This window comes from Labeo rohita, chromosome 9 (genome assembly GCF_022985175.1).
Source record: "Labeo rohita strain BAU-BD-2019 chromosome 9, IGBB_LRoh.1.0, whole genome shotgun sequence".
Lineage (NCBI taxonomy): Eukaryota > Metazoa > Chordata > Actinopteri > Cypriniformes > Cyprinidae > Labeo > Labeo rohita.
Genome location: NC_066877.1, coordinates 6,006,735 through 6,583,450, shown reverse-complemented (window position 1 = coordinate 6,583,450; position 576,716 = coordinate 6,006,735). Strand labels below are relative to the sequence as shown.

General features: G+C 36.3%; 12 protein-coding genes and 1 long non-coding RNA gene across 26 annotated transcripts in view; 4 read left to right on the top strand and 9 right to left on the bottom strand.

The window, feature by feature from the left end:
- The window catches only part of enox1 (ecto-NOX disulfide-thiol exchanger 1), a 136,982-nt gene extending 39,966 nt beyond the window's left edge, over positions 1–97,016 (top strand). Inside the window, exons 1-16 of one of the 3 annotated variants that reach the window (XM_051118924.1) lie at positions 3,355–3,501; positions 3,597–4,073; positions 33,994–34,124; positions 37,199–37,336; positions 48,448–48,615; positions 49,485–49,691; positions 52,934–53,167; positions 63,089–63,301; positions 66,716–66,822; positions 70,508–70,625; positions 72,579–72,763; positions 83,930–84,037; positions 87,664–87,723; positions 91,349–91,448; positions 92,574–92,659; positions 96,222–97,016. In XM_051118924.1, coding sequence (XP_050974881.1) covers positions 34,115–34,124; positions 37,199–37,336; positions 48,448–48,615; positions 49,485–49,691; positions 52,934–53,167; positions 63,089–63,301; positions 66,716–66,822; positions 70,508–70,625; positions 72,579–72,763; positions 83,930–84,037; positions 87,664–87,723; positions 91,349–91,448; positions 92,574–92,659; positions 96,222–96,353 — 1,866 coding nt within the window. In that variant the 5' untranslated portion in view covers positions 3,355–3,501; positions 3,597–4,073; positions 33,994–34,114 and the 3' untranslated portion in view covers positions 96,354–97,016. Of the gene's footprint in view, positions 1–3,354; positions 3,502–3,596; positions 4,074–33,993; positions 34,125–37,198; positions 37,337–48,447; positions 48,616–49,484; positions 49,692–52,933; positions 53,168–63,088; positions 63,302–66,715; positions 66,823–70,507; positions 70,626–72,578; positions 72,764–83,929; positions 84,038–87,663; positions 87,724–91,348; positions 91,449–92,573; positions 92,660–96,221 lie in introns of those variants that run through there. The other 2 variants (XM_051118923.1, XM_051118925.1) reach the window with 2 other exon arrangements.
- A 16,003-nt stretch (positions 97,017–113,019) lies between these two features.
- Positions 113,020–141,921, bottom strand: dnajc15 (DnaJ (Hsp40) homolog, subfamily C, member 15). Its single transcript, XM_051119552.1, has 6 exons — positions 141,754–141,921; positions 140,455–140,506; positions 135,377–135,450; positions 127,286–127,362; positions 124,396–124,466; positions 113,020–113,501 (listed from the first exon to the last, which is right to left on the bottom strand). The coding sequence occupies exons 1-6, from the start codon at positions 141,856–141,858 to the stop codon at positions 113,431–113,433; spliced, it is 450 nt and encodes a 149-aa protein (XP_050975509.1). The 5' UTR covers positions 141,859–141,921; the 3' UTR covers positions 113,020–113,430.
- An 89-nt stretch (positions 141,922–142,010) lies between these two features.
- epsti1 (epithelial stromal interaction 1) lies at positions 142,011–171,180 on the top strand. Its single transcript, XM_051119551.1, has 11 exons — positions 142,011–142,356; positions 144,518–144,576; positions 148,730–148,813; positions 148,916–148,989; positions 149,083–149,166; positions 151,393–151,466; positions 153,843–153,930; positions 159,048–159,131; positions 159,566–159,639; positions 162,215–162,402; positions 168,795–171,180. The coding sequence occupies exons 1-11, from the start codon at positions 142,196–142,198 to the stop codon at positions 168,923–168,925; spliced, it is 1,101 nt and encodes a 366-aa protein (XP_050975508.1). The 5' UTR covers positions 142,011–142,195; the 3' UTR covers positions 168,926–171,180.
- Positions 171,181–194,307: 23,127 nt separating this feature from the next.
- On the top strand, positions 194,308–196,865 carry LOC127171457 (uncharacterized). The gene is made up of 4 exons (XR_007828519.1): positions 194,308–194,367; positions 195,462–195,608; positions 195,860–195,956; positions 196,245–196,865. It is a non-coding gene; the product is annotated as an uncharacterized LOC127171457 (long non-coding RNA).
- A 15,954-nt stretch (positions 196,866–212,819) lies between these two features.
- Positions 212,820–223,207, bottom strand: tnfsf11 (TNF superfamily member 11). Its single transcript, XM_051118374.1, has 4 exons — positions 222,989–223,207; positions 220,320–220,355; positions 215,506–215,641; positions 212,820–215,312 (listed from the first exon to the last, which is right to left on the bottom strand). The coding sequence occupies exons 1-4, from the start codon at positions 223,172–223,174 to the stop codon at positions 214,894–214,896; spliced, it is 777 nt and encodes a 258-aa protein (XP_050974331.1). The 5' UTR covers positions 223,175–223,207; the 3' UTR covers positions 212,820–214,893.
- A 17,266-nt stretch (positions 223,208–240,473) lies between these two features.
- akap11 (A kinase (PRKA) anchor protein 11) lies at positions 240,474–267,792 on the bottom strand. Of its 2 annotated transcripts, none has more exons than XM_051119183.1 (12): positions 267,707–267,792; positions 261,691–261,787; positions 261,492–261,602; positions 256,994–257,047; positions 256,753–256,884; positions 256,004–256,244; positions 250,477–254,629; positions 250,180–250,335; positions 248,534–248,620; positions 245,513–245,559; positions 244,960–245,141; positions 240,474–242,991 (listed from the first exon to the last, which is right to left on the bottom strand). In XM_051119183.1, the coding sequence occupies exons 2-12, from the start codon at positions 261,751–261,753 to the stop codon at positions 242,830–242,832; spliced, it is 5,388 nt and encodes a 1,795-aa protein (XP_050975140.1). In that variant the 5' UTR covers positions 261,754–261,787; positions 267,707–267,792; the 3' UTR covers positions 240,474–242,829. The 2 variants fall into 2 exon arrangements, with proteins under 2 accessions (XP_050975140.1, XP_050975141.1); XM_051119184.1 differs by having other exon boundaries at positions 248,534–248,617.
- Positions 267,793–269,157: 1,365 nt separating this feature from the next.
- dgkh (diacylglycerol kinase, eta) lies at positions 269,158–381,015 on the bottom strand. 5 transcript variants are annotated; one of them, XM_051118663.1, is made up of 31 exons: positions 380,814–381,015; positions 377,778–377,939; positions 347,417–347,527; positions 346,862–347,008; positions 343,746–343,826; positions 321,038–321,142; positions 320,132–320,264; positions 312,062–312,168; positions 311,829–311,954; positions 311,641–311,743; positions 304,207–304,369; positions 303,647–303,755; positions 303,359–303,498; positions 303,196–303,277; positions 300,560–300,651; positions 300,374–300,473; positions 299,990–300,278; positions 297,513–297,644; positions 294,862–294,996; positions 291,926–292,043; positions 291,733–291,843; positions 291,535–291,631; positions 289,977–290,084; positions 289,248–289,361; positions 289,030–289,164; positions 287,375–287,641; positions 287,042–287,134; positions 286,441–286,560; positions 284,579–284,684; positions 281,437–281,567; positions 269,158–273,632 (listed from the first exon to the last, which is right to left on the bottom strand). In XM_051118663.1, exons 1-31 carry the CDS (start codon positions 380,859–380,861, stop codon positions 273,546–273,548), a joined length of 3,852 nt encoding a protein of 1,283 aa, XP_050974620.1. In that variant the 5' UTR covers positions 380,862–381,015; the 3' UTR covers positions 269,158–273,545. The 5 variants fall into 5 exon arrangements, with proteins under 5 accessions (XP_050974620.1, XP_050974622.1, XP_050974619.1 ...); XM_051118665.1 differs by lacking the exon at positions 346,862–347,008 and having other exon boundaries at positions 380,814–381,014; XM_051118662.1 differs by lacking the exon at positions 380,814–381,015 and having other exon boundaries at positions 377,778–378,452.
- A 602-nt stretch (positions 381,016–381,617) lies between these two features.
- Positions 381,618–499,817, top strand: vwa8 (von Willebrand factor A domain containing 8). 2 transcript variants are annotated; one of them, XM_051118873.1, is made up of 45 exons: positions 381,618–381,883; positions 382,225–382,302; positions 383,520–383,650; positions 383,787–383,897; positions 388,679–388,846; positions 390,558–390,722; positions 390,828–390,877; positions 390,954–391,062; positions 391,271–391,375; positions 393,607–393,738; positions 393,845–393,979; positions 394,246–394,323; positions 400,274–400,434; positions 402,340–402,453; positions 415,108–415,276; positions 415,409–415,486; positions 417,958–418,073; positions 418,379–418,482; positions 419,009–419,115; positions 426,127–426,198; positions 426,846–426,922; positions 428,615–428,690; positions 431,673–431,808; positions 431,900–432,019; positions 432,241–432,446; positions 436,966–437,117; positions 439,707–439,815; positions 440,827–440,965; positions 441,083–441,270; positions 444,174–444,296; positions 446,201–446,265; positions 447,043–447,168; positions 447,284–447,393; positions 450,711–450,865; positions 453,289–453,481; positions 453,583–453,664; positions 456,200–456,404; positions 472,753–472,861; positions 474,019–474,175; positions 481,305–481,413; positions 488,406–488,531; positions 489,932–490,090; positions 495,025–495,123; positions 496,760–496,998; positions 497,733–499,817. In XM_051118873.1, the coding sequence occupies exons 1-45, from the start codon at positions 381,745–381,747 to the stop codon at positions 497,839–497,841; spliced, it is 5,691 nt and encodes a 1,896-aa protein (XP_050974830.1). In that variant the 5' UTR covers positions 381,618–381,744; the 3' UTR covers positions 497,842–499,817. The 2 variants fall into 2 exon arrangements, with proteins under 2 accessions (XP_050974830.1, XP_050974831.1); XM_051118874.1 differs by lacking the exons at positions 381,618–381,883; positions 382,225–382,302; positions 383,520–383,650; ... (2 more) ...; positions 390,558–390,722; positions 390,828–390,877 and having other exon boundaries at positions 390,982–391,084.
- Positions 499,818–531,164: 31,347 nt separating this feature from the next.
- Positions 531,165–539,546, bottom strand: rgcc (regulator of cell cycle). Its single transcript, XM_051119369.1, has 5 exons — positions 539,404–539,546; positions 539,075–539,248; positions 534,405–534,512; positions 534,234–534,296; positions 531,165–531,687 (listed from the first exon to the last, which is right to left on the bottom strand). The coding sequence occupies exons 1-5, from the start codon at positions 539,435–539,437 to the stop codon at positions 531,680–531,682; spliced, it is 387 nt and encodes a 128-aa protein (XP_050975326.1). The 5' UTR covers positions 539,438–539,546; the 3' UTR covers positions 531,165–531,679.
- Positions 539,547–543,322: 3,776 nt separating this feature from the next.
- zgc:101559 (Ras-related protein Rab-33B-like) lies at positions 543,323–545,437 on the bottom strand. 2 transcript variants are annotated; one of them, XM_051118465.1, is made up of 2 exons: positions 545,169–545,437; positions 543,323–544,755 (listed from the first exon to the last, which is right to left on the bottom strand). In XM_051118465.1, the coding sequence occupies exons 1-2, from the start codon at positions 545,424–545,426 to the stop codon at positions 544,312–544,314; spliced, it is 702 nt and encodes a 233-aa protein (XP_050974422.1). In that variant the 5' UTR covers positions 545,427–545,437; the 3' UTR covers positions 543,323–544,311. The 2 variants fall into 2 exon arrangements, with proteins under 2 accessions (XP_050974422.1, XP_050974423.1); XM_051118466.1 differs by having other exon boundaries at positions 543,323–544,749.
- Positions 545,438–545,547: 110 nt separating this feature from the next.
- kbtbd7 (kelch repeat and BTB (POZ) domain containing 7) lies at positions 545,548–550,604 on the bottom strand. Its single transcript, XM_051118370.1, has one exon. It carries the CDS (start codon positions 550,321–550,323, stop codon positions 548,476–548,478), a length of 1,848 nt encoding a protein of 615 aa, XP_050974327.1. The 5' UTR covers positions 550,324–550,604; the 3' UTR covers positions 545,548–548,475.
- A 1,721-nt stretch (positions 550,605–552,325) lies between these two features.
- On the bottom strand, positions 552,326–554,137 carry wu:fc50b12 (uncharacterized protein LOC103911624 homolog). 4 transcript variants are annotated; one of them, XM_051119717.1, is made up of 6 exons: positions 554,034–554,137; positions 553,884–553,922; positions 553,498–553,571; positions 553,370–553,412; positions 553,125–553,288; positions 552,326–553,030 (listed from the first exon to the last, which is right to left on the bottom strand). In XM_051119717.1, exons 4-6 carry the CDS (start codon positions 553,388–553,390, stop codon positions 552,796–552,798), a joined length of 420 nt encoding a protein of 139 aa, XP_050975674.1. In that variant the 5' UTR covers positions 553,391–553,412; positions 553,498–553,571; positions 553,884–553,922; positions 554,034–554,137; the 3' UTR covers positions 552,326–552,795. The 4 variants fall into 4 exon arrangements, with proteins under 4 accessions (XP_050975674.1, XP_050975676.1, XP_050975673.1 ...); XM_051119719.1 differs by having other exon boundaries at positions 553,125–553,258; XM_051119716.1 differs by having other exon boundaries at positions 553,370–553,571.
- A 2,502-nt stretch (positions 554,138–556,639) lies between these two features.
- slain1a (SLAIN motif family, member 1a) lies at positions 556,640–574,550 on the bottom strand. Of its 2 annotated transcripts, XM_051118368.1 has the most exons (9): positions 573,904–574,550; positions 571,312–571,448; positions 567,708–567,824; positions 566,326–566,424; positions 563,687–563,836; positions 562,469–562,804; positions 559,859–560,038; positions 559,483–559,756; positions 556,640–557,434 (listed from the first exon to the last, which is right to left on the bottom strand). In XM_051118368.1, exons 1-9 carry the CDS (start codon positions 574,332–574,334, stop codon positions 557,359–557,361), a joined length of 1,800 nt encoding a protein of 599 aa, XP_050974325.1. In that variant the 5' UTR covers positions 574,335–574,550; the 3' UTR covers positions 556,640–557,358. The 2 variants fall into 2 exon arrangements, with proteins under 2 accessions (XP_050974325.1, XP_050974326.1); XM_051118369.1 differs by lacking the exon at positions 567,708–567,824.
- Positions 574,551–576,716: the final 2,166 nt, after the last annotated feature.

The window sequence follows — 576,716 nt, the reverse complement described above, 5'->3', positions numbered from 1 at the left end:
TTTTTTTCAGTGTCTCATGCCATGAGCATTGCATTTGATTCAAAATGTAAAAAAATGTAGCTATTAAGAACATTTTACTATCAATTCCATTTCTAAGTTCCAATTTCTAAATTCTGTTTAAATATTTTTAAATACAAATATAAGAATGCATTAAATTGATCAAAAGTGACAGTAAAGATATTTACAATGTTTTAAAAGATTTCTGTTTTAAATAAATGATAATCAAAGAATTGTGAAAAATAATGCATAATTATGTAATGTATATTATATTTCACTAATATAATGTATCTTAATATTTCACAGAATTATTAAGCAGCATGTCTGTTTTCAGAATTGATAATAAAATTAATAATTGTTTCTTAAGCAGCAAATCATCATATTAGAATGATTTGTGAAGAATCGTGTGCCACTGAACACTGGAGTAATGATGCATTAAAATGATTAATTAAAAATTAAGGCTTGATCAGAGGAATAAATAGCATTTTAAAATATATTCAAATAGAAAACAGGTATTTTAAATTGTAATAACATTTACAGTATTACTGTTTTGTTCAGTTTTTGTTTTTTTAAAAGCCCACATTTTTGAACAGTCAAGTATTTGGGTTTCATGTTGACTTTGAGGTACAGAGAATATGGACATGAAATTGTTGAACATTGATATCCAGATTTTGTTTGACATTTGGTTTACTGAGCAATGGAAAGAATGAAAAGACAGAGAACGACAACTTTGATGGTGAACTGTTTTTTGGTCCAGAAAAGACAAAACAAACAATTATATGTGTTATGTGGTTATTTCTGTGAAATACTTTGAGATTAAAGGGATAGTTAAGCCAAAAAATGAAAATTACCCCATGATTTGCTCACCCTCAAGCCATCCTAGGATCATATGACATATGACTTTCTTCTTTTAGACAAATACAATTTTAAACAGTTATTTAAAAAAATATATATATATATCCTGGCTCTTGCAAGCTTTATAATAGCAGTGAATGGCTTTTGAGATTTTGAAGTCCAATAAAGTGCACCCATCCATCATAAAAAGTGCTCCACATGGCTCCAGGGGTTAATAAAGGCCTTCTGAAGTGAAATGATGCTTTTATATAAAAATATCCATATTTAAAACTTTATAAACCGTAATCTACAGCTTTCGCTAACTGTTGTATGGCCGTGTGGTACATTTTTGATAATTAATGGATGCGCTTTATTGAACTTCTTTTGGACTATTGAAAAATAACAGCCATTCACTGCCATTATAAAGCCTGGAAGAGCCAGGACATTTTTTAATATAACTACAATTATATTAGTCTGAAAGAAGAAAGTCATATACACCTGGGATGGCTTGAGGGTGAGTAAATCATGGGGCAATTTCAATTTTTGGGTGTACTATCTCTTCAAGCGACATCTTCATTGAAAGATAAAGAATCGGTTGTGTCCATTTCTAATAGCACCGCTGCATTGTGGTTAACCAGACTGTGGAAAATGTTGAGCTGTTTTGCTCACACCGTACGCCAAGAGCTCTTAAGTTTCCCCGGGAATAATAACGGACAGCCTGTGTTTAATTTGCTGCCTTCACTCTTCTGACTTGTTGAGGAAACTAGACCTGCAGGCAGCTCAGCCCGGGATGCCCTGAAGTAAGAGCCAAAACATCTGGGTCTCTCATCAGCCCAGTGAAACTGAAACCCAGCAGACGACAGCAGCGAGACACGCCTGGATTGCTTTGGGTCCCGACTGCTAAATCAGGTCCGCCTCGGAGTCGAGCTTGCCTGTCATTAGCCAAGGGTGGGCCGGTATCAGGATATTATTCATAGATTTGATGGTAAACATGTGTTGTTTACTCTAGTGCGCACACCTCTGAGGCTCACCAATTAATGCTTAAGTCTGAAATTAATTGGAAGGGACGGGAACATACGGTGTTGCTATAGCTCAGTGACTCCGTCAATCATGCTGTTTAGTGCAGATATGCAGGCCTGTGACAACCAGACATGAATGTCTAGAACAGGTTGACTTCATGTTTGGAAAAACCTTTAGCTTACAGATACAGTTTTTTCTTTTCACAAGAGTGCAGTAGTCCTATTATGGTGTACAGAGCTGCATGATATATTGAAATTAAATTGGTATCACAATATGACTTAGCAGGATTGACAAATCATCCAACTGAAGAAATTTACACGCACCTGGTTTCATTTCCTGGTTTCGCAGCGCTGTGTTCATTTACATGCGTGCAGCTTAAAATAAAGCATTCCTTCTTCTCAGAGCATTATTTTATATTCATATTTAATTGGTTGACAGCAGCTGGGATATAGTCTATGAAAACACAAGTGGAAATAGATTTTTTTTTTAACTCTGCTCACTTGGTGAATGAAAAAGTCGTAGTTCTTGTGAAGAGTAAACTATAAACTATTACTACTGTGGTAATAATTTTTTCAGGTTTCTGTAAATCATTCAGACCTAGAAGGATGGATCACATTCGAAAAAATTCTTCAGAGTAAAAACTTGGCTTTATTCTTTACAAGAACTCAAACCTCTTTCAGTAACCTAAAAGTGGGTTAAAAAAATCTATTTCCAGTTGTTTTCATAATGGTATTTGATTAAAAAAAAAAAAAAAACAGAAAGATTAAAATATTATTACAATATAAAATAACAATAATTTTAATATATTATAAAAAGTAATTTATTCCTGTGATGCAAAGCTGAATTTTCTGCAACATTACTCCAGTTTTCAGTGTCACATGATTTTTGTATTTATTAATTATTTTTTTAATTTCTGTGCATATGCACATTTAGTATATATGTATAGAAAATAAAAATAAATACATATAAACTTTACTTTTTCCTAAATCATTCATAACTAAAAGGACTAACTGCACTAAAAGTCATTTTTCATCTTTTTTAAAATTATTTTCCAGGCAGATGCAAATTTAGAATGCATTTGCATAGAAAATAAAACATAAATAAATACAAACTTTACTTTTTCCCAAATCATTCAGAACTAAAAGGAATAAAAGGCACTCAAAAATAGTAATTTTTCATCTTTTAAAAAATATATATTTTTATTTTCTATGCATATGCAAATTTAGAGTGGATATGAATAAAAAATAAAAAATAAATAAATACAAATTTGACCTTTTCCCAAATCATTCAGAGCTAAAATGACTAACTGCACTCAAAAGTTTAGTTAGTTTAATTTCCTGAAACCAGAAATATCACAGAAAAACTAAATATTGCAATGTTTTTTTCCAATAACATGCAGCCCTACAGTAGGGGCAGCCATGATTTCTACTGGACGTTTGTCAGCTAATTTATCTTTCTCATGTTGTTGGGTATAATGTCCTTGCAGAGGACCTGATATACAGCAACAAATGCGTCGGTAATATTTCATTGCTGCTGGTGACACTTGGCATGAAGATTTTCCATCACACGGGTCCAGCCTGCAGTGCACTGCTGTATGCAAATGGCAGAGAGGAGTCCCAGGCAGGTTTGTCACGTCCCATGAATGCGATAGTAGGTTCATTACAGAGACGATTTATTTGGAGATGTTTACTTTTGGACCAGACAGTGTTTCTCACCGCCTCTTATTGGATTCCTCCCCCTCCCAGGATTTCGCCGCTTCGGCGGCGTCTTGCTGCAGGGTGTAGGGCCACTGGCCCTCTTCCAGGAACAGCAGCGCTCCTTTAGGGTTGAGAGCTTCACACTCCATCAATAGTAAACAGCCGTATGGATCCAAGGTCAAGGATTCAGAGTCTTTCCTCCAATACAGAGCGGTTTCTGCACGAGGTCTTGAACTTGAAAGTGAGATAAAAGCTTGTTCGCGCTCTCTTCCGTTGCCTTATGAAAGCGAACCTTCATCGTCCATTTATAATGTTTAGGGGTGGACTGACTGACTGACAGGAGCGGGAATCAATTTCACTCAGCCTTGGCCTTCCTCACATCCTAGCATAATGGCCTGTAATAAAGCCTGATGGCTGAGTGGATTTAGACGAGATGGGTGTAGATGGAGAAGCCTGGTGCACGAAGAGCAATCTTAGACCGGATACTCTGTGCAAGTGTGTGAGCCAGTGACGGAGCTGAACAAGGTAGATTACATAAACATGTTTATAGATAGCTGTCTGAATAATAACACATCCAGTTTAATGGTGCAGACGTTTGAAGGTAACTCTATAGCCTCCTTGAGGACTGAGATTTGTTACTGCCACACTTATGCATATGGGTCATTCTCAAAATATTGTGTCAAACTTGTCTGTTGACTTTTCCTTCATGAAAGGGATTTCAAATAGCCTAGTCAAGTTAGGGGTGGGCGACATACTGGTAGACAAGATTTTGGACTATCGTCCTTGTGACATTGCTATGCTACGTGGTCATAAAAACATAATCTTTGCAAGTGTTTTTAAGCATGGCGATTTAAAAACAAGTGATTTAACCCATTGAAACGCAATCAGCAGCCGAAGAGAACTCTCAGAATTTCACCATATGTGTAGGAGTATAAAACTGGAGTTATTTTTTGCCGCTTTATATGCCTTGAATGGTTAAATACACACGCTTTGCAAGTATCCTCAAAAACACAGTAATTTAGGTCTTAAGAGAAAGCAAACAATTAAGAAAGAGAACACATGCATAACAGTATAGTGGATCTGAGCAGCTCTTAAAGTGACAGCAGTCTAATATTTAATTGGTTAACAGCAGTTGTAATGTAGTCTATGAAAACCCAAGTGGAAATAGAATTTTTTTTTTTTTAAACTCTGTTCACTTCATGGTGATTGAAAAAGTCTGAATTAGTTGTGACTTGTGAAGTGTAAACTACTGTACTGCTGTGTTGTTTGCTGTACTGTGCTACTGTATACCCATTTTTTCAGGTTTTTGTAAATCATTCAGCTCTAAAAAGATGGATCACATTTCAAATAAAGTCTTCAGACTAAAAACTTGGTTTTATTCTTTACAAGAACTCAAACCTCTTTCAGTAACCTAAAAGTTAGTTTAAAAAATCGATTTCCACTTGAGTTGTCATAGATGGCATTTGATTAAAAAAAACAGTACGAACAGAAAAATTGTGAAATATGATTACAATTTAGTTTTCTTTTTAATGAATCATAAAAAGTATTTTTCCCCTGTGATGCAAAGCTGAATTTTCAACATTACTTCAGTTTTCAGTGTCACATGATTTTTTTATTTTTGTATTTATTTTTTATTTTTTATGCATATGCAAATTTAGTGTATATTCTTAGAAAATAAAAAATAAATAAATACAAGCTTTACTTTTTCCCATCGTTCAGAACTAAAAGTACTAACTACACACAAAAAAAATCATCTTTTTAAAATTATTTTCATTTTCTATGCTGATGCAAATTTAATGTACAGTATATGCATATAAAATTTAAAAAATTAATAAATATATGCAAACTTTACTTTTTCCCAAATCGTTCAGAACTAAAAGGACTAATAGGACTCAAAAAAGTACTTTTTCATCTTTTTAAAATTATTTTTATGTCTGTTTCTATTCCTGTTTTCTGTCGTTAATGTTAATCAAACAACAAAAGAGAGAAAATCTCTCACTGCTCTTGACTAAATGACTTTTGTAACTTTAATAAGAAGAAATATATATTTAATTTACACAGTGAAGAATATGCAGTGTTTTTATACATTTGATTACTTTATACAATGTATGTAGCATTTCTTGTTTATTTGCTCTACTGTAGTTTTTTGTCCTCTTGCTTGTAATTACTTTCTCATTCGTAATCGCTGAATGTTTACTAATTTACCATGTAATTTTCTAGGCTAGAATTTTTTTTTTTTTTTTTGTAATATTGACACTGGTGAGAACTATGAAATTTTTATGGCATTTTTTTTTAATATCATAAAGACCTTATTTAAAGCAAAAATAACTATTGTGATATATATTATTACTACTCATATTGTGATATAAGATTTTGGTCATATCACCCACCCCTAAATAGGGGTCGACTGACAGGTGTTTTTCAGGGCCATTGCCAATAACGATAGCAATTATTACAACTCAAGTACACCGATAACTGATATTTTAAACCGATATCTGGTGTAAAAATTAAAATGAATGTCAAAATTAAGAATATCAAGAACTCTGACAAAAGTGTTCTTTCAATGCTTTTAAATAATTTTATTGGCAAATCTATTTTGAAAATGGCCGATACCGCTTAACATCGGTGCTGATAATCAGGCAGGCCGATAATCGGTTGACCCCTAACCTTAAGTCAAGTGACTCCATATAAAAAGCATCATTCTTTAGCAGATTATTAAAACATGTGAAATTGTTAAAAATTTGGAGTCAGTAGGATTTTTTATTTTTTAAAGATATATATATTTATATTTAGCAGGTATGCACTCAATTGGTGTACAGTAGAGACAGTAAATAAATTATTACAAAAACGTTTATTTCAAATAAATGCTGTTCTTTTCAAATTTCTATTCGTTAAAGAATAATAAAAAAAGATTACACAATTATTTTGAATTATGATGTTCTGATATTTCATATGTTTTTACTTTTTTTTTTTTTTTTTTAATCATAAATGTAGTCTTTGTGAACATTGTGAGCATTTGTGAGTCTTTCAGAAACTTCAAGTGCCTGAAACCTATTTTGGCTGAAATTCCACTTCTATTATATTTACATTATTTTTTTAGCATTTTAGCATGACTTTTTGACATTGGTGTTGCAGTAACAAAAATCCAAAGTTCTGGTATGAAACTCTAGATGGCGCAGTCCCATAAGTCTAACTCAATCTGATATAATGACATCATTATCATATGGCACATCTGATTGGTTCTCTCCTGTATTGGTAGCCAATGAGCTCGCTGCTCAACATTAAAATATATGACTAGTGCTTGCTGTAGCAGTTTGTAGCGCGCTTCAGAAACCCTCCCCCTTCCCCAGATCCACCTGTATAGATCTGCTACAAGGTGATCATGTATGCTATTGGGGTATAGGGGTTATTATTAAATATGTTATAGTGCAGCAGCATCATTTCTTACATGCTCACAGCAGCATATTGTGGATGAATTGGCAGTAGCATCTATTCCGCCAAGACCAAACGCATTAACATTGTCATGTACATTACCATGCCAATCCCTTTTAGAGTTATCATAACAGAAATATTTTTTCATAGCCTATTTTTCATATTTGTTTTTAATATGGGTCTTGTTAACTTGTCTGCTTTTTAAACTTACTATATATCTGACAATCAACATTTTTTGTTGATTCGTACCATATGTACCATATATGTATTATATGTACCTACAACAGGACCACACATTTGCAATATGTTGGCAAAGCGTTGGCGTCTGTGTTTGTGCACGATGTTTCTGGCCCTAAGGAACGTCCCACTGAGGAGCATCTGTGCATGGGACAGTGGGGCCACCGCAGTCCCCGATGCCTGCGGGAATTGGGTTGGACTCTTTTTAACAAACAGCGTCTGGCGGGGATTGGGCAGTGTGGATGTAGGCCAGAATGGGGTTTGTGTTGCATCTGACGTGTGCATATATTCTCTAACTGCGTGGTGTGGAGAGGCACACTTTATCATCACGTTGGCCGGTGCGAGTGTTAAGTCAGCACAGCTGTGAGATTCATTAGCAGGTCTGAGGAAGATTCCACTCAAACACGAAATGCATCCAAGTCTTCAGTGCGCCTCTTTATGGGGATTATATCACGGTCATTTGCGAGTCTTTGACCTCCCTTGAGTACATTATGGGATTAGATTGCAATCTTGGGATTTTTACTCATGGTTTGGCCCACTGATGACATTTAATCTGTAATAACACAGAGCACTGAAAGCCACAACAGTTTGTATGATGTATCATAGCCAACTGTGCCTTAAAAGTGAAATGCGTCATTTCTTCATCCAAATTCGCTTGCTGTCAGAATAGGGCTTCATTGAAATAACACCAGTCTGGGGATATGGCTTAGTGTGAGTGTAAGATCACAAAGGCTGCAGTGTAATTAAATAAACATATGCTGTGTGTGTGTGTTTCAGAGTGAAGTGCGGCACTGCGTTCATTTACACTGGTGTTTTCAGCGATTCGGTTAACACTGAATTTTGCTCCACATGAACTCATCTCTACATCTGCTCTGAGTTTGAGACGTTTATAACATGTGTTTCAAAACACAACATGAGCCAACCATCTTCCTAAACTTGTAATGAGAAGCACGTAAAGCTGGCTATTGCCAACGAAAGAGAAGCTTTAGGGGCTCCCTGTTATTATTACTATATTATTACTATTGTTACTTTTATTTTAGAATATTTTATTGTATTATAATAATAACAGTACGACTTCTACTACTGCTGCTACTACTGCTAATTATTATTATTACTATTGTTACTTTTTATTAATATTTTATATAATAATAATAATAATAATAATAAAAATAAATTATTATTATTATTATTATTATTATTATTATTATTATTATTGAGCAATATGTAAAATATAATAATAATAATTATTATTATTATAATTATATTTTATTTAACAATCTCAAAATTAGTTAGCCTTCAGACTTTTTAAATTGCAGTTTAAATCACAATTACATGAATGAATAAATAAATAAATAAAATAAAATAAACCTTTTGTTGACAGCAACAGAGGGGATTTAATAATAATAACAAAAACAACAATAACAATAATAATATAGTCAATAGACATATTGTTATTTAATTACATTTTTTTCCAGCCCTACAAATTATTTATCCCTTTTTTAAATGTTATATTTTAATTGTATTATTATTATTATTATTATTATTATTATTATTATTATTATAATTATTAATAGTCATATTTAATTACACTTTTTGTCCAAGTTGAGTCTTTATTATTATTATTATTATTATTATTATTAAGCAATATGTACAAATTATTATTATAGTCATATTTTATTACACAATTTTCAACAAAAAAGTCAAGAGGGGCTTAATAATAATAATAATAATAATAATAATAATATAGTCATACTGATATTTAATTACATTTTTTTCCAGCCCTATAAATTATTTAGCCCTTCTTTTAATGTAAAATTTTTAATAATAATAATAATAATTATTATTATTATTATTATTATTATTATTTTAATATAATAATATATTATATTTAATTACACATTTTTTTGGCCAAGTTGGGTCTTTATTATTATTATTATTATTATTATTATTATTATTATTAAGCATTATGTAAAAAATTATTATTATTGTAGTCAAATTTTATTACACTTTTTTTTTTTTTTTTTTTGGCCAAGTTGTTTAGCCATACAGACTTTTTAAGTAGTAATACTAACAGTACAGTAAATATTTAATCATACAGTTTTTGGCCAAGTTGTGCGGCCATACAAACCCTTTTTATTGCATTTTAAGTTGCCATTGCATTTTTGTTTTACCCAAACCTTGCAGCCTAATGTCAGAGTGTGCACTTCATTTGATGAATAACTTCTTGATAAATAGAAAGTATGTTCTATAAGTAGGCAGTATGTGTGTTGTGTGAATACAATCTCTATGTACTTCCATTGTGATGTCAGTCGTGTCACTGATCTCTGCTGAGGCCTCATGGAATGTCAGTTGGATGTGTACTTCACAATCTAGTATTTATGATTACTACATATTTGGGTATAACTTTGACATACTTTATTTTGGATTATATACTAAGAAAGTAGGCCTATTTAAGTGGGCTGTCTTCAAACAGTTCTCCTACATTTTCCCATCCCTCACTGGTCAGCAAAACAAGCTCACACAATTGGTTACTGTGTTCAGCTGGTCAGTAATGTGATGATAGAAGCACAGTGTTAGACTTTACAGGGAAATCAGTCTACGTTACTATACAGTAGTTGACTCTACACATCAAGCTGTGATAGGATAATGTTTTTAACCATCGTAAAAAAAACGACACACTTCACCTTTAGCAACACTTTAGTTCTGAGCACATACTCTTGTGCTTTGCAGGTGGTTAGATAAGCACAATGGCCATGGCGGCTCTTTTCAGGCAGTAATAACATCCAGTGCTATTTCACCCTGTCCCTGTGGACCACTGTCTCTAAATATTCATGGCTCAGGTTTACAGGCAATGTGTGAAATGCAGCACGATGCTAATTGGCTCTGCCCGCGTGCGTTTGGGTGTGTGTGTGTGTGTGTGTGTGTGTGATGTGGGATCATGGTGAGGCAGCCTGTTTAAAATGCAGAGCAGCCGTGGCTAGAGGAATGCTTCAGTTCGCGTTCGCCATCTGGTCACTTTCACTGTGACTTAGAAGCATCACCCCAACACACGCTGCTAGCCGCCACATCACATGCACACACACACACATGCCCTTGTGATAAAGACATACACTTCAGCAACTTTATAAAAAGAATACTAATTACAGAAATATTACACTTTAAGGGAATGTACAGTACTTAAGCGCTAACTGCAAGGACATTGTTAAAATAGTCCATGTGACATCAGCGGTTCAACTGCAATTTTATGAAGCTACGAAGAATACGTTTTGTGTGCAAAGAAAACAAAAATAACTACTTTTTCCAAAATTCCTTCTCGTCCATGTCAGTCTTCGACACAACATTCATTTAAGCACGAAAATGTACAAAACACATCTTGGGTAGAAATATTGCATCATTCTGTTATTATTATTATTATTATTATTATTATTATTATTATCATATTTAATTACTGTACACAGTTTTTTGGCCAAGTTGAGTCTTTATTATAATAATTATAATAATTATTATTAATATTATTAAGCAACATGTAAAAATCTATAATAATAATATAATAATAATAATAATAATAATAATAATAATAATATGGTCATATTGATATTTAATTGCACAATTTTCCAGCCCTACATATTATTCACCCTTTTTAAATGTTCATTTTTAAATGTATTATTATTATTATTATTAATAAACTATATGTAAAAATCTATAACAACAACAACAATAATAATAATAACATAGTCATAATAATATTTAATTGCACAATTTTCCAGCCTTACATATTATTCAGCCTTTTTTAAATGTTATTTTTAAAATGTATTTTATTATTATTATTATTATTATTAAGCATTATGTAAAAATCTATAATAATAATAATAATAATAATAATAATAATAATAATGATAAGCCTTTTTTAAATGTTGTTTTTTTTATTTTATTATTAATATTATAAATTACAATTCCAGCCCTACATATTATTCACCCTTTTTTTAAATGTAAATTTTTACATTTATTTGATTATTATTATTATTATTATTATTATTATTATTACACAATAATTGTGTAATAAATTACACAATTTTCCAGCACTACATATTATGCAACCTTTTTAAATGTATTTTATTATTATTATAAGCCTTTTTAAATGTTTTTTAATTATTATTATTATTATTATTATTATTATTATTATAAATTACACAATAATTGGGTAATAAATTGTGTAATAAATTACACAATTTTCCAGCCCTTCATATTATTCTGCATTTTTTAAATGTAAATTTTTAAATTTATTTTATTATTATTATCATAGTATTAGTAGTACTAACAGTATAGTAAATATTTAATCATACACTTTTTGGCCAAATTGTGCAGTCATACAAACAAGCAGCCACACACATCTTGGGTAAAAATATTGTGCCATTTTATCCACTTTTAACTATACTGATCATGAATCTGTACTATAATAAATTCAGTTTATAACAGAAATTTCTTTTGTCCACCATCTTGAATGAACTCTTTTTCCTGAGCTTGTTGCAATCCATTCTGAATGCGTTCTCCTTCAAAGATACATGCAATGATGCCAAAAGAAAGTGTCTTCGTTTTTGGAAAGGAGCTGAATTCCCTCTATACGGGCCCGGACAGGCACCGTTTCAACCATATACCAACTTCAATTTCCTCTTCACGCTTTATATAATACACTCACTCACGCTTCTAGTCACTGAGATGTGATTACAACACCACAAACGGCTTGTGTGGCCAGCGGTGGATGAAATTGGTGACTGGTGCTCAGACTGCCATGAGGGAGGAAGAGGGTGAGAGGAGGTGATTAGTTTGTTTGGAGATTAGCTAGATGGAGATGCGAGTCTTTATCCATCTGGCTTCATCCAAAAAAACAAACAACGAGAGGAACAGAAATGAGAAACAGAGAGGGAAGAGAAAGGGGGACAAAGTGAGTTAGTGTATTTTAGAGCACATGTACTCTAGCATGTTGAGCTGTGACACTCATTTGAGTCATTCAACACTATTATTATACATACTTAGTACTCATACTAACTATAAAATGTCAGCGTATAAATCCTTCATCATCATTTGTGTGAATAAAAAGGGTTTGAGTCCCTCCTTTACTGTTGTTTGCCAGTTTTTTGCAGGCAAACTTAATCTGTGAATGTGAAGTTTTTCATGATGAAAACATACAAATGTTTGCAAGATGCCCAATACGTACCGCCATGTACATTTCGTAACATATTCGATGCAGAATGTCCATTGAGTGGCGCTAAAAGAGTGTACATATGGTACGTTTTAGGTGACGTTGGTTTTATACGTGTCACCGCAATTCTGATTTGAAATCAGATCTTTTGAGTGTCACTGTAACTCTAATGCTCTGTGGCATTTTAAAATAACGTACCATCTCCACTAAACCTCAACCTACCCGATACTATGAACAAAAGCGAATGTGATATAAAAACACAATCACAAGCATGCAGTTGTTGTTGTTTTAGCTCAGTCTTTCAGCTCTTTCTTCGCAACTCATGTTTTTCATCGGATTCATACTCAAGGATTCCGTATCCTGAGTCCAATTCCATGCCGCCTAAACTACCGAGCAAGCTTGTTACATCTGGAAAGCGAAACATATGTAGCTGTAATCATAACTGTGTACGAAACGATTACAAGTGCTCACTGTTTTTTCACTGTTAGGTTTTGCTAATGCGGATTTGCCATATTAACAAACAGTAACACCGTGTCTACACTGAACACGGAGCAGCGTGACACGACAAATTCCCGACAGTAAACTGCTACCGCGTTCTATTTATGACGTGCTCACACAAAGTTCAAATGATTTGCAACGGTCGCTTTGTCACGTCCAGTGTAGACAGACTTTAGCCCTGTTCACACTACAAGCAACAGACAGCGACAAAGCGACACGATCCCATTCATTTCAATGGAGAACTGGCGACTAGAGCGACAGCAAGCTACAGCGACCATTGGCGACCGGATGGGGCGTGTCCAGCGACGCGACAAAGTTCAGAATCCCTCAACTTTATGCAAATGAAGAGCGACTTTCGGGAGTGACAGCCAATAGGAAAGAAGACAGCAGAGCTCATGTGATCATTCTCCTCTCAGCCGTAGATAAACAGAAGTCGCTGCTAGTGTGACTGCAGCTTTTAGCTGTTGTGGTGCGACGTGGCGCGACAACTGTCAAGTCCAGTGTAGACACGGTGAAAGCCTCTTGGTTTGAAATTGGCAACATACATCACTATACTATTCACAATAGACAGTGGACCTTTTATGCCCACTAAATTTTGCCAAAATATGGCTGATATGAAGCTGTTTGATTTTTAACCTATTTTCAGTGTATTTCAAATATATTTTTAAAGTAACATGATTAGATTTTCCTTCAATTCAGTTATTTTTTAATTTTTTTTTATCATTTTATCACCCACCAGGTGAAAATATCTAGAATATCATTGTCCATGAAATTTTGCTGAATGAATTTCATTCTAATTCTAAAATATTTTTTAACCCTTAATTAAATGCATACCTCGGGTCTTTAGAGACCCGGGACGTCATTTACTACCCTCTCCTTCCTTCATTTTTTAAAGTTCGACATCAGCCTTCTTAGTATTCTTCAGTCTATTATATTATTAATAAAACAAGAAAAAAATTCTAAAATATAAAAGAATGTCTGTTTTCTGATTAATTTTTGGTAAAAAGTGTATAGGGTCGCTAGAGACCCGAGGTGTGTAATAGTGTAAGTATATTTTTGCGCACAAAAATATGTAAATATCTGTTGACTAAATACATGCAATTCTCCTTTAGTCACCTTTGTTTGATAGACAATGATGACGTGATGTTTCACTCATAATTATCGCAGACATAAAACAAAAGAATATGGTCAGCTAAATCTGAATTGGTTTGAATGGCTTTACTGCAGAGCAATTACTGTACGTAATGAAATATAAATGTCACTGTTATTTGATAGTGGATGTGGTGAATAAGCTGACCGTGATTAAAATAATGTTTCTGAAGTCACTGAAAACAATAGTTTTGCGAATATGATTGAGATCACGAATATGAGTCAGATGCTGAATGTGCTGTGGACGTGTGCTCTGACAATAACGGTGATGGTAAAATCATCTGCTCAATTTAAACTCTTCCAAGTTTCAAAAGGTAACAAAATATGCTTTATTTGATTTTTCTGTAATTGTTCTCAAAATATCAAGAGAGTTTTTTGCTTTTGCAGTAGAGATCCATCCGTGCTGGTTATGTAGATCTGGGTCGCTAAAGACCCGAATATGTAAAAGTGATTGGCGAAACAGGCATGCATTTAAGGGTTAATGTAACAAGATTTAGTATTTCTTCAAATCAGTTTTATTTTTGCCCAAAATAACAACCAGGGGACCAGAATTAGAGCTGAGCAATAAAATTATTATGCACCATTCCGCCCCTTTCCAGTAGTGCAGTTTCACTCCTCCATAAAAGCCCTTCTTGTGCTTCCTCTGCAAAAAAGTCAAATCATGTAACATGACATTCGCAAAATGAGATGTGCTTGGTTTATTAATGTTTATTAGATTTAGTCGTGTTTTTAAAAGCGCAAAAGAAATCTTGCACTTCTGTACTGACATGGAACAGAACACGGACAATTAAAGTGAACTTTTATCTTAAGGTGTGTGCCTAAATGGTCAAATACATGCAAAAATGTGTCAAAATGCTTGGTGATTATTCATGTAAACCCTCATCAGTCATGTCTTAAGTGAATGTAAACAGTTGAGAATGAAAATATGTGTAGAACAGTACATCCATGCGGCTCTTGAAGTGATAACAGGCAGGGTTGCCAGGTTTTCACAACAAAACCCGCCCAATTGCTACTCAAAATGATTTTTTTGGTGGGGTTCCCCTGGTAAAATTGTCAATCTTTGGGGAAAATATCACTTATTGGGGTTATTGGGGTTGCTTCAACCCACGGACATAAAAAACATCCCGTGGCAACTGTGTTAAAGTAGCTGAATTCCGCAGGAAAACCACAGACTTGGCAACACTGATGGTCCTTCTACTGTCTGTGCTTAATATTAATGAAATAACAAAATACAAAGAAAAAATACTGCTCTTGACTGAGGTACTTTTTCTAGTTTCAATAAGAAACAAAGCAAGTTTAATTCTTACAATGCTGTTTTATTTTACATTCTATGGGTCAGATATACTAAACAAGGCAAATTAGCGTTAGAGCGCAATTCTATAAAAGTGCAGATGGGAAGGGAAATATCTGCATGTGATATACTATGCGCACATTAAAGAACACAGATGCAGCCAGATAATTTCCATTATCACCAACGCAATCTACCAAAAGCAGCGCAAATTATCACCTGCTTGATTCGCATTGCTTGATTCAGTTTAATACTCTCCTCCCACAAGTTTTGCGTCTGAAAGAGAAACTGCATATTCAATAAGGTCAGGCTCAAAAATAACTGTTCACACATTTCCAGCACTAATTCTTCTTTAGTAAATCCTGATTTCCTGAATCCTGAAAAGATGATTTGTGCTGACACAAGCTGTTAGTAAATCTGGCCCTATGTTTTATCATTCTATCATTTTATGATTTTTGCCATAATCAAACAGCCTTAACCAGAATACCATTGAGCCGGTTATCATTGGCACTTTAAAAACCACTTAGAATACCTTAGCACTGTGGATAATGCAAGCACCATTCTTTTTCTCAGAAAATACAGAAATCTAGTTTTTGTATACTGCCTCCAATAATAAAAGGGGTGAAAAGGTCAATGATCTGCATAAAAATGCATATTTATTCTCTTGACAGATGCTGCACCAAAAACAACATATTGCATTGTGGCATCTCATTAAGGAAAATGAAAATAACATTAAAAAGGGAAGGGGGAAATGAGTGGTGGTGATCTTTTAGAATATCTTTCAAAATAGAAAACATGTAATCTGCAGTGTGTCAAAGCATGCTGTGTCTGTTGACCCATAAATATGGATTTATCACGCAATAAATCTGTGCACATAGATTAACATGCCCTTAGAGTCTCAGAGTATTAAAGCTTGCCTTTGCAAAGCCAAATCCGAAAGGTTTGCTCTGCTCATGAGTGCGTGAGCACACAGGTGCTGGGCCTGCAAAGATGTGACATGTGATAGTCTACTGTACCTTCAGCCAAGAGCTGACCCTTGGCAGAGTTTGTCAACGGACAGGGGCAACAGATGGAGCAAATGGACAGATGAGAGGAGAGCTAGGAAAGGGGGAGGGAAAGGCAAATGACATGTCATCATTTTGAGGAGCTGTATAGTTGGTGACCTGCAGTGCAGTGTGACTTTAGTCTTTACTTTAGTGTCACATTAGACTACACACAGATGAAACACTGTGGAAACATTCCTGTAACAACATGGATTTCAAACGCACTGACATTTTACTATAATCTCGCTCATTTCTACTTAGCCTTGCTCATGACATGCTGGAAAAAAACAAGATATTGTGGTCATGAGTTAAAGGGGTCATCGGATGCCCATTTTTCACAAGTTCCACAAGATGTTTCGTTAGGGTTTTAATGATAAGTCTATAACATACTTTGGTTAAAATTTAACCTTGTCAAAACCTTGTCTAAATCAGCCCTTTCACAGCAAGCTGTTTTGGTGCATTTGCCTTTAAATGCTAATGAGCTCTGCTCACCCCACCCCTCTCTTCTGTGGGGTAATGAGCAGTACTGTTTACTTTAGCCGCGTTTAGTTGCGAAACTTGCTAACTAGCACATTATTAAGAAAGGCGATTTGCAAAGATGCATAAAAACCCTTATACACACTTCTTCTGTAGGTGAAGCTGGATCACGAATGATTTATGCGAACATAGACACATTTATGTAGATCGCCAGGCGCATTTCCTTCAAAAACGAAGGTAACGTTAATCCTCTGCATCTTCAGCGGTTTAGATGTTGGGAGTAAATGATAACTGCTATGTTCATTATTACATCCAACAACAAAACCCCTTTAAAGGAGTCATCAGATGCCCATTTTCCACAGGTTGATATGATTCTTCATGGTCTTAATGAAAAGTCTATAATATACTTTGGTTAAAAATTCTCAATGGTTGTGTAAAAAACAGCACCCTTTTTACCATGCCAAATGAGCTCTGCAAAAATCATCTCATTCTGGTCGAGGCTGCTTTAAATGCAAATGAGCTCTGCTCGCCCCGCCCCTCTCTTCTCTCTTTGGAGAGAGGAGCCTGTTTACTTTAGCCACATTTAGCCACGTTTAGCTGCTAAACTTGCTAACTAGCACATTATTAGGAAAGGATTCATAGAAAAACCCTTATACTCACTTCTGCTGTAAGTGAAGCTGGATCATAAATGATTTGCGCGAACATAGACGGATATATATAGATCGGGAGGCGCATTCCCTTCACAAACAAACATAATCTACTGCATCTTCAGCGGCTCAGATGTCGGGAGTAAATGACGACCACTACGTTCATTATTACATCCGGCAACACAACACCTCAATCGCTCAATCAGAGATATTCTTGCCTAACTTACATCCCTGCTCCGGCATCGAAACAAAGAGGGTAAAACGCTCTGAGGTAAAACACTCATGTCAATCAACTATTGTGGGAGCGGCTTCTGTGGGTGTGACGGCACAACGACAGGCATCTGAGAATGGCTCGATTTGAAAAGGGGATATTATTTTTACAGATTAATTAAAAACCACTGCATGGATTTTTATCATTATAAGGTAGATTTGTACATACACTGCCAACACACATTAATGTTCAAACAACATGTAAAAGTGAACTTAGCATCCGATGACCCCTTTAAGAATTTGTTCCCACTACTTTAAGTTACAAACATTTTGATTACAATTCTGCATCCTGTGTGCTACCTCGATTCAAATTCAAGAACTGCACTGGAATTTAAAACACCTCCTCAATTCAGGTGAGAGTGATTGGCGAACTTGCTTGTCGACTGCCTGTGACATTTCTGTACAGCTCCCTATCACATATTGCAAAGTCGGTCCCAATCGTTCTTACACAAACTCATTGTGTCAAGTTCATTCTTGACACAATGTCAACAGGGCTGGTGCTCGTTTTTGCACAGAATGTGAAAAGGACAGGAAAATATAGTTCAGAGAGTTCGGAGAGATGTGGGCAGCAGTGTGAGTTTTTTTAAGCCTACTTCACACTGGCTTTCTATGCAGTCTCTTTCTCAATTTCATTGGCCGCTGCTCATCACCATGGTCTCATTAGTCAAGATTGGTCACCCAGTTGTTATACAGGTTTGAAATGTATCATAGAAAGCATCAGTGACGTCACATGCTTGAAACTGGTTGCGATGTGGTGCTTGCAGACGAGTCCCAGACTTCAAACACAAAGCGGGTGATGAGTGTTGTAGTCCCTTGTGATTAAAAAGTGTGCTTAAAGTGTGCTCACCCAAAAATTAAAATTCTGTCATTAATTAACTCATGTCGTTCCAAACCCCCAATACCTTTGTTTATCTTCGAACACATTTATTTATTTAATCCAAGAGTTTTCTGACCCTGCATAAACAGCAACACAACTACCACATTTAAGGCCTGGAAAGGTAGTAAGGACATCGTTAAAATAGTCCATGTGACATCAGTGGTTCAACCTTAATGTTATGAAGCTACAGAAATACTTTTTGTTGATTTTTAGAAAGTAGGAGTCTGAGATGGTGAACCAGAATGTGATTTGTGTAATGTTAGTGACAGATTAGCTGTTTGATTAAGTAGTCAACCCAATATTGCCATTTGCCGTTGAGTTTGCCACTTCAGTTAACCGAATGAAAGTAGAGCAGGTAGTCCGAGCTGGAGTGATTGAGTGGAGAAGGGGACTAATTTGCATATCCATGGAAAAAGAAAAGTGTGCTTGGCTTATAGAAGAGTGAGTGGTCAGAGAAAGAAAAATAGTATGTGACAGACATAATGGCTGCAGGCCGTCGTGGCTGAAAGGCTGGAGGAAGAGAGCGAGTAGATGTGAGGAGTTGACTTCCGTTGCATGCTCCTTTGTGTTGGGTGTCTGCAAACACAATCGCTCACATTTGTCTTCATTAACAGTTGAGAAGCGTTTTGGTCTGACAGTGGCAGGCCGGCTATCCACAGGCACTCCGAATCCTCCCGGACGCTTCCGCGGGCCCTGCAGACACACTAATTAGCTTTGCAATGTAATGGCCGACTAATGACTTTTTCTTCACATAAGAATCTTACGACAGAAATGCACAGGCCTGGTTTCCTGTTTGTCATGTAACACTGAACTCAGAGCTGTCAGTAACGTGCCCGGCGCTGCCCGGCGAGAGAACAAAGAGAAATAATCCACAGATGAATGTCTGTTCTGCTTTGACACACAGCTACAGATTGTACCTTGGTGCGACAGAGTGGATAGAGGGCAGCTGAAAGACATGGATATGCTTCATAGTGAATGCCAATTAGGTGGAAGTTGTAGGGCAGGGAGATGAAATGGCCAGTCAGGGAGGATCAGACATGGCTCTTGGCTTCTGTTCTGGCATCAACTGCCAGTCACGGTAGGCTTTTTCATTTTTACACACAGGGAAATAAAAGCAAAGATATCTCTACAGCGAATTTCAGCACAACCCCATTTGTCCTCACTAGTGACAACTGCTCATTTTTCTTGCCTGTTTAGCTACAAATGTGCTGAACAAAGTGAGAAAAACATCTTGCAAGACAATTGTATTTCATCTTTTGTGTCTGTGCTTCAGTTTTACTTTGTATTTCGGCTGGATTCATACATATTTTGTTTTTGGTGGCTACATTATTAGTCATTTACACTTGTTTTGCCTCCATATTTATGTAACATATACGCTTTCTGCTGGTCTTTATCACAAAATAGACTATTATGCAGTAATGACTTGCTTGTGTACAGATTTGAGTTTAATTTTTTTTATTATTCACTATAAAAAACAGTTGTGGTTATTAAACATTCACCTTAAAATATGGTGACAATATTACAGGTATATGGGATGGCACAAACACACACACACAAAAAAAAAACATCAGGGAAACACACAAGACATGAATACAATATAATTAGGCAGCGACTATTTACACTCAGTGAAATAGCATATTTTCTTAGTGATAAATGCTATTTACACTAAGTGCAAAGAGTGATATATGCAATTTTATATGCGAAGAGTGATAGATTCAATTTACACTGAGTGAAAAAAGCAGTATTTTCTAGTGATATGCTATTTAGACTAAGTGCAAAGAGTGATACTGTAGATGCAATTTACACTAAGTTAAAAAAGTCGTATTTTCTAGTGATATGCTATTTACACTAGGTGCACAAAGTGATAGAGGCTATTTACACTAAGTAAAAAATGCAGTATTTTCTTTGCATTAATATCAGTTAGATGCTATTTAAACTACTTAGTGCAAATTGCAGATATTTGCACTTCAGTATTCTAGTACATTATAATATATGTGCAATAATAACATACTGAGTGTAAATGATCATTTTTATTAAAATTATTAAATGGATGCTGCCTTACTGGGACAATAGAGCCCTCCCTTACACCTACCCCTAACCGATAAATACCTGTGAGTCACTTTATTTACCACTTTTTGATTATTTCCTGCATTTTATTGAAAACAAATGCCTTTCAATGTGATATGTAATTTAAAAGGGGAGAAGAATGAGTTCTGCAAAACATGGATTTGAATTTGGGTCGATCACATTAAAAAGTCACTTCTAGTTGTTTTATTGCCTACGCCACTGGATTTGTTGTATAGCAAGTGTTTGTAATTGTGTTGTTGAGCCCAACCACACCTTGCCGGGCAGTTCGTGTAAATAGCCTCTGCCAACAAAGCAGGCTATTTGCACTTAGTGTTATATAATTATCAATAATTAAATAATGTAACACAAAACACCCTAATGTACATTAATGATAACAAAAAATGAGAGGAAACACAGAATAAATACTGTTTAAATAAAATATATTCATGTCAGGGGAGCCCAAATTCAGTTCTGGAGGGCCGGTGTCCTGCAGAGTTTAGCTCCAAACCCAATTAGACACACCTGAGCCAACCAATCAAGCTCTTACTAGGCATACCAGAAAGTTCTCAGCAGGTGTGTTGAGGCAAGTTGGAGATAAACTCTGCAGGACACCAGCCCTCCAGGATCGAATTTTGGCAGCGCTGCCATATGTGATGTGTCACACAAAGACTTATGGGAATGTTTTTTCTTCAGGACAAATTATATGCTTATTCATAGGTTCGCTTGCGAAAAACTATAAATTTGACAGTATCTTACAGTAAAATTATATAGAGTGTGATGTTAAACCATGATATATGCTAAGGTAACTTATAGTTAACAGGTTTTTAATGTAAATTAAAAAGTGTATGACAAGACAGCAATTATCGCAATTATAAAGTTAATCCAAGCCAGTAGGTGTCAGTATACAGTCCAGGGCCACTGGTATGAAGAAGAGCCAAAACACACAAAAAATTACAGATGTTTCTCATTACTCCAACTGATGCTTTCTGTTTCTCTTGCTGGCCTGGAAATCATCAAAAATTGCACTGTGCTGAAGATGTCAAGCAATGTCCAAACAAAAGCGTGCAACACTTCATTTATTAAAAATGTATTGATAGCAACATCACTTACAGTAAGCACAGTGAGGTAATGCAGTTGTGTTATCAGTAATTGATACTCAGAGCCAAAATGTGGCTCTGACATAATTACACGTTTCAGGAAGGAATTTATTGGACAGTACCATTAGCGATCTCATATATCCTATAAATGTAACATGCACTGGATTCCCACCAGCCTTCATCCCCATCTCAATGACCACTCATCCCCAACAGCACTAAAAAGATTACAGAGAGCCATCAGAGCTGCGCTTCGCCGGATCTTAACCAATGCTCCAGCCGGAATTACATTTCTGTAATACATACCGAGGGATTCTCCAGCTTTTTCATCTCACTAATGGGATTAGGATAATGCAAAGGTGTGCATGCTTCCGAGGAACAGAGTGGGAAGGAGAGAGGGGCTTTAGAAACCACAATCAAAAGAAACACTCTCCAGCATAAACATCCGTGTCTTTAGTCACAAGCTACTGTCGTTGCTTAGTTTTAGTATGCTTGCTTCCTCTCAGATGTGGTGTCAGTGTCTTTGCTCCGTGTGTACTTCGCGTTCTCCTCAGACAGTTGGCAGAGGTCTAGTCGTTCAGCGAGTGATCTTAAGAGCTCCTCTCCTATACAGCCATTTGCGCTCCTCTGACTCTGTTCAGAACGAGCAGATGGAGAATTGCCTCCTTTTGTTCAGATGCAGTGTCGCGTTCACCATTTCATTCAAGCTAAGTAGCCATACTTACTCGGAGCTGCAGATACAAACGCTGATTCTGAGCTACTTGAGCTTGGCTTGAGGCCAAACTCTTGCGTTATGGGTGTTAATTCCTGGTAGTGAAATTGCGGTAAAAGCTAAGTTGCCTTAGTCTTTAAATACAACCTTTTTTGAGTGTCAGTTGACTAACTGCATCTGCAATGGGCTTTTTGAGCCAGTGTTGACAGTGACAGGCTTAAATGAATTCGGCCTTTTTTCCCTCCCAAATGTGTTTTTTCTCCATGAATGGACCTTGGTGTAATGGTGCTTTGCTAATGGTATTATTAGGAACAATTTGCACTAAGTATGAATGATACTGTGACCTCTTTTCCATTAAAAAGGAGTGCTGGTGTTAGTGTGCCAGTCTTTTCATAGCTCTCTTCTGCTCATGTAGCTCAAAATGCTGTGATATATGCAGCTAATCTCAGCGCACTAGCAAAACAGGAAGGAAAACCAGAACGCAAGAGAAGACAACCAGAGGTTTAACTTAAAGATGATGTGTGTAAATGTTTTATGTTAATTTTCCTCTCTTATCCCGGCTTAATATGCAGTGACAACTGTAAGTAAGCCGTATTTTGTAGGTTGATTCACCCAAAAAGCATAAACATTGTGCCTATGTGCTGCTATCAAAGCATTGCTCTGTTTGTTTATGTGTTTTTATCAGTCCATCACAGCAGCACTGGCTGAACAAATGGTGTGAGTTTAGGGGCGGGACTATTAGCTCTGACCAACCAATGGCAAACAAATTGAGAAACTTGTTTGAAAACAGTGATTTTTAAACTTTGTTCTAATCATACCTTATTTTAAAAGAGAATTAATGTGGATTAAACTAATGCAGAGTGAAAATTAGTACTCCATGTATAAACCGACATTTATTTTGAATATGTATAAGGCATATTACCATGGAAGCCTGTTTCAGGAATGGAATTGAAAAATGAAAAAGGTAATTGTTACATTATATCTCACAATTATGAGTTTACTCACAATTTTGAGTTAACATCAAACAATTCAGATTTTTTTCTTATTGTTTTAAGTTTATGTCGCAATTGACCCTTCGCAAACAGCTTGATTGACAGCCGATCTGACCAATCATAACGCCGAATCTGCCATTCTGTTCAACAAACAAATCAGACAGGAGAGTAGATTAACTTCGGTGGCCTTAAACTTGAAAATTTGTGTGTATTGACATCTTTCCGCAGTTGAAATAAAATAAATTCTGTTGTTCATTTACGTTTTTTCGTGCTTTAAGTAAAGAAGAAAAGACGATCAGTTCATATGTTGATTGATCGAATATGGCAATACACATTAAAGAGCCACAAAATGGTATTTATTGTTTGAATTTCTTAAAAAATGACAGCATTTTAAAGTTTAGATCTTGTAAATAAAAACAAGGTAATCACTTTAACTGTTTAACTGACTTATCCTTTTGTAAGTCTTATGGATATGGAACAAATAAAGGTGAGTGATAAGACATTTTACTATTCTATTCAAAACATCAGCTGTCTTAAACAGCTTATAGTGTTGTAATAATCAAAACAGCCTTTAGCTAGATTAAGCTTTAATCTATGCAAACCAAACTATTACTTTAATGTAATAATATATTGTTTTATTTATTTTTGCATTCACTAATATTCACTAGATTTTATTATTAGATTATAAAATATGAATTCATAACTGTGTAATAAACTCACAATTGAGTGAGTTTTAAAAGAAAAAGTCAGAGCTGTGCAAATTTAGAAAGTCAGAATTGAGGTAAACTCCGACAAACAATGCCACTCTTACACTACACATATTCTCACACAGTGAAAAATACATTGCAGAGCAAAGATGAAACTGACAACACTGCATCATAAAAGACAGAAATTCAAACAATAAATACCGCTTTGTCATGACAAATAATTGTATTGCCTTATTAGATCAATGACACGTCAACTGATTGGCTTTTCTGCTTTACTTAAAGCACGAAAAACACAAATGAACATCAGAACATGTTTTACTTCAACCACAGAAAGACGTCAATACGCACGTTTCAAGTTTAAGTCCACCATAGTTAATTTACTCTCCTGTCTGATTTGTTTGTTGGACAGAATGCCAGATTCAGCATTATGATTGGTCAGATCTTCTGTCAGTCAAGCTGTTTGCAAGGGGTAAATTCTGAAAAATAAACTTAGAATTATGAGGTTAAAATCACAATTGTCTGTGGTGGAAACGAGCCTCCATATAATGCTGTTTAGTGAATTCCTCCATTGGGATTTATGCCTCGAAAGTGTGCTAGTGTCATTTAGCATGCACATTACATTCTGCCATAAATCTAATGTTGTGTGCAGGCTTCAGCTTGAGCACATGATGTGTTTGCACCAAAAACATTAGATACACCACGGGTGGGTTATTATGGAGCATTGATATAGTCCAAGTTCTGCGTAGGTGAGACAGTTTGCTGACGTACAGCATGCTGTGCTGAGCTTTTTAAACTGGTATGTGCATAGAATGCATTTGGTCTTACGACGAGAAGCATGTGGGACGTGTATCATCTGTTCCATGGCCTCAAGCGAATAAATAGATCACCCTTTATGCTGGATGTCTGAAAGCAAATACTCATGATGTTCTCAGAGGTGGAATGTTTGGCATTTTGGATCCATTAGATGGATATAGACAGAAGAACAATGGAACGAGACTTTTAAAAATGCCCTTGTAGACAGCAACAGAGACTGCCCACTTTTTTAAGCCATCATGGTTCAGGAAGTGTTTTTTACATTTATTTTCCATTTTAAACTATGCAAAACATTTTCAGGAAAAAAAAAAAGAGTATTTAAAAATGAAACAGAAAGATAAATGTACTGTACAATTTACATACTTTACATACATTAATAAAGAGTGAATGACTTAAGTTCTAAAGTTTTTTTTTTTTTTGCCGTTCACCTGGAGACGATAACGGTATCATTTTCAAAAAAAACATGCATATTGAAACCTGTTTTCAAAAGTTTGAGTTTTCAGGCCCAAAAACTCCATTTTACTGTAAATTAATTTCCAAAACACAAATGCATACAAAATTTCAGGTGAAAACAATACTTGAAACATTACCATTGTGAGAATGTCTTGATAAATTAAGTAAATTATTATTTGCAGTCATAGTGTGATGACTTTTCTCTTGAAGTTGACAAACAGTTGTGTGAAGTAATGTCCAAATTTCTTGTAAATTGCATTTACACGAAAAAAAAAAAACACACCGAAGTCTATCAGACATCCTTTCATCTTGAGGTCCCTGGCAGTTAGAGGTCCTGGAAACACGGGCTCCATCAATAATCTGGCCCTGACATTGAAAATCGAACTTTTCATTTACCACCACACCACAAAACCAGACCCAGCGAATCAGATGAGTCTTGACATCCTGCTGAGAGAAAAACAACAACTTGGATCTTGAAGTGGAATTTTCTGGAATTGAAAGTAAAAGCTAATAAAAATCAATTCACATCAAATTGATTTATCAATTTTACTTCCTGAGGAGCATTTGGAAACTATCAAGCCTCTCGCACATGCATAACACATTTAAGGTCCCCTTCCTTTCTGTTTGTTTATATTCTGATCATAAAAGACTCCAAATTTGAAAAGGCCCACTTGTTTGGAAGTGGACGCCACCTAAATGATTCAGGAAAGTCAAGTGAACCCATGAATTATAAAAGCAACATGGGTTGTGGTGTAAATATTTCATGGTATGTGCAAGTGAGTCGAATGGGTTTGGGAAGTGAGTCCATGGGGTCTGTGGGTTTGACGAGAAGCACAACTGATAGGAGGAGAGATGAGAAGGGATGTATAGGCAGTTCTGGTTCTGGACCTTATGAGGGAGGAGATGATGTTACAGTATATTGGGCCATGTCTGGGATGCTGCATTGCCTTCCCACTATGGAAACATTACCCGCAGTGAGATCGAAATGAGGGAGGAAGATATACTCTTATACTCTTGCTTAGTATGTGTTATGATCTGGTCAGTGAGCTGCGGACCGCTCACCACCAGACGTCGCTCTTGCGTTTTTGTAACGCACGGACTGCCACACTACACCCCGGACTACACTCCCCATCAGCCATTGCACTTCCCCCCCCGTCCAATCAGAGACTGTATAAATACCCCGGACTTCCTGTCACTCCTCGCCGAGTATTGAATTGTTACTATCATTCATACAAAGCGTTTCCCCTTGCCATTCTGTGTTTTGTTTTCTTGTTGTTTGAACTCTCGCCTGTCTTTACGGATTACTCTCTGCCTAGCCCTTCTCTGATTTCGTTCGCTGCTGTATTGACCCTTGCCTGGATTTAGGATTACTCTTGTCTCGTCGTCCATACACCTGCCTGCCGTTGTCTGACCCTGCCTGCCTGACCATGTCTATGTCTAATCCCGTTAATAAAAGTATGCAAATGGATCCGCTCCTCCTCACGTCTCTCACTCAACGTTACAGAATACTCGGCCACAAAAGGATCCAGCAGCTTTTCACCCAGACATTCATCAGGTATGGACACTAACAGGATTTTATTCGGACTTAAACAAGGACCACGTACACTTGAACAGCACATAATTGAATTTCTAGCCATTGCAAATCATTCTGACCTCCCGGATTGCATTCTCATTGAAATATTTTGTGATGGTTTAAATGAACTGTTAAAAGCGAGACTGAGACGCGAGGGTCCGCGTTCGTCTCTGGCCGTGTTTTTGGACTTTGCTCTTTTGTGTGAGGGCTCGTCGTTTACTGTGGGGGTCGCGGACGGAGAACGCGACGATGTGGTAATGGCGGCCGCTCACCCCGCTCGCGAGATGGCGGCCGCGCCGGAGCGCGACGCTACGGACACGTTTGCCGCTTGGATCGCTCGTGAAATGGCGGCCGTGTCGGAGCGCGCTCGAGCGATGGCGGCGACGGCGGAGCCCGTTCACAAAATGGCGGCGAAAACAGAGCTCCGTCACGTCACAGCTGCCATGCCAGAGCCAAGTCACGCTGCAGCTGTGTTTCCTGAATCTAGTCAAGTTTCTAAGCCAAGTCAGGCTGGAGCTGCGTTTCCTGCACCAAGTCAAGTCAGCACTGCTCTTCCTAAGGCAAGTGAAGTTAAAACTGTGTTTCCGATGTCAAGTCAAATTACAGTTGTCGCTTCTGTCTTAAGTCAAGGTACAGACATCATTCCTGAGCCAAGCACTGTCAAAATGGCTGCCGCGCCAGAGTCACTGCACAAGATGGCTGCCACGCCAGAGCCAGCACTGCACAAGATGGCCGCCACACCAGAGCCTGCTAACGCATCGCCAGCCAAGCCAGTGCCAGCTAACGCCACGTCAGCCAAGCCACAGCCTGCTCAGGCCATCGCAGTCAAGCCACAGCCTGTTCACGTCGTGTTTCCTGCTCCGGAGTCTGCACCTATCGTGGCCGCCCTTCCTGAAGCGGTTCCTGAGTCAAGCAAGGTCACAGCCGTGGTTCTTGAGTCAAGTCACGTCCCGCCTGACATCCCAAGATCACTGCCTATCATGATGGCCCATGTGCTGGACTCACCCCTAATGGCTGTATGGGCAGCAAAAGTGGCAGCTACCCCTGATTCCAGTCAAGTCGCAGCTGCGTTTCCTAAGTCAAGTAAAGTCACAGCTGCCACCCCCGAGCCAAGCAAGACTACAGCTACTTTTCCTGTGTCAAGTCAGGCTGCAGAACCTAGTCAAGCTGCTGAACCTAGTCGAGCTGCATCTGCAGCTTCAGAGTCCGGCCAAGCTTCAGAGTCAAGCCAAGTCACAGCTGTGGTTCACGCGCCAAGCCAAGATACAGCTGTTGTCCTCCATGAGTCAAACAAGGAACCAGCTGTTCCCCACGAGTCAAGTCAAGACACAGATGTTGCTACAGTTATTCCCGAGCCAAGTCAATCCTTAGCTGACCTCCATAAGCCAAGTCGAGTCACAGTCGCTCCTTCAGGTCCAAGTCACGTCTGGCCAGAGCCTCCTCACGTCTCCTCTGAACTCCCAGAGCTCACGCTCCCAAGTCACAAGTCCAGTAATGTCACAGCCGTCGTCCCTGCGCCTAGCGAGGTCACAGCTGGTCTCCAAAAGTCCAGCCAAATCACAGTTGGTCACCACCAACCAAGTCAACCCACTACTAAACTTCACGAGCCCAGTCACGACTCGTCTGTCCATCCAGGACCAAGTCACGTCTCGTCTGACCGCCCAGAGTCCCGCCATGCATCACCTGACGGTCCAGAGCTAAGTCACGCCCCGTTCGACATCCTTGGGTCGCGGCCTTCCATGATGGCCAGCGTACTGGGTCCACCCCCAGTGCTAGTATGGGCAGCTAACATCTCGGCGGTTTCAGCGTCTCCTAGACCAACTGTTAGTGAGGTTCTGCCCCCAGCTGCTGCTCTTCCTGTCATGGCAGTCGCCATTTGGTGTGTGTGGGCCGCACACTGCACTCCTGAGGTCACGCTTGTTCCCAAGTCAGCTCCTGAGGTCACGCCTGTTCCCAAGTCAGCTCCTGAGGTCACGCCTGTTCCCAAGCCTGCCCCAGAGCTCTCGTCTGATCACAAGCCTGCCCCAGAGCTCTCGTCTGATCACAAGCCTGCACCAGAGCTCTCGTCTGATCACAAGCCTGCCCCAGAACTCTCGTCTGATCACAAGCCTGCCCCAGAGCTCGTCTGATCACAAGCCTGCACCAGAGCCTCGCCCCACAAGCCTGCACCAGAGCTCGTCTGATCACAAGCCTGCACCAGAGCTCTCGTCTGATCACAAGCCTGCACCAGAGCTCTCGTCTGATCACAAGCCTGCACCAGAGCTCTCGTCTGATCACAAGCCTGCACCAGAGCTCTCATCTGATCACAAGCCTGCTCCAGAGGCCTTCCCCGTCGGAGAAGCTGCGCCAATGCCTCCAGAGGTGTCGGCGCCTGCCGTAGAACCTCTTATGGAGGGGGCGTTAACCTCTAAACTCTCTGCTTCTCCCTTTTTCCTATCTGCATCCTCTGTCACTGTTCTCCCCAGGTCCCAGTCCATCACGCAGCCTCCTGCTCCGCCCCGGAGGGCTGCGGCGCCTCCTGCTTCGCCTCCTGTTCCGCCCCGGAGGGCTGTGGCGCCTTCTTCCTCTATTCTGTCTACCTCCTCTGTCCCTGCTTTCCCCAGGTCCCAGACCAAGACACGGTTTCTTGTTCCGCCCCGGAGGGCTGCTGCGCCTCCTGTTCCGCCCCGGAGGGCTGCTGCGCCTCCTGTTCCGCCCCCGGAGGGCTGCTGCGCTCCTGTTCCGCCCGGAGGGCTGCTGCGCCTCCTGTTCCGCCCGGAGGGCTGCTGCGCCTCCTGTTCCGCCCGGAGGGCTGCTGCGCCTCCTGTTCCGCCCCGGAGGGCTGCTGCGCCTCCTGCTCCGCCCCGGAGGGCTGCTGCGCCTCTTGCTCCGCCCCGGAGGGCTGCTACGCCTCCTGCTCCGCCTCCTGTTCCGCCCTGGAGGGCTGCTCCGCCTCTTGCTCCGCCCCGGAGGGCTGCTGCGCCTCCTGCTTCGCCTGTCCCGTCTCCGGCTCCGCCCTGGAGGGCGCCTGCGCCTCACGCTCTGCATCCGGCTCCACCCTGGAGGGCTCTTGCGTCGCCCGTCCCGCCTCCGGCTCCGCCCTGGAGGGTTCCTGCTCTGCCGGTCCTGCCTCAATCACCGGGTCCTCCGCAGGGACCTGGCCCTCCGGCCCTTGCTCTGTCTAACCCCCGCCCCACCGCTTCCTTGGACTGTGGTTTGTTTGGAGCGTCTGGAAGCCGCTCTTTGGGGGGGGGGCTATGTTATGATCTGGTCAGTGAGCTGCGGACCGCTCACCACCAGACGTCGCTCTTGCGTTTTGTAACGCACGGACTGCCACACTACACCCCGGACTACACTCCCCATCAGCCATTGCACTTCCCCCCCCGTCCAATCAGAGACTGTATAAATACCCCGGACTTCCTGTCACTCCTCGCCGAGTATTGAATTGTTACTATCATTCATACAAAGCGTTTCCCCTTGCCATTCTGTGTTTTGTTTTCTTGTTGTTTGAACTCTCGCCTGTCTTTACGGATTACTCTCTGCCTAGCCCTTCTCTGATTTCGTTCGCCGCTGTATTGACCCTTGCCTGGATTTAGGATTACTCTTGTCTCGTCGTCCATACACCTGCCTGCCGTTGTCTGACCCTGCCTGCCTGACCATGTCTATGTCTAATCCCGTTAATAAAAGTATGCAAATGGATCCGCTCGCCTCACGTCTCTCACTCAACGTTACAGTATGCTTTGTTTTAGATTTTTCACCCACTCAAAAAAAAAAAAAAATCACAAATGAGATCTTGGCTGCTTTTGAAAACAGAAAAAATGCTGCTGAGATTGTTAAAAAAGTTGTTCAAACGTATACATTTACACACAAACTGACCACCAACCACAACTTTTGGACAAGTTTACTTTGTCAAAGAATTGGCCCATTTTGAGTCTTGATTGATTCCACCTGAAGAATTTTAGCAGAAGACAAATTGAAGATTAAATGAAAGATAGGTCTGAATTATTCATGAGACATGAAAACAATGAAAAACAATGCAAAATTGCATTCTGTGTCCCTTAGGAGCTTTAAAAAATTGACTCCTGAGCAATACACACGTCTGCACTCGTCAAGCAATATTTGTCTCATCAAATATTGTATTTATGTATGCATTGAGGTAAAAGCTGTATGTTTTATTCTAATGTGGTCCATTTCTGAGTGAAACAGCATATTCAACAAGACAAAATGTAGGGCAGGACTTGATTTCATGCATCAGAAATTGATTGAATCCGCATTTTATTATGACAGGATCATGTAAATTGGTGTTACAAGAATAGGAAAGTCATTTCACAGACAGAACAAGTTTTTAAAATTTGAGTATTATGAAGACATTCATGCAATGTCACGCACAATAGCATGCACCCATTAATCGTGCACAGTGAGACCAGGAACATGTATTAAGAAAGTAAATAAGGTACATTTTTCATATTATTCATATCATATCTCAAGTTTTTGAACCTTTAAATAAAATATGTGTGTGTGTACAAAGGCAGCGCTCTGTAATACAGCATTAACGTTACATAAAATATGTGACCCTGGACCAAACCAGTCGTAAGTGTAATTTTTTATTTTTTTTTTTGTAAAGATTTATACATCATCTGAAAGCTGAATAAATAAGCTTTCCATTGATGTTTGTTAGGAAAGGACAATATTTGGCCGAAATACAACTATTTGAAAATCTGAAATCTGATGGTGCAAAAAATTCTAAATACTGAGAAAATCGCCTTAATGAAGTTCATAGCAATGCATATTACTAATCAAAATTTAAGTTTTGATATATTTACGGTAGGAAATTTACAAAATATTTTCATGAAACATAATCTTTACTTAATATCCTTTTTGGCATGAAAGAAAAATCGATAAATTTGACCCATCCAATGTATTTTTGGCTACTGCTACAAATATAACCGTGCAACATAAGACTGGTTTTGTGGTCCAGGGTCACATATAACATGATGAGATTTTGTCCTCAGCCAAAACTATTTCCTCTGGAACAGATAATAGATTAATGAGACCAAAGACTGCCCGTTAAATTTACCCCCCAAAAAATAATATCTCTTGTTTAACCACTATAGAGATCGGACCTAGCAGGAAATTCAGAAGATCTGGCCGAGGTGAGGCAGTTCTTGATGGGTTCATGTGCGCTGATGCCCTGGAGCTTGCATCTTTGAAACATTTAAGCCAATTTTCAAATAGACGTTTTCTTTATTAAAAACATGATATTCGCGTATTTGAAGTCTAAACAAGTACATTCTCACCTAAAAATTTTTAAAACTACATTCCGTAAAACAAAAACTATTATTTATGAAATTATAGTGTATTTGGGCATCCGCCATGACACTCGCTGTTAGAAAAAAGACAAGCAGAGTAATACAAATGGTGAAACGATTGGAGTTCACTTATCACTAGAATATCACACTCCTATCAGCCAACTGAGACAAAAGACTGCCCGTTAGATATAAATGAGTTATATTTCATGTTTAACCACTATAGATATATCAGAGCCAGCAGCAAATTCCAGAAGATCTGGCCGAGGTAAGGCTGCTCTCGACGGGTTCATGAGTGCTGAATGGCCGCTGACGCCCTGAAGCTCACATCTCCAAAAACATTGAAGCAAATTTTCAAATAAACGTTTTCTTTATAACCAAACTGCATATTTGAAGTCTAAACAAGTACATTCTCACCTAAAAACTTTTAAAACTACATTTAGTGACACAAAAACAGTATTATTTATAAAATTAAAGTGGATTTAGGCGTTCACCATGACACTCTCTGTGAGAAATACCACAAGCGGTGTGATACAAACGATGAAACGGTTAGAGTTCTGTTATCACTGGAATGTTGCACTCCTCTCAGCCAATCAGATTCAAGGATCAGAAAGAACTGTTGTATAAAACATGATAATTAAGAGATACAGATTTTTAAAAAATCCTCAAATTCATGTTTTAAATATGATCCAGTAGGCTTTATAGGGTTAAGTGTGCAAAGCGCTACTGCACATTGTGGAGCACCTGCCACGTTTCTCATGCTTCATATTTTTCCACCGGAGATGCCAGCCATTATTCTGAAAGAGTTAAAATCCACATGCTTTTTCACCAGATATCTGTTTCCTGCAAATAAAACGCAAACACATTAGCACTGTGCCTAATCAAAGTTGTGATATGATTGTTTCTCAATTAAAGGGAATTGCATCGCTCCTAAGTTGATATCCGCGTGTCAGATTTGAATAATGTGCTGTGGTTTAGAGTGGCAGAGAGGAACAAGTTTGGCATACTGATGATACTTCACTCTCACAGCCCCACTGGGGACGGAGCACTGCGCGTTCGCCGCGTATGGGATCCATTATTCCGACCCGTATTAAACAGCTTAATGGCCCCATCTCACAGACTTTGATTTCCAGGATGATATAATGCACGAGGATGGGAGTGCAGGAGGAGGGGATGTGATCTGTCAGGGGGAAACGCAGGCGGGAGGGGGTCAGATCTCACTCGCACACACTGTGACCCATCAGCGGATGACATGTGTCATTTTGATGGAAGACTGATGGGTCAGCTGTAAGTCATTTAGAGCGGATGCACTGACAGAATGTCTCAAAGTGGCTTTAAGGAGCTACATGTCCTTGAAGGCATTTCCTGCAGTCTTGTTACCGCTGCTGTAGAAACTATTGGACCCGGTGTGATGGTAAGAGTTCGCACATTAGGAACCGATAATGAGAGTTACTGTGATATTTCTCCTCTAGTGATTATCATTACTATTTATAGCCTCCCTCTATCTGAGGAGGCATTTGTAGCTGGAGCGCTGGGAACAGAGCGGCCTTCCTCGGCCGCATTAAATAGTCCTAATAAAAGTGTGGCTGTGCTCTGAATGCCGTCTCGGCTCTCGTTTGTGTGTGCTGCAGGTTTCTCTGAATGCTGTGATGAGTTCCTGAGAGCGTCGTTCTCCCCGGCCAGCTGTCTTGGAAGAGCAAGGGCTCTGGTGACAGCAGTGGCACCCACAGAAACAAACAGTGACGACGGGCCATGGCTAGCGGTAACTAACCTCTAATTATGTCCAGTACTTGTCCTGTTTAGCAGAGTAGTCATACCGCACATGCTTCCAAAATCTAGCAAGCTGCCTACGTGGGCAGCATTTTAAGGCATCATGGGCACGCTAATGATGTGAAAACCATTCCAAACGTAGGCTGGATGATTATGCTGTCTTCTGAGATACCTCATTATGGCAGATTCTAGGGCAGCTTCACATGTGCCCTTTGTGGAGAAGCCAACGTGCTTGGTGAAAAAAATAAAGCCAAGATATGTTTGGGGTCAGTAGGGTTTGTTTTTGCAAGAAATGAATACATCATTCAGCAAGGATGCATTACATTGATCAAAAGAGACAGTAAAGACATTTATAGTGTTACAAAAATGTTCCGTTTCAAATAAATTCTGTTTTTTTAACTTTCTATTCATCACAGAATTCTAAAACAAATGCATCATAGTTTACAACAAAGTTTAAAGCAGCAGAACATTTCAGTGTTTTAACATTGAGCATGATTGGCATGATTTCTGAAGGATTATGTAACACTGAAGAATAGAAAATAGTTTACTGTGTTTCTGATCAAATAAATTAAGCTTAAAATAACCTTTTCTTCTTTCTTTTTGTACTTGAAACCCAAAACTTAAAGGTATTTTATGTGCATTTTACTAACTACACAGTTTAAATCAACAAATATTTCACACTAATTTAAACTATATGCATGCTAGCATACTTATCATTAGAGTATCCTGCTATTAGCGTAGCAACGTGCTAATGCCAGTCCCTATTAAAATCTCCCATGTGCTTGTGGTGATGGCTGTGGTGGACATTGTCCATTTTCTCTGTTAAATGTTAAAGGGGTCATATGATGTTTCTAAAAAGAACATTGTTTTGTGTATTTGGTGTAATGTAAAGTGTTTATGCGGTTTAAGGTTCAAAAAACACATTATTTTTGACATCCTGTACATTATTGTTGCTCCTCTCAGCCCTGCCTTTCTGAAACACATCGATTTTTACAAAGCTCATCGCTCTGAAAAGCGCAGTGTGCTCTGATTAGCCAGCTATCCAGTGCGTTGTGATTGGCCGAATACCTCAACTGTGTGACAGAAATGTTACGCCCCTTACCATGTTTTGATGCCGTGTCCTGGCGCAACGAGACAAAAAAAATAAAACCCATTATAAACGAGGCATTTGTTGCATCCAGTGGGGACATAATTACTGATTATAATCACTTATACTGTCTTTTTACTCATTGTGTTGCTTCACCGCAAAAACAATGTCTGCATTTGTGATCATAGAAACGACAAACAACAAGCACTACTCTACACTGCTCAAAACTTGCGTTTGAATATTCAGTAGCAAATTCTGTAGAAATGAAACTACTTACAGGCTGCAAGTCAGAAGTGCCAGACGCTCCTTGCAAAGTTGGAATTGCCCCACTTTAAAGAAACAGAGCTTTGTGCACAGCCAGTGTTGTAGGCTACTTTCCCAGGTTCAGGAAACAGTCCTCTATAGAATGCGATGCACACACTCGCGTATTTGCGTTGTATTGTTCTGGAACAGTGTTGTAAATATAACTTAACCACTGATTTCTAGTTGTGTACTCATTTGGAAGGCCAAACAATGCAGTTTTGCTTTCGCAACTAAACATACGTCTTCACGACATGGTGGGGCATTCAACAATACTACAGCAAGAATAAAAGTTACACCTTCTTTCTTTGTGTATACATTTGGGCGGTGTTGTGCAAATTTGTGGGGGCGTGTTTGGATTAGCCATTTAACTTATAGAAAGAATATCTCTTAGGGTTTGAGAATTAATCTTTGCAACTTTACAGATCTTATATATGCACAAACAGCATGTAACACTCTAAAGACAACGGAAAACATGAAATTGCATCGTATGACCCCTTTAAGTTATTATTCCATAAATTATTTATGAATATTTTTTTTGTATTTGTCACACATTTAAATGACTTATAACAGTTGCAAAGCCAGTTTGGATATGCACAACTTTGGTCTACTAAATTATTGTATATGATATTTTATTTCTGTCTTTTATAGGTCTATAAGTATACTATTGTGTCCATCCTAAAATTATGTGTAATATGTTGTTGTTTTTGTTTTTAAATAGCCCATGCAAAGGAAATTTTCAAAGCATTTCAGAATTTTCCACCAATTACATACAAGTTCTTTTGGTAACAAGTGCAGTTTTTAAACAGTTAAAGGGATAGTTCACCCAAAATGAAAATTCTGTCATGTCGTTCCAAACGCGCAAGACCTTCATTTATCTTCAGAACACAAATTAACATATTCTTGATGAAATCCAAGAGCTTTCTGATCCTGCATAGACAGCAACACAACTGGCCCAGAAAGGTAGTAAGGACATTGTTAAAATAGTCCATGTGACATCAGTGGTTATGTTATGAAGCTATGAGAATACTTTTAGTGCACAAAGAAAACAAAAATAATGACTTTATTCAACAATTTCTTATCTTCTGTGTCAGTCTTCGACACTCATTCATAACAGTACCATAAAACAATTTACATTTTTGGGTGAACTATCCCTTTAATACTTAACAAGGCACCAGTTTCCCTGTTGAAAAAAAGAAAGCATATGCTGGTTAGGTTCTGTTTTGAAGCATGGCTGCTGGTTCGAGCTGGTTCTCAGCTGGTCATGACCAGATTAAACTAGCTCAAAACATACCTAACCAGCATATGCTAGATTTTTCAGCAGGGTTTGAAGAGGAAATTTTTAGGATTTATCATTTCTTTTCTGCCAATTTTGGAAACTGGAATACATTGCTGGTTTCATTTCATAACCACAAACACCATATTTGTTCCTGAAACAGTATAATTTATGACTGTCTGGATCTTTGCTGGAAAAGTGTTCAGACCTCTTAAAACTTTAATTGAACACTCCTGAACTAGAGTAGGATCTAATCTGTGCACAACTGATGCAACCGGTCTTTGATGTACAGCATAGCAGGCACATTATGCTGAACTGACAGTGCAGCTGTTTAGCCAGTGTGTGTTTTAAAGATACATGTCATTTTGCATGAGGGCCTAATGGACTCTATTGTCTTTTGCAGCAGCAGACGGCATCGGCAGTTTGGGAACCGAGCAGAGCCACATCAACGTTCCCGTGGCCGATCCCGGCGCCTGGGCCACCGCCATGAACAACCTGGGCATTGTGCCGATGGGCTTAACCGGGCAGCAGCTGGTATCAGGTAAAGCCCTGCGCCCTCCCTCCAGTGTGCTAATCCTACTGTTTCATCCACAGCTCTCTCTGCTCTTCCCTTTCACAGCAGGGGGAATAAAAGGCAGATATTAAACCGGGGTTCCCATATTTCCCCCTCTGGCAAGCAGCACAGGCACCAGCCTCCCCGGCCAAATATGTGACCTTTAGAAACAACACTACACATTGGATTTAACATTGAAGCATGTTACAGTTTGTTGAGTTTTATTCTTCGCCTGAGATACTGGATTGTTGTGGCTCTGGAAAGCTCACATCCTGGCGTGATGGTGGTACCTTCCACTTTCTTGTTTTAAGCCCTGAGCGCTGGTTGCAATCCTCCCAGCTGACTAAAGCTTTATAGAGATGCTTGTCCAAGAGCTGGACTGCTCTTATCATTGCTGCCTGTGATTGGCCAGTGACCATCAGCGGCCATCTGCAATCGTAACAGCTTTGCTGATTTTGTAAATGCCAGTTGCACTTTTAATCAGAGACATATATGACTTTATTTGAAATAAGCTGTGGATGTAGTGAGTGGACTAATGGAGTGCTTGACACTTTCAACCTCTCTTGCTTTGACAGCACTCATGAGTGGGAGTGGAAGTAGTTAAACTACAGTCAAGCTTCTCCTTTTGAAAATGTAGTACGCTTCTTTCAACCCAAAGCTTCCAAATACAATAAACTTAAGTGAGCAATATCTTCATATCTGAATATATTATCCAATGATAATTTGAGAGGGTAACAGTGTTTACTTTAATTACGTTAAAACGACAGTACTAATTCATACATAGTACTATATATTAGGGATGCATAATGTTATCAGAACATTAATATCGGAATCAGCTGATAAAAGCTTAAAATGTAAATATCGGCATCAGCCTGATATGAAATAACTCACGTGCGCAGTAAGTAAAATAGAACAAACAGCATTAAGATATTTGTGTTTCTGAATAATTAAAGCAATAATTGATGATGTAAAATCACAAGTATCACGTAGTAAGAGTATTCTGATTTAAAGGCACAATATCTAAGATTTTTGTAATAAAATGTCCAAAAACCACTTGCACAGTCTTATATATTTCATGCAGTTGTGTGCTTACGTTATCTCAAAAGTTCTCAAGGATTTGTAAATCCAGAGAAATTCCAGTTTTAAATAATGACTTGTCCCTGGTCATTGTCGCCTGTCAATGATGCAATATCCGCGCTATCCTCGGTTTCTGCTTATGAATACTATGGCAACACACATGGACAAATGTGGAAGTTGTAGTTTTACCGCATACGGATCATGGATCACGATTACACTTCGCAAAAATCAGTGGATGAGAGGGTAAGGTCATTCTACCAGTGTTGGCCAGTACAGCTCTACTTTAGCATATCACAGTAGTGCTGCTGCAACTGGAACAAGTATACTATATAGAAACTTCCTATAGGCGCGTTATTTGAACAGACTCTGTTTTTCCAGTGAGCATGAGTAGCGGTACACAAGCGGAACGCACATTCCTAGAGCGGAAAATTGAGCAGAGTGTCACACTGGCCAGTGACAGCGGCTGGAGGAGAGTGAAACTGCGCGTTGAACACTGATGGTCAGTGCAGTGCGGCGCGCCATATATAGGCCTATGTTATATATATACAGTCATGTATAAAAGTTAGGATACCCTATTGAATTTTTATGGTTTTCTGTATTAGGACATAATAAAAAAATCTTAAAATTCTTAGAATTTGGAAACAAATCCTCAGATAAACATCATCACATGACATGTCACACAGTGTCATTATTTATTTAAGAAAAATACAGCCAAGAGGGAAAGACCATGTGTGACAAAGTTAGGACACCCTATGAGTCAACTGCCTGTAGATCCACTTTTAGCAGCAATAACTTGAAGCATTCATTTTCTGTGTGACTTCATCAGTCTCTCACATCATTCTGGAGAAATTTGGAGCACTCTTCTTTTCAACGTTGCTCCAGTTTATTGAGGTTTGTGGGAATTTGCTTATGCACAGCTCTCACCACAGCATTTGAGTCAGGATGAGCTCTGGACTTTGACTGGGCTATTGCAACACCTTGATTCGCATTTGACTCTAGAAAACTAGATATACAGAGGAGTACATGGCCTCAATGACTCAATGACTGTGAGGTGCCAAGGTCCTGTGGCTACAAAACAAGCCCAAAACGATCAGCCCTCCTCCAGCATGCTTGTCTTTTGGTATGAGGTGTTTGTGCTGATATGCTCTTTAGGTTTTCACCAAACTCGGCACTGTGCATTATGGCCAAACATCTCCACTTCGGTCTCGTCTGTTCAAAGGACATTATTCTAGAAGACTTGTGTTTTGTTCAGATGCAACTTTGCAGACCTAAACTGTGCTGCAATGTTTTTTCTTTAGGTAGAAGAGGCTTTCTCCTGCCAAGCCTTCCAAACATGCCATTTTTGTCAAATATTTTTCTAATGATATTGTCATGAACTTTATCATTTAACATGTTAACTGAGGTCTGTAGAGTCTGAGGTGTAGTTCTTGGGTTGTCTGCCATTTCTCTGAGCTTTACACGGTCTGATCTTGGAGTGAATTGTCTGGAGAAAAACAAACAAACAAAAAAATGATTGATTTATAGTTATTTTCAAACCTTTTAGTGTGCTCTTATAAAAAGAAGTTTATTATTGTTGATTTAGCTCTAACAAGTACATTTTTGCTCTAATAATAACTAACCAAAAAAAAAAAAAAAAAAAAATGTTTATAATCTCTGCACAGAACAGACTTGGTATTTTTTTCCAAACAAAAGGAAATATATTGATATCAGCATCAGCTTTTGGCCAAAATGAGTTGAAAAATATCGGCATATTGTATTTTGGCAAAAATCCAATAATGTGCGTCTATACAACGCATACGAACAGTAATAAACAGCAGTAAATATTTCTTCAGTATATTATTTCTCTTCTTACTTGTTTACAATACAAATGTGAGATATTTCTCTCCTCATTTGCTTGCAATACAAATATGACTATTAAAAAAATTTAGTCTGGAAAATTTGTAAATGTCTTATGGTCTTACAGTAATTTCTTATGGCCACCAAGGCTATTTTGATTTGATAAAAAACACAGTAAAAATAGTAACATTGGGAAACTATTACAAACTGTTTCTGTTTTAATATATTGTCAAATTTAATTTATTCATATAAAGTAACTCCAGTCTTCAGTGTCACATAATTATCAATGTAGAAAACCATTTTGCTTCATTTATTTATTTATTTATTTATTTATGTGTGCATGTATGTACAAAAACCATTACATTTTTTCAGGATTCTTTGGGAAAGTCTTTAAAAGCATTTATTTGTGACAGTATACTTTTGTAGCATTGTAAATGCTTTTACTCTAACTTTTGATCAATTTAATGCATCCCTATTGAATAAAAGTATTCATTTCTTTCAAATACATGATGAGTAGAATATCTAAAAGTAGCTTGTTACTGGAAATCATTTAAAACTAAAAAAAGTTAGTAGCATTGCTGCTTTTTTGTGAACTGATCCCCAGCACTGGCACTCGTGTCATTTTTTCAGACAAATAAAGTCTCTCCTTGGTTAGGATCCTATTATAATTACTATCACGCTAGAGAAGCAGTGGATTGAGGCAAATTAGGCTCAGATTAAAATGCATGAGCCGATATTTCAGATCATGATTATTTATGAGAATTTGGGAAGGCACAAGTCATTTGAATTTCATATAGGTTTTCTTTTTGTTCTTGGGTGATTTCAGAAATCATCTGAGAATGAATATTAAAACTATTATCCCCAGCTTCTGAGAGCTAAAGCCTCTGGTAATACGCCAAAGCTGAAAGAAACACTTCCAGCAATTCACACGAGGATTTCATATACGGTATCCTCTTTCTTCCTGTGTTTCTTTCGCACATGTAGTACACGGAGGGTTCCAGCGATATGCCTCTAGATACCTGGAAAGGATTTTGTGACTCTAGCACAAATGCTGGTTCAGGCTGGAAAAAGGCTATAATGATGCTGACAGAAATTCCAGCTTCAAAAGAATTTTTGGAAAAGATTCGCATGGTTTCTGTCAAATATAACAGATTATGCTGAAATAACCTCTGAGCTTTGTTTTAATTTCCTTCAGCATGTTTCCAGGCACACTTCAACATCACACATATTGCTTATGACACACGCACAGCTTCTATTTTGTCCCGTATCTGCTCATAAATTTGCTGCTCGCATAGCAGATGCCCACTTGCACAATTTGTCCTCGCAGGCAGTTTCATTCTCAGTATTTCAGCACATTTTCTATTGATTATAAATGTTTATTTGCACCAGCTCATTAGAAGACATGCTTTGTGAGAATTTTTTTTCAGACGGTTTTATCCTGCTGGATTGATGAAACACAACAATGAATGGTACTCTAAATATAGACATTTTTCCCGCAGTTACGAGTCGCTATTGTTGCGGCTCCATTGTGCGAGTTTTATACAGAGCATGCTGGGAGATTTGAGTTCAGAAATGGTGTAAGCCCTGAATGTATGAATGCACAGATTTACACAAGATTCACCAAGGCTGCTTTAAGTGGCTTAGAAGACGAAGAAGAAAGAAAGGGAAAATAAAACCCAAATCAGGCTCCACCAGAAACAGTTGCGTGCCGTCGCTATGACCTATTTAACTATTGCACTGTAATGACAAAGAAACATCTTCCTGAGTGCTGTTTATGGAAGCACTAGGACCTAGAAACACGAATGTGAACACAGTCAACGAGAGCTTTTATTGATTTATTTATTTATTTAGAAAAGTACTGAGAGAAAGTTGTTTTCTTAATAGCTGATGCCAATATTCTAAATAACTCAAGGTTGTAATATATGTAATATATGTATATATTTATTTTATATTAATAATTATCTGCTAAAATTCATTTAAAAGTGTCTGAAAACATTAAGGGGTGTTTAACAATAAACATAAAAGCATAGCGGTTATACGTGCATTAAATATGTAGACTAGGACTGGACAATTAATTAAAATCAAACCAAATTCACAAAATGACTAGTGCAATTATCAAATCCCAAAAGCTGCAATTTTGATTTAAGTAAACATGCAATGCATGTTTCAGAGTAAAGTGTTAAACTGATGATTATATGTCTGAAACTTAAGAAATTAAGAAAGCCATAAAAATGTGTATTTGTTTTTTTTTTTTCATAATAATAATAATATTATATATATATATATATATATATATATATCTGTCAGGGTTGTCGTCGTGTGCGGGAACGAACAGCAGGAGAGCGGAGATCCAATCAATGCACGTTTATTTAAACAATCCAAAGAGTACATAATATGAAGAACACCAGCAAGGAACAGCAACCACAACAAAAACACAGTGAAACAATAATCACCGACAATGACCAGGAGGAACAACCAAACTTAAATACACAGAACCAGGGGAGTGGTTACAAACGAGCAAACGAGGGGAAGTACAAATATGGGCAGGACTAAACCAATGATATACAAAACCAAAGGGGGAGACAAGACTAAACCAAATACACTAGAGATAGAAGGGAAAAACACTAGGAAGAACAAGACAAAACAGAACACAATCCTGACAATATATATATTTTTACAGTGGAATATTACAGTAGTAATTACAATTTAAATGTAATAATAATAATAATAATGACAATAATAACAATTTTACACTATTATTATTATTATTGTTGTTGTTGTTGTTGCTACTGTTAAATTTATTAATTTATTCATGATAAATAATTTATTCATAATAAATAATTTATTTATTTATTCATTTTTTGCAGCCATACAAAAAAGCACAGCAAATTTGGAGCTTAAATAAATAAATACATAAATAAATAAATATTATTTTACAGTATTATTATTATTGTTGTTGTTGTTCCTACTGTTGCTGCTACTGTGATCATAATTGTCCAAATTGTGCAGCCCTACAAAAAAATCACAGCAAATTTGGAGCTTTAAAATAAAATAATATAATAATACATATAATAATAAAATATTAATAATAATAAAATATAATAAAATAATTATTTTACAGTATAACAATAATAATAATAATAATAATAATAATAATAATAATAATAATGTTGTTGTTGTTACTATTGTGATTATAACTGGCCATATTGTGCAGCCCTACAAAAAAGCACAGCAAATTTGGAGCTTAAGAAATAAAATAAAATAAAATAAAATAAAATAAAATAAAATAAAATAAAATAAAATAAAATAATTATTTTACAGTATCTGTTTATTATTATTATTATTATTATTATTATTGTTGTTGTTGTTGTTGTTACTATTGTGATTATAACTGGCAAAACTGTGTAGCCCTTTTATTAAAATAAAATAAAATAAAATACAAATACAAATACAAATTATTATTTTGCAGTACTGTTTAATATAATAATAATAATAATAATAATAATAATTATTATTATTATTATTATTATTATTTATTGTTGTTGTTGTTGTTGTTGTTACTATTGTGATTAAAACAATTTTTTGCAGCCCTATAAAAAGGCACAGCAATCACAATTTTTTATAGAAAAAGCACAATTTCCCTCTAAACTGCGCAACCCTAATGTACACACCAAATAGCTTCAGTTTTAATAGAACCTAAGCAGTACATGTTATATGTAGGTTTGTTGTGTGACTCAGTGCTGCTAGAGTTATTCACTGTCATTTTGGGTGCTTTGGATAATTATGCATATTAGCTGTGGTGAGCAATGACTGGAAATCTTTCAAGCCCCAAAAAAAGCGAGACTGTAAAAAACAGCTGAGACAAATTTCCTTGCGGATTATATATTTGGACTGCAGGGCCTGAGGCTGCAAGGGCTGGCACTTTGCATTTAGTAATGGTGTTTGTGATGGGTTCTGATTAATGCCGTCTCACCTCCGAAATGATGAGCAGCTGTGTCCTGTAGGAACTAAATGTTTTGCAAGCTGCAGACTTCGTACTGAATCCAATTTTAATGGAAAGCAGATAATAACGACAAATAAAACCTGAAGCAGGTTGTTGGAAAAGAAACAAGAGCTGTGAGCCAAAGGATTGAGTAGTCCTTGAATCACTCTGACTGAAGAAAAACAACATTAAGAAACGATAAATGTGAAGGCGTGTGTGTAATTTACCTGTTTACATTTTGATTTGGGTTTTGCATGGATCTCCCAATGCGTCTCACATGATTGCAGCCGCTAGGAGATTTACGCTTCATAATTTTCATCATCTCTTATTTCTCAGCAAGGGATTCGAGATTTTCTTCCAGTTCAAGCATTTCTTGTGTTAGATTTACTGTTCTCCATTGGATTATGTCACAACAGGACAAAGTAAGCGGGATTGCCCTGATTAAGGCTGAAATATTACAACATTGTGAAAATACTGAACTCTCAGTAACTGAATAATGTTTTGGAGAGCGGTGTTGCTGAAACTATGTTGAAACTGTACTTTGACAAGCTACAAGCTAGACATAATTTAAATTTGAACAAGCTCAAGTTACTCTACAAGCTACTACACAAAGTAGGTTTTTGTTTCTACATCACACTATATTAAATCTGCCTAAGAGAGACAAAGCTGCACTGTTTTGAGGGCAGTTGACCTACTGTCACACTTTCAGTCCTGTTGATACCATTTTAAAGTGCTCTCTCGGTCACAGTTAACCATCATTAAAGGTATAATTCACCCAAATATGAACTTTTGCTGAAAATGTACTCACCCTCAGGTCATAGAGTTTGTTTCTTCATCAGAACAGATTTGGAGAAATGTAGCATTGCATCACTTGCTCACCAGTGGATCCTCTGCAGTGAATGGGTGCCGTCAGAACGAGATTTGTTTCTTATGCATCTTTTCACTTCACAAGATGTTAATTGATGGTCTGAGGTTGTATGCATGCGTGGGAATAAAATAAATAAATAAAAAACCTTTTATTAGGCTACTCTAATGACTAGAATCTTATGTGAATGAAGATTTGAAACATATTTTAAACCGTACTATTCATTTCTCTGTATTTCAAGCTGTTTTAATGAGAACAAATTACTGAGTGCTTATAAGTGGTTGACTCAGCACAGTAATTATAATGAACTGAACATGACCTTATTAGTTAAGAGGCCTAATTAGTAAGACAAAACACATTTTCTGATTTTCATAGATGTCAACATTTGTTTTTTTTTTAATTAACATTATATATCTTCTTTTATAATGTAGTAGTGGAAGCTACTTATTAGATACATACAGTGAAAGCACAGCTTCAGATTTTCAAATGCAGGATTGCAAAATCAAGCTCTTAACAGTCTCACGTTTGAGTGTTAATATGAATGTATTTTGACTTTTTAATTGTAACTGTTCAATTTGAAAACAGTTTTAGAATAGAGCTTTAATATTACCTTCTGATGTGTCTTATGGTGTGAGCACACCAAAAACAAAACGATAATTAGCATCAAGTTAATCACTCTAGAATACTTGCAGATTTTTTTTTTTTTTTTTTTGTTTTGCAGAGTGTTTTCACGCACAACAACAGCAACGTGTCAAACTGATGTGTCAATAAGCTCTTCGCTGATTGGCTTGCCTGACAATGTGTCATGCGTATTTCCTGCTGGAGTTCATTATTTTTCGTGCCATTTGCGTTGCTCAGTTTGCATAATTTGTGTGGCCTGGCACAAATCCTTGTATATTCACATCTTTGCAGTGATTTATATTGCGATAATGCAATATTCTCATCTAGTGTTGGGTTCAAGTCCACCTAAGTTGAGTCCGAGTCTTTAACCAATCGAGTCCGAGTCCAAAATGGGCCAAGTCAGACTCAAGTCCGAGTCCCAAAGGGCTGAGTCCGAGTCGAGTCCGAGTCCAAGGAAACAGTACTGTTTGTCAGTATCTTTACATTGTTTCACCCTAAACTCGGTCCTGGAGGTCCTGTGTCCTACAGAGTTTAGCTCCAGCCCCAATTAGACACCCCTGAACCAGCTAATCAAGCTCTTACTAGGCATACTAGAAACCCCCTGGCAGGTGTGTTGAGGCAAGTTGGAGCTAAACCAAGAACCAGGACAGGGTTTGGGCACCCCTGTTTTTAACAATTTAACAATTTTCTTTACAACTAGAAAAATGCAATGTCAATTGTAATGTAAAAAAAGCAAACCAAGCTAAGCCATTTTTTATTTCATGTCATCTCAGTTAGGTTCCTGCTCTGCTTAGCAAATTTAAAGTCATGTAACAGAAGTTATGCCTGACTTATTGTGACATATTTCAGAGTGAAACAGTTTTTAGATTGTGAAAAATTATAGGGCAGGACTTTATTCATCATTATAGTAAATGTATAAATTCAAGGGTGGGGGTAAAGAAGTAGGTATCTTGGTAAATGGGACCTTAGGAACAGAAAATGCACCTCTTATCTCTGATTATGGCTGTGTGTGTTTTGGGTTGTATATGACAAATGGTTAGACCTTAGAGAGGGCATTTTGAAATTTTTTCCTGGGTGAAAATGAGGCTGTGAGGGATAAACCTAGTCTTTACAACCTTACAACCACTTTACAAGTAAACTCACACCTGTTTTATTTTTGAATGTATTTAGTTACATTAATTACAATAAATTACATTATGTAAGGAGTAATTGATGACGGTTTTGGACCCATAAAAACTATTGCCGCAAAAAGTGTTAGAAAAAATATTTTTCTTTGAAGCTATAAACTGCCACCATGTTTAAAAAATAATAATATTTTTAATACAGCAAAAACTAATAAACTAATGTAAGTAAAACATTCCCAAGCTTACTGAAGGCAAATAAACACTCCAAGTATTACAAGCAAAAGGATAGATACATATATTAATCAAAAATACAAATGAAATTGTATTTATAAAAATAGAATCTTTAAAAAATATATAATTTTTAGTTTTGTAAAGTTTTGTAAATCTGTGTAAAGACTATTACAGAAATAGTCAGACATTCCATGAAGTAATAAATGTAAAAATAAAATGCTGCAAAATCTTCACTGTATACATTAAAGATTCATATTAAAGTTAATAAGTGATTCAGTGAAGAATAGTGAGTGATTTTTCTCTTTTTCTTTTGGTGTTTGATTAATATTTATGACGTGGTCGGCGGCTCCAGATTTACGCTGCTGTCGCTTTAAGATCTGACGCACATATCAAATATTTTGACGCATCATTTCTCCCAACTGTTCAGGTTTACTGAACAAGGTTTACTGGTTTACTGGACAAAACCGCCTGCATGTACATCAGTAGTGTCCAAGACGAGCATATGTGTAGCAAAAACAGAACCTAATAGAATTTAAAGTAGAACTCCACTTCCAGAGCTATTTACAAATAATGTACTCACCCTCTTGTCATCCACGATGTTCATGTCTTTCTTTCTTCAGTCGTAAAGAAATTATGTTTTTTGAGGAAAACATTTCAGCATTTTTCTCCATATAATGGACTGCTATGGTGCCCTGTGTTTGAACTTCCAAAATGCAGCTTAAATGCGGGTTCAAACGATCCCAAATGCGGTTGCAGATGATCCCAGCTGAGGAAGAAGGGTCTGATCTAGTGAAACGATCAGTTATTTACATTTAAAATAATACAATTTAAATACTTTTTATTCTCAAATGCTCGTCTTGCCTTGCAGTCCTTGAACTCTGTGTATTCTGGCTCAAGACAGTTAGGGTATGTCAAAAAACTCATACCGTATTTTCTCCCTCAACTTCAAATATCATTTTAAAATCATCCTACATCGCTGCAGAAGTTGATACTGAACAGATTCATTTGTTTTTTCAATCATATATCGCTGTCGTCAAACATGTATATACAATATAAAGTGTGCATGCAGGTATAGCACTTCTGTTATGAGTTACAGCGCACACGGTTTACTGCACAAATCCAATGCGTTCCGGTCTCAGATCCTGTGCAGCTTAGTGTGATGAAAGCTCATTGAAGAAGAAACTAATCTTTAGTAGATTTTCTGGGTTTTGTCATCTGCAGTGAGAGCAGTGACCTGGTCTCTTCTCATCTCCGCTGGTCTTTCACCAGCTTTGCTCTCACTTCTTTGGCTTCTTTGTGGTTGTGCTCATATGGTTCCAGTACTGAGGTTCAAATCAATGACTCTTTCTTTTTCACTTTCCAGACTCCATCTGTATACAGGGTTTTGATCCCAACCTTGGCATCATCACTCCAATCAACCCCATGATGGCTGGCATCAGTCTAGTCCCGCCCCATCCTGTGACAGCAGAGCTTCCTGTTATTAAGGAAATCATCCACTGCAAGAGCTGCACGCTGTTCCCGCAGAATCCCAGTAAGCATTTTACAACAGCCTACCGCAGCACAATTATTAGAGGTTCTACCATTAAAACAGGCACACAGATGTACGTAGCCAGCCCTTATTTACTTCTCCTGATGTCATGGTAAATATATAAAGTACAGTCTGTGTGCTGTTTTGAATGACCTGTAACTGTGTGGTAAAATGTTCCACTGAAAGACCTGTAACTTTTGCCAAATGTTTTATGGTTACTGAAATCGCAACAACCACGGGACAGTTTTTATTAAATCCTCTAATGTGGAAAATCAGAGAAAGACGAATTATTAAATCTGTAGAGGTATTGTCCTAAATACTATATATCTAAATGAACCCTAAAGCACGGTTAACTTTACCCACATGGACTGCATACTACATAAGAAACTAATTACTCCAATTTAATTCATATTCTTGTTAATGGAAATAAATTAATGATAATTCAACAATGTAATGCCAATATAAGGTCATGTGTTATACCACATAATTATTCCAAAATATTACAAAAAGCCTTTTTTTAATCATCTGAAACCTGCTGCGACTTATATTCTAAAGGAACTTATATAATGCAGTTGACGGCAAGCACACAAAACATTCGTGAAAAGCACACACATTTAGATTTGCAGTTTATGTGTACTGTATAATGTATTTCCCACATGCTGGTAATTCAAGTTTTGATTTAAGTAAATTCGTTTAGGTTTGGCTTTTATAATAAATGTTGTTTAAACTGAATGTCACTGTAATTTATGTTTGTTTTTGACTTTTGAATTTTGATAATTCATTCCTGTTTTGGAGTTGTGGAGTGAGGGGGACTACAATAATCTACATGTTTATTTTGCACATAAGCGTTTTTTTTTTTTTTTATTCTGCAGATCTTCCTCCTCCCTCCACAAGAGAGAGACCTCCAGGGTGCAAGACGGTTTTTGTTGGCGGCCTTCCAGAAAATGCAACAGAGGAGATCATCAAAGAAGTGTTTGACCAGTGTGGCGAGATTGTTGCTATACGCAAAAGCAAGAAAAACTTCTGCCACATTCGTTTTATTGAGGAGTTCATGGTGGACAAGGCCCTCTACCTCTCTGGTGTGTCTTTGTTTTTTGTTTTGTTTCACTTTGTTTCATTTTGTTAGCGAACTGATTGTTTTGTTTCTCTACCTTTCTGATATTGTTTTAATTATACAAGTAAATGTTTGTTTTGCTAGGGGACTGATTACTTTTTCTACCTCTCTGGTGTTTGGTTTTTTTGTTGTTTTATTTAGTTTCATTTTGTTTCATTAAGGAGCTTATTGTTTTGTTTCTCTACCTTTCTGATGTGTTTTTATTTATACAAGTAAATGTTTGTTTTGTTAGGGGACTGATTACTTTTTCTACCTCTCCGTTATTGTTTTTTGTTTCATTTTGCTTTTGTTTTGTTTCATTTTGCTTCGTTGTTCATTTTGTTTCGTTTTGTTTAATTTCATTTTGTTAGGGAATTTGTTGTATTGTTTCTCTACCTCTCTGATGTGTTTTTATACAAGTAAATGTTTTTTTTTTTTGTTTTGTTTAATTTTGTTTTTTGTCTTTGTGTTATTTAATTTTGTTTCATTAGGAAACTTATTGTTTTGTTTCTTTATATTTCTGATATGTTTTTATGCAAGTAAATGTATGTTTTATTTTGTATTGTTCTGTTAGGGGACTGATTAATTTTTCTTTAGTGTGTTGTGTTGTGTTGTGTTTTTTTTTTATTTATCCACTGGTCTAACTGGAACGATACTTTACATTTCCGGGGTTATGCCGAATTCTGACCCCCGCCAGATTATTACACCCCTAGTATTGGTAGGTTTAGGTGTGGTGTTGGGGAGGGGTTAGGATTAGGCAAATCAGAAAATAAATAAGGGGTTAAAAATGGGCATAATACCGGTCTTTGGTGTTTCTGGTTTCTAGTTAGCTGCATTAAAAAACCCATGAGCCCACATATCCTACATACAGCTCCCAATCAGGGCAAAGATTGAGAAATTTTGCCTATAAATTGATAAGAGCACACGTTATTTTATTATTTCACACACAGTACTTTAACTTAAGCACTGCAAGACATGCTTGTTTTCTTTTGTTATCGTGTGACACTGCCGGTCACAGACAAATTTGCTGGTACACAATACAAGTACTTTACAGGAATTACTTAAGATTACTGCAGTTACTGCGGCAGCCAACAACAGCACCACTTAACCCAGTTGAATTTCAGTTTAATTAAATCAGTCAGTCTTTTTTACCCCATTTTAATATGGATTTCTATGGAGACACAAACACGAGAGCACCCAAACATAAGTTAGAATCCATCAAGGCAGCTCATATTTGTTACTCAGGAAAAAAGTGGATATATGTAAAAAAAAAAAAAAAAAAAAAAATGTTATGAAACTCTTATGTTTTTTTGAGAAGGGTCTGGCTGCAGACATGCACTTGCATTTTCAGTCGTGCACTCTCAAATTTGCACTCTCAGACACCTGTATTTCCGGAAGTGACATCACTTGCAGTCTATTTTATTTTATTATATTTTATTCTATTTATGTATTATTTTTTAATTGAATCTCTCAACATTTTACAACAATAGCCAGGTGGTGAAGACAAGAAAAATGAAACTAAATTACAGTGTCACTTGCACTCTCTGCTATCTCCAACATCACTTGCAGTCCACACAAATCGTGTGTGTTGCCAATGGAGACAAGACGCTGTGGTCGTTAAACAATTAAAACTAATTTAATAGCAAAATGTACAGGGTCCTGCAAGTCATCTGTAGGAGATAAAGACAAAGACCGGCAAATCCTTGACCTCAGCACAGCAGAATATGAATGCACAAAGTCTCTCATTAAGCGTTTTCCTCCCGTAGAAAATCATAAACACTTAATATGGCTTAATGCCTTTAAAAAGCAAATTTGATATATAGTTTATTAATTTAACATACTTCAAAGCAAGTGTATGACCATGAATACAATGCACAAAATTTCACTTTTATACTTGCTCAACAAACGCTTAATGTGGCAAAACGGACAAAGATGATAAAGACCAAATTCAATATAAACCTTATTGTTGACAAATTATATAACAACAGATATGAATGCGCAATAAGAAATGCATGAAGTGATATTAAAAGGACCAACTCCATATAGGCAAGCAGACATGCACAGAACGCAATGTGTTAAATAGACGTTTTCCTCTCGAAGAAAATCAATAATGAAACACATAATGTAACATAATGGACAAAGACTACAATATAAAAGGCCTGTAGAGATTATTCTATATGGGAAAACGCGAATAAGCGCAGCGTTTATTCAGGGCTCACCTGCTTGTCTGTAGTTGTTTTAATAATTAAGAGGAACATATTGAGTTTAGTCTATCATCTTAGTCCACATTATGCCATGTTTTGCGGAGAAAAACTATATACATATACATTATATTAATAAACTTTATATCGAATTTGATCTTTTAATACCACTATCTTAATACATTAAGCCATATTAAGTGTTAACAGTTTTCTACGGGAGGAAAACGCTTAATGAGCGCATTGCGTTCATATTTTGCTGTTCTGTGGCCACGGATTTGCAGGTCTTGTCTTTATCTCCTACAGATGTTCCTACGTTTTGCTTTTAAATTCATTTTTAATGTTTAACCACCGTAGCATCTTGTCTCCATTGGCAACACACACATTTTGTGTGGATTGCAAGTGATGTCGCAGGTAGCCGAGAGTGCAAGTGGCGATTGTGAGTGACATTGTAATTTAGTTTCTTTTTTCTTGTCTTCACCACCTGGCTACTGTTGTAAAATGTCGAGAGATTCAATTAAATATTATAATAAATAAATAAATAAATAAAATAAAATGCAAATTAAAAAAGACTTCCGGAAGTGCTGTTGTCTGAGAGTGCACGCCTGAAAATGCAAGTGTGTCTGCAGCCAGATTGGTTTTGTTTCTTCACCTTTGTGTTTATATATATATATATACACACACATGTAATGTTGTGTGCTTCTCTTGTTTTCTAATAATAGATGGCAACATAGTAGGAACATACATGCACCTTTCATTTTTCTTTGCTGAAAAGACCAGCTTAAATCTGTTCCCAATCAGCTAGGTACCAGCATATATGCAACATCTGAGGCATATGCTGCAACATACACGCAACATAGACTGATGACCAGCTGTACTGTTTTATTGAGAAGGGTCTTTTATGTGTTGCAGGAAAGAACGTCTTAGAATGAGCAAACCCTATTTTGCGTTCAAGATGTTTATTCTGGCGCACTGATATTTGATAGCCTGTACGAGAGCTCTGTTTGCTGAATAATGTTTGTTGTCCTAGGCTATCGGATGCGCATTGGCTCCAGCACTGATAAAAAGGATTCGGGCCGCATACATGTAGATTTTGCTCAGGCGAGAGATGACTTGTATGAGTGGGAGTGCAAACAAAGATTGCTGGCACGAGAGGAGCGGCACCGACGGAAAATCCAGGAGGAGCGGCTGAGACCTCCATCACCTCCTCCCATAATGCACTACTCTGAGCACGAGGCAGCTCTTTTGGCTGAGAAATTGAAAGGTAAGCTTTCCCACAGACTGTGGTGCCATGATCTCATCTAGCCTGTAAAGCACAGATTTGTCATCATTAATGTAGTGCCCAGAGAAATTTGGGTTAGGGAAAGCTTCAAGGCAGAACTTTTATGCTTCTAATAAAAGCGGAATGTGGTAAGATGACCTACACCGCCAGGTCTGCTTTCCTTCAGACGTTTCGCAGCTGTCCTCAACTGATCTCTGATGATGTGACAGACACTGAGTGGCTACATAGTTTTGAGACTCTTACGCTTCAGTCCTTCTTCCCGTCTGCAGCTGCCAGCCGAACAGCCCCAGCTGTTGTTTATTCTGTGAGACTGGTGTGTTTATATGATCAGCTAGTTCCATTCATCAGCTTCAATGAGACCAATGATTGCCAATGAAGTGAACACTCAGTACCAGGCTTCTGGAAAGCCAAAGGGTTCAAGGTTGACTAAATAGTTTGCATTTGCTTTTAGGGTGCTTAAATATGCTTAAAATGGGTTTGTTATGTGACTGGGATAGTGTGCAAGAGCTTGCTCATAAATTGCTCTGTTATGGCACTGAAGATCTAGTGTATATCCACTGGGCTTTCATTTGAGCTTCAACTTTGTTTCAGACGTTTCTCCTAAAAATGTTGACATGATGTAAAAGTATAGAGCTGTGGTAGCTGCTCAGATCATTTTATTTTTCTTCTGAAATTGTACCAGAGACGAAGCAGAAGTATCCCATTTTGTTTTGTTTCTCTTAACTTGAGCCTAGATTAAATAGCTTTCATATGCTTTTAGAGTGCTTAAATGTTCTTAAAATCTGTGGTTAAAAAAGTAATTTAATCCATCTTGTGAAACTATGGAGGAGACAAATTTATTGGGACATTATCTCAGGAAAATCTGAGAAGTTGGAGACTTGAGCAGAAGTATCCCATTCTTCTTTTAATCTCATTAGCTATGTTTCCGTCACCCTGTTTTTATGCACATTTTCAAGTATCGCTTCAGAAACGAGTGATGGAAACGCCACATTTCGAATAAAAATCCCTTAATTTGCAGAAAAGTTTTTATGCTTGGTTTTTGATTTGTGCAAAAAAGGGTTAATGCTAATAATGGGAGATGGAAACGCATTTGCTGAATACATTCTTCCTTACGCATCAAAGAAATCATGTGACTTTGCGCTATGGGACGGCCAAACCCATCTAACCAGTGGACCGATCTCATTCCACAGCATCTGAAATTTTGTTATGGTCATTCTGAAATGCCTGAGCATAGTCTGTTGTCAAAGTATTTCTGTGTAATTGCCTCCCAGGAGTGTCTTACACAGCTGTGTTCCCAAACAGCAGGCATCCACCTCTGAAGGAAATGATCACATTTAGTCAGTTTTGTCTGCTCGCTCTAAAGCGCAAGTAATTTATTCTATATGAAAATACTAAATTCAGTGGCTTCTCCTACTTTTCTTAGTAATATATAGAGTCAGTTTATCAGGAAGTGACAATTTTGTTCTTGGATGGAAGCGGTGCTTATTTTTGCGCATAACTTAAACTCGCAACTTTGGATGGAAACCCAGCTATTTTTGTCTATAAAAACCAAATGAAGCATTTCGTTTTGTTAGGAGAAAGATTTTTGTTTTGTTTTTTTTATTAGGGGACAGATTTTTTTGTCTGTTTGTTTTGTTTTGTTAGTGGACTAATTGTTTTGTTTTTGTTGCCCTTCTTGCTCTCTACTTCTCTGGTGTGTCTTTGTTTCTTTATTTATAATTTCAAATATTTACGCTAGATTTAATATAAACGTGATTATTTTTCCCAAGACATGCCCGAATGTTTTTGTAACTCCTGTGTGTTCTTAACATAAACTTATGTGTATTTGACACTTTCAGTGCAATAAGACATTAAAGAGAACTTAGTTAAGTACTCACATGCCATGTGACAGCCGCTTTCTGTGCGTGAGCTGCGGATGTGTGTGCTCAAGAAACCCTATATCAGAAGTTTAAACTAATATGGCTTTAAAATGCATGATTTCAGTGCGATAGACATGATAATCAAATCCAAACAGATGTTTTTTTAGCAGAGCATCCAAGGTAAGAGCTGTAAAGGCACAGCCCTATTCTGGAAAAGGGGGCGGGGAGCAGCAGCTTATTTGCATTTAAAGAGACATGCATGAAAACAGTGTGTTTCTGCTTCCACTCAAAATAGGCATTTTCAAAATGATACAATAAATGATCTGTGGGGTATTTTGAGCTAAAACTTCACAGACACATTCTGGGGACACCTGAGACTTATATAAATAGGTATCCTTTAAAACTAAATCTTAAATACAAAACAAGCAAAAATTATAGAGGCATTCTGTATAAACATTTATTTTAAACATCAAGCATACATGAATTTATTTAAAGCGAAAGTAAAAATAGCAGCCATATTGCACTAGGCTATACTGCAGTGGTTCTCAACTCCAGTCCTTGGGGCCCACTGCTCTGCACATTTTGTATGTGTCTTTTATCTGACACACTCAGTTTACTTCATGGATCTCCCTCCTAACGAGCTGATGATCTGAATCAGGTGCGTTAAATAAGGGTGACATACAAAATGTGCAGAGCAGTGGATCCCGAGGACCAGCATTGAGAACCACTGCTATGCTGTATGTGTCCCAATCTGCACTGAGACAAATACAAATATGTTTTGCTTGCTTTAAGTCCACTGCATTATATGAGTCACTTTGAAATATGTCACAGTGTGTTTCAGACGATAAAAAATGCAACTTGCAATTAAGAAAAATGTTCATTGCTGTTACAAGATTTATGTATAGCATGTGGTTCCTTGCATTATTACAGGAAAATGTCTTGTGACTACAGTACTGAGCTGCTGCAATGGAGCAGCTGTAATGTGCTATTAAATGAAAGAAATACTTGAGCTTGTACAATACATTTTAACCATTATAGTTAAATGTGAAAAAAAAGGAAATATGTGTTTGCTAAATGAAGCAAAATTTGGAAAAATTTTGTTTCTGTACCCAATATTTAAAAAAAAAAAAACATTACAAATGCAATGAAAATACAGTTTTGGCAAGTACCAAAAATAAAAGTAACATATCAGACTCATTCTGGAAAAAGCAACCTGATGAAAACATACCTGTGGAAACTTTTTCGCAAGACGTGAAATACGTCAAGTACATTTTGTGACATATTTGATGATAAATGTCCACTGAGTGGTGCTAAAAGACTGTTTGTTTTTTTCCATGGAATAGATGAACGTACATATGTTACATTTTAGGTGACAATGGTTTTGTACATGTGACCGCAGTTCTGACTTGAAATGTCAGTTGAGTGGTGCTATATCTGTAATGCTCCGTGGCTTTTTAAAATAATGTAGCACAATCGCAAACATGACACTTGTTTTTTGATCTCTCAGCTATTTCATCATGAGTCATGTTTTTCACAGGATTTGTACCCAAGGATTCCACATCCTAAGTCCAGTTCTGTGCCAGCTGAGCTATCGAGCAAGCTTCGGAAAGCAAAACATATGGAGCTTTAATCATAACAGTGTACGAAAACGATTTCAAGTGCTCGTTGTTTTACTGCCTCTAGTGTCCATTTCTACTGGTGACTGCAGTGTACTTATTGGTATGTATTTTGCGTCTTGCAAAAAAGTTTCCACAGGTTAATTTATGTCATGAGGTAGGGAAAACACGGTATCGGTGCATCCCTAATTGGGACATTATCTCAGGAAACTCTGAGAAGTTTGAGCTGAGTTATCTTTTTGCTTTTTATATCCTTGTTGTCTATAAGAACCAAATGAGATATGTAATTTGTGATTTTTTTCCTCTCTTTTACAGTAGGCTTTGCATGGACGTACTGTAAGTGTTGCATCAGCAGCATTGCTCAGGGATAGGTTTTAAATATTCTCCAGATCCCCTACCATTTTCAGACAGACCAAAATAGTTAGTGTGAGATTTAACCATGTTTATTTCTGAATCAAGACAGGTTTGAACACTCACATAATGTCAAAATTTCATTATACAGGATCATTTCAAGGCGCCACATGCTGCGTTTCCACCTCAGAGTTACGCCAATCCATCACGCCCCTTTGACATTCACACATATTTGTAACGTCACCTTTCATGTTTTAATTTCAGAGCCGGTTCCTGGCTGACAGCTGTTTTCCCATGCTGTGATTTGATTACAGCTAGCGGCTCCAGGAAGGTAGTGATGGTTGAGTTGTGCTGGCTGCGGTGGTTTCCATGCCTCTCTGAGCTCTTGTCTCTCTGGAGAGACTGCTTTCATTTCGATGATGGGGACTTGACTGCAGCCTCCACCTCATCAGCAATCACAGCACTTCCCATGTCAAGCACTTCCCATTCTCCCTGCGTGGCGCATCCCGAACCCTGTCTGTATGTTCTCATGTTTATTGAGCCCAGGAGGCAACAGACAAAACATCTCAGACAGGGTTTCAATATTCTGGTGTTTGGCACAGTTCTGCTCATGCCTGACATACAATTGCCTCTCCAGTGAAACCTGTGTTTAAACTCGAGCCATTATGCTACAAATATTTATCGACTACAGCTAGCGGTACCTGTTTAAGCATCAACAGCATGCAAATGAACATCAGTATTCATATCACAGATGTTTTTAGGCACATTTGTGCAATTAATCTTTATTAATTTTGTATCAGTTTATTTATTTTTTGTTATATTAAGGTTGTATTAAAACTTCCCTGACAATATTTTACCTCCTATGCTTTTTAGGTATACATTTTATTGTTTTGCCTTGTTTAATTTGACCTTTTACTTGATTTTAATATTTTACCTTTTTAAAAAAAACTGAACAAACAGTGGACAATCTTTGTTAATGTTAGTTAATAAAAATACAGTCGTTCATTGTTAGTTCATGTTAGACAAAGACAACTTGTGATTTTAATAATGCATTAGTAAATGCAGAAATTAACATAGATTAATAAATGCTGTAGAAGTATTGTTCATTCTTAGTTCATGTTAACTAATGCAGTTAACTAATGTTAACTAATGAACCTTATTTTAAAGTGTTACTATCTAATCAAGGAGTGAACTAAAATTTGTTTTAAAATTTGAAATAAAATTGTGTAAGACTGATATAATCAATTTCACACAATAAAACAGATTTCTGCCAGTTTTTTACGCAAATGATGAATGTCCACAACAGGCTGCAATTTTACATTTCAGTAAGTCTTATTAAAAGTTTGTGTACTTTAAGGAGATAATGAGACGTAATTAGCTTATGAAAGCTTAGCTTAAAATATGAAAAGTGCAAGGAAAATGTAAATATCAAATGTAATTATCAACTCTGAACAGAAAATGTGGATTGTTTGTTGTCATTTCCAAAATATGCAAATAGTGTGAAAATATTACCTAATTTTGTGTACTGACCATTCATAAAATGTAGCTAGCTATGAAATTAGCTTTAGAAAGAGTTGCCATTTTATTGTAATAGTGAAATATCTTTTAGTGTAATATGCCCATATAATGTGTTGATCGATGTAATAGAAAATGACATTATGGAAATGATGTTTCAGAAATGGAAAAGTTCACCTGTGATGCACATCTAATACTGAATTAGGCATTAATAGCGGCCAAATAATAAAGCCCTTTTTAATATTAATACACCGTTTCCCTCATCCTCAAATCTGGCAGTTCTTCAGCCCTTTTTTATAGTACTGACTCTTAATTCATCCATTGCTGCTTTCTGTCTCTTGCATTTGGAAACACTTTAATGCTATTCATTCAAACAGCCCCTGGTTAATGCTTTCTGGCAAGTAAATGCTCATTGCCACATTACGCTTTCATGGAAAAATTAATATGAGCGATGTTTAAAACAAAGCTAATTTCCCGACCATAACTGACGCTGGCTGAATTGGCACTAGCGTGGTGGCTTACATAGCATCTGAGTTATGGAGAGGTCGGATGATTGAATACTAGGAATTTTGAGGGAGAGTGTGGAGATTTCACATTTGCATTGCTTGTGGAGGCTCTCATTAGACGCGAGATTGGCAGAGCAGGCTCATTTAACTGTAGAAATGATTTTTATTCAAGTCAGATGGCATTTTTGCCCGAGGGTTGGGAGAATTCAATTTCCTTTAATTAGCTGGGAAGTTTGAGTGCCACCTTAATAACATACCTGCTCTTGATCTCAAATGCTTAGAGTCCCTTGGGTCTCTTACCAACTGCATGTGGGAATAACGTCAATTTAATTGAAATAAGGACTAAAATGGATATCAAATCTAAAATTCAAATTAAACCAGTTGAGCACATATTTTAAGGAGCTGGACGTATAATTGATACATCTCTCGTGATGTCATTCTCCGGCTCGGCTTGAAATCGGTTGCGCTGTGGTGAGATGAAGCAATAACAGTCTGGTGAAAAGTGCACAGACGCAGGGAATGATGTTGTTTCCGTGCACAGGATCTCATTAAAGGAGGGATCGAATTTACTGCCAGCCCTACTGCACTGACTTTGTGGCAAAATTCAATTATTCTTCCAATTTCAGTAATGTATTTCACACAGGTCCACAGGGAGCAGATTACTGAAGCTTGGGAGAGGCCACACTCAATGCCTCGTGTCTCAGCTGCTCAGGCTGAAATTACACTTCATGTTTAGACAGGAAAAATGCAGGGTTAGTTACTGATTCACGAGCCGTGACTGAACACGCTGATGAGATGATGTTCTTGTCCAATAGAAAAAGACAATGTAGGAAAATAGTCTTTAAATTAGTGGCTTGCAGCATGTGGACATAAGGTCCAATCCCAGTCTCCCTATCATTTATTTTCCGTACTGCACCTATAATATAGGTAGCAAAACTAAATCATGTACAATTAGCTCTTAAAACTATATATTAAAGAACTGAAAAGGAAATTATGTCAAGTCATGTCTGAAAGTGTAGTAACATCTTGAAATGTGAAGGTTGTAAGTCTTGCGTTCTGAATGCTTGAGCAGTTTGAAAAGAGATTCAGAGTTTGAAGGTTATGAGGTTTGCATAATGTGAAATCTCGGGAAGAGAGATTTTGAGGTGTGAAGGGTATTTAGGCCTTATGTAGTTTGCAGGGAGATTTTAATTTTAAAATTATGTCGCAAGGTTGTTCTAGTGGTTGCTATTGGAAGCTTCTAGTTTGGTTATATACTGTATGAATGGTTGGATACATGTATGATAGACAGGTGTGCAGCTACTGGAATTGAATTTGAACTGTTGGATTTTGAACATTCTTTGAACAATTTTGAACATTCCATCAATACAGTTCGCTAGACAAAAACTGTAAGACTAAAAAAGAACAGCCTGAAAGGTTTTTAAAAATATATATACAATCATGGCCAAAAATATTGGCACCCTTGGAATTCTGTCAGAAAATGCAACACTTCTCGCAGACAATTGTTCCTATTGCAAATGTTTTGGTATTCATGTGCTTATTGTTTTTGTTTGCACTGCAACAACACACAAAAAAGTCAAACTTGATAAAATTTCACATAGAACTAAAAAATGGACTGGACAGAATTATTGGCACCTTGTCAAAATGTTAAGAAATAATTGCTTTTCAAGCATGTGATGCTCCTGTAATTTGTATTTAGACACACCTGTAGCAAATAACAGGTGTGGGCAATACAGTAATCACACTTCCAACCAGTTAAAATGGAGAAAAGTTGACTCAACCCTTGTGTTGTGTGTCACACTGAGCATGGAGAAAAGAAAGAAGTGTAAAGAGTTGTCTGTGGATTTAAGAGAAAAATTTGTGGAAAAACATGGACAGTCTCAAGGCTACAAGTCCATCTTTCAGAGATCTTAATGTTCCTGTGTCCACTGTGCACAATATCATCAACAGGTTTACAGCCCATGGCACTGTAGCTAACCTCCCTGGACGTGGATGGAAGAGCCTTGACTGTGTGAACGGTATCATGAAATTTGATGATTGCCAAAGAATTTTGGGGCCTAATGTAGTGGCCAGTGTCAGAAAGCTGCGTCTCCACCAAAGGTCATGGGTCTTCCAGCAGGACAATGACCCGAAATACACACGAAAAGCACTCAACAAAGTGCTGGTGAGTTCTGAAATGGCCAGCAATGAGTCCAGATCTGAATCCCAGAGCACCTGTGGAGAGATCTCAAAACAGCAGTTGGGAGAAGGCATCCTTCAAATCTAAATGACCTGGAGCAGTTTGCACAAGAAGTGTGGTCCAAAATTCCAGTAGAGAGGTGTAAGAAACTCATTTGTGGTTACAGGAAGCTATTTAATGTATTTCAGTTATTTTTTCCAAAGGGGGTGCTACTAAATATTAAGTTAAGAGTGCCAATAATTTTGTCCAGTGCATTTTTTGGGTTCTGTGTGGAATTGTATCAGATTTGACTTTTCTTCTCTGTTTGTGTGTGTGTGTGTGTGTGTGTGTGTGTGTGTGTGTTGTTCCAATGCAAAAAAAAAAATAAAAAAAATAATAAACATGTGAGTACCAAAACATTTGCAAATGCAACAGTTTTCTGAGAGAAGGGTTGCATTTTCTGACAGAATTGCAAGGGTGCCAATATTTTTGGCCATGACTGTACATATTTAAGCAGCCTCATATTGTTCCAAACCCATAAAAGCACTATAACAGTAGTAAATATAACTTAGGTACTATATGTCGGTCTTCTAAAGACATATAATAGCTTAATATAAAAACAGTAGAAAATGTACATATAAAATCAAGTTGTACATACTGTGTTGAGACATATAGTGAAACAGGAGATCAAAAATGACAAAAAGTAGGATGGGGATGTTGTTCTATGTATCATTTGTTGGAGATCTAAATGCAAACTTGCTTGATTGTAAGAAAGGCCTGGGTTTTAAGTGAACTAAATGATTGGAACAGCTGTGTCATCAGAGAGAAGTCTGTCATATCAAAAATTAAACATGAATCAATTGTTCATAATAAAATCATTTAAGGTGTAATAGAAAACAGATAGAGTGAATTTCTATTTAATGCCAACTTACTGTCAGCCAACCTGCACCATTGTTCAAGATTTTATATATTTGAGAGCATATTTGATATAAGACTGAATGTCTGTAACAAGTTTAGTACATTCTTAAAGGGATAGATCACCCAAAAATGAAAATTCTGTCATTAATGACTCACCCTCGTGTCATACCAAACCCCTACGACCTTTGTTCATCTTTGGAACACAAATAAATATATTTTTGATGAAATCCAAGGGCTTTCCAACTCTGCGTAGACAGCAACACAACTATGGACAGCGTTAAAATAGTCCACTTGACATCAGTGGTTCAACCGTAATTTTATGAATCTACATGAATACAAAAAAAAACAACAATAACAACTTTACAATTTCATCTCTTCTGTGTCAGCCTTTGACGCATGTTTCTAACATTGTGGTTGAACCACTGATGTCACGTAGGCTATTTTAACAATGTCCTTACTACCTCTCTGGGTCTTGAACATAGTAGTTGCGTTGCTGTCTATGCAGGGTCAAAAATATCTTAATTTGTGTTCTGAAGATGAACGAAGGTCTTACGGGTTTGGAACAAAATGAGGGTGAGTAATTAATGACAGAATTTTTATTTTTGGGTGAACTATCCCTTTAAAAATAAAGGTTCCAAAAAAGGGTTTTCGTATTGATCCAGTAGAACTATTTTCCTATTATCCATTTTACTATTGTCTTAGTGTGAAGAACATTTTAATAACCTTTAATAATCTAAAGAACCTTTTTCTACTGTAAAGACCTTTTGTCCAGTTAAAGATTCTTAATAGAATCAAAGACACCTTATTTTTAGGAGTGTGTATGTAACTTGAAAGCTTTAGAGGGAAGTAAAAATGTGCTCTCATGAAAGGGATTTTGAACTGTATGCTGGCTTTGTCAAATCCGCAAAGTAAGTGTTACAGCAGTCGCTGTCATAAGTAATTGAAGTAAAAATGACAGCTTTCCTCATTCATTTCTCTAGATGACAACAAGTTCAGTGAGGCAACGGCAGTGCTGTTCACGTGGATCGACAGAGGCGAGGTGAATCGACGCACTGCAAATCATTTCTACTCCATGATCCAGTCAGCGAACAGCCACGTGCGGCGCCTAATGAACGAGAAAGCTCAGCACGAGGAAGAAATGGAGCTGGCCAAAGAACACTTTAAGAATTCCCTGCTTGCCATCCTCACACAATGTAAGATACCTCCTGCCTTCACTGTTTGCATCCCAACTGGTTACTATGAGATTTTCATCTAGTGTTGCCATGACAACCACTCATCCTTTGTACCGAGCAAGATGATATAGCCGTCCTTAAGTGGGCTCAGTCTCTGATCTGATTGTTGGACTTTTCTCACTCATCTTGATATGACTGTATTGCCAGTAGGAGTGTATTTGTATGTCCAGAACTACCATATACGCTACACTGCCCCTAACTGTAACAGGCAAGACACTGGCTCTGTTCCGAAAACTAGGGAGCTGCCTACATAGGCATCATAGGTATAACAAAAGGTATATATCTATAGCAAAGAAGATAATACCATGATGCGCTGAAACAAAATCCATCTCAACATTTACCTTTGCCCTCTGAAATTTCAAGTTCGAGATCCATTCATTTCAGTAAAAATCCATGCAATATGGAGTTTTGAGTGGGAAGGAGCAGCTCATTTGCATTTTAAAAAGACATACAGAATACAATAAGACCCCTTTAAATCTTCTGCTGAGAACAAAAACAGTTCATTACATTGTACAGAACAACTGGACTAGCAACAAGACAAACAAGCAAAAACATTAAATAATACTGGCCCAGGTACAAATTTAGGTTATAAAAACTAGGGGTCAACGGATATATTTTTCAGGGCCAATGCCAATACTGATTATAACAGATAAAGTAGACCGATAACCGATATTTGAACCAATGTATATATGTCTGGTATAAAAATCATAATTATTATCAAAATTAAGAACAACAATCAAGGGCTCTGACAAAAACGCTCTTCAAATGCTTTTTAATTATTTTATCAATAATCGTTTATAAAACGTTAAAATGTCCAGTCTGCTTGCAGTGGTTATAATGTTATTTTAAACGTTACAAAAAGTTTTGTACAGCGTTCGACTACTTTTATTTTAAAGGGATAGTTTACCTAAAAGTGAAAATTCTTTCATTAATTACTCACCCTCATGTCATTTCAAACCGGTAAGACATTAATTTTTGAAAAAAAAAACAACAACAACAAATTTTTGATGAAATCTGAGAGCTTTCTGACCCTCCATAGACAGCAACGGTACTACCACGGTCAATGCACAGGAAGGTAGTAAGGACATTGTTAAAACTGTCCATGTGACATCAGTGCTTCAACCATAATTGAATCCTGTTCTGTACAAACACATTTCAGTAATTTATGGGAGTGACATGACAACCATATTCTACAACTGAATTGAAAAATGCAGGTAGTGACAACCGCATTTACAGAAATTCTATGCAGTGTGTGCGGAACTGAACTGAAGAACTAATTTTTAATGACATATTTAAATGCATATCAGAGTTGTGTCTTTTCTGTTTGTGCAAGAAATCACAGGGTACACTTTGACTCATTAGTGTTGCCAGATCTTGCTATAAACAAACAAACAAACAAACAAAAAAACAATAATCCAAATGCATTCTTGTAAATAGCCACATACCAAATTATAGTGCCTTGCACCTGCCTACTTTATTAACTCCATTAACTGGATCTCTTTATGAGCTGAGCCTAAATAATAAACCCAAAGAAGCTTTATAAGACATGGCAACTCTTCAAGGGTGTAAGGAACTCTCCTGCGAAGCAGGCTTTTAAACTTTAACCAAACACGACGGCTTGTCGTTTTTTAGTTAAAATGACTAAACCAACTCCTTGGTCTTTGGTCGCTGTAATATTACTTTGGTTAAAAGCGGATACTAAACATGCGAGATGCCAGAGTGCTGGTATGATTACCATGGTGTCAATCATTGCAGTTTTGAGAGTGAGTACAGTTCCGTTCACACATAAAATGATAATTTAGGGGATGTACTGTCACTGTTTTAAAGGGTTAGTTCACCCAAAAATAAAAAATTCTGTCATTAATTACTCACCCTCTTGTTGTTCCAAACCTGTAAGACCTTCGTTTATCTTTGAAAAACAAATTAAGATATTTTTGATGAAACATGAGAGCTTTCTGAACCTGCATAGACATAAATGCAACCGAGATGTTCAAGGCTCAGAAAGGGAGTAAGGACATTGTTAAAATAGGCCACGTGACATCACTGGTTCAACCGTAATGAAGCTACGAGAATACTTTCTGTGTGCAAAGAAAACAAAATCGATGACTTCATTCAACGAGTTCGTCTCTTCGCTGTCTGTCTTTGACGCATGTTCACGAGAGTCCCACGACGCATGTGTGGTACTGTCATGAAAAGCATGTCGAAGACTGACAGGGAAGAGAAGAAATTGTTGTGTGAATCTGAGATGTGTGATACGACAGACATGAAAGTAGTGACGATGTCTGTCTGACATGCAGCACTGCCATAGATGACTGCGAATAATAGAAAATAGTCGACAAGTATTCTAGAACCCAGTGTAACAAATATTATTGGTATGTTTACCAATATTGGTATGTTTCAGTTAGCTCAGCAAAAGTCTACCTGCAGACTCACTTGTATGTTGAACCTTTTATGTGCTCCATATGTTGCACTAATAGTCCCTCGGTTATGAGGTTCTATTTCAGTTTGGATGCTGTTATAAAGTAAGGCAGCTCACTAGTCGTAGAACAGAGTCGCAGTGTTTCCTTTACACAGTTCCCTGCAGATATACACTAAACAAATGTACACTAGGAGATATGATTGCATTGAGACCTAGCTGCCTTTGTCAGTGTGACTGTAGCCATAGCCCATAGAAGGGCCCTGGGTAAGTACAGTCTCAGTGGAAGCACTCTGACCATATAGCAGATGTGGAGATGTTCAACTTAACTTAAAGGTAGGCCAACATCAGATTCACTCATCTTTTTTTGCCGCTCGGACAGGTGAGAAGCCAATATCCCAACTCAAACAAAGAGTGGAGAAATGTAATTTGCTTGAATGAATATGTATGATGGAGATTTGCAATTGGCAGCTTGACAGAAGTTACACAAAGACACTCTGACACCATATGCACATGAAATACTAAGAGAAAATGTATTTTAGAGTTGTAGTAAAGAAGATGACCGTATAGTTGTTTACTAAACAGTAGACTTGGTCAAATTAATAAATAGCAGGCAACAGTTTACAACTGGATCAAATCTCAATCCTAATGCAAATCCAAAACCTAATGCAAAAACAAAAACGGCACACATACCCATTTCGAACTAAACCCTCAATCAATGTTTGACATCAAACACTCAGTACTTTATTAGTACTTCTCCAGCAAATCCATCATTGTAGACTGTTGCCTTCCTCAGTCCTAAGGAATTGAAACAGCAGCTAATGAGATGTAAGTACAACAGACACGATCAGGAGCCTCTCAGAGAAGTGTTGCGAGGGTCCTGACGCGTCTGACTGCTGGCGCAGATGCTGAGCTCTACATAAATGGCTTGTCTTGTCTGACTTCCTTACCCACCAAAGTTGAGCAGATTACGGCTGTGTTCACCGCTGCCACCAGGCAAAAGGCATGGGACCATTTCTCAAAAGCGCAGCGCAAGAACATAGACATTTGGCGAAAGCAGTGCGAGGTTGGTATTTCTCTTCCCCTTTTGTCATGCTGACTCTACATCAGGGGCCTCAAACTATGGGCCAAGATTGGTCATTTTTGTCTACGGTTTGACCTTAATGTATTTAAAAGCCAAAGTACTCTGTCAATATTTACGCTTGTTCTCTGAAGAAGAACAACACCTGGTTAGTGGCCCCCAGGTAATGTAGTTTGAGACCCCTTCTCTACATGGTACACTGACACGGCAGCTTGTTGTATGGCAGTGTATCTTGTGGCTTTTCGTTGTACAGACTTGTGGGCCCTCACACAGCAAAAACCATTCCAGTTTTCTAGCCTCTGCTCTTTCGTGCGGCAGAGCTCACTCTTTGAAATTGCCACCTAGAAAGAACCTCCATTGCTGCCATGGCAACAGATACTGGCAGGATTATAATGATGCTCATCAGTGATTAGCCTGAATTAATTGTTAATAACTCATCCAATTTGAATTGCCTCTTTATGAGGAAGGAAGAGTGAGGTGCTTGTTAACTTACAATGTGCCTGTATGCATCTATACATAGAATCCCCTGAATTCTTTGGAATGCACAATATGGAATTTCCATATTCGTAATATGGAACGTCACCAGAATGCAAAATTGATGTTAGTGCAAACAGAATACCCAATGAACCTTGAAATGTAAAAAATCCCTCACTGGTGATCGACTCCAGCTGCAGTCTTTCCTCCAGCCATCTGACTTTTTCCACGACTGTATATCATGAGCAGTGATGTGAGGCCCGAAACCTAGTCTTAGAAATACACTGACTGTATTGATTAATTGCTTTAAGTCAAGTCTATGAAAGGATTCCATTTCAGTTCACAGTCGCTAAGAGGTAAGACATCAGCGTTGTGGCAAAGTCTCTGGTGCTGTGAGAAGTGAAAGCCAGTTAAGATGCCACCCCTGTGAAAAGTTGCTTTTAGTGTTTTTGTTGTTTTGTAGCACTGGTTGCAGATTTATCAGATATATTCAATTATTAATACAGGGTTAAGAGTTTCCAGGTTTTCCTGTACTTAACTATCAGGGAGAATCATAGAAATCAAGAATGCTATATATTTCTTGTTTTGCTCAACTTCAAAATAGAGAGGCAGAGGCTAGTTGCACACTTTTGCACATATTTTTTATTTATATTTTATTTATTTATTTTACTTTTTCAAAAGAGTTTTCTATAAAAAAGCCTGTTTCCGGCACTGAATAAAAAAAAAGTTATTTTTATCTAACAATTTTGACATTTTTCTTAGAAATCACAGTATAAAGTCAGAATTGCTAGATATAAACAGAATTCAGGCTTTTTTTCCCCTCACAATTGCACAGACTTACATTTTTATAATTCATGAATGAAAACATTTTGTAATATGATTTTGATTTACATTTTCCGTGGTAATGCAATGTCTGATTTTAAAATGCCTTTCGAAGGATGAATTTTGAGATTATAAGTTTTGAACTGATATATCATTTCTTGTGATTTCTAAAACATGATAGGGAAAAAGGCAATGAATAAAGTCTTTTGTGACAAAGGTCAGAATTCATGTTATGATGTAGATTTTTTAAGTTGCACTCTTGACATATATTAATCTATTACTTTTTTTTACATAATTTGTAACACACAAAAAATAGTTAAATATCTATTTAGGAGTCTTAGACCTTTCCAACGATGTATAGTTTGTCATGATTAGATTAGGATTTATTTGTAATATGGTGAAGTAAACTTAGGCGTCCAGAGGGGACGGTGACAGTTAAAGGGTTAAACCTTGCAATTGTGTTTATATTTCACATTTCTGAGAAAAAAGAATTGCAAGATGTAAATTGCAAGAAAAAAAAAGAATTGTGAGTTGCTGTTTGGCTCAAAATTATAATGTAAACAGTGAAATTCCTAATAGTATTTTATAATTCCAATAATTCCAAAATACAGTAATGTTTCTCTATTAAAACAACAGCGGTTGAGGCAGTGCATTTATTCAGCAAGCACAATTGCAAACATAATAGTCAAGATTTCATGACAGAACACAAACAGGCTGAATGACACTTTCATTTAAGCTGAACACCTCACATGGAGATCACTTGTTTGTTGGTGTCTTCAGATCATCGTTGATGCTTCCTTAATGAGAAGCGAACATGCGTGCATGGTTGCCAGATTGCAAAAATTCAGCAAAACATGGGGCAGAAAATGTACGCTTTTAAGAAAGAAGCTTTTATTTGGGGATTTGACCTTTTGATATCCGGCAACCGCACACACATGAAAGCTTGCATAGTAGAGGGACATATAGCTGTCTGCGATATAATATTATGTCTCCTTTTTTGGACGAAATTAAAAAGACATTTTTGTAGAGTTTTTATTTTTAAAAATACACTTTAGTCTCGTCTTTCATTGTCAGCGATATTGCATGTTGATGTAGTCACAGTTATCATTTATTGAACTTATTGTCTGAAAAATCTTGTCAATGAAGATTTTTTGTTAACGAAATTAAATAACTATTAAATAGTATATCAGATTCTATACAAAAAGATACAAAAAGGTGAAACCAACAACATACTAAGCACTAGATTTTTTTTTTTTTTTTTACATCCAAAGATAAGGTATTGCTTTAGCTAACAGAAACTGTAATTTATTAAAAAAAATAGATGTAGTTTTATGTTCTTGTTTACTCAACAGTTTTACAAAAGTATGATGTTGGGATTTTAGTTTGAAAAATTACAAACATATATATTTAAAATATGTACAGTTTTGAAAACAACAAACAGAATCTCTGCTAGAAAAAAATAAAGAAGCTTTTGAATTTCTGACTCAAAACATTATTATTTGAGAAACAGAGACAACTAGCCTTAGCCTACCCTATTTTGTTGGCCAGAAATTGCTCTTTGTGAATGCAGCCTTTATAAAAGAAATGATAAAAACCTTATTGATTTTTCCAGAATGTCTGGAAATGCCACTGAAAAAGTAATGGATATTCTTTGGTCAAAAGGTGTGGGAACCCTGTAAAACTAAATTGTGAGAATTAGGGAGAAATATGATATCAGAAACAACCCAGAACTCGACTTGTATTCCTCTGATACTACAGCTTTCAAGAAACAGATGAAAGATCAGGCAACACAGTGCTAGAATAAAATGTATTCAATCACAGATAAAGTAAAGCTCAAATGCGCTCCCTTTATAGAGTCAGATCTGCAAGATTTCACAGTGGTGGCATTAAACGTCCTTTGTGCTGATCCCTATAATGGCTATCAGAGGATCAGTGGGCTTGGAAGTTTGTGTAATGTGATTTTTACGCTCCATTTTCAGACCTAGACAAATGAACTTTCACTATTGCACGGCACTGAGACGACAGAGCCTCGGTTTTCCCTCTGGGTTGTATTTTTAAGTTAAAGAATCAATCACAAGGGCCTGGGCTTGCCAAATCATTGCCTGTTTTTTCATCCTGTCAAAAGTTTCCAGGTTCAATTAGAGTATTATTAGAGTAGAACTGCAGAAAAACACCTCATTAGTATGTGTGATTGTCATACATGTTACTGCCACATTCACAGCAAATGGAAGTATAAAAGTGTGTCCTTGTAGAATTACACAGAGCAGAGGAAATGTTAATGTGTGCAAAATATAATCTTTAATCATTCAAGGTCTTGGACAGAAGCCAGTAATGGGATGTGTGTTCGTTTGATTTCTGTATTGTGCTCCATTAGGAATTGAGAAATGCTCACAGTGAAGAGATCATGGGAATACGAAGAGAAGAGGAAATGGAGATGTCAGATGAAGACTTGGAGGAGAACCCCTGCAAAAAGATGAGAATGGAGGACTCGGGTAGGCCTGTGATCAGCCGCTGATTATCATAATTAAGATTCATTACGATACTGAAAGCAGGGATCGACTGTACCGAAAAACAACACAAGACTTGAAGGCCTAACATCTAGTTTATATGCACTGGTTGTGAATGTGCAGTGCAATTAAAATGAACTATAAATCTTCAATAAAGGTCATTGTTATTGGAGAATAAGAGGAATATGCAATGCAGTGCCATAGAGACCTCTGTTCAGTGCCCACGTAATTGCATTTAATAAACTAGCTTTTCTGCTAGGCCAAAATGAACTGCAAACATTTTCACTTGCCCAACAAAATGCATACACTACTGTTCAAAATTTGGGGTAAGGATTAAAGTTTTTTTATGATTTTGAAAAAAATAATAATCAAAGATGCATTTATTTGATCTAAACAGTACAGTAAAATAAGATGCATTTATTTGATCTAAACAGTACAGTAAAATACAGTAATATTGTGAAATATTATTGCAGTTTTAAATAATCTTTACTTAACTTCATTAGGTTTCTTTCAGAAGTCATTCTAATATTCTGATTTTCTCCTAAAGAAACATTTCTTCTCATTGTTAGTCAAAAATTGAGCACTTAATTAAATGTGGAAAGTGTGAATGTTGTTTTTTTGTTGTTTTTTTAGGATTTGTAAATAAATGGAAAGTTCACAAGAACAGTATTTATTTGAAATCTTTTACAACAGAACAGACATCATAGATGTCATAATGTCACTGTCATTTGATCAATTTAATGCGTCCTTTCTAAAAAGAAAGATCATATTCTTTCAAAAAAAATGTACTGATGTCACATTTTTGAACAGTAGTGTATAAATAAATAACAATTCATGAATAAATAATATTTTTTGAAAAAGGCAAATCAGTATTTTTCCCACAAGCCCTCAACCACATCAACAACAGCGGGAAAGTTACTGCCGTAATGCAACACAATGCCGGTGCAAAGATATAGTGCAAAAGGAATTTGTTTATCATTTTTAAATCATGCTTTCAAGGTTATCGCAATTCCACATAATTTCAATAATACATCATATGTCTGCCAGCTAAATATCACAAACCAGTGCAGTTTTAATAAGCGAAGCATTGAAACAGAACTGTTATAAAGTGGCAAGTCGACCAGTTCATCAGTACATCACTAGATATTGACTGTAAATTCCTTGATTTAATGAAAAAAATAACTCGGTTTAATGTCAAACACAATCGCCCTGTTTGTCTCTAATCAAATCAGCTCCTCCATGACCACTTGTATTTATTAGTTTTATTCAAACGGAGCGATCACATCCTTCAGATAACCTTGAGTACAACAGTATTTGTGCTGAGATATCACCATGAGTGATTACACTCTCCTTCCTGCATGTATCCCACAGCAAATGTGATTATGAATGATATTGCTTCAGCAGAGAACGGCGGCAGAAAGTGTCAGGGGATTCTGAGCTCAGCGATATTTCATGACCTGTCACAGCGCACAAGCTCCAGCTCAATAAAAGTAGTATTTCCAGTGGCAGGAAGGAATATCTAATAGTTAAGATTCTCTGTTGACGCAGCAGAGACTCAGCACAGTGACCAAGTTGTTATGCAAACTTCACCATCGATTTCAGCTCTGAATCATAACACTTGCTCTAAAGCCTGCCACGTATATGCTGATTCAACCAGACGGATTGATGATAGAACTTGTCTTGATGCTGCATGTTAAGCAACAGATCATATGTTGCACCTCGCTAGAATAAAAAGGGTCAGTGAGGATCACTTTAAGGTGGTGATACTGGTCAGCTAGTTTAAGCTAGGATAGTCAGGTTCCACCAGCTGAGTCAAGGTGGTCTGCCAGGAACAAAAGTGTAAATTCATCCTATCTATGCAACAAATTAGGGAAGCCATGAGATAAAGACCTTCATTTAAGCTCACTTCTCTATCTCTTCTATCCTGTCTGAGAGCAGTGCTGTCTGCGCAGACGTGTGCTCTGCGGGAAGAAAACGACAGTCTGCGTTGGCAGCTGGATGCTTACAGAAACGAGGTGGAGCTGCTGAAGAAGGAGCAGGGCAAGACGTACCGTACCGAGGAGGATCACACACAAGAACAACAGCTGCACTTCCTGCAGCAGACCATGCAGAACATGCAACAGGTAATATACACATCAGTGTGTTCAGTCTCAGGTCATTTCAGCTGTTCAGAAGTAACACTTTAGATTAGAGAACACTATTCACCATTAGTATTCACCATAAGGATTAGTTCACTTCCAGAATAAAAATTTCCTGATAATTTACTCACCCCATGTCATCCAAGATGTTCATGTCTTTCTTTCTTCAGTCACAAAGAAATGATGGTTTTTGAAGGAAACATTTCAGGATTTTTCTCCATATAGTGGACTTCAATGGGGATCAACGGGTTGAAGGTCCGAATGGCAATTTTAGTGCAGCTTCAAAGGCCTCTACACGATCCCAGCTGAGGAATAAGAGTCTTATCTAGTGTAATGACCAGCCATTTAAGAAAAAAAAAAACAATAATAAAAAATTCTATATTTTTTAACCATAAATGTTCATCTCGCACTAGCTCTGTGTCCATGACTTCATGCATTACATAATCACATTGTGACGTAGACGGAAGCACTGATCCTGTGCTTACAAATGTGCAAAGAAAGTCAAACGCCCTGTACAAAAAGGTAAAACAACAATGTCGGAAGATTTTGAAGTTGGAATGGAATTTTTGAACTAGAGTACACAGATGAAGAACTAACCAAGCATGACCTTTCCAGTGAGAATTATGCAATGCGAGAAGTCGTAGACACGATTTTTTTAGAAAACGACATATCCTTTCACTAGATAAGACCCTTATTCCTCATCTTGGATCGTGTAGAGTCCGTTGAAGCTGGTTTGAAACTGCAATTTGGACCTTCAATCTGTTGATCCCCATTGAAGTCCACTATATGGAGAAAAATCGTGGAATGTTTTCCTCGAAAACCTTTTCTTTTCAACTGAAGAAAGAAAGACACGTCTCGGGTGACAAGGGGGTGAGTAAATGATCAGGAACTGGAAGTGAACTTAATCCTTCAAGGAATTGCTAATTAGCATGCATATTACTAGCATATTGATGCTTATTAGTACTTATAAAACACATATTAATGCATGCCCGCCCCAATAGCACACATACGTCTGCAAGATGTCCGTTAAAGATCGCTTCATCTGATGTGCACAAACATCTGACAGACGTGTGTCAGTTTTACATACATTGTAAATCATAAACATCTTAAAGACATCTAATAAACGTCTATTTGACATCTGATAGGAAACGTCCTATAGATGTACTGCAGATGAGCAAACACTCTAAAAAATATATGTCTTGCAGATGTAAAAACAGACTGTTGTACGTGTGCGTATCACGGCGCACATATTCTAGATCTCTTAACCCTACCCAATACCTAAACATAACTATCAATAAGCAGCAAATTGGGTGTTTATTGTATGAAAACTTTTAGTCAGTAGTGAATGTGTGTTCTCTAATATAAAGTGTTACCATTTTTTTTGTTTTTGAAAGAAGCCAATCAAGTTGGACATAACTTTAAAACAACATACAAAAAATCTTAGCAACAATATAGGTACATTTAAGAGACAATTAAGCAGTTGATATTTTCATAAATTTTTGAAGTAGAGAAAGTTAACTCATGCATTTATCTTTAAATGATCATGTAACTTAAATATTTTTATTAGTGGAAACTTAACCAACTCAGTAAATGTTAACTTGCTAATTAGAGTACATTTACACTAGTGTGTTTTTGTTTTAAAACTCATAACTTTGCAAGGTTATACCTGTCGTTTATACTACTCCAGCGTTTTGGACTTTTGAAAACACTACAGACCCCATTTTAGTTTGAAAACTCTGGAGTTGTGTTTTAGTGTAAATGGAGTAGATGCCCCATTCGACCGCTCCAAGCACATAGACGCATCCACCATCTAAATAATAGGGCATCTACCTACACATATCTATAGTTGTACCTGCATGAATGGTCATGTGACACACGTTTTTGGTTGTGTAGTGTGGATGGGGACTGTTTCTGAAGTGCGGTGAAATGGCAGCGTAGAGGATCTCTTCATTTTAAAACAAAAACACACTAGTGTAAACGTAGCCTATGACTCAGTGCATTAACTAGTATAGTTAATGCATATAGAATGAGTAAGGTCATATAGAACATTTATGACACGGCTCTGTGGAATACTCGATTCTGATTGGTCAGTCACCACATTCCAAGTTTTGATATTCCCGGATAACAACCGGTAAAAAAAATTTATAACAAAGGCTCGACCAGGTAACTGCCTGCATTTATTTAATAAGTACAATTATTTAATGAATTATGTCATCCTGGTATCACGGACTTGCTCTCTTATTTTATACAAATGCAGCTGCTGTCATTTTGCAACGATTGTTTTGTACACTGTAATGGACTATAACATATTTAACAAACTGGTAAGATTTTGAAACATTTTTGTCTTAAATCAATATCTTTTATTGCCATAATTATTTATGTGATGAAATGTTGTTGTATGACTGCACCATGTCCCTTAAACATCTGTCTACTTTGAACTTGCCGCTTCCTAACAACTGCTTTTATAACGGAAGATTTGCGTTCAAATATTTCAACTCAGATCAGTGTTTTATGTCTAATTATTTACTTTTGCGGCAAGAAGCCGTGTAATAAGTGGGATAATAAGCCCTTCAGTCTTATACAACAGTGGGCCCTACGCTTCGCAAACTTTATTCTGCGATAGCAACTGGCTGGATATACATTATCCCTTACTTAACGTAAATCCTACGTCCATCCATCCCAACCCCCCCAGCAGGAAAGGATGAAGCTAATTGGTTGGTTCTTGTCACATGACCCGCGGTGCGCTTGCACATTCTGAAAAGTTAAGATGTTTTTATCTCGATAAGGCGCAAACGCACCTGGAAAAACCGAGCGTGTTGCACCGTGTGCACGTCGCTTCCGTTATGAGTGCGGCTGCCGCTTGCCTACATTTGAAATAACGAACTTGAGCGTGCAAAAGACGCGATATGTGACGCCGGACCACAAAACCTTAAGTAGCACTGGTATATTTGTAGCAATAGTCAAAAATACATTGTATAGGTCAAAATTATCGATTTTTCTTATATGTCAAAAATCATTAGGATATTAAGTAAAGATCATGTTCCATGAAGATATGTTGTAAATTTACTACTGTAAATATATCAAAACTTTATTTTTGATTAGTAATATGCATTGCTAAGAAAATCATTTAGACAATTTAAAGGTGATTTTCTCAATATTTAGATTTTTTTGCACCCTCAAATTCCAGATTTTCAAATAGTTGTATCTCGGACAAATATTGTCCTATCATACCAAACCATGCATTAATGGAAAGCTTATTTATTTAGCTTTCAGATGATGTATTTAAAAAATTGACCCTTATGACTGATATTGTGGTCCAGTATGTGAACAGTCCCTAAGGCTTATTTATTTGATGAAAAATACAGTAAAAAATTATAATATTGTAAAATATCACAATAAAAAAAAAAAAAAAAACTGTTTTCTGTTTGAATATATTTTAAAATGTAATTTATTTCTGTGATCAAAGCTGCATTTTCAGCAACATTACTCCAGTCTTCAGTGAATGCCTTTCCTGTCACTTTTGTTCAATTTAATGCATTCTAGCTGAACAAAAGTATTAATTCTTTAAAATTCTTTAAACGGAAATGTATATTTTTATAGTTGTGAATCTCTCAGTGGGTGGGTGTTAACAGCCTCAACAACTCAACTTCCTGCTGACACTGTTGACTATCCAACAACATGCAGCATGTTTGACATTATTGTCCAGTCATTGTGGGGGACTCATGACTCATCAAGTGACCAATTAGATCAAAACCTTTTCTTTATGTTGTTATTTAAAAATCACAACAAAAGTTGTGGGACATGTGTCCCATGTTTGTCGCACACAGTCCACTCAATCTCAGCCGATGTTGGAGAAAGACCACATCATCACGTTATTGATGTTTAAGGGAGGGCTGAGATGAAAGAACAACCTAAATAGTGTCTAGAAACACCTTTGACACATTCAGACATACGCAAAAGATCAGTGCGTACGTGTTCAGTATGGTGTTCAGTATGCTCTCACGTCAGCGCTCCATCTGGAACACAAACACTCACACCTCCATTAATTAGCTGTCAAATCAGCTTAAATGATGATTGGACACAGTGTTCTTCATGACGCACACTGTCATAGTGCAGCCATTAGTACCGGCTCCACTGAGATCTCTCTCGCTCTCTCTCTCGCTCTCTCATTTTACATTGTGCAGCTGCTTTAAAGGCTTTTATGTACAAGATCAATACTAATGTAAGAAATGAGTATACTTTTTGTGGAAAGACAAAGCTGATATTTAGAATTACATAAAGTGCAGTGGACTGTCATTATTTAATTTAATGGATGGAGAACTTTTTCATTACACTTTAGTTATAGTTTTAAAATTGTTTTATGTCTTATAATATGCACTACTGTTTAGGGACAATACGATTTTTTTGAGAAATTAATACTTTTATTCATTAAGGATGCACTTTCTATTTATCAAAGAATCCTAAAAAAAAAGTATACCCTGATAATAACATGTTTCTTGAGCAGCACATCAGCATATTACACTGATTTCTGAAGGATCATTTGACACTAAAGACTAGACTAATGATGCTGAAAATTCAGCTTTGATCACAGAAATAAATTCATTATTTAACCCTTTTACTGGTGAGTTTAAAATATTCTATCTGACCCCGAGTTTTCATAGGCGACCATTATTTTAGAACGTTCCCGTTGTTGTTTCCATGGCGACGCGTCATGATTGTCGCGTGACACACCACAGCCACTATAGCACTGTATGACAGACGTATTGCTTTTATTTCGTTTTTTTCCTTTTTTTATTAAAAATATTTACACACTTGCTTACTGTAACGCCACGCCAGCAGAGGGAGCCCTCTCCCGAATACTGACTGCACGCTCCCTCTGCTGCTTCCACTTCCACTTCCTGTTTGGCACTACATAAGCGATCACCATGTGCTACCATGTGCGAAGTATTGCCAGTTCCACTGCCTTACCGAGCGTTTACTATTACTCTGTCTGATTACCTGTTGCCGTCTTGCCTTACCTGGATTCTGAGTTTACGGATTACCCCTTTTGGATTTGTTTGACCGTGTGGACTGCTTTCAAGGTTTGACCCCTTATCAGCCTGTTGACTACCTCTCTTTGGATTTCCCCTTTTGTTACGGTTGCTATATTGGACTGCCTTTTCGCTTTTTGACCCACTGCCTGCCTTATCACATTGCTGCTTGGTTTACGTTTATGTTTATCCGCTGTCGGACTGCTTTCCCGGTATTGACCTACTGCCCGTTTCTCTGTACTGTTGCTGTCTGTAAATAAACTCCGCAAATGGATTCTTCTTCTGCCTCAGCGTCCGCTTTACAGAATACTTCGCCTACCATGAATCCAGCGGAAGTTTCCAATCTCCAAGCAGCATTCGCTTATCAAAGCGAGATCCTGAAGAGCTATCAGGAACAACTCAGCAAACTCCAATCCGTCAACGAACATTTAACACAGTACATCCGAGTGCTGCCTCCGCCCACGCCTAAGACGGTAAGCTTCGCTCTGCCTGATAAATTTGACGGTACTGCTGAGTTGTGTAAGGGGTTCGTCCGTCAGGTTAAATTGTACTTTGATCACCAAGGTGACAAATTTGCAACCGAAGAAACGAAATGTGCATTCCTTATGACGCTCCTGACGGGCAAAGCTATTGACTGGGCTTCCGTGGTGTGGGACTCCGATGCACAATTTAAACGCTCTGTTGACTATTTTTTAGACCAGCTTCGGGAGGTGTTTGAATATCCCGCGGGGGGCAGGGATATTTCAACGCAACTAATTAAATTGCAGCAAGGAGATCGCGCTGCTGCTGAGTACGCCATTGAATTCAGAACCCTGGCTGCCCAGAGTGGATGGAATGATGTTTCACTAACAGCTATGTTCTACCACAGCCTCAATCCCGCTCTACAAACAGAGTTGGCCTGTCGTAAGGAGGATTTATCGTTCTCTGATTTTGTCTCTCTCACAGTAAAAATAGATAATCTCATGAGACAACATTCTAAACAGAAGCCTGAAAGAAATCATCCACGCAGACTCCCCACAACCGCATCCTCGTTGTCTTCTCCACCGGAAGAACCAATGCAACTCAACATCTCCAGATTGTCAGCAGAGGAGAGGGAAAGACGTCGAGCCCTCAACTTGTGCTATTATTGTGGAGGGACAGGTCATCGCAGCCTTGGATGTCCCCTTAAACACCAAGCCAACCCCAGGGTAAATATAGACCATTTTGCCTTCCCTAACAATCGTTCTTTCACCCTGCCTATTGTTTTGGAAAATGATACTCTGTCTCTTGAACTCACTGCCATGATAGACTCGGGAGCAGCGCTGAACATCATCAACCGTGCCGTGGTGGAGAAACACAAGATCCCCGTTCAACCTTGTACACCCCCTATAAAGATCAAAGCCATCGATGATGCCCTCATCGGGAAAGGAATCACCCATCAGACAAGGACACTCACCCTCAAGGTCAGCCTGTTACACCACGAATCCATCACCTTCTACGTCGTGGACTCCCCTAAGCACGAGGCTATACTAGGATTCCCCTGGCTCTCCATTCACGACCCGGACATTTCCTGGTATCATGGTGAGCTGACCCATTGGTCTACCTTCTGCCAAGAAAAATGTTTGTCAGTAAAACCCCAACCCTGTTTCACCACAACTATAGAGAGTCCCATCACCCATAAGACTGTTACCATCCCATCCTGTTATCATGACTTGTCTGAAGTGTTCAGCAAGATCAAAGCAACCCAACTACCACCACACCGTCCCTGGGATTGCGCTATCGATCTCCTTCCCAATGCCATGCCTCCTAAAAGTAAAGTTTACCCCCTGTCACAGAAGGAAAGTCAAGCTATGGACGAGTACATCCAAGAAGCCTTGGACTCCGGGTTCATCCAAACATCCACTTCCCCCGCTGCAGCTGGTTTCTTCTTCGTGGAAAAGAAGGACGGGGGACTGCGACCCTGCATCGATTATAGAGGTTTGAATAATGTCACTGTTAAATTCCGTTATCCTCTCCCTCTGGTACCTTCTGCATTGGAACAGTTACGGGAGGCCACCATCTACACCAAATTAGACCTGAGAAGTGCCTACAACCTGATTCGTATTCGGGAGGGAGATGAATGGAGGACCGCCTTCCTCACCACTAGGGGGCACTATGAATACCGGGTGATGCCCTACGGGATGGCCAACTCCCCAGCGGTCTTCCAATCGTTCATCAACGAGATTTTCAAGGACCTCCTCAACAAATACGTCATCGCCTACATTGATGACATCCTGGTCTACTCTAAGACAGAGGAGGAACACGTTGATCATGTACGTACCGTCCTGTCAAGGCTCCTCCAGAATCAACTGTATGTGAAGGCAGAAAAATGTGAATTCCACGTTCACCAAACCTCGTTCCTCGGATATCATATCAGCCATCAAGGGGTCAAGATGGACATTACAAAGATTCAGGCAGTCACTGAATGGCTGAGACCTACCACGGTTAAGGAGCTGCAACGTTTCCTGGGCTTTGCAAATTTTTATCGAAGGTTCATTCGAAACTACAGCATGGTTGCAGCCCCCTTAACATCACTCCTGAAGGGAAAGCCATCCAAGCTAGCATGGACCGAAATGGCCAACCAAGCGTTTGTCTCCCTCAAGGAAAGATTCACTTCAGCCCCCATCCTAAAACATCCCGATCCCAACTTACCCTTCATAGTGGAGGTCGATGCTTCAGATTGCGGCATAGGAGCAGTTCTGTCCCAAAGACACGGTCAGCCAGGCAAATTGTATCCATGTGCATTCTTCTCCAGGAAACTAACTCAGGCAGAGCGTAATTACGATGTGGGGAATAAGGAACTTCTCTCAATGAAAGCAGCTATTGAAGAATGGCGACACTGGCTCGAGGGCGCTACTTACCCTTTCCAAGTAATCACTGATCATAAGAACCTTGAATACATCAAGAGCGCTAAACGCCTAAACCCAAGGCAGGCTCGTTGGGCACTCTTCTTCACTCGTTTTCAGTTCACGGTCACTTACAGACCCGGCAGTAAGAACAGCAAGGCTGATGCTCTCTCACGACGACATGATCCTCCTCTTGAACTACAACCTCCCGAACCCATACTCCCACCTATTGTCATCCTCGCCCCCATTTCCTGGGATATCATGGAGGAAATTCAGCGTGAGCAACAACACGAACCACCACCCTCCGCTTGCCCCGCAAACAAGCACTTCGTACCCAACAACTTACGGAATCGTGTGATGCAGTGGGTCCATTCCTCACTTAGTGCAGGACATCCAGGTATCTCACGAACCCTCCAACTCACGAAAAACACATTCTGGTGGCCTTCCATGAACAAGGATGTAACAACCTTTGTAAAATCATGCTCCCTCTGTGCTCAATCCAAGACCCCCAAGGAATTACCGTCCGGTCTCCTCCAACCACTTCCCATCCCACAACGCCCATGGTCCCACCTATCCATCGATTTTATCACCGACCTGCCGCCCTCCAACGAATTCACTGCCATATTGGTAACTATTGATCGTTTCTCCAAGTCTTGTCGCCTCATACCCCTGAAAGGCCTGCCTTCCGCCATGGAGACCGCTCTCGCCCTGTTCCACAACGTATTTCGCATTTATGGCCTTCCAGAAGATATAGTGAGTGATAGAGGCACCCAGTTCACCTCTCAAGTTTGGAGGGCGTTCTGTAAGCAACTCGACATTAATGTGAGCCTGACCTCAGGATACCACCCTCAAGCCAATGGACAGGTGGAACGACTGAACCAAGAAATTGGAAGGTACCTGAGAACATACTGTAATCGGGAACAACATAGGTGGTCGGAGTTCCTCCCTTGGGCTGAATATGCCCAAAACTCTTTAACCCATTCATCTACAGGTCTCACCCCCTTCCAGTGTGTCCTGGGGTTTCAACCGCCGATGTTCCCGTGGTCCGGCGAACCCTCCTCAGTCCCAGCAGTCGATGACTGGATAAGGCGTAGTGAGAGGGTGTGGGACAGTGCCCATGTTCGTCTCCAGCGGGCTGTCAGAGTGCAGGAAATGCAAGCCAACAGACGACGCCGCCCACACCCTCCCTACCAACCTGGGCAACGGGTCTGGCTCTCCACTCGGGACATCAAGCTGCGGCTGCCCAGCAGGAAGCTCTCCCCAAGGTATGTAGGTCCTTTCAAAATTCTACGAAGGATTAATGAGGTTACCTATCAGTTAGAGCTTCCTGCTAACTATCGTATCTCTCCCTCTTTCCATGTCTCCCTCCTGAAACCGGTCCACCCGGACGCTGACCCCGGCCATGAAGCCCCAGAGCCGCCACCACCCTTGGATATTGACGGGACTCCCGCATATCAGGTGAACGAGTTGCTGGACTCGCGCCGTCGAGGGGGTCAGCTCCAGTATTTGGTGGACTGGGAGGGGTATGGACCCGAGGAGAGATCGTGGGTGGCCGCCCGCGACATCTTGGATCCTTCACTCATTGAGGAGTTTCACCGAGCCAGACCCGACCGACCAGCGCCACGACCACGGGGGCGTCCACGTCGAGCTCCAGGAGTCGCTCCTAGGGGGGGGGATTCTGTAACGCCACGCCAGCAGAGGGAGCCCTCTCCCGAATACTGACTGCACGCTCCCTCTGCTGCTTCCACTTCCACTTCCTGTTTGGCACTACATAAGCGATCACCATGTGCTACCATGTGCGAAGTATTGCCAGTTCCACTGCCTTACCGAGCGTTTACTATTACTCTGTCTGATTACCTGTTGCCGTCTTGCCTTACCTGGATTCTGAGTTTACGGATTACCCCTTTTGGATTTGTTTGACCGTGTGGACTGCTTTCAAGGTTTGACCCCTTATCAGCCTGTTGACTACCTCTCTTTGGATTTCCCCTTTTGTTACGGTTGCTATATTGGACTGCCTTTTCGCTTTTTGACCCACTGCCTGCCTTATCACATTGCTGCTTGGTTTACGTTTATGTTTATACGCTGTCGGACTGCTTTCCCAGTATTGACCTACTGCCCGTTTCTCTGTACTGTTGCTGTCTGTAAATAAACTCCGCAAATGGATTCTTCTTCTGCCTCAGCGTCCGCTTTACACTTACCATGTATTCACGAATAAAACCTTTATAAATTATCTGGATCGTGATCTATAATGTGAGATGGGCGCCGCCATGTTAAATTCACCAGTTTCTCCCGAAATACATGCAAGTAAGTGGCTGGTGAACTGGGAAAGGAATGGAGTGAATTATATCATTACTTACACTATGTGTATCTGATATGAATCAAACACGTCGGCAAATTATACTTGAATGGATTGTTATTGATGCTTCCACAGACATCCGTGTGTATTTTACAAACTCTACATGTATTGTTTTACTAGTACTTATGCGTATTTAAATGTCTGAAACCCACATAACCCGTTATGTGGTTGAAAACACTGCATAATTGCGATTATATGACAAGTGCAGCTCGTGTCTCTCTCTCTTGGCGCCAGCCAACGCGCGAAAACTCAGTTTGAATTTGGCAGTTGCGTGACGTCACCGAATGTTCTAAATCCCATATGTGGGATCGTACTCCCAGGGGCACAGAAATAAGAATCCCGTATGTGGGACCGTACCGCCAATTGTAAGTTTTTACTGTACTTTGATTTTTAAAACCTCACTGACCCAAAATGTTTTAACAGTGTATTTCTAAGTGGAGCAGGGCAACAAGCTAAACAAAGAACAGGATTTCTGTTCTGTTTCTGTTTTCCAGATTTATGAATCTGGAAAAGATTGAATCGTGAAAAGTTCGAAAATGGATGTTGTTATTGTTGTCTGTGAGTACTGCACGCCATTATTGTGGTTATCACATGTTACGTCCCCTGTGGAGAATTAGGGGTACAAGGAAACATAAAATTCCAGGCTTCATTTTAAAATTCCATTCTTTTTCTTTTCTTTTCCATACATGCTACAAAAAGCTGACCTCATAAACTTTTGTGCAGACATGAAAGTCTGACTCAGTCAACCTCCCCAGCGCACCTCCTCTTTATTATCTTAGTGATTTGCTGTTCAGTGATGTTTATGTGGTGTTTGTTTATGGGGGCACCACGCAGCCCCACACGCTGCTCATTGTTCCAGCCATCTGCTTTCTGTTGCTCACGATGCGGTTTGTCTCCACAGCAACTGCTTCGGCTGCAGGAAGAGCTGAAGGGGAAGGAGCTGGAGCTGGAGCAGGCCAGAGATGAGCAGCGCTACCTAGAGGGAGAGGTCCTCAGCCTCAGGGAAAAGGTTGGACAAATTTTTTGACCATTTTGCTAAACAATCTGAATTTCCATACGCATAATAATGTTATTCGAGGGCCCAAACAATGATTTTGAGGGACAGTGTTGGGAGTAGGGATGTTAACCGATGACCGTTTGACCGGTGGTTGACCGTATCAACGTTAACCGGTCAAAGTTGTCGGTAGTCGGTTAAAAAAAAAAGAGATATCTAAATTAGGCTATTATAGACAGTGGACTATACGCTACTACAGTTAGCCATCTCATTCCTCATCTTTTTGTGTTAAGTGAACAAATTATCCCTCACACTCAATTTTTCATAACTCGCCTGTTTGTACTTAATAAACCAATAAAAACATTTGGCGCGAGGTCACAGCGTTTGGGTTGGCGCGCTCACAAGGTTTGCGAAAAGTAAAGGCAACAGGCTAAAACACTCGAGGTTAGAGCGGCGTCTCTTCGGAGCTGTCATTTTCTTAAATGAGCCGTGGCAATGTTTCAAATGAGCTTCTAACCTAGACAAACGCCTTTATTTTCAAAGCGATCACCTTGTACCCAAACCATTTGAAACTAAGGAGCCATTTGTCCTACGATTACATACAACAAGCTCTTCGGCGCCGCGTTTGCGGGACTCATGTTTCGCGCTGTAGGGGATTTTAAAAAAGTGACGTGAGTGGCAGTGTGTGTGTGTGTGTGCGGGAGGCAGAGCGGCAGAGAGATGCGACAGAGTTGCGAAATTGCAGGCGCGGCTCGAAATGGCTGTTATTTCAAATAGCGTACCATATTTTAAACTAATCGGTTAACCGGTTTCAACCGGCTAATGAGGCTCGGTGGTCGGTCAAGAAATTTTTTAGTTTTCGCCATCCCTAGTTGGGAGAGCTACTTTGAAGCTGCTGCTACTTAATTTGAAATAAGTCTTAAGTTTGTTTTGCAATCAACACAATTACATAGCAGAAAACTATGCGGATGCCAAGGTGGCAATATTAAACATTATTTTTTTTCCCCCAACAAAAGCTGATTTCTTTTACGTTTTTCTGCTAAATAATTTCTCGGGAAATATTCCTTACAAATAATGTTTTAATAATAATTAAATTAGTAGTAGTACTATCATTGCATTAAGTAATATATTTCTGTCACAGTTTTTTCAAGTTAAACTGAACTTTTATTTTGCCGGGTTGCTGTGAAAATTTTTATGATGATAGTTTTTCTCAAAAGAAACAGTAAGATGCTCATGAAGTGACACTCAGAGCAGTTCTAGAGATTATGTTTATGTGTTCATGTACTCATATATGTGACCCTGGGCCACAAAATCAGTCATAACTTTTCGAAATTGAGATTTATACATCACCTGAAAGCTGAATAAATAAGTTTTCGAGATACAGCTATTTGAAAATCTGGAATCTGGGTGAAAAAAAATCTAAATATTGATCACCTTTAAAGTTGTCCAAATGAAGTTTTAGCAATACATATTACTATTCAAAAATTAAGTTTTGATAAATTTATGGTAGAAAATTTACAAAATATATTCACAGAGCATGATCTTTAATATCCTAATGATTTTTGGCATCAAATATAATTTAAAAAAAAAATGATTATTTTGACCTAGAAAATGTATTTTTGCATACTGATAAAAATATACCCATGCTACTTAAGACGCGTATCGGTTTTGTGGTCCAGGATCACATATTGAGGCGGCAGAGGTTGAAAACACAGCAAGCGTCAGATGCGCTTCAGTATGTGCTGTAAATGAAACTACGTGTCTGCATCATTCATTCACACAGAAACACACAGAACATGGAGGATTCATATTTAAATAGACTATTTCTTAACATTCATGAACACTAGTCCATATCACATTTTGATTTAAGTGTACTGACCTACTTTTGATTTGATCCAAATTTGTCAAATTCTGTGACATTTCATGTTGTACAGTAAATCCCATTTTTATGACTGGATTCCACAATTCGCATAGCGGAAATCATAGGGCCCTATGAATTATATATATATATTTTTTTTTTTTTTTAAAATATATTTGGATATAATGCAACATTTACTTTCAGCCAATGGCTCTCGATTCCATTCCATTTTTGGTCCTACACAGTAAAATTTTGGGAACTGGGATTTGGGATTCTGAACCACTTCACTCACTTTGATTTCCCACTGACTTATTTGAGAAAAGTAGTGAACATTTTATGCACGCTTGTTTGATCAGTTCACTCGACTGTAAAGCTTCACATGCAATATATAATTGTGTCTCTACTTTAAAAAGTAGCCTTCAGTTACTTACCAGCACTGTTCGGGAGTTACTTTGTAGATGGACACAAAGCCTTATGTAAGCCATTAAGAGCACTGTTCGCTTCAGATATACTGCATTTTGGCAGTATCTGCCTCCTCATGTGTGACAGCGGGAAGCTCTGCAGCCTGGGGTCACTTACTGTCCTCGCTCCCCCTGTGCATGCAGCGAGAAACGCAACTCAACATGGCAGCAGGAGCACAGGGCACACACACACCTGAAAACAGAGACAGCAACGCATGAAAAAGAGCAGGACAGTTTTTTGTCTCAAGATGAATATTCTTTGTTGTGGCTGCAGAAGGGGAACAAGGCTACACTGGAGAGCCAGGTTGTTGATCATTTCCACACTAGACAATGCACAGTCACATATGTCCAGTCTATGAAAGAGATACAGATACAACACAACATCTACATGTGCTGAAAACATTTACAGTGGCCTCAAAAAAGAATTAGCCCAACATGGTATTCTTGTTCATGTCTTTCTTTCTTCAGTCGAAAAGAAATTAAGGTTTTTGAGGAAAACATGCCAGGATTTTTCTCCATATTGTGGACTTCAGTGGTGGCCAACAAGCTGAAGGTCCAAACTGCAGTTTCAATGCAGCTTCAAAGAGCTCTACACAATCCCAGCCGAGGAATAAGGTCATTTCAGTTACAGACAAAAGAGTTTTGAATGTTAAATATGACCTTTGACCTTAAGGAACTTTATCTTATATACTGAACAGACTGTTTCTCTCTTACAGCTTCTTCATCCATGTCAATTTAAATGTAGTGTCTGACTTGATTAAGGTCTATAGAGCTGTTGTCAGTGAGGACAGATGATATGTACTCTCTGTTGCTGAACAGCACAACATGATACCTTATCATTTGTGCCAGTACAGTGGTTTGCCCAGACGCAGGGAATAATGACCAGCCTTGTTTACTCCATTTTCCTAACAGCAGACATTGGTTTGCATGAATGTTATTTGACTGAGATAATAGGAACATCAATAGTCGTGGAGGTCCTGTGGAGCCCATAGTGTATTGCGCTTCTAAACGAACCCGCTAGCAGATGGAAGACGTGTGTACGGTATTTTTAGAACCAGATGGGGTGTGCTTCCACATTTCATAAATATGAAACTGCTATGACCTTCTACAGACACCCTGGCCGTAATGTATGGAATCCCAAATGTGTTTCATTACCCCATTTTTCACAAGCATCCCTTAAAATGTAGTATCAACTCAGCACACCCAAGGCCAGACTGAGGTTTCCCAGAGGTTACATTGTCTGCAGAGCTCCTTCACAGCTGTACTGCAAAATAGGACTGGGTCTGGAAGTGAGTATTTCTGTTTTTTTTTTTTCTTGACAGCTGTTGAGCGCCATGGAATCGGTAGACTTGACAAACCACAACTCCGAAGGCCATGAAAAGGTAAGTCAGGCCAATGTTGCTCTACGCACAGCGTCACTGTCCATCACGTCACTGACGATCACCGGTGAGATTAATTTGCAATACCAGCACACATCAAAAGAGGTGTGTGAACTGCTATCATTGCATCATCCCTTCATTTCTCTTCACACCATGAGCTCTCCGGCAGAAGTTAATTTTAGACTACTGATCTGTATGTTCAGTCAGAATATGGTTTCCCTCTGCTTTCCTGCATAGAATAAAGACTCCCAAACTGAACAGTGTACAAGGAGTGTCAGAAAACTTTTATTAATGAGGAATATTTACAACCAGGAATTGAATTTCAGATTTTTTATTTTTTATTAACTCAATAAATTGAAATAAATTCCTGATTAAAGAGATTCACAATGATGGCCTATATCCATTAAAGGGATAGTTCACCCAAAAATTTAAAATTCTGTCATTAATTTCTCACCCTCATATTGTTCATCTTTGGGACAGGAATTAAGATATTTTTGATTACACAACTGAAATGTTCAAGGCCCAGAAAGGTAAAATAGTCCATGTGACATCAGTGGTTCAACTGCAATGTGGGCAAAGAAAACAAAAATTATGGCTTTATTCAACAATTTCTTCTCTTTTGTGTCAATCTCTGCCACACATTCACAACAAAATACCAAAATGCAAGCCTGTGTCTTCTTCTGTTTGTAAACAAGGTGCAGCACATTCAGATTGTATGTCAGAATGCCGGCTCCTGCATCAGCAGCACCACAAGTATGCGCTGTGTACTCTTGTGAATGCGGAGAGAAGAAATTGTTTAATAAATTCATTATTTTTTCTTTTGCTTTGGGCACAAAAAGTATTCTTGTGGCTTCAGAACATTACAGTTGAACCACTGATGTCACATGGACTATTTTAATGATGTCCTTATTACCTTTCTGGCCCTTGAATGTGTCAGTTGCATTGCTGTCTATGTATGGTCAGAAAGCTCTTTGATTTCATCAAAAATATCTTAATTTGTGTTTTGAAGATGAACAAAGGACTTACGGGTTTGGAATGACATGAGGATGAGTAACTAATGACAAAATTTTTATTTTTGGGTGAACTTTCCTTTGAACTATTCCTGACTGTTAAATTAAATACTAATGTCGATAACATAATAAACACACTGACAAGATATATTTTTAAATAACTGGTTGACCCCATTGTTAGACGAAGCGCTCTACAATCTAGACAGACAGTTAAGATTTAATGGAGCTTATATTAATATTTTGAATCAGCTTTTATTTTTATATTTACCATTTTCATTTTAGAGTTTTAGTAGTTTCAAGTTTTAGTAAATGTCTGTTTTTGTCATTTTATTAGATTTTGTTGTTTTCCATGTCTTTGTATTACTTTGTCAGTTTTAATTTTTTTTAGTACATCAAGTTAAACAAAATGAACAAGACAATGAAAAAAAAAAATCTAAAATTAAAAAATATTTGATTTTATGTTAATTAACATTTAATGCTTAATTAAACTTTCACTGTAATTTTTACTGCAATGTCTTCACATTCAATTATATACTTATAAATTATGATTAAAAGCAGAAATGATTAATGCATTTATTGTCGCTAACCCACAATTTTATGAATATTACGACTTTTAAGTCCTGCATCGAACCATGATAAGGCTAAAACTATGGAAGCCCAAAAAAAGGTATTTGCAACTTTTTTGAGTTTACATCTTACAATTCTGAGAAAAAGTCAGATTTGCGAGATATAAACTCACAATTCTGACATTTTTTTCCCCTCAAATTAGTGTGACAAACTCACAATTGCAAGTTTATATCTCACAATTCTGACTTTATAGCATGCAATTGCAAGTTAAGTCAGAATTCTGAGATATAAACTCACAATTCTGAGAACATATCAGTTTTTTTCCCTCAAAATTGGACTTTATGACTCGCAATTGTGGATTTATATCGCACAATTCTGAGAAAAAAGAATTGTGAGATATAAACTCACAATTGCTAGTTATAAAGTCAGAATCACAAGATATAAACTCACAATTCTAAAAAGAATTTCTCAGAATTGCAAGATATAAACTCACAATTTTGACTTTTTCTCGCAATTGTTAATTTACATATCGCGATTCTGACTTTTTTTCTCAGAATTGCGTAATATAAACTCATAATTGCAAGTTATAGTCAGATTTGCAGGACAGACTCACAATTCTAAGAAATAAAGTCAGAATTGAAAGATATAAACCCACAATTGTGAATTTTTTCTCTCAGAACTGCAAGTTTATGTCTTGCAGTTCTGACTTTATAGCATGCAATTGCGAGTTTAAGTCAGAATTCTGAGATATAAACTCAAAATTCTGAGAACATCAGTCTTTTTTTTCCCCTCAAAATTGGGCTTTATAACACAATTGCGAATTTATATCTCGCAATTCTGACTTTTTTCCCAGAATTGTGAGATATAAACTCGCAGTTGTGACTTTTTCTCAGAATTGCAAGGTATAAATTCATAATTGTGACTCTTCTCATAATTGTGAATTTATATAATCACAATTCTGACTTTATAACACATAATTGTGTTATTAAATAGAATTTGTGAGATATAAACTCACAATTCTGAGCACATATCAGTCTTTTTTCCCTCAAAATTGGACTTTATAACTCGCAATCGCAGAAGTTTATATCTCACAATTTTGAGAAAAATGTCAGAGTTGTGAGAAAAAAAAATTCTGAATTGTAAACTTCAAACTCACATTTGCAAGAAAAAAGTCAAAATTATGAGTTTTTGATCTTGCAGTTCTGACTTTATGTTTTGCAATTGTGATTTTATATCACACAATCTAAGAAAAAATAATTGGGAAATAAAAAGTCGCAATACCGTTTTTTTATTATTATTATTCAGTGGCGGAAACAGGCTACAGTACTAAAACAGCATTTTATCTCGAATCAGAGGCTGTTCTCTAGTCCTTCAAAGAAACATGCCAGACATGAGGCACAGATTACCTAGCATGGTCTATCAAAAAAAAAAAAAAAAAAAAAGTGTAACTGTTTGGACTCATTCCACCCGAATGCAAAAACTACACTAAATGATATATATTTTAGCTTAAAAAGATGCAAAATCATCCCACAATAATTGTGGAATTTAATTATCAAATGTATAAATCTATGTTATGTCTTTTGGAAACTGCATTCAAAATCCATTTAGCTCAAAAATCTGAGGCGGTATATTTCCCTTCAGTTTGAAAGGGCATGATGTATAGCCTATACATAATGTAAAGTTTTTTTTCAAGAGTTAATGATTTTCCATATATAGCTAAAGGCACATATGCACTGCTTCCTCCATTTAGATTTTTTTTCACTGATGGTTCCTGAAAATTCACTGCGCAGGACGTTTGCTATAATTTTGATTTAACCTCTACGTGACTTACGTCCTGCCATCTTGAGCAGCATCTTGGAAGAAGAGCCTCTTAAATGTCAATAGGCATTGATTTCTCTGAACGCGGCAGAATGCGGTGCATTTTCAGTAAAGACTAGCAGGCATGCCCTACCAACTCAACAGTTTGCATGATCCCATCTCTCTCTTATCTGCTTCGTGAAGGTTATTCTGCATCCTGATGCATTTTTTTTCCTTTGTATGCATGTGAACAGGGAGTCAATGGCACGGCGGCACTCTACCACCATCGAGAGAAGAATAACGATGCGGTCATTTGGGGTCCTTTGAGATCAGAGAAAGAGGCTCTCTTGCTCGGTAATTATTCCAACTCCGCTTCATGCCGTTTTGATCTATAAAACATCTTGAGCCGTGTGCTGAGGGGCTTGAATACCAGATGGGCTTGGAGGATTGAGTCCTAGCTTAAAAGCGCAGGAGGGCGAGCAGGTGCAGGAGCAGCCAAGCAGTTGAACGCAATGCTGTCCGGCCAGCCAGCGTTTGAACCGCTGTGATAACAATGACTAGGAAAGGCGAGGGAAGCGAGACAGGACACCGCTGCAACACCTCGGCCTTTCTGTCATGTTTTTGGATGATGATCCTTAGGAGGAGCTCAGGGGAGCTGTTCTTCTTTTTGCCAAGCGCTTCATTGGCTCTATCCCAGAGAAGACCACACAGGCTTCGCTCTATCTAATGGCTGCACAACACCGCTGCTCGCAAAGAGGACACATACACTGCATTGACGGAGCAGGGAACGTCAGCCAGGCTCGGAGGCCCTCAGCCAGAAAAGCCAAACTCATTTGAGCAGAACAAAGTGAAGGGGCGAACTGAAGAACGCAAATTGTTTTAGTCTCCAGGCGCTCCCGTACTAGCTCTGAAGAGGACGTCTAATGCAGTTATTGGATTAGCTTGCTGTGCAAACATAATTTCGTATAAGCTTCCTCCGTTAGGCCATTCAAATGAGTTTGTTTGGTTAGATTTCTCATACGAGTATGCGAAAACAGATATGTTTATCTCAGTAAGCACGACGCGCTCTAGCAGAACGGAGACGTATGGTGTCCGCTCGGCTGTTCTGCGTTGCATTTTAAATCAGAAAGGACATCTTGAGACTCCCCTTCCCTCCCCAAGTGCGGCTCTGTGAAAGTAGGTCTTGTGGAGGGAATTGAAAGAGGTTCCTCTGTAATTGGCGGCGTTACGGCATATAAATCAAGGAAATAAATATTGGCTCGGGCCCTTCAGGCAAGGCACTATATCCTGTGCTTCTGCATCAGTGCTTTACCTTTGCAGGACCTCTCCGAAGTAATCAGCTTAAGTGGGGGAGGGATGGTGCATTTGCTCCAGGCGGCGTATTTATGACTGTGCCACTGCATCTCTTGTCTTGCCTACTAGTCAGAAGCAACATATGTTCATTCACAAGCTTGCTCTGTTGTCTGTCTCTCCACACAGGAATCATATCAACCTTCCTCCACGTCCACCCATTTGGAGCTAACATTGAATATCTGTGGTCTTACATCCAGAGACTTGATACAAAGGTGATTATTTGTTTCAATTCAAAAGTTGGTTCACCCAAAAATCTAAATTCTGTCATCACTGCACCAATGGTTCATGTCCAAACCTATAAGACATCGGTCAAACTTCAAACGCAAATGTGACCCTGGACCACAAAACCAGTCATAAGTTTCAGTTTTTGAAATCGAGATTTATATTATCTGAAAGCTGAATAAGCTTTCCACTGATGTATGGTTTGTTAGGATATTACAATATTTGGCCGAGATACAACTGTTTGAAAATCTGAAAGAAAAAAGAAAAATCACTCATTTTGACCTGTACAATGTATTTTTGGCTATTGCTATACTTAAGACTGGTTTTGTGGTCCAGGGTTACAAATTAAGATGTGTGCAATTAATCCTAAGAGGTCTCCATTGAAAGTCCATCCAACCAAGCCTTTGAAGATCCAAAAAGATCATAAAGGCATCATAAAAAAATCCATAGGAATGTAGTGAAGAATCTCTTATATGATAAACAGATTTCATTTAGTCATTTATTTACATATTAACACACATACTTAGAGTGCATCACATATGGTAAACAGAAGCTAGCTTGAACAAACCTCATCAGTTCTTGTGCATCAGAGAGCAAATGAGCAATGATGAGCAAATGTCATTAATAAATTACAGAATTTTCATTTTTGAGTGAAAAATCCCTTTAATTCATTTCAACATCATGGCAACGAGTGCATGCAGGATTAACAAAAGATTAGAAATAATCTCATTTCGGTCAATATGTTATATGAGCCATATTTTTGTCATCCCTATGACCCTTAAATACCGCATGAAATATCAGAGGGGCTGTTTGCATCCAGGGGTGATCAGCAATGGCACAGCACGGCTTATTTGTATCCCAGCAGCCTGGTGGAGCTTGTCCAGTATACAACAAAATGCAAATTTCATGTGTCAGATGTGGCCTGCCGGGCACCGAATGTGTTCTGACATTTTGCATGGTGGCACTTGTGTGCAGGCAAACATTTTTTTTTACACAACTCCCCTTCCCATTGTTTCCTGTCTATACTTTCACTGTCTTTATAAAGAAAATAAGAAAGCTACTGTTGCAATAATACTGTATATTCTACTTTATAATATTGTTTAATATATGTAGGGTTACCAGGTTTGTACAACAAAACCTGCCCAATTGCTATTCAAAACTAGCCCAAAAGCAGCCCAATGGCGTTTCAAGGGGGGGTCCCTGTTAAAAATCGCATTCAGAATGGTAAAATACCAGTTTTTTGGCGGGACTCCCTGGGTAAAATTACCATTCCAGGGGCTAAATATCACGTTACTGGGGTCGCATCAACCCGCGGACATGAAAAACAACCCACGACAACAGCGTTATAGTAGCCCAATTCTGCGGGAAATCCACGGTCTTGGCAACACTGAACATATGTGACCCTGGATCACAAAACCAGTCATAAGGGTCTTTTTTTTTTCTTTTTTTTTTTTTTACAATAAATAAGCTTTCCATTGACGTATGGTTTGTTAGGATAGGAAAATATTTGGTTGAGATACAACTATTTGAAAATCTGGAATCTAAAAAAATTAAAAATCAAAATATTGAGAAAATCACCTTTAAAGATGTCCAAAGTTCTTAGCAATGCATATTACTAATCAAAAATTAAGTTTTTATATATTTATGGTAGGAAATTTACAAAATATCTTCATGGAACATGATCTTTACTTAATATCCTAATTACTTTTGGCATTAAAGAAAAATCATAATTTTGACCCATACAGTGTATTTTTGGCTATTGCTACTAATATACCCATGCTACTTATGACTGGTTTTGTGGTCAGCCAGTTGTTTTGTAAATCATACTGAGTAAAAGAAATTGACCAATTAGCCTGTATAATGTAAGGTAATGTAATGGAATATATTCTAACATACAACCATTCGAAAGTTTGGGGTCGGTAAGGTTGAATTTATTTGATCGAAAACAGTAAAAAGAATGTATTTGAAATAGAAAACTTTTGAAAGTAGAATAGAATTCTAGTATATATCTAGTAGCATATACTAATTTAATAATGCATGCTTCTACACAAAAAGCAGTAGTATTTTATTTATTTAATTATTTATTTTTTACCTTTGGTTCAAACAGCATCTGTCACCTTTTAATACCTAGTAGATAAACACATTTAAAATTTACAGTCTGGAAAAACAGACCAAAAATATTGATGCTCTCTAGAATATTAATGTTCATCTCTCTAAATTATAAATACCAACTGCCTCTGATTACGAATAGCAAGTAGCAAATCACTGCTTCGTCATCTTCAGGAGAATCTTCAAGTCTCTTTATTTCCTTTTTTTAGCAATAAATTGGTAGCAAAGAAAGTGACTAAAATTTGTTTTTGAAAATGTCTTTATTGCTTTCATTCATGGTCATTTTACCAGTCAGTGAAGTAAATTTGATTGCAAATTTTATCGTTTCATTATCTTCAATAGGAGATAAACCTGCATGCACTCAGGTTTGATGGATTCTTTAAAGGGAACCCCAGATATTAAGACTTATATGGCTTAATAAACCGTAAATGATGTCTCTAACTGAAATATTTAGTTGAAATATTGATACGATGACCACAGCTACTGAAAGAGCTTACAGGTTGCGATGGATATAAGCTAGGCTTAAACTAAATCGATTTTTCCCCACAAGGAGTCTAAACGCCCCTGGATATCGAGTGAAATCCATGCTGAGAAACTCCTTCAATGGCTGCAGCATCATGACGAGTGTCTGCATGTTTACATCCTCCCAGGATGGCATCTAGCATTTCTTGTCTCTGCCGTTCGTAAGCTCTTTCAGTAGCTGTCCTCTACTAAAAGCCTCAAAGGCATCAGGGCTAAAGTGGAGAGAACAAAGACGTGGGTCTTTACGAAGTTTAATTTGTCCACAGGCATCTTCCCTTTCTTTTCTCCTCATCTTATCACTAGGAAAGCAGTGAAGACTTGCATCATGTTGCCTTTCGACTGAAAATTACAACCAAAAGCCGCACAACGTGGTCTCATATTAGTATTTTATTTCCCAAGTTGTGTATTCTGGGTTGTGTTGTGGTAAAAATAGCAACAGGTAGTGCCAGTAACTCACCGAGAGCAACCATTCGATGTCATCAAAACAAAGGCACCCCCCATAGTCCAAAATATGTTTAAAACGATGTGGATTTTATCAATAGCAGAAATCTTTTATGGGTTTTCTACTACATATTTCAGTAAGAGACATAATTTATGTTATATTAAGCCATACAAGTCCTAATACCCAGAGTTCCCTGTAATATCAGATCAGCTGACTAACTTAAAATGCATTTTCAAACTGAAAAAAAAGTTTATATACTCCATGTCTAAATAATGAACAATAAACAGCACAGTAACTGTTTGCAGGAAGCAAATGACAAACATACTAACAAACACATTAGGGCCTTTGATTAATTTCTAAGCCAACAGAGACGAGGATGCAATTGGCAATTTTGTGTCTGTTTATGCACAATATGTTCAACATGCAGAAACAATAACAATCTAAGTGTCGCTTTGCTTCACTCATGTCTCATTCTTCAGATCTCGGCCAGTGAACTTGAAAGACTAATGGTCCGGCTGCCCAACATGTTCAAGCAGGAGTTCAGTGGCGTTGGAGCAACACTGGAGAAGCGCTGGAAGTTCTGCGGATTTGAGGCTCTCAAGTCGGCATGATTCGCAAAGCCACATGCACTGACGCTGAGGCTTCTGGACCTCTGGAGGACTGATCCAGAGTCAGCGAGAAGAGCCGGAGTCTCACTGACACAAACAACAGGCTTTACACCCCGTACCGCCTCAGATCAGATGGCTGCCGCTCCTCTCCAGAGGAAGTGAGACTCTACGTGCGGCGCCGCATCAGATGTATTTACTTGAAAAAGCTCTTTCCAGACTTCTGTACCGATTGCGTAACTTATCTGTCAGTGGCGTCGTCCCTGAAGGCTGGGAGATATCCAGGAATATCACGCCTCTCGGTTAAAAATATGGAATGTTGAATATGGGACACAGATGTGTGATAGCGGCCCTCTGCGCCCATCAAAGCCAGAGTGTGTGTGTGAAGACGATTTCTGCTCTGAAAAATGATTTAATTAATGGCCAAAGTGCTGGAGCTGATAGACAACAGTTGCACAGCTGAAGCTCTTTGGACAGTTTGCTGTGTTTCAGGCCATCCATGTTGTGTAGATGATGTATGTAACTATGTAACATGCTCTTTGTGTCTTGATGCACTGTTGTTAAAGGTCTGCTTATGTAAATTATGATTTTTTTAAAAAGCAATTAAAAACTTTTTATCCAAAATCGGATGCAGTCACTTGGAGAAATTAATTCATTTACTACAATCTTAAAGGGGTCATCGGATGCCCATTTTCTACAAGCTGATATGATTCTTTATGGTCTTAATGAAAAGTCTATAATATACTTAGTTAAAAATTCTCAATGGTAGTGTAAAACTACACCTGTTTTACCTTGCCAAAATCAGCTCTGCAAAAATTATTTCATTCTGGTCGAGGTTGCTTTAAATGCAAATGAGCTCTGCTCACCCCGCCCTCTCTTCTCTCTGTGGAGAGAGGAGCCTGTTTACTTTAGCCGCATTTAGCCTCTAAACTTGCTAACTAGCATATTATTAGGAAAGGCGATCACAAAGATTAATAAAAAAACCCCTTATACTCACTTCTACTGTAAGTGAAGCTGGATCATAAATGATTCGCGCGAACATAGACGGATATATGTAGATCAGGAGGCACATTCCCTTCACAACAAACGTAATCTACTGCATCTTCAGCAGCTCAGATGTCGGGAGTAAATGACGACCACTATGTTCATTATTACATCCAGCAACACAACACCTCAATCACTCAATCGGAGATATTCTTGTCTAACTTACATCCCTGCTCCGGCATCGAAACGAGAGAGGACGGACTGTTACAGCTGATCTGAGCTAAGAAGGTCATGTCAATCAACTATAATGGGAGCGGCCTCTGTCAGTGTGACGCCACAACGACAGGCATCTGAGAATGGCTCGATTTGAAAAAGGGAATGTTATTTTTACAGATTAATTAAAAACCACTGCATGGATTTTTATCATTATAGGGTAGATTTGTACATACACTGCAAACACACATTCATGTTCAAACAACATGTAAAAGTGAACTTAGCATCCGATGACCCCTTTAAAAATAAAGGTTCCGAAAGAAGGTAAACAACTTATACACTTATAACCACTTCGTACAAATAAGACTTAAAAAGGCATGAAAACATGATCTGAGTTTTTAGTGAGTAATCAGCTTGGTGAAATAATAAGTTGTGAATAAGTTCACAAATAAAACATGTTGTTTAAATTGTTACAGCCTTGAGCTGTTGTGCAATGAAGAACCTTTATTTTTCAGAGTGTTAACAGCTTTGTGCTTCGTTTATCATTAAATGCAGATTGGAAACAGAACATTCAAGAATTCTGTTGTTGTTTTGGACTACTGAAATTCCATAAATGTAATTCCAGTTCAACTGCCTTTGGGAGTGGCTAATACAAATCAAATTCAAAAACCAACCCTTGTGAACTGAACTGCAGCCAGTTCGTAAATTCTGGATTTTGCCCAACCCCGTCCCCAGCTGCGTCTCTTAATGTGTCAAAGCTGCCTGGTAGTGTTGTGTCTGACATGTTTTTTGATTCATGTCTGGGATAAACAACTGAACTATCTGCCATGAATGTGGAGCAGAACTTCCTTAATCACCCAGAATATAACAAGCTGTGAATAATGAATGAGAGGGGAGGAGAATGCTGCTCTGTGTGTGTTAAATGTGATCTATTTGCTGTTTACATCAGCCACTGAGCCACTGTTAGCAACATAGTAGTGCATTTGAGACCATCTAAGCCATTTGCATTGTTGCTTGTACCAGCACTGGTATTATTTGAGGCTGTTACAGTAAGGATTAAAGATTATGGTGCTGCAAAACCCAAGGCACCTGCACTTTTAAAGGCCCTATTTTGCTGCAAATGCAGTGTTAAAGGAATGAAAAAATCAATTAGGAGTTTATTAAATAAAATTGGCACCCCACTGCCAGAGCTAAAATCTCCAACGTGTGCCTCTGCTGGCAGCCATCACGCGTCAAAAGTCTTACAATTCTGTCAGAAATTCTGGGCTGCACCCATGTGTAAACTTTCCAATAGCATTTTTAGCATGACTGATAAACTCTTAAAGAAAGCCTTTGGGAAAAACAAAGCAGTTGTCAGATGGATTATGGAAATCAATTGACCAATGGTTGTTTTTAAAATGCAATTAAAAATGTACAACGCCAAAGTAGCAATGTAAGTAATAAAAAAAGCCTTCAACCAGTCAGGACCTACTATTACTGTTCTGAATGTAATAATAAAAGCTCAGTGAGCAGAACATCTGCATTTCCTGAACCTTTCTAAGTGCAGAGAATGAAACAGCCTAACTGTAATGAAATGTTAATAAGCTCAGAGTTAAAGAAGCAGAGGTCAATTTTCAATTTCTAAACTGAGGCCTTTTAATCCCACTCTCGGTGATGACAGCTTGATGTTCAGAGAAGTTATTTTCAAGTGCACACACGGTGGAGGGAAGTGAAATCGGAACCACACAGACAACAAATAAACAAGAAGAGACAGTAATACCTCCTGGAGTATATTTAGACTTCCTGTATCAGATCAAACCGACATCTCCTTGGAAAATGAATTAGCCGCAGTTGAGCTCTCAAACGGTTTTCAAAGTTTGCTCCTCTGAATCTAAACCTCTTATTATCAAGCGCTATGTCATTGATAGTATGCTGATGAGAGCTGTTTGAGAAGAGGGACTATACCGCACTGCAGAGCCCTCAGTCCATGTGATTTCACTTCAACTCACATCTGGAGCTGGAAATGAATATAAGAGAACAAATGTGCCTGGCTGTAAAGAATTGATCTTAATTCTCTCCTAATTTTCAATTAGAACTTTCTGTACCTCCAGTTTATACTGAAGGTACATGTTATTTCTGTCTATCTATGATCCATCCATCTGTTTGTCCACCCATTTATCCATCTGTCTATCTACCCATCCATCTATCTGTCCATCCACCCATCTGTCTATCTTTTGTTCTCTGTTTGTCTTAATCTGTCCAACTGTCTATCCCAGTGGTTCTCAACCATGTTCCTGGAGGCCCCCCAACACTGTTTTCCATGTCTCCTTTATCAAACACACCTGATTCAGATCATCAGGTCATTAGTAGAGACTCCAAGACCTGAAAAGGGTATGTCAGCAAAAGGAGAGATGCAAAATGTGTTGGGGGGGCTCCAGGAACGTGGTTGGGAACCACCGGGTCTATCTATCTATCTATCTATCTATCTATCTATCTATCTATCTATCTATCTATCGGTCTATCTATCTATCTATCTATCTATCTATCTATCTATCTATCTATCTATCTATCTATCTATCTATCTATCTATCTATCTATCTATCTATCTATCTATCTATCTATCTATCGGTCTATCTATCTATCTATCTATCTATCTATCTATCTATCTATCAGTCTATCTATCTATCTATCTATCTATCTATCTATCTATCTATCGGTCTATCTATCGGTCTATCTATCTATCTATCTATCTATCTATCTATCTATCTAACTGTCTGTCTGTCTGTCTGTCTATCTATCTACCTGTCTGTCTGTCTGTCTATCTGTCCATTTATCCATCCATTTATCCATCTGTCCATTTATACATTAATTAGCTAATAAAAACAGTACATAAAAAAAAAAAAAATATATATATATATATATATATATGTGTGTGTGTGTGTGTGTGTGTGTGTGTTTTTTAGAGTCCTGTTTTTATTAAAAATACCAGTCATAAGGGTCAATCTCAAAGATTTATACATCATCTGTAAGCTGAATAAATCAGCTTTCCATCAATGTATGCTTTGTTAGTATAGGTCAATATTTGGACGAGATTTGAAAATCTGTAATCCGAGGGTGCAAAAAAAAAAAAAAAAAAAAAAAAAAAAAAAAAAAAAGAAAAAGAAAAAGAAAAAAAAAAAAAAAAAAAAAAAAAAAAAAATCACCTTTAAAGTTGTCCAAATGAAGTTCTTAGTAATGTATATTACTGAACAAAAAATTATTTTGATATATTTACGGTAGGAAATTTACAGAACATCTTCATGGAACATGATCTTTATTTAATATCCTAATGATTTTTGTCATAAAAGAAAAAATTATCATTTTGACCCATACAATGTATTTTTGGCTATTGCTACAAATATACCTGTGCTTCTTATGACTGGTTTTGTGGTCCAGGTTCACATATGTCAATGTAAAAGTTATGGTCTAAGTGCAGATTCATCTTCTAAAAATATAACTTACATGCATTTATTTCAGCACAATTACGGTGGTTACCATGGTAATACAGTGGCTAAATTAGAATAAACTAAGTACACAGTGTTTAAAGAAATATGTTAAAATAAATCCTTATTATAATCTTCACTGAACTTGATAATACTATTAGTCTCTAGTAAACAAAACATAACCAAACACTGAAGGCTTCATTACTGTCCAAAAGTGAATGTGTGAACATTTTCACATTCTGAATAGCCAACCAAGACCAGTGGACTGCTTACAAAACTCATTCTCCAGGGATTATATATTATGTGCTTGCACAAAAATAATAAAAGGAATTGTTGTTGATGTCGACAGCTGCACTGGACAGACATGTATTGTCTGGCCAAGCTATTTTTATTGACTGAGGCAACGAGCAAAAATAGTGCTGCAGCAATAATGGCGGCCAATGAAATGAGGCCTGCCAAACAGCACATATTACAGCCACACTTCCCTATCTGACGGATTGCTTTGTTTTTTTTTTCACTGCTCCGCCAGCTAATGAAAAAGGACGAGACCCTCTTGTTGCAGTTTCACGTGGCGACCGAATTAATCGCATGCATATTTTTCCATCTTTCCTTCCAGGGTCATTTTGTTTCTCATCCATGATGTCTGAACTGCGATGAGCGTCCTTTAAGTGATGGATGACCTGCGAGGCACCAACACACGGCGGCCTGTTTACACGCTCAGATTGAACGCTTGTCTTTCCCTCCTATTCTGGATCCCTCCCCAAACCGTTAGCCAGAGCTTGTTCTATTGTTCCCATCTGTCTGCTACTCGCATCACCGCTGAAGAGACGGAGATGTCGTATTTGTCCTGTGGGTGCCATCAGCATGTCTATTGTCTCGGTATTAATGAAAACCAGGTGATGTTACACAGGCAGCTCTGATTGGTCAAGCCTGAGGCACAGAGATATTGCACTGCATTGCAGGAGCCTAAAGACAGAATAAATGGCCTGCACAGCTAGAGATTTTCTCGAAAGAGTATTCCTCGTTTCGCAAAAATATGTGCAAAAAAAAGAAGCACGTTCTCATCACCAATGAGCTGCATATTTTTGCATGAAGATGAGCGATTTAGCAGCGAAATGTTTTTAGCCTGAGCAAATGAAGCACTGGGACTCTCCGAGGGAGCCTGGGAGACAAAGCCGGGTTTGTAAATGAGGTTTATTGACGTCGTCTATAAATAAACCTAGTAGGAGGGGGAATACGGCAACATTAGATGTGTGGATTTCTGCTAATGAAGCTGCTCGACAGCTCTAATTAGCGTCAGCCTTTATGTGCTTTGTTTATAACGATTAGAATTTCAACATTAAAGTCATTTACATTTCTCCAAATGTCATGCATTTCACAGCATCGGCGGCGGTGTGAATATAATTTGAGCGCCTGCCGCCTGTGACATTCCATTCGGCATGAAAATCATTTTCATGCTTTAAAACGATCAAATGAAAACATTTGTGCTGGTGGTGGTACATGGCATCCATCATCATTCTGAAGGTGATTTTATTAAAGCTCCCACTGGAGAACATTGCAGCTTCTCTGCATGATGCTAATGAAGCTCGTCTACATCTGAAAGCACTGCACACAATATACTGTACTGCTGTGTTTCTATATAAACGTACATTACAGGTAGAAAAGCAGACAGCAGTTCCCACTCCACTCTAGTTCTCCACAGATCTTTCCTCCAGATGTCAATCACATCTACATCACTACTTTCCGAAACTTCAAACAATCTGTGCAAAGCATCCCACCGAGCAAACCTGGAAATGCAAGTCTGTTTGGCACCACTTATCTCTCATCCTCCATTGTGTGATGGAACATGCCATGCTAAACTGCCTGAATGTTTGATAGTTATGTGATTCTGGTGAAGACTGCATGCTTAGACAGATAAAACATTGTTAAGCATATAATAGGCTAACCTGGATTGTTGCAAAGGTGCTTCTAAGTCATTTCCAAGGTGTCCTGAATGGTTGTCAATCAGTTGCTTGGATGTTATAGGTCATTTCTAAGACACTGCTATGCAAATAATAAGGCTGACAGCTTAAAAGTGGATTCAGTATTTATTCAGCTAGCATTAGCATCTTTGATCCTTGTGTACTTAAAGCACCCATGGTGTTAGATGCTGTACCATCAATGTGTTTTATGTAAATTAAACTAATACTGGTTAGTTTTAGAAAGCAATCTGCACAACAGTTAATTCCCTTACCTGTCCAACAAAACTACTCAGGATCTTCCACCTTGTGTATCCCGTACCAATGTTCTGCTCTAAGTAATTTTCTGCATCTTAGGCTGTTCAGGTTTTTCTTCTGTTGTGTCCACTGGTACAGCAGGATAAGCATGATCATGTCTATAAAACATTTGAAATCGCAATCACATCGGAATATTTAAACCTGCTTTCCCGCAACCGCTGATCCAGAGAGAGCTCTGGTCCTGTAAGTTAAGCTTTATGTTTAAACAAGCTTCACGAGCAGGATACACGGTATAGGCTACATTTCTTTGTTGCAAACATTAAATAATAACTTAAGTATTGGGATAAATGTTCATTATAGCCCAGCACGGGCCTCATATATATGCCCTAGCCCGGCCCTTGTCAGACAGCTTATCCCACTGAGAATTCTCGGCATTTCAACGTCTTTGTCGAATATAGACATGATCTGCACGTCGGGTGGACGTCGTCTTCTTCACCCAAAACACCTTATACTACTGTTTCATCTATTGCAATAGTTAAGTTTTAATGGCAAAGTGATTATATTTCGTTTCATTCTTTTGTAAAGTTAATTTAGAAAAACATTTGGAGCATTTTTGTTCATTAAATATAGGCTAAGTTTTTGTTTTTTAAAGTAATGACCAAGTGGTCAGCGAAAGACTGATCGGACACATTGATCAAACACGCACAGTCTGTTTGATCAATTTTGCCTTCTCAAATCACGACTTGCCTAAAATAAGATCTATAGATATAGGCCTAAAAGAGTTCAAGTATAAAACAATGTTAGTTTTAACGTTAAACAGATAAATGTGCGCTGTTAGACGCATACCCAATCGTTTGTGTGGAGAGTAGAAGCTAAAGCCGAATTGCAGGAAACGGAGGCGCCTGCGCGATTACTTGCATCATTTTTTCAGTGGAAACAATTAAAAATGTTCCGTCATTTTTGCTCGTAAAGGTAAGAGTAATACATCATTCGGAACTGTTAAGGGTCTTTTGTTTGAGTGCACTCACAATATCAACAAAACGTTGCAAACGGTGCTTTTATTAAATAAAGAAAACAAACATGATGCGCTTTCTGTTGCCTCAACAGGAGCGCTTCACAAAAATTAACGGAAACTCAGCGAATACGTACCTCACAGACATGATGCATATATCTATAGAAAGCTTGAAATTATTACTTAACGAAACAAAACTAATACTCTTTTACAAAAACAAAAAACTCTTTCAATATGTAATCTGTAAAGATGCATTTCTCTAAAGGCGCGTCCAAAGAGGAGATGATGAGTCAGGATCCGCAACTTAATCCTTGGGACACTGACTCAGAAAACACTGGTTTGTTGATAAATAATTAAAATATCTCCTTTCTATTTCCCCCCACACATTCATTGTAATTACCTTTGCCGGAGCTGTGTGGGAAGTTTCAGCCCATTGCGTGCGCTTGAACGCGGATCTTCCAGCTGCGCTGATTTGCTGCCGCTGGCGGAGACACTAAACGCTTCCGGAGTCGGTCTCGAAAGTGAAAGCGAAAGTGAAGTCTCGTGTTGTTTCCACCAGCGCAGAAATTTGTTTTCATCACCATAATTGGTGTATGTATAAAATATAAAAATAAGGATAAGCCTAGAACAGGCCCGAAGCCCAGCCGCGTCTGAACTATGACCTGAAAATTGTCCCGAAGCCCGGACTTATTTATAACATTTTAGACATTGTATAAATTGACTCATTTATAAAGTTAAATAAAACATATACAAAACTAATAACTATACTATTAATATTTTTTTATATTAAAATGTAGACTAAAATGTAGACCCCCCCCCCACACACACCCACACCTTCCCGGGCCCCCCCTTGTGACGTGACGTGAAAAACATCCCGCGAGTAAACTAGAGCCAGAGACGCGATGCGCACCAAACCCGATTCGCTTCACGTTTAGTGTGAACAAACCAAAATGTTGTGTGCACATCAGAAGTTAATTTAATGATTTTAGTGAATTTAACTTATTGACACGTCCAGTTTCCCCGAAAAAATATGGAGGAAAGCATTACGCGATGATTTTAATTTAGAGCGATAATACGATGAGAATATTCACTTCGCATTTGGTGTGCACAGCATAAAAATTAATGAGTTTCAAGATGCCACAAGATGTGCAGTATCTGGTTGTAAAAACTGCCAGCATTTTAATTCCTTAAAAAAACTAGATAACCTTCACTGTAAGAATGTGTTGGATTTTGTTTTTATTGCAAGTCAATATTGCAGGTATAAAACTTTTAAAATGTCATGTTAGCTAATGGCTTCGACTTGTGTTAGTTTAGCAAAATCATCTGCTGAAAAATCTGAAGGCTGTCCTTCATTTTGACGGATTACACTGAGGGTGATCTATTGTAAATTGTAGCTGTAATTCCCATCCCTGTCCAGTTGGTGGCAAGTGCGCTTCAATGTAGCAGCAGAGCACTGGATCCAGAACAAAAACGGAACTGTCAGGAATGTTTTCCTATGCGTTTGATTACGCACAGGCGAGTACACAGAAGCTACAACAATCATGGCACATTAAAGAGTGCCAAAACGGTATTTATTGCTTGAATTTCGTAATGAAATGGACAGAATTTTAAATCTGAGACTTTGTTTTATATCAAAAGTAATACAAAGCCTACACTGTAAAAAATAAAAAAAAACACAATTTGTTGAGTCAGCTTAAAATAATTTGTTACCCTGCTGCCTTAAAAATTTAAGCTCAGTCAACTAAAATAAGTTTAGTCAACTTGAAATGTTAAGTTGTACTAAGTAACAACTTAGATGTTTGTGTTTGCTAAACTTAACAGATGGGTAAGTAACCCAGCTGCCTTAAAATTTGAAGTTGATTCAACTCAAATATCTAAGTTGTCACTTAGTATAATTTAACATTTCAAGTTAAATAAACTTTTTTTGAGTTGACTGAACTTAAAATTTTAAGGCAGCCAGGTCACAAATTATTTTAAGTTGACCCAACAAATTGTTTTTTACAGTGTATAGCCTATTCCTATTTTTTGGAAGGAAGACGCACTATGTACTGTTTATTCATCAACTGAAAACAGCATAGACCAAAAGATCGATTGTGATTTAAGAATTGATTTTGGTTCATTAAAATAAGAATATAATAAATCAGGAAATCGTTTTTTTTTTTGTTGTTGTTGTTGTTGTTGTTTTATACCCAGACGGACCTAGTGTATTTTGTTGTTTTTAAACACTGCGCTGTCATCCTGTATGGTTCATGATTAAAAATGATAATGTGAGCAAAAATAAAAGCAATTAAATGTTTTATTCCAACTAAAATAAGAAAATAATAATTATGGGTAATAATAGATTATGATGGAATTTTTACGACCCTGTCCATCAAAATGACGGACAATGTTAAAATCTAGCGCAACCTCTGGTAAGGTCATAAATGGCTTAAGCATAAACCAGTCATCACAGCTAGGTTTTTGCCCCTTACGTCAATTTTACCCAGCATAAACCTGCTTTCTGTTGGTTTAATGAAGTGGGCATGTAAGATATTGGACAGGAATGCATGTAAACCAGGACAACATGTTATTTTAGTAATGATTTTGTGAGTTATCAGTGTATTGGTGTGCATGTAAACATGCTCAGTGTGTGAAAACTGTGGCAAAAACTTTAGTCCTCAAATTAATTTCCCGATCTCATGGATTATTAAAATGGCTCTCTAGGGATGCAGAGATAATGCATTTTAGGCCAAAACCTGGAAATGAGCTTGCATTTAGCAGTTCCATCATCTTCAAGTGGGATTTATGAGTGTTCTTCTGGTTGAATGCCAAATAAACTCAAGATATTTTCACATTTTATATATACAGGTGCATCTCAATAAATTAGAATGTCATGGAAAAGTTAATTTATTTCAGTAATTCAACTCAAACTGTGAAACTCGTGTATTAAATAAATTCAGTGCACACAGAATGAAGTAGTTAAGTCTTTGGTTCTTTTAATTGTGATGATTTTGGCTCACATTTGAACAAAAACCCACCAATTCACTATCTTAACAAATTAGAATATGGTGACATGCCGATCAGCTAATCAACTCAAAACACCTGCAAAGGTTTCCTGAGCCTTCAAAATGGTCTCTCAGTTTGGTTCACTAGGCTACACAATCATGGGGAAGACTGCTGATCTGACAGTTGTCCAGAAGACAATCATTGACACCCTTCACAAGGAGGGTAAGCCACAAACCTTCATTGCCAAAGAAGCTGGCTAAGGAGAAGAAGAAATGGACTGTTGGCCAGTGGTCCAAAGCCCTCTTTTCAGATGAGTGCAAGTTTTGTATTTCATTTGGAAACCAAGGTCCTAGAGTCTGGAGAAAGGGTGGAGAAGCTCATAGCCCAAGTTGCTTGAAGTCCAGTGTTAAGTTTCCACAGTCTGTAATGATTTGGGGTGTAATGTCATCTGCTGCATGTCCTGATTTTGCTGTGTTAGATATGTTCCTGGGTCAACATATTTTGTTGACCCTGGAACAACATTTTAATCCAAAAATTTAATCTTAACCACATCCCTACACCTAAACCTAACCTACCCATGAGTAATCCCTAAAATCAGAGGAAATGATAGATGAATGACACTGATGTACAAGCACCAAACACTGATTGTAAGCCTAAACTTTACAAAAACTATAAACTGTTTTTTCAAATCTGACTGGTTAATCACAATGTTGTTCCAGGGTCAACAAAGATGTTAATCCAGGAACATGTCGTACTTGGTAAAATCAGGTTCTGCGTCATCTGCTGGCGTTGGTCCACTGTGTTTTTTGAAAACCAAAGTCACTGCACCCGTTTACCAAGAAATTTTAGAGCACTTCATGCTTCCTTCTGCTGACCAGATGCTGATTTCATTTTCCAGCAGGGTTTGGCACTTGCTCACACTACCAAAAGCACCAAAAGTTGGTTAAATGACCATGGTGTTGGTGTGTTTAACTGGCCAGTAAACTCACCAGACCTGAACCCCACAGAGAATCTATGGGGTATTGTCAAGAGGAAAATGAGAAATAAGAGACAAACTACTTCAGTCTGTGTGCACTGAATTTATTTAATACACGAGTTTCACAGTTTGAGTTGAATTACTGAAATAAATTAACTCTACCACATTCTAATTTATTGAGATGCACCTGTAAATATATCAGTAATATCCACTTGTGCATGTTTTTATAGCTTTACCTTGTTTTTAACAGTTGCTAGGTAAACTCATCTACTCACAACGTTCTCAGAAGCTTAATGAAGGTGACATTAAAGACATTAGATGTTGGTGTAGTTCACTTATAGCCTATGTTTATCTTTTTTACTTCTGGTGATTGTATTTCTATCATGACAACTCTCAGATTTTAGCATGGTAATGGATTATAGACAATGTTAATGTATTTGGTGGAATAGATCTGCTATGCTGCTGCTGTTTTAGATTATTGCTGCTGTTGCAAAACAAGTACAGGAACTTGCTACTGCCAGTACATCCATGGATACGGTGCTGTGGGTATTTAAGAAATACTGCTGTCGCACAAACAGCATATATAATAACCCGTAGCAAATCTATACAGGTGGAGCTGGGGAGGTGGAGGGTTTCAGAGGAAACTTGAGTTGCGAACTGTTGTAGTGAATGTTAACTAGCCATTTAAATGTAAAGCTGTAAGCTCATTGGTTGCATATGCAACATGAACCAATCAGCTTGTGCCAATTAGTTTAAAGCAGTGGATTTCATGAGTTTGCATTAATGACCATTAATCTAGAGTTTAATATCAGAACTTGGCATTTATGTTCTCAAATAATCCAAAAGTCAGTGGAAAAATCCTACAGGTTTTTTGTAGTGGGAACCAGGGTTGGCCCAAAAAATATCATCACTGTAGTACTCAAGTTCAATTCAGTAGCAGCGAGCTACTAAATGCATCTTTAAAAGCTCTTAGAGGTGTTACTATTAAAAAGGTTTGGGTCTCAGAAGCATGATAAGCTTAAATAAGAGCCAAAATAATAAGGTCATGGTATGCTTAAAGCAGTCTTTAAAATTTTTTATTGTATGCATCAGTTCTGGACAAGTTACAGTGTGTGATGTATGGAAAAAAAAAAAATTTAAAAAAACAGTTCCAAATGATTTAACTTCAGCGATTTCCAAGTTCTTGAATCAAGTAACTGAAAACACAACGCAGCTGAAATTACATCCTTTTCTGCAGATGAAAGAAAAAAATTCAGATAACAGGAACAGAACCAAACCATCAAAGAGCCTTTAAAGAATGTGGCTGGCAGCTGGATGGCTGTCATAAAAGTTATTTGAAACATCACATGAAGTCTTATTCAAGCAGGCTGATAATCCCGGGAAATAACACTTTTGACATCTTATAACTCTTGATCATAATACTGAGAAGAGATTTAAAAAAAAATGTTGATGAGTGTGAATGTTGGCACATGTAGACTACAGGCCTTCACATGTTTCAAATGCACAAGCTGCTAATATGAGTTTTATGAAGGATTTGGTTTTCACTTACATCATCGGCTCCTCTGGACAGTGCATTATACGCGGCTGTAATGAAGCCCTGTGTGGATTAGTTTGGCGTTTCTAAAATTTTTAGACTGTTTAATGGAAATCCACCCTGACAGAGAGAAACCTGCGGAGAACAGACTTGCTCAGGAACTCCATGCTGGTTTCACGGTAAGCAGAGACCGAAAATAGCCGCAGTCACAAGGGGGTCAAAGCAACACATCTCACGACAGAGTGGCCTGACCGCAATGCAATTTCAGCCAGAATCAGGGCTTTTACCCCTGTTACACATGCAGTCAGGACAAAGACAGGTTTAGGTGTCACACGGTGTGGGACAGCGTTCCCATTTCCCTGTCCCTGCAAGCAGCACACTAGCTTTTGATCAATTTTAACAGCCCTTAAGAAGGGTCAGGCAAAAAGAAGCAGGCTGTGGCAGTAAATAAAGCCAGCTACAGAAGCGAGGCCAGAGCGGGGCAACACTCAAAGTGGCAAGTATTTCATAAGCGTGCCAAACAGCTCACTGGGTTTTATTTGTAGACTCAAGCTTTCACCTACAGAGATCTCATGGCTGCAATAATCAAACGGAACATTTGGAAATTGAACTGGGTCGATCCAGTCTTTCCATGACATAAGACTCGCATTCATTCTGCAACAGTCTGGCTTAATTTTCATGTTAGTACATCTGGAACAACGAACGGTCCAAGATAACGTCCTGTTTCAAAGCAGAAAATCTGTAACTGGGTTTCAAAAGAAGCAAGTGGAAAACTTACACACATATAGTATAGGCTACTTTTGTGAAGAAAGTTAGCATAGTTTTAAAAAGAGTACTTATTAAATATATATAATTTAAAAGAATATACATAAGTGCAAACTGAATGTAATGTTTTCAGACATTTAATTGCATGTTATCTGGAAGTAAACAGCAATGTACTATTGTTTAAAATGATACTAAATGAAATTAGTTGAATTTAAGAGTCTTTTTTATCTTTATGTGTCAAAGTGTACTGCCAAAACATTTATGGTAAGCTAAAATATACACTGCCGTTCAAAAGTTTGGATCAGTAAGATTTTTTAATGTTTTTTAAAGAAGTTTCTCATGCTCATCAAGGCTATCTAAAATCTAATTTATTCCAAATCTATTCAAAGCTGTATTTTCAGCATCTTTACTCCAGTCTACAGTGTCACATGATCCTTTAGAAATCATTTTAATATGCTGATTTATTTCCAGTTGTGCTGCTTAATATTTTTTTGGAAACTGTGATACTTTTTTCGGGTTTCTTCGATGAATAAAAAGTTAAAAGAGAATGGCATTTATTTAATATACGCTGCTGTTCAAAATTTTGTGGTCAGTGATTTTTTTTTTCTTTCTTTCATTTTTGAAAGAATTTAATACTTTTATTCAGTAAGAATGATAAAATGTTAAATTGATAAAAAGTGATAGCAAAAACTTAGAATCCTGAAAAAAGTATCAGTGGTTTAAAAATATATTTGGCAGCACAACGTTTGCCAACATAGATAATTCTAATAATAAATCAGCATATTAGAATGATTTTCTGAAGGATGAGGACAATGATTTAAAATGTGCTTTAAAGCAAAACCTTCAACATTATTACAAAGTGGACTTTATAAACGTGTACATAAGTGTGTTAAGAATAAGTCATGAAAATGTAATTTATTTGATTAAATTGCCAAAAGTTAGGATATTGTGGTCACACTAAATTTTATTGTGTCCTTATTGTGGTCTTACAAGGCTTAGCCTCCCCCTGTCCGCAGGGGCGTGGGGCAAAAATACCTCCAAATTGGACAAAAATGCCCCTGGACAATTCAATAAAATCTGTTAAAGGGGTCATCGGATGCCCATTTTCCACAAGTTGATATGATTCTTTTAATGAAAAGTCTATAATATACTTTGGTTAAGTATATTATATTTTTTACCTTGTTAAAATCAGCTCTGCAAAAATCATCCTGTTCTGGTCGAGGTTGCTTTAAATGTTAATGAGCTCTGCTCGCCCCGCCCCTCTCTTCTCTCTGTGGAGAGACGAGCCTGTTTACTTAAGCCGCATTTAGCCACATTGTTAGGAAAGGTGATTGCAGAGATTCATAAAAAAAAAAAACCATATACTCACTTCTGCTCAATCAACTATCGTGGGAACGGCTCGATTTGAAAAAGGGGATATTATTTTTACAGATTAATTAAAAACCACTGCATGGATTCTTATCATTATAGGGTAGATTTGTACATACACTGCCAACACACATTAATGTTAAAACAACATGAAAAAGTGAACTTTGCATCTGCAAAGGCCGCTACCATGATAGTTGATTAACATGAGCGTCTTACCTCAGATCAGCTGTCACAGTCCAACCTCCACTGTTTGTAAGTTAGACAAATGCGGCTAAAGTAAACAATCTCTCAGAGCACAGCTCAAAGAGAGGGGCGGGACAAGCAGAGCTTATTTGCATTTAAAGGAACAATCCCTCAGAATGGGATGATTTTTGCAGAGCTGATTTTAACAAGGTAAAAGGGTGTTGTTTTACACTACCATTGAGAATTTTTAACCAAAGTATATTAGAGACTTTTCATTAAGACCCTAAAGAATCATATCAACTTGTGGAAAATGGGCATCCGATGACCCCTTAATAACCGTTTAAATGAAAACATAGTTAGCAGCTTACAGTTTTTTTAAATTAAATTACGATCACGTTAAATACAAATTCAATCCTAGTTAATAGCTTACATGACACCCATATCTGGTACTTACATAAAAAGACTATAATGTTTATAGTTAATAGATTGGGCTGCTTTTAGCCTTACCCTGGTAAGTTAGTTCACCCTCCAGCCTATGACTGGACACATCTCACATCTAAAATAATGAGTTTTACTGGCTATTTTGTTTTACTGCCTATTTTTAAAACAGAGTAGGCAGTAGGCACAAGCTAATACTCTATTCTGAATGTAGCTTGACATGTAGCTTGCTCTCAAGGAAATGAAATATAAAATGCATCCTAGAAGCAATTTCTTTCCCTGTTGCTTGCTTTTTATTATTTTGCAGTAATGTGTAACTGGTTTGTGCAGCTTGTGTTGTGGTGGCCTGTCCTTGGCATTAACCAAACGGCAAACATTCAGTCCAAGTCATGGCGTACAGAACGTCCCTCTGTCCAATTCCTGCGTGGATCCGTCAGACGTGCAGACCAGACAGGCATCTGTACCGCAGACATCAGCCAGAGCACAGCAGGAGGAAAACAGTAGCGTACAAACAAACACTAAAATACTCACAATGAGTCATTTCAGATTTGTAAAACAGTTTATTCAGCATGCTAAAATAACTTAACACCTACGTAGTCTGGTCCCTGCGGATTAAATGAAATATTTGGGGTTTTTTAGCCACTGGAAATGATACATCCACCATTTTTCATTACATTACATTACAGAAGTCACCTCAATAAATAATACTATTAGATATTTCACACAGACAGTGTAAAGATCCTTTAAGGTGAAGGATCAACCTTTGCTGACTTGCATTAAAGTGGCGGTGGGGAACAGTGACAGATAGAACGGAGCACAGTATGCTGAGAGTCGGCTGATTTATGGCAGAAAAACATGGAGGAGAACAAAGACTTGTGGAGGCTCATGGGTGAGTTGGCGGCACTGAAGTAGATGTAACTCTCTGTTGGGGTAGCGCGGGCAGCTGGGTCAGTGCCGAGGGCCAGAGTCAAGCAGATCTTTTGCTTCATTGATCTTTGTTGCCAAATATGGAGATCCACCTGCAGGAGAAGCAGCAGTTTACATAAGTATATTCATTATGTTTTCCACTTTTACTTCTTATTTTTGAAAACTGTAAAAGATGAATTTCACCAATAACCTTTTTCAATAAGCTAATAAGCTGTTTCACATAATACAGTATTAGTATTCAGTTTATTTATTAATATGTAAACACTTTTTCACAGCACATACAGGAAATTTAAAAGTGAACAAGAAATTAACATTTTGTTTTATCCTAATACTCTCTATATGCCTTTTTTTGTGCATAATTCATTAGCAGAGATCATTCCAAATTATAACGTAATAAATATATCTTAATGTTTTTGAATTAAGCCTTTTATGCTCACCAAGCCTGCATTTATTTGTTCAAAAATACAGTAAATATTGTGATAAGTTATTAACATTTGAAACATCTATTTTCTATTTTTCTATATTTTTTTCAGTATAATTAATTCATGTGATGAAATACTGAATTTTTAGCATCATTATGCCAGTCCTCAGGGTTACGTGATCCTTCAAAAATCATTCTATATGCTGATTTGCTGCTCAAGAAATATTTCTGATTATTATCAGTTGTTATAAAAACAATTAAACTGCTTCAGATCTTTGTGAAAGCGGATACATTTTTTCTTTGATTCTCTTATGAATAGAAAGTTTCAAAAGAACATTTATTTGAAGTAGAAATCTTTTGTAACATAAATATTTTTATGATCACTTTAGATCAATGCAACCTTGCTGAATAAAAGCACTAATTTACTAAAAAAAAAAAAAAAAAAAAAAAAAAACACTGACACCTAGGGGTGGGCCATATGGCAAAATCTTAGGACATGAGTCATTTTATATCACTGTTACTATATATAAATAAATAGTTTTGATATGCAACATTTTTGATATCAAAATTTTAATATCATACATATTTCATTAATACATATTAATTATATTACAGATTACAAAAGAACTAATACTAACCAAAAAAAAAAAAGCTCACAGAAGACAAGTAGTCAGTCACTAAATAAGAATAAAAAGCTAATTACAATCATTGGGATATTCTACATACATTGTATAAAGTATTCAAATATATAAAGACACTGCAAATCCTTCATTTTGTAAATAATATATAATTCTTCCTATTAAAGTCAGCGATTTAGTCAAGAGCAGTGAGAGATTTTCTCTCTTTTGTTGTTTGATTAACATGAATGACAGACAGCAGAAATATGTTTATAAGACAGAAATAAACTGCTGTCACTTAAAAAGCTGCCTGGATCCAATTTGCTATTACACGTTTTCTTTCTCAGCTGTTTGCTTTTACTTAAGACCTAAATTACTGTGTTTATGAGGATACTTAAAAAGACACATACATTTTGACACATACAAGTGTGTGTATTTAACCATTCAAAGCCTATAAAGCAGCAAAAATAATTAATTCAATACTGTACAAGCACCATCTTTACAGGCGTGCTTCTCTAACAGCATCTCTGAGACTGTTTGAGTTCTCTTTCACTGCTGATTGTGTTTCAGTGGCTTAAAGGAGAAGTCCACTTCCAAAACAAACATTCACATATAATGTACTCAACCCCTTGTCATCCAAGATGTTCATGTCTTTCTGAAATTATGTTTTTTTGACGAAAAAAAATTCAGCATTTTTCTCTATATAATGGACTGATATGGTGCCCCGATTTTGAACTTCTAAAATGCAGTTTAAATACGGCTTCAAACGATCCCAAATACGGTTGTAAACAATCCCAGCTGAGGAAGAAGGGTCTTATCTAGCGAAATGATCAGTTATTTTCATAAAAATAATACAATTTATATACTTTTTAATGTCAAACTCTCATCTTGTCTCGTCTCTGTCTGGACTGTTTTTTTCCGGTTCATGACAGTTAGGGTATGTCGAAAAACTCCCATCTCATGTTCTCCCTCAACTTCAAAATCGTCCTATATCGCTGTTTTACCTTTTTTGTTAAGGGTGTTTGATCTTCTTTGCATGTTCACTTTGCAAAGACTGTGTCGGTACTTCTGCAGCGATGTAGGATGATTTTGAAATGATTTTTGAAGTTGAGGGAGAAAATACGATTGGAGTTTTTCAACATACCCTAAATGTCCTGAACCAGAATACACAGAGTTCAGGGAGAAAAAAGATGAGCGTTTGAGATTTTTTAAAAATAAGACCCTTCTCCCTCGACTGGGATCGTTTACAACCGCATTTGGGATCGTTTGAAGCCGCATTTAAACTACATTTTGGAAGTTCAAAATCGGGGCACCATATAGAAACCATATAGAAAAATGCAGAAATGTTTTCCTCAAAAAACATAATTTCTTTACAGCTGAAGAAAGAAAGACAAGGGATGACAAGGGGGTGAGTACATTATATGTGAATCTTTGTCTTGGAAGTGGACTTCTCCTTTAAAATCACTTGTTTTTAAACCACAATGTTAAAAAAAACATGTGCAATGACCATGCATTTTTGACCGATACGTTTTAATGACCATGTAGCACATCAACGTCACATAAGCCTGTAAATGCGATAGAGACAGTAGTTGAATGGGTAGGTTAATTGTGTCTAACAGTTGATCACTGACACCACAATGTTTGAACGGTAGTGTTACACCCACTGTTGCAATCCAGTAAATTCGGGATGGATAAAATTAAGTCCCACCGTACATTTTCATCCTCATTTAATACATTACAAAAATCAAATGGGTCACAAACTGTTTCACATTGACTTTAAAGTCACTTTGAAATTAAATGGAGCAACATAATTCATTTGCTTCCCTGAGTCCACAGACTCAGTTCTATCTTGATTTGTGCTGCCTGCATTACATCTCCATCCAAAAGCATTGTAGCAAAGAAATCTCTTTGTCTCCAATCACTGACTTCCAGCCCACGTTCATGCCATGTAATGAGAGAGTGTGGCTAGGAGGGGGTAAAAATGTGCTATAGCTGGCAGCGTGTGATGAGGCACACCTGGTGCCTGCTGCGCCTCATCATGCTGCTATAAATTTCCATTGCATCTTTGGTTCAGTGAAGCACGTTCCACGAGTGCGAGCGTACGTGAGGCGCCCTGGAGGTCCAGAACGCGGTACGGTAACAAAGCCAGTGCAGACTTTACCTGATGACAGCTAGACCCTCGCATCTGTACCAATCACTTCCCCCTCACTGCGCAACGAGCCCTTCAGCACATTTATTTACCTCTTGCTTTCTTTTTGCAAAATAAATATTGCAACCACTGTTTTTCTTTACTGCCTACATCCAGTTCTATTTATCATGTATTGATTGCTGATGCAGCCACACAGGGCAGTGCATAAATTATACATGTGTGTGTATGGTTGTATATATACAGTATTTAACATTTAGTACAATGTTAGGAAAATTCAAAATATTGATACACTGATGTTTAAGTCAAAATAAATGTATTCATATTGTGTGTGAAATACTAAAGCTTCACACCACTGATGTCACATGGACTATTTTAAGAATATCTTTACTACCTTTCTGGGCCTTGAACATGTCAGTTGTGTCTCGGATTTCATCCAAAATATCTTAATTTGTGTTCTGAAGATGAACAAAGGTCTTAGGGGTTTGGAACGAAATGAGGGTTAATAATTAATGACAGAATTTTCATTTTTTGGTGAACTATCCCTTTAATGTTAGAATATTGTTTTTACTGAGCCATGGACATTCAGTATAATTGTATACAATCCAGATTTGCTATAGTTTAGTTTATTCGCAAGTTAAATGCTGTTTTGTAACAATAATGATAAATTCTTGACATGTGGTCAGTTTTGACAGAATAAATTGCCAATTCACAGTTCATGAAGCCAAGGTCACATGGGTCAGCCACGAAGTGAAGAGTTAATGCTGAATGACTGATAGAAAGAATAATAATAATAATAATAATAATAATAATAATAATAATCATCAGCTCATCATGGGGTGAAAGACACTGGCCTGTTTAAACATAACAGACCGATGTTCTTTAATCAGAAAACATTAAAAATATATTGCTTTAACTGTTTGTAAAGCTCTCTTCTTAAGATGTGAAGAGGAAAAAAGGTGAGGATGGAGAGAAATAAAGGATAAAAATGACGACTTGTGTATTTCCCATGGGACCATAAGCCAGCGAAAGGTCAGCGCCGTCACAGTGCTGTTCTCTGAATCTCGCCAAAAAATGCCCAGATCACACAGAGCCCAATAAATAAAAAATGAACAGTAAATAAAATAATTAAATAAAAAATGCTATATTCAGAAGAAAAAAAAACAAAAACAAAATATAAAATACAAATACATAAAAAGACAAAAACATAGTTTTTATAATTTAACGAAATTGTAAAGCCTTTCTATGTCATAGTTTTATTTATAAATATAAATGTCTAAAATTGCAAAATAATGTCCCAATGCTAAATAAATATAAATAAATAACCTTGGTCCTACAAAATTCTAATTTTTATTTATATATTTTTTGTTATTATTTTATGTTTGTTTGTTTGTTGTTTATTACTCTGGGGACACTGTGACCTCAATGTGTTTTTCTGAGATTCAAGGAACAGCATTGTGGCAGTGATGACCTTGCTTTGGCTGAAGGACGCACAGGATTTACACAAGCTGCCCCTCTTCAGGATCCTGAAAGCATCCATTGTGTGCTCACACACACACGCACGCACAGTCTCTGCCTGCCCGCTTGCACAAGACTATCATGATAAGCAACAATAACAAATTAGAAAACACACAGGAGAGTGAACAGGTAGCAGGGAGCAGGGCCTGAGCAGGCTGCTAATCTGTCTGTGTGTCAGAAAGGAAGTGGAGCTGCGCGCTCAACACAGCCTGCAGTGATGCACTTAATTACACATTAGTTTTTCTGCCAATATAATATTGCCCAGGACATTTCCTACAGACACTGTCAATCGACTTATTTTGCACAAGAGAAATCTTGCAATTCTTTGTAGTGACTTAGCAAAAGTTTGATTCATTTCAGTGAATAAAATCACCGTCTGTTCCAATCAGTTAATTAAATCATCAAAACTATGATTCAACAGTTTGTTTACTCAATTTTTTCACAGTAGTCCTGGCTATAATTTTTATATTAAAATATTCCAGTACACACACACAAATATATATGTATGCATGCATGTATGTAGATTTATGTATGTAGATTTAAAACGATTTTCTAGTGATAACAGAACGTTGCATGCAGAATTTCTCACAGCGAGTGTCATGCCCAAATCCACTATAATTTTATAAATAATACTGTTTTTGTCACTGTATGTAGTTTTAAGAGTTTTTTTTTTTTTAGGCGGGAATGTAATCGTTTAGACTTTAAATATGCGGTTTGTTAATAAAGATAATGTATATTTAAAAATTGCTTCAATGTTTTCGGAGATGTGAGCTCCAGGGCATCAGCGGCCATCAGTACATATATATATATATATATATATATATATATATAAAACTATCAATTGCTTTTTTTTTTAGTTCCGCTTTCATTCAGTTGCTGTTAGATGAGTTAGGGCATGTATTATGGTTTTTCAATGTCCCCATTTGCTCATAGCAAGCAAACTAATGAAAGCCAATTCGACAATCATTCCATGCCATTACTCTGACCACTCAAAGTTAATCATCTCATTACGGCCTGAAGAGCGGATACCGGTGCGAATAGTGTCGATCCTCATGTCAATGATAACCCTTGCCATAGGGCCTTAAACTCACAAAGGGCTACATGCAAGATGAACATAGAAATATAGAAAACTGGTCAATCCCATCTGGGTCACAGAGTTTTTTCTGACTTAAATTGTGTGTGATGTCAAGGTGAGACATTAGGAGGCACATGTATGTATAGACCCATATTGATAACTCACCAGTCACTGACTGCTTTTAAAATATGCCTACTGTACAGTAGGCAAAAAACAGTTTGTGAAAAGAGTAGTATATCCGATCTTACAGTATGCATAAAACAGTAGGTGAAAGGTATCAGGATGACTTACTATTTCTGGCAAGACTGGCAATACTATGCTGTCTTTAATGTCAAATACTCAAATTTATTCAATTACTTTAATCAAACAATATAACAATATTAAACAATACAAAAAACAATATAAAAACGTTTTTATTTCGTTTTGGGCACGTCACATTCTGGCTTCAAAGACAAATATGTCAGTCCATGACGTTAGTGTAGTCTAGCACAAGTTATGCAAAAATTCCCGTTATAATCACTGAAGCTACAAAATGAATCTTTTGTCTTATCTGTAGTGTTGTTTATGATGAGGGAATTTGCAAGCATGCACACTCATCAACCAGCATTTTCAGTCTAAGCACCTCTGATTGGCCCGATTTCAGCGCCGACTAATCGGCCCGATTTCAGCGCGACTAATCTAAGCGCCTCTGATTGGCCCGTTTTCAGCGCGACTAATCTAAGCGCCTCTGATTGGCCCGTTTTCAGCATGACTAATCTAAGCGTTCTGATTGGCCCGATTTCAGCGCCGACTAATCTAAGCGCCTCTGATTGGCCCGTTTTCAGCACCGACTAATCTAAGCGCCTCTGATTGGCCCGTTTTCAGCGCGACTAATCTAAGCGCCTCTGATTGGCCCGTTTTCAGCATGACTAATCTAAGCGTTCTGATTGGCCCGATTTCAGCGCCGACTAATCTAAGCGCCTCTGATTGGCCCGTTTTCAGCGCGACTAATCTAAGCGCCTCTGATTGGCCCGTTTTCAGCGCGACTAATCTAAGCGCCTCTGATTGGCCCGTTTTCAGCACCGACTAATCTAAGCGCCTCTGATTGGCCCGTTTTCAGCGCGACTAATCTAAGCGCCTCTGATTGGCCCGTTTTCAGCATGACTAATCTAAGCGTTCTGATTGGTCCGATTTCAGCGCCGACTAATCTAAGCGCCTCTGATTGGCCCGTTTTCAGCATGACTAATCTAAGCGTCTCTGATTGGCCCGTTTTCAGCGCGACTAATCTAAGCGCCTCTGATTGGCCCGTTTTCAGCGCGACTAATCTAAGCGCCTCTGATTGGCCCGTTTTCAGCATGACTAATCTAAGCGTTCTGATTGGCCCGATTTCAGCGCCGACTAATCTAAGCGCCTCTGATTGGCCCGTTTTCAGCATGACTAATCTAAGCGCCTCTGATTGGCCCGTTTTCAGCGCGACTAATCTAAGCGCCTCTGATTGGCCCGTTTTCAGCATGACTAATCTAAGCGTTCTGATTGGCCCGATTTCAGCGCCGACTAATCTAAGCGCCTCTGATTGGCCCGTTTTCAGCGCGACTAATCTAAGCGCCTCTGATTGGCCCGTTTTCAGCGCGACTAATCTAAGCGCCTCTGATTGGCCCGTTTTCAGCACCGACTAATCTAAGCGCCTCTGATTGGCCCGTTTTCAGCGCGACTAATCTAAGCGCCTCTGATTGGCCCGTTTTCAGCATGACTAATCTAAGCGTTCTGATTGGCCCGATTTCAGCGCCGACTAATCTAAGCGCCTCTGATTGGCCCGTTTTCAGCATGACTAATCTAAGCGTCTCTGATTGGCCCGTTTTCAGCGCGACTAATCTAAGCGTCTCTGATTGGCCCGATTTCAGCGCGACTAATCTAAGCGCCTCTGATTGGCCCGTTTTCAGCGCGACTAATCTAAGCGCCTCTGATTGGCCCGTTTTCAGCATGACTAATCTAAGCGTTCTGATTGGCCCGATTTCAGCGCCTGACCCGTAATCTAAGCGCCTCTAAGCGCCTGATTGGCCCGTTTTCAGCTAATCTAAGCGTTCCTGACCGACTAACTAATCTAAGCGTCTCTGATTGGCCCGTTTTCAGCGCGACTAATCTAAGCGTCTCTGATTGGCCCGATTTCAGCGCGACTAATCTAAGCGCCTCTGATTGGCCCGATTTCAGCATTCGACTAATCTAAGCGCCTCTGATTGGCCCGTTTTCAGCGCGACTAATCTAAGCGCCTCTGATTGGCCCGTTTTCAGCATGACTAATCTAAGCGTTCTGATTGGCCCGATTTCAGCGCCGACTAATCTAAGCGCCTCTGATTGGCCCGTTTTCAGCACCGACTAATCTAAGCGCCTCTGATTGGCCCGTTTTCAGCGCGACTAATCTAAGCGCCTCTGATTGGCCCGTTTTCAGCATGACTAATCTAAGCGTTCTGATTGGCCCGATTTCAAACGCCAACTAATCTAAGCGCCTCTGATTGGCCCATGTCTTTCAGCGCGAATCTAAATCTAAAAATATAACAGGCCCACATAATGGCCTCATAGCTTTATAAAATTATGGCTGAATCACTGATTTCACATGGACTATTTTAATGATGTCCTTACTACCTTTCTGGGCTTTGAACATCGCATCGCTGTCTATACAGGGTCAGAAAACCCTCAGATTTAATCAAAAATATCTTAATTTATGTTCTGAAGATGAACAAAGGTCTTACGGGTTTAGAACGACATGATGGTGAGTAATTAATGACAGAATTTTCATTTTTGGGTGAACCATCCCTGTAAGCCTATTGACAAATATAAAAAAGATTCAGTATGGTCTGTCCCAATCTGTTTCAATAGGAAAAACAGGGAAGTAAAACACAAGCAAACTGCATTTATTAAGCCATTTCATGGTATCTTTCATACATCAGCTCCTCCACTAGTGTAACAAACGGGACGGGCGCTTACACACCATTATTAACGGCACTGTAATAAAGGGTTTCTCAGCAGAGCTGGAGGATGGGACAAAACTGGCACACTTTCTCTGCAGGACGTCCTCCCTGCAGTCAGAGGCCTTATTGCTCTACTACAGATAGAATCACAGGGACCATCACTTATTTCACTGAGAGCATTAGTGGTCTAGAGGAGCAAACAAGGCCTGACACACACACACAGGCACACATACATATATATCTACAAACAGCACCTCTGAGCGCTGTGAAAAATGCACCTGAAAGGGTAAACCAGAGAAAGGCAAGGTGAGGCCATTAACCTTGAACAGAAAAACAGGGCGAGTACAGTGACCAAGGAAAAATAAAGACTCCAGCTCACAGTGTTTAATAGGTGAAACCCTACACTTAAAAAGACCACAGCAAAAAAACCAAGTCGGCAGACAGTGATTTATAACCGTACAACTCCTTATCAGATCTAAATACATTTGTACCTGGTGCATTATCTCTACTGTGTGATATATAGATTTTTTTTTAACATTTATTTACACTTCTGCTCAAAATGTGAAGTTGGAGTAATTAGTAATCATTTTTTTGATTAAAAAAAATAAAATAAAATAACTAATATTTGGAAATACTATTACAATTCAAAGTAATCGATTTATATTTGAATAAATTAAAAAAGTAATCTCAATCAAACGCATTTAAAGTCAGCAACGAATATAAAATAGTGATATAATATGAAAAACAGTGTAGGAAGAGGTTGATTTGATCAGAAATATAGTGAAATATTATTACACTTTAAAATAACTTTTCTTTTTGAATATATTTTAAAATGTAATTTATTCCTGTAATGCAAAGCTGAATTTTCAGCATTATTACTCCAGTCTTCAGTGTCACATGATCCTACAGAAATCACTCTAATTAGTTTGCTGCTCATGAAACATTTATTATTATTATTATTATTATTAATAATAATATTTAAAATGGTTCAGTATGACCCAAAGATCAGCATTCACCTAAAATAAAAAGCTTTTATAACATTTAACACTATAACATTCAAAGAAATTAGAAATAAATTATAGAAATTAATACTTCGTTTAGCAAGGATGCTTTAAATTGATCAAAAGTGATGGAAAGACATTTATAATGTTACAGAAGATTTCTATTTCAGATAAATGCTGTTCTTCTGAACTTTCTATTCAAAGAAAACTTAAAACATTCTACTCAGCTGTTTTCAACATAATAATAATAATAATAATAATAATTGTTTTTTGAGCAATCAGAATATTGGAAGGATCATGTGAAGTGGAGTAATCATGCTAAATAGCTTTAAATAGTAAAAATACTGTAAAATTTTACTATTTTACTTTAGATCAAATAAATGCAGGCTTGGTGAGCAGAAGAGACTTAAAAAAAAACTCAAAATTTTACTGTTCAAAAAAAAAAAAAAAAAAAAATATATATATATATATATATATATATATAAAATTTAATGCCTGATAAAAACATCAGTTCATTGTATATTAATGTTAGTTAATAGATTAAATAATGGAACCTTATATTTTAAACGGTTGCCATATACAATTAATTTAACTTTCCGTTCTCATCTTATGACTTACGAATAAGAGAGCATTAAGATGTATTAATAAACTCCATTTGCAAAAATTAGATTAGAGTTGGAAAGACTGATTTATTACTATGAATAATTTAAAACTATTAGCTGTATAAATGTAAAACTGATGCAAACTGATTAAAATTGAATGATTAATGATGAATTCACTCTGCATGGCATTTTTAAACATTTTATTCAAATATCTGTAGGTGAATGCTGCTGTTTATTATAATTATTATGTTTTGGTATTACTGATGAATATGCAAATAATTCAACATCATTCTTCCTTTAGTGAAGGACATTATGGAAAACATGCCTTTTAATTTGCAGCATATTTTAATTCTTGCATTAAACATTCTGAATCTACAGCAGAGGTTGAATGGCTGATGGTTCACCTGATTATGTCCTGCTTTGTGCGGTTCTGATGTACAGCTTTTATTACAGCAAGTCAGCATTTCAGGGACGTGAGCCCTCTTTAAAGAGTGTGTTATGACAAATGACAAATGCTGTTCAAATCAATAATGTAATCAACACCCGTCTCTGCCGCTGTCTGCTCAGAAAATACATTGAGCTACGGCTGCATGTGGAGAGCTGAGTCAGAGAATTATTGATCAACACACAGCCATCCCAACATGACAACCTGAACTACTGACCTTTATCTGGATGATTTAGGACCATGATCCTTCTGTGGGCTTCCCGTACCTTCACCTTGCTGCTGGTCGGACTGTGCAAAACAAGAAAACAGGACATTTAGAAAAGAAGCACACCACCATCTAGTGGCTGCAGTCTGAACTGCTGCTGTATGAATCTAATTACAGGCCTCCAGACTGATTTTTTTGCACTAATCATCGACATGTGTGGTCTGTCTCCAACACTGCACACATCAACTGGAAAAACTCAATCTGTACATCCCCTGAAAATCCCCAATTTAGTGGGAAAAACAGGCCACAGAACTGAAAAAAAAACCAGTATTCGCCTATGCTTATGGGCATTTGAACTTGTTTACCAAATGGATTAATAAAAGCATTTGAATGGCAACCGGCAACCGGCAATTTGTTTACGCAATGCGAAATGTGCATATTAAAATTATTTATTAATTTACTATTTAATTGTTTTATTTAACTACACATTAAAACATTAATTAAAAATGAAAATACCCAATTTAGTGGGCAAAACCGGCAAAAGAACTGGAGAAAAATTCATCTATGCTTATGGGCTTTTTAACTTGTTTAACAAATTAATTAATAAAAGCATTTGAAAAAAAAAAAAAAAAAGCAAGTGGCAATTTTTTTATGCAATGTAAACTGTGCATCTTAAAATGATTTATTAATTTACAATTTAATTGCTTTATTTAACTACATATTAAAAGATTAATTAAAAATGAAAATCCCCAATTTAGTAGGCAAAACACGCAACAGAATTGAAGAAAAAAAACATATTCACCTATGCTTATGGACATTTTAACTCGTTTAACAAATGGATTAATAAAAGCATTTGACAAAATGACAAAAAAAGCAATTTTTTATGCAATGTAAAATGTGTACCTTAAAATGACTTATTAATTTTATAAATATTTAACTACATATTAAACCATTAAATAAACAGTTTTAAATGTCCATTTTTTATTTAAAAATGATTTTGAACTTATTTTAACATTTGAAAACATGACAGTTTTAAATTTAATTTAAAAAAATTCGTAACTTATTTAAAATTTTAAATTTTGAATTAAATGAACAGTTCTAAATGTCTACAGATTTATCAGTGTAAAAAGTTATTTAAATTTTAGCTTGAACAATAAATTAATAACTTAATTTTCTATTTTATTTTAAATGTCTCTCTTAGTCTTCCGTATGTGTCAACACTGATAATGTGTTAAATAAGGCATATTACCTAAGAATTCATAACAATTCCCAAACTTCTTCATTCATGTATATTATCATATATAGTAGTGTTTTTTTTAAGGATACACATTCAAGTTTATTAAATCTTTTAATCTATATCAAGCACTGAGTTATGGTCTGAGGACAGGTGATTTTAGGCCACTTGGCTTCCTTACCGAAAAGACAAATACATTCCTTTCCAGCCTCCATCTGTCAGGGTTTAGATCTGAGTCATAGCTGAATAGCCAGAAGTGATGATTAAAAGATACATTAATGCTTACACACAAGCGTCCTGCAAACCCTCCTCTAAAGATTAAAATCATATGCAGGAGTGGGCGTCTGAGAGGGACCAGAGAGAAACTAATTAAAACACTGTGCGGCGCGGATGATTCCAGAATGCGATGACGAATCCGACAGGCTAAACTGCGTTTGTCGGAAGAGTCAGAATGTCCACAAGATATGTGTGGCATTCGCGAGACTAGACTGTGTGCTCAAACGCATTTAAAGTCAGCAATGAATATAAAATAGTAATATAATATTAAAAATAGTGTAGGAAGAGGCTGATTTGATCAGAAATATAGAGAAATATTATTACACTTTAAAATAACTGTTTTCTTTTTGAATACATTTTCAAATGTAATTTATTCCTATAATGCAAAGCTGAATTTGTGTCACATGAATTTGTGTCACAAGTGTCACATGATTCTTCAGAAATCATTCTAATATGCCGATACATTTATGATTACTAGTCTTGAGCTATTTAATATTTTTTTGTCTTTTCAGGATTCTTTGATGAACATCAAGTTAAAAAAGTAATTAAAAAAATCTGTTATAACATTATAATTGTATTTACTATCACTTTTGATCAATTTATTGCATCTTTGCTCACCAAAAGTATTAGTTTCTTTAAAAAGTTTATTTTTAGATGAACCATTTCTTTTAAAGAGCATAAATAATTACCCAGTTTAGCTGAATTTATTCTCTGGGTGCAGAGAGATCAAAGGATATCAAAGCAAACAGTAAAATATCTGAGGTCAGTTATTTCAGCTGTGAATGACAGACACCAAAGTAAAGCTGAAGACAGATGAGAGGAGAATAATAAAAACTATTAACCCGAATCAGTACCGTTTTAAGAGCATAAATGCGGTTGACCGAGTTCATACTGGTCACATCCAAGAGCTATTGGTTACAGTCTGGTTCAGTTTTATGAAAACATTAGTCCAGTTTGATTGACAGCACAAAGAAATGAGGCACATGGCTCTGACGCAAACACTGCCACACAAGATGTGATGCTTGTATGGTGTGAGTCACACCTGGTCTGAGACCCTGTGAACTTCTGTTGAAGTAAGGGAAATTTTCAGAGACATACACCCTTCTAGGAGGAGGAGGGTGGTCCACCGAAAAGCAGATTACAAAGTTAGACACGGCTGAGATTTTTTCCCATTAGAAGATAGGATCAAAGCCGTGACGACAGGAGATGACGACCGGCTTCAAACCAAAAGAATTGCCCCCAGACTTAACCGCAAGCTCTTCTGGGAAGTGCAGTGATGCAGTATGTGTATATACTGTAAAACACCTTTGTTTTCTTCCATGACAACTCATAATGAGAGAATTCAGTAAGATGAATTGCAGTGATTTAGGGCTTTGTTTAGCCCACAATTACCTGATCCCGAGAATAAGGCTGGCTTCCCGTCTGGTCATCTTCTGCTCAAATCCACCTTTGTAATATGCAGAAAATGACTAGGAAAGAAGAGAAAATGTTGAAAACAATTATCCAAAATCAAGGTTAAGCTCAATCACAAGACTTCAGCCTTACTGCCATGAAACTATGATGATAGAATCACTTGTAAAGTTGCACCCAATCTTTCAATTACTATGGTTATTATGATCCAAACAATTAGACATGATGGAAGTATCTGTAAAGCCCAGATATTACAGTGGTAATCCATCATCAGAAGTTCATTCACCCATAAAAGCGATACCATCTGAAAACGATTTCACCAACTACACAGCTCAAATTATAAACGTGGTTAAACTGAATAACTCTTCTAAGTGCTTTAATAAAAATGTATTTTCTTAGAAAAAAATGCTTTTCTTAGATTTTTGTTTCCAGACAAAATATCTAAAAAAAAAAAAAATTCTTAAATCAGGAAGGATTTTCTAGACAAGCAAAAAAATTATTGTCTTAAATCAAAAAGTTATTGTCTTATTGTCTTAAATGAAAAAGTCAAAATTAAGTGAGTTTTTGCTTGAAGCAAGCAAAATAATCTGCCAATGGGGTAAGCAAAATAATCTTGTTTTCTGCTTGAAATTTCTTGCATGTTCTTCTTTTTTTCTGACAACAAGACAATAATTGTTGCTTGTCTAGAAAATCCTTCCTGATTAAAGAATTTTTAGATATTTTGGCTGGAAACGACAAAAAGTCTACGTAAGAAAAGCATTTTTTGCAGTGTTTCAAACATTTTTTTGTTTAACAGGGTTTCTGCAGGTTTTAAGAAGGTGAATTTAAAGGGGTCATCAGATGCTAAGTTCACTTTTAAATGTTGTTTGAACATTAATGTGTGTTGGCAGTGTATGTACAAATCTACCTTATAATGATAAAAATCCATGCGGTGGTTTTTAATTAATCTGTAAAAAATAACATCCCCTTTTTCAAATCAAGTCATTCTCAGATGGCTGCCGTTGTTGCATCACACCGACAGAGGCCGCTCCCACGATAATTGATTGACATGAGCATTTTACCTCAGATCAGCTGAAACAGTCCGACCTCCATTGTTTCGAATCTTTGCGATCGCCTTTCCTAATAATGTACTAGTTAGCGAGTTTAGCGGCTAATGTAAACAGGCTCGTCACTCCACAGAGAGAAGAGAGGGGCGGGGTGAGCAGAGCTCATTTGCATTTAAAGCAGCCTCGACCAGAATGAGATGATTTTTGCAGAGCTGATTTTGGCAAGGTAAAAAGGGTGTTGTTTTACACAACCATTGAGAATTTTTAACTAAGTATATTATAGACTTTTCATTAAGACCCTGAAGAATCATATCAACTTGTGGAAAATAGGCACCCGATGACCCCTTTAAGACTTCAGAGCTATTTAAAACCGAGCACAGAAAATTCAAGAAATGGGAAGGAAACACAATACATCAATATGATCTCTAATGTGTAGGTTATTTTCGTAAACTTTAATGCTTTGATATTTGATTAGAAAATGACAAAAATACAGAGAGCCGAAGTGAGACTTTAAGACTTTTGAAGACAGTTAATTTCTGAAGTAAGCAACATTATGCCTTCAATGCTGATTAGTATTATATTGAACCCATACCAATATTTGAATCTAAGAGATTAAGAGTTTATTTGCAAAAAATAGATACACTTTTACAATTTTCAAAAATCGTGTTTTTATTGTGTATAGTTATCTGTATTTTTGTTTAGTTATTTTTACTTAATCAAAATAACCCAACTGCAGCTTGACTGAGATTAACTGGAATGCACAATGAAAAAAACATGATTTTTGAAAATTGTTCAAACGTAGCAGGGCTCGGCGATTTTTCCAATCTTATTGATTAATTTGAAATGAATGTTTTGCCATGATTTTATTCGTTAGAAATCGAGGAATCGCGATTTGTAATAGAAATATTACCAAACGTTAGAATTACACTTTGACAATATGCCAGTGATAACAATAAAGAGAAAAGAATGATCCAATCACATTAACCGCTCACGTGTGACGCGCTCATATCGCCAGGCACCATTCACAAAGAATGCGCTTTCCTGTTGACAACAATGCAACACGGGCAGTGGAATAGGAAAAACATGCAAGAAGATGGTATGGGAGTTAAGTGAACTTCTTTTAACCCTTTAACCGTCACTTTTTTGAACATAGATGCGAAATGCACCATTTGAACTTAAATTTTTATAATTCATGAACTAAAACATATTGTAATATGATTTTGATGTACATTTTCAATGGTAATGCAATGTCTGATTTTAAAATGGTTTTCAAAAGAATGAATTTTGAGATTTTAAGTTTTCAACCGATATATAATTTCTTATGATATCTAAAGCATGATAGGGAAAAAGGCAACGAAGAAAGTCTTTTTGTGACAAAGGTCAGAACTCCAGTTATGACATAGATTTTTGGCTTTTAAACTCTTGATATATACTAATCTGTTACTTTTCCTACATTATTTGTAACAAATGTTTCCTACATTAAATGTAACAAATTTGTAAAATATCTATTTAGGAGTCTTAGTCCTTTATAACGATATATAGTTTGTCATGATTAGATTATGATTTATTTGTAACATGGTGAAGTAAATGTAGGCGTCCCGTGTACAGGACAATGACAGCGTTTTTATAATGCCGTTTCGAGTGAGACACTGCAAGAGACGTGAGTGCATCCACGTTTACATAAAAAACAATAGAAAAGCAGCGATATCAAATTAAAAACCTGTGAAGAACTACTACTGCATGTCTGATATTTTATGTTTGCATCATGGTGACAGGCTGAAAAATGCTGTTCACTGTTTTTACAGAACATTTAAAGTTAATAGTCTGCTGGTGTTATACCTTCAGTCAATTTGAATTTAAATTACCTTGTCTTTTAAAATTTTTTGCAAGCATTTTCCTTGTATTATTTCTGAACATATGTATAAGACAAGTTAGTACAAGATGTAGTTGTAGTTCATGCATCTTTTCTGCAAATATATTTAACAAGCGATTTGTTTAACATTTACATCATGTTGACAACTTCATGTGTGGTGCATTAGGAATAGACTTTTCTTTACCTAGAGGGTTCGTAAAGAAAAAAAGTTACTTGAATCATGTTGTAGCTACATTTTCAAGTTAAAAAAAAAAAAAAGTAAATTTTTTTGCCATATCGCCCTGCCCTAAAACGTAGTTATGTTTTTACAAATGAGCTTCATATCCTCTTCATGTGATGACTGATGTGCACAATAACATGTAAAATCTCAATGTTGATGGCAACCAGGTGCTTTGTATGCTTTGGATCAGTTAAAAGACTCAAGATCAGCACTTTCACCTCATTATGTGAAAGTAGAGTCTTCAGGGTTTTGAGATGATTGACCCGATAATTATCCAAATTCGCGAACTAAATGTGCATTCATGATGGAATTACTGTAATTACGAGACTGACTGACTTGTAAAGTGTACACGTCCTCGTTGAACTCGTAATTCCAATTTGTAAACTCTGAATTTTCAGAGAGCACTGACTTGTGCCTCTTGACCACTACAACATGATGCAGAAATGCTCAAAACGGCAGCTGCATCATAAGTAAAATGTAGCTACTGCCGTAAAAAGCAGTTATTTTGTTATATTTTTGTTAAATAATTCATATAATTGACTATATAAATAAACAAAAGACATTCTAGCTTAAAGTTGAGTGTAATGTACCATAAAATAAACGTTCAAATATATGTTAATTTTATTTCAATTATAGTACGCATTACTTGCTATATTGTGGTTTTGTCTATTGACTACTCAAATTACACTGATTCATTTTGCTGTTAATAATGTTGCCACAAAAGCACACAATCCCGAGTCTGAGGACACGAACAGAAGCAAGCACAAAGTCCTAGGTTGTAATCTAGTAATTACTGTAATAACAGCATGGTGTGAATGCACCATAAAACAAAGGACCCAAAACTGAGATTTTGTAAGGTCATGAATGACATGAAGTGATGAAGTTTCAACCAGTGTTTTGAGGAAATTTAGCAAACAATTTTTTGCTGGGATTTTAAGTACAGTACAGACCCCACAGGTGCTGTGTTTACATTTCCATGTGCTTCACAGATTTTTCAACTTTGGGACTTTTCCATTTTCACTATTCACTATAGTTTCTTTCACAAGAAACTATTCACCCCAAAATCTTAATGTTTTATTTTAAGTCTTAATTCATTATTCGCTCACTGTCATTCCAAACCCATATGCTGCTGTTTAAAGAGATTTTATGAAGAACCTTCACACAGTTGCAGCACTTAATAAGCTTTTTTTTTTTTTCCACAAACAACAACAACCTCATTATTGCATCATAAATGCACACTACCAGTCTAAAGTTTTTGAACAGTAAGATTTTTAATGTTTCTTGCAGAAGTCATTTGACACAAAGTACAGCAAAAACTGTTTGAATCAGTTAAAATTTTGAAATATTTTTACTAATTAAACCTCTGGGATCTGAGGGGGTTTTGGGGCTTAAGAGAAGTTTTGACATGCCCTGACATTTGTGCTTTTTTTTAGTATCTTACTGGCTAAAGTCTGATTAGACTGTAATCAGCACAAACTGGGCTACAATAATATGTAAGCAACATGAATGCACGCTTGCGTTTTTGAGAAAACAACATTTATGCATGGTTAGTGAAAAACTAAAATTTTTAAGTCACTGAAATAAGGCCATGAAACACATACAGAACATTTGTTCACAAGACTTTAAAATCTGTTTTCTATTTGAATATATTTTAAAATGATTTCTAAAGGATCATGTGACACTGAAGACTGGAGTAATGATGCTGAAAATTTAGCTTTGATCACAGAAATAAATTATATTTTAAAATATATTTAAATAAAAGCAGCTATTTTAAATAGTAAAAATATTTCACAATATTTCTGTATTTTGGATCAAATAAATGCAGACTTGGTGAGCAGAGAGCTTTTGACTGGTAGTGTAGTCAATATGACTTGCATTATTACATGTCTTCTTAAGCGCTAAAATAGGTTTTTTATGAGGAACAGACCAAAAAAAAAATATATATATATATATGGTAATGTATAGCACACAATCTGTATGCACTTCTTTTATGATCTTTTTTTCTTGGATTGTTAACAATCTATTTGACAGTAAACTGCAGTTGTATAAGCAAGAGATATGTTAAAATTCTTAAGAAATTTTACATTCTGGCAAAAACAACAGCGCACAGGTCTGGTACACATGTACTCATAAGGGGTGAACAAACAACAGCATAATTTCATCGTTTTTTGCAAAACTATCCCTTTAATTAAAATTCCATAACGGAATAACATCGGTCTGTGGCTCTTTCGGAAATCGTACATACTGTAGGATTTTGGTCAGAGCTCACGATTGAGTAAAAACATGTGTACGTTCAGAGGGCGAGAGAGGCCAGAACGTTCAGTCCAATCTCAGCCCACAACATGATACTTAATCACACTCATCCATTATGTGATTCACTGAAGGATGAAATCACTGGATTAATAACTCTAATAGTGATCTATTACAAGTGCGCTCAGTCGCGAACCCGGTTTAGGAGAAAGCCTCTGAGATTACAGAAGTTTCAGTGCGCACACAGGTGGACAGGTTGAGTCAAAGCACTGGGAACCAGCCCTGACCGCACAACCCTGGAGATTAAGGAGAACCTGGACAAATCAGCTTGACAAACTCCATTAAAAATCAGAAGCACAGCGTGAACTACAGCAGCGGCCAGTGAGATGAAATCAGTCCTTCGCTCTACATCAGGAGGTTTAACATGCCAACACCGCACGCAAACAAGATGTGGAAATGAACATGGAAAAATCCTAACTTCGTTCCCACAAATCATTGCTTTCTGAAACAAAATGTATGTTTTAAAAAAATGAAAGCTATGCTGGAACTTTTCAAAATGGGAATATTGATTCATGGGGTGTTAGAGAGCAATCACACAACATTGGCTTATTTACAATCTTAGAAATAAGGTACAAACTGTCACTATGGTGGAACCTTTTTTAAAATATACTAAGATGTACACTTCAAGGTTTAGTTCACTCTGGAACTAAAATTTCCTGACAATTTACTCATGCCCATGTCAACCAAGATGTTCATGTCTTTCTAGCTTCAGTCGAAAAGAAATTATGGTTTCATATATATATATATATATACATGGATTTTTCTCCATGGGGACTTCAATGGAGATGAATGTCCAAATTGCAGTTTCAATGTATCTTCAAAAAGCTCTCAGGGTTCTACGCTTACTTTTCTGTTTAGGAGCACAGTCAAAATTCTTCTAATCAATAATAATAAAAAAAATAAAAAATAAAAAAATAATCGGATCAAAAATTAGCCTTCCCATTATGAGGTGAAGGTGATATTTGATTCCTTAAATTGAGACACACAGACGTGGCACAGAAGAACACAGTAGTGGCTTGCAGGTGTATTTTCATGTTTCAAGTTTAATGAGGCTCAGGGGTGCCTTGAGTGCAGTCAAATTCATAAATTCATGTTGAGATTAATGTTTTAAATATACATTTTTGAATATAGAAATATTAACTGATTTAAATAACTGAAAAGATTCTTTAAAGCTGAAAATAAAACTGCCAGTAGGTGGCGGTAAGTCACTGATTTAATTACTGAATCATTCATTCATTTGATTCGTTCAAACGGCTGATTCGTTTAAAAAAAAAAGTTTCATTTGCTCATAAAGCAAATGACTGTCTTTATGAACGGGAAATTGAATGATTGACTCACTAAATTCATTTAAAAACGTATGTTCATTCATAAACGAAACACCTCTGTGTTTGAATGCAGATGCGCAGCGGCTCAGTTGTAACTTATTTCAAACTATTTTTGATGACGAAATAGAGCAAAATCAGGCAATAGTGTTATAGTCAGATAATGTAAGTCACTTAATTTTAACTTGTTTATTTAACTGTTGTATTAAATCAGTATCTCATTTACAAACGTCCTTAAAAATCATTAAAAGCTGTCTCATCTTAGTTCATCATGATCTCATAAAATTCCACTAGTCAACGGAGCTCCCTACACTGCACAATCAATCTTTTATTTACACTCTCTATACAGTTTGTTTATGAGATACGTCTGTGATACATTACTCAATGCTGCAAAAACACATATAAACCTCTGAAGCTCCTCTAAGCACGAACACAAATATGCTGATCAGGTCAGTCGCACTGGTGCTCCAAAATATTTTTTCAGTCGCAAGCAGTAGTTTTCAGTCAAAAAAGGACTGAAAGGCTTGCACTGTAGAGCCCTGGCTCTACACTATCCCAGCCAAGGAATAAGGGTCTTATCTAGTGAAACAATCTGTCATTTTCTAAAAAGAAATAAATAAAAATGTACTTTTTTTTAACCACAAATTCTCATCTTGCATGAAATCACATTGGAAAGGTCACGTGTGGTTAGTTCTTCGTCTGTGTACTTTAGTTCAAAAAGGTAGGGTGAAAACTCTCAAATCTCATTTTCTCCTCCATCTTCAAAATCGTTTTCACATTACAAAGATCGTTTGACTTTCTTTGCATGTTTGCTTGGTAAACACTGTTACTTCCACCAACATCACGCTTGACCTTTTCAACATGACTACGTAATCTGTGAAGTCGAGCTAGTGCAAAACAAGCATTTGTGGTTTGTATTTTTTTTAGAAAATGGCCGATTGTTTCGCTAGATAAGACCCTCATTCCTCAGCTGGGATCGTGTAGAGCCCTTTGAAGCTGCATTGAAACTGCAATTTGGACCTTCAACCCGTTGATCCCCATTAAAGTCCACTATATGGGAAAAAAAAGTCATGGAATGTTTTCCTCAAAAACCTTTCTTTTCAGTAGAAGAAAGAAAGACGTGAACATCTTGAATTTGGGAGCAAACTAATCTTTTCAGACACTAATATGTACTTAGTGTCTGAAAACTACTAAAAGCTAACTTTTAGCTTTTGTACCTTATGGTAACACCCCCGTGACAGCATTGTCCCTTTTTTTCTGTGAGTGTATGCTAAAAAAGATTTGTTCGTTTTTGGCACTTACCGCAGTGGGTAACTTCTTAGCAGCTTCTGTAACAACCTGACTGAGAGGCCTCCATAAGTGGAATGCATATCGACCTAAAAGCAAATGCAATAAAGGGAAGAAAGACTGAAAAGTGTGCCACTTGATAGCAGACCATTTACAGAGTTAATTTCCAGGGTTAACAAAGTTGGTTTAAGGGTGAAACCAAGGACAAAACCACATTTTAGTCTTATTCAATACGTGTTAAAGGTGAGGTCGCCTTTCAACTTCCCTTGGTATTTATTGGGTCAGAGTGCTGGTGAACTGCCAGTGGTTGTGGTTCGACTGTGAAGCAACACACTGCAAGTCAGCAGCACTCAATGAAATGAACATATAATGCCTTTCGAACATCCAGCGTTCAATAAAGAAGCTGCGAAAGGCCGTTGGGCGGCTCAATTAACTCAACCAAATTGTAGGTGAAGAACACATAAAATCGTCAGAAGTAATACATTATGGGAACATTTTTGGATTTTCATTTCATCAAACTCTGAGAAGTATATTGTTGAGAGGAAAACGTTATTTTGCTTTTCAGCAAAAAAGCATTTGAGGCTCCCTCCACTGTAATCCAAAGCCCTGCCTCTGAGCGGAGCAGACCACACACTGCCTTAGCTTTTGGCAGGAGCGCTGCCCCCTCGATGTACTGAAATGGGAATTAGCCCCCTTCCTCAAAGCGACCACAAGCGCTATTCCATCCTGACCTCACACAGCTATGGGTGGAAGACTTGGCGAATAGTGATGATTAACTGCCACACAGCAGTAGGGAGGATGGCAGAGGCACCTGCCAGAAAAGAATCAAACGTAAACAAGCCGATGACAAAGACGCTTAAATTATTTGGCCACATGCGGCCGTTTAAAGTCGCTTTGATTTCTTTTAATGCTAGAGGCCACGGTGACCTCATTAACCAGGGCGAGCTTCATCTGGGGGCTTGAACAAACACTCAGTAAGAGCGGCTTAACCATCACCCTCATCAACGTCGCCATCATCGCAAGTGTTTTGAGTCCTTTAGAATCACATCATAAATATCTGTGGGCAGCTTTATCGTACGGAAAGTTTAGCTAAATATTTTAAGAAGACAAAGGAGGAAAAAACTTTTATTGCTTTATACAATGGCTACTCTATCCCACTGTGAACCACAACATGAGGGATTTTAGCTTACAAACATCCTGCCTAGAAACGTAGTCTGCGCCAGAACGCAAACACAGACGCTTCGCCAACACGGCGTTCCAAGAGTGCTGATATCTAGTTCAACAGCACTGGGAATTTTCACCGTTGATATCACTTTACTTGTCTGAGTTTGCGCTTTCTAGACAGACTGTCAGTATGTGTATTAGTGGTGGAGATTCATGTGTCGCTGATGTAAGCACACTCATTCATCCGGGATCAGAGCAAGTCATTTTTTTTAGGAGTATTTGAATCATTCCCTCAACTGATTCATTCAAGCGCACCAATTACATTAAGCAAGGAATAACTGATGACGGGTCAACGTTCTATGGTTACCACACCTCAAGACATGGATCGGATGATACATTTTAAGGCATTTGTCTGGTTTTTGTCCTTAAAACTCTACTGTAAGAACATTAGGATTGATTTAAGCATCTCATCCAATGCCTCCGTTGCTAATTCCAAAACGTCATTTTAGACCTACCAGTGGAGGCTTGAGGTGCAGTTAATAACTTAGACAGGGAGAGAGCTTAGGCGTGTGAATTACCTTTGAGTCTGTGCATCTCTCAAGTGTTTGGCAGAAGCACCTCCACTAATAGTGAAACTTTTTAGTTAAATTTCTTCAGAAACAGCTAGGGCTGGGTGATATGGCCAAAAAATTATCACAATATTTTTTTTTTCATATCAGTCAGTATCGATAATTATCAAGATAAATGTCGAATTTTAAATTTCTTTCAAGTTTAAAGGCAGATTTTTGCTACAATGTGAAAGTTGTAAAAACAAATTTTTTTATTTCTTCACATTTTTCTGGCCATTTTTCCTTAAAATAAACAAAATGTGTTAGTTTTACATGTTTTAATGAGTAATATTGTTTCAAATCAAGAAACAGGTTTGTGTTACATCATAATATTAATACACAGTTTTTTGTCTCTTAAAAAAACACATCTGGTAGTAGCTTGAGCTAGGATGCAGATGTAGATTTATGTTCATTATCAAAATCAATAATATATGTAAAATTGTAGCAACCTCATTTTTATGTAGTGACATTTAATTATTCTGTTTAAGTATTGTTTTTTTGTTTGTTTGTTTTAACTATTGTTCATGATCTAACCATAGATCATGATAACAACAGTTAAAACTACAAACATAGCACCTCAGTACCATGGTAAAAATATAATATGGTTCCTAGGTATTTGTATGAAAAACAGCAGTCTAAATACATTTCGTATAAATGCATAAACACTATATCTTAATCACAAAAAACGCTGTAATTATACTGCATTACTCTTCCATCAGTACATTTAATAGATGTCTACATTAATACTATAATCATATTCGACACAAACTTATTATCAAAATTATACACACATTTTTGATACAATACCACTGTGCAGTTAGTGATATGACAGTAAATCTATGGTAAATGATGGAGATTTGTAGATTAAAAGCCTTCTGACTGTGCACAGTGTTTCTCCTGTTTGTCAGCGCAGTTTCATCTGACTATAAATTGAATCATTTGTGTTCTTCACTGAATTCAAGAGCTTCACACTGGTGCTGTTTAGTGACCAAGACTCATCATCAGCGAGTGAACGCATCTGCTCTAGTAAGTTCGCGCCGTGCTGCTGTTTGAACTTTGATCCGAGCGGATAAACAGTCCAAGTGGCGCGCTTTGACTAGCGCTCTTTTGTTCCGCCTTTGTAACCCCAGCAAATTCCAATAGTTTTTAAGTGCAAAGCATAAAGGTTTGTTGCTATGCAAGCTTGCTTTCATGCATCTTTGTGTAATGTGTCAGAATTAAGTGATATCACTCAAGTAAAAGTGCTGTTGTTCCAAATACCAGCATCAGCACAATTGTGAGTGTGATATTGCTTTTATGCAAGAGTTCAATAAACAAGAAGTTAGTACTGAGTAGTGAGTAACTTACATTTTAGACAAATACAATAAGAGTTAAGTTAAAAAAATGTCCTGGCTCTTCCAAGCTTTATAATGGCAGTGAATGGCTGTGGAGATTCTGAAGTCCCATAAAGTGCTACCACCCATCATAAAAAGTGCTCCACATTGCTATGGGGGTTAATAAAGGCCTTCTGAAGTGAATCAATGTGTCTGTGTAAACATTATATCAAACATTTCTGGAAGTCTTGTTATCGTTTATCGAGGAAATTCATATAGCGTGATAATTATCTTTATCGATTATTGCCCAGCCCTAGAAACAGCACCACTGTTACCTCGCTTGTGAGAAATCTCATGTAGTTTTAAGTTGTTAAAAAATCATGTTGATAAAATCATCAGAGCAGCACTAACAACATTAGCACATATGTTAATGTGTGTGCATCTGTAAGGGAGAGAGAGGAGAAATAGAGTATGTACTTTCCGTACATAATAAAGCATAATTTTGTGGCAAAACATGGGATTAATCTGTCTTTTTTTATCTGACTGTTTACTGTATTTATTTGTGTGGCCACTGACATTGTGGGTTTTGGTTATTTTGCAATTTTAGGCTGTAAAGACCTCGGAAATAACTGAAATCATGTGGTGAATAGATATAGACATGTAATGCGGCCAAGAGCTGCCTGGAACTACATTCACAGTGCATTGCCATGAAAATAATTGCACACTCTAGAACATTCGGCAGCCAATCAGATTCAAGCATTAAGAACTTAATTTCTTAAAGGGATATTACACCCAAAAATAAAAATTACCCCAGGATTTACTCACTACTCAGTCATCTTAGGTGTATATGACACCTATGACAGGTGAATACAATCTGAGCTATATTGACTATAATGGCTGTTGAGATTATGAAGTCCAATAAAGTGCATCCATCCATCATAAAAAAGTGCTCCACATGGCTCCGGGGGGTTAATAAACTAATGCTAGTCACATGCAAACCAAGTTTTGTTTACATCAAAGGAAAACCAGTCTCCTCTTGGTTTATATCAAAATCCTCTGACTTTTTTTCTCTACAAATCCTTGTTTTTTACTTTTAATTTGTGACCAGTGTTTTGTTCTACTCTCTCCTTTGCACTTCCATGTTCATCACTTCTCACTGGAGCTTACATTACATCTACATCCTATGTCATCTGTGTACGACAGTTAGTGGAAACTAGAGATTACGGTTTATAAAGTTTTAAATATAGTTATTTTTCTTACACAAACACATCGATTCAATTCAGAGGGGCTTTATTAACCCCCGGAGCAATGTAGAGCACTTTTTATGATGGATGGATGCACTTTATTGGACTTCAGAATCTCAACAGCCATTCACTGCTATTATAAAGCTTGGAAGAGCCAGGACATTTTTTAACATAACTCTTACTGTATTCGTCTAAAAAAGTTACTCAGTACTAACTTCTTGTTAATTAAACTCTTGCATAAAAGCAATATCACACTCACAATTGTGCTGATGCTGATATTTGAAACAACAGTACTTTTACTTGCATGATATCGCTTAATTCTGACACATTGCACACAGACACATGAAATCAAGCTTGCATAGCAACAAACCTTAATGCTTTGCACTTAAAAACTATTGGAATTTGCTGGGGTTACACAACACGACAGAACTGGGTAAACCAGCTAAATGCGTAATTTGTCATGTGGTTAATGCTATCAACACCTTGAAATTACTTGTCACAGGCAATCCATGCAAGAAAATACAAGCAATCTAGTCTCCCCAGGAGTAACCTGAGGTGGAGCACTACCTCAAAAGCACAATGGTGATCAATCATTGGTTTAAACCAGCAAGCTTTGGTTCTCAGCCTAGAGTTTTAACCACTAGGCCATACCACATTTATATAAATGTATGAAGTTTCTGCATGTGACTATCCAAAATGTGGTTTAATGACACACAAATCTCCAAATGGATGCATACACAGGGGTTCAAAACAGATGTGCTCACCTGCAAACCCTGCCGCTGCAACTCCCAGCCCCACTGCCATCAGACAGCCACCCTGAAACACACACACACACACACACGTTGTGTTTACATGTTTTATGGGTTCATTCCATAGGCGTAATGGTTTTTATACTGTACAAACCGTATTTTCTATCGCCCTACACCTAAACCTAGCCCTCACAGGAGACTGTGCACACTTTTACTTTCTCAAAAAAACTCATTCTGCATGATTTATAAGCCTGTTTCCTCATGGGGACCTCACAAATGTCCCCACAAGGTCAAAATTTACTGGTATTACTATCCTTGTGGGGACATTTGGTCCCCATAACGTGATAAAATACCAGGTGCACACACACACACATCACAATGATTACATCACCATGATAATTAATAATAAACATAAGCCAATCACAGGTAGAGAAGGATTTTAAGCATCAGAGAAGGCACATATGGTTTTCCCATAGCAAAGCACTAAAAATTTAAGAACTAGACTAGACTTCAACTGCAAATTTAGTATTCTTCATAGAAGACTGTTCAATTCTAAAGTGTTTTTCCTGTATATGAAAATCCAATATTGCATAAATCCCAGACTCCCACTGACTGAATGTTCAGAATGAATCATGAAAAGAAACTATTCATGAATTCATGCTGCAAAGATCAAACAGTTAAGATGCTCCATCTCTCAAAATACCCCAAAAGTCATGAAAAAATTACCCAGAATGCCATAGCTATTAACGCCTTGCCCACAAAGAACACTTCAGTGACCAGTTTGTATCTATAAGGCGCATTTAACCTTTAAACTTAACATATTTAAAGCTATTGTGATCCGTCAATCATGGCTTTGAGAAACAATGTTGGCCTGACAAATACGTTTAGTTAAGGATCTTCTTTTATGACTATTACATCATCTGGTACTTAGAGCTTTTAGTGGGCCATAAGTGTTTAATATATAAATATTATATAAGTCATGATGGCTAATGTACAAAAACTGTGAGAATGTGGGTTTCACAATGATTAATAACTTATAATCATTTTCCATGTCACAACACTTAGATTTTCAATCTTTATTGGGCAAATTTCGTTAAAGTATCATTTTACAGTAAGTGTTTGTTAATTGTTATAATATTTTCTGATAAAACAAAGGTAAAGTTATTCAGATAACTGCTTGAGTTTCAGATTATGAGCAGCAAGGTCAACACTATGGATGAGCACACACGGGTGTAACTCTTATGACACAAGCTCAGCCGTTTCATGGTAAAACAGTGTAAATGCACCGAACTCTCCAGCGCGACATTTACTCACAAGGCGTTTGTCAATATCTGTCTCACTCTGCCCGTTGGTTTTCGGTGTATATTCAGCATGTCTCATGAAGTCCCCCTCCATCGCTACACCGCTGGAGCTCGCCATGCTGATGATGACAGACACACCTACGGAAACACCAGAGGGACAAACTTCATTCTACAGCAGGGTCTTGCGATTCCAAAACAGAGGAGCGCGTTTCTCAGACCCCACTCATGTTCCTTAAACTTTAAAAACAAGCTGTAACTCCTAAGCATTATATTTATGTATCACGTGTTTAAAAAGCTTTCATGCACTATGCTGCATATGAATGCTGGTGTATAGCGGGGAGTTCCATACAGGGAGCGACTAGCCAATAAAACCATAAGCAACTCCCTGCCGGTGCCAGCGGTTAGCTGCTTTAGTGTATGTAAAGGTCAGGAATCACGCAACAGAATATACCAGCATGAATCGATCTACACAACTAACTCGTAATTCCGGAAGAAGCGGGGGATATAGAGAAAATACAATAAATCAAAGAAGCAACATGACGGACAGTGAGCAAACGAATGAGTGTTGTGAGAAAAACCTACCTAGTACTTCAAACCCTCAGAATGAGCCAGTACAGTAAGTATAATAGTAAAATATCATGAATTTGACTCATACAGTGTGTTTACGTTTGATATAATACATATATTTATAAAATAACACATAAATGATAACAAATACATATTTTACATTTAAATGCACAAACATTGTTTTAGGTTTTAACGTTATTCAGATGTAGCATATTGTTATTTCGATGCGTTTAATCTAACGATTGGTCATTTTGGCGTTTAAATAGTATATTTATTTCTATAGTCCTTTCTCTGTTTATGAACCAGGCGCTGGTATAGTTTCACTTTCGTTTCTGCCCAAACCAAAACTCAGATACGAGTATTTACCTTAGCAACTGAGAGAAATACTTGTCACCGAAGGGAAGTTTGTCTTGGACCGCTCACATTTTCCAGTCTTTCTCTTTTGCAAATCATTATATAACTAGGGATAGTAAATAACAACAATAAATAAATAGAAACAACAAATAAATAAAATATAAATCATTAAAAACTGACAAAAATAAACAATCATCTGGTGGACAGTACATATAGGTTTCCACGATATAATATATATATATATATATATATATATATATATATATATACACTACCGTTCAAAAGTTTGGGGTCAGTAAGACTTGTATTAGTCTTTAAAGAAGTCTCTTATGCTCATCAAGGCTGCATTTATTTGATTAAAAATATAGAAAAAAACAGTAATATTGCAAAATGTTTTTACAATATAAAATAATGTTTTTTATTTTAACATACTTTAAAATAGAATTTATTCCTGTGATGAAAAGCTGAATTTTTATCAGCTGTTACTCCAGTCTTAAGTGTCACATGATCCTTCAGAAATCATTCTAATATGCGGATTTATTATTAGAATGATCAATGTTGGATAATATCAACAGTTGTGCTGCCAAATATTTTTTGGAACCTGTGATTTTTTTTTTTCAGGATTCTTTCATGAATAACAAGTTTAAAAAGTACAGTGTTTATTCAAAATATAAATATATATATTTTTTTTTAAATAAATGTCTTGACTAAACTTGAACATGTCTGCCATCATTATACCAACTATCTATAGCCAATACAATAACACTTATATACACATCAATAATTTCTTAAGTTCTGTCCAAGAGTTTACCTTTATTTACATTGCGTACATTGTTAAATATCACGGTAACATTTTACAATAAGGTTCATTAGTTAACCTGATCTAAGAATGAACTTACTAATGCATTATTAAGTTGTGTTTGTTAACATTAGTTAATGCACTGTGAACCAACATAAACAAACAATGAACGATTGTATTTTTATTAACTAGTAATATAACTGTAATAATTGTATTGTTCATTGTTTGCTCATGTTAGTTAATACATTAACTAATGTTAACAAATGACACCTTATTGTAAAGTGTTACCAATATCATGTTTTTGTCTCATTTATTAACTGACTGGTCATTTTTAGTAAACGTTACTAAACAAACATCAACTACTGTGTAAATAAAATCGACAATAGCTCAGACAATGCGACCATAATTACTTGTTAAAATAAAAAAGTTCCTTGATATAATGCAAAATCATGATACATTAATATGTGATCTTTTTTTAATAATGTAAGAAGCTTTTTTGATGACAGTATTGGTTGCCTTCTTGTAGTAAGTATCTGTAGTATATGATACTTTTGCTGGAATTTGGTTGCATGGTGAGTTTTTGTAAGGGGACTTCCAATTATTTGTGTTCATGTCATTGGTTTATTAAGTTATGACCAAATTACTGTAAAGTACCGAACTGTTGCCTAAACTTAAGTAGTCTTGCTATTTCTGTTTGTGTTCTGTTTATTTACTTTGCAATCACCATGCCTAATTCTAATCTTCTCTAATCTAATTTATACTACATGACTCACTGTTTTATGTGTCATCAGACAGCCCATTTAGGGTCATTTGTGATGTCAGTGGATCAGCTGTGATACAGATGTGTTTTTAAATGGCTTTTTAAAGCTGCATTATTTGGGGTGTGTGTATTGTGTCACCCACAAACATGATGGGGATGTAGGGGAAGTTCCCCAGAGTTGTTTGTGAAAAAGTCTGGCTTTGAGACATTGCTGGCATATGAGACTGATAAGTTCACAACATGGATGGAGACTGAGCTTGAAAACAAGTGTACCTAATGCATGCCATTTGCCCACAGTGCTGATGGATACACCAAGATACCACCAAATGAATCAAGACGGAGCAAAACCCAAAGAAGTAAGTCATGACAAGACTGTTGATGTCTTTCCCATCTTCATGTGATCCAGATGTCTCTCTTAATTGTTACCATCAGGTGCAAGTTCAGCATGTTTATTTGTGTCTGCAAGAGGAGACAGATGTGTTGTTGTTGTTGAATACACTACACGATTTTTACAATTTGAACACATTTTAAAACCCTAGCTAACGTACACTTGCTAACTTTGACAATAGTTACAGAAAAACCTAGCATCTTGCTCTAAATGACAGAGGACTGAGTCATTCTAAAGACAACAAACTCATGTAGAAACACATCCATCATTGCTAGGAGACGTGTGATGAATGAACACAATATGTGATCTAAAATTAGGTTAAAATATCAAACATGATTAATCTCCTTTGGGGGTTTGCAGTGATGCAATAGAAGAACCTTATTAAAACGACCTTTTAATTATAAAGAACACTTTTTGCACTGGAAAGTGTTAGATGATAAAGTTTTATTTTATTTTTAGCTTTAAGAATTTTCTTAAAGAATAGTTAATCCTAAAATGATAATTTGCTGAAAATGTACTCACCCTCAGGCCATCCAAGGTGTAGTGTGTTTCTTCATCAGAACAGATTTGGGGAAATGTAGTATTTCATCACTTGCTCACCAATGGATCCTCTGCAGTGAATGGGTGCCATCAGAATGAGAGTCCAAACAGATGATAAAAACATCACAGTTATCCACATGACTCCAGTGAAGCAAAAAGCTGTGTGTTTGTAAGAAACAAATTCATCATTAAAACATTTTTAAGTTCAAATTGTGGCCTCCAGTTAAAATATGAGTCCTCTATTGATAATATTGTATTCTCTATAGTGAAAAAGTCAACCTGTCTGAATCAGGTGAAAAATATATACATATCAAGCACAGTTTACAACTGAAAACAGTCCAAAATAGTTTTGATTTGAGAGAACAACAGGAGATGGACTTTTTCACTCCAGGAAGCGTTATTATTAGGGCTGTCAGTTTAACGCCATAATTAATTAGTTATGAAAAATAACGCAATTAAAGTATTTTAACGCAGTTAACGCGCTGGCCACGCCCCCAGACCTGTACGTCGTCATATATTTGTAGCAATAGCCAAAAATCATTAGGAGATTAAGTAAAGATCATGTTCCATGTAGATATTTTGTAAATTTCCTATGGTGAACTTCAAAGGCAATTTTCTCAGTATTTAGATTTTTTTTCCACCGTCGGATTCCAGATTTTCAAATAGTTGTATCTCTACCAAATATTGTCATATCCCCCTAAACCATGCCATCAGTGGAAAGATTATTTATTTCAGATTTCAGATTATGTATAAATCTCATTTTTGAAAATTGACCCTTATGACTAGTTTTGTGAGTCATAATAATGATGCAGGGCAACAACTCCATAAATGCCGTTATGCCCTAAAATTCAAGATACTGGTGCAAAATATCCTCCTGTATCTGTTTTGTCTCATATTTATATATAGTACACGATATCACAAGGGCAGCAAAAACAAACCTATAACGCCAGTGCTGATTTTGTCCTGGTCTATCACGAGCTTAAATGTGATTTTATACAACAGTTCAGTAAATAAGAAGTTGATATAGTGTTATATTTTAAACATTATATTATGCGTTTTTGCTCAATTTTGCTGAGAACATATTATATTGGAGGCCATGCACTGTAAAAAACAATTTGTTGAGTCAGCTTAAAATAATTTGTAACCTGGCTGCCTTAAAATTTTAAGTTCAGTCAACTCAAAAAAAGTTTATTCAACCTGAAATGTTAAATTATACTAAGTGACAACTTAGATATTTGAGTTGAATCAACTTAAAATTTTAAGGCAGCTGGGTTACTTACCCATCTGTTAAGTTTAGCAAACACAAATATCTAAGTTGTTACTTAGTACAACTTAACATTTCAAGTTGACTAAACATATTTTATTTTGCCTTAAAATTTTAAGGCAGCGGGGTAACAAATTATTTTAAGCTGACTCAACAAATTGTGTTTTTTATTTTTTACAGTGTAGCAGAATTGTTGTTTCTGAATGAATTCGCGTTTTGGATGAATCGTGTGAATGAGTCATTAAGACATTTACCGCCACCTGCTGGTAGATTTAGTTTCTTATTTAGAGTGTCATTTCATTAAGAAATTAATGATAGTTAATAATAATTATAATAATAGAAACATTAAAGGGATAGTTCACCTAAAAAAATTAAATCCTGTCATCATTTACCCACCCTCATGTAGTTTCAAACCTTTCTTTTGTGGAACATAAAAGAAAGTATTTTGAAGACTATTGGTAACATGCTGTTTTAGTTGCCATGACTTTCATTATATGAACAAAAAATACTGAGATTTTTCTCAGATTACCTTCTTTTATGCTCCATAGTTTACGTTAGGCCATTGCAGCCTAAATGTTTATGTGTAATAAATTTTATGCTGAATCAAATTAAAAAAAAAATCTAAAGATACAATTTGTAATGTCTACTTTCTCATTTAACACAAAAATAGCTTTAAATAATCTTTTGTGGGTAATTTCACAGTCAAATTATATTAATTAATCAACACATCATGTAATTAATTAGATTAAAAACATTTAATCAGATGACAGCCCTAGTTATTATGGATTATGGACTCATATTTTGACCAGTGATGGTTTGAATTTGAAATGTCTTGATGGATTAGTTTCTTACAAACACGTAGCTTTTCACTTCACAAGATGTTAACTGATGGACTGAAGTGGTGTGAATTACTTGTGGATTATTGTAATGTTTTTATCAGCTGTTTGGACTTTCATTGTGATGGCACCCATTCACTGCTGGTCAGCAAGTGATGTAATGCCACATTTCTCCAAATCTGTTTTAGTCAAGAAACAAACTCATCTAGATCTACTACTCATCTAAATGACCTGAGGGTGAGTACAAATGATCTTTTCAGTTGAAGTATTCCTTTAATCCATTTGTACCTAAAACTCACCTTCAGCTCAAACCTTGAAAGAACACAACTTAACCAGCTATTTAAGATATTGAGGAGCACTTGATAATTACTGTCAACTTTAAATTCTCAAAATCTGCAGACTGACTTTCAACACCCAGCATTAAAAAAGAAGTTCCAGATCAAAAATTTACAGATAATTTACTCACCCCTTTGTTATCCAAGTTGTTTGTGTCTTTCTTTCTCTCTTTAAAAAAATCAGTAATTATCTCCATATAATGCACTTCAACGGTGCCCCTAAGTTTGAACCTCCAAAATGCAGTTTAAATGCAGCTTAAAATGGCTCTAAACGATCCCAGCTGAGGAAGAAGGGTCTTATCTAGCAAAATGGTCTGTCATTTTCAAAACAAATTGACAGTTTATATAGTTTTTAACCTCAAACAGTCATCTTGTCTAAGTTTGCATGAACTCTGTTTTTCCGGTTCAATACGGTCAACACAGTTAGTGTATGTCGAAAAACTCCCATCTCGTTTTCTTCCTCAACTTTAAAATCATCCTACATCGGTGCAAAAGTACCGACCCAGTGTTTACAAAGTGAAAATGCAAAGAAGATCAAACACCCTTTTTCAAAAAAAGGTAAAACAGCGATGTAGGATGATTTTGACTTTGATGGACTGAAGAAGAAAAAGAGACGGGAGTTTTTCAACATACTCTAACTGTATTGACCCGTATTACACAGACTACGCGTGAGCATCGGGCATTTGAGGTTAAAACATTTATAAATTGTCAATTTGTTTAAAAAATGACCATTTGTTTCACTAGATAAGACCCTTCTTCCTCAGCTGGGATAATTTAGAGCCATTTGAAGCTGCATTTAAACTGCACTTTGGAAGTTCAAACTTGAGGGCACCATTGAAGTCCACTATTTGGAAAACATTCCTGATATGTTTTCCTCAAGAAACATAATTTCTTATTGACTGAAGAAACAATGACATGAACACCTTGCATGACAAGGGGGCGAGTAAATGATCTGTAATTTTTTGTTTTGGAAGTGAACTTCTCCTTTAATTTGGGGGAAAATACAGAAGTGTAGTGTATTCCACTTTAAAACTGTGTGTATTAAGTAGTCACTTCTTCAGCCACTTCTTCAGTAGAGCTTTAGCCATTATCACACCATCCCACTTGTGTACAGAAATGAAAATCATTCTATTTCTCTCTCTGCAGTTGCACAGAAAGAAGAGGAGGATCTGCGGAGATGGAAAGAGGAGAACCGCCCTGGTCCCATTCAGCTGCCTCCAGAGAAACTAGGTAATGTTGAGATGAAATATATGGTTCTGATCTGATAAAAAACAAAAAAAAGAAGACGAAGGAAAGGAATATCTAAGGCTGCTAATGTATTCACTCTCACAGGTGGTGCAGTATCACTGGCAGAAGTTAGACAAAGACAGCAAATGGAATCACGCCAGTCAAAGATGAGAAAAAAGGTACCTATATAAATCTCTGATTCATTTCCCAAATACTTGTGGTGTGTTGCATACTTACAGTACATTTGAATATACTCTCTATACACTCTACAGCAAAGACAAGAGGAAATGGATAAAAAGAAGAGACAGGCAGAGGAGGAGCAGATTGAGCAGATGAAGGCCAAACAGCGAGAGAAGGTACAGCCCAAGAAGTTGTTTACATCTGACTTTTTATAGCATTTCAGCAGGGCATTGTGTTACTCTCATGCATCTGCAAAACTTCATGTGGTCATCTGGCTTGTGTTTGGATTCAGTGCTTTTTTTATGATGCCTTTGTAATTCAGACTTTATAACTCCAGATGTCACTGCAGGCAACTTACAAGTAATATTCTTTGCAATTATATACTAGATTAGACTTCAGCCTTCAATGTTGCTGCTGGATGAGCTTTGCGTGATTGATGAGTCTAATTATTTCAGCAGCCACAGTTCATTTGCTAAAACATGCTCCGGTCACTGTTTGGCCGTTGACTGGTTTACTTTAGGGATCTCGGGACTGTAGATAAGCTTGGAATACCGGAAATGAAAAACAGTTGAAGAATTTTTAATTAGATTAGATTTAACTTTATTGTCATTGTGGAGAGTACAAATAGAGAGCCAGTGAAATGCAGTCAGCAATCAGGGAATGACAAAAGAATGACAACACTATGAAAATATGTGGTTCAAAAATGGAAGAGTTTAGGATTTAAAAAAAAAATGACATTCTGCTAAAAATGTTGGGACATGATATAAATATAATTAAATAAAAATCAGCAAAAGTTATATTAAAATTGAAAGATTCTGCACTATTTAAAGTTCAGAAATTAAACAATTTAATCGGTTTCATGAAAAACGTATTAAATTAGAAAAATGCTAAATAGTGGTCTCAGATGGACAACACTATGTGTGTGTGTGTGTGTGTGTGTGTATATATATATATATATATACACTACCGCTCAAAAGTTTGGGATCAGTAAGACTTGTAATGTTTTTTAAAGAAGTCTCTTATGCTCATCACGGCTGCATTTATTGGTAAAAATACAGAAAAAAACAATAATACTGCAAAATGTTATTACAATATAAAATAATGGTTTTTATTTTAATATACTTTAAAATATAATTTATTCCTGTGATGCAAAGCTGTATTTTCAGCACCATTACTCTGTGCCACATGATCCTTCAGAAATCATTCTAATATGCTGATTTATTATTAGAATGATCAATGTTGGAAACAGTTGTGCTGTCAATATTTGTTTGGAACCTATGATTCTTTTTTTGAGGATTCTTTAATGAATAACAAGTTTAAAAGAACAGCATTTATTCAAAATATAAATCTTTTCTAAAAATGTAAATCTATGCTATCACTTTTTATTAATTGAACACATCCTTGGTAAATAAAAGTATTAATTTCTTTCAAAAAAAGAAATAATAAAAATTTACTGACCCCAAACTTTTGAACAGTAGTGTATATTGTTAGAAAATATTTCTATTTTAGATAAATACTGTTCTTTTTAACTTTTTATTCATCAAAGAATCCTGAATATAAAAATCACAGGTTCCAAAAAATATTAAGCAACACAACTTTGAACGTTTCCAGCGCTGATAGTAAATCTGTATATCAGAATGATTTCTGAAGGATCTTGTGACACTGAATGCTGGAGCAATGATGCTGAAAAATTCAGCTTTGATCACAGAAATAAATTCAAATTTTAATGTTTATTGAAATAGAAGAACGTTGTTTTACATCGTAATAATATTTCACAATATATAGTTAGTAAGGTAGCTGTTAAGTTTAGGTATTGGGTAGGATTAATGGATGTAGAATATGTGCTTTATAAACATTAATAAACAGCCAATATGCTAGTAATTTGCATGCTAATAATTAACTAGTTAGGAATTGGTCCCTAACTAAAGTGATGCCATGTATATTTATTAATGGCAAATGTGCATTTTAGTGAAAATGGGATGTACTGTAAATGCTAAATGATATGATGTTTCAGAGGTGCCATTAGTTGTGAGAATGGCAGGAATAATTAATTAATAGATTTAGAATAATAATAATAATTATGAATTAAAATACTCTCTGGTAACAGAGAATTATGCATGCATGTGTTTGGAAAGCTGAATAGAATCAATAAATATGGAAACATCAAAATGTGGGGAACTAAAAGTTTTGCCATAAACTCACGGCACTGGATGAGGCAGTATGTTGCTGCTGTATGTCAAGCTTATCAGAATGTATAAACAAACTGAGTTGATGTTTTCACTTTTTTGGAGATTTAATCTACCAATGGCTTATTTATACTGTAGTTAATGTGCATATTGAGCTAAAAGAGAATGAAGTATTTTAATATCTAAAGTGCACGTGTCATCTTTAATGCATTGCAGGCCAATCAACTGGAGATGAGGAAAAAGCAAGAAGACGTACAGAGACAAAAGCAGTACCAACACGACAAGCAAATGTACGTAAGCATTTTTTCTCCCTTGCTAGATTTAAAGTGTGCTTTCTTTAAAGGAGGAAGTAGGATGTTGAGCCACACTCTTGGGCATTATCCAAAAACAATAAACCTGGATGCACAGGTTTATCCTTGGCACAAGTTCAGTACAAAATATGCCTTTTGTTTATAGTCTGTCAAGAGATAATTCAAAACCATTGCAAAGAATCCTACAAGATGCTGCTGGCAATTAAACGCCTGTCATAACTAACCAACAAACCCATTTTATTTTATTTCTTCCACAGAAGTCAAACACAAAAAAGACATTTGATTCTTAAGACAGTGAAACCAAATGGCAACTCCAATTTGGCAAAATAAAATAAAGTAAAATAAAATAAATCCACACAAGGGTAAATCCTCAACACACACAGGCAGGAGACGCACGTAGGAGCATAGTAGACGGACAAGGGAACACAGGACTGAGCACAACATAGAAATGAGGATAGTTAACAAGACACATCTGAAACAAATGAAACAATCAATGGGAAACAGAAACTAAGTCACACTGAGCACATGAGGAATGAAAACACAACAAAATGCCCATTCAAGGTTTTTAAAGTTATACAGTCACTAAGTTGTTATTCATTAAAATTGTTCCCTTTTGGTTTAACCAAATCATGGTCAAGTCAAGTCATGGTCAAGTCAAGTAACTTTTTTGGTCCAAGTCATACAATGTAAATATGTGCATATAAATTTTGGTAAAATGCATTACAAAACCAAATTTGAGTAGGGGTGAGCGGGGCACAACCTAGTTGTAACACCGTGGTTTAAATATTTCCACACACGCTAGCATAACCAAATTTACGGTATTTACTAGTTGCCATAGCAACACTATACAGAGAAAATAGCGTGCCAAAATTCAAAAGCCTTTTGAAGATATCACTGAATATTTATTTTACCATAGTAAAAGTACATTTCTGGCTGAAGTAAGTTTTTCATCTCAGTTTTTAGTATTCATGCAAAAATGACACAAATCTGTTTATCAGTTCAGATAGTTTATTAATGCTTGACAAGTCAACAGAAGACACAAACCACTTTTATATTCCAGTCACGCCGATGGGGAACGTTGTAACACTGCGTTACAATCTGCCCCACTGTTATTCAACTATGTTTTTCTATGATGGATTTGAAAAAGAAACCACAAAAAACAGGTGAATAGAGACTCACAATCAATGTTTATTGTTGAGAAATTATTATTTCAAGAAATGTAAAGCATTTTGGCTCGTTCATGTGTCTATGAGAGCTGTGTTTGGAGGGAGGGGAGTGTTTTTTAAATGTCTGTATGTGTTTCATCTATTTGCACACATTGTTTTGAACTATACTGTATAGCTGTGTTTTGCGATCAGGGCCGTTCCACGCATGGTTGCGATGTGTTCATTGTGAACCTCAAAAATTAGACATTTTATTAATTAAAAAAACGCCATTCTTTTATTCGAAAAAGTTAATCATTTTATTTTATTGACAAAATATTTTAGTTTGTTGTGTATATTTCTTTCATTCGATCAGATAACATTTTAAGCTGTAATATGGTCATGTTACAACGTGCCCCTCACATGTTACAATGTACCCCACCTACGGGGCATGTTGTTACTTTTCACTTCCTTTCTTTTGAGGTAAATAACAAAAAACGTACACACTGTAATTATGAAACAAAGCTACATATTTGTACTAGACAAGTGTGAAAATAACGTGGATAAAAAATTATACTCTGAACCCCACGTGGATTTGCACAAACTGAGAGATTCAAAAAGTGTAAGGTTATGCCCCGCGCTCCCCTACTAGACCTGTTGATTGTAAAAGATATAGATATTATTATACATCTTCATAAAAAGTATATATATATCATTTATTTAATATTTAATAATATTAATATAGTATTACAAAAATTAACTAATTGAGTTTGTGTAAACAATCATGATTAATTACACCTAACATTAAAATGTTATATCATAAATATATGTTGACATTCAATATTCAAATTAACATGGATGAATGAAGGCCAGTATAACCAGAAATTCTACTAATGCCTGTTACATTACATATATTATTTTAAATTAATGTAATTGTTTTTAATAAGATTTGAGAGACAAATTTTGATTTGCCAAGACAGTCGGTAAAAAGCAAATTAAATTTCAGTCTTTTCCTCAGATGACTTACAGTTCAGAAGTACATGTTTTGTTTTGTGTTTTTTTTTTTTTTTTTTTTTTTTTTTTTTTTTTTTGTTATTTCTGGGAGAAAATGATATGGGTTTGGAACAACACGAGGATGAGTAAATGACGACAGAAGTTTCATTTTTTGGATGAACTATCCCTGTAATCACAATTATGTCCTTTCCTCCTGCAGGAAAACCGAGGAGTTTCTTCAAAGAATTGAGAGGTCCAACAGTAGCGTTTCTATGGCAGCGAGCAATTCCATACCAGCATCATCCTGGGTAAGACAGAGGCCAAAAATGCACTGTGTGCTCCATAGGCCTGAGTTCAAGCCTCTTGTGCATAGCTGTGGCACTGAGGTTACAGCCCAAGGCACTGGAATAATTCACACCAATTGATCTGTGTTTGATACATGTTTTCAAAGCAAACAGTGCTTGCTCGGGAGCGTTCATTGACACGGTACGTTGGACAGCAGCAAACAGTCGGCCTGCTACACAGCTAGGTCGCCTCCAATTATCTCCTCATTATCCTCACGCCGGAGTCAATCGTAGAGCTTCTTCACTTGTAAACATGCAACCTTCCGTTTCACGGTCAGCCAGCGCAAAGACGCAAGGGTTGCTTCTGAATGGTGAGGCAAGCAGAGTTCAGGGACTTCCCAGAGTTCACAGCGAGCACGCCTCGCAAAAGGCAGAGAGGGTCTGTGATAAGGCAGCAAAAAGACAGACTGGGGTGGAATAACCTGTATGGTTTGAGCAAAAGTACCTGGAAAGGAGCCAGAGTCTGAGCCTGTGACATAAGCAATCTGACAGGATGTGTTTAGAGGTGTTAATTACAGCTAAACCACATGATTTCACTTAAATTTTAGGCAAGTTTGATATGCTTCAGAATGTTTTTTCAGTCACCAGAGATACAGATCATGCTGTGCCTTTATTGTTTTTGGCAAATCTTTTCTAAAATGTTCTGCTTGAAGAATCAAAGTATGAAGATCTCAACCATGCTAGAGGCAGCAGAAATTCCTTTCATTAGGGGGTAATAATTACCCCCCAGAATTGACTTTCAGGGCATTATTTTTACCTTTATAAATATATAATATGTGACCCTAGACCACAAAACCAGTCTTAAGTATCATGGATATATTTGTAGCAATATCCAACAATACACTGTAAGAGTCTAAATGATCATTTTTTCTTTTATGCCTAAAATCATTAAGATATTAAGTAAAGATCATACTCCATGAAGATTTTTTGTAAATTTCCTACAATAAAAATAATTTAACTTAATATATGGTTAGTAATATGCATTGCTGACAACTTCATTTGGACAACTTTAAAGGTTTTCTCAATATTTAGATTTTTTTTGCACACATTTAGATTCCAGATTTTCAAATAGTTGTATCTCAACCAAATATTGTCCTATCCTAACAAACCATACATCAATGGAAAGATTATTTATTAATGTATAGATCTCAATTTAAAAAAAGATCCTTGTGACTGGTTTTGTGGTCCAGGGTCACATATAGGTATAAAAAACATTGTTTAATAATGTATAAAAGCATATTGTTAATTATGTCAATTTCTCCTTATGAAATTCACTTAAATTAAATGGACTGATTTAAAGCCATAACTTTTCCAATTAAGAATTTATCATATAAAGTCAAATCAAATGCAAATTAGCAAAATAAACAAATCTGTAATGTTTAAAAGAAGTCTCACATGCTTACTAAGGCTGCTTTTAAAGCAGCAATATTGTAAAACATTATTACAATTTAAAATAACTGTTTTCTATTTTAACATATTTTAAAATGTAATTTATTCCTGTGATACAATGCTGATTGTTTTGCAGACATTACTTCAGTCATATTGCATAGATTTACTAATCTCTTTAAAGCGTACAGTGACTAAAATATAATTTTCCCACTTCCTCCCCAGCTCCACCTGTCTAGAAATGGTACAGGTATAACTCTACTCTCTGTAGTGTCAAATATATATATATATATATATTACCTTGAGAATATTGTTGAGCTTTTTAGGTGTTTTCTTCATGTTCATTACTTTCAAAGCCAATTGTAGATTTTTTTTTTTTTTTTTTAAACCCAAAGCATGTCATATATTACACATTCACAACACATTGATCGTTCTTTAGTGACTACAGTGTCTACAGAGATCACTACAAGGACCTACAATTGGATGTAATGAAATATATCAAATGTTTGGTAACACAGAGGAGGATACAATAGAGGAGTTTGCTGGAAGGATGTTTTTGTCACATTTAGTGGCAATTTGCCTTAAGCCCTGGTTAATTTCTGACCATGGCTGGTGGGGATTGAGGGCTGGGCTGACCATGTGTCTGAGGCCTGCCTTTTATGTTGTACAAACCACTAAAAGTGGCATCTGACAGCACTGTTAAAAATCGGCACTGTCTCGTGTCAGGCAAAGAATGTTTTGTTGTGCGGCTTTCAAAACTGCTTTCCAATTGTTCCCGGGTTTGAAACTTTCGAGGACTTCCCTCAGGATGACTAATGGGGAAAATCCCTCTAATAGACAGATCGTGCATTAGGACTACAGGGCCGTGGTACACAACTCATGCAACCAAGTTTTGAGGAGCGCACTGGCTCTCTCGGCTTACCGGGAGAGGAGGTCCTTCGATCGTGCTTTCTCTTGCTGTATTGACTTAAGTGGCTGGACAACCTCCAGGCCAAGTAATGAAATGCTCCAACCTAAATGTCGTAGGCCCGCCGATCAAAGTGTTTGTGGAAAGACGGGTTCTTGATGTGGTTTTGTGGCCACTGAGAATTGTTATGCTTTCAGTGATGCTTCCACAAGACAGATTAATCTCCTCCATATCCTCTGTTTGTGCAAAGGATCCTTTGTATTGGCTTCCCAGGATGCCAGGCCCAGGTCGTCCCACCTATTCCCCTTACTCTCTGGCCATTTCAAACAGAGCAGCCCCTGCCTGCTGTCCCCGGGCCGTCTGACCAAACACACAAAGGATCTCTTCAGCTTCCAGGCTCTCTGCTCGCCCCTCCTTACACAGTTTTTTTGAACAGGGCCATGAGAATCTCATAGAAACATCACAGTTGACACCCAGTTTTGCGCTGAAATATGTGATGGGCTCACCCTCAGTGGTCATACTGTATGGACAAAGGCTGGGGTCCAGTATGGATTTGTCTAGGGATGGATCACAATAATTGACTTAAACTGATTTCCTGTGTTTACAGCTGTTAGTAAAACCCTCTAAGAGAGGTTGCATCTTTAAAGCACTACCTACACCATAGTCAGACTTCTGGCTAAGAACCACCCACTTCGATAGGAAGGGACCCTCTGACTAAAATGGACAACAACCAAACACAGTTGTTTGTTTTTAGGGTTGGGTTATCTGAAATGCATTATACCAATATAAGGCCACTCTGGGGTTCCCTAAGGCATTTACACTATGCACATGCACATTCTTTAAAAATGGTGCTTATTGAGGACAAGCAAAAATATATAGATTAAGATTATCTTAATAAGATATTTCACATAAAAGACGTTTACATATAGTCCACAAAAGAAAATAATAGTTGAATTTGTAAAAATGACAAAAGTTAAGTTAAGTCAAGTACACTTCATTCTTAATACTGTGTGGTTACCAGAATGATTTACAGCTGTGTTTTTTTGTTTAGTGATAGTTGTTCATGAGTCCCTTGTTTGTCCTGAACAGTTAAACTGCCTGCTGTTCTTCAGAAAAGTCCCACAAATTCTTTGGGTTTTCAGCATTTTTGTGTATTGAACCCTCTCCATCAATGACTGTATGATTTTGAGATCCATCTTTTCACACTGAGGACAACTGAGAGACTCATATGCAACTATTACAGAAGGTTCAAACCCTCACTGATGCTTCAGAAGGAAACACAATGTATTAAGAGCCGGGGGGTGAAAACTTTTGAACAGAATGAAGAAGTGTACATTTTTCTTATTTTGCCTAAATATCATATTTTTTTCCTTTAGTACTGACCTTCAGAAGCTACAGAATAAACTTACATGTTTCCCAGAAGACAAAATAATCTGTAATAGTTGCATATGAGTCCCTCAGTTGTCCTCAGTGTGAAAAGATGGATTTTAAAATCATACAGACATTGTTAGAAAGGGCCCAAATACACAAAAATGCTGAAAAAACAAAGAATTTGTGGGACCTGAAGGATTTTTCTGAAGAACAGCAGGCAGTTTAACTGTTCAGGTCAAACAAGGGACTCACGAACAACTATGACTAAACAAAATGTGAATCATTCAGGTAATAACAACACAATATTAAGAATCAAGTTTATGCAAACATTCTTATAAATTCAGCTATTATTTTCACTTGTGGACTATATGTAAACGTTGTATATGTATGTATGGTAACAACTTTCGATCATAATTAGCTAATGATGCTTTTGAGAAAGCACCCCAGATCATAAACTGCTCACGTGTAAATGAACATAGTGCAACACTTCACTCTGAAACACAGCAACCAATTATCAGCCATCTAGCGAGTATCAGTTTCATAGACTTGCCAATGCTGGTTTATGTAATTTAAATGGATTTGAAAAATTTCCTCCCAATATCCATATAAATACGGAGAAAATCACATATAGATTACTTCACAGAATTTAATAAATCAGAAAATTCTGGATGTTGATAACTAGTTTACTTAATAATAATAGCCTGCTAATAACCTAATAAGTTTACCACTCTTTGTTTTAATCTGGTACCTAAAATGTCCTGTTTCCCAGTGAACTCTACTTTGTGTTTGCGCTTAGAAGTTGCATAAAGCCAACCAGTCAGATTGGAACTGACACTTTCTGTCAACGCTTGCTATTTTTGTGTGCAATATGCATGAGCTGGTCAGTGGTCTTACTGTAAGTGGTCCACACATATGCAAATGGACGTAGTGCATATTGCAGGTTTTTGAGCATCTCCCACCATGAGCAGCGCACACAAGACAGAGTGTCAAGTTAAAAATGACTAAACTTAAAAAAGCGCCTTCAGATGCAAACACTGTTCTCTTATGTTTTTGAACACAAAATTGCATCTTGTGTGAACGATGACTAAAAGTAAGGTGTAGAGGTGTAAGAAGCACCACTCACACAGAAGTCTCTTCTAAACCAAGCATGTTTTTGTTACTTATTCCTTTGACCAACTCGAAAATGACTGAAACTTGTGTATGGAAGTTTTTTGCCTCAAGTGAAACTCCCAAACGCGCAGATTCCTATTTGAATAACTGGATTTCGCACACTACAGCAAACATGACCGCACCTTAAGAAATGTGTGATTGTGTATCATTCACAGCATTCAGGAACACCAACATAGTCCAAAAAAAAAAAAAAAAAAATGAATGCACATTCCTAGCTTTCATTGTGGGGCCACTTTTTTTTTCATAGGCTAAAAGTCATGAGTACAAGGAAGCCAGAAGAGAAGAGGAGAACACTGACCTGCTTAAGAAGAAAGAGGAGCAGAGGAGAAAGGTAAAGAACAAAGGAAGTGCAACAGATGGTCTGAACTTACGAACATCACCTCCACTTTCAGATCACAGAACCAGCACAGCTAAACATCTGGGCTTTGCCAAGAAAAAGAACTAACTCTGCCTAGCATATGCTATTGATTAGCATGTTCTAGGTTATAGAAGGTAGTCACGGATGGAGAAGAGTAAGTGTTTTCCAGCTGGCTGTATAGTGGTATTTCTGTGGCTTTGAATGCCTGTTTGTCGGTCAAACGCGAACTTAAAATTACTGATACGCATCGAGGACAAAAGGTCAGCCTGGCCTATCATGTTGATATTGTTGTTTATTCATGCAAATATGCAGTTAAATTTTTATAGCCACAGACCTTCTGTCCCTTTACATAAGTAGAGGAGACATTTCTGTTGGAGATTAAATTTTCATTAACTTACTCTTTCCAGGCAGATATTCTGGAGGAAAAACAAAAACAACAGGAAGAGGACAGGAAGAGACGGACCGAAGCTGACCATCGGCGGTATGGGCGCCTAATCATGACAGACCGCTAAGAAAGCCATGACTGTCAGAATTAATAAGGGAGTCTGAGACCACTAGTACAAATGCTTATATTATGCATTTTTCTAATTTGATGCCATTTTTTCATTACAAATTATATTGTCAACATTGCAATTTGAATGAGAAGTTCAATTGGAAAAATAGCATGAATTTCAGAATGCTTTAGTGTTCTGGTTGCTCTAATGACTCCACAATGACGTTTGTTTAAAACCTGATGATCAGGTTCTTCAGCATGATATGAGATGATTCAGAGAAGGGCATTGTGCGCTTCAATGGAAGCAAGACAGAAGAGTTCAAATGATTCACTCAGTTTATTCAAAACTAAACAAAAAAAAAAGTCATCATTAACCTGGCATGTATATGTTTTTGCCCCTGTGAATCACCCAAGAAGATATTTAGCAGAATATCGTAGCTGCACAATGGACATTCATTAAATAATAACTTTCATGTTCATTGAAGAAAGTAAGTAGTACAGGTTCCATAACACATTTTACTTGTATATAGGTCAGTCTACAATTAGGGGTACATTCAGAATTTGACAGTGTGAAGAAAAAGTTTTCCTTTTTCCTAAAAACCCAAACATGACCTTACATAGCTGCTTTGAAACAAGCTATATTGTATTAAGTGCTTTATAAATAAAGTTGAGGAATATGTGCATAAAATACCATCTATGTTTGCTACTGTCCACCATGTTACCTGGGTAACACAGTTGACAGGTAACTTAGTTGACACTTTTAGTGTTTTGGGCCTATACTCAACATGGAAGCCTAGAACTACTGAGCATATGGTATGTTTAGAAATATATTTTCATAAACAAAACATACGTTAAAATTTGCAGCAATTATACTTGTGTAACACTGTTGACAGTCAATTAATCCACTTTTGACACAGGTTTGATAGTTTAACTAATACTAGGGGAAAGAGAGAGAACAGTGTTAGTGTTTCATCCATGTGCTTCTAGAGGACATATCACCATACTGTGCAAATTATGTGAGAATGGGACAAACCATTTCTTTTTAAGGGGGGGTTTTCTAGTGGGTAACTTTGTTGACCATGGTCTTTCGAACACAAATAAAACAAGTTATATTACAATAAACACTATTGAAGCACATACCCAAATGTCTTGATAACCTAATCTAACAGAAGGAAAAACTATAAAATTAATTTATATTTGAGATGATTTTCATGCTTAAATGCAGAGTAAAATAAGCAACTTTACAAAATCAGACAGTTGAATACCAGGGTTGTATGTGATATGAACATATATAACAAAATATGAACAAAATATATGGTTTTTTTTCAACATGTAGTAGTGTGACTGGGAAAAATATAATTGTGTACTAGAACATTAAGCATTGGAGCTTTATATTGATGAAAGTATATTAAAAATATATACTTAATGGACATGAGATGTACCCACAATTATAGAATGACCCATATACTTATTACAGAAAAAGCATAATTTAATAAAACATACTTTTGTAATGTAAGAATGTAATGTTTTGAACACCTCGCAACGACCCACCCCCCTTAGGTACTGTTGTTATATCTGACAAGAAATGGCGCTGTCACGCCACACATCATGTTCTCATGCAGTGAAAAATACATTGTGGAGCAAGGAAAGAGGAAACTGGCAATGCGCTAACAGACAAGACAGAGCAGGTTACTTTCTATATGAAACAAAGTGTCAGCTTTCAAATATTTGCATTTTCTAAAACAATTCTAACAATAAATACCGTTTTGTGGCTCTTTAATGTGTTGCGACAGATCGCTGTAGTGCCTCAGTTCAAGTGGCATGTGAACTGATCATCTCTTTCTATTTCCTGTAGCGTGAAATAAACATGAATGAACATAGGCCCGGTTTCAACCGCAGAAAGATGTCAATACACATCATTTTTCGAGTTCAGGTCCACCGACATTAATATACTCTCCCGTCCGGTTTGTTTGTCGGACAAAAATGGCAGATTCGACATTATGATTGATCAGATCACCTGTCTGTCAAACTCCCTGTGAAGGATCAATTGCATGTTATTTGGAATCTATTACAGTTTAAATGTATGTAATCAGCTGAATGTTAAATTGCTTTCCAACCACTTACAGTAAGTAGGACTTAAAAAGCATGACAAGCAGGTTATTAAAACATAATGAGCGGACTATAAAGTAAATATTTAGTTTAAAATGTTTGCAAACAGTCATGAAAATGCACTTTTAGTACACTTAAAGGGACAGTTCACCCAAAAATTATGTTATAAAGCTACGAGAATACTTTTTGTGTGCAAAGAAAACAAAAATAACAATTTAACAATTTCTTCTCTTCCGTGTCAGTCTTTAATGCATGTTCATGAGAAAGTGAGAGTTAGTTCTTTATTTTAAATGTATCGAAATCCTAGAATGTCCTGTACAGTTCTAAATTAGAAAGATTTGGAATTTCAACATGGTCTCAGACATCTAACATCTCCACGGTACTGATGAAGTAGGAGTATTTCATTGCTCGGAACAAGTTGTGAAACATCCTGATGATGCATTTCTCTCTTCAGGGTGAACTTGGCCTTCTTAGACCGTCTGGAGGCGAGTAGTTCAGGTAGGGTGCCTGAACCCGTGACCCAAACCCCTGAAAGCAGCAGTGTCTGGCTGGATGAAGATGACGATGATGACATTGACGAACCACAGGATACAGCCTTATCCAACCCATCACAGATCCACGCAGACCGCTCAGAGGCCGATGGTGAGTATTAAACAAGATTTATACGCATCTGCCATGGCATCGTGTGTGTTTAGGTCTGTTTCATTTCACAGCACTTCTGGAAACGTCTCCATCACGTCGACTCACAGCCTCCGTTTATGTGTGATATTAAACAGATCTCACACCCCCGATCCCGGATGGCACAGCACATTGTATAAATAAAAATGTCCCAGCACGCCAGACACGTGATGCTCTTAGATGCCCCTGTATATACGAACTGTCAGCGTTATGAGAGGTTAATGTCTATGAGTCAGTAAGCGACTAACTCATTAGCGCGGTAGATGTGTCTTTTAGGTCCAAATTGCCCTCTGCGAAGTAAACTCATTTGGCTGGGAGAAGCTTGAATTATTGGCATGCCTGTCTGACAACAGATTCATTAACTGTACGTCTTAAGCGACTGCTGCAAAAACATCGGTTAGCTCTTTGAGATCCAGTCTGGCTGCATTGTCATTACTTGGAAACGGGACGTTCTGTCTTCAGCCTTCAGACTTGCCCTGCTATAATGTGGGTTAAAGAAATAGTTCAACCAAAAATGAAAATCAGTCAGTGTTTACTTTCCCTCATGTTGCTGTAGATTCATATGCTGTTATTTTTGTCTGCAGAACACACAGGGAGAATCTTCACGCAGCTCTTTTCCATAAAAAGACATATAGCATATCTGTCATGCTCTAAAAAGGACAAGTGTCCTTAAGCATCAGTGCAAAAAGCACCATAAAAGCAGTCCATGATTTGTATACTATATTTTTAGGCTTCTAAAGCCAGATCTTTGTGTGAGGGACAGACACAAGTCATTATTCACTCTAAATCAAATCTTACATGCAAAAGTTTTTTTAGCTTTCAAATCAAGTACACGCTCAGAAAATATTCAACCTGTATCTTTAGAGGTATAACAAATTTCCAGTATTTTAGCATAATTTAAATATAATCGTTTTTATTAATATTTTTAATTATATTATTTTTCTTTTTTCAGTTTTGAATTTTAAATGTTTAGAATTTTTTAGAATTTTTTAACTCAGTTTTACTACAACTTAAACTAAAAAAACAATGAACAATGTTTAAAAAATAACATTTAAATATTGAATTGAATATTTCATTTCATTCCACACCAGCAAGTGAACTTTTTTTCTTATTTGTTTTAGTTAACTATAATAATTCTGGTCACTGTAGCGGTAAGACCTGTTCACACCAAGATCCATTTTTGCTTTTTTAAAAGCAGCATCTACTGAGAATAAGTCTCCATTTCTTTATGGACTTGTCCAGATTATCATGCTAAACATTTAAAATCTTTTGTACCCTGTTTTTCACTAAAAGGTTCATAGTAGTACCTTATAGGAGTAGTTCACTTCCCGAACAAAAATGTACAGGTAATGTACTCACCCCGTTGTCATCCAAGATGTTTATGTCTTTCTTTTTTTCAGTCGTAAAGAAATTATGTTTTTTGAGGAAAAAATGTCAAGAATTATCTCCATATAGTGGACTTCTATGGTGCCCGCGAGTTTGAACTTCAAAAATACAGCTTCAGTGCAGCTTCAAATGGATCTAAACGATCCCAGCCGAGGAAGAAGAGTCTTATCTAGCGAAAAGATTGGTCATTTTCTTTAATAAAAAAAACAATTATATACTTTTAACCTCAAATGCTCGTCTTTTCTAGCTCTGCGTGAACTCTGTGCGTTCCGGTTCAATACAGTTAGGGTATGTCAAAAAACTCCCATCGTTTCACTTGATAAGACCCTTTTTCCTTGGCTTTGATCATTTAGAGCCATTTCAAGCTGCATTTAAACTGCATTTTGGAAGTCCAAACTCTTGGGCACCATAAAGGCCCACTATATGGAGAACCTTCCTCAAATGTTTTCCTCAAAAAAAAATTCTTGATGACTGAAAAAATAACGACATTAACATCTTGGATGACAGTGGGGTGAGTACATTATTTCATTTTTGCTCTGGAAGTGAACTACTCTTTTAAGGGTATGTATACTCTAAGGTAGTAGCATGCTCTATTTAGAGGTAAATAATGTACAAAGTTACCACATCAGTAGTACTGCTTTCGTGTACTATGGCACAGGTTAGACTTCAGTAGCATTATAAAGACATAACTGGTTCTCATATGATTATATGATTTAATTTGAGAGAGTTTATAGTGACCTTTTTGGAGTGTTAGATGAAAAACAGTTGCATTAAGATTCAACATTTCTTCATCTGTGTTCCACTGAAAAAAATAACAGCAGACAGATTTGGAACAGCATAATAGTGAATAAATAATGACAGAGTTTACATTTCTCCTTTGATGGATTAATCATTTGAAAAAACAAAAATTAAAAAAATACCAAATTTACTCAATATCCGGGAATTGAGAACTATTGCTTATTCTATTCTGACAAACAGACGTGGAAATGTATGATTCACACATATTACTTTAGCCTCCTTAGTGGGATTTGCAAATGACTTATCGTTTGATTCAGTTCGAATCTAGCTCCATATGTGGAGATTTTCACCTTTTCTTTATGCCAAGAGGTGTGGCTGTTACGGCCAGCTGTGTGCAGAGCTGCTGTGTGATGGTGTGGGACTGATGTGCCATTCACAATGAAACAATCTTCATATCTTCTCAGATGCCTAACGACACAATATGTCTGTGTGTTCAGCATCACTTACATCTGAATCACTGCACGGACCAAAGGTTGTATCCTCAGCTGAGGTTTGAGGTCAGCCAGGTCCTCCGATTCTCAAACTCACACCTCTGTCTCTGATTTCCAAGAAACATTAGATGTGTTTGTCTGCGAACCAAGTGAGTCTCAGAATGACCTCTTGTCTGGCTGCGGTTCGGCTTACTCACAGCAGTGATAGGACCTGCCCTGGTGTACATGAACACCATGAGCACAGTTAATAGACTGAAGAATGAGTTATTAGAAGCTTTCTATGTTTAAAGGATTAATTCACTCCTGAATTAAAATGGCCTGATATTTTTACTCACCTCCATGTCATCCAAAGTGTTCATGTCTGTCTTTCTTCAGTTGAAAAGAAATTCATGTTTTTGAAGGAAAAAGTTCCAGGTTTTTTCTTCATATGGTGGACTTTAATGGGGATCAACGGCTTGAGGGTCTAAAAAAAATAAAAATGTATATACTTTTTAACCACAAATACTTGCGTTCATGGATTACTACACCGAAATGAGAGTATAGTTCCTAGCCATATCGACCTGGAAAATCACAACTTTTCATTTTCCATCAGTCTTAGTACACGATGTAACTACAGAAAAGTCTAAACTCTTTGGTCATTTTTGAGCGAGATGCTAACAGTCTAATCGGATTCAATGATCCATGCTAAGCTATGCTAAAAGTGCTACCGCCAGACCCGGAGATCGGCTGAATGGATTTGAAAACGGTAAAACTCAACTGTTTAACTCTAGGGGAGTTGGAAAATGAGCCTATTTTCAAAAAAAGTGGAGTGTTCCTTTAACGTATTACGTAATCACATTGGAAAGGTCACGTATGACGTAGGCGGAAGTACCGACCCAGTGTTTACAAAGCGAACACTTTAAAAGTAAAAGACCCTTTACCAAAAAAAAAAAAAAGATAAAACAATGATTTTGGCCAATTTTGAAGTTGGAGGAGAAAATGAGATTTAGTTTTTCGCCCTACGCTACCTTTTTGAACCGAAGTACACAGATGAAGAACTAACCATGTATGACGTAAAGTCTGAAGTCGAAGACACACATAGCAGAGCTAGTTCAAGATGAGCATTTGTGGTTAAAAAGTGTATACAGTAGAGGTCAAAAGGTTACAAACAACTTACAAAATGTAAACAATTTTAATAATTTTATGAAAAATAAGAGGGATCATACAAAATGCGAGTTGTTTTTTATTTAGTACAGACCTGAATAAGGTATTTCACAAAAGACATTTACATATAGTCCACAAGAGAAAATAACAGTTAAATTCATAAAAATGTCCCTGTTCAAAAGTTTACATACACTTGATTCTTAATACTGTGTTGTTACCAGAATGATCCACAGCTGTGTTTTGTTTAGAGTGAGTCCCTTGTTTGTCTTGAACAGTTAAACTGTCTGCTGTTCTTCAGAAAAATCCTTCAGGTCCACCATATTCTTTGGTTTTTCAGCATTTCTGTGTATTTGAAGCCTTTCCAACAATGACTGTATGATTTTGAGATCCATCTTTTGACACTGTGGACAACTGAGGGACTCATATGCAACTATTACAGAAGGTTCAAACACTCACTGATGCTCCAGAAGGTAAATGAAGATGCATCAAGACCCGGGGTGAAAACTTTTGAACAGAATGAAGACGTGTACATTTTTCTTATTTTGCCTACATATCATATTATTTTCATTTAGTACTGCCCTTCAGAAGCTACAGAAGATACACGTTTCCCAGAAGACAAAATAAATAAAATGTACTCAAAATTCAAAAAGTTTTCACACCCTGGCTCTTAATGCATCGTTTTTCCTTCTGGAGCATCAGTGAGTGTTTGAACCTTCTGTAATAGTTGCATATGAGTCCCTCAGTTGTCCTCCATGTGAAAATCAAAATCAAAATCATACAATCATTGTTGGAAAGGGTTCAAATAGACAAAAATGCTGAAAAAACAAAGAATTTGTGGGACCTGAAAGATTTTTCTGAAGAACAGCAGGCAGTTTAACTGTTCAGGACAAACAAGGGACTCATGAACAACTATCACAAAACAAAAAAACACAGCTGGGGATCATTTAGGTAACAGTATTAACAGTATTAAGAATCAATATGTAAACTTTTGAACGGGGCCATTTTTATAAATTCAGCTAGTATTTTCTCTTGTGGACTATATGTAAACATGCATTTTGTATGATCCCTCTTATTTTGGTAAAATAATTAACATTTTGCTGATTTTGCAAGGTGTATGCAAACTTTTGACTTCAACTGTAAATTTGTAAATTTTTTTTGAAAATAAACAAACGTTTTGCCTAAATAAGACCCTTATTCCTCGGCTGGGATCGTTTAGAGCCCTTTGAAGCTGCACTGAAATGCAGTTTGGACCTTCAACCCGTTGGCCACCATTGAAGTCCAATATATGGAGAAAAATATGGAACAAACTTAATTTCTTTTGGACTGAAGAAGGAAAGACATAAACATCTTGGATGACTTGGGGTGAGTAAATTATCAGGAAATTTTATTCTGAAAGTAAACTAATCCTTTAAGGCAAGACACTACAGGAAAATCCCCATTAAATTAATCACAGTACATTAAGACAATTGTTTTCTATTACAAATAATTTTGAAACATGCACTGAGGCATTTTAGGATATATGCAATTATTTGCATACATTTTCTTAACAGATATCTGATTATTGAAAAATTAAAGCCAAAGGTGTTTACAGAGGGGATTTTGGATACCTCTTTTTATTACTCCATAAATCAGAAAATACAAACGTGTATTTTGCATGTTTTCTTTCCATTAGTCTGATGGAAGTCAAGTTATGAAAGCGAAATAGCTCAAAATCTCAAAATTGATCACTGCCTAAAATGACTGGCCTGTTGTGTCTAAAATGTCTATACCAGATTCATGCTTTATATTCTTAAAGGTGAAGTGAGTAATTTCTGCCCCATTAACATCACTGAATGAAACTGTGAAAATAATGACTTCCATTTTCCGAACAACTCCACCCGTAAATCAACCAACGAATGGATTACTTATGGTTGGCTCTACATGTTAAACTATGATAAAAAATGCCCACTTCATCCTCAATTATGTTCCTGTAGCTCAACTGCTAAAGCATAGCACTAGCCATGTCAAGGTTGTTGGTTTGAGCCCCTAGAAACACATATGGTTTACCAATAAAACGTATACCTTGAACGAACACTTATTCTGTCTCTTCCAATTATTTTCGTAAGTATTCTGGTATCCTTTCACCACTTGCCTAATTTAATTTATGTTCCATTGGTTTTTATGTCCAGTGACGGCCTTACAATCTATCCGGCATTCCTGGGATCTGTGTGCATGGGACATCTGTCTGCCATAGTGCTAGTTTTGTCCATTAGTGTGTGGTTTAGTGTGGGATCAAGATGCCGTTGTTTGCGGAACAGGCTGGCAGAAGCACTGCGGTGGAGACGAGCTCTCCCACCCTGTCTGTCCTGCTCCATGAACCAGATGAACCAGCAGGGAGGTCAATCATGCACTGCAGCCCTGCATAGCTGCACATTATTAGAAGGATGTGTGAGGGATTCAGGATCTGAAGCCTCTAGGAACAAGTGACCATGATGCTCATAAATGTTTGGCAGCCTCACACTCGCATTTTGTGCATGGAAATGCTAACGTAGAGTGATTCAGCTATTGAGATATCAGTTAAACTACTTTGTATTCACAATTTGTTGTTTTCTTTCCTAGATGGTGACCATACATGGACCCTGATGAAACTCCAAAACAGGTTTCCGTACTACGAGCGAGATATGCTGGAAGAGATCGTCAAACAGTGTGATGGGAATTACCAGAAAGCATATGAGCTGCTGGATGTGTAAATGAACACATTGATCCTGAGTGATAGATTGATCCTAATGTCGTTTTGTGAGTGAATTGTGATTTGGGGATAAACCGTTCATTTATTTAATGAAGGTTTCTAGCTTAAACATCATAGTGTCCTTTGAACTGAAACAAAAACTTCTTTTTTAGTTTGTGCAGTTGGATTGACATGGATTGACACTTAGTCACAGAGAAAAGAAATCAAAACAATAAATCAAGATTTGAGTCTGCTGTGGGAACATTTATGCATCCCATGAGGACAATTCACAGGCTAAATGATGTGCGCTCACAAAATCCAAAGGCTAATTTATAATGAGGTAAACGACTGGAGGAATTCTGAACTCATCCACCATAGGAGTGGACAGTCAAAAACCAAACCATCACACAGATCATTAGCTTCCTCAATGCTGTATAGGTTTCTGCTAAAACGGCATGAATTTAAAAGAAAATGCCTCTATGCATGTGAAATAGAGTGCAACAGTCGGGTTCCTGAAGTAAAAATCCCATCCATTTACTCTATTGGGAAATGATTTATATAACGATAACTTATAAATTGTTAAAGACAGACTTACTGTGAACTACAAGGCTGTTAATCAGTGACATATGCTTTTGTTGAAGCTATCAGCTTGCATTTTTTCAACTTATTTTTTTACATTTTTTTCTGTTGAAATTATGAGTAGGGTTGGGTATCGTTTAAATCGATTCCGATTCTTAACGATTCCTAGTTTCGATTCCAAAAACATAAAAAAAATTAAATAAAAATTAGGTCAAACATTTTTGTTCTGTATTTTTACATAGCTTTCTGCTGCAGCTGAATAACACGAGCAAAAATCAGCAGCCTACAGAACACTTAGGCCTAAGAGGATCTTAAACCTATGGTTTAAACAAAAAATACCACAGCAAAAACAACTAAACTAATATAAATTTCAAACATTAAATTGTTAAAAACAAGCAAACAGTCGGTAATAAAATTAGAACAAGCAAATAAATGAGCACACTGTAAAAAATAAAAAACACAATTTTTGAGTGAGCTTAAAATAATTTGTTACCCTGCTGGCTCAAAATTTTAAGTTCAGTCAACTAAAATAAGTTTAGTCAACTTGAAATGTTAAGTTGTACTAAGTAACAACTTAGATATTTGTGTATGCTAAACTTAACAGATGGGTAGGTAACCCAGCTGCCTTAAAATTAATAAAGTTGTCACTTTAATCACATAATTTAACATTTCAAGTTGAATAAACTTTTTTGAGTTGACTGAACTTTTTAAAAAAAATTATTTTAAGTTGACTCAGCAAATTGTTTTTTACAGTGCAATAGCATAAATAAATAAAACTGAACAATTTACAGGTACAAACATTTAAATCATAAGTTTAAAACAACAAAAGTTTTCTTTTCACAAATAAAATATAGATTAATCCTTATTAAATTTACGAAAGATATTCAGTCAAGATCAGTGAACAGCTGTTCACTGTGCTCGTGCTTCAGATGCGTGCGCTGCACACAAACAGTGCACAATTTTTTTCCCCTTCCTGCGCATAAAACGTTTAATTTTAAACTTTAAAATCATATTAAAATTCGAACACAGGAATCATTAAGTGGAACTGAAATGCGCATCTTATCGAATACCGGGTTGTTCGAAATTTGGAATTGGTTCTAAAATGGAACTGATTCTCAATACCCAACCCTACCTATGAGTCTAAAAGATAAATCTCCATCAATCAGAGAATCACAACAACCAAGTCAATATTTAAAGAATTCTTTACTTTGGCACTCCCATGAAGCACTTCGAATGACTTAAAGGGATAGTTCACTTAAAAATAAAAATTCTGTCATTAATTACTCACCCTCATGTCGTTCCAAACCTGTAAGACCTTTGTTCATCTTCGAAACACAAATTAAGATATTTTTGATGAAATCTGAGATCTTTCTGACCCTGCATAGACATATAGTACACTGTCAGAAAAAAGGTACAGTTCTGTTACTGGGGCGGTATCCTAAAGTACAAAAGTGAAAAGGTACAAATATGTACTTTTAAAGTACTAATATGTGCCTTTAGGGTACCAATAGTTTCTCGTTCTTTTTAGGTTAAGAGTCTGGGTGTCATCCTTGACAGCACTTGTTAGGAGCTACACGTAAATAATATAACTCATAAATAATATAACTCACAATTATTACAATTTGCGAAACATTAAAGGAGAAGTCCACTTCCAAAACAAAGATTCACATATAATGTACTCAACCCCTTGTCATCCAAGATGTTCATGTCTTTCTTTCTTCAGTCATGAAGAAATTATTATTTTTTTTGGGGGGGGACGTTTGAGCATTTTTCTCTATATAATGGACTGATATGGTGCTCTGATTTTGTACTTCCAAAATGTAGTTTAAATGTGGCTTCAAACGATCCCAAAAGTGGTTGTAAGCTAGCAAAACGATTGGTTATTTTCATAAGAATAATACAATTTATATACTTTTTAACGTCAAACGCTTGTCTTGTCTCGTCTCTGTCTGGACTGTTTTTGTTCCAGTTCATGACAGTTAGGGTATGTCGAAAAATTCCCATCTCATGTTCTCCCTCAACTTCAAAATCATCCTATATCGCTGTTTTACCTTTTTTGTAAGGGTTTGATCTTCTTTGTATGTTCACTTTGCATAGACTGTGTCAGTACTTCTTCAGCAATGTAGTTTTTTCGACATACCCTAACTGTCTTGAAACAGAATACACAGAGTTCAGGGAGAGCAAGATGAGCGTTTGAGATTAAAAAGTATTTAAATTGTATTTTTTTAAAATGAAAATAACCGATCGTTTCACTAGATAAGACCCTTCTTCCTCGACTGGGATCGTTTGAAGCCGCATTTAAACTGCATTTTAAAAGTTCAAACTCAGGGCACCATATCAGTCCATTATATGGAGAAAAATCCCGAAATGTTTTCCTCAAAAAACACAATTTCTTTACGAATGAAGAAAGACATAAACGTCTTGGATGACAAGGGGGTGAGTACATTATATGTGAATCTTTGTTTGGAAGTCCATTCTCCTTTAATCGTCTTCGATTATCTCTTTCTTCAGTCATCACTTTTACACTTATAAGACTACACAATCTAGGACCTGAGAGATCAAGTAGGTGAATACACATGAGGTTCATGCCAATCGTATTTTCAATATATTGGCATGAACCTCATGTGTATTCACCTACTCGATCTCTCAGGTCTTCTGCTTCTGTGACTTTAGTTGTACCATCTGTATGTTTAATTACCATGGGATGTAGAGTTTTTAGTTTCACGGCTCAGAGTCTTTGGAGGACCTCTAGACATATGTAAGAGTTATACATGCATATTTACTTAAACATTTTTTTATTTCTCCTTCATTTTATTTTATATCACTCACAATGCTTCATGAGATTGTAGCTCTTCCACGTGTTAAAGCCATTAAGTACACAGTCTTACTTTTTTTTGTAATGTGATCCACTGCTTAGCTGGATGGTTTGGTTCATTGGGTTAAAATTTTTTTAATAAAGACTTTTTTAAAGTTCGTATGGGAAACATGAGTGGAAAAAAAACTTTTGGAACCAATGCGGCCGAAAAAGTGGGTAGGCACATATGTAATCCTGAAGTAATGGAAGAGACATTTCATGAAATGGGTGTCTTGTCCTAGAAAAATAAATATTCTCTCAAATAAGTAATACAAATAATATGCTTAATTGTTAAGTGTATTTGTGTCATCTTTATGTTCATTATCTTTAATTAAAAAAATGGATTTTCTTAATAAAAAATGGATTTTAATATATGTTGGGACTGGATCAGAAAGATAATAGGGATGACACTTTCATTTCACAGCTAAATTGTAGTTTCTAAGTATTTTGTTTTCAACCAAATATAATTTTAGTAGCAAGAAGACTGGGAATAAAGAAAGAGAATGAAAAAGAAAATGTTTTAAATATGAATATGAGGGACACAAATGACACCCATTTTGTAAATGATGGAGAAAGAGCTCAGTCAAGGAGTTCAGAATTCAAGTGTGGCCAAAATATCGAGGCACAGTTTTCTTGCTCTTCAAAGGTTTTTACCCTGCTTAGTGAACAAAATAATGCGGTAGATTCTGTGTGAGTTGCAATAACGCAGCTACCTTGTGTTTTTGTTGAACCACGATCAATCGTGTTCCTGCACAGGAGAAGTTTCTCATGTAAATGTGTTCGCTGCATTAAACATGCCGTTTCCTGTGACAGCTTCCCTGTCTTTTGATGAGCGTATTTTTTGCGAGTGTGTTTTCCTGTGCGCGGGGTGGAGAGGTAGTTGTGGAAAGAGCGGTTCCCAAGGTAACCCAAACTCAAAGGAAACTGTGTTTTTTCTGACACACGATACAAAGAGACATTTCCGAGAGGTGTTGTTCTGGGTCATTGAAACTAAGAGGGATCACACTGCAACGTCATATCGCACAGCTCTGATGACCCACAAATCAGATCTCCGAGACCCTGATTACCTCAGCAACATTCAGGGGGATTTCCTGTGGGTGGTTCCCCATCTGAATTAGGTCACAGCATTACCCATATCACCCAAGAATTCTGGGGGAAAAATAATAAAATCTACAGACGGCAATAAACCACAGCATACACCCAGCAGATCTGGGGTCCATTATGCATTGGTGTCGAAAAGACAAATATATTGATTCTCTACGAAATTACCCCTTTTGTTTTTCCCTTTGACCATTTTCCAAGCATTGTGAGGTTTCACTTCAAGACTCATGTGAGTTGCCCTTTCGCACTTCTATTATTCCAAGGTCTTGTCTGAGAGAATGAGTCATGAAATGCAGCTTCGCTCTATAGAAACATAAAACCGGCGAGATCGCACAAGTTCTCCTGTCTGCGAAAGATAGGCTTCTATCGCTAGGGACCGCGTCCGTTTTCCAACAAGACTGTACACACAGGGTGTAACGTTTGCTTGTGCGCTGACTGAAATATTAGCCATCTCGTCTGTTGGACGGGGGAGAGGAGGATACTTCAGGACAGAAGAGGACCTCGAAGTGAACTAGAAAAACATGCCACTCGCAGGGCTGTAACATGTAGAGATCTCCGCAGTCAACCACAACTGAGTCACAGTGCTTCCTGGGGAAAATGGGCTCCACGAGACAGGCTATTGAGGCACGCCTTGGCTGCTGGCTGACAGCGCCGACAATCCTTGCTCGCTGTCACGCGCGCAGACACAAACAAATAAATAAACTAGCTTCGGCACAACAATATTTACGTACGCTAGTGCTCCACTGAGGATTGGGCGCCTTTGAAATATTCGCTCTAACTGTTATATATGGCATGATTAAGCATCGGGCAATCATGCCAAAGGGTGATTCATTTTCTATGAGTGGTGGAAGATAAGTTTGCAATACAAAGCACTGTGCAGCTGACAACCAATAGACAGCCTGCTATTATACGGAAATGATTTATTATAGAGATAGAAATCATATATGGAACTGTTTGTGGTTTAGCTCCCTTTCCCCCCAAAAAGTCATTTATCTGAAGCAGGAGTACTCCCTAAACAAACAGCTTAAACCAGCCTCATGATAACAGGGTTGACAGCTTTATGGTCTACATTGATATTATATGCATTGTGCTCAAGGTCATGATACTAAATGGGGAATTCATTTAATGCTGACATTTCTGCAAATATCTACTTTTTTTATTTATCAGTGGTTTACTAAATTGAATCATGGTAACAGGGTTAACATTTTCTATAGACCGCTTTCTGCTGGGTTGAGTAATGTCTTAACAGTTATCTGTTGAAAGGACATAAATTGTATAAGCAGCTGTTTGTGATTTAGCTCTTTTTCCTCCCGAAAGTCATTAATCTGAAGCAGGAATACTTTCTAAAAGGTAACAGGGTTGACAGTTTCATGGTTTCACATACAGGATCATGATACTGTAAGGGAAAATAGTTCATTTAATGTTGAAATTTCTACAAAAATCCACTTTCTGATTATGAGTGGTTTTAATGAAATCATAACAGCAAAATTGGCATTTACAGCCTTCTTTTTTGCTAAAAGGCCTGTGGAAATGTCTCGTCTGCTTATTTCTTAAAATGACTGACATTTCTGCAAATATCTACTTTTCACTTATCAGTGGTTTACTAAATCAAATCATGGTAACAGTGTTGACATTTTGACCGCTTTCTGCAATGTTAACTAATGTGTAAAAAATTGTCTTCTCTAATAGATATTTATTGAAAGGACATAAACTGTATAAGCAACTGTTTGTGGTTTAGCTCTTTTTCTTCCCAAAAGTCAGCTGCAATACTCCCTAAAAGTAGCTTAAGAGGTAACAAGGTTGACAGTTTCATGGTTTCACTTGACATTATATGCAGGCTTATGATACTATAAACAAAAATACAAATATCCACTTTTCAATGATCAGTGATTTACTAAATAAAATCATGGTACCAAAACTGAAATTTACACCCGTCTGTCCGTGGAAATGTCTATGTATTTGTTAAGCAAAGTTGTATACTGTAAATATGTGGTTTTTTAAAACAAAGTCCTTTTTTTTGAGAAAACAAAAAAGATGCAAGTATGTAGTTTGAGATCTTTTTTCCCCTCAAAAGTGTTATTCATCTGACATGGTAATACTCCTTAAGTGTTACCAGGTTAAAATGTAACACGGTTGACAGTTTTAGGGTCTAAACCGAAATTATATGAATTGTGCTCAAGGTCATGATACTATATGGGGAATTCAGTTAATGCTGACATTTCTGCAAATATCTACTTTTCACTTATCAGTGGTTTATTAAATCAAATCATGGTAACAGTGTTGACATTTTATATAGACTGCTTTCTGCTGTGTTAAGTAATGTGTGAAAAATTGTCTTGTCTAATAGATATTTGTTGAAAGGACATAAATTGTATAAGCAACTGTTTGTGGTTTAGTTCTTTTCCCTCCCAAAAGTCAGCTGCAATACTCCCTAAAAGTAGCTTAAAAGGTAACAGGGTTGACAGTTTCATGATTTCACTCGACATTATATGCAGGCTCATGATACTATAAACAAAACAATACAAATATCCACTTTTCAATGATCAGTGATTTACTAAACAAAATCATGGTAACAGAACTGAAATTTACACCCTTCTGTTCTGCTAAACATCCGTGGAAATGTCTATGTATTTGTTAAACACAAGTTGTATACTGTTAATATGTGTTTTTTTAAACTAAGGTCTTTTATTGAGAAAACAGGAAAGATGCAAGTATGTAGTTTGAGATCTTTTTTCCCCTCAAAAGTCATTCATCTGACATGGTAATACTCCTTAAGTGTTACCAGGTTAAAAGGTAATAGGGTTGACGGTTTTATGGACTAAACTGAAATTATATGAATTGTGCTCAAGGTCATGATAGTATATGGGGAATTCATTTAATGCTGACATTTCTGCAAATATCTACTTTTCAGTTTTCAGTAAATTAAATCTTGGTAACAGGTTAACATTTTATATAGACTGCTTTCTGCTATGTTAAGTAAAGTTTGAAAAATTGTTTTAATAGTTATTTGTTAAAAGGACTTAAATTGGATAAGCAACTGTTTGCAGTTTAGCTCTTTTTCCTCCCGAATGTCATCAATCTAATGCAGCAATACTCACTGAAAGGTAACAGGGTTGACAGTTTCATGGTTTCACTTGCAGGGTCAGGATTCTGTTAGAAAAGAAATAATTCATCTAATGTTGACATTTTTACAAATATCCACTTTCTGATTATGAGTGGTTTTATATAAAATCATAATAGCAAAAGTGGCATTTACAGCCTGCTGTTTTGCTAAACAGCCTGTGGAAATGTCTTATCTACTTATTTGTTTGAAGGACGTAAGTTGTGTACTGTACATGTGTTAGTTTAGCCCTGTTTTTCCTCCCAAGGGCTTTTTACCTAGAAAGCAAGGCAGATGTATGCAAGATCTTATTTCCACATAAGTCATTCATCTGAAGTGGTAATTAAATCATTTAATGTTTACATTTCTGCAAATATCTACATTTCAGCTGTCAGTGGTTTACTAAATTGAATCATGGTAACAGGGTTAACATTTTATATAGACCGCTTTCCACTGTGTTAAGTAAAAATTGTCTTAATAGTTATTTGTTGAAAGGACATAAATTCTACAAGCAACTGTTTGTGGTTTAGCTCTTTTTCCTCCCAAAAGTCATTAATCTGAAGCAGCAATACTCCCTAAAAGGTAATAGTGTTGACAGTTTAATGGTTTCACTTGCAGGGTCATGATATCAAATTAATTCATTTGATATTGACATTTATACAGATATCCACTTTCTGATCATTGATTCTAAATAACATCACGATAACAGGACTTGAGATTTACAACCTGCTGTTCTGCTAAATTCCCGTGGAAATGTGTTATATATTTGTTAAACACAAGTTGTGTATTGTAAATGTGTTTTTGGTTTAGACCTGTTTTTTTTTCACCTTTTTTTAGAGAGAAGGCAAGAAAGATGTATGTATGTTAGTTAAAATCTTATTTCCCCAACAGTCATTCATCTGAAGTGGTAATATTCCCTAAATAAAAAAGAGAAACAAAGTTAAAGGGTAACAGGGTTGAAAATGTTATGGTCTATATTGACATTATATGCATTGTGCTTAAGGTCATGATAATATACTGTATAGGAAATTCATTTAATGTTGACATTTATGTAAAAATCTACTTTTCAGTTATCAGTGGTTTACTAAATTAAATCATGGTAACAGAGTTAACATTTTATATAGACCACTTGCTAATGTGCGGAAAAACTGTCTTGTCTAAAAGTTATTCGTTGAAAGGACATAAATTGTATAAGTAAGTGTTTGTGGTTTAGCTCTTCTAAATGTCATGTTTATGTATTTGTTAAACACAAGTTGTGTACTGTAAATGTGTTTTTGGTTTAGACCTGTTTTATTCACCTTTTTAGAGAGAAGGCAAGAAATATGTATGTATGTTAGTTAAGATCAAAATCATGGTAACAGAATTCACATTTACAGCCAGCTGTTTTGCTAAACGCCCTTGGAAATGTTGTGTCTATGTATTTGTTGTATACTGTAAATGAGTTTTTGATTTAAACCTCTTTTTTTAACCAAGGTCTTTTTATTAAAAAAAGCAAGAAAGATGCAATTATGTATGTTTAGATTTTTCCCCAAGAAAGTGTTCATCTGACGTGGTATTACTCCTTAAATGTTACTAGGTTAAAAGTTAACAGGGTTGATAGTTTTATGGTCTAAATTGACATTATATGCATTCTGTTTACGGTCATGATAATATATAGAGAATTTATTTAATGTTGACATTTCTCTAAAAATCTACTTTTCAGTTATCAGTGGTTTATAAAATCAAATCATGGTAAAAGGGTTGACATTTTGTATAAACTGCTTTCTGCTGTAAGTAATGTGTGAAAAATTATCTGGTCTAATAGTTACTTGTTGAAAGGACATAAATTGTATAAGCAACTGTTTGTGTTTTAGCTTTTTCCCCCTGAAAGTAGTTGAACTTAAACAACAGTACACCCTTAAATACAACTTAAAAGGTAACAGGGTTGACAGTTTCATGATTTCACTTTATATGCAGATTTGACATTATATGCAGGCCCATGATACTATAAACAAAAATAAACAAAAAATAATCCACTTAATGTTGGTATATTTCTACAAATATCCTTCAGTGATTAACTAAATAAAATCATGGTAACAGGACATTTACAGCCTGCTGTTCTGCTAAAAGCCCTGTTGTATGTACAGTTGTATACTGTAAATGTGTTTTTGACTTCTTAATCCAAGGTCTTTTTTTTTGAGAAAGCAAGAAAGACTCAAGTATGTAGGTTGAGATCTTTTTTCACCCAAAAGTCCATCATCTGATGTGGTAATAGTCCTTAAGTGTCACCAGATTAACAGGTAACAGGGTTGACAGTTTTATTGTTTAACTTGATATTATACGCCTTTTGCTAAAGAACGTGATACTTTAAGGAAACAGAATTTAATGTTGACATTTCTACAAATTTCCACATTTCAGTTATCAGTTTACTAAATAATATCATGGTAACAGGGTTGATATTTCATATAGACAACCTGTTGTTCTGCTAAACACTGTGTGGATTTGGCTTGTCTAGAAATTTGTACATTTAAGTGTGTTTTGTGTGTGTGTGTGTTTTTTTTCCTCCAGGGGGAATTCATTTGAATATACAGTTTTCTGCTGATTGCTGGTTTAGCTGGTAGGACAACTGGTGTCTCAGCCTGACAAGTGCCAAACTCAAACAATTGTAACTGTAGCTCTTTTAACTGCACTTAATGTCACCGGTTAATTAGATTGTGTTTATTTTTACTCATGCAAAGGTAGTTGCAGAGAAACATCAGAGACAACATGTCATTCTTAAATAATGACTTAGAACTACACAAAGTCTCCTGAGCTATGAAAGAGCAACCTCTGAGCAATAAAACTGTCAGAGTATTTGACGATGAAAACTCTGGGAAACAGCATCAACAGAGATGATACGACAGATTATTACCCACATGTTTAAGCCCTCATGAGGGTGCGAAGCCGAAACACAGTGCATTGGTTGGAAATCTGTCACCATGTTGGCTAAACTGCCATGAACCAGCTTGAGGAAAGACTGAGTAGTGATGAGTGCTCTTTACTACACTATGATGATGTCCTCCTGTCCTGACGGGACCTTAGGAGAGGGGTATGGACCAGGGCGCTGACGCCACTCAAAGTCCTCACAGCCCATGTGATTTAACACTCTAATTATGGCCAATATTGTTTTGCTGGTGCGTTTTTTATCTTGACCATTTCCCCGCTGAGGCTTGGCCCTTTTCCAGCCTGAAGTCACTCTACATGGAACCTGCACAGCTGCAAGACTAGCAAAATATTTGCTTTTTCTGGTCTGGCACAGGCACAAAACCCAAGACTATAGCAAAAGCAATGGCTCTGCCTGCTTACAAACTCTCTGCTAATACCCACAGATTGGCCTTCTGACAGCCCACTCTGGAAAAAACATCCTCCTCTGACTCTCTCTCTTTCTCTCTGGCTTGTCACGGGTAAAACAAGATCTGAGCTACATCATGCCCCGATGAACTTCCTCTGCCCCAGGCCTGCATGTCACACGAACTTGTCTGACCTCCTCTGCCAGCAGATTTGAGGCGACATTCACTCCTCCCACCCACGGAGAAGCACCCCATGCTGAAAACCACCAACACGCTGTTCTGCGGCAACTCCGTTGGGGGCAGAACAAACTGCTTGCCGCTTAATTAAAGGCCACAACAAAGCAGGAGATGAAGCAACAACAGAAGAGTAGTGCTTTCGGTGGCCGTCTGTGATTTTGGTGGGTGATGTGTCAGAGAATATTTGTTTTGTTTGGGAAAATAACATCCAGGTCATGGAAGAACGTCAGGGAAAATTCATTCAAAAGGAATGAGACATGATTATTCATTTGCTGACAACATTTCTCCACTCATTATGGCAATTCAGCTTTAACAAATGCATACCACTTTGTGATAATGTAATCATTCTGTACCCAAACTGGACCAGTTTGTTCTTTTATGAATTAAAGTTTTTTGTTTCAGATCTATTTGTGCTACATGCAAATACGTTTCAAAAGTTTGAGGTCTGTATAAATACTATATATTTTAAAATGTAATTTATTGCTGTGATGCAAAGCTAAATTTAAAGCCTCATTACTCAAGTCTTCAGAGTCACATGATCTTTTAGAAATCATTCTAACATGCCGATGTGCTGCTCAAGAAACATTTCTTATGTCGGCACCTATATCCTTGTGGTTAGTGCATCAAAACATAGCGCACTTGTGCTCACAGCGACCCGAGTTCGAATCCCGTCTCCTTTGCCGATCCTGCTCCCCTCTCTCCTGTCAGCTGTCCTCTCACAATAAAGGTGTAAAAAGCCCATGAATATAACTTTACAAACAAAAGAAACATTTCTTATTATCAATGTCGAAAACAGTTGTACTGCATAATATTTCTGTGGAAACTGTGCTACGTTTTTTTTTTTTTTTTTTAAGATTTTTCTGTTTTTTTGACGAATATAACGTCGAAAAGAGCAGCATGTATTTGGAATAGAAATCTTCTGTAATATTCTAAATGTATTTACTGTTACTTTTGATCAATTTAACATGTACTGACTTTTAAACTTTTGATTAGTACTGTAAAATTTCATGTTGTTCTACAATATGGGTGTAGCATATCATCAATAAATATTGTTCCAAAACATGTAGGTTGCTACGATTGTTGTAGCCGAGATGAAAATAATACACATACTAGCTTGAACCCAAAAACAGAGGTCTCGACGGTTTTTCCGAAAACATTCCACCAAATAAACTCAGTGACTTAATTTAGAAGTTGCACAGGACAAGTCCTGACCATGCTGTGGTCTTCTGTCTCAGAAAAATCCTCAATGATGCATCTAAAATCCCAACAGTATCCCAGTTTATTCATAGTGTAATCAGTTCAGGAGCCAAGTGGAGGCCTTTGACCAGCAGACAGTCAGGCCTCTTTCACAACACCAAGTCCAGTGTTGCTAGTGATTGCGTAAAACCCAATTTCAAGCAATTGTGGTATCCTACCAGAGAAAGTCTCTAAAGACCGAAACAGTCCAACTCTACTGTACAAAGAAAACAATATTTTTCCACTGAACAGCCAGCATTAATTTATTATAACTCTAAAGTATAGCACAATAATGGCCTTTTATATCTTTCAGCAGCCCAACCAAAATGAACTACACTGTCTGCAAACCTTATCTTCAAGTATAATAAAAGACAAAAGGTTGAATAAACTTCAAACGAAGAGGTACTTTTTCCTAGAAGGATTTAAACTCGTTTCAGGGAGATGGGAGCCCAAAATCAGTCATATCTAAACAAATTGGACTATTTTATGCGTCATTCGGCACACCCACACAAGCACTCACTAGGGGTCAAACTGGCAAGTCGAATGTTTAATTTTCACGTGGAGACCACGCAGCTCTGATCTGGTTGAAAGTGCACTACACCGGCAAGAATGACATTAATTGGGTGGAGACTTTGGTGGTATATAAACAGCTATAGTTTCCAATGCAGCATATTCTGATGTTTAGAGATTAATCATGGTTTTGTTTGTTAGGTTGGTAGAAAATGAAAATCAACTATCAGCTGTTGTCAGGGTGAACTTTTGTGTATTTAAATGTGGAAACAGCATTAAAATAAACAGTTTTTAGGCAGTACCAAGCAAAACCTGATTACATGTATCAGGTTACCTTTAAAACATGCCAGTGGTTTCTGTATATGGTTTAATGACTGACGCAATCTTTTTTTTTTTTTTTTGGTCAGATCCATTAGGTTCTAGAACAAAAATACAACTCATTCAACAAATGAATGGAAAATACCTTTTCAATAATATTTTCAATTTCTACATTAAAAATAAGTGTAATATTTTTGTGAGGGTTAAGTAAAATGGTGGTGTAACTAGATAATAAAGTCTCTTCAAAAGTCTGAAATGTATTTATTTCTTTAAAAATAACCAGTGAAACAGTTTCCAAATATTATTAATATCTAAAATCAAAGTCAGTGTGGCGCAACAGTAACTAACATGTTATATAATGCGATGTGACAAGAAAGCCTTAAAGGGGTCATCGGATGCAAAATTCACTTTTGCATGTTATTTGAACATAAATTAGTGTTGGCAGTGTGTGTATACAACCACCCTATAATGATAAAATCTACCCAGTGGTTTTTATTTAATCCCTTTAAATAATATCCCCTTTTTCAAATCAAGCCATTCTCAGCGTCTTGGCTTTGTGAAGTCACACAGACCAAGGTCGCTCTCACAATAGTTGATTGACATGGCCATCTTACCTTAGACCTGCCCTGAACGAGCTGTGAATGGTCCGACCGCCGTTGTTTCGAAACTGGAGCAGAAGTAGACAAGAATGTCTCCTAAGCGACTAAGGTGTTCTGTTGTTGGATGTAATAATGAACATAGTAGTCCTCATTTACTCCTGACATTTGAGCCGCTGAAGACGCAGTGGATGAACGTTACTTTCATTTTTGAAGGCCTATATGCCTAAATGTGTCTAAGTTTACGCAAATCATTCGTGATGTAGTTTCACCTACAGAGGAAGTGAGTATAAGGAGTTTTTTATGCATCTTTGCAAATCGCCTTTTTTAATAATGTGCTAGTTAGCAAGCTTTGCAGCTAAATGTGGCTAAATGCGGCTAAAGTAAACATTACGGCTAATCACCCACAGAAGAGAGGGGCGGGGTGAGCAGAGCTCATTAGCATTTAAAGCAACATGCAACAAAATGGGTTGCTGTGAACAGAGCTGATTTTGACAAGGTAAAAAGGGTGTTTTTTACACTGCCATTGATCAATTTTTATCAAAGCATGTTACAGACATTTAATTAAGACCCTAAAGAATCATATCAACTTGTGGAAAATGGACATCCTTTAAAACAGGAAATTACATCACAGGAGGACCCCCGTAGACACTCATACCTATTTGTCAAGGTCAATAAGGTTAGTTCAGATTTATCAGATAAAATAACTTCATGAAGTCGAATGGATAAATTCATGATTCATGATGTTTGAGATTTTTGGCTTGAAAACAAAAGACCAGTGAAGTCTGTATTCACAGAAACTTAATGCAGATTTTTGACAGATTTTGACTCCATTTCACCATTTCAGACATCATTGTTTATCATTGACCCAGAGAAAGCTGACATACCACAAAACAATGTCATAGCAGCTCAGTGATTTAATGGGAGCAGTCATATAATCCACCGGAGCTTTGCTACACCCTCATGCTTTGGACTGATGGAGGGAAACATTGTCGTTTCTTTGTTTAGTATCCGTCTGCTAATATCTGATTTAATTATGTGAATTCTGAGATTAATATTTTATGATCTTATAGTGTCTACACCTTCTGTTTAGCAGTCACATGATCACACGGTCAACTACAACTGTATTAATACCCGGGGTTCACTTTAAGACTTGTATGGCTTAATATATTTGAAAAATCCACATCGTTTTATACATATTTTGGACTATAGGAGGTGACATTATTTTGATAGTGTGCGTGAAATGGTTGCACTCGGTGAGCTACTGGTGCTACCTGTTGCTATTTTTACCGCAACTTGGAAAATAAAATACTGATACGATGCCACATCGTGTGGCTTTTCATTGTAATTTTAAGTCAAAGGGCAACAAGAGAAGCGATGTAATGCTTTCCTAGCAATAAGAGGAGGAGAAAGGAATGGGAAGATGCCTGTGGACAAATAAAACTTCCTAAAGACCAGCATCTTTGTTCTTTCCACTTGAGCCCTGATGCCTTTGAGGCTTTCGGTAGAGTACAGCTAATGAAAGAGCTTACAAATGGCAGAGACAAGAAACGCTAGATGCCATCCTGGCAGGATGTAAACATGTTCACGCTTGTCATGATGCTGCAGCCACTGAAGGAGTTTTTTTAGTGTGGATTTCACTCAGTGTCCAGGGGTGTTTACGGTATGGCATTTGGTTTAAGCCTACGCTTATATCCACCGCCACATGTAAGCTCTTTCAATAGCTGTATTTTATTTTCAGAGTTGTGTTGCAATTTTTTTTTTAAAAATAATGTAAATCTTTTATGGGTTTTCTACGTATTTCAGTAAGAGATATAATTTATGTTACATAAAGCCATACCAGTCTTAATACCCGGGGTTCCCTTTAATGACACATCTTCATGCAGATCAGTACAGCACTATATCACGGTAAAAAGAGAATATTTATCCTATCTCAGATTAATGGGTAATTATACGTAAGCCATTTGTACACTGATATCCACCCAAAATGATAGGCAGGATGATGCTGCAACACTGTCGCAATAACTGCAATTATTGTAATATCATGATACTGACAAGCCAACCGCAGAGTATAACAGGCAAGTGCCACAACTACGATGTTCACTTTTTTTTTCTATGAGACAGTGCCCTTCTTGTTTTACAAGAAGTGAGATTGACTGACCATGTCTGTGTCTGTCCTCCCTCAGGTCAAGTCATATATTCAAGGGGAAAACAAAAACAGTTTTCCATAATTTGTCAGATTAAAAGCGATATCTTTGTCATTTTGTGATTTCTCACGACTGGCACCAGCGCTGTTCAGTGCATTGAATCAATGCAATCAGGTAACATATTGATCGTCAAATGAATGTCAGCACCTTGTTTCGAAAAACTGTTGGAAATCGGAATCGGAAGAATCATAACTTACTATTATTACCATTACAATTATTAATACACCAGTGGTACTTAGATAGATAGAGATACATTTTATCTCTGCAAGATTATCACGGTCAAGCATTTACCAGAAACCAACCACCGACTAGACCAGTACCAAACCAGCTTGGATCCACATGACAATTCACATCACTCTGTGATGGTCTTTCTAGCAGGGAGGTTTATGTCTTTTCAAATAAATCGAGCCGCCTCCATACTGTCTGATGCATGGTGCCATATGAAATTAGTGATGTCTGGAGAAGAAGACATTGTTGAAATCAATTAGAGAGTTAAGTTAACCATACCCAAACCATCAGAGGAGCCGCCATCTGTACTAATATGAGAGACTCCCATGAACTCCGCAGCAGGCACCAAAACCTGACCAGTGTTTAGCCTTGTGCCCTCCACACTGTGATTTGCTGAATCATAAAGGACTGGGAGACAGGACCACCGGTGTGATATAATCCAACTCCTGTTTAAATGCATATACTCCTGTTTACTCTTGCAGAGTCAGGAGACCTCTCGAAACTTCAATGCCTTGTTTCTAGCGTGCCCGCTGGAAAATTGTTTAAGAATAGAGAGCTTCATCATGGTTCTGGGGTCTCTGAGTGGCTATGAGGACACAGCAAACCAAACCGGGACATAACAAACCAAGATCAAGTGCTGTTGATTCCAGTGTCTGCTACAGTGAGATAGCTTTTGTGGTTGCCTTTCTAAAGTTGTATGGAATAGTTCTCTCAAACACGACTGTCATCATTTACTCACCCTCATCTCGTTCTGACCCCATATTACCTTCTTTCTTTGGTGAAACACATAAAAAATGTTTGTCTGTGCTGCTCTTGTCTATACAATAGCAGTGGATGGCAAACTTAAAGCTTTCATTGATTTTAGTATGTTTATAAGCTTTAGATCATGTAATTCTAAACTTCGCCCTTAGGAGATTTACACATTTAAAATGTATAGTCTTTCTCTTCCAGGAATACAAACCCAGAAAAAAAAATTACTCACAATGCACTGGAGAAATTTGTCTAATCAAATCTAGAATGAGAACATCCCCTCCCTCTAAATTATAAATACCACCGTCTCCAACTAAAGTTGTAAACAAAGTTTGTCATTTGTCTACTCACCATTTTTATATTTTATACAATCTTAAATAGCACATAGTGCACTAGACTATAGCACTGAGTGCTTTCTATTGAGTTAAATAAAACCTGGCTTTATGTCAGTGTCACGAAGCCATCGCAGCAGAAACCCATGTGAACCAACGGCAGGATAGTGCAGAGGAAATTCTATCGGTGATTCACATTGCAGAATCTAAATCTATACACTTTACACAATTTTCTATCAAGTCTTCTTCTATAGATTTTTTAATGTAACTGTTGATTGTAGAGACCATTGTTGCCAGTGGTTCTTTGATCTGCTTAGGCTTACAATGCTTTTGGAAAACTCAGCCCTGGGCTGTTTCAAGCTGTCAGGTACAGCTTCGCTGGGCTGTGATATAAACAAAATACTATTGCCAATGGAGTGCTGCAGGCATGACATTTTGTGTAGTCCAACCCAGAAGTTAGCATTACCCTGGTTCCTTTGACAAAAAGCAGATAGGATACATCCATTGACTTCAGAAAATAAACTCTGTGACCAGCAAGATTTACGATTCTTGCATGTTTTGTTCATCAAGATGATCTTCACAAATAAACACAACTTTTGTGTATTTTAAAATCTAAAAACAATTGGCAGAAGTAAAAAGGTAAACTACTATACACCTCAGTCGCATGACTTAGGCCTGCTACACACTAGACGATTTTCAAATTTTAACCTACTTTAAAACAAATTTCTAGCCTTATAATCCTCTGAAAATGCACAATAGATGATTCGACCACATTGCGAGACCACACACTTGTTGGCTGTAAGAACGATTTCACAGTGAAACGAGATCTCACGGAGACTCACAAGATCAAACGTGATTAGAGAAGAAAAACAAATAGAGCCGACATTGTCAGCTGGCTCTCCTGCTGCGCCAGGTTTAGCTATAGAAGCACGCAACATCCATTCGTTGATGCTTGCTCACTCTCAGGCTAAGTCTACATTAATCGGGAAACATTTGAAAGGAGAGTTTTCATTTTAAAGTGCTCTTTGTCCACATTTTCAAGCGTTTTCCAAAAGTTTCTTATCCAGACTGAAACGTCAGAAATCGTGAAATTCGCCTTATTGTGCATGTATTAAGCCCAAAGTGTACTTTACATTTTACGCATATGCAAGGGTCAGCGCACAGTGCATGTGATGCAAATTTCGTCATCAGAATAGAATGCGCACACTGTAAAGAAATTCTGTAAAATTTACAGCGAAAAAACACACATGAAACTGAAATAATGCAATAAACATTCATTTGTGTAACATACAACCCTAAACTAAGAAGAAACATAGTTATTTCAATAAAAAAACTTCAAATTTGAAATGTTACATTTTTGGAATGTCAAATTTACAGGTTATTCACTGTATATCCAATAATGTTTTTACCGTTTTTACCGTATATAGTATGGAAATTTATGGAAATATAGTATGGTTTTTACTGTAGCATTTTTAGTCTTTTAGTCTCCGTTAAATTTATGGTCATTTTTACCCGATTTTTGCGCATTGAATTCATTTTCCAGTAATTAGTTGCTCCACAACACTGGCAACACTGTCCCGGGCCATTGTTTCACAGCAGAAAAGGAAACTAAAGAGACAAACAACAAATTAGCTGAGACTGCAACAACAACAGATGTTCAAGCACTGACAAGCACTTGTAAGCGAGAAAGGGTATGAGATATTTCACCTTTGGTTTAAAAAAGTTTTGTTATCGGTCATACACTGACCAAAATTATAAACGCAACACTTTTGTTTTTGCCCCCATTTTTCATGAGCTGAACTCAAAGATCTAAGACTTTTTCTATGTACACACATATTTCTCTCAAATATTGTTTACAAATCTGTCAAAATCTGTGTTAGTGAGCACAGGTGTGGCATATCAAGATGCTGATCAAACAGCATGATTATTGCACAGGTGTGCCTTGGGCTGGCCACAATAAAAGGCCACCGTAAAATGTGCAGTTTTATCACACAACACAATGCCACAGATGTCGCAAGTTTTAAGGGAGCGTGCAATTGGCATGCTGACTGCAGGAATGTCCACCAGAGCTGTTGCCCGTGTCCACCAGAGCTGTTTCTCTACCATAAGCCGTCTCCAAAGGCGTTTTAGAGAATTTGGCAGTACATCCTACCGGCCTCACAACCACAGACCATGTGTAACCACACCAGCCCAGGACCTCCACATCCAGCATCTTCACCTCCAAGATCGTGTGAGACCAGCCACCTGGACAGCTGCTGCAACAATCGGTTTGCATAACCAAAAATTTTCTGAACAAACTGTCAGAAACCATCTCAGGGAAGCTCATCTGCATGCTCGTCATCCTCATCAGGGTCTCGGCCTGACTGCAGTTTGTCATCGTAACCGACTTGAGTGGACCAATGCTCACATTCGATGGTGTCTGGCACTTTGGAGAGGTGTTCTCTTCATGGATGAATCCCAGTTTTCACTGTACAGGGTAGATGGCAGACAGCGTGTATGGCGTTGTGTGGGTGAGCGGTTTGCTGATGTCAATGTTGTGGATCGAGTGGCCCATGGTGGCGGTGGGGTTATGGTATGGGCAGGCATATGTTATGGACAACGAACACAGGTGCATTTTATTGATGGCATTTTGAATGCACAGAGATACCGTGACGAGATCCTGAGGCCCATAGTTGTGCCATTCATCCACGACCATCACCTCATGTTGCAGCATGATAATGCACGGCCCCATGTTGGATCTGTACTCAATTCCTAGAAGCTGAAAACATCCAGGTTCTTGCATGGCCAGAATACTTACCGGACATGTCACCCATTGAGCATGTTTGGGATGCTCTGGATATGCGTATTTGACAGCGTGTTCCAGTTCCTGCCAATATCCAGCAACTTCGCACAGCCATTGAAGAGGAGTGGACCAACATTCCACAGGCCACAATCAACAACCTGATCAACTCTATGTGAAGGAGATGTGTTGCACTGTGTAAGGCAAATGGTGGTCACACCAGATACTGATAGCTTTCGGGCCCACCCAATACAGTAAAACTACACATTTTAGAGTGGCCTTTTATTGTGGCCTGCCTAAGGCACACCTGTGCAATAATCATGCTGTCTAATCAGCATCTTGATATGCCACACCTGTGAGGTGGATGGATTATCTCGGCAAAGGAGAGTTTCTCACTAACACAGATTTAGACAGATTTGTGAACAATATTTGAGAGGAATAGTCTTTTTGTGTACATAGAAAAGTCTTAGATCTTTGAATTCAGCTCATGAAAAATGGGGGCAAAAACAAAAGTGTTGCGTTTAGAATTTTGGTCAGTGTAACTTATGGGGAAAAATAGAGCAGACCATGGACATGGATGAAGCTTTCTAGAGAGCATGTGTCGACCGCCTGCATTTGGCACAACATCAAATGGAGTATACTTTGAAAGGCTACGTGTTTGACTGTACGCATACGCTAACGTACGCGTACAAAAACAAAGTATACTTTGGGCTTTAAACCTCATAAAACTCACTGAGATGACATATATGGAACAGACATAATAGTTTTAATGCAATTCTTCTGGCAGAATAATTTTATTTATAGAAATATCTCATCATTTACTGATGCATCAATGTTGTGCTGACTCATGTTTGATCTAAAACGCAACTGCTCTCATGTTTTGCCACAGGACAGCAATTGTCGGTCATTTTTTAAGACTGTAATATAAAGAGTGTACTTAGTAAATATCTTTAGCAACAGTGTAAAAGTTAATAGTACATAATAGGCACAATTACCAGTATTACATGTTTGAAATTTACAATTTGAGGTAGTGGACACTTAATTAAATAACTGTAAAGACACCACACAATAGAGGATTTTTTGGACAAAAAATAGTTTACAAGCCTCGAATCGGGCCATGCCCTTCCAGTCATTCAGGGGTGCAAATTGGGCTTAAAATTGGATCTTAAATTCTTCAAGTGTGTGGCCAGCCTTTTGCATCCGCACCATTAAGATTTAGTGTTGGTTTCGAGTCCACCTTGTTGAGTCTGAGTTGAGTCCAAGTCCTTAACCAACTAAGTTTGAGATTTAAAAAAAATGTGTGGGGTATTACTGATGTATTTTATGTTGTAGAATAAAACATGAAAATATCAAGCTTGATTTAACCACAGACCATATTTTAGGCATTTTTGGAATGTTAGAACCAGAATTCAAAAATAATGAGTTGTTTCTGGCTATTAGGACTGAAGTGAGTGGAGCTCTTTGATATGTCTGACCTGGCTTCATGTTTTAATCAGAAATGCATTAAAACACTGAAGGAAATCACCCTCATCAAGCCACTTCCCCAATTAAGACTCTAAAAAAATATGTACCAATCCTTTAAATTGTTGATCCTATTTATTTCAGGAAAGGACATTGTCATTTTTTTTAATGTTTTTTCACTTAACCAGACAAAAACCAGTGCTGCTGAATCATGTACAAACGTTGTTTATAAATAGAAAAGCAATATGTGTAATCGATGTTTTGAACAATGTTTATTAGGTGATGGAAATCCTGTTTTAATATGCATATGGTCTTGTAAAATAGCAAGCCATTCCCATGGGAAATTGTATAATTATGTCCACACTCAGTGGTCAAAAAGACTAATTCCTGCCCTGACGTTCCATAACAAACAAGCTGCTGGGAGGAGAAGGACATTCATGACATGCACAGATGTTTTACTTTAATTCATAAAACACAAATTTTTCATTCACATTATTCATCTGTCGTGATGAAGAGCTGTCTGGTATTTAGACGTCTGCTTAATGACAGTGTAACTTTTCTGTAAACAGTTCCATAACATCTGAATTACAGCTGTCTATCACTCATTTTGAATTATAGGCAGAAGAGCATCCAGTTAACCTGAGAGTAAAGAGAGCCAATCACTCCCACAGTGGAAAGAATGACGGCTGGGCTGAAAGACACATGGCTAAATGAATACCTCCTTCAGCACAGTCCCGTTCAAGCCTGAGTAAGTGTGTGTGTGTGGGTGTGTGAGCGTTAGTGTATGTGGGTGGAGGTTTGATAGGTGGATTTAAGAACATTCCCATGACCTTACCGTTCCGAGCATCCTGTAGAGTTTGCTCTAGGATTTCAAGAGCTGTGCTGTGGTCTGTGTGTGTGTGTGTGTGTGTGTGTGCGTCTGTGTGTGTAAAATCCCTGAGGAAACTTGGCAGGCTTTGAAGTGCTTTGGCTGTACTTCCTTTATTTGATGTCAAGTCAGAAAATGCAAATTAGCTGTTTATAAAGTTATGTTTGCGATACCTGCAGATGCATTGAAGCATGTTTCATGCTGCCTGTCTTTCACTATAAAAAGATTTGAAGGGTATGTGTCTAAAAGTTTCTACCATCTGTTTTTCCTTTTTAAATGGGGGTGTTGTTTTAAACGGAGACATGTTTCATTATTTTTGCAATTCCTTTTGGTTCTACAAACGGCTCAACTTGCTTTTTTTATTTTTTAATTTAATGTGGTCTGTCTCATCTATATCATGCAATATAGCAATTCCAAAGTATACTTTCACACTGGCGGGATAGCTGCGTTAAACCTGCTATTACCTCTGCACACTAGGTGGTGCTATGGGGTCATTTTTGCTACAAAATATCGCTGTTTACGATTTTCCTTGTTTTTCTTATTTAGTTAAAGCCTCGTGGTGTGGTCAAAGTACTGTTGTTTAGCCAGTGTTCGCAGGTGAAATCCAGTCATTTCAATAGGAGTCCACTCGATTGGAAATTGGTGAAAGATTTCCCCATGCAGATTTGCTTCGTTAAATAACAGTGAGATGTACTTCATGTATACCTAAACTAGTGACTAGGGATGCACGATACTATCGGACTGATATCGGAATCGGCCGATATTAAAAATTATGCCGATATGTCTTGCCGATAAGGGGAATATGTTAACTCAGTGTGCTCAGGATTGCGATTAGATCACGTCAGCAGTGTGGCTCATTCTTGAAGTAAAGTTTTGCCTGAATGGTGATTGCATTCACTGTTTTGGATAGCTGCATTTAAACTGAGAATGGACCTAGAGAATGAGGCTTTAGGTGCATGATAACCGAGTAAACAATTATAGCACGTGGCAGCCTCACCTGGGTCCTGTAATGCCCGTTCGGTAAGAAGTAGGGATGTCAGTTTTGATCATTTCCATGTTCGATTGTTGTTTAAATTTAATGCTGCAAAATGCGTCTATTGTAGTGGCATATAGTGGCATGACAGGATGTGCAATGCCACTCAAAATGGCATCTTCCTCACCCGAATTAAAGTTTTTGTTTTTTTGTTTTTTGTTTTTTGTTTTTTTGTCTAAAAAGGCTAGTAGCATGACTGTAAAACAAACAGATGTAAATATGGTCATTTGATAAAAAAATGAAGAGTGCGTGTGGTTGTTCCGTATGGGATAATATTACTGTTGGCTGTTTCATACCAGTCACAGACCGTTGAATGCACCTTTTTAGGATGTGGTTTTCAAGTAAAAGACCGCTTTTTAAATCAGAGAGGATGAACATGTTGGTATCTGTGTGCAAAAAAGCATGCAAGCACTGTCACGGTCAGCCAGTTTAGTTTTACTTTTCTTTTTGTTTTCATTTTGAAAAGCTTGTTATCTTTGCCGCCTCCCTCACGTTATGGAGGCTTTCTTTTATTTATTTTTTATTTATTTGATTCCTCAGTGTTTGCTAAACATTCTGTAATTTATTAGTCGGTATATAATACAGTATGTGGTGTATGCCAGGTATGCTTGGTACTGTTTCCAAACAAAAGGATATATATCGGTATCGGTATTGACATCGGTCAAAATGAGACGAAAAGTATCGGCATATCGAATATGGGCAAAAATCCAATATCGTGCATCCCTACTAGTGACAATGCAAAATGTTAATCTTCCCTGCAAAATTCTGGTGAAATTTGACCACACCTTCAGCTGCAGAAAATATCATATTGCTGGTTACCAGAGTTAAGGTCAGCACTTCGCGTTAAACACAACTGTATACATTTCGGTTGGGACACCGGGTGACCAAAATTCAATTTCAGTTCAACAACTAATGTCAATGTTAATTACTGACGTTGATATTTTGTTGTTTTTAAGTTGAGTAATCAAAGTCAAATGTTAATTCAATGTCAAAATAACGTCAAATACTGACGTCAACCCAATTTACGTTCTCATCCAAAATGCAACTTCTGTCCAACACTGGGGTCCGTCGTCAACTTGACATTATATTGACGTCCAGCGCTTGTTGTGTGGTAACACTCAAAAATAAAAAATTCACACATTTGTTCACATTTCAAACTTTTGTTAGTGATCTCCACTAGCTGTTTCCCTCCACCTATTTTTATGGACATTTCGTCATTTTGCATTAAAAAAAGCCAAGATGTGTGCATTCTAAGAATTTGCATGAAAAATTTATGCACTCAACTGAGTCAGACATTTTTTTTTTTATCCACAAAGAAGATATTTGCAGAAACTAAGATGGAAACACATTTACCAAATAAATTACTCGATGCGCATCTAAAAAGTCATGTGACTTTGCACGACGGGTCAGCATAACTACACTAACAAGCAGACTGTTCTCATTGCAGGGGATCTGCAATTTTTGTTTTGATCATTCGGAAAAGCCTGAGCCAAAGTCTGTCGTCAAAATGGTTTGGTATAATTACCTCGCAGAACTGTCTCACACAACTGCATTCCCAGACAGCAGGCATCCACCTCCAAAAGCAAGATAACATGACTGCACTTTGTTTCGTCTGCACAACCAAATGACCTTTTTCTTGGTGAATTTGTCGTGACTATTCAGAAAGTGACTATTTTGCTGGATTGGCAAGTGGAAAATTAGGAGCTGAAATCATACACTCTCAAAAAGGATGTGTTAATTAATAACACATTTTTGTGTTATGGCTATTTTAACACATTTTGTGTAATTTTAAGTTGATCATGTGTAAAAGAGAGAGAGAGTGAGAAAGAGAGAAACAACGCAGTGTATCCAACACAACATGTGTTAACTATCATCCAATCACATTGCTGCTACGTCATTCCGCAAGTCTTTAAGCAAGTTCGCGCCTCTTTCTCCATCGGTGGGTGACTTGGATGCACATATGTCAGGTATGTGGATTTATTATTTTTAATTATTAGAAACTGTCATATATATTTTCAATGTAAATTTTTTAGACGGTCAAATGTGCGTTTAGTTAGCGCCCTCCAGTCGTGCGCACGAGTATTTTCGGTAGTCACGAGAGGCGGTGTCGAACAGGGCGAAAACGGTCAGATAGTTAATGCTTCACAAATTACTATTTCTTTACATTTTGGTAAGTTTGTTCCTCACTATTTGGAGAGAACTATTTTTAACAAGTTTTATGTTTTTCTTTGCTTGGTTTGTTGCCAATTATATGACGTCTGATAAAACGCTGCGGCCACGGCGGGATTGTCGTTAATGAGTTTGACAAAGCGGTAACTCTCATCACTTTCACTGCTGTCCGTCGCCTTTCTTTCATTAAACAACATAATGTGTTGATGTCTTGTTAAATGTCTTTAAATAATAATATGATTTACTACTGTAACATTTAAAATTTGTGTTATGTGTGTAATTAACGTTTAAAAAAATGTTATGTTGACTATTTTCACACGTTTTGTGTCATTTTGTGTTCATAATTGACACAAAATGTGTTGTCCTTGACTAGACACATGGGTGTGTTAAGGAACAACACAGGCGGTGTTATTTTCATGACATACTTTAAGAGTATCGCTGATTCCGGTGGAAAATACGAGATAGTCACCATTAATTTCAATCAATAAGAAATGAATAGTAGCTTTTGCGACTTTATTCTCGTCTTTGTAGTTATTTGTGGCTTTATTGTAATGGAAAATTTTGAGAGAGCATTATTGTAATATGATACAAATCGAGTTATACATAATGTATATATAACTGAGTGCTGAAATAACAGCGCTCTTTTCAGTATTTGTATCACTCTGTTTGACTTTGTTTTTCCATTCCCAAGAGACTGTTAGTTTGTACACTTGTACATCTGTATGTTTGGCCAGTAGATGGTGATAAATGATTGTCTTTATGAGTGAGAGAATCATTCAACCAGTTTATTTAAAATTTCTGATTCATTCTGGAACAATATACATGACTGATTTTGAGCAACTGAATCATTAACTCCACTGTTTAGAACTACTTTTACTTTTTATATTTCCAGCATCAACATAATAGAACTGATGTAGAGCACTAATTGAAAGCAAAGGTCCAAGTATATTGAAGGATTATGAAGCTTCAGGAATGCTTTCAGAGACATCAAGAAAACTCCTCGTCAAGATAGAAGTCAGTGCGTTGGTGGAACAAAGTGGTAAGTTTTTACAGTTGAGAAATTTAACTAAAACAACTCTGAATACAACAATGTATAAAGATGATAAATACTTTGAATACACACTGATTACTTTTAATAATTTGAATATAATTATGAAAAAAACTTGTGAAACAAACTGCTAATCACCAGTAGAGAAAATTGACTGAATTTTATTAGTGTATTTTGTTTTTGATGTGTTATATACAAGTTTAATTGAATTCTTATAAGTTTACTTTTTGTTTTGCTTATAGTTACCCTTGTAATGATGAGAAACAGATATTGGCAGAAAGTGTGGTAACACTGTTTCCTTCTCTGAAGATCAAGATGGTAGAAGAGAATGAAGGATTTGTAAGTTGTACTTACTTAAACACACAAAGCTCACTTGTAATAAATGCAAATTGGAATAGTAATTGTGGTATGTTAATTGGTTAACAGGTTACACAACAACTGAAAATTGTGTAAAATTGTAGTGTAAAATTTAGAAAATTTAGTTTTTTTTTTAATAGAATTAATTACCAATATAAATTTTACAATAACACTAAAAGTACATACATTCTGCTGTTTGCTCATCACACATGATGGGTTCTTAAGAAATTAAAACAAAATTACAATTGTTATACTTCCCCTATCATACAGGAACATTTCTATGACCCAGTCTCCCACAGTGGATTTATTGAGATGAGACTTAGAAATCTACGGAGGAAACTTTGTGATGATCAGCGTCGCTACCAGCGCAAACATTGTCGAATCAGTGCTTCCTCTGGAGTGTCTATTACTTTGGATATAACTGCTGAAGGGGAGGAAGACTCAAAGGGATGAAGTCAAAAGGATGAAACCATCTCCAGAAAACCTCAATACCATCAAATTGGGCATGGAGAAAACCTACAGTAATCGCAGGTTATGGATTGCAAACACGTCCCCACAGTGCAAGAGATTTTTGAACAATATCCTCGATTTGTAGACATGCCATACTTGGTAAGGACATATTGTGTTTTGCATGTTTTTTGTTGAAGGAATGAAAGACTTTGGCTATGAACTTGACACATGTAGCACTGTTCCCTTTTCCCACTCTGTTAATGTGTTTGGTCAGACTTTTCAAACTGGTTGTGTAATTGCTTTAAACCGTGACTTAAGAGAAGAGTGTCTCTTTGGTGAAGTTTTACACATAGTTCCACAATGTGAAAAAGAAAGGGTTTTAGTTTTTCTTAGATTTCTATCTCAAGTGTATTTTCACCCACACTTGTATGCATATGCTGTCCAAAGAACAAATGAATATAAAGTCATTAATTTAAGCAATGCTGCTGATGTAAAACCACTTCACATGATTTCTAACAAAGAAAACCTTTTTGTAAATCCAAGATATAAAATGGTTTAAAAATGTCTTTATGAAATTAATTGAAAATTACATGTGGATATTGCCTTTGTGAAAATTCAGAAGAAAAGTTTTAACAAATGTATATATTTGAAAGAAAAAGTTGTTTTTATATTGCATTCATTGTAACTGGTAAAAATAGCACATCTATGACACAAATTGTGTTATTAATGACACATTAGTGTTTTAAATATTTTAACACACTGAATGTGTAAAGAGGAATAACACACTGGCTGAGTTAAAAGTAACAAAATGTGTTGTCCTTAACTAGACACACGGGTGTGTTAAGATATAACACAGGTTGTGTTGTTTTTAACACATCTGTTTTAAGAGAGTAATGTAAAGGCAGCATAAAGGTGCGGTCACCTTTCACTCATGTTTAAGTTGTTCTTGCAGATTTGCCAACCTTTATGGCAGATGCCTTTAGGCAACTATACATTACTTAAAGCTATTTTATTTATGTAGGAACTGTTGATGAAGTAAGTCCCGTTTAAATCGATATAAAATGTCATTATCATTATCATCTACTGTGCTAATAACATATGTAGGGTATCAAATCGTACATAAGGCTCCCTGGAATTGGATTCTGACTGGCCAGTCACAATATTTAGCGGTCAAATGTTTATATGTAATTACAGCTAAATTGTATAATTGACCAATTACAAGGGAATCGATTTCCCACTACTTTCATGTGTTCTCTTACTTATCCGCATTTCATGTCTATTTGTTTTGCAAGTAACCTTGATACAAGATTTCCTGATCACCCTGTCAGATTTTTATTCAGTAATGACCGGTTGACTGTACACTGTGATCTTCTCAAAGCACCGTGCTAAATGCGATTTGGAGCTACTAGACGCATAAGATGGTTTCTCCATTAGATTTTCAAGTCAACACCAATATTAGTACGTCAGCCCAGGGAAATGAAGACAAAACATGTCTTCATGAGGGGAAACCGATCAGCTATCAGGATGACCCTCCAAAATGAATGAAGTATTGCATCTTGCGGTGTAGCTCGACCGAAAGGCTCAAAACAAGTCATAATTTCTCCAAAACAATAACCCTCCCGTGACATCATGGCTTCATTACAATCAAACCCAAGCCTAATTTCCAATCCTTCCTGCTTGTTTAACTCATGAGTTCCATTTTTTCATAGACAAGTAAATTTAGATTCACGCTGGCATGAAGTGTTACAACACCGCACGTTGTGCAAGCTGAGCGAGTTGGACAGCCTGAATGTTTGCATGTTTGGACCTCGCATGAGTACGGCTCCTGTCATGGAGTTCATTACCCAGCCTGCGTAATGACAAACAGATGCTTCTGTTCGCCGCTTTGTAACATGCATCATAATGATACCAAATCGATATTACTCCAGCTAACCACAGAGATATATTCTCAACTTCCTCTCAGCGTCTCGCACTCTCCTTTTGCAATGTCTGTGAGCAAACTGATCCGGTGCGAGATTGTTTTGATGGAGTTCATTAAAAGATTTCACCAAGGATTCTTCTGACAAATTTTTCCACAGTTTGCAGAATATATGCATCCCCCTACATATACACAACTGCGCCTGTGTTTTTTTAAAAGGGAAATATTTACATGTGGTCCAGCTGAATGCTCATCATTTGTGAGTTAAACCACTGTGATGAAGGAAAATGTTAGGGGAAGTTGTTTTTCCAGTTTTTCCCCCGTTCAAGGACAGTTTACCAAAACGAATATTTTCTTTTACAGCCAAGTGTCTATAAACAAAGCCAATTTGGACTTTTTTGTGATTTGGCCATTGCGAACGTGAGCGTAGTTTTTGGTTAATCTTCATCCCATTCTTTGAAAGCGAAGTGAAAACTTAAACATCAAGATTCTCATGTAAAGGGTGGCTCTAACATATGGTTATGGGTCACAACTACTGTAAACCCTTGAGGCACTGGGGAAAGAGGATAAGTATCGTTTTTCTTCACTGGAGCAAAGAATTATTCCATTGTTTAGGGCATATTGAAATAATCTGCCACTTAGACTGAAAAACATGGTTTTCTGAAATGGATGACAGCTTTACACACATCACTCTGCTTGTTCTCTGAACATATGAACGCTAGGAACAGCAGCTCTCTGAGCAAAACTCCACATCAATACTTAAATCTGTCTTGAATGATCACTGCAATTAATCATGTGGCATCATCAGGTTGCTCCTCCCTTGTTTCTTTTTGTTGTTTGTTGGGAAGTTTTCATTTTCAGTGCTTGTCTGATTAATACTTGTACATTTGATGACTTATGAATAGCTTTGGTACACCTGTAGTGGGTTATAAATATCACATTTTAAAACATGAGTATAAAAAAAACAGTAACCCACTGCAAGTCAACACACTAAGCACAGACAGTGTGCACATGCTTTGTCCTGTGTCAAGGTTGTGCAATGCTTCGTAGGTGGTGTATCAAACGTGTTACTTTTCACAAAGGCCGTACTGTTAGAGGTTAGATCTTACACAAGGTAATAAGAGTGAAACTTATAAGAGTGTCTTGCTGTATACATGCTGCATCTTATCATACACAGACAAACGCTGGTCTGACATTTAAGGAGATAACATCAAATCTGCACTGAGCAATGAGTTGCAGTGAGTCAAAGTTTATTCTGCCCTAGTTAAATTAAAAAAAAAAGTAAAGGTCACCACTGAGGATATGGTCGCACTTCTGTGAGGCTGTATACATTAACATTAGTTAATACGGAGAAAATGTTGAAATCTACATTTTAACAGCAATTATTAAGTTAGGTCATGTTAATTTATGTTGATACTAATACATTAGTTTTAAAACTGGTTAATGCATAAATGAAATATGAAATGAATACCTTTTATGGCATTTATATGGTATACATACACACACCATTAATCTATTCTTAACACTGTGTGTTAACATTGTATCCATTCTTAAAAGATTAGTTCACTTCCAGAATAAAAATTTCCTAATCATTTACCTACCCCCCATGTGATCTTTCTGTCTTCAGTCAAAAAGAAATTAAGGTTTCTGAGGAAAACATTCCAGGATTTTATATATTTCATATAGTGAACTTTAATGGGATAGGTTAAAGGTCCAAACTGCAGTTTTAGTGCAGCTTCAAAGGACTCTGCACAATCCCAGCTGAGGAATAAGGGTTTTATCTAGCGAAACGATCAGTCATTTTCCTAAAACAATAAAAATGTATACTTTTTAACCACAATTGCTCGTCTTGCACTAGCCCAACCTCACTCATTACATAATAATGTTGGAAAGGTCACTCGTGACATAAGCAGAAGTACCAACTCTGTGTTTACTAAGCGAAAGTGCAAAGAATGTCAAACAAAAAAGGGTAAAACAATGATGTTGGACGATTTTGAAGTTGGTGGAGAAATTGAGTTTTACGCCCTACCCTACCTTTTTGAACCAAAGCACACAGACAATGATCTAACTGCACGTGACCTTTCAAATGTGATTAAGTGGCGTTAAGACACGCATGCGCATCGCAGAACTAGTGCGAGATGAGCATTTGTGGTTAAAAAGTATATAAGTATATTATTTCTTTTTTAAAAAATGACCGATCGTTTTGCAAGATGACCCTTATTCCACAGCAGAGATCATGTAGAGCCCTGTGAAGCTGCATTGAAACTGCAATTTGGACCTTCAAACCGCTGGCCACCAAAGAAGTCCACTATATGGAGAAAAATCCTGAAATGTTTTCCTCAAAAACCTTAATTTCTTTGTGACTGAAGACAGAAAGACATGAACATCTTGGATCACATGGGGATGAGTAAATTATCAGGAAATTTTTATTTTGAAAGTGAACTAATCCTTTAAGTTGTATGTTAACATTATAATACACATGCACTAGCACTAGTAAACTATAGTAAGAAAAAAAACTCTATGCTGACTTCCAGGACAGATATGGAAGCTTTATTTCTTAGAATTACGTAATATAGACTCGCAATTCTGAGCAAATCTTTTTTTTTTCCCCTCAGAATTGTATATATTTCGCAAGTATATATTTTTTGGCAAGTTTATATCCTGCAATTCCAAGAAAAAAGTCAGAATTGCGCATGCATCATGCAGTTTTGACTTTGTTACATGTCATTGCGCATTTATATACCGCAATTCTGACTTAATTTTTCAGAAGTGTGATTTTATATAACCAAAGACTATAGCAAAGAAACTTAACTCAGAGGCACTGAGTAGTTCTTTAGCTAGCCTTTAGCATCGCTGTTCTTTACTGTACGTACTGTGACTACCGACTGAAGGAAGACCCTGCACTGCCATCTGTAGACTCCTATCAGCATGATTGTTTCTCAGTCTTATGTAAATAATACTGATACTAGTGACTTACATACAGCGATTTACACAATTTATTCCCTTACCTGGTTAACAAAAACAGCAACAGCAGCAACATGGACAACTCTACTCAGGATTTTTTTTTTTCCTTGCTTTATTTATACATTTTCAAGTATTACAAAATTTTCAAAAACATTTCAAAAATACAGTTTAAATAACTTTTTGCCAAGACTATATACAAAGAAAGGGGATCAGAATAAAAAAACAAAGAAATGATCGAAATAAAAGATATAATCAATAACCCCCTAGTAGTAAAGAACAAATATTTACCCCCCACCCCAAAACACACAGATGACCCCTCCTAGCCTCCTCCCCCCACCCACCCAATAAAACAAACAAACAAAACAAAACAAAAACAAAACAAAACAAAATAATAATCATAATAATAATAAATAAAGTAATAATAATAATTCTGCACAGTGCCAAATACAATGAGAGAATTTAACAGTTGAATCAAACATACATATCCATATAAATCCTCCACTGGGGGAAAACAAAACAGAAACACTATTTTCATTTAAACAGGGGAGGTATATGTTTCCATATACTCAAGAAAAGAGCCCCAAACTTTATAGAAGCTCTTGGAAGAGCCCCTCAGTGCATGCCTAATTTTTTCCAGTTTGATATAGTGAAAAATCTCTTTAATCCACCTTGAGTGGGTAGGTGACTCAGATGATTTCCAGTGCATTAGAATCAAACGTCTAGCCAGTAGGGATATGAAGGCCACAAAGTCTGCCTTGTAGCCTAGGTGATGAACTGGCAAGGGAAGTACACCGAAGAGTGCTGTTATCGCTACAGGTTTGATTACTGTCCCAACCACCTGAGATATTGTGTCAAAAATTTGGACCCAATATCCATGTAAACTTGGGCAGGACCAGAACATATGTGTCAGGGTTGCTGGACCCTGACGACAGCGGTCACAGATGGGATCGATATCAGGGTAGATTTTGGAGAGCCTGACCTTAGTCCAGTGAGTACGGTGGAGTATTTTGCATTGGATCCAACCATGATTGGCACATAAAGAGGAAGAATGCACCCTATTTAGTATACTTTCCCATAAGTCGTCTGGAATATTTTCTGATAGGTCTTCTTCCCACTGCGTTTTTAAAGATGTCAGTGACCTACTATGTAGAGAACATATTTTTTCATAAATGTAGGAAATCATCCCTTTCCCAATAGACCTTGGTTCAAGGAATGAGTCCAAAGGAGTTGTAACAGAAAGACTAGGAAATTGAGGATGCATATCACGAATAAAACTGCGAACCTGCAAATACCGGAAAAAAATTATTTCTGGGCATTGAAAACTTATCTGACACTACTCAAGATTTTCTCCGTCATCTTTCCACCTTGTGTATCACAGAGCCGTTTTCTCAACAGTGTCATACCGATGTTTACGCCTGTTGTTTGTTTTTATCGGTCTCTCCATCTTCTGGCTTCAAATCCCTTCCGGTTTTTCGTTTTCTCAGGTACTGATTCTTTCGTTGTCTCCGTTTTTAAAGTATAATAGATGGGTTTCATTCTCAAAATTTCGCTGTTAGTCTCAGTATACTAGGCTACTAACTCAACAGACGGCAACCAAATGAGCGTGACGTTTAGTGAAACACCGCCAGTCACGTAGGCCTATTTTAGATACATGCATACATACATACTACTATAATATAAAAATAAACTATAATAACTATAAATAATAAATGTTAAAAAAAAAAATTGTTCTGTTTGATTTAATCATAAGAAATATTTTTTAATAAAACAGTTTTAGTGGAAGGCATTAGCTAACAAGTCATTGTTTACAGTGTGTCTGTCTGTTGAGTTGTTGCATGACCATGTGTGTGTTTGTCCATGTGAGTTTGCACATCGTGGTACTGGTAATGTATGGTATGTATCTACTCATTCTGCACATGGTCAGTGGAAGATTCAGAAAATCTTTAGCCAGTGCATAGCCCAAATTTGTGGTGAGCTCCTACGTAAGCAAGTAACCAATTAGGTTTCTGCCACTGGCATGTTTCTGCAGCCGAGCGTCCCATCATTCCCTCCTGTCCTCTTCTGATGTTAGTGGGGAGAGAAATCAGGACCATATGAATGACATTCCACCTCGTCTTCAGTCTGGGTGTGTTGCCGGCGGTTTGGGAAGTCTGGAGGCTTTACCGATCTAAGTCTATATTTCACATATCCTGGCTCAACCCTGCCTGAGTCATTTTTGTTTAAAAAGAGACAGGAGTTGATGAATTGGAAAATAAATTACACAAATGTACCCAACACTCAAGCACAAATAAAGGCATAAACAATGTGATCTCTGTCGCTTTTCTATTTTCTTAATAGATTAACATCATGTGATGTACACAGGGAATGGGAACAGGCTCACAGGTGTGTTTTGCCATATGATTTTGACATTCAGAGCACATCAAATCTTTTTAATGGTTATTTAAATAGTCATTCAACTCAGGCAGACAAGATTTTTAGTTAGCATCTGTTATATCTTTTGCCCATTCAAAATGACCTTTTTTGTTTTTCAAGCAACATATCAATCACAAACATTTCATATGAGTGCCCAGTTTAGTGTAAATATATATATATTTATATATATACACTATATATTCACACTAAATATATATATATATATATATATATATATATATATACATACAACATATTTGTATGTCTTTAGTGTTATTTATTTTATTTATTTAATTAACTCAGTTAACTAAGTTAAGATCTGTGGAAATACAGCATTTATGACAATACTGATTATGACAAAATATAATTTTCAGTCATTCCTCAAGGTTACAGTAAGGTACGTATATACAGCAGACAATAGTAAACAGTTGTTAAACTAAATAAAACGTAAGAACAATTTAAGAACACATTCTAAAAGAAAAAAAAAACGGTTATATTTTAATCAGTTTTATTTGCCAGCAACATTTAAATCAAAAAACATTTCTTGGCAGTGCCTGTGTTTGTTAGGCAGAAAATTTGAAAGTATGAGCTGTAAATATGTTTAAATTATAATTTTTATATTCATTTTAGAGGTTTGGGGTTTGTGGAGTTAGGTTGTTACAGCAAATTAGATATAACTTTACGCAGAAAAGGTTAACAAGCAGTTTTTTCATTATAAATAAAGTTAACACTTAGCCAGTAGCTATACTATTGAAACATTATAGGATTTTTCATGTTTATGAATTATACACAATAACCTCTTGTAAGATTTATTTATTTACTTATTTATTTAATTGCTTTTCTGGAAGTATATTTTAATAATAATAATAATAATAATAACAAAATCTAAATAAGTTAAAAAAACAAAGATCATATACTTCCAAAAATGCACGTTGCAGCCAATAAGTGTTCACCCTAAATCAGAAATGCTGACTTCAGCCTCCCAAAATTATCACATTAAGTATCTCTTGAAACAAGCACATGTCAGATTCACAGAAATGACTGGTTAGACTGAAAGAAAAAAAAAGTATGTAAACTGATGGTATCTATGACACACAGACAAACTTTGGTTAGTTAAAAATCCAAAAGAATGTTTAAAGACACGTAATCTCATCACAAAGGGTTAAGATCACTGCATATGAGTCAGCAGGGTATTCCCTACTTTCAACCGCAACCCTTCCTGTTTAGTGCTCAAATTATGTTTTCTCATCTGATAACAGAGGTCAGTCTTTTTTTAATGTAATATCTAGATGACGTCTTTGCCTTTGTGTTGTGAGAGAGAGAGAGAGAGAGAGAGAGAAAGAGAGAGAGAGAGAGAGAGTTTTATTATTTTCTGGAACAGTGGTACTGAAATGTAAATATGAAACCACCAGTCCAAATTTATCATACTAAAATAATTTAGACATTGGTAGTTTTAGTGTTCAACGTTTTTATTTGTAACTTTGTTCTACATACAAATTTAAAATTGCATGTATTAAAGTTGGCATGAAACAAAAATTCATTCAATGTATTTTCTAAACTCATGTTAATGATCTTACTGTGAACAAATAAAGTATGCATATATTTAAAAATCTTTTGAACTTGTTTTGAACTTTTGAACTTGTCATGTATAATAAAAAATGTCACAAATTAATCTCATGTGAACTGATGACATACGCAGGACTCCCATCTAGTCTGCTTAAAGTCTCTGAGAAATCAAAACTGACGTTTTTTGGCTTTTAGTATGAATATGTTGGCCTTATAATAAGGTTAAAATAATGACAAAATTCACATTTACAAGATATAAGCATTCATAAGCAATTTTGTATTTTCCACTTTTGACACTTTAGAAAAAAAGTAGAAAGTTGCAGTTTAGGGTTAGCTATATCTTTATTTTAGTTTATTGCAAAATATTTTAAATAATAGTTCATTCGTATTCGTTTTTCGATTTTTGTTTGTTTAAAAAGTAATATCTGGCAACACTGCATCGCCGGCACTTCATCTGACAGTAATCAAAAAAGCCTACTGAATCACATTCAGTAAGAGAAACGCAAAAAATACCATGACATTATCTATCAGAAACGTTATCAACGCTGTCAAGAACAGTAGGGGATAGCGGGGACGAAAGCTATTTTCTCAGAGCCCGGACTATATTTGCTTTCCAAGCCATGGCAGCACATTCAGCACGCAACCTTTGACGATGCTGAGAAATATCACGAGATTTCGTAATTGTTTCTCGCGGTTAGGTCCGGAAAGCAGTTTTTGAGTACAATATAATTAAATTATGGAAGCGGTAATTTTTTTCAGATTAGTTGTGTTGTGTTTCTCGTCTCATGTGTCACAGTAATGATCAATCGACGTGTTATTTAGTGCTGTAATACATCCTGAAGTTTGCCTTTTCAGAGTTTTTCAGTATAGAAGTAAATCGGAATTAAATGTCAGGAGTTGCGGTCGGGACGAAAGTAACATTTGTTGCTTTTATCCCCTACAGTGAAAACAAGTGTTTCTTTTGTCCCACAGCATGCTAATTTGGTGACTTTCTGTGTCTTGCATCATTTATTAAAACGTTTATTAGAAATGTTTATGTTGTATTATACCAAAAGAATATGCCAAGAGTGAGACTGGTCTGATTCAGCCACATGTTCATGAGAGGGCGTTTCTGGACATAAGCCTGTCTGTCAGGAATATCAGTCTCAGGGCTGTTGCTACATCGCATTTACCTTAGTCATATTTCATATGCATACAAACAACTGGATGGAAACATGAACAGGCCTACTGTTACATTATGTAGAGAATTTATATTATGCTAATTTAATTTCATTTTCATATTGTTCATTCTGCTAAAAAGATGTTTTATAAAAATAAGTTGAATAAATAATTGATTTAAACAATTCAAGTTTTGTACACTCAGGTTTTGAAACATTTGATGAAACTTAAATTTGAAAGGAAAATGTAATAATTTTTTGCAAAGATTAAGGACAAAATATGTTTGCAGTTACACATTAACAAGGTCATAGTCAAGAGTAACACAAAAAAACTAGCTTGTATTGTTGTTTTACTTTTGACCCACCTGTCTTTCTACATTTTAACAAAATACCACCTAGTATTAATAGACCACAACAAAAATATATCTTTTTAAATTATGTTTTTCTGAAAAATGGTACTTTCAGTACACAGATCTGTAGAACAAGTAGGTCACAGAATAAAATGAAATACGCAAACACTAGCCATGAAGAAGTCTATGTCAGTATAGTCGTTAAATTTTCACAAAACATGCTATAAACAATCATAGGAGCACTAGACAAAGTTATAAGCTATATAGCAATAGTTATTAATAAAAACTACAACTGTAATATGTATTGTTGCATGAATAATAAACAACTGATAAAATGATCCACCCTTAACTATAGTAAAGAGCTCATTAGCAAACAGTGTACATACATGAACCACCACAGCGCACACAGAATGTACACATTCTACACAGAATGCTATATTTTATAGCGATACGAATGAGATTGTGGCTGTCATACTCTGACAAATGCAGCTTTTTCCGAGCTCAGTGGCTCTGGCCCAAGCTGTGATAGAAACGAAACGCTATTGGCTGTTTAAAAAAGGGGGAGGGATTGCTTAATAGGCCCTTCCCTCTTTTCCTGTTTCAGTTAAAATTATGGTAACATATAGACCAATTATAGGTTTGTACACATTCGGGATGCGTGTGCATCATGGTTACAGAAAACCCTGGAGAGATAGCCTTTACTGCTGGAGAATTACACGGATACGGTACAAAATAGTTACATTTAAAAAAATGATAAATTATATTGATTAGATGTCATTTTCAAAATGTTCTTCGCATATTACAAGAGCTTGTCACCCAGCGATAAGCACTGTTATTCATATCTTACAGATCCGAAACAGGGATGATGTTTTTGGTGGGTGGAGCCTATCTGGTGACAGAAAATTATGGTTTTCAATGTGGAGCCATGGAATAAAAGAATAATAAAAAGGTAAATTTGATTTTATATTTCAAAATTTTGACTTTATTCTTGCGATTCCAAGATTATATCTCACAACTTTAAAAAGGAAAAACAACTCGTCAACTTTTCCCCTTGGCTCAGAACGGGAGTTTATATTCTACACTTCTGGCTTTTTTTCCCCTCAGAATTGACAAACTCACTATTTGTGAGTTAAATCGAGTTATAAAGTAAGAATTAGGAGATATAAACTTGCATTTGCGAGAAAGAAAAGTCAGTCATTATTGTGAGTTAAGCTTCAAATGGCGTCTTTGATGACAGTATTTTATAAAAATTATTTGCATTACGAATTTGACTTCAAAAGGCACAAAAAATGTTTTTTTTCTTCTTATCCTCTTGTTACCAGTGTTTTTCTGCAACCACTATGTGCACGCACCTGCAAGTGTGATGTCTACTCCAAATTGGTCTATAGACACTCCTGCGAGCTCACTTTTAAGTGCACATCTTAAAATGCAATCAGCAACAGAGGCACACATTATTGATTGATTGATATGTTAGAGAAGAAAAGCTCGGCCGCTATTTCATTTTGGCTTTACACACGGTAACTAGGTGGTAGTTGCATGTTCTGCTTTGATCAAAGATGGCACTTGGCCTGAACTTGATGGTTCACCCTAAAACCATTGTAATGTGAGATGGGTCAAGTGCAGCGGCCACTGTCAGTCTCGTCTGATAAATTTGGACATTGATTGGAATTGTGCTGTCCAAGGTCCTGAAGCCTGTGGAAACACATCAGCGGGGGCCTGTGTTTGTATCACTGCATATTTGACCACTATTTTTGATTCGCTTATATATATTTGTGCAACAGGTTGTAACGTTTAGAAGTTTTGTTTTGGTAATATGATGTCAATAATCAAACTTTCACATATCAGTGTGGTGTAATATCAGCATAGCTGTGTATTGGTAGGATGTTAAAGAGATTCAGTCTGTATTGTCAGAGAGCCGTGCTGCCCAGTAAAAACAACTGGCAAAGCTTAGTCAGCAAAGGAAGAATGCGTGAGCGTGCAAATTGCTAAGCAACTTTAATGTGCATAACAAAGCTCCCAGCTGCTCCATAAATCTAACCTTGAAGCCATTTCCTTCTCACCACAGAATCCCATTAAAAGAGGCTCTCGGCGTTAGCTAATCTAATAATGTATCGATGCCTGTGATATATGCTTACAAAAGCACAATTCAGTCACAAAACATTTCATTCCACATCAAGCCCATTAACATTTCACACTGAGTTGGTAACATCTGATGACCACAGAAATGTGTTCTGGTGAAGTATGGGCCATATAGACTGAGCTGTAAATGGACCGACATTCACACATATGGCTGCATGGGTGGATCGCGGAGAGACTATTTAACTCTATTTGACTCCAAATGAAAACTTGAAACAATCGGTTCAACTGCAACGCTACATTTTTGGCTCTGAAAAACAGTAACCCGAAACCTTTATTTTTACACATGCAAACAATAAAGTCTAAAAAGAAAGAAAGAAAGAAAAAACAAAAAGACAAAATCAAAACAAAAAAACTCAGCCTACATACAGGGGGCATAACGCCAGTGTGAGCACACAGTACAGTTGGCAAACGTCCTGACATTTTTATGGGACCCCATGTGTGCCAAGTATTGAGAAATGCAATTGCTTCAAAAAATGAAACTTCAAGAGACAAAGCAAAGTTTGCTGTGCAAGCATTCAAAATGAAACAGCGTCTGTAGTAAAAGAAGGAGCCAAAACTTTTACTTCAAAAAACAAATGCTTAAGAAAATCTTGACACAAGCATTTAGGCATGTTTGTTATTGTTAAAATAAAATAATGAGATTTGTTAAGCAAATTAATACATTTATTTTAAAAATGAATTATGTTTTAAAGGGGTCATCGGATGCCCATTTTCCACAAGTTGATGTGATTCTTTAGGGTCTTAATGAAAAGTCTATAATGTGCTTTGGTTAAAAATTCTCAATGGTTGTGTAAAACAACACCCTTTTTACCAAAATCAGCTCTGCAAAAATCATCCCATTCTGAGGGATTGTTCCTTTAAATGTTAATGAGCTCTGCTCGCCCCGCCCCTCTCTTCTCTCTGCTGCTCTGAGAGACTGTTTACTTTAGCCGCATTTGGCTCGTTTAGCCACAAAACTTGCTAACTAGCACGTTATTAGGAAAGGTGATTGCAGAGATTAATTAAAAAAACACCTTATAGTCACTTCTGCTGTAAGTGAAGCTGGATCACGAATGATTTGCGCGAACATAGACGCATTTATGTAGATCGGGAGGCGCATTCCCTTCACAAACAAACACAATCCTCTGCATCTTCAGCTGCTCAGATGTCGGGAGTAAATGACGACCACTACGTTCATTATTACATTCAGCAACGCAACACCTCAATCGCTCAATCAGAGATATTCTTTTCTAACTTACACTGTAAAAAATTTCCCTGTAAAAAAACAGTAATCTACTGGCAGCTGTGGTTGCCAGCATCTTACTGTAAAAATACAGTGTGCTACTGTTTTTGAAATTAACAGCAAAATGCCATTTTGTCATCTACAGTATACAACTGTAATTTAGCAGCATATATCTGTTAAATTACATACATCCCTGCTCCGGCATCCAAACAATGGAGGTGACCTGATGTCGTACCCATGAGAATGGCTCGATTTGAAAAACAGGATATTATTTTTACAGATTAATTAAAAACCACTCCATGGATTTTTGTCATAATAGAGTAGATGTGTACATACACTGCCAACACACATTAAAGTTCAAACAACATGTAAAAGTGAAGTTTGCATCCGATGACCCCTTTAACATGTTTATTAAAGGTGTCATTGGATGCCCATTTTCCACAAGTTGATATGATTAAAATATAACATACTACGGTTAAAACTTCTCAGTGGTAGTGTAAAACAACACGCTTTTTACCTTGTTAAAATCAGTCCTTTTCAAAGCTAGCCATTTTAGTGCATTTGCCTTTAAATGCTAATGAGCTCTGCTCACCCCGCCCCTCTCTTCTGTGGGGTGACCAGCCGTAATGTTTACTTTAGCCGCATTTAGCCGCATTTAGCCACAAAACTTGCTAACTAGCCTGTTATTAAGAAAGGTGATTTGCAAATATGCATAAAAACTCTTATACTCACTTCTGCTGTAGGTGAAGCTGGATCATGAATGATTCGTGCGAACATAGACACATTTATGTAGGTCACTGGGTGCATTTCCTTCAAAAACGGAAGTAACATTAAACCTCTGCATCTTCAGCGGCTCAGTTGTCGAGAGTAAATGACGACTGCTATGTTCATTATTACATCCAGCAACACAACACCTCAATCGCTCAATCTGAGACATTCTTGTCTTCCCCTGCACCAGAGTCAAAGCAATGGCGGTCGGACTGTTATAGCTCACTCAGGGCAGGTTTTGTGACGTCACACAGACAAGATGCTGAGAATGCACCGATTTGAAAAAGGGGATACTTATAAAGCTTAAAAAAATACCAATGAGTGGATTTTTATCATTATAGGGTGGTTGTGTACACACAATGCCAACACACATTTCACGAGTTCACACTTGCATATAATAAACTGAGTAAAGGTTATGCGTATTTGGCGTGCTGTCCGGGAGAGGGCTCCGAGCTCGGTAATCATTCCCGAGCCCGGGGCACTGCCCCTGCCAGGGGAGAGGGGTCCGAGCTAGGCATTTTAGCCTGAACCCAAAGCGCTCCCCCACCCCCCCGGGGAAGGAATGGGCTGAAGGTGAGGAGTCGGGGTGGTGGAGAGGTGCTGTGAGACGAGAAAAGTGACGGTAAGACTGCTTTGGTTATTTGTAGGGATTCTCTCGTGCTGACTGGATAGGGAGTGTGATTGCTGATGATGAATTGGCCGAGTTAATTATCTGTGCGTGCTCCTCCCGAAATTTGTTAATAAAACATCACTTATGTTCAAAAGTGAATTTTGCATCCAATGACCCCTTTAATTAATTATTTCATAATAAATAATTATATCAAGTAATTATTAAAAATGTCAAGTGGTATAACCATAAAATACAAAAAATATATTTCTTTGCACTGTGTACACTATTATTATTTTCTTTTTCTTTTAAAGTGTGTTCAAAGTACAGGGTCTTTTTTTTTTTTAGTTACACCACTTAACATTTTGGAAGTCATTATTATTATTATCATTACTATCATTATTATCATGACTTCAAAAATGTCAAGTGGTATAACCATAGAATACAAAAAATATATATGTTTTGGCACTTTGTACACAATTTGTTTTAATTAATATTTTTTTAAAACAGTATAAATGTTTTCAGAAAACAAAACCAACATTAATACAAAGATTTTTTTTTAAATAATGTTCTCCTTTTTCCATCTCAGGCATTTGAATGTGTTTACTGCATACACAAGCTGTTTTTTTAATACTTTGATATGAAACTGAATTATTTGTTATGATATTTCAAAGACAAACGTATCCTTATATTGGTTGCGTTTTTTTCCTTAACAATTGCAATATGGAGGTCAAGCTTCATATGTGGCCACATCACCCTTGGATTTCACAGACCACAGTGTTTTCAGTGGTTGGCTACGTCAAGCGATGAGCACTAGCACTGTGAGTTCCTCTCAAATCAATCTGTTAACTTGAGTTAGACTTGAGAAATACACAATGGGACGCTGTTTTGTTTTGCTTCTCCTACTTCTATTCTCTCAGCTTAGAAGAGGTCCAAGCAAAATGATGGTCCAAATAGCTGCAGTGAATTAGAGGATAAAACAACCACCACTAATGGGTGGATATTATTTTAAGGATGACCATGTTCCCACCTCACAGCTAGTGTATTTCACCCGTTTTCTTGACAATACCACAAAGAAAGGAAAGACCAAACATTTACTTTAGCTGTCACATCAAGAGAGGAGCCAGTTAACGCTGGGAACCGCCTGGACTTTTTCTTTCTCGAGGCAATAATAAAATAAACTTAACACATATGTAAACTATGAATCCCTAGGAGGTGGGAAATGTGGTAAATATGAACATTATCAAAAGTAGTTTTCATTAACAAACTGGTAGTTTATTTAGAAAAGTATCTTTATTAGGCAGAATAGTATAAATAAACATAATAAAACAAAACTTTTGCTAACATATGAAAAACAAAATATTAGACTTTAAGGCTGCAAACCTTTTAGGCTTGCTTTGGGTTGGGAACAATATATTCTGCTGTCCACAAACATTTGCACACAGAATTGTCAAATGAATTTTACTTAAATACAAAGTTTCTTAGTGAGAAACTAATCCATTTATGCTTTAAACAGGAGCCCTGTGCCTGGGACAAAAGCGCATGAGTAACTGACCTAAAGTCAATGCCCTTCATCCAAAACCTCTTGAAGAATGGAATAGAAGGCAATTATATACACTGTACAAAACTGTACAACAGACAGAACATTTGACAAACATTCCATCATCATAGAAAATAAATAAATACACTTAGTGCATTAAAAAAAAAATTAAATTAGAGTGTACCAAACTCAGTTTGGTTCTGCACATCGCTTCTCACACTGAGTCAAAGACAGTCCAGCTGCCTTGCTTTTTGTTGAATGTTTGTATATGTTTTGTTCAAGAAATTTGATTTTAACACCATTAAAAAAACAGGGCAGCTCTAAATGTCCAACAGTGAAATTCTGACATCAATCAATAAAACATATTCTTAATAAGAAGTGTCTAATTACCAGTTTCAATTGACAGATTTTGCATGATCATTTTTGCAAAGTTCAATTAACCATGCTTGTTAGTAGGGCTGGGTAAAAAAAAATATTGATTTCTTGAATTTAAACAATTCTCATTTTACGAAACGATATCTAGCCTGTTTTCATTTAGCGCGTCTCTCATCCAATAAATCGAAATAAGCTTTGTGCTTTGTTACTTTTGATATGAAACAATCTCAGATTTCAAATTGTGTCCATTTTATTATAGTATTCAAACAATAAATGCCGCTTCGGTGCTGTTTAATGTGGAGTGACAGATCGCTGTAGCGCCTCAGTTCAAGAGTAGCGGCATGTGAACTGTTCATCTCCTTTGCTTTAAAACCAGTTTCAACATGAAATAAACATGAACCAGGTATAACAAGGTATGTTAAAAGGAAGAGTACAACTTATCGAAATCCATATCCTGTCTCATGTAATCGCTCAATCAGTGTCTCAACTGCGCAAAGACATCAATATAAACAAACTGATCTCATGGCAATTCATACATATTTTACGAGGTGACTAATTCAAGTGATGTCAATTTGTGTCAATACCCAGCCCTACTTGTTAGAATGAAACATTTCATGGCATTTAGACTTCTTTTGTTTTATATCTTGATCCAATCAATAAATGTGATTATGAAGTTCAGGATGCAAACTAAGGATGTCGTCTTTTATTACTGTCTTAAGGCTGATATTTTTTGGTACTCACTCCTAACAATAAGTCACTACGGCTAAGGCAGAAAATGTGATATTGCTTTTATACAACACTTCAATGAACCACAAGTTCACACCGAGTATGTTTCGAACTAAATTCGAGCCCGTAGTTCATACATTTTTCCTCTGTTGCGAAGGTCGCGGCGGACTACTGTGATTTGGCGTACTTTACTAGGGCTGTTCACCACCTCTCCACCGCTGTGATTCACTGCACGGTTGTCGGTACTGGAGCATTTTAAGAGTATGGGTACCAGTATTGGACTGATACCTATTTCCAGTAGGGGAGCTGCTAGGGTTTCTAGACATCCTTGGATGGTTTTTGCCTCGGCACTCATTGAAATTGTGATTGCGTCCCAGGGATTGTGTCAGCCCCCACTCTGGTCAGGGCCCTTGAAATTGTCCTAACCTTCACCTCTTTACGGCGGCCCTTATTGCCAGTATTGGTTAACTATAAAAAAACGTAAAAAAAACACGGACAGAGGCCTGAGTCCATTCTTGGTCTTCTAGTGCTGGTATTTAAGAGCTTCAATGGCAACTGAGAAGTGTTCAAAGTTATAATGTGCTCTTAAAAGTCATCTATACTGAACAAAAATTCAAAAGTCAGTGATCAAAAAAACAAGTGCTCAGTGGTTCATGGTCACTTTGAAAAAGTTCGTAAGGTTGCAAAATGTGCATAAACATGTTCAGTAGCAAAATCAATGCAAATCAATCGCTTATCTTAAATGCGCCAAAATACGTCCCCTCAGCTGCTGCGTCCAGCAGCCACGCATTGGATACGCTGACAAAAATACCATCGCCCTTACTCAACTGGATGCCTCTGCCCTGCTCCACACAGTACATGTTGTAGTCCGAGATGTTCCACTGCAGCGTGCCGCCACTTTTCGTAAGGTGAACTGGTGTAATGACAGACTGCGTATGCTTCTCGTGGCAAATGTATTGAAACAACTGTACATTGCTGACGTCCTCTTCGCCCGACTCGTGCTCCTTAGCATATCGAAAGCAGGTCTTGGCATACACATAATAATAGCCCGTTTCATCCACTAGAAGTCGTCCGTCATGGTATTTCATCTTCTTCAGCCCTCCAAAATCATCCCAAAGGATTACGGTCAGGTCATTTCGATCTTCTGCAAAAGCAAAAGTAACATGGACAGAATAAACATGTGGGATAAAAATATGGTTATGTATTACTTCAAGATCAGTTCAGTTCACATTAGTTAGTGCCTTTTTTGACACAAACCATAAAACTACAATTTGAAAGCCACAAGACATTTTTGGCAATCGTGCCATGTGATTCTGAAATAAACAGCATATGCTTACTGGGTAAAAAATGAATGGGCGTCTTGATAGGAAGGTGAGCCGATGGCATGCGCAAGTCCTTTTTTGTTCGACATTTTTCCTTCTTATCCTTCAAACCTTTGAGTGGATCGGCTATTAAGGTTTCACTGTGCATTTCCTAAGAAAGAACAACCAAACACAATACTGAATGATCTTCACAGTGCACATTTTTATGATCATCTTCAATAAGAAAATGAAAATATGTACAGACTAAACAATGGATGTTTAATGTTAATTGTAGATATTTCATGTAGAGGAGTAGGATTTTCGACCAATGACATTTCACAATGGCATGAGCATAAATAGAAACCAGACAAGCTAGTTAGGAAATGATGCAATTGATTCGCATTGATTCCTTATATATGACTACTACTGCACAGCAAATTTTCAAAGAAGAAGTAGGAAACACTCTGTCATGACCATGTGTCCTCATGGTGACATTGTTTTCCGTATTTCACACAAGCAACAGGCTTCAGGATATTGCTTACACTATAACATTGTAAAAGCATTAAGGAAAATGGAATAGTTATCTAAAATTCACATCCTTAAAACTGAAATGTGTCATTTCTGTCACTAGAGACTGCAAAAGTCATGCCAGTGTTCAAGACTTTCCACTGATTGGACACAGTTCACGGTTTCACAAGTCAAAGTTGTAGCATCAGGCTGGTTGGGATGAATATCGTTCTTCAACAAATTTTCATGGATAAAAACCATTTCGGAATCCATGTGATTGGGAATTTGAGTCAAGGATGATGAAACGCAGATTTCGCATCAGGTTCAGGTTCATCACAACTTCTGTGCAAGCTACACTACAGATGGATGTAGGAGGAATTTTTAGAACATTAAAAATTACACATTTTAACTCAACTTTCTATAGAAGAATGTCAAAAATTATTAATATGCAAAATACCAGGAGGCAATGATACTGCCAGGCTATAATGTGTCATACTGTTTCCTCTTTGCAGTTTCACCTGCTCAGGTATGACTGAAATGTTGTCATTGCCTCAAGGGTCTTTAGAAGGGATGTGACGGTGAGGAAATTTTCTTACAGGTTTATTAGCTTACAACAACACCTGTATTACCCTGAGGGTTGTTGGGGTAGTTGGGGGGGGTGGGTCAGGACTTTGGACGCTTTTGGTTTCGAATTCACAAGCTTGGCGTCACGTTTTACAAGATAAGATAATCATCTGTCGCAGGTACACACTTTGATATCACGGTTCAGTACAGTTTTGCTACAGCAGGGGGGAAAATCAAAATTGCTATTTTTTATTACATTTTGGTTTACTGAACAAATTGCTCTTTCTTGAAAGAAACTCAATTATAGGAATTAACATTTTCTTAGGGATACAAATCTACCTCAGCTCAGACTATACTCAGAACAACAGTGAGCACAAGTTACAATTACCAACAGAGCTCAAACTTAAATGTAATTGCTATTTATTTTTAAATATAATAATCAACACTCAAAACATAGTATGCAAATTGCACATAATACAATCTTTAAACTTCTAAATGATGAAATGTCTATTATTTGTTGAAATACATTCATTTAGACAGACTGTCATAATTTGCTTTGATTTATTTAAACATACATTACATAATTAACACACCATCACTACCAGGTAAAATAAAATATAATGAGTATAATGTTGTTCTTTAGACACCGATGACTTGCTGTGGTAAATGAAATGCGATGTGACATTTTGTGTACAAGCTGTTTTATTGAAGTCTTTCTGTGACTGAATCACTGATTGAGCGATTACATGATGTTCATTCATGTTTATTTCACGTTAAAGTATTAGTAAAGAGTAAGGGATGACCTCGCGCCCCGTGCCGCACTGCCTTTTAAACTGAGGTGTTTATACAGCGACCTGTCTCGCCACTTCAAAGAACAGTATTAATTGTTTGTTTTTCTTGAAAAAAAAATTTGAAAGATGATGTTTCTCATGCAGTGGTTAAAAACAGTGCTGTATTTGTTCAGTACACATGCGTATCAAACCGAAGGTCTGTACCAAAATTACTACCACTAGTGTTTCACCACTAGTGTGTTGCATTTACATCTTTACACCTTTCATTTTCCAACACTAAAACGAATGTTCAAAAGATGGATTCATTAATATTCTTTATGAAGAGCACGAGAAACAATACAGCATACAATGACAAACTAGCTTATCCACTTCATTTTTCCCATTTGTAAATTTTATTAGTCTGTCTTCTGGTCTCATTTTTAGCTGTACAAAACACCTTGTTTTGCTGCTTGATACTGCAAATTGGCATGTCTTACCATATTATTTTAATGCATTATCTTAATTATGAACATGCTGGTTTGTAGTGCAAACAGTTTTACTGTTTTTATCCTTCTTGTTATTTCACTATACGGCTAATGAACCAGAAGTCTCACCCACAGGCTTACTTCCGCAGATTAAGGTTGATATAATGTTTATTAACAATAACGAATTAGACGAGTCATGGCATACACCACATGCTGCACTGTATATCAACTAATAAATGACAGAAAGTTAAGAAAACACTGTGGGATAAAATAAATTAAAAAACCTCTGTAGCGTAACGTCAGCTAAACAGCGTAGACAACAGGCTTTTCGCGAGTTCATTCATAAAACCTTCATTAACCGACAGCAGCTTTTATTATTTGGTAAAGAGTGGAGCATTTGAACCGCGCACAGAAAACAAAACTGATGGGAGTGGCTCCGGTGGAGACTGGATAAAACTTTAAGATGACACGCAGCTCATTTCTCAGTCACTGTAAGTTACCGGAACCACACCTGGAAGGACTCTCCCACTTCGCTTCCTGTCATACTGTCCTATCAAAATGAAAGCAAAAAACTGCTAAAATAAATATTTAAACAGCGTGGCTGTTTGTAAATTTTATGGGTCTGCCTTTCGGATCTTCCGTGTCCAGCTATTTTTAACAGCTCGTTTTGCTGTTTAATATTGCAAATTAGTGTCTCTCACAGTGTTATTTTAATGTATTATCTTAATTATGAGAACACTGGTTTGTAGTCCAGCTTTACCGTTTGCTGCACATTGTTATTCTTCTCGCTATTTCACTATAGCGGCTAATGAACTGGAAGCCTTACTTTCGCATTGAAGAAAAAGTTGGGTAAAAAAAAGCAAAACAACAGTGGGGGCAGTACCATGGTGGACAGGTAATGTGTTCGGTGTATAGCTGAACACCGGTAATACCGGTAACACCGACTTCTGCAGCCTAGTCTTTAGAAGAAAACTCAACAAACAGAATCGAATGTCTGCAAGGTGTCTTGAAAATCAAGCCAACAACAAATCTAGAACACACTGAATACCTGAATGCACTTCCTTCAAATGTGAAATGGCTGATTTGTGGGCGAATATGTCATCATTTTATATCTCATACCACAAAGAGATTTATATAAGTGATAGTAGGTTAAGGCCCAAGTAAAAGCGATATTTATGAAATATGAGTTAAAAATCTAAACATAAGTTTTTTATGTCCTAGACTAGGATTGAATAGCAAACAAACATAATAATTAGGGCTTTCGAGTGCAGAGCTCTGGATTGTTGTTCGGTGCTCTGACCTTCTTAAGAATTTTGGTAGACCGCAAACAAAGTAGGCCAGCGCTTACAAGCTCTCAAACTAGATTGCATTTGAGCAACATTAAAAAGCCATGACATAAGATATATTTAAACACTTTTTCAGGTTTACATTTCCTCAAAAATAAGTTGTCCCAGGGTAATGATAAAAACAGTACATTTCACATGCCCTGGTAAAGCAAGCTGTCAGAAAAAGAAACAAAAAGCGCTTCATAAAGCCCAGAAGACCAAGAATAGAAATTGTACACAGCATTATAGCCATAATATAAAGACTGTGCGTACAGGAAATACTCATGCATGTATGAACTAAAGTCAACACACTTTATATCTCCTCTGATCTCTCCTCACAGATTCTAATATTAATTGAGACAGATCTATTTCTTAACCGCAGCCAAATGTCTTTTCCAAACCCTACAATTACATTCTATGAAGACAGCACAATGAGCACAGGAGAACTGCATCCATAAGGACCATATATAGATGTTTACGCAAGTCATTTGTAATTATAGAGCCAGCAGCCATGAGACACGGTTAAATATCCAAACTGAATTCCTGACAAAGAACAGTTACAGGGGCTTGAACTTTTCACAAGCGACTACACCATCACGATTAAGGTTTTACAGCATTTCCATTCTGGCGTGTTTATTTTGGCGTCTTTAAACAAACTATGTAAAAATACCAATGCAAAGCCTATGTTTAACAATGGGACTTAGGTACCTTTAATGCAAGAAGCACATTGAGTTTGTCCAATAAACACTATTTGCAGCAGGTCACTGTTTCGGAAAGTCCATGTTTGTGTTAATAGGAGGAAATGCCTTATAAGCGCAGGAAATGTCTATAATGCTAAGAATAATGAATGTCAAATTGGCCTCAGTTTTTTTTTTTTTTTTTTTTTTTTTTTTTTTTTTTTGGCAGACCAAGCTGCTTAAAGCATCTCCTCAAAACCTGGATAAGTGTCAGCTGTATAAAGTATCACTGAACAGCAACAATCAATCAAAAAGGACAGAAAAAGCCTAAGGTTTTAAGGATTTAGGGTGTACTCAAATTACATTTAATTTCCTTCAAAATATTCCAAAAGACATTGTGTTGTGTAAAATGAGAAAAAGAACTGCAAACTGCAAGAACTTGACTGATGCTGTTTCTGAGTCTAAGCCAAAGTGCACAAACATGAGAAACAAAGACTCATCTTTTGAAGTTTATTAGCTCACCTCATTAGGACTCTGCTGGGCTGAGGCAAGGTCGACCTGTAAAACACAACAAACAATAATTCGGTTACACAACTGCATCCAGCAGGTACCGCTACACACTGCTTGCTTTTTAATGAACTAACGGGAAAGCAGGCTTGCTTTTATTAAGGAAAATTAAACTCCGCTTGACATGTTTAGAGAACAAAAGTGATGTAAGATGTACATTTAAATCCAATTTTGCAGGAGTGCAAGACCTAATATGTTAAGCAAGGTAAAACATCCTGATTATTATTTTCTTCAGCTATGTCCTAACCAATGCACTTCTTTATCATGGGTGGTAAAACAGAATAATATCATCAAATGGGGTTTAAATGAGGTGTGTATTGTACACTGTAGGCGGCAGACCTGAATCTGCACCTGAAGAATGCTGCAAAAAAGTCTTCCGCAAAATTGGAATGCTTGCCATTCCTAAGATTTTACAAATTTCCCAACACTACTGCTTTTGTTTATTACATATATTGATTTTCATCAATAGATCTTATTAAAGTCTTTTCCCCTGAATTACTCAGATGTTCCCTCAAAATAGGAGCAGAAAATGCACCTATTTCCATTTGGGTCTAATGAATAAAGAGGAACACCGAGATCTTGTCTTTGTTAAGTGTGTTCAAGCACAAACAAGTTTTTCTGCTATCACTACATCAGGCACATTTTTGGATATGAAATAAACTGTTCTCACAGTTCTTGGATTGTGATCACTATTTTAAACTAGGGCGTAAACACCTGAAACAATGAACGGTGCAGGTGCTCAGTTACAGGGTAATTTGATACCCTGCAAAATCTGAAAATCCGAAACTGTCTGTTACTGTAAGTACCACCAGATGGAATGCTGACAGACAGAATGTGATGTTATTCTCATTTCCTCAGAGCTGCATTTGATATATGTGCGCTATAAAAGGAATGAGAAGAAGCTTGTGGCAAAAGCATTTCATTATCATATATGGTTTGGTTCAGCTGAGGATTGTCCCTGCATCCATTTCTGAGGATAACAAGAATCAGGAGCCAACTACAACTGACATTCATCTTTTTCCTTTCTTACATCTGTTTCTCTGGCCCTCCACCAGCACACAAGAAGCCTCCGACATACACCGCTGCGTTTGGGCCAAAGCCTCACAAAACAAGATGTCATAATATTCTCCACAGCATTCAAACTACAGGAGAGAGAGAGAGCTGGGCATGACAACATGCGAGAGCTGTTTCTCAGCATCCCATTCACCACAGCTTTGCCAAACGTATAAGTATCAGACCACCAGATGAGCAATGAAGTCAGAGGAGGGAATGTTTTGGAGAATCAGGGTGAAAGGGCAAACCTGACATGACCAGCAAACAACCTTCCCAGAGGAAAAAAAGTTGTTTACTTTAGCAACTGCAGTTCTACAAGCTGTGTTTTTGAATCTAGGAAATTTGTTCGATACAGTTTCAAAGCATCTCAGGATGCAGACGTTGAAACAGAGCTGGAATCCAGACTAAGAAGAAACTTTGATTTGTTCAACATGTTTTGGGCACTACATAATTCCCAATTTGTGTTATTTTATAGCTCCGGTGGCTTTAATTTTATATCAATATACTCGAAAAGTATTAAGAGACTTGTCCAGCCGTTTGACTGACGCTGTATGTCTTTGTATCAGACCCTCAACAACAAAGTTAATGTCTGTTTTCAGACATCCAGATTTCTGGAAAATGCAGAAAAAGGAAACCAGTGCTAGACCAACAACACATTCACGACGATCAGCATTGCCAAAAACCAACATTTCCTGCGTCAGCAATAGGATTATGAGGTTATTCCCAGAACAAAACTAGTGTACAACACTAAACTATTTAAACATTTAATAACCAGCAAACTGAACGACAGAAGTGAATTCGGAATCAGCAGAAATCTGTGAGATCTACACATGAAACACAACTCCTGTATCTCACGTTAATATATTTGTGAGGTGATATTAGTAGCAGCAATGTCTAACTTAAGAAAAAGAGAAACTTTTTAACACGTTACGCTTATGTTTCTTGTCGCCGGCAAGAACACAGAGATTTGTTTTTTAATAAACCAGTTTAACCAATCCGAATCACTGAAAAACATGAATGGAAATCAAAAGCTTTAACATTTTCATAACTCTTTTTTAAATCAAATCATTTAAATGATGACAGAATGTAAAGCTAAAAAAAAAAAAAAAAAAAAAAAAAGTCAAATCAAATGATCTGTTAAAGGTGCGACTTAACTGGACGGACCAAATTCATAGCTTTTTAAGCGTCATATACTTTTAACCTCCAACACTCGTGCAGCTTGTAAAGTACAGAAAGAGTTGTTTTTGCAAATTACGTTCAAAACCCACTTAGCGCAAAAAGCACTGAGTGGGCACAAGACGCTTCTTCAAATACGCGCTCCTTCTAAAGTTCAAAGCGCCGCGTCTCACACACTCTGAACCGTCCTGCAGCGCTTGACATTCAGAGTTCACAGCAGGTTAAACGAAACCAGGCCTCAAAACTGCTGAAACGCAATTAAAACTTTAAAATTCATGCACCTATATTGTGACAATGGCTGTAAATTTGTTGTAATTAAAGGAGTTTGTGAAGTAAGGAGGATTGTTTCCCCCTGGTGCGTTCTGGCTGTCTTTGCTTCCTTGAGAGTTTCTTACCTCTCGGAGATAACCGGTTAAGTGCAACAAAATCGCCACACTCGACGCGACCTGCAGCAGTCCCATGACAGCGAGCGTGCCGAATATGAGCGCTCTGTGCGTGGAGCCCGTGTGCGGAGCGCGCCCCGGAGCCTCTTCCATGTCGATATGATTCCGCAGGTACGCGCGATAATCATTAGCTGCCATGAGCGCTCGATCGCGGCACAGATCCTCTCTCAGTGGGAGGACTCGACAAATGATCAACGATTCATATAAACATGTGGGTGGGCAATGCTGTTGGCTTCGGAGGCAGCCAATCAGATAATAGACACAGATGATCTCGCTGTTTCATGTTTCCTTTTTTTTCTTTTCTAAGCTTTTTTTGCGCGAGTTCAGTCAAGAGCAGGTTGCTGTAGTCATACTGCTATCTAAAGAGATACCATATGAGGACTACGCTAACCTAGAGATGCATGGTTTTGAATAAATCAGGGTATTTGTTAATATTAACTTTCTCTTTCCTCGCCACAAAGTACCACACAAACCGCAATGAGATTGAACTAACAACTTCCTAAAACCAGTAAGATTAACATGACAAGTGCATAATAATAAACCACTTGTACTTTAAACCCACTGTAATAGGTCTGTGCTGACTATTACTTCCTGGAGTGATGTAATATTGTTGGCTCCTGTCTGTTGTAATACTGAGACCACACAAGACTGTGACTGTGCTCATGGGCTACCTAACTAGACATCATTTATGGGTTTTATACTTAGCGATCATTTCGATCATTCTGGGCATCAAATCTAGTGAGCAGCCTATGTAGATACGTTTTTGACATCATTAAGCTGCCTACATACGTTTTTGGTAAAATACCTAGTGAGCTGCCTACATAGATAACATTTTTACATTTTTGGGCATCATATCTAGTGAGCTACCCACCTAGACAGTATAGTTGTCAATGTAGACACCAGTTTTGGGAATCGTGCCAAGTTGCCTCTCCTAGATTTTTGAGCATCATACACCATAGTCAACATAGTCAACATTTTTGATGTAATACCTAGTGCACTGCCTACCTAGACAGCATTTTGGTGAAATACCTAGTCAGCTGCCTACTTAGACAACATTTTTGGTGAAATACCTAGTGAACTGCCTACATAGTCAATATTTTTAGATGTAATACCTTGTGCACTGCCTACCTAGACAGATTTTTTCATGTAATGCCTACACTGTAAAAAACAATTTGTTGAGTCAACTTAAAATAATTTGTAACCTGGCTGCCTTAAAATTTTAAGTTCAGTCAACTCAACTTGAAATGTTACATTATACTAAGTGACAACTTAGATATTTGAGTTGAATCAACTTAAAATTTTAAGGCACCTGGGTTACTTACCCATCTGTTAAGTTTAGCAAACACAAATATCAGTTGTTACTAAAGTTGTTACTTAGTACAACTTAACATTTCAAGTTGACTAAACTTATTTTAGTTGACTGAACTTAAATTTTTAAGGCAGCAAATTGTTTTAAGCTGACTCAACAAATTGTGTTTTTTATTTTTTACAGTGTAGTGAGCTGCCTACAGCATTTTTGGTGAAATAACTAGTCCGCTGCCTACCTAGACAGCATTTTTGGTGAAATGCCTAGTGAGCATGTCTAGAGAGCAGCCTACCTAGAGAGCATTTTTGATGTAATGCCTAGTGCACTGCCTACAGCATTTTGGTGAAATACAGTACCTAGTGAGCTGCCTACATAGACAGCATTTTGATGAAATGCCTAGTGAGCGACCTAAATAGATAACATTTTTAGTGTAATGCCTAGTGAGCAGCCAACCTAATCAGCATTTTTGATGTAATGCCTAGTGCACTGCCTACCTAGACAGCATTTTTGGACAGCATTTTTGGTGAAATACAGTACCTAGTAAGCTGCCTACATAGACAGCATTTTTGATGTGATACCTAGTGAGCTGCCTACCTAGACAGCATTTTCGATGTAATGCTTAGTGCACTGCCTACCTAGACAACATTTATGTTGTGACGCCTAGTGAGCATCCTACATAGACAGCATTTTTGATGTAATGCCTAGTACACTGTCTACCTAGTCAACATTTTTTTGTGTAATGCCTAGTGAGCAGCCTACCTACACAGCATTTTTGATGTAATGCCTAGCGCACTGCCTACCTAGACAGCATTTTTGGTGAAATACAGTACCTAGTGAACTGCCTACGTAGACAGCGTTTTTGGTGTAATGCCTAGTGAGCAGCCTACCTACACAGCATTTTTGATGTAATGCCTAGCGCACTGCCTACCTAGACAGCATTTTTTGTGAAATACAGTACCTAGTGAGCTGCCTACATAGACAGCATTTTTGGTGTAATGGCTAGTTAGCTGCCTACCTAGACAGCATTTTTGATGTAATGCCTAGCGCACTGCCTACCTAGACAGCATTTTTTTGTGAAATACAGTACCTAGTGAGCTGCCTACATAGACAGCATTTTTGGTGTAATGGCTAGTTAGCTGCCTACCTAGACAGCATTTTTGATGTAATGCTTAGTGCACTGCCTACCTAGTCAACATTTCTGTTGTGACGCCTAGTGAGCATCCTACATAGACAGCATTTTTGATGTAATACCTAGTCCACTGCCTACTTAGACAGCTCTTTTGATGTAATGCCTAGTGCACTGCCTACCTAGACAGCATTTTTGGTATAATGCCTAGTGAGCAGCCTACCTAATCAGCATTTTTGATGTAATGCCTAGTACACTGTCTACCTAGTCAACATTTTTTTGTGTAATGCCTAGTGAGCAGCCTACCTACACAGCATTTTTGATGTAATGCCTAGCGCACTGCCTAGCTCGACAGCATTTTTGGTGAAATACAGTACCTAGTGAGCTGCCTATGTAGACAGCATTTTTGGTGTAATGCCTAGTGAGCAGCCTACCTAATCAGCATTTTTGATGTAATGCCTAGTACACTGTCTACCTAGTCAACATTTTTTTGTGTAATGCCTAGTGAGCTGCCTACATAGACAGCATTTTTGGTGTAATGCTACCTAGACAGCATTTTTGATGTAATGCCTAGTGCACTGCCTACCTAGACAACATTTTTGGTGAATTACAGTACCTAGTGAGCTGCCTACATAGACAGCATTTTGGTGAAATGCCTAGTGAGCTGCCTACCTAGACAGCATTTTTGGTGAAATACCTAGTGAGCTGCCTACATAGAGAGCATTTTTGGTGTAATGCTACCTAGACAGCATTTTTGATGTAATGCCTAGTGCACTGCCTACCTAGACAGCATTTTTGGTGAATTACAGTACCTAGTGAGCTGCCTACCTAGACAGCATTTTTGGTGAAATGCCTAGTGAGCTACCTACATAGCATTTTTGGTGAAATACGTAATGAGCTGCCTACCCAGACAACATTTTTGGCCATCATACCTAGTGAGCCACCCACCTAGATAGTATGGGCATTGAACTAGACACCAGTTGTAGGAATCATCCCAAGTGGGCTGCCTCTCCTGGATAACAAATATTAGGCATCGTATTTAGTGAGCTTCCTATGTAAATACTAGTATTGGACATATATTGAGCTGCCTACCTAGACAGCATGTTTTGGGCATCATGCCAAGTGAGCTCTTTAACATTTTGTATGTTGAACCTATTGAGCCACCCAGGTAGAGGAAAAAACAAAACAACTCAAATGAGCTGCCTCCAAACATCCTGTCTAAGAAGGCAGCTCACTAGCTTCTGAGACAGCAGCAAGAAGTTCATTAATACTGCTAAAACAGATGTTTTTGTTCCTATACAATCTATACCGCATTAAACGACTCGCACAGAATTCAACATTCGCAGTCCACAGATTTTCCAAATAACACCCACTTTTCAGATCAGCATCCATGATATTCTTGAAGAGAATCAATGAGTCACAGAGTGTTTATCTGAACTTATAAACACAGTAAAATTCCTCTTGTTATTGCCAAGCTGAAGCGATGTAAAAAAGAACAGAGCTTCGTAAACAAATGTGCTTTTTGATGTTCAAGCATTTACGATTCCCAGCAGAAAAACCTGTTTCAAAATAGTTATTTTAGGCAGCTGCAGAGATAATGCACGTTTGCGAAAATGAGTCGACGAATGTCAACAGGGTTAGTGCGCTTGGCTTTTCCCCATTCATCCAGCCTCCAGCGCTGAAAGCCTGCAGTGCTCCACCATTATATCAGCTTTTTTTTTCAGAACCACAATTATTACTCTGGTTGCAGATAGCACCACGCTGGAGTTTGTGTGACTTCTGCGTAACTCGTGTCCGCTCGCCGTGTTTAGGCAACGAGCATTCCTGCGGATGACGATCGGGTCACCTGCATTCCTGCACTCAGAAATTAGGGCAAGGCCAGACAAGCTCGAGCACACTCCATAACCTTATGAACTTGGCTGCCCTCGCAGGGACCGCTATCCCGCAGCATGCCACGTTCGCTCGAGAGTCATTAATATACCGTGAGAACCCTCGCTTTGCCGTGGGTTTCTCGTGCCTTAAGCTGTTTTCCACAGAATGCAGGCGCTGCGGCAGGAAGGTTTGGGTGGTATTTATACCCTTTTGTTTTGCCATGTGAGCTGTTCTTGCCCAAGCCAGGAGGTAGTTGAATACGCCGAACCCAGCACTCCATCAGAATATGACAGACGGCCAAAACCAGGCAGTGTTGAGAGCAAAGCAGCCGAAACCACTGGCAGGCACTTTCCTCAGTGCTGAGCAGGCCCCAGGAGCGTATTATTAGCTCTCCTGTAAGCGTGGTACTGTACACACAGGATGAGCGAGAGCACCACGCCAGAATCCTTCCTATGTTTCGCAGACTGTGGAGTCACCGTGAGGATGTTTTTTTCTGGCTGCAGACTCCATGTGGCTACGCTGAAGTGTCTCAGGCCGACCGCTTTCTTTGCATAAACTTCATAATATTTTAGCGCTCGAGGAGAGGCAGGAAGTTCGATTTGAAATATTAGCGTCACCGCAGAGCCTCGCTCATGGGATTTTGTATCCCGTGGAACTTTTCATTGTCCTTTTAGCCTGCGGGATCACGTATTCATAGCTCTTACGGTGCTTAATAACACGAAAACAGCGCTGCGGTCATCGCTCATATTAATCTGCGATCCACGTCAGAGCCGCATACGCACAGAATTAAGAAGTCGCCACGTTCCAGACTTCAGAAATGGGACATGAAAGAGTGCAGTGTTGTCCTTTCCCTCTTCGCCACATCCTGTGTGGTAAGTCATCCCAGAGCACACAAAGAACACCCGCCTCTTCCTCCTTCCTCTTTCCTCGCTCTCTCTTTTATGCACCATAACAGAAGAGGTCTTGAAAAGGGCACTTGAGCTCTGCTTTATGTCTGTGCCGGTCTTCACACTTTATACTCAGCCTAACGAAGATCGTTGCGAAACAACCGACATGGTGACAGATAAGTTGGCACACCCACAAGGACCTTCAACGCACAATGCACGGAAACTTGGCTTGAGCTGCAAAACACAGGGCATGCTGCATTCTGACTGGCTGGCGCTGTGCAGGATTCACCGGTTCAGTCTGTCAGGAGATCAAAATCACGTCCCTATGCGAGTCTTAAGGAGATACTCAAAAGAGTTACGCTTGGAGATTGGTCCCCTTGCGTGTCGGTCAGAAACCACTTCCTGTCTAAGTAGGCGGTTCTTGGCCATGCGAAAGTGCAAAGTGGACTAGACTTTATGTTGGTAATAAAAAAAAATGTGGCTACGCGAAGACAAGGGAGAATGTGGTTTTGACCAAGCACTGATTTGGAAACATCACTTGCAAAATAAATGTGCCAAAAATATTCAGGCTTAATACATATGTTCAGTTTCACTTCATGAGTAGTTTCACTAGTTGGAATACAATGTAGATTATTAGAGCATGCGTCAGTGGTTTGACAGACAAAGGCTGCTGTCATGCCAGAGGAATCACTCTAGTCTATGGATTATAATGTCTAATTGCTACTAGTATTTCTAGGAACCGTTATAAATCTTGCGCCAGCTTGCACTGTGATCAAGTTTACCGTTCTGAAGGGGGGCAGACAATGGCCAGCATAGCCTCTTATTTTGATATGTGATCTATTATTATGGTTAGAAGGCAGCTTATAAAAATACTTGGCTTTATTACAGTGGAGCTTTCAAAGATCTGCCTGGGGCCATAGTCTACATTATAGTTTTCAGTGAACATTGGGTCGCAGTGTTTTATAATTTAGGAAAAATAAACGGGTCATAAAACAAACAGCTGGAAAGAGATTTCGATAGCCTGTTCCATAATGCATCTTGCTCGCATCAGATATCCTATACTCGCTTGCTTCCAAAACCTAGTGAACCGGCAGCATCACTGGCACACTTCGATGCCAAAGCTCAAAACGGTCCATGTGACGTAGTTTTCAACTTAATGTCCACACACACTGTCCGCATGCAGCCCGAAAGGGCCACTACTACTATAAACAATATTCGTGTGGTGCTTGTGAGGTTTCAAGATGCTGACTAGGAAGGCAGCTTCCTATGTAGGCAGTAGACGGCGAGGCAGCACAATAGGTTTCGCTGCAGTGCTAATATAATTCAGGTGGTGCTTGCTGCATCACTATGGGGCGATGATTTTAAGATGAACAGTGTGGAATAGGGCAGCGGTAGACCATTACAGCTAAACCGTCAGTTAGAGGCTGCCCAGTCTCTCATTATCCCAAGATAAATTGCAACTGACTTCTTAGCGAGTGCATAGCCGCATCCACGACTGCTCTCGAGACCGAAACATGCAGCATGTCACCAGATTAGCGCCGCCTCCTTGCCTCTTCCTGCACTCCCCACAAAGAGCTTCCTGCTTGTTTTTCCGTTAGTTAAGGCCTAATTCGAGTAGCCACAGCGCTGCCCATTTAAAGCCGCTGACAGTTTTTCCCAGCCTGCGTCTCTAGAGCTTTGCAGTTGGCAGAGAGTTCCTGGCCTACTGACCAAGGTATTACCACTTTGAAGATGGTACAACTTGCGGCTGCCGCATAATCACTGGTTATTTACTCGAATAGTTGCAGACATGATTCATACGTGGTGATTAAGATTCATTAGAAAATCCCCAAAACTAATCCATACCGTTACCATGTCAATACGGATGTACTTGTCCTCTGGTATCATGCCTGGGATGGCTACAGGAAAGTTGATGTCATGGAAGGGCATAGGCGATTGTTTTTCATGTTATGACACGTCTGAGTCAGGAATGACTTCGTCGGGAGACAGGAAGCAGCAGGATCAAAGCACCGGTGTTATGATATGTCAGGCTGATGTAAGTCCGGTGTGTACGGCAGTTCTAGGTTTGCCTCGTCTCACTCACATGTGATTAATATGTTTTCAGTCGCTTGAATAAAAACATGTTCAACCATGGGAAACACTGAGTCCTCTCCACAGCAGCAAGGGGTCACTTTCTCATGTAAACCCTTGGTAAACACTGATATTTTGAAATGACTCAGCTGCTCCTCCAGTGAATGAGGGGTCTCGAAGACCTCTTGAAGCTGACGCTCTCCCACCGTGGGATGATTCCATGGTAAACAGGGCCAACCTCACTAGCTCGGAGCTGTGGGAGAGCCCTGTACCACCCACCCGAGAGTTCAGTTTCAGCCCACAAACACAACAGAAACCACTGCCATGTGCGTCGTCGTGTTGTCTGAGACGTCCTGGTTACGGCCACTCGATACTCCTTGCTGTGAGGTAAAACAATGGCCTGTGGTCACGAATGGAAATGAACTGCTAATAGATTCAGAGAAATTGGAACGGGGTGTTTGCTTACAGCCGTCCTGCCGAGTCACCGACTCCCGCCCACTCCTTTCGCGAAAGGTGCTGGGTGACGACCATATTGTGACGGTCAAATGTCATCCGGTTCATGTTCTGAAAGGTCGAAACAAATAGGGTGGTTGCTGGAATCTCCTCAAGACTTGGCTATCTGTCTTTCCCGCTAACCTTTAACTAATACGAAGGACGCCACAGCAATGGCGTGACCTTATTTGTGGCAGCTATTGTATTTATGTCGAAATGAAATGTAGTGTACCATGAGAAACAGCAGTGTTTATACCCTTTATGAACAGAGGAAATGAATCCGAAAGACTTTCTACACCCAGCTGTCATCGGAATCATGACGATAAATCACAGCAGCTTGACCGTCGCGTTGGACTGCGTGCTAATCAGCGCATAGCCAAATGCGATTTGTCATAATCCATTAAGAAAACATACATCTGGTGCTGCTAGTGATGCAGACTGAACGCATTCCAACCGTATGTGGTTAAGCACAGTTTTATTTTGAACAAAACATTCATTAAGTCTCTTATTGAGGAGACAAAATAGAAACCAGTAAGGATGAGGTAGGTGGAGATTATTTACCATATGTCATGCATTTCAGAGCAACTTCTCCTCCACAATGGATTCACCCAGCAACACAGTCGTTGTGTTAGGGTTGGGAAGGAAGTGATATCATCGCCTGAATCATGGCAGACCCAAAGGGGGGATTCCAGTCGAAGACTAAGCCTGTCTGATGTCAGACCACACCAGTTGGGACGTGAGGCCAACCTAATAAAGTCAATGGGTCTCTGCTTATGTTGGCTGAGGGCTGCCGAGAGCCACCTTGGGTAATGGCGCGAGGGCTGGGCGTGGATGACAGCACAGAGGGCTTTCATCAGCGCGTTAATGGGCGATTCATTGAATCTACTCTATTGTGAGACTTGCTGCCATTTGGAATTCTTTCGCCAGCATGTCATTACAAAGCCCGAAATTACCGTGAACCTCATCACCATCTAACAAACACCAAATTTGTTGTTCCAGCGCTGGAGGATAGCACATTTTCAGCTTTAGTTACAGTAAAGAGTGGCTGTGAAGGCTGAAAAACAATACTTGACAGCTTTTGCTTAAATAAATATCATCATACATTTTTTTTTATTTCTCTAGAGGCCAGTTTATAATGTTAAGAAAGTGTTTTCTGAGTCGTTACTGACCTTTCTCCTTCTTCTCACTGACCCTAAAAATTAAATGGTCCATTTTTTTGCTGCTACTATGCAAATGCCCTATTCACATGCAAACTGAAACACAACCCCACTTTACTTGCAAGCTGCGACCCGCGAGTTTGAAAAGCTTATCTGCAATATAGTGAGCTGCTTAAACTGATAAGATCAAGGTCTGATAGATTTTTCAACACGTTAACGGTTGTTCACACAGCGCACGTTTTTGCATTCCACTGCACAGCTTATGCATGCGCTAAATGAACCTGTCTGACTTTTGGATTTTTCTGCACCACAAACGTGACGGTTTTTATGTCTGTATGTCGTGTTATTAAGCACTTCAGAAAAAGGTTCTCTCAAATTATTTACATTTTGAACAGAACATTTTTTGAAGTTATCTGACAATGTTCTCAAAATGTTAATTTATTAGACATGTAATGATATTATCAATATCATGGTATCTGTCTCGATATTATCGTGGTCACATGACGATATGAAATGAGATGGGTCTTCCAGGCAAAAAGTATTGTTTTTTCAAATATTTCTAACATAAAAGGTCTTTAATGTTGTGTTTTGGGCCATTATGCTTTGGCACAGTCTCTGTCAAACGAGCTTAAACCTAACTAACAATATGGCCTAATACCGTCATCAAGCCTGTTTTCGCTGCGCATTTCAAAGTGAAGCGTGCACTTAGTTCAGGCGATCAGCTCGTGATCCGGTGTTTTCCGCACCTTAGAACAGCTCCGTTCACAGTGAATGCAGTGAATTAATTTATTGCATGTGCTGTGAGTTTAGCACATTTTTGGGAACGCAACGGCCACCAGTTATAATTTATTTTTGTGGCAGATAATTACAGCATTTCACTACATTTGTAGTGAGCTGGAGTTTTTCCTCAAATTAAAAGCTCTACTGCTGTTTCTGTCAAAATAAAAGCTTAAAAGTGCAGTATGAATTGCTGACAGCTAGCGGTTTAAATGGGTAACCTGTACTTTAGTCCAAAATCAAAACCTCTTTTTCATGTGTAGAAATTAGAAAAAAAGTATTGTAATTTCCCTGCTGTAGGGTAAAGCAAAAATGATACTTATGAAATATTCATTTTCATTTATTTTACAGTACAGCTCTTAGTTTTGAACTCTCAAAGTGCATTAGACAGAATAATTAAACTTTAAACTGTAATCATATTGTGATATTATCGTACTGTGAGATTTTGATATTGTTACATCCCTACGTCCCTACATCTATTCAAACATTGTTTTTTTTTAAACATTTTAGTTAGACATCCATCTAACATTTTTTTTTTAATGAAACTACTTTTGTCCTCTGAACATTCCTATAATGTTTGCAAAAAACAGAATGTTTCCTTAATGGTAATGCATAACCAAGACAAAATGCTTTTAAAACATTTTAAACGCTGGACATTTTCAATGTTCAGAAATTTAACTTTTTGCTAGATTACTTCCACAGTGACTTGTATCTTTTCTTTCTCCATAGACGGAGGTTGAACCAACTCCAGTAAGGTTATAGTCTAAGTAACCTAATGTTAATGTAATCTGTTAACAATGCACATTGTAAACCCCTCTTTTTAGGCAAATACCAGATAATGAGTGACATGTGACATGTCATTAAATATTAATACGACGAAAACTGTGTCTAAAATGATCACAAATTAATTAAAACATTTTAAACAGGTCTGTTAACTGAAATGATTTTATTTCCATTGTTATTCAAACAACGAATAAATTATATAGAGAAAGCATCAAAGAACACAATATCAATGGAGCAATGATTTATCAAATGATTTACTGTTTTCAGTCACTCCAATCGGATCGCGTATTGTAAGGCATTTGATTCAGAATATGACTTCAAAGCCCAAATCATTTGATTCAGAACGGGACTTCAAAGCGCGTATTGCGAGTCATTTGATTCGGAACGGGACTTCAAAGCGCATATTGCGAGTCATTTGATTCGGAACGGGACTTCAAAGCGCGAGTCATTTGATTCAGAACGGGACTTCAAAGCGCGTTTTGCGAGTCATTTGATTCGGAAGGGGACTTCAAAGCGCGAGTCATTTGATTCAGAACGGGACTTCAAAGCGCATATTGCGAGTCATTTGATTCAGAACGGGACTTCAAAGCGCGAGTCATTTGATTCGGAACGGGACTTCAAAGCGCGTATTGCGAGTCATTTGATTCAGAACGGGACTTCAAAGCGCGAGTCATTTGATTCGGAACGGGACTTCAAAGCGCGTATCGCAAGTCATTTGATTCAGAATATGACTTCAAAGCCCAAATCATTTGATTCAGAACGGGACTTCAAAGCGCGTATTGCGAGTCATTTGATTCGGAACGGGACTTCAAAGCGCGAGTCATTTGATTCAGAACGGGACTTCAAAGCGCGTATTGCGAGTCATTTGATTCAGAACGGGACTTCAAAGCGCGAGTCATTTGATTCAGAACGGGACTTCAAAGCGCGAGTCATTTGATTCAGAACGGGACTTCAAAGCGCGTATCGCGAGTCATTTGATTCAGAATATGACTTCAAAGCCCAAATCATTTGATTCAGAACGGGACTTCAAAGCGCGTATTGCGAGTCATTTGATTCGGAACGGGACTTCAAAGCGCATATTGCGAGTCATTTGATTCGGAACGGGACTTCAAAGCGCGAGTCATTTGATTCAGAACGGGACTTCAAAGCGCGTATTGCGAGTCATTTGATTCGGAACGGGACTTCAAAGCGCGTATTGCGAGTCATTTGATTCGGAACGGGACTTCAAAGCGCGAGTCATTTGATTCAGAACGGGACTTCAAAGCGCGTATTGCGAGTCATTTGATTCAGAACGGGACTTCAAAGCGCGAGTCATTTGATTCGGAACGGGACTTCAAAGCGCGTATTGCGAGTCATTTGATTCAGAACGGGACTTCAAAGCGCGAGTCATTTGATTCGGAACGGGACTTCAAAGCGCGTATCGCGAGTCATTTGATTCAGAATATGACTTCAAAGCCCAAATCATTTGATTCAGAACGGGACTTCAAAGCGCGTATTGCGAGTCATTTGATTCGGAACGGGACTTCAAAGCGCATATTGCGAGTCATTTGATTCGGAACGGGACTTCAAAGCGTGAGTCATTTGATTCAGAACGGGACTTCAAAACGCGTATTGCGAGTCATTTGATTCGGAACGGGACTTCAAAGCGCGAGTCATTTGATTCAGAACGGGACTTCAAAGCGCGTATTGCGAGTCATTTGATTCAGAATATGACTTCAAAGCCAAATCATTTGATTCAGAACGCGACTTCATAGTGCGTATTGCGAGTCATTTGATTCGGAACGGGACTTCAAAGCGCGAATAATTTGATTCAGAACGGGACTTCAAAATGCGAATAATTTGATTCGGAACGGGACTTCAAAGCGCGAATCATTTGATTAAGAAGGGGACTTAAAAGCGTGTATCGCGAGTCATTTGATTCAGAATATGACTTCAAAGCCAAATCATTTGATTCAGAACGGGACTTCAAATTGCGAATAATTTGATTCAGAACGGGACTTCAAAGCGCGAGTCATTTGATTCAGAACGGGACTTCAAAGCGCGAATCATTTGATTAAGAAGGGGACTTAAAAGCGCATATCGCGAGTCATTTGATTCAGAATATGACTTCAAAGCCAAATCATTTGATTCAGAACGGGACTTCATAGTGCGTATTGCGAGTCATTTGATTCAGAACGGGACTTCAAATCGCGAATAATTTGATTCGGAACGGGACTTCAAAGCGCGTATCGCGAGTCATTTGATTCAGAATATGACTTCAAAGCCAAATCATTTGATTCAGAACGCGACTTCATAGTGCGTATTGCGAGTCATTTGATTCAGAACAGGACTTCAAATTGCGAATAATTTGATTCGGAACGGGACTTCAAATCGCGAATAATCTGATTCGGAACGGGACTTCAAATCGCGAATAATTTGATTCGGAACGGGACTTCAAATTGCGAATAATTTGATTCGGAACGGGACTTCAAATCGCGAATAATTTGATTCGGAACGGGACTTCAAATTGCGAATAATTTGATTCGGAACGGGACTTCAAATCGCGAATAATTTGATTCGGAACGGGACTTCAAAGCGCGTATAATTTGATTCAGAACGGGACTTCAAATTGCGAATAATTTGATTCGGAACGGGACTTCAAATCGCGAATAATTTGATTCGGAACGGGACTTCAAATTGCGAATAATTTGATTCGGAACGGGACTTCAAAGCGCGAGTCATTTGATTCGGAACGGGACTTCAAAGCGCGTATCGCGAGTCATTTGATTCAGAATATGACTTCAAAGCCCAAATCATTTGATTCAGAACGGGACTTCAAAGCGCGTATTGCGAGTCATTTGATTCGGAACGGGACTTCAAAGCGCGTATTGCGAGTCATTTGATTCGGAACGGGACTTCAAAGCGCGTATCGCGAGTCATTTGATTCAGAATATGACTTCAAAGCCCAAATCATTTGATTCAGAACGGGACTTCAAAGCGCGTATTGCGAGTCATTTGATTCGGAACGGGACTTCAAAGCGCATATTGCGAGTCATTTGATTCGGAACGGGACTTCAAAGCGTGAGTCATTTGATTCAGAACGGGACTTCAAAACGCGTATTGCGAGTCATTTGATTCGGAACGGGACTTCAAAGCGCGAGTCATTTGATTCAGAACGGGACTTCAAAGCGCGTATTGCGAGTCATTTGATTCAGAATATGACTTCAAAGCCAAATCATTTGATTCAGAACGCGACTTCATAGTGCGTATTGCGAGTCATTTGATTCGGAACGGGACTTCAAAGCGCGAATAATTTGATTCAGAACGGGACTTCAAAATGCGAATAATTTGATTCGGAACGGGACTTCAAAGCGCGAATCATTTGATTAAGAAGGGGACTTAAAAGCGTGTATCGCGAGTCATTTGATTCAGAATATGACTTCAAAGCCAAATCATTTGATTCAGAACGGGACTTCAAATTGCGAATAATTTGATTCAGAACGGGACTTCAAAGCGCGAGTCATTTGATTCAGAACGGGACTTCAAAGCGCGAATCATTTGATTAAGAAGGGGACTTAAAAGCGCATATCGCGAGTCATTTGATTCAGAATATGACTTCAAAGCCAAATCATTTGATTCAGAACGGGACTTCATAGTGCGTATTGCGAGTCATTTGATTCAGAACGGGACTTCAAATCGCGAATAATTTGATTCGGAACGGGACTTCAAAGCGCGTATCGCGAGTCATTTGATTCAGAATATGACTTCAAAGCCAAATCATTTGATTCAGAACGCGACTTCATAGTGCGTATTGCGAGTCATTTGATTCAGAACAGGACTTCAAATTGCGAATAATTTGATTCGGAACGGGACTTCAAATCGCGAATAATCTGATTCGGAACGGGACTTCAAATCGCGAATAATTTGATTCGGAACGGGACTTCAAATTGCGAATAATTTGATTCGGAACGGGACTTCAAATCGCGAATAATTTGATTCGGAACGGGACTTCAAATTGCGAATAATTTGATTCGGAACGGGACTTCAAATCGCGAATAATTTGATTCGGAACGGGACTTCAAAGCGCGTATAATTTGATTCAGAACGGGACTTCAAATTGCGAATAATTTGATTCGGAACGGGACTTCAAATCGCGAATAATTTGATTCGGAACGGGACTTCAAATTGCGAATAATTTGATTCGGAACGGGACTTCAAAGCGCGTATAATTTGATTCGGAACGGGACTTCAAATCGCGAATAATTTGATTCGGAACGGGACTTCAAATTGCGAATAATTTGATTCGGAACGGGACTTCAAAGCGCGAGTCATTTGATTCAGAACGGGACTTCAAATTGCGAATAATTTGATTCGGAACGGGACTTCAAATTGCGAATAATTTGATTCGGAACGGGACTTCAAAGCGCGAATCATTTGATTAAGAACGGGTCAGAATATTACTTCAAAGCCAAATCATTTGATTCAGAACGGGGCTTCATAGCGTGAATCATTTGATTCAGAACGGGGCTTCATAGCGTGAATCATTTGATTCAGAATGGGACTTTAAAACGCGTATCGCGAGTCATTTGATTCAGAATGGGACTTCAAAGCACATATAGCGAATTATTCCCCCCATCCCCTCCGACAAATCGCACCCTGGTCAGCAACCCGTCAAAATAAAAGTTCAGTTTAACTTGAAAAAAACTGTGGCAGATATATATTACTTAATGTAATGATAGTTCTACTACTACTACTAAAACTATTATTATTATTATAAACATTATTTTTAAGGAATATTCACCAAAAAACTACCTAAATATTATTAAAAAAATGAAATTATATTGTGAAATGATGTGATATTTTTACTTTTGATTATTAAAATGTAATGAAACCATTAAAATAGAATCCAGAAAATGAATAAAAAAAAACAAAAAACAACAACAACAGAATTTGGTTAAAAAAAAAAAGAATTTGTTTCATAGAGCTTTAAAAATGTAATTTTTGTTAAACTTTAAATAAATTGCTGTGAAACGCATGATTTTGGTTAATTAGACATGCTTTTTGATTATTATTTTTAAACAGAGACAGAGTCTAGAAAAATCAAAACCGAGTCTAGAAAAAAATAAAATGGAAAAAAAAATGAAATCCAATAAAATGGAATTTGGGAAAAAGTAAATGAATTTCATTGGGCCCTTACACTTCTGGTGCAGCGCAAGAATTAAGCACAAAATAAAATCTTGAGGAACATTCCTACAACAAGACAAAGCAATATTGTGTTTACACTTATGTATCACACACTATTTTATCATTTGTCATGATCAAAAGTTATAAGAAATGACAGAAAAGCTTTGCTACTACCATAGAATGCTATAGGAAAGTACTATACTGGGAGCACACAAAGCACTGACAATTCAGCAGAAATGCGTAGGAGGTTGGCACCATAGTTGGACCAAAAATAAGGCTGTCTGACATCTAAAGCTTGCGGAAATATGAGACAAAATATCTTTGCTGTTTATCTCAGCTAATTGCTGTTTTCATAGAGGAGGAAGTTGTGAAAGTTATGCGTCTATGGCTCTAATGTTTATCTCAAATAATCAAGAAAAATAAGATTCCTCTGCGAGTGGAGAGTAAATAAGCAGACGTCACGATTCAAATGAAAAAGCTTTATTACCCACAGCTTTTTACAGTGTACAGGTGTAGTGCATTAAGCTTGAATGTGTAAACTACTCAGCAACTTCACTGGGGGGGACAAGTAGTGTTTTCACCATTGCAACTTATACTTACATAAATTATTAAATATCTTATTTGGCAATATTATACAAATGGGCAGGAAGAAAATAGAGAAGTCAGTGTGTATCATTTGCCCACTACACTATGAGACAGCATGGAGGAACACTGCACAAGTAACAAAATATTCATCTGTTTAGTATGGCGTATATTCGGCTTTATACTTTCAACACAAAATAGCAATAGATCATTTGTGAAAGATAGGAATGTACAGGGAATAAGAACACAAGGGCAGAACATCTACAGCATTAATGTTTACAAGAACGGCAAGAGCACTGATGCATGTACAATCCCACTGAAAATGAGGCAGCGCTGATGGTCACGGCGTGCTTGTGCCAACTTCTTCTCAAATGTTCGTATACAGGATTTAGCTTTCGACGCTTCTCCCACGTTACTGTTTAGGTCATACTGCTATCGTACGAAAGTGTCCAACACAGTGTATGGCAGCTTTTAAAACATCTCAAAAGAATGTAAACAAATACTGTGTGTGAGTGCAGATCCAAACATATTTGGCAGCACTGATGGTACGCAACAGCATGAATGCAGAAATGCTGAATTTTTTCCACAGTAGCACGTAGTGTGAGCATATATGGCGTCAGCCCCATGCACAAGATCATGAATCAGCACTGAGTACATCCATGCACACGTAAAGAGAGAAATACATGAAGCATGGGCTGAAAGCGCGTCATGCGTGTTACAGCAAAGAAACCACAAGATACAACAATCTTTACAACTCTGATTGCCTCTTATCATCGCACTGTAACAGTAACTGAGCAAGATAAAGTTTAAAAGGATGAAAATAACACTTAAAGGAACAGGAAAACCAAACTTCTACTGTTATTTACTCGCCCTCATTGCGGTTCCAAACACATATGCAGCTTTTCTTTAGTGATTTGTCTCAATTCTACACTACTGTATAAAAAAAAAAAAAAAAAAAAAAAATTATAAAGATAAATGCCGTTCAAATGTTTGGGATCAGTAAGATATATATATATATATATATATATATATATATATATATTTTTTTTTTTTTTTTTTTTTTTTACTTGATTAAAAATACAGAAAAAAAAAAAAACAGTAGTATTCTGAAATATCATTACAGTTTAAAATAATGGTTTTCTATTTTAATATATTTTAATACAACATAATTTACTCCTGTGATGCAAAGCTGAATTTTCAGCATCATTACTTCAGTCTTCAGTGTCACATGATTCTTCAGAAATCATTCTAATATGATGATTTATCATCGGTGTTGGAAAACGTTGTGCCTGTGATTCTTTTTTCAGGATTCTTTGATGAAAGTAAAAAGTAAAAAAACAAACAAACAAAAAAAAAAAAAAAAAAAAAAAAAAAAAAAAAATGATTCGCGCTTTTTCTTACAAGTAGTCTTTGCTATCATTTTTTATGAAATCAACACATCCTCTGTGAATAAAAGTATTAATTTTTTTTTCAAATAAAGAAAAAAATTTACTGAAAAAAAATATTACAAAAAATTTACAGTAGTGTATATTGTTAGAAAAGACTTCTATTTTTAAATAAATGCGGTTTTAACATTTTATTCATCAAAGAATCCTACAAAAATATCACAGGGTCCAACAAAATATTAAGCAGCACAACCATTTAACATTGATAATAACTCAGCATATTAGAATGATTTCTGAAGGATCATGTGACACTGAAGACTGAAGTAATGATGCTGAAAATTCAACTTTGCATCACAGGAATAAATTAAATTTTAAAGTATATTAAAACAGAAAAACACTATTTTAAATTGCAATAATATTTCACAATATTACAGTTTTTTCTGTATTTTTAATCAAATAAACGCAGCCTCAACAAGCAGAAATTAACATTAAAAATTGTACTGATCCCACTTTTGGATGGCAGTATATAAACTTAACTTTAAAGCATTTGTCACTTGTATTATCCACTCACCCAAAGTTAATTTCAAACATTCAAAAATTATAGAAAAAAATGGCAGATCTTGTGTGTGTAATAGCCTAACAGTATATGCACTTTTCTTTTTTATTGCAAAAAAAAAGCTTTATTATTGAGAATACTGCACAGAAGTTGCATGAGCTACTTAAATTGTGTTTTGTTTTTGACAAAAGTGTTCCAAAACTAGAGCAACATACCGATCTAGACAGTCATGACAGCGAGTAAAAAAAAAATGACAAGCTTTCCTTTAAGCGCAAAAAAACTGCAGTGAGACAATAAGTTTGATACAGGATACTTGTCGCTCAGGGCTTGATAAGTTAGATGTGCCAAACACCTACTACTTGTTGGCAATTTATCATTTACGTTTTGCTATAGCGAGTGTTTTTTGAGGTCTAAACGAAGATATAGGAAACGGCCTGTCTGACCGTTCCTCAGTAAAGTGCAATATTCAGTGTAGTGCACACTAAAGGGCAAGCAGTGAGTAAGAGGTCCACGTGGAAGAGACTGTAGAGACGGTGACTAGTTCAGATGTACTCACTGCAGATGTGTCCTCATTTAGTAATGCACTACCAGTGCGTCACAGTAACCTCCAATGAGTGGACAACGCCAGGAGGAAATTAGAAAATAGAGAAAAGTCCCCTTAGGTAACGTTCAATAGTAAAGCTTACTGCGGGTTTCCTCATTTGGCAAAGGGGGGTTTACTTGTTTAGCAGCTTGTGTTTTTCTGTAAATTGTAGTGAACTTGTTTCTTTATGGATCGTGTGGGTTCTGATCGCGGCGTCTGTTGTAAACAATTCAATTCGCTTTTAAACTCTAGAAAAGCATATTTACAAGTACACCGATTCATTTCAAGCCATTTATGAATAGCTAATTGCACTGAAATAACTGGGAAAACACATGTGTCATAAGAGGGGAATGTGAAAGTTGACTACTTGTTGATGGATTCTTTAACAACAGTAACTAGCTCTGTCTAATTACCAGTGAAATTGTATTTTTAAACCGTCACGGCTGATATCCAAATGTCGTTGCCAAAAATGTGCTGATGTGGGTTGTTCGTTATAATTACCCTGCGATTCTTTTATGTATTTGAGTCATGGAATACCTTGCGATGACCTGGAGCGCTGCTGGAATGCGCGGCTGGTCCCTTCGACAAGTGCAAACATCACCGCCAAGGAGAGGTATGGAGATGACCTAAGCTTTTCTGCAGCCATGGGGATTCCCTAACAAGAAACCAACTCATAAAACCCATCCGTCTTTTGTGCTGCGGCAGGGTGTGAAAGCAAAACGCGGGTAGGCATCAGTGATGGCGCGCCAAAAGCGTGATATGCAGTCTAATCTTAAAGAAAACAAAGTGACGATAAAAAAAGAGAGGTGAAAGCAAGCAAAAAGGTACTCTCGGTCACAGCATGCAATACACACACTTGAACGAACGGCTCTTAGATTACTTCAGTTGTTTCTATGGCGCCCCCTGGATGGCCACGGGTGCACGAGCAATACACAAACACATAAACACATTCCACTGGCTATGCCTCTAGGTTTGGCAGATACATTGCAGATCACTGGAAAGTGACAGGAAACTTCATCGTTTAACGGCTGACAGCTGTCAGTGTGATGGTGATTTACGCTTGCTCCAGAAGCCACTGGAACAGGCTCTTGTGGTCGTTCCTCGTGTCCCCGACCTCTTCCTCAGTGCGACGTTCTTCAAAATATCTCAGAAGAGCCTGCAGGAGGTCGCCGACCCTGAACTCTCTCTCCCTCAGCCTCTGTGCCACGGCTGGCAGCTGGAGACAGAAAAATAAACACGTAAAATTAAATGACAGTTTTGGATGACAGACATCCAGACAGAAGAAAGCCAAAAACGTGATCTAAAATGTAACTGCCTTTTAATTTCTTAACGTAATGCCTTTTTCATTTTACTACTGCCTTAATTTTCCTAGATATTTATGTATTTGCTCTGAAATGTGTACAAACATGTAAAAAATGTAGCAAATATTTAAGTTGAAAAAGTTTCAAGTTCGAATAGTCAAAATTTAAACAGAATTTTTAAAAAATTGCATCAGCGCTAAAAATGTTCACCTACGTTTTTTTCGTTATTCTTTCTTTTTTTTAGTACTAAATAAATGGTTACAAAATATTTTCCTACATTTAAGACGTTTTTCTCTTTTGCTCAACAAAGGCTGCATTTATTTAAACAAAATTATACAAAAAGACAGTAATATTGTGAAATATTAAGTTATTAAGTTAAAATAACTGTTTTGTATTTAAATGTATTTTAAAATGCAATTTATTCCTGTGATGCAAAGCTGAAATTTTATCATCATTACTCCAGATTTCAGCGTCACATGATCCTTCAGAAATCATTAAAATGTGATGATTTGCTGCTTAAGAAATATTTCGTTATTATTATCAATTAAAGTTTTTGTGGAATTGTGGTAAGATTATTATTTTGTAGGATTTTTTGATGAACCGAAAGTTCAAAAGAACAGCATTTATTTGCAATAGAATTTTTCTGTAACATTATAAATGTCTTTACTGTCACTTTTGATCAATTTACAGAATTGAAACATTTATAGACCATGAATGTTTAAATGGTATTATATATATATATATATATATATATATATATATATATATATATGGACTTTAAATGGTTAAATTAAATGTTATTAATCAAAAAACATGTCTAATTAATTAAAATCATGAAACTTATTCAATTTAACAACAATTTACTAAAAGTTTAACAAAAATTATGTGTTTAGTGGCCTATAAAAGTGTTTTTTTTCCTCACTTTATTGTTTTATTGTTATTGTTTTAGCATGTCTAATTACTTAAATGCATTAAAACAACTTTTGTTTTTTCTCCTCCTCAAAAATTCTCTGTTGTGTACTTAAATTTTTCTGGTTATCAAATGAAGGCATAAAACAATGATTTAAACATTGATCTTTTAATTAATGAAAATTAAACACATTTCATTTTTTGGCAAAAAAGGAGTTTTACTATTAAAATTAAACATAGAAGAAATATTCTGTAATTATTTCTTTAAAAATAAAGTTTTCATATATTTTATTATTTATTACTTTTGTCTTCAAGTTAACCAAATTTTATTTTGACGGGCTGCTGTGAATTCCTTTAAACTTCTGTGTGTATATGATATGAGGCTAGTTTTACTCAAATTAAATGGTAAAATGCTCATGAAGTGACTCTCAGAAAGGTAAAACAGTAATTTCAGGTTTTTTTTTTTTTTTTTTTTTGCATCATGGAAATAATGCAAAAAAACTGTTTTTTGCATCACTAAAATCATAGGGCCCTAGTTTAACTTTTGGGGTTGCAATATAATGTATCTGAATATTTCATACAAGTTAATAAGTATTGTGTTGGGGGTAACTCATTACAAGTAACGTGATTTACGTAATCAGATTACTTTTTTCAAGTAACTAGTAATGCATTACTTTTTCATTTACAAGAACATATCTGAGCTGCTTTTTCAAAATGGTAACGGCAGCTATTTTGTTTTCCCATTTAGCTCTCCTGCCTTCATGTTGAGAAAAATCAGGAGAAATTGCAGAGGCGCTGTGTGCGCTTTGTAAACAAGATGGTTACTGTAGGTCTAGACTACAGGCCAGATGAAAAAAGTAACAAAATTTTTTTGCAATGCATTACTTTCATAAAAGGTAACTAATGCAATTCGTTACTTTTTTAGGGAGTAACACGATATTGTAATGCATGACTTTGATACGAAATGTTCTCACCTGCTGCAGCTCCTGGGCTGAGAACTGGCTCAGCTGCATTGAAGACAGATCAGCGATAGAGGCGGCGATCCACTGGAGCACAGCCGTCAGCTGGGGGTCCACGGCTCGACCCTGGACATCTGTACTGACCACCAGCAGAGCTCTTTCTGCCAGCCCGTGTTCCCTCTCCACTCGCACTGCTCCTGCATGGACAAAACACACACATTCAGCCCATACATACACATAAAACCATCACAGTAAAAAGTCTACTTCAGCAAACCATTTCCCACGCTCTTGGAGTTAACTAGGCCAGACACAGAACTCTGCTTGAGCTCATCTGTTGACCCACATGGAGCCGGCCTGACAGTTAGACAACTAGGAACGTGAATAAATACTCTTGTGGCTTCGACAGGGGCGCGCTGAAGGTGCTCGGCCAAGTAAGACCACTTTAAATGAGTGGCAGCACAAAAATAAGGGCTGCAATTAGTCTAACAGTTGAGGTCTAACAACAGACCACAAAATAAACAATAGCACTGGAGGAAAAATACAAAGAACAGATATAGTTTTCATTTACCAACTGAATCCTCTTTGGCCTCAGCTTCCTTCTCTTCAGTGCCGTCACTGTAAGGTAAAAAAAAATATTACAGGTGTAAAACAGTCGTAGTGACAGACTGAAGGGAAAGACACCACAAACCACATGCAGAAGAGAATGACAGGAGCTCCCAGCTTCACTACTGTGTTATATTATTAACCAGTGTTGGGGAAAGTTGCTTTTAAAAATAATGCATTACAATATTGCGTTACTCCATAAATAAAGTATCTAACTGCATTATTTAGTTAATTTTTATGAAAAGTAATGCATTACATAACTTTTGGGTTACTTTTTGTCACCTAGGCTGGGCTTGCTAATTTTTTTAATAACAAAAAACCCAAAAGTTATTTATTTTTGGCAACTGTAAAAGCCCTTTTAGAGCAAAAATGAATTTCACTCAATTTCACAAGAGAGCTGTCAGTCAGTAAATGGGAAAAGAAAGTAACTTGCATTACTTTTTTTTTTTAATTGTTCATTGTACATTGAAAAGTAATGCATTACTTCACTACTTGCTGAAAAAAGTAATCCGATTACACAATAAGAGTTACTTGTAATGCGTTTCCCCCAACACTGTTTATAACCTACACATACTAACAGATATTGATTCCATACTTTATTAAAATATATATATATTTTTTGATGTCTTTAACTGATTTGGGGTGCAGCAAAAAAAAAAAAAAAATCATATTATTAATGCAATCAGAGGAAAAACAGTTTCTACCAATCAATATATTGCTTAATTTAATATCGGCAGATAAATCGGCAGTACATCATAAATATTTGTTGTCCAGCTCTATTTGGATGGGCATTTAGTAGTTAAATTAGTCATTATAGCAGTAAAATCTAGTATATAGTAAAATTAAATCAGCATATAAGAATGATTTCTGAAGGATCACGTGACAGTGAAAAATGGTGTAATTGCTGCTGAAAGTTCAGCTTTGCATCACAGGAATACATTAGATTTTAAAATATACTAAAACAGAAAAAATCTCTTTTAAAATTGTAATGTTGCACAATATTACAGTTTTTTTATTGCCTTTTTAACAAATAAATGCAATCTTGGTGAACATGAAGGACTTTGTTTTTTAGATTTTAATCTTTAATTTTTAATCTTTAAAATAAGTTTAAATATTTAAATCTTATTTTATGCTACTAGCAAAATCACTGCAAATATGAATATCACAAATATTTATTACTTACGCCTCAATAAAAATAAATAAATAAATACAAAAAGTAGGACACCATACTGAATCGGCCTAAACAGTCAACTATTTAACACTTGAAGAGTTCAGATGCAAAAGCCCCGTATTTCTTTAAAATGAGCATTTCTTTCTGGCTACTTTGTATAGGTTTCTATGTAAGTACTGGTACTTCTGATTGGGCTGAGGCTGGAATTTAGTGAGTTTGAAGAAAAAGTATTTGATGGACGTATACTATGTGTCAGGAGCATTCACTCCGTATCATTATCTCATTTTTGACCGAGATGGCTTTTAGCTGGTTTTGCATCTGAACTCTTAACTTATAACTTGCAATATTGTTAAATGAATCAGCAGTATATCATTAATATCTGTTGGCCAGCTCTTATTTGGGTGGCCATTTTCTAGCACAGGTTTAAATGAAATTGATTCTATATCTGTTTCCGTAATGTGCAATACATGCAATTAAAACATTTTTATAACTATCAATTGTGCTTTCTTCAGATATTATTTTTGTGTCTGATGTAATGAATTATAAAAAATCTCTGTTGCTTTTGTATAGATTGAAGGATTAGTTCACTTTCAGAATATAAATTTACTCAACCCCAAGTCATCCAAGATGTTCATGTCTTTCTTTCTTCAGCTGAAAAGAAATTAAGGTTTTTAAGGAAAACATTCCAGGATTTTTCTCCATATAGTGGACTTCAATGGGGATCAAAGGGTTGAAGATCCAAACCGTAGTTTCAATGCAGCTTCAAAGGACTCCACACCAGCGGTTTTCAACTCGAATCCTCGGGGCCCACTGCTCTGCACATTTTGTATGTTTCTGAATCTGACACACTCAGTTGAGTTCATGGATCTTTCTCCCAACGAGCTGATGATCTGAATCAGGTGCGTTAAATGAGGGAGACACACAAAATGTGCAGTGGGCCCTGAGGACTGGAGTTGATCCCAGATGGGTCTTATCTAGCTAAGCGTCTGTCAAATGCTCATCTTGCACTAGCTCAACTTCACACACGACATAGTCACATTGGAAAGGTTATATGTGGCGTAGGTGGAAAATCAACTCAGTTTTTTGCCCTACCCGACCTTTTCGAAATGAAGTACACAAATGAAGATCTAACCGTGTGTGAAGTCGTAGATACGCATTGCATAGCTTATGCAGGACGAGCATTTGTGGTTGCAAAGTATACAATTAAACTTTTTTTTTTTTTGAAATTGAAGTTGCATTGAAACTGCAATTTGGACCTTTAACCCACTGATTCCCACTAAAGTCCTCTATATGGAGAAAAATCCTGTAATGTTTCCCTCAAAAACATTTCTTCTTCGTGACTGCAGAAAGAAAGATACGAACATCTCTGATGACATGGGGATGAATAAATTATCAGGACATCTTTATTCTGGAAGTGAACTAATCCTTAAAGTCATGTTGTAATGCACATGATTCATGTTGTGGACCTGAACTCGTATGGGATTTGGAGGCTGGGACATCCTCTTTCACTCAAACAGGAAGCATGCAATAAGGACAGATTGTTCATTCTTTAGAAAATGCATCATATAACACTTGTGAAGTCAGTGACCCAACTCCCCAACTCCCCGACACTTCCGACACCCACAACTCTACCAACACATTTACAAAGATCCAATTGACTAATCCATCCACTGTATGGAGAACAAAGGGAAGTTTTGTATCTAATAGGTGATATGGGGTAAGTTTTCAGCACTTGCTGATAAAACGTTGCATGACATCATGCAGTAATTAGAGCGGCCCACGCTGACTATGCTATGCCTCTTTCCATAGACCAACCTGTCTGATGGAGAGAAGGACAAATGCTCTTCATAAACCTCGCCTTCTAAACCCAGACTGCTCCAGCTACTGCTGTTTCCATTACTGCTGGGGGGAGAGAAAAAGAAAAAACACTACAAAATCAATTCAAAGCAAATCTAGATAACCTACCAAAAGCTTTTTTTCCACAATATTTGATATTTACCTTGATATTAATATATTTGTTATGAAAAAATGTAAGGAGTGATCTTTTCAAATTCAGAAGAATCATAATTTCAACAAACACCAACTGTAGCCATTATAGTTTTTAAGACGTAAAAACAAAGTAAAAAGTTAGTTAAAAGCTTTTTACATTTTAATGCAAACAAATAGATTGATCAGAGCTAAAAGTTGAAGACATGAAAAAAACTTCATCTACCATCATCTATATTTGGACACAGTGATGATTTATGCAGTATACAGTGATATATTAATGGCTGGTTACTCTAGAAACACTGCCTCAAGCTGACAACCACACCTTTCACAAATATTTTGATACATATTCATGGTATCTTGGGTTGTTCAAAACAAAAAACGGCTCATACGTTCTAACTTTTAGTGTCTTGGGAGAAATTAAGCGTTGATAGAAATTGCTTCCATTGAATCACTGCAGCAAAAAACACTGCAAAACAATGCCTGCCTTTGAAAGACAATACCGTGTGAGTCAGCTGTCATCTTTCGAAGCCAAAGACAGTTACATTTTTCGGAGAACGAAAACAATATCCTTAAATGCTCATCTGTGGACAAGGCCCTAGGTGTTTCTTAGCAATTTGGAAAATGGTGAGAAAAATCAGCATCTCTGGCTTTAAAGAAATTGTAGAATGGTTTGTGTATAAAAGAAGGAAAAAGAACAATAAACTTTCTTCAGCAATAATGAGTCATACAGTAGGTTCTCGTATTCCAAAACCTAAAATGATAAAACTCAGACTAAACATGTGAAAAGAGTCAAAATACCTCTGCTGAAAACCAAACACGCCTACAAATGGCATGAAAAACGCAGTAAAAGACAGCAATACAACCTAAAGATTTAACACTATATACACAATGTGTCAAGATTTTTAATGTTTTTTTTTTAAAAGAAGTCTCTTCTGCTCACCAAGCCTGCATTTATTTGATCCAAAGTATAGCAAAAACAGTACAATTCTGAACTATTTTTACTATTTAAAATAACTGCTTTGTATTTGAATATATTTTAAAATGTAATTTATAGAAATGAACACTTTTATTTAGCAAGGATCCTTTAAAAATTGATCAAAAGTGATGATAATGTTACAAAATATTTCTATTTCAGATAAATTCTTCTGAACCCTCTATTAATCTAAGAAACCTCTACATAATAATAATTTTCTTTTTGCCATATTTTGGATCAAATAAATGGAGACTTGGTGAGGAACTGATTTAAAAACATTAAAAATCTTACTGTTCAAAAACTTTTAACTGGTAGTGTACTTCACAAATTCAGTCTTAGCTCTTCTAACGCAAATCTGTTTGCAATAAGGTCATTGTAAATGTATTCATTTAAAAAAAAGCAAAGTGAACTTGGGTGTGGTATTAGCCAGCCAGCAATGCTTCATTTAGTGTTTAAATGAACCATTCTATATCTTGCAAGTGTGGTGGAACTTGTTCACCTGTCACTTAGATGGTGAAAGCTGCTGCTCTCATCTGGGTGGTCTTCTTCAAAACTCAGATTGGACCAACTACCGAGACTGTCATCACCGACGCTCAAACTGAGCTGCTGACTCACTGTTGACTCGGTCACATTGATGCCTTCTCTCCTAGAGGTACTGAAACACACATCAAAGTCATTAATAAGCCACTACAAAAAAAGTTTCAAAATCTAGGAAATCCACTTATCGTGAGCAACCAATGAGCAATTTTAAGTGATAGGCTGTATGTGTGATTCTGTAAAAGCTGTGTCACTGTACCCAAGATTGACGGTTTGGCAGACGTTGGACAATGCGGATGTCATAATCTCTGTGGTGAGACTTTCTGCAAAGCTTGCGCCATCATGACCAATCCCACTGTCTGCATTCAGACTGGTGCAGCTCAGTTCCTTCTTGGCTTTCTCAATGGCACTAGACACCATTTCCTCAGCAAAAGCAGCTCTTTTTTCCAAATCAATGTGTATTCTAGGTATTTCCAGGCCGGTCACTGCATCGGATTCTTGTTGCCTCCTTATTTTCAGTCCCTGGAAACCGTGACGACTGTCTCTGCTGCAAAACAGGCACTCTCGACCTTGGCAGTATCGACAGGCTTCGTACGCCTCAGCCAGCTTTTCTGTGAAAGAATTGCGCTCAAGCGCCCTCCTGTCCCCAGCTGCCTGAACGCATCCTGGCCCCAGCGTCATTTCCAAAGTGTCATCAACAATTTTCCTGGCATAGTGTTCAATCACTTGCATTACACCGTTGTTGCTTTTCCCATCGTTTAAGCTGCTCGTACTATGGTACAGCCTGTTAGTTTCCGTGTAAGGTAAAAGAGAGCATGAAAATGTATTTTTCATGAGATTCTCTGGCACGTCCTCGACTGTGGATTTCCTGTAGAGGCAAGAATCGGTGAGCGATTTTGGCAGTCTAACTGAGCTCATTCTCAGCTTTCTCGTAACATCACACGTGATGTTGTAGGCCAGAGACTCTGCGAAGTTTACAAGCTCTACATATTCATTACTGCTCATGTCTTGGCCGTCTTGACAAGCACAAGGCAGAGATTCACAAGAGGATCCATCTTTTCCATCAGTGTGGGATGACTTGGATATGGGAATCTGAGAAACATCAGGACTACGATCATTGTGCAAACGCCTAGAGGAGTGAAGCCTCAACGGCGATCTCTGTTTTATTTTTCGTGCCGCGTGAGCCAGGCCAGATTTAATAGATCGATATGCCAAGCGAGTGGCGTACTGATCCAAAATAAGCTCTCGGTTGCCTCCTTCTTTCTTGAGGACCTTAATGAGGTATCCCGCATATTCGTCAGTGACGCTCTCGCAACTTGGATACTCTGATGACATCCCACTTGAACCCACTTGGGCATCACCAGACCACTGGCAAGTCAAACTTCCTAAAAGGCCTTCTCCACTCTGACGCTTGTCTGCAGAGTTTACAGATCCTCTTTTGATCGTTTTATGACGACAATGGCTCGAACTCATCATCTTTTTGACATCATTGATGACTTCTCCAGCAACTTCTCCAGCATACGTCCACAAAGAGTTTAAAGTCTGCTCTGAGAACTGAGCGCTATGCAAGGCAACACTGCCTTTGCTTTCATCACCCGCTGGCTTCTTTACATCTCCGAGACTTATGGTGTCCATCTCAGTGGCCATTGAAACAATGTGGCATGCTAAACGCTCTGCATAATGGAGAGCGCTCCTTTCGATCATTCTGCTTCTGACGTTGGGACTCAGCTCTGCCTGGCAGTTTCTAGAGTGAGGACCATCATCCTGGTCCTCCTCCTCGTCTTCATTGCTGACAGCTTCTTCAGAAAGAGACCTAATGAGTTTTAGCATGAAATCTGCCTTGTCTGAAACTGAACCTTCTTCTTTGGTGTCGGAGGCAGGCGGGTAATAAGGGGTGGGTGGAGGAGTCGCGGGAGAAAATTCTTTTGCGAGTGTACCTTTGAGCTTCTTTGAGAACTGTCTGATCTGTTTCTCATTGTACTGGTCGGATGGCTGCTGGGGACTTGAGGGTGGAGTGCTAGGGACTTCAGTTGATTTTGTTCCAGAGTTGCTGCTTGGAAAATCCTCTGCACTAACTTTTCTACCACCACATGAGGCTACTTCAAAACTTGGCACTTCCAAAGTGTCCATTCTCACGACAGAACGGACCTCCGGGGTGATCTTGGAGACTGGACGTATATTTCTGTAGGATGGGTCACAAGAGCCCTTTGACACCAAGTGAAAGGGAACCTGAGAGGAACCTCTCAGATCTTGCGATTTAACAACTCCATGGCTTGGAGTAGATATGCGAGCTGCTATCGTTTTGCTCAAAAAGTCTGCGCAATCCTCAACTTTCTTCTTCACTTTTGTTGAAGAATGCATTAGATCGAATGCCTCGCCTACTATAGTGTCCACCATATTCCCGGAGAAGCTCTGAAAAGTCTTTCCAATCGAGGGTTTGCCAGAATCATTTTCACCGGATGGATTGCCAACAAGTTCCTCACCACTGGCATCCTGGGTTCTTGCAGGACCTGGTGATGATTCAGTCTGAGTTGCTTCAGAGGTATCGGAAGTTGAGGATGCCACTTCCCCTTGGCAACAAATGGTTCTTTTAGGACTTGTCTGACATACGTGCCCAATACTGGATTTATACTGAGAAGGTTCGTCTGAGTTGTGCACATGGGATATGACCTTGCCAGCCACAGGAACTGGAACACAACTGGCCATACCGGACACGCAATACAAGGCTTTCTTCACCGTGCAACCGTCCTGCTCTTGATTTGTAGCCTCTACGACAGCCTGAGATCCAAGATAGCTAGTTTGGGCACTGCAGGTTTTTGTGATGAGAGAACTATCTTCCGCACTCACGTAGCAAATGTTGTCGACTGACACACTGATAGCTGCCTGTGTAGTGAAAGTCACATCAGCTTGTGAGAGCTCTATAAAAGCCTCTTGGAGAACAGACTCTGACAGGTCAGAGGCGTAGGACGATACCACTTCCTCCTCTTGCTCAAACGACCAGTCGCTTGGTGTAAGTGGCGTCGAGGGATGTGAAAACTGGCAAACCTCCATAATACCCTCGAACACTAACTCCTCAGCAAGATCTGCGGCGAAACGTGTGACTGTGTTGTTGAAAATTTGCTTTTTCACAAAGAGAAACTCTTTGAGGGCTCCGGAAATGGCTTCGCCTACTAGGAAATTGGCTAGGCCGTTTATGGCACGCTCTTTTAACACAAATGCATGGCGCATACCTATCTCATGAAAGGCCATCTGAAATACTGAAGAAGTCAGCCTTGCAGCCAAATGGCAAAGCGTAGTGGTACAGGAGGACACACCTTTCTGCAAGTCCCTTAAGGCACTTCCAAGGCTCATTTCAACCAAGTCTGTAGCAAACTTCTGAATCCCATCCTTAAGAGACTGTGATTGGGATTTGGTGATGGTGACTGTCTCCTGGATGTCTGAAAGCTTCATTAGATGCCCATTAGTGTTTTTGAACTCCTTATGACACACGCAGCTCAAGTTCTTATTAATGTTAAAATCAACAGGGGAGGAGTACCCACAGACTGATCCAAGGATTTCTTTTGATAGGTTGTTGGCAAAATCAGAGTACGTTTTGTACAGCGAGCAAAGGTCCTGTGGTTTACGCAATTCTGAGCCATCTCCATCTGCCTTCCAAAAATACTCTAAGGAGCCTCCTTCTCCCAATGGGCTGAATGCAGATGAACGAACCGGACTGAAGAGCGGCCCGCTTTCCTCGCAGGGAGTCCTCGCAGGCCGCGGGGAATCTGGTGAATCAGAGTGAATACTGTACGGTGATCCTGGTTTAAGCGGAGTTGGTTTCTTGACATTGGCTGGAAGAGTCCTATGATCAAACTTGTGAGGGTTCATTGCTGTGGTCGAGCACCCCCTTGATACAAATTTACAACCAGAGTTGTCAACATGCTTCTCTGTTTGACCAGGGTGGGGCTGTTCTTTAAGAACCTTGATGTTGGAATCAAAAGACTGGTCTAGTTCATCAAACTGATCAAAGCTGTCGAAAAATTCACTGACTTCTGAGTCAGAGTCTTCTACTCCGTCCTTTAAAACGGGGATCTTGGGAATGTCAAGTTTTGCTTTAAGACTCTTCTGATATCCAACTTCATCCAGGAATATAATAGGGCTGGGACTCGAGCAGTCTGACTCATCTGACTCCGTGAGGGATGTGGAAGTAGCACGTCCCTTTGGAAGACTGCTAAGTGCATACAAGCTCTCTGAAGTTGCAGGCCATGTTGTTGACTTCGGGACTGTTTCTGACACTTTAGCAGCAGCCTTCTCCTTTCGCAATGACTTCCTCGGTATGGAACTTATAATAATGCGAGATCCAGATAAGTCTCTTAAATGAGAAGGGACAGTCTGGGATGCCACATCCCTTTGGTTCCTCTGACTATGGGCACCTGGAAAAGATCAGAGAGCAGTTCATAAGAACAGAAGTCTTATTAACAGTTAATTAAATGCAGAACTAGCAGCTGTTCACAAGCATTTACTTTCAAAGCTTTTAGGGTTGCTAGCTATCAATTCTTTTTATTCAAGATTAAATAAATTTTCAAACAACTGTTCAAACGTTTAGGTCAGTATTAGATATTTTTGAAAGAAATTAATACGTTCAATTCAGCATTAAATTGATCAAAACAGTAAAATATAATATGTGACCCTGGACCACAAAAACAGTCATAAGGGTTAATTTTTTTTTAAAGTTAGATTTATACATCATATGAAAACGGAATAAATATGCTCTCCATTAATGTATGGTTTGTTAGGATGGGACAATATTTGGCAGAGAAAATCTAGAATGAGAGGATGCAAAAAATCTAAATATTGAGAAAATCACCTTTAAAGTTGAAGTTCTTTAGCAATGCACTTTACTAATCAACAATTAAGTTTTGATGTATTTACAGTAAGAAATGTACAAAATGTCTTCATGAAACATGACCTTTACTTAATATCCTAATGATTTTTGGCATAAAAGAAAAATCTATAATTTTGACCTATACAATGTATTTTGGCCATTGCTGCAAATATACCTGTGCTACTTAAGATTGCTTTTGTGGTCCAGGGTCATATATGTTACGGTAGGTTTCTGTTTCAAATAAATGCAGTTCCTCTATTCACCACAGAAACAATTAAATGCATCATGGTTTCCACAAATATATTAAGTAACACAAGTGTTTCAACACTGAAAATAAAATAAGAAATGTTTCTTGAGAAGTAAATCAGGATATTAGACTAATTTCTGAAGGATCATGTGACACTGAAGACAGGATGCTGAAAATTCAGCTTTGCATCACAAAATTAAATTACATTTTAAATTCTATTTTAAATACTATTTTTCTTTTCTTTTAATTTATTTTAAAATAAACTGACCCTCTAACACTAGCATTCTCTATTATTTATTTTTCTATTCTATCTGCTTACTTTATTTATATACATATACATATACATATATATATATATATATATATATATATATATTCTTTCGACTTGTTTTTGTTAATTTATTTAAAAATAAACTGACCCTCTAACACTAGCATTATATTATATATATATATATATATATATATATATATATATATATATGTATATATATATATGTATATATATATAGTTTTTATTTTATTTCTGATCAAATAGCCTTGATTAGCCATTTGAAAGCCTTCTTTCAAAAACATCTTACTGACCACAAACTTTTGAATGGTAGCGCAAATGAAGTAATAAAAAAGGTTTTATTCAAACCAATACTGAAAAAGGAAGTAAACTTGATGACTAATCACCTGTATCATCCTCCTCAAGATGCTCAAAAGCAGTAACAAAGTCCTCTTCGATAGAAGAGACAGATTGATTGGTGTCATCATCCTCAGCTTGGCATGCTTCTGAAGTGCCCCTCTGCAGAACCTGTAACTCCAGTGCATACCTTATCCCAGCTGTGTATCGAGCCAACAACCCCAGCATGCTGCAAACACTTATCTGAGGAGTGGGGCTATGTCTCAATATGCACAAGGCTCTGGAACAGGCCTGAGGGTGAAAAAAAAAAAAAACTGAATTAAAAAAACAAAAATGCTAGGATGGCACGATAAAAGACCTTACGTCATGATACATTCTCAATATAAATGTTATGACAAACTTAATGTTAATCTGGAGGATAAACATAATTCTAAACATAAAGCCTGCAAACTGTCAAACCCTGAACTGACATAATTTCTTGAGAAGTTGTGATTTTTAGGCTTCTCACGGCACTCCTATTTTCCCTGACATGCGTGAAGGAAAGCATGCAATCTCTTGTTATGTCTGAGGAACACTTGTGGTTTTATGTAATGCTCAAAGTCTAAAACTTAATACCATGACTGCCTACCACAAGGTTAGTCCTGTTTAGACCCAATTTCACACAAAATGATACCACAAATTTAGAAACCCAGACGAAACAATGAAGGACACCTGATATCAGAATAATGACAACAGCAAACACGTCCCACTCAAAAGATAAACATACTCTACATTTCAGCATAATATACACAAAACCTACCTGAGAAACACTGTCTTTTCTCTCAAAGGGCCTTTTGGGGTCCTTGAGGAGCAGAATCTCTTCGTCTTTAAGGGTATGTACATGTAGTGATCTAAGCAACTCCATCATCTCAGTGGAAAGGGATGTCAGAGCCTGCACGAAGAAATTAAGAAGGAATAGCATGAAATCTATCTATCTGTCTGTCTATATACAGGATACTTTCATACAATGTTTAAACAGAAGCGGCATAACTATCACGTACCTGTAGAGTAAAGTCTTCCCCCTCAGCGTGACTAGGTAAGCACACATAATGTACCTAGGAAAGAGATCAGTCATGCCATTTATATTAAAGTTACAATGTAGATTACATAAAAACGGTTCATTGATGCTATAGTTAAATGAAATCCGAAACCACTACACATGCTGGTTTTGTGCACATTTAAATGAAGTCACCGTCATTCCTTTCAGTTCAAACGTGTTTTCTTTTTAAAGCAAATTAGGCTAATCTAGTGTAATTAATGCGTGTTTACATTTTCTGTTAATCATGGCTGCACTGCATGTTGATCAAATGGAAAATGATTAAATGACAACCAAGTGATGGAGAAGAGTACATATATAACCAGAAATATATATCTATGTGCACCGATTGCACTTTAACTGCTCAGATATCTAGATTGCAGTGATGGAGACAAGATGTGCAGTCCCAGGAAATACAGTACAGTACCTTTTAGTCTGTTTGCATTATCTGATTTCCTTTAGTTAACAAGACAGACACAGTGTGTGCAAATAAACTACAATATCAGCAGGCACAGTTCACCCCTCACCTCATGAGAATTACAAAGCCACACTGAAAAATGCCAACCTAACAAAAAAGAAAACAAGCCACACTGCAACTGCAATTTCTTTTTTTGAATTTAACAATTCACCCGAGCCTCATGAGATGCGATCATGTATATAATGATGTGAGATGCAACAGTCACACTGCTGAACTGTCCCAGTTGACTCTAACCGCTCTCTTATCGTCAATGTCTGTTGTCATGGAGGCTTTCAAAATTACTCAACTCAAAAAGAGGTCATGAAACATTTAAACTGAAACATCTGTGTGTGTATTATTCCAGCGAAGCCCAAAAAACAGCATTTGTTGCATATTAATGTTAAGTAGCACATTAAAAAAAATTACACTAGTCTCTTGTTTTCCCCCAAAAATAAACAAAGCAGCAAATATTAAGGTTACGGCGAGGCACTAATGGAAATAACTGTGGCCATTTTTGTGGAGAATTTAAAACACAGAAAAGCGCAGCTTACAATTTTATAAAAGCACTAACATTCATTCTTCTGTTGTAGTGTGTGTATTATTTGCGGTGTAAAGTCGTTCGTGTCTTTTTATAGTCATTTTGGGGGTTTATGGTTTTATGTTGTCATAAAATGAAGTTGTTAAATTCAATATTTTTTATGTACTTTACATAAAAAAATGTCAGTAGGTAATTTGCAAATGGGTCAAAGATGAAAAGTTTCAAACATTGAAACAATTAAAGTTTAATCCAGCTTTATTTGTTTTAGTTTTTTTCTGAACATTAGAATTTGTCCTGTTTAATTTAGTTTTTTCTGATCAAAAAATAAGGACAATTTATGATGATTTACAGAAGACACACAAAAATGTTACTCAGTGTAGTAGTACTTCATAGATCAAAAAGTCTTGTCAGGCATATTAAGAACAAGAATCATTAGATGTCATTTAAGGATCACAGTGCAGCACCTAGAAACTAATTAACTGAAACTTCAAATTTTTAACAATCTTTGTCACTATCCATTAAACCACTAGGTTTTATCCATTTGCCAGCTATAAGATTTCAAAAACATAAAATATTATATTGTAAAATTGAAAATAGTACAGGTGGGTTGTTGACGTGACATGGCATTTTCACTGTCCCACAAGATAGAAATGAACATAATTAACGTTGCTGTTATTTAAAATGCTGTAAATCGTTAAACATTTATTTGTCCTACATAGAACTGTTATTAAAAAAGCTGCAGCGCTAATCGATTTTTTTAAATTTTTGAGACAAATATCAAAATTGTCCTTTGGTGTGACTGTCTCATGCACGGTTCAGTAAATTACTTTTACAAATGAAAAAAATAAAATGTTAATAAACACCTCTGGCATAATTGTTCAAGTGTCTATTTAGTAAATGGCAATCTTTTTTTTTTTCATCTATATATTTCTGAAAGTGTAGGAACTTGAGACATTTTGTCTCTGAAAACCACGTCCTCTGGTGTGACACCATATCCTAATTTTAAATCAGCCAATTCCAGAAAATACTTTTATTAGCTAAAGGACCCCATTCGTGGTCATGTTACTGAAACCCATGACATGTGCACATGGTCAATTTTTGTCTCAGAATTTTTCAAATATTGAATCTTTATGGAGCCACTACAAGAGTGTCACATTTGTTGTCCTTTGGTGTGACACCCCTAAATTATATTTTTTAATTAAAAACTGTATGTTAAACTACATAATCATGGAAAATTATGCAAATGTGTCCTGCAAACTACTAATGACCGGTTAGATTGGAATAGCAAGATCATTAATTGACACAAAAAGCTGAAATGTCCTTTGGTGTGACAGAAAATGTCCTCCAGTGTGACGCCTGTACTGTCACACCAGAGGACAAGGTCTCTTTAAGCAGCATTTTAAATAATTAAACAATATTTAACTTTTTTTATTCTTTTTTGATCATTTTCAATGTTCTTAAATGCAATAATTACATTAATGAAATTATTTTCTGATGTTTTTGCAGAAAACTTGTTGAAAAAGAATTGAGGAAGAGAAATTTCTGGAAGAGAGAGGACGCGGAAATATAGACAAAAAATTAACAGGGATCCACCAGAAAGGAGGAGATCCTAAGAGAACGACGCAGAAAGTAAATAAAATCAAAATGATGTCAAAATGAACAGCCATATAGTTTTTGAAAAATGAATTTGCATCTTAATATAGTTTGAATATCAATCATATTTAGCTGTGGGCTAGAAGAGTTTCAGTAACATACTGATTGAAAGAGAAAACATGTTGATATTGTTTGTATCAACGTTAAAACTTTCTTCCTCTTCTGACTTGTTCGAAATTAAATAGAAATACTTTAATAACTATAATTTCTGTCTATTAGTGTGATGTAATGTCCTGTGGTGTGACAGACATTAAACAACCACAGAATTGCTTTTATCTCAAAATATCTTATGATATAAATATGACTCATCTTAAAATGGTATAATTTTCAGCAGTTTTGAACAGATGACAGCAAAGTTTGTCTTGTTGTCAAAGTTTATCTTGAAATTGTCCAACAAGCCATGGCGAAAAAATGCTGTTAATTATAATTTCATATTAAATAAATAACACTATACGAAAAGAAGTGTCTTTTCTCTTATGCGATTTATATATTATTAAGAGATTTTTTTTTGTTAATTTTTGCGATGTCACACCATAGGACAATTTTTTGGTACAATTCAGTAAAAATGTAAAAAAAGAGAAAGAATTGACGAAGTTAGTGACCCTTTAAATTTTCTCAAAGATCAGACCTCACACAACATAAATATGCATTTTTTCTTCAAATATTGCCTTTTACGAAAAAACAAAACAAAAAACAAAACATTTTTTACTGGCTATTTGTCAAATACCCAGGTATTGAATAAGTATGTTGTTTATTTTTTACATAAATATATCTGTTAGGCTAAATGATAACAGAACATTATTTCACATACATTTTGCCTTTTGTCCCTCCACAAGTTATTTGAAATATTTAAGGGGTCATGAACTGAGAAATCAAAATTCCCCTGAGCTGTTGACATATAAGAGCTTGTTGTACTATAAAAACCATCCTGTAAGTTTCAGCCCTCAAAACTTTCTTGTTAATCTAAAAGCAGCTTATAATGAATTATACTGAATATTTTTGCATTGCTTTCTTTCTTATCCCAACGCTAGGAAAGAGTGGATGAACTTTATTCTGAATGAAGTTCAAGGCCCGCATCAGTAAGAATGTGCTCCTTTGTTCACTTAATTTTACTGCAGATTCGTTTACAAACAATGCACAATTCGACACAGGCTTTTTAGAAACGTTAGAACTAAAAGACAATGTTGTGTCCAACTATATTGGATCTGGCAGTAATGTCGCAACACACAAGTGTGAGTAACTGTTTTTATGACGTGGTCACTATTGTTTTGTCTGTTGTTACAGATCGTTTGACATTTGCTGAGTATTTATGTGTTTTTAACCTAAATCACAGCAACATTATCTATGAGGGGTGTCAAAACAGGACAGAAAATAGCCTAATACTTCTAAATGATGATGTATTTTTATGTAAAAACCTTGATAACATTATAAGTGGACCCCAGAGAACAGTACAATATAAAAGGGCAGTTCATGACCCCTTCAAAGTAGACACTTGCATTTATTATGCTTTTTGTGTATATTATAAAATCACTTTCGTAAATGTAATTTTATTGTCTCGTCTTTGACCCTAACACACATATTGTTTATGTCCTGTGGTTACACTATTGAAATGTTTATAGATCAGCTCCATTTACTTCCACTATGCCTCAGTGAAGTCCAAGACTTTTTTTGGTTTTTAAAAAAAACTGAGAAACAAGTAAAAAGTGGGACAAGACTTAGCTTAGCTAGTACTGAACCCATAACATTCCTTTAACCGCAACAAAAATGACTCCTTTGCAATTGCAAGCATGCATATAAATAAACTGCGATCCTTACTTCTGATAGATACTGTGGTTCTTTATTGTGCAGCTCCACTACCACATTGCACAGCTCCTTCTTGTGTTTCAACAGGCTCTTCAAGCATGGGTTCGAGCCCTCACGGATGGTCTGCTCAAACAGACATAAGGCTGGTTGGAAATAGCTTGAGCTTAAAAATGAATGCAATAAAAATGAACCATGGTAGTCAAAATCACACCTCTTTCTTCATGGTGGCACGGCTCTTTAACGGGACTCCTCTGATCCGTGCACAGGCGTCCATGATGTTGCGGTGCTGGACAGGAGGTTCTCCTCTCCTTGAAATGAAAAGAAAATACATTGTGAACATTTTCATTCTAGCTGCCAAAAATGCAATCTAATCTACAGTAGCTATGCTTACATTGCAGATTGATTACAAACCTTTATGTAAACACTTCAACCAATCTTAATGTGAAATTTTGATTGGATCAGAAAGAGTGCTGTAAGCCTAAAATAATAAAATCATGTGCATGTGAACACTTCAGTTTGACTATTTTCTCAATTTAAATGCAATTTTCACAAACGTGACCCTGGTCTTAAGTAGCACGGCAATATTTGTAGCAATAGCCAAAAAATACAATCTATTTTTCTTTTATGCCAAAAATCATTAGGATATTATTTAAAGATCATGTTCCATGAAGATATTTTGTAAATGTCCTACCGTAAGTATATCAAAACTTCAATAAAACTTTTCAATATTTATTTTTTGCACTGTCAAGAGTTCAGATTTTTTAACAAATAGTTGTATCTTTACCAAATATTTTCCTATTCTAACAAACCATACACCAATGGAAAGCTTATTTATTCAGCTTTTAGATTAGGTATAATCTTAATTTCAAAAAATGGACCCTTATGACTGGTTTTGTGGTCTGGGGTCACATATGTGCACTTCCATGACGTGTACGTATACGTACGTTTAAATCATATGAATGTGTGTAAGTTTAAGTTACTAAGTGGTCAGTGGAGGAGACTTCTAACATATATGTCAGCTTTCTTTTTTAGACAAGCCATTGTGGCAAAAATGTGAATATGGGCACTGCACTAGTTTTTTCTTTGGAATAATGCACATGTAAACAATTAAGTGAATCAAATTTCAACATTTACTGTTTATATAAACAGAACTTTTATAACCTGAAATCGACTGGATTTATTTGGTTTGAGGAAATTTAGTGCATGTAAACAGACCTAGTGTAAACAAGGTTTGATCCAAAAAATTTAAGAATTTGCTTAAGCTTTTGGGCCCCATTGATTTTCACTGCATGGCCAAAAAAAGATTTTTCAAAATGTCTTTTGTTGTGCTCTCCAGAAGAGCAAACACTTGGAACAACATGAAGGTGAGTAAATGATGACAATTTTTCATTTTTGAGTCAACTACGCCTTTGAATTGGATTATGGCGATCACATGACTTATGGGTAACATATGGGAATTCCAGCTGCTCCAGTAAGACAGAAACACAGGGGTGAATATGAGAAAACAGAGAAAAATTACCTAAACAGTGAAAGTTGAACAATCCGCACCTTTAGCGCTATACAGCCTACAGCAGGCCAGTTATCTTGGGCCATCTGTGTGTGTGCGGTAGACCAAAATGATTGAAAAATGTAGGTCTAGGCTATACGACGGCCCAATGTCAGGCTGTTATCACATTCTCACATAGCCTGAACCGAAACAGCGTGCAGGAGCAGTGAGATCTTATCTGTGCACTGCAGAAGCTTGCGTGAAAGAAGCAAAGAAGAATTTGAAACAGAATCTGATAAAGTAGAGAAAAGAATAAATAAGAAGCAAGTGTCACATGCAGATAGCTATCTCTCGAGCAGCAGTTTAGGTGAGTATATCCATCTTTCGTTGCGGGTTAATAAGGCCTCAGAGCTAAATCTTCCTACATGCTTGCTCAGACTAATTATAATACATCATTTGTGTACGGACTGACAAATATGTTTGTTCAAGGACTACGAGCTGATGGCATGTTTGTTTTTACTAGAGTGCCACAGTGCACGCCTACTTTTTCTGCGGTCTTGGTTTTGGGAGTATTTTTCCCACTTATTTTTCCCATAGGGATTTTGAAAGGTCTTTGTTAAAAAGTTATAAATCATGAAACAAAGCAGCTATGATGAGAACCACAACACCATACTACAGACTGTGTACGTAACAGCTTTAATGAGGGAAAGAACTACAATCCCATGAAGCACTGCGAATGATAATTGAATGAAAAACAACGGAGAAATACAAAACTAAAATATAAATATAAAACTGACTAAAAGATGTTAAACAGTAATACAGACGCAATAAATTTTATGTTTATTGCAAAATGTGCAAATATATTAGGGTTGTCACGATTCCTTGATTTCAAATAAATCCTAGACTGCAATTTGCCCGCTAAATACCGGAAGTGGTACATTTTTAGACCAAGGCGTTTTCCAAGGCTGCATGATATATTTAACCCATTTCAAAACAGTAATAAAGCATGATGCTATTGTGGATTCACAAACGCTATGATTCAATAGAATAAATATATGCAGGTTTAATACATGCGCATTGTTTACATACATGTTGGTAACACACATGGGTCTCAGAGCGGCTCTGTTCACAGGAAAAGCTGCTCCACACATTTCAATAAAGGCTCAAACCCTCACTCTGAGTTTACATGTTTTGATAAACACACAGAAACTTAAGATAAAAATAAAATAAGGAAAAATAATTTAAATAAAGAACTGTCCCAATATTAAAGATTAAGTGGACATTTGAATTAAATGTTGTTTAGTCAATATTAAACAAGGATTGGATCGCATTGTACAGTGTAAAAACAATCGTCAGGCCGTTGGGGCCCTCTGCAGGCATTTGTTATAATGTGCAATGTACATTAGCTCTATTGTTTTTAATACATTATGCATTTAACAGTTTTGTTAAGTAAAGCCATATTTGCTTTTGATACTTTATTTGAACCAATTATTACCACACTGATTTTATATATGTATTTTAAGTCATTTTAAAGTCTATTGTTCAGTTACGTCTATTTTTACTACCACAAAAAAAAAAAAAATGTATTATAATTATCTGATGACTTGATTAATCGTTCGAATAATCAACTGAATACCAAAAAAAATGGTTAGTGACAGCCCTAATTAAATACAAATATTTAAACTCGCCATTAAATCAAAATTGAAGTTTTTTGGTTTTTAGCATGAATATATAAGCTAGTGTGCTTCATAACAGTAACACAATTCGAATTTACAAAATATAAACATTCACAAACTTACAGTCTCTACCTTCCAATAAGGATCAACGATTTTGATCACCCTGCACTTCAGCTTCTCATCAAACTTTCTGTCCAATCAAATGCTCTCTAGAATCCAAAGAGTCCCGCCACCTACACTATAAATAGACGCTGAAACTATATAATAGTTTGGGATAGGGAACAAATCAGATAATGTAAATATGCTTTCCATTGGGGCTGGTCTTCGCGGCTGTGTACGGCTGCAGCGCACTTGTACGTAGCACGAAGTGGATCATGTGTGCGAGCAGACGCAGATCACATGAATTCTACACAGAATGTCATATTTTATAGTGATATGGATGAGATTGTGGCTGTCATACGCTGTCAACTGTGGCTTTACCAAGCTCAACGGCTCTGGCTCAAGCTAAAATAAACAAAACACTATTAGCCATTTAAAAAAGGGGGCGGGACAGCTCGATATGTGCCACCCTGTCTTCCTGTTTCAGCTGAAATTACGTCAAAAAATAGAATAACGCAGCATGTTTCAAAGCACTTCAGTGGACCTTTAAAGGAGAAGTCCACTTCCAGAATAAAGATTTACAGATAATGTACTCATCCCCTTGTCATCCAAGATGTTCATGTCTTTCTTTCTTCAGTCGTAAAGAAATTATGTTTTTTGAGGAAAACATTTCAGGATTTTTCTCCATATAATGGACTGATATGGTGCCCCGAGTTTAAACTTCCAAAATGCAGTTTAAATGAGGCTTCAAACAATCCCAAATGCGGTTGTAAACGATCCCAGCCGAGAAAGAAGGGTCTTATCTAGCGAAACGATTGGTTATTTTCATAAAAATAATACAATTTATATACTTTTTAATGTCAAAAGCTCGTCTTGTCTGGCCCGGACTCAGTTTTTTTCCGGTTCATGTTAGTGTATGTCGAAAAACTCCCATCTCATGTTCTCCCTCAACTTCAAAATCATCCTACATCGCTGTTTTACCTTTTTTGTTAAGGGTGTTTGATCTTCTTTGCATGTTTACTTGGCAAAGACTGGGTCGGTACTTCTGCAGCGATGTAGGATGATTTTGAAATGATTTTTGAATTAGAGAGAGAAAATACGATTGCAGTTTTTCTACATACCCTAACTGTCCTGAGTCAGAATACACAGAGTTCAGGGAGAGAAAGGCAAGACAAGCGTTTGACATTAAAAAGTATTTTAATTGCATTTTTTAAATGAAAATAACCGATCGTTTTGCTAGATAAGACCCTTCTTCCTTGGCTGGGATTGTTTACAGCCGCATTTGGGATCGTTTGAAGCTGCATTTAAAGTGCATTTTGGAAGTTCTGAATCGGGGCACCATATCAGTCCATTTTATGGAGCAAAATGCAGAAATGTTTTCCTCAAAAAACATAATTTCTTTACGACTGAAGAAAGAAAATCATGAGTACATTATATGTAAATTTTTGTTCTGGAAGTGGACTTCTCCTTTAAGTTCGTCTGGTGCAATTTGCTTGTTGCGATTCTCTGATCGGTGGAAATTTCATTGCAGAATTATGGATCATGTATTGTCTCACCAACATAAAGATAACTTGAAATAATACGGATTGAAGATTTCAACAAAAAAATAAAACACCAAAATAAAAATCATCATCATTTACACACCTTCAAGCTATTCCAGACCTGCACAAGTTTCTTTCTTCAGTTAAACACAAAAGTAGTTCGTTCTCCAAACAGGTGCTGGTAGCCAATGACTTCCATAGTATGAAAAAAAAAAAAAATACTATGGAAGTCAAAGGCTACCAACAATTCTTTCGTTACCAGCATTCCTTAAATGATCTTCTTTCTGAGACAATGATCGCAGAATTTTTACTTTGTGGTAAAATATCCCTTTAAACAGCTTTTTCGACCACAAAAGAAGACATTCTAAGAAATGTCTCAGTGTTTTTTGTCAATACAATGGAAGACAATGGGCATTTCTTCTACAGAAGGAGTAGGGGAAGTGGGGGAACTACCATTTTATCTTAAAGAGGTATGTTGCAACTGGTTGCAGGTTTTTGATGAAGCAGCAGAGCTTGATTTCTACCAGCCCAGAGCATTTCCACAGTACTGAACCTTGCTCAGTGCAGCTAGTCTTTCTGACTAAACCAGCGTTCACACCTGAACGCTGAAATAGGTCAGACTTTGATGCATTTCAGCATGACTGTGTGTGGGTGGGGACTGCAAAGGTAAACATTATTTCTAAGAATTCAGCACAGAAAAAGAGCACCAAGCCTGAACCCCCCAGCGGCGTCTTCATGAGAAAGAGGAGGACATTAACATGAGCAAGTGATGATGGCGCTGGCTGCTGCATGTGATCTGTGCGGAGAGCATCAGCAGGGTCAAATGATTTCCTGAAATCAACAGATGTTTATGAGATCACTGGCTGTTCCCAGCTTATAAGGGGAGTGGCTGTGTGCAAAACTTAATGCACATGATGCGATTCCTGTCATAAGACACTGATTTTAATACTTATCATTTGTAATACTGTCAAGGATGCTTCAAAAACGATCCATCACAATTCTCCAGCTCTGACAGCACCGCCAAACCGCCATTTGACTCCAAAAACACACGTTTTGAAGCGCTCACGACGTCAGTTAATCTGCAATCATGTATATGTCATATCTGATACTTATCTCTCATTTTTGGTTTGATGATTCATTTGTTTTCATTTTCAGGCTTAGCCTGGATAGGCATTATGAGCGTATTATCGCAGATTTTATTTAGGAACAATGCGTTTGAAAGGATTAACAGTAACATGTTTATAGTTAATGCTAAAGCCTGATGATGTCATTACAGACGCAGCTGGCTCGCGCATTAGCATCAGGCCTGTCACAACATCAGTCGTGATCCGCACCTTTGACAACATTCATTGGGTTTGTAACTACTCTGCGATACGGGATGAATGCTGGAAAATGACATACGAATGAAAATGAAGCGCGTCTCACCTTGTAGTGACAGAGCCGTGCAGTGGGCAGCTAGCTGCACTTACGTCCGTTCATTTCATGAAAACAAGACGAGCAGGCGAAAATAATCGAACCCAGAGCGGCGGCTGAGAGAAGATGAGCGCAGAGACAATGATGAGAGTATGATAAACTTGACAAACGAGCTAAATACGATTTAATATAGTATTTTATTGTTTTAAGATTATTTCTGTCGTCTCGTGATTTTTTTTTAGGGTAGATTACAATAAAAATAACAGGCTGGAAGTAACAATTTTACGAATTTTACCAAATAATTATGATGAAACATACATTTCTCTCTCTAAAAAGATCAAAAACTATTTTTGGAATTTTATATTTTTGTGTCAGTTAAGTACAGCAATTTTTTTTTCATGGTAACGCCACCTTCTCTGATTGGTGGAACTTTTTTCAGAATTATGGGTAGTGTAGTTCTGCACTGGGAATTAAGCTGTTAATCACACCTTGTGGCTTCTTTAGAAACGTATATATTATCACTTAACTCCAAGCTCATGGTAGATGTGTTTTATTGCTTAAAATCACTTTGTCTATGGAGAAAGTGGATATGTTTCTTAAATGGATGACTGATTCTAACACTTACTGTGTGATTCCTCACATTCATTTTTTACCAGATGTCTGTCTCCATCTCCAAACTTATTTTGTACCGAAATTACATGATCTTTATATGAAGTTTCAATAATTATGCCCCAGAGATAGTTTAATTGTAGGTATAGGTATAAATTGGCAAATTAATAACCATTATAGTCAGTTGAATATTATTTCATAAAGGTCATGGGCCCTGTGGTTTTGTTTTGCACTAGTAGATCGACACTTCCCAAAGTGTGAACAGCGTCCCCTGGTGGGCCATAGCTGTACTGCAGGTTGTACTGTTCTCTCTCTCTCTATCTATTTGTCTATCTATCTATCTATCTGCAAAACAATTCACTGTGTGGTTTCCAGATCTGTTTTTAAGCACAACTTCCCACCTTATTCTTCAATGCGGAAGTAAAGCTTATGGGTGAGACTTCCACAGTTCATTAGCCGCTATAGGGAAATAACAAGAACAATATAAATGTGCAGTAAACAGTAAAACTGTTTGCACTACAAACCAGTGTATTCACAATTAAGATAATACATTAAAACAATATGGTAAGACACACCAATTTGCAATATCAAGCTGAAAAACAAGCTGTTTTGTACAGCTAAAAATAGCTGGAAGCCGGACCCATAAAATTTACAAATTAGGTGGACAAGGCATGTTTTTATGATAATGTTTACAGAAAACGAATCATGATCCTTACCATAAGTTCATATAGCATTATTAAAAAAAAGAATAGTTTGTAATTCCATTGTGTTAATTCTATGGTGTGTTAATACATATTTAATGCACTTACAAGACCAATTGAAATGAATAAGTCAAACATTCAAGACACAAAGTGTACTGTGTATGCATTCAATTTTATTGAAGAAGGAAGATATCAACTGGCAGCGTTTTACCACCTCAAAATGTACATCAAAATCGAAACACTTATTTAATCAGGATACAAAAATACACATCTCAGTGACCTCCATATTGTAATAAATAGTTAACCATGCATCTACGATAAAAAGGCACAGAAAACAGTCACTTAGTAGTCATAAAAATTATCTACTACTTACCAAAATCATCCAGATATCAATACAAGTGGCTACCGTAACATTATATCCCAATAGTGAAAACACATACACATCAGTTGTTTAATCTTAATAAATATGCAAGTATTGTAAATATACCTATACATGTAGTCTTAAAAATGAAACTGTGCCATTGTAAACACAATGTAAACAAATGAAACTCACATCGCACTTCTCTTAACTGGATATAAATCATGTCAAAGATATGTTACCTTGCTCTACAAATTCCTCAAATGAATTTGTTTTCGAAAAACCAGGCAGTTTACAGCTTTACCTTTGCCATCGATAAGCCGAAGCCCACCGAAGTCACTCGCGTGGTGGCTTGAGAACTGATCTGAGGTTCATGTGATCATGTGCACATGTATTCAGTGTGGCATGAGAGGAAGACTGCACTTGTGTGATTTGAGTCTATTGTGAACAAATGAACTATACAGAGGCACCATATACAAGGTCGACCTGCTACAGCTGTCAAACAGAGATCATGTAAGGCCAATTAAACCGGGTTTCGGGCAGCTTCGTAGAGTTCTGGAAATGATCTTGGGTCTTTGGTCATGGTTCTAGCTAGGTGGGGAAATTACTTTTTGTAATGCGGTCACTCAGAAATGCTTATCTGAAAAGCATATCAGTACATTCAGCCATGCTTTCGAAATGGAGGTATGTGCACACAGGTTTCGATATTATATGACCACAACATGAACTGCATGAACTGCAACATGAAGTCCAGATGTCATTCTCTGCACAGTAAGTGGTAGTTGAAAGCATTAAAGGCACAGTTCACCCAAAAATGAAAATAATCTCATGATTTTCTCACCCTCAAGCCATCCTAGGAGACTTTCTTCTTTCAGATGAATACAGAGTTATTTTTAAAAAATGTCCTGGCTCTCCCAAGCATTATAATAGCAGTGAATGGGTGTTGAATTTTTGAAGTTCAAAAAAGTGCATCCATCCATCATTAAAAGTACTCCACACGTCTCCGGGGGTTACTAAAGGCCTTCTAAAGCAAACTGTTTGTGTTAAGTATCCATATTTAAAAACTTTACAAACTGTAAACTAAAAACAGTTAGCAGAAGCTAATATGGATATTTTAATTACATAAAGGAGGCCTTTATTAACACCCAGAGCTGTGTGGAGTACTTTTTATGATGGATGGATGCACTTTATTGGACTTCAAAATCTCAACAGCCATTCACTGCCATTATAAAGCTTGGAGGAGGCAGGACATTTTTTAATAAAACTCAGACTGCATTGATCTAAAAGAAGAAAGTCACAGACACCTAGAATGGCTTGAGAGTGAATAAATCATGGGGTCATTTGCATTTCTGGGTAAACTATCCCTATAAACTGGCCAAAATATTTCATAAAGAAATACGCAAGTGAAAGGGAATGTGTAAAACTTGATGCGCATCTCAATCAGCAGAGGTTTTTGCAGAGTTCTGCTGGCGCAGATTTCACGTGGGCCTGCCGATGGATTAAACAGCCAACCTGAAATGCCTACAGGCAGACGCTGAAACCTCAGTAAATGCTCGCTACTGAGAAAAGACGGGAAGCGAGAGACATTAAGTTGCCAATTTAACCGCAAACGGACAAACAACATGGATTGCTGAAAAAAGCAGGCTGCACTGTTGGCTCTCAACTGCTAGAAAACCATTAAGTTGCATGTAGCTAGCATAGAAATAAAAATACACTTATCAACTTTTATAAGAAGGGAGAAATGTTTGATTTTGTTCGTCCAGCATTATGCGCCCAATCAAACTGGACGGTATTAAGTTCATCTTTCAGTTGGTGGAAACTAGGCATACTGCGTAGATGCCAATATGGACAATGCCAAACGACATTAAATACGGGTTCACTTACAACAAGAATAAACATGGTTTGTGCAAACCACAGTGTGTGTTGTGTGGTGAATTATTGGCTGGCGAGAGCATTAAACCATCAAAACTCAACTGACATTTAGAAACCAAACACACAAGCTATAAAAAGTGTAAATCACACTTTTACTGCTTGCGTATTCACCAAATTGTCAGTTTGTGATAATATTAAAGACGTTTAAGGACATTTTCTTGTTTCTTTGTGTACAATAGACTCTTCAGGCCAAAGTTTGGCGCCATGCGATGTTATAATTATTACTGATTAATGAATGCTGTGATGAATTCACTCTCATTTTTAGTCTCATCATTTGATAATACTGCCTAAACTCCCACTGAACTCTTCAATTGTGTATTTTTCTTTTTAAAAACATCCTGCTCGGTTCCACCCAACCAACCGAACCCGGTCCTCCATATTTGTTTGAATCTCACGTCAGGTAAATTGTGGCTAGAATTGGATTTCTCGGTTGGGAACACCACATCTTTTCCGACTCTCGCTCTGTGTATATATCAAGTACTCCTTTGATGTTATCGAACACCCTCTAGAGGAACATTATAATATAACATAAACTAAAATCCACTGTTATGAGTCCCATGTGCACCGTTGGTCGGGTTGGCTTGTGTAGAACTACGTGTAGCTCCGAGCTCGAAATTTTCCACTTTGCGGAAAAAATAGAGGCACAACAGTTTTATAGTCGGTGTGAGGAAACATCCAGCCGTCTAGCAAATTATCCTGGAAGCACGGTTTGACAGGATCAACGATTTGCTTATGGAAGATTTATGAATTTTGGAGAGAGAGAACATGGCATGATTCGTCTGACCCAAAGTCCACCTTAATCCAAAACCGAAAGAAGTGTGTGAAGTTTATCTTTTTTAGTTTTCCATGGAAAAACCTCACGTCATAAAGCTTCGTAGAGAAGAAATGTATCAAAATAAATACAATATTGCACCTTCCATAGAGTACAACAGCACTTAACGTGTAAAGGCGATTACTAAACAGAATAATTCACAAAGGTGTTATGGTGCTCTATACACAAATAAATGTGTCATCCGATAATATCGTGTAAGCGTTCTATTATACAAAGGCTTTACTCGTAACTGGAGTTAACAGTTTAGACTTTTTAAACGTATATACAGTGCATATATTAACAAACAAACGATCTCTTATACCCTGTAATGCCACCGACCAAATGTAGATGATCCTATCGAACTTGCACTGGGTTCCTGAACTCAGTAAATATCAACTATGTTGCAGGTCAACTGCAATTTCTTACTCAAAACAATAAAAGTCCTATTTCAACTAATGTATAATAAGAAGAAGTTTGAAGCTACAAAGAGTCGTCGTGTTCATGTGTTTCTGAACCGTTTTTGAAGACAATTTCCAACGTTTTAGAGGGCAAACGAAACTTTTTGAAGAACATTTCGCTTTAAAAACCAGGGGACATTCGCTTTGGTACTTACTTCACCGACCTACCTAAGATTAAAACGTTTCTTAGCGATAAAGCTCATCTGACAATAAATATGGCACATGACACCGCTTTTGACACGAGGTTTCCATGCAGACAGATAAATAGAAATAATAAATCAGCAGTCTACTTTGACCAAAGGGATGCTTCAGTAGTAACAAATGGCGTTATACTAAATTCATATAAAACTTGTTCAAGTGTTAGTTTGTACAATAAAAAACAAGACGCAGATCATGCAGTAAAACAGCTATCCAAATATAGCAAGCATACCATGCATCAGTATGTCACTGGCGAAGGAAACCCCTTTTGACCTTTCCTGGACTGCAGCGGCGCACTAGGATGATTGCCGTTTGATTGCGATACCCCAGCAGTCTTTTTCCCGTCTCCTTAAAATGTAAACAGTGCTGTCAAAAGCAGAATATTGCTGACACATCACATCGCCCTCCTATTGTTGCCATCTACCGCAAGGCAAAGAGCCAGCGAGCTACTCAGAGGCCGTGCGCTCCTCTCGGGTTTGGAAGTCCTGTTCTGCTACTTGATTTGGAATCTGTTAAAGAGGCCGGAGGTCGCGTGCACGATGAGAATTGCATACCTGATTGTGCCGTCGATGCGATAGGTGAGGAATGGCTTTTCTATGGGTCTAAAAGTCTCGGAACGCAATCCTTGTCGTTTTGGCACCAGCGCTTGCTCTAAAACAAACATTCCTAGCTTTTCTACAAGCTATTCCTACAGAGATCCACAAAAAACCAAAGCGCTTCCCACACCGGAGCTCCCGCTTCAACTCCTCTTCGCTCACGAACGGAATGTGTGTTGACGTCTCTCTCACAGGTCCACCATCGAACTCTTGGCCAAGTCCTTAGTTCCCTGGAGAATTCTCTTCATATGACCCACCTTCGAGATCCCCAGATCCTAGAGGAAGCAAACAAACAGAAGTGCACTCAGAATGAGCCGTTTCCAGAGCTCACACCTGTCCGACAGTCTTCAGGAGTTCAGCTCACGTCAAAAGTTTTACTTGTTGCATTTAATTACTTTCTGATTCTTTTAGGTTTTTGTTTTGTGGAATAAAACACTTTTATTGCACTACAGACATCATAAACCAACTAAGCTGCAGTTTAACCCAAGTTTAAACCAGAAGCATCAAAGCACTTCATTTTAGTGTCTTTGCTACACAAGTTACAACTACTACAGTAATAATGGCAAATTATGCATAATTACAAGCAACCATCCCTAAACTCTAAGCGTAAGGCTATAGTAAGTACAGGTTTTAGTACTGATTTGTCTAACTACACTATAAGAGTGACACCTTAAAATTAAGTTCAAAGTCAAATGTAATTTGAAAATGTAAACAAATAGCATTTAAATATTTTATGTTTCACGCAACAGAATTTGACCGAAGAAAATGGCATGTCTGTATTATTTTGTAGACATCGTTAGCATTTTTACAGTAATCAATAATACTCACTCATTTTTACAGTAAACAATAATACTCACATTTCATAAAGGGTAATGATCAAGATGATCAACCAGCTTTGTTACATCTGTTACAATGTCAGTTGTGTACATTGCTGGGTAGATTACTTAGAAATTGTAATCTGTTACTGATTCCAAATTACACAATAAAAATTGCAGTTAGTAATGTAATCCAATACTTTTTGATTACTTTTGCTCTAACTCATTTATCACATTAATTTAAATAGGATAATCTTGCACCATATTGATCTAAAAATACAAAGAGAGGAAATATATTTAATTTATTGAAATTAGAGATCATTAAAGATTTTCTGGTCGACTAGTAGTCGTTCATTTTAAGCATTAGTCAACTATTAGTCGCACGTTTATTAATAAACCATATAAATCATAATAATTAGCCTTTAATTGTCTAAATAGCCGAATAAGCGCACCGGCAGATAAAATATTTCTGAATATGTCTGGGAAAAACAGCAAGGAGACTGCATTAATGTTTTAATAAATTATTTATAAACTAGCGCTTTCTTTGTTTTCGGCTTGAAAATGAAGTTGAAAATGAAGATGGTGACACTGAGTATGTTTACATGGACAACAATATTCCGATATTAACATGATTAAGACAATACTCTGATTAAAAATCTACCACATAAACTGAGATTTTTGATTACCTTAATCTGGCTAAAGTCATACCTGGAGTAAACACAAATCAAATTAAGAAATGTGGAGTATTGCTATTTCAATCGCATTATCAAAGTTCAGTATAGACATGTACACACCTTAATCACATTATTACACTCGTGTAGGACTTTTCGCTGCATTTCGCGACAGGATAGAAGCACAGCAGTGGTCAACCGTTTGACGGCAAACAAAAGAGCACAGCTTTATATAAGAAGGCACATTCAGACTCATTTTTCCCACTGGTCGCTCTTTTGTGACTAACGTTCTCAGTTGGTTGCACGAGCATATGATTTTTTTATTTTTTTGCTACAACATGGGATTAATCAATGCTCATTGCTGATGAGTAGCTTTTCTTTTATCATATTTATAGTTATATGGTAACATGTGGTTAACACTCAACCCGTTCTTTTTCATCAGTATTATTTCTGATTTGAATTTTGTAAACGGGAATTCCTCTTTTGCGGGCTTATGATGCTTTTCCCTTTCACTTTCGAATTCGGGATCTTGGTTTTGCTTACATCTATAGGCTACACCTTTCAATTTTAAGATTAAAACAAATGATTAAAAGATGGATTCATTATTTTTAATTAAAAAGCACAACAACAATAAAACAATGACTAACTAGCTTACATAACATTTATTAATTAACAAAAATGAATAAGACGAGGCATACGTCACATGCTGCATTATATGCTAACTAATAAATTACAGGGCGTTTAGCAAACACTAAGGAATCAAATAAATAAATAAAAATAAAAATTCCTAAGAAAACTGACTGCTGTGGGACGGCTCTGAAACGCGAGCTGTATGAAGCAGACGCTTTGGAGCAGCGCAGAGCATGTACTCACACAAATGCGACCACGTCAAATTTTAACTCACACATTCTCAAAAAAATGTCGCATATGCGACCATTTTGGTCGCAGCCCAGAGCCCTGACTTGGTCCAAGTAGGAAACGATGATGCAAATATAGCGTGACAAATAATTAACTGCACTTGAAGCTTTCGTAACATTAAAAATGAAACACCCAAAAGTCTATTTAGTACCATAACGAAGACGAACTGTATGTTGATACGTGAAATTCTGGACAGAACGTCGAATAGCATCGCGTGGGGATGTAATTATGCGTATCATTAATCAATCTATGTATTATAACATGTAAAACTGGAACATGAAAGGAATATTCTAAAAGCAACTCATGTAAACACCTTAATCATAATCTTATTCAGAATAAGGTAAATAATTAGATTACTGGTATCCATGTAAACACAGTCACTGACTCATCATCTCTGCAGTAATGGACGCGTCCGTATGCATGTTTCATACAGATTACATAATCTAAGAATATTTGTTTTCTATTTGAATTGGTTCATTTGAAAGCAGACATTTCACTCTCTATAGATATATTTTTCATGTCTGTAAGGCAAATATACACAGAGTTTTGAAGTTTCGCGCTCAAGTTCACAGAAGCCGAGATGTCAGCAAACGCTTCCTGTTTAATTTTACAAAAGCGCAACGTTTTGTTATTGTGAGTGCACATGGATAAAAGTACAGTCTTTACAGATTTGAAAGATGATTACTCTTATCTGTATGACCAAAAATGATGGAGTATTTTAAGAGCAAGTGACTGCAGCTCCTCCATCTGTCATGCACTATTCAGCTTCCACACTTTGAATAGCGCACATTTTCTAGGGGCCATGTAGAGTTGCTACTACATATTACCAGCTGTTAACGATCCATCCGTCACGGACTGCATGCTTTTTTTTTCTGACTTTTTGATTAGGACCAAGCCGCTTCTAATCGACTAACAGTTGGTCGACAATTAGGGGGCAGCCCTAGTAATTAACAACATCAAGTGCATTAAACATTATATTACAGCAAAAATTGTGCGTGACTTTAATAAAAAAAAAACTAATTATTAATTCAATCATAAAATTGTAAAATTAAAATAATTCTTTTTTTAAATGAAAAATGACCATGTGAACAATATGTTATCAATAAAAAAAGTAACTAGTCTGAATACCAGTTTTTTTACAAATGTAATATAATCTAATTACAACCCTAGTAAAAAAGTAATACTGTATATTTAAAATACATTTATTTCATACTAAGTATAGTTCAGAAAACATACTTACTGATATATCACATATAAAACATTTAATTAAGCTTTATTTGGAGTACTGCTTGTGCACAATGCACATTTTTTAATATTAAGCCTAAAAATGTGTTTTAATGTCACTACTGATGAGGATTGTATGATTTTTTAATAATATCTGTCATTAAATGCAAGATATGTAAAGTGTATCCGAAGTATACTTGCAATAGTTCTACTGTAGCACAATCAAATTTACTTCAATATATCTTTAGTTGGACTTCAGCACTACTTGTGGCCAATGAAAGTGTATTACAAAATGAGTTGTTCCAATTTAGCAGACTTTAAGTATACCAGTTTAGTATACCAAAAGTACAATTGCAGGGTATTTTTAAGTACATACATACGTAAAGTATTTGTAGTGAACTTAGCATGAAATAAATGTATTTTAAATACATTTTAGTATATTTATTTTTCACTAGGGAAGTACTTAATTTTTGGAATCTATGTAATCCAGACTAATTGGTTACTACCCAACACTAGCAGTATTTGTAAATATACAATGTATACTCTTCCTCACACCAAAATATTCTCTTTATTTGTTAGCAAAAGTCAGATGGATGACGTAAAATTCCTCATCTCGTAAACCCCTCGGGGGATTTTCTGAAAAGTATAAATCATTTTTCCGCTTTTATCCCTGCTCACAGACATTCGGATCGAGTTAAGTGCATTATGGGCGTTGACGTTTCCCTACGTTTTGGCAATATGAACACTATGGCCCTTTTTCTTTAGTCACATATCACTGTGTTTCTTTCTACTTTCTACTACATGGACATCCAAGTTTTATCTTGCCAGTGGTGAATTACACCTTTAAGCAAGATTATTAGTTCAAATATATGCTATGTGAACAGGGAGTCCTAAATGTGTGTTTTGCAGTATTGACAATACAATTATGTACAACCAAAGTCAGTAATTTCCATAATCATTTTAAACTGACCATCATTCAAATTGTCAGTTTAAAATAATCATGGAAATCCCTGACTCTGGTGTCTCCCTAAAGTATAATGAAACCATCTAAGTAGTAGGTTTGAGATAAAGCCGCAGAAAAAAGTGACATCTAGTGGCAGTCAGGCTAATCTAAATGAGGCATCACGCAGATACAGATTCATTTTTGTTGAAGTAAGTTTCCATTTAAGCAATTTGTGTATCTTATATGCTATTATTTTAATTATATATTGCCATTATATTGGTCATATTTCCATCAGCATTACATTACAACACCAAAATCAGTTAGGAAACCCAACAACCCCGGTTAACCTTAGGTTAAAACTATGCAGCTGATCCAAAGACAGCAAATGTCACGATACCGCTTGACTGGTTTACAGCTGAAACACTCAGATCTATTTATGTCCCAATTAAGTTTTCAAAATATGTTTGAGGACATCCCTAAAGACAGAATGAGGTCAGACCAGATAAATGGCAGGGACGTTTGAAATGGGGGGGACATAACAGAGGCGTAAAAATGGCACAGTCCAAGGTTCACTAGTGCTTGTGATAAGTGTGACCAGAGCGCCTTAACACATACACATTCAGCACTACACAACACTGAGCTGCTTTCACCAACCTACTAGAAGGTGTGATTCATGAGGGTTTATAAAGCATATTGAATGTATTATGACTTATTTATATTTCTTCAACAAGTGCACATGAAAGCATCATTGGGTTTCTGTTAAGGATGTTTATAGTGCTCTATCACTGTGCTAATTCAGGTGATAATCCTAGACAGGTTTATTGTTTAAAATAGCTCCACTATACAGCTATAACCGATAAAACACTGTAAATGAGGCCCATAATTGCAACAGTCTCAGGAGATCTGATCACAAGTGAGCAGCAATAAAAATAGATGTAAATGGTCTGTTTTGGGATTTGATCACTCAAACTTCATGTGGAGAAAAGTACATGACAATATTGCATTTGTAGTGTTATTATATTATATTATATTATATTATATTATATTGTTATGTAGTAGTTCTCAACTGGTTTTGTTAAAAAGTTGACATTTACCTATTCTGACTATGCACTGTTTTATGTTTTTAATTTGCATTTCAGAAGAGACCTGTGATTTGGGTCACAAGCCACTACTTGAGGGTGACTGTCATGCAGTTGAGGTCAAAAGGTTAAATACAGCTTGCAGAATCTACAAAATGGTAACTATTTTACCAAAATAAGAGGGATCACACAAAATGCATATTATCATTATTTTTTTTATTTAGTACTGACCTGAATAAGATATTTCACACAAAAGACATTTACAAAAGAGTGTGGGGGGGGATTTGAAGATCAGGGTAAATTTAACTTATTTTGTCTTCTGGGTAACATGTAAGTACCTTCTGAAGCGTAGTACTAAATGAAAAAAAATATGATATTTAGACAAAATAAGAAAAATGTACACATCTTCATTCTGTTCAAAAGTTTTCACCCCTGGCTCTTAATGCATTGTTTTTCCTTCTGGAGCATCAGTGAGTGTTTGAACCTTCTGTAATAGTTGCATATGAGTCTCTCAGTTGTCCTCAGTGTGAAAAGATGGATCTCAAAATCATACAGTCATTGTTGGAAAGGGTTCAAATACACAAAAATGCTGGAAAACCTAAGAATTTGTGGGACCTGAAGGATTTTTCTGAATGAAAACAGGCAGTTCAACTGTTCAGAACAAACAAGGGACTCATGAACAACTATCACTAAACAAAAAAATAAAAAAAGAATCAAGTGTATATAAACTTTTGAACAAGTTCATTTTTACAAATTCTAATTATAAAAAATAAAAAATTATAAATTCTAATTATAAAAACTATTATTTTCTCTTGTGGAGTATATGTAAACATATTTTATGTAAAATATCTTATTTAGGTCAGTACTAAATAAAAAATAACATGCATTTTGTATGATCCCCTTATTTTGGTAAAAATGAACATTTTGCAGATTTTTTTTGCAAGGTGTATGTAAACTTTACTCAACTGTATGCAGTGACACAAATTAAGTATAGTGAATACATATGTGAAAATCATTAGAAACACATCTGAAATTAATATAATAGAGATATTTGTCTGTACCTGTTTTTACCTTATACCATCTTGTCAACATGCAGTAACACTGTGATAAAGTGAGTGACACTACTGATCAAAAGTTTGGGGTCAGTAGGAAGTTGTTCTTTTTTTAAAAAGAAATTAATACTTTTATTCAACAAAGATGCATTAAATCGACAAATTAAATCAAAAGTGTCAACAAGGACATTTATAAAGTTGCAAAAGATTTATTTTTCAAATAAAATGTGTCATGGTTTTCACAAAAATATGAATCAACATCTAATCAGCAAATCAGAATGATTTCTGAAGGATCATGTGATACTGAAGACTGTAGTAATGATGCTGAAAATTCAGCATTGCTTCACAGGAATAAATTACATTTAAAAATTATATTAAAATAGAAAACTGTGCATTTAAATTGTAATAATATTTGTTTTTTTCTGTTTTTACTGTATTTTTGATCAAATACATGCAACCTTCTTTCATTATTACATTAACATCTTACCAACCTCAAGTTTTTGAACAGTGGTGTATGTAGACAAGAAAGTTGTGATGTGCCCGAACAGTGAATCTGTATTTGGAAAGGCATGAATATCGAATAACGTGTTCTACGGCCACTTGCTAGTGGTAGCCTGTTACATTACAGGACATAAAACTTCACTTACCACATAAACAGAGTAAGGAGAGATGACTGCTAGGACAATGGCGAATGATTTTCAGATCCTGAGCACCATCTAATCTTGTAAAATGTGTGGTAAGTACTGCCGCTCCGTAATATACACCAATCTTGAAAGTGAAAGTAAAAAGCGAGCGCACATTCAAATGCGATGTCAATGCCTCGCATATTAATAGCGGCTCCCTGATTTCTACAGTTTATATACTGTGTAATTACCCAACAATTACCTCCCATCTCGTATTTATTCCCTTTAGGGGTTCCGTAGTACACATCATTTCCTTTCCGAACACAGTATTTGATCACTTACGATCAGATCACCTGAGAGCATGTTCATAGCAGGTGTAAACAGGGCCCGATTTGCTCACACACACATAAACATGTTGACTGTACTCATGAGCTACACAGAGGCATGTCTGCGGAGCTGCCCATCCCACAGTGGCATCTTCAGAGCCCTGCTGGCGTCTCTCGAGCCTAGCCGACTTAAGTTAACCCTACGTGCTTTAGGCGGTTAGTCGTGTAAGTATTCGGAGACCCGAACGACACTTGCACAGAGGAAGCCAAGCAGAGCAGTGCAGCACAAAATAGCAAACAGGGTGACAGGTAAGATGACAGAGAGAGAGAGGAAGAGAGAGAGAGTCAAAGAGCGAGATGGACAGAGAAAGAGCGTTTCGGTTGTTCTGAGGGACATCGTGAGGCACAGAAAGGGGTTGTGTGTATACCTTGAGGTCTCTCCTCTCCAGGTGCAGGAGCTCGGAGCCGCGGATGTCGTGGCGGATGAAGGTCTCTTTGTATTCTCCCAAGCTGAGCTGCTCCAGCCAGGCGGCCACCTCTTCAGTGCCCCACCTCTGAACTACACAAGTACAGAGCGAGAAGCCCCCTTCAGTGTCCAAGCCCCGTACACTCGCAGGACACAAGCAAACAGGGTCAGGCCAAGAGGAGGAACAAGTCAAAAACAACCACAGAAGGAAAAAGGGGACCAAAAAAATCAAACAGGAAAGAGAAGACACAGAGAGAAGTGGCGGCAGCAGCTGGCAAAGAGAGGGTTAAACAGGTTCGGTTTGGTCACTGGCACACCCGGAGGCGTTTCTGGCATGCAGGTTATCACAGTGGCACGTCCAACATCATCCCATTAAGAGCAGACACAGAGACAGGAGAGAGAGGAGGAGGAGGACGAGGAGGAGGAGGAGGGAATGGGAGGCTGAAGCCTGTGCGACCTAACGCCCTGCGCTCGGATCGGATCGTCCGCTGACAGGACAAAAACACACTGCACTCGGTTGTTGTTGATGGCGTGTTAAATCCCCGAAGCAGACCAAACTACCTTCAGTTTAACAGTGTGGACGCATGCAAATCTGTTATGACTTTCGCTCTGGATAAACACGCCTGAAAATGTCACAGAATATGATGGGTTATATTTTGTAAACAGGTAGAGAGCCTATTTTGATCCCCTTGCAATCCTTTTTGGAGAGTATGTACTAAGTATGCACTATCCTCAGAAATCTGGTCTGTTTCAACAAGGATTAAAGGTGATGTGTGTAATTTTTTGGATATGTGCAGACAACTCCAGGAAGAATAAGTCGCGGATAATGGCATCAAATCTGCACTAATAAATAATCAATAATCTGCACTAATATATTTGCATTATTATTATCATTATTATTATATTAATAATTATAATTAATATAGGCTAAATCTGAAATTGAGTTTTGAAATTACCTATTTACCAGCTAATATGAAGTCAAGAAATCAAATATTTTAGATAACTCCGCCAATAAAGACACATATAAAAAAAATTATCTTGGGCACATTAAGTGTATTAATGTTGATGATATCTTATTTGATGATATTAATGTGTAAAATACACATTGCACATTTATAAATAACAATAATAATAATAATAATAATAATAATAATAATAACAATAATGTGTGAAATGTGTGAAATATAATATTATACTTTATTATTAATATTTATTAAAATATATTTTTCCACTATTATGATAGTTTTGTTTTTGTCATTTTTACTATTACTATTATTATTAATGTTGAACTTAATGTGTAAAATATACATTGCACATAAACTAATAATAATAATAATAATAATAATAATAATATGTAAAATAAATAGCATTTATTATTATTATTTTTTATATATATATTTATATATACACACAAATAAATGTTTGCCAATTTTTGGAGGCTTTAAAATTATTTTTCATCATTATGAAAATTTCATTTTTTATTAATGTTATTATTACTATTATTATTATTATTATTAATGATGATATTAATGTGTAAAATATAGATTGTACATAAATAATAATAATAATAATAATAATAAAATAATAAATGTGTATAAAAATGCATCATGTGTAATGTGTAGTATATTTTATTATTATTTTTAATGTATACATAAATACATTTATTCCAATTTTTGGAGGCCAAAAAGTTTTTTTTCTACCATTATGAAAGTTTTGTTTTTGCTATTTTTATTATTACTATTATTATTATTATCGATGATATTCATGTGTAAAATATACAGCATATTTTATTATTATTTTTAATATATACACAAATACATACACAATACACAAAATGAGTTTTTTCACCATTATGCAAGTTTTGTTTTGTTATTTTTATTATTGCTATTATTATTATTGTTTTTATTAATGTGTAAAATATACATTGCACATTAAATAATAATAATAATTTGTAAAATATATAGCATATTTTATTTTTATTTTTAATCCATACACATACATTTGTGCCAATGTTTTGAGGCTAAAAAGGTTTTTTTCACCATTATGAATTTTTTGTTATTATTATTATTATTATTATTAATGATTATATTGTGTAAAATGTACTTTGCACATTAATAACTAATCACAATAATAATAATAATAATAATGTGTAAAATATATAGCATATTTATTTTTATATACAGAGATTTTTGGAGGCTAAAAAATGTATTTTCACCATTATGAAATTAAAAAAAAAAATAAAAAAAAAATAAAAAACAAAATGTTTTTGGGCATGTGTCATTCCGACAGTCTTTTCCTGTCTAAATGGTCCTGGTCAGAATGAGTTGCACTGTAAACCAGACTTTAAGAAGAAACTTTCTATGTTGACTTCATAATGAATAAACACTGTGGCTCTTTCTAAAAATTGCTCTGTTTGTTTGCGTGGCTCAATATGTCAATGTCTGCTTCAACCAACGGGATGAGTCTGGGGTGGGACTATCAGAAGGAGCGTTTAGGACACCTGTTCAGAAAACAATCATTATTTGACACATTTCTGTTCAGTGCTGCCAGTGACAGGAATTACACACTTCACCTTTAGGAGTAACGTGTAGCAGTATGACATGTTTGGGTTTGTGTTCCCCTTCTGTGCGGTACACCTTGGTTTGTGCCTGCTGTTCATGTGTAGACACATGGACTGTTTCTGACTCACAGGACAACATCATGACCAGAGGAGTGCAGGGGTGCTCATGGATGGTTGGGTTGGACTGAGGACCATTGGACATGAACAGAAAGTCCTCTCAGAAGAGGATGTACAGTACATGCTGTATGGCGCTCTATAGCATCATGTCACTGCCTCCATGGGCCATCACTTCCTTTAACAGTTCCCCACACTGTCAGCAGTCACGAACAATTAAACAATTTTTTTACAAAAATAAAAAACAAGTTCAGTCTCAGTGTCCTGCTTTTGCATCTTTTCCAATCAAAACAGCAAAATGTAACACTAAAACACTTTTACAAGACTATGAATGCAACAAAACGTGAGGCATCCATGATTTTAGTGGCCGTCACATGTGAGGATATTCAAGTCTATGTAGACGCACACACACACACACACACACACATACCTGACTGTGGGCTGGACTTCTTCGGGGCTTTCTCTTTCTTGAACTTTGGCACTATGCGAAACATGCCACTCCGACTGTTTCTTTTTCCGTACTCGAGCGAGTGATCCTGTCTCACACAAAATGATCTGTCAGGCTCAGAGTCAAAGAACCACAAAACACTTACACGCACACTACTGTTGAAAAGTTTGGGGTCAGAAAGATTTTTGAATGTTTTAAAAAATCTCTTATCCTCAAAAATGCAGTAAAAACAGTAATAATCTGAAATAGTTGTACTATTTAAAATAACTGTGTTCTATTTTACTATGCAATTTATTCTGACGATGTAATGCTGAATTTTCAACATTCATTACACTAGTCTTCTATTTTTTTTCTTTTTTATTCTTTAATAGAAAGTTCTAAAAGAACAGCATTTATTTAAAAATAGAAATTTGTGTAACATTATAAAAGTCTTTACTGTCACTTCTGAATGCACTTTGCTAAATAAAAGTATTCATTTATTTAATATCTTATTTTTATTCTATTATTATCTATTCTAATTCTATTCTTTAAAAAAATACTTTCCCTTTCAGACTTACACTTTATTCATTTACCTACTTGTTTTCTTAAAAAAAAAAAATAATAACACTAGCATCTCTGTTCTTTTTGTAAGGCCTCTAACAATAGCTTGCTTTTTCTTTTTCTATTCTGTTTTATTTATTATAATTAAAAAACCCTTGCTATGTGTACTGTGTTAGGCTAACTGTTTTCATTTTAATTTTAAATATTTATTTATTTATTTATTTATTTATTTTCATTTTATTAGTTTTTTAATCGGTCTATATCATAATTTTAGTAAGGTTTCCTTGGCAACTAGCTGATTTTTTATTTTTTATTTTATTTGAATATTTTTTTATCACTAGTCTTTTGGATTCTTTAATAAATAGAAAGTTCAAACAGGACAGCTTTTATTTAAAAACTAATATTTTTTAAACATTATGTCTTTACTGTCACATCTGATCAACAAAATGCATCTTTTATAAATAAAAGTATTAATTTAATATCTTACTGACCCCATACAAGTGTTATTTTAGCATCGTTGAGATATACTTATTATAGTTTTTAATTAATAATTTCAATTCGTTTTTATACTTTACATTTTCATTTTAATTTTACAGATTTAGTCATTTTGTTTTCTTTCGTCATTTTTATTAGTTTTTTAAATAGGTCTATAAAATAATTGCAATAACTTTAAGAAGGTTTCCTTGGCAAATAGCTGAAATAAAATAAATGTAATTTTTTACAAATATTTTATTATTATTATAACACTAGTCTTTACAAGGTTTTTTGTTTTTCTTTTTCGGGATTCTTTAATAAATAAAAAGTTCAAACAGAACATTCTGTTTCATTTTAATTTTAAATATATTTTTGTTTTGTAATTTTTATTAGTTTTATTTTTCTTTCTTTTTTTAAAAGGTCTATAATAATTTTCTTTGGCAACTAGCTAACATAAAACAAGTCAATTTTTTTTTATATTTTATTATATTATTATTTTTTATGTTTTATTGTTATTAATTTTTTTTCCAAACAACATGTTTTTAATTTTAGGTTTTAGTTTTAGTTAAATCTGCCCCGTATATATATTTGAATGGTAGTGTATGTACACTGTCAGAAAAAAAAGATACAGTTCTGTCGCTGGGGCAGTACCCTAAGGTACAAAAATAAAAAGGTACATGTTTGCACCTTACCTAGTCCTAAACTGCACATATCAGTGCCTTAAAGGCACATTTTAGTACTTTAAAAGTACATATTTGTACCTTCTCAATTTTGTAACCTGTAGGGACCAATTCTTTCTGCTGCTCTCAGTTTCTGTAGGATATGCTCACCTCCTCGTCATTGGGCTGTAAAATGTGGTAGAGCCATGGGATCTCAGCCAGCTTTCCCAGTTCAACCTCAACACTCTGCAGGGCACTGGACAGCAGCTCTTCATGTGGAGGGTCCAGTTGCTAGAGAAATAAACTCACAGACTGAGTCAGCGCTTACAGAGAGCTCACTGCTCACAAGACAAGCCACAGTCCATTTCCAGTGGGTTTTTTTTTTTTATTTAGTGGACTAGCCATACACAGCCGGTATGGTCATTCTGGTGAAGGAAAATTGTATTGCTTGAAAGTTGCCCTGTTATAGCTTTAGACTCTATGTTTCATTTAAAGGACTAGTTCCCCCGAAAATGACAATTTGCTGAAAATGTACTCCATCCAAGCATAAGCTTAGTATTAGATGCTTCTCCTAAGATGCCTTCAACATATATATGAAAAACAGATGTAAGACTTTATTTGCTCTGCATCTCAGTGCTGTTTAAGATCAATAATATAATAGAGATGTCAAAAAGATCTCATTTGTGATTATTCATTTTTGTGGGGACCTACTTTGCAGCATCTTTATGTCTTGCTGAATGAAAATGAGCTTACAAGCATTAAATCAACTCACCAATGGCACTCGTCCTACTAGCAGCGACTCCGTCTCATTGTGCAGGGCCTTCACGGTGCTGGCCACCTCAATGGCAGTGTTTCTTGTCAGGCTCTGAGGAGAACAGATGAATCAGACATGAGAATGTACTCATAATTATGTGACTTATTTGAACTATGGAACAACACAGCATAATAGTTGGGCTCCTGGAGTAAAAATACCATTTATTCTCTCAAAAGAGACTTTAAACGATAATGTGCAAGGGTTTGCAAACAAAACTATCATGAGCTCTGAAATTAATTAAGCGTTTTTATGTGCTTTGGAAAAAAGTCCTTCAGTCCTGGCGTTGCTCACCTCGGGGAACTTAGGGTGTGTTTTGTTGATGGCGTGAGAGGAGGCATTGACAGCGTGGGCGAGTTCCTGCTCGAGGAGTTGGTAGTTTTTGGCAGCCTCGCAGATCCTGGTGATGAGATCCTCTGCGGCCCGAGCGCACATCTGGATGAGCGTGGCCTCCTCCTCTGTGGCCAGATCCACAGAGTGCTGAGGATACAGATGCGGCCTCAGCGGAGGCTTGTCGTATTTCAGTTTATCCTCCCAAGACTTCAGCGTGTTTTCAAACGCCTTTATTGAAAAACAAATACAAGACTCATTATAGTGAGTTTTTACAGCTAATGTTTACATTGGATACATTTACACTGTTGTACACAATCTACTCTATGCCTTTTTCTCTTTTTTTTTTAGTTGATTATTTATACATTTTTAATATGCAAAAAAATGTCCTTAATGAAGGTGAAAATGTCTACCTACCATGTTTTTGTGGTGAAATCTTTACAGGTTTTTATAAAGCAGAACTTTTATATTGTTTGTAATATTTCAAGATGCATAAATAATGGTCTCAAAAACATAGATTAACTTTATTATTCAAACTACATGTTAAACTGTAAGTATCAAATATGTGACCCTTGACCACAAAACCAGTCGTAAGTGTACATTTCTCAAAACTGAGATTTTTACATCATCTGAAAGCTTTCCGTTGATGTATGGTTTGTTAGGAAAGGACAATATTTGGCCGACATACTATTCCAACTATTTGAAAATCTGGAATCTGATGGTGCAAAAAAATTAAAATGCTGAGAAAATTACCAAGTTGTCCAAATGAAGTTCATAGCAATGCATATTACTAATCAAAAATTACGTTTTCATATATTTACGGTGGGAAATTTACAAAATATCTTCATGAAACATGATCTTTACTTAATATCCTAATGATTTTTGGCATAAAAGAAAAATCTATAAATTTGACCCATCCAATGTATTTTTGGCTATTGCTACAAATATACCCGTGCAACATAAGACTGGTTTTGTGGTCCAGGGTCACATATAATATATCAGGCTATGATTAACATTATTTGTACATTTGTCAACATTGCATTAAATGTTTTGCCACCCGCAATAAAAACTATAGAGATTTGATCAAGTAACTAATAATTTAAATATAATTTTATTGGAAAATATAGAGAGAAAACTATTTATTTATATGCATTTTACGCAAGTAAGCTCTTAAACTGTTATCAAAATCTCACTGATTTACATTACAATCAGTAAAAACATTATTAATTTTACAAAATGTTTCTATTTCTAATAAATGCTGTTTGAACTTTCTATTCATCAAAAAATCCTAAAGAAAAATGTGTCACGGTATCCACAAAAATATGAAGAAAAAAATGTTCAACATTTATAAATATTTTAAACTGTAATAATATTTACAATATCACTGTTTTTACTCTATTTTAATTTTATTTTTTCAAATAAATGTGGACTTGGTGAGCATAAGAGATTAATTTAAAAAACCAAACAATTTTTTTTTTTTTAACCAACCCCAAACATTTGAATGTTAGTGTTAAGCTATTTTGGATTAAATATTCCTCTAACTGTTCTGTTTAACTGTTTTATGGTAATATTGTGGAAATAACTTCCCCAAATCATGCTTCTTCCCCAGAAACACTCACCCGGTCTCTTGTCAGCATCTGGGCCCGGTTCTTGTGCTGAATCTTGATGACTCCTGGAGGTTGAATCCAGGCTTCTCCATCCACCTGGACAGGCACTCCTTCATCTCCCAGGATGGTGATCTTCACTGTGCGACACTGGGGGTTTAAGATGAGTTACACACTCTATCACCATAATTCACATACTTCACAGTTCTATGTCAATAGTGAAGTGTGTTTACCTGTGCAATACGGTGATGCTGCAGTTTGATCACCCTTGAGACAGCCATCTGCATACTGCCAAACACAGCGACCACTTCCAAAATTTTATCATCAAACGAAGGGGCACAAAATATCTGCGCAAAAAGACGAAAAAATAATCATGAAAATAGCTCACCACCACTAGGGGGCTCCATACAGGCTCACACTCAAGATTTACAATGAGAATTTTGTTTATTTATTTATTTTTTAAGATTATGTCATGTCATATGTCAGGGTTTATAGAGTTAAATATTCTTCCACTTGTACAACAATTTTTTTTTTTTTTTTTTTTAACTGAGTCCTCGAATGTCCTGTCCAAGATCACAGGCATCTAAGTGTTCTGCATTCTGCCCTTCTGTAACCAGACCTTGTAGCACTCGAAGCGTGTCCGGAGGTAACCTCATTCTGTACAAGGCCATGTGAGCTAAAACAAACCAGCTGCCAAAAGGCCACTTGTTGCGAACAAAGACCCGTGTCACTCTGGGTTCAGAAGGTTTTGTCCAGAGCCAGCTGCACGTTAAACAACACAAGTCAACACAGGGCCTGCTCATCCTCTTAATTAAACAACTCTGCATCATTTTATCTCTACATGGTGTCATATTTCAACTCTTAACTGATGTCTATGGGTTGAAAAGCTCAGAGCTTAGAGTCAGGCTGGAAATGCTGTTTGATGAGAAAAACCCCTCATGACCTCTTGCAGCATGACTTACGTCATCTTCTTTGGTGCCGCCCCAGAAGTTGGTTCCCCCAGCGTAGCTGGGGATGTTCAGCACAGCGATTCCTTGGAGACTGGGGAGTGGGATGTACTGGCCGTCACACTGCAGAATCAAACACACAACCATGAGGAGCCCTGAACATGGAACTGGAACAGCGGTCGATGGCCAACGCAACCGTTTGACCCACAAGTGCTTCTAATTCTACTTGAGAAGACGCTGAGTTCCAGCAGCTGTTGTCGTCAAAGCCGTAGATAATCATTTCTTGGTTGTTTAGGCTTGACAACATTTGGTACTTTCCACAAATACTGTATCAGTAGGGTACTTTCTTAAAAGCATAAATCAAGGCATACGTTCATACATTTTCGTTTCCACCACTGAATAAAAAATTTAAAAAAAATCGCTTGCAATTTTGAGTTTATATCTTGCAATTCTGTTTTTTCTTGTAATTCTGACTTTTTTCTTGCAATTCTGAGTTCATATCTCGCAATTCTCACTTTTTTCTCAGAATCACTAGATATAAACTCGCAATTGTTAAAAATAAAGTCAAATTGCAATTCAGAATTTTTTCTTGCAATTCCAAAATTATATCTCACAATGCTGACTTTTTTCTTGCAATTCAGACTTTTTTACTCAGAATCACATGATCTAAACTGGCAATTGCGAGAAAAAGTCAAATTGCAATTCTGAATTTTTTCTCTCAATTCCAAGTTTATATATTGTAATTCTGACTTTTTTTCTCGTAATTCACTTTTTTTTTGCAATTCTGAGTTCATATCTCGCAATTCTGACTTTTTTCTCAGAATCACGAGATATAAACTTGCAATTGCGAGAAATAAAGTCAAATTGCAATTCAGAATTTTTTCTTGCAATTCTGAATTTATATCTCACAATGTTGACTTTTTTCTCATAATTCTGACTTTTTCTTGCAATTCCGAGTTCATATCTCGAAATTCTGACTTTTTTCTCGCAATTCAGACTTTTTTTCTCAGAATCACATGATCTAAACTGTCAATTGCGAGGAAAAAGTCAAACTGCAATTCAGAATTTTTTCTCGCAATTCCAAGTTTATATATTGTAATTCTGACTTTTTTTCTCGCAATTCTGACTTTTTTTTTTTGCAATTCTGAGTTCATATCTGAGTTCATATATTGTAATTCTGACTTTTTTTTCTCGTAATTCTGACTTTTTTTTTTTTGCAATTCTGAACTGGCAACTGCGAGAAAAAGTCAAATTGCAATTCCGAGTTTATCCAGCAATTCCCTCAGAATCAAGATATAAACTTACAATTGCAATAAATAAAATCAAATTGCAATTTAGATTTTTTTTTATAGTTAATATCTCACTATTCTGATTTTATTTCTCACAATATTCACTTTATAACTTGTGACTGTGAGTTTATATTAGCAATTCTGAGAAAAAAAGTTAAGAACTGTGAGTTTGTATCTCGCAATTCTGAATTATGAGTTTGTATCATGCAATTCTGAGAAAAAAAGTCAGAATTGCGAGATAAAAATGTAAGCTGTTAGTGGAAAACGGCTTTTATTCGGCTCACCTCCAGCTGAACTTTCTGCTCCAAGTTCTTGTAGGTCCGCTGCAGAAGCTCTTTCGTCCCCAGAACTCCATACCACATCATGTTTTTAGTGCGACTTCTGGACAGTCAGAGAAAAACTAGTTAACCGTTGAGTCCTTGTGAGTGGTGTTTTGGTAAATGCAGTATATGAAATAAAACTGTTCTTTAATCCTGAACTACCTGCATTTCTCTGGGTGCTCCTCACGCTTGTTGTTGAACTCCAGTGAGATCTTTGCATCTAACCCAATCCCAAAGTAGTTATTCATCACACACTTCTCCAAATAGCCCTCTCTGTGAGAGAAATGACTTGTGTAAGTTACTTTTAAAATACTTACAAATTCTTAAACAAGAAAAAGGAAACCGAAGCTCTTACAGTGAGTCCAAGTCAGGATCTATGAAGGGTGTGGCACCAAATGGATCTATGTTGGCAAGCAGCATCTTACTGATTATGGAGCTTCCAGCTATAGAGGCAGCAAGACCTGCCCGCAGACCTGAAGACCAACCAAAAGATGAATGTGAGATTCCAGATCAGCAAACCACATTCAAAATAAATCATCATTGTTTACTCACCCTCATGTTGTTTTAACCCTGTATAACTCTTTTTAGTAAAACACAAAAGACGTTTTGCAGAATGAGAAAGGTGCCGGAAGCTCCAAACAAGCAGTATAAAAGTGACCTGTGAGTCATATTTTAAATGTTCTGAGATCATATGATAGTTTTGTGTGAAATGACCAACACTTAGGATTATTATCTGCATTATTTCCAGCAAATAAAAATTTAAATTTTCTTTGGTCAGATCCTCCTTTCAAAAGTACAATGTAACATACTTTTGAAAAGAGTACTAATGTAAAATAGCTATTCTATAAAAGAACATATACAGTAACACTTTCTATGAAGCCCATATTTGTAATACATTATAAGGGTATTCTTAAGGCATCATAATGAATGCATAATGCATTATAAAAAACCTTATATGTTACATCATCTTATAAATAATTATGATACAATTATAATGCCTAAAGCATTTGAGGCTATAACTTTTAAGATTATGTTTATTTATAACATTGACATTGTTTATTTGAGATCTGCACAGTATCTTACAACATCTTTTAAGTGGTTAGGTGTGGAGTGTTATTTGAGTGTTCCCTGTGAGGCTAATATTAATTCTGATGTGAGCTAGACAATAATTTCAACTGAAAAAATGTTTATATGTTAGGTTACAATTTATTTTGATGCTCCCCTTAGTCTACTGACTATAGTCTACTAAAAGCAATGTTGCAACTACATGTCAACTAACTCTTATTAGTAGGCTTATGTTAAGGTTAGGGTAGGTAGAATGTTGACATACTTGCAAAGTTACTTATATCCATTTTGTCTTTTGGGGAACCATCAACATAAAGTGTTAGCATATATTTAGCAGACATACTACTAATACTCCAATGACTGCTAGTTGACGTAGCTGCAGAGTTACTAATCAGCAGGTGACTAAATGGTACCATCAAAATAATCAAACTGATATTACAGTAAAAATAGTTCAAAGCAAACGTGTCCTATTACACATTCATTTGATCTGATATCTGATATTATGGCTGTTTGAGAAAAAAATATTATTATTATTATAACTATACTTACAAGTGGTCATTGATTGCTTTAAGTAAAGTAGCATACGGAAGATGGTAAGATATGAGACTTATAATACATTATAACTATGAGAAATATAATTCGTTGTAATTTATGTTCATTGTGTGTTATAAATCATCATACTCTTAAGTTAGAACCACAAATAAGTAAATATTACAATACATTAAAACTGTTCTTATGAATATTCATAAGATACATAATATTCATAAGATATATAACATATTATAAGTTTTTTTATAATGCATTAAGAATACCCTTATAATGTATTATAAACATAGGCTTCATAGAAAGTGTTACTGAACAGCCTTAAGTGTGAACTGAATGTTTGAACACTTAACTGCATGTTAATTGAAACTAAAGAAGTCCACTTCCAGAACAAAATTTACAGATAATTTACTCGCCCCCTTGTCATCCAAGACGTTCATGTCTTTCTTTCTTCAATCATAAAGAAAGTATGTTTACTGAGGGAAACATTTCAGCATTTCTCTCCATATAGTGGACTTCTATGGTGCTCCTGAGTTTGAACTTCAAAACGCAGTTTAAATGCAGCTTCAAAGGGCTCTAAACAATCCCAGCTGAGGAAAAAGGCTCTTACCTAGCAAAACAATTGGTTATTTTCTAAAAAAAAAAAAAAAAAAGACATTTGATATACTTTTTAACCTCAAATGCTTGTCTAGCTCTGTGATGTGTACGCGTACTCTTTGTATTCCGGGTCAATACAGTTAGGGTATGTCGAAAAAATCGTCCTACATCTTTGTAAACACTGGGTCGGTACTTCTGCAGCGATGTAAGACGATTTTGAATTTGGAGGAGAAAATGAGATGGGAGTTTTCGACATACCCTAACTGTACTGACCCGGAATATAAAGAGTTCACACAGAGCTAGACAATACAAGCATTTGAGATTAAAAAGTATATAAATTGTCATTTTTTTTAGAAAATACCAATCATTTTGCTAGATAAGACCCTTATTCCTCAGTTGGGATCATTTAGAGCCCTCTGAAGCTGCATTTAAACTGCATTTTGGAAGTTCAAACTCAGGGGCACCATTGAAGTCCACTATATGAAGAGAAATCCTGAAATGTTTTCCTCAAGAAAACATCATTTCTTTACGACTGCAGAAAGAAACACATAAACATCTTGGATGACGAGTGAGTAAAGTATCTGTAAATTTGTTCTGGAAGTGAACTTCTCCTTTAAATGAAAATGTATTATAGTTGAAATTTATATTAAATGCAGTTAGCTGAACTTTTGAGTATTTTTGATCTACTTCAGTACATCTTTATATGTAATTTGAGAATTATTTCTAGTGTTTTTTAAATATTGTTATAGTGTACTGCAATAGCAAGCATTTATAGTCAGATATACTTAATATACATTTATATGTTAGTCAACACATCAAAATAACTTTTGGACTAAAGTTATGAAACCTTAACAGTCTTTTTAAAAGCTTGGAAGCCACAGGTCTATTTATTTTAACTGTATGGAAAAGCGGAGCTCAGACATTTTTCCTAACATCCTCTTTTGGTGTTTAGTGGAAAAAACGAAAGTCATACTGGTTTAAAACAGCATGAGAGTGAATAAACGATGACAGAAATTTCACTTTTGAGTGAATGATCCCTTTAAGTTTTTTCCGGTCAGCAGCAGCGGAGTAAACATGTGGTCGTACCGGGACAGATGATGCGTGTGTTGAGAACAGGCAGGTTCTCCTTGCTTGTGGTGAAGGGAGTGATGGAAAAGGAGCCGCAGGACTGCGTGCTACGACTGACACGCCTCTCTGGCGGCGAACACGGTGACTTAGCCACTGCGGAAGCACAAAAACAGAAACAAAACATGTGCTCATGTGTACAACACACTCATTCGTCACAGCAACATCTGCCCAAGTGCCCATTATACAGCAAAATCGAACGCTGTTTTCTAAATGCTCCGTTTTTTCCAGCACGTGAGAATACCCCGTGCATTTTGGTCACTGGCTCTCAACAGGAAGAGAAAAGGTTGGTGTAAAAGAGACATTCAGCAGAACATAACCCACATAAACAAACCAAAACACATCACGGCCACTTAACAGCTATGAGACGGGGAAGAGATCTGGAGCTCCAATTTAGAGAATAAAGGCAGTGTTTCATGCCCCACTGGAAACATGAGCAGACAGCAGGCCTCTGTGTAAACAGGAAGTGCCACTGTCCAGCAAACAAAGATATGTTCTCTAAAGACAGAAATATAGCACAGGAATCCTCTGGGAAACGTACAAATATATTTGCAGCTATAAACACTTACAGTTTGTAAGCCGAAGGAAATCCCGAACCTTCTGAAGGAAAAAGATTGTGTTATTGCGCAACTCTGCAAAACAAAAGCTCGTCTCTCTCTGACTTTATGAAAACAACTAGAACTAGAACAGCAGTCTGACTTACTGCGTCTAAAGGCCTTTTCAGAGATTAGTCTTAGAACTAAACATAATAATAATATACTAAATATGATAATAATAATAATAATAATGTTGCTGATTTTTTTTTAAACTAAGACTAACATGTAAAACAACTAAAAGTAATTATTTGTTTATAAGAAGAAAGCCAAATAATAATAACAATAATAATAATTATTATGTTGATGCATTTTTATATGAAAACTAATAATAATAATAATAATAATAATTATAAAATTATAAAACAACTAAGAGTATTTATTTATTATATTTATACTTTGTTTATAAAAATAACCACAGATAATAATAATAATAATAATAAGTTGCTGAATGTTTAAACTAAAAGTAATGTGTAAAACAACTAATAGCATTTTTTAAATAAAACAAACCCAACAAAAAAAAAAAAATTTAACTAAAAGGAATGTGTAAAACAACTCTAAATAATTATTTGTTTATAAGAACATAAGTTAGTTCTATAATATAATATAATATAATATAATATAATATAATATAATATAATATAATATAATATAATATAATATAATATAGGGCGGTTTAACAATTAATCACAAGTAATCGCATTCAAAATACAAACTTTTTGTTTTTATAATAAATGTGTGTGTACTGTGTGCATATTATGTATACACACACATGCATGTATATATATTAAGAAAAATATGTTATGTTTATATATTAAAAATATTTATATATATGAATTATATGAATATTAATAAATACATACACAGTATTATAAATATATATACAGTGTATCATATATTATGTAAACAACTTTTATTTTGGATGCAATTAATCGTGATTAATTGTTTAACAGCAGTTTATATATATATATATATATATAACATAATATAATGATGATAATACTTTATGTTGCTGCATTTTATTCTATAATAACAATATTAATAATAATAATGAAGAGTTAAACTACTACGAAAAATAAATAAAAAAGAATAATAAAATAAAGTACTGCATACAATAACTAATATCAATTATTTTAAATAAAAACAATCCAAATATTTCAATAAAAAAAATTATAATAAGTATTATTAATATTATTAATTTTATTATTGTTATTTATGCTGCTGTTAATTTGTTTTAAACAGGGTACATGAAACTGAAATAATTTACTATGATGAGTTTGTCACTAGAGGGCAGCACTACCCCTTTCAGCCACAAACAAATCAAGATCTGAATCACAGTTCACACACAATCCATCCTAAATTGAGTGCTATTAGGATCACTGTGTCCAAAATCATAATATGCTGAAAGAGCACAGCTACGTTCAGAATGTATTGCAATACTGAATGATATCCACTATGTACTGTACACTGTCTACTGTTTTCATAGTCGGTATAGGCATTATACTGCCATTAATGTTTTTAAATATGATCTCATTATGTTGCACATGAGTGGCATCTGGTCATCATCTTGTAAATCAATCAGGGTATTTTGTATTCTAAAGTAAATGGTGTGTTAAATGTAACTTTTAAAAAGAGATGTTAAAAATCACAACTAACATTACTTTTATTTTCTTTGTCACGCTGGAGTCATGTGCATCGCATTGTGGAGAAGTACCACCTAGTTCAGAGTTCTCCGTTACTGTACAACTGTCATTTTGGCAACTGTAATAAATCATATGAGTATTTCTAGCAGAAAATGTGCATACTGTGCCCAGTACATCATTTCAGTCTTTGTAAGAATAGACTCAAAAAAGCCTTTTCATGCACAAACAGCTCCAGTGAGACCAAAAAACATCCTGGCACTTGAAAGCAGCCCAGTGGAGGATTCAGCTTTTAAGGTCAGTAAGCAAGAACACTTTGTGTCTCATAGGAAACAGTTACCAGCGACAGCATGTCTAAGATTGAGAAGTGTGGACTCACAGGGCAGAGCTTCCAGTTCTTTAGTATCCTCGTCCTTCTCATTGTCTCGGTTTTCCTCTTCACTGTCTTTCCTGAAGTCAGTGGGAGACTGCAGCTCCTGCTCCTCGGTGTGAGCGTTCTGCTCATCCACCACTACAGCACACACACAAACACAACCTCCTTATTCATGCATGTCTTCACACGGAACATAGTAAAAGCAAGGGCTGGGTAATATTGTATTTAAATATTAATATGCATGCTTTTGATGGAGGAATAACATGACAAATTGTGAGAATTACTACTTTTTAATCTGCTGCATGTCATCAGAATAGTTTCGCAATCCTTCCTTGTCTTAAAAATTGCTTCAGCTCTATATTTTTTTTTTTTTGACTGATATCAAGAATTACGATTACACTGACTTTCAACCGCATTAGGAGAAATGCAACTAGCATTGCTAAATTCAGTTTATTTCCATGAATCACTTTTCTGTTTAAATAAATCAATTCAAACCCCTGATTTGTTTGCGTCATCACTGAGAAATGTGGGAATGTGGCCCCATGTGGCATTTCCTCATTTATCTTTTTTTGTTTAAAAATATGTACTAAATTAAATATTGCTTATACTGTTATGCTTTATTCAAATAAACGAACGTGGCCCAATATCCATATAAAAATAATTGTAACACTTTAGTAAAGAGAACAATTCTCATTATTTGTCTATAATATTTAGATCATATTTTGATCATGCCTAAATCTACACAAAAATGTTATTTATTTTATTAGAAAATATTTAATTATTAATTTTTTGTAGTTTTTATGTAAAGTTTTTTATAAAACATTTTGTTATTGCATATATATGTACACGAAAATGTTACTATATTTTATTATACCATATTTGTCATCATACACATGTACAATTAAATTAGAATAGCTAATATACATTATGCTGTTATTATTATTACTATTTAATATTTAAATATACACAGAAATGCTGTTCTATTTATTTTATAATACAATATGTAAATAACATTTAACCATATTTTAACATTAAAATGTGCTGCATCTGAAACATTTTACAATCTTCTAGAGAAAAAAAAAATTAATTATTAGTTTTTCATATTTTGTATTCAAAATGTATATTTTTATAATAGGTTTTATTACATATATATGTACACAAAATATTATTATATCTATTTTATCTATTTTATATCTATTTTATTGTAGCATATTTAGATCATATTTAATATTTAAATATACACAGAAATGCTGTTCTATTTATTTTATACTACAATATGTAAATAACATTTAACCATATTTTAACATTACAATGTGCTGCATCTGAAACATTTTACAATCTTCTAGAGAAAAAAAAAATTTAATTATTAGTTTTTCATATTTTGTATTCAAAATGTATATTTTTATAATAGGTTTTGCATTATTACATATATATGTACACAAAATATTATCATATCTATTTTATTGTAGCATATTTAGATCATATTTAATATTTAAATATACACAAAATGTTATTCTACTTATTTTATTGTATGATATTTAAATAATACTTAAATATATTTTTAACATTAAAATGTGCTGCATCTGAAATATTTTCCAATCTTCTTCTAAAGAAAAAAATATATAAATATTTTTTTTTATATTTTGTATTTAAAATTTATATTTTTATAAAAGTTTTGTGTTATTACATATATATGTACACAAAATGTTGTTATATTTATTTTATCATATTTAGATCATATTTTAATATTCAAATATACACAAAATTGTATTTATTTTATTATATAATATTTAGATAATACCTAACCATATTTTTAACATTAAAGTGTGTTGCATCTGAAACATTTTACTAAAGAGATAAAATATCTAATTATTCATTTTTTAAATATTTTGTATTTAATATTTTATATTTCATATTTTTATAATAAGTTTTGTGTTATTACATATATATTTTATTTTTATTTTAGATCATATTTAGATCATATTTAATATTTAAATATACATAAGTGGTATTCTATTTATTTTAATATATCATATTTAGATAATATTTAACCATATTTATAACATTTAAATGTGCTGCATCTGATGGAGAAAAATATGTAATTATTTTTTAAACTTTTATATTGTTTATATTCAACTTAATATATTATTTTATTATATTAAAGATCATATTTAATATTTAAATATACATTTTTTTAATTATTTGTTATATAATATTCAGATTATATTTAAATATATTGCCTAGGCCTAGAAACTGAAAATTATGGCATATTACTAAAACCTATTGATTTATTGACATGTGTTGATCCCCTATTTAGAAAGATAGAAATCCCTGAAGATGGAGAAGAACCCTCAGGTCTCATGTGGCCAATCCATTCGAATATAATCGATTTAAGTCATGTGATTAGACGCTTAGATCCACAGATCAGATCAGTGTTGTTTTCTTTAATTCAAGACATAGCAGGACATGCTGGACAATCATACTTCTCTCTGCCTGCTCAATGATCTGTCTGAGCGCTTTCTTCAGACTGTTTGCTCTCAGCACGAGCTGCTCGCGGGGTCTGAAGAGCTTATGTGCAGAGCCTTTCTCAGTCTCATTCTCCTTCAGCTCTGTTAAAGACTCTTCGCTCAGATCTTCTTCTTCCTCCAGTTCCTCCTCCTCCACCTCCTCCTCCACGATGGGTGGCGTGGTGAGAGCTGAGGGCGTCATGGCCTGGGCCTCCAAATTCAACGTCTGCAGAAGGGAGTCCAGCTTCTCGTTCAGAATTGCACACTGCGGACAGAAAACAAAGGAAAGTGTGTTGCACTTATAAACACGTTTTTTCACAGTATTTCTGCACATGTTGAGGAGAGGCATCACAGACTCACTTTGAGGGCGAGTGCATCAGCTTCCTCTGTACTGTCACTGCTTCTCTCATAACACTTTCCAACTTTGGCCACAAATTCCTTCACCGTCTCACACAATACCCTGGAGGAGATGAGAGGAAACTGTCTTTATCGTTGTTTCTGTTTGTTAGTGGAGAAATATGAACTGTATGGTGTGAGAGGACTCACTTTGATGAAGATATGACCACTGAGTGCTGATCTGAGTTCAGGATCTTTGTGAGATGAGCAGCCACTGAATCCTCATAAGCAGATATCTGTAACTAAAGCCACCGATATACATTAAGTGCCATTTTCACACCATAAATTGCAATAGTAGGGTGAGAGAGAAAAAAATGTTACATGAAAACTAAATTACCTCACAACTGGCCTTTAAAGGATTAGTTCACTTTCAGAATACTCATTTCTTAATCATTTTCTCACACCCATGTCATCCAAGATGTTCATGTCTTTCTTTCTTCAGGCAAAAAGAAATGAAGGTTTTGAGGAAAACACTCCAGGATTTTTCTCCATATAGCGGACTTCTATGAGGATCAATGAGTTGAAGGTCTAAATTGCAGTTTCAATGCAATTTATATACTTTTTAACCACAAATGCTCATCTTGCACTTGCTCTGTGATGCACGTCCGTGACTTCATGCATAAATCACGTGTGGTTAGTTCTTCATCTGTGTCTTTTGGTTAAAAAAATTAAGGGAAGGGAAAACTCATTTTCTCCTTCAACTTCAAAATCGTCCAAAATCGTTGTTTTGCCTTTTTTTTCCTAAAGGGTGTTTGACTTTCTTTGCACGTTCGCTTTGAAAACGCATGACCTTTCCAATGTAACTATATAATGCGTGACGTCATGGACTAGTGCAAGACGAGGATCTGTAGTTAAAAAGTATATGCATTTGTATTTTTTTTTTTTTATAAAATGACCAATCGTTTCACTAGATAAGACCCTTATTTTTGAGGAAAGCATTCCAGGATTTTTCTCCATATAGTGGAGACTTCAGTGGAGATCAATGGGTTGAAGGTCCAAATTGCAGTTTCAATGCGGCTTCAAAGGGCCCTTTGGAATGTTTTCCTCAAAAACTGAAGATAAAAAAGACATGAAGATCTTGGATGACATGGGAGTAAATTATTAGTAAATTTTAATCTTGAAGTGAACTAATTCTGTAATAAATGTTAAAAAAAAAAACACTAGCATTTTAGTTTTTATTTTTTCTTGTCGAGTTCTGTGTAATCTTTGTGTTTTCCAGTTTGAAACAGTTAGGGTATATCGAAAAACTGCTGGAGAAGTACCGATGCAGTGTTTACAAAGTGACCGTGCAAAGAAGATCAAATGCCCTTTACAAAACTAGGTAAAACAGTGACGTAGGATGATTTTAAAGTTGGAGAAGAAAATGAGATGAGAGTTTATTAACAAACCCTAACTGTCTTCAACCAGAATACACAGAGTTCACACAGAGCTAGACAAGATGAGCATTTGAGGTTAAAAAGTATATAAATAGTACATTTTTTGTTTAGAGCCCTTTGAAACTACATTTAAACTGCATTTTGGAAGTTCAAACTCACGGACACCATGCAAGTCCACTATATGGAGAGAAATGCTGAAATGTTTTCCTCAAAAAACATAATTTCTTCATGACTGAAGAAAGAAAGACATGAACATCTTGGATGACAAGGGGGTGAGTAAATTATCTGTAAAATCTTTGTTCCGGAAGTGAACTTCTCCTTTAATGGTTTATTAATAGCGAGAACTGGACCTTAAAATAAAGTGTGACCACATAATCCTATTTATCTATTTTAAATCTTCCATTCAAAAATAAAAAAATAGATGACACTAGTTGTATTATACGCAATATAGTTATTTAATTGTATATAATACATGTTTTTTGAATTGTACTGCATACCTGTTGCTGCTATAATAATGACCCGTTTCAAATGTTTACATGCTTTTCTTCTCTTTCATCTTTTTATTCTTAACAGCCCACACTCGCTGTGATAGAGCAGTTATGAAATATTGTTCTTTTAAATATGTAGTATTTCAGAAATAAATATGCATGCAAATTACAGCAAATTGCAGCAGTTACTGTATGGTGTTCGGCAGTGGTCAAAAAGGATTTAAATAGTAAATTCTGAACCATTTTCTTCTTGTAAACTCAGACATGTTGATTCAGTTAAATTGCCACACAACCCTGGTGTCAAAAAACAGTAGGTAATTCAGCTGGGGATTTTTATGCGGGCGATGGGAGAAAAACACAGACATTCAGGATTCGAACGGCAATAAATTCACAGACTAACCCCTGTAAATGCTGAACATAGCTTAACTCTTGAGAAACAATTACTGTCCAAATAGGACGTATGCGTACATATAATATATGAGGACTGTAGAGAGCACGTCAATAGAAAAAAAGCCAAAACCTGGCCATTTTAGGCAATTTTGTTATCCTGGACATGTCCCAGAAAAAGAGGACGTATGGTCACCATACAAATAATAGTAACTTTAACGTATTTATTTAAATGCAAACACGACTACAAATGAATAACTGATTTGTGGCTATTTTAAACACATTATTAAAAAAGCACCAGTTCATAAGAGTTGTTTGTTTGTGAAGCAGACTACAGTGGGTGTGCCAAATGTTTTCTTTTGTATACAATGAGGGAAACACCGCTGAAAGATGTGTTGTCTTTTTATTGTCTTTGCTGTATTTCTGTGGCGCCTAGTCTTAGATAAAGTGAAGCATGTCACACTGTGACATGTCAACAACCCTTTTACTGGTGTTGATGCAGATGCATGCATTGGCACTGATGTGTTGCTGGTACCTGGCCGTCCTCTGCCTCCTCAGGTGTGGCGGGGCAGCTTTGTTTGGGAGGTATTTTAATCTCATACGTCATTATACTCCACCTGTAAACAGCAGCTGTAGATGTAGCCAACGGATATTATACACGTGACATAGTTGTGGTCAAGCTAGTGTGAGTTCTGTACCTGTCCAGCATCTTGGTGCTGGCTCGCTCCAGCTTCTCCAGTATCTGAGGGAGTTGAGTATCATCATCACACGACGGCCCCCAACCGAGCACCCGCGCCAGGTCATTCCCGGTGCCTAGTGGCAGAACGCCCAGCTGGCACTGCCAACAAGAGATGATTCAGATCACCGAGCCAGCTCGTTAAGAAATCCTCATAAACATCTGCTCTGATACTCCTGTGCCAAGTCATAACCATACAACGACAAGTTTACTTTAAATCGACAGGACATGGTGTAGTGCTTTCAGTTACCTGTTTGTGAAGATTTAGTTTGTCGATTTCAGAGAGGACCCAGCCAACGCTTCCATCTCCACCGCACACGAGAATCCGGAAATTATCAAACTTTTGGAACAAGCGAAGACTTGAAAAGAGAAAAAAACTACTTAACTGACACAAACTCATAAACGTTTCTCAAAATGAGTCATAAAGCTAAAGGGATCAAGTAAGATTACGTTTGAGTAGTTGATGTACTTTAAACAGTATTTTTCTAATTCTTTTATAATCATTATGTCTGCAGTTTCTTATGAGCTTAGATTACATTATACGAAAAAACTGGTTTGTCCCAGTGTAGGATTATTAAAATGAGCCAAAAAGGTGATTAGAACTAGAGAAAAATGTAATAGAAATGACCTGAAAAATACACTTGCTATTATACTTTCATAAAATAAAATTTGTATGTTGATGTACAAAAAGTCCTATCATACCTCAACAAGCTCTTTTGTAAACAACTCAAAACAAGTAAAAACACTGATTGACTTCTAAGATGATAGTCAATAGTTCATTTTCTTTGACTTCTGGCATGCTGGTCTTACCCTAAATGAGGTCCACCGTTGACCAGGTCAAAGACCTGAGCGGGATTAAGCAGCTGTTTGAAACGACGCAGGAATTTTACTCCTTGGTTGTCTCCACTTTTTGAGTTGACAAACACGAGGAGTGGACTAGCACATGACGGGGGACAGGTGGCCTTCCAGAAACCTGTCACAGAAAAAGAGCGAAAAGATTAGAATCTTTTTAGCTCTAATAGCTTTTTCAACAGACAGATACCTTATTTTGGTTAAATGATAAGGCAACACCATCCTTTTAAAAGAAAATAATTCCAGAATGCACAGCCAAGATGGTGGATAAAGTGAGTGAAATATAAGTAAACTTTATCTATTATTTACTGAAAAATCTTCAGCCTAGGTAAAAATTAACTATTTTACTCAACATTTCTGTATGTGTGATTTTTACTTAAAAGGTATTAAGACTTGCATGTCTTGAAATAACGTAAATAATATATTTTGGACTATGCCATTATTTTGATGATGTGAAACACAACTTGGAAAATGATACAATGACACATTGTGCGGCTTTAGGTTGCAATTTTCAGTCGAAGGACAACAAGAGAAGCGATGCAAGTTTGGATGTCATCCAAGATGTTCATGTCAAAGAAATTATGTTTTTTGAGGAAAACATTTCAGCATTTTTCTCCATATAATGGACTGATATGGTGCCCCGATTTTGAACTTCCAAAATTGAGTTTAAATGCGGCTTTAAACAATCCCAAGAGAAAGAAGGCAAAACGAATCTAGCAAAACGATCGGTTATTTTCATAAAAATAATACAATTTACAGTACTGTGCAAAAGTCTTAGGCCACTAGTACTTTCATCAGCTAAAAAATGGTTTAAAGTCAGTTAAAGTCAGTCTGTTGCTGTAGTGTGTCAGTAAGAAATATCAGTTTACATTTCTAAACATTAATTTTGCCATTAATTATAATAAATCCAGTGAGATTTTTGTATGATTTTTGTCTGTCTTAAGAAACAGAAAAAACGGAAACAGACTAACTTTGCAGTTAGGTTACATGAAACTTCTTGGAGATGTTGAAACAGTTCTTCTGGATTTAGTCTGTTTCAGTTGTTCTGTTTCTTCATGTCATTCCAGAGACAAACTGGATGATGGTGAGATCAGATCTCTGTGTGGAGCACTGGCTGTTGTCAGACTCTTTGTGCAAACAAAAATCTCACTAGATTACTACAATTAATGGCAAACAGAATGTTTGGAAATGTTAACCGATATTTTTTACTGACACACTACAGCAAAAGATAGAAATAACTTACTTTAAACTATTTTTTAGCTGGTGAAAATACTAGTGGCCTAAAACTTTTGCACAGTACTGTATATACTTTTTAATGTCAAACGCTCATCTTACCTTACTCTGCCTGGACTGTTTTTTTCCGGGTTATGTCAGTTAGGGTATGTTGAAAAACTCCCATCTCATGTTCTCCCTCAAAATCAAAATTGTCCTATATCGCTGTTTTACCTTTTTGGTTAAGGGTGTTTGATCTTCTTTGCATGTTCACTTTGCAAAGACTGGGCCGGTACTTCTGCAGCGATGCAGGATGATTTTGCAAAGATTTAACGAGAGCAAGGCAAGACAAATGTTTGAGAATAAAAAATGTAATAAATAATGAATAAATTGTATTTTTTAATGAAAATAACCAATCGTTTCGCTAGATAAGGCCCTTCTTCCTCAGCTGGGATCATTTGAAGCCGCATTTAAACTGCATTTTTTAAGTTCAAAATCGGGGCACCATAGCAGTCCATTATATGGAGAAAAATGCTGAAATGTTTTCCTCAAAAAACATAATTTCTTTACGACTGAAGAAAGAAAGACATGAACATCTTGGATGACAAGGGGGTGAGTACATTATATGTGAATCTTTGTTTTGGAAGTGGACTTCTCCTTTAATTTCTTACCTGAAAGCATAACAACATGAACAGTTTAATAACCAATTACACAAATTGAATTACCAAAACTTTATTTTCAACTTTTTTGAAAAAGCTTTCAGCTAAAGTTTAATTTTGGCTTCAGCGTTTAGGTCAATTTTAGTGCATTAGTATTGATTTCATATATTAAAAAAATTGTTCATTACTGTTGCATAATTAGCTTAGCTTAACACTAATATAATTCGGATTCGACTGAACAGAGCTTATATCAGTTCATGTGTTCCCTGCAATGGCTGGTAACACCACGCTTAGCAATTAAACCACAAGAACTAAATGTCAGAACGTGCATGCTAAAAAAAGATAATGCTGAGATTTTTGTTGACTCCATGTTGCTTAGGAACAGTTTTCTTCATGCCTGGACAAGGATGAATCACTGAGAAAGGAGTGGAAAGTGTTTTGTGCTGTAGCACAAGGAAAAGCAAACCATCAGCCTATAGTATGTTTTTGCTGGAAATGATGTGTACTATAGAGCCAGGCTGAGCTTTCATCAAACATGCTCGCAGTCAAGATGTTCACATGCATACATGCAGCATGTGCAGTAAACAGTCTGAACATATCAGTGGCTGCGAGCAATAACCCGCTGTGTTTATGAGATTCACCATATGCACCATTTGGATTTTCACATTCCTGTCTCTCCGGTGCAGACGCATGGTAGGGACTGTTTGCATGTGCACTCATTCTGGGTACCTGCATGCATCTGTGTGTATTGCATTATGTTTGCGTACATGGCTCTAAGCATGCATGAGCGTTAGCAAAGCTGACAGCTGCCCTCAAGCGCAGGTTCTCTGCGTGGCTGCGAGCGAATACTGGTGCGTGGGTGGACGTCTGTCAGTAGACCCCTTTAGGTCTAACAGAAGCCCCGCCTGCTCTTTCCCTCGCTCTCTCGCTATCTCTCCCAGAGGCAGGCTGAGGCAAATTGAGTCACGAAGCCTGAGCACGTGCCAAAGGCAGCCCTGAGCGAATTAAGATGCAGCTCTCCTCACCACCTAGCACTGAGGCGGGGGATTCCTTACACGTGAGGGACTCTCCTACTTTCCCATCACATTCTCATGCTTTCTGTATTCTTCGCTGCTTCTTTAGCAGTTTAACAGGGTTCATTCGGTCCATGCCTCCTCCATTTCTTTCTGTCTGATTTAAACAGCCAATTAACAGGAACCACAACAAAGCGATCCAAAAATATATCAGGTGAAACTTCACAGCCATTGATTTTCATTACATTCCTGTCGGGCCCCAACTAATCTCTATATCCGATATGTGCTCCGCCAATTAAAGTTGCGGGAGCTTTGAGGTTCTGATCAATAGTGGATGTCCTCAGCGCACACTCCTCACACCCGGCCAGATGAAAACCCTGAAACAACCACTGTCTGAAGCCAAGCTGCTAATTACTTAAAACCCGATGACACCAACAACGATAACTACAGCGGTAACTATATTATACACACGGTAACATTTTGCTCTGCAGTTTTGTCATCTACTACTATAAATGCACAAGCTGTTTAAAGAGCATGTTTTTGAAAAATATTTTCGAAGGTTTGTAACGTAGCTATCCTTCAATGCAAACAGTCTGCAAAGTCGTTAATCAAAAAAGTGCAGTATACATAAAGACACTGTCTTTCAAAAGAAAGAGCTGCCTTAACGAGTCGTCATATTTTCAGATCTTCTGCATGTTGCTGATCTACGTCACTGGGTAACACATTAGCATAACCCTCGCCTGCCGGTGAAATACAAACAGTCTGACCTGCCCACAAACACTTCTGCTAGTTAGTGTGTTTACATCATGTCAAGAAGACGCTGTGTTCTGCGCTGTAAAGCAAGTTTGTTTTGTTTTCATTGCTGAAAGATGATAATGTGAAGAATCAGCTGAATTTTTTTTTTTTTTTTTCACAATACCAGAGCAATACAATTCAAACCTCTTGTTGTGCTTGTCATTTTACTGAGGACTGCTTCTTTAATCTTGGCTTTTATCTTCTTTGGCTTCTAATCATCTTTATTTGAACTAACAAGCGTCTCTGAACCACAACCTGTAAGTACGACTGATACGTTGTGTACATTTTCACGCAAAACTCCCACACAGGCACATTAAAATGACTGGATTTTGGGTGATAAATGTTTAAATAATGATAAATGTAACCTCAGCTTAAGGGAGAAGTTCACTTCCAGAACAAAGATTTACAGATAATTTACTCACCCCCTTGTCATCCAAGATGTCTTTCTTTCTTCAGTCGATAAGAAATCATGTTTTTTTGAGGAAAACACTTCAGGAATTGCAGCTTCAAATGGCTCTAAATGATCCCAGCCGAGGAAGAAGGGTCTTATCTAGTGAAATGATCGGTTATTTTCTAAAAAAAAATTGACAATTAATGTACTTACTCACCTCAAATGCTTGTCTTGTCTAGCTCTGCATGAACTCTGTGTAATCTGGTTCATGACAGTTTAGGGTATGTCAAAAAACTCCCATCTTATTTTCTTTTCCAACTTCAAAATAGTCCTACATCACCGTTTTACCTTTTTTTGTAAAGGCTGTTTGATCTTCTTTGCATGTTCACTTTGTAAACACTGGGTCGGTACTTCTGCAGCGATGTAGAAACATTTTAAAGTTGGAGGAGAAAATGAGATGGGAGTTTTTCGACATACCCTAACTGTTTTGACCCGGATTACACAGAGTTCACGCAGAGCTAGACAAGACGAGCATTTGGGGTTAAAAACTATATAAATTGTCAATTTGTTTAGAAAATGACCGATCTTTTCACTAGATAAGTCCCTTCTTCCTTGGCAGGGATCATTTAGACCCCTTTAAAGCTGCATTTAAACTGCATTTTGGAAGTTCAAACTCACAGGCACCATAGACGTCCACTATATGGAGAGGAATCCTAAATTGTTTCCCTCAAAAAACAGAATTTCTTTCCGACTGCAGAAAGAAAGACATGACCATCTTAGATGATAAGGGGGTGAGTAAATTATCTGTAAATTTTCATTCTAAAAGTGAACATCTCCTTTAAGGGATGCATATGCATAGGCATCTTGATGTTATGTATATTAAAAGCAACAGTAATTTGTAGCAAAATGCAATCAAAAGTCATTCATTTCTGATGCTGCAATTAACTAGGAACCTCAACTAGCAAACTTCAGCCAATAAATCACTGTTACAGTGAAACTATAATCAGTTGTTCTGAATGCTACAAGTAAATTTAGGCATCACAACACTATATTTCACATCATGATGTACAGTATTACAAATTAATATTCATTTTGAGATTTGCAAATCATTTCATTTAACACTGGTACAACATTAATTATAAATAATGTTTTAAAAGAATAATTAATGTAAGGTTTTTGAAAATTAACTAAGTGGAATAGATGATGACAAAGGCAAATTTAAAAACAGGGCAGATGAGCATGCCATTAAACATACAATATTTACCCATATAGGTGAAATAAAACATGGTAACATATGGTTGCACAAAATCTTTTTTTCGAAAAGAGTTAAAATGGGATTTTAAAAAAGCCCCAGAATTGCTATGCTTGATTATAGGGTTGGACAAGATATTATTTAGAATATTACTATTTAAATAAATAAGGTTGGAAAGGTTTGAAAATGTAATAGCTTACAGATTACAAATTATCCTATTTAATATGTAATAGGTAGTGTAACTATTTCAATTAGTTTATTAAAGTTATGGTTTAATAGCTATGATACAACTTTGCATAGCTATGACAGAAACACTGGTATCTAAAAATGCCTTGGAAAAAAAGTCAATCATTAAAAAATAAAGTGTATACATAAACTCAAATAGAAAATAAAACAGTTAGTGAATAAGCATGTTTCCTATTCTGTGTCCTAAACTCCTAAACATTGGTATCTCATAATTTAGGGCACTATAAACACCCTACATTTAAATTTTTTCAAGCAGATTTTTTCAGCTTTCGGACAAAGCCATTGAGCTACTTTTACACCTATTGTTGAGAATGAAGCAGCTCTAAATAGCATTCAGCTGTCAATAAAAGGCAATGTGCAATTTCCTGGAAATCAGTGGCATATGCTCCACCACAGGCTGACTGAGCAAACAAGCAAGGTATGAATCCTCAGCAGCAGGTTAATAATGCAGAAAGGGATGGAGAAAGAGAGAGCCGGGCATGGAAGAGTGCTTTTGTTTGCTCTCGTCTTGAATTTTCCAAGCACATGGTCCACCAGAGGCTGTTATGTTTACATGCGTCAGGACAAGATGCTCTAAGGGAAAGTGACTTTCCGCACCCCCCTGACATATACAGGAGAGATGGGAAAGAAAAATAAAGGAACGTGGGCACAGAGTGTCTCTCAGGAGAGGAGAAAACACATCCTATATGTATGATCAAATCAGAAGAGGTCAGAGGTATGATGAAAGAGATATTGCTTTTGGTGCAGCCTGGGAATTAGCAAAGCTAATGAGCTCCATCTATAGCAGCCCTCCACCTGAGCTTCTCCCAACACTTCACATGTACACACACGCCAATACATAATCATACATTATATCCAGAGTGGGATCATGCATAAGCATGCAATCAGTCAATCACTCATTCTTAGTGACCTTGATCTTTTGAAATTAAAGGGTTTCATGTACTATGAAAACACATTGAAACTTGTGTTTTGAAACTTCTCCCAAGTCAAATAAAAAATAAATAAATAGAAAAAAAAAAATAAATAGTGATTTTAGTGAGATTATAACCTCCAAAAATGTAAGCCATGATAATAATAATGAAATAATAATAATAATAATAATAACAATAACAACAGTAAATTCACTTAAAAAATAAAAAAAATGACCATTTAAATTATTCCCACCCCAATATTGCATATTTATTGTATAAATAATATCATATAAATTAATAAATTAAATTTATATTTTGTGCAAAGACATGTAATAAAAATATAATAATAATAATAATAATAATTTATTTATTTATAAGTTATTTATTTTTATTTATTTATTTATAGGATATTTATAAACACCTTGTCATGGTTGCTTATATAATAATAACATTAATAATAAATTAATTTAAAATTAATATTGTGTGCAGACACATGTAGTAGTAGTAGTAATAATAATAATAATAATAATAACAACAATAAAAAATAAATAAATATTATGACCATTTAAATTATTCTCATCAAAGCACTACATATTTATTATTTATCTATATCTATATATCTATATATAATGTATAAACAATATTTTTTAAATTAAATTAAATATTTTCTGCAAAGACACATAGTAGCAGTAGTAGTTGTAATAATAATAATAATAATAATAATAATAATAAATTAAAAAGAATAAATAATATAACCATTTGAATTATTCCCACTCAAATACAGCATATTTATTGTATAAATAATATTATTAATATTAATAAATGACATTAATATTCATCAACATTTATGCATATAAACTCTTGACTAGAAAAATCCCTCTTGAAGTCATTCTAGTAAAAAGAAAAGTCTTACCGTCTGAGTCAATGCTGTTGAGGGCGGTAGGGGGGATAATGGACACTTTGCACTGGCCGAGGGGACATTTGCGGGGGTAGAGATCCATGCATGCCGTGTGCACCTGTCCAAGCACAGATGGCTTTTAGAGTTCACAAGCTCTTTGAACTTAAGTACTCATAAGGGATTTTGGGATATGTAGTTCTTACCATGGCCTTGCACCACAAACAACGCCAGTCCTGCAAGCGTAGCACGCTGCCACAGGTTTTGTCGCAAACGGCACACTTAGCACTGACAGGCAGGTTGCCTTCCAGCCATTGGTGTGGCATCGCAATCTGCAAGAATTGAATGTAATAAAAATGTACACCAGCAGACCCATACACCAGGCTTCAATCAAAGGTTATGCATTGGCTCACTGAACAACAGGCTTTATGAAACTCACCCCATCCTCGTCCTCAATGATGTCCTTCCCAATAGAGGCCAACGTTGTCCATTTGCAGTTGTTGGTGGCCCTGACTGCACATCTTTTGTGGGCCTTGAATTTACACACTGCAAGAGAGTAATGTGAAAATCACTTGAGTCTGGCCAACAGTAACCTTGAGCTGCTTCTACGGGAATCAAGTATTTTCAAGGACGCGGAAGAAATATGAGGTGATAAAAGCTTAAGATAAATGCTTCCTAAATCAAGCTAAAATTAAACTGCACAATATACAGTGATCAAATGAAGAAGTAAACCAAATGTTAACAACTAATTGCTTCCTTTAATCAAAGAACAGGTTCTTATGGATTGGACGAGCAGAGAGTCACTGTACAAATAATCATTACCGGTCATTTTGGTGGGTTGGCTTTCTGTCAGGGTCTATTATTTGAACATGTTTAAAAATGTCTAAGGCTGCCTGTATTGATAGAAAAATACAGTAAAATTGTAAAATATTATTACAATCTAAAATAACTGTTGTCTAATGCAATATACTTTAAAATGCAATTTATTACTGTAATGCAAACTGAATTTTCAGCATCATTACTCCAGTCTTTAAAGTCACATGATCCTTCAGAAATCATTCTAATATGCTGAATTTGCTGTTTAAGAATTTTTTTTTTATTACGATCGATGTTAAAAACAGTTGTTCTACTTAATATTTTTGAGGAAACCATGATGTTTTTTTCAGGATTCTTGATTACCAGAGAGTTCTAGCATTTAAAAATAAAACATAAATAAAATAAAATAAAATAAAATAAAATATTACTGACCCCAAAGTTTTGGTAATTTACAATTCTATTATACATTTTGCCTTAATATTATCAATATTAACATTTTCAATAAGTACATTTCCTTAATGACACTAAGTAAGCCAGTTACATTATTCGTGTAGCATTGGCAATAACATATGCATTATTATTTTCAAGTTTAGGTCTATAAAGTGACAAAAAACCTACAAATCTACATTTCTAATCTTTATTAGCATCCCATACTCTAGGAGTCTTTCTAACGTAGGGAAACAATAGACTGGCTGTCTTATTTTTTATCCGTCATGACAAAGCATATATCGCTTTCTTCTAAATTCTGGAAACTTTAAACCACCCAGGCGCTGTTTTTGTCCTCACCAGTGGTGAGGGTGAGGTCCAGCAAGCTAATGGCCGACAGTTCTTTGTTGATTTCCTCTATTAAATTGCATTGCAGGTCTAATCAAGTTAGCAATGTTCATCTGGTCGTTTTCAGAAGGAGAATTAAGTGGCTGATTGATTGGCTGGCTGGCTTCCTCCTCTATAATGTACGCTTCAGCACATTATCGTGGCCACCTCCATTCCTACGAACTTAAAATGCACACTCAGCCATTTCCCGACGCGCCGCAATCAGTGCAGATGTCAACTACAAAACATCCTGTACGTTCAGGGTCCGAGCTGTTCTGTACAGGCAGGGCTGATTGGCGCCCACAGTCCAAGAATCAGAGCCTGAAAAAGCCTCAAATCCAGTTAAATCAGCCCATCTCAGTGTCTGAGCGCATTACGCCTCCATATGCTGCCGGGGCTTCTAATGTCCTGCAGGATTACACAGATTTGTGGTGACATGGCTAATCACGCCAGCGCAGAGGCGCATTTAGCCCAGCCGAGTCCTGCAAGCGGGGACGCCACACAGTCACCACAGAAAGTGTTTTCTCTCCCTGGCGTATTCCAGCACTAGAGTGGATACTGTATGGAGCTGTTTACAGGAAAGGAAGCCTGGTGCTCACGGTATGTCCGACGCTGAGCATTTCCACTTTCTGCAGTGCTGTTTTTCAATAATAAATGAGGAGACTCATCTATTGAGACGAGATGAGAGAGTGCACGTCCTCTTCAGAGAATCATAATGCTAATCAGAGAGCGCTTCATCTTGCTTGGGCTCCGCACTCATCTTGTAATCAGAGCTGGTCTACGCTCAGACCATTTCACATGGCTCTGAAAACAAATCTCCAATAAATCACTGTAATGTCATTTTCAGGGCTGTTAGCAAACCATTTACAGACAATTCAGTAATGCCGAGTGAACGTAAGACTGTTTACGATGTGCTGCTAATGGACAGGATGTCTCTGTCAAATTAGAGAGTGAGAAATATCGAGTTTGCCTCTTTTGTTGGGGCCCATGTCTCACATCAATCCTTATTGATTGGCTGCTGCAGGAAATCGAAGTGAAATATAAGCAGCAATGATCGTTCTAAACTTCAAGTCTCTCAACTTGGTGAACGCTGCTGAAAAGACCAGTGTAGACTTGCATGAATTCCCATGCTTCACCAACTAGTCAGAACTTGCTGGCAAAGCTGGTTAAGCTTGTCAAGAAGTCCTGTTTATTTAATTCCCAGTACCCTGTTGGGACAACATGATTATGTGTAACAGATTCAGAGTTGTAGTACTGCTGCTCGTAAGACTCTACAATCATTTTTTTAGGGTCTTGGTCTTCTCAGAAGCATTTGGACTCTTGTTTTGACTCTAACTCAACTCACTTCAGTTCTTAATTTTGACTCGACTCAACGCTTTTTTGTTCTCTATCTTGACCTGGACTCAACCCAGTTCTGTTCTCAGTTTTGACTTTGAACTCAAGCCTGGTCTGGTTTTAATCTTGACTTCAGGTTTCAAGGACTCAACCCTGTTCTGGTCTCGGCCTTGACTCTGATTCACCCCTCTTCAGATCTGGGTCTTGACTCGTATTTAACCCTACTTAGGTCTTGGTTTTGACCCGGACTCAACCCTCTTTAGGTCTCAGTCTTGATTCTGACTCAACCCTGCTCTGGTCTCAAACTTGACTCCAATTTAGCCCTGTTTAGGTCTTGGTCTTGACTCATATTTAACCCTGCTTAGGTCTCAGTTTTGACTCAGACTCAAATCTCTTAAGGTCTCAGTCTTGATTCTGACTCAACCCTGTTCTGATCTCAATCTTGACTCCAAATCAGCCCTATTCAGGTCTTGGTCTCGACTTGTATTCAACCCTGTTTAGGTCTCAGTTTTGGCTCAGTTTTGACCTTCTTCAGGTCTCAGTCTTGATTCTGACTCAACCCTGTTCTGGTCTAAAACTTGACTTGGATTTAGCCCTCTTCAGATCTTGGTCTTGACTCGTATTCAACCCTGTTTAGGTTTTGATCTTGACTCAGACTTAACCCTCTTTAGGCCTCAGTCTTGATTCTGACTCAACCCCATTTAGCTCTCGGTTTTGACTCAGACTCAACCCTCTTTAGGTCTCAGACTTGATTCTGACTCAACCCTGTTCTGATCTCAGTCTTGACTTGGACTCAACCCTCTTCTGTTCTCGGTCCTGACTCAGACTCAACCCTTTTATTGGTCTTTATTTTGATCTGGACTCAACCCTGTTATGTTCTTGGTCTTGACTTAAACTCAACCCTGTTCTGGTTTCAGTATTGACTCTGACTTAACTCTGTTCTGGTCTTGGTCTTGACTCAGATTCAACCCTTTTCAAGTCTTGGTCTTGAGTTGTATTCAACTCTGTTTAGGTCTTGGTTTTGACTCAGACTCAACCCTCTTTAGTTCTCAGTCTTGATTCTGACTCAACCCTGTTCTGGTCTCAGTCTTGACTTAGATTTAACCCTCTTCTGTTCTTGGTCCTGACTCAGACTCAACCCTTAATTTTTTTTTTTTTTTTTTGGCCCTTCAAGTCTTGGTCTTGAGTCATTCTTAACCCTGTTTGGCTCTTAGTCTTGACCCAGACTCGAACCTTAAGGACTGGACATTACTCGGACTCAACCATCTTCTGGTCTTGGTCTTAATCTAGACTCAACCTGCTTGGGTCTTGAACTGGACTTAGACTTGAATGAGCTAGTCTCGACTACAAAATCAAGCTTGTGTTGATTTTACAAGAATATCAACTAATTACCAATGAACTAGACTTTTTGGAAGTCAATAAGCTGGTATGATTAAGAAATAATGATGCATGCTTGCTGCTACATATCGAAAAAAACAAAAACAAAAAAAACTTTATCTGTGACTATAGCTGCCTTTAAGTCATGTTGGAATGATTGCATTTTTAACTGTGGAGAATGATTGTACAATTTCATTTGCACACATACAGTATTGTGTACTATTAATGAAAATTAGAGATAAAGCATGTCAGAAAATACTAACTATTTAGCCAGTTAATTAAGCAAATAGCCTACATTTCAGCAGTGCAAGAGAGATAAATACATTAAGCAACAACTACAGACATAAAATATTTTTGTTCCATTAGTGCTAAAAAGAAAATACAGGATATTTGTCAATAAGCCAAAAAGACGGTAAGAAATATGAAAGTGCTTAACACAAGCTTTTTGTCCTGACCATATCAATTTAAATGCCCATTCTGTAGGAACTTAACTGGAGGAGAATGATTAATTAGATTAGATTAGATAATAAGTTGAATATATTTACAGTCTAACATGGCCTTATTGATTTGTTTAAAGCAGTTACTATTTAATAAAAATATTTAAACATTATTTTACTAATCAAATGCATTAAGTGCCATTCATGGAACAAACAGTCCAGAGTCATAACTGTTTCAGCATCTGTATTTAAGCACAGTTAGAATGCTACAGTTCCAGAACTGGAATTTTCAGTTTTGTAAATAATCTTTCTTGTTCACTCAGTAGTCCACTCTAATGCCATTGTCTACGAACAGCTGAAACAAAAGCAATTTCCATGTGAACACAAGCGGCTCTCGGGCTTGAAGATGGTAATGAGAGGTTTGTTGAAAGAAATGAGATCATCTTTCCACAGTAACACATACAGTAATTAATACTCAGGAGTGAGTCTGCTTGTTGGAAACGCAAACGGCGTGACAACAGCACTGGAAAGTGCTCCTTAATTATCGCTCTCTAGACCACTGCGACCACACGCACAACCACACAAATCCACTTTCGTCTAATGCAACGTGACCCCAGGAAACTGTCATACTAAATGGCGTCTTGATGTTTTGGTGGAAAACCAACATTAGGAAACATTAGGATGACGGTGATGACGAGCCTTGTATTATTCACAAAGCAGTGTGAGTTTCACTTAAATTTCTCATTAAAACTGAGGCGCAAGTGAGAGGCTTACTATTTTTACTTCCTGCTATGTGAGAGCCAATGACAGTCAGCCGAGTTTAATGAGCACCATCTGCATATCTCTGAAAGTAATTAGCACTCTCTTTCCACATGATGTCACACCATTAGCATGCATAATGCATGATCCTGGATGTGGTATTTTTAGTGAGAGTGTTTTAACCTGCCTGCATGTACTTTAAGGTGATTCTGCACATAACTCAGAAAGAGCCACAAACTTCAACATCAACATTTTTTTATGAAAACAAAAATGTATGTAAAATACATAATGTCCTTTTATAGACTAACCTTTTATTCTTAAAGTATGTTCATACTGTTTATTATTCATTGATTCATGATATTCCAAAAATTGCCTTTCTAATCTTGTATCAAATTGTATTGTATTATCAAATTTTAAGCCAGTCATCTAAACCATCTGATCACTCTATATTAGAAATCCTTGTGGCAAATGGATGGATGGATGGATAGATAGATGTATAGATAGACAGATTAAAAAAAATAATAAAATAAATAAATGATGGTATAACTATAATATAAGTATTTTCTTAGTATCACTGATATACTATTATTGCATTTGTTAATATTGTGAATTAGATTTTATTGGTATGTTTTCATTTTGATTGCATTTTGTTGCATTTTTTGTCATTTTCATTAGTTTTTAATCAATCTATTTTTTAAGATTAAGTTTAAGTTTAAATGAAAATGATAAAAGATACATATCCAGTGCTAAAACGTAACAAATTAGGCAATTACTCTTAACTTAGATGACATGTTAGGGTTCTTAAGGGGAGATATAATGTTCCAACAAGCCTGCTTGATCACCTACCGAAGAAGAATGTCAAAACTATTCAGTAAAATAAGTTTTTCTAATCTAAGTGATAAAATGTTGTGTTGCAAAAATGTAATTTTTTTACAAGTAATTTCCTGACAATTAAAAGTGTTATATTGCCTGCTGAATCATACTCAGACTTAATGCTGGCAGCAATGGAACCACTTGGGAGAAAACTGCCAGGTGACTTATTTCTTAGCATAAAAGAGAACAATGGTACAAAAGGAATACCAAATTATTGTTTTAAGTGTGAAAATACAGCAGAAGTAGCACTGGCATTCAAAAACAATGGACTTGTGACAAGGCTCCTGAAATAATCAGGTCTTCACTTTAAGTTTTCATTTAGTGATGCATGATGTTTTGCTAGAAAAAGAGCCGGAGAAATACCATGCAAGTGTCTCAGAGCCGGCAAAAGCTATGAAAAGAATGACACGCAGCTTGCAGAAGTGACATGGATGGTTGTTGTCACCACTAGAGTTACCTACTATCAGAATTACTTACTGCCAAAGCACAATGAACTCATTTAACCTCTTCCAAGGCCCATATTTAAATAATAAAATAAATAGACTTCTGGGAATCCATACTCTGGTCTCAAAAGACCAGGTCAATCATTTCAGATCCAAAAGCATCCAAAATGTTCTGGTGTTGCTAGAGGAGGAGTACAGTGAGAAGTGCCTGGCTCCTACAGTGACGTACAGTGGTAGTAAAGCTCTTATACAGGGATGCATGAGCGCTGAAGGAGCGAGGGAGTTGTGTTTTATCAATGCTGTCATGAATTCCGACCACTGTGTGAAGTAATACAAAAAAATCCTTCAGTGGACATGTATTTCACTCAATCTTAACACTCTTGAGCAGCTGTGGGGGATTCTGTAGAGATGAGCTGAGCAAAACTCCCCATTTAAGACCAGGGCATTTAAGGAGGTCGTCCTCCAGGAGTTAAACAGGACAGATGTGAAAATTTGTCATGAATTTGTACACTCAGTGCCAAGAAGTGTCAGAGCAGTATAATTAAAGTTCTGGAGGACATACTAAGCACTAGAATATTACACATTTGCTGAATTAAATCTAGGGTGTACTCATTTCTGCAATCCTTCTTTTAAACAAAATTGGCTAATTTACTTATCTTACAGAAAATAATGGCATATATTTTTGTTGTTTTTATTAAGTATATTTATAATACATTTAAATTTTGCCATCTTTCCATGAATTATATTAGTGATCATTTCAATTAATGTTTATTTTGTTTCAGTTAATGATTTTTGGTTTTACTTTTAGTTATTGGTAATACATAATAATATAATATAATATAATATCTAGAAATATATATATTTTTTATATTATATACTTTACACAAACCTTTGTTTTTTGACCAGATTTATTTAAACAAATTTTTATCAGGAGAACTTTCAAGCAGAAGATATTTACAGTCTAACATGACCTTATTGATTTTATAAAACAGTTACTGGTTAATAAAAATTATTAAGGAAATATTTAAACATTATTATATTAATCAAATGCTTTAAGCGCCATTCAAAGTGCCTTCCGCTCCAATTTCAATCATTCCCCTCCATTCCTTCTGTATAAGATCCAAATAATTCCAGACAGACAAAATTCAATCTCATTCTACAAGCTCATTCTTACTGTTGAATATCCCATTTTACTCCAAAAATATGTCCGATTACTGAGGCACAATAGGCTGTGATTGCTGTTTGAAGTGGTTCTGCAGCCGACAGGTGGAGTGTTAGGATACCTGTTTGAAAAGGATTTTTATATCTCCAATCTCAGCCACTTTTATCTGACTGATGTGCATTTTTAATATAAAAAGCAAACACATCATATCCTTGAAGTGCAAATTACAAACAAATAAAAGACAGATACCCGGCGTCAGCCTATCGATTTATTATTGCATTGCGTTTCCGTCCAGATCTTTTCCACACCTCAATTAGCTGTGCTTCTACACTAAGTAGCTCTGACCAACTCTAATGTAGCTCTGAGCCATCCTTGACCAACTTTGATGAAAATATGACACCTTTGGGGAAGGACAGCGAGCTGAGCGAAGCAGCTCCATAATTAAAGTGGGATTAGTCGACATACGGGTTTGAGAAATAGAGAGAGACACTTACCTTCACAAGAGAGGCCATGAGAAGTGACCCCTGAGAGGCTGTCCCGACAGACGTTACAGAAGGTAGGGCGAGCGTGGGAGCAGGCATACCAGTTGTGCATCCCTGAGAAATGTTCCACATTAAACTGTGCCGTCTAGCAAAGGAGAAGTTAAGACAAATTGGCAGCGCCAGGATAAGACTTTTTCAGAGCCCTTAAAATAAAGGCTACGTTTTTCAGCTCTCACACACATGCAACACCCAAACTGGCACACATTTCATAGCTGCAGGTGTACGACACGCAACCCTCCTGCATGCAACACCACACCGCGGCTCTCCCTGACAGCTGGTTTTCCCCTGGCATAGGCACCTTAATGCAACAGGACAGTGATTTAAGAGGCCAGCTGATGTGTCTTGAATGTTAAAACAATTGAATAAGGAGGACTGCGCCCCCAGTCAGGGGTGCCAACGGAGCGCTGGAGTTCTGGGTGTGGTATTGCAGAACACGGGGGCTGAGAGTCTTACATAACCATCTTCATCTCATATCAAAGTGAGCATATAGTCAACACTCAACGCTGCAGTCCGCACTTTCATATACTGGTGTCAGATGATAAAAGCCACCACATAGACACATGCACAATTAGAGTCAGTGAATTTGCTATTACAAACAGAGCTAAATTCCCTTTTCAACAACTATTTTAAATGGATAACATAATATTTATGCAATATGAGAGAGAAGAGAAGAGGAAATCCAAAAGTAGGTCTGTTTAGAAGCTGGATTTGAGCACTCAAAGCATGTGGCGAAATACACAGGACCTGACTAAAAGCAGTTAGGGAAGGCATGCATATTCAGCTTTTCATTTTTGAGTAAGTGTGTTTGAAAAGACAACAAACGTGCAAGATGCAACTCAAGTCAAACTGCGCTCTTACCTCGTAATGCTCTCTGGACTGAACCGATTTCAGCGAGCTGATCCAGTCCTCCATTTCTTTCCTGTTCTCGGCGCACAGGATAAGCCTTCGGAACGGTGTAATTACCTACAGGGAGACAGAGATCCGAGGAGATGAGAGCGGAGCGTCTCACCCTCCTGCCTGACTGACTGCGACTGACAATGAGATCCTTCCCGCTCTTTAAGACGAGGCTCGGGACAAGCCCCCCCCCCACTCCTCCTCTTCTCCTCTTTAACGGCCACCTCCACCCCTCAGGTCTTTTCCTCTCTACTCGTTTCGGATGCTTGAGCGAGATTTAGGCTGACAGGCGGAGTGCCGGAGAAAATGCTAAAAGCCTGTTTCATAACAGGGGCAGCCTCCATGCGAGTCAACCTCTGCGCTTTTAATACCGCTATAATTTATTGATAACACCACCCTTAACATCACCACATGCCGGCGGCGTGCGGCAGCACAACAACTGTTTTCGTTGCAAAGCGCGTGGTGAAGCAGGTGATACAGTCTTTGGGGAATTACAGCGTACCACCTGCACCGAAACAACAGATTCCAGCAAAATTCATTTTCTCATTTTGGCAATTCTGGGTTTAAAGACACGAGATACACGCTTTTTAGATTTACAATATTTTATTAGATCAATGCAAAATATGACATTTGGTGGCCAGTTATCTTAGGATACAACAGTGGGAATTCCCAATTTACAGACGTTGCTCATTTATAGTTCAATAGGCTTGACTGAGTTCTTAGTTAAAGGGATATTTTACCCAAAAATGAAAATTCTGTCATCATTTATTCACCCTCATGTCATTCAAACCCATAAGACCTTTGTTCATCTTCATTTTCAAATGACGATATTTTTAATAAAGCCTGAGAGATTTCTGTCCCTCCACTGAAAGTCCATTCCACCACATTTTCAAGCTTCAAACATGACAAATGATTCACGCTTTTGAATTCTTTACACCTTTCCAATCATTTTTCCTTAACAAAATGAATGTCTTAAAGCTGGGACACACCAAGCCGAGAGTCGGCCGTTGGTCAATGTTGGGCCGTTGGCAAGCGTCTGTCGAGCTAGTTCCCTTACCAAAAAGAAGTATACTTCAAGTTTATTTTATTTCACTTTCTAGTATATAAAAGTATACTTTTATGTATACTTTAAGTATAACAGTAGTAAACTTTGAGTTTACAACTAGTTTACATCTAGGTTTTCAGTTTGTACTGCAAGTATACTAAAAGTGAAATTATAGATATACTGATAGTTTACTAATTAAATACTTTATGCATTTTTAGTACACTTTGAAGTATAGTCAGTAAACTACTAGTTTTATACTGCAAGTATACTCGTAAGTTTTCTTTAAGTGAACTTTACATCACACTTTAAGTATACTACAATGTCCTTATTTAGGAATTAACTTGTACATATTTTGTTAAATGAATACAAATAAAAACAGGGTATCTGCTTGCAAACAAAAATAGCAGCGATGTAGGATGATTTTGAAATTATTTTTGAAGCTGAGGGAGAAAATACGATTGGAGTTTTTCGACATACCCTAACTGTCTTGAGTCACAATACACAATAAGCATTGGAGATTAAAAAGTATTTAAATTGTATTTTTTTTTAATGAAAATAACCGATCGTTTCGCTAGATAAGACCCTTCTTCCTCAGCTGGGATCGTTTACAACCGTATTTGGGATCGTTTGAAGTCGAATTTTAACTGCATTTTGGAAGTTCAAAATCGGGGCACCATATCAGTCCATTATATGGAGAAAAATGCTGAAATGTTTTCCTCAAAAAAACATAATTTCTTTACCACTGAAGAAAGAAAGACATGAACATCTTGGATGACAAGGGGGTGAGTACATTATATGTGAATCTTTATTTTGGAAGTGGACTTCTCCTTTAATCACAAAAATACTGTAATGATATTCCATTTCTCCTTTAATACATTTAATACATGTCTACATTGATAATATAATACAATTCAATGAATATTTCTGCCACAACACCACAGTGCAGTTAGTTTTCAGGGCTCTAGACTAACTTTTTGCACTGGTTGCACTGGTGCGCCTAACTTTTTTTCTTAGGTACACCAGCACAAAATTTTTGATTGCATTGCATTTAACCGCCATTTACAGTTATTCTAATTCTTATTTTTGCATGATGATATGATGAATGGATGGTTCATTTTTAACAGCAGATTTATCTGATCTGCACATCCCTGCACACTTATATAAGCTTATAATCACTCGTGCTTTTAAGCCAAATCCACACTAAAAAGAATAACGTTAACTGACATCTGGACGTGACTCTCCGCAATCTCTGATGAAATCGGTTGAGTGTTTGAACGCCTACTGGATCCTTGGACAAAAGTTTACAATGGGTTCACCAAGTTTAAGAAATTTCTGATCGTAAAAATCTAATTATTTACATTTTTAATGTATTTTTTCATTATAATGTACTGATTCAAATTAGTAATCAATAATAATTCTTATTTTAATACTCGGCGTGCCTCCCTTGACATGCTCTCGCGTATGAACAGGCAGCAAATCAGGTGCTGGCACGGACGGAGCGGGCGCGGGCGCATCACGCGCAATCATCAAACATATTTCAAAGGAAGCCGGCGCCACGGTCCTTACCGTCTTTACTGGGTGATTTGAGTGAATATTTGCATTTATTCACATACGATTTAATTAAGAAATGGTGGCCTGTCATGATTTTGGCTAATGCAGGACACTACTGAATGATGCGCATCAGGGGGGATTTAGAAGTGGGTATATGCAAAAGCCGACTGATAAAGAAATGGGTATACGCAGGTACTGCACTACACCACTGCATATTACCCTACTCAATAGCATTAACACGGGCGTAGCTCCCTTCAAGCTTTATCTGGAATGTCACCTTTTCTGTCACAACTTTTCGAACAGGCGAACACACACACACACACATGAAATTGTTTGCCTGATGAAAAAAAATATTTAAAACGGGTTCACATTTTAGAAAATGTAGTTAATATTTGCGTCATTATTGATTTATCTCATCCACCGACGACCCACCCGCAAATAATCAGAATGCATTTTTTTATTACGGTCCGACCCACCCGGCCCGCGGATATAACCACCATCACTAATTGCCGGACATGGTCTTCCCACACTCCCTTCACTATCTCTGATTGGTTTAGACCACAATATGGGCCTAATGCGTGTCTGTCTCACAGACTTTTTTTTTTGCCCTCGAACGGCTGGTCGCACCAGTTTTTTTTAGTCGCACCTTTGAGAAATTAGGTCGCACTCTAGAGCTCTGGTGTTACTACAGTAAACCTAAGGTAAATTATGGCCATTTTTGTAGACTGAAAAGTCTTCTGATTGTCTCATTGTGCAGTGTTTTTCCTGTTTGGCAGCGCTGTTACATCTGGCTTTAAACTAGTTTAATTCACAGATTCGTTTGAGTTCTTCACTGCACTCAAATGTGCTTGCCTGATGCAATGAGTTTTGAGCTTTCAATTAACATATTTGATGCGTTTCAATGCATGTGCATTGATCCGCAATTTTATGTGAAAGTTTTGTTGGAATCAACTTACATGAACAAAAGTGAACAAACATGAACAGAATTTTTAGATGAACTATTTCTTTAAATATCAAGTTTATCTCTGAAAATATGAATTAAAGCAGTCAAATGAGAGGATTTTGATATGCTCTTTAGGAACAGTAAAATGAATGTGGACAGCTGAGATGATTGGCTTGGAAAATTTTGAGTTTAAGAGCTTTAGTAGTCTAAACAAATCTGAGCACTGTTTGAGACATTGGTTACTGTTTTCCATTCTCCATTTGCTCTCCTTGAGTCTTATCGCTATCTAGAAGAAAGTGAGATTTTGCTTGTGCTATGCTTGATGAAACTGTTGCATGAAACATATTTACTTGTTCAATTCTCTGCATCTACAATGAGCTGTCATCACATATCCTCAGTGTCAGTGTTCTCAGCTAATTATAAAGAGCTGTAAAAGAACCTTGTATTTCTGGATGCAATAATGAGCTCACATGTATGCGACAGATAAAACCCATCTGTTCTTGTTATAAATGCCTCAACCATAAGTTGCCTCAATCATTTTTGGAAGATCAGCCATAACCATCTGGCATGGTGGGGAATGAATCGTCTCTAATTAGGTTTTGCCTAGCTGGCTACTACAGTTTTCAGAGGTGTGGTTACCAAATAAACAACGGCATACAATATCCCTATAAGAAATCGCAGTGGCTGTAGCCGCCGCATGAGTGGATTACAAGGGAACATGCTGAAGATATCCACTAACAGCAGCAGAGGTGCTGAGAGAGAATTACAAATGCAACGGAGTAATGTGGATGTCAACGCTGTTGCTCATTATGTTTGCCATTTGAACGGTGGGTGAAGACAGTTTCTTCATAGGCTTGTTATTTCTTGCTGTTGTTTTAGTGCTGTTGGATCGGAGTATTTTCATCCTCACACTCCCAGCTTGTCATGCTTTCAGGATTGTATTTGCCTGCTAAAATCCTGCAAACTCATTAGTGGCTTCTGTTTCCACTTCAGTATGACTTTCTACACCATTTGACAATAAAGCCAAAAAAGCATTAGAAGTATATCATTAAAAGAATGTTCAGGGCTGTGTTTCTCGAAAGCATTGTAAGCTAAGTTGATCATAGAGTCCACTGATGGAAATGGTTCTATGATCTACTTAGGCTTATGATGCAGCTCTGGGCTCAAAAAGCTCTATCAACAGCATTTGTGACATAATAACATTGATTTGAAATTTCAACTCATCACTCAGTTTTTAATAGCAAATTTTGCAGTTATGCTAATGCATTGGGCCCTAGGAAATACATTTTATTTTTTTTCCCAATTTTCAATTTTAATTTTTCTGGATTCTGTTTAAATTTGTTTAGACTCTTTCAATGGTTAAATTACAAATATGAATCAAAAAACAAGTCCAATTAATTGAGATCATGAAACCTACATAATTTAACAGCAATTTATTAAAAGTTTAACAAAAAGTACTTTTATAGGGCCCTATGAAATATGTTTTTGAAAAAGCATCTCTTTTCTTTTCTTTTCTTGTCTTTTCTTGTCTTGTCTTGTCTTGTCTTGTCTTGTCTTGTCTTTTCTTTTCAGAAATACTGTGTTGCATATTTACATTTTTGTGGTTAATATATTCTGGTGAATAATTTTTCTGGTAAATATTCCTTAAAAAGTAATGTTTTAATAATAATCTTATTATTAGTAGTAGCAGTATCATTACATTTCATTATTAAATAATATATTTCTGTCACAATTTCTTCAAGTTAAACCAAACTTTTATTTTGACTGGTTAAAATATGTTTTTTTTTTCATGTGCAAGTTTTGTAAAGTGTCTATAACACTGTGATTTTTAACTTAATTTCACTGTCCTTTTATATTAAACTTATATTATATTATTACATTTATATTATATATATATCAATTGTAGTGTTTTTTTTTTTTTTTTCTATTATTATTTCTCATTTTATTTTATTTTTAATGTATTATTATTTCTGGTAAACTCATCTTGTTTAAAAAACTATGACAAAATATAAAATAAATAAATGCATATAATAAATACATTTTTTAAAAAATGTTTAAATGTCAATGTTTTTGTGACAAACTAATATGTCGTGGTGTAACTATCAAACAAAGAGAAAACAAATCGCATTATTATGTATTTAAATATATGATTAAACACCTTAATCATTATTTTACAAGATATTTTCAGGATAAAAAGTAAATGTTTCGCAAATGTTGTGAATTACGAAATCATAAATATAAGTAATTCATACGGTTTTGGGGTGTCATGCCACAGGACATGTATCACCCGAACTGACCTTTCAATATAAAAAAAAAATTCAAATTATCATATATTTTAAGAGACTTATTGAAACACACAGTCTTGATGATTTGAAGGGCTTTCTCTACAATTTCTCATTTTATGTTTTATTGTTTTTTTTTGTTGTTGTTTTTTTTTCTGTTTCTGGACACTGGTTGCACCACATAACTTTCTTCCAAGCTTCTTTAGTACGATTGCATCCCCCTGACAAATTTGACTGTATGCTTCAAAATCAACATGAACTTTAAGTTAAAAACAAAACATCAAATTCTTTGTTTTCTTTTTTTTTTTTTTAACTTTTATTCTTTGTTTTCTTTTTAAATGATTAGATTCTGAAAAAAAAAAAAAAAATCTCAATCAACATTTCACCGCAAATGCCGTTGGTAGAGGTCCACTTGTACCGAACCCAAAATATTCATTGCAATGACAACACACATTGCTTAAATGCTAAATGAGAACATGCTTTGCAGTTTAATTTCTATCAGTCATCATGATTTAATGAAATAACGTCCTTTGAGGTGACTCTTTTGTCCAACCAGATAAGGTCATTTGAAGCACAGAGTGTCTCTGGCAGCCGTCCAATCATCTGAGGAGCCTCTTCTACAGGAAGACATTGGAATCTCGGAAGCCTCGTTCGTAAATACCAGCCCGTGCCAGTGCACCACGCAGCTGCTATGTAAGGCTCCAGTTGTCCTTTACTAGCTTGTAAATGACAAGTGGTCTGCGAGGCATGTTTAACAGTGCAGCGCGGAGCTGTGAAGGGCAGTTCAGTCCGAGAGCTGTGGCGTAGCGCCGCACAGCTTCATGTTTATTTATATGTTCACCATAGATACTGCAGATCTAAACCACAAGCATGAGAGGCTGCGTATCTTCTACAAAAACAAATAAAGAAGTCACACTGTCCAGGCTGCGCTGTCAGCTTCAGAAAGAGCCGCTGGAACTTTCCAGGCGTATAATTTCATTACTTATAGAGCTATCTGATTCATTTTTGTCGCCAAAAAACATACCTATCAATTTCCATGCCCGGCCATGATGCAGTAATCACATTAGCATTCATCTTTCTCCCTTACACAATCAAACGCGGGCAACTCCCAACTCATCCCTGCCAGCCACTTACTCTAAAAGCCTCTTCAACCGCTCGCGCTGAGGACATGGCAACTTCACTGAGTGATTTCTCTTGTGTGCCATCGCTGCAGTTCATGATTACATTCAAATGGAGTTTAGTCAAACTAGAAAAAGATTTTAGTCTTTTACAACGACGGGGTACCAGGGCTGGTGCTTTATGAAATGGCTTCACACAAGGGATGGGTCACAACTAGTCAACTTTTTAACCTTAAACGCTCGTCTTGTCTAGGTTTGTGTGAACTCATGACAGTTAGGGTAAATCGAAAAAGTCCCATCTCATTTTCTCCTCCAACTTCAAAATCATCCTACTTGCTGCAGAAGTACCGACCCAGTTTTGTTCTGGAAGTGAACTACTCCTTTAAAATTACCAAATTGTTAATAAATGTGGGTAAAAGTACAGATACTCTAAAATCGATTGAAACAACAGTTTTTGTGGAAAATAAAAATTGAATATTAACTACCACAGTTCAGGGTTATTGTGGTTAATGATAAAAAAATGTTACTTGAATAAAACCAAAATAACTCAAACTGAAATAAAAAGAATAATAAAAACAACAGACATAAAAACATAACAGAATAATTCAAAGCCGTTCAAAATATTAATACAATCTATAATAGTATCTCGATACTAAAACAACACTGCCACAGTTTGTTGTCTCAAACAAAATGGCACCATTCAGCTGACACAATTCTTAACAAATTCATCTATTTACAATGTATTTGACATCTGTTCTTTATTTCTAAGTTCTAGATATGGGAAAAGCTTATCAAAATATCATGTCCTGATTTTTTTTCTATTATTATATACATTTTTAATGACATTTCCTTCATTGTTTTCATTGCTGCAGCAAAAATGTATTTTTTAATTAAGAGGTATTAAATTTAATATACTATATTTAAAATATGCTTTGATACGCACATTTCTTACACTATTTAAGTAGTCAAATAATGAAATTTCTTAACTTTTTATGATTGTATCATGTAGGGCCATATAAAATTAGTTTTATTTTTTCCCAAATTCCATTCCCATTTTTTCTGTTTCATTAAATCATTAAACTTACACAATTGAACAAAAGTTTAACAAAAGGTTTTATTAAAATGTTTAAATTTTAATAATCAGAAGTATCTCTAATTGATTCATTTTATAAAATAATAAATTATTGTTATTTTATTTATTTCTTTTTTTTCAGAAATACTGTGTTTTTACATTTTTCTGGTAAATATTTTCTTCGGGTAAACATTCATTAAAAAACAATGTTTTAATTCAGTTTATTAGTAGTAGAACATTACATATTTTTTAAGTTAAACCACACTTTAAATTTCAGAGGCTGAAAACATTGCAAGTGTCACATGCAATTCAATATGTGTGTAGTAAACGAAACCGTGCATCTGTGCCATTCATTTACAGAGACACGCACAACATGCAGGATTCATATTCAAATAGTATTTTTGCTGCTTGATATTCACAGACACTAGTCCATATCGCATTTTGATTTAACTGTACTGACCTACTCTTGATTTATTCATCCAAACTTGGACAAATTTCTTGACATTCTGTGTTATCCACCTTATTTTTAAATGTGGAAGTAAGCTGTTTTCTAGTTATGTGTTAGACTTCCGGTTCATAAGCCACTGTAGGGAAATAACGAGAAGAATAACAAAGTGCACTAAACACTAAAACTATTTGCACTACAAACCATTGTGTTCATAATTAAGATTATTTTAAATGCATTAAAATAATATGGGAAGACACACTAGTTTGCAATATCAAACTATTTTTGTACAGCTAAAAATAGCTGGAAGCGGATGAGACCGGAAGCCAGACACATTCAATTTAGAATTGGCTGCTCTTACGGGAAAAATAAGGTGGATACAGTAAATTCCATTTTTTATGACTGGATTTCACGTTTTCTGCATTGTGGAAATCATAGGGCCCTAATCACGGTTTAAACAAATCTCGAGACCCCTTCAATCTGTTCTGTGCACTCTGACTAAATGTTTTTGATAACATCAGTTTTTTTCACATAAACACCCCCTATGAAACATGCCAGATTAGGATCAGGGACCAAAAAACAACCCCAAACCATCTTAATTATATGGGCTTTCCAGTTAAAATTTTAAGCCTAGTTGTTCACCCTTACGAAAAATAAGTTTATTCAAGTGTGCTATTAGTATACATCTTTTAAACTAAAAAACAGCAAAGTATACTTTTAGTCTACTTTTTATGTACTTCTCAGAAATGGGCTTTATGTACTTCTCAGAAATATACTTAAAATTACATTTAAGTATACTTGACTTATACTTAGAAAAAGTCTAAATATATTTGAGCTATACTTGCGCTCCTAGAATCCGTGTTTTTATTCTTATATGGTAGGGGGCGCTATTACACATCTTCTGCACAGAATTTCCAAAAAAACACAAGTGAAGAAGAAACTGAAACAACAAATGCTTCCACATATAATCTAACATGATCATCAGACATAAAACAGCATCAAAACTGTGTAACGTTGTGGACAAAAATGTCGACCAATGAAGAGGTAATAATGACTGTCAAGCTTTAGGGTGTTGATTGACTTTATTTTTTATTATTATTTATGAAACTTACCCACATTCAAGTGTTTAAAAAAAGAATGCATGAAGCTAAAATAACATGTTTTTGTTTACAAGCAGACACCCTGTTCTTTCTTTTGACGTTTTGTATGTTCAGATATTCATATAACAAAATATATACAAATTAATACCTAGATGATGTAAAGTTCACTTAAAGAAAACTTAAAAGTATACTTGCAGTACAAAACTACTACACTAACAGTTACAGAGACTATATGTCGCAGTGTACTACAAATGCTACTGCAAGTATTTACTTATCAGTATACCTATAAGTTCACTTTTAGTACAGTTGCAGTACAAGCTAAAATATATATGTAAACTAGTTGTGTGCTCAAAGTTTACTACTGTTATACTTAAAGTATATTTAAAAGTAGAGGTCGACCGATATTGGATTTTACCGATACCGATAACTAGGTTGGACCACACTGGCCGTTACCGATTAATTGACCGATAGTTTTTTAAATAGCTACTGAACGGAAAATAAATAGTGCTCTACTATTAACCGCTTTTCCACTATCGGGCCGAACTGTTCTCTTTGCTTAACTATTCCGTTCCGTTCCGATCCGGGCCAGTGAGCACAGATACGGTTTCATTTTCCACTATGGTGCTGATAACGGAACTCTTTGGAATGTAAGCACAAATGCGTTAGTCGTTGCCTTGGTAACGCAATTGTAACATAAACAGATATATATATATATCTGTTTATGTTACAATTGCGTTATATATAAATTATATATTTATATTATATATAAAGTTTTCTTCCTGTTATTTAACGAAGTCCCAAAAACAGAAATATCTGATCATCGTCCATATCTCTGTTTATATTACAATTGCGTTACCAAGGCAACGACTGACCCAGATCGACACGGAATGGAACGGTTAAGCAAAGAGAACGGTTCGGCCCGATAGTGGAAAAGCGTCTTAACTGCGCCGAGAATTTGCTTCAGCAACGGACCTGACCCGGAAAAAATATCGGCACAGATTTTTGCCGATAACCGATAGTTCCGCCAATCAACTATCGGTGCCGATTAATCTGCAAAACCGATACTCTACTTAAAAGTATACTTTTATATACTAGAAGAGTATTGAAATTGTACACTTACAAGTATACTACTAGTACACTGATATTTGTCATGCAGTATACTAAAAATATACTTGAACTTTACTTAAGTATACTTAAGAATAAAATAAACTTGAGGTGTACTACTTTTCGGTAAGGGCAGCCAAACCCCCATCTAGTTGATTTTGAAAATAAGTAATTTGCACATTGCTACTCTGCAGGACTGTTGATTTGTGTATGTTTGTGGCCAAGTTACGTAGTAACTGCCAGTCCATGAAAATGCAGGTCGAAGAACCAGCAAAAACCACTGAATTGACAAGCAGCACCATTTTGGTAGAAACTGGTCAAAGAAGTGGTACTTGAAAAAGCAGCAGTGAGGTAAAGATTGGCTCTCAGGCCAATGAGATAGTCCCCATTGACTGACAGGGCTGATTGTTGTCTGGGGAAAGTGAAGCCGTTCCAGTTCAATACTCAGGAAAGGCCAGTCACCGCAGCAGAGATGCGAAGACTTCTAAGAGAGCATCCGTGTGCGACAAATGCTGCTTTATTTAACGCAGGACTGAGTCTGACCTAATCAATGACACTATAGAACGTTCCAGAGTCAATATATTAAACATTCATTGAAGCTCAGGGAGAAAACACCACCAAAATCCCACTGAACAAGATGAAATGTCCTTTTTTTATCTTCACACACAGATATAATACAGTTCTGTTCATATCTATCTATAATACATTTCTTTTTTTTAGCATTTCAAATAAATTGCATTCTTTTAAACCTGTTTTCAACATTGATGATAAAAAGAAATGTTTCTTGAGCTGCAAATCAGCATATTAGAATAGGATCATGACACACAAGACTGAAGTAATGATGCTTAAAAGCTCAGTTTTGCGTCACCGGAATAAATTAAATTTTAAAACATATCAATAAAGAAAATGGTCCTTTTAAATTATAATATTTCTGCCTAATATTACTGTTTTTACTCTATTTGCAATGAAATAAATGCAGCCTTGAAGATGCTTTAAAAATGAACTGTAGTTTATATATACAGTATTGTCAGCTATGGCAATCTGGCATAAATAAAGGAAAACTGTGTGGTGTAATATTTACCGATCCCTGTTACATGTTAGAAGCACCTGCTTCATCAAGGTTAACTACAGACAACACAGAATCCATCATCTCTGTCAGTTTGCAGCAGTACACAGTGTCTTCATACCACAGGAAAGAGATACTGCATTTAATTAAAGCACTCCCTCTACGTACCCCTTGAAGTCTACATTATTTCACATTAGCGAGCCAGCGGATTCCCTCTGGACAAAATTGATTATTATTTCATTAGATCTAGCTCGGTCTATTTATGGACTTTAATCTCAAGCGTGTCAGGCCCATTTTTCTTGCAAAAGATCATTAGGGGTGTATCAACAAAGTCATTTTATAATAATATTTCCAATATCAATCTGCTTCTATCATGTAAATTTCATTATCATTGTTCCTGTATTGATCTGGTATGCTGTACCTGACCTTATAAGATTATTCATCATTAAATAAGTGACACTGGACAGAACATCACCGATAAAGCACTACCACACAAGTGTCTCATGCTGATTTAACTGTTTACAAGAACTGTCAAAATGACACTGACAGAGTATTCTGCTTTGTCCTTTAAAAAGCTCAGTGTGCTGCAGGCTGGCAGACTTAATTTCCTTTTATAAACACGGTTTTAATTATTTTTAATTATTAGGCGTGTCTCAATAATTTTAAAGACACTGAATAATTACTACAGACTAATATGGAGTCAATTCAATGCCAGAAAGTGAAATGTGCAGGAATGTGTAAACAGCATTATGAGCTCACACATGACTGAAACACAAAATAAAAGAACGCTGAAAATAAATTAGTAGCCGTGGAAAATATGTGTTGCAAAATCATTGCTTTTGCTCTGTTTCATTTATATTTTACTTTTTTTAGTAATTAATTAAAAATATTTTTGTTTGCAAAAAGCACATTTATTTTTTCTCAATACTTTCATTTTGGATTGCATTTTTTTTGTTTTTTTTGCATTGATTTGACTCCACAGAAATACATGAATTATAGAAACTACATGGAAAACACTTTTAAAAATTAAAAATAAATAAAATTAAATAAATATTAAAAAATATAAAACGACATTAAAACATTTTCACACTAGCAGGCCATTTTAAACTGCACTGTAAAAATATATATTTTTTTGATGCAAATTACTTTAGTAGTATATTTTACAAAATAAATAAATAGAATAATACTATAAATAATACTATTTTAGTCTTTCTAGAACTTTTTTCTCACAATACTTTTTAATTTTTTGTAAATATTTATTTTTGCTTGCAAAAAGTACATTTATTTTTTCTCACTACTTTCATTTTGGATTGCAGAATTTATTTTCTTTTGCAGTACTTAAATTCTTTTGCAAGTATTGGTGGCATTGATTTGACTCCATAGGACTATATGAATTATGTAAACTACATGGAAAACACTTTTAAAAATCAAAAATAAATAAACTAAATAAATATTGAAAATATAAAATGAAATTAAAACTAGCAGGCCATTTTAAACTGCACTGTAATTTTTTTCAAAGTTGTAAATGTATTTTTCTGAGTATATTTTACAAAATAAATAAATAAATAAATAAATAAATAAAATAATACTTTAAATAATAATAATTTGAGTCTTTCTATAAACACTTAAGCCTTTTAGTCTTTCTAAACACTTTTTTTCTCACAATACTTAATTTTCTTTTGCAATTCTTTATTTTTGCTTGCAAAAAGCATATTTATTTTTTCTCAATACTTTTATTTTCACTTGCAAAACTTTATTTTCTTTTGCAGTACTTCAATTATTTTGCAAGTATATGTGGCATTGATTTGATTCCATATGACCACATGAATTATAGAAACAAAAAAAAAAAATTAAATAGATATTGAAAATATAAAATGAAATTAAAACGTCTTCACACTAACAGACCATTTTAAACTTTATTTTTACAAAATAAATAAATAAACAGTACCATTTTAGTCTTTATGAAAAACTTTTGTTCTCACAATACTTCATTTTCTTTTGTAATTCTTTGTTTTTGCTTGCAAAAAGCATATTTATTTTTTCTCAATACTTTCATCTGAGTTTGCAAAACTTATTTTATTTTTCAAGTACATGTGGCATTGATATGATTCCACAGGACTACATGAATTACAGCAACTACATGGAAAACAACACATTAAAAAATTAAAATAATTAAAACAAAATTAAAAATATATGTAAAATATACGATGAAATTTAGGCAGGCCCATTTAAACTGCACTATAAAAATATTTTTTTTCGAAAACGTAGATACAAAATTTTGGAGTACATTTTACAAAATAATAATAATAACACACTTTTGGTCTTTCTACTTGAAAATGTTGTTTAATTCAGTGTGTTTTCCGCATGTTTAATAGATAATTTGCTAGAGTAAAAGTGTCTCAAAGTAAATCACTCTTTTCAGTGCAGTGAAGAAAACTGAATGCAAATTTTAACCTAAAATCTAATAAAAGAAAATTCAATGGACAAAATTTGCAGTAAGTACTCACATGCAAACATACAAAAAACTACATTAACTCATTTAAATCCTGCACTGAAGATGCGCTCTCGCAATTCCGTACCATTGCACAATGCGAGACGCATCAGTCTGCACCATTAAAACTTAGCAGCATAAATACAACACGAAAAATCCATTTGTGTTCAGCTGCTTAAAAGCTCTAGCCAGTGCCAATTGAGGATAATGGAATCTTGCTTTGGAGAGCTGGCGACAAAAAGCACTTGCTGCTGGAAGCTTTGCCTCGCTCACGTGTACCTCAAGGTGCAGCGTCCTGCCTTTCCTCTTGCATGCCCCGAAACCCAAGCAGACAATGTCAGTGTTAAGAATAACGGCTCACAAAGAGCTCATCCTCAATCTAAGGACAATTTCCATTCTGGTAGGAAGCAGAACCCAGACCTCAAGGATACAGTACTCATGCATACGCCGTGTGTGTGTAGTGCACTCACCAGCGATCCGCTCTCAACTGCACCGCCGCTTCTGTAATCGTGAGCTGATGCCTGTGAGTGCGTTTGTTGAAGGCTGGTTTCTCCGGGTCTCTCTCGCCCTCCCCAACTGCTGCAGAACCCTCCACCGCTCAAGGAACAGCCCACCGGAGACACATGCAATGTCACATGCACAGCCACACTGAGCTCTTCCACATGGCGAAACACACGAGCACGAATTTCGATGGACGAATAAAGAACAATTCCTGCATACCAAGTGGCCGTCTTAAAGACGTCGCATGGGCTTAGGCTGAACGCTGCTCTCCATTACAACTCCCTGCGGACCGCTGGCCAAGTCAAGCAGAAGCGAGTCATTAGGGAGAGCAGGCTAGCGTTCAGCTCTTCCCATCATCCCTCATCGCTCTCTGTGCCTCTCTCTGTCCTCCCGTATCTTTCACTCCCCCTCCGCTTTTGACTGCAGCCCTTCACCGGGAGGTGTTTGTGAGTGACATCACTCCGAGGATTTCCTTTTGTTCCGCAGACAGATCACTTCTCTCTCTCTCTCTCTCTCTCTCTCTCTCTCTCTCTCTCTCTCTCTCAGAAACACAGTGCTGTGAGCTATTTTTAGCTACAGAAAAAACACAGCACGACTACAAAGCAGTAGGTTGCTACACTGAGAAAAATACAGCAAAAATGGAGCTCAAAGTGGCTGCGCATTACGAAAAAGGTGCCTGCTGTAGAAACGAAAACCATGAAGGAAATCCATTTTGTCTCGATAGTTTCTTGTAGAGTGCAATGAGATAAAGTGCAAATGGTGACTTTTGCTCATGTGTACTGCTTTTCAGGATGTTCTCTGAAGGATAAAACCCAGTAATCTTGCAAAAATGCCACAAACTCAAATTTGTGCTCAAGATATTGTAGCAAAAGATCTGGAATCAAACATTGTCTCAATATGAAGAGTTCAGATGCAAAACCAGCTAAAAGCCATCTCGGTCAAAAATGAGATAATGATACTGAGTGAATGCTCTCGACACATATTATACCTCCATCAATTACTTTTTCTTCAAACTCGCTAAAATACCAGCTTCAGCCCAATCAGAAGTGCCGGTACTTACATAGAAACCTATACATCTGAGCCTGATAAAAATGCATTTTTTAAAGAAAGACGTCAAATGGATTTAGCTGGTTTTGCATCTGAACTCTTCATATGAACTCAAACATTTCTCATCAAATTACAACAAGAACAAATGATCCAAGCTACACTACCCATACTAATTTCATCGATTACACTCTTTCTTTGTCAATAACTGTCTCATTTGTAACTATTTTTATTTCTCCCAAGGAAGCCCAGGAATATAATATAATATATATTAATATATAGTGTAATGTAATATAGTGTGCAAATACGCCTGTTGTAGGAAAGAAATTCAGAAAAGAAAAAGCAATGAGATTAAGTACAAATGGAGACTTACATTTACAGCTTTTTTAGATTTTTACACTAAGAATACATCATATAAGTGACCCTGGACCACAAAACCAGTCTTAAGTCGCTGGGGTTTATTTGTAGCAATAGCCAAAAATACATTGTATGGGTCAAAATTATTGATTTTTATTTTTTATTTTTTGCTGTAAATGTATGAAAACTTAATTTTTGATTAGTCATATACATTGTTAAGACCATTATTTGAAGAACTTTAAAGGTGATTTTCTCAATATTTAGATTTTTTTGCACCCTCAGATTCCTGATTTTTAAATAGTTGTATCAAATATTAATTTAATTAGTTGTATTAAATAGTCCTTTACTAACAAACCATACATCAATGGAAACCTTATTTATTCAGCTTTCATATAATGTATAAATCTCAATTTTGAAAAAATGACCCTAACTGGTTTTGTGATCCAGGGTAACATAATATAATATAATTCCCAAGTTTTAAGATATTTGGATGACTACAAAGTAATAGGTTAATACACAAAAAACAATACAAAGCAAATAACGGATTCCAAATTGGCTGCTACATTTCTCATCAAATTATTCCAAGACGCAATGATCCAAGCTATGCTATTTAAATCAACATTATAGATATTACTCTTATTTTGTCAAAACTTTCTTATTTGTAACTGTGTATTTTGAGCATGGAACATAATATACTAGCTCTGGAGAGTTCTGGTCCTTGATTCTGATTGGTTGAGCTGCATTCAAAGCTGTTGTAATTTACTCAACAAACATGCATCTTTGTTGATCTTTGTGTGTTACTCGGCAACCACTTTGTTGCACCCACCATAGTTTAGGGATGGGCATTTTCCAAAAATATTGCATTCGAATATTTGGGCTCATAAAAAACGAATATCTGAATATTTATCACTTTATTGTCACGATTTCTGAACAAGCTTATTATTAGTCGTTATACACAACGTTCTACAACAACGTTGGGTTAAATATCTCAAGGTTTTATTTCGGTTGAAAACGTGCAAACAAAAAAATATATACACATATAAAAAACAAACGCAAGCAAAGCAAACGAAAAAAATCATGCAGACTGTGCCAATTACAGTACAGAATGTACATGCAATCAAGTCGGCCTGTGTTTACATTGTTTCAGAAAAACAATATCCACATCATGCTCGGGTGAAAGTTTGTTCCTCAGTCTGATAACAATAAGCACGAGCGCCGACAAAGGTAACGTGTCCTAACACTTTCTTAGCGCTTTGTGTTAAACAACTCTCCCTTGAGGAAACTTTATATATATCTCAAGATCTTTTTCGAAACCTCACTCTGCTTTGTGTCATGCCTAACAACGGCCCTTAGCTGTTATAAATTCACTGTAAACCATGTCTCCTTGGGGCTTTTTTATAATATTTTGGTACAGCTGTGATTTGGCCGTAGGTAAAACCGCTATAACGCATGGCTAAGGTGTGATATTGCATTTATACAACAGTTCGACAGCATGAGTGTGTAAATACATAAGAAACAACAATGGAGAGTCTTTAAAAACCTTCTGCCATTAATTTTCGCATAAGGGCCTAAAATATTTAATAAACAACAAAGGCCATCATAAAAGTTGCTAGTCAAATCAGTAAAAAGTACAAAGACAGTGCTCTGATATACAGCATTAAATTTACATAAAATATAACGTGACAAGATTTTGCCCTCTGCCAAAACTATTTGCATTGGACTAAATAATAGATTAATGAGACCAAAGACTGCCTGTTAGATTTACCCAAAGCAAATTATATCTCATGTTTAACCACTATAGAGACATCAGAGCCAGCGGCATATTCTAGAAGCTCTGGCCAAGGTAAGGCTGCTTTCAGCGAGTTCATGAGCGCTGAGTGGCCGCTGACGCCCTGGAGCTGGATCTTAATTAACAAACCGCATATTTATCAAAACAACTCCAATAAAACTCCAAAACTACATTCTGTGACACATAAACATGATTATGAATAAAATTATAGTGGATATGGGCATCTGCATTGACACTCGCTGTGAGAAATATGGCAACTTCAGCAAGCGGAGTGATACAAATGGTGATGCGGCTGTTGTTCTGAGTTCTGTTGGACTCTAATATAGCACTCTTATTAGCCAATTAGATCTGAGGGCCAAAAAGAATGTATAAAATATAATATATGAGCAATATCACATGAGTAGCAGTGCGTCATTGCTGTATATCAGCACGGCTGTGAATTGTCTGTAGGTAATCACAGCGGTCCGATATACGCATGGCTACGAGTGTGATATTGCATTTAACAGTTTGACGGCACAAGTGTGTAAATGAGCTCTGAACGGTCGCTGACACCTTGGAGCTCACATCTCCGAAAACACTGAAGCAAATTTTTATTAACCATCCACATATTTGAAGTACAATCTTGCCTTAAAAAATTCTTAAAACTACATTCTGTGACACAAAAACTACTTATAAAATTTTAGTGGATTTGGGTATCCGCCATGACACTCACTGTGAGAAATACCACAAGCAGAGTGATACAAACAGTGAAACGGTTGGGGTTGTTTACACTAAAATATCACACTCCTTTCAGCCAGTCAGAATTGAGAGCTGTTGTATATAATACAATATAAAAAAATCTAATAATAAAAAGACAAGCAGTTTAAAAATGGATAATATAATACAATCAAGCAGTGCTATCCATATTTATTTTATAGCTTTATTACTGAATATCAATAAACATTTCTGATTATTTTTATTTCTACTACAGAATTTTAGTTAAAGTAAAACATTACAGAGAACTCAATTTAGTCTCCTGTGACATAAAAGAGCAATCTCTGAGCAATATAATTCTCCTGTGGGTAAACCTTCAAGAGCCTCAGGAGGACCATTAACCACCACTGAGCAAATTCCCTCAAAGTGAAGTGTGTCATTTCTGCACGCCAGTGTCAGCGGAGTCACAAAAACAATGTTTTGAAATGGGTTTTGAGTGGGTTTGACATGCTCAGAAGTGTGTAATGTATTTCTGAAATCTGCAGATTGCCTCTCTTGTAGAACAAGAACACACACTTTATTTCTAAAAAAAACCTCAACATGGGCCTCTCAATAATTTATAAGTATAATGAGCATCTGTTGTTTGTCCTGGCCGTGGGTGATTTCTTTTTTCTGAGGGAAAAAGCATTTGTTGAAGGAGGCGGCGCGTAGCGACTACCTCAGCGCACGTGCGTTACACACGCGTCCACACGGCTCCCCTCGCCCGGCCCACTGTTAAGCAATATGCCAGCCATCAAATCATCCAAAACATGCTCAGTCGAGCACTAACATCTCTGCTGCTAAGAATAACCCCTCGTTCTCCTCAGAGCTTTCTTGGTCCTCTGTTGTTTCTTTTTATAGCCATGCCTGGGGAGCCGGCCTGCAGTTTTTAGAAGGACACGACCACAGTCGCTGCTCCACGGCCCGTTTGATCTCAGCTGACGACACTTGTTTACTTGCTCACGGACACACGTTATAACCATGAAAAAGCACAACAGTACTACCCGAGGCAACATTTGCATGTTTCACAGTGTAGAAAATAAGTAACTTTCATTGATTTTCTAATAATGGACATTTCCGGGTTCTCTGAAGCGTAAGTCGTTTTAGCTGGATAAACTTCTATAGTGGTAAATAGAAGACTACAAAAAAAAAAACCCAGCTGTGTTCCCATTTGGTCCAATAACAAAAAAACAAAACAAAACAAAAAATCTCCAGTAATGAGGAAAAGGAGAAAAAAAAAAAAAAAAAAAAAAAAACACATCTCCAAAATATTTAGGGCAGTCAGAATAGAGAAAGATTCAAATTTACTGTCACTCTCTCAGATGTTGTATTAGAGACACTGTTGTAGCAGTGTAACATTTTATTTTTGTAATTTAATGCCAAGAAAATAAAACACAATGTATAAAAGTTAAAAATAAGCAGTTTTCATTGTTAATATAAAATTTATGATGTTAATAATTGGGGAAACGTCCCATCACAGTCCATAATAAACAGATTTGGATATTTATATCCCAACCACAGCATATGGAATGTGCAACTAATACTGAAATGAAATAATTACTATATTATAATATAATATAATATAAATTTCCAGCCTTTTTGAAATGGTAAAGGGTAACAGAAATGTGACATGACTCACAACTAATGCTGAATGAAAAACTAAATAATATATATTATAATCTAATCTAGTCTAAAATAAGATAACATAACATAACATAACATAATATATAGGGTTCGAACATTTACTGTAAAAAAATAATTTCAGGACTTACAAGCTTTTCAAGCACTACTTTTTTGATTTTCAAGGACTTTAATCAGAGATCTCACTTATCAAACTATGTCTTATCTTTCAAAAAAAAAAAAGAAAGATAAATAGAAAAGAATATACTAATAAAATAAAACACAAAGTTACGATCTAAATCAAATGACTCGTGAACCCGCTTCGAAATCCCGATCTAAATCAAATGACTCACAAACCCGCTCTGAAATCCCGTTCTAAATCAAATGTTTCACGATCTGTACTCCGAAGTTCCGATCTGAAGCAAAATATTCACAAACCAGCTCCAAAATCCCAATCTAAATCAAATGATTTGTGATCTGTGCATTGAAGCTCAAATCTCACGTGAAAGATTCACGAAACTGCTCCGAAATCCTGATCTAAATCAAATGACTCACAAACCTGCTCTGAAATCCCCATCTAAATCAAAAGATTCATGAACCCGCTTCGAAGTTCCGATCTACATCAAATGATTCACCATCCGCGCTCCAAAGCTCTGATTTAAATCAAATGATTCACAAACCCACTCGAAATCCCATTCTAAATCAAATGATTCACAATCTGTGCTCCAAACTTATGATCTGAAGCAAAATATTCACAAACCTGCTGCAAAATCCCAGTTTAAATCAAATAATTTGTGATCAGCACTCTTAAGTTCCAATCTGATGCAAAAGATTGACAAATCTGCTCCAAAATCCCAATCTAAATCAAATGACTCATGAACCTGCTTCAAAATCCAAATTTAAATTAAATGACTCACAAACCTGTTTCAAAATCCCGATCTACATCAAATGACTTGCAAACCCGTTCCAAAATCCCATTCTAAAGCAAAGATTCACAAACCCCACTTTGAAGTTCTGATCTAAATCGAATTACTCGCGAACCCACTCCAAAATCCCAATGTAAATCATAATATTTACGAACCCGCTCTGAAGTTTCGATCTAAATCAAATGAGTCACAAACCTGCCCCGAAATTCTGTTCTAAATCAAATGATTCGCAATCCGGGTTCTGAAGCAAAAGAATCACAAACCTGCTCCGAAGTTCCGATCTAAATCAAATGATTCACACAACCGCTGCAAAATCCCGATCAAAATCAAATGATTAGTGATCTGCACTCCAAAGTTCTGATCTAAATCAAATGATTCACAATCCACGCTCTAAAGCAGATTCACAAACCTGCTCCAAAATCATGATCTAAATCAAATGATTTGCGATCTGCGCTCCGAAGTTCCAACTGACGTGAAAGATTCACAAAACTGCTCCAAAACCCTCATCTAAATCAACTGACTCGCGAACCCGCTTCGAAATCCTGATCTAAATTAAATGACTCACAAACCTGCTCTGAAATCCCGATCTAAATCAAAAGATTCACAAACTTGCTCCAAAGTTCTGATCTAAATCAAATGACTTGCAAACCCGCTTTGAAATCCCAATCTAAATCAAATGATTCATGCTCCGAAGTTCTGATCTAAATCAAATGATTCGCAATCTGCACCCCAAAGTTCCAATCTGAAGCAAACGATTCACAAACCCACTCCGAAGTGCCGATTTGAATCAAATGGTTCACACTGAATCATTGCGACGCAATGGTGATTCAGAGTTTCGGAAAGCTCTGTTTCACCCATGCTTTGTAATTCTAAAATGAATGACTGGATTTTGCTAGTGAATCACTTAAAATGAATGATCAAAGTCATGAGTTTGAATCAATCAGAGCAGTTCCAGCGTAAATGACCTACATGTACAACCAAGTTTTTGGTGAATTATTATTTTTAATGAAAAACACAACACACTAAACATAGACATATTGCCAAATATGCATTTTTCCTTTTCGCTTTCATACCAAATCCTCCTCCATCATCTTGCCAGTCATGTCTTCTTACTCTGTTTATGTGATAAGCGTAATCTCAGCTTTCAGTTTATAATTGTAAGGTCCGTTATACAACTGAACTAAATAGTTTTTATTTCTATTAAAGCAAAAGTGGGATCTGCAGTGGTGGCTGTGATATAATCAGTGAATGGCCCGAACACTGCGTAACACCAATTACTGCGTCAAACCTAACCAGTACTGGCGCAAAACTGACACACTTCATCTCGACACTTGTGGAACTGATTGACTTGTTGCTATGAGAACTGCATTATCCTGTAGTATCTGACAGACTAATAGTCAATATTACACATCTAATGTGCTGTCTATTTGTGGTATATTGTGGATATTTACCGGTGTTGACATAAAGCATGGAAATGGGCGCTTACCGTGAAACTATTGTTGACATTCTTTGTGCTTGATTCGGCAACACTGGCATCTGAAAGATCCACCTCATCGAAAATAAGTGACTGTGGACAGGAGGAGAAAGAGGAGAACAGTGAACAAGGACTTATATTGATAAACAAACATCTTATGCACAGTAATACCAAATACTGTTCTACTGAAATGACACGAAAATGAGCTTATTGAGCTACTCCTTATCCTATGCAGTACCATGCGTGTGTGCTATATGAGTTTAAGATGGATCGCAGACAGCTGGGTGTGTTATGACCTCCTCCATCAGTGCAGACAGCAGGAACTGAAGGCCTGAGATAATAATAACGCCACACACCACCTTCAGTGACCAGTGAAAAACCACTCTCAGGAAGCCTGGATGTTAGAAACTACTGCTGATTAAACATTTGTTAAGGATGTAACAATGTCATTTCTGCAGTCATAAATAGGGCTGGGAAGTATGAGCAAACATATGATTACATTTTATATTATGAGTCATTTATATGAAGGAAATGGTGTATATTATTATGGGAATATAATGTACTATTTAATTTTGTTTACTGTTTTTAGGTAATAGATAATAGTTGGCATTTGATGGACGCAAAGCAAATAATTATTCAGTTTAAAAATGTAAAAACACTTTTGACTGTAATTTCTGATTGGATGAACCATACTCAAAACAATAGTCAGTGGGTAAATAACAAATAATAGATTTCAAGATAAAGAAAATACAAAAATTCAGGTGTCAAGTTCTTAGAAATGTTTAGAAACATTTAAACCATTTTCAACTAATATTTAAATTGAATAACTACTAATGGTATGCAGTGTAACCATCAAGTAAAAAGTAATAAAATTTTTCTTAAGTACATACTACCATTCAAATGTTTGGGGTTGATAAGATGTCTTACGCATACCAAGCTTCATCTATTTGATAAAAAAAAAAAAAAAAATACAGTAAAAACAGTAATAATGTGTAATAATATTATGATATAAAAGGAATGCTTTCTATTTGAATATATTTTAAAATGTAATTTACTCCTGTGATGCAAAAGCTGAATTTTCAGCATCATTACTTCAGTCTTCAGTGTCATATGATCCTTTAGAAATCATTCTAATATGCTGATGTGCTGCTCAAGAAACATCAGATTATTTTTATTATTTATTTATTTTATTTATTATTTATATTATTTTTATTTTTTATTATCAATGAATTTGACTGTTAAAATACCTACAAAACATTATTTAAAGCTATTTTTGTGTTAAATGAGAAAGTATCAAGTAGACATTACAAATTGTAGCTTTAGAAAGAAATATTTTATTTGATTCAGCATAAAATTTATCACACATTTAGGCTGCAACGCCCTAACGTAAACTATGGAACATAAAAGAAGATCATTTGAGAAACATCTCAGTATTTTTTGTTCATACAATGAAAGTCACTGGTAACCAAAACAGCTTTGTTACCAACAGTCTCTTTATTGTTTTCATTTTTAATATATATATATATATATATATATATATATATATATATATATATACAGTATATATAAATATTATGAAATGATACTCAAAATAAGAGACTAAATCTGCCAGCAGATGGCGGTAACTGTCTTTATGTGTCATTCACTCATTTGATTCGATTCGTTCAAATGGCTGATTCATTCAGAAATTAAGTAAATGGCTCACATTTTATGAATGTTCTTGTGAATCACTGATTCACATGATTCGTTCAAAATGCGGATTCATTCAGAAACTACACACCGCTGTGTTTCTTGGAGATGCGCAACAATTCTGCTATGGCTTCAGAGGTAATACGTTCCCTGCAAAACTGAGCAAAAACACTTAACATTGTGTTTAAAGTTTAACATAATAACATCTTATTTACTGAACTGCTGCATAAAATCACATTTAAGCTTGTGATAGATCAGGACAAAATCAGCACTCGTATCATATTGTGTGATATGTGATTTATATAAATATGAGACAAAACACATAGAGGGGCATTTTAAGCACCAATATTTTGCATTTTAGAGCATAACTGCATTTATGGAGTTGTTGCCCTGCATCATATTTGTCAACAGTCAACTGTATGAAATATAAGATGACGTACAGGTCTGAGGGCATGGCCAGTGCGTTAACTGTGTTAAAATAGTTTAATCACGTTATTTTTTCGTAACTAATTATTTACGTTAACGCGGTAAGCCCTAAAATAAATACATGAGCACCATGCCACTGACCTCAAATCAATACTGTCATACCACCCAGCCCAATGTATAATCAAGTTAATCAGTGTATGAACTCCAAAACGAAATATGCATTTGAAGGATAAAATGAGTATTTCCAGGCTTCCTGAGACCTTTCCATCAAGATTCAGTTTCAATCAGTAAAGGCCCACTGTTTGGGTGGTGATTGGCAGATCTTTGAGTAAATGATGGTTGTATACTCAGGCAGTGTACACAGTGTGACATCCTATTTATGATCTGTAGGCTTGGCCGCTCTACAGCACGAAGCGCAGACCACGGAGTCCGTCACAGACCCGGCTGCCATGCCAATACAAACAAAACCCCCTCGTCTGAGCAGAGTGATCAGCCACCTCGTTTCTGCCTGTGAGGTCTGTGTCGTAACTCCCAGCTCTCTGTCGCCATGCGCTAGTGCCACTCCATGTCATTCAGGAGCTATGCAGGAAGTGCTAGCTTGCGTCATGGCAGCTGCATAGCTATGAACTGGCGATTTTTTGGACTAAATTTTAAGCATCCACTCTTTCTCTCCTGATTCAGATCACCCAACACCTGAATGCCATCCGTAACCACAGGAAGTGCAGCTGAATGGGCAGAGAACATACGAATGGAGGTGAACACACTCGTAGGTAAAACATCTCCTCTAAGACACGGACAATGACATACAAGGCACGTCTCTGGGACTCTCCACCCTCCTCTTCAGATGCCTAAACAGACAAGCAGACGCGGAAATGACGTGATGCCGCTTCGGTTGTGCCGCAGCCCAATGAGGAGAACGGGCATCCCGAACAATGCCAGCAGGGTGATGAGCGGTCAGCCATGACATTGATGCAGGCTAGAGAGGTAAAGAGGGGGTCACTGCTGTTGCTGACCCGAATCGCCACCAAGCCTTCCTCCGATCCACTGGCGCCGAGAGCGGGCGGCGGACGGCGGGCACCGGTCCAGCAGACGGAAAGCACCCTCCAGCACACGCGGCTACGAGAGACCCGATACTGCCAGCGGGCCAAAACGCCACCCGCCTGCCGTAGTGCAACCACACACACACACACACACACAGTGACATTAAAGGCATGGTGCTATGCAAGTGCTCATGTGCAGCTCTTCAGCCCGTCTCAGCACAGGCATGCCCGGTAACTGAGGTCCTGGGAGGAACCATGGTCAAGCAAATTTTATTACCCCCTTACCTTAGATCACTCTGTAGGGTTACTTATTGTAGGGGGCTTACTGTACACTGTAAAAAATGTTAGCATTGTTAAAAAAATGTTTTTTGAACACAGCAACTGGATTGTGTTTTTCAGTAATTAAATAAAATGAAAAAGTGCAATGGTTTACTAAGGTTTTTAAGGCAGGAATTAAAGCTTTGAAATTTTTTACAGTGTAGTGAGGGTGTAGAATCAGTATCTGGAGAAAACTAAAGAATGACTAACCTTGGCATCCTTGGCATAGTATAGCGTCCGTCCCCGCAATTTGAAATAACGTTTTTTCCAACGCTGGAACGAGCTCGTCTGTTTCAGAAGCAGCCCTTCCTTCACGCTCGTCTGCAGAAAGAGAGAGGTAGAACAAAAAGTTGGAAACCATTTAAGCATTTGCACAAAGCAAAAAATGACTAGTAGTGATAAATAGATTAGCTCTGTACATGTTTTATTGATCCAGAGCTTAAAGGGTTACTCCAAAATTTACTCCAAAATTTTGTCATTAATCACTAATGGGGGTCATTAATGGGGGTACCATGTCATTCCAAACCCGTAAAAGCTCAACGTCCAGAAACGCAGAAAGGAGATCAGTAACATAATCCATGTGACATCAGGGGTTTAACCGTAATTTAACAAAGCTACGAGAATACTTTTTGCTGTTTACGTCATTTCCGCTTTGATTTCAGTGTAAACAGTTTATCTGCATGGCGCAGCTGACACAGAACAGCATACATCTGGAGTTCAACCGTAATTTATGAAGCTTCAAGAATACTTTTTGTACACAAAGAAAACCAAAATAAAGACTTTATTCGTCTCCTCCACCATAGCGCCATTTTGGAGAGTATCCACTGAGCGCAAACAGCGTATGCTGTTCTGTGTCAGCTGTGCCATGCAGATAAGCTGTTTTCATTGAAATCAAAGCATAAACAACGTAAACAGCAAAAAGTATTCTCGTAGCTGAGTTAAATTACTGTTGAACCCGTATCTCGTAGCTTTGTAAAATTTTGGTTGAACCCCTTGATGTCACAGGGATAATTTTACCGATCTCCTTGATATGTTTCTGGACACTGATCATGTTAATTACATTGTTGTCTATGAGAGGGTCGGAGAGCTGTCAGAATGCATCACAAATATCTTAAATTGTGTTCCGAAGACGAACAAAGCTTATATGGGTTTGGAACGCCATGGGGTAGATGATTAATGATGAAATTTTAATTTTGGGGTTTTTCAGTTTGTAAACGCTGATTACAAAATATATTTTATTTATATATTATATATGTGTATATATAATGTAATACTGAAAATTGGAGATAAAAAAAATCAAATTCTCGCCTAGCCAGACCTTCAGACTGACAGCAGAAGGTTTGGGAACCTTGGCTGCTTTAAATGGCAAAGGCCCACCCAAGAGACCATTTGACTGACAGGTAAAGCAACATACAGTAGTGAGTAGTGAACAAACACGCACACACGCACACCTGGAGCAGTGGGCAGCCAATGCTGTGGTGCCCAGGGAGCAGTTGGGGTTCGGTGCCTTGCTCAAGGGTCTCACCTCAGTCGTGGTACTGAAGGTGGAGAGAGTGCTGATAATTCACTTCCCCCACCTTAGACCCGCAAGTCTGACTCGCTAACCATTAGGCCACGGCTGTACAAAGATCTACATTTAAACTATGAAATCAGTGCCAACCAACATGTGTATTCCATAACAAAGACAGTATCAGTATGTACATTTAATAATGTTAAAAAGGTTTAATATTTATGAATCAGATCATAAACTTGCCCATAAACTTGGGAGTGCAGTGCACTTCTGCCCTTCTGAATGGCTGTGATATCTGTCACGTTGCGGTTTCGCGTTGGGTGTGGTGTGGACACCCAAATTGCTTGTCGCAATTTGGTGTTAGTGGCGTGGAAATGTCCTCACAATAACAGAACCGTGTGTAAAACTCTTCAACGTATTTTAAAGTGTCTATGCTGCAAACTTTACATATTTCACATACTTTTGAAAATCCAGCTTTTAATTGATCCTGATAAAAGCGCTCATTGTCACAGTTGTAAACATGATGGCTTTCTTCTTTCATGAGGGGGTTTGACATCATTGACCCATTGGCTGAACATCTGATGCATATGGCACACAAAATTGGAAACACATCAGAAGTTTCAAACTCGTCATCTGATTGGTTGGTTTCTTTAACATTCCGCCTGAAAACAAAAATGCTGTGATGCCAAACCTCTTCATAAAAGAAGAAAGCCGTTGTGTTTACAACTGTGACGATAAGCGCTTATCGAGATTTTCAAAAGTATGTGAAATATGTAAAGCCTGCGGCATAGACTCTTTAAAATACATCCAAGAGTATTACACACCGGCCTATTCTTGTGGGGACATTTAAACGCCCCTAAACATGATGCAGCACAAAACAAAACATGATTGGTTGCTTTAGCTGTCAGTCATATGGTCTCTTGGGCGATCCTTGGCCATTAAAGCAGCCAAGGTTCCCAGACCTTCTGCCATATGAAGGTCTAGCTACGCGAGACTAAAACAAATGTAAAGTCAAGATTGCACCAAAACCAATTAAATACGTCTTAATAATCACTCTAATTCTTTGAGAATAGAGACATCCACATCACAACTGTAACGACAGAGGAACGATATTGTTGGATTCTCTTTTAGATTTTTTTCAGTTGATGAATGATAAACACATTTGCCTTCACAAACCAAAAAGCTGCTTGGTTTAAAATTGATTTCTGTGTGAGCTTTGCTTTATGCATTGCTACACTATTGACAACAGACAATAAATCTTTTTTGCCAACAAAATTTCTCTAAAGACTGCTCCAAAAGACAGGCAGTATGGGAATATATATATATATTTGGGAATTTGGGACTATATTTGTCTGTAGCTACTGTGTTAGTGTAGCAACATGCTAACACCAAACACAGTTGGAATCAACTGTACGTTTCTGCTTTGCACTTCAGAAGAGTGCTTTTGGCCCTATAATTCATTCAAAAACAAAACCTAGCACTAAACCTAATTAGAATTGCCCAATATTTAGGTATTTGGGACTTTCTGATGCCAAAAATCATGGTTATTACACTTCAGGGTAGTTTAGACAGCATGGCAGCTCAGGTTTGGGAAAATGATCAAAGTCTGTGGTGAAAAGTGTAAAAGTAGTGTGAACATTTCATTGACACTGACAAATCAAAGGCACGTTCCTCTGTCAGATGGAAAGGTTTTCTCCTTTTTTGCTATTTCCTGTGAATATTCGTACCAGAGCTGACTGAGTGACATGAAACAGGCAGGGCAATAAAATAATCCTCTGTCCAACTAGCTAGTCAAGTAAGCTAAATTATAACCTTAAATATGAGCTGTTCGTACATACACACCATCCAATTATATCCCAGCTATGTAAACAATGTTATAATGTACCAAACAAAGAGGGGGCATGTGAGACTTAACATAAGCGTAAAGGAAGCAGAATTTGAAACTCGATATCAGCTCTGGACGTCCACAGGGACGTGTGCACAGTGCGGGTCTGCCCTGCCAGAGGAAGGAACAGGAAGCCTTGCCAAGATCAAGTGCGCTTTAACACCAATTTCATGCTCGGGAGGGGAAAGACAAGGCAAAAGGCACACAAGAAAGGAAGCCCATTACTCAAAAGATCCTGTCCTGCATAGTGCCACCGTCCCCTTGGCAAGCGTGAACTCACGGAAACCACGGAAGGAAAGGCGCAAGATCTCAGACCCGAGATCTACAGTCTTAAAAATAAAGGATCTTTATTGGCATCTAAGGCTCAAAGAATAACCTTTAACATCCATGAATCCTTACCATTACAGAAAATGTTTTTTACACTCTTAAATATAAAAAATGCAAAAGTTTTTTTTTTTTTTTTTTACAATAAAATAACTATTTAAACTAAGAACATTTCAGTGAAAAGTAAAAAAAAAAAAAAAAAAAAACTTCTTTTTACTTAGTGTCAAGATTTTTATTTTAATTTAAAGAACGTTTTTCTCCTGTACAGAATCTTTAATGCAGTGGAAGTTTTTATGGATATTAACTCTTTCCCCACCACTGATGGAATTTTCATATGCGTTTTTTCGGGTTTTTCGTATTCGTCATCTTTTCCCATCAAAATGCTTGCTACGGATGTGAAAACGATGAAAAATGATGAAAAATGCTAGCACTGGTTGGCAACTTTAAAAAAATAAATAAATAAATGCTGGCGGGAAAGAGTTGAAAGAGTTCTTTAGCTTATAAAATGTTTTTCACACATTATGAAATAATGTAATATAATAAAAATTAAGAATTTTAAGTGAATTTTTGTCACAATTGACAAAAATTGACAAAAATACATCTCACCATTCTCACAATTGCATGATACAAACTTGCAGTTCTGACATTTTTCTTACAGTTGAGATATAAACTCGCAATTGCATTTTAAAAAGTCTGAATTGTGAGATATAAAGTCAGAATCATGAGATCTAAACTCACAATTCTAAACTTTTTTGCATTTGTATCTTGCAATTCTGATGTTTTTCTCCAAATTGTGTTTATATTTTTCAATTCTGACATTTTTTCTAATGCAATTGCATGTTATAAAGTCAGAATTGTGAGAAATAAACCCAGAATTGCATGTTATAAAGTCAGAACTGCGAGATATAAGGTCAGAATTGCGAAAAATAAACTCGCAATTGCTATTTACGAGAAATGAACTAAAAAATTTTTTCTCAGAATTGCATGTTTGTATCTTGCAACTGACTCTTCGCAAAAACCCGCCCTCCTTAGTTACTGTTGCTATGTCTGACAAACAATGCCGTTTTCACACTACACATGTTCTCACACAGTGAACAATACATCGGAGCAAAGAGGAAACACGCAGACAGACAAGACAGAGCAAGTTACTTCTGGTATGAAACAAGGTCTCAGCTTAAAAATGATGTAGTTTTTTAAAAAATAAATAAATACTGTTTTGTGGCTCTTTAATGTGTTCACAGATCACTGTATTGCCTTATTCAATCAATCGACATGTGAACCGATCGTCTTTTCTTCTTTACTTAAAGCATGAAAAAACATGAATGAACATACTTTATTTAATTACGGAAAGATGTCAATACATACAATTTTTCAAGTTTAAGTCCACCGAAGTTAATCTAATCTCCTGTCTGATTCGTTCAGTGCCAATTATGATTGGTCCAATAATGATTCGACCAATTATGATTTGTCAGATTGCCTGTCAATCAAGTTGTTTGCAAAGGGTCAATTCTGACTTTTTTTTTCCAAATTGTGAGTTTACATTTTGCAATTCTGAGGTTTTTTTTAAAGAATTGTGAAATATAAAATTACAATTGCATTATAAATTTAGAATTGTGAGATATAAAATCGCAATTGCGTTATAAAGTCAGAATTGTGAGACATAAACGTGCAATTGCGTGTTATGTGAAATGAACTCACAATTCTAACTTTTTTCTCAGAATTGTATTTGTATCTTGCAATTCTGACATTTTTTTCCAAATTGTGAGTTTACATTTCGCAATTCTGAGTTTTTTTTTCTAAGAATTGTGAGATATAAACTCGCAATTGTGAGTTATAAAGTCAGAACTGTGAGAAATAAACTCACAATTGCGTGTTATAAAGTAAGAATAGTGAGATATAAAGTCAGAATTGCAAGTAATAAACTCACAATTACAAGTTACGACAAATACTCACAATTGTAAATCATAAAGTCTGAATTACCAGATTTAAACTTGGACTTTTTTTCTCTGAATAACTTTTTTTAATGAGTTACTTTTTTTAATAATTGTGTATTAAGTTAGTGTAAAAACAAGTATCACTGTCCAAACCAACTTTTGAACCCTTTATTTTTAAGAGTGTAAGATTATACGTCTTTAAACCTCCTAAGCGAAACTTTCCTCAAGATCATCAATTTTGCAGAGCCGGATAGTCTCCTGTGAAAGTGACACTCCAGAGAAGCCGATGCAGTTTTCAAAGGCAGCGCATGCGGTTTCGCCTCTGCACGGGCCGGAGGTCTTTGACATGGCGGGGCGAGAGGAAGGCAGCCGGAGAGAGATGGGGGCCAACATTGAGGGTTATCCTGTTGGCCGGTCGCCTTGGCTACACTGTCATTTCACATCATCCAAGCCCCAACCGACAATAAACAAGGGCCATAGACCTGCGAGCAGTCACGCTCCTTCCTGTCCATTCATCTACAAATATAGCAGGAACATGGAAGAAAAAAAAAACAAACACAAATCCACAGGCATATATGGGAGGACGGCTATTTATAGCAGAGGAAATATGCTCTCTGAGGGGAGAATTACAAACAGAGACGCAGGGTTCGATCTGACATCCTGGTGCACAGCTGTGTCAACTTAAACAGCGAATCCATCCGCCAGCGCACTCGGTGACACCACGTTGCTGTTAAAACACCTCCACTGCTCGGCTACAAAACACTGAACTCGCTTTTCCTTTACTAAATATACCTGCGTGACATTTAATGTGCCGTTGGATGATAAACGAGGCTCTGACTGTTGATGAAACAGCGGAAAACTCACTCGGATACTCAAAGTCTGGCCTCCCCCAGAGGTTATGTGGTGTCTGCACTGCATGTGAGTGATGTGGCAACCTACAGTGTTCCTATTAGCATTAATGAACACGGCTATATTGACTGAGAGTAAGTGTGTGCTGATTATAACGGGAGTGTACTTGTTTTGTCACGCCATGTTGAATCGCTTGCAGTGTAGGTGGGGTGTGAAACTGTTTAAATGCCATTTAATTGGTACATTAATCAGAATAATTCACTAAATGTTTCGCAATTCCTCAGGTCTGTTTAATAAACAGCTCTCAGCCACAATGTGGAGATTATTTAAAGGGATAGTTCACCCAAAAATGAAAATTCTATCATTAATTTCTCACCCTCATTTTGTGCCCAACCTGTAAGTCCTTCGCTCATCTTCAGAACACAAATTAAGATATTTTTGATGAAATACGAGAGCTTTCTGTCCCTGCATAGACAGCAATGCAACTATTAGGTTCAAGGCCAAGAAGGGTAGTAAGGACATCATTAAATAATCCATGTGACATAAATGGTTTAACCGTAATATTATGAAGCTACAAGAATATTTTTTCTGTACAAAAGTCTATTGCACTCAGGGGATTCTATTGTGTTCCAGACAGAGTCATACCGATTTTTGGCAAGTAACTCATGATAGCATGTTAATTTCTAGCCGAACTGTCCCTTTAAGACAGCACCTCAGCTGGTTTTATGTTGAATATGGATTCCACTAACTCATGATGTCACATCAGATGTATATGAGGAGTTAATCTAATTTAGAGCCACTTTTCTCAGAAGTCACTTTGGTAAGACAGTGCATACCAAGAATATGAAATGCAAAGATGATTGCTTTTCCTTTCTCTTGCTATCGCCACATAAGTAATGCTGAGTGTATGATTTAAAAAAAAAAAAAAATTAAATTACCACAATCACAATAAATACAGTACTATTCCAAAGTTTTTTTTTTTAAAGAAATTAATACTTTTATTTAGCAAGGATGCATTAAATTAATCAAAAGTGACATTAAAAATCTATTTAAAAAAATAGAAAGTTTTTTTAAAATTTCCATTCAGTGCTGAAAAAACAAAATATATCAGTTTCCACGTAAATAATATGCAGCAAAACTGTTTTTAACATGGATAACAATAAGAAATATTTCTTAAGCAGCAAATCAGCATATTACAGTGATTTCTGAAGGATCATATGACACTGAAGACTGGAATAATGATGCTAAAAAAATCAGCTTTGTGTCACAGGAATAAATTACAGTTTGAATTAAAGCTGCAAGCAGCGTTGAAAGGGCCCTCACACCCAGGCTCATGCCACACAGTGCCTTTAGGCAAACAGCGAATGGTGGGCAATATGCTTTTAAAATGGTTAATATAGAAAGAATATGTCAAAGTCGTTTATATGTGCCAAAACTTCCTGCTGCCACCTGGTGACTATAACTGAATATTGATGTGTAGATGTCTTCAGGCTAGAGCTTTTGTCAAACATGTAAAGTTTGGTGTTGATTGGACATTGCATGTTTTAGATACTGTAAAGCAGATCATTTCCTGTTGCCAGCTGGTGGCGCTATAAATATAACTGCATATTGTCATGAAGATGTCTTCAGGCCAGGACTCTTATCGAACGTGTGAAGTTTGAGACAGATCAGATATTTTATGGCTGAGTTATAACAACTTCTATTTCCATGGTGAAACATGGACACGTCCTTTAACGAAAAGTCAAGACCTTCACAATTTAACATCGCAAAGGCCTTTAGATAAGACTGACCAAATATAACGTTTATGTCATTAAATCTCTAGGAGGAGTTTATTACATCCAAAAATGTGTCACTTCCTGTTGACAGCAGGTGGCGCTATGACTATAACTTAATATGGGCATGGGAATGTTTTCAGGACAGGACTCTTATCCGAATCGACAGCCTATCTGCTAATCTTCAACATGTTTTTTACTTTTACCACGAAAAAAATCCATTTTATAAGAGAGGTCACTGACTTTTTGCGACAGGAGGGATTCAGTTTAAGGCACTTCTCATTCATTCCTACAGTATCCGCAAACGGCCAATGAGTGTTGCACAACTCTGACTGAAATTCAAAGACGTCAAGGCTGTAATGATTGGTTATTAAGAAACACATGATTCAAGTTAGCCGTTACGCTTTCTCCAATGGTAAGTAATACAGACCCTCTCATCTCCCTATAGTAAAAAAAAATGGCCTGAATTATAACAACTTTCTTTTTTCGTGGCGACACAATGAAATTTGCCAGGCTGCCACGGACACGCCCTTCAAAGAAAACTCAAGATCTTCACAAATTGATGTCACAAAGGGCTTTAAATTACACCAACCAAATTTGGTGTTGATCTGTTTAAATCTCTAGGAGTAGTTTGTTAAAAAACAAGCCTGAAAATGACAAAAACGGCACAAAACCATGAGAAAAAAAAAACAGACTTCCTGTTGGGTTTCGAACTTCGTAGAGAAGACGTAGAAAAAACTGAGCAATTCTAAAAAGGTCCCTGCACCATCAGTGCTTTGGACCAATATATATATATATGCATATATATATATATATATATATATATATATATATATGCAGCTTTGCTGAGCTTACATGACTTCTTTCAAAAACATTACAAAATCATTCCGACCCCAAACGTTTGAATGGTAGTGTACATTTGTTGGGTGTCTTTTCTGCACAAGCAGAAAATGTAAAGGTTAATGCTTCGCTTTAATGTTCCTCTTTTGTTTGTGTCTTTTTGGCCACTATAGTTCCTTTTTCTTGTCTTCAGTTCCCTTCCTGTTGCCAAGTGGGATAAGAAGCGATCTATTAATAGACCGTTTCTTCACGAAACTGTAAGAGGGAGAACGGCTCAGTGCCAGACATACATGACTAACCCCACTGCGGTACACTGTACACCCACACCTCTCTCAACATCACCAACACACTCTCTCTCACACACAGTTACACCAGACAGCAGTAGGCAACTCAAACACGACTCACTGTAACCACACACCACACCAGACTGTGACACACACACATACAACAGAAGCTCAAACAATGATGGCTGCTTTTCTGAGAGGACACCACCACCGTTTCTTTGCAAAGTGAGTGATATAACAGACGGACATCCTGTGAGTGAGGATATCCAGCTTCAGTGCTTTGCTCTCTGGCACATGTCTACAATGTCTGAACCAGACACACACACACGAAGAGCAGAGCTTGGCTGTGCAATATGAAAAAGCAGATTTTTAAGAACTATAAGAAATAGTTGATACTGAAAATTAACCTGAAGTTGTTCATGAAAAGAAATTAAGTTGTTGTTTCTTCGTTTTTAGGAATTTCTGGGCAGCATTGCTTTATTATTATGTATTATTATATGATCACATATTTATTTTTTTCAGTTTTCATTTTATTTCTATTATTTTTAAATTTATTTAATTTGTTATTTATTTATGTTTATTAATTAATTACTTTCAGTTTTAGCTTTTAGAACTACAAACTTTAAAAAATTTCAAAGTGTCAGTTAGTTTTAAAATTCAAAAACCTTTACAATTTCAATTACACTACCGTTCAAAAGTTTGGGGTCAGTAAGACTTGTAATAGTCTTTAAAGAAGTCTCTTATGCTCATCAAGGCTGCATTTATTTGATTAAAAATATAGAAAAAAAAACAGTAATATTGCACAATGTTTTTACAATATAAAATAATGTTTTTTATTTTAACATACTTTAAAACAGAATTTATTCCTGTGATGAAGAGCTGAATTTTTATCAGCTGTTACTCCAGTCTTAAGTGTCACATGATCCTTCAGAAATCATTCTAATATGCGGATTTATTATTAGAATGATCAATGTTGGATAATATCATCAGTTGTGCTGCCAAATATTTTTTGGAACCTGTGATTTCATGAATAACAAGTTTAAAAAGTACAGTGTTTATTCAAAATATAAATATTTTATAACAATGTAAATTATTTATTATTAACTTTTAATAAACTTTTAATTATTAACTTAATACATCCTTGGTGAATAAAAGTATTAATTTCTTTAAAAAAAAAAAAAAAAAAAGAAACAATAAAAATGTACTGACCCCAAACTTTTGAACGGTAGAGTAGCTTCAAAGCATTTTTTATTTCACTTAATATGTATGTTTAATTTATCTTTATTGAAATGAATGGAAATGTTTTAAATTGTTTTAGTTGTAGTTTTAGTAATCAATAAAGACACTGCTTTTGGGCACCATAAACATCCATAAAACAATGATACTTGAAACAACTGATATTTGGTGGGGTTTTTTTTTTGGCAAAATGGTTGTAGTAGAAATGATGCCACAACTATTACATCAAAGTGCTTTACGTTTTAGCCAACTCCTTTGATATAAAAGTGCCTGTTGTTGAAGAAACTTCAAACTACTTAGCTAAATCTAATTTAAAGTCATAATTTAAGATTTAATAATAAATAGATGCATTTATATGATTTATTAAATGCTCATCGGCCTCTAGGTGAATGGCGTTTTGTTCTCTTACTGACTCTGAAGTCCATCTGGGTTAGTGCTGGAGAAGAAACACTTCACCTCTCTTGCAGGGTGCGTTGACCTTGTACGAAGAGGCTTTCAGCAACATGTGTTCTTTCAGTGGGGCTTCAAATGAACTGATCAACCCCCTCCAACCGTCTACAAGTTGAATAATTCGAGGCCACAAACACATTCCTGGCTTCAGCATCTCTTCAAGGCCGGTAAAGGAAAACATGGTAGCTGTTTTCTAACTAGTAGATGACACACCAGCAATAAGCAAAAGCCTGAGAGTGAAACTGCTGCATTACACAATAACAGCCAATCAGAATGAATGTATATACAAATATAGAGTACCAATGAAATTTCACTCTAGCTGGTGTTACACAGGATGATGCCACAGAAATAAAACTTTTTCTCCATTTAATGCAAGTAAATCAGTGTATATTACTCTTGTATTACTTTTTTACAGTATAATGTAGGTGTTTATATATTCCTATTTCTGGCAAATTTAAATAAAACTATTAAATGCTAAAAAATAAATATTACAACAAGATTAACTATAATTGTAGAAAAAATACTACAATTGTTATTAAAATGTTTTTAACAGAATATTCACACAATTTTTCTTCCATGTATTAATTTTAACAATAAACCTCTGTTTGTCTGGCAAAAAATGGGTTAAAAGGGTTTAATATTAATTTTATTAAAAATAAATACATATTTAATGCCTTCATTTGATTATCAGAAAAATGAAAACACATCTCGAAAAAAAAGAAAGAAAAGAAAAGAAAAGAAAAGAAGATTGAGATTTTTGGACTTATTTTTTCACTGAAATAAATGTTTTGTTATTACACAGAGAGTAAAGTGCCAAAAAAAAAAAAAAAAAAAAAAAAAAAAAAAAAACGGAAACCTAGGATAAACACTCTAAATGGTCCAAAATCTATATTTACACAGCTTCAAAGTAATCCACACAAGCCCAGCTAACAAAGAAGGGTCTTCTCTATCAGAACCATCAGTCATTATCTGAAAAAAAGTAGAAATTATATAAATTCTAACTACAAATGCTCGCCTTGGTCCAGCTCGGTTTAGTTTATGGCCTCTTGGGTGATGCACGCATGTTGGAAAAGTCCTGACCTGGGGGTGAGTAAATAATCAGGAAATTCACATTTTTGGGTGACCTATTCCTTTTATAATTACTGGAAAATCTTTATGTTATTATATAACTATAAAGAGGACATAATTAGCTTGAATTACCTTATTAATAGTCTGTATTGTGCTGTACTGCCCTGTATCACAATGACTGCTAGAGCTTATGCTCTGGAGGCTCAGAGAAAACTCTGTAAATCACTAAATGAGGCAGAAATGGAACAACACAACTTGTGGCATGACAGGATAATTGTAGGCCTTGCTTTTTCCACCAGGGGCTTTAATGAATATACATTTAGAGAGAATGTAGAGATGTACGAGTGACCAGAGATGACTGATGATCTACTGCTGACCCATACCACATGAACACTCACGCATGAACGCATGAACTACCAGAAAGGTAGTAAGGACATTGTTAAAATAGTCGATTTGACATCAGTGGTTCAAACACAATGTTATGAAGCTGTGAGAATACTTTTTCTGCACAAAGAAAACAAAAACAACTTTATTCAGCATCTATTCTGCTTAGTGTCTTCTTTTGTGTTCCAGAAAGAGTCATGCAGGTTTTGGCGGGTAACATAAAGTTGCTATTTTTGTCTTGTTTGCGCACAAAAAGTAATTCTCGTAGATTCATAACATTATCACACGGACTATTTTAACAATGTTCTTACTTTTCTGGGCCTATGCATGTTCAGAAAGCTCTCAGATTTCATCAAAAGTATCCTAATTTGTGTTCTGAAGATGAACGAAGGTCTTACGGGTTTGGAACGACATGAACACAATTTTCTTTTTTGGGGGGGTAAAATAACCTTTTAATTTAAAGAAAATAACAGCCATATCAATTTCCGCAAATAAATGTATATTACATAATATTTACTAAAACAAATTCTACATAAATAATTCGAAAATGAACCAATTTAGAAATATATATATATATATATATATATATATTTAGCTTAATAAAAAATGCATCTGTAAAATAAAGAGATAACACTTTACATCGTCTTTACAACTTTTAATCGTTTGACATATAGTGCACAGTAAATATGACATTAATATGACATAGCTGTAAACCGGATATTGCTAGTGCAGCATGGTTTGAAATCAATCAAAATTGCTCATTTGCACATTCTCCGGTGACAGCATTTGCCTTTCACATATTTGTCAAAACTGTTAAACGAAAATAGTAACCAAATGTTGCTGAATTAACAGTACTGTCAAAATAAAGGTCCTTTTTATGACACTTAGAAACAGAAAATCATATCAGCTGATAATATCGCCACTGGCCTTATATCGGCCGTCCACTAAAAATAATAACAGATAGTCCTGCACCAAAACTCACGCCATTGGTTGAGTCAGTGTTTTGCTGTGTGGAGCTGGTCGTGATGATTAAACAAACTGAACAATGTTTTAATATCAACAAAAAACCCCCACAGTGTTTATAATTTAAAAGAAATCAACCTACAAACTGTGTACTTAAAGTGCTCCTATTATGCCTTTTCAAATATGACCTTTCATGTAGTGTGTCATGTAGCTCTATGTGAACATAAACTAAAATCTGCAAAGTTGTGAAGCCGACATTGCACAATAAATAAAGTTATTGTCTATCAAAAAAAAAAAAAAAAAAAAAGAGTCGGCTCACAATCACCTGAACGAGTCATCAGGAATTCGAATCTTATTCTGTTACGGCCATACATCACAAAGTAACACAATTGCATAATGTCTGCCCACGTTCTACGTCGCAAACCCGCCCATAAACACAGTAAACAAATTTCCATGTGGTTTACGTCATGTCGAGAAGACGCTGTATCCTACACTGTGAGAGTAAATTTGTTTTATACTCACTTCCAAAACATGAATCTCCAAAGACTGTATTTTCTAGCGATCGTTCAAAATATGTAGTTGTGTATGTTATGAGTAACAACCCTGCACATGTCTTGGTAACCAGCTAACTCACGCTTCTGTAGTTCTGTTGTTCAGCTGTGGGCCCACTGTAGTCTGACAATTTGTGATTGATGCAGTTTGACTGTCTGTCTGTCTCATTAGCTGGAGTTATGATAAAGGATGGCGCACGAAGCGGCTTTCACACCGAATGCGGAAACGCTGTGCTATGAAACCCACTCATTTCAATTGACTGTGCCGCACGCGGACGGCTTGTTTATGCATTGCCCATTGCGCACCACTGGCTCATCCCACACTCAAAGTTCAAATGAGTTGACCTTTTGCCGCTGCGCTCTGCACTTTCTGCGTTCGGTTTGAAAGCTGCTTAATGCATTATACAATGCTGAAGTTTACAACATAGAGGTGTGCCTGGTTTGCTTACATAAGCAAATTACGAGCACTTTCCATGGTAGTCCGTGCTAACTTGTCGATCAGCAACTTTTCATCATCAGACTCCGGCTTAAATTGATAAGGTAAAATCGATGCTATCTTTTCTATGTATTGACAAGTCTCCAGGGCTGTCATTCAGTTATGGCAATGGGCATCATTTTCTGACACGCGCCATATGCGGTAAACCAATCATAAAGGACTGTGCCATCTGACCAATCACAGCAGTGAGGGCTCACAGAAAGAATAGGGGTTAGAGAGACTGATTCTTCAAACTGCTTCACACGAGTTGTTTACAAATCAGTTAGAAATGAGGTAAAATTAAATCTATTTTTGGAGAAAACTAAAGTGTTTTTTGACCTTGCATACATGTAAACCTGTTTCAGGAGACTCATAAAACAATATTAGCAACCTTTAGAATGGCATAATAAGAGCACTTTAATGGCAAACAAGTGTTTTAACACCATCTTTATTCTATTTAAGCAGTAAGTTTGCACTAGACATAACAATACTGATCGTGTTTAATAATGTGCAAAGTCATGTAAACTCCTTCAAACATGTTTTATTTGCGAACAGTCATAATGGAAGATGAGGGAGAACTATTATTTTCAAAACAATGTTGTGGTGACAAAACAAAGGCACTATTTTTGCAATTACTGGTTCCGCTAGTGCCACAAAAATCACAAACTTTACCTTTAAGAGAAAAAGTTCATGATTAAACATGACATGCTCTTAAAACAATCATTACTCTCTACATCTGGAACATTTTTATAGTTTCCACTGTACGAAGTAGCTCTTCAATCCATAATTGCAGTGGCAGAAAAAGTGTGACTGAGTGTTAGTTTAAATAAAAAGTGTCAGCATAGTAAAACAGAGAGTTGTGACTTTATTCTGATTGGATGAGCGTGGTCAAACTCAATGTGAAATGCAGATAAACACACTTGTGAGCGCATATTCTGATTAACGAGGCGGGTTTATGGTTGCCAAGCAACATTGTAAACAGACTACTGTTAGACTAATGAAATACATTACTTGGCGGAAGAACAGTTAATTCTGATTATTAATATTAATAAATATTTAAGTATTTGTTGAACATTTAGAGTCTGCTGCTGTCATTTTATATTAGCAATAAGCCACTTCTAGGCTGTGTTATAGTGTGTGTTTAGTTTCTGAACTAAAACTTCTGAACTACTTTACTAAGTACTGGCTTTAAGTACTGGCTTTAAAAGAATCTAAATTCGGTCTCTTTTCTGCTTTGAATGCGTCAGGCTTTGGCCACTGTGGTGAGATTCATCATTTCTCTAGACAGAACATAAGACCTGCGGGGCATTTAGCGGCAAAGCCGCCACATGCACGACTGTGCCAGGAAGTTGGGCTTGGACGGGCACGCGGCTTTCGCTGCTCGCCCTCGGGCATTTTCGAATGGCCAGTGCATCAAATCCTAACAAAAAGACTGAAGATGTTCCCATTATCAAGCTACTGACAAAACAAATGTTCTGTGGTCTATATGCAGACAAATTAAAGACAACTGCTTTACAGTAATCTAAAAAGCTGATAATTTCAAGCTGCGATCATTTGTGTGGTATATGATCAGACAACCCAAGTATGTTTGAAGTCAGCTTTAAGGCCTGGATTTATATGACATGAGATCTAGTTATTATAGTGACCACAGTGCTAAAAATGTCCAAAAAACATCATAACAATAGTTCAAACTCATGCAATATATTTTAAATCTTCTCAAGCCATGTTAGTATGGAAGCCCGTTTCCACCACTGAATTAAAAATTATAAAAAGGTTATTGCAACTTTTTATCTCACAATTATGTTTTTCTTTTCAGAATTGTGAGGCATAAACTCAAAATTGTGAGGTATATAAAAATCCAAAAACTGATATGCTGTAGAATTGCATGTTTATATCTCACAATTTTGACTTGATAACTCGCAAATGTATGTTTTGAAGTCAGAATTGCGAGATATAAAAGTCACAATTGTGATATAAACTCGCAATTCTAAGAAAAAAGTCAGAATTGCGAGTTTATATCTCACAATTCCAACTTTATAATACACAAATGCGAGTTTATATCTCACAATTCTGATAAAAAAGTCAGATGTGATATAAACTTGCAATTCTGACTTTATTTCTCAGATCTGCGACTTTTACTTTTTAGAATTGCAAATTTGTCTCACAATTCTGACTTTATAACTCACAATTGAGAGTTCATATCTTGCATTTCTGACTATTTCTCAGAATTGCGACTTACCTTTTAGAATTACAAGTCTGTCTCACAATTCTGACTTTATAACTCATAACTGTGAGTTTATATCTTGCAATTCTGACTTTATTTCTCAGAACTGTGACTTTTATTTTTCAGAATCTCAAGTTTGTCTCACAATTCTGACTTTATAACTCACAACTGAGAGTTTATATCTTGCAATTCTGACTTTATTTCTTACAAATTTCTTGCAATTTTATATCTCACAGTTCTGAGAAAAAAAAAAGAAATCGCAATTACCTTTTTTTTTTATTCAGTGGCGGAAACAGGCTTCCATATATGAGAGCTTTGTATGAAGAAAATACTCTTAAAATAAATATTATGCAGCTATAATAAATGTGAATTTTAGTCCTTTAATTAATTAATTTTTATTTATTTATTTTTTTGTGGAATGTATATAGATTTTTAGTGTGTTTTTAAATTCTAAATTCCAAACTAAACTTTTAGAACCTCAAAATTCTATAATTCAAAACTCATAAATTCATATTGTACAAAAAATTAGGCAAAGGCTTCTGCATTCATGTCACACCAGTCTTCCCTAGTGTTTCCCACTGACATAAGATATAAGTTTTACGGGAAAAGAGATGCTTGAAGATTCTTCAAAATTTGTCTTTTTATGTTCAATGGAAAAACTGAATGAAAAAAATATTTTGAAATGTCATGAGGGTAAAAAAAATTCATTTTTTGGTGAACTATCCAAATTACTAAGTGACAAAAGCAGCACATTCCACTACAAAACAAAGAAAATCTGACATTTATCTTTTCAGAAAATGTGTCAAAGAAAAAAACCCTCATCAAAAATACTCTGAGGCCATAACGATTAAGAAACACAAGAATCCTCGCTATCGAAGACCTCGGTGACTCTTCAATAAGCGCAAATAGCACACCGAGTTATCATGAACACGCCGCTCCATTCTGCAAAGTTAAAAATACCACTTTCACAGAAACTTTGCAGCACAGCTTAAACTGGTCCAGCAATTACACCTTGTCAGTTGTTGGCACATAATTTTCTCATCTCTAACGACACGGAGTCATTGTGTACAGAGGAGGCAGAGCACAAGGTAACAATTACACTGGTCAGGACGGTCAGGCGCGGGGAGGGGAAGCGGCTGACAGACAGCGAAACGCTGCTATACAGTCAGCAGGAGAGGGGGAGGAGGGGACCATCATTAAAACCCATTTTCAAAGCTGTCCAGACCCCCCACACCCTCCCTGGCTTCTTTAGAGACAGCTAATGATCGTGAACGCCGCCCCGCTTCCTCCGAACCAACGGTTTTGGAGTCCCGGCGGACGGATGCGCGTTTGGCCTACAAGTAGCCCCATTATGAGTGTCTATTGAAAGAATGAATGCTAAGTATGATGGGCCTATGAGTGGGTCATTGAGAAAACAAAGCAGTCAATCAGTCACTGTTAATCAAGGTCATCTGAGACGGGAAATATACAAAACAAGAGCCAATTATGACGAGAATACGAATTAGGGCTTAATGAGCTGAAGAATATTGCCTGTCTTTAGTCTCCTCCAAGGGTTATTGATTCATAATTCTTCACTCACAGACATCTTGTGGAAACGGGAATGATACATATGTAGGGAATGTCAAAGCCAAACAAGCGCTTTTGTCCAATGTACAATGGTTTTCAGGGTCACAGGGTTTCTGAGGGTTTGCGGTCCAAGCTAGAGTCATATTGGTCACGTTCGTGCTGCAGATGAATATGGTTGTCATTATTCTACTGGAAGATACTGAAATGCACAGTTTGGTTATTACCAGAGAGACAACTACACTGCGAAAATTGAGTGCGAAAAAAGAGTCAAGTATGTAGTATGTAAAATGGCTGCTACTAACCATAGTAATATGATAATCGTTTATGACTATGATAAATTAAAATATACTTTAATGTCATTTATATTGAAACTTGTATGCTTGTATATATTTCTAAATATACATTACCAGTCAAAAGTTTTTGAACAATAATTCTCTTCCGCTCAAGTCTGCATTAATTTGATTCAAAATACAGCAAAAGCAGTAATATTTTAAAATGTAATTTATTCCTGTGATCAAAGCTACATTTTCAACAACATTACTTCAGTCTTCAGTGTCACGTTTTTTTTTACAGAAATTAATGCTTTTATTAAACAAGGATGCTTTAAATTGATCAAAAGTAATGATAAAGACATGCATATTTTGCAAAAGATTTCGATTTCAGATAAATGCTGTTCTTCTGAACTTTCTATTCATCAAAGAAACTTGAAAAAAAATCTACTCATCTGTTTGCAACATAATAATAATAAATGTTTTTTTGAGCAGCAAATCAAATATTAGAATGATTTCTGAAGAATCAGTGACTGGAGTAATGATGCAAAAAATTTAGCTTTGAAATCACAGAAATAAATTACATTTTAAAATATATTCAAATAGAAAACAGTTATTTTAAATAGTAAAATTATTTCAGAATTGTTCAGTTTTGCTGTACTTTGCATCAAATAAATGCAGGCTTGGTGAGCAGAAGAGACTTCTTTTAAAAAAAACAGTTACTGTTCAAAAACTTTTGACTGGTAGTGCACATAAATATAAATATTACTTTATATGTGCTTTATATGTTAGTCAACACGGAAAAATAAGTGTGCTTCTTTAAAGCACAACAAATGGTTATTAAAACAATTATTTAAAATGCACATTATTGCAGTGATAATGTGACTTGACATGATTCTAAAATTTTAAGATGTTGATTATTATTTTCATCAATTTAATGGGATAAAAAAAAACACTTCACCACACTTTTTGTCTTCCAAACAATGCACAAAGTGAAAGCTATGAAAACAAACTTATGTAGGCTACACAATTTTAGTCATTTAATGAAATTTATTGTTTTTATTTATTTATTGTTTTTATAAAAACATTTTTTTTTTCTGAATGTCTTGGAGGTAAAAATTAGCTGTAAAAAAAAAAAAATTAAAACTCCTAATTTTACACTACACAAAATTCTATATTTCAAATTCAAAACCTATAAATTCAGACAGTAAAAGGTCAGGCTTCTGCATTCATGTTATACCATGTTATATATTTTTATGTCCCCTTGTTTTTCATACTGACTATAGTCGCTACAAGCTTTACAGGAAAAGAGATGCTGGAATGTTCTTCAAAATAAAGGCACATTAAAAATGAGAGGCTATTCATTTTTTGGTGAACTATGCCTATTAGTAAGTGACAAAAGCAGCACATTTCACTACAAAACAAGACAAATCTGACATTTAGCTTTCCAGAAATTGTGGCAAAGAAAAAAACCCTCATCAAAAATAGGCCATAATGATTAAGAAACACAAGAATCTCCATGACCCTAAAAATAAGTGTAAACAGCACATCCCACTTATCAAAAACACTACTCCATTCAAACTGAAACCTATAAAAACTTCTTTTTGTTATACTGTAAAACAAGAAATCAACTGTTTATCAAGTGTTTAAATATGGAATATGGTTAAAATATGAAATATGATGTGCTGGTTGCATAAGCTACTTCGACTAGTCTTAAAACTACTTAAAACTTTTTTTTCCTTCATGACTGGTCATGACTTTTTAAAGTTACATAAAATTGTAGGTTGGCCTAATTTGAATTTGAAAAGTAAGACAGATCATCACTTGATTAACTGCTACCTGATCAAACTAGTTCTTAAGGCACACAGTCTTAACATAGTGCCTATGTGGCAACTGGCCCATTGCTGAAATGTGCTACTTACAAGCATTTGAGACAAACTAAATTATACATAAACATAACTGAAACTTATGTCTTGTTTGTCAACTTTGTAAATATAATATAAATATACTTACACTTACACATTTACGCAAGTGCAAGTCAGTTTTTAAGTTTTATGCATTCAGTTGATTAAACATGCTTGTTGTTAAAAAAAAAACATTAAAATGGAATTCAGAAATATTTAAATGGAAAACATGGAATTTGGGAAAAATAAGACTTTATAGGGCCCTACAAATGTATGCATTTAAAAATGTAACTTAAAAATTGTTGATAAATTGTTTAACTTTCATTTTTCAATTAATGAGACGTCTTACTTTGCCTGGACTGTTTTTTTCCGGTTCATGACAGTTAGGGTATGTTGAAAAACACCCGTCTCATGTTCTCCCTCAACTTCAAAATCACCCTATATCGCCGTTTTCCCTTTTTTGTTAAGGGTGTTTGATCTTCTTTGCATGTTCACTTTGCAAAGACTGGGTCGGTACTTGTGCAGCGATGTAGGATGATTTTGAAATGATTTTTGAAGTTGAGGGAGAAAATACAATTGGAGTTTTTCGACATACACTAACTGAGTTCAGTCCATTATATGGAGAAAAATCCTGAAATGTTTTTTCTCAAAAAACATAATTTCTTTACAACTGAAGAAAGAAAGACATGAACATCTTGGATGACAAGAGGGTGAGTACATTATCTGTGAATCTTTGTTTTGAAAGTGGACTTCTCCTTTAACTGAAAAAAGTTGGAAGGCTATACACTATACGCTATGTTTTAACGTAATATTTACTTATAATTATTATTAGCATTAATAATTCACTTGAATTGTTATATTATTTTTGAATATTTTCAATTAATTTAATACAGTAGTTAAATGGAAGCAAAAAAACCTAATACAATTTATTTCACATTTATAAGGATATACATGTCATTGTATTGGGAAAAAAAATGTGCCATGGCAATTTTATTTATACAAAAAAGTTTTAAAACTACATGAAAAATGACTCATTTGCACATTTTGGCATAGCTGCACAGAGGAGCTGCCAGATCTCACTACAAACATGATCAACCGGATTTGACAAACAAGCCCAAAATAAGCCACTTGACTCATCACAATAAGCCAGAATAGGCAATTGTACTCAAAAAAGTTAGCTAAAAAATGTGACCCGCATATGTCTAAATTTACAAGCAACTTGTATAAATAGTTGGCCATTGTTAGAAACTACAGCTCAACAATTAAACATGTTGTACACAATTTCAGGTGCTTAACTTTTACTATTTTGCTCACTTGAACCACACAAACAACAGTTCAGCCAACTGAATGTCAGCAAACCATTTTATGGGACACTTTATGCATGTTACTACAAAGAAAATAACTACACTCTTGGGTCTACCTATAATGTAAGGCTTTATGATCTCCGTGATGCGGAAAATGTGGACAGAATTGTGGAATCCAGGCATAAAAATAGAATTTAAGGTGTAACATGAAAAGTCACGGAATGCATTTTTTCATCACAACTCGTCCAAACAAGTTTAATTACTTGAAGTAGTGACAGAAATATATTATATTACAGTATAATGTACTTCTTGTTATAATAATAATAATAATACAATATTTAAAACTTTACTTTTAATGAATATCACACATTTTTTCTTCCATGTTTTAAGCACTTTTCAACAAATAAAATGAAATTTTCATTTTAATGTACTGATTACCACTTGCATTATTGTGTTGCATCAGTCTTTTTAAGTTTTATGCATTCAGTTGATTAGAAATGCTCATTGATTATTAAAATTTAATTAAACCATTAAAATGGAATTCAGAAATCTTTAAATGAAAAACATTGAATTTGGGAAAAAATAAGACTTTATAGGGCCCTACAAATGTATGTATTTAAAAATGTAATTTAAAAATTGTTGTTAAACTGTATAACTTTCATTTATCAATTAACGAGACATGCTTTTTATTCATCTATTTAAATGGGGAAAAAATGGAATCCAAGAATTAAATTTGTTGAAAAATAAAGCAGATTTATTACGGGTCCGATAATGTTTTTCATAACTTTTTCACCTTCTCTGTGGCACTTAGAATTAACCACTGATCTGATGTAAATTATTTCTGTAAAATGTATATAATGTGACAAATCTTCACCACCAATAGGACGGAGACAGGTAAAGGTCCGTATGTCAGGCCACAGTCCAAGTTTAAGAGAAAGCGCGCGTGGGATGGACCATGGGGTTAGTTTATGCTACACGCCCGTGGCAAATCCCATCCTGCAGCTCCACAATTGAATCAGCAGTGCCTCTCATTCATGCATTAGTGCACAGGACACAGGATACGGAACTCAGCAGACTCTCTTAACTCAATAAGAGAACTTCAGGACAGATTTTTGTTGCTGATGCTATCATGGATTTCCCCTTGTCTATCTGTGCACCTGGATCTCAGCTTTCACATGTTCAATCTCTCCTGCTAAAGCAAGAGCTCAAACATCACCAGATTTGATTATTCCAGCTGTGCTCCACTACAAAAAGCTGAAAAATAGATTTAATGTTATAGAGGAAACCTTGCAGATATCATGTTTTTTTATTGAAAATACATTGTATTTATTTATTTATTTATTTATGCTTGAGTGTTTAACATAACATTTTGAATATTTATTTATTTTGTTTAAAAACCATTAGTTTTGTTTTGGGTTTTTACATTTTGTGTAGAGATGCTATCATTATTTTATTGCTTTAATTAAAATAATATATATTTATTTAAACAACACTCCATTGCCTGTATTGTCTGATAAACAAAAGGTGTGAACAATGAGTAACCTATATGAAAAAAAATTATCTAGTCCAACCAGTTAAACTGGTTTGGTCAAATCAATTTTAACCGATAAGTCAAGAGTTCTCAATTCTAGTAAGCTTCACTAATAAATAAATAAAATAATAAAACGATTTACAAAAATGATCTGTTCATTAATCAGATACCACTCGTACTGACCAAAAATAATTGACTGCATGATAAAATTGTGAAGGGTCGTTGTCTGCCTACGCATCACTTGAACTCTTAACACAATTTCTGCTCTATTCTTCTAACTGCGCTATTAAATTCATCTAATTATCATCAATTACATCAGTCCAGATAAGACGGGAAGACAGGCGCCTTTAGAGATACAGTAATGCAGTCTAGTAATAATGAAAACAGGAGAATCCAGATGATTTCACAGGAATGCTGTGAAAGGAGCAAGTAAGATCCCTAAATGCAGGATTTGGTCTCTTTAAAAGGCACTGGAAATAAATGTCATTGATATATATATGTGACCCTGGACCACAAAACCAGTCTTAAGTCGCTGGGGTGTATTTGTAGCAATAGGCAAAAATACACTGTATGGGTCAAAATTATAGATTTTTCTTTTATGCCAAAAATCATTAGGATATTAAGTAAAGATCATGTTTGATGAAGATATTTAGTAAAATTCCTACTGTAAATATATCAAAACTTAATTTTTGATTAGTAATATGCATTAGTAAGAGCTTCATTTGGACAACTTTAAAGGTGATTTTCTCAATATTTAGATTTTTTTGCACCATCAGATTCCAGATATTCAAATAGTCGTATCTCAGCCAAATATTGTTCTATCCTAACAAACCATACATCAATGAAAAGCTTATTTATTCAGCTTTCACATGATGTATAAAGCTCAATTTCGAAAAATTGACCCTTATGACTGGTTTTGTGGTCCTGGGTCACATATATTTCAAGAAGTGGACTAGGGCTTTGTGAAATCCGTGTTATTTTTTTTTTTTTTTTTTACTCCATTTTTCTGTTTTAATTTTTCTGGATTAATTTTTTTTTTCTTTTTTCTAGACTTAATGGTTTTAATGGTTACATTTAAAAATATGAATCAAAAAGCATGGCTAAGTAATTGAAATCATGAAACTTAATTTAACAGCAATTTAATATCTAACAAAAATTACATTTTTAAGGCCCTATAAAATATGTTTTTCCCCCCTCAAATTCAGTTTTATTTTTACCAAATATTGTATGTTCCAGTAATTTTATGGATTCCATTTTAATTGTTTCATTAAATTTTCTCTGACAATTTTTTTTATTCAAAAAAATTATTTATTATTATTATTTATTTATTTTTTTATTTTTATTTTTTTGATAATCTTTTTTGTGTTGTGTTGTTTTTCCCCCCTCAAATTCAGTTTTATTTTTACCAAATATTGTATGTTCCATTAATTTATGGATTCCATTTTAATGGTTTCAATAAATTTTCTCTGGTCATTTTTTTTAATCAAAAAAATATTTATTATTATTATTTATTTATTTATTTTTTTTCGAAAATATTGTGTTGTGTATTAGGTTTTTCTGGTAAATAAATCTGGTAAATATTTTTTGGTAAATATTCCTTTAAAAGAATATGCACAGAATATGCAGGATTCATATTTAAATAGTATTTTTGCAGGGTCAGTACTTCTGCAGTGATGCAGGATGATTTTGAAGTTGGAGGAGAAAATGAGATGGGAGTTTTTTGACATACTCTAACTGTATTGACCAGGATTACACAGACTACGCGTGCACATCACAGATACGAGACAAGATGAGCATTTGAGGTTAAAAAGTATATAAATTGTCAATTTGTTTCGAAAATGACAGATCTTTTAGTTCAATATGACCTTTTTTCCTTGGCTAGGATCTTTTAGAGCCATTTGAAGCTGCATTTAAACTGCATTCTGGAAGTTCACACTTGGGGGCATCACTGAAGTCCACTATATGGAGAGAAATCCTGAAACGTAATTTCTTTTCAACTGAAGAAAGAAAGACATGAACATCTTGGCTGACAAGAGGGTGAGCAATTTTTCAGTAAATTTTTGTTATGGAAGTGATCTTCTCCTTTAACTATCAAACCTATAATATCAGATCCAATCCAGTCAAATTTCCTGCTACTTTTACTTGGATTTCCCATTATGTCATGTTATTATATATGTTTCATGTTGTCTCTAAACTTCATAACTCATAAGAAATGTCATCAGGCCCAGGCAGCTGTGGTCTCCTGGTGTTTTCGTGTGTATGGAGATATGAGAATAGAGTATGAGAGTATTACCTCTCTATTGGTGTCTGTAGGGGGTGAGAGGATCAGATGCTCTGCTACACTTGAGCTCTCCCACTAAATTACAAGGCATCAGCAGACAGAGCTTCACTGAGATCTGTACAAGAATCACAGACCCCAGCTGGGCTCACATCATCACTGCATTCAATTTGCTAAACCCCATTGTGTATTGTTCACAGCTTAAGTTTAAAACTGTATATTTGCAAAATAATGTCTATGCATATTATACATACTACATTTTATATCACACACAAATTATATGAATAATCTCTGTATCAAATTAATATTATAAATATTACTTTGTGAAACTGATTATGTGTGTATAGATAGATAGATGTGAAATGTTCAAACTAAATCAGTTATATTATTTTTTTAAATAAACAATGTAAGACAGATGTCAGCCAAATTCATAATCATAAAATAATATTTTTATAGCATATACAATGTATTATATGTTTACATTTTTAGATTTGTAACAATTTTGTCAAATAATTTTCTGCATATTTTACATACTATATTATTTACAAATTATAAATAATTATAGACAGTGCTAGAGCTATATAAATATTGCTTTGCGAAACAGATTTTTTAGATTTATATATACATATACACTTCAATTGTCTTCGAATGTGAAGTACGTCAATTAAATTAGTAAATTAATAATATGCACAATTAGTATTGCTATAAGTGATTATACGTGAGTGCTGCCAATCCAAAAAAAAATTTACTTCATATTATGTTATAGTGTACTTCATATTATATGTGTAGTGTACTGTATAAATATACACACATACATGTATTTAAGAAATATGCATAATATATACACTGCCAGTCAAAAGTTTTTTAACAGTAAATTTTTTTGTGTTTTTAAAGACGTGTCTTCTGCTCACCAAGCCTGCATTTATTTGATCCAAAGTGCAGCAAAAACAGTAAAATTTTGAAATATGTTTAATATTTAAAATAACTGTTTTCTATTTAAATATATGAATATTTAAATATATTTGAATTAAAATGCAATTTATTCCTGTGATATCATTACTCCAGTCACATGATCCTTCACAAATCATTCTAATATTCTGAATTGCTGCTTAAAAAACATTTTATTGTATTAGTATTATGTTGAAAACAGCTGAGTGTAATTTTTTCAGGTTTCTTTGATGAATAAAAAGTTCAGAAGAAAAGCATTTATCTGAAATAGAAATGTTTTGTAACATTTAGACAAAAATTATACTGACTCCAAGCTTTTGAATATATATAGTGCATAATGTTACAAAAGCTTTTTTATTTCAGATAAATGCTGATCTTTGGATCTTTCTATTCTCTAAATTATTTTCATGTTGCATAATATCTAAAATCTGTAAACGTGTAAAACTGAATTCACACATAGGCAGACTGTTCCATAAAAAACTTGCTGGAGAAATAGGAGGAGTGATGTTGCTACGGAAACTAAGCCCACAAATGACCAAGGCACAGAACAGCAGAGATTTTTTTCTTCCTTTTGTTTTTAAAGAAACCACACGTTTATTTTGATATCATGCCCTGACGTGTTACTCAAAGCCAAAGCTGCCACACATAGCCCTCCCTGCTCCCTCAATTAGCTTAATGAAGATAGAGTGGGTAGTTACTATGGGTTGGAAAAGTGTCAGTGCACTCCAACAGTAGAAGATCCACAGCATATGGAGCGATCTGCCACAGTACAAGCAGGACACACGGGACAGTCTGTGAAGAGCCCATGTTAAGCAAACAATGATTTGGGACAGCACTGAGAGCCTGCACGCTCCATTACGCCTGATCTGCACACATCGCAGCCCACTGGCCAACATGACAACACAGCACCTAACATCACCGGCTAACTAGTTCACTCTCACCCTCGGCTCCTGTACCGCACTGAGACGTATACGGCTGCACTTCCCGTTGAGAACACAGATGGCCTGAACATTAGCTGCTCTCCACAGAGTTACCAGGGCAAAGGGAGGCACTCGGCTCAACAGCACTGCACATGAGCAGTCTAATATAAACACACATGCACTGGAGAATAACTCTCCAAAAACAAATGTACTTCCTCAGCACTCTGATTATTCTAGTCTGGTGAGAAAGCTGAGAGAAAAAATACTAAATACACTAAAAACAGAGTTGGACATGCTCTATCCATACATCTAAAACAGGTCCTTTTTAGTGTCTGATGTTTTGTAATAGGCAATAAAACAAATGAAAAACTAACAGTCCAATAAAAAACTGTACTCTATATATACACATACATACATATACATATAGATATAGATATATATATATATATATATATATATGTACGTAAAACATATATATATATATATATATATAGATAGATAGATAGATAGATAGATATAGACAGATAGATAGATATAAATATATATATATAATAATTTAAAATAATATAATATAATATAATATAATATATCCACTACCAGTCAAACGTCTGGAATAATTACAATTGCAAAATATATACGGCCATTTTATTAGTTTATTACTTTACAGTTTTTACTGTATTACCTTGGTGCTTGTTAGAGACTTCTTTAAAAATAATAATAATTTGACCAAACTTTTGACCACTAATACATAATATAATATAATATAATATATCCACTACTGGTCAAAAGTTTGGAATAATTACAATTTTAAAATGTATACTGTCATTTGATAGTTCATTATTTTACAGTTTTTACTGTATTACCTTGTTGCTTGTAAGAGACTTCTTTCAAAAAAAATAAATAAATAAAATAAATTAAAAAATTATAATAATTTGACCAAACTTTTGACCACTAATACATAATAATATAATATAATATAATACAATATATAATAATATAATATATGCACTACTGCAATAATTACTATTTTAAAATATATACTGTCATTTGATTATTTTATTTTATTTCAATGCATTTGAAAGTTAGTTGAAAGTCTCTTAAACTCACCAACGCTGCTTTTATTTGATCAAAAATACAGTAATACCATCAATACTGTAAACTGTATTAAAATATCAAATGTGTTTTATTGTAATATATTTTAAAATGTAATTTATTCCTACGACTCCGAAGCTGAATTTTCAACAGCCATTACTCCAGTCTTTCAAAGTTGTTTGTGGAAACTGTGATTTTTAGGATTATTTGATGAATAGAACTTTTTATTGAAATAATTTATAACATTGTAAATGGCTTTACTGTTTTGATCAATTTAATGCATGTTTTTGCAAACACCTAACTCTAGTGTAACTTTATTTTAAGTTTATTTTAGGCGACCTTAACTACTATGTATTTACATTTAAATGAATCATTTAATACAATGCACGTATTGTGTACAAGCATGTTTTTACATTATAATTATATATTTTTAAAAAATACCCGCAGATGTAATTACATCTGTAACTAATTTCTGTAACACCTTTAAACCTACCCATACCACCAAACCCTTCCTTAACCTTATCTGTATCAAACTTCAATAGCAGCAGAGTTGTTATGCAATATAATATGAACACAATAAGTACATTGTACTTATTTTTTTATGTAAGTACATAGTAGTTAAATCCACCTCATATAAAGTGGGACCCAACCTTCTTCAGCAAAGATCTAAAACAAGTCAATGCACATCACAATTTCTATCCTTCCATTAAAAAAAAAAAAAAAAAGCTAAACAGTGGACATGTATAGTTGCATTCATCAGTAACTGTATATTGACTGATGAGAGGAGAAGTGATGTTTCTGAATGATTCTTGTTGAAGGAAGGTAGGCTTTATTTACACATGTGGTGTGGTTTAAACTGACAGCTCATTAGCATTACAAAAGATCAGCCCCTTCCACTTCCAGAACAGCCAGTGTCTAAATATAGCGTCTTAAATAATGTAGCGGGGGTGGAGAGCAGCACTCAATAATTAAGTGGATTTGTTCTGGTCAGAAAAGAGGAACTTTTTATTGTGTCACGGCTAAAGTGGGGCAAGACGGCTGAGGTGTCATCTTTCCGAGCAGGAGAGCCGAATCAAGAGGCTTCAATTACCATTCATTAATTTACCCATCAAAGACCATGTTAGCATTTAATGGGTTTATGAGAGCTTACAAGTATGTAAACATATGATAAAACTACCCGGGTCAGTCTTCATTCAGATACACAAGATCATACCTTTAAATAAAATAAGATCAGTGTGTTTAAAAAAAAAAAAAAAGTGAGCAAATCATTTTACAAACCTTGAAAAAGCAAAAACAGACAAATGAGTTTTATTACTCAGAGCGGATGATGCATGTCCGCAGACAGATGTTTTCTATAAAAATAAAATATTTTATATATTTCTAAACTTATTTCTCAGTGTTACACATTTATTAGTGATTATAGAAGGTAAAAATGTAATGCAAACATAACCAACAAAATTACATTCACAAATTGTTTTAATATAATATACTTTGATGTATAGATCTATTATATTCTAACTATTAATATAATATCAATACAATTTATTGCCATTAAAATGATAAGTGAAAAAATGAACCAAAAGACTAATGGTGCCTTATGAAAAGAAAAGAAAAGAAAAGAAAAGAAAAGAAAAGAAAAGAAAAGAAAAGAAAAGAAAAGAAAAGAAAAGCCCGTCCATGTTCTTGAGAAGCAGCTATTTCAACAAGTGGTCGTGACTGCATATCAACAGGTTGAAGCCTCTGTAAAGTAGAGCACTGCTGACTGAGCTGCATTTACTGCATGCTCACTACGAGAGATGAATTATGGCACAAGCCATGCAACATTCCTGTTCAATCTGCAATCATTCCAGATGTTTAAAGCTGGAAAATCTCAGTGTTTACTGAGCACATGGATGTCTCCCATGTGTGCAGGGGCTACAGTAGCACCATCCGTACCGGCTTACTGGCCTGGACACGAACAGCAAAACACACACACAGCACAAGCTTCAGCTATGAAACAACGTGTCTTACCTTGCTTCGTATTTGCCCGGAGGTTGACACTTTCCTGATGAGTTTCTGCGGCCCTTCCTGCTCTCCCTCGCTGTCGGATGACTCGTCCACCACCGGCCCGGAGCCCCCGACAGCCCCCAAGGCGGGAAGCCCCGAGGCGGACGCCGCTGGTTTCTCCGGCTCCTGCGGGGAAGAGTCACAGCACTCGGGGTTATGAACGCGCTCAGCCGCTCCCTTCCTCTCCGCCGCCGGGATGCGGGAGCTGGACAACGGCTGGAAAGCGGTTCTCTTGGCCGTCATGCTTTCGCGTTTCCCTGCCCAACCGCGCGCCTCCAGACATTCACTTAGTCCGCTATTTCAAAGGAGCTGCTGTGAAACTTTCCTAGCCGGCTAGTGTGCATTTTCATGTCTCAACACGGCTGCTGGTTCTCCTGAGCGCGTATCGGGCTGCATGAAGGCAGGCGGAGGGCTGAGGCGCTCGGAGCGGCGGGAGGAAATCTCTGTAGCAAACCCTAGCGGTGGACGGCTATCTCACAAACTATGGCGAGGATACAGCAACAGATGTTTCTCCTGTAACATTAGAGCCGACTACAAAACCACAACCAGCCTCACAGCCTAGTGAGAGCTGCCAAATAGACTACATTTTGGACACTGTTGACGCGTCCGGAAAACAAGTGCTGTGATGCTGTGAGGGGGACAAATTCTAACACATGACATAAAACTATAAGCTGAGGGTGGCTGAATATCTTTTTTATAAAAAGATATACATTTAGGATGTCGTTTTAATTACAAATATATAAATTTGTCGTTTGGTTTCACAGACCCCCGCTAGTTTTTAGTTATATATATTTTTATAAATTGTATAAATTATATGAATTACATATATATAGTTTTACATCTACAAAAGTTAAAATACACTAAATACAACAAGTCGCTTTTTTGCCTCTAGTTTTTTAATTATTTTTTTATTATATATTTATACATTATATATACATATATATATACTACCGTTCAAAAGTTTGGGGTCAGTAAGACTTGTAATAGTCTTTAAAGAAGTCTCTTATGCTCATCAAGGCTGCATTTATTTGATTAAAAATATAGAAAAAAAAAACAGTAATATTGCAAAATGTTTTTACAATATAAAATAATGTTTTTTATTTTAACATACTTTAAAATAGAATTTATTCCTGTGATGAAAAGCTGAATTTTTATCAGCTGTTACTCCAGTCTTAAGTGTCACATGATCCTTCAGAAATCATTCTAATATGCGGATTTATTATTAGAATGATCAATGTTGGATAATATCAACAGTTGTGCTGCCAAATATTTTTTGGAACCTGTGATTTTTTTTTTTCAGGATTCTTTCATGAATAACAAGTTTAAAAAGTACAGTGTTTATTCAAAATATAAATATTTTATAACAATGTAAATTATTTATTATTAACTTTTAATAAACTTTTAATTATTAACTTAATACATCCTTGGTGAATAAAAGCATTAATTTCTTTAAAAAAAAAAAAAAAAAAAAAAAAAAAAAAAAAACAATAACAATAAAAATGTACTGACCCCAAACTTTTGAACGGTAGTGTATATATATATATATATATATATATATATATAATTGTATATGTATATGATTTCAGTATCTACAAAAGTTAAATGACACTAAAGACAACGCGTAACCATAGCAACAGGATGCTTATTGAACAGTACACCCACATCACATAAGTACTGCCAGTATTTCTCACTTCATTACATTTTTAGAAATCGCTATATATCAATAATAGGTTTTGTATAATAATCAGCACATATATATTATATGTGACCCTGGATCACAAAACCAGTCATAAGGGTCAATTTTTCAAAATTGAGCTTTATACATCATCTGAAAGCTGAATAAATAAGCTTTCCATTGATGTATGGTTTGTTATGATAGAACAATATTTGGCCGAGATACAACTATTTCAGTATATGAAATCTGAGGGTGCAAAAAAATAAACATTTTGAGAATATTGCCTTTAAAGTTTTCCAAATTAAGTTCTTTGCAATGCATATTACTAATCAAAAATTAAGTTTTGATATATTTACAGTAGGAAATGTACAAAATATCTTCATGGGACATGATCTTTACTTAATACCCTAATGATTTTTGGCATAAAAGAAAAATCTAATTTTGACCCATACAATGTATTTTTGGCTATTGCTACAAATACACCTCAGCGACTTAAGACTGGTTTTGTGGTCCAGGCTCACATACTATATACTGTACATTTTTTGGTTTCGTATCTTGTGTGAGAGGAACCTCTTGAGGAATGTCTAAAATCTAATAGTATTTAGCTGATCGTAGATACATTACACATTTATTCACATTAGCACACATGTAAGCCATGCAACATGAAGAAACCCTTATGCAAACATATTTTATTCATCTGCTTAATATATTCTTATATTTATCTGATGTTTTGTGAATTCAAACAGTTGACCTAACCACAAATCCTATTGATTTTATTGATCATCCGTCCAAATATGTTTTGCATTCACAAGCACACATTAAAAAACTATTGCAAAAGAGCCTTCCTGTTTTTTTGTTTTGTTTTCTCTTCTTTCAAATGTAATATACTTCCACTATACTATCTAATGTTACTTGAAAACGGGTCATTGCGGTCCGCACATTTCCTCTCATCCAACTGTATTAGTTAAGAAAAGCTAACAGCGAAAAACTGTGGCTTAATTATGTTTCCTCACGAATTGGTCAGTATTTAAATCACGATTAGTTTGATACATATGATATCCTCTGCTACTTATAATGTCTAAATCAATCCCGTCAATAAAGTTGATCAGTTTGTGGAGGAATGTAAACTCTCGTCTAATGATCGACCAACTCAGCAGAAGGAAGAACGGGAATCTTCGCGTATCTTATTCTCACATCGCGATAAACCACGATCAAAGATCAAGTGCTTGCTAAAATCCTGCTAAAAGCCTTCATCGGCGTGTATGCACGCACAGAAAGGATCTGTTTGATGTGTATCCGAATAGAAAACGTGCAACAGTACTGACCAGTTCTTCCCAGGCAGGGCTGCGAGTGTATTGGCAATCATCTTCCATATTCTCCTAGTCCCTGTGCTCAAGATCTCTCCGCGCACGCTTTCAGCACAAATCAAGCGCTACTTTTACTCGTGTAATCGGGCATATGGTTTGAGTCTATTACACCGAGTGTTATTTCCCTTTCTCCACTCCTCCCTACTCTATCAGGGTCTCCCGGAGGCTGAGCCTCCTTCTCTCCACGTGACAAATGTCAAATCCCTATAAGGGATTGAAGCGCTATCGGTGACGTCACGGAACCTGCTTTTTACACATTATCCCAGTTTTTAAAAACTCAGTAACAATGAACATCACTGGAAAAAAAAAATTATACAAGCGATTTTATAATTGTTTATAATTTGTGCGCCATTTACTTTAAAATAAACATGATATCATAAACATTTTTTTAATGTGATTAAAGATAACATGAATTCGCATTTATTTAAAACTATATAAATTAGCTCATAAAGACTTTCGAGTCACTAACTTCTCAAATTTACATATTTTTAATAAATACAACGAGACATTGTCGAATTATTCTGATTAAGACTAAGACAGTTTATTTTATTTATGATAAAGTTTAGTCAGATTACAGAAATATTCGAGATTAGTTACTCTAACCTCAACGTAAGTTATTCTTTGAGTTATTCCTTGAAATCAAGGCTTCTGAAAAGATTTTAATTTGTTTCATGTGGAGTCGCTCCTCCGTTTAATAACCGGAACTCACAATGCAGCAGCCCGTTCCACACGGAAGACGTATTAAATGGACAGTTTCTGTCCATTACCTAAATCCTTCCGGCTGTCCACTGGTGTAAACACTTATGACGTGAGCGTGATGAAGTAACAGTGGATATGTTATAGTGGAGCTGGTGTATCTGTAATTTAACAGCACTTTTAAAGGTTCAGGATGCATTCGCGTATTTTATTAAAAGGAACAGCCGCAGCTGTTGCTGCGCGAAGGATTCGCCATATATTGGGACCCGTGATGTCAAAAGAAGGTTGGAACTGCAGCGCACATGAGGTCAAACTCCTGAACACCTCGTCAGGTATTGATTTCAGCAAAGCCAAAGTCTGTTTAGCACACGCTATAAAACCTCTTTGGCTTTATAATTTGTTATTAAGCACGTTTAAAGTTTAACCTTTCTCTTACAGTATTGCATTACTCACTCGTAGGTCACTCACCAAGCTTCTTTTATTTTGTATTCTGTCTTCAGATATGTTTACAAGCCTCTTCAATGTTTCTATAAACATTGACGTTTTAAAAATAAATGTTTGCTCTGTTGACAAGGATTGTTTGTACATACATACTCCAGATGTGGTGTTTTTTGTTTGTTTATGTTACATTTGCTTTGTTTTGCTATTTAACTGAGCCCTTTTTTCTCTACAGGTGACACTGTGAAGATAGGCGAGATCTCGTATGTGCTCAAATCCCCCAGAAATCCAGAACTTGTGCCAGTAAATCATAGTACGTGCCAGTTGTAATATTGTGGTTACTCTGTTAGGACAGCTGTGTGAACTTCAGGAGAACGTCATGCTGTGCATCCATTAAAAGTCAACAAAACACCGTTACTTCTGAGAAGTTGTTTAGCATAATTATATTCACATGGCACTTTGGATTGACGTTCTTTTAAAATCCTTTCTAGACTGTGCTTTTCTGTTGTTTTTATTAGTGCTAAACAAACCTGTCAAACAAAAATAATTATATTTAATATAAAACAAACAATTAATTTGAGTTAAAGGTTATAAGTATTAAAAACGTAGATGGTTATAAGAATTAGGCTAGCTGTAAACTACACTGTAAAAAATAAAAAACAATTTGTTGAGTCAGCTTAAAATAATTTGTTACCCTGCTGCCTTAATTTTAAGTTCAGTCAACTAAAATAAGTTTAGTCAACTTGAAATGTTAAGTTGTACTAAGTAACAACTTAGATATTTGTGTTTGCTAAACTTAACAGATGGGTAAGTAACCCAGCTGCCTTAAAATTTTAGGTTGATTCAACTCAAATATCTAAGTTGTCACTTAGTATAATTTAACATTTCAAGTTGAATAAACTTTTTTTGAGTTGACTGAACTTAAAATTTTAAGGCAGCCAGGTTACACATTATTTTAAGTTGACTCAACAAATTGTTTTTTACAGTGTAGGTGAAAATTACTTTCTGTTAATCTGCCATTTAGGAAATAATCAATAATTACATTTTGTTGTGATTTATTTATTAATACATAATATACACTGCCCTTCAAAAGTTTGGAAACGCCCTAGAAAAGTGGGGTTTTGGACAATACTGGCAATAATTTCTGATAATTTTGCACTGATAAGGGACAACGCAAACTACGAAAACATATTTTATTACATAAATAGTTTATACATAGAAAATACGTACATTTTTGATTCGTCAAAATCTGGGCCAAGTTTAAACCAGTAACCAGGCATCACAGCTGGCAAAGAGGCATGTCTGACTTTTACATGTATATATTGCCATTATTATGTCATCAAAATGAAAATTATTATTGCTGGTCTTCAATGATAATGTCAAGTTACTTTAATGTATTTACACCAAGAAATGATAAGGATTTATGCTGATATCGTCCAAAACCACACTTTGCCAGGGGTGTTTCCAAACTTTTGGAGGGCAGTGTATATATACAGTATGTAGTGTGCAATTTTTTTTTTTCCTCGACAGTGTTGGAGGCTTTGCCACAAATGATTACCCAACACCTTCGCTGGATAATGCAGAAGGACCTTCTCGGACAGGACGTGTTTCTCATTGGTCCTCCTGGTCCTCTGCGGCGTTCAATTGCCATGCAGTACCTGGTAATTTCAAGCATTGTCACCCCCAACCACACCCCCTAATACTTGAGCAATTTCTGCAAAGTGAAACACACTAACAGTTTCACAATAACTATATTCATAGTCTTTCCTCTTTTTAATTTTTTTTCTTGTTTTCTAGGAATTAACAAAGCGAGAGGTGGAATATGTTGCCCTGTCCAGAGATACTACAGAAACTGATCTCAAACAGCGCAGAGAGATCCGCTCTGGAACTGCTTTTTACATAGACCAGGCAAGTAGACCTCTCTTACCAACAAAAAAAGAAATTACTTGTAATTGAAAAGAAAATATTTTTATAAGCATTTTTATATTTATTTATTTAATTTCATATTATTTAAAATTAAGATTTTATATTATTTATATTATTATATTTTTATATTATTTATATTATTACAATTTTATATTATTTTTAATTTATGTATTTTGTCTTGTTTTTGATATAATTATTTTATTATTTATTTATACATTTTTTTTGTGCCTTTTATTGTGAGAGGACAGTGGACAGATGATGGAAAATTTTGGGTGGAGAGAGGGGAGCGGTATCACCAAAGGACCTTGAGGCGGGAATCAAACTCGGGTCACTGTGAGAGCAGTTGCGCTATATGCCGATGCACTATTACACAATAATTGGGAATGTTTTTTAAAATAGTGAATACTGAACTTTTATTTGACTGTTTTGCCATATTATATTATAGAGATGTAACAAAAACAAAAATCTCACGATATGATAATCTCACAATATGAAGTCCATGATATGATATTATTACAATATTTAAACAAAAAAAAAAGACAATTTACTATTTTGTTCATTTTAAAGTTTAAATTATTCCATCTAATGCACTTTGAGAATTCAAAAAGAGCTCAAACCCATGTTTTAAGAAGTCAAACAAATTGGAAAATAGTAATAACAACAACATTTATATTATTGTTGTTAATATGACAGTAATAGCCATATATTGTAAAACAATTGCACTGTAAAAAAAAAAAAAGAGGAATATTTCATAGGTGTATTATTTTTGCTTTACACTACAGTAGGGAAATATCAATATGGATAATATTATATCAAGAGAATTTTGCTATCATGATACCACGTTACTGATAATACGTTACATCCCTATTATATTATATTACACTGCAATTTCGGCAGTGTCATTCCATCTTTTACGACCATCCTCTACTCAGTCTCACAGTAAATTGAGATGAATTCCCGCAGGATCTGACAAATCCTCCTCTTTTCATCTGCAGTCCAGATGATCAATTATATCCACGTATTCAGCTTTGTCTTCCCAGGCATTAAATTATTAGCCAAGCTCCTCTGTTTTGCTCATATATCTGATGAAAGATTTGCTCAGTAAGGAAATGGTGACATGTTACCATGGAAACGGTCTATGAGCCTGTTTAAGAGCTATATGGGGTCATGACCTTTGCGATCAGAGTCGTTAGGTCGGGTGCTCCTGATTTTAAAGCATCTTGATAATTAATTGTGCTTTAAGCAGAGGGTGTATTAAATAGCTTTTGGCTTAGATTTAATGCTTATAGTGTCGCATCAGATTCAGTCACTTGTGCTTGTTTTGGCTGTGTGGAGTGATGGATAGGCGGCAGGCGTGGACGTCGTGTTTAAAGGTGGGCTGCGTGTGGGGGCTGGGTGTTAACTGGAGCAGCTCACGGCTCTCCTGGGCCCTGCGCTCATTTTCAGACCTATATAACAAGCTTTGTGTGTCAGGCAAACGACTCCCAGTTGACTAGGCTTTATGTGTGAATGGGAAATGTTTTAGGCTGAATGATCAACTATTCATAGAGGTTTTCTCTGTTCAAAACATTAAGCAATTAGGCTCAAGAGGCCATTCTGTATTGAAAATGTGTGGTTGAAGAATGTTGTCTGCACATTATTTACATTATAGTACAACCTCAGATGGATTATTGCATTAATGGTTACTACATATAATAAAAATATTAAGGAGTAACACTTTTATTAAACGCATTGCTTAAAGACTTAAGAATGGTTTTGTCGATTTTCTTGTTGAAACAGAAAGTTGGGCAGAAATATCATCAAAAGCAAAATATTTATATTTATATTTATATTAAAAACCAAGCCAGTCTCATTTAGTTTACATCACACATGATCTGCTTGCTATCGCTAGTTGCAGGTGGTGTTGGGGTAAGACATTTATTCATTTTATAACCTTTGAGGAGTAAATATATAAATGTTTTAAAACTGATAGATATGGAAAAAATATCTTATATTTTATTTCATTATTTTATTTCATTTATTTTATGTATTTCATTTCATATTTTAATTATATTTTATTTATTCTTTTAATGTTTTGCTCAGACTTTTTTAGTGTTATTTTAGTATTATTTGGATACTAATGTATTTATTAATATTTAAATTGCTTTTATTTTTTATATTTTCACTATATCATTTTAGTTATTTTTTTTTATATTAGTTTGCTTTACTAGTTTTATGTGATTTTTGGATACTAATTTTAGTACTTTATCTTGTTTTTTCAGTTAGTACAGAAAAAAACATTTTTATTTATTATTTAAATTAAAAAATATTAAATGTTTATATTTTATTTCAGCTAGTTTGCAATTAATAAAAATGATTTTTAATAGTTCTAGTGTTAGTTACACTTAAAAAAAATGATGGGTTAAATATAACTCAGTGCTGGTTTAAATGTTTAACCTAGCCTTCTGGGTAGTTTTATTTAACTCCTATTTATTTAACTTAATTTATTTAACGCTATTGTTTAAAAACGACTATATGGCTGGCTTAAAATGAACCCAAAATAAGTTGTAAAATAAAAATCAGACACAGAATTACTAGAGGCATCAGTAATAACCAAAAAGTGAGCATTTATTAATAAGCAATTAAAAATGTTTATTATTTTATTATTACTTATTGAACTCATGTACTGAACATATTATTAAATGGTAATTTCCAACATATTTTGAGTTCATTTTAAGCAAGAAATATAGTATTTTATAAGCTATAGTTGAGTTAAATAAAACTACCCAGAGCGTTAACACAACCACTGAGTCAAAACCCAGCATTTTTTAGAGTGTAACAATTGCAGTTCTGAAACTCCAGTTTTGATTTAATTAAATATTTAAAGCGCAATCATTCTGCTGGTCGCTGACATATTCTGTATGGCTGTCACCTTATCATGTATTTTAGCACAGTTAGAATGCCATGTTACCCTATCAACTTTAAAAATAGAACTATCCGTTTTAGAATTATATATATTACATTATATGTTCTGCTCTTCGTTATTTCACCATAGGCCAAATTGACATTATTGTGTAAGAAGTCAAGGGAAAGTTACTTGTGGTTAAAAAAAACCTCTTTCCTGTTTGGCTTTTCTTTGTGTCCCTCATTGGGGTCAAGCAGGTCAAAAGGCATTTAACTCAGTTATTTACAATTTGCTGTGTCATTAACAAACGCACTGGTCTGAGGTTTTAACTAGTCTCTGTAGTCTGCGTCACAGGCATTTCTAGTAATTATGTGATTATGGTATTCAAATTGGATATGGGTGCTGAGCTAAATTTGGACCATCTGGCTACATATTTATAGGCCCTGTTCCCACACAATCAGGCATGTATTTACATGTTAACCTAATTATATGGCGACTTGTTTTGTGGTCATCGGAGTAGCCCAGAATTTCCTGCCTTTGACGTCAATGCTGTTTGATTCTTGTACACATGTGTGCATGGCTACATCTTCATAACAGACAAGATTTAGAGATTCAACCCACAAATGGGGCAAGATCTAAAAAAAAAACTGTATTTGTCAAGAATAGAAGTGAACTGCTGTGTGAAGTGGGTGAAATGACAGATGAACACTCTAAAACACAGTACAGATAGTAAGTCACAGGCAGTCTTTATGGATCTTTGCTGTGTATCAGGGTTGCCAGATTTTCACAACAAAACCCACCCAATTGCTACTCAAAACTAGCACAATCACGTTACTGTTCCCCCAGTAAAAATCATGTTCCGGGGGGGTAAAATACACGTATTTTTGGAGGGGTTCCCCTGGTACAGACCTAAATATAATGTTATTGGGGTCGCTTAATCCCACGGACATCAAAAACAACAGTGTAAAAGTAGCCCAATTCTCAAATTAGAAGTATGCTTTAAATGATCATTAAATGAGCATTAAAGCAGTAAGTGATCAGGCAACAAATTATATTTTCAATTAATTGCACCACTGATAATTGTACATTTTTCTTATTTTGCCTGAATATCGTTTTTTTTTGTTGTTGTTTTTTGTTTTTTGTTCTGGCCTTCAGAAGCTACAGAAGAATCTTAGATTTTTTTCCAGAAGACAAAATATTTAAATTTACCCTGATTACCCTGAAAAAAATTCTAAAAGTTTTCACCCCCGCCTCTTAATGCATCGTTTTTCCTTCTAAAGCATCAGTGATCTTTTGAAACTTCTGTAAAAGTTGCATATGAGTCCCTCAGTTGTCCTCAATGTTAAAAGATAAATCTCAAAATCATACAGTCATTGTTGGAAAGGGTTCAAATACACAAAAATGATGGAAAACCAAATTTGTGGGACCTGAAGGATTTTTCTGAAGAACAGCAGGCAGTTTAACTGTTCAAGACAAACAAGGCAGTCATGAACAACTATCGCTAAACAAAAAACAGCTGTCAATCATTCATTTTGCAGAATCTTCAAGGTGTATGTAAACGTATAACATAATAAAATTATAATATAGTAAATATGACATTTTGTGACAGAAAGTTGATTGGTGCTTCTATACCTTCTCTGCTAACATAATTGAACATAATGCTGCTTCTCAAATACGCATTGACAGTATTGTGCACTAGAACAGTAACTTGAAGGCTGTTGCACAGAGAATTAGATTGAGCTCTTGTCCCTGCCCTTATTTTGCGTATTGTTGTCATCTATCCCTGTTCTAATAACCTCTAACCCAAATATCATATTCGGAATTGGCTCACTTCCTGCAAGGTGCCTCAACGTGTTCTCGTCCTTTCTGTCTCCCTCAGTGTGCTGTCCGAGCTGCAACTGAGGGTCGGATTCTGGTGTTGGAGGGGCTGGAAAAGGCAGAGAGGAACGTGTTGCCAGTTCTCAACAACTTGCTGGAGAATCGAGAGATGCAGCTAGAAGATGGACACTTTCTCATGTCAGCACAGCGCTATGACAAACTCCTGGAGGTGAGGACAACCGTGCTGTATATATAGATAGATCAGTCAAAAAGCTGTCTAACTCGGAGGTCTTCAACCCTGTTCCTGGGGACACACTATCCTGAAGAGTTTAGCTACAACCCTAATCAAACACACCTGAAGCAGACAATCAAGCTCCTCAAGACTGCTTGAAAATTGCAGGCAGGTGTGCTGAAGCCAGTTGGAAATAAACTTTCCAGGAGGGTAGGTCTCCAGGAGCAGGGTTGAAGACCTCTGCTTTGACTCATGCTTTATGGCACTATGTGAAGAGTTCAGATGCAAAACCAGCTAAATCCATCTGACGTCTTTCTTTCTCAGATGTATAGGTTTCTATGTAAGTACCGGTACTTCTGATTGGGCTGAGGCTGGTATTTTATCGAGTTTGAAGAAAAAGTATTTGATGGACGTATAATATGCGTCGAGAGCATTCACTCAGTATCAGTATCTCATTTTTGACTGAGATGGCTTTTAGCTGGTTTTGCATCTGAACTCTTCATTTGTACACCTGATATTCAAGGGCACCTATTATGCCTAAGTAACACTGGTCTTGGGTGTCCCCAGAATGTGTCTGTAAAGTTTCAGCTCAAAATACCCCACAGATCATTTATTAAAACATAAAAATGTAATTTTTGGGGCGTCTTAAAAAAGAGCTGTGTTGGTGTGTATCACTTTAAATGCAAATGAGCTGCATATCTCCCCCCCCCCCACCCCGTCTTCGCAAGAGGGTGTAGCGTATACATCTCTGCTTTGCATACCTACATCAATAAACAGTCAGTAGAAGCAACTGAGAACAGGACTAGCATTTACCCATACATGTATGAGCCAGAGTCAGACACAGATGAAGGAGAGTCTCCGACAAAAGAAACTCCTATGAGAATGAAGCAGAATGTCTTGGTTATATTCTATGATTATATGATACATTTATATATTTTTAGAGTTTTCACAGCCCATTTGCAGTGACAGATGAGCAACACACGTATATATGCCAATACCTTGATAACATTTGCTAATGAGACTGGTTTGATTTAATGAGAATTAAAATTAAGGAGTGGGTGGAATTTTTTTTGTTTTTTTATTAATTTTTTTTTTTTAAATCAGTGTAGGGTGGTTGTGTTCACACTGCCAACACACATTTATGTCCCTATGTAATGTACATATTTAAGAAGTGCATCACAAGTAGACGAGGAGAAATTCCCATTTAATTAATTTATATATATATATATATATATATATATATATATATATATATGTGTATATGTATATGTATATGTGTGTATATATATATATATATATATATATATACGACCCTGGACCACAAAACCAGTCTTAAGCAGCACTGGTATATTTATAGCAATAGCCAAGTATGGGTCAAATTTAGTGATTATTCTTTTATTAGTAATATGCATTGCTAAGAACTTAATTTAGACAACTTTAAAGGCAATCTGCCCCCTCAGATTCCAGATTTTCAAATAGTTGTATCTCAGCCAAATATTGTCCTATCCTAAAAAACATACAATGATGGAAACCTTATTTATTCCACTTTTAGATCAAGTATAGATCTCAATTTCAAAAAATTGACCCTTACAACATGTTCTGTGGTCCAGGGTCACATATTTACTTTATTATTGTATTTTATTTATTTATTTATTTTTTTAATATTTCTTGTTCTGTACTGTTTTTTGTGTTGGTGTTGATCTAACAGGAGCACACTAAAGATGAGCTGGATGCATGGAAGATTGTTCGGGTGAGTGAGGATTTTCGAGTCATTGCTCTCGGCCTGCCTGTTCCCCGATACAAAGGAAACCCGCTGGATCCACCGCTCCGCTCCCGCTTCCAGGCCAGAGACATCTACTACCTTCCCTTCAAGGTGCTTTCAGATATTGTTATGAATGTGAGATGTACTGATAAATATGCAGTGTCACTAGTATCCGGCCTCTAATGTTTTATGCTTTTGTTTTTTTTTTTTTTAAAGGACCAGCTGGAGCATCTATACACTATTGGACCAAATGTGTCTCCTGAAAGGTGCAGTAGTTTTCAAACCTGGATTTTCATTCACATGTTGTAGGTTGATTGCTGAACCGATTTTCTTCCATCTTAGGGTGTCCCAGCTCTTGTCTTTTGCCACCACACTTTGTTCTCAAGAGTCTGCCAGCTTAAGCCTGCCTGATTTCCCTATGGACAATCTTCCATCTGCCCTCGCAGTTCTAGTGAGTAGCAGACTGTGTGAAGGTATCCTACATAACTATTAACGGTGAAGTGTGTTGTTTCTGCACCACTAGCAGCAACAAATGCAATTTAATATTGAGAAATATTTTAAATGCGATTATGCTGAAATCTCATTTACTTTCGTAGAGGAATGTTATTTGTGGATGTTTATGTGTTGATATTGTTGAAGATCATTTGTATCTGTTGTAGAACCTGTTTCCCATGCTGTCAGCACAGCAGCTGGTCCAGAGGCTTTACCCATATGAGGTCATGCTGGGAAAAGAAGGCCGTACCGCCGTAGAGGGGGTGCTCAGTGTAAGTTTCTCTAATGATAGGGAGTTCACGTTCAGGCAGATGATACACGGGGCAACTTTTTGAGCAATGTTGCCGGACAACTTTGGGCAATGTTGCCATCAATGGGCAACCAGTTGAGACACAGGGCCCATGACCAATCTAAAGTATCCATTATAAACAAATTTGTTACCCATTCTTAGTGGGAAATTGCCCAAGCAACATTACTCAAAAAAAGTTGCCCTGTGTGTCATCAGCTTTACACAAAATAATAATGGGGTTGTGTAGCCCAGTAGATTAAAATTTGGTTAAATAAATTAAATAAATAAAAATAATAAGTAGTAGTAGTAGTAGTAGTAGTGCTGTCAGTCATTTAAAAAAAATGAACTAATTGCACTTTTTTTTAAAATAATTAATTGCATATTAACATCATGTATTTATATTGCCATAATTTCACACTGAATCTCCCAAATTAATGTAAAAACAACTTAAAGATGGTATATTTTAAATATATGTTTAATAGATGTGTGTGATAAAGAGCAGTATCACTGATACCAATACTGATAATGTAATACTAGTTCTTAAGTGAACTTAAAACAATCTTCACATAAACTATAAGTTGTATATGCATAAACTATAAATTTAATATAGATTCATCTTTATTCAAGCTACAAAAGTTAATCAGCAAAGAGCAGTGAGTGATTTCTCTTGGTGTTAAATATTTTAACACGTTAAACTGAAAAAAAAATTGCACAATTAAAACGTTCAATTTGAGAGCATGAATTATAATAATAAAAATAAAGTAAATAAACATTTACCAATATATAAATGTTTTTTTTTTTGTTAATTATACATTATTTTATCTGTTGGTCTGTCTATATACACACACAAACAAGGAGAATTTTTATTCTTTAGGCATGTATTTATGTAAAAACAAATATATTCAAAATGTAAAAACTAAAACACATATCTACTTTAAATAATATTTTTTTTTTGTATGCACTAATATAACAAAACACAGCAATAAACAGCAATATTTACCCTCATATAGTTTTGTATAAAATATTGAAATATATGCAAAAATGCCACAGGGGTTTTCTGTGAACATTTTTGAGAGATGGAGAATTTTTGTTGGATTATTAAAAAAAAAAAAAATTGCTTGATTGAAATTAATTGAACTTCTCAATACTGAAGTGCTTTGAAACACACAGCGTTATTCTGTATTGACATAATTTTATCTGAAACAAGAAGACAAGGTAGGATATATCCAGCAGTCCTGCCCCTTTTCTCAGTAGTCAATAGTGTTTGTTTATATCACAGCTTGTGCCAGAGACGTTGAGCTGGGCAAAGCTGCGTTTGACAGCGTATGGCAGCCACAATCTTATCCATATCGCATTATCATATCGATGTATAAAATAGCATTTCGTTTTCCTCGCCCCAATGGAAAGCATATTTGTACTGTCTGAATCGTTCCCTGATCCCTGTATAGTGCACTACATGCCATTCATCGTACAGAAAATAAAAATTCTGCGAATAAGTGACCGATTTCAGCCGTAGCTTCAGCGTCTATTTATAGTGTGGGGGCAGGACGCTTCGGATTCTAGAGAGCATTTGATTGGACAGAAAGTTTGATGAGAAGCTGAAGTGCAGGGTGATGTCATCAAAATCGTTGATCCATATTGACGGAAGTTAGAGACAAATTTCGGCCCACAGGATTTTACACCAGGTGGGATGTATAAAATAAAATAAAATTAAATTAAATTCAATTAAACAAAAGTAAATTAAATTAAATTAAACAAAAGTAAATTAAATTAAATTAAATTAAAATAAAATAGTGCACTACATGCCATTCAGCGTACAGAAAATAAAAATTCTGCGAACAAGTAACCGATTTCAGCCGCAGCTTCAGTGTCTATTTATAGTGTAGGGGGTGGGACGCTTTGGATTCTAGGGAGCATTTGATTGGACAGAAAGTTTGATGAGAAGCTGTAGTGCAGGGTGATGTATGATTGTAGAGATTGTAAGTTTTGAATGCTTATATCTTCTAACTGTGAATTTTGCTCTTGTTTTGGAGCATACTAGGTTATAGATTACCTTAAAGCTAACATATTCATACTAAAACCCAAAAAACTTAAATTTTGATTTTGTGGGGACTTTAACACCATTTTTTTCCCCATCCTAAATTAGAGATGCTAGTCTTGTGACAAGCTCAAAATCACGTATATAATTTTTACTAATAGAGGCTCTGTTCTCAGAGGTTTGAGTTGACTGACGGGAGCAAGAAACCTTCCCCGAATGCAGTGTTGAGCGTTGAGCCTGTGAATGGAGATCACGCAGGACGGGCAGAAGTCACCCTCAACATAGCCAACCAGAACATCACCTTTCAGGTCAGGGCACAGCGATGGTGGTAAATTTACTTTGTGCTTTATTTGGAAATGCTTATTAGATGAGCCGTTTCTTCCCTCTAAAGGAAATGCTGTGGTTTCTCCACAGGTTCCTTCAGGGACGCGGCCGATTCGCCCACCCAACAGCAGTCCCGCGTTCATCGGCACCCCCACCCACGACCGCCTGCTGGCTGAGATGATGCAGTCCCACCTCGTCAAAGACATTTGTCTGATCGGAGCCAAGGTACACAGGCAACTTCCTGTGGCCACCCTCATTGAGCAAATGCACTTTGAACTAGAAAGTTGATGTGTTTCAAACACGAACAATAGCTCACTTTTCATACTGCCTGTTAAGGTAATGCAGGAAGATCATCTGGGTCTTCTGTGTTTGCGTCATGTCTTGTGTTCTTATTTAAGTAAGATTAGATCAGATGAACGATGTACATCATATGCTTGTTTGGTAATACTGCTTTGTGGTTTGGCTAATGCTGTTTCTTGTTTTTTTTTCAGGGTTGTGGCAAATCTGTGATTGCAAGGGAATTTGCTGAAATGCTGGGCTACAGCATTGAACCAATTATGCTTTATCAGGTAAAGTCAAAACATAAGAAAACAATAAAAACTAATCAGTCCCAAGAAGACAAACATTTTCAAGAAGGGATCAATACAAGTTAAGCTCTACACCACAAATGCTTTCAATTTCAAAAGAAAATGATTGTTACAGCTGTTGTCGAAAAATGTAGCGTAGTTTATTGTACATGTTATTTTCTGTGGTTTGTGTGAGTTCAACTTATATTGAACCTGAAAAGTTCTTTTGAAGTTGTTTATGTTTTAATGGTGCACAAGCTGATATATCAGTCATCTTAGAATTGTACTGACACCTAGTGGTGTGGATGCAGACTTGTGTAGAAATGACGACACACTCATGACAGTTCATAGCTATTTTGTCTTTTGGTGAATCGGAGAATTGTGTGAATCTCATTCATATGCTTTTGTGTGATGTGCTTACACACTAAAAATTAAACCTTTTTTTTTTTTTTTTTTTTTTTTTTTTTTTTTTAAATCAAATCATTCAAATTCGAACAAATTCACCACCAACATGTAAAATAATTGTTTCCTTCTAAAATTACTTGTTACTTTTTATTCTGTATTCTCTACTTTTATTTCGTACATTTTCATAAGATACACATTATACAATTTTATAAAACAGTTTGTCAGAATAAAATTGGACGTTATCATGACTCAAATCATACAAATACATACAAATTAATCAAACAGTTTGCTAGAATGTTAAATAGTTAAGTTTTCTTCTAAAAAATTGCTTTTCTTCTTTTCTTTTTTAAAAATTAGACGTTTTTATACGACTCAAATCATACAAATATATACAAGATAGATAGATAGATAGATATACTTTATTGTCAAACTTTTAAGTCTGAATTTTTTCTTGCATAACAGTATGTTTGTTGCACACTCTTTACAAACACAATTCACAAACATAAACACAAAAAATACAATATAATACAAAAAAAAAATTATTGTTATTTTAATTTTATATGGACCTTGTTCAGTTCTAGGACAGCCTGATGTACAAAGGAATGTTTTAATTTCACTCGATTAAATCTTGGGACTTTAAATCGACGATTAGATGGTAAAAGCACAAATTCATGATACAATACATTACTAGGATTAGAAACAATATTCTTAGCCAGCCTTAAGAGGTTCTTACGATAAGAAAGTTCATAGAACTTTTCAAGAGGCTGTCCTGCTATCTTTGAACAGATTTTAAAATGTTACGTTTTCTTCTAAAAATGGCCTTTCTTCTTTTTCTTTTCTAAAACCAGATGTTTTCATATGACTCAATTTTTTTAAATTCAAACAAATTCACAATCAAAATCTAAATTGTTTTCTTTTAATATTGTGCTTTTTTATTTTAGTTTTCTCAAAAAAATTTATATTTTCATGACTCAAATCATACAAATATATACAAGTTAACCAAACAATTTGCTAGAATGTAAGTTACGTTTTCATCTAAAAAAAATCCCTTCTTCTTTTTCTCTTCTAAAAATCAAACATTTTTATATGACTCAAATCATACAAATATATATGAATTAACCAAACAGTTTGCTAGAATGTAAAATAGTTAAGTTTTCTTCCAAAAACTTTCTTCTTTTTCTTTTCTAAAAATCAGTTTTCATATGACTCAAATTTTCCAAATTCATACAACTTCACCGCCAAAATGTAAAATAATTTTTTTCATTCTAGTTTTATCTAAAAATGATGTTTTCATAAAACACAAATTGTACAAATTTATACAAATTCACCACCTAATCTGCCAAAATATAAATTAGTTACATTTCTTATAACAATCATCTTTTTATTTACTTTTTTTTTTAAAGCAGATGTTTTCATATGACTCAAATCATCCAAATTCATACGAATTTACCACCAATTTGGCAAAATGTGAAATGCTTATATCTTTTTTTTTTTTCTAAACATCTTGTTTTATATGACTCATTATACAAATTGACCACCAGTTTGCCAAAATGTAAAATAGTTTTGTGTTTGTTTTTTTTTATTTTTTTTTTTTATATCATCTTTATTTTTTCATCATATTTTCATTTGACTTATTTTCATACAATTAATTCATACAATTTCACAATCAATTCGGCATTTTTTTTTTAGTTTATAGTTACATTTATAGTTACGTAAATAGTTACAGTTTCTTGATTGGGTTAGAAAATATACCTACTTTGCAAGTTTTTTATTTTGATTTTTAAAATGTAAGACGCAGGGCAGTGGTATCAAAAGTGGACTAGAGATTTTTAAAGTTGTCCATCTAGCGCGTTTACATAGAGAAATAACCTGTGTTGCAATTGTATTGAAAATTCTGTCATTAATTACTCACCCTCGTATTGTTCCAAACCCGTTAGACTTTGTTCATCTTCAGAACACCAATTAAGATATTTTTGATGAAATCCGAGAGCTTTCTGACCCTGCATGGACATCAACGCAACTGACACATTCAAGACTTAGAAAGGTAGTAAGAACATCTTTAAAATAGTCCATGTGACACCGGTGGTTCAACCGTAAGTGCTCTCAGATTTCATTCAAAATATCTTAATTTGTGTTCTGAAGATGAACGAAAGTCTTCCGAGTTTGGAACGACAAGAGCGTGAGTATTTAATGACAGAATTTTCATTTTTGGGTGATCTATCTCTTTAACTTGGAATATTCTTCTGTAAAATGCAAAATGGTCCTAGTTGTGTCTTCCTTTAACCCCTTTATTTTGCTCTCTTCTGTTTGGGTCTCTGAATGTACCTTCACATCACATGAGCACGGTTTTGTGTTTGCTCAGTTGTGTGCAGCTGTGGACAGGGAGGTTTTGGAAGAGTGTTTGGGTTTTTAGGGGAAAGCTCAGTGTTGTCCTGGGCATCAGCACACAGAGCCAGAGGTCGTGCACCACAGGGGTTACAGATCTCCCTGAGTTTCCATCAGCAATCATTAGCGTTTTTGATATTTGTGATTCTTGTAAGACCACACGAAATATTTTTGAGCTTCAGTCCTTAAATAGCCATGTGTTCTTGGGTCGTTTCTATTCTGGGATCAGAGTCATGCACTGTCCTTGATCTCCCCCAGTTATCATTAACCGCATTGGCCCTATTCTGCTGTCAGAACACGAAATCTAGTGAGCTGACTACGTAGACAGCCTTTTAAGGCATCATAGCTGTGCTCCCAGTGTAAATTCTGTTAAAAAGGCACATGGCTTTACACGCATAACACTAAAATACTAAAATAAACAATAAAGATTGGTTAAATAACACAAAATGTAGAACCCTAAAGTACATTACTGATGCTCAAAATGAAAGTAAACAGAACTGTTTAAATAATCGTATGTGATGTGGGACTTATGTAATTAACAATAATTATTCAGTATTCCTCAAAATGAATAAAAGCAGTGAAATGCAAATCGGAATATGACGCAAACCTGCAATAATTACATGTTAAATAATACAAATATCCTTTATGTTTTTAATCCCATTTTATTAACCACACTCTTCGCTGCTGACCTTTGATGATCCAATTCATCCATACTACTAAGCAAAAATGACTCAAGATAATCTAAATTTTTTTTTTTTATTATTATTATTGCTGAAGAGTTCTGCGGTCCACTACAGACACTACAGGCTTTTGGTGTGAAAGGGATTTTACATTTGCCAAAAATAAACCTTTTTATATTAAAAACAGACAAGCAAGCCCTGCCCAGATTTAAAAAGTAACACAAAAGTAACGTAATGCATTACTTTCCATAAAAAGTAACTTAGTAACATAATTAGTTACTTTTTTTAGGGAGCAACTCAATATTGTAATGCATTACTTTTAAAAGTAACTTTCCCAAATGTTGATTATTCAGTTTTAAATGTACAGTAAAACATATAAACACTTTTACACTGAGTTTAGTGAACATTTGTGACTTGAAGCCTGTATATAATGCAGTATAAAAGTATTCTTAATGTATTAATTATGTCTTATGCACCTTTAAATGCATTATGATAATTGTACCCACAGCTATAATACATTGTAATACTTCAGTTTTACACCTTTAGAAAGTACAATGCATTAAAACACATAATGAACAACCAATTTTATGTGTAGCAAGGAAACTGCAAATATTATAATGCATTGTAACTTTTTAACATTGTTTACAGTTATTTATGATGCATTGTAACTTCCATTATGAAAGCCTTTATAATGCATTACGCATCTTTAAAAATGATTGACTTTTGTACTTTTGGTTTATTTGTGCAATTCTGTGAAGCAAAAATGAAAAATTACATTTTACCCAATTATTTGACTATTTTACTCAACCATTCAAGATGTAGATGAGTTTGTTTCTTCATTAGTACAGATTTGCAGAAATGTAGCATTTTATCAGTTGCTCACCAATGGATCCTCTGCAGTGAATGGGTGCCGTCAGAATGAGAGTCCAAACAGATGATTAAAACATCACAATAATTGTAGTCAATAATGCATGTTAACACATTCTCCGGTGTTAAAAAGTTGATCCCCTGTTGTCCTCTCACATCAAACTCCACCAACATATTTGTTTAGAACTGTTTTGGTCTGTTTTTTGCTTGTAAACAGATCTTAATCTGTGCATATTTCTCTCCTGATTCAGACAAGACTAATTTTTCACTGGAGAAAGCAGTATTAAGAGCTATAGATTTTATCTGCTTATGTGTTTTACTTGTAGATTATGGTGATGTTTTTATCAGCTGTTTGGTCTGTCATTCTGACGGCACCCATTCACTGCAAAGAATCCATTGGTGAGTGAGTGATGTAATGTTAAATTTCCCCAAGTCTGTTTCCATGAAGAAACAAACTCCTCTACCTCTTGGATGGCTTAAGGGTGAGTAAATCTTAAGTGAATTTTCAAATTTTGTGAAAAATGCTCACTGAGACTTCAGACCAAAATATAGTGAGGAGCTGATGTGAAGAGCTCTCCGCGTGACCAGCGGCCGGGTGCTTTTCACACCAGCTGAGCGACCCGTCAGCATCTGGGTCTGATCGCAGCATGCTCGTGTTTTGATGCACCTCAAACAGACTGTGAAGAGCCGCTTGAAGCAGAGTGTAAACATTAGCGCCACAGGTAGTAAAACACTGTGTGCGTGTGTGCGTTTGCACTGGAATGTCGGGAATTCCTTTGGCTCAGTGAGAATAAAGCAGGAAAAGGAAGCTGTCCGTGCATCATGCTTAAGTTATTTTTGCCCGGTGAGAGCAAGAGGTCATAGTGTATGGGGAAAAGAGGAATTTTCTAGCGCACTTTATCTTGTTAGCCCTCTGAAGCCCTTTTATGAACTCGTATGGCCCTCTGCTCGTCCCTGATGACATACAGCGCTTTCAGTTGTGGAAAAAATACTACGTCACAAGCCAGAAAAAGAGTCTTGGCACTTGCTTTGACAAGCAGTAATGTTTTGTGTCTTGAGTTTCCTCTTATTATGATAGTTTTGTTCTCTCTATGTAGATTCACCTTCAGATAACTTTTCGATGTTTTCCTTGCCTTAAAAGTTAATGTGAATTTTCCTTAAACAACCTGCCAGACAGTCAAAGTGGAAAAGTTCAGCTGATCATATTTTCATGTTTTAGTGCTTTTTATAGCAGGAGTAAAATATAAGCTTTGACACATGGAGCTTTATATATGGAATAACATAAACAGAAAATATTATGTACAAAAATAAAATGAATTGAACATTTTTATTTCACACCAGTATATTGCTTGAGATTATGACACAGATCTCGTGTCATTGTTGATGTACTGATGGATGTATTGTATTATTATTGTGCAAAATCAGTCACAGCCCATACATTTCCAAATCACTGTAAAGCTCTTGAGTGTTCATACAGTGTGGATAACCGACCTCAAATGCACTGGTAAATCCTGTCCACACACCTCTGTCCTTCTTTCACCCCTGCCTCTCTGTCAGCGCACTACAGGATACACTAAATGACAGGCGTTGTCTCTGTGTGTGTGTGCGTGTGGTAGGACATGACTGCGCGGGACCTCCTCCAGCAGAGGTACACCCTGCCTAATGGAGACACGGCCTGGAGGGCCTCCCCGCTGGTCACTGCTGCTCAGGAGGGCAAGCTGGTGCTGCTGGACGGCATCCACCGTGTCAACCTGGGCACTCTGGCTGTGCTTTCCAGGTCAGTCTCAATCCATTCTACACTTGCGTGCTTAGCCTGAGTGTTGAGACTTTACGGTAAAATAGTCCTAACCCAGTGGGATGCCTACTTATCATCAGTCATTCGGAACGGTCAAAATCTAGTAGTTGTACTGATAATAATTCTTATTATATTAATAATTAATTATAATAATTTGAATATTCATTACTTCTGCTACTACTAATAATAATTATTCACATATTTAGAAAAATAAGTTATTATTAGTAGTAGTGGTAGTAATAGTAGTAGTAAAAACAACAATAATTCAAATGTTCATGTCAATAAATTACTTTACTCATTATAATAATAAATCAAATGGTCATAATAAATAGTAATAATGTATTGGTATTGTGAACATTTAAATTAGTAGTAGTAGTAGTAGTAAACAATAATTTAAATGTTCATGACAATGTACTACTACTACTTATTAATCAAATGTTTATAATAAATTATTATAATTATAATAATAATGTGTTGTTTTTATAAACATTTGAATTATTATTAGTAGTGGTAGTAATCTAAACATTCATAGTAATATATTATTACTACTACTACTACTACTAATACTAATAATAATAATAATAATAATAATAATAATAATAATAATATTGTTCATTCAAATCTTTACAATAAATTACTACTACTGCTGCTGCCACTACCACTACTGCTACTACAACTAATAGTAAGAATAGTAATAATAATTTAGTAGTAGTAGTAGTAATTTAAATGTTAATAATAATAAATTATTACTACTACTACTGCTACTACTACAACTGATAATAATGACAACAAATTAAATATTATTTATAATAATAATAATAATAATAATAATAATATTCACTCAAATATTCACAATAACAATTGAGTAGTAGTAGTAGCAGTAGTCATTTAAATGTTTGTAATAATAAATTACTGCTACTGCTACTGCTACCACTAATAATAATGGCAATAAATTAATAATAGCAGGTAATAATAATAATAATAATAATAATAATAATAATAATAATAATAAATAATAATAATAGTAATTTAGTAGTAACGGTGATTAAAAATTTATTATGTTCATAAATGTATTATTATTATTATTATTATTATTATTATTATTAATAATAATAATATTATTATTATTACTGATGATGATTATAATAATAGTAATAATAATAAATAACAACAATAATAATTATAATAAAATAGCAGTAATAATAATAAGTATTTTTATTATTTTCATTCAGGTCTTCAAATTATTAATACTACTAATGATAATAATAAATAGCAACAACAACAATAGTGATAATAATAATAGTAATTTAGTAGTAATTGTAATTAAAATGTTCATAATAATAAATTAGTATTATTACTAGTACTACTAATGATAATAATAATAATAATAATAATAATAATAATTATTATTATTATTATTATTATTATTAATTATTAGTAGTAGTAGTAGTAGTAGTAGTAGTAGTAGTAGTAGTAATTATGTTCATTCAGATCTTCACAATAAAAATGTAACTTGCTACTAAATTACTACTAGTACTACTTTAAATAATGCCAATAAATTAATAATAATTATAAGTATACTGATAATAATAATAATAGGTGGACAAATTAGTTAATACTGGAAACATGTTGCATCAAGTCTGGTTGGTACACTGTGTTTTATGTACCTATTTTCATGAACGTGTATTACAATATTTTTTTTTTTTATCCTTTTATTTTTGGTCTTTTTGAAAGTTTTTTTCCCCTGAGAACACTGTTGGTGTGAAAAACCCAGCAGTGCTATTTCTGTGCTTGTGTTTTTCACGTTGGAGCAGATTGCTGATCATCGCTCTCTTGCTGTAGTGCTTGATTTGTTTGGTGATTAATCTGGCCTGTCGACCATCTCAGGTTGCTGCATGACCGAGAGCTGGCTCTGTACGACGGGACTCGACTACTGAGGTGGGACCGTTACCAGACTCTAAAAGACGAACTACAGCTCACTGACAAGGAGCTGCAAGACAGGTAATACTGTAATCAGACAATTGCATGAATCTGCTCAACTACACTAACTTAATGCACAGATGTTTAAATGACATTCTGTTGTCTTCAGGTCTTTTTTAATGACTATAAATACCACATAGTGTTTTGTTTTTTTTGTTTTTTTTTTGTAAAGGACCCAGACATTGTAAAGTTATCAAGAATAAGCACAGTAAAAACAAATTTACAATTGCTTATTAAACGACTGTTTTACCCTTTCACTATTTACTTCAAATGCAAGGTCTTTCTTTCATCTTTGGTGCATAAATGAAAACAATTTTAATATTATCTCATTATTTTTGTCCATCCATTGAAAGTCCAAGCAACCAAAACTTGCACACTTTAGAAAGTTCATAAAGATTATAAAACCCTTATGAATTAAGCAGTTTTGTTAAAGTCATCTGAAGAGACAAAATTGCTTCAAATGATGATACTCAAATTCCATGTGTTGTTAATGTTTTTATAGACTTGTTTATATTTTGTGAATTGAAAAATATATCATCAAATCTCATTATCAAAGTATTGTTTTCTCTCATCTTTTTCATTTATTCCAATGGTTTTGCTAATTAAAATGCATTCATATAATTTATTAACTATATAATCTGTCCCTATGTCTCTGGACTGTGAGAGCAAACCGAAAAAGCCATTTAAGTTGAATAAGCACATAATGGCTTTAGGAACAATCCAAGGCTCTCGTTATGTTATAAACGTTTTTATGTCCAGCTGAGGTAATGCTTTTGGGAAGCGTGCCATCGAAAGTACTTACGTGAGGCCAGTGTTCTGCTTAATGCTTTAGAAATCCCAACACCTCTCATTTCTCATGAGAGCTCCATCCATCGGTCCCAGTACCAGCAGCAGTTGCAAAATGGGAACTGTAGCTGTGGGTCGGCAGCGTGCCGCCGTCGTGGAACAGAATGGGAATCTCACGCTAATCAACACCTGTATGTGTTCGTGGGGGAGATGTGAGAATTCAGCACATTCATAGCAGCCCTTCTTTTTTCATGAAATGTCTCTCAGCAGTCAGATGATTAAGACATTTTGACTAAAAGACCTAATCCTTAATATAATACATTATTAGATCATGTCGGACATTTATGTTAATGTACTCTCAAGTTTTTATACAAGCAAGCTTTTTGTAAAACAGATCCATAAAGGTGATATTATGCGCTTTCAGATTACTCATGAAGTCCATTTGTCACATCCGGTTCTCTCTCGTTTACTCCGAAGCGGCCGCACTCATGAACGCTCAGTGAATAGTGAATGTTCTGATGCCTCACGCGCATCTGATGAGCAAAGCCACATTGGAGGTGTTGATTAACTTACCGTGACGTCATTTCTATAGAGTGAGTCTATCTCAGGACAACAAGCCTTGTGACAGCGAGTCTAGACAGAGCGTCCGAGTCTGTGAGAAACACTGAGTTACGATGAGATGCATTTTAGGTCTTGACAATGGCTGCTTTCATCTATCTCCAGACCGCAATAACAGGAAACTGCCCACCACACGGTCCAGCTCAATTTATTCCGAGGGCTCATTTTATAGGTTTTGTCAGTTAGCGCCATGACACTCGCTGTTTATTTCGGTCTGTCCCTACTTGCCTTCAGATGTGTAATTTAAAAGTGGCTGAGAAATTTTATGCCACAGTGTTTTATTGTTATGGTGGATCATCTTTTTTTTAATGGAGAGTTAATAAACTAAACTTTTTAATATGTAAGTCAGTATTGTTTTAGCATTCTTCTGACTTTTTCAGATCTGGATCCATTTTTTTTTTTTTTTTTTTTTTTTTATGTTTAGAAACCGAATGAACTCCATGATGTTAGACTCAAAAATGAACATTCTGTAGTCATTTACTCACCTCATGCCATTCCATACCTGTTTGACTGACTTGCTTCCATGCAACACAAAAGGAATTTTAAATAATGTACTAGCTAGCTGTTTTTTCCCTGTAGTTACGTTGAAAATTGAATGAAAATTTATAAGACTTAGTAGGTATGTTTGATTTACTAAATTGTTTAGACTGGTTTGTGAGCTGCATCAAACGATTCTTTAAAAAGATCTGATTCAAAAGAACAAGAGAGTCATGAATGTATTTGGTTCACATTAAATTCTGTAACAAAATTCAGTTTGAAAGCACAACACACACCAACTGTCTTAGCAAAGAAGTTTTAATCTGTTGTCAACAAAAAATAAACTGTAAAGTTTCCTTGTGGTTTTCCTCTAAAAGCTTTGGTTTAATGTTTTAAAGCAAATTAAGATGTTACTGTTGTTCTGTAAAATAACATTATTAGTAGTAGTACCAGTAGTAATAAATCTTTTTTTTTTTTTTTTTTTTAACCATACAAAAGTGTCATTACTATAAATAAATTATTTGAGCAAATTTGTAGATTTTAGTAAAATAATAACTTAGTATTTTTATTAATATTTTATTATTATTAATATAGTATTAGTAGTAGGATTATTTTTCTCAGATATTGTTCACAAATCTGTCTAAATCTGTGTTAGTGAGCACTTCTCCTTTGCCGAGATAATCCATCCACCTCACAGGTGTGGTATATCAAGATGCTGATTAGACAGCATGATTATTGCACAGGTGTGTCTTAGGCTGGCCACTATAAAAGGCCACTCTAAAATGTGCGGTTTTATCACACAGCACAATGCAAGTTTTGAGGGAGCGTGCAGTTGGCATGCTGACTGCAGGAATGTCACCCAGAGCTGTTGCCATGAGTGGAATGTTCATTTCTCTACCATTAGCCATCTCCAAAGGCGTTTTAGAGAATTTGGGAGTACATCCAACTGCAGACCACATGTAACCCAAGTGGCAACCTCCCGGTCACCCTCTTGAAGCCAACACGGAAGTGACTAAAACTGCAATTAATCGACTGCCCACTAGAGACTGGCTCCAAAAGGGAGTCAATCCCATAGACTCCCCATGTTAAAATGCCCAACTTTACAGCAGAAAAAAAAATGTTTACAGCCTGGTACAAAAAGTGGTTATGGTCTATATAGCTAATTTTGCCCTTCATGTCAACTGTGAGGGGGGTGAATTTTTTTATAGTTCATCCGTTTAAATTATACTAAGCCTTAAAGTTCTGCATAATTTTGGGGCGTGGCCACTTGAGTGACAGGTGGATTGCCACTGCTGTCACCACCGATGCACTAGGCGGGCGTGGTTTCAGCAACTAGCTCCACCCACATCCAGCCTCTTTGCCCATTTTTAATTATCCGGGAGTGACGTGCAGTGACGCAATTCCAAGATGGCGACGGCTGACTCCCGCCCACTAAGAGCTTCAAAAATGCTCTTCAGAAACCTACAGGTGATCTCATGGACACTACATCCATATTTTTTACAGTCTATGGTGTAACCACACCAGCCCAGGACCTCCATGTCCAACATCTTCATCTCCAAGATCATCTGAGACCAGCCACCTGGACAGCTGCTGAAACTATCGGTTTGCATAACCAAAGAATTTCTGCACAAACTGTCAGAAACCGTCTCAGGGAAGCTCATCTGCATGCTCGTCGTCCTCATTGGGGTCTCGACCTGACTGCAGTTTATCATCGTAACCGACTTGAGTGGGCAAATGCTCACATTCGATGGCATCTGGCACTTTGGAGAGGTGTTCTCTTCACGGATGAATCCCAGTTTTCACTGTACAGGGCAGATGGCAGACAGCGTGTATGGTGTCGTGTGGGTGAGCGGTTTGCTGATGTCAACATTGTGGATCGAGTGGCCCATGGTGGCGGTGGGGTTATGGTATAGGTATGGTATAGACGTATGTTATGGACAAGGAACACAGGTGTATTTTATTGATGACATTTTGAATGCACAGAGATACCGTGATGAGATCCTGAGGCCCATTGTTGTGCCATTCATCCACGACCATCACCTCATGTTGCAGCATGATAATGCACGGCCCCATGTTGCAAGGATCTGTACACAATTCCTGGAAGCTGAAAACATCCTAGTTCTTGCATGGCCAGCATACTCACTGGACATGTCACCATTGAGCATGTTTGGGATGCTCTGGATCGGCGTATACGACAGCATGTTCCAGTTCCTGCCAATATCCAGAAACTTCGCACAGCCATTGAAGAGGAGTGGACCAGCATTCCACAGGCCACAATCACCAACCTGATCAACTATGCGAAGAAGATGTGTTGCACTGCGTGAGGCAAATGGTGGTCACACCAGATACTGACTGATACTGACTGGTTTTCGGACCCCCGTTTTAGAGTGGTCTTTTATTGTGGCCAGCCTAAGGCACCCCTGTGCAATAATCATGCTGTCTAATCAGCATCTTGATATGCCACACCTGTGAGGTGGATGGATTATCTTGGCAAAGGAGAAGTGCTCACTAACACAGATTTAGACAGATTTGTGAACAATATTTGAGAGAAATATGTGTGTACATAGAAAAAGTCTTTGACTTCAGCTCATGAAAAATGGGGGCAAAAACAAAAGTGTTGCATTTAAAATTTTGGTCAGTGTATATATCTTTTTTGTGATAGTAATAGTAATAGTAGTAATAGTAGTAGTTTTGTTGTATAGTCAGCAACATGCGACTATAATGGCCTGAGACAACTGAAGTGGAGGGTTATTTTAATAATTGGTTTAAATTTGCGTTTTTCCCTGTTTTGACTTCCCTGAAATTGACTGTTCTATATTTTTTATTACCTGGTATTTACAAACTTTTCTTCTTGGGATGGTATGACCCCAGATCTTCTCTATGGGTGTTTGCATCTTTGCTACCCTTTCCAGCCTCGATGAGTTTGCATCCCCATTCAGAAAACTTTAAATATAGCACACAAGTTCTGTACCTTTTATGAGACATTTATAGTGCTGTTGCATTCTTTTTGAAACTGAATAACCTCAGTCTCCATTCATTGCAATCACTGAAAAGAGTGACCAACATTTCTTCTTTTGTGCTCCACAGAACAAAGAAAATCATACAGGTTTGAAATAGCATGAGAGCAAGTCCGACAATCAGTGTGCTTTATTGTCTGTTGGCCATCCGCAAGGATCACCATTCAATTTTTGAGTGGCTGATTCATCATCTCCCACTATTCCAAAGATTTCTTTTCATTAATACAGTTTATGTCTGTTTGATTATTATTCTGTTGAAATCTAAAAAAGGGTTATTTTAGGTAACTAAAACTAAAACCGTAAAGAATGTGTTGATTGAAATAAACAAAACTGAAGCTAGTTTCCAAAACATTTCTCAGTTTTATTTAGTTTAAATTGTTTTAAAATAACTAAAACTGAAATAAGAATTAATTAAAAAAATTTAAATGACAGAAACACAACAAAATGATGAAAAATGTAACTTAAATGGAAATGAAAATACAAAATGTGACCATAAAAATTTAAAATATTAAAAGAACTAGTGTCTTATGATAGTATCTTATGATAAAATAACACTCATCTGAAATAGTCTCTAAGATTTAACCACTTAATCTCAACACGTGATCAGTGAAATTGGAAGTCTGAGAGTGTCATGGTGAAGAAATCAGTGCTGTTGGATGTATATTTGTGTCCTGCTGGTGGAGCCCCACCTAGACGGGTAGGAAGGATGTTTGTGGTGACGCGTCTGAGGTTGAAATAAAGCCACTTCCTCTTCCTGTGTTTCCAGCCGACGTCTCAGACTTCACTTGTGGTCTCTTCATGTGGTTCCAACACTGCTCTTAATTAGCGAGGCTCTGTTCCTGTCGGCCTCACACTTCTTACTGTACAGGCATATTAATGACGCCTCTAAAAGTCACACTTTGCTCGGCTACGTGGGCAGGGCTGCAGTCTCTGACCTCCTGAGGTCAACACTGTTCTAGAGAGAAGAATATAGGTGCTCTGACAGAGTCAACTATTATTAGCATCTTGGTCTGCCTCTCTGTTTCTCTCTGTCTTTCTTATTGCCTGGCATAAGGCATAATGTCTTGATTGATATCTTGAACAGTTTTAGCATCACACATCATGATCCCTCATCAGCACAAATTGAAAAAACAGTGATTTTCAGTGGTTTTGTTTCACGACCAGGATGTAACATTGGTATAAAAGTAAGGTCATTAAAAAACAATATTTATTATTTAAAAAAAAAAATCTATATACTGTATACTGTTGCATAGATTTTTTTTTTGGAAGCAGTTAATATTGGAATTTATTATGCACAAATGCAGTAGATCAAAAGTGGCAGTAAAGACATTTATATTGTTACAGAAGATTTCTATTTCAAATAAATGCTGTTCTTTATTTACTATTTATCAAAGAATCCTTAAAGATGGTCATGGTTTCCACAAGAATTATTAAGCAGCACAACCATTTTCAACATTGATAATAATCAGAAATGTTTCTTGAGCAGCAATCAGCATATTAGATTGATTTCTGAAGGATCATGTGACACTGAAGACTGGAGTAATGATGCTGAAAATTCAACGTTGCATCACAGGAATAAACTAGATGAATTAAGTTTGTGAACAAACTTTGAAGTTGGCTTGAAAGCTTGAAGCAGTTAAAGCTTGAAAATTTAGATAGATAAAACTAAGAAAAATTAAGTTGCTAACAGGTTTGTAGCATGATTAGCATGTTGTTTGCACGCTGTTGGCATGTTTTTAGCATAATTAGAACATTGCCAGCATAATCTGGCATGATTTGTATGTTTTTAAAATGATTATCATGTTGCTAACATGATTATCATGTTGCTAGCATTTCTTTAGCATGATTAGCATGTTGTTAAGATGTTACTAGCGTGTTGTTTGCATGTTTCTAAAATGATTAGTTGGGATGTGGATGAATCAGAGAATCTGTATTCAGAAAGGCATGGAAAACAACATTGCGTTTTTACAGAGCCACTAAAGTAACATGGTTAGCCACTTGCTAGCGGTAGCCTGTTACATTACAGTATATAAAACTTTACTTACCACACAAACAGAGTAACGAGAGATGACTGATAGGAGAATGCCAAATGATTTGCAGATCCTGAGCAACGTTAACAAACATCTAATCTTGTAAAATGTGTGGTAAGTACTGTCGCTCCATAGTATACACAGAGTATGTGTGATTGCAAACCTCGAAAGTGAAAGTAAAAAGCAAGTGCGCATTCAAAAGTGATTTCAATCCCCTGCATAAAAAATAGCGGCTCCCGCTATTATATACCTGCAGTTATATACAGTATAATTACCCAATAGAATTGCTAGAGAAAGCATTGAAATATATATTTTTTCTTCCCATCTCGCATTATTTCCTTTCAGAACATGGTATTTGGATTTGGGCCCATCCCTAATGATTATCATGTAGCTAGCAAGTCTTTAACATGCTTAGCATGTTGTTTGCATTTTGCTAGCTTGTTTTAATATGATTGGCATGTTGTTTGTGTGTTGCTTATTTGTCGCTAGCATGCTTGTAACATGATTAGCATGTTGCTTGCATGTTTCCAGCATGTTTTTTAGAATTATTAATGTGCTGATAGGATGTTGTTAATATGTTGTTAGTTTAGAATGATTAGCGTGTTGCTACTATGTTTAACAGGGTTTTAGAATGTTTAGCATGTTTTTAGCACATAGCTAACATGTTTTAGCATGAGTAGCATTTTGATAGCTTGTTAACATGTTTCTATCATATATTTATCATTAATTACATGTTTTTAGCATGTAGCTAGTATTTTGCTATCATGATTAGCATGTAATCAGGTTGTTACAATGTTTTAACATGTTTTAGCATGATTAGCATAGTTAACGTTCTTATCATGTTTTAGCATGTTGCTAATGGTTTAGCATGATTAGCTTGTTGTTAGCATTATTAGCATGTTAACATGTTTCTGTCATGTTTTTAGCATTATTAGCCTGTATTAGCATGTTGATAACATGTTGTTAACGTGTTATGGACCTATTTCACAAAACTGCGATGATGCATTTAAATGGTTATCATCATCGTAAATCCTTGGAAGGAAAAATTTACATTTAGAACTTTGTATTATCTCACCTTTTCATTGAGTTATGAAAAAACTAGTTAGCGCTAATGCGAGGGTGTTTCTAATGCTGCGTCTATGGGAGGGACGGTAAATTTGACATCATTCTCTCTTATGACTGCTGTTATTAGTCTTTCTCATTTTTTTCCCCTTCGATTGAAAGTCGTGGAGTTTTTCTTTTGCTATTTGAGCAAATGGGAATGCATAAAATATATTTGTGGTTCCCATTTACTGCTCTCGGATTTTACCCAACTATGACAACTTCGGCTATGAGAATCCCGCATGGTTAGTATGTTGTTAGCATGTTTCATGACAATTAACATATTGTTAGCATGTTGCTAACATGTTTTTAACATGATTAGCATGTTGTTAGCAGGATTAGCACATTGCTAAGATGTTTTAGTGTTATTGCTAGCTTGATTGTCGTAGGATATTCATTCATCTTTGCAAGTGATAAACAGCTTAAAGGTCCACTGAAGTGCTTTGAAACATGCAACGTGATTCTGTGTTGACATAATTTCAACTGAAACAGGAAGACAGGGCGGGACATATCCAGCAGTCCCACCCCCTTTTTTAAATAGCCAATAATTTTTTGTTTAAAGTCACAGCTTGGATCAGAGCCGTTAAACTCAGTAAAGCCGCATTTGACAGCGTATGACAGCCACAATCTCATCCATATCGCTGTAATATATAGCATTCTGTGTAGAATTCAAAAGTGTCGGATATGTTTTCTGATCTCCACAGACTCGGTGCTATCATGTCTCTGGACCGGAGCAGACTGTGTGCGCACGCTGCGGTGGTTCATGTGATACAATGCAAAACCAAACTTAAAGGAGAAGTCCACTTCCAAAACAAAGATTCACATATAATGTACTCACCCCCTTGTCATCCAAGATGTTCATGTCTTTCTTTCTTCAGTCGTAAAGAAATTATGTTTTTTGAGGGAAAAAATGTCAGCATTTTTCTCTATATAATGGAATGGTATGGTGCCCCGATTTTGAACTTCCAAAATGCAGTTTAAATGCGGCTTCAAACGATCCCAAATGCGGTTGTAAATGATCCCAGTCAAGAAATAAGGGTCTTATCCTGCGTAATGATCGGTTATTTTAATAAAAATAATGCAATTTATATACTTTTCAATGTCAAACGCTCATCTTGTCTTACTCTGCCTGGACTGTTTTTTTTCCGGTTCATAATAGTTAGGGTATGTCGAAAAACTCCCATCTCATGTTCTCCCTCAACTTTAAAATTGTGCTATTCGCTGTTTTACCTTTTTTGTTAAGGGTGTTTGATCTTCTTTGCATGTTCACTTTGCAAAGACTGAGCCAGTACTTCTGCAGCAATGTAGGATGATTTTAAAATGATTTTTAAAGTTGATGGAGAAAATACGTTTTTCGAGTTCCACGAGAGCAAGGCAAGACGAGCGTTTGAGAATAAAAAGTATTTAAATTGTACCTTTTTAATGAAAGTAACCGATCGTTACACTAAACAAGACCCTTCTACCTCGGCTGGGATCGCTTACAACTGCATTTGGGATCGTTTGAAGCCGCATTTAAACTGCATTTTGGAAGTTCAAAATCGGGGCACCATATAAGTCCATCATAAGAAAAATGCTGAAATGTTTTCCTCAAAAAACATCATTTCTTTACGACTGAAGAAAGAAAGACATGCACATCTAGGATGACAAAGGGTTGAGTACATTATCTGTAAATCTTTGTTTTGGAAGTGGACTTCTCCTTTAATTTGCAATTTCCATTCACACAGAACGCGTCTGTGTCTAAAAACGTGAGACGCAGCACTCAGGAATGTTTTTTTTTTTTTTTTTTAAAGTGCAGTGTAGAACGCGAGGGTCTCGAGATACGCTTTTGAGACGTGATGCAATAACAAAAATAGTCGGTGACGGGCGACAAGTTGTGATAATCGCGTGAAGAAAAGTTATATAATTCAGGGTATCCGAACACAGCCATTAAGAGCGCCTCCTCCGCCATGTTGCTGTCAAGTAAAACAGTTGTCATGCCAACTTGCTACTGTAAACAGACGCTTGCCCCGTTCTTCTGATTGGTCCACTGCTTTGAAACTGACATTGATGAGCGGCGCTGCGTGTAAAAGTTGAAATTCTTTTAAGACACGTCATCTTAAATACGCTCATGTGAGAGGCGCTGCAAAAAATGCAAGACATGAGCGTAGCGCTCATGCACGTACATCAAACGCATTTACATAGAAAACCAATGAAAAAGTAGCCCATTGGAATGGAAAAATGTGAATGGCCCCTTACACTGTTTGAATCATTCCCTATCTTATCTATAGTGCACTATGTGCCATTTTCCGTACAGAAAATACTAATTTTGTGAGCTAGTGAGCAATTTCAGCCCTAGCTTCAGCATCTATTTCCATATTTCCATATTTGATCCATATTGGCGAAAGTTGAGACTGTAAGTTTTTAATGCTTTTATTTTCTAAATGTGAATTTTGTCATTTGTTTTGGAGCACACCAGCTTACAGATAACCTTAAAGCTAACATATTCATACTAAAAGCCAAAAAAAACTTCAACTTTAAACACTGTATGAAAGTTTTGACCCCCTCAGTCTGTCTGTTTTTTGGATGAGTTAGAAAAGATATAGCAACTGACATCAGAACAGTCTGAAGGTCTGACCTGAGTTTGGTGGTTGTAACGTTAAAGCTGTAGGAGTAAATGCTAAAATATAAAATAGTTGTTTTAAATTGTAATCATTTTTGTTTTGCTTGACATCCCCTGGTCACTGTATCTCACTTCTACCTTGTTTGCATAAATGGTCTTTCTTACCATTTATCAGTGACACGGTGAGTTTTATGTGTAAAGCAGTGCACCTGTGTATGATTACTGCTAACAAGTGCTACATTCAGTAATGATGTGTAAATGCTTGAAACGGGAGCCGGTGTCTTTGAAACCAGGGACGTGGACTTGGAAGGTAGGAAGGTGTTGCTAGGCAACAGGAGGCCGTTGATCTGATGAAGATCTAAAATGGTGTGATAATGAAGAATCTCGATCGCTCTCTCTGTGTCAGTAGGTGTATCTATGCATTTCATGCAGGGGGCTTCACTGTTTATAAATAGACGGAGCTGTCCAGTGGGATTAGGTGGCGATGCAGCTCGAGCACAAGCTATTGTCAGCGATACAATATCAATGTGCCAGAGATCAGCGAGGGCACGGATCTTGACATGAGCATATCCTATTCACTTTGACAGATGAATGGACTGACTTCACCTCCTCTTGTTCTCATATAGTCATCAGTGATCAGGTGCCTTTGGTTATGCCAGCCCTTTGAAACATATCATAATTATAATAACACAGATTGACAGTTGCTGTGACTGTAATGTCTGTTTTCAGGTCACCTGCTCCATTGTCTTAATAGTCTGTGTATAACTTCACATCGCGTTCAGAATGCAGTGCTAACCTTATACTTACTGCTCACTGCCTACTATTTTTATTTAATAAGAATTGAAACACTAGTCATCAAGAAACCTGACTAAAAAAATCTTCAGTCACTTAGTTTTCAGATCCCCTTTAGAAGGATACACTACCATAAAAAGTTTTAATGTTTTTGGAAGAAAAGTGTCTTATGCTCACCAAGACTGCATTTATGTGACCAAAAAAACACTTTAATAATACCCAGTAATATTAGGACTGAACAATTTATTAAAATAAAACAGAAATCACAATGTGGCTTTGTGCATTTATCAAATTGCAATGGCTGTGATTTAATTAAATAAATAAATTAAAGAATGTTTAAGCGTGAATTGGCACTACTGTATTACTTTTCTTACACGCTAAATTTTTATATTTTACAGTGAAATATCACAAGTAAAATAAAAACACTTTATTTTGTAAGTTTATATTTTTATTTAGTGATAATAACATTGATAATAGTAATTAAGTAAGTCTTAATAATGGTGATAATGATAATGATAATGATAATAATAATAATAATAATAATAATAATAATAATAATAATAATAATTACGGCTGTCAAACGATTAATCGTGATTAATCGCATACAAAATAAAAGTTTGAGTTTGCCTAATATGTGTGTGTACTATGTGTAATTATTATGTGTATGTAAATACGCACAAATTGATGAATATATTTAAGAGAAATGTTATTTATGTACAAAATATTTTTATTTATATATAATATAAATTCTGTAAAAATTATAATAAATACATATGCTTGTAAATATTTCTTAAATGTATACATGAATGTGCTTGTATTTATATACACATAATAATTACACACAGTACACACACATATATTAGGAAAACTCAAACTGTTTTGTATGTTATTAATCGCAATTAATCGTTTGACAGCCATAATAATAATAATAATAATAATAATGATTATGATTATGATTATTATTATTATTATTATTATTATTATTATGTATAGCCACATTAATATATAATCATAATAAATAAATTCATATTTTAATGTTTTTTTTAAATTATTTCCTTTGATGCAAAGCTGAATTTTCAGCAGCCATTACTTCAGTTTTTAGTGTCACATGATCTTTCAGAGAAAGTTAAGAAAGATTATTATAAAATTATTTTATTAAAAATAATTATTATCTTACTAATAAAATCTGCTAAAAATTCTGTTATATAGACTGTGCTTGATGGAAATAAGTAACCAGTGCTGATCTTCTCCACAGATCCATCTTCCCAATCCACCCGTCATTCCGGATCATCGCCCTAGCGGAGCCGCCTCAGATCGGCAGCACCACGCAGCAGTGGCTCGGCCCAGAGATCCTCACCATGTTTCTCTTTCACACCATCAAACCACTGGGGAAGGCTGAGGAAACAGCCGTTATCCAGGGCATGGTCAGTGTTGTGTTTGATTAAACATGTTTACTTCCAACATATTTACATACTGCGTTTTGTGTTCAATCAAAATATCATATAGCTTTGATCCTTGCCTTTTGGATTTGAGTCTTGTATACGTATTATTAACAGATCCCAAATGTTCCCAAAGAAGCAGTGGAGCAGCTGCAACACCTGACTCACAGCCTGAGAAAGTCCAATGATTCAACGGTAAGCTTTCCAATGTTAGATGCCCCAAACCTTTGAAGAATAAATTTGAATTCTTCACCACTTACACATCAAGAAAAGACGTGGACCTTGGAACTTGACTACAGTGATCCAAGAGCCTTATCAGCACATTTGTTAGCAATTCCTGTTAGCTTATACAACACAACATAGGATTTCTTGTTTAGAAAGTGCTTAATCTGCTGCTTTCTGGTGTTTACGTTAGCTCTGTCCCAGAAACCTTAAATATCCTGTCATAATGGAGCATATCAGTGATTGTCCACTTTCACAGCTGCCTTGTTTAACATTTGTCCTGTTATAGGAATTAAAAAAAAAAAAAAAACTCTCTCAAAAATGACAATTCTTTCATCATTTACTTGCCCTCAAGTCAAGTCACCTTTATTTCTATAGCATTTTTTGCAATACAGATTGTGTCAAAGTAGCTTTTCAGTATTAATCAGGAAAACAGTGTGTCAATAATTCAAGAGGACAGTAGTAAACACTAAATTTTCAATTCCACTAATGCCAACATAATTTTCTAGTCTATTCAAAAGAATATTGTGGTCAATAGTCAAACCTAAGATCCACTATGATGCTATATACTACTGTACGATCTAAATACTGTACGGTCGCAGATATCATTTTTCTCTAAGAAGGAACATAGTTGTGAGGATGCTACCTTTTCTGTCTTTGACAGAATAGGAAGATTTGAGATTGGTCTGTATTTAACTTGTTCGTTGAGATCAGCTTGTGGGTTTTAATAAGAGGCTTATGTGTTTACGAATTAGTAATTTTCAGAAGAGGATCTATGATTTCTGGAAGCATCTCTTTTAGTAGCTTAGATGGAGTAGGGTCTATTAGGGATGTGACGCGATCTCGCGTTTTCTGATCTCGTGATGATATCCTCATAAAACGTTTAGCAGTGTTTATATTAGAGCTGCACCATTAATCCTTAAAATATCGAAATCTCGATTCAAACACCCAAACAATCTTATTCCTGAATGACAAAAGAAGCACTTTTTGTCACTGTCCATGTTAATGAATCAGAAAGAGCAACACAAACAGTCTTTTCCACCACATTATAATCATTATTTCTGTGTTACAGACATTTAAATAACAGAAGTACTGGGATAAAAAGTTTATAGTTTGGGTATAAACATTTAGTCTACAGCGATCAAAACGAAAGTATCTTAAAATTGTATGTATTGTAACGCTTATTCTCTTCCGCCAGAAGGTGGCAACAACTGCCCGTTTAAAAAAAAAAAAAAAAGAATGTCATTGAATCATTCATTCAAGAGATTCCAATAGTCAAACGAGTCTTACACTGGGTCCCAGTGTGCATACTATCCACCATATCTGCCCTAAATAGTATTGAAAATTACTATTATCACATAGAATTTAGGGTGGATAGTATGCACATTGGGATGCAGGCTTAAAGAAGTGAGACACTGACTTTTTGATTTTGTTTAAATTAATATATGATTTTAATAAAACTTAAGCAATGAATAGTTTGTCAGAACCACTAGTAAATTACGTTATTTTGTTTAGTTTTCTAATCTTTTTTTCTCCAGAATTGTGAGAGAATCATGGTCTCCAATTTATTAAAAACAACTGTGGTTCTCAATTTATCCAGAATCGTGAAGCTCTTGTTTAAATGGTTTTTTTTTACTGCATATAATTCATTAAAATGGAAGTTTATTTCATCATTGAGGACTGCTTAAGAAAAATTTAAAAATCTAATTTCGTCTCGTTCTCGTGAACCCAGTCTTGTCTTGTCTTGTGGGATAAGTGTCTCGTCACACCCCAGGGTCTATCATACATGTTGTTGGTTTAGATGATTTAACAAGTTTATACAATTCTTCATCTTCTATAGCAGAGAATGAAATACCTGGGTTTTGTTTGTTTTCTTCTAAAAGAGATGAATTTTTAAGGCTTTTCTGTAGGAGAAAGTACTTTCCCTCCATACAATATGAAATACCTCTAGTTTTCCGGGCTCCTCATTTAGTGCGTGAATGTGCTTGTTATATGGCCTCAGACTGTTTTCCTTATGTGTTTTTAAGTGTAAAGGAGCATCTAAAGTGCTAGAAAAAAAGGAAAGTTCATAGTTTCTGTTACAGAAACCTCATGCCGCCCCAGATGTGCATGACTTACTTTTTTAGTGATTTAAAAAAACAAACAAAAAAAAAAAATCCAACTCTGAGTATTTATATTGCACATGTACAGGACCTCCAAAGATGATGCTTTAAAAACCACACAAAGTAAACACAGTGATATTCCACACGACCTCAGGAATGAATTAGTGTCTTCTGAAGTGAAACGATTGTGCATAACCCTTCACAACATGTTGACTTACACACACTTTTCTTCATAAACATCTGCCTTTTCACTTTAAATGAGTTATATGTTCAGGTTTTGTTTTGTTTGGGTGAGATGAAAAGTAAAGTAAATGTTGTTTGGTGTTTTTGTGCTGTGTTCAGGCCCTGTCCCTTGCTTCTTCATTGTCCACCAGGCAGCTGCTGAGAATCTGTCGGCGTCTTTCCCAGTATCCACAGGAGAGTGTTGCTCACGCTGTGAACAAAGCCTGTCTGTCCAGGTAGACAAACTCAAACAAATTCATACATGCCTCAATGTCACCACTCAACAACTAAATAACCTTCAAAAAAAGTACAAGAGAAAGTACACACTGCACAAGTTTGTACAGTTTGGGGCAGGGCTGTTACTTACCAGTGGCAAACATGAATCTTGTTTAAAAACAGGGATTTATTTTTTATTCTGTTTGATGCTGCTAGTGACACTACATCTTACATTTCCTTTTTTGCTTGTGAAGTTCAGAAAGACTGGGAAAAATTGATTTGGAAAGTATGAATGCATAATGAAGAATTGTTCATGTATTTGTAGGTTTCTGCCCAGCCTGGCTCGCTCGGCTCTTCAGAAGAGTCTGGCGAACTCCTCAATAGAGGATCAGCCTGACCCAGCATTAGAACAGAGCCACCTCTACACCTGTGAGTTACAGTAAAAAAAAAAAGTTCAACCAACCCAGGATGTTGCGTTATAATACTGAGCATTTCAACGCAGTCACAGAATAGGAATTTCACTAGCTTTGTAAATGTTTGAAAATGAACTAATTTCTTTAAATTTGATTCATTCCATTTATTTCTTTTCCCTTAAATTCAAATTACATTTCAGCATCCGGCTGAATTTGAAAAGTCTTTCTCAGTTTAGTTCTGAATGGCACACATCCATGGCTCAAACAACTTCAGTGGTTCCTTAGTAATTTTAGCCTGCACTGATATTTTTGTCCCATTTTCCCTGCTGTCTGTAAGAGACTTTCAGAGATTTCAGACGTACAGTATTATGTAGTGTCTGAAAAGTGTAGATGAGAAAAAAGAGACATGAAGAAAAAAGAAGAAGAAAAAAGGTTGTGTGCCCAGAAGCTGGTCAGTGAAATGGCTGGTCATTTTTGACTGGTAAAATTTCTTTTCTGAGAATTTCTCACTTTTTCTTTTCATTTCTGCTCTCCCTTGTTAGGCACAGTAAAAGATGGACTTCTTACCATTGGGAACGTCTCAGCTCCGGTCTACAGCCCTGATGAGAAGATGAAGGTCCCGGATGTGCTCTTTTATGAGAATGTTCAGGTGAGCTCCTGCCCATTATCAGAAGGAAACATTGTCCTCTTCTCTGCAAACCACAAAAGATATGGGGCCACAAAGCACAATCCCTTTATGAGTTGCACTACTAATTTAAAGCAATAGAATGTTGTCACCATTTACTACGTCCTAAATTTTGAAACTTCTGACTTTATTTCTTGATGTTTTAATCACCTAATCTTGAAAGTAGTGTTACTGTAAATTAGAACCAAAATTATTCAAATGTTTTTGTTTATTGAAATAAATCTAAAATAAAGAAAAATATAAAGAATATAAAATATAAAGAAAAAAATGTATAGATGGAATATTATAAATGTATATTATAACTTAGATGTAAAACTTAAATTTAGAAATTTTGCCTTGGCGCTGAAATAAGCTAAAATAAAAGTTGAAGTTGAAGTTCTAAAATTACAAAAACTAAAACTGAAATAATTAAAAATCAGTAAAATAAAAATAAATTCACATAACAAAAATTCTAAAAAAAAAAACTAAAATTTAAATGAAAACTAAAATAATAAAAACAAAAGCTAATTCTAAATATTTATAGATAATATAATTTTATATCATAGTAGCGGTATATTTGTATTACTATACAAAGTATTACTTTGCTGAAAATTAAACCCACAAGTGATATATATATATATATATATATATATATTATATATATATATATATATATATATATATTACTTAAGATTATAGTAATGGCTATATTTTAATCATCCAATGAATTATGAATTAAATGCTTTGCAGGTACTTCATTTCATGTGATTATTGTTTTTTTTTTTTTTTTTTTGTTTGTTTGTTTTTTTTAAATTAATGAAGGTAAAATATTATTTATAAGAAGTTAGTAAATGAAAACCGCTGCTTCACATTCTTATAGCACTTCAGGTACAACCAAATAACATAAACCGTAAAAAACACAAACCTGGTTGGATGAGCCATGTTTGAATAGACTAGACTAGACTAGACTAGACTAGAATAGAATAGAATAGAATAGAATAGAATAGAATTCTAGAACAGATAAATACACACACCAGTAGAATTCTATATTAAAACACCAAGATGCAATGTTGGCAGATGTAAACAACCTACACTTCCACCAAATTTGCACGTACATACCACATTACACACCAGCCCTGGTTTTTATTAACATGGTCAGAAGATATGTCTGTGATTATTGCAGTTGTGGTTTTCACAATGATCGTGCCGGCTGCCAAAAATGGTTTGGTCTGGCAGTAAGGAAAGCTTAATCAGTCTGTGTCTGTCTCTGTCTAAGCCTTGTAAATCAGCTGGGTGTTTTGCTTAAAGGTCAGATCTCAGAAAGTACCCACCAAAGAACCCCGGCCAACACACACAAATACAGCAGGATCGCAACAGGTCCACAGTCAATCAGGGTGTAATCATGTTTCATTATGAGGGATTTGAAGGTCTTCTCACTATGGCATCTTCAGTTTTCAAAGTTAAGCCTCTTACTGCTCAATCAAACCACATTGTTTCTCATCCACAACTGTTCATATAATCATCTAGATAGTGAGTCACTGTTACTTTGTTGTTGTTTAGTTGTTGCTCAGCAAATCAGCATATTAGAATGGTTTCTGAAGGATCATGTGACACTAAAGACTGGAGTAATGAAGCTGAAAATTTTATCATGCAATAGTAAAATATAAGGTGTTGCCAATAGTAACATTCAGCATTGCTGCCACACTATATGTGTGGCATTTGGTCTCACGCTAGAGTTGCTCAGAGATGTGAGAAGAAAACGAGGGATGACCCAGATATTCCTCTCTCGCTGCCACCTCTCTCCTCCCTTCAGAGGCCCAGAAAGAGGTGGAGGAAAAAAGTTACTCTTGTCCCACTTTTTCATGACCTGCTTTTTTGTCTTTCGAGCACTAGAAGGAGAAGTGCAGTAGTCCACTGAGGCGGAAATGAGGACGCGTCCCTCCCAATATGGCAAACTCTTGCGTCCGCTTGCATCTCTTGCGTTGTATAATGTGTGTTTGCAACAAACAGCATCATCCTTATGTGTCCTTATTGAAAAAACACTTTGTCGTTACAGCCTCATAAATTGAAAATTCAATTTCTTGTGTCATATACAGACCAGAATTCACTTCCGCTCCCATTTATCTATTCAGCTTTTGTGTGTTTGTAAAATGTAGGTGACCTTCTAAGACATAATTGATGCTTTACTTGAGTGTTTTCATGTTTTACTGCTGGAGCAATATGAGGTAGATCTGGTCACATGACTTACAGTGGATCACAAAAGTCCACTTGAGAAAATACTTAATTTCTGATTAAGGGTTGAAAGCACAGCTTCAAAGGGCTCTACACGATTCCAGACAAGGAATAAGGGTCTAGTGAAACAATCAGTCATTTTTAATCACAAATGCTCGTCTTGCACTTGCTCTGCGATGTGTGTCTGTGACTTCATGAGCTATGTAAGTTGGAAAGATCACATGTGGTTAGTACTTCGCATTGTTTGCACAAGGTGCTTAAAGTGCTTGAAGTACTTGAATTTGACTTTTTGAACTTTATGGCCTGGAAAACCCTTGAAAATTGCAATATTCCTGAAGAGGTGCTTGAAATGTGCTTGAATTATTGAACGACAATGTATCTATGAAATAAGTGTTTAATTTTGTCAGTAGGCACACGTCTGTTCACGCAAAATTTACGCAATTTAAAAAAAAAAAAGCATACCTTTTTCACTTATTTCAGTTAATGTCAGAAAACAATCGAGCTAAACGAGTAGTAGAACTGACAGTGTTGTGTAAACATGGCTGAAGATGTGAAAAAAGGAACACATGAACAGATCAGTTGAGTCATTTACGCTGGAACCGCTTTGATTGATTCAAACTTGTAACTTCGATTATTCATTTCAAGCGATTCACTGGCAAAAACCAGATCAAGTTAAAATATCTATTAATTTTCGACTTTCAACATCACTCGTAACGATTTTAAAAAGCACATAGTGATGGGTGAAATGGAGCATTTCGAAACTCTGAATCAGTTAAACCATTGGGTTGCAAAATGATTCACTTTTTTGAAGTGCTCCATTTGGATTGCAGGTCATTTTTTTCAGATCGGAACTTTAAATCGCATATCACAAATCATTTGATTTAAATTGGAGCTTTGTGTGTTGTGAATCAGTTGATTTACATCAGAACGGGTTTGTGAATCTTTTAGCGAAGTGAATGGTTCAAATCAAATGAATCGCGATATGCGATTTGAAGTTCAAATCTAAATCAAAATCAGATCGGGACTTCAGAGCGTGGTTTGCAAATCATTTGATTTAGATCAGGACTTTGCAGTGGGTTTGTGAATCTTTTGCTCTTGATCAGAAAATCGGAGCAGATAGCATTTGTTTCTGACCTGGACTTTGGTGCGGGTTCGCGAATCATTTGTTTCAGATCAGGATTTCGGAGCGATTTCACAGATCTTTCTTTTTATTTATTTATTTATTTTTCTTAAACAGTAAAAAACATCAAACCATTAATGTAGTACAGTTATAAAAACAAAGAAAGTACACACAAATACAAATCCCTTAAGAAAATTAACAGTGGTTTTACTATAGTAAAAGTGAACTGCTTTGTAATATTTTAGTAGTAATACTTTGCATGTGCTTCACTTAATTTTTACCTTTTTGTATTAGTATATTTTTATTTATCCATTTCTCTTTTTCAAAAATTTGAAATGGAAGACATTGTTTGATAAGTCAGATTTCTGATTGAAGTACTTGAAAATCAAAAAAGTAGTGTTTGAAAAGTCATTGACAGTCCTGGAATTTAATTTTTCCACTATCTGTACAAACCCTGACTCTGGTTCAGAAAGGTAGACTCCATCTCGTTTTCTCCTTCAACTTTCAAAATCGTTTGACATTGTTGCTTTACCTTTTTTTTTTAAAGGGAATTTGACTTTCTTTGCACATTCGCATTGTAAACACTGGATTGGTACTTCCGACCTATGTCATGAGTGACCTTTGCAACATGATTACGTAATGCGTGAAGTCTAGCTAGAGCAAGATGAGCATTAATTAGTGACCTATAGCTGAAGAAAGATAATTTTAACAACCATCAAATCAAAATATAATCCTGGTTTTAAGTAAATAACTTGTATAAGTGCTTGAACAAAACTAGGACTTCACATGTTACCTTTTAACCTCTTTAAATGCTGTCCTGGTTTACTTCCATTGTAAGTGTTTCTGTAACCTGTTTTTTTGCTTTAAATAAAACAGAGTTACAAGTTGGTAATCCTTCATACCGTTATTCCACAACACACATATATATATATATATATATATATATATATATATATATATATATATATATATATATATATATATATAATATATATATATATATATATGGGTTGTTGATGTGACATTGAATTTTCACTGTCCCACAAAATAAAAATGAATATAATTAATAATGTCGTTATTTAAAATGCAGTAAATCGTTAAACATTTCTTTGTCCTACATGAACCTGTTGTTATGAAAGCTGTAGTGTTGTTTTTTTGTTTTGAGCCAAATCTCAAAACTGACTGTCTCAAGCATGGTTCAATAAATTACAACTTTTATAAATTCAAAAGAAAAGCATAAAAATGTTAAGAAATACCTCCGTTTTTTTTTTTTTTTTTTTTTTTTTTTTTTGTTTGTTTGTTTTTTTTTTTTTTTTTAGTAAATAGCAATAATAATTTTTTCATCCACATATTTCTGAAAGCATAGGAACTTGATACATTTTGTCTCTGAAAACCATGTCCTTTGGTGTGACACCATATCCTCATTTTAAATCAGCCAATTCCAGAGAAAACTTTAATTAGTTGAAGGACCCCATTCCTGGTCATGTTACTGAAGCTCTCTGTCAAGCCCATGACATGTGCACATGGTCTTTTTTTTTTTTTTTTTTTTTTTTTTTTTTTTTTTTCTCAGAATTGTTCAAATATTATTTTTTTGTAACCACTACAAAAGTGTTATGTTTTGTTGTCCTTTGTTGTGACACCCTGAAATTATTTTTTTTTTTACTATTTTTTTCTAATGACATAGCAAGGTCATTAATTGACATAAAAGGCTGAAATGACACATAATGTCCTCTGGTGTGACACCTGTACTGTCACCCCACAAGACAAAGATGTCACACCAGAGAACAAGGTCTCTCTAAGAAGCAATTTAGAAGAAAATAAATAAAGTAAATAAAATCAAAATGATGCCTTAAAAACAAATAATATAATAAACATATGATTTTTTTTTTTTATTTATTACATCTTAATGAATATAGTTTGAATATCAAATCAAATTTAGCTGTGCCGCACATGCAGCAGGGGACTAGAAGAGTTTCAGTGACATACTGATTGACTAAGAGAAAATGTTATTTTGTTTAAAGATCATGTTGATATTGTTTATATCAAAATTAAACTTTCTTTCTCCTTTGACATGTTCAGAATTAAATAGAAATATTTTAATAACTACCATTTCTGTAATTTTTTGTGACATAATGTCCTATGGTGTTACACACACAAAAGAACCACAGATTTGTTTTTCTCAAAATATCTGTTAAAAAACAGTTGAGTATTGCAAGAGGGGAGATATAAATATCACTCATCTTAAAATAGTATTATTTTCAGCAGTTTTGAATGGATGATAGCAAAGTTTGTCTTCTTGTCAGAGTTTGTCTTGAAATTGTCCAACAAGTCATGGGGTGAAAATGATGTTAAAGGAGAAGTCCACTTCCAGAACAACAATTTACAGATAATGTACTCACCCCCATGTCATCCAAGATGTTCATGTCTTTCTTTCTTTAGTTGTTAAGAAATTATGTTTTTTGAGGGAAAAACTTTTCAGGATTTTCCTCCATATAATGGACTGTAATGGTGCCCCAATTTTGAACTTCCAAAATGTAGTTTAAATGCAGCTTCAAATGATCCTAAATGAGGTTGTAAATCCCATCCAAGTAAGAAGGGTCTTATCTAGCGGAACAATCTAAAAAAATACAATTTAAATACTTTTTAATCTCAAACGCTCGTCTTGTCTTACTCTCCCTGAACTGTGTATTCTGGCTCAAGACAGTTAGGGCAACTTCAGAAAATCATTTCAAAATCATCCTACATCACTGCAGAAGTACCGACCCAGTCTTTGCAAAGTGAACATGCAAAGAAGATCAAACACCCTTAACAAAAAAGGTAAAACAGCGATATAGGACGATTTCAAATTTGAGGGAGAACATGAGATGGGAGTTTTTTGACATATCCTAACTGTCATGACCCGGAACAAAAACAGTCCAGGCAGAGTAAGACAAGACGAGCGTTTGACATTTAAAAAGTATATAGATTGTATTATTTTTATGAAAAAAAAAAAATGCTCGTTATGCTAGATTTACAAGCACATTTGGGATCGTTTGAAGCTGCGTTTAAACTGCATTTTGGAAGTTCAAACTCAGGGCACCATATCAGTCCATTATATGGAGAAAAATCCTGAAATGTTTACCTCAGAAAACATAATTTCTTTACGACTGAAGAAAGAAAGACATGAACATCTACAGGGGGAGAGTATTATCTGGAAACTGTTATTCTGCAAGTGGACTTCTTTTTAATTATAATTTCATACTGAATAAATAACACGATATGAAAATAAGTGTCTACCAATGTAGATAAATCTCTCTCATGCTATTTACATATTATTAAGATATTTTTTTTCTTAAATTTTGCTGTCACACCATAGGACAAATTTATGGTACAGTTCAGTAAAAAGGTTTTCAAAAACTATGAAAGAATGGACGAAATTGGGGACACTTTATATTTTCTTAAAGATTAGACTTCACACTACATGAATATATGCATTTCTTCAAAAATTTTCTATTTTTTAACTTGTTAAAGTTGCTTATTACTTAAGGTTACTCCCACCTTTAAATTAAAAATTACAGATTATTTTGTTATATATTATATCTTTAAACCCCACTGTGTTTTGTACTGCTCTTACTATAAAATATGTCTTGTCTGTTTGTTCACAGCACATGATGGTCATGCAGGACATGCTGAAAGACTTCCTGTTGGGGGAACACCTGCTTCTTGTCGGGAACCAGGTAAATGAGGATTCCCATCCTCAGGACAGCAGGCTGCAGAGATGTCTGTCCACTCCCATACTGAGAGCAGAGGAGACGTACAGTACAATAGCCCAGAGCGGTGGCGTCGTGCCATGAAGCACAGCTGCGTTTGTAAAGCATCTGCCCACCAGCTACAGGGTGAACTAGAGCTCAGTGTGCCCTATGGCACCCAGCCGCTCACCCACACTCTGCACTGGAAACCTGAGGCTTTACTGCATTCGTTTATGGAAAGAGAGGGGGCGTCCTGACTGCTGTCACTTCAGAGTTTAGATGGATAGATTGATTGATGCACAGAACCAATGAAAGTGTGCAAGACATACAAAATGAAATAGGAGACCTGTGAATATGTGCTTTCATGTTTTTACACTTTTGTTCAAAAGTTTGTTTTTTATGCTTTTGAAAGTCGTTTGCTCACCAAGGATAAGAACATTACTATAATATTATCCTAATGTATTTTAAAATGTAATTTATTCCTATAATGGCAAAGCTGAATTTTTAGCATTATTATAAATGAGATGAAAGAAAATAATAGAGTGTCAGAATGACATGAGGATGAGTAAATGATGACATATTATTTTCATTTCTAGGTGATCTATTTCTAATCTATGTTCTTGCTCTGTTCACAGGGCGTTGGGAAAAACAAGATTGTTGATCGATTCTTGCATCTGATGAACAGACCGAGAGAATATCTCCAGCTTCACAGGTAAAAGAAGTCCCTTGAGTTCTCCTCAAATAATGCCCTCTCAGAAAGGAAGACCTATTATCAGAAACCACTTTCCTGTAGATTCAATTAGAACCTGGTTACGAGGCCACACCGGGAATGGCCCATATCCGCTGTCATCACAAGCAGCTTTTCATCATTAGTGAATAACTGAGTAATGTATCCTCTTTGTATATAACAAAGAACAGAGGAAAAAAAGAGAGGACACCTTTATTCATCAGAATGATACACATGTGGACACGGATGCATCATACAAGTGTTTTCTATTAGAAGGTGAAGCTTCCTTTTGCAGACTCACCGTGTGCCTGAAATAAAAAGATCTCCTCTCTGAGGCTCCAGTGAGCTATTTTAATCCTGATAAATTAGGACACCTGTCGACAGGGCAGAGGGAACTTTTAAGTTGTACTTTTGCCTTTGAAGAACTACAGTTAAAGGAGTAGTTCTCCTTTTATGGTTTAACGTCCTTTAACCTTATTCTAACTGTGTTATTTTTCTTTCTCCTGTGAAACTTAGCTCTTTTGACAATCCCTCTCAAGTGTAAAAGTGTAAAAAAAAGAGCAGAAAAATTTCAAAAAGCTGTAGTTAATTCTTCCTATTTAGACTAAAATCTGGGGGCACGTCAGGGATATTTAGAACTATATGGGTGAAAATAAACGCTGTAATCCAATAGACACATCCCTTGTAATATTGTGCAGTGCAATTATTGATCAAATTTGGTCAATATGACATAAGCACATTTACATATCCTGGTGCATCCTTGCTAAAATAATGTTACAAAAGATTTCAATAAAAAAGCTTTCTATTTGTCAAAGAATCCTAAAAAAATGTATTGAAGTTTACAAATATTAGGAAGCAAAACTGTTTTCAACATTAAAGGAGAAGTCCACTTCCAGAACAACAATTTACAGATAATGTACTCACCCCCTTGTCATCCACGATGTTCATGTCTTTCTTTCTTCAGTCGTAAAGAAATTATGTTTTTTGAGGGAAACATTTCAGGATTTTTCTCCAAATAATGGACTGATATGGTGCCCACATTTAAATGGGTTAAATGTGGGTTTTTTTGTTTTTTGTTTTGTTTTGTTTTGTTTTGTTTTGTTTTGAGCAGTGAATCAGCATATTAGCATACATATCAGCATACATTTTTAAATTGTAATAATATTTAATTATATAATGTTTTACTTTGTTTTTGAACAAATAAATGCATCCTTGTTATCCAATTTTCACAAATGACTGGAAAATGTATTGAAACAGTTAAGATGTCACTGTGTCTATCTCATCTATGAGGTGCAGAGGTTGATGTCATCTTGAAAGTTTTTTCTTGAAAGTTAAACCAAAGTCAAACTCGCATACATTATGGCCTGGTTAGCGATTATGGAAATCTTAAATTAGACTAAAGTAATCACTTCAGGGATTCTCCCTTCCGCTAAGCCCACAGAGATATGTGTCACATTTCAAACCTGCACAAGAACTCGAGAGCGCTCTGTCCATCATACTGAATTTAGGTCAGTTTGCTTAATACTTATATAGGGCCCATAACTATGAATCCACAAATCATCTCAGACTCTAGAGATACTAGCTATGATTTAACTGTGAACAGAGTCACCATTTACTGTACACGCATGATGTGTTTGATAAACGCTGCCTAAACTCTGATGTTGTATGCTTCAACAGAGACACTACAGTCCAGACTTTAACACTGCAGCCCTCTGTGAGAGATGGCATCATCATCTATGAAGACTCTCCATTGGTCAGTATTCACCTCTGACATCATGGCTTTGTTTCAAACATCTTTTACGCATCACATGAGAAGCTATATTTGTATGACATGCAGTTGAGGTTTTCATGTTAAGACTGCAGCTCATATGTGACCCAGATCTGTTTTTCTTCCCCCCTCATAACAGTGTGAACAGCACAGTATGGGGCACTGATTTGGGCCACTTTCATATGTGGTACTAAATCAGATACAGGTTTGATGTTTTGCAATTCTTGCAACTTTTGCGTCACTCTAGATTAGGGGTGGGGAACTTTGTTCCTGGAGGGCCACTCTCCTGCAGAGTTTAGCTTCAACCCTGAAAAAAATATTCACCTGCCTGTAGCCCTAGTAATTCTTAAGACCTTGATTAGTTGTTTGATTAGGGTTGGAGTTAAACTCTGCAGGAGAGTGGCCCTCCAAGATCAACGCTCCCCACCCCTGCTCTAGATCAACTTTCGTCACAGTTCTGCATACCGGTAGTTTGTTGGTCATTTCAGGTAATATGAAAGACTAGCCATGAAGTCAGTCAAGGACAGTGAGGTACAAGTATTACAATAACACCTCTATACAAAAAACTTGAGGGATTGTATTGTAAATATTTAAATATGTAAATATTTTCCTCATTCTTGCCTTTGTTCTCCTTATTGCCTGTGTGCAAATTTTCTGATTTCCAAGGCACATCACCTTACAAATGAACGCATAAACACTGACTTCAGTGGCTTTCTGGGATGTTCTGGGGGCTCGTCCGGGTTATTTTGAACTATAAGGGTATAAAAACTACTGTGTGTGTGAATGTTACTGCCATTTAGGTTACAATTCATTAAGATGGGATACATCCCTTGTAAAACTATGCTTTTTGGCTTCCATGGAATTTTTTTTTAATTTTTGCGCAAAGATATTTGTCATTGATGCTCAGGATCTGCTGCACACCAAATCCTCCAACATTAGTCAGTCATCAGTCTTTACTATCTCCATGTTATAAGTGAAATCTGATGTACTGTAATATGACTGACTACCACAGCAGTCCTAACCATGACCATTTAGGGGCTCCATAGATTGTCTTACTCATTTTCAAAGCTTTTCTAACATTGGATTTAGATTTTGGGCACATCCCTACTATTTATACAGAATTTTGGGGGCTCGCCCGGGATATTTTGAACTGTAGGGTTGTAAATAAACTACTGTGTGTGAATATTTGTCCTCGAACATCAGTCAGTCATCTGTCCTTACAATCTTCATGTGATAAGTAAAATCTGATGTATCTGAATATGGCTGACTACCGCAGCAAACCCAAGCATATCCCTTTAGGACAGGAGTGCCCAAACTCGGTCCTGGAGGGCCGGGGTGTCCTGCAGAATTTAGCTCCAACTTGCCTCAACACACCTGCCAGGGAGTTTCTAGTATGCCTAACAAGAGCTTGATTAGCTGGCTCAGGTGTGTCTAATTGGGGTTGGAGCTAAACCCTGCAGGACAGTGGCCCTCCAAAACATAGTTTTGGCACCCCTGCTTTAGGGGCTCTGTAGATTGGCTTACTTATTTTATTACAATGGCACATTACCTTACAAATGAACGCATAAACACTGATTTCAGTGGCTTTCAGTATGACAGTGTGTTTCATGCTTTCTTTTTTTTCGCAAAAAGGTCAGTTCAGGACCATGATCAGTTCTGATATCGGCCATATTTCAAAACATAATGAGAACAGACAAACAAAAATGTAAGATTCACCACCTCAGGTTCTGGGTGTCCTGTGATCTCCTGAAAATTAGTCATGTGGAGTGTAAACTTTGCATAGTGATATTTATACATCTATCAGCAGATGGTCCAGACCACTGCTCCAGCGAGGACAAACACGTTGCCAGCTCACACCCGGAGGACGCCCCCGGCACAGATGAGGGAAAAAGCGTTAAAAATTAATGAATGACCTCAAGGACAGTGTGTTATAATCCTCCACGCTGCTCGTTTCTGAAGTCGGCCTGTTGTTTTGTTAGCGTGATGGTGCCATTTAGACGCGTTGTTTGTGAAGCAGGGTCGCGGGTGTTCTCTACAAAAGGCTTTTAACGATGTCTCTGCTCGATACAAGGTGGAGGGAGATGAAAAGCAGGCTGTGACTCTGAGTTTGGCCCCTCAATTAGCACCCAGCGGCAGCTCTCAGGGTATAAATAGTCTTTAGGCTTTGAAGCCCCTTCTGATGCCTCATCTGATATCAATGCTTCCAAATGGTCTTGCATTGTGCCGGGCCGACAGATAAAAGCAACAAGAAAACACCCCTCGTTCTCCGCAAACCACCTTTCAGCTCTAGGTTGTAAATAACGGGAGCTAATGTCACCTACATATCAGAGGTGATGAAAACAAGATGAACACGGCTATAATCTTCAACTCTCCATTAACTCCAGTCCTCTGATCTGGAGATGGAGTGCAGTGGTTCAAATATGGGGCTGTTTTGATTGACATCTGTATATCAGTGACTATTCAGTATGGGAATCTTTTGGCGTTCCATGATTCAAATAGATTTCAATTTAGCAAGTCATAATCAAATTTTATAATGGCAGTGAATGGCTGTTGAGATTTTGAAGCACAATAAAGTGCATCCATCCATCATAAAAAGTATTCCACATGGCTCGGGGGGGTGCATAAAGGGCTTCTGAAGTGAATCGATGCATTCATGTAAGAAAAATATAAAACCATTATACTAATATTAAAACTTTTTAGCTTCCGCTAATTGTCGTATGCATGTTCACAAGAGAGAAAGAATTAGTGATACAAAAGAAATCTTTTGTAACATTATAAATGTCTTTACTGTCACATTTGATCTATTTAATGAGTCTTTGTTGAATAAAAATTCTGACTACAGTTTTTAAACTACATTACATCTGTTTTGGTGCAAGAAATGTTGCAGAACATTCATTTAGATCATGTCAGCTTGATCGAGGAATGAAATAATGGAATAAAAATGTGCTCTCGTCTGTTGTTCTAAAGGTTAAAGCTGTGAAGATGGGACATATCCTGGTAATAGATGAGGCTGATAAAGCTCCCACAAATGTCACCTGTATCCTGAAGACATTGGTGGAGAGTGGAGAGATGATCCTGGCAGATGGAAGAAGAATAGTGTCAGGTGAAAAAGACAGAGAATCATACACATTCCATGTCACAAACCCGCCACTGAAACTGTCTTTAAAAGAGGAATCGTTCTTTGTTTTCCACAGATCCACTGGAAGCAGCCGGAAGGCCTAATGCAATTCCCATGCATCCAGACTTCCGCATGATTGTTTTAGCAAACCGACCTGGCTTTCCGTTTCTAGGAAATGACTTCTTCGGAGCACTTGGTAAGACTTATATATTATACAAGATTGCATTAATAATATTTGGCCACAGAATGCACGATTGACCAATCAGAATCAAGCATCCCAGAGAACTATTTAATAAAATTACAATAATCAGGGGTGCCCAAACTCGGTCCTGGAGGGCCGGTGTCCTGCAGAGAGTTTGAGCACCAATCCCTTGCATTATATTTGTTTGCAATATTTTTGATGATTTACTCTTTCAGGGGACATATTTAGCTGCCATGCAGTGGACAACCCCAAACCTCAGGCTGAGTTTGCCATGCTGAAGCAATATGGGCCTGATGTTCCCGATGCAATCCTCCAGAAACTGGTGGCTGCATTCGGAGAGCTCCGAGCCATGGCTGACCAGGGAACAATCACCTACCCCTACTCTACACGAGAAGTGGTCAACATTGTAAAACACCTGCAGGTAAGCAACTGGTAGTCTTATCCTAACATGCCACACATAATAGTCCAAGGAAAATGGAAGCTAGTAATGTTGAGACTGACAAACTTTAGCTTGAAGTTGTTTAAACTGTTTTCTGTTTTAATACATTTTAGAATGTAATAGTTTTCTGTGACTTTTTTTTTGTTTTGTTTTGTTTTTTTAGCAGCCATTACTCCAGTCTTCAGTGTCACATGAGCCTTCAGAAATCGTTCTAATATGCTGATTTTCTGATCAAGAGACATTTATTATTATTGTAATTATTAAAGTTGAAAACAGAAAAAAAATATATATTTTTTGTAGTAATCATAATGCAAAATAAGGTAATTTCAGGATAATTAGATGCATAGAAAATTCAAAATAACAGCATTTATTTAAAATAAAAATCTTTTATAACCAGAGGTGCATGTAAGTAGTCCGCAGGTCCGCACGTGCGACCCAAATAAGAAAATACGCTGTGTAAATAAGTTTAGAGCATGCATTTGTTACCGACATTGTTGATGGCTGTAAATGCACAATTACCATTTTAGATCGACAAACTATAATATTGTATAAGATTTCTATTTGAATGGAAAGCATAATTGTAGGCTATTCACTGCCGTTTTCAAAGCACAATGCAAAAATGTGATCTTTCATTCACTGACGCGCTTCAGTCAGAAGCGCTAGATCCAGCGCGTGTGTATATTTACTTGCCGGCAACCCGGCAAAATAAATGCTTGCTAAATTAGTTTTAAAAATGCTGAAAATGCATATAAAAAAGTAAATATTATCATTTTATTTTAAGTTTACTATAAAATAATTGTATTGTTATTTAATACTCCCTTTTTATTGTAAAATAAAATAGTATTTCCACACTTTATTATTTTGTTTTTTTTTTTGTTTTTTTTTTATTAATTTCTTTTTTTACAGTTATATTTAATGGGTCACAGTGTGTGCAGTGTGAGGATCAAAACAAATCTCCAGGTACTCTTATGAGAACCAGGCTAAAAAACTTGTCTATAACATTAAATAGGTCAAAAGTAATAGTGAAAGCATATTTAATACCTACTTGCTGAATGAAACAAACAAACTGTGGTTGGTATTCTTCCTGTATAATGGGCGCAACCATCCAAAATAACCTGCAAAGTGGTCCAGACTTTTCGCCGCAAGTCAAAAGTCTGGTCGAATCCCAACAAAACATTAAACCTCTCAGTTTTAGGATATCCCCCCTTTTAAGAATTCAGACTATGTGTCGGTGATGAACTCCTTGTTGTTTAATAGATGAGGGTGAGTGACCCTATGTCTGAGTTGAAAGGTGCCACACGAGTGAGAGAGAGACTGAGGAGAGGCCCTGTCTCTTCACTCGGCCCACTCATAGACTGATCTGACACATAGAGGCCACGCTGCCATTCTGGGCCACCTGTCTCTGGGCTCTAACTCTGCTCTCTCACACACAACGTAGCAGCCTCCTTCTCTCGTCTCAGCTCTCAGGAGCGACAGAGATGCAGATAGATGGATGGAATTCGTCTGTCACATTGGATAAGGAGTCAGTTGTCAGATTAGTCTGCCGCAAGCAGCCATCAGAGGTCTACACTCGCTGTCAAAAGTTTGGACACACGTGACTGAATTTGATCCTTGTGATCTTATAAAACCTCTTGTTCTAAAGGCAAATATAAATTGTATACTTAGGAATATTTAAACTACAGTTTTATTTAAAAAAACTCAATGTCCAGTAGATGAAGAAGAACCTAAGTTGAGTTTTTAATAATATTAGGAAAGTAACTGTGAGAGAGGGTGAATGCGCTTCCTGCATGAGCATCAACTGCACATCTTTAACAGCCAGTCTGTTAACTTTGCTTTTTCTGTGTTACACAGACACCTGTGATCATTAACAGCAAATGTGTAAGGAGTCGTCATTATTGCAAAATTGTGAAAATTGCAATAATTTTAATAGTTTTATTTAAAACGTGGCATTAGGCTGTGTCTTGTGTCTTTTGAATACATCAAAGAGTTTAGAGTGGTGCTTCTCAATCTTTTTGGCTTCAAGTAGGGGTGTGCAATATGTATTTTCAATGATAATATCACAATTATTGTTTTAACAATGATGATCTGCTTTTTGAACAAATCAGTTTAATCAGTGATTCAGTGGCCGACTGAATCTGCTGTTTGAACGAATCTTTTGAATAAATGACTCAGTAACTCAACTCAGTAAGACTCAGTCACTGCATCCGAATATGGCTACTTCAGTAGTATGCAAAAAACAATATGCCAGAAAAGTATTATGTCTAAATTCATTGTGTTCAACAGTAGGCAAAAAGCACCTGGATGGGCTACTGCAGGGGTCACCAGATCCGGTCCTGGAGGGCCGGTGTCCCTGCAGAGTTTAGCTCCAACCCTAATCAAACACACCTGAACCAGCTAATCAAGGTCTTACTAGGTATACTTGAAACTTCCAGGCAGGTGTGTTGAGGGACCGGCCCTCCAGGAACAAGTTTGGTGACCCCTGGGCTACTGCTTTCGCCAAAATTCTGGTTCCAGAAAATTTTAAGATAATCTCTTTTTTTTTTTGTTTGTTTGGTTTTTTTTTGTTGTTGTTTTTTTTTTTTTTTTTTTTAATCAAAAAACACCTAAAGTCCCCCAATGTCTCAGACAACACAAAAAAACAAGCAACCCGTTATGCTTTCTTTTTCGTTTTTTTTGTTTTTTTTAAGAATGTCTAGGTATTTTTAGCTATATTGCCCAGCTTTACTCTTGTCCTGTCGTAAATGTGCACAAAGACTTCTTTAAATAGATCGTTCGTCACCAGGCCGAAAGCATTTTAATTAACACATGTAACTGGCCCCTACTCACTGGAGATCACAGTCAATGAGCTGCATTGCACAGGTCAGCCTTGCCAAATGAAACCGTATACATTTTCTGCTCACAGGTGGCTGCACGATCACTTTTTTTTTAATATGTTCTTGAGTCAGTAACAGGTAGGCTGTTTAATCTGAGCTGATCGAATGTGATTTCGACTAGTCTTTCAGGAAAGCTGCCAGTTTCACAACTAGCTTGTATTACCGCTTATTAAGTGTGTTTTTGGGTTAATAATAAGTCTTTCTGGGAGATTAGTTTTCTTGGTTAAAGCTTCTGTTTTTGGATAGCAGTTCATTTTCTGGGTTGTATGTCATCTGTAGTTTTGTAAGACTTAAAGGGATAGTTCACCCAAAAATGAAAATTTGATGTTTATCTGCTTACCCCCAGGGGATCCAAGATGTAGGTGACTTTGTTTCTTCAGTAGAACACAAACAAAGATTTTTAACTCAAACCGGTGCAGTCTATCAGTCATATAATGGCAGTCAATGGCTACCAAATCTTTAAAAGTAAAAAAAAAACATACACAAACAAAACCAAATTAAATCCTGTGACTCGTGACGATACACTGATGTCCTAAGACACGAAACGATCGGAGCACATGCACAGCATCTGGCGAGTGACGTGTACGCACTCTGGCGTAGTATACGCAAGTGCCGGATGCGATCTCCGTGCAAAGTGAGTGACGTATAAGCGCAGATTGCTTCCGGCGCTTGCGTATACTACGCCAGAAAAAATTATTGTTTGTGTTCTACTGAAGAAACAAAGTCACCTGCATCTTGGATGCCCTGGGTGTAAGCAGATAAACATCAAATTTTCATTTTTGGGTGAACTATCCCTTTAAGTAGTTAAGTAAGTAGTAGTAGTAGTAGTAGTAGAATTAGTTTACTTCCAGAATAAAAATATCCTGATAATGTACTCACCCCCATGTCATTCAAGATGTTCATGTTTTTCTTTCTTCAGTTAAAAAGAAATTAAGGTTTTTGAGGAAAACATTTCAGGATTTTTCTCCATATAGTTGACTTCAATGGGGATCAACGGGTTGAAGGTCCAATTTTAATGCAGCTTTAAAGGGCTCCCAGCTAAGCAACTGTAATACACAGACGAAAAACTGAATGTGTGTGACCTTTCCAGCATAACTACATAATGTGTGAAATCGTACAGTAGATGTGCATTGCAGAGCTAGTTCAAGATGAGCATTTGTGCTTAAAAAGTATATAAATTTTCATTTTTTTTTAGAAAATGACTTTTGCTAAATAAGATAGTTATTCCTTGGCTGGGATTGTGTAGAGCCTTTTGAAGCTGCATTGAAACTGCAATTTGCAAAGTCCATTATATGGAGAAAAATTTTCCTCAAAAACCTTAATTTCTTTTTGACTGAAAAAAGAAAGACATGAACATCTTGGATGACATGGGGTGACTAAATTATCAGGAAATTTTTATTCTGGAAGTGAACTAATCCTTTAAAGGCCAACAGAGGTATTGTTGACAGTGATATAATGTTGAATTTAAATTTATTTTAATCTGCAGTTGAGTGAATTCCTCACTCCAGTATAACATCCTGTGTGATGTTTTATGGGTAGTGATTGATAACAAGATGAGAGCGCTCTTAAAATGCATCATTACAACTAAGTTCTTTTGTCTTATGGCTTACCTCTTGTCTTTTTTCCAGAAATTTCCAGACGAGGGTCTGGCCAACGTGGTGAGGAACGTGTTTGACTTTGACTCCTATAACAAGGACATGCGTGAGGTGCTGATCACAGCGCTGCACAAGCACGGCATTCCCATCGGAGCCAAACCCAGCAGCGTGCACCTGGCCAAGGAGTAAGAGCTCAGCTCCTATTGCCCTTTACTGTCTGCAAATGCAGTAACATGAACAAATATCATGCAAGTTCTCTAACAGACACACTGTCCTGGACTAATATAACTATCTTAGAAAGGATCTGCTCTGCATGGTCCTCAAACCATACACTTGAAAAAATGTGTTTGTTTAAAGGGGTCACGAACTGCCTTTTATTATTATTATTATTATTATTATTATTACTTTTTTTTTTTTTTTTTTTTTACTGTTCTCTGAGGTCCCCTTATAATGTTATCAAGATTTTTACATCAAAAAACATAATTTAGAAGTAATAGGCTATTTTCTGTCCTGTTTTTAACCCCCCTCATCAGAACATTCTGTTTGAATAGGCATGTCGGATTGTAAACTTCATAAATGGATGCATAAATTCTCAGTACATATCAAATGATCTGTAATAACAGACAAAGCAATAGTAACCACATAATAAAAACAGTTACTCACATTTGTGTGGTGCGACATTACTGTCAGATTCAATATAGTCGGCACAGCATCGTCTTATAGTTTCAATCTTTCTGAAAATCCTGCATTAAATTGTGCTTTGTTTGTAAATGAATCCACGGGGAAAGTAAGTGAACCACAGACCAAGTTTTCACTAACGCGGTCTGGAACTTAATTAAAAATAAAGCTCATCCTCTCTTTCCTAACATTGGGATCAGAAGTAAGGCAATGCAACTGTTTGTCCACTATTTGGCACTGCAAAGTGTCTTGTATTCAGAGCAATCTTTATCACTTGGTTTCTGCGTAGAGTTGCGTTTGCCTCTCGTTATTTACACTATATGCATAAATCGGTGGGCGGGGCTAAACAGGCAGCGATGCAAGCAGACATTAATGATCTTCTGTGGATGCAGTGTTTAGCCCATTCTACAACCTTTTTTGGCAATTTTGGAATTTTGATTTCTCAGTTCATGACCCCTTTAAAGGTGAAGTGCAATTTTTGCAGTAAAAGTGACACTGAACTGAATTGCAGAAATAATGACGGGTAGCCCTGCCCCAAACTCACACCATTGGTTGAGGCAGTGTTATGTCAAATGAACAGCAATTTGATTTCTACTATCACAGAAATTACAAACTTCACTTTTTAACAGATGCTTTTATTAAATAAGCTGCTCATTTCATTAAAGGTGCAATAGAACAAACCCTAAACATGCTTGAATTCAGACTCAGAAATAACTTAAAACTTGATTGCCAGCATCTGGTTAGTGTATTTAAATGATATGAAAGATTTTGGGCAAATTCCAATTGGAAGTGAGCATCTCTATACCCTGTTCATTGATAGAGAGCAGAGCTCTTGAACTGGGAAATCTGGACAGAGCCGGACAATTGTGCGGTTGTGTGAACTTAGTGACTTGGTGAAGGGAGCGGTTAAAAACAACATTGTTTTCTCTGGAACATCCCTTTGTGTGGCATCCATTTCCCATCTGTCCAAGTGCCCTTGCACTGTTTGGAATTTGCTCTTTATCTGATTATCTACAGTTAGTCATCACTATTATATAACAATAAATATATGTCTCATTCACCAACGGTCATTTCACTTGCTCAGTGTTGTATATTACACACTTTCAATAAAGGAAATTATTTGTTTCTTCCGTCTCGTATTTGTCTTATTTCACTTGCTTTTGAGTGTTTCGCCATCTGGTATATACAATTTGTTATATTTTATCCAAAATACTGGACATTTTTAAAAAGTGAAGAAACAAATATTTCCTTTTGAATGATGTTTCTATACTTAATCTCAAGTATTTGAAAGTTTAAATGCTTACCAAGGCTGCGATTATTTAATCAAAAATGCAGTAAAACACTAATATTATGAAACATTTTTACAGCTTTAAACAAGAGTTTTTTATTTTAATATATTTTAACATGCAATTTAATACTGTGATACAAAGCTGAATTTTCAACAGTGTTCAGTGTCACATGATCCTTCAGAAATCATTCTAAAATGCTTAATCAATTTTGAAAACAGTTGTGCTGCTTAACATTTTTGTGGAAACCACAAACATTCAAAAACAGGGCATTTAAAAGAACAGAATTTATGTGACAAATGTTTTTACTGTTACTTTTGGTCAATTAAATTCATTCTTGAATAAAAGTATTTTTCGAAAGAGATGAAGTTGTGTTGACCCCAAACTTTGTACTTAGTACATTGATACATTACATTACAGTGTTTTAATGTTGTATTGCATTAATATTTTATCTTGAGGGGAATGATATATCATCCCATCTGCTGGAATTGCAGAGTAGTGCAGTAATGTTTTTTCTGGGAATAGTCACTGAGCAATAACCAGATGTGTAACTACAATCTTCCTGAATATCAATAAACTCCAGCCCCACTGTAGAGACAGCAGTATGAAACATTATTTTCCAATTTAGGTGTTAGTTTTCATTAAGGAATTGTGCATGTAAACATCTTGAAATAGCAAAAATCTAGTTTTGTCGGCCAACTATTGCTTAACCTAAATAAGGTGTTTTTATGAACAACGTTGTCATAATCAGTGTAAGGTTTAAATTTCATGTCTTTGTCAAAAGACATTCATCAAATTCCCTTTTCATAGGTTACCATTGCCTGACTGTAAGATGGCAGGTTACTGGACCATCAGTCAGGGTGGAAGTACACGACGAAAGCTGCTGTGTCCAACAGAGTCCCATCGAATAGATTTTAAGGTATCATAACCCTTTCTATTTACAGTTGAGGTCAAATGTTTACATCCTCCTTTCAGAATTATTAAAAATGTTTATTTTACCAAAATAAGAGGGATCATACAAAATGCATGATATTGTTTATTCAGTATGGACCTGAATAAGATATTTTACATAAAAGATCTTTACAGTCTACAAGAGAAAATAATAGTTGAATTTATAAAAATGACCCGGTTCAAAAGTTTACATACACTTGATTCTTAAGGTGTAAACTTTTGAACAGAATAGAGATGTGTACATTTTTTTTCCTGTTTTGCCTAAATATCATATTTTTTTAATTTAGTCCTGCCCTTCAGAGGCTACAGAAGATACATAAATGTTCCCCAGAAGACAGAATAAGTTAAATTTACCCTGAACTTCAAATTCCAAAAGTTTTCACCCCTCTGCTCTTAATAGATTGTGTTTCCTTCTGGAGCATCATTGAGAGTTTGAACCTTCTGTAATAGTTGCATATGAGTCCCTCAGTTGTCCTCAGTGTGAAAAGATGGATCTCAAAATTATACAGTCATTGTTGGAAAGGATTCAAATACACAAAAGTGCTGGAAAACAAAAGAATTTGTGGGACCTGAGAGATATGAGATCTGAAGAACAGCAGGCAGTTTAACTGTTCAGGACAAACAAGAAACTCATGAACAACTATCACTATACAAAAAACACAGCTGTGGATCATTCAGGTAACAACACGGATTTAAGAATTAAGTGTATGTAAACTTTTGAATCAAGTAATTTTTATAATTTCAACTCTTATTTTCTCTTGTGGACTAAACATCTTTTATGAGAAATATGTTATTCAGGTCAGTACTAAATAAACAATAACATGCATTTTGTATGATCCCTCTTATTTTGGTAAAATAATAACATATTTAACAATTCTGAGTTGGGGATGTAAAATTTTGACCTCAACTGTAAATGTTTCAAAGCTGTTATTAGCATGTTACACTGTGCAACTAATCTAACATCTGTGGTTCTCCTCAGGGCCCAGTGTTTCTGCGTGTTCAGAGTTATCCTGCTGAGAGGCATGAGTCCAGATCTATGAGCTTCACTGAGGAACAGGCTCACTGGCAAATCCCCATGAACGAGGTCAACATTGTCTGCGACGTCACCACTGCTAACGGTAGGCCATGACTAAAGTGATGATATTGCATGTATCCAGATCTAACATCTAATGAACGTGGAATTATAAAGTCCCGTGATTTGTATTTTGAAAGTGAGTCATTTTTTCCCCTCATAGACTCTATTTATGTGGCCACATGCAACCCGGTGTCACTGTATGCTATGAAGGAGAAAGGAGACTCCGTCCAGTGCATTGAGCTCTATGACATCTTCCCCCGGACCATCAGTGGAGTCTGGCAGCCTTTTGTGTCTGTGGCGGCACTGGGCAGCCCGCTACAGGACCAGGTGGTGCTTCATGAAGAACAGGTGTGTGTGTGTGTATGTGAACACGCTCTTCTACATGGGCACTTCACATGAAAGCTTTGCCGTCCACTTGCTGCTATTACCGATCCATTTACAGGTGTCATTCCTGCCCTGAGGTTCATCTGAGACATGCTGTTATTCTCGGAGCATGGAAAGAGAAGATCATCAATAGATGCATCATTTCCACCAAACCCGTGAGGGGAAACAATGTCTAATAATAGCGGATGGAAATAATAAATGGTCACAGATCAAAACAAGTTTGAGGCAGAGTTGCAAGCTAATAGATTCTCCATAGTCTCTCGAGATGATGAGATGTGGTGTTTGTGCAATAATACCATTTGGTGGCTTTTTTTTCTTCTTTTTTTTAAAAATAACATGTTATACAACGTCTTAAGGTACACTGGAACCTGCACATTATCCACTGGATAATTTACTGGATGTTATTTTCACTATGTTTATAGGCTTTGTTTATCCTTAGTTAAAATGTCAAAGCCAACCTTTGTAATATATAAAAGTGGATTTTAAGTACACTTAAAATCTTAATCATGGTTTACCAGAAATACACTTAAAGGAGAAGTCCACTTCCAGAACAAAAATGCACAGATAATGTACTCACCCCCTTGTCATCCAAGATGTTCATGTCTTTCTTTCTTCAGTCAATAAGAAATTATGTTTCTTGAGGAAAATATTTCAGAATTTTTCTCCATATAGTGAACTTCAGTAGTGCCCCCAAGTTTGAACTTCCAAAATTCAGTTTAAGTGCAGCTTCAAATGGCTCTAAACAATCCCAGTCAAGGATTTTTTTTTTTTAACCTCAAAACCAACAATTTATTTATTTTTAACCTCAAACACTCATCTTGCCTCGTCTCTGCGATGCACATGCATAGTCTGTGTGATCCAGGTTAGTTAGGGTATGTCGAAAAACTCCTGTCTCGTTCTTTTCTTTAACATCAAAATCATCCTACATCGCTGTCTTACCTTTTTTTTGTAAAGGGTGTTTGATCTTCTCTGCATGGTAACTTTGTAAACACTGGGTCGGTACTGCAGTGATGTAGGACGATTTTGAAGTTGTGGAAGAAAACGAGATGGGAGTTTTTCGACGTAACCTAACTGTGTTGACCGTATTGAACCAGAAAAAAAAAGAGTTTGCGCAGACTTAGACAAGACAAGAAGTTTTTTTAGGTTGAAAAGTATAAATTGTCAATTTGTTTAGAAAATGACTGATTGTTTTGCTAGATAAGACCCTTCTTCTCTGGCTGGGATCATTTAGAGCCCTTTGAAGCTGAATTTAAACTGCATTTTGGACTTTCAAGCTTGGGAGCACCATTGAAGTCCACTATATGGAGAAAAATTTGAGAATGTTTTCCTCAAGAAATGTAATTTCTTATCGACTGAAAAAAGAAAGACATGAACGTCTTGGAGGACAAGGGGGTGAGTAAATTATCTGTAAATTTTTGTTCTGGAAGTGAACTTTTCCTTTAAAAGGATAGTTCACTCCAAAATTAAATAATTTGCTCACCATAATGCACTTTTGTTCACCTTTGTAAAACAAAAAAAGATTTTTTTTTTTTTTTCAGCCTTTCAAAGTCCGCACAACTAAAACTTTAAAATTTCAAAAAGTCTAAATCAATTTAATTTAGTTTTGCACAGCCATTTTTGTCTCTGAACATCAAAATTAAAGGGATAGATCACCCAAAATAAAATTACCCCATGATTCACTCACCTTCAAGCCATCCTATCTTAAAAATGTCCTGGCTCTTCTAAGATTTATAATGGCAGTGAGTGGGTGTTGAGATTTTGAAGTCCAATAAAGTGCGTCCATCCATCATAAAAAGTGCTCCACACTATTCAGGGGGGTTAATAAAATGCCTTCTGAAGTGAATCAATGCGTTTGTGTAAGAAAAATATTCATATTTTAAACTTTATAAACCGTAATCTCTAGCTTGTGCTAACTGTTGTACGCGTGTTAACAAGACAGTGGCTGAACGCAAAAGAAAATATTTTTAAGAATGTGGGTAACCAAACAGTAGATAACACTCATAGTATGGAGAGAAATACTATGGAAGTCAGTGGCTGCCATCAACTGTTTGGTGACCAACCAACTTAAAAATACCTTCTTTCGTTCTCAACAGAAGAAAGACTCTCATACAGGGTTGGAACAACAGCAATAGAATATACATTTTTGGGTGAACTACCCCTTTCACTTACATAATAAGGGTACTAACCTAAAAACAGAAAGAAATTAAACAGGAATTTACATTCATACAATGCAGCTGGTGTGTATTAGATTCGAGGCTGGAGGAAACCTTAAAACACCTGTTAGCAGTGGAAACAGGGGTGTGGAGAACATGATTACTTATAAAAATCCAAAAATACAGACGTCCAGACATCACAGGGGGTCATCCAGGGGTCATTGCTCACCTGGTAGAGAAAAAACAAAGGGTGAATGGAACAGCGCGGCCCATGACCGCAACGGCCCGTCTCAGCCAAACCCACCATCTGTCCAGAAGTGATGCAAGGCTTCTATTAATAACACAGACAGTATGCGGTATGTCCAAGCCAGGACGTAAGGAAACCATTATGCTTAAGATTTATTGATGAAGGGGAATTTAAGTCCTGCACCTCTTCACCAACCTTTCCTGTGAAGGGTAACAGGAGGCTGGGATAGTACTTACATAAAGGATTCATATCGTATGTAAAAAGGACATTTAGATTTCTTAAAGGCACAGCTGTTAAAAAAAAAAAAAAAGGCCAGGCTGAAAAATGGTTGTGTAAAACTAAATTATGGCACATAAAACCTAGACATTAACCTAACATTATAAGTGGACCTCAGGGAATTCAGTTAAATTATATGACCTTTTTTTCCAAAACTGAGCAACGTAAACATTCCTGACTCATTTTTGTAGGGCAACACAGTGCTGCATCTGGACCTGGTCACCGGTGCTGTGAGGAGACTGATCCTGTCTCAGGACAAACAGGAGGAACCACCACGCAAGACCTCAAACTGGTGGAGCAACAAAGAGAGTCAGGTGGAAATCTACAGCAAACTTAACTGTTTTTGTTTCATTAAGGTTTCCACAGTCCTGAAAAACCTGTATGTAAGAGGTAGCCTAATTTCAAAGCGATTTATAGACATGGAAACGTCATGTAAATTAACAAAATGGTTTAACTCCATGGGTATTTTTAGAATGAATATGCATTTTTCTATGTGATTTTTTTTTTTTTGGATCATTTTCCTTAATCCTTATCAAGTAAATCAAATTTACAAAATTCAGCTTTTAAAACTTATGAAATCCTGGAAAAACTTAATTTAGTTTATAGAAACTAGGAGTGTCATGTTTTCAGATATTATTGTGGGCAGTCAATAAGAGAGCTACTGCTCCAGAAAAACACTTATTAAATGTCCTGTATAATTTCTGCAGCAATTTCCTTATAACACTGTGTCCTAACCAAGTGTGGTTCATGTTCCATTGTCACTTTCAATATGGCAAGGATTCTCACTCTCAGTGTTTGGGAAAGTTACTTTTAAAAGTAATGCATTACAATATTGTGTTATTCACTAAAACAGTAGCTAATTACATTAGTTACTTTTATTGGAAAATCCATTAAAATTTATGCTAAAAAACTGCCAGCTGTGGTTGCCAGAATTTTACTGTAAACAAAAAATATGGTAGCAACTTTTTAGGTTTTGCGGTTTTAACTTAAATTTACATTTAAGTACTGTAATTTCATTAACTGATATGATGTTAATGTACCAACCTATTGAAGTACTGAAATCTGTTTTGTACCTTTGTAATACACTGATAACTACCAAAACCAGGTTGTGCACAGTGTCATTCACACAAACACTAAACACCATAATGGTAACACATGAAAGTGAAATAATGCAATAAACATTAATTTAACAACATTAGATGTAACATACAACTCTAATGTACAAAACTGATAAGAAAAAAATGTTATTTCAACAAAAAACAATTTAAAAAATGTAACACAGGGAATTCTGGGAATGTCAGTTCACGGTTATTCACTGTAAATTTGTACGTTCTTTTTCACTTCCGAAAACGGTATACTACCTTCAAATTACATGCAATGTCCAATGCAGTTTTTTACCTTATATAACTTACCATTAACTATTTAACAGGTTTTTACTGTAGCATTTTTACAGTTTTTACCATTAAATTCACTGTCAGTTTTTACAGTGTGCTTTTGCATTATCTGGGCAGGGCTTGTTTTCTTCAACCTGGGGACAGGCAACAATAAATGGGAAAACAAAGTAATTGGCGTTACTTATTTGAAAAAGTAACTCAGATTTTTTGTGTAATTTAAAAAGTAATGTGTTACTTGAAAATAACTCGCGTTATTTTACCCCCAACACTGCTCACTCTCTCATTTTTTTTAGGACAATACTTCAGTAATTTAACGTCACATTCATGAATAAAATATTTCATATTTTTGAGTAAAGATTTATTTTAATTTGTTTATTTTAAAGTTATTTTGCATTTTTATGATTTATTTCATTATTAGATTTTCATCAACTCACTCCTGAACCCTGAGGTTTTGTGAACCACAGTTTAGGAAACCCTGCATTATGGCCATTAAGTCATGACTGAAATTCAAACTCAAAGTAAACATTTTTAAGGTTCTACAAAGCACATAATCAGTGCCTCAGACTATTATGGTCACTAGACTCAGAGTTTATAAGTACTTGTTCTCAGCCACAAAGTTGCAGAAATAGATTCAGCCATTCTAAAACTAGAATCTGTGTCGCACGTCATGTTCTACCGCTGTGGCTGGTTAGAACAAAAACTCTAACATGACTAACATGGAAAAGATACTTTAATCTCGTTTTGGCTAGCATTGCATCTGTTTGGGACAAATCATACAATCACAATTAACATTATCTTAAATGTATTGTTTTTGTTGTCATTAGCCAGCATACAAAATGTGCAAGGAGTTTTCCCACAAGAACTGGCTTCTCTTCTACAAAGAAAATGGGTAGGTTACTATCTCTCAATCTTAACACTCTGTTCTGAAACCTAGTGAGCTGCCTATATTGACAGCATTTTTAATTTTCATAGCTGTGCATCTATTTTTTTCTTTTCTTAAGACAGTATGCATATATCTTTTGTGGAGAAATCAAAAGTCTGCATAACATGTCCAGCAAGGAAAAAAACAAGACAGCTGTTCAATCTAATTAAAAACACACAATTTTACCCAATTTTTGTGTGCTATGAATGTTGAGGCTTTAGCTTAGCAACAAGCTAACAAGTCCATCATATGCTTCTATAAATGCATGTTAAGTTTATTTAAACAAGTCAACTTCATAATAAAGGAACATCATTTAGAAAACTAGTCCCATCCGAATAGGTCTTGTATAGTGCACTCCAAAGCACTCAATTACCATAAGAGGGTTAGTCCCAAAAATGAAAATTCTGTCATAATCACCCATGTGAATTATTTTCATGATGTCTTTATGTACTTTTGGAACCTTGAAAATGTGTGGATGATCAGCAAAAATTCTGAGAAAATATTAAAAATGTGTTTGAAAATGAATTGAAGGCTTACGGTTTGAAACGACATAAAGGTAAATGATGCTAGATTTTTTTTTTTTTTTTTTTTGAGTAAAGTATCCTTTTAAGTTAGGATGCTGTCTTAGAAAGCTGCTGTCTATGTAGGCTGTAGACTGCTAGCAGCTCATTAGGTTTCGAATCAGAGCTCTGGTGTCCTGTTCAGGCATGGCCTACTGATTTGCACTCTGCTCTACTTGGACAGGAGTCAGCTGGATGTTGTTGATGTGCTAGAAGGTCAGGTTCACACAATCTCCCTCCCCATCAATCTCAAAGCTGTGTTCCTGGTGGCTGAAGACCGCTGGCTTCTTGTTGAGAGCAAGACTGACAGGTGCCAATGAAATTCAGTCTGTACTGCAATGAAATCTGAAGAATGCCTTTATATTTATTTTGCACACATTGCACAGATTAAATTGCTCAACTAAATGTGCTACCATCATGTGCAGGAAGTTCCTGTTGACAAAGCCCATGCACATGGGCGCAGAGGACACGGGAGTGTGCCAGCTGCACGCCATCAGTGAAGATGCTGTTAACACCGGCTTTGGCACCAGCTCAGGTGAGCAAACCTTATCGCTTATTGGCCAGAACAACCAATCAGAAGATACTCTGTGATGTTACCATCCAATTAGGGCCACAGAGAGCCCTTCACACTTGTCAGTCACCATCTGTCTTGCTTTGGCAAATGTGTCTGTTTCACATCTACTTTGACTGACATGAAGCCCGGGGGATGTTTAAGTCTGACTTGTGTCAGATTCAGGACTTTTGCACGTGAATAAACTTGGTGTCATCTTTGATGGCTTGCATGGTAAATATGGTCGCAGATGCTGCCTGGTGTCCAAAAATGTATTGTGCTTGGAAAAGACAAAATTAATCTGTTTATGCTCATTGCACTCTACAGTTTAGTCAAATCAAGTCACATTTATTTACAGTGCCTTGCAAAAGTATTCAAACCTCTTCCTTTTTTTACGTTTTGCGTTGCTCCCTTATGTTAAGCTGCTTTAAATTATTTTTTTTCACATCAATCTGCACTCCACGGACCATAATTACAAAGCAAAAACACAATTGTCACAACTTTGTAAACGTATTAAAAGAAAAACTAAAATAAGTACCATGAATAAGTATTCATACCCTTAACTCAGCACCTTTACAGCCTCAAATCTTTTTGATATGATGCAACAAGCTTTGCACATCAGCATTTGGCAATTATCTGCCATTCTTCTCCTTATCTCTTCACCTCTCAAACTCTGCCAAGTTGGATGGGCACATTTGGGCACAGACACACATTTTTAGGTTTTTCCAGAAATATTTGATTGGGTTCAAGCCTAGGCTTTTGCTGGGCCACTTAAGGACATTCACAGAGTTGTCTATAAGCAACTCTTGCTGTGTGCTTAGGGTCATTGTCCTGTTGGAAGGTGAACCTTCTGCCCAGTCTGAGGTTCTGAATGCTCTGGACTGGGTTTTCATTAAGGCTATCTCTATATTTTGGTGCTTATCAGGGCTTGGTTTTTGCTCTGATATGCATTTTCAGCTGTCAGAGCTTATATTAAGAAGTGTGTGCCTCACCAAATCATACCCATTCAATTAAATTTGCCACAGGTTAACTCCACTAAAAGTGTAGTATCATCTACAAGCAATATGAATGCTCCTGCTGCAGATAAGGGTTTGAATGCTTATGCAATGGAATCATGAATAGTTTTTAATTTTTAATACCATTTAATACACCATCATGGTGTATGGAGTGTAGACTGATGTGAAAAAAAAGAAAGCATAAGGCAGCAACATAAAATGTGAAAAAAAAATGAAGGGGTTTGAATACTTTCGCAAGGCACTGAATATATTGCTTTTTAAGCAGCTTCAAAGTAATAAACAGGTAAAAAACTTCTTTAGATATGAGACCAATTTAAATTCTGCTGTATAGCATGCTCTAAAAGACATGAGTATCATTATTTTCAAGTCAGTTTAATGTTGATTCAGTTTACGTCAATCCATTATTAAACTAATTAGCTTTTTTGCTTTGCAGTGGAATACAGGCTTTTTTTAAAGTTGAACTTATTTTAACTTGAGAATTACATTTTTAGATTGCTTTAGAACATGTTTAGATTGCAGTGGTCAAACATGTTTGTCTAGTGTGAAAAGATGTTCTGTGTGAACAACCCTTGGATTCAGTTAGAAAGTTCAGTTTAGTTTACTTTTTTTGTTCTCTTCTGATAGTGTCAGTGCAGTCAAATCAACAATAACAAATATAAAAATAAGCAACAGAATGTGACAGAACCAAGAAACCCAAACTCAACCAGGTGGCAGAAATGTAGAAAAATCTTTGAAAAAAATCAGTCGAGAGTCCAGTTCTCCTCTGGGCTAAATGAACAAATGCTTTTTGTTATTCCTCATAGTTAGGCCAAAGGGTTTTTTTCCAAACGTTAAGATACATCAGAGTTAAGTACCTCTGCCTCAGAGCGTGACTGTCCACGGAAGTAGCAATTACACTACGTCCGTTGGCTGACAGGCAGGTCACGGTTATAAGCCGCTGCCACCTGTCATCGTGCCATTCTCAGCATGTCTCTTCTCCCTGCTGGCTGCGAGGAGGAAAGAGTGGTGAGATTTCTCACTCTGGTATCACAGAATCAGGGTTACATAACCATAGCTTCCTCCACTACTACACTGAAGCATCGACCGTAGGCCCCTGGAGGAGCGCAGGCTGACAGTCCCTAACGAAGACAGGGACCGCTGGGATGAGCGGAAGATGCGTTGACAGTCTCCATTATGTCAGCCCAGCGATAGGGCTCATGGGGCTTCTCTTCTGGCTGTGAGAAAAACCAAAGACGATTACATCACCGTTCTAAAGTTTGGGGTTAATAAGATTTTTTTTTTTTTTTTTTTTCAGAGCAGTTTCCACAAAATTCTAAACTGTTTTTAACATTAATAACAATAATAAATGTTTCTAAAGCAGCAAATCAGCATATAAGAGTGATTTCTGAAGGATCATGTGACACAAGACTGGAGTAATGATGCTGAAAATTCAGCTTTGCGTCACAAAAATAAATTACATTTTAAAAAACATTCAAATACAAATAAGATATTCTACATTTTTATAATATTTTACAATATTACTGTTTTTACTGTATTTTTGGTCAAGAAAATGCAGTCTTGAGAGGCTTCTATTAAAAAATGTACAGACCCCATACTTTTGAACAGTGGCGTGTGTGTATATATCATAATTTTTCAAAACTTTTGAATGCAATACTGCATTTAGAGGAGAGCTCAAGCTCTCAGGGTCTGATGGATGATGCCAATGAGTCCTGCATGCCTCATTTGATAGAAAGGAATGCCAGTTTGTTGTTGAAGGCCTAAAATAGCAGGTGAAATTAATTGCTGCCTCTTTGTTTATAAAGCACATGAAATGCTGTTTATGGAAGATAAACATCTTCACAGCTCGATCTTCTGATGAAGTACCGCTTGTCATTTCTCCTTCAGCACTTGTTTCTGGAGCATGAAGAGCAGAAAGATGCTTAATAACTCATAGTATCAGTTATTGAGATGAATGTGGCTGTCATAAAGATAGACTAATGCCTGTACTTAGTGGGCGTCATACATCTAAAGTGTCAGACACGCTTTGGCGTTTGCTTTGAAAAATGAGCATGTTTTTGATGACATCAAAAGTTCCCATCAGCAGGATTGGGGGCTTTATCAAATTGAGTGTGACAGAATGTCACTACGAGGTCTGAATAATGACCAATTAAACTGGGGTATAAAGATGTGGAGTCATGGTAGAAATGCTCTGATCCCTTTTATGGGTTTAGTCGTGAGGAACACATTATCATCTCTACGGGGGTCGTTTTAGAGTCAAGTGATGGTCTGACTGTCTTTGTGCTTCAGGGATGGAAGTCACAGCTCCTCAGGAGGTATCGAATGAACAGCTGCCCAATGAGAACCTCAGCACTGCCCTGGGCCAGAAGATCGTCTCTCCCAACCGCATCCTTTGTGACACTAACAGCTATGCTAATGTGATTGTGGGCTTCCCAGATCTCATGGTGGGTGACAGTTATGACATACACTGTGGTAAAATCAACCTGATCTCATGACGAAACTTTTTCGCAAGATGTTAAAAATGTCGCTAAAAGAGTGTTTGTTTTTTTCGGAACAGATGAGCGTACATATGGTACGTTTTATGTGACGTTGGTTTTGTACGTGACACCACAATTCTGACTTGAAATGTTTGTTGAGTGTCGCTATAACTCTATTGCTTGTTGACGTTTTAAAATAACGTAGCATCTGCACTACACCTAAACCTACCCAATAGTATGAACGAAAGCAGATGTAATGTAAAAACGCAATTGCAAGCATACCTTTTAAGCTTGTTTTTCGATCGCTCATCCTTCAGCTCTTTAATCGTGAGTCATGTTTTTCACAGGATTCATACTCAACGATACCACATCCTAACTCCAATCCGCATTCTAACTGGTTACATCCAGAAAGCAAAACATATGGAGCTTTAATCATAAATGTGTATGAAAATGATTACAAGTCTTCACTGTTTTGCCGCCTTTATTTCTGTTGGAAACTGCAGTGATGCATACTTATTGGGATGTATTTCATGTCTTACGTAAAAGTTCACACAGGTATGTTTTCATCATGAGATCAGGTTGTGTAAAATACAATTTGATTGTTTAGATCAATGACATCATGCTTTTTGTCCGAATCTATTTATTTTTGAAGTGCATATTCATTTTGAGATTTAAATTTTGAATTTGTAATTTTGCGTTGAAGTGCATATTCATCTTGAAATATCAGTTTAGATTTTTTAGATTAGTTTTTTTTTTTTTAAATCAAGGCCTTGAAATGTCCTAATGTCTTAAATGTTTTATATGTAAAGTTTAAATTAAGTAATGGTAGTAACATAATTTACATTATTATGATGCTGTAAGTAGCCTAATGTGATGAATATTTTTGCATAAATTATTTCCCGACAGTTATGCTCATAGAATACTAATAAGTCTCTTACAATAATTTAAAAGGAAACCTTGTTAAGGTTGAGGTTATAAAATGAATATCCACACTAATATTCAAGGTGTGAGGAGAATATGTAAATATTTTTTTTATTGATGGCTACACCAAATTACATTTTTTTAAGCCATATGAATCCAACACGAAGAGTACATTTTTCTAAAAATGTGGCATATGTGTTTTAAACTGTGGATTTTTTTTAAACAGTGGCTATTTTCAGTGGCTAATAGCGATAGAAGGCTATTTACACTAAGTGAAAATATCAGTATTTTCTTAGCAATAGATGCTATTTACACTAAGTGCAAATAGCTATAGATTCTGTTTACACTATGTTAAAATAGCAAGATTTTCTGCTATTTATACTACTTATTGCAAATAGTGGCAAATATCTGCACCTCAGTATTGTAGTACAAAACAGTGTGCAATAATAACTGTTAAATAATGTAAATTATTATTTTTTAATTCAAATTATTAAATGGATGCCACCTTATTAGGACAGTAAAGCCCTGTCTATGGCACTGGAGCTAATGCTTGGCACTCATCTTTTGTAGTGTTGACTACCCCAATCACAGGGTGGTGGGTGGAATTAGTATAAGTAGCCTCTGCCAACAAGGCGGGCTGTTTGCACTTAGTGTATCGCTTTAAAAAAAATTTTAAGGCAAAACGTACTCTTATAATATCTTATATGTTATCAGTGTTGGGGCCAATGCATTGCAAGTAACGTGAGTTACGTAATAATATTACTTTTTCAAGTAACCAGTAAAGTAACGCATTACTAAGAAAATATCTGAGTTACTTTTTCAAATAAGTAATGCCAGTTACTTTTTTCCCCATTTATTGATTGACAAGTCTCCTGTCGGGAAATTGGGAGTAAACATGATGTTACTGTATTCTAGACTAAATGTGAACATGCATTAATTCATCTCACTCACAAAAAAACAGATTCAGTATTCCTCAAAATGAATAAAAACAGTGAAATGCAAACTCAGAATATGACACAACCCTGCAATAATTAAATATGTTAAATAAAATGAATATCCTTTTTTATGTATTTAATCCCATTTTATTAACCAGTGTCTTTGCTGCTGACCTTCGCTGATGCAATTCAGCCACACTAATGAGCAAAAGTTACTTTAGATAAACATTTGTGCTTCATTTTTTTTTTATAGCTGAAGAGTGATCTCCTGCTTAAATGTACTTTTCTTTCAGCCTGAGGTGAATTCATTTCACTTTTGGTGTAAAAGGGCTTTTACATTTAGAATTGTTTTATATTAAAAACAAAGAAACAAGCCCTGTCCAGATTTAAAAAGTAATGCAAAAGTAATGTAATGCATTACTTTCCATAAAAAGTAACTAAGTAAAGCAATTAGTTACTTTTTCAGGGAGTAACACAAAATTGTAATGCATTACTTTTAAAAGTAACTTTCCCCAACACTTTGTATTTCCACAGTCCTCAAATGAAGTGTACAGCTTTAAGAGATCTTCGCCAATAACAGAGGGACGGGGGCCTGATATGTTTTTTGGGTCAAGTAAGCGAACCGGGCCAGCAAAGAGGGTCAACTGTGTCTGTCTGTTATGTGCCAATCAAATAGTCCGAGCACTGCCCCCTTCACAAGTCCCACTGACTGAGATCTACCCAAAAGGTAAAACATTAACACATTCATATGCACAAAGCATATACTAATAAATTAGTAAATATGTTGGAGTTTTACTTACGATAATGATGGTGTGGATTCACCAACAGATGTCACACCTCCCATGACTGCTGCTTACCTGGAAGTGACAGACCTGAACTCTAAGAAGCTCAAATACATTCCAGTGCCGAGGTACAGAGTCAAACGCATTTATTAAACTATAGCTCCCTCTTCTGTTCAGCCCACTGCATTCTGGGAACATTTGTAGTACCTTTTTTTTTATTATTAATTTACATCCGTCTTTTGCTAAATTTCTTTCATATAAATGATGTAATGATATTAACATCATTTACATTATTATATGATTATGTTGTAAGTAGCCTGATGTGATTAATATTTTTGCATACGTTATTTTCTGACAGTGATGTTATATGAAGGCGAGTAAAATGTTAAAAAAGAAAAAAAAATCTAAGATTGCAAGATTAAAGTCATAATGTTTCGAGAATAAAATTTACAAGAATAGAGTCGAAATATTACGAGAATAAAGTCAAAATATTCCGAGTCAAAATTACGAATATTATTCTCAAAATATTTTGACTTTATTCTTGAAACACTTCTGAAACACATTATTTCTGACAGTGATGTTGTATGAAGGTGAGTAAAATGTTAAAAAAAGAGAAAAAAATCTAAGATTAATTAAAAAAGAAAAAAAATCTAAGATTGCAAGATTAAAGTCATAATGTTTCGAGAATAAAGTAAAAATTATGAGAATAAAGTCAAAATTATGAGAATAAAGTCAAATTTACAAGAATAGAGTCAAAATATTATGAGAATAAAGTCAGGATATATCGAAAATAAAGTCAAAATTATGAGAAAAAAAAAAGTCTACGTGTTTTGAGAATAAAGTCAAAATATTTTGACAATAAAGTCAAAATTATGACAATAAAGTTGAAATGTTTGGAGAATAAAGTCAAAATTACAAGGATAAAGCAGAAGTGTTTCAAGAATAAAGTCAAAATATTTTGAGAATAATATTCGTAATTTTGACTTGAAATATTTTGACTTTATTGTCAGAATATTATGATTTTAATCTTGTAATTTTGGAATTTTTTTTTTTGTTTTTTTTTAATGTGGCACTAAAATGTCGTTGTACCTTCAGGCCATCCAAGCTGTAAATGAGTTTGTTTCTTCATAGGAACAGATTTTGAGAAATTTGGCATCACAAAACATGCTCACCAATGGATCCTTTACAGTGAATGGGTGCCGTCAGATTGAGAGTCCAGTCCCAGCTCTAAACAAATATGTTGGTGGATTCTTTTTTTTTTTTTGTTAACAACTGTTTATTTAATTTTCTTATAATAACAGTAATATAATACAAAAAGCAACTGTGCAAATTTAGAACCCACCCCAACCCAGTCCCACCCCTGATAGACTTTAACCCTCTGGGGTCTGAGGGGGTTTTGGGTCCTGTAGAAGTTTTGACATGCCCTGACATTTGTGCTTTCTTCAGTATCTTAAAAACATATTCATGGCTAAAGTCTGGTTACACTGTAATCAGCACAAACTGGGCTACAATAATATGTAAGCAACATGAACATGAAGCAAAACAAAAAAAAAGATAAAAGATAAAATAAAATACAGTGTAGACCTTAATAATAAATAAATAAAGATTTTAGAAAAGATTACACAAAATTAAAAGCTGAATGCCATAAATGTACAGTTTTCACATTAGAATCATGTATACGAGAAGTTGAGAGTTCCATTGATATAATGTCCAACAAATACACTGTCCAGGTTCTTCTGTCCGTTGTGTGAGGAGGACTCCAATGGTTGACTAGCAATTTTTTTGCCACTGTGAGAGCAGATAACAGTAAACATCTTCTTGTCGGACAGACAAAGTAAGGTCCCAAAAATCATTCACGAAAAAATGGAGTGAAGTCAGACATATCGCAATGCCCAACAAATACAATAGGTCCTGGGAAAGCTGAGTCCAAAAAGGTGTGAGAGAGGGGCACTCCCAAAAAACTGCAAAAACGTCCCGAAAGATCCTTGCGAACAGAGATTACACTTAGGAGAAGACGACAGATTCATATAAAAACGTTTCATTGGAGTCAAGTAAAGCCTATGCAGCAATTTCCCATGAATCATTTGGTGATTAGGGGTATGTGGGTGGATTCTGATGTAAGAGGACGACAGGAGATGGACTTTTTCACTGGAGAAAGTCTTACTATGGATTATAAGCTTGTTCTTTTAGCCAGAAGCAAAGGTTTAAAGTTATGAACATCTTAATGATTGATTTGTTTATAACACATTTAACAAATTAATTGTTGGATTGAAATCTGCTGGAGTTATTGTTGAGCAAGTGGTGTAATGCTAAATTTCGTTAAATCTGTTCTGATGAAGAAACAAATTAATCTACATCTTGAATGGTCAGAGGGTGAGTAAAAAGCAAATTCATTTTTAGGTGAACTGTTCCATTTATTTATTTATTTTTACCTGATTTTGCTCTCTGCAGTAGAACATTGGCTTCCTACACTTTAATGCCTTCTAGCCCTTAATATGTTAATCTGACCCTGATGATATGATGATATTCATATTCAGTTTGATTTTTGTTGTCTTAAATTTCTTTTAAAGGTCTTACATTTAGCTTCATGTAATCCTTTGTAAGGCAGTTGAATGTTTTCCAGTTATTCTGATCATTTTTTTTTTGTATGCTGATGCATTCAGGAGCGGCTCCATGTCTCCCTACACTGTGTGGATCTCAAAGGTCTCCGACACAGATGTAGTGATGGCTCCTCTGGGCTCTGGTGGAGTGGTGACTGTGGACATGGGAGGCTATGTCAGATTATGGGAAACAGGCCTTGACAACCTGCAGCGCTCTCTGCTGGAGTGGAGGAACATGATTGGATCGGAGGATGGCAGGCCAATCCAGGTAGGACTTCGTGTGAATTTCACAGAACATATTAAGAGCATGTCTCAGTCATATTTCACCCCCGAAATAATGACATGACATTTTGCTAAAAAAAATTAGGTCTGTTTAATAAGTATTAAGACCTTGCTGCATTGTGACTTTATTTTTATTACAAATAATGCCAAGTTTTGATTGCTGAGTATGTATATCCAAAGTTGTTTTAATTAAAAAACATTTTTAAGTCAGTTCAACCTGTTTTGTTTGGTTTGGTTTGGTTGTGTTTTTTTTTGTTCTCTGCTTTGCAGTTCCATTTCTTACCACAAAGTGGCAGACTTAGATAAGAAATGTGTTATTAATTTATGTTTTATTCTGTTAAGGTTGTAAAATTGCAGCCTTGTGAAATGAGATATTATGAAGATGTTCATTTTCTATCCAAACATTTTCTGTTTTTTCATGTGACTACATCTTTGTGCACTCAGCGTTTTTGTTAGGTGAGATATTTCTTGGCAGGTTCTGCTTCCGTATTGAGTATTGCAAGCCTTCAGGATCAGTTGCCTGCAGTCTTACTGACAATCATCATAAACACACTTAAGATAAAGTGTGTTAGACAAAGATTTCTGCATTTCTTGCAGTCTGTTTTCTCCACATTTGTTGTTAGGTTGTTTTACCACTCAGAAGCTTGTTTGGACATGCATGCTGCTAATACTGAGCATTTTCAATGGGAGTCTACTTCGTGGCAGCACTCCAGTTCTGTGCTGTGTGAATCACAGATAATAGTGGACTAAACAGTCAAAACACTAGGTCAGTGTATATAAGGACACCCTATAGAGAGAACTGACCTAATCGTGCATTTCTTTCATTTAAAGGTGGAGAACATGAATATGAATCAAAATATGTTAGTATTATAGATGAACGAAACATAACTATTGGTTTGGTAGAGACTGGTTGTTTATTGGTTGTTCTATATGATGCTTCTGTGGACTGAGGGTTACTAAAAATGACCAGACATTAACACGTCTGCAGTCGCTAGTGTTTCTTTCATCAAAAATAGCATCAAACACGTTAATCTGTTGCCGTCAATATTCGTTGTTTACAGCCATGACTCAAATGTTGCTTCAAATATTGTACAGTATATTCACAGAAAAGCTATTTAACAATACACTCCAGCATTTAAATGCAATCATGTCTAAATATCTGAATCATAATATTGACCGGTTTGGTATGTGTTTGAAGTGTGTGTTTGTCTAAGAGTTCACACACTTCCTGTTCTTTCATACAGGTACACAAAGAGCCTGTTCACCGTCAGGTCATTCCACACCTCACTGGCTCTTTTTGAGCACACCTACACCAGCCTCCTTATATTTACATCAAATATTTGCCCAAATGGTTGCGTTCTTGACCTTTCAGTGCCGCTCTCTGAATAGCATGTGTAAGTTTGTTCAGTTGAGTATCGCTCATGTGAGAGTGCTCACTGGTTTGCCACACTGAAGGATGGGGAAATATAGTTTGCCAACAACATGGAAAGAAAAACAGGGGTTTTATGACTAATATTATAAGATGGGGGTTTATCATGACGCTCAAGACTTTGTTATCATGCTAATGGTGTGGGGTTTTCTTTAACGGACACAGTGTCTTGGATCCACCCTCCACCACACCCCAATCTCCACATCACACACAAACAAACATTTTCTCCATCACTCTGCTTTCTACAGATACAGGAGGTCCCACACACTTGCAGGGGAAAACAAAATCAGGTTATCATGGTTAAAGGTTCAAGCGTGTAGCTGAAACCCTATTGTTATTGTTAGAATGGCCAAGGATCAGCGATCTCCAAGTAAAACTGATTGTACGTAAGTCATAGAGACTTGAAACTTGGAGGGCTGGTAGTACTCCAACCGCTGACAACTTCACCAAGGCTTTCCCCAATCGGCCTGATGGGGGTGCTACAGCGATTAAAATTGTTCAAAATTCCTAAACTCCAACTCAAGTGTCTTTCGTTGGAATCCTTGGCACACACCAGACAAAACACTTTAGATTTGATCGTGAGACTGACGAAATTGTCGGGAATTTAGCGTTTTTTTTTGAAAACCTATTTTTGCGAACTAGTCCTAGGATTTTTGCCTGATCTGAATCAAACCAGTGCAGAAAGATTCTCTGGAGAGTAAATAAATAAATCAATAAATATCAAAAAAAGTTGAACTTTCAACTCACTGTCGCAAAGAGGACACCAAAATGTTCAAAAGGAGCATAACCGCTTTTAGTAAAATGCCTGTAACTCTTGAACAGAATGAGATATCTTCACCAAACTCAGAACAAATATGTAAGAGCTCATTCTGAGGCCACAGGGGAAAAAATGCAGAGCTTGATGGTGCTATAGGACGGAAAAAATGCAACCATTTGTGATCAACATCAACATCAAAATCGCACTGCACAATCTTGGTCTAAAGTGCCACAAGTGTCTATTGGGACACTTGCATGTATCAAAAAACATGGCCGCCATTGGCAGATGAAATTTGAGCACCTGTTAGACAAGGTTAACGGAGGCTGATCAGAACAAAAGTCATTGTGCCTGTTCGACTCATGGCCGCAAAGGTTTGTGAGAAATTTGAAAGAAATCAGCGACGCTTTGGGAAACCTATAACGGTCAGTTAAAAAATGGGCCTGTCCAAATTTACCCCCAAAAAAACCTGCTGAGCACCTATTAGACAATGTTAACGAAGGCTGATCGGAACAAAAGTCGTTGCGCCTGTTCGACTCATGGCCCCAAAGTTTTGTGAGAAATTTAAAAGAAATCAGCCACGCATTTTTCAAGGGTGTAAACGGTACATTTACGTGTTTTTTCATGCATTTGCGATATTTGTATGATTTGAATGATTGAGAAGATGTTAAAAAAACCTACTTTTGAAAACTAGTCTTAGGTTTTTCGCTCAATATGTAGAAAAAACACTGCAGTACAATTCTCTGGACTCTCTAGGTCAAAAATGATCAAAAAAAGCTTGAAATGTAACCTTTGTGAAGCTATAAAGGTCATTTGGAAAAGGGGCCTGTGCAAATTTACCCCCCAAAAAATCAAAATTTCACAAAACCTGCTGGGCACATCCGACAGGTGATTCTAAACAAGCATGCAAAGTTTTATAGAGATCGGACCACAGCTGGCGCTATCACAGTCATAACTGTTAAAAAACATCCTATTTCTATGGTAAATTACTTGGATTTTACTTGGATTACTTGGATTTTGTATATTATCAATAATTTTTTTAATCATTGATTTTGCAGCTATATTTACCTATTTATTTCTGTGGGGAAAATTAAAGGGTCAGTTCACCCAAAAATGAAAATTCTGTCATTAATTACTCACACTCATGTCGCTCCAAACCTGTAAGACCTTTGTTTATCTTTGGAACACAAATTAAGATTTTTTACATTTTCTGACCTGCATAAACAGCAACACAACTGACATGTTCAAGGTGCAAAAAGGTAGCAAGAACATTGTTAAAATGTGTAATCAGTGGTTCAAACTTTATTTTATGAAGCTACGAGAATACTTTTTGTGCCCAAAGAAAGAGAAATAACAACTGTATTCACCAGTTTTTTTCTTCCGTGTCAGTCTTCGACGCACATTCACGAGAGTATCACGAAGCATGCAAGCTGTCTTTTGAAGATTGTCACACTCCGTGTTTTTATTTCGGTTCAGGTTTGGCCGATTCTAAGTGCTAAAGATGTTCTTTCATGTATTTGGCCTGGTCTTCAAATGTGAGATCTTCTCTGTTAAAACTCTTACTGTAGAGGGTGATGGAAACATTCCTGTCCCAGACTCCAGCTGGCAGAATTCCTCCTCCAGGATCCGTGCCATCTCCTCATTCTCTCAGTCTGTCGACCGTCTCGTTCCCCTGCTTCATTGTACTACTCTCCCTTTGGTCCTTTATCTCTCCCTCCATCACAGCGCTCATATTTTCTGTTCTCTCACACGGTTTCATTCGGCCCCAGTCGGAGGCCTATTGTGCAGCATTCCTGTTCCCAGAGGAGATGAGCACTCCATGAGTTAGCTAGTGTTGTCTTTCATCCTCCCTCTGTGCATTAATCAGCTCATGCATTACCCACAATCCCCCAGTTCTTTTTACATGAGTTACGAGAAGCCCTTTGACCGTGAATCAGTTTCTCCTGCTGATGTGGCAGCCGTCACACGTCCAAACATAATCAGAGGGCTGAAGCTGGCAACTGCATGGCTTTCAGTTACATTACAATCCTACATCCTGTGAAACATCACATTCCTCTCAGCTTGTTAATTGAAAGCACATTGCAATCATCAGACAGGATACGCTCATTACGTGAATTTGACCTCATCAGTACACTGTCTAAAGAGAAAAGCGGTGAACGCCTGCTTGTGTCTTGTGTATCTTGTGTTTTTCTTGAACAGCAAATCAGCATATCAGAATGATTTCTGAATGATCATGTTACACTGAAAACTGGAGACACTGATGATGCTGAAAATTCAGCTTTGCATCACAGGAATAAATTACACTTTTAAGTATTTTCAGATAGTCAACAGTTATTTTAAAATTTAAAAATATTTCAGAATTTTACTGATTTTATTGTATTTTTTGCATTTTTTTTAAAGATATTTCTTACAAAAACATAAAAAATCTCACCAACTCCAACCCCTGGTCTTTTTGACGGATGTTAGTTTATTGTAGCTGTATGAAGGTGAATCTGTGACCATCTGTTCACACCTGATCTACAAAGTCATGTTGCTACATATAAACTGAACCTCAGACGCTCAGTGTAGATGGCGTAATGGGAAACATACATTACTTCTAAACTTTTGAAAGAGTCTATTATGACTTCATACGGAGTTGTCAATCATCTCGCCCCGATATCTGAGAACAGCACATCACAACTTTCTATAATTAAATACCCTGGATTAGAGTGAACGTCTGCTTTTTTTTTCACTCTTATGTCAGAGATTTGGAATTTTGTTTTCGTACCTGTACAGTGTGTATGTATCACATACGTATGTCTATAGGTGATGAGGTCCTGTCCAGTAGATTAGATGACCGTGTATGACGGTCATGACATGACATGACATGTACACCAGGATACATTGGGGCTCCGTACAGTCATGCAGGGAATGTCTGACCCTGACGTCAATGCCACTCACTGATCCTGCTCCATACATGTCCCTATGTCTGTATGTATTTATAAAGTGATCTGTACAGCATCAGTGATGCAGGATAAAGATATGTTGTGTGTCTGATGGGAAATGAGTGGACGCTTTGACTCACACACACATCACAAACCACATACTCACAAAGAGAAAGACGTTTCAACTAGAAGTATCCATGACATAATACTGTCTAATATCTAAAACAGGGTTACACTATTAAAGACATACATTTTTAATTATTTAATTAAACTTAAGTAGTTTAGAATTAAAATGAATGTGTTAATGCATTTGAATGGTTAAATATCCTTAATTAATAACCTAACAATTAGTAAAATAAATAAATAAATAAATAAATAAAATGAATAAATGAATAAATTTTTTGGGTAGCAAGAACAATCAGTATATAATATAATATAATATAATAATATATAAAAAGTATAATGTAATATAATATAATTATGCAATATAATATAATTTACAAAAAAACTAAAATTGACAAAAATTGACCCTTCACAAAACCCACCCTAGTTACTGTTGCTATGTCTGAAAAACATTGCTGCTCTGACACTACACATCATGTTCTTCCGCAGTGAAAAATACATCGCAGAACAAAGAGGAAACTGACAACAAGCTGACAGACAAGACAGAGCAGGTTACTTCTGGTATGAAACAAGGTCTCAGCTTTAAAATGTTGTAATTTTTTAAGAAATTCAAACAATAAATACCGTTTTGTGGCTCTTTAATGCGTCGTGACAGATCACTGTATTGCCTTATTAGATCTATCAACACGTGAGCAGATCGTCTTTTCTTCTTTACTTAAAACACAATATAAAAAAATGCATTTTATCAGAGTAGCATTATAACAGAACTTTTAACACACTCAAATGTATCTTGTATGATAAACAGCACTGCTTTTTTCTGCATATGCATGACCAGAAGAAGCGTAAATGCTTGACTGTGGCATAATAAAAGCTCAGCTGCTTTCAAGCTGTGTATTGCGCTCGTCTCTTATTAGCAATCGCTTCAGCGGCCTCGTTTCGCTTCCACGACTTTCAGTGACCTAAATAAGTCTTCAATATATTAGCTCACCCATGAATATGATTTCTGCCCAAGTCCTGATGGATTGCATCGGCTGTGGGGATGAAGACTACAACTCCCATGATTCCACACTCACTGAGTCATCAAACTACCCTTTGGTTCTTTGTTTGTTTTGAATATGCGCCCTCTATTGGCGAAAACGTACATATTGTACTTTTTTAACTAATGTTAACAAATTACAAAATTGCAAATTATTGTAAAGTGTTTTTTTTTTAAGTCACAATTGTAAGATAAAAAGACAGTAGCAAAAACCTGTTTAACTGTAACAGTCAGAGAGAAGGTCGAAAATAATCATGCAACTAAATTGCACTTATTTTTGGTTTAACAAACCAATAACATCATAAGTGAAAAATAAAATGTTAAAGAAGCATAAAACATGTATGCATTCAGAACTGTCTGCAGATTGGAGTGATAAGATTAGACATGTAATATGCATGTGTTTGCATGAGAAATGATATACAATGTAAGAGGAGCTGGTCATGTGATCACTGGTCACATCTTGACACTGGTGTCTCTGTGTCATCACAGACAGAGTCATAGCCGAATTTGACCAGTGCTTTATGTAGTCTGAAATTGCCATTAAATTCTTCAGTTACAGAACTGTGAAATCCTAGAGAGACTGTGTTTTTTTTCAATGTAGAGCTAAATTGCTGTGATTTTTAAGAATTAGGTCATTTCGCCCAGCACTTAGTATATTGAAAGGCATCTTACCAGTGGTGGACGAAGTACACAAGTTGAGTACTTGAGTAAAAGTACAGATACGTATAATAAAATATTACTCCAGTAAAAGTAAAAGTGCTCCTCTTTCAATTTTACTCGAGTGAAAGTACAAAAGTACCCGATTTTTTATGTACTTAAGTAAAAAAGTACTGATAGATTAATTTTGCAATTTTAAATAGGCTACTTAATTGAATTTTATATTAGCACATATTTGTTTTTATAATCCTACTGCTCAAAAAACCTGGGATTTTCCCAAAAAATACATTTTTGTTGTTGATATGGACTATGTTGACGAAAGTGATATAGTAATATTCAATGTGTAGCTTACACTGCAATGTACCGAGACAAAACAGATTTGACAATCATATTTTCAACAGTAAGAAAAAAAAAGTGTTTTAAAGCTTGTTTTGCATAACGTCACGGTTATATATGACATGAGAATAAGGCCTAAAGTTAGGGAGAACATTTTAAGGAAATATTTACATAATGATTATTTCCTTTCCTTTGATAATTACTGTAGTTACCATGATCTGAACATCACATCCTTTCTTTTTCCCTCGGATGTAATCTATCTAGGTGGTTGAATAAAAATATGTGGACTTTATATCTAAAAATGATCTCAACTTAGCACCAGCAAGCAGCTAGACAGTTAGCATCAGCTAACAATATTTACTTATTTTCAGTATAGTTAAATAAACATTATATCTGTCTACTCTAGCTGATCCAAACAATATAAACATTTATACTGTTGCAAAACAATATATAAACAGACGTCACGTAGGGCTAGCATTTTAATAAAACTGCTAACGTTACATCAGCGAGGAATATGAACGTGCATGAGTTATTTTATTTAAGCTGTTATTACAATTTTTCGTTTTTGATGTGTCTGAATTCAAGCATTTCAGTGCGCTTAAACAGATCACCTTTTACAGCAGATGTAATTCACAAACAACGGACAGCTTTGACCTAAATATGATTTTCAGTTATAATAATTAATACGAAACAGAGATGCTCACAAGTCTCTGAGCTAGAGTCCAAGTCAAGTCTCAAGTCTCTGAGCTAGAGTCCAAATCAAGTCTCAAGTCTTTCAGCTAGAGTCCAAGTCAAGTCTCAAGTCTCTTTATTATATTAAGTCTCTGGTTATAATAAGTGTTGCATCACGTACAGCGACCCATCCAACACTGCATAGCTATATATAAGGAACTCAAAGCATGTAATATGTTATAATGACTCCTTTATCTATTAGCATACAGTATCCGCTTTGATTTTGGTATATAATCAGTGTAAACAGGCTATTGCAACATGACAAAAACACCAAGAATGCTTTACTTTTAAGTTAATATCTATATTTTGCCTTGTAGCATGAACACACAGTACAGTACAGACCAAAAATTAAGAAAGACCAAATATGGTCAAACATCACATTGTGCTCCTAATTTAAAAAAATTAGTAGCACAATCAAAATTTTAGGAGCACATTCTAAACAATAATCCAAAAATCTGATAAAAAAATTTGCCTTCCCATTATGAGGTGATATTTGACTCCTTAAAGTGATTTACAAGGGAATTTAACTTTTGTTTTTACCTTTTCATATGTTTAATGAGGCTCAGAGGTGGCAGAAGTGCAATCATATTCCTAAATTCATTGTTGAGATTAATGTTTTAAATCAAATTGTTTTAATACAGAAATGTTAAATGATTTAAATAACTGCCAGCAGGTGGCGGCAAGAGACTGATTTAATTACTGAATCATATCATTCATTTGATTCGTTCGAACTGCTGCTTCATTTAGGAATAAAGAGTGACTGTCTTTATGAATGGGAAATTGAATCATTTCACTAGAAACGAGTTCATTCATAAACGAAACACCGCTGTGTTTGAATGGAGATGCGCAGCGGCTCAGTTGTGACTTGTTTCAGACTACTTCTGACGACGAAATAGAGCAAAATCAGGCAACAGTGTTACAGTCAGACAATGAAAGTCACTTAATAATAACATCTTGTTTATTTAACTGCTGTATTAAATCAGTATCTCATTTACAAACTCCCTTAAAATTAGTAAAAGCTTAGTTCGCGATATCACAAAGCTCTATTATAATCAATGACGCTGTCTATACTGAATCTTTTATCCTCATATCACATATTTTGCATTGAGCACTTCTTCTGTTTGGGCCGTCTTGTTTGAAGTTTTAAAATCCAAAGCTAACGATGAATGGCACAGCAGTCGACATGTTTGTTCGTTGTCCTCTCATGTGTGGCGGCCGCGCCTAAAAATAAAAAAAATAAAAAATGTGTGGCCGCGCCCGCGCGCAGCAGATACACGTCGCGTGTTACATGGGCAGGTTATAGGTAATGGAGGGAGTTGAATAACAGCGAGCTCATCAGTTGTTTCCTAAAAATAAACATTGTTCACGAGTCCCGCAGCTCGAGTCCGAGTCGAGTCTGAAGTCTTTCGAGGACGAGTCTCAAGTCGAGTCTGAAGTCACTGTGTGTGCGACTTAAGTCGCACTCGAGTCCGAGTCTCAAACTCGAGTCCCCATCTCTGATACGAAAATTCGACCTTGGTAACTTACTTTTCGCAGCATCGGTCGCGCGCACAAAAGATCTCCCGGTTTTTACTTGTGAATTCATTTGACTGGAGACTCGCTCTAAACGGATCACTTGAATCAATGAGTTGTCGATTCGAGAACAGCTGCAATCGGATCATTCCAATTCGTGAATGAATCGTTTGGTGCGATTGGGGAATCAGTTTAACAGGTTCATTGAAAAGAATCAGTTTGTTCATGAATCAGACACCGCTTGTGCGTCTCAGAGCACGTGATATATTATAAGGAGTAACGATAAGTTTATGAAATGTAGTAAAGTAAAAAGTACGATATTACGCTTTGGAATGTAGTGAAGTAAAAATGAAAGTTACTCAAAATAAAACTACTCCAGTAAAGTACAGATACTTGAAAAATGTACTTAAGTACAGTAACGAATTACAACTACTTCGTTACTGTCCACCACTGCATCTTACATCCAAACCAACAGTGTTGCACTATTTGTCCCCTAAACAGTTCCATCATGTTCTTGATTTACTGTACAAAAGTTCTCCTGATATCGTATTGTTGTTGAATATCTGCAGCGTGTGAAAAGCAGGATTGTGAAACCCGTGACTACAAATGAAAACTTGGCGCTGATGTAATGAAGGGGTTTGTGGGCTTGCTGGGGCTCCTGTGGTCAGCAGCTAGTACAGCGTGTCTGACTGCATTGTCCTGCTCTCTGTGTGGGTCTGCTGCTGAACGCAGTGGCCTCAGCAACCAGGCTGGGACATTTCATTTCAGAAACAACCTCAAAACACGGGCATTCTTCACATTCCAGCCCAGGCTCCTGCGCTGCCCACTGGGCCACTAGAAAGGGCAGCGTGGCGCTGCTCCAAGACACGGGCCAGTATGTCTGTCTGGATGCAAATACACAGACTTTCTGATCTCGGACTGGAGGGCATTGGATGTGTTCAAAACGAAAGGCAGCTACCTCACTGCACAGACAGTCAGTGATTAGTCAGCATTAGCTAATAGCCGTAATTTTTCTACATTAAGTAAAATGAGATAAAAAGCTTAAATTAGAGGCTTGCCCTACTTTTGCCCAGCCCTAGTTAGCAATGATGACCCATTTGCTTTGATGTGATGTGCGTCATTATTGTTCCATAATTTAAGTCTCCTGAACATACAGTGACCTCAAAAAGCACAAAAAAATGAAATGCCTCTTTACACTTGTCACTTCATGCATTTTCTTGAATCAGATTTGTTAAAACTGTTCTATTTACACGTGGCCACATAAATGCGTCTTTGCAAAAGAAATATAACTCTGATCTTTAGTTCCAGTGCTATATGCAAATTCAGTGGACCATCGTCAGCTGATTTATTTATCGTCATCTGGTTTCAAGATCAAACACTACATTAGTAAGGAAAGTTTCATTAACACTGGTGAAAGAATTTTGCGTTTACCACTTTTAAAGGAATAGTTCATCCAAAAATGAACTCACCCTCAAGCCATCCTAGGTGTATATGACTTTATTCTTTCAGGCGAATACAATCTGAGTTATATTTAAAAATATCCTGGCTATTCCAAGCTTTATAATGGCAGTGAATGGTTCTTTATCTTTTTTAAGTCCATTAAAGTGCATCCATCCATCATAAAAAGTACTCCACATGGCTCCGGTGGGTGCGTTTGTGTAAGAAACCTTTATTAACTTCTCTGAGTCATGTGGAGCACTTTTTATGATGGATGGATGCACTTTATTGAAATTCACAATCTCAGCACCTATTCACTGCCATTTATAAAGCTTGGCGAGCCAGGATATTTTTTAATATAACTTAGATTGTATTCATCTGAAAGAAAAAAGTCTTATAAACAGATGCTCATCTCCAGCTGGCCGTATCTGTGGTGATGTACTCTGTGTTCCAGTTATGCGTGATACTGTCCCTAAAGTGGCAATCGGATTGCATTCTGTCTGACCAGGCATTTACCTGGTCTTTTGGCACCAGATAACTATCTGATCTTTAGAAAACACTTGACATAGTACTTAAAATGTGACTTCAGAGTCAAATACATTTTGGGGTTTCAGCAGGATTTTAAGACTATTTAAGACTGGACCACAAAACCAGTCTTAAATAGCACAGGTATATTTGTAGCAATAGGCAACAATAAATTGTATGGGTCAAATTTATAGGTTTTTTTTTTTTTAAAGATCATGTTCCATGAAGGTATTTTGTAAATTTCCTACCGTAAATATATCAAAACTTTTGATTAGAAATATGCATTGCAAGAATTTCATTTAGACAACTTTAAAGATGATTTTGTCAATATTCAGATTTTTTTGCACCCTCAGATTCCAGATTTTCGAATAGTTGCATCTTGGCCAAATATTGTCCTATTGTCCTAAAGCTTAATTAATCAGCTTTCAGATGATGTATAAATCTTATGACTGGTTTTGTGGTCCAGGGACACATTTATGTGAAGATGTGTGTATGTCATAGTGTTAAAGATGGTTAGTTATTAACAGTGCTGTGAAAGGCTGACTAACTTTAATAAAGCTCATAAAGGGTAAAACTAACATAAGCATTTGACCTCTTTACAGAGACCTGCAGCTTTAACACTACATTGCTTTGTGTCTTTAGAGACAAACAGACAGCTACGAATCTTTAGACTGATTATTGACCCTGCTGTGTGCTTTTCCAGTTTAGTGTATGGAGGATGATCATCTCTGTCTCTGTGTCAGTGTCTCCCTCCACTCTTTATTTCTCTCCTGACCTCAATAACAAACACACCTAGATTCTGTCCACTCATTGTAGTTAACACATAAAATTACATATTTGCTAAGCATTTGTTAATGATTAAACAGACTACACATCTATCTATCTATCTATCTATCTATCTATCTATCTATCTATTTATTTATCTATCTACCTGTCTGTCTGTCTGTGTCTGTCTATCTATCTATCTATCTACCTGTCTGTCTGTCTGTGTCTGTCTATCTATCTATCTATCTACCTGTCTGTCTATCTATCTGTCTATCTATCTACCTGTCTGTCTATCTATCTATCTATCTATCTATCTATCTATATCTATCTATCTAGCATCTGTCTGTCTATCTATCTGTCTATCTATCTGTCTGTCTTCCCGTCTGTCTGTTTGTCTATCTATCTATCTATCTATCTGCCATCTGTCTATCTATCTATCTATCTATCTATCTATCTATCTATCTATCTATCTATCTATCTATCTATCTATCTATCTATCTATCTGTCTATCTATCTATCTATCTATCTACCGTTCTGTCTGTCTATCTATCTATCTATCTATCTATCTATCTATCTATCTATCTATCTATCTATCTATCTATCTATCACCCATCTGTCTGTCTGTCCATCTCTCTGTCTTATCTGTAATGTCAGTAGGGTTTTGTGATAGTGTGCATGTGTCTCATCTTTGTGCTGTTAAATCCTGGCTAATCTGACGCCACGTTGCACACACACAAATCTCCTTATCATAAACAGGACTGTCACTGATCTTCCGTAGAGATGGGAAGCGATATTTTTTTCCCACCACTGTCCCTGCGCTACCTCTCCTTCCGACTAAACACAGGAAAGACATCAAATCTCAAAATGCAACAGTTTGGCAGTGTACATGGAGCCACAAGCCTTGTACAGACATCTAAAATGATTAATTATTTATCAATTATCTCTAGTCTTAAAATGCATCTTGCTGGTGTGGTGATTCTGAATGTATTAGTGCCAAACGTAGTTAATCTCTATAAGCCACGTTCATCCTGAGCATCTGTAAGCCATCTCTCTCTCTCATACACACACACACACACATACATGCGTTCACACACACTTGAAATGTTGAAAGTGCATGACCTCATATCAGATTGAGGCATATGTGTGTGTAGGTGTCAACAGTACTTTTTGAGTATAATCTTGCACTCACAGAAAAGCTCTACAGTTTCTTAACATCCTGTAGTCACGCACACATAAACACTGACTCAGACATACAGTAGCATGGACACCAGGTCTGTCTGAAATGATGTTATGTCTTTGAATATTTAGACTGGAGGAATTTATTGTTTTGTTTTGTTTTTCAGAATCCTGAACTGAAGTTAGCATGCAGACTCTCATGATCTTTATCAGTGGGTTTTTTGTAATCTCTCAGATTGATTTAAAAGGGAAAGCTGTTTTTCTTTCATCAGTGGAACACAAAAAGGGATATTTTGACCACAAACTGAACTGCTTTGGCATAGAAAGGTCAAATTATCTGATATTTTCACAGTATTGAGGCTCTGGAGTGTTTTGCTCTCTCTGATATAATTTCCTGTTTTTATTTATCTTTTTCTGCATATTTCTGCAATTAGCTTTAAAAGAAGAAGAAGAAGAAGAAGAAGAAGTAGAAATAGTAACAAAGTCATACAGTTTTGAAATAATATAAGGGTGACTGATTAAAGTTTAAAAAAGCATTTAAAGGTTAATTAATGCAGCATGACAATTTTAGCCCTGATTTCACACAGAGCAAATCTTTCCTTTAGCTTGTTCCAAATGCTGTGTTTATTTCAACTGTTCCTTTTAGTATGACTTGGCAAAAACATTTCTACTCATTCCCTACAAGTATACTTCCTTTCAGTGTGCAGTTTCAAACAGGAAGTGTCATAAACAGCTCAGTGACTTCATCTTCACTGACCTTACGCGACCTCGCCTAGTCAAAGCATGCATGAACATTACATAATGAGAAATGCCCTTTATATTAATAGGAACATTCTGGAACACTAAGTATCTGTTCTCTCACAGTCTAGAGTCCAGCTGTGCTGCCATCTCTCCCAAAGACACAATCACACTTCAAAGTGCTACTCTCGCAACAACTATGAAGCCTTCAGAGGAAGTTCTAGCAGTTATGTTCAGACTGTATTTGCACACAGCAGGGGCTGTAAAGAAGTGTGTGGAGGTCATGAGAAAGCCACAACCCTCCAAATGGGTGCGTGGGTATTAAAAAGAGGCCCGGGGCTTTATGATATTAATGGACTGTGTGAAGGAAGATCAGAGGAGGGAGAGTATACTATGAAATAGATAAAGAGACCTGCATCAGAGAGCTTCAAGTTCACATTAGGAGACAAATGCATCTAACCACACAGATCACACTTTAAAATCTGTTGAGCTATTCAGTGGCGTACCACAAATCTGAACCATAATGTACCGGTTATCTATTATTTAGCATTTGTGTGCTCAACTAAGATATTTTACTTCCATCCTTCTGGATATCTATCATTTAAAATGTTAAGTAAACAAACTTTGGCTTTGTCAGTCAGTTTGCAGTTTGTTTCCTTCCAGCTCTGCATGAGAATCAACATTCAGTCCTCAGACATGATCCATCGTTTCCTGTGATTGTGATTCCAGAATAAATATATTTTTTGACATATTAAAAAAGCCAGTGTAAGCACACATTTTCCTTGTTAATGGGACACTTCCTTTGCAGATGACTCTAGATGGGTACATCTACAGTTTTATGCAAAAGTTTGGGAACCCTTTGCAGAATCTGTGAAAACGTGAAGAATTTTAACAAAATATGAGAGATCATAGAGTAAGATATTTTACATAAAATATGTTTACATGCAGTCCTGGATGATCTACACTCTTAAAAATAAAGGCTCCAAAAGGGTTTTTTGCAGTGATGCCATAGAACAGTGGTTCTCAATCCTGGTCCTGGGGGTCCACTGCTCTGCACATTTTGCATGTCTCCCTTATTTAACACACCTGATTGAGATCATCAGCTCATTAGTTCAGTTCATGGACAAAGACACTAGATGGCAAGCCTGCAACTATTAGCCGAACAAGCGTAACGGCTAAAGGTAACGCTTCCGGTCTGTCAGTACGTGAGAAAGGAGACCAGGAGGCTGTTTTCTTTGAATGGATGTCAATGGAAGAGAGGCTTCACTATGCTGAATAAACAGCTTTTTGGATGAAACGGCTTATCATTTAATGAATCGACAACCTATGTGCTAATCTGCAATGTGTTTTATACTAAACAATACTTTTGGATTGAACTATTTTTAGAGTTTACCAGGAAAAAAATGACGTTTTATAAGAGAAGTCTCTGACTTTTTGAGGTAAATTGTACTTAATTTGTCTTCTGAGAAACATGCAAGTATCTTCCGTTGCTTCCGAAGGGCAGTACTAAATGGAAAAAATGGTATTTCAACAAAAAAAAAAAAAAAAGGAACATCTTTATCCTGTTCAAAAGCTCTTAATGCATTGTGTTTCCTTCTGGAGCATCAGTGAATGTTTGAACCTTTTTTAATAACTGTGTTTGAGTCCCTCAGTTGTCCTCAGTGTGAAAAAAATGGATCTCAAAATCATACAGTCACTGCTGGAAAGGGTTCATACATGCAAACGGAAATGGAAATTGGAAAACTGAAGAATCTGCAGGACCTGGAGGATTTTTCTGAAGAACAGTGCTTAGTTTAACTGTTCAGAACAAACAAGGGACTCATGAACAACTATCACAAAACAAAAAAAAAGAAACAGTCGTAGATCATCACTTTTGCAGGGGCTTATTTTAATAATTTCAGCTATTTTCTTGTCTTGTGGATTATATGTAAACATCTTTTATGTAAAATATCTTACTCAGGACAGTACTAAATTAAAAAATAACATGCATTTTGTATGATCTCTCTTATTTTGTTACAATTATTCACATTTGCACAGTTTCTGCAAGGGGTTTCCAAACTTTTGCATAAGACTGTTTGACTGAATATGTGTCTTGCATGCCCATTTAACAATAAGATGAAGATCAAAAGAGTGAATGTTAAGATAATATTTCAGCAAACATGTGGTTTTGAAAGCATCTTTATGTTTCAGATTACCATTCAGAGAGACAGTGGACTAGATGTCAGTTCCCCCAAACACGGCAAGATTGACCCAAAAAATGCCCCTCATGTAGGAGGGAACCAGTGGGCTGGAGGCACAGGTACAGTAAATCTCATTGCACTTTGTATCAAAAGGAGGATCACAAAACTTGTCCACTTATTGTTTACTCTGAATTGCAGATTTAAATATATATATATATATATATATATATATACAGTACTGTAGAATAAGTTTATTATAATGAGAATCTAATGAGAATCAGAATTTATTTAATAGCAAATGGTCCAGACTAACTCTGCTTAAAGGAATAGTTCACCCAAAAATTAAAATTTACTCACCTTCAGGCCATCCAAGATGTAGATGAATTTGTTTCTTCGTCAGAACAGATTTGGAGAAATTTAGCAGAGCATGACTTGCTCACCAATGCATCCTCTGCAGTGAATGGGTGCCGTCAGAATGAGAGTCCAAACAGCTGATAAAAACATCACAAAAATCCATAAGTAATCCACACCACTCTAATCTATCAGCTAACATCCTGTGAAATATAAATCAGCATATAATTATAAGAAACAAATCCATCATTAAGGTGTTTTAACCCTAAACCGTCACTTCTGGCCAAGATATGGGCCCATAATCCACTGTACATCCACTGTTATCCTCTCACATCAAAATCCACCAAAACATTTGTTTAAAACTGTTTTGGACTGTTTTTGTAAACGGTGGTTGATCTGTGCATATTTCTCTCCTGATTCAGAGGAGATGATGTTTTCACTGGGGGAAAGCAATATTATGGATAGAGTACTCGTATTTTAGCCATTTTAAAGTTTTCACTTCAAGACATTATTGATAGACAGGAGTGGTGTACATTTCTTGTGGATTATAGTGATGTTTTTATCAGATATTTGGACTCAAATTCTGACGGCACCCATTCACTGCAGAGGATCCATTGCTGAGCAAGTGATATAATGCTGAATTTATCCAAATCTGCTATGATGCAGAAACAAACTCATATACATCTTGAATGGTTTGTCTTTACTTGTTTTTTTATAACTGTAAAAAAGGCAAATTAATCATAATAGTCCTAATAAATAAGGGTTAATTTTTCATCTAAAAATATGAGCCTTTAAGTCTCCAGTTATTGTGCACACACCCTGATCAATGTCAGCATACAGGCTGTTTTTCACATTTGCCTCCATCAATTATCAAAAATGTTTATCACTTACATGGTAACTCATCATAGCCTATATGTCTGTGTAGGAGGCAGAGATACAGCCGGTCTTGGAGGGAAGGGAGGCCCCTACCGTCTGGACGCCGGACACAAAGTTTACCAGATCTCTCAGGCGGAGAAGGACGCCGTGCCCGATGAGGTGAAGAGAGCAGCGCGGGAGATGGCGGAGAAGGCTTTTAAGCAGAGGTACACCCATCTGTCTCTCTCATTCATCACTCACTCAGTTCAAACCCTCACAGATTTCTCCAAAAAGCCTACACTTGACCCTGCGTGACCTTTACCCTCTGCCCTGAGTGCTTGTTAATCTCTCCAGATATTCTGCAGTGCTCTCTCAATGAAGCTCACAAACGCTCTGCGCTTGTGAAAGCGTATGACTGTATTCATGTGTAAAGCTCTGTTTTATGTACTGAGCTGGCCGAGTATGCAGTATACACATTATGTATAGTAATGCATATGTGCTCTGATGAAAAGGTTATGCACGGTTATTATAGTTACAGTAACGAAACCACTAAACACTAAAACCATATATATGTATTTTTTCTGTATGTATTCTATTCCGTTCTAATTCCAGAATATGACATCTGAGTAAAACATGAATGGAATAAATTTGTGTTTGCTAAAACAATAGGTTTTGGCTATTTATGTTAACGTGATCTAATAACCACATGGCCTAAGTGACGCTAGAGGAAATGGAAAGTCGTTGCAAGTCGCTGAAGACAACAAAAGCAAGGCATTTTTGAAATAGCATACACTGAAAATCCATTCACAATAAGACAATCAACCTGCATCAGATGCAGTACTATGCTTTGAAACCGACTTTTGATACTATTATGAGTGCCTCATAAAAAAAACAGCATGTTTCAGATCTCAGAATGGACACTACAGAGCCACAGAGCTCTTCAACAAGCCCAGATATCTCAAATATGCAGCCCATGAATGCTGCGATTCATTGCACTGCATGAAGTGAGAGTGTAACGTCATGAAGGAAGCTTCTGTTCAGCCCAGTGGACAGCACAAAGCTGCACAGACATACGCTTAGTAACGTAATATGATGCATATTTGTCAATCATACATAAATGAAACAGGTCAGATTTCTTTAACTGAATATGCTTTAAATACACAATAATCAAATTTATGGTCATATTGACAATAATCATATGTATGATCTGTAAATTCAGTTTGTTTTGATCGCAAACATTTCAACTAAATGAATGTTGTTTGTTCTACAATATTTTAACCATAGTTCATACTGTTTAACTAAATGTAAATGTTTTCACAGTAAACAGATTTATGCTAAATCTAAGCATTTATTTGTGTAAAACATATATGCATCACATAAGTTTATTCATTTGTTTGTTAAAACTGAAATTCAAACAGATGGAAATTTTATATGGCATTCAAATATATAAATTATAAAATCATAAATTTAGGCCTAAATATTTTTGGTGTGTCCTTCGTTCCTTTTTAAAGCTTATTTTGTTCTTAAAGTGGTTTGACAGACCTTTGAAATTAAATGGCTTTACTGAAGTTACTAGAAGTTACTAAAAACAGCTTTTTCAATTCTGATAGAGAGAGTACAGAAAATGCTCATGTAAAAGTTTTTTTGTCTTTGATGCAATAAACCTTGAATAAGATTAGGAGTGGAGAAACACTGGTTTATTTTGGAATACAGCTCCTTTTAAGGCTGCAGTGTGTCGCCATTGAAATTGAATTTAGTGAGAAAATCAAAGCTTGTCTTTATCTTAAACATCAGAGGATGATTGAGAGGAATGCAGCTCAGTGTGTTGTGTGCTAAAGAGTATTTGACTAGAACCCCGATATAGACCAGCAGCTTTTGATGTGGCCACTGAACACCATACCCGGGTCATGCTTGTCAATCCAGGGCTGCTTTAACTCTGTAACCTTAACAAATCCATATACTGTAATTCAAATATGATGTTTCTACAGAAGAGTATGACAGACTTTCAGAAATATTCTCAAATCAAGATCAGGCACTTAAACTTTTATAATTATGACTTTTATAGTTTATTATCATTTATCATTTTATTATTTTATAATTATAACTTGTTTTAACTATTTTTAAAATGCTGATAGTATCAAACTTTCATCAAATCAATTACTAATATCTAATGATGTTTGTGCACTAAAAATAATGCCACATCCTGGATCATTAAGCAACTGGCTTTTGTTAATTGAGGACATATTACAAAATACTAGGGCTGCCTTTGACTAAAGATTTTTCTGGTCGACTACTAGTTGTTCATTTTAAGCATTGGTCGACTAATCGCACGTTTATTAATGAGCCATTTAAATCATAATAATGAGCCTTAAATTGCCTATATAGCCTAATAAGCACTCAAGCGCACACATAAAGCTTGCCACAGCACACTGGCAGAAATAATGATTATGAATGTGTCGGTGAAAAACAGCAAGGAGACTGTATTAACGTTTTAATAATTTATTGATGAACTAGTGCTTTCTTTGTTTTCGGCTTAAGAGATGAAGTCAGCGACACTGACTTGTCATCTCTGCAGTTTCATACAAATGACTTAATCTAAGACTATTTACTTTCCATTTGAAAGTGGACATTTCGCTCTCTGTAGATATATTTTTCATGTCTGTAAGACAAGTACACTGAGTTTAGGTTCTTTTTATATTTTGACACGCTCAAGTTCAGAAACTGAGACGGCAGAAAGCGCATCCTGTTTGCTTTCATTATTTCACAAAAGCGCAATATTTTGTTGTTATTGTGAGTGAGATTTGAAAGATATATTAGTCATGTTTGCATGACCAAAAATAACAGTATTTTAAGAGCAAGTGACCGCACCAGTGCCTCCATCTGTAATGCTTTGAGCACGCTACTATTCAGCTTTCACACTCCGCAGAGACACTTAAATACTCCACATTTTATTAGATTAATATTAGATTGAGCTGCCATGTAAAGTTTGTACTACTTGCATATTTTACATGACAAGCCATATTTCAGGTCGATGAATGATAGGCGAGTGTTTGAACTTCCTGCCTGATGTACCACATAGACCAGCCGTTAACAATTTTTTTGCAACTAAGCGACTAATAAAATTTTGGTCGACCAAGCCTCTTCTCATCGAATAACGGTTAGTCGAGTATTGGGGGCAGCCCTACAAAATACCAAGATTAGCAATGAAAACACTGTAAACAATATTCACAATATGTGTTATACTATAAAACTAAAAAATAATATAATTTCCTTCTTTACAAATTGTGCGTTGTTTTTATGCATAGTACTAAGGGGTCATGAAATGCATAGCAGGATGTGTGGAAGTTTGTTTGTAATGCTACTGAATTCTTTAACTCTCAGATGGCGTTTGTCTTTGTGTTGCACATTGTTGTGATCTGCATGCTATCTGTCACGTTCACAATATTTCAATCTCAGCTGAGATGGCTTGTGTCAGGGGTTTCCACAGGAAGAGGAATGCAGTCTACCGTTTATGCAAGTGTGTGTTACACCTGACAAACCGCCGTAGAGTTTGGGGTCAGCATTTTTTTTAACAGTTTTGAAAGAAGGCTCTCTGACACTGCATGTATATGATCAAAAATACAGGAAAAACAGTAAAATATTATTATTGTTTAAAATAACTGTTGTCTATTTGAATATATTTTAAAATGTAATTTATTCCTCTGATGCAAAACTGCGTTTTCAGCATCATTACTCTAGTTTTCAGTGCCACATGATCCTTCAGAAATCATTCTGATTTGCTGCTGTGAATATGCTGATTTGCTGCTCAAGAAACATTTTTCATTATCAATGTTAAAAGCAGCTGTGCTGCTTCATATTTTTGTTGAAAAAATTTTTTTTGATTGCTTGATGAATAAAAAGTGTTACTTTTATAACATCATAAATGTTTTTACTGTCACTTCTGACCAAATTAATGCATTCTTGCTGAATGAAAGCATTCTTACTCACCCCAAACTTTTGAAGGGTAGTTTATATAATGAAATAAATGTGGTGACATGATTAGGGCAGGTTTTTACATGAAAATGACCATGTTGAGTAACTGTCTGAGCAGCTTTCTAAGGTTTATGAACATCCCTGATCTTGGTACAGGAATGACATTAATTATTGCTTTATGCCTTAAGTACTTGCATATGTGAAGACATATTAGTGTGATATTTACACTGTTCTGTTTTCTTGTTTTAAACTTAAATTTCACAATTTGCCAATGGCTTAAGATAAATGAACAATTCAACAAAATCTCAACTTTTATTATCAGTTTTGCTCAAGTAAATCTAGCGTTGAGGAAATATAGATATTTTTGCTGCAAAATAAGACTAATATATAGTCATTAGGAACAGTTGTTTCTATTTCTGTTGTGTCTGTGCTGTGAAAGTGTTAGTCAGTCGAGCAAAGCAGAGCACTTTTTTCACTCTCATTGGCCGCATGGCCACGCTGGCCAGCTCTTTCTCCGGTCTGTGGACAGGTTTGGAATTCAGTAGAAAATAGCAGCAGCAGTATGTCCTCTCTCCAATAACACTGTGCAAAGAATGTGAGCTTCAGAGGCCAGACAGGAAACCCACAGCCTGTGTGTGTGAGAAAGAGAAGCACAGCAGGAAGAAGGAGAGCGATAATACCACGAGCTAGAAGAGAGTGCTTCTTACATGTTGCATTATCATTGTCAGTGTAGCGGCATTTTTGTGACATATTTTTGCTCCAGGTGCTGATGGAGAGGTAAGGGGTGATTTCATCTGAAAGGAAACATAGTGTCACAGCACTTTGAGATGGGTCTTTAGATCACGCTGTCTGGTCTGATCTCACGCCTGATAGTGTCGGTGTGTGAGCGCACCTGAGCTCTGTGGGCTGCTACGGTCTAGACGCTCTTCATACTCTGTTTCCTCCTCTTGACATCAAACGCCTCTCATACGCACACACACAGATTCACGCAGGCACAACCTGGGTCTAAGCAGAAGAGCAGGACTAACTGGAGAATCGGTTTAGGGATTATTGGCTTCACACGACCTGTGTGGCAGAACCCACCCCTGCTGAGGACTGTCCATCAAATGACTGAGGGAATCTCACTAAACCTGTGAGGAAATAAAAATAAATAAAAAAAGAACAAAATAAAAAATGTTTGTAAGGTCCTTAAAGGGATAGTTCATCCAAAAAAATGAAAATGACCCCATGATTTACTCACCCTCAAGCCATCCTAGGTGTATGAGACTTTATTCTTTCAGGCGAATACAATCAGAGTTATGTTCAAAAATGTCCTGGCTCTTCCAAGCTTTATAATGGCAGTGAATGGCTGTTGAGATTTTGAGGTCCAATAAAGTGCATCCATCCATCATAAAAAGTGCTCCACATGGCTCCTGCGGTCCATAAAGGCCTTCTGAAGCAAATCGACGTGTTTGTGTGAGAAAAGTATTCATATTTAACACTTTATGAACTGTAATCTCTAGCTTCCGCTAATTGTTGTAGTTGTGTACACGAGAGAGCAGATGACGTAGGATGTAGGCAAATGCGTTGACGAATGTGGAAGCATAGAGGGGAGAGCAAACAAAACACTGTTCAAGAATGAAAAGAACAAAACAAGGATTTGTAAAGAAAAATGTCTGAGGATGTCAATATAAGCCAAGAGGAGACTGGTTTTCCTTTGCTGTAAACCAAAATTTATTCTCATAGGAGCTTGCGCTATGCCATGTCCTACGTCCAAATCTCAACGCCCATTTACTGCCATTATAAAGCTTGGAGAAGCCAGAATATTTTCTTAATATAACTCCAGTTGTATTTGTCTAAAAGCAGTAAGTCATACACACCTAACAGGGCTTGAGGGTGAGCAAGTCATGGGGTAATTTTCATTTTTGGGTGAACTATCCCTTTAAGGTTTGATGTTACTATCAGCTTTGTAACCAGTGGTTGACAGATAGATTTTTCAGGAAACCTATTTGAAAACAGTCATTATATGTGCAGTTCTAGCACAGCGATAAGAAATTTTTTTACCTTAAGACAAAACAATAGAGTAATAAAATATGTGAGTTTATTCATTCATTCAGCAAATTTTATGACAATTAAGTACAACCTCAATTCAAAAACAAAAACAACCTCTTAATTCTCATTATTTTAATGCAAAAAGTGATTTTAAAAAATTGATGTAATGAAATTATTTTTATAAATTATTTTTGAGTGTTTATGCATCATAATAGTATTAGTTGTACTGCATTTTATGTATGCTAATGAATAAATAAAATAAATAAGTAGAATTTTAAAAATTACTACAATATTAAAAATTAAGGACATTGTTAAAATAGTTCATGTGACATCAGTGGTTGAACCTAAATTTTATGAAGCTATGAAAATACTTTTTGTGCACTAAAAAAAAGACTACAACTGAAAGAAAATTAACAACTTTTTTTTTGTGTTAGTCTTCAACATGCATTTACAAGAGTACAACAACATATACGTGTGGTGCTGCTGACAAAGGATCCAGAACATTCTCTTTAACATGTTTAATATTAGGCTTCATTAAAGGTATCTTATCTCAAATGTGGGTGGTGTGGGGGTCCTTCAGATATTACTGTTGGATAACAAAAGGCCTTTAAGTCAAAAGCTTTGAAAATCAGAGAAATGAGCTTTGGTATCTTTATTTGTTTATTTATTTTAATTTATTTTTTTGTTTTAAATTTGAGCTGATCATTTTTTTTTTTTTGACATTGGTGCAGAGATCCTCGTGGGTGACTAGTGACCTGGCAGAGCTCTTACACCCACACTGATGATGGAATAAAACACTGACTGGGCTTTGAGCGCCTGGGTGTTTGTTGCGTGTGTGTGGGTGCTGGTTGTGGAGCTGTAAGGACTTGCCCTAAGAGAAATGTTTATCCTATTCCTCCTCTCAAGTGTGCGTCTTGACAGCTGTACTTAATGTGTGACTAAACAGAACTTGTCTTGATCAATGTCCTCTGAAATCCTCCTGCCCCAGAACACTCCTTGAAGTCTTAATACACATTGTTCACAAGTTTAAACGCCTCAGGGAAAGAATCTAAATGAAGACAGATTTTCTAAAGAAAATGTTAGTAGCTCTTACCTGTATAAAACTCACAGCCAAGATGCTAGAAGGTTACAAATGTGAGGTTACTAGAGTGGCTGCTGAGCGGTTGCTTAATAAGACAGGATTTATTCATATCTGTAACACAAACAGATTGGGACACACTGAAGTTTAATACATATGGTTAGAGCTTTGTTCAAATCTCATGAGCAGTATTAATGAAGGTGCTTTACTCTGTACAGTAACTGTAAACACTGCAGATGTGTTTGTGTGTTTAATGTGTAGCGTTTTTATTTCAGGCTCAAGGAAATTGAGATGAGTGAGTATGATGCCACCACGTACGATCGTTTCTCAGGAGCGGTCAGACGACAGGTCCAGTCGCTCCGCATCATTCTGGACAGTCTACAGGTAAACATTTGTTTGAATGTCCGTTGAGGAAAGCGATATCTTTGTCCTACTATCCTTTCAGTTGTTTATGGTAATTTCCAATAACAGCATTCCTCAGTTTGTTGGCTGCTTCTTACAAGATATGGTTAAAACTAGAAATAACTTACTTGTTTACAATCCTGTTTCAGTCTCTTTCAATATAAAAGTCTTTACTGCTGATACACTCATAAAAAAAGTCTCTTGTCACCATCTAATGGCAGAATGTAACTAAAATCACCTTCACAAACACACTGTTTCTCAATACAAAATACTATTATTAAAATACTACTATTATTTATATATATATTATTTACACAATAATAAAATTTAATAAACAACAGCAGCCATCATAAAAGTTGCTAATTCAGTCAAAAGTACAAAGGCAGCACTCTGACATACACCACTGAAGTTACATAAAATATAACATGATGAGATTTTGCCCTCAGCTTAAACAATTTGCTCTGTAACAAATAATAAATTAATGAGACTAAAGACTGCCCGTTAGATTTACCCCAAAAAATTATATGTCATGTTTAACCACTATAGAGGCATCAGAGCCAGCAGCAAATTCCAGAAGATCTGGCCGAGGTAAGGCTGCTCTTGGCGGGTTCATGAGCGCTGAATGGCTGCTGACGCAATGGAGCTCACATCTCCGAAAACTTTGACGCAAATTTTCTAATAGACATTATCTTTATTAACAAACCGCATATGGAAGTCTAAACAAGTACATTCCTAAAATACTCTTAAAACTACATTCCAAGACAAAAATTCTTATTTTTAGGGGTTCAAGCATGTAGCGCTGAAATCCTATTGTATTTGTTAAAATGGTCACGGAACAGCGATCTCCATGTAAAACCGATCTTGCAGACCAAACCGTAAGTCATAGAGACTTGACACTTCGAGGAATGGTAATACTCACACTGCCTACAACGTGACCCAGGCTCGCCCCAATCGGCCTGACGGAGGCGCTACAGTGATCACAAGTATGAAATTACTCAGAACTCCTAAACAATCAGTAGCAGACTCAAGAGTCTTATGCCGCTGGAATCCTTGGCTCACACTGGACAAAATGAACACCTCAGATTTGATCGTGAGCCTTGAAATTTTGGGGTATTTCATATTTTTCAAAAAACCAGAAAACCAAAGCAGTGCAGAAAGATTCTCTGGAGAGTGAATATCAATAATTATCAAAAAAAAAAAAAAAAAAAAAAAAAAAGTTTAACTTTCCCCACACCGTCACAAAGAGGCGCGAAAACGTTTGAAAGGGGCAGGGCCACTTTTAGTAAAATGCCTATAACTGCTGAACGGAATGAGATATCTTCGCCAAACTCTGAATACTTATGTAAGGGCTCAATCTGAGGTCGCTGAGATCACGGGACTTGGCCACTTAATGGCACTATGAGAAGGAAAAAATAAAAAGTAAAAATTGCTATAACTGTGCAACCATTTGTCCTATCAACATGAAAATCTGGGTGGTCCGAAGTGCCACAAGTGTCTGCGAGGACATTTGCATATCTCAAAAAACATCAATTAAACAAATCATTTGTCAAATGGTTGAGGTGTAAAAACCCTACTTTTGCAAGTTAGTCCTAGGTTTTTCACTCAATCTGGAAAAAAACACTGCAGTGCAATTCTCTGGACTCTGTAGGCTAATAATGTTGAAATTTACCCTTTGGGAAGCTATAAAAGGGTCGTGTAGGAAAGAGGCCTGTCCAAGTTTACCCAAAATCCTATAAAGCCTAAAGGAAAACTCAAAACTTCATGAAACCTGCTGAGTACATGCAACAGGTGATTCTACAAGCATGCAGAGTTTTAAGGGGGATCGGACCACAGCTGGTGCTATAACAGTTATAAATGTTAAAAAACATCATGTTTCTATGATAAATTACTTGGATTTGCCAAAAATGCATTTTTATTCATTGATTTAGGTTGTTACAGGCTTGCTAAATAATGTTTTTTTTTTTGTGCTTAAATGCCTTAAAGTGATTGAACCCTGATAATTGCTGCTTGCAGCTATATTTAAAATTATAGTGGATTTGGTCATCCGCCATGACACTCGCTCCGCTAGCAGAGTCATACAAACAGTGAAAAGGTTGGAGTTCTGTTATCACTAGAATATCACCCTCCTGTCAGCCAATCAGATTTAAGGACCAGAAAGAACTTTTGTATATGTATACACTTATTTCCACACCACAGAAAACTGCGGATCTCACTCAATTAATTGAGTTGATTGGTTCTGCCACTACTATAGTCGACAGAGTGTGAAGAGTCATTGGCTTGCCGATTAGTCTCAGTGAGCATTCGTGCAAGCTTTGTGTAAAGACGCACACAACCACTTAGAGTTTTCCTTTAGGTTTTCAGCCAACTCACGAGAGTCAAGACATCCTGTGACTCCAAAAGAACATGCGCTGTTATTATTATTAGGCGCCTGGCGTTCTGATTGGTCTGTCGATATGGACAAAGGCGGCTGTCATTTTGTATGGAAGGATGTCCGGTTGCGTCTGATCTTTTTTGTTTGGGTGTGGGTGGACAGAGCGCTGGAACACGGGTGGAGTTCTCAGAAAACGCTGATTGAAGACCAGCTGGTTTCCCCGTCCACACTGTACAAAGTGTGTAGCGGCGACTCGATCTGATCTGAGATCTGTGTTGCGCTCTGAGCTGAGTGCTCCTGGGGATTCCCTGTGCTGTGCGAACAGAGCGCCGACTCCAGCCACAGGGAGGATCGGGTTCCTCTTTGGCAGCCCATGTGAGGAGCTCTGCTCAAAGACAGATGTGTTTATGTGAAAACATGGTGACAAGGATTATCTCTGTCTGTCTTTCACAGTCCAGTCCTTTAAATCAGCGCTATCTCCTTTCACCTACAATAGCGTTGTAAAGAGAGCTGGCAGCCACACGGGCATGTGTGTGGTCCCGATGAGCGCACTGGCATCGCTCTGTACAGGTTCTGTCCTGAGAAGAACTTAACCTCCACCTCACCCTGAGCCTCTGTTCACCGCTTGGGCCTTTTCCAGATAGTAATTTAACCACTGCCTATTCATTTGCTCCTGTAAAGGTGCCGACACATACATGAACAGTCAGAGGTTTGGAAACGTCCACTCATTCTGTATTATTATTATCATTTTCAACATCTTGAAGTAATAGTATAGTTTTCAACCAACTTTGTAAGATGAAGATCTTGGGATGCTTGTTAAACACTATGGAGGTTCACATGCATGCTGAACACTTATGGACTGCGTTTCTTTTTCCTATCCAGCTTCCAACTCCAAAAATAATTCTATTAGTAAAATAAAATAAAATAAAATAACTTGATTGCATGTTTTTAAATTAAATGCCAGTGCATTTTTGCATTCTTTCAAGATCATAATCAAGTTTGCCTGAACTTGTGAGTGTTGTATGGTGAACAGGTGAAGCACAGAAAAAATAAACAACAACAGCTCCTCACTCCATCAAAGGAATGTATATGAGAGCTGTAAAAAGAGAGCAAAACAGCACATTTGTAGCTGTGCCTTTACTCTGTAATCACTGCTCATCATAGCATATGCTTTTCCACAGCTGACTCCCCAAACATTCACACACCTACCTTACAGATAAGTGTTTGCAGCAGGTTGTGCGGTAGTTTGTGGTGCATGTACTCATTTATACTCTGAGACCACATGCTGTTATATTGTGAGCTTGAGGACTTCTATTAATGGCGTTTACAAAGGTAAACATCCCTAAATTGCATACAATTAGTCAGGCATTTTTCAAAGATTTTCAAAATATAACAGTTAATATAAAAAACATTGTTTTCATTTTACTTGAGATTACAGGAAGGGATGCACAGTGCATCATTACCATTTGCAGACTTTGAAATGCTAACTGTGCATTCTCATTTCCACTGTTTTTATATTTAGATTGAAACAGACTGATTTTAGATTTACGTTTGTGTTTTATTTTTCATTTATTTTGACAAAATAGTTTTAGATAATTTTAATATTAACCATTATGGTTATTGGTCATAGCATGAACATATTTATGTCAAACTGGGGTTTGCAAACCCTTGGAGGTTCTAAGAATACTAAAGGAGGCTAGCGAACATTCAGAGTTATATTAAAAAAATGTCCTAGCTCTTTCAAGCTTTGTAATGGCAGTGAATGGGTGTTGAGATTTTGAAGCAAAATAAAGTGCATCCATCAATCATAAAAAGTACTCCACACGGCACCGGGGGGTTAATAAAAGCCTTCTGAAGCATATCGATGTGTTTGTGTAAGAAAAATATCCATATTTAAAGCTTCATAAATCTCTACACTCTAAAAATGCTGGGTTAAAAACAACCCAACTTGGGTTATTTGGCAACCCAGTGGGTTGCCAAATAAATATTGGACTGGGTAAATATTGGACAGAAGACATGCTGGGTCAATTTGACCCAGCTGGTTAAGTTAAATGTTTTTACCAAAGCTGGGTTGCTTTATTTAAGTCAACTATTGTTAAAAAAAATATTATATTGCTGGTTTAAAATGGACTGGAACTTATAAAAACATTTTATAAGCCATGAAAAATGTAACATTTAAAAGTAGCATTTTAATTTTAGTGTATCCAACCATTAGCTGTAATCGCTTTTTTCCTGAAATAGCACTATTTCTCATGCTGGTGTGTCGCTGAAATCTGAGTCGGTGAAGGGCTGCTGTTTGCCGGTGTAACTTCAGACTTCCGCCTTGCTTTTCACTCGTAGCTGAAAGATGCCGTGACTGACTCCATAACCTGCCCATAAACAAACAGTACTGACATTAGAGAACATATTTTAACATCAAATTAAATTAAACTCAGTACTATAAAGAAAAAAAATCAATTTTGTTTTTATTCAAGGCAAAAGGCGTTTCCATCATGCTCGTCCTTGTATGTTGCGTTGAGTAAAATAATACAATTTACAGCACAGTAAAATGATTAAACACAAAAAATATTAAAAATGACCAAATAAAATGACCCAACAAGTTGAACCCAGCACCTGGGTAAAAATATTAAAAACAGCCCAATAAAATGACCCAACAGGCTGAAACCAGTATTTGGGTTATTATTTAGAGTGTAGTTTCTGCTAACTGTCATATGTCAGAGGATGTCAGATGATTTTAGTATAATCCGAGAGGACATTGGTTTTCCTTTGTTGTAAACAAAACTTGGTTCTCGCGGGACTAGCATATTCTTACCGGAGCTTATGCTACGCCTACATCCTACGTCATCCGTTTGAATATAACTCTAATTGTATTCGTCTGAAAGAAGAAAGTCATATACACCTAGGATGGCTAGAGGGTGAGTAAATCAACTATCCCTTTAAGAAATGCTAATAATAAATTAAATCATAAAAATGTCAAATTAGATGTTGTTGAATTATTAAAATCTCAAGGTATTTCAAGTGAATATTTTAGGTCAAAAGTGTTGGGCTGGCAAAAAAAAAGTTTGGAAATGTGCATCACAAATCAAAGCCCTGGTGTGCTGTTTGTTTGTGGGCAGGTTGTGCTGTAACACAGTCAGTTCTGTCATCATTCAGGTCCGAAATCAGTGTAAGTAATGACAGCATTTGTGTGCAAATGGAGCATTAGAGCTATTTCTCACAATGGCTTGAGATGTGACACAGAATAGAGCAGATGATCTCATCCATTCGGTCAGTCCCTGGAGTGCCGTCTCCCTCTGTGTTTCTTCAGCTCATGACTCTTTATTACTTCACACTTCTGTAGAAAAACTTTTGCAAGAGCGTATGTGGTGCTTTCCTTACTACCCGGATCATAATAATGGGTGTGTGACGTGTTTACGTCTATAAATGTGTCTGAATCTGTGTGCTTGCATGCCTGTCTTTGTACGTGCTTGTGTTCACATGTGTGTGGAGAGCGATGAGTAGTGACGTGTTGGTTCATTGTTCTTCATGGAGATCTGATATGCTTACTCATATAATGAGAGCCACATGTGGAAGTGCTTCTATGGGTGTTTGTTGATATTTGGATCCATGTTTGAAGTCGAGGAGGTCAGGGACCCACTGGGGGTTGTGGTCATGACTGAAATATGCATGTTAGCTCATAATAGCTCAAAAAAAAAAATAATTTGAAGATTTTGTATATTACTGACATTCTACAGCAACTTACAATAAGGTTCCATTTGATAAGATTGATTATCTACATTAGTTAAAGGGCACCTAAGAAAAGTTTTCTTAATAAAGCTATAGACATTATTCAGTCCAGAGCAGTGAGTGATTTTCTGCTTTTATTTTATTGTTTGGGTCATAGTAACAGCATAGACAGCAGTATAGGTACTGTATATTATGCTGATTCCACTTGAGCTAATATAAATATGTGATTTCTTTCCGAGCTGTTTACCTTCACAGACATTACTGACTGTGTTTTTGTTACTTCTGCATATTTTTAACATGAACTTGTGTGTGAAAGAAAACTTAGTTTAGTACTCACATGCCGTGTGACAGCCGCTTTCTATTCGCATGCTTCAAATGTCGTCCACATATCATGTTTAAAAATGGCTTTAAATGCATGACTTCAGCTCGATAGATGTTTTTAGCAAAGTATCTGAGCTACGAGGTGTAAAGGCACAGTCCTATTCTGGTAAAGGGGGCGGGGAACAGCAGCTCATTTGCATTTAAAGAGACATGCACAAAAACAGCATGTTTCTGCTTCCGCTCAAAATAGGCATTTTCAGAATGATATAAAAAATTAGATATGGGGAATTTTGATCTGAATCTTCACAGACACACCTGAGACTTAATTGGAGCATAATAGGTTCCCTTTAATGAAAAAAAATACTTGCCAATTCTTCTGACTTTTTATACTTCACCATTTTACTATTACAGAATTTGTATTTGTTGTTGTTAATTATTTTAATTTTATACTTGGAGCTTGTGCTGAACCTCGTTAAACTTTGTTTGATATATAACAAGAAAACTTTTTGAATCAGCTTTTTTTTAATAGTATGAGGTGTAAATGTTTGTGTTTCAGGCTAAAGGGAAGGAGAGGCAGTGGCTGAGGAATCAGGCTCTGGGTGAACTGGACGATGCTAAGATCATTGATGGCCTGACAGGAGAGAAAGCCATTTATAAACGCAGAGGAGAGCTGGAGCCAGAGGTGAGAGCTCACACAATATTCATCACATAGAACAAACACACATTAATAAAAATTCTTTTTTTTTTTCAGTAAATAAGGTTAGGTTAAATAACCAAGCTTGCATGAAATGAAAATTCACCCTATCTATTGTATTGATGTTACTGATCTTATTGTGAATAATTCATTATGCAGAGTTATTTTAGAATCATTTTTATTTTAAAAAATTATCATTTGTTTTTATTGTTATATTTAGATCTATTTTCTTTTTAATTTTAAAGTTTTACATTTACCAGTTAATATTTTTATTATATTTTTGTCATTTTTATTCGTTTTTTTAATATTTTAGTCTAGTACATAAAATTAAACTAAACTAAACTTTGCATCCATGCATAGGTATTGTGTGTGTGTGTGTGTGTGTGTGTGTGTGTGTGTGTGTGTGTTTTTTAGGGCTAGGCAATTTTTCAGAATTTATTAATTAATTCGAATGTAATGTTTTGCCACAATTTTATTTTTTAGAAATTGAAGAATCGTGAATTTTGAAGATAAATGTCACCAAACATTACAATTAGACACTGACAATATGCCAGTGATAACAGTAAAGAGAAAAGGACGATGCAACCGCACGTGATTAACCACTCACGTGTGATGCGCTCACATTGCTAGGCGCCGTTTACACAAAGTGCTCTTTTGTTGACAAAGATGCGACATAGGCAGTGGAATAGGAAAAATATGCAAGAAGATGGGAATGAACTTCTTGTAACTTGAGCGCCACGTTTTTAGAATGCAGTTGAGAATTCAGATGAGAGCATAATCACAAGTACAAAAAGTAAAAAAAGCAGCAGTATGAGATAAAACAACACAATTTTTTTTTTCTTTCTGGTGGTCACTATGACTGTTTGGTGTTTGGAAAAGAGTAGCAAGGACATTTTTCAAAATGTCTCATTTGGCATTCCATGGAAAAAAGAACAGTATATGGGTTTGGAAAGGCACAAGGTGAATAAATAATGCCTGAATGTTATTTTCAAGGTGAACTTTAACTTTAAGATGTAGTATTATTATTTATTAGATTTCCTGATGTTTGTCTAACAATTTACTTTCTTCTATTCACATTGCTTCTTCTACTGGTAATCATGAATGCCAGCTTAGCAGACCATCTCGCATAATATTTACAGTTCCCCATAAGCCTTCATTTAAAATCTGCTTTCTGAATTGATTGTAGTAACTTCAATATATTATGTGTCTCCTGTATAATCCATTAAAAACCTCATTGACTGTAAAGAGTTTCAGAAGGGGAGTCTGGGCAAACAGAACGCTGCAATTAAAGCAACCACATAGTAACAGTATTAAATGATTTTCCTAATTAAATATTTGTCTGTTCATGTGTGGATGACTTATGTGTTTTTCCTCTGGTCTGGCTGCAGTTGGGGTCTCCTCAGCAGAAGCCGAAGCGTTTACGTCTGCTCGCGGACGTCTCTGGCAGCATGTATCGCTTTAATGGAGTAGACGGCCGTCTGGAGCGCTCCATGGAGGCCGTGTGTATGGTGATGGAGGCTCTTGAGAACTACGAGCACAAGTTTAAGGTGAGATTTGGCAATCAGTCATCGACTCTGTTCCAAGACCCACTTTAAGACCAGTCCAAAGTAGTTGGAAGTTTGGTATTTTAGATTCCTTCTTCTGAACAAATTCTAAGGTGCCATAACATTTTTTCCTTCATGCAGAAGGCAAACCCATAATGCATTTATGATTTAAAATATTATGATTTAAAAACTTTTTTATTATTTAAATGTATTTTAAAATATAATTTATTCCTGTGGTCAAATCTGAATTTTCAGCATCATTACTTCAGTCTTCAGTGTCACATGATCCTTCAGAAATCATTCTAATGTGCTGATTTGAATAAAAAATAAAAAAAAGGTAATTGTGAAATTCTTACTTTTTCCTTGCAATTGCAAGTTTACATAATTTTCTCAGAATTGCGTGATATAAACTCGCAACTGTGAGTTATAAAATCACAATTCTGAGAAATAAAGTCAGAATTATGAGATAAAAATTTGCAATTCTATAGACTGCAAATGTGACTTTTATATCTCGCAATTCTGACTTTTTTCTTAGGATTGCGTGATCTAAACTTGCAATTGCAAGTTATAAAGTCAGAATTGCGAGACATAAACTCACAATTCTGAGAAATAAACTCACAATTCTCAGAAATAATCTCACAATTCTGAATTTTTCTTGCAAATACGAGTTTATATCTCGCAATTCTGACTTTTTTCTCAGAACTGTGTGATATAAACTCACAATTGGGAGTTAAACAATCGCAATTCTGAGAAATAAATGATAAAAATTTGCAGTTTGACTTTTTTAAACAAATTGCAATTCTGAGACATAAATGATAAAAATTTGCAGTTTGACTTTTAAAAAAAAAAAAATTGTAGTTATAAGTTATAACGTCAAATTTTTACTTTTTTCTCAGGAATGGGTGATAAATTCGCAATTACGAGTTATAAAATATAAATTCTGAGAAATAATCTCACAATTCTGAATTTTTCTCGCAAATTCAAGTTTATATCTCACATTTCTGACTTTCTTCTCAAAACTGCGTGATATAAACTCGCAATTGTGAGTTAAACAATCACAATTCTGAGAAATAAATGCTACAGATTTGCAGTTTGATTTAAAAAAAAAAAATCACAATTCTGAGACATAAATGATACAAATTTGCAGTTTGACTTTTTTTTTAAATCGCAGTTATAAGTTATAATTTATAAAGTCAAATTTTTACTTTTTTCTCAGGATTGGGTGATGAACTCACAATTATGAGTTATAAAATCGCAATTCTGAGAAATAATCTCACAATTCAGAATTTTTCTTGCAAATTTGAGGTTATATCTCACAATTCTTATGTTTCGTTCAGAATTGCATGATATAAACTTGCAATTGCAAGTTATTAAGCCACAATTGTGAGAATTCTGAGAACATATCAGTCTTTTGTTGCCCCTCAGAATTGAACTTTATAGCTCGCAATCGTGAGGTTATGTCATGTATCGTATTTATGGTTGCATTTATATCAAATTTATGGTTCTACTTGAATGTAGATGCTTACATGCCTAGACAGCAAGGTGGCTCACTGGATTTTGGGACGGAGTCTTTTATTTGAAATAAATTCATGCCTCTGCTCAGTCAATCTAATTTTGACGGCCATCTCATCTTAAGTTGCCCACAAAGTTCAAATATAGTCACAAAATGTTGATCTGTCGCAATCCTCTCACCACTAGCGTAATAAAAATAGCGAAATCTGTTTACAATAAACCTTCTCCAGGCAACACACCATGGAAACAGCCCTTCTGTTGACATCCTCAAAGAGTGAAAGTCTTGGTCCGATCTGATGAGTAATAGGGATGTCCCCACCACACATGCTGACACACTGTTGTGGAGGTTGCCATGGCTATAAGGATGATGTAAAGTATAAGTTGCCGTGGAGACGGTCATGCTGGTTTAGGTTGATTAGTGGTTAGCAGCTCTCTGGGACGCATCTGTCTCTCAGTCTCTCTCTGTTACTTGGTTCCTGCCTCCATCTCTGCGTCTCTGTCCATCTGAGCTGCTGGCAGATGCTCTGGAGGCAGTGAATCACCGCTCTTGTTGGGAGCTGCTCAGAGATATGTAGCGCCTGCACAAAAGAAGGTCTGTTATCTCCATCCCGGGGAGTTTGGGGGAGGACGACAGCGGAAGATATGCAGCTGCGGCTGTCAATGGATCACATTATCCCGCTCTGCTTAAATTTGCATCAGCACTTTCAATGTGTGGGGTCAGATCTGAGGCTGGACAGTATAAATATAGATGTGTAATATTCATAAAACAGCTGGATCCGGTGCAGTAATTTGGCTACAAGCAGCACAGAAGTATTTCACTGTTTATCACTCTATCACAGGGCAGTGCTTGAATATACAATATACATTTTTGACCATTTAAAATGAACCAGTAGTGATTCTTTTTAAAGGAATAGTTCACCCAAAAATGAAATTTCTGTCATTAATTACTTACCCTCATGTCTTTCCAAACCTGTAAGACCTTCATTCATCTTTGAAAAGAAATAAAGAAATTTTGATAAAATCCAACAGCTTTCTGACCCTGCAAAGACACCAACGTAAAGGTAGTAAAGACATACCTGTAATTTTATGAAGCTACGAGAATACGTTTTGTGGACAAAAGAAAACAAAAATAATGATTTTATTCAACAATTTGGTGCAACACATCCGGGTTCTACGTCAGAACTTAAATTTTTTGGGTGAACTATCCCTTTAACTCACTTATTTTCCGTTAAGTTTACTAAAAACAAGTGCAAGTAGTGCAGTTGGAATATAATAGCATTAAAGGAGAAGTCCACTTCCAGAACAACCATTTACACATAATGTACTCACCCCCATGTCATTGAAGATGCAGCTTCAAATGATCCCAAATGCGGCAGCTGAGGAAGAAGGATCTTATCTAGTGCAACGATCAGTTATTTTCATAAAAATAATACAATTTAAATACTACATCGCTGCAGAAGTACCAACCCAGTCATTGCAAAGTGAACATGCAAAGAAGATCAAACACCCTTAACAAAAAAGCTAAAACAGCGACATAGGACGATTTTGAAGTTGAGGGAGAAAATACGATTAGAGTTTTTTGACATACCCTAACTGTCTTGAGGCAGAATACACAGAGTTCAGGGAGATATACAATAAAAAGTATATGAAAATAACAGTTTTTATGAAAATAACCGATCGTTTTGCTATATAAGACCCTACTTCCTCAGCTGAAGCTGCATTTAAACTGCATTCTGGAAGTTTAAACTCGGGGCACCATATCAGTCCATTATATGGAGAAAAATCCTGAAATGTTTCCCTCAAAAAACATAGTTTCTTTACGACTGAAGAAAGAAAGACATGAACATCTTGGATGACAAGGGGGTGAGTACATTATAGTTAAATATAAGTTAAAATTCTGTTTACTTGGCAACAATGGCTGTTTGGCTGAAATAAAATATTCTCATGCTTACTAACGCTACATTTGTTTGATCAAAAATCCAAAAAAAGCTAATATTGTGAAATATTATTACAATTTAAAATAACTGTTTTCTATTTGAATATATTTTAAAATGTAATTTATTTCTTTGACGCAAAACTTTCAGCATCATTACAGTCTTCAGTGTCACATGATCCTTCAAAAATCATTCTAATATGCTGATTTGCTGCTCAGTAAACATACATGATTAAGGTTGAGCTTAATATTTTGGTGTATACTGTGATACATCTTTTAAAAATAAACATGCTTACCCCAAATTTTTAACAGTTGTGTATATAGTAGTGTATATACTATAGCTATATTGCCCAGCCCTAGTCAGAACTCAGTTACTGTAAAGTGTAGTAGATGGTGACAAAGATAAATGAAGTGACAGTGATATGTGAGATGGTAAGTATGTTAATATGTGTGTGTGTGTGTGTGTGAGGGCCGGCAGACTTTATGGCCCCACGTTAGTTGTCAAACAAGCTGTTTGCCCTTCCAGCTGGCCTGTCGTATATCTGTTTCTCTGTGACACTTACATAATCTTCATTACATAAAAGTGCATCTGATAACTCATCCACCTGTGATCTAAAGGCAGGTGGGACACACATTCTTTTCATTTGTCCTTTGACCCGTTGGTTACACATTACTCTGTGTCCTCTTAGTCTCATGTAGCCAAACCTTTGTCAATAACACAGAGTCTGGTCCAAACAGATGCTTTTTCTAGAGCCTTGCAAATACGGTAGACAGATTAAAACCAGTCTGACTCCCAGTTGTTGTGTAAAGTTAACCAGTCAGTTCTGGTTTAGGAATTTCAATGAACTTCTGCAACCTTGTTGTACAGTGTACATCATGTTGCTTGAGTCTAAAACTAGTGTCCCTTTGATATGTCCAGCCAAAAGTGTGCTGAAGACATATTGACGTAATGGAATTTGATGTATTTCAGATTGTCATTGCCATCAACTGCTGCATTGTTGGCTAAGACACTCACTCACTGTTGAGCTGGACAAAAGATTATTATGAAACTGGCTGTTCATGACAATAACTCGTAACATCCACTCTCTGTGTCTGCCATCCACATTGTGTTATGTAATTATAACTCATTTACATCATCACATCACAAGAGTTTTGTGACATGGAAGTAAATGTTTTCTATGGACAAACTTATCTCTGAAATTCTGATTCCAAAGTTTACACAAACTTCTAAGTTTTCTGTATTATGGAGTTTTAATCTAATATTGTGGTTTGTGTCCTGTCTCACTTGTCCAAGACAAATGTGTCTCATCAGTCTTGTTGTGCATTTTTGACACATCTCAGATAACTACAGTGACAAAAATACCCTAAGGGACACTTTTAATAATCATTTCCTGAAGACTGTGCATTTCTGCATTGGTCACATTGTTGTTTGGCTTGTTATTTTCTCAGCGTGGACTAACCCTTCTCCTCCTTCCTGTTTTTTCCTCTGTAGTATGATATTATGGGGCACTCTGGAGACGGTTTCAACATAGAACTGGTCAGATGTGACAAAGTGCCCAAGAACAACAAGGAGAGGCTGAAGGTTTTGAAGGTACAGTAAAGCTTCTGTAATGCAGGGGTGACCTCATTTCCCTTTTTTGTTTTGAAAACTACGCTCATACGAATTCACTTGTGCTGACGTAGCAGCCAGCATTTCTCCTAGAATTCCTCCTATTGTCTTATGTGACCACATCAGGAAGAAAGTCAAGCATAAATTCTCAGACATAAGACTGCAGGGATGGTCTCTGGGATTCACTGACGCACGACTGCAGCCAGATTGGGGCCTTCAAAACTGAAACAATCTCATTTCTTTCCAAAGTAAAGTTCTAGCAGTAATATTTCAGACCCTGGTTTCAGCCATCACTGCAAAAAAAATATTTAAACCACTGGCAAATTTATTATCGCCATGTGATCCTAACTTGCCTTAAAGGAATACCTTCACCTAAAAATGAAAGTTACCCTATGATTTACTCATTGTCAAGCCATCCTAGGTGTATATGACTTTCTTTTAGATGAAAACAATCAGAGTTATATTAAAAAATGTTCTGGCTCTTTCAAGATTTATAATAGCAGTGAATGGGTTTTGAGATTTAGAAGCCCAAAAATCTGCATCCATCCATCATAAAAAGGCCTTCTGAAGCAAATCGATGCATTTGTGTAAGAAAAATATCCATATTTAAAACTGTATAAACTGTAATCTCTAGCTCCCGCTCACTGTCATTACATATGTTCATGAGAGAGTGGTGTTTCAGCGGATGTTGTAGGACGTAACAGTTTTTATGATGGATGGATGCAGTTTTTTGGGCTTCTAAATCTCAACAGTCATTCACTGCAATTATAAAGGCTGGAAGAGCCAGGACATTTTTAATATAACATGTTGGGCATGTTGTGTTCTGGGCATTTTAATTCCGAGAGGGTCAACGAATGAGCATCCATTGTACACAACGTTAGCAAAATCAGGTTGCATGCGTACTATGCTGATGAAAAAATTTACATTATGTGCAATATACACATACCGTGCCTTGCAAAAGTATTCATACACCTTCATTTTTTTCACGCTTTATGTTGCAGCCTTATGTTAAACTGTTTTAAATTACTTTTCCCCACATCAATTTACACTCCATACACCATAATGACAAAGCAAAAAACAGTTTTTGTGACACTGCAAATTTATTAAAAATAAAATGCTGAGATAAGTACATTGCATAAGTATTCATACCCTTAACTCAGTACTTATTTAAAGAACCTTTGCAGCCTCAAGTCTTTTGGGGTATGATGCGACAAGCTTTGCACAATAACATTTGGCAGTTATCTGCCATTCTTCTCCTCACCTCTTCACCTCTCAAGATGTGTTCAAGTTTGATTGCGATCAACCCAAGGTTGTGGCTGGGCTACTCAAGGACATTCACAGAGTTGCCTATAAGCAACTCTTGCTGTGTGCTTACCGTCACTGTCCTGTTGGAAGGTGAACCTTCTGCTATTTTGGATCTATAACCCATAAATTTGTGCAAAAATAGCTTTAAATCCTTCCTCCATGTTGTTCACTGAGATGTTGTCCAGAATCAACTTCCATGTGAGCTATGTGGCGCCGAGCACCCCACAGGAAGTGTATTAAAAACAAACTGTTTAGCATATGTTCTTTTCAGTCCTCTGAATATGCATTATAACCTCTTCTTCCACTGTCCCAGACCATGCATGCCCACTCGCAGTTCTGCATGAGCGGAGACTACACGCTGGAGGGCACCGAACACGCCGTGAAGGAGCTGGCACGCGAAGAAGCCGACGAGCATTTCGTCATCGTGCTGAGCGACGCCAACCTGGAGCGCTACGGGATCAGCGCCGACCGGTTTGCGCGTGCCCTCACCAGTAACCCGCAAGTCAATGCCTTCGCCATCTTCATCGGTTCCTTAGGAGACCAAGCGGACAGGTGAGGTTAATGTCCCATGTTAAACGTTAGCGTGCTTGGTTAAAGGTTAAGCCTGGATTAGAAGCAGACAGTGGCATTACTGCAAAACTGCTGTGCAGTGAAAGTTCCTAAAGCTCACTCAAAAAAGAAGAGCCATTTCGGTGCTAATTGCAGTGCAAAGTCTCAAACGTTTAGAGCGGCACTATAAAGCATAATGACTTTGAAATGTAATTAGCATTCCCTTTCTGTCATCTCTTTGCTGTGGCCTGTGTGATTTGTACGGCCTTTCTCCAATAAAAGATTAGAGTCTATAGACTCATGTACAGCTCTCTTTAGTGCATTGTTCATGTTATTTGATGAATTTTGTGGGTCTTGACTCACATAAGGAGAGCTGAAGGCATGCGAAAGGCGCCACCGTGGTGGTCAGACACGTCCCATATAGGCTTTTCATGGCCTCCGTGATTTAAAGAGCAGTCCTCTCTGAACATGTGCCGTCTTTTTAAAGGAACTAAATGACAGTAATGAATGATTAGTGAGGAAGGAGGGGCGGCAGCTAAGTGAAAGGACATGGGCGGCACTTTGCTTTCAGTCCCTCTTAACGGACAGGCTTTTCCCAAGACCCGTATCTTATCAAAGCCCCTCTGTGAATGACAGCCATTGTCCCTCCAATGGAGGAGTAGGAACTGGGGAGGAAAAGCTCATTTGCATTGCTAATGTTTGATGTGGGGGCTCTTTTCTCTCTGTCCGACATCCAGGCTCCAGAGGACTCTGCCGGCCGGACGATCTTTTGTCGCTATGGACACCAAGCAGATTCCTCAAATCCTTCAGCAGATTTTCACATCCACCATGCTGTCCAATGCCTAAGAGAACAACAGTTGGGCGAATCACACTGAACTTGACATATATTAACGTTATGAAATTGTTATTGTACTGACATTCTTTAAAGCTCAGAATGACAGTAATAAGAATCCCCATTTAGAATAAATGGAATTATAAAAAGCTCAAAAGTAAAATGTTCATAAAAACAGGAAAAAAAGTTTAAAAATTACTGACGTTTATTTATGCTAATTGAAAATAATAGTAATAATACTTGTATTACAATATATATTTTTAATACAATAAAACGTTTGGAATTCTCATTCTAAATGAGAATTCAAATTGGGAATAATTGGAATTACAGAAAAAAAACGGTACAAATAAAATACAACCGACATTCGTGTATACTAATTTAAAAAAAAAATGTTCTAATTTAAAACTACAATATTTTTAATGCAATAAAAAATCTGAATGACATCAAGAAAGAAGTAAAAAGTTATGGTGATGAGGGGGATTATGCTTATTTGACATTAGCATTTATCTAAATACATTTTTTTTGTGACCTGGACATGTCAAAAAAGACCAGAGACCTGTCTGCACTTGTCATGCTTTGTGTATGGACTATACTGCATAGAAATCCATAGTAATTCTGTGATGCATCAGGACTGAACTGTATGAGCCTAGAATGTTTGCACATAAAGTACATAAAGTGTTTATAATTTTTGATTTTTTATTTTTTTTATTTTGACAGTAGTTGTTTTAACATATTCTATGAGCTTTTAACATATTCACACATATGCCTAAATGTCTATCCATGCTGTGTTAAGACTATTTTATGAGGTGATTGCATTAATTTGATTGTGTGTTTAACAGTGCTGGGCGACATAGTCAAATATATATTGATGCACTTCGATCATCTTGAGTATATCTCAAAATGTACTGTATGTATTTGCTCTGAAATTGTTTAAAATAAGAATTATTTTAACCAAACATTTGCTAATAGATTCTATACATTTAACACTGGAACTAAATTGGAACTCAAGGTAAATACATGAAAAAAATGTAATATTCAAATTACATTATTATAATGCTGTCAGTCGATTAAAAAATTAATTTGCAAATTTTTTCTGAATTTAAATGGCATTTAATCACAATTAATCCCACTTAATATTAAAGTTTTTAAATATAATTTTATATTGCAATAATTTCACATTCTTCAAATTACGTAGAGTCAACATAAAGGCAGTATAATTTTAATATTTGGTGAGTTTCGCTGATACCAATATTACTGATGTCTCTAGGAACACCTTTTTTTTTTTCCTATTTAACCATTGACTATAGCCATTCAGCATTACAGTATAATTGAGAGCTATCGTTTTAAACATTTAAAAAAAATAACAACAAATAAAAACAATCTTCACATAATCTGATTATTTACCTGCGCCCTCCAGAAAGTAGGAAATACACAGAAATTGAATAAAGTTATCAAACGATAAATACTATATTAAGTATAGATGAATCCTTAAAGCTACAAAAGTTATTGATCTCCTTTTTTTTTCTTTTGTTTTTTGATTAACAAGACATCACAGCAGCTGACTTATTAGATTATTTTGGCTGCTATTACTTTAAGAGCTGCCGCTGCTAAACGTGACGCTGATCTGACATGCATGACACTCGTAATTTCATTCAATATAAAATAATAAGGTGCGTGCAACTGAAGCGAGCTATGAGCACAGTATAATGGCTGACAGGACAGGTAAATTGGTTTTTACTAACATAAGGCCTGACTCACTCATTTGACTAGCGCCTGGTGTTGAGGCGAAGTGGAGTGCGTGTCTGAAAGTCTCCCGTATGATGTGGTTGTACAAAAAGTTATGCATCTAAATAAACATACTTCTTGTCAAGAAAAAAAAGAGACAGAAGCACCAGTTGTGAGTGGGGTGGCAAACCCTAGCCCCACCCCTGCGTTAAATATTTTAATTGCCGATAAATGAAAAAAAAAATTGCCTGTGTCAACGCATTAATTTTGACAGCACTAACTACAATATAACAATGTAAAAGATACACAAAATATTATTCAGAACATTCACAAAGTTGCCTGACTATATACCACTAAAATATTCTTGGGAATATTGTAAGTATCTCAAATATATATGTAATGCCCAGCTCTAGTGGTTAAGAGAGTATTATTAGAACACAAGGCGTGTCTAAGTGTAACCTGTTTTGGTTTCATAAAACCTTGTTATGTAAGAGTTGGCACTCTTTGTCAAGTTTGTTTGTATTTTCCCAGTGTCCTCTAAATACATCATTGTAAAGTGCACACATCCTGTAACTTATGGAGACTGAGGAGAAAGAGAGAGAGAGAGTCAGTTGCACACCACCGCCGCCCCATCACCCAAGACTTCCTCGTAAATCTCTTTCCATCCTGAGAAACCAGAACCTCAAGTGCAATTCCACACCGCATTCCTCAGCCGTCCCATTACACTCTCATCACTCTTTAACCAAATGAGTGCAAATGAAAATGTATTTGTGATCTCTGACAGCTCTGACACTCAGCTTCGCTGACACAGAGCTGTGCGAAACAACTTAGCAGGTCAAAAGAACAGATCATTTTTGCCTTTTCAGCACACAAAAATGAGGGTATTTTTACTGCAGAAAAGTATAGCCTTCTGTGCATCCTGTGTTTGTGAGTCAACTTGAGGGAGACGTTTTTTCCTGGACTTCCCGTCCTGACCTCTGCTCTGTACCAGGCCCGTGTTAGCAGTGTTGAGTGTGGAATGTCGTCCACCTGACTGCCTGTGCTTCTTCACTGCTTGCGCAAACACCTCGGAGATGCGTGGTTTCCAAGTGCTCTATGTCAACAGGTTTTTTTTTTTGTCCTTCCTGTCCGCTGGACCCGCTGACGCCCGGCTCTGCCACCCTGCCCCTCGCACGAAGCTGAGGAATCCCGCCTCTGGCTCCAGTTACGCCACATTACCGAGATGTTGCTGAGGAGAAAGTGGGACTGTAATTTATAGAATCTGGCCAGCGTGATGTTGAACTTTAGAAAGCCAGCAGGTAGCAGGAATGTTCTACTGCATGTTTCTACTGAAAACACTGATGCTCTCTTCCAGAATCTACTGAGCTGCCTACTTAAACTCACAGCATGCTTCAGTTTTGGCGTAAATGCTTGGCGTATGCGTAGAATCAAACATATAGTCCAGGGATGGCCTGGAGAGCCACAGTCCTGCAGAGTTTTGCTCCAACCTTGATAAAAACTCACCTGCCTGTAGCTTTCTAGCAACCCTCAGACCTTGATCCACAGCCCGTTGGCTGAACATCTGATGCATATGGCACACAAAATTGGAAAAACTTCAGGAGTTTCAAAGTTGTTATCTGATTGGTTAAAATACACAGTATTTCTGGGACACGTGTGTCATGTCCTTTACGTTCAGCCTGGAAACAAAGATGCCAAAATGCCAAACCCCTTCACGAAAGAAGAAAGCCATCATGTTTACAACTGTGACAATGAGTACTTATCAAAATCAAGCTGGGTTTTCAAAAGTATGTGAAATATGTAAAGTTTGCGGCACAAAAATACGTTAATACTTTAAAATACGTTCAAGAGTTTTACACACCAGTCTGTTATTGTGGGGACTTTTCATGCCCCTAAACATGACGTGGCACCAAACAAAACGTGATTGGTTGCTTTACCTGTCAGTCTCTTGGTCGTTTTCTAAAAAAAAATATATATATATATATATATATATAGCTTTTAACCACAAATGCTCATCTTGCAATAGCTCAACCTCATGCATTATGAACACATGAACCTCTTGGATGACATGGGTGTGAGTAAATTATCAAGAAGTTTTTATTCTGGAAGGGAAGTAATCTTTTAACCCTTTAACTGTCACTCCCTATCTTAAACATAGACATAAAAATGCAAAAGTTACATTTTTACAATGCATGAACGAAAACATTTTGTAATATGATTTTGAGGTACAATTTCCATGGTGATGCAATGTCTGATTTTAAAATGGTTTTCAAAGGAAATTTTGAGATCTTAAGTTTTCAGTTGATATATAATTTCTTAAGAGTTATATTGCGTGATAGGAGAAAAGGCAACGAAGAAAGTCTTTTCGTGACAAAGGTCAGAACTCATGTTATGATGTAGATTTTTGAGGTGCACTCTTGACATATATATCTATTACTTTTCCTACATAATTTGTAACACTAAATAGAAGTAAAATATTTTTTTAGGAGTCTTAGACCTTCCCAAAGATATATCGTTTGTCATGATTAGATTAGGATTTATTTGTAAAATGGTGAAGTAAACTTTACAGTTAAAGGGTTAAACACTTTCTCTTGGTCAAACTATAAGGCAGCAATATATGTTTAGTTTTGAGGAGCAGACAATCCTATAATGCACTGTGATAAACTCAAGGAAAACATCCTTGCAAGATGGAGAAGGAAGATCTTTAATAGTCAAGGGTAGCACCATAATTTTACCAATTATCATACATATTGTTCAGCTGATCAAATGTTTTCTAAGGCTCAGTAGACTAAAACTCAATAAAACCACTTTAAAAATCCATTTTAAAATCTGTGATCTGATCTAAGATACAGTACACCCCACTCTAAAGACTGTAAGTCTATCCCTCAAAGTCGTTCTAATGCATCTCAAATTCAATATGGTGTTCACATTGATTTAAGTCTACACTTTAACAATTAATATCTAAAGAATAATTGAGTCTAATTTAAAATTGGATCTTTCATTTATTATTTGTATGCTGTGACATTTTATGCTTATTTGATTATCATGCCATTAGCATTGTGCTAACAATTGTGAGCCTTTACATGAGCCTTTACACATTTCTGTTAGACTGTGTTTGCAGCTCACTAGGTTTTAGAACAGACCCTGAGTGGATCCACTGTGCCTTGAAGAGCAGAACACAGTATGCACATTCACACATAAATGTACATCGCTTGTAAACGTGTGCTGGCATTACGTACTTTACTGAAATGGCGTGCCAAGACTCCCGCCTAAGTAAGTAAATAAATCATCGCACTTCATTCATCAACACAGGCCTCATTTACTACTCATCAGGGCTAATTGTATTTTGTAACCACCAACATGTCTAGTAAAAACAATGTAATGACTGACAATTACAGCCACTGAAGGTCATAATTTAAGACTTTGACTTAATTGCTGCTGAACATGCATATTACTGTCTTTCTCATATCTTTTGATTTTGATGAGGTCTGTTTTAGACGGAGAATGTCGTAATGAATGTATGTTAACATAAAATGAACAATAAAGATCTATATTTGTCTGTAGAGTGTGTGTAACTCCTGTTACTGACTGTTTGCACAGGATATGATTATTCTTAATTGAATTTTATTTATTTTTTCTTTCTTTCTTTATCTATCTGTTCATTTATTTATTTACTGCTTGCGTTTTGGCTTGTTTAAGCTTTGTTTTTGTTTTTTTATTCACAATGCTACAAGTCGAGTTTCATGACACCATGTGAACTCAAAATATTTGAATTTATTTGTATTTATAGTCGGTTTTAAGATAATGGACCAATCAGATTAAACTTTTTAATGGTTTGAAAAGTCTTTTCTATGCTCACCAAGACTACATGTATTTGCTCAAAAAATATAGTAAAAACAGTAATATTGTGAAATATCATTACCATTTAAAGGGGTCATCGGATGCCCATTTTCCACAAATTGTTATGATTCTTTAGGGTCTTAATGAAAAGTCTATAATATACTTTGATTAAAAATTCTGAATGGTAGTGTAAAACAACACCCTTTTTACCTTGCCAAAATCAGCTCTGCAAAAATCATCCCATTCTGGTTGAGGCTGCTTTAAATGCCCCTCTCTTCTTTCTGTGGAGTGACGAGCCTGTTTACTTTAGCCGCATTTAGCTGCTAAACTTGCTAACTAGCACATTATTAGGAAAGACAATCGCAAAGATTGTGACGCCACAACGACAGGTATCTGAGAATGGCTCGATTTGAAAAAGGGGATATTATTTTACAGATTAATTAAAAACCACTGCATGGATATTTACCATTATAGGGTAGACTTGTACATAAACTGCCAACACACATTAATGTTCAAACAACATGTAAAAGTGAACTTAGCATCTGATGATTTTTTTAAAGTAGCTGTTTTCTATCTGAATATATTTTAAAATGTAATTTACTCCTCTGATGCAAAGCATTACTCCAGTCTTCAGTGTTACATGATCCTTCAGAAATCATTCTAATATGGATCTACCCTCTTCCTGAACCCTCACAATCAAATCAGTGCTAAAGCTGATAGAAACATCAGCTGTTAATGATTTCCATTATGTGTTTCCTTGTGAAGTCCATCCACTGACTGCTGTGTTTTGCTGGTGTAATGACAGATCGACTAAAGGTGACGAATTCACCTCCACAAGACCTGCTTGTGTCATTTGACCTAGTGCTTGAAAAAAGGAAAAATAAAATGTCTAGACTTCTCAGAAGTGTGCTGATAGCTGCGGGTAAATGTTTATTTCCTCTGTGATATGTAGCTATTCACGCAGTGGTTTTGTTCAGGCAATAACATGATCGCTTCTTTCATGTTCCTTACACTCCTCAAGCAGATGTCAAAACACCGACCTGCGCTTCAAATAACCACCTTTAATCTTTGCGGTAACATCATTTGTGATGTTAGTCCCTATGTTCTGTCATTTTCCCAGCAGAACACAGTTATTTTGAAACACAACTACAATGGATTTGCTTCTTGACATGCTGTATTTGTTTCCTTCAGGCGCTGCTTTTATTGTAGTATTAACTGGGGAGGAGGTGTGGATTGATTTGTGCTAGATTTGTGATGACACAGAGTCATACTGTAGTTGTGCAATGATCAAACTCATCACACGCTCATGCCTGGAGGAATGTGACCTCTGTATGAACACCGTCCTCTATTTAAAGCTACTAATGCAGTTACACACAAAATGGGAGTATGCTAATAAACACCTTACACAAACGGACATGTGTGAGCGTGTTTGTTCCCATTGTTTGGCAGTATTTGATGAGGCCAGTCTGATTCACATGTGCCTGTGCTAACAAGCTTCCTGATGCCGCTGATACTGGACAGAGGAATGGAAAGAGGAAGCAGCTAATTAGCACATGGGATCTGAGGCTGTAAAGTGTTTCTGCAGAATTTGATTATGCTTTCAGCCAGGGGTGTCTCTCCACTCCATATGTGTCAACCCAGGCTCACTGGTGACATTTCTGCAAAATATTGCATTAATTCTTGCACATATCACAACACTTTAAAAGTAAAATGTTAAGTTTAGATTAAGGTGAATCTGCCAATGTTTTATCTGGGATTTGTATGCATCTCTTCAGTTCAGAAATTTAAAAAAAATGTCCACCGAGTGGTTATTTAAAAAGAAAGTACATGCTCTGTCGTGTTTGAAAATAACATGCCATTTACACTAAATCCTAAACCTAACCGGCAGTGTTAACAAAAGCAAACGTGACAGAAAAATGTTTTTACTGAAGCAACCATGCCATTTTAGTCTCTGAGTGACTTTTACACAACTCGTATTTGCATGTGTAATACTCTACCAGGTGAGCTACCAAGCAAGTTTACTATGCCAGAAACGCCATACAGACAGAGCAGGTTATGTAATGGAAGTGTCAATATGTACTATTTACAAAGCATGTAAAATTGTGCAAGTGTTTTGCGGTCATCACATAGTATTGTGCAAGGAACCATGCAAAAAAAAGTATTTATCAATCAATAAACTGTTTCTGCAATCACAATTACAGGAAACATGCATCAAATTTGGTCATGTTTTTGAAGTTTTGCAAAAAAGTCGGTAGAGGCACTTTTTCCAAATAGCCTAGCTGATTTTTGTTGTGTTTCAAGATGAACACTGTAATTTCTGCACCACTAGCAACATGGTGATTGGTTTGGATAGGTTTGACTCCACTCCTTTGCTATTCGTTAGCAAACAGATCCCACCTTAAAGGAGAAGTCCACTTCCAGAACAACATGTCTTTCATGTCTTTCTTTCTTCAGTCGTAAAGAAATTATGTTTTTTGAGGAATCGTTTTGCTAGATAAGACCCTTCTCCTTTGGCTGGGATCATTCACAACCACATTTGGGATCGTTTGAAGCCGCATTTAATCTGCATTTTGGAAGTTCAAAATCGGGGCACCATATCAGTCCATTACATTGAGTAAAATGCTGAAATGTTTTCCTCAAAAAAACATAATTTCTTTATGACTGAAGAAAGAAAGACATGAACATCTTGGATGACAATGGGGTGAGTACATTACATGTGAATCTGTTTTGGAAGTGGACTTCTCCTTTAACTAGTTTTTGCTTGCACAAAAGGAGGATTTTTAAAGAATCGAGAAACCCTGGTAAGCAAATTTGATAATTGTTTGATATTAACTTCATAAGTTTTTATTTTACTTTAAAGAACAGGCCAAATTTAACTTACAATTACTGTAAAGTAATTCAAGGGGACCTATTATGCAAAAATCATATTTATAAGGTGTTTATATACAGTGAAACAACCAGCTTATAAAGAGAAAAATTCAGCCACTCATTTTTTTTTTTTATAATACCAATAAATCATAAACAGTCTCTGTGAGCATGCAATTCCAGATTTTTCCCTACATAGGGGTGCGCAGGGCACAAACTAATGTGGTGTTAGTTAACACACGTGGTTTAAATATTTCCACACTTTTCCACACATGCTAGCATTACCAAATTTACAGTATTTACTAGTTGCCAGATATCACTAAATATTTATATTACCATAGTAAAAGTAAATTTCTGGCTGAAGTAAATTTTTCATCTCAGTTTTACATATTCATTAAAAATGAGACAAATCTGCTATTATTTTAATCTCCAATCTGTTATTTATCAGTTCAGATAGTTTATTAATGCTTGGCAAACCAGCAGAAGACACTAACCACTTTTATATTCCAGTCGTGCTGATGGGGAACGTTGTAATACTGCGTTAAAGTCTGCCCCGCTATATTAAACTATGCTTTTCTGTGACATTAGCAATGTAATTTTCACTATTTAATGGATTTTAATAAGAAATCACAAGAAACAGGTGAACAAAGACTGACAGTCGATGTTTAATGTTTAGAAATTATTTAATGAAATGTAAAGCATTTTGGCTCGTTTATGTGTCTCATGTTCTATGAGAGCTGTGTTTGGAGAGAGGGGAGTGTTTTTCTGAATGTGTTTCATGTACGTTTTGTATGTCATGTATGTTTTGAACTATACTGTATAGCTGTGTGTTGCGATCAGGGCCGTCCCACGCATGGTTGCGATGTGTTCATTGTGAACCTCAAAAATTTGATTATTTTTCATTTTTAAAAAAACACTATTATTTTATTTGAAAAAGTTACTGATTTTACTTTACTGACAAAATATTTTAGTTTGTCATGTAGATTTTTTCATTCGATCGAATAACATTTTAAGCTGTCATATGGTCACATCACAAAGTGCCCCTCACATGTTACAATGTACCCCACCTACGGGGCATGTTGTCACATTTCACTTAGTCTCTTTTGAGGTAAATAACGAAAACATACACATGTGGATAAAAAAATATATATACTCTACACCTCACGTGGATTTAAGTGAAAATTTTAAAAAGTTTTAGCTTGTGTCCCACGCTCCCCTACACATCATTGTAGGGAAAAAGTCCCATTGTGACAATCGTTGCTCTATTAGCATAGACACAGCCCTGAGTGAGAAGCAGCAGTCCACCATTACTGGAGATATACAATGTCAGCAGCAAAGAGGCATTACAAGTGTTGTGTTTTGGGATGTACCAACGAACATAGGAGTCTCCATAGACTTCCTCCATCTGAGCCGCTGAGGAAACACTGGTTTAATTTTATTTTTGAAGGAAACGTCCTGGAAAAAGCTGGTAAAGTCCCCTACATGTTTAGGGAGCAATACCAACGCCTCGTGTGCGAACATCAGCTCCAGACAAAGTACAGTATCATGCATTTGTTTCCTAAATTGGCTTTCTGAAACACTTTTTGGCACTCTGTAAGGCTAATGTTGCTAGAGCTGCCATTGTCTCTGCATGTTTTCACTGATGCTGCCTTCACGTGCTACCAGAAAGATTGTAAATAGGAATGTGGTAGTTAAAAATTACATATGAAAGCAATGTGAAGTCAACTGCTTAAATTTGTCGAGCTCATAATCACATGTGGGACTTATAAAGTTTGTGATAGCAAGCGATGGCACAATGAGACCAGCTATGTTGTTATTTTTATCATGCCGTGCTCCCTATCTGTGTAATTCATAAACATGCATTTATTATGCACAGTACAATCAGGTTACTGACTTTTAAACTGATTCCAGTTGAAACATATAAGGCTGAACACCACTACTGACAGTTTCTGGGGACATCAGAGACTTATTTTACATCTTGTAAAAAGGCACAATATAGGTCATCTTTAAGTTAACTCTAAATGATAACTATATTAACGTCCACACCAAAGTATGTTAACCTTTTGTTTGTTGTAAGCGCACGCTGCAGTTTTATCGTCTTCCACTTTTAATGGTCAAGCTCTTTATAGAAGGATTGATTTGATGTTTTTATCAGTTGGTAAACAGCTGAAAGTGATTCTAACAATAGTTGATTCCGTTATTCTATTCTAAGAATGATTAAAACTGTCTCTTTATTATCATTACAGTTATCTTCCTTGGTGATAACGGCCCTTTATTCAGTGAAAATCTCCTCTGCACTTTCATTTTCCATTCCACATCTTCAGACCTGCACATTGTATTTGGTTACAGTACAATCAGTGGCATTTTAGCTTTCATAAGATTTTAAAATCTGAACAGGAATGAAAAGTGAGCCAATTTCAGTCTTTTCCTTTTCAAAGCTATCATATAAGTTAAAATTAGGCACTACTTTTATGGTGCCATGTTCGCTATGAACTTTTGTTAGATGGAAAAGAGCAGCGTAAGCATTTACACGGCAGCACAAGTGAATAAATGATGACAAGAACTTTGGCGAGTTTGGGACGTGCGTACAGTCTGTCAGCTGTTGTCTCATTTTCCATTACCAGACAATGAGGGATTCTTGGCAAAGGGTCATGTAGGGGGGTTTTCCATGAGAAAGTATAGGGGGCCAGGTGTCTGGGCAGAGAGGAGATGTGTCAGCTCTGACTATATCTGTCATGGTTATTGGGTCAGTCTGCTGCTGCTCGGTGTGTGCGTATGTGTGTGTGTAGGGGATCTGGGTGGTTTTAGGATCTTGGGAGGCCCATAAATAGCTACAGGTGCTCATCAGGTGGGCTTTTAGAGCAGAGCTGTCATTACTACTCAATTAATCCATCAGAAACTGTCAGCAGGACTGAGAAAAGAAAACAATGAAATGCACACTGCCCTTAGTGTGTCCTATCAGCACTAGACTGCCATTGACACTTCATTGAATGCTGTCAAAATATGCCTTTAAAATTCTGAATGGACAAAATATAGCAGTTTCTCGTAGCTTATCACTTAAGTATTTCCTAATTTCATTAAAACTAACAAGTCCTGAGTTCATGTGATAGCGTATTTTGAACTGTGTCCTCCATCATTTCTCTGAACCAAGTCCACGCAGGAATGCAGTTCCCCTCGGTTTAAGACTGGATCTGTCCTGTTCACCCCCGTGGGGGTGTGAAAGCAGAGAATATGAATATTCAGGGTACGACCGACCTCATCCATCAAGACTAACAAGGTGCCAAGGGTTCAGTGTGAGGCTATGGGGCATGATGGATAAGATTGGACACCGGATCTTCATCTCTTTTGTTTCTCAGATCAGCGCTGGAGAGGCTGGAGAGGGGAAGCGGATTCCAGCCCTGCAATTCACCCTCAACTGCTGCTTTACTCTGCCAAAACACTGCAGCTTCCACAAGCGCTGGTGTCACATGGGATGCAAACACGTCCAGATGTCTTGGACGGAGTCTAACTTGGTTTCTAAATCATTTTAGCAACATTCAATAACCCTTGAGTTTCTGAGTTTGTTCTGTCACTGTCAAAAGAGTAGTTTATGCAAAAATGAAAACAACATCATTATTTACTTCATATTAGTATTTTTTGAAATCCTGAAAGGATTGAGAATGACAAACAGCTGTGTGAAGATTTTTTTTTTTTTTTTAATTACATTTGTGTGCATGGAGAAGGTCATACAACTCTGGATGGACATGAGGGTGAGTAAATGATGACTAACTTGTCATTTCTTAATAAACTGTCCATTTAAAGTTCCTGGATGTTTGTCTAGATAATGTATTTTTACACCATATTGCATGATTCCTTCTCTTCTCTCCATTCTTGTGATCTTTCGTCACTGGATTATGTCAGATGGGTGTGACACTATGTGTTTGGAGGATGTGTTGTACTCTTCAGTGTGTGAGGGATGCTGATTACTTTAGCAGGATGTTCAGTTCCTGTGGGTGTGTGTCTGTGTCCAGCTGGCCCACGCTGACCCATGCCTCTCATTTTCCCAGCACTGAGTCCAGGCTCCGTCCACAGCTGTATACTGGCCTTTCACTGCTGCCTGATGCAAATGAATAGTCACTTAGGATTTCATCACCCCCGGGGGAACCGACAACAAACTGTGTACACAACAGTCAAAAGTTTGAGCAAAATTATTTGTTAGAAATGACTTGTTTCTCATGATGTTAAAGCCTTAGTTCACCCCAAAATGAAAATTCTGTCATTGATTACTCACTCACGTCGTTCCAAACCCGTAAGACCTTCCTTCATCTTAAGAACACAAATTAGTATATTTTGATGAAATCCGAGTTTTCTGACCCGGTGACCAGGAACGACAACTGCCTGTTAGATATACCCAAAATGAACTGTCTCTCATGTTTAACCACTACAGAGACATCAGAGCCAGCAGCAAATGTCAGAAGGACTAGCCGAGCTAAGGCTGCTCAAGGCAGATACATGAGCACTGAGCGTCCAGTGATCTCTTGGAGCTCACATCTCCAAAATCAGCATAGCAAATTTTCAAATAGGCGCTATCTTTATAAACAAACCACAGATTTAGTGGTTTTAAACAGCTACATTCTTGCCTGAAAAACACTAAAAACTGCATTTCATGACACAATAACAGTAATATTTTTAAAAGTATGCAGGTTTTTGGGCAATGACGTGTCACAAACCTACAAGAACAGACAAGAACGCATATTGAGAAATGGCTATTGTCTATGTGAAAATATTAACTTATTAAAACAGTGTTATTTTTGGGGGGTTTGCGCACTGTAAACAAGCCCAACACTGCTCAACTGTGTGGATTGAGTGAAGGAGATGCTTTATCCCCTTATCCCCAATTGACAATTCTAGTCAGTGTTTAGCTTCACCCCTTTGGTACCTTTTGCTGTGCTAGGTACCCCATCGGAAGGGTATCAAAATGTGGTACAGTACGGATTGCTATTTTGGTACCATTCACAACTTTTAACAATAATTGCATACCGTATTGTACTGTACTGAACCATACCGCTCAGTGGAAATGAGGCATTAGTCTTCAACGCATGTTCATGACAGTACCATGACGCAAGCATATGCCGGCATTTTGTTTTGTGATTTGTTGTGTTTTTTTTAATTTATTGTTTGTTTGTTTGTTTGTTTTGTAGAAGACAACACTACGTACACTAGAGTCAAAAGATTAAGTGAAATTATTTGTTACAAACATTTGTTTCACATATCTTTTTTACTATGTAAACTAGACTCATATATTTAGAAACACATGTATTTTCTGTTTATTAGTGTGTGTTTTAGAACACTAGAGTCAAAAGTTTAGAAAAGTATTTGTTTCTCAAGATCTTAAAAGTGTCTTTTGTTTTGTTTTTGTTTATATGCTTGTGTTTGTTTTGAGTCAAATTTTTAGAAGTTTGTTTTAGCAACTTATTTGTTCTCAAATTTTTAATACATTTTGTTTGTTTGTTTCTGTTTTTGTTAAAGATCCCCTGGGGGACCCAACAAAAATGTAAAAGCTTTTTTTTTTTTTGTTAGAAACTTCGTTTCTCTGTGTGTTTGTTTGTCTGGTTTGGTTTTTGTATCGATTGTGTTTTGCAGGAACACATTCTGTTTGGATCTTCTAAAGGCAATTGCAAACACATTTTTTCAACACTGAAAACACTGTCTTGATGGCATTTTTGCTGAACTGATGTCTGTAAGTTAAAATAACTGATGTTCCCACAGTCACCACCACCATTTTCCCCTAAATTATCTCCTTTCTCCCAGGAGAAAGTAAATTATGCATTATGCCAGATTGTTCCATAACAACTCATATTTTAACAAGGCGTTGATGTGTCATAAAGACAGCATCTACAGACAGCCTGTGTAAGGGGTTGTTTCTGATAGCATCTCTGCTACTATCATTCAGGGCACACACTCCCTTTGCTCATGTGCATTCCTGCAGGAGATCTCTGACATCAGCAATTACACACCGACCTGCTTCAGTGTCATGAACTTTACCCTGGAAGAACATGTTAACCTACATCAACTGAGCTATTTTCACAGTCCATGCACTGGGTTTTACCTCCCATCATAATTTCAGTACTTAAATGTGGATAAAGTAAAGTATGTGGCTATTGCACATGCAAATAATTCTGAAAACTGGCAGCAAATGTTATGAAAGTTAAACAGGGCACACAGCTCTGAATAAAGCTCTTTCATACAGTGTGTATATAGTCGCAGGCTCATTAGTGTGTAATTATGCAGAACCTGCAGTCTGGAACATTACAGGTTTCTTCTTGTGAACTTACACAATGGCCTGATGCTTTACAATGCCAGAATTCGATTTATTTTGATTAGATGCCCATCACATACATTTTAGACGAAAGACAAATGATCAGCATGGCCAGCTGAAAAGATCAATCCCTCAGCCTCAATTTCATTCACAAAACATTAAAAATGGCATATCCCCTTGCTAAGACCAATGTAGAGGACTTGATTTTATTTCTTCATTTTGGATCAATAGTGAATTGTGCTATTAGGAAAGCAGGCTATATGAAGTCAGTTTTAATTTCATGTTGATGTTAATTTCAAGTTTCTATCCAACTATTTAAGTATAAATTAAAGGAGAAGTTCACTTCCAGAACAAAAATTTACAGATAATTCACTCACCCCCTTGTCATCCAAGATGTTCATGCCTTTCTTTCTTCAGTTGTAAAGAATTTAAAGAAACCATTAAAGGATTTCTCTCCATATAGTGGATTTCTATGGCGCCCCCACGTTTGAACTTCCAAAATACAGATTAAATGCAGCTTCAAATGGCTCTAAACAATCCCAACTGACAAAGAATGGTCTTCTCTGGTGAAACGATCGTTTTTTTTTTTTTTTTTTTTAAAAGTACAATTTATATATTTTTTAACCTCAAATGGACATCTTGTCTAGCTCTGTGGGAACTCTGTGTAATTCAGGTCAATACAGTTAGGGTATGTCAAAAAACTCCCATCTCATTTTCTTCTATAACTTCAAAATCACCTTACATCGCTGTTTTACATTTTTTGGTGAAGGCCGTTGGATCTTCTTGATATGTTCACTTTGTAAACACTGGGTCGGTACTTCTGCAGCAATGTAGGACAATTTTGAAGTTGGAGGATAAAATGAGCTGGGAGTTTTTCGAGATACCCTAACTTTATTGAACTGGAATGCATAGAGTACATGTAGATCTACACAAGATGAGCATTTGAGGTTAAAAAAGTATATAAATGATCCTTTTTTGGAATTTCAAACTTGTGGGTACCAAGAAGTCCACTATATGGAGAAAATTCCTGAAATGTTTTTCTCAAAAAAACATAATTTCTTTACGACTGAAGAAAGAAAGACATAAACATCTTGGATGACAAGGGGGTAAGTAAATTATCTGTAAATTTTTGTTCTGGAAGTGAACTTCTCCTTTAAGTGTGGAAATATGTCTATTTGCATTTCCTGCTATTTAAAAAAAAAAAGTACATGCAAGAGTAAGTTTAGTATAGGAAACAGTGTGCCCATGTTTATCCCTGTACTCCGTTCTGCATGCCTGCAGGTCATGTTGCGCAGATCACAGCATCATGTGATCACCAGAGACATTTTTACATCATTTGACATGGCCACTGTGGCTCCATTGCTGAGAATTACTCTGCTGAATGTGGCAGTTAAGATACACAGGGACAAATATGCAGACAAAATGTCATAACATTGACTTTAATATTTGTTTATGTCTCAATTCAGAATGTTAAACCTTCTGAATCTTGCACCTGCATCCTGCATGTCACAACACCAGCACTGTTTATTTCCCTGTAAGTGCTTTTAAGGCCTCTAGGCATCACTCCTTAATTGTCAGACTGTTCTTTTAGATTTTAGGTACTACTTTGATAATCTTCCACCCACCTTGTGTATATGCGGTGCCATTTGTGCGGTGGAAAACATTACGCAAGGCTCATAAATCTGGGCAGGTTGGAACAGGGCAAGTGTCGTATCTGGAGAAGTGGCAGAGGTGAAGCCTGAGCATCTGTGTCTTTTGTTTGAGAAGAACCAGCTCTTCACATGGCTGTTATTCACTGCACTGAGGTGGTCAGTAATAAGACAAGGTCACTTCCCACCCACCCCTGCAGGCGTGCAGATGCTGAGGGCCTTAGGTGACCTGACACAGACATGGACTGAAAGCAGACCTTTTAATGTAATTATCAAATGGGACTTCAACCCTACAATTTCAGTTTAGTCTGCCTTAAGCACACTGGCAAAATCAAATCAAATCAAATCAAATCAAATCAAATCAAATCTCAAGCCAAAGTAAAATAAAATACAAAAAAGCAACAAAAGTATCTTAAAAGCAGTATACGGAAATGTAATATATGTGCCCATATATTAAATACATGTTTTATATATGCCATACCCATATATGATTCCAATTTCATATATTGACATATAAGTCTACCCCATACAAAAATGTTTATGTATGTATAATACATGTATTGCCATACATGGAATGTATATAATTATTAATATATGTGAGATATATGTATTTTTTATTATGTTATAAACAAATTAGACATATATGCATGAAATATATGGTTTCATATATTTAATATTTTAATATGTGATCTTTGATCTTTAAACACAGGTTGTAGACACGTGTAAGACACTCTACAAAGTTGCAGTGCATTGAACATTTCACACCTTAAGCCTTAAATGATAAATGGTACAGTAAGCTTCACAAAGAAACATCTTTATTTAAACAGAATTTATTTAAATAGAAAAAAAAAATGTTTATGACCTGCACAATCAAACAGAAAAAAAGAAACAATTACACATATAACTGATCAAAACACTGAACAGGCATAAGAAACAGAACATCAATTGTAGTGGTTCAGCTAAAGGTCTACAGGTTTGTATTCCCACAGCTTGGTTAGTTTTTGGTTTATCCCCAGTAGGCCCCAGGTGAAGAAATTTCTGGATTCCAGCAACTGTAAAAAAAAAAAAAAAAAAAAAGTTAGGTTTAAGATAAGATAATTACAATACATTTTCTGATCCATATATGATTTCAGGAAGTGCACAACATTTAAAAGCAACTTTTAACTTTGGTAGTGTTGGGTGGTACAGTAAACTAAACTTGATTTTAGTCAACATGATATTAAAATATAAAACCTGCTTAAGTCTTGCAATCCAACATTGTACCAAAGTTTAATTTAGCTTTTTAGTTAGAACTGTGCCTATATCTTTAAGTGATTGACTACTATAAGATGACAAATATACTGAGTATTAAACTTAGTTGGTAAAGTTAAAGATTATTTTAAAACTCCAGAATACTCATTATTTATGTAATAATTATAAGTTGTAGTTGTAAAATATTCCCAGATACCACAAGGACATGGCAGAACAACAGCAGAGCACAGCCTGCATGCCCGTTCAAATAATATGTCTCTATATACATGAAGAACTAAACTACAGTAAACCAAATGCTCATTGACAGAGTTCACAGCTAAGGTTACAATTTAATTTGCTATTAAGCATCAATGAAATAAAGTGTTGACATTCATAATACCTAATATGTGCATTGTTTTGGCCTGGAGAAAAGAAATAGATGGGTGGAACTATGACATGGGATTTTGAATGACAATTTTGATTCAATCCCATAAAATAAGGTCCGCGGTTCACACAAACTCATAATACTTTCACATTTTATTCTATGACATAAAACACACCAGTTAAATCCCACTGTTGATTATTTTATTATTTTTTTTAACTCTTATGTTGCTTAAAAAAGATGGTTGCTAACATACTGCTAAATAGGACTACAGGCCCTGTCGGACACATTAAACGCCATCATGCCAAACAGTTTATCAATTTACAGTATTTTCCAATTGTAGTATACTTTATAGTACAATTAATTGTAGAATAACCAATTAATAGTTTCCCGCATTTTTTTGTTTTGCTTTGCCCTGAAATGCAACACAAGTCTTCAGATGGTAGATGCTCGTTTGATCGTTTTCTACTGATACGGGGACTCTCTCTGTATTTCTACCATAAATAGTACAATTATTCCATATAAACACCACATGTACTGCCTTTGTCACAGTGAAAGTGAAACTTTAATATTCTATAGTGCTTAAAGTCACGTTAAAAATAAATGTTTACGGCCACATGAAGCTGTTAGAAAGCAGATAGATTGAGGACTTTCTAGAAGCAAGGACAAAATAATATTTTGTGTACCCACCCTAACAAAATGATAGCTGAAATGTGGTACTTCATTCACTAAAATAAGTTTAATCTTACCATATCCAAAAACTCACTCACTCTGCTGTTATTTAATAGATTAAATGAACTAGAATTATATTAAATAGTATATGGAGACACATTTTTAACTAAAATATTTTGTTGATTTGATTTGTTTACATGTATATTGCAGATGCTAGTTTTGGTTTCAATAAAATATTTAACCTTTTCTGTGTAGATGCTCCATCATTCACATCACTGCCATCCACATCTGCAGGTTCGGCCTCCATTTCTATTTTCTGAGAATTTTGGGACTCATTACCTTTTCATGGGACACAAACAAGAACAGCACAATTATCAGCAAAGATATGAACAAAATTTACTACAATAGATTAACCATATTTTTAAAACCCCACAATCACATCCTTTAGTGTACTGTACCTTTATGCAATATGCACATGCATGTGCTTATGCACCCGCTCTAGGCATGTCACTGACATGTCAATCCACTTGGTGCAATATAACCAAGTACTGTAATTTACTATATGAATTCAAGGTGCTTGTATTTAAATAATTACATTTCGTGCAGTTTTATAGTTCTAGTCTAGACTACATCTCAGAGATAAACATTATAATTTTCATCCATTATTTTTGTCAGACAGCTTTAAATAATTTCCAAATGTGGCATTGCTTATGCAGTGAAAACAGTGAGCTCACAGTATCCCCATACAGATTAACCTGTTACCCAATAGCTAAAATAACTGAATTGAAACAATTATTAAAGTTAAGCAAAAATTAATTTTGTTATATGATTTACAGTAAGCAGTATCTTTTAGGCATATACGGTCAATAAACTTGCATAAATTCAATATATACATTGGTAACAAACGGTCAAAACATAGAGTACCATATATAATTTTGATATATATTGTTAACATATATGGTCATATCATATAATACAATATACCATTTTAATATATATTGTAAACATATATGGTCATAACATGCAATACCATATAAAAGTTAACCATATATATACTTTCAGTATATGTTTATATACAAATTGTACTATGGGAAATTCATATATGTTATAAACATATATCTACATATATCCAGAAGATGGATATATGTGATAATAATATATTGCCCTATATTTAACATATATGAGAGTAGCACTTCTGATATAGGGACATATATGTCATATATTACATTTCCGTATGGGTTTTTATAAAATACTTTAGTTGACTCACTAAGTCATTATTTACTGAAAATCTTCCCTCTGTAATTCCCATGTCATTTATTTTTACAAAAAAAAAAAAAAAAAAAAAAAAAAAAAAAACTAAAAAGTTCACTGAAATATACAGTATATTATTGTTGAAAAATAAAACTCCAAAAGAAGTTTTAATTCTTTGAGTACAGGCTACTGATCTATATTACACAGGGCTATTACGTACTTTCATAAGGCTTGAGAAAACATAAATGTCTCTAGAAAAATGTCTCCCTTAAAAACACTAAAAGAAAATAAAAAAATATATATATTAAAATAAAATAGCCAAAGTAAAATAAAATACAAAATAAAAAGGACTTAATATTGCATTAGCCATAATAAATAATATATAACAAAACATTAAAGCTCATTTTTGTATTCACAGCCCAGCATTCTTTAACATGACGTTGAAAGTAGCCTGGAGTGAAAGTTGGTGCAGGTCTAATGAGTGGGTATTGACAGATGACCATTCACAGAGTGACGCTGCTTCGGGCTAAATTCGTCCAAAGTGCCCTCTTTTAATCCTGCACTCCAAAAACTTTGGAGTCTTTAGTAACGGTCCAGTTAACCAACACATGCTGTGCACATGATGTAAGTCTGAAGTACAATTACTATTACTGGTCACCATTATCATACATTTGGCCTCATATGTATTCCTTCTACACACATCAACACTCTGACACAAACAGAAGATAAGTTGTAAGTCTTCTGACAGGAGAGAGCGTCCAGTAAAGGTGTGCTCTTTCACCCCTAAGGCTGCAGAGTCACACACTTGTCTAAATGAAAGGGTGTTGATCTAAATGAACCACAGACCCACCCACCTCTTTAAACTTGACAAGTGGAAAGTGAGTCTAGGGTCCGAGATTTCGTTGGTAGGAAAATGGTTTTGAGTTTGTTTGAAATTTCTTATTTGCTGTGGTTAGGAGTTCTTAAATATTTTAATACAACATCTAACCCTCTCAGAAGATGTCCAAACCAGTGTGGTGAATTTGTCTGAGAGCTTGAGGTTTATGAATTAAAATATTCATTTGAATCGTGTCATCATTTACTCACCCACATGTAGTTCCAAACCCATATGAATTTCTGTCTTCTGTGGAATGCAAAAGGAGACTTTCTGAGGAATATCCTGACCGATGTTCTCCATACAATGTGTGAATGGGGCATGTGCTGTAAAACTGCAAAAAAGCAATAAAAGTATCTTAAAAGTATACAGTTAAGATGGTATACAGTTTTCAGTGACATATTTATATTGTTAGTTGTTGGAAATCTTGCCTCTGTAATTCCTTTAGATGCTTCATTAGTTCGTCATTAGTTTTGTAAAAATAAAAACTGAAACATACTCATGTAAAAAATTCTACTCCGACAGAGGTTTTAATTTTCTTGTGTCCAGGCCTATTACACACTTTCATCACTGTTGCCAACTTGGCAAATTTGTTGCTAGATTTGGCAACTTTTCAGGCTACCCGAGCAACTTTTTCTTCAAAAAGCACCTAGCAACAAATTTAGCTATGTTTAAAATTTATGTGCCAACTTTTAGCAACTGTGATTCAAGTCATAAAAAGGCACACATTTTCCCTCTAAATTACACAAAAATTGGTGTCCAGCAGAACGCATCATGCGAATCAAGCTGCTAGATGCAGCTGTTCAATAATAATTGTTCAGTAATAATTGTTATTAGTTTCTACCTGCACTTGGTGATCAGTTAAAAAATACAGGAAAACGGAAAAAAGCTCTGCTATTTTCTAAGTTGTAACCTGAGAACACAAAGCAGAATGTGTCATTTTAAATTCAGGTAAAAAAAAAAAAAAAAAACTGTGAAAACACCAATGCACAAATTTTCTTCAAATTAACAGTGCATTTTACAGACTTTTCCTAAAGTGTAGAATACTAACTTCCAGTACACTGCTTAAGAATATAATTGTTCAGAACGTAACAGTTAATAAGAAAATTCATACAATGTAATTCTATGCTCTATTATTCTATGCAGTTTTGCATTGATTACATAATTATGACATCACAACGTCATTTAACCACCTTTAGCGACAAATTGTCCGGCCTTTAGCAACTTTCCCTGAAAATAAATTGGCAACACTGACTTGAGACTCTTCACACAAGACCTTGGCAAAACGGGGGTGTCTCTAGACATGTTTAAACCTTTTAAAACCTGAAAACGTCTAAAAAAACCCCCCAAAATCTATTAATCTAACGCATGTTCGCATATGAAAACAACTGCAAAAACAGGGTTTAGACTTGAAGGGATACAGCTCTGGCTACTGGGCATGTGCACATTAATCTAACATTATTTTTGTCACACTGTACAACAATAATACTGTTTTTGTATTATAGTAAGGGCTACGTTTACGGCTAGGGTAGGTGTACACGTTAATAAAACACAATCTAATAGGTAGAACAATTAATTTCATTGTTAGCTTCCGGTCGTAGCTGTATCCCCTCTAGCCACAACCGCAAAACAGCGCGGGCGGACACAAAAATGGCAACGGCTTATTTACACGACACAGCGGTAGAATTTTGAATTTTCTTTAATTTTAACGTTACCTCTAAATAGTTACCTACCAAAAAGACTAACAATTGTGGAATACAACAACTGATTTATCATAAAGAGGCAAATAAACATAAGTGCTTGTAATACAAGTTCCAGATATTGTTCAGATTAGTACAAGCTAGGAGGGATAAGGAAAGAGAAAGCAAAGTTGTTGTTGTTTTTTTTGTTTTTTTTTTAGTAGAAGGATGCAGTCAAATGCTAACGAAAGAGATTTGAAAAACTGAAAATTGTCAGGGATTCAGGTGGAAAGATCATTCCACCAGCCAGGAATGGTGAATGAAAATGTTCTGGAAAGTGATTCTGTTCGGTGATGGTACCACAATGCATTGCTCACTTGTAGATCTCAGGCTTCTGGAGAGGATGTAGATTCATAAGAGTTAGTGAAAGTAGGAGGGTGCTGTTCTATATGCAAGCATCAATGCCAGTGCAGGGAGATAATGAGAGGTGTGGCATGGGCCCTTTTGGGCTCATTGAAGACCAGTCACGCTGCAGCATTTTGAATCTTTTGTAGAGCTTTGATTCTGCATAATGGAAGTCCAGCCAGAAGAGCATTGCAGTAGTCAAGCCTAGAAATGACAACGTTGTTCAGCATTCTCCATTAGGAAGGGCCTGATCTTTCTGATGATGTGCAATGCAAACCTGCATGAATGAGTGGTTTTTGCAATGTGGTCTTTAAATATATTATGGTCATAAAAATTGTAGCTGAGATATTCATCAAAATGTTCCACTGAATAAAATAAATTTCATGATGTTGACTATATGACTATATTCATTTTGGGGGGAACTATCCCTTTATTAAAGCAGATATTGTCATGTGGAGAGTGAAATAATAAAGAAATTAAATGCCTTCTGTGGGAGACAGCTTGTCTCTCCAGTCTGCTAAATTGAGCTCCTCTATGTCATTGACAGACCCCTGCCTAAAACTCATTCATTGGCTCTCAAATGCCCTTTCTTTTCTCCCCTGGCAGCCAGTGGCCTGCTGCAAGCAGATAAGTAAGCTGTGCTGAGAGATGCATTGAGGAATGAATAGGAACAAATTGTTTAGCACTACGGATTATAGTGCTATGAGCTCTCATTCCCTTACAGCATCGCTACAGATGGCCCTGAATGCTGCTTGCACAATTGAAAGGAATATTTAGCCAAAAATTAATATTCTGTCATTGTTTATTCACCCTCATGTTCCATATTTTGTGGAACACAAAAGGACAATGTTTCTTATGAACTGTTGCTGTGCATAAAAGAGCTACAAGGAGAATCTCTTTTGTGCTTCAAATGACAGCATTTGAGTTGCAGTTTAAATAATAACTATTCATGGACATGTATATAAATTGTGACCCACAAAACCAGTCATAAGGGTCAATTTTTTTAAATCGAGATTTATGCATCACAGATAAAGGAATAAACAAGCTTTCCATTGTTGTATTGTTTGTTAGGATAGGACATTTGAATATTTGGCTGCAATACAACTATTTGAATATCTGGAATCTGAGGGTGCAAAAAAATTGTCCAAATGAAGTTTTTAGCAATGTATATTACTAATCAATAATTAAGCTTTTACAGAATATCTTCATGGAACATGATCTTTACTTAATATCCTAATGATTTTTGGCATAAAAGAAAAATCAATCATTTTGAGCCATACAACGTAGTTTTGGCTATTGCTACAAATATACCCCAGTGACTTAAGACTGGTTTTGTGGTCCAGGGTCACAATTTGCAAATCAAACTCTGTGATCTTATCAATATCATTAGCAAACAAGTGTAATTAACTTTGCATTGAAAGCTTTTTTACTTTATGGCTTCCCAAAACAAGCAGTGAAAACCATGGGCTGAATCTTATCTCTTACATACACTGATCTCTGGATTCATGTGACCTCTCAGTCCCTCCCGCTTTATTCTCCAAATGAACAAAAAGGAAATGATTCACTCATGACAATGCAATCATAAGACTTCAACCTAGTGACCCGACCTCCCATTACATTTGCCTTTAAAGCAGTTTCAGTTGGCCAGGGTTAGTGATGACTGCATGTTTATTTAACCCATTTTAGCCACATTTTAACCCTTCAGTCTTGGGTTAGCCAATGGAATGTGTTGAATATGACACATTGTGCTGTAAGATATGAGAGTTTTCTTTATAAAAGTGAGTTGCCTTGGAAGAAGATGATGTAACGGTTTATTCACAAACTTTGTAGTCTTCATGAGACTTTCTCCTGTGGGAAAAAGTATTAACATGAGGGTAGTTTAGCTTGCCTTAGAGCCCTACAGCAGATGGACATCAGACTGTCTGATCACAATAGAAAAGGCGTCTGAATTACAACACACCATCTGGGACACACCACTGTATTTCACTAATGCATTAATATTATAATGAGGATTTATTTTTTTAAATGAGGTAAATATAGTTATTTTTATATAAGGTAAATGAAATTTAATTAAAATGTTAAATTAAATCATATAATTTCTAAAATTTTAATAGTACTAGAAAATAGGCTAGATAATTTGGGACCAAATATTGTTTTATGGTTGTATTATTTTTGCCATAAATACACTAATAAATAAAACTTTGAAAAACATTACTGTAACATTGGTAACAGGTTGAACGCTTGAGCTTGGTGAATTAAGGTTACAACCATCTAAGATCTTGAGTTATCCATTTCGTTCACCCATTAGATCTGTAGAAGCAATAATCCTGACAATTTTAATTTTCTTTTAATCCCTGAATCATTTAGACAAGTATATTCCATTGAACTCCTGTGGTCTTTTCAGAGGTTACGTCATCCTGGATTAAGCACCATTTTCCGCTTTCACGCTGTTCAAAGAGAAATTCTCCGCCAAGCTTTCCGCTGTTCTTTCTCCCTCTGGAACCCTGGTGTTTTTTTGTGTGACCTTTGACCTGGGCTCTTTTGCCGTGCATTTGGGTGAGAGGTGACTGGTGACTGGAGGTCAGGGGAAGGACAGACACAATGGAAGGACTGAGAGTGTTCAGCCTGGGAGTTCTATCACTTTAAATCAATGTGCCTCACTGGGTCGGGGGGCTACATACCACCATCAGACCGGTATCCCAGTGTGTGATTTCTATGTGTGTGAGTAAGCACTATAGATTTATAGTGTTTGGGTTATTCTGAATTCTTTCGTCCATGGGATACTGGGACCACAGGAATCTCTGCATGCTGCTGGATTCATCTGTTTTTCTTAGCAGAGGACTCATTTAAATGTGACATGATACCTCATTTTCATCTCTCTTTATGTGGCACATGCCACATCCTCAGTCACCAGCTTCTGCACCACATTCAGAAAAGAGTGTAATCACAATGATTTAATGACCTTAAAATCCAAGTCAGCAGTGCTTTCTGCTTAACTGTTGCAGTGCTTTCTCCATAATATTAGTGACTGGTGTGGATGCAGACATTGTGGCCCCATTTGCACCTGCTCACCAAGGCTGCATTTATTAGATCAAAAATACAGTAAATATTGTGAAATATAATATACAATGACTGTTTTTTATTGTAATATATTTTAAAATGTAATTTATTTCTGTGAAAAGCTGAATTTTCAGTATCATTACTCCAGTCTTCAGTGCCACGTGATCCTTCAGAAATCATTTTAATATGCTGATTTGCTGCTTTTTTGTGTGTAAACAGTGCTACATTTATTTCAGGATTCTTTCCTGAATAAAAGCATTAATATCTTTCCTATTTAGCTCAGTGATATGCTTTTTTTATATGGGTTACAGGTTACAGTCTGTTTCATCACTGTTGATGCTGATGATGATGAGACGAATACCAGGTTTAAAAGGGACCTTTTTGACAGCTCCATGCAGGTCAGATCAGGTCAGATTTCCCTGAAATGTATGCAAGAGAAGTTAAAGAAACATGTCTATTGTCAGTTTTGTATTTTAATACAGGTAAGAGACAAAAGTCTTTTGGGAATTTATTTCTTGTAAGAAAGGTCAACAGTCAGTCAACTGGCTGCAGAATGTGACAAAGAGGGACTCAGTATTTATACCCTAATCAAATCAGGACACCAATCATAATGTATATTCTACATATGTGTCAGTTTATCTAACTATTTCCTCTTGTTGCGTTTTTAAGTATTTATAGGAGAAGATTCACATATAATGTACTCACCCCCTTGTCATCCAAGATGTCTATGACTTTCTTTCTTCAGTCATAAAGAAATTATGTTTTTTGAGGAAAACATTTCTGCATTTCACTCCATATAATGGACTGATATGGTGCCCCGATTTTGAACTTCCAAAATGCAGTTTAAATGTGGCTTCAAACGATCCCAAATGTGGTTGTAAACGATCCCAGCTGAGGAGGAAGAGTCTTATCTAGTACTTTTTAATCTCAAACGCTCATCTTGCCATTCTCTCCATGAACTCTGTATTCTGACTCAAGACAGTTATTTCGAAAAACTCCCTCAACTTCAAAAATCATTTCAAAATCATCCTACATCGCTGCAGAAGTTCCGACCCAGTCTTTGCAACATGAACATGCAAAGAAGATCAAAAAAGGTAAAACAGCGATATAGGACGATTTCAAAGTTGGGGGAGAACATGAGATGAGATTTTTTCAACATACCCTAACTGTCACGAACAGGAACAAAAAACGTCCAAGCAGAGTAAGACAAGACGAGCATTTGACATTAAAAAGTATATAAATTGTATTTTTTAAATGAAAATAACCGATCGTTCCGCTAGATAAGACTCTTCTTTCTCGGCTGGGATCATTTACAACCGCATTTAGGATTGTTTGACGATGCATTTAAACTGCCTTTTGAAAGTTCAAAATCGGGGCATCAAATCAGTCCATTATATGAAGAAAAATCCTGAAATGTTTTCCTCAAAAAACATAATTTCTTTACAACTGAAGAAAGAAAGACATGAACATCTTAGATGATAAGGGGGTGAGTAAATTATTTGTAAACTGCTGTTCTGGAAGTGGACTTCTCCGTTAATGCAAATAGTCTTCTTAGAAGCTATGATGTAAGGTCTCTAAAATAACATTTCTTGTCTCACACTTCGTATCAACGTGAGCATAGAAGAACTGCTTTTAGCACATCAAAATAACTCAAGCATACTAATGAAGCATTTAGAGAATCTAAAGAACACTCTTTAGTAGAGTGGAGTATTAGTAGAATAAAGCAAATAATAATGAAATGTCCTCCAGCAGCATGTCCTTTCCAACCAGCAGTGCCAGGCCAGCAGTCTCAGGGTGTGTTTACAGTACATGTGTAGGCCGATTCTCCTGGTTCTTCTGGTCTGGACCAAAATAGAAAATGATGCATTTTTATTCCTGGTTCGCTTAGCATTCACACTGTCATTTCTAACACCGAACCTAAAGAAAAACAACAAAAAGCTTAAGGAAATGGTCACAGCCTGATTGGACAGCTTTTATGATGGATATTTTGCAAACCTGCTGAACATCCAAAAAAAACGATGTGCGCTGGGCTGAAAGCACACGTTATATGTGTGTAGACATGATGATATTTTTTTTCTTACAAAATGTGATGTAAAGGAGTCAAAACAGCAGCAGGAATTCTTGCAGAGGTTCTGACACCTGTACCGAACTGTCCTTTTTTTAGGGTTGCATCTTGGTCCGTGCTGCATTCATATATAAGTTGAACCACATCAGAGTTTGTTTGGAGGTGCACATATACTCCCTGAAAAGGTAGGTTTTGGTCTGCTTGTTTGGTGTGCAACAAGATTCAGGTGACAGTGTTCACACTTAATCGAATGAACCACATTAAAGGAGTTCAACTTTAAGAACAACAATTTACAAATAATTTTCTCACTATTTCTCAGGATTTTTCTCCATATAATGGACTTCACTGGTGCCCTGATTTTGAACTTCCAAAATGTAGTTTAAATGTGGCTTCAAAGGGCTCTAAACGATTCCAGCCGAGGAAGAAGGGTCTTATGTGGCTAAACGATCTGTCATTTTTTTCAGAAAATAAAAAATTGTATACTTTTTAAGCAAAAAAGTTTGTGTAGCACTAGCTCTCGCATGCACGTCCACGACCAAAAGTTTCTAACCAAACTTCAGTCTCTGATGTTTAACTACTCATACTAGTTTTTACCTCATCCGTCTATGGCAGAAATAGTATGAGTAGTATGCCAGTATGCGGATCCGAATGCAGCATGAGACTGCTGACCTTGAGTTTCTGCATATGGCTCTGCATTTGGACACAGTCATGATCTGTTCATGACTCAGTGAGGAGACATTACAGATAATCCATCGATCACAGATGATCATTTCCACTCTTGCTCTCACCAACAATTTTGCAAAAACAGCCAACAAAAGTGCAGAGCTTTCATCTTTGAAATGCTGATCATTGTGGAACAAAAGCAGATGAATGGCCTTAATGTGAACTTCAGAGAGAGAACAATTCACAGTTCTGTCAGTTATGAATATGAGTGTTTAAAGAAATTATGTGCCTGTAGGAGCACGTCTGTGCTGATGTTTCTTCAGAAAATTCTCTCATTTTGTGCACAGTTTGTCAGTGCTGACTTACTGCCAAATGTAGCGTCATGGCTTCTTTCAGGGTGAACTATAGCTCATGTTTGCCCCCAGCTGCTGTCACTGGAGGAAAAATCGGTATGTTATTTCCATCTTGTCTAACAGCATGAGTTCACAGGGAATTTTCTGGTTTAACCGTTTAATGTCTAATGCAGGGATAGGCAACGTCAGTCCTGGAGTGCAGATGACCTGCAGAATTTAGTTCCAACTCTAATCAGTCGCAGCTGAACGAGCTAATCAAGGTCTTCAGGATTGCTGGGGCTACAGGCAGGAACGTTTATTTTTCGGGGTTGGAGCTAAACTCTGCAGGACATCGGCAATCCAGGACCAACGTTGCCTATCCCTGGTCCAATGTATGTGAACACACTGTGTGTGTCAGTGCACTCTAAGGGTGCGTTACTTTACACAATCACAGTTTTACTAAAAACGGAAAAGTTTTTCCTTCACATTTTTGAAAAGTTTTTTGTACACTTGACAGTGTTGTCAAAACAATCTTAAACTCAATCATAACTGAAAAATCTATATCATGCATGCCAGGCCAGTAGATGGTGTCATTTTTTAAAGAAACACTACAAGCATATGCACATATGCATTCCTACAGACTTAACATGTAATATGCATGATTACCATTTTCACAAATGTATTTTCGAGGACTTTACTCACAACAAGTAGACGATAATTTAAAAAATGTGTTTAATTTGTGGCACAATTCATTCTTAGTGAATTTCTCCTGCATACGGACACTGATCTCCCACTTGGAAAAGTTGTTTGTCTTAGCTGAATGTCCAGCTGGACGTGTTATTCACCTCTCCCACTTTCCCACACTTCCAGACCACTGGCTGTCCTCATCTAGCCAAGCCCACAGAACCAGAGCTGCCAGGAGTTGCCCGCTGCCTGGTGCCAAGCAACTTATCTTGGAGTTAAGCTGTTATGTCAGCACGTCTAGCAACCACTGGCCTGTGCCGATGAGGACGTGAGAGTGCTGCTGCCGCCACTGTCCTGTCCACAACAATGAGCACAGGTGGGGAGCAGCTGCTGTACAGTGAGTCTCCTGCATGTGTGCCAGCTGCACTAAAGAAACAAACAGGGAAACATCCGCTTCACGTGGACTAGTGCTCAGCTGGACTGTGCCAGAGTTTGATTTGATCTGATGAACTTGATAAGGCCTCATGAGGTTCCACAGAGTGCAAAAATAGTTCAGTAAATAATCATTTGACTCTATTTTAACCCATTAAAAAAAAAGGATGGACACAAGGATGTTTTAACCATGAGGAGAAGCAGAAACCCCATTACCCATGATAAAGTCATCTGATCTCTACCTTTTTCTTCAGTGCAGAAGTAAGCCTATGGGTGAGACTTCCGGCTTCTTTTAGGGAAATATAGGGAAATAACTAGAAGATTAACAATATGCAGTAAATGGTAAAACTGTTTGCACTACAAACCAGTGTGGTCATAATTAAGGTAATACAATTAAATAATAATCTGCTAAAACACACCAATCTGCAAAAAACAAAATACCTTTTTTACTTATTTCAGTTAATAAAACTAGTAAAAACAAAAACATAAAACTAGTCAGCTAAGCCAGTGGTAGTATGCTGACAATGTCGTGTAAACATGGCTGAAGACGTGAAAAGTGCTACAGATTAACTGAATCAATTTCATTTTTAATCGAATCAAAGTAATTTACGCTGGAACTGATTCAAACGAATCAGACGCTGCGACTGATTCAAACTTGTGACTTCAATCATTTATTTCAAGTGATTCACGAGCAAACTGAGTTTTTCTAAACTCCAAATCAGTTAAACTATTGTGTCACAAAATGATTTACTGTTTCGAAGCGCCCCAATTGAATCGCGTATCGCGAATCATTTGATTCAGATCAGGATTTCGGAGTGGTTTCACAAAAGAAAAGAAAAAGAATATGCAAATACAAATCCCTTAAAATAAAAGAACGAAAAAAATTAACCGTGGTTTTAATTTAAAAGAGAAGACATTGTTTGATAAGTGAGATCTCTGATTAAAACCCTTGAAAAAAGTCCTTGAAAGTCCTGAAATTTCATTTTACAGTATCTGTAGGAACCCTGCTTACGTTAAGAAAAAGGTGGATAGGCTTTCATAAAAATGGATTTAGCAGCAATGTGATAGAAGGCACCTATGTTAAATAAATAGTGACATTCATTAATACTCATGTGATATTCAATATTCAATATTCATCTTCTGGTAGTAAAATTTCACAGCAAAAAGGCCTCTGTCAATAGTGTAGTGATACATGAAGCATAGCTCACACATAGGACACTTTCAAACCAAGCAGCTTTATGTTGGACAAGATGGCAAATTCGCATGACAAACCTAAACACAAAAAATGAATTCTGGGGATTTTTTTTCGCCCTCACACAAAAACTCCCGATTTACTCATGATTTACCCTCCCTCAAGCCATCCTACCTATATATGACTTTCTTCTTTCAGACGAATACAATCAGTTATATTTAAAAATGTCCTGGCTCTTCCAAGCTTTATAATGGCCGTGAATGACTGTTGAGATTTTGAAGTCCAGTAAAGTGCATCCATCCATCATAAAAAGTGCTTCACATGGCTCCAGGGGGTTAGTAAAGACCTTCTGAAGCGAATCAATGCACTTGTGTAAGAAAACTATCCATATTTAAAACTTTATAAACCGTAATCTCTAATTTACGCTAACTGTCATTACTGGCATTCACGAGAGAGTGGCATTCCAGCAGATGATGTAGGACGTAGGCGAACATGGTGATGAAGGTGAGACCAAAACAAATCACTGGTCATGAATTAGAAATACAAAACAAGGATTTGTAAAGAAAAATGACGGAGGATTTCGATATAAGCCAAGAGCAGACTGGTTTTCCTTTGCTGTAAACAAAACTTGGTTCTCACAAGACTAGCATATTCTCACCAGAGCTTACGCTACATCTACGTCCTACATCATCCACTGAAACGCCACTTTCTCGTGAGTGTGCGTACGACAGTTAGTGGAAGCTACAAATTGCGGTTTCTAAAGTTTTAAATATAGACATTTTTCTTACACAAATGCACCTCATTAGGCCTTTATTAACTTTCTGGAGCTGTGTGGAGCACTTTTTATGATGGATGGATGCACTTTAATGGACTTCAAAATCTCAACAGCCATTCACTGCCATTATAAGTCTTTTTTCGTCTGAAAAAAGAAAGTCATGTACACCTAGGATGGCTTGAGGGTGAGTAAATCATGGGGTAATTTTCATTGTTTTGTTGAACTATCCCTTTAAGGTGTGGTTACATTTACAGATATAACTTGTGCAGGCAAAAGGATTTCCTTATGGGTTCGATGCATTGATGAAGAGAAAGCTGCTTGGTTTGGAAGCAACTTCTGTGTGAACTGTGTTTCATACATCCCTACACTAATGACAATAGACAATGGACCTTTTTTGCCTGCTATATTTTACTGATGTGACCGCACCCTATCTAGCTGATGTTTCAGCAATGACTTTAACAGACGGCATGCTCACTACATTTTCTTAAGATTTGAATTTCAAATGACACATTGGAGCACTGCCAGGACAGAATGCACTGTTTTATTTTCTATTCACAGAGCACAATGTTAAGTGCTTAATGTTGACTACATTTTAAAGTATCACTGAAAATCCTCCTGTATCTCACCTGCTTACAGACGGCATGGCATAACTGTATTCAACACTGATAATAATAATTCTTCTTTAGCAGCAAATTAGCATATTAGAATGATTTCTGAAGGATCATGTGACACTGAAGACTGTAGTAATGATACTGAAAATTCAGCTTTGCATCACAGAAATTACATTTTAAAATATATTCAAATAGAAAAAAGTAATCTGAAATTGTAATAATACTTCGCAATATTACTGTCTTCACTTTTTTTGATCACATAAATGCAGCTTTAGTGAGACTTAATTGAAAAAAAATATTCTTTCCAACTCCAGATATTTGAATGCTAGCCTATTTACTTTGCATTTCTTCTGGTTTAATGATCACATTAGAAATGTACGGTGACTGAGCAGAGCAGACAGACGGTTACTGTGGTAGGATCCAGACCGATTTGGACACAAAGTGCTGAGGAGGTGACCAGGTGCCACATATTCTCCAAAGCAACTGCTCACGGTCTCAAACCCCTGCTGTGAGGTCAATCATTCACAGACTGCTCGAGAGCTTTAGCTGACTGACCCACAGCCCTGAATTAATTAGCAACGTACTCGTAGTGTCCTCAAGCAAGTCTTGAAAAGTCAAGTGCAAGAAGAAATCATGAAATAATGCCATGAAACGTCTTAAAATCTGTCAACTTTAATCTCTTGAAGACATTAGTTGTATTAAATACAAGTCATATTGCGTTTCCAGTTTTTCTAACGAATTAAGAATTAAGTTTATTCTCATGTGACAGAAAAGGCTTATAGCAAGGCGATAGAGTCTGAAACAATATTTACATGAAATACAAAAATATAAATCCACAAAATGGTATTACAGATAAATTTACAATAACCAACTCTATAAAATTAAAAATATATTTCTATAAAAAGCTATTTAAATAATCTTACAGCTCAAGTTTTTCAGAGAGCACAGCCATTCCTGTCAAAAGTGTATTACTTGTGTATTTCTTATGCATTTGAATGTTTGTATGGGCGTAGTATACATGAAGTCTTCGTGAACTTCAGTCGTTCGGCAAGTGAAACCATGACCATGTCTTCTCCATCTTCACAGTAGTTCAGGTTTGTCAGGTACGGTCTGGCTGTCGTCCCCCCAGCGGAGCTACAATGTGGTGGGCCCCAGTCATCCTGTCTCTTACTCACATGCCTGAAGGAAAAAAAAAGGCAAGCAGAGAACATACTTAGTACATTTTCAGGTCTTCGGGTGTCAAGGTTATTCTCGGTGTGTATGCGGGTTCTCTTTTTATAGACGACGCCTCAACCCAATTAGCAAGTCTTTCATTAGCTGCATAAACAGAAAAGCATTTAGTAGCTTGCATGACACCACTGGGACACATTTAAAGCTGCTGAATTAATGCACATACTCAAGACACAAGCAAAGGAACTGGCCATAAAAATCTAATGCTCAGAGAGTAAAGTTGTCATAAAAATTATTTATGACTATCTTGAAGCAAAAACAACTGTACAGTGCGCATAACATGACTGTTCTCTCGGTGTCAGGTAATAGTGTCGCCTCCGGCCACAGATACAGTGCTGCTTTGTGTCACTGCAGGTTTACACACACATGCATTCTTCTGTCTTTCTCAGACAAGTTACAGCACTCTAGATTGTAGGAGCGCCAAAGCAAATGAACTTAACGGTGTTAATGCATCACAGAGGAAGAGTGTAGGAGTGTGTACATGACTGACATTATGACTGTTGGTCTTTTAATAAGAGACTGAAAAGTCCTGTTGATACAAGATTGTCTTGTTTCTTCCCACACTCTGTACTGCCCCGTATGGGTTGGTTGATACAAGGAGTGGGAGATGCAAAGGTTAAGCCATTAATGTCACATGGACTATTTTAATGATGTCCTTACTACCTTTCTGAGCCTTGAACGTGGCGGTTGCATTGCTGTCTATAACATCTAAATATCTTAATTTCTGTTCTGAAGATGAACGAAGGCCTTACGAGACACGAGGGTGAGTAATTAATGACAGAATTTTTGAGTAAACTGTCCCTTTAAAGATGTATGAGTGCTATGTTGCTCAGATGCTGCGTAGCAACTGTAAACAAATAAGCCCAGTCTTAAATTCTGTGTAAAAGCATCCATCAATACATTTGTCCTACCCACTCAAAATATATCTGCAAATGGTAGAGCAAAATCTATACAAGCTAACACATTTCTAACATTTATATACTGTCATGCCCTTCTATGGAAGCCCACTTCCAGCAAATAAGAAATTATGACAAATGCAAGTCACAATTACAGTATACAAGAAATTATGACTTACTAAGTCAACATTGTTACTTAGTCGTAGTTATTAGATAAAGTCAAAATGACCTAAAAAGTCGTAATTATGACGTAAGATAAAATGTCAAAATTATGACTTATAAAGTCAAAATTATGAGATAAAAAGTCAAAATTATGTTTTAGGTTTAATCTTATAGCTTATATATTAATAAACTGCATAACAGATTTGGTCATTTTCATTTCCATTAATTTGACTGTCATAATTTTGACTTTTTAATCTCGTAATTTCAACTTTAAATGTCATATTTTGTTTTTTAAATCATAATTTTGACTTTTTTCTTCATAATTCCAACTTTATATGTCATAATTTAGATTTTATAAGTCATAATTTAGACTTTAGATGTCATTTGGATTTTATAAGTCCTAATTTCAACTTTTTATCTCATAATTAGAACTTCGACTTTTAATTCATAATTTCGACTATATATCATCTAATATCGAATGTCACATTTTCAGTTTTTTAAATTATAATTTCAACTTTTTATTTCATAATGACTTAAGCAAGTCTTAATTTCAACTTTTTAATCTCATAATTGATTTTAAAGTCATAATTTCGATTTAGCAAGTCATAATATCTTGTAATCATAAATTTGACTTTTTATCTTATAATTTCAACCATGTCATATTTTTGACTTTTTAATCTCATAATTATGACTTTTAAAGTCATAATTTCGATTTAGCAAGTCATAATTTTGAATTTTATCTCATCATTTCGACTCTACTGTATGTCATATTATCTTGTAATTTTGACTTAATCATAATTTTTACTTTTAAAGTCAAAATTTTAATTTTATAAGTCATAATTTCGATTTTTTATCTCATAATTGTCCTAAGGAAGTCATAATTTCAACTTTTTATCTCATAATTTCGACTATATGTCAATTTTGATTTTATAAGTCATAATTAAAGTCAAAATTTTAATTTTATAAGTCATAATTTCGACTTTTTATCTCATAACTGTCCTAAACAAGCCATAATTTTGACTTTTTAATCTCCTAATTTCGACTATATGTCATAATTTTGATTTTATAAGTGATAATTTTGACTTTTTATCTCGTAATTATGTCTTAAGCAAGTCATAATTTCGACTTTTTATCTCATAATTTCAACTATATGTCATTTTAAATTTTTTTAGTCATAATTTCAACTAAGCAAGTTGTATTTAAGCAAATAATTTCGACTTTTTATCTTGTAATTATGAGTTAAGTCATAAATTCAACTTTTAAAGTCATAATTTCGATTTTATAAGTCATAATTTCGACTTTTTATCTCGTAATTATGTCTATAAACATGCAAAAAAATAAACAGCATAATTTTATGCATTTGTTTAAACCACCCAACATTTCACCCCAAAACAAAAAGTCTTTTTTGTCTTTAAATCAACATCATTAAGAACTTACTCGCTAATGTTCTGTCAAGGTCAGCGATGAAGTCCTCTAGCTCTTTAGTGTCTCCAAGTTTAGCTGTATAAGATAAAATACAGTTGATCAACATACAATAGTATAGCAAACAAACTTAAAATTGAATCATTAGCATTAAACATGTAAAAAAACTAACATATGTTAACTTACGTTTAGGAGATGTGACCAAGGGACTGTTTAATGAGGGGGAGAAGACGCTGGGAGAGTTGAGCTTCTCATCACTGAAGCTGAAACTGTTTCTGTTCAAGGACTCTGCACCTGTAAAAGGAGGAAAGAAATAGACAGGAAGTCAGAAATGCAAAATTGATGCTTCCTGTACGTGTACAGCACACCGCCTCATCTAACTCCACCACAGCAGGTGGGTAACAACCACGAAATCTGTCACGATCTACAGTGATAGATAGAGAGAGCAATAAAGAAGCAATGCTGTAATGCAGCTGAACATATAATTATGTAGAAGTCCTGTTCACACCAGGGATGACAGCTGTAATAATAACTGCAACTATGGATTTAATAATCATCCTAGTTCTATGTGAATAGGAAAATCAACACCAACAAAAACAATGCTTGTAAATAAAAAGATAAAAAGAATAACAGCCGATCAGAATCTACCCAACTTTAAAGAGTTTGAGAATTTATAAGTATCATTCTCGGCGTGTTGCAAATTCATACGTCACTGGTCAGTTTGTGTAACATGCCATATTTACAAAAAACATGAACTAAAAGATGTAAGGTAAAAGAAAGTCTGACTCAAACTGCATTAAATACTATTTCACTTCCAACATCTGTACACTTTTCCTTTCCGAAAGCATGAAACCATTGAAATCCAAGGGACGACTGGAAAAACTCCAGTCTAAAGGTCTATAGTATTCACTTGTGTTGAGTCACCACTTAATGCCTAATGTAAAACCATTGGAGCAGCACTGCTCTCTACCACACAGGCTTGCCAAACATGTGCAGTGACCCATAACCAGAGGGGGAAGGGGGTGTTGGGGGTTAATCTGTGCTAGTAGAGCAGGTTGAGTTTGTAATCAATGCATACTCCTCTAATAACAGCCTCTCTCTCACGAACACACTTTCAAAGCGGGTTCAACTGCGACCCACCCTCGAGCAGGTTCATTTAAAGCCAAAGATCTGACCCGGTACACCACACTCCATCTTAAAAAACTTTGTTTACACATTCTTAGCCCTGCTCGACGTTAAAAGCAGAGCAGGCACGCTATTACACGGAAGCTCAACTTTTCCCACCGCCTCAGTCATTAGGACGCTCGCCTGTGGGCTTTAGAACATCAGCTGACACTGACTGCATCATCTATATTAGTGGTTTTAAATGCTAAAACCATTGTATTGAATGTAGTGTACTTCAAATCTTAAAAGGATGCATTTGCAGAAAATAAAATACTAATTCAACCGAAGTGCACTTAAGTGTAAGAGTACATGTTTCTAAACACACTTAAGTACACTTTTTAAAAATGCACTTTGTAATAATGTCAGATTCAAAAGTTTTACTCTAAAGTTCCCTTGTAATCATTCATTTATTAATTAATCTTTTTTCATGCTTTAAAGTGCACTTACACTACCAGTCAAAAGTTTTGAACAGTAAGATTTTTAATGTTTTTTTGTGTTCTGCTTACCAAGCCTGTTTTTATTTGATCCAAAGTACAGAAAAAACACCAGTAAAATTTTGAAATATTTTTACTATTTAAAATAACGGTTTTCTATTTGAATATATTTTAAAATGTAGTTTATTCCTGTGATTGATGCTGGAATTTTTAGCATCATACTCCAGTCATGATCATTTAGAAATCATTCTAATATTCTGATTTGCCACTCAAAAAACTTTTATTATTATTATTTGTTGAAAACAGCCAAGCAGATTTTTTTCAGGTTTCTTTGATGAATAGAAAGTTCAGAAGAGCAGCATTTATCTGAAAATATAAATCTTTTGTAACATTATAAATGTCTGTAGCATCACTTTTGATCAATTACAGCACCCTTGCTAAATAAAAGTATTCATTTCTAGAATTTCTTTCCCAAAAAAGAAAAAAAAAAAATTATACAGACAAATTTTTAAATGGTATTTGAATGGTTATTTCTGAAGGATCATGTGACACTGAAGACTGCAGTAATGATGCTGATAATTTAGCTTTGATCACTGTAATGAATTACATTTTTAAATATATTCAAATAGAAAACAGATATTTTAAATAGAAAAATATTTTAAACATAAATATTTCATGTTACTTTGGATCAAATAAATGCAGGCTTGATGAGCAGAAGAGATTTCTTTCAAAAAAAACTGTTACTGTTCAAAAACTTTTGACTGGTACTGTATTTTGATGTATTGACTAACATATTAAAGCATATTTAACATACTTTATAATCATTTTAACTGTAGTGTGTTATTCAATATTATATTTAAAAATTAATATATTTTAAATGCACCAAATTGAAACTTAATTACATGTGTAATTTTAAAATATTCAGCTAACTGCATTAATTATCAATGTAAACTATCATACAACTTCATTTAGTTGCAGTTAACATGCATTTGGGTGTCTGAAAACAGTGCACAAGTATTGATTTTTAAACAGATGGAGAAAACGCTTCCTTTGTTAATGTTTTATCCAATGGAAAATCCTAAAGTCCTGAAGCAAAACCGCTTGAAACCACCGATCCAGATCAATGGCACGTGTGCCAAAATGGCATCAGGCTTGATTGGATTTAACATGCAGTTGCACAGATCCATGAGGGCGACTGCAGGGCACATAATGCCATGTCTGCACCAGAGGAAGGTTTATTATGCAAGCACAGTGTCTGTCACATTCCCTGTTTGTTCCAGAAGGAAAAGGGTGGGGTAAAGAGATCACTTGTTGCTTAACCATTAAACACAAGAACACTTCTAGAGCAAAAGTGCCTTTTTATACTCAAATCCTTTCATGGTGCAATCGTTCAGATTCTGATTACATCCCATCAGTACTTCAACACCCAGAGAGGTTAGAATATAATGGGATTCAGGCTAAGAAAAAAGTCAGTGTTTAACTTGAAATTGATACCCTAAAGTCTCCACAAAACGCCTGAGCAAGGCGCTCGTTCTTTGTTATTGGCTGGAGTTTTAAACCTTCATGCTGTGTTCAGATCCAGACTGTCTCTGGGTGTTTGGCATGATCTGACTGAACTGTCTTCTGCTTCACAATCTCCATATACGATAAACATACCGTGAACCTGTGTCCCCTAACAGCTATTGTAACTGATTAGCGATATGGTATCAGAAATGTCAAGGTTTTCATTAGCTTCAAGGTCTTTTCAAAGGGGTCATAACATGAGAAAGCAAATTTCCCTTGATCTTCTGACAGGGAAGAGGTGTTTGCATACTTAATACACCTTGCAAGTTTCATAACTTAAAATGTCCTCATCGTTAATAAAAAAGCATTTATGTAATAAACCTCAGAAAACAGCTCATTTGGATCTGAGGTGTGAGGTGACGACAAGACGTTCAGTTGCTAAACAGCTGACACTTGATTACAATTACAATCTCCACCACTATCTTGTGGATGCAGTGTACAGATGCACATTCGCTTTCTGACACAGTCCATGCAATTGAGTCTGTCGTCAATAGGACAAATGGAGTGAAAAAACATTTGTTTTGACACGTTTGGCTTAAAGATCTCGTTTGCATCTTTGTACAAATATCAGAAGTATCCCAGCTTAAGAAACAAGTGGATAGTTTATTTTTAAAGGCATCTCGGATCATGTCTGAGGATTGTTCAGAGGATTTTGTTTTGTAAACGAGGCACAGGGACATGGCGAGTTCGCATTTGTTTAAATATGAAGCGGTACTAGATCTGACTGCAGCTGCATCATAAACGGTAAGTAAATTATTTCATAATGCTTTGTCTGGAAATGACAGTTTTCTTTTTAACCATGGGCGTCAGAACCATTGAATGCGGGTGGGACAGAACCCACCCACTTTTGAAGACCAATGATATCGGACCCACCCACTTTTACCGTCTCTAATTCGGCGAATTATGTCTGCGCACTTTTTAGAGCGCCATCATTCCTTCATTTTTATTTTTATTTAAAACAAATGCTTTTATGATGTAAAATGAGATGTGAAAAAGCAAAAGACCGATTTCGGCAACAGGCAGATGCAAACTCGGGTTGTTTGCATCAAAAAAATACTAGCTATTCGCTTTACCACTTATGCCACTGAAAACACATTTGAACAGCTGTCTGGATAGAGGCAATATACAAAATAAAAGGTACCATACTACAGAAAATGGCATATATTCCAGTGATTTTTTGGGGGGGGGAGGACCCACCCACATTTATTTTGCTTCCGACACCCATGTTTTTAATCATGTTGTCAAAACACTCCCATGCAATAGCGAGGGGGCGATGATACTGTTTCCTATGCAATGAGGTTAGCCAATCATGGCAAGCCTTAAAGGACCCGCCCCTTAAAACAGGTAGTTTTATACAGAGGGTCAGAATGAAGGTTGAAAATAATTTTTTTCACATATTTTTTTTGTGTGTGCAAAAAAAACCTTTATTAACGCTCTAAGTAAACCTGAAGAAACAATTAAAATAATAATAATAATAATAAAAATAAAAATCAATGTCATGACCCCTTTAAAAGACGTTTAATGAGCCCAGCTGTTCTCTGTGCTTGTGTGTGAGCTCAGATTAGATTAGATAAGATTATGCACTGTAACTTCTGAGGCTGCTGAGCTTAAGTCGTGACGTAGAGATAATGACCTTAGGACGCGAGCACGTGCGCTTCTAGAATAAAAAAAAGCAACTTTCGCCTGCATACTCACTCTCAGAGTCGCTGATGCCGCTGTCGCTGACGCTCGCACTGCTCCGTCTCTTCATGGTTTTCAAGTGTTCATCATATCTGAAGTGACGCTTCTCCACGGGGGACTTGAAATCCTCAATGACAGCATCGAATTCACACAATACGGCGTTGAGGTCGTCATCATCCTCAAGAAATGCTGAAAAAAGCACGAAAAGATTTGTTGCAGACTTACAGATACAGATGTTGCAACAAACTATCGCCTCAGTGCAATAAGCATACTTGCTTTAGGGTTTAACTGAACGATTCATACTAAATTGTATCAAGCAAGTTATTAATAAATCTTTGACTTACATTTGCTCTGTGACTTTATCTTTGGAGACTTCATCTTCTGTACTCCTTTAGTGTATTAAACTCCCAAGTATCCGATATAAGACAAATGTCCTCCTGTTAACACACGTCCCGTGTCTTGTCTGAGCTCCTTAGCGCGCACACTGCGCTCTAGTGATGGGTCGTTCTTGAACGATTCGTTCATTTTGAACGAATCTTTAATGTGACTCGGGACGAACGAGTCGCCTCGGGGAGTGATTCGTTCAGTCGCGCATGCGCAACATCCTATTAGGTTCTGTACTGGAATTAGTTCACCTGTTTTAGAGTCGTTCGTTCACCTTATGGGGCTGTCACGTGATGAACGAACGATTCAAACCCGAAGACTCAAAAGATGAACTAATCAATTCTCCTTCCGGCTCAGGCTGCATAGGTTAACATTACAGGGCTGTCACGTGATGAACGAACGACTCAAACCCGAAGACTCATAAGATGAACTAATCAATTCTCTTTCCGGCTCAGGCTGCATAGGTTAACATTACAGGGCTGTCACGTGATGAACGAACGACTCAAACCCGAAGACTCATAAGATGAACTAATCAATTCTCTTTCCGGCTCAGGCTGCATAGGTTAACATTACAGGGCTGTCACGTGATGAACGAACGACTCAAACCCGAAGACTCATAAGATGAACTAATCAATTCTCCTTCCGGCTCAGGCTGCATAGGTTAACATTACAGGGCTGTCACGTGATGAACGAACGACTCAAACCCGAAGACTCATAAGATGAACTAATCAATTCTCTTTCCGGCTCAGGCTGCATAGGTTAACATTACAGGGCTGTCACGTGATGAACGAACGACTCAAACCCGAGGACTCGAGAGATGAACTAATCAATTCTCTTTCCGGCTCAGACTGCGTTGGTTAGCTAATTGGGCTGTCACGTGATGAACGAACAACTCAAACCCGAAAACTTGTCAGATAAGAGGCGAGGTGAGCGAATCATAGACTAAAGACCCAGGTAAACAATGAATGAATCTTTTCTGTTTCTTATAGCATTATAGTTTTGTTTTGTTTGTAGTGTGATCAACGTTTGTGTAAGCAGTAGATGTGTTAGGGAGGTAAAACGTAACATTTTAATTATATTTTGCTAAAATGAACGAAATGAACGAAATGACTCGAAAAAAGATTCGTTCATTTTGCTGAACGAGACTCAAAGGACCGAGTCGGTAAAATGATCCGAACTTCCCATCACTACTGCGCTCTGTGGGGTTGTTTTAAATATTGCCCGGCTCTGGGAGAGGGCGGTGACTGAGGGAGGCGTGTGGGACGTGGGAAACGCGTCGCCAATGAGACGCTCGCACCCGTTTTAGCCCTCCGTGTGATGTTACATGGACTGGCGTCAATACTCCCTGAACTATGTGTTTGTAAACAGCTACTATGACACATGTGCGACATCAGTGCTGCTTTATTTTTAACCAGAACTCCATCATGGTCACCCTTTTGCTATGACTTCACTTATTGCAATGTTTTACCAGCATTACAGTAATAATGTTACAGGAAAGATGGCTTAGTGTGTGTAATGTAATAAGGCATGACAATATGTCTAAAGATGCATTGCAGTTCAAGAAGCCCACAGAAATGTCCACATGTGAGTCCACGTGGCTCCATATATATATTAGTATATAAGTTATTGTGTGATGGTAATTTGTAAAATTTTGGACAAAAAACAAACAAATAAAAAAACAGTCCAGATAGGAGCAGTCAATAATATCTGAATCCCAGAAATCTATAACAAATGTGGAAATTATATATTATTTTCTTCTTTTCCCCCAAAATAATGTAATTCTGCAATATAAGATATAAATGTAATAATAAATATTTCAGAAGTACTTGGTGCTTCACCAAACATTTAAATACTTTAAATGTACTATATGTTTTCATCAATATAAATGCAATTACATATAAAGAGGAAAGGCATATGTGATCTAAGGTACACTGTAAAAAACAATTTGTTGAGTCAACTTAAAATAATTTGTAACCTGGCTGCCTTAAAATTTTAAGTTCAGTCAACTCAAAAAAATGTATTCAACTTGAAATGTTAAATTATACTAAGTGACAACTTAGATATTTGAGTTGAATCAACTTAAAATTTTAAGGCAGCTGGGTTACTTACCAATCTGTTAAGTTTAGCAAACACAAATATCTAAGTTGTTACTTAGTACAACTTAACATTTCAAGTTGACTAAACTTATTTTAGTTGACTGAACTTAAATTTTTAAGGCAGCTGGGTTACTTACCCATCTGTTAAGTTTAGCAAACACAAATGTCTAAGTTGTTACTTAGTACAACTTAACATTTCAAGTTGACTAAACTTATTTTAGTTGACTGAACTTAAAATTTTCAGGCAGCAGGGTAACAAATTATTTTAAGCTGATTCAACAAATTGTGTTTTTTATTTTTTACAGTGTAGGAGACAAAGGTTAGGATGATGGTTTAAATGTAACAACATATTTACATGTAAAACAAATGCATTATGTGTATATAACCCAAACTTTTTCTTTTTTAATTTTTTTTTTTTTTTTTTTTTTATTTTGGTGTCAAATTCAAACTTTTCGTGTTTTCTGTGTCATGTCTAATCGTTGCCATTCCTGTTACTGTCATTACAGATTCACAAACCTGATCTGGTTCAACTTAAGTTTCTGCAGACATCTGGTGGTGACTAAATGTATGTGCGCTCAAGTTATTAATTGTGGCCACAAAACCAGTCATAAGGGTCATTTCTTTAAATCGAGATGAATGAATCATCTGTTGAATAAATAAGTTTTCCATTGATGTATGGTTTGTTAGGACAGGACAATTTTTGGCCGAAATACAACTATTAAAAATCTAAATATTGAGAAAATTGCCTTTAAAGTTGTCCAGATTAAGTTCTTAGCAATGAAATATATAGCAATGTTCTTAGCAATGAAATTAAGTTTTAATATATATTCAGTTGGAAATTTACTAAATATCTTAATGGAACATGATCTTTACTTAATATCCTAATGATTTTTGGCATAAAAGAAAAATTAATAATTTTGACTTATACAATGTATTGTTGACTATTGCTACAAACATACCCTTAAGACTAGTCTTGTGGCCCAGGGTCACAATCCATGGCAATTTGATTAAATATAGAACCATTTTATTGGTCAGGTGTGTTCATATTTGCAACAGCTAGACAGATTAGTGCTTTAAATGTTAGTTTATGGTTAAGAAATCTGAAAAATCTGAGTACTATGATAAATATGACAGGAAAACATTTCATATTGTCAGCACAGGTAATTTCACAAAGCCAAACGATACTTTTGAGGCCTAACTGCTTAATCATATGCAGTTAAATCCTTCTTTTTGTTATTTTTAGTGGGGCTGTGGGATTTATCACTTGGAGAAGAATTCTTCACACCTCTGGTGTTGAAGTTAACAGGTGGACACATGGTAAAACAAGACATGTGTTTGCAGCTGCACTTGCCTGCTGACTTTAGGGTTTAAGTGCACATGGAAGGTGTCAAAGATGACACTTACTGTCTGAGAGGGTGAGATCTGTAATGTTCACAGGGATTTACTGAATGTGGCTGTCAAAAAAAAAGGTTACTGATTGAATTTCCACCACTTTTCCAGTGGGTTGTATTTATTTGATTTTTAAATGATTTAATAAAAATTATACTTACAAATAGTAATTTCTGAAAAAAAAAAAAAATAAATAAATAAGAAAATACAGCTAAGCATAATTAGAAAAATACATAGTCACTACAGATATTTCCATGACTTTTAATTTGACAATTTTCCATTACTTTCGGAACCCTGGTCTTTATATTTAAATTTTAAACTCTTCAACTCTACTGTATTTGATCTTGATTGGTCGCAATTATTATAAGATATACACAGTACATCAAAATTACTTTTTATTGCACATTTTATTTTCCACTTCCAAACACATCTGAGTCACTGCAAACTATTTAACACAATGACATTTATCTCTCAAATACAACAAATTATACATGATGCTGAATAATTGAGAGAAACTTCAGACATAATACAATCTCAATTAAAAGTGCAATACAGTCCCTGTTTTCCAAACACTATTGCTTACAAAAAGGGTTGTCAATCAAAAAATAAATGATTGAAATATTGGAGACAGATATGTTGAAGTCTAACTGACGCATGGATTTGCTCATAAAAGACATCAAACATCACTAATATGTTGTATTTCACTGTGTATCACATTGAGGGTGGGACATAAAGGGTCTCATTTATAATAAAGAGTGTGTTTTCCCTTGTTTTTCCATTTAATTTTTTATAGTAATGCTCATAATGCTCTGAATGCCTTGACAGTGGCGCCCACTAGTGTTCATGCTAGACTCAGGTATAGCTTCAATTATGCGTTACACCACTGGTTCAGTTTAGATTGAGCTTGCATACAACTTATGCTTTGGAAAAAAAGTACAACTTTGAATTTAGTGCAAAGTAAACATAATCCACAAACATAACAGAAAGCTCACGGTGCACAATAATGAGGACAAATGTTTTGCTTCTGATATGCCCGAGATTGCCTTCAGAGGTTTCACCGCAGCAACCTACTTGGAATTGTCATGATATAGCCATAACCATTAAATATTACATAGAAACGACATGCAAAGTTATTACAGACTGAAAATGTTATAACAGGCTCTTGAGGTCTTCATGTCATCGAACATGTTTCTAGAGAGTTAATAACACTCTGAAATAATAATAAGACATAGGCATCACTTGCTCCATAGTTTATGCTTCCAAAAAATGTGTAAACTGCTACAGAGATACTGTACTGTATATCTTCCCATCACTCTTTCTCCTTTGATTTCATACAAAACGTCACCCTAAATTATTGCATCAAACTATATGGGCTAATGTGTATTAACATAAACAGGGTGTTTTCTCCTCCTGTTCACCAGCGAGCTGTAAGAAGCTGCTCTCACTTGGCTGTTTCAGTCTCAGAGGCTTGTGATTCTTCAGTCTGTAGGCCAGCGTGAGGAAAATGGCATCTACGTGCTCTTTTTCTGCAGGGTCTCTTGCAGACGTCTCAAAAAGCGGGAAGTTGTAGCTATCAGCCAGTCGCTGAGCTAAAAACGTAGACACCTCTCTCTCTCCTCTCAAGTCACATTTGTTCCCAACTAGGATGCGGGGGACCATGGGAGGGACTGAGTGATGGCTGCACTCCTCAATCCACTCCGGTAGACTCTCAAATGAAGCCAGACTGGTCACATCATACACAAAGATGATGGCATGGACGTTGCGGTAGTAATGCTCCACCATACTCTTCCTGAAGCGTTCCTGTCCCGCCGTATCCCAGATCTGCAACTGAGAATGAGAAGATCATTGTAGATATTAAATGATACTAGTATGAAGAAGTTCAGGACTAGTTTACAGAAGTCTCAGCTGTTTTGAGTCTTATTAAGTCTAAAGTCTTATTATACAGGTGTGATAAACAAGAGAACTCGTGACATTGAAATATTTTAATATATTATTTTTAAAATTATGATTACCTATTTAAGCAATATTAATATATGTAAACAATAGTTAAACTACACTATTTAGGTAATAATACACCATTTTAAATATTTAAAGTCTGTCACTGAATGGATAATAGTCAACAATACACAGTGCATCCATTGTGAAGAAAGCTATATAAATACTTGTTATTCTTGTCAAAATGCAGCTTTGCAGCTTTGCAGCTTTTCGGATGAAGTAAACTCTACTGTGGGGATTCTTACCTTTATGTTTTCTCCATCAAGTTGCAGGGTTCTCTCCCTAAAATCTACCCCGATTGTTGCCTCAGGATTTTTGAGAAATTTACCCCCGCAAAACCGGTAAGTTAGGCACGTCTTTCCAACATTTGAGTCCCCAATGACGATTATCTTAAACACCCTCGCCTGAGGACTGTCGTATTCCTGACACGAGTCATTGGCCAGACTGTCTCTTGTGTAAATCGTCGCGAATTCATTGTTGCTCGTTGTGTTTTCTATTGCCATAGCTCTGATACTCAGGAAATATCGCGAGAGGATAAGAACGAGATCTTAACGTGGACTCCCGTGACCTTTGCTCATGAAAAAACGGCTGACGCTGAAAAAGCGATAAACAATGTGATTTATATAAAGTGTAAACAGACTTTATTAACAGGACCAACCTTATAAATTAGATTACATTAACGTGATCATTTATAACACAAAGACAACAATAAAACGAAGGAACTAACACAGAAAACAGGTAAAACGAAGTAGGGTACAACAGGGCTAAATACTCAAAGATATATATTTTGTACATTTACTGTTAGCAGAATAATAAGGTGTAGTGTTAGCATACTTGTGAGGTTATGAAATGCCTCAAGATTTGTGGAATAAATAGTAAATGGTCCATCCTTATTGAAGTGGTTAATCTTAATAAGGTATCTATATCAAAAGTGTATTAATATTTTTTCCCAGAAGTTTGTTTTCATGACATGTCATCAGTGGGACCATATTGGTGGCACAGAGCGTAAACAATGCCACTGAACTGAATTAAACTTGCATATTTGGCTGATTATTGCTGCTGAAAATGTTTAATTATTGTCATGTTTTGGGCTGTGCTAATCGGTCAGACCAGGAAAAACATTTGGAGTACTACAGACTGCCAAAAGTTATAACAAATCAAAAAGAAGAGTGCAAAAACCTCTGAGGAACAAAAGGTGTTTGTGTTTGGCCAGACTGAACCAGGATTTCGAGAGCAAGAATCTTGACAACATTCCTTTTTGTTCTTATCATTTCCAGTCAGGTGAAATACTAGGCTAATATCTTAATTAATACTCCTCGTGTCTTTACCAAATATTAAATATTGCACACTTTCCTGCTTACTAAGTCCTTCTCTATATGATTTAGCAGCTTCCACATGTTTTTTTCCCATGGTTTAGACAGCATAAATTAGCAGAGCAATGTATTTAGAAGTACATTGACTGTGCAATCCATGCTGTTGTTTACAGTTATGGGTAACTGACCAAACTGTGGCGTAAGTGCAAACCCTCAACCAATGAGGCCTTTATATGTGACCGTGGACCACAAAACCAGTCATAAGGATCAATTTTTTGAAACTGGTAAGCTTTCCATTGATGTATGGTTTGTTAGAATAGGACAATATTTGGCTGAGATACAACTATTTGAAAATCTGGAATCTGAGGGTGCAAAAAAAAAAATCAATATATTGAGAAAATCACCTTTAAAGTTGTCCAAATAAAGTTCTTAGCAATGCTTATTACTTATTTTTGCATTAAAATGCAAAATCAATCATTTTGACACATACAATGTATTTTTGGTTGTTACTACTAATATACCCGTGATACTTAAGACTGGTTTTGTGGTCCAGGGTCACTTATTCGAAGGATTTTAATCGAAACAAACCTCATTTATCATGTATTTTCGCATTAATTAGATTGCTGTATCAGTATGAAAAAAAATCTGATCATTATACACTTTGACCCCAAAAGTAAACACATTTTCCTTAAAGGAGAAGTCCACTTCCACAACAAAGATTCACGAATTATGTACTCACCCCATTGTCATCCAAGATGTTCATGTCTTTCTTTCTTCAGTCGTATAGAAATTACGTTTTTTGAGGAAAACATTTCAGGATTTTTCTCCATATAATGGACTGATATGGTGCCCCGATTTTGAACTTCCAAAATGCAGTTTAAATGCGGCTTCAAACGATCCCAAATGCAGTTGTAAACAATCCCAGCCGATAAAGAAGGGTCTTATGTAGCATAACAATCGGTTATTTTCATTAAAAAAATACAATTTAAATACTTTTTAATCTCAAACACTCGTCTTGCCTTGCTCTCGTTGAACTCTCGTTGTGTATTCTGACTCAAGACAGTTAGGGTATGTCGAAAAACTCGAATCATATTTTCTCCCTCAACTTCAAAAATCATTTCAAAACCATCCTACATCACTGCAGAAGTACCGACCCAGTATTTGCAAAGTGAACATGCAAAGAATATCAAACACCCTTTACAAAAAAGGTAAAACAATGATATAGGATGATTTTGAAGTTGAGGGAGAACATGAGATTGGAGTTTTTTGACATACCCTAACATGAACCGGAAAAAAACAGTCTAGGCAGAGTAAGACAAGACGAGCGTTTGACATTAAAAAGTATATAAATTGTATTATTTTTATTAAAATAGCCGATCGTTATGCTAGATAAGACCCTTCTTTCCTTGTTTACAACCGCATTTGGGATCATTTGAAGCCGCATTTAAACTGCATTTTGGAAGTTCAAAATCGAATATATATATATATATAATATATATTATATATTTCTTTTTCGAAAGAAAGAAAGACATGAACATCTTGGATAACAATGGGGTGAGTACATTATATGTGACTCTTTGTTTTGGAAGTGGACTTCTCCTTTAAGAAGGGCTATTAGCCCCATTGTACCCTGTTCAAGATTGTAGCATAATACTGTTGTTTATTTATGACCTCCAGACTGGCAAAGTCAAACACTAACAATTCTTTGTACCATCATATAATCCTGAGACAAGGTATCATTCACTGGCCATATATCATAAAGGTAAGCATTTGTTTAATAATACTCATAACAGCATGAATTTCAAGTAGGTTCTACCCTGGCTGCTGTGGCATGAGCCACATTGAAACAGGCTGATACTTTTAAACACATATCCACCTTTTTCTTCCCGTAAGAGTGGGCGCAGCCATTTGCAAATGTTATGGGTCTGGTTTCCGGTCTCATCTGCGTCCAGCTATTTTTAGCTGTACAAAACAGCTCGTTTTGCTGCTTGATATGGCAAACCGGGGTGTCTTACCATATTATTTTACTGTATTATTTTAACTATGAACACACTGATTTGTAGTGCAATCAGTTTTACTGCGCGTTGGTATTCTCCTCGTTATTTCCCTACAGTGGATAATGAACCTGAAGTCCCATAGGCTGAAGAAAAAGGTGGATATCTCAAAATACTTTGCAGCATATTCACATTTGGCTCTATTACACACACTTCCACATTTGACACTTGAGAATTGGCATCGACTACCAATTCTCATCTGAAAATGAGCTTGAGCTGCCGGAGTCCGAATCCGCGTCAGTCAATCCGTCAAAGTCCCAGTCAGCGCTGGAGCCGCTGTCATCATCCTCTTCCGAGATGAAATTCTGACCAGACCCTAAGCACGCGGTGTATACCCGGGTGGAGAGGCTTACGGATCCGAAGGACGATCCAAACATGGTGGCCACATTTTTCCATGAGTCCCGAGTGGGATCGTATTCATGTATGACAAGCCTGTTTTTATTGTGATGAACTATTGCAATAGTTAAAAGAAGCAGTTTGCTGTTGTGTTGCACAACTTGGTAGTTGAGAGCGCTGCTGTCAATGGGAATGTCTCCAATCCGTCTCCATTCTCCACGAGCCGGGTTATAGGCTTTGACCACCGGGATATCGCACAAACATATAATCTGCTCCTGGAAAACACAAGCTTTGTGGAGTTTACTCCGTTTCAGAGAGCCCCGTTGGAGCCAGAGGTTTTTCTTCGGGTCATAGCTAAGCATCCTTCTCTTGTTCACCACATAAAGCCTCTCGTTTATCGTCACAACCTGCATCTTTCCTAAAGAATGTGGCAAAGGGGCTACAAAAACCCACTGGTTCCTCTGAATGCTGTAGCATTCTACTTCCTTGAGCCTGGCGTCTGATACTGGATCTCTTCCACCCAAAATATACAAGTGCCCATTGAGGTAGCCGATGTACGAATGCATTCTTCCGAGAAGTCTTTCCGCAAGCTCCTGCCAACAGTTTAACAGAGGATTGTAGACCCAGAAGTGCTTAGACAGGTGCGAAGCGAGATACAGATTGTTCTCTGGTGTGGTGCAAACCAAAAACGTCTCCATAGGAGAGCGTTTAAAGTTCTGGGTGGTGAGATTAATGACTGGGGACGCCATAGAATAGATGTCGTCCGTATAAGGATCGTAGCACATGAAAGGCTCATTTGGTCGTCCGAAGAAGAGCACCATTTCTTTTGCACTTTTGCCGATTCTTTGTTTGGCAGCATGTACGCCTTTTGAAATCGTAGTGCTCGGCTCACCGCCGGCTCCGTCTAGGACATTCGAAAGATATTTCTTTATAAAAGGCTTTGATTTAAGGCCATCTAGATAAACCCTGTCTTTCTCTGAAAATAAAGACCACCGCACACATCTAAGCACCTGCAGAGCATCTTCAGCATCCGCATGCAGATTACTCTCAATCCACTGTATTGCAAACGAACACACTTTCCGTTCACAGTCAACGTCCAGGAAATCCAAAGTGAGGATTTCTTTAATCTGCTTCAGGTCCAGCTCACAAAGCTCTCGCACGCTGGCGCTGAGCTGGACGAAGTTCTTCGCGATGAACGCCTGAGCTTTGCTCTTCAACTCCAGATTGTCAAAAGTGTCAGCAAACTTCAAAATCCCTGCGCAGTTAGAAAGGTCCAGCCTTCTTGTCATAAAGTTTGCACACGCTTGCCGGATATATTCCAGCTGTAGCATGTTGGCAGCTGCGTAAAGCCTTTGCACGTTGCCTTCGGTGATTGTCACTTTGCCAGTGTAGCAGTAATCGATTATGACAGCCATTGAATCAGCATCCACATCATGAATGGTGACGCTTCTCTGAGTGCTCTCGTACAGTCCTCCTGTAAACATGCTCTTGAAATAAGGGCTTGCGGCTGCCAGTATATTTCGGTTGCACTGGAAAACTTTTCCTGAAACACACTGCTCCAGGTCAGGCTCCACTAAGATAGTAACATCGACTAACAGCTGTGAGTCGTAGAATAATTTCAGCTCTTTCATCAAACTTAAAGCGTGATTTGTGTCCTCAAGCTCCTCTGGACCACCAAAGCAGTTCACTGAAGCCATATTAAGCCCGTTTTCTCCGTCCAAGCGAGACTAACGTTAAATCCTGTCAGTTAGCGGCGGCACCGGCATCAAATCTCCGTCAGCTCTCAGCTCTGCTCAAAGTGTCATGAAAACAACAAGCTGTGAGCTGCAGGCACCGCTTCTTTGTTGCATGACAGTGCAGACATGTTTCATGAATGAAACGCGGTCCTTTTTTACCATACAGAATTGTTTTTAGGACAGACTAACGGCGGCGGTGATGTCCGTTCCGTTTAATTTCATTTCGTTGGGCTTTTGATCTTGAGTAATCGACGTTGCGTGTCTCACTCTAGCATGCTACCGCTGAGCGGCAGCGCACGGCGCTGATTGGTCACATCGGCTGCGTCGCGAAGTCTGTTCAGCTGCCTACATGGGCAGCGTAGGACAGTGCTCTTAGTGTGATACCAAAAATGCTGCCCGCGGCTATGAGACCCAACAATGCCTTCTAGGTAGGCAGCTCACTATGATTTGAGACGTAGCCGTTCTCAGCGCTCTGTATTAAGTTCGGTTGGCGTGCTAAAGCTTTGTTCAGAATGACATGTCAGTATTAAATATTTGTTTTAAAATAGCACGTATTGCATGAAACTATTGCAATTCATAAATTCATGACATTTGTTTATACATATACAGTTGTAGTCAAAAGACAATATCTTGCAGAATCTGCAAAATGTTAATTATTTTAGCAAAATAAGAGGGCACATATAAAATGCATGTTATTTTTTATTTAGCACTGACCTGAATAAGATATTTGCTTAAGAGATAATTGCTTAAATTTGGATAAAATAATAGCTGAATTTATTCAAAAGTTTACATACACTTGATTAATACAGTGTTGTTACCTGAATGATCCACAGATGTTTTTTCGTTTTGTTTTAGTGTAGTGATAAATGTTCATGAGTTCCTTGTTTGTCCTGAACAGTTAAACTGTTCTTCAGAAAAATCCTACAGATCCCACAAATTCTTTTTTGTTGTTGTTGTTGTTTGTTTGTTTGTTTTTTTTGGCATTTTTGTGTATTTGAACTCTTTCCAACGACTGCATGATTTTTATGATCCACCTTTTCACACACCGAGGGACTCGGTTGCAACTGTAACGATACATTAAGGGGGTGAAAACATTTTGAATTTGAAGATTAGGGTAAATGTTACTTATTTTGTCTTCTGGGAAACATGTAAGTATCTTCTGAAGGGCAGTACTAAATGAAAAAACTATGATATTTAGGCAAAATAAGAAAAATGTACACATCCTCAATCCATTCAAAAGTTTTCACCCCCCTGGCTCTTATTGCATTGCATTTGAACCTTCTGTAATAGTTGCGTATGAGTCCCTCAGTTGTCCTCGGTGTGAAAAGATGGATCTCAAAATCAAACAGTCATTGTTGGAAAGGGTTCAAATACACAAAATTGCTGAAAAACCAAATAATTTGTGGGACCTGAAGGATTTTTCTGAAGAAGAGCGGGCAGTTTAACTGTTCAGGACAAACAAGGGACTCATGAACAACTATCACTAAACAAAAAAAAAGAAAAAAGAAAAAAAAAACAGCTGTGGATCATTCAGGTTATAACACAGTTTTAAGAATAAAGTGTATGTAAACTGGCTCATTTTTACAAATCCAACTATTATTTTGCCTTGTGGACTATACAGTATGCAAACATCAAAGTAACTAATTTTGTATGATCCCACTCATTTTGGTAAAATAATTTACATTTTGCAGATTCTGCAAACTTTTGAATTCAACTGTGTATATAGTTACAATTTAATTCTAGTTAAACTAATATGATCTGATTTAAAGATACTCATAAATTGACAGTCATGGTTTATTTGAGCATTCAATTTAAGTAGATTTAAAGGCTTTTCAAGAGGATTAGGGTCACTAATAAAGCAGCACTGCAGTTTGGCTTGAACACATTAAAAAGCAAGTGCTTACAACACTGAGAAAGACAGTTTATTATCAAAACAACAAAACATGAGTAAATGCATTGTGAATATACACAATATTCAAATATAAATGTATTGCATGACAGTTTGATTGAATGATAGAACAGTGACATAAATTTGATTAGTGTAATAACAGAGTGGTAACAGAAGAATGGATTCATGAGAAGTGTGTCGAGAGGAAAAAATAATATACTACTGTGTACACTGGGGTCCAAAAGTCTAAGGTCACATTAAAAATTTGGATCATTCTCATCTCAAATCATGCTGGATAAAAGTAACATACTGATTGAACAATATTGTGGAAATAAAATACTTGCAATAGTGAAAATGCAATCAGCTAAAATATGAAAAACATATTTTTAAGATTTGAAGTAAACTACAAGTGTATAGTCAACACAATTAAGCACAGTTCTTTTCACAGCAGATCTTTCACAAATATTAGAATATAAATTTACAACAAGCATTTTCACTAGTGGTTTCAAACTTTTAGCTCACATTATTTTCTTTGGCAAATGTTCTTAGTTATAACTGCGATTAAGCACATTAATCCTGCTCAAGGCATCCTTGTTGTCTATGGTCTTGTGGACGGTAATGATGAAGGGGAAGGCAGAGGGCAGTTCGACTCTGCGGCTGAGCTTCTGGTGACCCCAATGCAGGCAGCGCAGTCTCTCAGCCAGATCACGACGGCCCGCCCGCTCAAGACCGTCCTGCAGAAGCTTGGTTTTGTTCGGTTTGTCCCAGGAACGCTCATACCTGTCATTGAAAAACAGAAATCACTGTAGGTACCACCACAACATCCAACTGTAATTAAAAACATAAATTAACATTGTGTTGGATTAATACACACCATGATTCGAGCATTCGCTGAGCCTGAACTCTCTTTTCTTTAGATGTGGCATGAAACTGTCTGACTTCATTTCTGGTGAATCCAAGTTCAAATGCTAGAACGGTCCACTCAAACCCTAACTGCTTAGCAATCTCCTGCACAGATTTCATATTGATCACCGCATCCTAAAGAACAAAGTACAGTACGCATGGACATATAATGGGGGAAAATGCAATATTTATAACAAGATTGTAGAGATGACTCACCTCTTGTGCCTTGTTTGGCATTTTATCCACTTACACAAGAATTCTAGGCGGTTCCACAGACAAGAAATGAGCTAAAAGTCTGTCAGAACAGTTGAATACAATTCAAATACGTAACTTATAACACTTACAAATTTGTGCTGTTGATGTTGATGTGACTGGAGTGGTCAGTGGTTGTCAGAGAAACTGTTCAACACACACTGGCCTGGTTAAAAATTAAAATATCACATAGTTCACACAAGCTTTTAAGTGAGCATAATTTAGTTCTTTTTTTTCTTGCAATTTAACACATAAGGATTTATTTTATTATTTTTCATACCACAACACCAAATAATCATATGTTTATATTATACTATATAAGTGAAAATACTGTAAACTATCTATTGATTTTAAAAGGACAGCATTACATTTAATCAGCTTGACAAATATATTTACTATATTATTATGACATATATAAATGTTAAATAACCATTTGTATGCATTTGTTACATGTTAAGATAGAATAGGAAGTTCAGACCTCTTCTCTTCTTTATGGTTTAACTCCGGATCCTCCAGCCTGCACAGTTAAAAAAGCCAAAATGTACATGGAGAGTTTTCCATAAACACTGAGGTCAATATTGTTCAACAGTGCATTTGATTTAGGTTTTGGAATGAAAAACTGGGTTACCGTGTATATTCATGTTATCACAAGACCACACTTGCCACATTTTCCATTGTGGTGTGCATGTAGATGAAGAAAGTCAAGCATGGAAAAAACACAGAAGACCAGCATCAGAACCACAGTGATATTTGTGTATTACTAAACCAGCCCTGTTAATTTAATGTTGTCACATGACCCACATTTACCATTGTGGTGCTCAAACAGTGGCGTGAAGAGTTGGAGAGTCATGCACAGAAATAAACAGAGAAGACTAATATCAGACACACTTATTTTACAGGAAAATGTAACTCTGCACTTGAAGACTGTAATACAATATTCAGATGTATTCAAATTAACTGCATTCAGATTCTGTAATAAAATCTGAATTACTGAACCTACCATGTTAATTTAATGCTGCCACATGTCCCGCATTTACCATTGTGGTGCTCAAACAGTGGCATGTAGATGGAGGGAGTCATGCACAACATGAAACAGAGAAGGCCAATATGTTAATTAAAGCTGAACACACGTTGATACAAGTTTCTTATGTTTAATTATTATTAAGTAATAATTAATTCATAAAATTTGGGTTACTGAACTTACCGTGTTCACTTATTTCTTTTCAAAAACCTTTCTTGCCACGTTTGCGGGTACTCAAACAGTAGCATGTAGTTAGGAGGAATCATGCACAACAAGAAACAGAGAAGAACAGAATTTAAGATGTTGTTGAGAATTCGTGATTTAAAAAGCCAAATAAATGATTATTTCATGCTTTTCTAGAGATTTAACGTTACCTGATTGTAAGACAGATAACTTGTTCGTCCTAGTCCAAGAACTAAAGCACGTTATTACGTCATAACACGAATAGAATGTTTATGTACAAACAAGTTAACCTAACTGCAGATGTTCGGGGACTCCAGCATCCACGGAAATGGCCGAGCAGCCACGGTAAAACACGAGTTGTTCTCTCGTGGTTAATTAACTTTAACCAATCAAAAAATCGATTAATTTTTCATGAAACTCTATGAGGTCTTACAACGTGTAATCTGCGGGTCGTAATACACACAATGCCACAGGTGAATTTAAAAGTAAAGCTAAAAGTAGCCTAATGTTAGATCATCTATTTACGAAGTACGATATGGTTGCATAATCACAATTTACACAATTTACTAATTATAACGCTTTCTTTGGTTATTCAAACAGTGAGTAAATAATATAGCTACAGAAAGCAATCAAAAAACATCTACATTATCAAAGAACATTATCACTGACTTAAGTCAAAGAGTAATATAAGTATATACCCTGGTGAAAAAAACAGCATATGCTGGTTAGGTATGTTTTGATGCTGGTTTAAGATGGTCCTTTGCTGGTTTATGCTGGTCCTTGACCAGCAACATGACCAGCAAAAACCAGCAAAGGACCAGCATTAACCAGCAAAGGACCAGCTTAAACCAGCATCAAAACCTACCTAACCAGCATTCCAGTATCAAAACATACCTACCAGCATATGCTGTTTTTTTCACCAGGATACTTATATAAATATAAGTTCTTGGCTTCAATCTAGCACGACTCAGTGTTGGGGTTATGTAACGTAACTACGTAATTTAATTACAAAATAAATCTGTAATTTGTTACAGATACTGCATTTTTTTATTATTTAATTACAGTTACTTATGAATGTTAACGACTACAAAGGGGTTAAAACTGAGTATTTTCACACACATTTCTAGATTTCATTTTTCATTCAAAAATTGCGTTGACTGCCCTAAAATATGAGACACCAAAGTTTCAGGAGTTAAGGACACAGAAAAGGACACAAGTTCATTTGATAACTGCTTTATTTTCGTATTTGGGCTTGTATATATGCTTTATTTTTTGAATTAACTGTTTTGTCATAGCTATGCAAAGATTTGATTTGAAAAACAGTGTCATAGCTATTAAACCATATCTAGTTATGATTTTAAAACTGTATTTAACCTTAAAACAACCTCAAAGTAAAAAGAGGTCAGAAATTAAAATTAAATTATTATCATTATAATCTCAGTTAAAGTGATGCAAGAATTTGTCTGACAATAATCAGTGTTGAGTACTACTGTAAGGTTAATGCTGCCAGCTTTAAATGTTTGAAAATGATTAACAGTTTAAAAAAAATTTAAAAGTAATCAAATGTAATCACTTACATTAGTTAAAGTAATTGAAATGGCACACTACTTATTACATTTTAATAGGGTAACTTGTAATCTGTAACCTATTACATGTCCAAAGTAACCTTCCCAACACTGAGCACAAGTTTTCGTAAGCTCAACAGAATTGTGTGTGATTGGTTATAATGTGCAATGCTGAAAAATGCTTAAAAAGAAAAATGACTTTAAATAGGCCAATTTGTCAGACCCCACAATATATTGGCCCATATCCGCTAAATGATTAAATAAATCCAACTTTCTTTGCTGACACTTTGTCGATAGTAGGTGCATACCAAATTGTGTACAAAACAAACAGCTTAAGATGACTCAAAAAAGAATTTTTTCCTTAAAAATCAAAGATTCTCTTGAAGATTGTATTTCAGTTCTATTACTGGCACCTGGAACAGTACAAAGCGTTTCCAAACAATACATTTCAGTTCAAAAGCCTTTTATTCAACATTTGAAAAACATACTATCCATTCCCTTCCATCATAAACCAGTTCTTTAAAAAAAAGAAACAAATGTTACCATTTGATGTGCAAATGTCTTGTCCACAGCGCTCTGTATCACAAGCATCATGTAAACATTCAATCTGGAATGGCTGCCATTTACTCTAGGCTGCATTTGTACTTTAACAGCAGTATACAGTGTTTTACAGTCCATCTGCTTTTACAAATGCATCAGATCACCCAAATCATTCTCTTGCCATATGTTGCAACATAATTAACAACATTATTAAAAAAAGGAATGCAACTTGCGCAACAGAAACCAATCAGGTACTACCCTGGTACTACCGGTTATCTAACGTAACAATGCAAGTTAACAATAAAAGTGCTATTTGAGAGACAATGACTTATGCTTATTAAATCATAACATCTACCAAAACCAATACTGTCCTTATGTTCATATCTAATTATTAATATCATTTGACAATTGGTTTCAGTGGTTAAAAAATTGTGCTGCAGTTAGGCAAATTATTTGCACGTAAACACTTGTATGCATAATGCTCTGGGTTTCAGCCATCAGGCATATTGCAGTGGTGCTGTATTGCATTTGTTATCAGTACTTTTCAACTTCCAATCACTTGATGTTATTTTATTTCCACTTCAGGTCTAGAAGTAACAGTTGTGCCCAGCCAGCTGGGCCTGAGACATTAAGGTCAGAGCAGTTTAATAGCAGCCGTCCCTCCAGCTGCCGTCACGCAGGGCGCTCAGAGCAGAGACACTCTTCGGCGGAGTCAGTAAACTGCAAACACAGTGATTAGTGTTAATGACAGCAATACATAAAACTTGCAGAATCTGCAAAACGTTAAAGGAGAAGTCCACCTCCAGAACAACATTCACAAATAATTTACTCACCCCTTTGTCATCCAAGATGTTCATGTCTTTCTGTCTTCAGTCGTAAAGAAGTTATGGTTTTTGAGTAAAGCATTTCAGGATTTTTCTCCATATAATGGACTTCTTTGGTGCCCCGATTCTGAACTTCCAAAATATAGTTTAAATGCAGCTTCAAAGGGCTTTAAATGATCCCAGCCGAGGAAGAAGGGTCTTATCTAGTGAAACGATCATTTTTTTCGGAAAAGTTGTAGGAGAAAATAAGTTGGAGTTGTTCGCCATACTCAGTACACAGACGATGAACTTACACGTGATTCGTAGTAATGAAGGGAAGTTCAGATCATTTTACCGACTCGGACCTTTGAGTCTCGTTCAGCAAAATGAACGAATCTTTTTTCGAGTCATTTCGTTCATTTTAGCAAAATATAATTAAAATGTTACGTGTTACTTCCTTAACACATCCACTGTTTACACAAACGTTGATTACACTTCAAACAAAACAAAACTATAATGCTATAAGAAACAGAAAAGGTTAATTCATTGTTTACCTGGGTCTTTAGTCTATGATAAGCTCACCTCACCTCTTATCTGACAAGTTTTCGGGTTAAGTCGTTCGTTCATCGTGACAGCCCCATAAGAACAAACGATTTGAAAAACCCGAAAGATTCGAAACAGGTGAATTAATTCCAGTACAGAACCTAATAGGATGTTGCGCATGCGCGACTGAAAGAATCACTCCCCGAGATGACTCGTTCTTCCTGAGTCACATTAAAGATTCGTTCAAAATGAAAGAATCATTCAAGAACTAACCATTACTAATTCGTAGCATCGTGGACGCGCATCCCAGAGCCTGTGCTACATGAGCTTTTGTGCTTAAAAACTATACAAATGTTTATTTTTCGAAAAAAATGACTGATCGTTTCTCTAGATTAGACCCTTCTTTATCGGCTGGGTTCATTTAGAGCCCTTTTTAAGCTGTATTTAAACTGCATTTTGGAAGTTCAAAATCGGGGCACCAATGAAGTCCATTATATGGAGAAAAATCCTGAAATGCTTTACTCAAAAACCATAATTTCTTTACGACTGAAGACAGAAAGACATGAACATCTTGGATGACAAGGGGGTGAGTAAATTATTAGTGAATTGTTGTTCTGGAAGCGGACTTCTCCTTTAATTATTTTACCAAAATAAGTGGGATCATACAAAATGCATGTTATTTTTTATTTAGTACTGCTCTGAATAAGATATTTCACATAAAAGATGTTTAAATATAGTCCACAAGAGAAAATTATAGTTGAATTTATAAAAATGACCCTGTTCAAAAGTGATTCTTAATACTGTGTTACCTTAATGATCCACAGCTGTTTTTTTTTTTTTTTTTTTTTGAGTCTCTTGTTTGTCCTGAACAGTTAAACTGTCTGCTGTTCTTCAGAAAAATCCTTCAGGTCTCACAAATTCTTTGGTTTTTCACCATTTTTGTTTATCTGAACCCTTTCCAACAATGACTGTATGATTTTGAGATCCATCTTTTGACACTGAGGACAACTGAGGAACTCATATTCAACTATTACAGAAGGTTCAAACACTCACTGATGCTTCAGAAGGAAAAATAAAGCATTAAGAGCCTGGGGGTGAAAACTTTTGAACAGAATTGTTTACTTTTTTTATTTTGCCTAAATATCATATTTTTTCATTTAGTACTATGCTCCAAGAGCTACAGAAGATACTTACATGTTTCCTAGAAGACAAAATAAGGTAAATTTAACCCTGATCTTAAAATTCAAAAAGTTTTACCCCCCCCTCTTAATGCAATGTAGTGTATTTAAAATATCATAATTTCCTAATAAGGATCCATTTGTTACCATCACAAACTTCTCCTGGATGAGAAGCCCACAAGCAAATGTTCCCACAAGCAAATACATTTACACAAGTTGAGGAGGAAGGATTGTGAATAATTACCTGCGCATGGGCTGGGCGATTTTACTGCGTGTGCCCACATTTGTCCCAACAAAGGAAGCAGGACGAGGTAGAGCACTGCGACTGGAGGAGGGGGTGCTGGGTTTGCTGGGAAGGGGGATGCTGCTGCTGGGGATAGAGTTGAGACTGACAGAGGAAGGCATTGTGGTGGCACTCTGTATGGTGGGGCTCACGTACGCTGTGGCTTTCAGAGGGGGCCGTGTTGAGAAGTTGCCCACGCTCTGAACTCGCTGCTGTAACTGGCCCGGAGAGGGAACTGAAATTGAAAAGACAGCAATAAAAATTCATGACAAAGTGTGATATAATCTGCTACAAGATAATTATGATCATATTTAATGAGACAATATTACAGTCTTACTTGCAGACTGTATCTTGGCCAGACCACTGTGGGAATCGAAACTCTGACTGTTTCGGAGTAAGGACAAAGATGAGGACGATGTGGCAATGTGACTGGTCGGAGCAGGAACATTAGGCACACTGATGACACTGGGAATGCTGGGAGCTCGAATTAGGTTTGGCATGCTCCTCCGTAGCTTGTCTGGAAAAAAGAAAGACAATGCATGCTGAAACATGCAATCTAGCCAAATGTAAAGTATAATGTAATGTATAGTGTATAGTCAATGTATGTACAGTCAACCAGGGGGCCGGGACCCACTAGGGGGCCTCAGGATGACTTTTTGACTATTTTGAATACATGAAAATAACCTTAATTAAAAAACAACAACAAAAATATTCTATATCTATCTATTGCTTCTACTGGAGAAGAGTTATACTTTTGGAAAATTATATACACTACCAGTCAAAAGGTTTTGAACAGTAAGATTTTTAATCTTTTTTTAAAGAAGTCTCTTCTGCTCATCAAGCCTGCATTTATTTTATCCAAAGTACAGCCAAACAGTACAATTTTGAAATATTTTTACTATTTAAGACATCTGTTTTCGATTATGAACATATTTTAAAATGTAATTTATTCCTGTGATTTCAAAGCTGAATTTTCAGTATCATTACTCCAGTCACATAATCCTTCAGAAATCATTCTAATATTCTGATTTGCTGCGCAAAAAACATTTATTATATTGTTGAAAAAAGCTGAACAGAATTCAGAAAAAGTTCAGAAAAACGGAAATAGGAATTTTTTGTAACACTATAAATGTCTTTATCATCACTTTTGATAATTTTAAAGCATCCTTACTCAACAAAAACATTAATAGTAATAATAAAAATTATACTGATATCTGATATCTAAAAATCCTGAAAAAATGTACTTGACTGTTTTAAATATTGATAATAATAATAGTAGTAATAATAATTTAAAAAATTCTCTTGAACAGTAAATCAGAATATTAGAATGATTTTTGACGGATCATGTGACTGGAGTAATGATGCTGAAAATTTAGCTTTGAAATCACAGGAATAAATTACATTTTAAAATACATTCAAATAGAAAACAGTTATTTTAAATAATAAAAATATTTCAAAATTTTACTGTTTTTGCTGTACTTTGGATAAAATCAATGCAGCCTGGTGAGAAGGTAAGAACCACTGTCTTAAATAAGACAAGTTTTAAAATAAATAAAAAACATATTATTTATTTTTTTAAACTTATTTTAATTATTTCCTGAGCAGCTGACTGTTATTTAGGAACCAGGGTTCCCACAGTCTTGGAAAACATGGATATTGTAAGTGTGATTTCCAGACCTGGAAAAGTCATGGAAATTTCAATACTAAACATGACTATTTTTATTATTATTCATTTATTTTTGATATGTTGAAGAGAAATTGTTATTCATCTATAAAGAAAAATCAAAACCCTTTCCTCGTATTAGTAAACAACTGGACATATAATGCACATTTATTGGTCATAGAAAATGTAAAATACATTGAATGGAATTAAATATTTCAGTACATTGCCATTCCTAATTTCTGTGAATACATTTTTTGTCAGCTTTGTTACTACAAAAGAAATAACTTAGACTACAATGAAATACTGTCAATACATGTCAAAACGTTTGAGAACCATTGGTCAGTAGTCTGTTTTTAGTGATATATTGCTGTATGAATGAATAAATGGACATTAAATTTTGATATCTCTCTGTCTTAGCAATTGTCATGACTTTTTATATGGACTAGTTAGTACATTACAATTTCACGTCTTCCTCTGTTCTCTATTTTAGAGTTTTTTCTCAGCCAGCTCTTTGTGTCTCTGACCAGTTTACTGTTTTGTTGCTTTAACTGGGGAATCTTATAGAATTCTAAAAGATTTATTCTCAACCTATTTATTAAAATCAACGCTGAAATACTCCAAGGCCATTTTACTTCAGTTCGGTTTCCAGACACAAGATGGCGCCAATTAATGATCTATTTTCTACTGAACAGTGTTCATATCAAAACGGAGAAAGTGGAGTAACCAGTACCAGTATCAGTATGTTGCCATGGAGAATGGTCAAATAAACAGTTTAGAAAAATGATAGTAATATCTGAATGCTCAATGCTGTGACTGAGCAATAAAAATTAAGTATATATAAGAGCTGTGTAATAAAACATTAAAATAGTATAAGAGCAAAGGAGAGGAAAGATTTTACTACACGTACAGGAAAACCAAACATTAATCTTGCCTAAAATATAGTTCCAACTTGTTTAATTGCTAATGGTTTCGGTATATTTTCACTCTACACTTGATAAGAGCGCATGGAGCAGTGGTGTGCAATGGTGTTCTGAAATGAGGAGGCAAAAGTTTTTTTCCTCAAAGGTTTTTTTAAATGCAAATGTAAATTCATTTCCCAGTCACATTTTCTTTCTTCAATAAACATTACTTACATTATCAGAAAAAGGGAAAAAATGTAATCAATAATATTCTGTTTATTAAAGCCAAGTGTGAATCTCATCATTTTTTTTCTCATCCAATATTTTGAGGAGACACTGCCTCTCTTGCCTCCTCTGAGGAAACGCCCCTGCTGTGTAGTCTGACCTGTGTTGGCTCTGTAGCTCTGGGTCTCTGTAGCTGTGCTGGGGCTGTGGTTGGGCATGTGCAGCTGCTGGTAGGACAGGCTGTTGAGGTACTGAGGCGTGGAGGGGCTGCGCCGGCAGTCTTTCATGCTGGAGAGGCTCTGTGAGTGGGACGTGCTGCGCTGCATAGAGGACGTACGGAAGAGTCGCGGCTGCGGAGCGGACAGCTGATCGTACTCCTCCTCTTCCTCCAGCTCAGCCTCACACCTCATGCTTCTGCGTGCACCTGTGTGCACTGAGAAACTGGCACTGCGGCGTGTGGCCGTGGCAGCGGTGCTTGCATACTCCTGTCGTAGACCTAAACACAAACACCTGTGTCAGCAGGGTTTACATAAAGCATCCTGAGTACAAAATACACTTTCGACCCCAATCCGCACTTTTCGAAGGTATTTTGAAGAATGTTGGTAACCTAACAGTTTCGGTTCCCATTGACTTATAATACAAGGTAAGTCAAAGGGAACTGAAAGTGTTTAGTTACCAACATTCTTCAAAATATCTTCATTTATGTTCCACACACTGTAAAAAACTATTTGTTGAGTCAACCTAAAATAATTTGTTACCCGGCTGCCTTAAAATTTTAAGTTCAGTCAATTCAAAAAGGTTTAGTCAACTTGAAATGTTAAGTTGGACTAAGTGACAACTTAGATATTTGAGTTGATTCAACTTAAAATTTTAAGGCAGCTGGGTAACAAGCCCTCAAATATCTAACTTGTTGTCACAAAGGCCAAAGATAAAGTCTTTATTATATTCCACAGGTAAATCCAAAACAGGTAAATCCAGAACAGGAGGGTAAAACCATGCATACATTGACGAGACCGGACGACAAAACACTGAACTGAATGCAACTTATAAAGACAGGTGATTACGATGAACATAATTAAGGCACAGGTGATACAAGGATAACTAATGATGATTAAACGAGGACAGGAAACAGGAACAACCAAATACGGGCACAAGAGGGAAACCAACATAAAACAGTCCACAGGGGTGTGACAGTTGTCACTTAGTACAACTTAACATTTCAAGTTAACTAAGATTATTTGAGTTGAATGAACTTAAAATTTTAAGGCAGCAGAGTAACATTATTTTAAGTTGACTCAACAATTTGTTTTCTATCCCTTTAATCTAAATAATTGCAAATAACACCACCCCACTGTGTGATGTAATAAAGCAGACATACTTTCCTCCTGCAGTCGGGCCATGACCTCCACATCAGTCATGTCCTGAATCTTATAGCTCATAGAGATGGAGTCGTCCTCCAGCTCAGAGACACTGAGCTCACTGTCTACAGACGACTGAGGACTCAGAGGCCTTTGCCGATGACTATTACCTGAAAGAGGCATGGAGAAGTGCATTTTTATATTGATTGAAAATCATGGTGTCCTGTTTTGTTCATATTGTCTAATAACAAAAGTGCAAAAAGCAAATAACATTCCCCATAGAAAAAATACAATGAATTTGTTCAAATTAAAAATTTGTGTGTCCCGAATTCAAATCGCGGCTCAAGGATCTTTCCCAATCCCACCCCCTTCTCTCTCCCACTTTGCTTCCTGTCAGTTATGATCTGTCCTATTGTAATAAAGGGCAAACATATATCTTAAAAAAAATACACTTTACTGACTGCAGAAATTATTTTGTATTATATTTATTTTTCCAGTGTTTTTGTTTGGTTTTTTGTACAGTACTGTGCAAAAGTCTTAGGCCACTAGTATTTTCATCAGCTAAAAAATGGTTTAAAGTCAAAGTCGGTCTTTTGCTGTAGTGTGTCAGTAGGAAATATCAGTTTACATTTTTAAACATTCATTTTGCCATTAATTATAATAATCCAGTGAGATTTTTGTATGGAGCACAGGCTGTTGTCAGACTCCTTGTGCAAACAGAGATCTGATCTCTCCATCATTCAATCTAGTCTGTCTTAAGAAACAGAAAAAACGAGACAGACTAAATCCAGAAGAACTGTGGCAACATCTCCAAGATGCTTTAAGAGACCTACACCTACAAAGCTACAGTACTGTTCAAATTTTTAGGGAGTTAGGCACATAAAATGAGGATGCTGTCAAAAACAATGTCATAAACAGATTTTCTTTATCAATGAACTTCTATTAACTAAAATAAATAAGCATTTGATGTGACCATCTTTTGCGTTTAAAGCAGCTTTGCCCTACGTGCACTTGTGCATAGTTTTTCAGGTAGCTTTGCAGGTAGGTTATTTGAAACATCTTGGAGATGTTGAAACAGTTCTTCTGGGTTTAGTCTGTTTCAGTTATTCTGTTTCTTCATGTCATTCCAGAGACAGACTGGATGATGGTGAGATCAGATCTCTGTGTGGAGCACTGGCTGTTGTCAGACTCTTTGTGCAAACTAAAATCTCACTAGATTATTACAATTAATGGCAAACAGAATGTTCGGAAATGTAAACTGATGTTTCCTACTGACACACTACAGCAAAAGATAGAAATAACTTACTTTAAACCATTTTTTAGCTGGTGAAAATACTAGTGGCCTAAAACTTTTGCATAGTACTGTATATTACAAAAAAAGATATCACAATAAACATTACTTACGAAGTCGTCTTTGTTCTATAGTATGAAAACTAAATTAAACATTCACTAACTATGTTTTAAATTTTATCTTAAATGAAAATTCTACTATCATATTATTTATGGTGAAATTAAGATGTAAAAAGCCCCAAAATTATACTAACTTACGTTAAGTAACATTTTGGCTTGTATCTAAAGAAAATCTAATGATATAATCTTTTTACTTCGTACGAATGTTTTTGTCTTCGGGGAAAGAAAATCTATAAATATAATCAGACAAAATATGATTAGTTTTTAAAGATGGTCTGAAGTATATTTTTGGAGTCAACAAGACTGCTGCTTTTTTTAAAGAAATAAATTAATACATTAATTTAGCAAGGATAAATAAAGATGATCAAAAGTGACAGAAAAGACATATATAATGCTACAAAAGAGTTCTATTTCAAATGCTTTTCTTTTAAACATTGTTCATCAAAAAATCCTGGAAAATATGTATGTTTTCCACAGACATACCCATATATGCGGCCATATTGGCGATACTCGGATGTAAACAACAGGATGGATTGCAGGGTTAATGTACTACTGACTATGTTGTTCTGCTAATTTATGCTGTCTAAACCACGTGGAAGCTGCTAAATCATATAGAGAAGGACTTAGTAAGAGCGCAATATTTTGGCAAACTAAAGTTAGGTGGTAAAGATACGTACGAGCAGTATTAATTAAGATTTTAGCCTAATATTTCACCTACCTGACTAGAAATGATAAGAACAAACACGAATGTTGTCAAGATTCTTGCCCTGGAAATCCTAGTTCAGTTTGGCCAACCACAAATGCCTGTTGTTTCACAGACAGTTTTTTGGATTCTTCTCCTTGATTTGTTATAATTTTTGGCAATGTTTGGTAGTCCAAATGTTTTTCCCCATCCGACCGATTAGTACAGCCCAAAAAATAACAATAATTGTCCATTTTTAACAGCAAAATATGCAAGTTTCGTTTGGTTCAGTGCCATAGTTTATATTCAGTTCCGCCAATATGGCTGATTGATGACGTGTCGTGAAAACACTCTGTTCTGAAGGATCATGTGACACTAAAGACTGGAGTAATGATGCTAAAAATTCAGCTTCACCATCACAAGACCAAATTTTATTTTAAAATATATTTTAAATAGAAAACATTTGATATATTTAATAATATTTCACAATAGTAATGTTTTTGATCAAATAAATGCAAATAAATGTGTGTTTTGTGGAGCATGATGGGAGATCCTGGTCAAACTTACTGTGTGTAGCCGTGTGATAGAGGAATGTGGGAGATCTTTCGGTCAGGCTTAAGCAGTTCCTCCCTGTGAGAGGCTTCTGATGATTTGGTGAAGGTGGATCTGGACAGAGATGATAGATATATCAGATTATGGTGAGAAAAAATGACCCGTAAGAATACTGAGCAAAACTTCACAGGATAAAGACTACATTCAATTTAATTTTTTTATACTAAAGAAAATCTTTGTTGGGTTATATCACTTGCTGTCCAATGTAAAATCTGTGTCCTGTGGCAAAACTAGTTCAGAACCACTGATCTAATGCACATAAATTTATAATCCAACCAGGACCATATGCTGACCTTCCGTGACCAAGTATCACAACCAAATCTTTGTCTTGTGTAACAGATGCTGCAACGGTCACTTCCAGACCCCATGAGGTCATCACAACTCATCAGTGATGTCTCACATTTCACATGGCTTGAAAAATGCTGAGCTGATTGAAGGAAATGATACTTGATGCCTGAATAAAATCAATATGTTCTTTCTCAGCTATTCTGACTGATACTATGTTTCTCAGCTACCCAGCTTACCAGTATATTTCAAGCAAAAATGAATAACAATTCTATATTATACATATGACCCTAGTGAAAAAGAAGGGCTCTTAAAGGGAAAGTTTGCCCAAAAATAAAAAAATCTGTCATTAATTACTCACTCTCATTTTGTTCTAAACTCGTAAGACCTTTGTTCATCTTTAGAACACAAATTATGATATTTTTGATGAAATCTGAGAGCTTTCTGACGTTGCATAGACAGCAGGACACATTCAAGGTCCAGAAAGTTAATAAGGACATTTTTAAAATAGTCTATGTGACATCAGTGGTTCAACCGTGATGTTATGAAGCTATGAGAATACTTTTTGTGCGCAAAGAAAAGAAAAATAACTTTATTCAACAAGTTCTTCTCTTCTGCATCAGTCTCTGTCGTGGGTCAGAAAGCTCTCGGATTTGATCAAAAATATATTTTTGTTCAAAAGACGTATGAAGGTCTTACATGTCTGTAACGACATGAGGGTGAGTTAACAACAGAATTTTCATTTTTGGGTGAACTATCCCTTTAAGAGCCCTTCTTTTTCACAAGGGCCATATGTATAATATAGAACTAGTATTAATTTGTGATTGAAATATACTGTTAGTAAAGTACTAAAGTACTAAAAGTATGCAATGTTAGTGTAACAAGGGCTTGCATAATACAGTATAAACTCTGTAGTTTATCAGGCATACCGTACAGCAACTTTATTAGCAGTTAGAAATAGTTAGAGAATGCACTTAATGAATAATAATGAGATAATGAGAATAATGAGTGTTTCTCGTCTTGAGTTAGGATGAGTGAGGCACACTTGTTACCTGTTTGCTCAGTTAGTGCTGGTTTAGTAAAGGGTTTAGAACAGCTGCTTAAAGATGAGAGTCCGTCTACAGGACTGTACAGAACGCTTGAAGAGAGGACGCCTCTCCATCGTTTGGCTAATGGGAAAAGGGAATTACAATTACTAAAAAAAACATCACACACAGCAACATTATTATATTAACAGTATGATTAGTGTACTATTGCGAATTAAATAAATTTCGCGAATGAGTACATTTTAAAAATTAGAAAATAGGTGACCCTGGACCACAAAACCAGTTTTTTAATTGAGATTTATAGACCAATTTGGAGCAGACGTCAGTTACGTCAATTGCAGCTGCGCGCATAGTGGTTGCAGAAAAACACTGGCAACAGATGGAGGTAAACGGGTAAAATACATGGAATAAAAGGGAAAAAAAATTTTTTGTGCCTTTTGATGTCAAAATCGGAATCCAAATCATTTTTATAGTATACTGTCGTCAAAGACGCCATTGGAAGTTAAACGCAGACATACTATGGATGAAAACTGTGATTACTTTTAAAGCATAAATTTGATTTAAATAATAGGTCTACATAATATTCACATATGCTGTTCACAGGGGACGTTTTGTAGTACATTATTTAAACCTATTACTATTAACATTTTTACATAACATTTATTTATTTTATCTCACAATTCCATTTTTTTTCCTAATTCGGACTTTTGTAACTCAAAACTGGTGAGTTTGTCAATTCTGAGGTCAATTTCATTGAATAACAGTGCTTATCGCTGGGTGAGAAGCTCTTGTAATATGCGGAGAACATTTTGGAAATGACATCTAATCAATATAATCTATAATCTTTTTAAATCGAACTATTTTGTACCGTATCCGTGTAATTCTTTAGCAGTAAAGGCTATCTCCCCCAGGTTTTCTGCAACCATGATGCACGCGCATCCTGAATGTTTACAAACCAATAACTGGTCTATACATCATCTGAAAGCTTTCCAATGATGTATGGTTTGTTAGGAGCAGATAATATTTGGCTGAGATACAACTATAAAAAAATCTAAAAATTGAAAAAATTACCTTTAAAGTTGTCCAAATTAAGTTCTTAGCAATGCATAATCAAAATTAAGTTTTGATACATTTACGGTAAGAAATTTGCAAAATATCTTCATGGAACATGATTTTTACTTAATATCCTAATGATTTTTAGTATAAAAGAAAAATCGATTTTGACCCATACAATGTATTGTTGGCTATTGCTCCAAATATACCCCAGCGACTTATGACTGGTTTTGTAGTCCAGGGTCACATATATGAAAAAATCCATTTACACAATAGCGTTCACATTTAACACATTAACAATACTGATTTATTTTTATTTAAGCCAAAAATAAACTACAAAGAAATGTAGGACATTCTTCTCAGTTTCTCCTTTTGTGTGAAGACGGAAAGGCTTGAAACATTCATTTTTGGGTCAAACTGTTCCTTTAAAAGAGTGCAACTGGGTTGAATGAGTTATTGGTAGTCAAGCGGACCACAGTACTTATGCGTACCTTAACAATTAGCCTTTCCAAGATCGCATAAAAACAAGCATTCACGGCTACCCAGAAAAACAAAGGTTTTCAGAGGCTGCTGGAACAAAGATGTATTCATGACCCCGTTTGCAGAGAGCCAAGCTTGCTGAATCTGGCCTTTCAAAAGCCTTTCAGAGCTCCCGCAACTCCACAACACACATCTCTGTATATATGGACCTCATACATCATTTATGTATGTACTGATCCAAAGGAATAACTGATACAAAAACATTTCACCATGTCCCCAGGACAGTCTTCAATACATCTGTGTTAGTTAGTGCTGATTCTGCAGGCAGATTTATATAGGAGTAGTTTCTATGGATACCATTTCCTACAGCAGCATAACTGAACTACACAAGTACAGGAAATGTAGGTTATGTATTCACCTTTTAGCTGCCAAGACACTGCAGTGCTAAATTTATATCTCCTCAAGGTCTTATTATTTATTATCTCATCGAGTTATATATTATATTAAGCTGAGTAACAGTAAACTCTTCCCAGTCTTCTACTGTTCATTTTCAGATCTGCATTACATCGTTCTTCTACAGAACAGATTTGTAGAAATTTAGCATCACTTGCTCACCAATGGATCCTCTGCAGTGAATGGGTGCCGTCAGAATTAGAGTCCAAACAGCTGATAAAAACATCACAATAATTCACAAGTAATCAACACGACTCCAGTCCATCAGTTAACATCTTGTGAAATAAAAAGCTGCATGTTTGTAAGAAACATATCAATCAATTAAGATATTTTGTTTGGCGATACTGTATCAATTCCGAAAACGGAATATTGATATTTAAAAAAAATTCATACAAGATTCATGGCAGATGCTTCGTTTTGAGTTTATATCCTGATCGCTAGATGGCAGTCATTTTATCTCTGAACTTAAACAGTGACAGGAAATATTAGCATAAAGGCAGGCCACTAATGTTATCATTATAGTTCGCTGCTAGTAATGGAAGAATACTTCCTGCTCCCGCCTTGGTGTACAAAGTTGAAGCGTGGTTTCAATTCGGCTTTTGTGGTAACATCCACCCTGGGACCGCAGCGCCTCGGCTGGTTGCGCTGCTGGCCGTGTCCCGTGTGAAAGGGTCTTCGCGGCGGGCGGTGTGGTAGCTTTCTCTAAAGAAACTTGCACTGATTGATGTTAAAACATGCCAGTGCCTTTGTATGTTACAATTGTAAACTTAAACTGTGAAAGCAGGGTCTAAAAACATATACGCTCTGTTTATAAAAGCTTACATTTTATACATTTAATAACTAAAGAATCCTGCAGGCATTTTATTTTCCCCCTTTACTCGTACTGCACAAAAAGTAATTCAATAAGAATGTTACAGGGACTGATCTACTGAACTTTTTGAACTGAACTCTTTGCTAAAGTTTGCATATGTTGGTGTGTACAGCTTTCCTTAAAGTCCTATTCTCAAAATAAGAAATATTCCAATATATCGCCTTGTTTACAGTATCGCAGTGTATCGCAACATATCGTATCGCAACCCCTTTATTGTGATACGTATCGTATCGCCAGATTCTTGGCAATACACAGCCCTATTCTAAAAGGTGCTTGATCTGTGCAGATTTCTCTCCTGATCCAGACGAGATCAGGAGAGTATTATGGACAGAGGACTTGTATTTTAGCTGGAGGGAATGTTTTGAACTTAAAAACATTTTTAAATTAAATTTGTTTATTACAAACACACAGCTTTTCACTTCACAAGACGTTAGTTGATGGACTGGAGTTTACTTGTGTATTATTGCGATGTTTTTATCAGCTGTTTGGACTCTCATTCTGACGGCACCCATTCACCGCAGAGCATAAATTGGTGAGCAAGTGATGTGATGCTGAATTTCTTCAGAACTGTTCCTATGAAGAAACAAACTCAAATACATCTTAGATGGCCTGGGGGTGAGTACTTTTTGGGTGAACTATTTCTTTAAAAAAGAGCAATCCCTAAACCTCAAACTCCAATTTGACCATAAACAACACTGACATTTTAGACATTTACATTTCATATTTTATATTAATAGGAATGATGGTTAGTACCTTGGTCCAGTTTGTAGCACAATGAGCGTTTGGCTAACTCCACCTCTGGTCTGGGGTTATCCAGCACATGTCTGCACCACTGAAGAGGACTGAGGAGAAGATGAGGAAACAGCTTTGCTTTTGGAGACACGTATAACCTGGAGACACAAAAACTCGGTCAAAACATCCAAATCTGTACTTCTGCAAACTTCCATTATTGTACTGTTATCTGGATGGTTCAAGAATTGTATCATTATGCCAATAATATGTGTAGTAGTTCTGCTGATTAATAGGTAGTTTGAAACAGGACTTAAAATTCATACAGTACCAGTCAAAAATGTTTGAACAGTAAGATCTTTAATGTTTTTTAAAGAAGTCTCTTTTGCTCACATAGCCTGCATTTATTTGATCCAAAGTAGAGAAAAAAAAGTAAAATTGTGAAATATTTTTACTATTTAAAATAACTGTTTTCTATCTGAATATGTTTTAAAATGTAATTTATTCCTGTGATTTCACAGATTTCCACATTTTTAGCTTCATTTTTCCAGTCACATGATCCTTCAGAAATCATCCTAATATTCTGATTTGCTGCTCAAAAACATTTAATATATACTACTGAGTAGATTTTTTTCAAGGTTTCTTTGATGAATAGAAAGTTCAGAAGAATGACATTTATCTCAAATAGATTTTTATAAATGTCTTTATCATCACTTTTGATCAATTTAAAGCATCCTTGCTAAATAAAAGTACTCAACCATTTTCAACACTGATAATTAGAAATGTTTCTTGAAGAATCCTTTAAAATATTTCTAAAGGATAAAGCTGAAAGGACTAAAGCAATGATGCTAAAATTTTTGCTCACAGAAATAAATTAAATTTTAAAATATATTCAAATAGAAAATGGTTATTTTAAATAGTGACACTATTTCAAAATGTTACTGTTTTTGCTGTATTTTGAATCAAATAAATGCAGGCTTGGTGAGCAGCAGAGACTTCTTTAAAGAACATTAAAAATCTTACTGTTCAAAAACTTGACTGGTATAATGTATAACCATATGACCTTATATGACCAACATATGACTTGTTTGAAAGAGACAATAAGTGATCACCTAAAAACTGTTCATTTAAAATAATAATAAAAACAAATAATCTCATGTATCTCTATCTAAAATAAAATAAAACATATCATACAACATATCGTTATAGATCTAAATTTTAATTTCTATAAAGATGTGAATGTTTTATTTGTCTCGATCAAATGTCTACCCATTTTTGTGAATGTACCGATGTTATCTGATGTTACAGTTTGCTTTTCATAAAGACTCTGAATAAGAGCTCTAAAGTTTCAGTGCAAAAAATGTGAAAGGATGTTTTAAATGCATATTTCAATCTTAATATCTTGTGTCATGCATTATGAACACATAAAGTGGACTTGAAGTCTGAGACCACCAGTGACATTTTTGTGCAATTTTCAAAAATATATATTTTTTTATATGTCATTACAAATTATATTATCAGCATTATGATCTTGTATTTGGTTTGCCCTCCTAAGTATTTTAACGAAGGTGCCAATTTTGAAGACAAAACATTGAAATTCACACTGAATAGTCACCACTTCAGCAATACATAAAATAGTTACAAAAATCCATAAGACTGTGTTGGCAGCACTCAAGTATGAGCAGCATTACAGATGTGATATTTGAATCCATGATGATACTTGAAATGTCTCAGGAAAAATAAATGTCTTACAGTGTTTAAATTGGTAATGCATATTCTTAGAGCACCCAATCTGGGCAAATCAACAGGCAAAATATGTTTTTCTAAAATACATTTAAGCCCCCCAGAAAAGGCAAATTATAGATGTGACAAGAAGTGACAGAATTTTCAGTAGACTATATGTTTATAAATATTGATATCCACATAAAGAAGTGATATCTATATTTTATAAAGGGAATTATGAGAAAAAGCCAACGATATGGATGTGATGTGATCTAAAGATGTAAATGCAAGAATGGAACATTTGACCATTTGCATAAGAGTTGACATGGACACAAATTTGATTTGATAATACGACTAGCAATTAGTAAAGAATATTAAATATTTCCACGCAATTTAGTTTAATTCAGTGTTTACCTTACAGTTTTTCAGTGTGGTCTTAGAGTTTCGAGTCCCACTGTATGAGTTTTGCATTCAACACTAATGTTTCATCCCATAACAAAGAGAAGCCAGATTTGGTCTGTTTTCATTTCTCTGGTATAGTGCACACTTTCAGGTTAGACTACTTTTGACCATCTGTTGTAAAATAATCACAAATGAACAGTCAAATATTTATGCATCTGTACATTTAGAAGACAAATGATCTTAAGAAAAATATGGGAAATTTTTGCAACAGATGCATGAAACTGCATGCCAGTCTGCTACACTAATAAGATATCCTGCATCAGTGATGTTCAGACACTCACCAACCTAACAATGGACCTGGACACATAGTCTACTTATTGTGACATATCATGGGAACTGAATTTAAGGGATGACAAAGAGCATGCAAACAACAGATCCTTCCAAGCAAGAATTACACCATTGTTTACTTAGCAAATAATGCAGCATCAGTACCAGTTATAATCCGACTCTCCATCGATGGGAAGAACAACATGAAGGTCTAGTATTTCCACCTCATCCAGTACAGTCGCATCATCCTCATCAGCACCAGTCACTGACTGCGGATGAAAATACGGATAGTGCTCCTCCGATAGTCCAAAAGATGGAGAATACGAGGGTGAAACGCAATAATTCCCGGTGAGGAACGGACCGGTGTCTGGGCCAGCCGGACCTGCGGGACAGGCCGATACCGGAGCTGGTAACAGACGGGAGTTGTTCACAGCGTTTGCTCTCGTCCTGAGCTGCTCGTTTTGCCTCTCCAGTTTCCTCACGAGCTCCTGAAGCTTTTTCACCTCCAGTTCTGCGTTCATAATCTTACTGTTGCCATTAACGTCCGCCATAATCTGCGGGTTGAACAATAGTCCGTCCATTGAAGAGAAAAGCATATAAACAGTAGGAAGACGGTGGCGGTGTTGTTTACCCTGTGTGCCCAGACTCGCAGTGCTTTCAGACGGCTTGCATGCTTCATTCAGATGCTGATGTGCTGCTCATGCCTGTGTCTCTGTCTCCTCCCCCTCAGTTCAAAACACAACACACGACCACCACATTACCAGGCAAAACACCAGTCACTGTGCCCCAGCTCCTCGACATCCTTCCTTTGATTCAGATGGCAATAAAATGGAGCCTCATTACATTTGGAGTGTCATATTCTATTCTATTCTATTCTATTCTATTCTATTCCACACTTCAGCTATGTAGGCTAATTCAGTTGTACATTCCCAAATAAACTGCCTTTCAAACGAAGGTCAAGATTTCTTTGAAATATATATATATATATATTTTAAGAAATTACTTTTATTCAGCAAGGATGCATTAAATTGATCACAAGTGAAAGTTCTTTTTTTTTTTTTTATTTAAAGACATGCTGTTCTTTTGAACTTTCTATTCTTTGATTAAAACCACAAAAATATTAAGCAGCAGGACTATTTTTTACATTGATATAATCAAAAATGTTTCTTGAGCAGCAAAACAGAATGGTGACACTGAAGACTGGAGTAATGATGCTGAAAATTCAGCTTTGCATCACAGGAATAAGTTATTTTAAAATATATTCATATAGAAAATAGAAATTGCAATAATATTTCACCATATTGCTGTTTTTATTGTATTTTTGATAAAATAAATATCCTTGGTAATCTCAAGAGACTCATTTAAAGTCTTACCAACCCCAAATGTGTAATATATTGGATGAGATATTAAACTGACAATTTTAGTTTTGTAAATGTATTAGTTTTCTTTTATCATTAACTACACTTGTAAAAATTGTAGCATGTTTACCAGAAGAAACGATAAGACTTTAAGGACTTATTCTTGTTATTATCTAGTTGCTTGTTATTAGCATGCCTGATAGCAAATGTACATCACAGAGACGTATATTTAACGCATGCATTTACTCTGCAAGATGTATTTCTTAGAGTGTTTGCTCATCTGAAATACGCCTGTTGGAGGTTTCCTATCAGATGTCAAATAGACGTCTATTAGATGTCTTTAAGATGTTTATGATTTAGAATATATGTAAAATTGACATCTTACAGACGTCTGTCAGATGTTTGTACACACAGCAGATGCTTTCCAGATCAAGTGATCTTTAACAGACATCTTGCAGATGCATGTGTGCTATCTGGGATAGCATATGTACATCTCAGAGACGTCTATTTGATGTCTGCGTTTACATCTGCAAGACGTATTTTTTTTAGAGTATTTGCTCATCTGCAATACATCTATTGGACATTTCCTAATAGATGTCAAATAGATGTCTGTAAGATGTCTTTAAAATGTTTATTTCAGATCAAGTGATCTTTAACAGACATCTTGCAGACAGACGTGTGCTATCTGGGATAGCATACGTACATCTCAGAGATGTCTATTTGACGTCTGGATTTACATCTGCAAGACGAATTTTTTAGAGTGTTTGCTCATCTGCAATACGTCTACAGGATGTTTCCCATCAGATGTCAAATAGATGTCTATTAGATGTCTTTAAGATGTTTATGATTTAAAACATCTGTAAAACTGACAATTTGCAGACATCTGTCAGATGTTTGTACACACAGCAGATGCTTTCCAGATCAAGTGATCTTTAACAGACATCTTGCAGACATACGTGTGCTATCTGGGATAGCATACGTACATCTCAGAGAAGTCTATTTGACGTCTGCATTTACATCTGCAAGACGTATTTTTTAGAGTGTTTGCTCATCTGCAATACGTCTACAGGACGTTTCCTATCAGATGTCAAATAGACGTCTATTAGATGTCTTTAAGATGTTTAGGCTTTAGAACATCTGTAAAACCTGCCAATTTACAGACATCTGTCAGATGTTGTACACAGCAGATGCTTTCCAGATCAAGAGATATTTAACAGACATCTTGCAGATCCGCTGTGTACAAACATCTGACAGACGTCTGTAAAATGTCAGTTTTACATACATTCTAAATCATAAACATCTTAAAGACATCTAATATAGATTTAACATCTGATAGAAAATGTTCAAAAGATGTATTGCAGATGAGCAAACACTAAAAAATATGTCTTGCAGATGTAAATGCAGACGTCAAATAGACATCTTCATGATGTACGTTAGCTATAAGGTTTAATCCTACCCCATATCTTAACTTAACAACTACCTTACTAACTATCAATAAGCAGAAAATTAGGAGTTTATTAAAGGAAAACTCTTAGTTAATACCCAAATAGCACACGTACGTCTGCAAGATGTCCGTTAAAGATCTTTTGATCTGGAAAGCAGCTGCTGTGTACAAACATT

What these genes read in the sequence shown, in the direction of transcription:
- slain1a (XM_051118368.1), bottom strand. Translation starts at nt 574,334, where the DNA reads ATGCTTTTCTCTTCAATGGACGGACTATTGTTCAACCCGCAGATTATG. An exon ending in GGCCCGACTGCAGGAGGAAA is followed by an intron (nt 562,805 to 563,686) that starts GTATGTCTGCTT and finishes GTTTGTGTTTAG; the next exon opens with GTCTACGACAGGAGTATGCA. An exon ending in GGCCAAGATACAGTCTGCAA is followed by an intron (nt 559,757 to 559,858) that starts GTAAGACTGTAA and finishes TTTCAATTTCAG; the next exon opens with TTCCCTCTCCGGGCCAGTTA.
- epsti1 (XM_051119551.1), top strand. Translation starts at nt 142,196, where the DNA reads ATGAATCGATCTACACAACTAACTCGTAATTCCGGAAGAAGCGGGGGA. An exon ending in AGGCCAAACAGCGAGAGAAG is followed by an intron (nt 149,167 to 151,392) that starts GTACAGCCCAAG and finishes AATGCATTGCAG; the next exon opens with GCCAATCAACTGGAGATGAG. An exon ending in AAGAGGAGCAGAGGAGAAAG is followed by an intron (nt 159,132 to 159,565) that starts GTAAAGAACAAA and finishes TACTCTTTCCAG; the next exon opens with GCAGATATTCTGGAGGAAAA.
- wu:fc50b12 (XM_051119716.1), bottom strand. Translation starts at nt 553,390, where the DNA reads ATGCCAAACAAGGCACAAGAG. An exon ending in TGCCAAACAAGGCACAAGAG is followed by an intron (nt 553,289 to 553,369) that starts GTGAGTCATCTC and finishes TTTGTTCTTTAG; the next exon opens with GATGCGGTGATCAATATGAA. An exon ending in CAGCGAATGCTCGAATCATG is followed by an intron (nt 553,031 to 553,124) that starts GTGTGTATTAAT and finishes TTTCAATGACAG; the next exon opens with GTATGAGCGTTCCTGGGACA.
- vwa8 (XM_051118873.1), top strand. Translation starts at nt 381,745, where the DNA reads ATGCATTCGCGTATTTTATTAAAAGGAACAGCCGCAGCTGTTGCTGCG. An exon ending in GAAAGTCCAATGATTCAACG is followed by an intron (nt 415,487 to 417,957) that starts GTAAGCTTTCCA and finishes TGCTGTGTTCAG; the next exon opens with GCCCTGTCCCTTGCTTCTTC. An exon ending in TGGTGCTTCATGAAGAACAG is followed by an intron (nt 441,271 to 444,173) that starts GTGTGTGTGTGT and finishes TCATTTTTGTAG; the next exon opens with GGCAACACAGTGCTGCATCT.
- kbtbd7 (XM_051118370.1), bottom strand. Translation starts at nt 550,323, where the DNA reads ATGGCTTCAGTGAACTGCTTTGGTGGTCCAGAGGAGCTTGAGGACACA.
- zgc:101559 (XM_051118465.1), bottom strand. Translation starts at nt 545,426, where the DNA reads ATGGCAATAGAAAACACAACGAGCAACAATGAATTCGCGACGATTTAC. An exon ending in TTGATGGAGAAAACATAAAG is followed by an intron (nt 544,756 to 545,168) that starts GTAAGAATCCCC and finishes TCTCATTCTCAG; the next exon opens with TTGCAGATCTGGGATACGGC.
- akap11 (XM_051119183.1), bottom strand. Translation starts at nt 261,753, where the DNA reads ATGGACGCCTGTGCACGGATCAGAGGAGTCCCGTTAAAGAGCCGTGCC. An exon ending in TTTCACCATCTAAGTGACAG is followed by an intron (nt 248,621 to 250,179) that starts GTGAACAAGTTC and finishes CTCTCCCCCCAG; the next exon opens with CAGTAATGGAAACAGCAGTA. An exon ending in GGCCAAAGAGGATTCAGTTG is followed by an intron (nt 245,142 to 245,512) that starts GTAAATGAAAAC and finishes TTGTCCATGCAG; the next exon opens with GAGCAGTGCGAGTGGAGAGG.
- dgkh (XM_051118662.1), bottom strand. Translation starts at nt 378,056, where the DNA reads ATGACGGCCAAGAGAACCGCTTTCCAGCCGTTGTCCAGCTCCCGCATC. An exon ending in GTGGTCATATCTTCATCAAA is followed by an intron (nt 300,474 to 300,559) that starts GTGAGTCCTCTC and finishes CATCTCCTCCAG; the next exon opens with GGTATTGTGTGAGACGGTGA. An exon ending in CTGATGCACTCGCCCTCAAA is followed by an intron (nt 300,279 to 300,373) that starts GTGAGTCTGTGA and finishes TTCTGTCCGCAG; the next exon opens with TGTGCAATTCTGAACGAGAA.
- tnfsf11 (XM_051118374.1), bottom strand. Translation starts at nt 223,174, where the DNA reads ATGGCAGCTAATGATTATCGCGCGTACCTGCGGAATCATATCGACATG. An exon ending in CCCAGCAGAGTCCTAATGAG is followed by an intron (nt 215,642 to 220,319) that starts GTGAGCTAATAA and finishes GTTCTTTCTTAG; the next exon opens with GAAATGCACAGTGAAACCTT. An exon ending in GCCCATTCATTTTTTACCCA is followed by an intron (nt 215,313 to 215,505) that starts GTAAGCATATGC and finishes TTGCTTTTGCAG; the next exon opens with AAGATCGAAATGACCTGACC.
- dnajc15 (XM_051119552.1), bottom strand. Translation starts at nt 141,858, where the DNA reads ATGGCGAGCTCCAGCGGTGTAGCGATGGAGGGGGACTTCATGAGACAT. An exon ending in TGCAGCGGCAGGGTTTGCAG is followed by an intron (nt 135,451 to 140,454) that starts GTGAGCACATCT and finishes ATTTGCTTTTAG; the next exon opens with GTCGATATGCATTCCACTTA. An exon ending in AGCCTTATTCTCGGGATCAG is followed by an intron (nt 124,467 to 127,285) that starts GTAATTGTGGGC and finishes TGTTTTGCACAG; the next exon opens with TCCGACCAGCAGCAAGGTGA.
- rgcc (XM_051119369.1), bottom strand. Translation starts at nt 539,437, where the DNA reads ATGAAGTCTCCAAAGATAAAGTCACAGAGCAAAT. An exon ending in GATAAAGTCACAGAGCAAAT is followed by an intron (nt 539,249 to 539,403) that starts GTAAGTCAAAGA and finishes TGCTTTTTTCAG; the next exon opens with CATTTCTTGAGGATGATGAC. An exon ending in CTTGGTCACATCTCCTAAAC is followed by an intron (nt 534,297 to 534,404) that starts GTAAGTTAACAT and finishes TATCTTATACAG; the next exon opens with CTAAACTTGGAGACACTAAA.